At 36.8% G+C, this 521,789-nt stretch overlaps 3 protein-coding genes and 5 long non-coding RNA genes across 42 annotated transcripts in view; 4 read left to right on the top strand and 4 right to left on the bottom strand.

Annotated features, from left to right (window-relative positions):
- The window catches only part of LOC127964738 (neuromedin-S-like), a 4,149-nt gene extending 3,278 nt beyond the window's left edge, over positions 1-871 (bottom strand). The window contains exons 1-2 of the mRNA XM_052565045.1: positions 805-871; positions 337-389 (exon numbers count right to left, since the gene is read on the bottom strand). Coding sequence (XP_052421005.1) covers positions 337-389; positions 805-871 — 120 coding nt within the window. The remainder of the gene's footprint in view (positions 1-336; positions 390-804) is intronic.
- Positions 872-42,650: 41,779 nt separating this feature from the next.
- On the bottom strand, positions 42,651-462,945 carry LOC127964937 (uncharacterized). 30 transcript variants are annotated; one of them, XR_008155156.1, is made up of 2 exons: positions 462,833-462,908; positions 42,651-43,245 (listed from the first exon to the last, which is right to left on the bottom strand). XR_008155156.1 is itself a non-coding variant. In XM_052565500.1 (2 exons), exons 1-2 carry the CDS (start codon positions 462,887-462,889, stop codon positions 97,630-97,632), a joined length of 921 nt encoding a protein of 306 aa, XP_052421460.1. In that variant the 5' UTR covers positions 462,890-462,902; the 3' UTR covers positions 97,550-97,629. The 30 variants fall into 30 exon arrangements, 17 of the variants coding, with proteins under 17 accessions (XP_052421460.1, XP_052421459.1, XP_052421462.1 ...); XR_008155164.1 differs by lacking the exon at positions 42,651-43,245 and adding an exon at positions 48,839-48,980; XR_008155163.1 differs by lacking the exon at positions 42,651-43,245 and adding an exon at positions 54,580-54,721.
- Positions 183,786-187,857, top strand: LOC127964967 (uncharacterized). The gene is made up of 6 exons (XR_008155198.1): positions 183,786-183,964; positions 184,067-184,110; positions 184,429-184,558; positions 184,710-184,803; positions 185,707-185,810; positions 187,754-187,857. It is a non-coding gene; the product is annotated as an uncharacterized LOC127964967 (long non-coding RNA).
- Positions 282,769-292,725, bottom strand: LOC127964929 (uncharacterized). Its single transcript, XM_052565477.1, has 13 exons — positions 292,518-292,725; positions 292,272-292,365; positions 290,982-291,124; positions 290,562-290,636; positions 290,115-290,183; positions 289,963-290,016; positions 288,686-288,754; positions 288,149-288,202; positions 286,897-286,965; positions 286,740-286,793; positions 285,120-285,179; positions 284,811-285,025; positions 282,769-282,878 (listed from the first exon to the last, which is right to left on the bottom strand). The coding sequence occupies exons 1-13, from the start codon at positions 292,708-292,710 to the stop codon at positions 282,867-282,869; spliced, it is 1,161 nt and encodes a 386-aa protein (XP_052421437.1). The 5' UTR covers positions 292,711-292,725; the 3' UTR covers positions 282,769-282,866.
- LOC127964978 (uncharacterized) lies at positions 283,201-286,950 on the top strand. Its single transcript, XR_008155214.1, has 6 exons — positions 283,201-283,745; positions 284,853-285,052; positions 285,141-285,181; positions 285,331-285,378; positions 285,603-285,662; positions 286,909-286,950. It is a non-coding gene; the product is annotated as an uncharacterized LOC127964978 (long non-coding RNA).
- LOC127964953 (uncharacterized) lies at positions 288,685-295,064 on the top strand. Of its 5 annotated transcripts, XR_008155179.1 has the most exons (8): positions 291,141-291,694; positions 292,300-292,383; positions 292,531-292,704; positions 292,922-293,014; positions 293,119-293,231; positions 293,313-293,473; positions 293,751-293,861; positions 294,223-295,064. It is a non-coding gene; the product is annotated as an uncharacterized LOC127964953 (long non-coding RNA). The 5 variants fall into 5 exon arrangements; XR_008155177.1 differs by lacking the exon at positions 291,141-291,694 and adding exons at positions 288,685-288,772; positions 290,127-290,201 and having other exon boundaries at positions 292,922-293,473; XR_008155178.1 differs by having other exon boundaries at positions 291,140-291,694; positions 292,922-293,231.
- On the top strand, positions 295,471-300,718 carry LOC127964958 (uncharacterized). The gene is made up of 4 exons (XR_008155185.1): positions 295,471-295,914; positions 298,028-298,133; positions 299,824-299,925; positions 300,059-300,718. It is a non-coding gene; the product is annotated as an uncharacterized LOC127964958 (long non-coding RNA).
- Positions 403,020-406,544, bottom strand: LOC127964960 (uncharacterized). 2 transcript variants are annotated; one of them, XR_008155188.1, is made up of 6 exons: positions 406,281-406,544; positions 406,114-406,179; positions 405,583-405,676; positions 405,318-405,415; positions 404,130-404,257; positions 403,020-403,964 (listed from the first exon to the last, which is right to left on the bottom strand). It is a non-coding gene; the product is annotated as an uncharacterized LOC127964960 (long non-coding RNA). The 2 variants fall into 2 exon arrangements; XR_008155187.1 differs by having other exon boundaries at positions 405,583-405,651.
- Positions 462,946-521,789: the final 58,844 nt, after the last annotated feature.

Raw genomic sequence — 521,789 nt, 5'->3', positions numbered from 1 at the left:
AATAATCCGGATATTTTAATGAAAGAAGTATTTTCTGCTCACCCTTTCTGCATTTATTTGACTTAGAAAATACTGCAAAATTGTGAAATATTATTTCTAATTTAAATCATCTGTTTTCTGTGTGAATCTGTGTTAAAGTGTAATGTATTTCTGTATTTTCAGCATCATTCCTCCAGTCTTCAGTGTCACATGATCTTCAGAAATCAGAATAATATGATGATTTACTGCTCGAGAAACATTTCTGATTATCATCAGTGTTGAACACAGGTAATTATTCCAAACTGTGAGACAGATCAATAAACAAGTCAAAAATGTATCAGTCATATCTTCTCATACCTGAACATAACCTCCATAATCATCACAATCTGTCAGTGGACTTGGATAGCTTTCTGCAATCATAAAATACAAAGTCAATTATTTAATTTGTTCATTTATTTTCACTGTAAAATATTGAAACTGTAAACCACTCTCGGGGATATCCCTCTCCAAATCATAAAGCACGCACACTCACACACACACACACGAATAATTATTTGGGAAATCTTAATCAAAATGCAAAAAAACATTTGGATACTAGTTTTAGATGAAAGTCTGTTATGGTTATAAAAACAATAGAGCCGTCAGGTAGTGCTTCTGAATATATTCAATAGAAAGTCAAATGAGGATATAACTTTATCTGTTTGATTCCTTTATAATCATTCCTTTAAATGATTCTTCTGCACAAGTTAGTCTACATGATAGTTTCAGAATGAGAAAAGTGCTGAAGTGACTGCTCTGTGAAGTGTTTCTGCTGGAGTTACTCACCCACAGAAGAGCAGAAGATGATGATGAAGAGCACAGAAGAGCAGAAGAGACACGCGCCGCTCCTCATCTCTGGACGGTCACTGCAGGTCAGTCAGCACCGCTGGAACTACTGAACAACTGAAGAGAAGTGAAGAGAAGTGCTGCTGATGCTGGAGGGATGAAGTCTCTCAGAGCAGCCGGCCAATCAGCAGCCAGATACGAGGAGCCAATCATGAGAGGTCCTGCTCTCTTAATGAGGCCTCGAACCCCCCGCGATGACATCACTGCCTACAGATCACACACAGCCTGGAGAACCAAAGGATGCTCTGAGAACCCTGTTATTAAATGTTATTTCTCACTGTATTTTCCCTTGACTTTTGGCTTTTATACTTTTTTACTTTTTTATTTTTTTATTTATCATCTGTTATGATCACTTTGAAATATTTTTTTTGTTAAGCTCTTTAAATGATCATTGTGCATGAATTGTGTTTTATAAACAAGCTTGCCTCGGTAACAGAAAACATTCTCACAACTTTTTATTAACTTTGATTTTTTTGTCTGTGTTTTTAAGTTATTTAAATGTGAATGCAAAACATTCTTAAAGTAATGTTTATGGAATAGTCTTAGAACTTTATTGCTATTGATAGTGTTGAAATTATTCAGCCAAGTGATGATATCTCAGATCATTATTTAGTTCTGTGCAAACTTCATATAACCAAAATTGTAAATTCTACTTCTTGTTACAAGTATCGAAGAACCATCACTTCTACCGCAAAAGACTGCTTTTTTATGTTATCTTCCTGATGTATCCAAATTCCTTAGCATATCCAAAACCTCAGAACAACTTGATGATGTAACAGAAACTATGGACTCTCTCTTTTCTAGCACTTTAAATACAGTTGCTCCTTTACGCTTAAGGAAGGTTAAGGAAAACAGTTTGACACCATGGTATAATGAGCATACTCGCACCCTAAAGAGAGCAGCCCGAAAAATGGAGCGCAGCTGGAGGAAAACAAAACTAGAGGTATTTCGTATTGCTTGGCGGGAAAGTAACATATCCTACAGAAAAGCATTAAAAACTGCTAGATCTGATTACTTTTCTTCTCTTTTAGAAGAAAACAAACATAACCCCAGGTATTTATTCAATACAGCGGCTAATTTAACAAAAAATAAAGCCTCAACAAGTGTTGACATTTCCCAACACCACAGCAGTAAAGACTTTATGAACTACTTTACTTCTAAAATCGATACTATTAGAGATAAAATTGCAACCATTCAGCCGTCAGCTACAGTTTCACATCAGACAGTGCACTATAGACCCCCTGAGGAACAGTTCCACTCATTCTCTACTATAGGAGTGGAAGAATTGTATAAACTTGTTAAATCATCTAAACCTACAACATGTATGTTAGAGCCTACACCATCTAAGCTCCTAAAAGATTCTAAAAAATTCCTCATTGTCATTAGGATAAGATACTAGAAAAGGTGGTATCCTCACAATTATGTTCCTTCTTAGAGAAAAATGGTATATGTGAGGATTTCCAGTCAGGATTTAGCCGTATCATAGTACTGAGACTGCTCTCCTTAGAGTTACAAATGATCTGCTCTTATCATCTGATCGTGGGTGTATCTCTCTATTAGTTTTATTGGATCTTAGTGCTGCGTTTGACACAATTGACCACAGCATTCTTTTGCATAGACTTGAACACTTTGTTGGCATCAGTGGAAGTGCACTAGCATGGTTTAAATCGTACTTATATGACCGCCATCAGTTCGTAGCAGTGAATGAAGATGTATCATATCGATCACAAGTGCAGTATGGAGTACCTCAAGGCTCAGTACTAGGGCCGCTACTCTTCACACTTTATATGTTACCCTTGGGAGATATCATCAGGAAACATGGTGTTAGCTTTCACTGTTATGCTGATGATACTCAGCTCTATAATTCTTCGCAGCCCAGTGAAACACACCAATTTGAAAAACGAATGGAATGCATAGTCGATATAAAAAACTGGATGATGAGTAATTTCTTGATTAATTCAGAAAAAACATAAGTGTTAATTATACGACCTAAAAACTCTGCTTGTAATAACCTAGAACACTGTCCACACTGCACTGGCTCCCTATCAAACATCCTATAGATTTTAAAATATTGCTTATTACTTATAAAGCCCTGAATGGTTTAGCACCTCAGTATTTGAATGAGCTTCTTTTGCATTATAATCTTCTATGTCCGCTACGTTCTCAAAACTCAATTTGATAATACCTAGAATATCAAAATCAACTGCGGGCATATCCAGATCAGAGTGTCACTGCAGCCACCCGGATCCAGTACGTATCCAGACATGATGGTGGATCAGCACCTAGAAAGGACCTCTACTGCCCTGAAAGACAGCGGAGACCAGGACAACTAGAGCCCCATATACAGATCCCCTGTAAAGACCTTGTCTCAGAGGACCACCAGGACAAGACCACAGGAAACAGATGATTCTTCTGCACAATCTGACTTTGCTGCAGTCTGGAATTGAACTACTGGTTTCGTCTGGTCAGAGGAGAACTGACCCCCCAACTGAGCCTGGTTTCTCCCAAGGTTTTTTCTCCTTATTTGTACTTAATGAAAATTCTTATAAATGTTTTTGTAATTAATATTTTGTAAATAAAATTATAATCATGAAAAGAAACATGTTTATGTTCTTTATATCTATATAGAAAGTTTTTTTTTTCAACTTTCAAATAATATTATAATCACAATAAGAACACTTGTGAATTGTTTTTATTGTTCTTAGAATATTAAAAATAAATGTTCAAACAAGGTTATATTTTACTTGATAATAAAGTTTGTAGAATGTTGTAAGAAATGTTTTTGTAACCTTTAAATTACATTATAATAATGAAATATTAATATATATGGATATTGCAACATTTTAGAAAAGCTTTGAAACAATGTTCCTGCAAAGTTTTCATAACTTTCAACATAATAGTTTTTTCCTTGGCTAAAAAATTTTTTTCTGGGTTATATGAACGTTACGTGAACATTCCATATCATCATTCTGGAAACATTCTGGAAATGTTACTTTTGAGTCTTCTGTAACAGAACAGATCTAGTAACATTTAAAAAACACTGATGAGCACCTAAATTAAATCTTTCAGAAACAAAATGTTCTATAAACAAATAAATAATGTTTTTGTGCTAACTCTGAACAAAGGTTCTATTAACATTGCTGGAAGAACGTTTGTTAACACTGAAATATTTCCTGTGAGTTGGGAATCTACAGGTTTATACAGCGATTCTACAGACTGTAGATAAGATGTAAATGGACTCTAACAAGTAATGAAGTGTAATTATTAACAACTTCAGATGCAATGCCAGTCAAACCTCTTTAAACCTCTAAAAATGCAGTCCATTTACCATTTACCATTTAAACAGTAAGATCTTTAATGTTTTTTTTTTTTATCAAAAATCAAAATCATGATATTATTCTGATTTCTGAAGATCATGTGACACTGAAGACTGGAGGAATGATGCTGAAAATACAGCGGAGCATCACAGAAATAAATTACACTTTAACACAGATTCACACAGAAAACAGCTGTTTTAAATAAAATAAAAAATGTTACTGTTTTTGATGTACTTTGGGAAACTGTCCACTTTACTCAGAAACTGAGGGAACATGACGCTTCTTTGTTTTTTATTCTGTTTACTCGTCTGCTAAATTGTAGGGAGTTCAGTGTTTAAATTTAAACGTCGATCATTCATCATGTCCTACATTTGACTTGATAAAGTGAATGGGAAGAGAAAGATATTAAGAAGGCATAGAGGAAATGACTGAGACTATATATAACCAGAACAGCCTCGCTGGACATCAGAGAGGAGAAACAACACATGCACCTGTTCCACACTCAATCAACCACTGCACTGATGGCCATCACTAAATCACTCCAATAACAATCAGGAATAATGTGTGGATTCGTCACGCTGCTGGAACCGGTTCATCTGTGACCGGTGACACACAGGTTCCTCTGCTGACCGTGTCTGTCTCTGAGCCATCGATAAAAGACTTACACAGTGGATTATCACCAGACCCATGTGACATTCACCTTTTCCATCGACTCAGAGCTTTAACACTAGCCTCCTGTGCACCGGAGAGCTTCAGCTTACCGTCACAGAGCAGAGGATTGTGGGTAGATTCATAATTGGGTTATTGTATTTTATCATCGTTCAGAAGAAAGCATTCATTCGTGTGTCTGCTTTCAGAGATTTATAGAGTTAATAACTTGCACATTAAAGACATGCTGAAATGAGTTAAAGGGATCGATGGTGTGGACAATAACTAGAATGTGTTCTTTTAGGTTTTTTTCTTTATTTGCAGATAAAAACATATTGTTGTGATATATTAACGCATATGAACACAGTTACATCTCAGTCAATACAGGCAATACAGACTAGAGCTGAGAAAACATCCCAAACACACTGTGATGTTTTTATTACATTGCAATTTATCTAATTGCATCTGTAGATTTAAATTCCTATCCATATCTTTAAAGAGCATTTTCTTTTACAAATACTGAACTTTATGGTTTTACTCCAAAGGTTTCCTCATATATAAAAATAAATAAATAAATAAAAATAAATGAAATAAAAGGATGAAAATGTGTTGTTAACAGCATTTCTGATTAGAAAACCTTAACACTAATATGGCAACAATATTAAACCAGAATTATGAACCTGCCTTTAATGAATGTTCAGATTTATGTGCTGGAAATGTATGCAAATTAGACAATGCATATTTAAATAATGATAAAATAATACATATTTAATATATGTACATAATATGTGCCTCATTTGCATATTTAAACAAAACTTGTAATACCAAAAATGCTGGCAATGTAATCAGTCAAGTGGGAAAGTATGGTGATATTAGTTTAAAAAAAAACATTATGGTGTGTACACTGTAAAAAAAAAAAAGTATATATATTTAAATATATACAAATTCTACAGTAGAAATCTGCTAATTGGTTAACTCTAAGCAGTGCTGGGAATTGTAAATTACAAATTGTAATCTTTTACTGATTACAAATCACATTAATTTAGTAACATAATCTGTTGAATTAAATATATTAGGAAATGAATCCAGACGTAATCAGTTACTTCCCAGCACAGCAATTTAAGATAATAAACTACAAATGATTTAACATTACATGCAAGTAATTTTACTCTAAACTATGTCAGATTCAGGGTTACTGAAAATTAGTGAAAACTATGAATTACACTCTTCCAAATGGTCCAAAAGTGTGTTTTCGCAGTGATGCCATAGAAAAACATTTTTTGCTTCTCCAAAGAACCTTTCAATGATCAGTTCTTCAAATAACCTTAAAGAACCTATTTACACTGTAAGACCCTTGTGCAATGGATGTTAAAAGTTCACCCATCAAAGCCAATAAAGAAGCTTTTTTGAAAATAAATTTTAAGAGTGCACAATATAAATTATATCAAAAAGCAGTAAAAGGACATTCCCCATATTTTCCATGAATCTAAAATTTATATTAAGTCCATTGAGACATCTAGAGAGCTCCAACAGAACAAAACAAGAGAAAATAAGCACACGTTTACATAGAGTATCTTCATCTCGTGCGTGACTCTGCTGTGAGCATCTGAAGGGCTTTTAAGAGACGACCTCTTCTCATTCTCCTGAAATGAATAAACACATCGTGCAGCCATAACCACAAAACAACTTCATGGCAAGATGTCACGTTCTCCCCGCTGGCCAATTAAAGTGCAGGCGGATTGACTCGCTCAATGGAACAACGGTGGAATCCTGCAGGGCTCTGTCCTGGGACCAGTTAGATTCTCCTTATGCCATCTTATTGATTGACAATAAAAGTTGTAGTGGAGTCGTATTATCATCAGAGGAGCTGACGTGCTCCGTGCCACAGATGGCTAGAGAAAGACGAGGGACCAGAGAAGTTCATAAGTGCTTTTACAGAAAGAGTAATTGTTATTCTCCACAGCTATGATGCAGTTTGTAATGACGGACCAGCAATCAGATGCCGGACCACCAAGAGCTCGCCAGACTTCTCATTTAAAACGTAAATCCAAAACAGAGGAATTAATTTACTGGAAGCCAATTTGTGCAAGGAAAAGTTTCCAGCATTGTTACTCTGAGGCTTGTTGTTAGTTTCTAAGCTGAGGAGGAGAAATGAGTAAGAGCGATCAAACAAGAGGTGTGAGCGTGTAAACGTGTGAAAGTATCCGGTCTGGACGGGTTTAACGATGTCAGACTGTTCGGCTGGATGACAGGTGATGACAAACCAACATAACGAGCCGATCAGACGTCAGACAGACGCATCTATGAGAAGAGACATATTTAGCATCCCCTAAAGAGATGACTGGAGAGTGATGGACAGTTTCAGAGTTTGATAACACCTGATGCATCAGATCAATTCCTGAGACATCTACTGCATCGTCAGTCATGCCATTTATTCTGCATTTCACCGAAATACACTTAAAACGTGCAAGTAACAGTCAGATTATACTAAAACTAGTCAGACACATTGAATATAATACTATATTTTATATTAAATATTTAAATATATTACTCAACCAAGAATTTAAATGAAAACAGACAATATTATATAATAATATAAAAAAGTACAAAAACTATATATTTTACAGTTATATTTAAATATATGGTTAAATATAAATATTTTTTCACGCTTTGTTGTTTTGCAATGTTGAGTCAGTTATTTTATTTATTTATTTATTGGCGTTGATCAACAGTTATTGTTTTATTAAAAATAACTCTTGTAAATCAGGTAACTCATTGTTTTTAACTTTCAGAAAAACATTAAAAGTTGGTTGTGAAAAACTGAATTGACTCGTTAGGTTCTGTTAATGCATTTACTCAAATGATTCGCGATCCCGCTACGAACTCCCGAACGGACTCAAATGATTCGCGATCCCGCTACGACCTCCCGAACTGACTCAAATGATTTGCGATCCCGCTACGACCTCCCGAACTGACTCAAATGATTCGCGATCCCGCTACGACCTCCCGAACTGACTCAAATGATTCGCGATCCGTTACGCACTCCCGAACTGACTCAAATGATTCGCGATCCCGCTACGAACTCCCGAACTGACTCTAATCATTCGCGATCCCGCTACGAACTCCCGAACTGACTCAAATGATTCGCGATCCCGCTACGAACTCCCGAACGGACTCAAATGATTCGCGATCCCGCTAAGAACTCCCGAACTGACTCAAATGATTCGCGATCCGTTACGCACTCCCGAACTGACTCAAATGATTCGCGATCCCGCTACGAACTCCCGAACTGACTCTAATCATTCGCGATCCCGCTACGAACTCCCGAACGGACTCAAATGATTCGCGATCCCGCTACGAACTCCCGAACGGACTCAAATGATTCGCGATCCCGCTACGAACTCCCGAACTGACTCAAATGATTCGCAATCCCGCTACGAACTCCCGAACTGACTCTAATCATTCGCGATCCCACTACGAACTCCCAAACTGAGTCAAATGATTCATGCTCCATACTCCGAACTCCCCAAATGACTCAAATGAATCACGATCTGAACTCCCGAACTGACTCAAATGATTCACAATCCAAAGTTCCCATCCAAATCAAATGACACCGCCAGCGCTACTATTGGCTTAGTTGTCTAATTTCATAACATTTACTGATTTTAAGGTACGAAAAGTATGTTGTTAACAAATAAAATATCAATATTTCCATTCCGAACTGCTTTCCACGTTGAAACATCCACGAACATAACCAGTTGAGATCACTCTCTCACTATTTGATTGCTCTAGTCTTTATCCACTCATCATCATCATCCACCAATCAGAACACACGAGAACTTTTTGACCACAGCTGCTTTTGGAGAAAAACTGAAATGGCACTCTTTGTGTGATATTGATTAACTACATAAAATGATATAAATATTTTTTGAATGAATTTTGTGATCATTCAAATGCATTCATAAATGCATTTGAATACACCGAATAATGCAGTGAAAGAACGAACTCAAAATGCACACACGCACTAGTATGACTTCATCATGTAACTTTACATTAGCTAGATGTGTGCACTTTTTAGGCACGATTTGTTTAGTTTTTTAATATACTTGATGCTGTTAAAAGGCACATCATTAAAACAAAAGAGTTCACATATCACACCTAAACACGGTTGGGAAAGATAATTAGAACTAGCTACTAATTAGTTAAAAATGCCTATCCATATACAGCTATGATGACTCAAATGATTTGCGAACCCCGAACTGATTCAAATGATTTGTGATCCCGCTACCCAGCCAACATGTCCATGTTGGCCCCACATGGGATTTATCTATGTGGGTGTCAACTGGGCATGGGCTCAGAGTGGGCACTTTGAACAGAGCCGGATTATCCACTAGGGGGTCACCACATGACACAAGCTTTAAAAATAACTTTCGTAAATTGTTTTATTATTAACTTGAAATTCTTGAAAGACCATACATAACTCGTTTATGAACACTAACTAAACAACATTAATAATAAATTATAAATAAAGATTACAAGACCACTATCAGACCCCCCCCCCCCCCCCTCAGTCCAACAATCTGTCAGAGTTGAGTTGGTCCACAACAAGTATGTGCAAATGTGTTTTTTTTTAAATATATATATATATATATATATATATATATATATATATATATATATATATATATATATATATATATATATATATATACATATATTACCATACAGACAAACACACACACACACAAATATATATATATATATATTGGCGACAATGACACTGAAGCGATTGACTGCACTCTCCCTGTTTACCATTGCAGCCGCGAGAGGGCGCTCTATGCTTCTCTTTTGAGGTATAGTGCCCACCACACTGACTTAATACGGCCCTGACTTTGATGGGCTGAGTGTGGGCCCCAGCTTGGATACAATTATGGGCCCCAGTTAGGCTGCCCATTATTGTTTATTTGTGGGTCCCAGATGGGCCACATTTGGGCTATATTAGGATATATTTATAGTTATATATATATATATATATATATATATATATATTTTTTTTTTTTTTTTTTTTTTTGCAGATTATTTATTTTTATGCAGTTATGGGTAGCTACATAATCCTAACAATTAAATTGATTTAATCGTATGTATTTCATGTTTTATATAATTTAGGGTTATATCATAATGTAACAATACGAGATTATTTATTTTATGAATAATCCTATTTTATTTATAAGTATCTCAAAGTTTTTTATTTTTTTTTGTATTTATTTTTTTTTTATAATCTAGAAGCACTTGTGTTATGCGGTCATTGAGTCATGCAATGATTGGCGAGGCTGTCTTCCCGCCTCTTCTCATTCCAAAAAAAAAAAAAAAAACGGTTGCTCTCGTCTCCACTTCAACACGGTCAGCGTCAACTAGGGGGGCACCACATGACACAAGCTTTAAAAATAATTTTCGTAAATTGTTTTATTATTAACTTGAAATTCTTGAAATACCATACATAACTCGTTTATGAACACTAACTTAACAACAATAATAATAGATTATAGATAAATAAAGATTACATGACCACTATCAGTCCCCGCCCCCCCTTCCGTCCCCAATCTGTCAGAGTTGAGTTGGTACACAACAAGTATGTGCACGTGTGTAATTTTTTTAACGTCTACAGAAAATGAATCATAATGGACAGACGTCATTTGAGAGGTTTTGCAAAAAGACAGTTAAAGAAAGACAATGACGCTAGACGTTTAGCTACAATTCAAAATGTTCCAGGGATCGAAAGTTTTTTTTTAAACGAGTGAAGAATGAGCTCAGGACGACAATGACACTGAAGCGATTGACTGCACTCCCTGTTTACCATTGCAGCAGAGAGGGCGCTCTATGCTTCTCTTTTGAGGTATAGTGCCCACCACACTGTCTTAATACGGCCCTGACTTTGATGGGCTGAGTGTGAGGCCGGTGACACACTGGCTGCGTGGCGTGAGCGCCGCGTGTCTGAAGCGTCCCAGAAGCGTGGCGGATTCTGTGTCTTTACACACCAGAAGCGTGCCTGACGCGGCGCTGGCGCGCTGCTGCTGTAGAGGGAGACAGTTGACAGACCAGGCTCATGTCTTCATTACAACAATATATACTTTTTTCTACACACCTACACCTACGCCTACTGATAAAGGACGAAATAGATTATGTTTGATAGGTGCAATATTTGAATATCGATAATTATTTTTTTTTTTTATTATTACATTTATATCTGAATTTATGTCAACCTATGGACTTTCAAATATCAAAATATCAGGAAATCATATGTATTTGTGTACAAAATGACATTTAAACACATTTTCCTATTATATTTAGCCTGGAAAAGCTTCCAACACGCGCGCGTGTCGCGGTAAAAATAGGCGTCGGTTCTATTTCTAGCAAGCAAGCGTTTGCCGCGCGGCTCGAGCCGCGCCTGAGACGCGCGTCTCACGCAGGCGGTCTGTAAGCTCTAACCTGTTAACATGGGAGCCGAATTAAAAACCGACACGCCACGCGGCTGAGACGCTTGCGCCACGCATCCAGTGTGTCACCGGCCTGAGCCCCAGCTTGGATACAGGCTGCCCACACTGTTAGAAATCGCTGTAAAAAAACGGACAAATCTCAACAGTAACATACTGTTTTTCATTAAAACGGTGCATTCTGGGTAATATTCATCATTTTCGAGAACGTAGCCTGCTGTTATATATCGTTCAAAGTCGACACTCAGCGGCTGTGTTTCAAATCACACCCTACACCCTCATTCGCTATTCCCTACATGAGTTTACTGATATAGTCCACCTGACAGAGAGAATGAAAACTAATGAGTAAATTCAGACAGTGATGAACAGCTGCTGTTATCGAGCAGAATTACTGAAAAAAATAGAAACAAGACAAACACAGGAACTACAACTGACTTCAGCCACAGCTTTAGATGAAATCAATTGAAGATTTAAGCAATCAACAAACAGCTTTACCAATGTCACTCATAACTAACTACATAACCAGACTGACAGAGATCAGAGATCAAAAGATCTTATTGAGGATTACAGAGATTTAGATGATGATGTTTTACTGTTTCGTTTGACATCGAAAAAGTTGTAAATTAACAGTACTTTACTGGCACCCCTGCTGCCAGTAAATTACTGTTATTTCACAGAACAATTTTTTACAGTATATTGTTTATTTGTGTGTCCCAGATGGGCCACATTTGGGCTATATTAGGATATATTTATAGTTATATACTTTTTTTTTTTTTGCAGATTATTTATTTTTATGCAGTTATGGGTAGCTACATAATCCTAACATAATTTCACGTTTTATATCATTTAGGGTTATATCATAATGTAACAATACAAGATTATTTATTTTATGAATAATCTTATTTTATTTTATTTATAAGTATCTCGAAGGGTTTTTCTTATACCCGAGCCTGTTGGGGGCCCTAAGCAGAATTTGAATTGGGGACCCCCCTCCCACCACCAGAAATCATGCAAAAGGAAATTAAGCAGTTTTACTATGATAAAACCATGGTTTATTTTTTGTAAGGGTTGTGATTTGCAAATTTTTTGTTGAAGAAATTATAAAGGCTATAGCAAAAATGTAACAGCAGCAATCACAAGGCATTTGGCTCCCTGTGCAGGCATCTGTAATAACATGTACATAAATAGTTTATTTTGTATGTGCCTACAATATGTATTTTAACAGTGTTATTATTAACCAATCATTATTGCATCATTATTTTTTTTTATATAATGCATTAATTTATATGAAGTCAATTTAAAGGCTATTGATGGCTTAGGTCTGTTTTTATAGCAACAACAACAACAACAACAACAACAAAAATAATAATACACTATATTAATACTTCTCTGTAAATTATTATTTGAAGTAACAAAACCATGGTTAATTTGCAGTTGCCATGGCTACAAGAACGTGTTTTCGTAAGGGAACCTGAAAAAAGACAAAAAAAACTTTAACAGGAATGTGCCTGAAAGTGATAAACGGGCCTCGTTTTTACCTAAATTATTTATCATTTAATTTAATATATATTAAAAATGTATAAAGTGTATAAAGACATTCAATAAGAAATAGAGGAATTTGAATGGACTGAAGCATGTTTAAAGGCGCAAAAACAAATCATAAACATGCGGCTTAAATTATTACAGTATAAATGGTTGACAAGGGTTTATATAACATCTGAAAAGCTCTGCATCTTCCACCGCGTCTCCGGGCCGTGTCTCCGGGCCGTGTCTCCGGGCCGTGTCTCCGGGCCGTGTCTCCGGACCGTGTCTCTGGGCCGTGTCTCCGGGCCGTGTCTCCGGACCGTGTCTCCGGGCCGTGTCTCCGGGCCGTGTCTCCGGACCGTGTCTCTGGGCCGTGTCTCCGGGCCGTGTCTCCGGACCGTGGGCCGTGTCTCCGGGCCGTGTCTCCGGGCCGTGTCTCCGGACCGTGTCTCTGGGCCGTGTCTCCGGGCCGTGTCTCCGGACCGTGGGCCGTGTCTCCGGGCCGTGTCTCCGGGCCGTGTCTCCGGGCCGTGTCTCCGGACCGTGTCTCTGGGCCGTGTCTCCGGGCCGTGTCTCCGGGCCGTGTCTCCGGACCGTGTCTCCGGGCTGTGTCTCCGGGCCGTGTCTCCGGGCTGTGTCTCCGGGCCGTGTCTCCGGGCCGTGTCTGCGGGCCGTGTCTCCGGGCTGTGTCTCCGGGCCGTGTCTCCGGACCGTGTCTCCGGGCCTGGCTCGGCCTCTGCTGACTCGAGCAGGTTCACAGCTGTCGGACGGCTGCACGACAGAAACTTCTGTAAAGCCCCCCGCTGTCTCTTCTTTTGTTCCTCTTCATTTTTTTTCTTTTTACGTTTTGCCGCACCCGCATCTTGAATGTTAGTCTACTCAAAACACACCTGCCTGCTAGCTTTGTTGTCCCGCTCTGACCTCTGACCCTCGCCTCTATATAAATACAGTCATGGGCTGGCGTTAATGTGACGTAATGTAACAGTCTATGGTTAAGATAAACATCGTCACTATTTTTAGTTAATTAATAAAATAATTAATAAATATTGAAATAAATTGCAGATAGGACATTTGTACATTTTATTATTATTATTATTATTTTTATTTTGTCCCTCTGTCTGGGCCCCATCCCGCCAATCGGGCCCTAGGCACGTGCCTAGTTTGCCTTTGCGTTAATCTGGCTCTGGGTGTGAACCCTTAGAGAATAGTGGCCATGTTGTCAGTCATTTCGTCTAATTCATGTGTATTTTTGGGTACAATTAGCAGTTGAGATAGATCAGGCAGGTTATTCGCGAATCTTTCTTTGGTGGCTGGAACAATAGTTCTGCCCGGACGGTATCGCTGCGACATATAGTTAATATCAGTTATACGCAGCATGCACGATACAAGGAAATGGTCTGTAATATCATCACTTTGAGGTACAATATCTATAGCAGTAAGATCGATTCCATGCGATATAATTAAATCTAGTGTATGATTAAAACGATGAGTGGGCCCGGTGACATTTTGCTTGACTCCAAAGGAGTTTATTAGGTCAGTAAACGCAAGTCCTAATGCATCATTTGCATTATCAACGTGAATATTAAAATCTCCCATGATTAGCGCCTTATCAACTGTAACTAGAAGGTCTGAGAGGAAATCTGCAAATTCTTTTAGGAATTCTGCATATGGCCCTGGTGGTCTATACACAGCAGCCAGAGCAAGAGATACATTAGATTTCTTTAGACTAGATTAGATTAGCCAGGTTTATACATTTAGCATTAGTATTTCAAAAGAGTTAAACCTGTATCCTGTTTTCTGGGTAACATTGAGAATATCACTATATATTGTTGACCAGTCTGACGGGGCTCATGCTTATAACAGTAGTTTGGTGGAGTAGACTCATATAGACCAAAATAATCATTTGGTTTTAGCCAGGTTTCAGTCAAGCAGAGTACATCAAAACTATTATCTGTGATCATTTCATTTACAATAACTGCTTTTGGTGCGAGTGATCTAATATTTATGAGCCCAAACTTAAAAAAATGTTTTTGTTCATTTACTTTACTTGTTTCTGGTTTAATTACGATAAGATTTTTTCTAGATCCTACATTATATTTATATTTTGACCTCACTATTCGGGGAACAGACACAGTCTTAATAGGTTTTACAGCGCAAGTACTTTTATCATTTAAGCGGGTGGAACAAAACTCATCATAATGGTTATTTGAGAATTGTCTTACTAGTCACATGGAGCGAAGTGTCCTGGAGATGTTGTCAGAGAGAAGCTCCGCTCCAATTCTGCTGGGGTGTAATCCATCAGCGCGAAACAGTCTAGGACGCTCCCAGAAAAGATTCCAGTTATTAACAAATAGCAGTTTCTGTTCTTTACACCATGACAACAACCATTCATTTAAAGCAAAAAGTCTACTGAACCTTTCGTGTCCTCGTCGATACGTGGGCAGTGGTCCTGACACGACGATCGTCGCCGCGGGCGTCGTGCTGCGAACCGTCTCGATCAGACTCCTGAAGTCCCTCTTCAGCGTCTCCGTCTGCCGCAGCGTGGTGTCGTTAACCCCGGCGTGAAGCACGACCGTTCTGGGGCTCTCGTCGTCCTTCAGGATCGCGGGTATCTGCGCAGAAACATCGAGAACACGAGCACCAGGCAAACAATGAGTGTGCACTTTACCTTCGGCTAACGTAGCACTTACGTGTCGGACGATGGAGTCTCCGATGATCACAGCGTCGCGTCCTGTCTCGCGGAGGGGAGCGAAGCGGTTCTGGATGGAGATCTCGAAGGCAGGAGGGGGAGATGTCGTCGCCCGGGACCCGACTCGCGTCCTCCGCTGTGGATGCACCCAGGGTCCGTGGTGTCCCGGCGTCGCAGTGAAGGACATCTGGGAAGATCGCGTCCTGGGTGCACCGGGCCTGCGCAGAGAAACACACGGAGTAGACGTGGTGGGACTGTTAACAGCACGCTGTATACTTACCCCGGACTTGTGAGCGTCAGCCCGGGATGATTCCAGCGCGGCTCTCCGCTCTCTCAGCTGGGCCTGCCTCGGTTCCAGGTCGCGAATCTGCTTCCCCACGGCCTCGAGCTCGAGCTGCACAGAGTGGAGACATTCATCTACCATTAAAGCAAGTAACAGTGAGTACAGCAGTGGTAATGTGTGTGAATAGAGTATTAGCAATGTAAGCTCAGTTAGCAGCAACCACGCTTGCTGATGCTAACTGGCTAAAAGCTAATAGCGGACCCAGAAGATCAAAATGAAACTAGTGATAGCGAGGCGCTCTGATTGTTTTTGTTGTAGAATACAATAGAGGATATATTCATGCGTTATATAAACGGAAACTATGGTGAGATTGATTTTTAAGTTAAATAGTCGATAAAAAGAATATAGTGACGGAGCTCAAGCGCAGTACGGACGCCAACAACAAACAGGAAGTATTTGTCAGTCAGTCGTAGATGAAGGGTTAACGTTAACGTTGTATAAAAATGTTTTATGTTGTAAGTTTACTTAGCAAACGTAGGATGTTTTATTTATTCATTGGGCAGAGGCTTAAAACAAGTTTCAATGCTTTTGAATGTTTCTATCATTTCCCTCCCGCAGTCGAGCTGACCATCATGAGGCAGACGGGAAGAGTCCTGCCATAAAGAAGACCATTTTATATGTTTTGAGATGATATGTGTTTTCTCAATATTGTTCTATAGTCTTACTAATTAAGTACATGAATTCTTCAAACTGTTATTTTTATATTTACACTATTTATTTTCCACTGGCACAATGTGTTATCTATGATTTTACTTCTAGGCTATATGAAGTGAAGTGAAGTGACGTGACATTCAGCCAAGTATGGTGTACTCAGAATTTGTGCTCTGCATTTAACCCATCCGAAGTGCACACACACAGAGCAGTGAACACACACACACACACACACACACACACACACACACACACACACACACACACACCCAGAGCAGTGTTCATCATTTATGCTGCGGCGCCCGGGGAGCAGTTGGGGGTTCGATGCATTGCTCAAGGACACCTAAGTCGTGGTATTGAAGGTGGAGAGAGAACTGTTTATGCACTACCCCCACCCACAATTCCTGCCGGCCCGAGACTAGAATCCACAACCCTTCGATTGGGAGTCCAACCCTCTAACCATTAGGCCACGACTCCCCATATGTATGTTTATTGATGAATAATTAATTCTGTGTTGTTAAAGTTCAGCTCTGAAAAATAAAAGCTGTTGGTGTGAAGCAATAAGTTGTGTTACTGAATATAGAACAAAATAATAAAATAATAGTACTTTTAAAATTACATTTCTAAACTGAATAGTGTCACTTTTAACTTGTTCATATTACCTTTAGTAGTATAACTTGGGCAAAAATATGAAGTACTGGCACAACTTAATTATAACCACGCATGCTTTTTAATGCTTTTGTAAATGTTTTAGTAGTATTTTAAAATAATTGCCTTTTCTGTTTTTCTTTCTTTACTGTTTTTTTAGGTATGAAGCTGAGAAGTCTGCACAGGCCCAGGAATAACACCATTTCATCCTGTTCTGTTCAGCTGTTGGGTAACTCTGCAACTATATCAACTAGCGGTCATTGGAGTATGTCTGCTACTGTAAATATATGCTAACACTTTATTTTGATGGTCAACCAACAGATAACTGACATACTGTAGGTGTCTTTGCAAGTACGTCAGCGTATTCTACCAAACTAGATTCTACCATTCTTGAGCTACTGATACTCTAATGAGAGTTAGTTGGGATGTAGTGGCAAAGTTGCTTATAATCGATTGTTTAAGAGGACCATCAAAATAAAATGTAACCATATAAAAGATTGATTTTTTTTTCAGTTAAGAGTATTAAGCTCACATCAATTAACATTAGCTTCAAAGGAAACACTTAAGTAACACTCAACATCTAACCACTCACAAGCTGTAATAAGATACTGTGCAGATCTTAAACAATGTCAAGATTTGATACAGTCCATTATACTGTAAATTAAGTAGATTTAATATGGTGTTCATAGTGTGTTATAAATAATCATACTCTTAAACTTATAACCATGATGAATTATATTATGCATTGTATTATGATGTATTATAAGTGTTATAATTATTCATGAGTTTATATTTTTTGTAATGCATTATGCATTTATTACAATGCCTTAAGAGTACCCTTATAATGTATTATAAAAATGGGCTTCATAGAAAGTGTTACAGTATTTTTATCCAGTTTTTATCCTGTTTTGTTTTATTTTGTTTTACCCAATAAAAATGTGATTTAGAGATTCTGAGTTGAAGTCCTTTTCTTCAAATTTGAAATATTTTAACATGTAATTTAAAATGTATTAAGCACCAATTTGTTAGGTAAATATTTTAATTTAGAGTTTTATTGCATATTAGCACATTAACTTTATCCAGAGGAATTAATAAATATAAATGGGGCCCAGTTCTGACCCACTGTCGTCCCACTAAAACCCCATATAAGGGCCATTTGTGGGTCTAGTGTAATCACCCAGCTGGGCCCCATAAGGGTTTTGTATGTGGCCCACATTCAGTGTTAATTTTGACACAACATTTTAATTTAGTTTTAGTCTTAGTCTTTTGACTATAATTCTTTTTAGTTTTAGTCAAGTTTTAGTCATCTGATTTGTTTTAATTTTAGTCTTATTTTAGTCGACTAAAATCGCTTGGTATTTTAGTCGACTAAAATAAGACTAAAATCAATAACAGATTTACTAGACAATTTTTTACAGCTGGTATAGGAAACAAACTTAACCAAAATATATAAAACACAAATTCAACTTTATTTCAACACAACTGTGTCTTTATTTCGATTCAAAAGCTTTTATGCAGCAACAAACACTGTCATGATAATGTAAACAATAACTAGCTGCCAATTGACCATCAATAAAAGAAAAATAACGTTAGGTCCAGGACCTTAAAGCTTACAGCTGAGCTGAACAATAAGTGCATACATTTAAAGTAAATATTTAATAAGTTGGCAGCTAGGTGAATAAAAAAAAGTAACAAGATTTTATAAGGTATTCATTTGTCTAGCAATATTGTATGTTTTAAATACTACAATATTGCTAGATTAGTATGTATAATGATAGGATGTGAACATTCACGTTTCACATGACTAATATAGAAATATTTGTGATATTGTCAACAAGTAGAACATTATAAAATATACTAAACATTAGTATTAATCAAATGTATTTATCATGATATTACGTATTAGTATTGTGCTCTCATCTAACTTGAAGAAGGGGCTATTTTAAAGTACTTTTCAGTTCGTAATATTTAATGCTACAACATCTACGCACTGCAGTCTTCCAATTTTGCTTAGCTCAATAAACAAAAGAACATCGTTGTGAAATTAGATTTGAGAAAATGTCTGGGTGGCTCGTCTGTAAATGTCTCTTCAAATTGGTTGTGTTCTTGCCACGAATGAGCGCTCCGCGTGCTTTACGCTTTGATTTGTTTTTTTCCGTCGTCAAACGTGAAGTGAGCTGTGGACATTTTGTCGCTCTTTTAGACATCACCTCTTCGAATGCCGTCTTCCCGGGAGCTCATTTAAAAACTGAAAACCTTCGCTTCACGACTCAATAAGTCAGGCTCGGATTGGTTCTCTTCTCTCATGCAGTCTCGCCTGTTCCGTTTTGCCGGTTCTTTTGTTCATTCCTCGCATCTCTCCCATCTGCTGATTTGATTTTCGTCACAGTCTATTTTCGTCTCGTCCTTTGTTCGTTGATGATAATGTCAATCAATTTAGTCTTAGTTTTAGTCTCCATCAGTGCCTTCTATTTTAGTTTTCGTTTCGTTTTCGTCCGCAAAAATATATTTGTGACGAAAATAATGACGAAAATATTTAGTCAATGAAATTAACACTGCCCACATTGGCCCCAATTATTAGAGCCCACTTGGGGCCCACATGGAAATGTTGGCTGGTATGATGAGCGAACCCGCTCCGAACTCCCGAAATGACTCAAATGATTCGCAAACCCGCTACGAACTCCCGAACGGATTCAAATGATTCGCGATCCCACAACTGACTCAAATGATTCGCGAACCCGCTACGAACTCCCGAACGGATTCAAATGATTTGCGATCCCCAAACTCACTCAAATGATTCGCGAACCCGCTTTGAACTCCCGAACTGACTCAAATGATTCGCGAACCCGCTACGAACTCCCGAACTGATTCAAATGATTCGCGATACCCAAACTCACTCAAATGATTCGCGAACCCGCTTTGAACTCCTGAACTGACTCAAATGATTCGCGAACCCGCTACGAACTCCCGAACTGATTCAAATGATTCGCGATACCCAAACTCACTCAAATGATTCGCGAACCCGCTACGAACTCCCGAACTGATTCAAATGATTTGCGTTCCAAAAAAATGAGTCAAATGATTCTTCCTCTTCTCTATCAGCTGTCCTGCACCTAACTCTGCCTCCTCAGCACTGTCTGAAAGAGTCTTCTCCACAGTCAGTAATCACAGATCCCTCCATGTACTAAAACGTGCACGATTACTTTTACATTTCATTGATTTGCTAAATCGTATGCACAATTTACTAATTCGTTCTCTTGATGTATAAATAGTGTACACGATTTAGCAAATCGAGGCAATGAAATAGAAAATCGTGCGCAGGAATTAGCTACTTATTTTACTGCATGCCGTGTAATTAAAGCACATAACCACCAGAAATTTATACCAGGAGCCTCATATATGACGCTCACAGTTTTACTTTGTGCAGTATCTCTGTGCAGTATCTGCTGAATTGTTTCATATCTATTTATCATGTATTTTTTTGTTGCAACAAATTATGTAGAGTTGTATAAATAAGTGTACTGATAATTATATATAATTTTCACTGATGAAGTCATTAACTACACATCCTTAATAAGACAAACATTTTCTATTGTTTATATTGTGTAATCTATGAATTGATGTGTTTAGTTTTCTGTGCTCATGACTTAGAAACACTTTGCATGGTTAAAGAACAGGTGCGATGTTCAAAATGTTTTGGCTTAGTATTTGTAGAAAGTAGTGCTGAATAAATGTTGATTTGTGAATGAATGCAGTGTATTTTTGTCTATTTTAAATTAGAATGTTTTTGTATTGGTTTGCATTTCATGTATGTAATTAATGTATTTACTATCAATCCCCTATAATTAGATTACAATTCGATTTCATAAGGTTTATTTTTTGCACCAGAGATGGATTGAGTTTATTAGTTCTTTATGTATTTCAAGGTAATGGTGAGGTGAACATATGTTGCTGCGAACAATATGATCCGGTAATGTCACGTCTTCATAACGTGCCAGTTTGGTCATTAGGACGTACTCATCATGTTCCAGCGACGTTCCACTATAACGTCGCCACGACTGATATGGGAATCACAAAGTTACGTCGCTGGAACGTTATTTGGGACGTCGCTGCGATGAATATGGTCTGGTCCAGTTACATCGTCAACCCTGTCTTAGCTGGGTCCCGAACTGATTCAAATGATTCGCGAACCCCGAACTGACTCAAATGATTCGCGAACCCGCTACGAACTCCCGAACTGTTCAAATGCCTTAGAAAGATCAACAAATAATGCAGCAGAATGTTGCTTCTTCTCTAAGGCCCCAATAATATCATTTGTCACTAATGTAGCAGCAGTGATAGTGCTATGGCCACCTCTGATCCTGACTGAAAATTATTTAAAATATTTTTGTCAGTCAAATACTGTTTTAACTGTACATTCACAAATGATTCCAAGATCTTTGACAAAACAAAGAGTTTTGATATTGGACGGTAATTATCCAATTCTGATTGGTCTCCACCTTTATGTAAAAGGAGAACATAGGCTGCTTTCCAACTTTTAGGAATGGAGTTAGAAAGAAGACTCAAATTAAAAATATGCGCTATGGGCTCAGCAATAATATCAGCTGCCACTTTTAACAGAAAGGGATCCAGATTATCTGTACCTGCTGACTGAGGGCTTTATGAACTTCTGAAACTGAAATCGGTTTTTCAGATGCTGACATGGCTGGACATGGGACAGATTTATTTATGGTTTGATTAAATATGAATCCAGCCTGAATAAAGTGTTTATTAAACTGAATGACTATGACTGCTTTATCTTTTATTTCATCTGAACCAATAAGAATCTGATCTGGGAGGTTTGAGGTCACACGTGCACCCGACAAAGATTTTATTGATTCCAAAACTTTTGTTTAAGTTTTCTGTGGTTGACTAAAAAAAAATCAGATTTGGACTTTCTAATCATCGAAGTGCACTTGTTTCTTACAGTTCTAAATGCAGTCCAATCAGCAGAAGAGTCTGAAAATCTGGCTTGTGCCCACATTTTATTTCTCAAACAGATTAGCTCTGATAGACTGTCTGAAAACCAATGATTGTCCTTACCACTGATCCTAAACTTTTTGATTGGTACATATTTATTTACAATGGAAATAAATTTTGAATGAAAACAAAATCCCATGCTATTTCAGCATCCGAAAACAAAGACCATGACTACTTTTCCTCTCCCTGCAGTTTGGTAATATAAAGATTCCTCCTTTGAACTCCCACCTCTTCTGTGGGTTTTATTGTTCTGGGTCTGAATTTGGGCTCCTGGGGTCTCAAAAAAGAAACATTTTCAATCTCCAAGGTGAACGTTATGACAACACACTCTTAGAAAAAAGGGTTCATTGGGGTTCTATATAGAACCATAGGGTTCTTTACTCAACTCCAAAGAACCTTTTATGCTAAAAAGGTTCTATAATGACAAGAACAAACCCTTTTGGCACAAAGGTTCTTTAGGCTATTATTCATTCATATATTACATTATTCTGCAATGTATTTGTAATTAAATTATTGTTTGTAGTAACTTAATATCACATTTTAATCATGCTGATTTTTTGGAGAAAAACTGAAATGGCACTCTTCGTGTGATATTGATTAACTACATAAAATGATATAAATATAATGGTATACATTTTCTAACCCCCATATCTTGAATTTTGTGATCATTCACATGCATTCATAAATGCATTTGAATACACCGAATAATGCAGTGAAAGAACGCACTCAAAATGCACACGCGCACTAGTATGACTTCATCATGTAACTTTACATTAGATGCGCGCACTTTTTAGGCACGATTTGTTTAGTTTTTGAATATGCTTGATACTGTTAAAACCCAGCCGGCACATGACCGACCTTCAACGTTGAAATATGGTTGAAATAAGGTCAGTTGTTTTAATGAAACAACGTTAAAAATATTTAATGCTAAATGGTAGAAAAGTTAACAAGCTTTTAAATTATCTATATTAAATTATTTAAATTCATTTATTTATTATTTTAATAGCATTTTAAAATATTTTAGTCATGATACCTATTGTGACCGAGCGTTATAATCAAATAAAGTCTTTTACACTATTCTAAAATATAAAGGTATGTTAACCCTTACGAAAAATAACCATGGTTTTATTATAGTAACCCATGGTTTTTTGGCGTGTTGACTACCATTTGTATAACCACAGATTTACTACAAAAACCATGGTTAAACTATGGTTAATTTAGCAAAACCATGGTTAATTTGTGATTACCAAGGTTTAACTATAGTAACCATGGTTTTTTGGTTTTATTTGTACTAAAACCATGGTTAATTTTCCTAAGGGAAATATTATCATCATCATTAACAACAATAAAACTATATACATTTGGCTGCTTTATCACACTGAAACAACTCCCATTGGTAGTTTTATTTTATTACTTCTATCATGATTGGTTAATCTCGCTGTCATTCCGGAAACTGGACAATGAATCTGTTCGCGCCTTCTACATTTAAAAATATGACCGTTATTGTCGTCTTTCTGTGAGTGAGGCGGCTAACTGTGAGCTGCTGCTCGTTATAACTGACTGCTCGGTCGGTTCCGAATTATTTCATATTTGCCTGTACATTTTTTATTTATTTTGAGCGAATGTGGCATGTCAATGGAGAACAAAAACTGTGAACACAAGAAGGGTCAGGTGTTCTGCGAGGTCCTGAAAACATAGTGGCAAAATGAAGTAAGAAAATTGCTAACGTTATCTTTATTATCTTTTGAAAATAGTCAAGTATTACCAGAGTTTACTAAAGGGTAGCTTAAAGGACATGTAACCTGCAGATAAATAAATAGCCGTGTGTCTATTTTTGCATTGCTTTATCACAGATGATCAAGTTAGATGCTCAGCTAATGTGTTGCTGGTAAGTTATGTGGTAATGTGTGTCTTTTAGAGATTTTCCTGATATGAATCCCATGCATTAGGTGTGTTATATATGTTTGTATTCTTATAATAGTTTCAATGTGTTTTCTGAAACATGTAAGTGTGTAACGAGGTTAAAATGGTTTTATTTCACAAGATTTTTCTGTTATTATACATTTAAGGCTGTTTTACTATTATTGAAACAAGTGTTTATATTCATTAAATTCATTAAAAGAGGGTCTGTAAAGAGGTGATGGTTCGACCGTCCCGTCCCCCCCCCCCCCCCCCCCCCCTCCTCTTTACAACAAAGTGGTTCGGTCCAGGCAGCTATATCCGCTGTATTAATCTTTGAGCGGTCTTTTCTGCCTTTCTCCCGAACTGAGGTATGCTGTATTCTATGCTACCGATTAGTTGTTAGCATTGGTTGAAAACAAGTCACACACACGATGTTTAAGTTGTTTTTATTTATTTTATTCACAATATATTGGGAATGTTATGTTTTTTGGCAGTGTCACTGTGTAATTGAGCTGAAGCTGGCGTGACGGCCTGTAAAACAAAATATATTCTCTTATGCAGGTATGCATTGACAAAACCCTATTTTTGTCTTCCTTCGTTTTCTCCCTTTTTCTTTTCTGCCTTTCTCCCGAACTGAGTGTCACTGTGTAATTGAGCTGAAGCTGGCGTGACGGCCTGTAAAACAAAATATATTATCTTATGCAGACCCAATCTGGTGCTCTCCTGTCTTTTTTTGCACTGAATTAACAACACAACGCAGACAGAAGAAGACGGTTACAAGTGCAAATGTCGGTATTTAAATAATATAATTTGAATGAATAAATTTAAAAAAAAGGATTGTTTAAAGCCATGGTTCTCAAAGTGTCAGCCCCCCTCTAGTTGATATGCAGGTGAAACACTAAATTAAACTAATTAATGTTAAAACATTTTAACTTAATCTTTGAGTAAGTTTTTTTTTTTTTTGCACATTTAAGTATGTTATAGTTAAAGTACAGTACAGTTTTGTAACTTTTGTTACATAATTACATTTAAAATTACATTTTAATTTAAAGTTTTTTTTTTCATTTACCTGTGTATGTAAGCACAGTGGTAGTGTTCAAACTGTATTTACCATGGTACAGTGTCTGACAACAATAAAATATTCTTATTAGAATAAAACTGACTCATTTTTTTAACTGTAGACCTGTAGCTGAATAGTTTGGCCTACTACGCTGCTGAAATGTAATGTTGGTCATTATGGTGCAACTTAATATTTAATAACAAATATTTTCTGAAGTGGTACTTACCTTGGTATAAAAAGTTTGAGAACCAATGGTTTAAAGAAATGGTATAATATGAAATCCTGCTTTTTAAGAACTTTTCAGTAAACCATTTCTTCTTTCCCCTTGTAGAGTCATCAAGGATCCAGCTTGTTCTTGAAACATTGTTAAGAAATTGTTCATCTGCTACATTGCACTGTCACTTCTGCTAGAGATGCTTTGACCTTTTGTGATAGGTTTTGATTGTGCTTCGTTTAATAAAAATTTACTGAATTAGATTTGACTTATTTTACTACACTGTATTGCTTGTGTTCTGATTAAAACAGTGTAACTGGGGGCTCTGAAAACACTGCTTGTGAATAATTAGTTAATATTGTACATTTTCATCTGAATACATTAAATAAGTGTTTAATGAATAGTGTTGTCCACTTTGTTTCCAACTTCACTGTTACTGAACTGTAAAGTGAAAATATTGTGCGATTTATTTTGTTTTCAGTTAAATATATTTCACAATATCAAAGTTATTGTGAAAGATTGTGGACATACCTAAACTCACTGGTTAAATCTTATGTGTCCTCCAGAAGTTTGCACTCTGCAAGTGAACGACGCCTTGTGGTGCCATCCCAAAGAGGTTCAAAATCACTCTCACGGACCTTTTCCTGGACTGTGTCCAGCTGGAGGAATGACCTCCCAATCTCAATCCGAACTGCTGAGTCTTTACTCATTTTCAAGAAACATCTAAAGACTCATCTTTTTCACCAGAACTTAACTAACTAATGCTAGCACTTTTCCTTCTTTTCTTGTCTTTCATATAAAAAAAAACCTGGCTATGCGTTCTGTGCTAGACTAACTGAGACTTGTCATGGCACTTGTATCCTGTTGTTGTTCGCTTGTACACCTGACTGCTTCTGTTCTTCTCATTTGTAAGTCACTTTGGATAAAAGCGTCTGTTAAATGATTAAATGTAAATGTTTATACAGGACGGTACAGAAAGTGCACAAGTGGGAGAGAGTGGAGGGGACGGCGTCAGAAAGGACCTAGCGCTGGGACACTTTCAAGGATCACCCGAAGCACAACCACACTGTATACACTAAGGCTGCTGGTTCTAACATTTTAGAGTGCCCTGCGGTAGAAATCTCATTCTGCATTCCCCACGGTAAAGAAGACACAGTCCGGGGGGGTTCCCATTAGAAATCAACTGGTTGAAGGTTCCCTGCTCGTACTGTGCAACACATTTTCACTGCACAAATGTGCACAACTTGAAATGAGACACATTACTAAAACATGTTTTTGACAGAAACTGTAGTTTTCCACCAAAATAAAAGATCCACTGGTTTCAGTCATAAAGGTACAAGGGTTTGTCTTGTAAGTGCTGCAAAAAATATGCATTTATGTGCCAAATTATTTCACAAAAACCTTTAAATATTATTGTATTTGGATTGTTCTACTACATGTTTTTAGCATTACCTCCATGCATACTCTGCATAATAAAGTGTGGGATTATTTTCATCTGTTTTATACAGTACGTTTCCAAAATTAAACTGCTGTTTGACAATTTTGAGCATGTGGTAGTTTATTGAAGTTGATTGTAAAGCCATTGCTGCCAGTCATTAGATTTTTAGCCTTGCATGTACCGTGTTGATCTAAATGCAAACTAGGATCTAGGTGTATTTATACACGGTGCAAGGTACGACGGGGAAACAACGTCGTTGATCCAATTTGCAAAATCGAAAAGGTCATTCAACGTTGATTCAACCATGGTACCTGGCGTTGTTTGCTGGCTGGGAAGGCACATTATTAAAACAAAAAAATACAAGTTCACATATCACAACTAAACACGCTTGGAAAACATAATTAGAACTAGCTACTAAATTAGTTAAAAATGCCTATCCATATACAGCTATGATGACTCAAATGATTGGCGAACCCACTACCCAGCCTTTATAAGTATAAGTTTTCATGACAAACGCTGTTAATCCAAATAAGGAGATACAACATTAACTGCATGAAAATAAAACAAAAGGACATCACAACATATTAAATTAATTATTTGTTATTTCCTGCTTCTTCCAGACACTGGCTCTATCTAGTGGAAACACATGACACTGCAGCATCCCTCGGAGGACAAAAACATAAACATGAACAGATGAAAATACATTATATGATATTTGTCATACTGAACATACAGGACATCAGTCTCCCCACGTTTACATATCCCATATAACTTGGGATATTTCCTCGCACTAATAATAAAGAAATACTCTTTGCCTTCGCCAAGGAATAAATAACAAGATATCCGCTTGTTATTCACGTAGTGTAGCGGACTTCGTCTCTCACCACAAAGAACCACACGACACCACTGGCTTCGGTGGAACACTTCTGCAGTTTATTAAGACAGGACAGGGATTAACAGCACAAAAAAAAACACTCTCTAGCCCCTTTCACTTTTTTGCACTTTCACACTGCCAGTGATTACCCGGTATATGTGCGTGCTTTCACACACAACCCGTGAAGATCCCGTAACGACACGTGACATCAGCGCGTGACGTGTAATGTACGAGTCGAAAACGCTAGGCACGTTATACTTTAACTGAAGCAAACGAACGATCTCGGCGTCAGCGCGGAAAGTGAGGAACTAACTGATCTCTGCTTCATTACAGTTTGCACATATGTTTTCGTCACGAACATTGATCTTCCTTTAAAACAGCGGGTAAAAGAGTCGCACGATAACACGCGTCATCACTTCGACACGGAATTAGATCTGGCTTTTGTTCACACAGCGCTCGTCCCGGGTCGAACCCCGCAATGTTACTAGGTCCCCGACCCGGGTTCAATGCGGTAATCAATCCCGGGACGTGGTTGCTTTCACACAGAAGGCGACCTGGCAATGTTCCGGAAATACTGCGGGTCCGACGTGCAGTGTGAAAGGGGCTTCTGTAACAATCCATTATTGTGTGAACACATACAGTATGCTAGTGCTTTAGTATAATACTATATGGATGCTCAAGTTTGTACATGTGATGTTTTTTTTTTTTTTTTTTGTAAGCTGAATGTTTTTTTCACTTAATATGATACGCAATATGTTCTTTATATTGTTTATTTCAAAAGAAGGGGGATGTAGTATTCTTAGATTCTGCTAAGAACCAATCACATGTCAGAGACATTGTATCCTATGTTCTTATTGGCTATAGCATTTGCCAGTAAAGTTTATGCCGATTGGCACAAAAAGTTCAGTGTGTATTATGCTGCTGAAGAGTTAACAATCAGGGTATCTTCAGTCCATTCCTAATCCGTTTCAAATTAAAAAACAGAAAACGAAAGACTCAAGAGGATTCAAGTGAGAGAACATGAATTAAATAACGAGAAATGGAAAATGGCTCGTTTATTCGTTATTCCATCTAGGTTAACAAACGGAAAATGAGTTTTTGACTTGATTTCTCATTTTGTCGTTTTGGGTTTAAAAAACGGCTTATGGCTTCAATATTTCATTCGCACTTGTGGGCGGAGCTGAAACGCTCCTTTCATCTGATTGGTCGGATCGCTCCGCCTTCAACTCGGTCTCCTCAGTCTTTCAGAATAAGAGTCTTACAAGAGCAATGTCTGAAACCAGATGTAGCTTGACACATAATTCGTGTTGCTGCGACTTGCAAGTCACCTCTTTAAATTATTTCTAGGTTATAGTATTGTATGAATATTGTCCCACTGTAAATACAGTGCAAATAGTTCTGTCTCCTTGGATAAAAGTGAAGTGGAAATAAAAATCAATAATAGACTGAACAGTTCCATGTTAATATGTCTGTAACATTTACCTCTCTCGTCTTTTAAGTCTAAAGGCACTAGGTAGGTGTGTGTGTGACATTAAAAATTAATTGGGAAAATTTATATAGTTCATTTTATGAAATAAATTTGTAATATTAGTTTTATTACATACTAAATTGAATGATATTATTCTTTTAGTCTTCTTTGTTGGCCTTGAGAAAGCCGACATATATTTGAACATTATTATCATTTATTATGAGAGTAATTGACAACGACTAAAATTTTAATGTTTCACCAAATTCAGCTCAGATCTTCAGACTCGTCTGACTCATGCTGTAACTGGTCAGACTTTGTCCTTCTCAAAAAATCCTAGTGACTTTCATTATCTGAGCAGTGAAAGTCTTACACTTAAGGTCCACTAGAGGGGGAGACAGGATTTCTGTTAATGTAAGTTTAAATGACAGATAAATACATGAATTTCACGTGTAACACAGGTTCTTCAATGATAGATGAGGTGGTAGGGGGGTATACCTTAGCTCAATGATAGCTGTATAATATAAAACAACATTAACTACTGCAGCTGGTACCAAATAAAAATGATTAAGTTTTGGAAAAACTGCAAGTCAAATGTACTTGCACAAATGACTTGCTGTTACATAATACCCCATATGCGTTGTTGGGGACGTTTTCGTCCACTAGGGGGTAAAGTTGAGTCTTATTTTGGCCACAACTTTCTCTGTGTTGCAGCTAATGGAATGATTGGTGACAAATCTTATTTTGACACTTATTTTGGGAAAATGCTTGAAATTTTTCAAAAACTCAACAGTATACTGTGGGTAAATTCACTACCCTTTTGTTATGTTCGGGATGAAAACACCCACTAAATTAAAATGCTGTAAAAATGTCTCAGATAAAGATTTTTTTATTTTGTTTTGCATAAATCTATTAATCACCCTCAGTCCTGATCAAAACTACCAAATGTTTAAAAAGAAAATCCAAGATTTTAACTCTTTAATTACCAAGTTCATAAATGATGTCACTGATTTGAGAAGAAAAAACACACACAAAATGACATTTTCAATATAAAAAGTAATTGTGGACTGGATATTTTTTTTTACCTTTTATGACAGTCTTGGGCATGTCAAAGATTAATAACTGTAGATTAGCTTTGGTGTATTGTTAGTTTTGTTTTGTGTGTGTGTGTTTGAGAGAGAGAGAGAAAGAGAGAGAGAGAGAGAGGGTGAGAGAGACCTTTGTGCACTTACCTTGATGTATCTGAAAAAACCAACAAGGAAAACCACAAACAATCAAGAATGCATGATTATGTGTCATGGCTTTGCAATCAAAAATGTAATTATAATGGAAGTCAGTGAAAAAAACATCCACCAACAATAAATTAGGGGGAAAAAATTTTTTATCTAATGCTTACAGCAGTTTAATTGAGTGAATGTTTTCATCCCAAACATAACGAAAGGGTAGTGAATTTGAACAATGCACAAGGGATACATAATAATTTTTATTTGGCACCAGCCGCAATTAATGTTGACAGCTAGCAGGAGTGTGGTGGGGTGCGAGGTCTGTTTTGACCAATGGATGGAGACCTCAAGGCAGTGGCCTTAATGCTTATCTGAAGATTTGTCTTTATAGATTACAGTTTACATTGTACTTACTGAAGTACACCTCTGCATGCAGACACCCAACTGTACAAATTCATTTATAGATTTAAAACCCAGTCCTGAACCGGGAGAACCATGTTCTGCAGAGTTCAGTTCCAACACACTTGCTTGGACATTGCTACTGATCCTGAAGACCTTGCTTAGCTTAGGTGTGTTTATTTGGGGTAGCTAAACTTTGCAGGACACTGGCCAACCAAGAGGAGGACTGAGAGTCCTGACATTAGCTCTTTATATTCAGTGCATGTGATTTATCAACACTGAGTACATCTTAAAATGTACAGCTCATGAAAAATAAAAGATCTAGATGGACAAACATTAAATGCATAAACCAGTGTGAATAAAAAATATATTAAAATACATTCGGAGGTAGGTTGAAAAAGCCAGAATGGGAAGTTTTAAAGTACAGCTTGAAGTGTGAAGTTTATTCTTGTACACAGATATGGCATATTCATGGTAGTACACATGAAATTAATGTATTTATTTGCCATTTTACGTAAATAGAAATCCTGTCTCCCCCTCTAGTGGACATTAAGTGTAAGACCTTCATTGCTCAGATAATGAAAGTCACTAGGATTTTTTGAGAAGGAAATTTGGTGAAACATTAAAATTTTAGTCGTTGTCAATTACTCTCATAATAAATGATAATAATGTTCAAATATATGTTGGCTTTCTCAAGGCCAACAAAGAAGACTAAAAGAAAAACCATTCAATTTAGTATGTAATAAAACGAATATTACTAATTTATTTCATAAATTTAACTATAGTAATTTTCCCAATTAATTATTAATGTCACACACACCTACCTAGTGCCTTTTGACTTAAAAGATGAGAGTGGTAAATGTTACAGTCATATTATCATGGAACTGTTCAGTCTATTATTGATTTTTATTTCCTCTTCACTTTTATCCAAGGAGACAAAACTATTTGCACTGTATTTACAGTGGGACAATATTCATACAATACTATAACCTAGAAATAATTTAAAGGCGTGACTTGCAAGTCACAGCAGCACGAATTATGTGCGCAGCAACATCTGACTCAAATATTATGTTAATTAACAGTGAGCGGTGGTTTCAGACACTACTCTTATAAGACTCTTATTCTGAAAGAATGTAAGATCGAGTTGAAGGCGGAGCGATCCGACCAATCAGATGAAAGAAGCGTTTCAGCTCCGCCCACAAGTGCGAATGAAATATTGAAGCCATAAGCCGTTTTTTAAACCCAAAACGACAAAATGAGAAATCAAGTCAAAAACTCATTTTCCGTTTGTTAACCTAGATGGAATAACGAATAAACGAGCCATTTTTCCATTTCTCGTTATTTAATTCATGTTCTCTGTACCGGGTATCTTCCGTCCATTCCAAATCCGTTTCAAATTAAAAAACAGAAAACGAAAGACTCAAGAGGATTCAAGTGAGAGAACATGAATTAAATAACGAGAAATGGAAAAATGGCTCGTTTATTCGTTATTCCATCTAGGTTAACAAACGGAAAATGAGTTTTTAACTTGATTTCTCATTTTGTCGTTTTGGGTTTAAAAAACGGCTTATGGCTTCAATATTTCATTCGCACTTGTGGGCGGAGCTGAAACGCTTCTTTCATCTGATTGGTCGGATCGCTCCGCCTTCTACTCGGGCTCCTCAGTCTTTCAGAATAAGAGTCTTACAAGAGCAATATCTGAAACCAGATGTAGACACATAATTCGCGTTGTTGCGACTTGCAAGTCACCCCTTTAAATTATTTCTAGGTTATAGTATTGTATGAATATTGTCCCACTGTAAATACAGTGCAAATAGTTCTGTCTCCTGGGATAAAAGTGAAGTGGAAATAAAAATCAATAATAGACTGAACATTTCCATGATAATATGTCTGTAACATTTACCACTCTCATCTTTTAAGTCTAATGGCACTAGGTAGGTGTGTGTGACATTAATAATTAATTGTGGAAATTAATATAGTTAAATTTATTAAATAAATTAGAATTATTAGTTTTATTACAGACAAAATTGAATGATGTTTCTCTTTTAGTCTTCGTTGTTGGCCTTGACAACGACTAAAATTTTATTGTTTCACCAAATTCAGCTCAGATCTTCAGACTCGTTTGACTCGTTGCTGTAACTGGTCAGACTTTTTCCTTCTCAAAAAATCCTAGTGACTTTCATTATCTGAACGATGAAGGTCTTACACTTAAGGTCCACTAGAGGGGGAGACAGGATTTCTGTTTATGTAAGTTTAAATGACAGATAAATACATTAATTTCATGTGTACTACCATGAATATGCCATATCTGTGTAACACAGGTTCTTCAATGATAGATGGGGTGGTAGGGGGGTATACCTTAGCTCAATGATAGCTGTATAATATAAAACAACATTAACTACTGCAGCTGGTACCAAATAAAAATGATTAAGTTTTGGAAAAACTGCAAGTCAAATGTACTTGCACAAATGACTTGCTGTTACATAATACCCCATATGCGTTGTTGGGGACGTTTTCGTCCACTAGGGGGTAAAGTTGAGTCTTATTTTGGCCACAACTTTCTCTGTGTTGCAGCTAATGGAATGATTGGTGACAAATCTTATTTTGACACTTATTTTGGGAAAATGCTTGAAATTTTTCAAAAACTCAACAGTATACTGTGGGTAAATTCACTACCCTTTTGTTATGTTCGGGATGAAAACACCCACTAAATTAAAATGCTGTAAAAATGTCTCAGATAAAGATTTTTTTTTTTTTTTTTGCATAAATCTATTAATCACCCTCAGTCCTGATCAAACTACCAAATGTAAAAAAAAAAATCAAAGATTTTAACTCTTTAATTACCAAGTTCATAAATTATGTCACTGATTTGGGAAGAAAAAACACACACAAAATGACATATTTTCAATATAAAAAGTAATTGTGGACTGGATATTTTTTTTTACCTTTTATGACAGTCTTGGGCATGTCAAAGATTAATAACTGTAGATTAGCTTTGGTGTATTGTTAGTTTTGTGCAGCATTAGATTTTAATTTTTTCTCCCTCATTTATTGTTGGTGGCTGTTTTTGTCCCATTGACTTCCATTATAACGACATTTTTTGATGCAAAGCCATGACACCATATAATCATGCACTCTTGATTGTTGGTGGTTTTCCCTGTTGGGAAGAGGTAACATTTGTTATTTTTACAGTTGATCACTAGTTGGGACCATTAACCCTTTAGGCCTGTACAAAAAAAGGCTTAGTTTCTGGCCTGTATATAGAGTTATATGGAGTTTAACAGCAAATTATAGTGTGTGTGTGTGTGTGTGTGTGTGTTTGAGAGAGAGAGAGAGAGAGAGTGTGGGAGAGACCTTTGTTTACTTACCTTGATGTATCTGAAAAAATCCAAATATGCACCTCATGCTCTCAGAACTACATGGACTAAACAATAAAATAAAAAGAAGTGTGTTTATGCACCTGCTGACTTTTGATGGTGAAAAGAACGGAGGGCCTATGTGTGAAATACTTGTCTTTTCTTGATGGTGAAGCCAGTTTAAAACCTTTAAATCTTATAAAAAAACTACTTTGAACATAATTGATTATGGACCAAAATGCAATACCAACTTCAAATAAGCAGCAACTCGCTGGAGGGGTCAAGCTGCATAATCATTTCTAAAACTCTGGTTCAAGTCAAGCCCTTTCTCGTATTGCTTGCTGCTCTTCTCACCATCAAATGACCAGAAGGATGGCATGCAAGTGTTTAAATCCATGTACTGTTTTTGTTTAGTCTATACTTATCACCACCATTAAAAGGCAGAAGGTGCATAAATACACTTTTGTTTACTCCATGTAGTTCTGAGAGCTGAGGTGTACATTTAGATTTTCTCAAATACATCAAGGTAAGTGCGCAAAAGTCTCTCTCTCTCTCTCTCTCTCTCTCTCTCTCTCCTACACACATACACACAATATAATTTGCTGTTATACTCCACATAACTCTATATACAAGTCAGAAACTAAGCTTTTTTTTGCACAGGCCTATCTAAAGGGTTGATGGTCCCACCTATTGATCCACCAGCCGCAATTAATGTTGACAGCTAACAGGAGTGTGGTGGGGTGCGAGGTCTGTTTTGACCAATGGACGGAGACCTCAAGGCAGTGGCCTTAATGCTTATCTGGAGATTTGTCTTTATAGATTACAGTTTACATTGTACTTACTGAAGTACACCTCTGCATGCAGACACCCAACTGTACAAATTCATTTATAGATTTAAAACCCAGTCCTGAACCGGGAGAACCATGTTCTGCAGAGTTCAGTTCCAACACACTTGCTTGGACATTGCTACTGATCCTGAAGACCTTGCTTAGCTTAGGTGTGTTTATTTGGGGTAGCTAAACTTTGCAGGACACTGGCCATCCAAGAGGAGGACTGAGAGTCCTGACATTAGCATTTAAATTCAGTGCATGTGATTTATCAACACTGAGTACATCTTAAAATGTACAGCTCATGAAAAATAAAAGATCTAGATGGACAAACATTAAATGCATAAACCAGTGTGAATAAAAAATATATTAAAATACATTTGGAGGTAGGTTGAAAAAGCCAGAATGGGAAGTTTTAAGTACAGCTTGAAGTGTGAAGTTTATTCTTGTACACAGATATGGCATATTCATGGTAGTACACATGAAATTAATGTGTTTATGTGCCATTTTACGTAAATAGAAATCCTGTCTCCCCCTCTAGTGGACATTAAGTGTAAGACCTTCATTGCTCAGATAATGAAAGTCACTAGGATTTTTTGAGAAGGAAATTTGGTGAAACATTAAAATTTTAGTCGTTGTCAATTACTCTCATAATAAATGATAATAATGTTCAAATATATGTCGGCTTTCTCAAGGCCAACAAAGAAGACTAAAAGAAAAACCATTCAATTTAGTATGTAATAAAACGAATATTACTAATTTATTTCATAAATTTAACTATAGTAATTTTCCCAATTAATTATTAATGTCACACACACCTACCTAGTGCCTTTTGACTTAAAAGATGAGAGTGGTAAATGTTACAGTCATATTATCATGGAACTGTTCAGTCTATTATTGATTTTTATTTCCACTTCACTTTTATCCCAGGAGACAGAACTATTTGCACTGTATTTACAGTGGGACAATATTCATACAACACTATAACCTAGAAATAATTTAAAGGCGTGACTTGCAAGTCACAGCAGCGCGAATTATTGCGCAGCAACATCTGATTCAAATATTATGTTAATTAACAGTGAGCGGTGGTTTCAGACACTACTCTTATAAGACTCTTATTCTGAAAGAATGTAAGCTCGAGTTGAAGGCGGAGCGATCCGACCAATCAGATGAAAGGAGCGTTTCAGCTCCGCCCACAAGTGCGAATGAAATATTGAAGCCATAAACCGTTTTTTAATCCCCAAGCGACAAAATGAGAATTCAAGTCAAAAACTCATTTTCAGTTTGTTAACCTAGATGGAATAACGAATAAACGAGCCATTTTTCCATTTCTCGTTATTTAATTCATGTTCTCTCACTTGAATCCTCTTGAGTTTTTCGTTTTCTGTTTTTTAATTTGAAACGGATTTGGAATGGACGGAAGATACCCTGATTTACCCTGATTGTTAACACTCATGTTGCGAGTCTGAGTCGAGTTTATAAATCCTCATGATGAGACTAGTTCTGCGTGCACCCAGAGTCTCTTTAAATACGAATCATCATAACAAAAAACACAACAACCAAATTCATTCAACTCGTAATTAAATAATTAGTTTTTAAACACTGACAGGAACTTTCAGAGCTGATTCCAAAGTTACTGCGTTTATAAAACAACTATGAAAGACTCAGATCACGTATCTAAAAATAAATCGCTTTAGTAAAAGAGAAATAATAAGAGGAGTGAAGTTTCCTACCGTTCTGCTGTGTTTGGTCCTCACCGAAGCTCCGCGGCTCGTCTCCGCCCCTCACACGCGCGTTTACAGCACTAAATTAATAATCTTTGCTAATTATTATACATCTACTTCATTGTCAGCTTCAGGTACTTCATGTATTATTGTTCAATGAACTGTTTGATACAAAAAAAGTTGTATTTAGTAATAATTCAAAATTATGAAAATAAAATATATAAAAAATAATGGTTTATATTTTAATATCCTTTAAAATATAATTTATTTCTGTGATGTGCAGCTGTATTTTCAGCATCATTCCTCCAGTCTTCAGTGTCACATGATCTTCAGAAATCAGTCTAATATGATGATTTATTATAAGAATTATTAATATTTGTGATGCCAAATATTATTTGGGAATCTGTGATACTTTTTTCCGGATTCTTCGATGTATACTTTTTTTTTTAAAGAACAGCGTTTATTCAAAATATAAATCTCTTCTAACAATACTAATCTTTGATTTCACTTCTTATCAATTTAATACATCCTAAAAGAGTTATAAACTTTTGAACTCTATTGTTTATTGTTAGAAAAGTCTTCTATTTTAAATAAATGCTCTTCTTTTTGACATTTCATTCATCAAAGAATCCTGAAAGAAGTATCACAGTTTCAGCAGCACAACTCTGATAATAAATCATCATATTATTCTGATTTGTGAGGATCATGTGACACTGAAGACTGGAGGAATGATGCTGAAAATCACAGAAATAAAATAGATTTTAATGTATATGATAATTAAAAAGTTGTTTTACTTCATAATAATATTTCACTTTTTTTCCTGTATTTGTGATCAAATAAATGCAGTTTTGATGAGTAAACTCCTGTAAAAACAACAACAACAACAACAACACATAAAAAATCATTCTGATCCCAAACTCTGACCGGTGTGTGTGTGTGTTTGTGTATAGCACTTATACACTAATCCCCACAAGAATAAAGATGTTAAATATTCATCTGAGAAAACTATGTTGCATCATAATGAAAGGAAGTGTGACGTACACTTTCTGTAAACTGAGCCAAACATTTTCACTGATTTAGGGTAGAGTAAGATTATTTACAGTATTGCGCAAGTTAGTTCATACTTGGAAATAATTTTATATGCAATATTACCTTTTCTTTTCATTATCATCTTTAAGAGTTCATGATCATTTCTGTTCAACTTTATTTCTCAGTTGATAAATCCATCCACAATTCATAAAACAAAACACATGCAACTTCCTGTCATTGAAATCATTTAAAAATCAAAGCGACAGGTTAGAAAAAAAAGCCACAGGCCCAAATATTCAGTTATCACTAATAAACTGTTTGACAAACACTTCTTGCTTCGAAGTACATATCTGAATTTAAAAAAATAAATAAATCACAAACATTCCCCAGAGTCTCAATATGAATCAACGGAGCCGCGAAAATGCTCCAAAGTGCCGATCTGAATCAACCGAGTCGCGAACAGGCTCTGAAGTGGCGATCTGAATCAAGCGAGTCGCGAGTCGCGAACAGGCTCCGAAGTGCCGATCTGAATCAACCGAGTCGCGAACAGGCTCCGAAGTGCCGATCTGAATCAACCGAGTCGCGAGTCGCGAACAGGCTCCGAAGTGCCGATCTGAATCAACCGAGTCGCGAACAGGCTCCGAAGTGCCGATCTGAATCAACGGAGTCGCGACCATGCTCCGAAGTGCCGATCTGAATCAACCGAGTCGCGAACAGGCTCCGAAGTGCCGATCTGAAAACTTCGATCAAAGAATGTAAAAAATAACTCTATTTCTCTAATAACTCTACAACTCTATGAAAGACTCAGACCACGTATCTAAAAATAAATCGCTTTAGTAAAAGAGAAATAATAAGAGGAGTGAAGTTTCCTACCGTTCTGCTGTGTTTGGTCCTCACCGAAGCTCCGCGGCTCGTCTCCGCCCCTCACACGCGCGTTTACAGCACTAAATTAATAATCTTTGCTAATTATTATACATCTACTTCATTGTCAGCTTCAGGTAATTCATGTATTATTGTTCAATGAACTGTTTGATACAAAAAAAGTTGTATTTAGTAATAATTCAAAATTATGAAAATAAAATATATAAAAAATAATGGTTTATATTTTAATATCCTTTAAAATATAATTTATTTCTGTGATGTGCAGCTGTATTTTCAGCATCATTCCTCCAGTCTTCAGTGTCACATGATCTTCAGAAATCAGTCTAATATGATGATTTATTATAAGAATTATTAATATTTGTGATGCCAAATATTATTTTGGAATCTGTGATACTTTTTTCCGGATTCTTCGATGTATACTTTTTTTTTTAAAGAACAGCGTTTATTCAAAATATAAATCTCTTCTAACAATACTAATCTTTGATTTCACTTCTTATCAATTTAATACATCCTAAAAGAGTTATAAACTTTTGAACTCTATTGTTTATTGTTAGAAAAGTCTTCTATTTTAAATAAATGCTCTTCTTTTTGACATTTCATTCATCAAAGAATCCTGAAAGAAGTATCACAGTTTCAGCAGCATAACTCTGATAATAAATCATCATATTATTCTGATTTGTGAGGATCATGTGACACTGAAGACTGGAGGAATGATGCTGAAAATCACAGAAATAAAATAGATTTTAATGTATATTAAAATAAAAAAGTTGTTTTACTTCATAATAATATTTCACTTTTTTTCCTGTATTTGTGATCAAATAAATGCAGTTTTGATGAGTAAACTCCTGTAAAAACAACAACAACAACAACAACACATAAAAAATCATTCTGATCCCAAACTCTGACCGGTGTGTGTGTGTGTTTGTGTATAGCACTTATCCACTAATCCCCACAAGAATAAAGATGTTAAATATTCATCTGAGAAAACTATGTTGCATCATAATGAAAGGAAGTGTGACGTACACTTTCTGTAAACTGAGCCAAACATTTTCACTGATTTAGGGTAGAGTAAGATTATTTACAGTATTGCGCAAGTTAGTTCATACTTGGAAATAATTTTATATGCAATATTACCTTTTCTTTTCATTATCATCTTTAAGAGTTCATGATCATTTCTGTTCAACTTTATTTCTCAGTTGATAAATCCATCCACAATTCATAAAACAAAACACATGCAACTTCCTGTCATTGAAATCATTTAAAAATCAAAGCGACAGGTTAGAAAAAAAAGCCTCAGGCCCAAATATTCAGTTATCACTAATAAACTGTTTGACAAACACTTCTTGCTTCGAAGTACATATCTGAATTTAAAAAAATAAATAAATCACAAACATTCCCCAGAGTCTCAATATGAATCAACGGAGCCGCGAAAATGCTCCAAAGTGCCGATCTGAATCAACGGAGTCGCGAACATGCTCCGAAGTGGCGATCTGAATCAACCGAGTCGCGAACAGGCTCCGAAGTGCCGATCTGAATCAAGCGAGTCGCGAACAGGCTCCGAAGTGCCGATCTGAATCAACGGAGTCGCGAACATGCTCCGAAGTGCCGATCTGAATCAACCGAGTCGCGAGTCGCGAACAGGCTCCGAAGTGCCGATCTGAATCAACAGATTGTTTGTGTATAGCACTTACACACTAATCCCCACAAGAATAAAGATGTTAAATACTCATCTGAGAAAACTATGTTGCATCATAATGAAAGGATGTGTGACGTACACTTTCTGTAAACTGAGCCAAACATTTTCGCTGATTTACGGTAGAGTAAGAATATTTACAGTATTGTGCAAGTTAGTTCATACTTGAATATAATTTTATATGCAATATTACCTTTTCTTTTCATTATCATCTTATCAATCAATCAATCAACTTTATTTATATAGTGCTTTAAACCAAATACATTGCGTCAAAGCACTGAGCAACATTCATTTGGAAAACAGTGTCTCAATAATGCAAAATGATAGTTAAAGGCAGTTCACCATTGAATTCAGTTATGTCATCTCTGTTCAGTTTAAATAGTGTCTGTGCATTTATTTGCAATCAAGTCAATGATATCGCTGTAGATAAAGTGACCCCAACTAAGCAAGCCAGAGGCGACAGCGGCAAGGAACCAAAACCCGATCGGTGACAGAATGGAGAAAAAAACCTTGGGAGAAACCAGGCTCAGTTGGGGGGCCAGTTCTCCTCTGACCAGACGAAACCAGGCTGCAGCAAAGTCAGATTGTGAAGAAGAATCATCTGTTTCCTGTGGTCTTGTCCTGGTGGTCCTCTGAGACAAGGTATTTACAGGGGATCTGTATATGGGGCTCTAGTTGTCCTGGTCTCCGCTGTCTTTCAGGGCAGTAGAGGTCCTTTCTAGGTGCTGATCCACCATCATGTCTGGATTCGTACTGGATCCGGGTGGCTGCAGTGACACTCTGGTCTGGATACAGACTGGATCTGGTGGCCACGGTGACCTCGGAACAAGAGAGAAACAGACAAATATTAGCGTAGATGCCATTCTTCTAATGATGTAGAAGGTACACGTTATGTGAAGTGTTTCCGGTTCCGGTTTACCTTATTAATGCAGCCTAAAAAACCTTTAACGGATTTGGATATTAAAAGCATATTAGTATGTTATGTGTATGCCAGGTTAAAGAGATGGGTCTTCAATCTAGATTTAAACTGCAAGAGTGTGTCTGCCTCCCGAACAATGTTAGGTAGGTTATTCCAGAGTTTAGGCGCCAAATAGGAAAAGGACCTGCCACCCGCAGTTGATTTTGATATTCTAGGTATTATCAAATTGCCTGAGTTTTGAGAACGTAGCGGACGTAGAGGAGTATAATGTAAAAAGGAGGTCATTCAAATACTGAGGTGCTAAACCGTTCAGGGCTTTATAAGTAATAAGCAATATTTAAAAATCTATAGGATGTTTGATAGGGAGCCAGTGCAGCGATGACAGGACCGGGCTAATATGGTCATACTTCCTGGTTCCTGTAAGAACTCTTGCTGCTGCATTGTGGACTAGCTGTAGTTTGTTTACTAAGCGTGCAGAACAACCACCCAATAAAGCATTACAACAATCTAACCTTGAAGTCATAAATGCATGGATTAACATTTCTGCATTTGACATTGAGAGGATAGGCCGTAATTTAGATATATTTTTGAGATGGAAAAATGCAGTTTTACAAACGCTAGAAACGTGGCTTTCTAAGGAAAGATTGCGATCAAATAGCACACCTAGGTTCCTAACTGATGACAAAGAATTGACAGAGCAACCATCAAGTCTTAGACCGTGTTCTAGGTTATTGCAAGCAGAGTTTTTAGGTCGTATAATTAACACTTCTGTTTTTTCTGAATTTAGCAGTAAGAAATTACTCGTCATCCAATTTTTTATATCGACTATGCATTCCATTAGTTTTTCAAATTGGTGTGTTTCACTGGGCCGCGAAGAATTATAGAGCTGAGTATCATCAGCATAACAGTGAAAGCTAACACCATGTTTCCTGATGATATCTCCCAAGGGTAACATATAAAGTGTGAAGAGTAGCGGCCCTAGTACTGAGCCTTGAGGTACTCCATACTGCACTTGTGATCGATATGATACATCTTCATTCACTGCTACGAACTGATGGCGGTCATATAAGTACGATTTAAACCATGCTAGTGCACTTCCACTGATGCCAACAAAGTGTTCAAGTCTATGCAAAAGAATGCTATGGTCAATTGTGTCAAACGCAGCACTAAGATCCAATAAAACTAATAGAGAGATACACCCACGATCAGATGATAAGAGCAGATCATTTGTAACTCTAAGGAGAGCAGTCTCAGTACTATGATACGGCTAAATCCTGACTGGAAATCCTCACATATACCATTTTTCTCTAAGAAGGAACATAATTGTGAGGATACCACCTTTTCTAGTATCTCGGGCAGAAAAGGGAGATTCGAGATTGGTCTATAATTAACTAGTTCTTTGGGGTCAAGTTGTGGTTTTTTTATGAGAGGCTTAATAACAGCCAGTTTGAAAGTTTTGGGGACATATCCTAATGACAATGAGGAATTAATAATAGTCAAAAGAGGACCATTAACTTCTGGAAGCACCTCTTTTAGGAGCTTAGATGGTATAGGGTCTAACATACATGTTGTAGGTTTAGATGATTTAACAAGTTTATACAATTCTTCCTCTCCTATAGTAGAGAATGAGTGGAACTGTTCCTCAGGGGGTCTATAGTGCACTGTCTGATGTGATACTGTAGCTGACGGCTGAATGGTTGCAATTTTATCTCTAATAGTATCGATTTTAGAAGTAAAGTAGTTCATAAAGTCATTACTGCTGTGGTGTTGGGAAATGTCAACACTTGTTGAGGCTTTATTTTTAATTAATTTAGCCACTGTATTGAATAAATACCTGGGGTTATGTTTGTTTTCTTCTAAAAGAGAAGAAAAGTAATCAGATCTAGCAGTTTTTAATGCTTTTCTGTAGGATATGTTACTTTCCCGCCAAGCAATACGAAATACCTCTAGTTTTGTTTTCCTCCAGCTGCGCTCCATTTTTCGGGCTGCTCTCTTTAGGGTGCGAGTATGCTCATTATACCATGGTGTCAAACTGTTTTCCTTAACCTTCCTTAAGCGTAAAGGAGCAACTGTATTTAAAGTGCTAGAAAAGAGAGAGTCCATAGTTTCTGTTACATCATCAAGTTGTTCTGAGGTTTTGGATATGCTAAGGAATTTGGATACATCAGGAAGATAACTTAAAAAAGCAGTCTTTTGCGGTAGAAGTGATGGTTCTTCGATACTTGTAACAAGAAGTAGAATTTACAATTTTGGCTATATGAAGTTTGCACAGAACTAAATAATGATCTGAGATATCATCACTTGGCTGAATAATTTCAACACTATCAACATCAATTCCATGTGACAGTATTAAATCTAGAGTATGATTTCGACAATGAGTAGGTCCTGAAACATGTTGTCTAACACCAATAGAGTTCAGAATGTCTATAAATGCTGATCCCAATGCATCTTTTTCATTATCGACATGGATATTAAAATCACCAACTATTAAAACTTTATCTGCAGCCAGAACTAATTCGGATGTAAAATCAGCAAACTCTTTAATAAAGTCTGTATGGTGGCCTGGTGGCCTGTGTACAGTAGCCAGTACAAACATAACAGGGGATTTATCATTAACATTTGTTTCTCTGGATAATGTTATATGTAGCACCATTACTTCAAACCAGTTATACTTGAAGCCTGCCCTCTGAGAAATCCTGAAAACGTTGTTATAAATTGAAGCAACACCTCCACCTTTGCCTTTTAGACGTGGCTCGTGTTTATAACAGTAATCTTGGGGGGTGGACTCATTTCAAATAATGTAATCATCAGGTTTTAGCCAGGTTTCTGTCAAACAGAGCACATCTATATTATGATCAGTTATCATATTATTTACAAAAAGTGTTTTCGTAGAAAGGGATCTGATATTCAATAAGCCAAGCTTTATCATTTGTTTATCCATATTGCATTTGTTTTTTATTTGTTGAACCTCAATTAAATTATTAACCTTAACTTGGTTTGGACGTTTTTTGTATTTTCTAGTTCGGGGAACAGACACAGTCTCTACAGTGTGATATCTAGGTGAAAGAGTCTCTATGTGCTGAGAATTAGCTGACCTCTTAAAGAGTTCATGATCATTTCTGTTCAACTTTATTTCTCAGTTGATAAATCCATCCACAATTCATAAAACACAATACATGCAACTTCCTGTCATTGAAATCATTTAAAAATCAAAGCGACAGGTTAGAAAAAAAAAAGCGTCTGGCCCAAATATTCAGTTATCACTAATGAACTGTTTGACAAACACTTCTTGCTTCGAAGTACATATCCGAATTTAAAAAAATAAATAAATCACAAACAGTCCCCAGAGTCTCAATCTGAATCAACGGAGCCGCGAACATGCTCCGAAGTGCCGATCTGAATCAACCGAGTCGCGAACATGCTCCGGAAGTGCCGATCTGAATCAACCGAGTCGCGAACAGGCTCCGAAGTGGCGATCTGAATCAAGCGAGTCGCGAGTCGCGAACAGGCTCCGAAGTGCCGATCTGAATCAACCGAGTCGCGAACAGGCTCCGAAGTGCCGATCTGAATCAACCGAGTCGCGAGTCGCGAACAGGCTCCGAAGTGCCGATCTGAATCAACCGAGTCGCGAACAGGCTCCGAAGTGCCGATCTGAATCAACGGAGTCGCGACCATGCTCCGAAGTGCCGATCTGAATCAACCGAGTCGCGAACAGGCTCCGAAGTGCCGATCTGAAAACTTCGATCAAAGAATGTAAAAAATAACTCTATTTCTCTAATAACTCTACAACTCTATGAAAGACTCAGACCACGTATCTAAAAATAAATCGCTTTAGTAAAAGAGAAATAATAAGAGGAGTGAAGTTTCCTACCGTTCTGCTGTGTTTGGTCCTCACCGAAGCTCCGCGGCTCGTCTCCGCCCCTCACACGCGCGTTTACAGCACTAAATTAATAATCTTTGCTAATTATTATACATCTACTTCATTGTCAGCTTCAGGTACTTCATGTATTATTGTTCAATGAACTGTTTGATACAAAAAAAGTTGTATTTAGTAATAATTCAAAATTATGAAAATAAAATATATAAAAAATAATGGTTTATATTTTAATATCCTTTAAAATATAATTTATTTCTGTGATGTGCAGCTGTATTTTCAGCATCATTCCTCCAGTCTTCAGTGTCACATGATCTTCAGAAATCAGTCTAATATGATGATTTATTATAAGAATTATTAATATTTGTGATGCCAAATATTATTTTGGAATCTGTGATACTTTTTTCCGGATTCTTCGATGTATACTTTTTTTTTTAAAGAACAGCGTTTATTCAAAATATAAATCTCTTCTAACAATACTAATCTTTGATTTCACTTCTTATCAATTTAATACATCCTAAAAGAGTTATAAACTTTTGAACTCTATTGTTTATTGTTAGAAAAGTCTTCTATTTTAAATAAATGCTCTTCTTTTTGACATTTCATTCATCAAAGAATCCTGAAAGAAGTATCACAGTTTCAGCAGCACAACTCTGATAATAAATCATCATATTATTCTGATTTGTGAGGATCATGTGACACTGAAGACTGGAGGAATGATGCTGAAAATCACAGAAATAAAATAGATTTTAATGTATATTAAAATAAAAAAGTTGTTTTACTTCATAATAATATTTCACTTTTTTTCCTGTATTTGTGATCAAATAAATGCAGTTTTGATGAGTAAACTCCTGTAAAAACAACAACAACAACACATAAAAAATCATTCTGATCCCAAACTCTGACCGGTGTGTGTGTGTGTGTTTGTGTATAGCACTTATACACTAATCCCCACAAGAATAAAGATGTTAAATACTCATCTGAGAAAACTATGTTGCATCATAATGAAAGGATGTGTGACGTACACTTTCTGTAAACTGAGCCAAACATTTTCACTGATTTAGGGTAGAGTAAGAATATTTACAGTATTGTGCAAGTTAGTTCATACTTGAATATAATTTTATATGCAATATTACCTTTTCTTTTCATTATCATCTTATCAATCAATCAATCAACTTTATTTATATAGTGCTTTAAACCAAATACATTGCGTCAAAGCACTGAGCAACATTCATTTGGAAAACAGTGTCTCAATAATGCAAAATGATAGTTAAAGGCAGTTCACCATTGAATTCAGTTATGTCATCTCTGTTCAGTTTAAATAGTGTCTGTGCATTTATTTGCAATCAAGTCAATGATATCGCTGTAGATAAAGTGACCCCAACTAAGCAAGCCAGAGGCGACAGCGGCAAGGAACCAAAACCCGATCGGTGACAGAATGGAGATAAAAACCTTGGGAGAAACCAGGCTCAGTTGGGGGGCCAGTTCTCCTCTGACCAGACGAAACCAGGCTGCAGCAAAGTCAGATTGTGAAGAAGAATCATCTGTTTCCTGTGGTCTTGTCCTGGTGGTCCTCTGAGACAAGGTATTTACAGGGGATCTGTATATGGGGCTCTAGTTGTCCTGGTCTCCGCTGTCTTTCAGGGCAGTAGAGGTCCTTTCTAGGTGCTGATCCACCATCATGTCTGGATTCGTACTGGATCCGGGTGGCTGCAGTGACACTCTGGTCTGGATACAGACTGGATCTGGTGGCCACGGTGACCTCGGAACAAGAGAGAAACAGACAAATATTAGCGTAGATGCCATTCTTCTAATGATGTAGAAGGTACACGTTATGTGAAGTGTTTCCGGTTCCGGTTTACCTTATTAATGCAGCCTAAAAAACCTTTAACGGATTTGGATATTAAAAGCATATTAGTATGTTATGTGTATGCCAGGTTAAAGAGATGGGTCTTCAATCTAGATTTAAACTGCAAGAGTGTGTCTGCCTCCCGAACAATGTTAGGTAGGTTATTCCAGAGTTTAGGCGCCAAATAGGAAAAGGACCTGCCACCCGCAGTTGATTTTGATATTCTAGGTATTATCAAATTGCCTGAGTTTTGAGAACGTAGCGGACGTAGAGGAGTATAATGTAAAAGGAGGTCATTCAAATACTGAGGTGCTAAACCGTTCAGGGCTTTATAAGTAATAAGCAATATTTAAAAATCTATAGGATGTTTGATAGGGAGCCAGTGCAGCGATAACAGGACCGGGCTAATATGGTCATACTTCCTGGTTCCTGTAAGAACTCTTGCTGCTGCATTGTGGACTAGCTGTAGTTTGTTTACTAAGCGTGCAGAACAACCACCCAATAAAGCATTACAACAATCTAACCTTGAAGTCATAAATGCATGGATTAACATTTCTGCATTTGACATTGAGAGGATAGGCCGTAATTTAGATATATTTTTGAGATGGAAAAATGCAGTTTTACAAACGCTAGAAACGTGGCTTTCTAAGGAAAGATTGCGATCAAATAGCACACCTAGGTTCCTAACTGATGACAAAGAATTGACAGAGCAACCATCAAGTCTTAGACCGTGTTCTAGGTTATTGCAAGCAGAGTTTTTAGGTCGTATAATTAACACTTCTGTTTTTTCTGAATTTAGCAGTAAGAAATTACTCGTCATCCAATTTTTTATATCGACTATGCATTCCATTAGTTTTTCAAATTGGTGTGTTTCACTGGGCCGCGAAGAATTATAGAGCTGAGTATCATCAGCATAACAGTGAAAGCTAACACCATGTTTCCTGATGATATCTCCCAAGGGTAACATATAAAGTGTGAAGAGTAGCGGCCCTAGTACTGAGCCTTGAGGTACTCCATACTGCACTTGTGATCGATATGATACATCTTCATTCACTGCTACGAACTGATGGCGGTCATATAAGTACGATTTAAACCATGCTAGTGCACTTCCACTGATGCCAACAAAGTGTTCAAGTCTATGCAAAAGAATGCTGTGGTCAATTGTGTCAAACGCAGCACTAAGATCCAATAAAACTAATAGAGAGATACACCCACGATCAGATGATAAGAGCAGATCATTTGTAACTCTAAGGAGAGCAGTCTCAGTACTATGATACGGCTAAATCCTGACTGGAAATCCTCACATATACCATTTTTCTCTAAGAAGGAACATAATTGTGAGGATACCACCTTTTCTAGTATCTTGGGCAGAAAAGGGAGATTCGAGATTGGTCTATAATTAACTAGTTCTTTGGGGTCAAGTTGTGGTTTTTTTATGAGAGGCTTAATAACAGCCAGTTTGAAAGTTTTGGGGACATATCCTAATGACAATGAGGAATTAATAATAGTCAAAAGAGGACCATTAACTTCTGGAAGCACCTCTTTTAGGAGCTTAGATGGTATAGGGTCTAACATACATGTTGTAGGTTTAGATGATTTAACAAGTTTATACAATTCTTCCTCTCCTATAGTAGAGAATGAGTGGAACTGTTCCTCAGGGGGTCTATAGTGCACTGTCTGATGTGATACTGTAGCTGACGGCTGAATGGTTGCAATTTTATCTCTAATAGTATCGATTTTAGAAGTAAAGTAGTTCATAAAGTCATTACTGCTGTGGTGTTGGGAAATGTCAACACTTGTTGAGGCTTTATTTTTAATTAATTTAGCCACTGTATTGAATAAATACCTGGGGTTATGTTTGTTTTCTTCTAAAAGAGAAGAAAAGTAATCAGATCTAGCAGTTTTAAATGCTTTTCTGTAGGATATGTTACTTTCCCGCCAAGCAATACGAAATACCTCTAGTTTTGTTTTCCTCCAGCTGCGCTCCATTTTTCGGGCTGCTCTCTTTAGGGTGCGAGTATGCTCATTATACCATGGTGTCAAACTGTTTTCCTTAACCTTCCTTAAGCGTAAAGGAGCAACTGTATTTAAAGTGCTAGAAAAGAGAGAGTCCATAGTTTCTGTTACATCATCAAGTTGTTCTGAGGTTTTGGATATGCTAAGGAATTTGGATACATCAGGAAGATAACTTAAAAAAGCAGTCTTTTGCGGTAGAAGTGATGGTTCTTCGATACTTGTAACAAGAAGTAGAATTTACAATTTTGGCTATATGAAGTTTGCACAGAACTAAATAATGATCTGAGATATCATCACTTGGCTGAATAATTTCAACACTATCAACATCAATTCCATGTGACAGTATTAAATCTAGAGTATGATTTCGACAATGAGTAGGTCCTGAAACATGTTGTCTAACACCAATAGAGTTCAGAATGTCTATAAATGCTGATCCCAATGCATCTTTTTCATTATCGACATGGATATTAAAATCACCAACTATTAAAACTTTATCTGCAGCCAGAACTAATTCGGATGTAAAATCAGCAAACTCTTTAATAAAGTCTGTATGGTGGCCTGGTGGCCTGTGTACAGTAGCCAGTACAAACATAACAGGGGATTTATCATTAACATTTGTTTCTCTGGATAATGTTATATGTAGCACCATTACTTCAAACCAGTTATACTTGAAGCCTGCCCTCTGAGAAATCCTGAAAACGTTGTTATAAATTGAAGCAACACCTCCACCTTTGCCTTTTAGACGTGGCTCGTGTTTATAACAGTAATCTTGGGGGGTGGACTCATTTCAAATAATGTAATCATCAGGTTTTAGCCAGGTTTCTGTCAAACAGAGCACATCTATATTATGATCAGTTATCATATTATTTACAAAAAGTGTTTTCGTAGAAAGGGATCTGATATTCAATAAGCCAAGCTTTATCATTTGTTTATCCATATTGCATTTGTTGTTTATTTGTTGAACCTCAATTAAATTATTAACCTTAACTTGGTTTGGACGTTTTTTGTATTTTCTAGTTCGGGGAACAGACACAGTCTCTACAGTGTGATATCTAGGTGAAAGAGTCTCTATGTGCTGAGAATTAGCTGACCTCTTAAAGAGTTCATGATCATTTCTGTTCAACTTTATTTCTCAGTTGATAAATCCATCCACAATTCATAAAACACAATACATGCAACTTCCTGTCATTGAAATCATTTAAAAATCAAAGCGACAGGTTAGAAAAAAAAAAGCGTCTGGCCCAAATATTCAGTTATCACTAATGAACTGTTTGACAAACACTTCTTGCTTCGAAGTACATATCCGAATTTAAAAAAATAAATAAATCACAAACAGTCCCCAGAGTCTCAATCTGAATCAACGGAGCCGCGAACATGCTCCGAAGTGCCGATCTGAATCAACCGAGTCGCGAACATGCTCCGGAAGTGCCGATCTGAATCAACCGAGTCGCGAACAGGCTCCGAAGTGGCGATCTGAATCAAGCGAGTCGCGAGTCGCGAACAGGCTCCGAAGTGCCGATCTGAATCAACCGAGTCGCGAACAGGCTCCGAAGTGCCGATCTGAATCAACCGAGTCGCGAGTCGCGAACAGGCTCCGAAGTGCCGATCTGAATCAACCGAGTCGCGAACAGGCTCCGAAGTGCCGATCTGAATCAACGGAGTCGCGACCATGCTCCGAAGTGCCGATCTGAATCAACCGAGTCGCGAACAGGCTCCGAAGTGCCGATCTGAAAACTTCGATCAAAGAATGTAAAAAATAACTCTATTTCTCTAATAACTCTACAACTCTATGAAAGACTCAGACCACGTATCTAAAAATAAATCGCTTTAGTAAAAGAGAAATAATAAGAGGAGTGAAGTTTCCTACCGTTCTGCTGTGTTTGGTCCTCACCGAAGCTCCGCGGCTCGTCTCCGCCCCTCACACGCGCGTTTACAGCACTAAATTAATAATCTTTGCTAATTATTATACATCTACTTCATTGTCAGCTTCAGGTACTTCATGTATTATTGTTCAATGAACTGTTTGATACAAAAAAAGTTGTATTTAGTAATAATTCAAAATTATGAAAATAAAATATATAAAAAATAATGGTTTATATTTTAATATCCTTTAAAATATAATTTATTTCTGTGATGTGCAGCTGTATTTTCAGCATCATTCCTCCAGTCTTCAGTGTCACATGATCTTCAGAAATCAGTCTAATATGATGATTTATTATAAGAATTATTAATATTTGTGATGCCAAATATTATTTTGGAATCTGTGATACTTTTTTCCGGATTCTTCGATGTATACTTTTTTTTTTAAAGAACAGCGTTTATTCAAAATATAAATCTCTTCTAACAATACTAATCTTTGATTTCACTTCTTATCAATTTAATACATCCTAAAAGAGTTATAAACTTTTGAACTCTATTGTTTATTGTTAGAAAAGTCTTCTATTTTAAATAAATGCTCTTCTTTTTGACATTTCATTCATCAAAGAATCCTGAAAGAAGTATCACAGTTTCAGCAGCACAACTCTGATAATAAATCATCATATTATTCTGATTTGTGAGGATCATGTGACACTGAAGACTGGAGGAATGATGCTGAAAATCACAGAAATAAAATAGATTTTAATGTATATTAAAATAAAAAAGTTGTTTTACTTCATAATAATATTTCACTTTTTTTCCTGTATTTGTGATCAAATAAATGCAGTTTTGATGAGTAAACTCCTGTAAAAACAACAACAACAACAACAACACATAAAAAATCATTCTGATCCCAAACTCTGACCGGTGTGTGTGTGTGTGTTTGTGTATAGCACTTATACACTAATCCCCACAAGAATAAAGATGTTAAATACTCATCTGAGAAAACTATGTTGCATCATAATGAAAGGATGTGTGACGTACACTTTCTGTAAACTGAGCCAAACATTTTCACTGATTTAGGGTAGAGTAAGAATATTTACAGTATTGTGCAAGTTAGTTCATACTTGAATATAATTTTATATGCAATATTACCTTTTCTTTTCATTATCATCTTATCAATCAATCAATCAACTTTATTTATATAGTGCTTTAAACCAAATACATTGCGTCAAAGCACTGAGCAACATTCATTTGGAAAACAGTGTCTCAATAATGCAAAATGATAGTTAAAGGCAGTTCACCATTGAATTCAGTTATGTCATCTCTGTTCAGTTTAAATAGTGTCTGTGCATTTATTTGCAATCAAGTCAATGATATCGCTGTAGATAAAGTGACCCCAACTAAGCAAGCCAGAGGCGACAGCGGCAAGGAACCAAAACCCGATCGGTGACAGAATGGAGATAAAAACCTTGGGAGAAACCAGGCTCAGTTGGGGGGCCAGTTCTCCTCTGACCAGACGAAACCAGGCTGCAGCAAAGTCAGATTGTGAAGAAGAATCATCTGTTTCCTGTGGTCTTGTCCTGGTGGTCCTCTGAGACAAGGTATTTACAGGGGATCTGTATATGGGGCTCTAGTTGTCCTGGTCTCCGCTGTCTTTCAGGGCAGTAGAGGTCCTTTCTAGGTGCTGATCCACCATCATGTCTGGATTCGTACTGGATCCGGGTGGCTGCAGTGACACTCTGGTCTGGATACAGACTGGATCTGGTGGCCACGGTGACCTCGGAACAAGAGAGAAACAGACAAATATTAGCGTAGATGCCATTCTTCTAATGATGTAGAAGGTACACGTTATGTGAAGTGTTTCCGGTTCCGGTTTACCTTATTAATGCAGCCTAAAAAACCTTTAACGGATTTGGATATTAAAAGCATATTAGTATGTTATGTGTATGCCAGGTTAAAGAGATGGGTCTTCAATCTAGATTTAAACTGCAAGAGTGTGTCTGCCTCCCGAACAATGTTAGGTAGGTTATTCCAGAGTTTAGGCGCCAAATAGGAAAAGGACCTGCCACCCGCAGTTGATTTTGATATTCTAGGTATTATCAAATTGCCTGAGTTTTGAGAACGTAGCGGACGTAGAGGAGTATAATGTAAAAGGAGGTCATTCAAATACTGAGGTGCTAAACCGTTCAGGGCTTTATAAGTAATAAGCAATATTTAAAAATCTATAGGATGTTTGATAGGGAGCAAGTGCAGCGATAACAGGACCGGGCTAATATGGTCATACTTCCTGGTTCCTGTAAGAACTCTTGCTGCTGCATTGTGGACTAGCTGTAGTTTGTTTACTAAGCGTGCAGAACAACCACCCAATAAAGCATTACAACAATCTAACCTTGAAGTCATAAATGCATGGATTAACATTTCTGCATTTGACATTGAGAGGATAGGCCGTAATTTAGATATATTTTTGAGATGGAAAAATGCAGTTTTACAAACGCTAGAAACGTGGCTTTCTAAGGAAAGATTGCGATCAAAAAGCACACCTAGGTTCCTAACTGATGACAAAGAATTGACAGAGCAACCATCAAGTCTTAGACCGTGTTCTAGGTTATTGCAAGCAGAGTTTTTAGGTCGTATAATTAACACTTCTGTTTTTTCTGAATTTAGCAGTAAGAAATTACTCGTCATCCAATTTTTTATATCGACTATGCATTCCATTAGTTTTTCAAATTGGTGTGTTTCACTGGGCCGCGAAGAATTATAGAGCTGAGTATCATCAGCATAACAGTGAAAGCTAACACCATGTTTCCTGATGATATCTCCCAAGGGTAACATATAAAGTGTGAAGAGTAGCGGCCCTAGTACTGAGCCTTGAGGTACTCCATACTGCACTTGTGATCGATATGATACATCTTCATTCACTGCTACGAACTGATGGCGGTCATATAAGTACGATTTAAACCATGCTAGTGCACTTCCACTGATGCCAACAAAGTGTTCAAGTCTATGCAAAAGAATGCTGTGGTCAATTGTGTCAAACGCAGCACTAAGATCCAATAAAACTAATAGAGAGATACACCCACGATCAGATGATAAGAGCAGATCATTTGTAACTCTAAGGAGAGCAGTCTCAGTACTATGATACGGCTAAATCCTGACTGGAAATCCTCACATATACCATTTTTCTCTAAGAAGGAACATAATTGTGAGGATACCACCTTTTCTAGTATCTTGGGCAGAAAAGGGAGATTCGAGATTGGTCTATAATTAACTAGTTCTTTGGGGTCAAGTTGTGTTTTTTTTATGAGAGGCTTAATAACAGCCAGTTTGAAAGTTTTGGGGACATATCCTAATGACAATGAGGAATTAATAATAGTCAAAAGAGGACCATTAACTTCTGGAAGCACCTCTTTTAGGAGCTTAGATGGTATAGGGTCTAACATACATGTTGTAGGTTTAGATGATTTAACAAGTTTATACAATTCTTCCTCTCCTATAGTAGAGAATGAGTGGAACTGTTCCTCAGGGGGTCTATAGTGCACTGTCTGATGTGATACTGTAGCTGACGGCTGAATGGTTGCAATTTTATCTCTAATAGTATCGATTTTAGAAGTAAAGTAGTTCATAAAGTCATTACTGCTGTGGTGTTGGGAAATGTCAACACTTGTTGAGGCTTTATTTTTAATTAATTTAGCCACTGTATTGAATAAATACCTGGGGTTATGTTTGTTTTCTTCTAAAAGAGAAGAAAAGTAATCAGATCTAGCAGTTTTAAATGCTTTTCTGTAGGATATGTTACTTTCCCGCCAAGCAATACGAAATACCTCTAGTTTTGTTTTCCTCCAGCTGCGCTCCATTTTTCGGGCTGCTCTCTTTAGGGTGCGAGTATGCTCATTATACCATGGTGTCAAACTGTTTTCCTTAACCTTCCTTAAGCGTAAAGGAGCAACTGTATTTAAAGTGCTAGAAAAGAGAGAGTCCATAGTTTCTGTTACATCATCAAGTTGTTCTGAGGTTTTGGATATGCTAAGGAATTTGGATACATCAGGAAGATAACTTAAAAAAGCAGTCTTTTGCGGTAGAAGTGATGGTTCTTCGATACTTGTAACAAGAAGTAGAATTTACAATTTTGGCTATATGAAGTTTGCACAGAACTAAATAATGATCTGAGATATCATCACTTGGCTGAATAATTTCAACACTATCAACATCAATTCCATGTGACAGTATTAAATCTAGAGTATGATTTCGACAATGAGTAGGTCCTGAAACATGTTGTCTAACACCAATAGAGTTCAGAATGTCTATAAATGCTGATCCCAATGCATCTTTTTCATTATCGACATGGATATTAAAATCACCAACTATTAAAACTTTATCTGCAGCCAGAACTAATTCGGATGTAAAATCAGCAAACTCTTTAATAAAGTCTGTATGGTGGCCTGGTGGCCTGTGTACAGTAGCCAGTACAAACATAACAGGGGATTTATCATTAACATTTGTTTCTCTGGATAATGTTATATGTAGCACCATTACTTCAAACCAGTTATACTTGAAGCCTGCCCTCTGAGAAATCCTGAAAACGTTGTTATAAATTGAAGCAACACCTCCACCTTTGCCTTTTAGACGTGGCTCGTGTTTATAACAGTAATCTTGGGGGGTGGACTCATTTCAAATAATGTAATCATCAGGTTTTAGCCAGGTTTCTGTCAAACAGAGCACATCTATATTATGATCAGTTATCATATTATTTACAAAAAGTGTTTTCGTAGAAAGGGATCTGATATTCAATAAGCCAAGCTTTATCATTTGTTTATCCATATTGCATTTGTTGTTTATTTGTTGAACCTCAATTAAATTATTAACCTTAACTTGGTTTGGACGTTTTTTGTATTTTCTAGTTCGGGGAACAGACACAGTCTCTACAGTGTGATATCTAGGTGAAAGAGTCTCTATGTGCTGAGAATTAGCTGACCTCTTAAAGAGTTCATGATCATTTCTGTTCAACTTTATTTCTCAGTTGATAAATCCATCCACAATTCATAAAACACAATACATGCAACTTCCTGTCATTGAAATCATTTAAAAATCAAAGCGACAGGTTAGAAAAAAAAAAGCGTCTGGCCCAAATATTCAGTTATCACTAATGAACTGTTTGACAAACACTTCTTGCTTCGAAGTACATATCCGAATTTAAAAAAATAAATAAATCACAAACAGTCCCCAGAGTCTCAATCTGAATCAACGGAGCCGCGAACATGCTCCGAAGTGCCGATCTGAATCAACCGAGTCGCGAACATGCTCCGGAAGTGCCGATCTGAATCAACCGAGTCGCGAACAGGCTCCGAAGTGGCGATCTGAATCAAGCGAGTCGCGAGTCGCGAACAGGCTCCGAAGTGCCGATCTGAATCAACCGAGTCGCGAACAGGCTCCGAAGTGCCGATCTGAATCAACCGAGTCGCGAGTCGCGAACAGGCTCCGAAGTGCCGATCTGAATCAACCGAGTCGCGAACAGGCTCCGAAGTGCCGATCTGAATCAACGGAGTCGCGACCATGCTCCGAAGTGCCGATCTGAATCAACCGAGTCGCGAACAGGCTCCGAAGTGCCGATCTGAAAACTTCGATCAAAGAATGTAAAAAATAACTCTATTTCTCTAATAACTCTACAACTCTATGAAAGACTCAGACCACGTATCTAAAAATAAATCGCTTTAGTAAAAGAGAAATAATAAGAGGAGTGAAGTTTCCTACCGTTCTGCTGTGTTTGGTCCTCACCGAAGCTCCGCGGCTCGTCTCCGCCCCTCACACGCGCGTTTACAGCACTAAATTAATAATCTTTGCTAATTATTATACATCTACTTCATTGTCAGCTTCAGGTACTTCATGTATTATTGTTCAATGAACTGTTTGATACAAAAAAAGTTGTATTTAGTAATAATTCAAAATTATGAAAATAAAATATATAAAAAATAATGGTTTATATTTTAATATCCTTTAAAATATAATTTATTTCTGTGATGTGCAGCTGTATTTTCAGCATCATTCCTCCAGTCTTCAGTGTCACATGATCTTCAGAAATCAGTCTAATATGATGATTTATTATAAGAATTATTAATATTTGTGATGCCAAATATTATTTTGGAATCTGTGATACTTTTTTCCGGATTCTTCGATGTATACTTTTTTTTTTAAAGAACAGCGTTTATTCAAAATATAAATCTCTTCTAACAATACTAATCTTTGATTTCACTTCTTATCAATTTAATACATCCTAAAAGAGTTATAAACTTTTGAACTCTATTGTTTATTGTTAGAAAAGTCTTCTATTTTAAATAAATGCTCTTCTTTTTGACATTTCATTCATCAAAGAATCCTGAAAGAAGTATCACAGTTTCAGCAGCACAACTCTGATAATAAATCATCATATTATTCTGATTTGTGAGGATCATGTGACACTGAAGACTGGAGGAATGATGCTGAAAATCACAGAAATAAAATAGATTTTAATGTATATTAAAATAAAAAAGTTGTTTTACTTCATAATAATATTTCACTTTTTTTCCTGTATTTGTGATCAAATAAATGCAGTTTTGATGAGTAAACTCCTGTAAAAACAACAACAACAACAACAACACATAAAAAATCATTCTGATCCCAAACTCTGACCGGTGTGTGTGTGTGTGTTTGTGTATAGCACTTATACACTAATCCCCACAAGAATAAAGATGTTAAATACTCATCTGAGAAAACTATGTTGCATCATAATGAAAGGATGTGTGACGTACACTTTCTGTAAACTGAGCCAAACATTTTCACTGATTTAGGGTAGAGTAAGAATATTTACAGTATTGTGCAAGTTAGTTCATACTTGAATATAATTTTATATGCAATATTACCTTTTCTTTTCATTATCATCTTATCAATCAATCAATCAACTTTATTTATATAGTGCTTTAAACCAAATACATTGCGTCAAAGCACTGAGCAACATTCATTTGGAAAACAGTGTCTCAATAATGCAAAATGATAGTTAAAGGCAGTTCACCATTGAATTCAGTTATGTCATCTCTGTTCAGTTTAAATAGTGTCTGTGCATTTATTTGCAATCAAGTCAATGATATCGCTGTAGATAAAGTGACCCCAACTAAGCAAGCCAGAGGCGACAGCGGCAAGGAACCAAAACCCGATCGGTGACAGAATGGAGATAAAAACCTTGGGAGAAACCAGGCTCAGTTGGGGGGCCAGTTCTCCTCTGACCAGACGAAACCAGGCTGCAGCAAAGTCAGATTGTGAAGAAGAATCATCTGTTTCCTGTGGTCTTGTCCTGGTGGTCCTCTGAGACAAGGTATTTACAGGGGATCTGTATATGGGGCTCTAGTTGTCCTGGTCTCCGCTGTCTTTCAGGGCAGTAGAGGTCCTTTCTAGGTGCTGATCCACCATCATGTCTGGATTCGTACTGGATCCGGGTGGCTGCAGTGACACTCTGGTCTGGATACAGACTGGATCTGGTGGCCACGGTGACCTCGGAACAAGAGAGAAACAGACAAATATTAGCGTAGATGCCATTCTTCTAATGATGTAGAAGGTACACGTTATGTGAAGTGTTTCCGGTTCCGGTTTACCTTATTAATGCAGCCTAAAAAACCTTTAACGGATTTGGATATTAAAAGCATATTAGTATGTTATGTGTATGCCAGGTTAAAGAGATGGGTCTTCAATCTAGATTTAAACTGCAAGAGTGTGTCTGCCTCCCGAACAATGTTAGGTAGGTTATTCCAGAGTTTAGGCGCCAAATAGGAAAAGGACCTGCCACCCGCAGTTGATTTTGATATTCTAGGTATTATCAAATTGCCTGAGTTTTGAGAACGTAGCGGACGTAGAGGAGTATAATGTAAAAGGAGGTCATTCAAATACTGAGGTGCTAAACCGTTCAGGGCTTTATAAGTAATAAGCAATATTTAAAAATCTATAGGATGTTTGATAGGGAGCCAGTGCAGCGATAACAGGACCGGGCTAATATGGTCATACTTCCTGGTTCCTGTAAGAACTCTTGCTGCTGCATTGTGGACTAGCTGTAGTTTGTTTACTAAGCGTGCAGAACAACCACCCAATAAAGCATTACAACAATCTAACCTTGAAGTCATAAATGCATGGATTAACATTTCTGCATTTGACATTGAGAGGATAGGCCGTAATTTAGATATATTTTTGAGATGGAAAAATGCAGTTTTACAAACGCTAGAAACGTGGCTTTCTAAGGAAAGATTGCGATCAAAAAGCACACCTAGGTTCCTAACTGATGACAAAGAATTGACAGAGCAACCATCAAGTCTTAGACCGTGTTCTAGGTTATTGCAAGCAGAGTTTTTAGGTCGTATAATTAACACTTCTGTTTTTTCTGAATTTAGCAGTAAGAAATTACTCGTCATCCAATTTTTTATATCGACTATGCATTCCATTAGTTTTTCAAATTGGTGTGTTTCACTGGGCCGCGAAGAATTATAGAGCTGAGTATCATCAGCATAACAGTGAAAGCTAACACCATGTTTCCTGATGATATCTCCCAAGGGTAACATATAAAGTGTGAAGAGTAGCGGCCCTAGTACTGAGCCTTGAGGTACTCCATACTGCACTTGTGATCGATATGATACATCTTCATTCACTGCTACGAACTGATGGCGGTCATATAAGTACGATTTAAACCATGCTAGTGCACTTCCACTGATGCCAACAAAGTGTTCAAGTCTATGCAAAAGAATGCTGTGGTCAATTGTGTCAAACGCAGCACTAAGATCCAATAAAACTAATAGAGAGATACACCCACGATCAGATGATAAGAGCAGATCATTTGTAACTCTAAGGAGAGCAGTCTCAGTACTATGATACGGCTAAATCCTGACTGGAAATCCTCACATATACCATTTTTCTCTAAGAAGGAACATAATTGTGAGGATACCACCTTTTCTAGTATCTTGGGCAGAAAAGGGAGATTCGAGATTGGTCTATAATTAACTAGTTCTTTGGGGTCAAGTTGTGTTTTTTTTATGAGAGGCTTAATAACAGCCAGTTTGAAAGTTTTGGGGACATATCCTAATGACAATGAGGAATTAATAATAGTCAAAAGAGGACCATTAAATTCTGGAAGCATCTTTTTTAGGAGCTTAGATGGTATAGGGTCTAACATACATGTTGTAGGTTTAGATGATTTAACAAGTTTATACAATTCTTCCTCTCCTATAGTAGAGAATGAGTGGAACTGTTCCTCAGGGGGTCTATAGTGCACTGTCTGATGTGATACTGTAGCTGACGGCTGAATGGTTGCAATTTTATCTCTAATAGTATCGATTTTAGAAGTAAAGTAGTTCATAAAGTCATTACTGCTGTGGTGTTGGGAAATGTCAACACTTGTTGAGGCTTTATTTTTAATTAATTTAGCCACTGTATTGAATAAATACCTGGGGTTATGTTTGTTTTCTTCTAAAAGAGAAGAAAAGTAATCAGATCTAGCAGTTTTAAATGCTTTTCTGTAGGATATGTTACTTTCCCGCCAAGCAATACGAAATACCTCTAGTTTTGTTTTCCTCCAGCTGCGCTCCATTTTTCGGGCTGCTCTCTTTAGGGTGCGAGTATGCTCATTATACCATGGTGTCAAACTGTTTTCCTTAACCTTCCTTAAGCGTAAAGGAGCAACTGTATTTAAAGTGCTAGAAAAGAGAGAGTCCATAGTTTCTGTTACATCATCAAGTTGTTCTGAGGTTTTGGATATGCTAAGGAATTTGGATACATCAGGAAGATAACTTAAAAAAGCAGTCTTTTGCGGTAGAAGTGATGGTTCTTCGATACTTGTAACAAGAAGTAGAATTTACAATTTTGGCTATATGAAGTTTGCACAGAACTAAATAATGATCTGAGATATCATCACTTGGCTGAATAATTTCAACACTATCAACATCAATTCCATGTGACAGTATTAAATCTAGAGTATGATTTCGACAATGAGTAGGTCCTGAAACATGTTGTCTAACACCAATAGAGTTCAGAATGTCTATAAATGCTGATCCCAATGCATCTTTTTCATTATCGACATGGATATTAAAATCACCAACTATTAAAACTTTATCTGCAGCCAGAACTAATTCGGATGTAAAATCAGCAAACTCTTTAATAAAGTCTGTATGGTGGCCTGGTGGCCTGTGTACAGTAGCCAGTACAAACATAACAGGGGATTTATCATTAACATTTGTTTCTCTGGATAATGTTATATGTAGCACCATTACTTCAAACCAGTTATACTTGAAGCCTGCCCTCTGAGAAATCCTGAAAACGTTGTTATAAATTGAAGCAACACCTCCACCTTTGCCTTTTAGACGTGGCTCGTGTTTATAACAGTAATCTTGGGGGGTGGACTCATTTCAAATAATGTAATCATCAGGTTTTAGCCAGGTTTCTGTCAAACAGAGCACATCTATATTATGATCAGTTATCATATTATTTACAAAAAGTGTTTTCGTAGAAAGGGATCTGATATTCAATAAGCCAAGCTTTATCATTTGTTTATCCATATTGCATTTGTTGTTTATTTGTTGAACCTCAATTAAATTATTAACCTTAACTTGGTTTGGACGTTTTTTGTATTTTCTAGTTCGGGGAACAGACACAGTCTCTACAGTGTGATATCTAGGTGAAAGAGTCTCTATGTGCTGAGAATTAGCTGACCTCTTAAAGAGTTCATGATCATTTCTGTTCAACTTTATTTCTCAGTTGATAAATCCATCCACAATTCATAAAACACAATACATGCAACTTCCTGTCATTGAAATCATTTAAAAATCAAAGCGACAGGTTAGAAAAAAAAAAGCGTCTGGCCCAAATATTCAGTTATCACTAATGAACTGTTTGACAAACACTTCTTGCTTCGAAGTACATATCCGAATTTAAAAAAATAAATAAATCACAAACAGTCCCCAGAGTCTCAATCTGAATCAACGGAGCCGCGAACATGCTCCGAAGTGCCGATCTGAATCAACCGAGTCGCGAACATGCTCCGGAAGTGCCGATCTGAATCAACCGAGTCGCGAACAGGCTCCGAAGTGGCGATCTGAATCAAGCGAGTCGCGAGTCGCGAACAGGCTCCGAAGTGCCGATCTGAATCAACCGAGTCGCGAACAGGCTCCGAAGTGCCGATCTGAATCAACCGAGTCGCGAGTCGCGAACAGGCTCCGAAGTGCCGATCTGAATCAACCGAGTCGCGAACAGGCTCCGAAGTGCCGATCTGAATCAACGGAGTCGCGACCATGCTCCGAAGTGCCGATCTGAATCAACCGAGTCGCGAACAGGCTCCGAAGTGCCGATCTGAAAACTTCGATCAAAGAATGTAAAAAATAACTCTATTTCTCTAATAACTCTACAACTCTATGAAAGACTCAGACCACGTATCTAAAAATAAATCGCTTTAGTAAAAGAGAAATAATAAGAGGAGTGAAGTTTCCTACCGTTCTGCTGTGTTTGGTCCTCACCGAAGCTCCGCGGCTCGTCTCCGCCCCTCACACGCGCGTTTACAGCACTAAATTAATAATCTTTGCTAATTATTATACATCTACTTCATTGTCAGCTTCAGGTACTTCATGTATTATTGTTCAATGAACTGTTTGATACAAAAAAAGTTGTATTTAGTAATAATTCAAAATTATGAAAATAAAATATATAAAAAATAATGGTTTATATTTTAATATCCTTTAAAATATAATTTATTTCTGTGATGTGCAGCTGTATTTTCAGCATCATTCCTCCAGTCTTCAGTGTCACATGATCTTCAGAAATCAGTCTAATATGATGATTTATTATAAGAATTATTAATATTTGTGATGCCAAATATTATTTTGGAATCTGTGATACTTTTTTCCGGATTCTTCGATGTATACTTTTTTTTTTAAAGAACAGCGTTTATTCAAAATATAAATCTCTTCTAACAATACTAATCTTTGATTTCACTTCTTATCAATTTAATACATCCTAAAAGAGTTATAAACTTTTGAACTCTATTGTTTATTGTTAGAAAAGTCTTCTATTTTAAATAAATGCTCTTCTTTTTGACATTTCATTCATCAAAGAATCCTGAAAGAAGTATCACAGTTTCAGCAGCACAACTCTGATAATAAATCATCATATTATTCTGATTTGTGAGGATCATGTGACACTGAAGACTGGAGGAATGATGCTGAAAATCACAGAAATAAAATAGATTTTAATGTATATTAAAATAAAAAAGTTGTTTTCCTTCATAATAATATTTCACTTTTTTTCCTGTATTTGTGATCAAATAAATGCAGTTTTGATGAGTAAACTCCTGTAAAAACAACAACAACAACAACAACACATAAAAAATCATTCTGATCCCAAACTCTGACCGGTGTGTGTGTGTGTTTGTGTATAGCACTTATACACTAATCCCCACAAGAATAAAGATGTTAAATACTCATCTGAGAAAACTATGTTGCATCATAATGAAAGGATGTGTGACGTACACTTTCTGTAAACTGAGCCAAACATTTTCACTGATTTAGGGTAGAGTAAGAATATTTACAGTATTGTGCAAGTTAGTTCATACTTGAATATAATTTTATATGCAATATTACCTTTTCTTTTCATTATCATCTTATCAATCAATCAATCAACTTTATTTATATAGTGCTTTAAACCAAATACATTGCGTCAAAGCACTGAGCAACATTCATTTGGAAAACAGTGTCTCAATAATGCAAAATGATAGTTAAAGGCAGTTCACCATTGAATTCAGTTATGTCATCTCTGTTCAGTTTAAATAGTGTCTGTGCATTTATTTGCAATCAAGTCAATGATATCGCTGTAGATAAAGTGACCCCAACTAAGCAAGCCAGAGGCGACAGCGGCAAGGAACCAAAACCCGATCGGTGACAGAATGGAGAAAAAAACCTTGGGAGAAACCAGGCTCAGTTGGGGGGCCAGTTCTCCTCTGACCAGACGAAACCAGGCTGCAGCAAAGTCAGATTGTGAAGAAGAATCATCTGTTTCCTGTGGTCTTGTCCTGGTGGTCCTCTGAGACAAGGTATTTACAGGGGATCTGTATATGGGGCTCTAGTTGTCCTGGTCTCCGCTGTCTTTCAGGGCAGTAGAGGTCCTTTCTAGGTGCTGATCCACCATCATGTCTGGATTCGTACTGGATCCGGGTGGCTGCAGTGACACTCTGGTCTGGATACAGACTGGATCTGGTGGCCACGGTGACCTCGGAACAAGAGAGAAACAGACAAATATTAGCGTAGATGCCATTCTTCTAATGATGTAGAAGGTACACGTTATGTGAAGTGTTTCCGGTTCCGGTTTACCTTATTAATGCAGCCTAAAAAACCTTTAACGGATTTGGATATTAAAAGCATATTAGTATGTTATGTGTATGCCAGGTTAAAGAGATGGGTCTTCAATCTAGATTTAAACTGCAAGAGTGTGTCTGCCTCCCGAACAATGTTAGGTAGGTTATTCCAGAGTTTAGGCGCCAAATAGGAAAAGGACCTGCCACCCGCAGTTGATTTTGATATTCTAGGTATTATCAAATTGCCTGAGTTTTGAGAACGTAGCGGACGTAGAGGAGTATAATGTAAAAGGAGGTCATTCAAATACTGAGGTGCTAAACCGTTCAGGGCTTTATAAGTAATAAGCAATATTTAAAAATCTATAGGATGTTTGATAGGGAGCCAGTGCAGCGATGACAGGACCGGGCTAATATGGTCATACTTCCTGGTTCCTGTAAGAACTCTTGCTGCTGCATTGTGGACTAGCTGTAGTTTGTTTACTAAGCGTGCAGAACAACCACCCAATAAAGCATTACAACAATCTAACCTTGAAGTCATAAATGCATGGATTAACATTTCTGCATTTGACATTGAGAGGATAGGCCGTAATTTAGATATATTTTTGAGATGGAAAAATGCAGTTTTACAAACGCTAGAAACGTGGCTTTCTAAGGAAAGATTGCGATCAAATAGCACACCTAGGTTCCTAACTGATGACAAAGAATTGACAGAGCAACCATCAAGTCTTAGACCGTGTTCTAGGTTATTGCAAGCAGAGTTTTTAGGTCGTATAATTAACACTTCTGTTTTTTCTGAATTTAGCAGTAAGAAATTACTCGTCATCCAATTTTTTATATCGACTATGCATTCCATTAGTTTTTCAAATTGGTGTGTTTCACTGGGCCGCGAAGAATTATAGAGCTGAGTATCATCAGCATAACAGTGAAAGCTAACACCATGTTTCCTGATGATATCTCCCAAGGGTAACATATAAAGTGTGAAGAGTAGCGGCCCTAGTACTGAGCCTTGAGGTACTCCATACTGCACTTGTGATCGATATGATACATCTTCATTCACTGCTACGAACTGATGGCGGTCATATAAGTACGATTTAAACCATGCTAGTGCACTTCCACTGATGCCAACAAAGTGTTCAAGTCTATGCAAAAGAATGCTGTGGTCAATTGTGTCAAACGCAGCACTAAGATCCAATAAAACTAATAGAGAGATACACCCACGATCAGATGATAAGAGCAGATCATTTGTAACTCTAAGGAGAGCAGTCTCAGTACTATGATACGGCTAAATCCTGACTGGAAATCCTCACATATACCATTTTTCTCTAAGAAGGAACATAATTGTGAGGATACCACCTTTTCTAGTATCTTGGGCAGAAAAGGGAGATTCGAGATTGGTCTATAATTAACTAGTTCTTTGGGGTCAAGTTGTGGTTTTTTTTATGAGAGGCTTAATAACAGCCAGTTTGAAAGTTTTGGGGACATATCCTAATGACAATGAGGAATTAATAATAGTCAAAAGAGGACCATTAACTTCTGGAAGCACCTCTTTTAGGAGCTTAGATGGTATAGGGTCTAACATACATGTTGTAGGTTTAGATGATTTAACAAGTTTATACAATTCTTCCTCTCCTATAGTAGAGAATGAGTGGAACTGTTCCTCAGGGGGTCTATAGTGCACTGTCTGATGTGATACTGTAGCTGACGGCTGAATGGTTGCAATTTTATCTCTAATAGTATCGATTTTAGAAGTAAAGTAGTTCATAAAGTCATTACTGCTGTGGTGTTGGGAAATGTCAACACTTGTTGAGGCTTTATTTTTAATTAATTTAGCCACTGTATTGAATAAATACCTGGGGTTATGTTTGTTTTCTTCTAAAAGAGAAGAAAAGTAATCAGATCTAGCAGTTTTTAATGCTTTTCTGTAGGATATGTTACTTTCCCGCCAAGCAATACGAAATACCTCTAGTTTTGTTTTCCTCCAGCTGCGCTCCATTTTTCGGGCTGCTCTCTTTAGGGTGCGAGTATGCTCATTATACCATGGTGTCAAACTGTTTTCCTTAACCTTCCTTAAGCGTAAAGGAGCAACTGTATTTAAAGTGCTAGAAAAGAGAGAGTCCATAGTTTCTGTTACATCATCAAGTTGTTCTGAGGTTTTGGATATGCTAAGGAATTTGGATACATCAGGAAGATAACTTAAAAAAGCAGTCTTTTGCGGTAGAAGTGATGGTTCTTCGATACTTGTAACAAGAAGTAGAATTTACAATTTTGGCTATATGAAGTTTGCACAGAACTAAATAATGATCTGAGATATCATCACTTGGCTGAATAATTTCAACACTATCAACATCAATTCCATGTGACAGTATTAAATCTAGAGTATGATTTCGACAATGAGTAGGTCCTGAAACATGTTGTCTAACACCAATAGAGTTCAGAATGTCTATAAATGCTGATCCCAATGCATCTTTTTCATTATCGACATGGATATTAAAATCACCAACTATTAAAACTTTATCTGCAGCCAGAACTAATTCGGATGTAAAATCAGCAAACTCTTTAATAAAGTCTGTATGGTGGCCTGGTGGCCTGTGTACAGTAGCCAGTACAAACATAACAGGGGATTTATCATTAACATTTGTTTCTCTGGATAATGTTATATGTAGCACCATTACTTCAAACCAGTTATACTTGAAGCCTGCCCTCTGAGAAATCCTGAAAACGTTGTTATAAATTGAAGCAACACCTCCACCTTTGCCTTTTAGACGTGGCTCGTGTTTATAACAGTAATCTTGGGGGGTGGACTCATTTCAAATAATGTAATCATCAGGTTTTAGCCAGGTTTCTGTCAAACAGAGCACATCTATATTATGATCAGTTATCATATTATTTACAAAAAGTGTTTTCGTAGAAAGGGATCTGATATTCAATAAGCCAAGCTTTATCATTTGTTTATCCATATTGCATTTGTTTTTTATTTGTTGAACCTCAATTAAATTATTAACCTTAACTTGGTTTGGACGTTTTTTGTATTTTCTAGTTCGGGGAACAGACACAGTCTCTACAGTGTGATATCTAGGTGAAAGAGTCTCTATGTGCTGAGAATTAGCTGACCTCTTAAAGAGTTCATGATCATTTCTTTTCAACTTTATTTCTCAGTTGATAAATCCATCCACAATTCATAAAACACAATACATGCAACTTCCTGTCATTGAAATCATTTAAAAATCAAAGCGACAGGTTAGAAAAAAAAAGCGTCTGGCCCAAATATTCAGTTATCACTAATGAACTGTTTGACAGACACTTCTTGCTTCGAAGTACATATCCGAATTTAAAAAAATAAATAAATCACAAACAGTCCCCAGAGTCTCAATCTGAATCAACGGAGCCGCGAACATGCTCCGAAGTGCCGATCTGAATCAACCGAGTCGCGAACATGCTCCGGAAGTGCCGATCTGAATCAACCGAGTCGCGAACAGGCTCCGAAGTGGCGATCTGAATCAAGCGAGTCGCGAACAGGCTCCGAAGTGCCGATCTGAATCAACCGAGTCGCGAACAGGCTCCGAAGTGCCGATCTGAATCAACCGAGTCGCGAGTCGCGAACAGGCTCCGAAGTGCCGATCTGAATCAACCGAGTCGCGAACAGGCTCCGAAGTCCCGATCTGAATCAACGGAGTCGCGACCATGCTCCGAAGTGCCGATCTGAATCAACCGAGTCGCGAACAGGCTCCGAAGTGCCGATCTGAAAACTTCGATCAAAGAATGTAAAAAATAACTCTATTTCTCTAATAACTCTACAACTCTATGAAAGACTCAGACCACGTATCTAAAAATAAATCGCTTTAGTAAAAGAGAAATAATAAGAGGAGTGAAGTTTCCTACCGTTCTGCTGTGTTTGGTCCTCACTGAAGCTCCGCGGCTCGTCTCCGCCCCTCACACGCGCGTTTACAGCACTAAATTAATAATCTTTGCTAATTATTATACATCTACTTCATTGTCAGCTTCAGGTACTTCATGTATTATTGTTCAATGAACTGTTTGATACAAAAAAAGTTGTATTTAGTAATAATTCAAAATTATGAAAATAAAATATATAAAAAATAATGGTTTATATTTTAATATCCTTTAAAATATAATTTATTTCTGTGATGTGCAGCTGTATTTTCAGCATCATTCCTCCAGTCTTCAGTGTCACATGATCTTCAGAAATCAGTCTAATATGATGATTTATTATAAGAATTATTAATATTTGTGATGCCAAATATTATTTTGGAATCTGTGATACTTTTTTCCGGATTCTTCGATGTATACTTTTTTTTTTAAAGAACAGCGTTTATTCAAAATATAAATCTCTTCTAACAATACTAATCTTTGATTTCACTTCTTATCAATTTAATACATCCTAAAAGAGTTATAAACTTTTGAACTCTATTGTTTATTGTTAGAAAAGTCTTCTATTTTAAATAAATGCTCTTCTTTTTGACATTTCATTCATCAAAGAATCCTGAAAGAAGTATCACAGTTTCAGCAGCACAACTCTGATAATAAATCATCATATTATTCTGATTTGTGAGGATCATGTGACACTGAAGACTGGAGGAATGATGCTGAAAATCACAGAAATAAAATAGATTTTAATGTATATTAAAATAAAAAAGTTGTTTTACTTCATAATAATATTTCACTTTTTTTCCTGTATTTGTGATCAAATAAATGCAGTTTTGATGAGTAAACTCCTGTAAAAACAACAACAACAACAACAACACATAAAAAATCATTCTGATCCCAAACTCTGACCGGTGTGTGTGTGTGTTTGTGTATAGCACTTATCCACTAATCCCCACAAGAATAAAGATGTTAAATATTCATCTGAGAAAACTATGTTGCATCATAATGAAAGGAAGTGTGACGTACACTTTCTGTAAACTGAGCCAAACATTTTCACTGATTTAGGGTAGAGTAAGATTATTTACAGTATTGCGCAAGTTAGTTCATACTTGGAAATAATTTTATATGCAATATTACCTTTTCTTTTCATTATCATCTTTAAGAGTTCATGATCATTTCTGTTCAACTTTATTTCTCAGTTGATAAATCCATCCACAATTCATAAAACAAAACACATGCAACTTCCTGTCATTGAAATCATTTAAAAATCAAAGCGACAGGTTAGAAAAAAAAGCCTCAGGCCCAAATATTCAGTTATCACTAATAAACTGTTTGACAAACACTTCTTGCTTCGAAGTACATATCTGAATTTAAAAAAATAAATAAATCACAAACATTCCCCAGAGTCTCAATATGAATCAACGGAGCCGCGAAAATGCTCCAAAGTGCCGATCTGAATCAACGGAGTCGCGAACATGCTCCGAAGTGGCGATCTGAATCAACCGAGTCGCGAACAGGCTCCGAAGTGCCGATCTGAATCAAGCGAGTCGCGAACAGGCTCCGAAGTGCCGATCTGAATCAACGGAGTCGAGAACATGCTCCGAAGTGCCGATCTGAATCAACCGAGTCGCGAGTCGCGAACAGGCTCCGAAGTGCCGATCTGAATCAACAGATTGTTTGTGTATAGCACTTACACACTAATCCCCACAAGAATAAAGATGTTAAATACTCATCTGAGAAAACTATGTTGCATCATAATGAAAGGATGTGTGACGTACACTTTCTGTAAACTGAGCCAAACATTTTCGCTGATTTACGGTAGAGTAAGAATATTTACAGTATTGTGCAAGTTAGTTCATACTTGAATATAATTTTATATGCAATATTACCTTTTCTTTTCATTATCATCTTATCAATCAATCAATCAACTTTATTTATATAGTGCTTTAAACCAAATACATTGCGTCAAAGCACTGAGCAACATTCATTTGGAAAACAGTGTCTCAATAATGCAAAATGATAGTTAAAGGCAGTTCACCATTGAATTCAGTTATGTCATCTCTGTTCAGTTTAAATAGTGTCTGTGCATTTATTTGCAATCAAGTCAATGATATCGCTGTAGATAAAGTGACCCCAACTAAGCAAGCCAGAGGCGACAGCGGCAAGGAACCAAAACCCGATCGGTGACAGAATGGAGAAAAAAACCTTGGGAGAAACCAGGCTCAGTTGGGGGGCCAGTTCTCCTCTGACCAGACGAAACCAGGCTGCAGCAAAGTCAGATTGTGAAGAAGAATCATCTGTTTCCTGTGGTCTTGTCCTGGTGGTCCTCTGAGACAAGGTATTTACAGGGGATCTGTATATGGGGCTCTAGTTGTCCTGGTCTCCGCTGTCTTTCAGGGCAGTAGAGGTCCTTTCTAGGTGCTGATCCACCATCATGTCTGGATTCGTACTGGATCCGGGTGGCTGCAGTGACACTCTGGTCTGGATACAGACTGGATCTGGTGGCCACGGTGACCTCGGAACAAGAGAGAAACAGACAAATATTAGCGTAGATGCCATTCTTCTAATGATGTAGAAGGTACACGTTATGTGAAGTGTTTCCGGTTCCGGTTTACCTTATTAATGCAGCCTAAAAAACCTTTAACGGATTTGGATATTAAAAGCATATTAGTATGTTATGTGTATGCCAGGTTAAAGAGAGAGGTCTTCAATCTAGATTTAAACTGCAAGAGTGTGTCTGCCTCCCGAACAATGTTAGGTAGGTTATTCCAGAGTTTAGGCGCCAAATAGGAAAAGGACCTGCCACCCGCAGTTGATTTTGATATTCTAGGTATTATCAAATTGCCTGAGTTTTGAGAACGTAGCGGACGTAGAGGAGTATAATGTAAAAAGGAGGTCATTCAAATACTGAGGTGCTAAACCGTTCAGGGCTTTATAAGTAATAAGCAATATTTAAAAATCTATAGGATGTTTGATAGGGAGCCAGTGCAGCGATGACAGGACCGGGCTAATATGGTCATACTTCCTGGTTCCTGTAAGAACTCTTGCTGCTGCATTGTGGACTAGCTGTAGTTTGTTTACTAAGCGTGCAGAACAACCACCCAATAAAGCATTACAACAATCTAACCTTGAAGTCATAAATGCATGGATTAACATTTCTGCATTTGACATTGAGAGGATAGGCCGTAATTTAGATATATTTTTGAGATGGAAAAATGCAGTTTTACAAACGCTAGAAACGTGGCTTTCTAAGGAAAGATTGCGATCAAATAGCACACCTAGCTTCCTAACTGATGACAAAGAATTGACAGAGCAACCATCAAGTCTTAGACCGTGTTCTAGGTTATTGCAAGCAGAGTTTTTAGGTCGTATAATTAACACTTCTGTTTTTTCTGAATTTAGCAGTAAGAAATTACTCGTCATCCAATTTTTTATATCGACTATGCATTCCATTAGTTTTTCAAATTGGTGTGTTTCACTGGGCCGCGAAGAATTATAGAGCTGAGTATCATCAGCATAACAGTGAAAGCTAACACCATGTTTCCTGATGATATCTCCCAAGGGTAACATATAAAGTGTGAAGAGTAGCGGCCCTAGTACTGAGCCTTGAGGTACTCCATACTGCACTTGTGATCGATATGATACATCTTCATTCACTGCTACGAACTGATGGCGGTCATATAAGTACGATTTAAACCATGCTAGTGCACTTCCACTGATGCCAACAAAGTGTTCAAGTCTATGCAAAAGAATGCTGTGGTCAATTGTGTCAAACGCAGCACTAAGATCCAATAAAACTAATAGAGAGATACACCCACGATCAGATGATAAGAGCAGATCATTTGTAACTCTAAGGAGAGCAGTCTCAGTACTATGATACGGCTAAATCCTGACTGGAAATCCTCACATATACCATTTTTCTCTAAGAAGGAACATAATTGTGAGGATACCACCTTTTCTAGTATCTTGGGCAGAAAAGGGAGATTCGAGATTGGTCTATAATTAACTAGTTCTTTGGGGTCAAGTTGTGGTTTTTTTATGAGAGGCTTAATAACAGCCAGTTTGAAAGTTTTGGGGACATATCCTAATGACAATGAGGAATTAATAATAGTCAAAAGAGGACCATTAACTTCTGGAAGCACCTCTTTTAGGAGCTTAGATGGTATACGGTCTAACATACATGTTGTAGGTTTAGATGATTTAACAAGTTTACACAATTCTTCCTCTCCTATAGTAGAGAATGAGTGGAACTGTTCCTCAGGGGGTCTATAGTGCACTGTCTGATGTGATACTGTAGCTGACGGCTGAATGGTTGCAATTTTATCTCTAATAGTATCGATTTTAGAAGTAAAGTAGTTCATAAAGTCATTACTGCTGTGGTGTTGGGAAATGTCAACACTTGTTGAGGCTTTATTTTTAATTAATTTAGCCACTGTATTGAATAAATACCTGGGGTTATGTTTGTTTTCTTCTAAAAGAGAAGAAAAGTAATCAGATCTAGCAGTTTTTAATGCTTTTCTGTAGGATATGTTACTTTCCCGCCAAGCAATACGAAATACCTCTAGTTTTGTTTTCCTCCAGCTGCGCTCCATTTTTCGGGCTGCTCTCTTTAGGGTGCGAGTATGCTCATTATACCATGGTGTCAAACTGTTTTCCTTAACCTTCCTTAAGCGTAAAGGAGCAACTGTATTTAAAGTGCTAGAAAAGAGAGAGTCCATAGTTTCTGTTACATCATCAAGTTGTTCTGAGGTTTTGGATATGCTAAGGAATTTGGATACATCAGGAAGATAACTTAAAAAAGCAGTCTTTTGCGGTAGAAGTGATGGTTCTTCGATACTTGTAACAAGAAGTAGAATTTACAATTTTGGCTATATGAAGTTTGCACAGAACTAAATAATGATCTGAGATATCATCACTTGGCTGAATAATTTCAACACTATCAACATCAATTCCATGTGACAGTATTAAATCTAGAGTATGATTTCGACAATGAGTAGGTCCTGAAACATGTTGTCTAACACCAATAGAGTTCAGAATGTCTATAAATGCTGATCCCAATGCATCTTTTTCATTATCGACATGGATATTAAAATCACCAACTATTAAAACTTTATCTGCAGCCAGAACTAATTCGGATGTAAAATCAGCAAACTCTTTAATAAAGTCTGTATGGTGGCCTGGTGGCCTGTGTACAGTAGCCAGTACAAACATAACAGGGGATTTATCATTAACATTTGTTTCTCTGGATAATGTTATATGTAGCACCATTACTTCAAACCAGTTATACTTGAAGCCTGCCCTCTGAGAAATCCTGAAAACGTTGTTATAAATTGAAGCAACACCTCCACCTTTGCCTTTTAGACGTGGCTCGTGTTTATAACAGTAATCTTGGGGGGTGGACTCATTTCAAATAATGTAATCATCAGGTTTTAGCCAGGTTTCTGTCAAACAGAGCACATCTATATTATGATCAGTTATCATATTATTTACAAAAAGTGTTTTCGTAGAAAGGGATCTGATATTCAATAAGCCAAGCTTTATCATTTGTTTATCCATATTGCATTTGTTTTTTATTTGTTGAACCTCAATTAAATTATTAACCTTAACTTGGTTTGGACGTTTTTTGTATTTTCTAGTTCGGGGAACAGACACAGTCTCTACAGTGTGATATCTAGGTGAAAGAGTCTCTATGTGCTGAGAATTAGCTGACCTCTTAAAGAGTTCATGATCATTTCTTTTCAACTTTATTTCTCAGTTGATAAATCCATCCACAATTCATAAAACACAATACATGCAACTTCCTGTCATTGAAATCATTTAAAAATCAAAGCGACAGGTTAGAAAAAAAAAGCGTCTGGCCCAAATATTCAGTTATCACTAATGAACTGTTTGACAGACACTTCTTGCTTCGAAGTACATATCCGAATTTAAAAAAATAAATAAATCACAAACAGTCCCCAGAGTCTCAATCTGAATCAACGGAGCCGCGAACATGCTCCGAAGTGCCGATCTGAATCAACCGAGTCGCGAACATGCTCCGGAAGTGCCGATCTGAATCAACCGAGTCGCGAACAGGCTCCGAAGTGGCGATCTGAATCAAGCGAGTCGCGAACAGGCTCCGAAGTGCCGATCTGAATCAACCGAGTCGCGAACAGGCTCCGAAGTGCCGATCTGAATCAACCGAGTCGCGAGTCGCGAACAGGCTCCGAAGTGCCGATCTGAATCAACCGAGTCGCGAACAGGCTCCGAAGTCCCGATCTGAATCAACGGAGTCGCGACCATGCTCCGAAGTGCCGATCTGAATCAACCGAGTCGCGAACAGGCTCCGAAGTGCCGATCTGAAAACTTCGATCAAAGAATGTAAAAAATAACTCTATTTCTCTAATAACTCTACAACTCTATGAAAGACTCAGACCACGTATCTAAAAATAAATCGCTTTAGTAAAAGAGAAATAATAAGAGGAGTGAAGTTTCCTACCGTTCTGCTGTGTTTGGTCCTCACCGAAGCTCCGCGGCTCGTCTCCGCCCCTCACACGCGCGTTTACAGCACTAAATTAATAATCTTTGCTAATTATTATACATCTACTTCATTGTCAGCTTCAGGTACTTCATGTATTATTGTTCAATGAACTGTTTGATACAAAAAAAGTTGTATTTAGTAATAATTCAAAATTATGAAAATAAAATATATAAAAAATAATGGTTTATATTTTAATATCCTTTAAAATATAATTTATTTCTGTGATGTGCAGCTGTATTTTCAGCATCATTCCTCCAGTCTTCAGTGTCACATGATCTTCAGAAATCAGTCTAATATGATGATTTATTATAAGAATTATTAATATTTGTGATGCCAAATATTATTTTGGAATCTGTGATACTTTTTTCCGGATTCTTCGATGTATACTTTTTTTTTTAAAGAACAGCGTTTATTCAAAATATAAATCTCTTCTAACAATACTAATCTTTGATTTCACTTCTTATCAATTTAATACATCCTAAAAGAGTTATAAACTTTTGAACTCTATTGTTTATTGTTAGAAAAGTCTTCTATTTTAAATAAATGCTCTTCTTTTTGACATTTCATTCATCAAAGAATCCTGAAAGAAGTATCACAGTTTCAGCAGCACAACTCTGATAATAAATCATCATATTATTCTGATTTGTGAGGATCATGTGACACTGAAGACTGGAGGAATGATGCTGAAAATCACAGAAATAAAATAGATTTTAATGTATATTAAAATAAAAAAGTTGTTTTACTTCATAATAATATTTCACTTTTTTTCCTGTATTTGTGATCAAATAAATGCAGTTTTGATGAGTAAACTCCTGTAAAAACAACAACAACAACAACAACACATAAAAAATCATTCTGATCCCAAACTCTGACCGGTGTGTGTGTGTGTTTGTGTATAGCACTTATCCACTAATCCCCACAAGAATAAAGATGTTAAATATTCATCTGAGAAAACTATGTTGCATCATAATGAAAGGAAGTGTGACGTACACTTTCTGTAAACTGAGCCAAACATTTTCACTGATTTAGGGTAGAGTAAGATTATTTACAGTATTGCGCAAGTTAGTTCATACTTGGAAATAATTTTATATGCAATATTACCTTTTCTTTTCATTATCATCTTTAAGAGTTCATGATCATTTCTGTTCAACTTTATTTCTCAGTTGATAAATCCATCCACAATTCATAAAACAAAACACATGCAACTTCCTGTCATTGAAATCATTTAAAAATCAAAGCGACAGGTTAGAAAAAAAAGCCTCAGGCCCAAATATTCAGTTATCACTAATAAACTGTTTGACAAACACTTCTTGCTTCGAAGTACATATCTGAATTTAAAAAAATAAATAAATCACAAACATTCCCCAGAGTCTCAATATGAATCAACGGAGCCGCGAAAATGCTCCAAAGTGCCGATCTGAATCAACGGAGTCGCGAACATGCTCCGAAGTGGCGATCTGAATCAACCGAGTCGCGAACAGGCTCCGAAGTGCCGATCTGAATCAAGCGAGTCGCGAACAGGCTCCGAAGTGCCGATCTGAATCAACGGAGTCGCGAACATGCTCCGAAGTGCCGATCTGAATCAACCGAGTCGCGAGTCGCGAACAGGCTCCGAAGTGCCGATCTGAATCAACAGATTGTTTGTGTATAGCACTTACACACTAATCCCCACAAGAATAAAGATGTTAAATACTCATCTGAGAAAACTATGTTGCATCATAATGAAAGGATGTGTGACGTACACTTTCTGTAAACTGAGCCAAACATTTTCACTGATTTACGGTAGGGTAAGAATATTTACAGTATTGTGCAAGTTAGTTCATACTTGAATATAATTTTATATGCAATATTACCTTTTCTTTTCATTATCATCTTATCAATCAATCAATCAACTTTATTTATATAGTGCTTTAAACCAAATACATTGCGTCAAAGCACTGAGCAACATTCATTTGGAAAACAGTGTCTCAATAATGCAAAATGATAGTTAAAGGCAGTTCACCATTGAATTCAGTTATGTCATCTCTGTTCAGTTTAAATAGTGTCTGTGCATTTATTTGCAATCAAGTCAATGATATCGCTGTAGATAAAGTGACCCCAACTAAGCAAGCCAGAGGCGACAGCGGCAAGGAACCAAAACCCGATCGGTGACAGAATGGAGAAAAAAACCTTGGGAGAAACCAGGCTCAGTTGGGGGGCCAGTTCTCCTCTGACCAGACGAAACCAGGCTGCAGCAAAGTCAGATTGTGAAGAAGAATCATCTGTTTCCTGTGGTCTTGTCCTGGTGGTCCTCTGAGACAAGGTATTTACAGGGGATCTGTATATGGGGCTCTAGTTGTCCTGGTCTCCGCTGTCTTTCAGGGCAGTAGAGGTCCTTTCTAGGTGCTGATCCACCATCATGTCTGGATTCGTACTGGATCCGGGTGGCTGCAGTGACACTCTGGTCTGGATACAGACTGGATCTGGTGGCCACGGTGACCTCGGAACAAGAGAGAAACAGACAAATATTAGCGTAGATGCCATTCTTCTAATGATGTAGAAGGTACACGTTATGTGAAGTGTTTCCGGTTCCGGTTTACCTTATTAATGCAGCCTAAAAAACCTTTAACGGATTTGGATATTAAAAGCATATTAGTATGTTATGTGTATGCCAGGTTAAAGAGAGAGGTCTTCAATCTAGATTTAAACTGCAAGAGTGTGTCTGCCTCCCGAACAATGTTAGGTAGGTTATTCCAGAGTTTAGGCGCCAAATAGGAAAAGGACCTGCCACCCGCAGTTGATTTTGATATTCTAGGTATTATCAAATTACCTGAGTTTTGAGAACGTAGCGGACGTAGAGGAGTATAATGTAAAAAGGAGGTCATTCAAATACTGAGGTGCTAAACCGTTCAGGGCTTTATAAGTAATAAGCAATATTTAAAAATCTATAGGATGTTTGATAGGGAGCCAGTGCAGCGATGACAGGACCGGGCTAATATGGTCATACTTCCTGGTTCCTGTAAGAACTCTTGCTGCTGCATTGTGGACTAGCTGTAGTTTGTTTACTAAGCGTGCAGAACAACCACCCAATAAAGCATTACAACAATCTAACCTTGAAGTCATAAATGCATGGATTAACATTTCTGCATTTGACATTGAGAGGATAGGCCGTAATTTAGATATATTTTTGAGATGGAAAAATGCAGTTTTACAAACGCTAGAAACGTGGCTTTCTAAGGAAAGATTGCGATCAAATAGCACACCTAGCTTCCTAACTGATGACAAAGAATTGACAGAGCAACCATCAAGTCTTAGACCGTGTTCTAGGTTATTGCAAGCAGAGTTTTTAGGTCGTATAATTAACACTTCTGTTTTTTCTGAATTTAGCAGTAAGAAATTACTCGTCATCCAATTTTTTATATCGACTATGCATTCCATTAGTTTTTCAAATTGGTGTGTTTCACTGGGCCGCGAAGAATTATAGAGCTGAGTATCATCAGCATAACAGTGAAAGCTAACACCATGTTTCCTGATGATATCTCCCAAGGGTAACATATAAAGTGTGAAGAGTAGCGGCCCTAGTACTGAGCCTTGAGGTACTCCATACTGCACTTGTGATCGATATGATACATCTTCATTCACTGCTACGAACTGATGGCGGTCATATAAGTACGATTTAAACCATGCTAGTGCACTTCCACTGATGCCAACAAAGTGTTCAAGTCTATGCAAAAGAATGCTGTGGTCAATTGTGTCAAACGCAGCACTAAGATCCAATAAAACTAATAGAGAGATACACCCACGATCAGATGATAAGAGCAGATCATTTGTAACTCTAAGGAGAGCAGTCTCAGTACTATGATACGGCTAAATCCTGACTGGAAATCCTCACATATACCATTTTTCTCTAAGAAGGAACATAATTGTGAGGATACCACCTTTTCTAGTATCTTGGGCAGAAAAGGGAGATTCGAGATTGGTCTATAATTAACTAGTTCTTTGGGGTCAAGTTGTGTTTTTTTTATGAGAGGCTTAATAACAGCCAGTTTGAAAGTTTTGGGGACATATCCTAATGACAATGAGGAATTAATAATAGTCAAAAGAGGACCATTAACTTCTGGAAGCACCTCTTTTAGGAGCTTAGATGGTATAGGGTCTAACATACATGTTGTAGGTTTAGATGATTTAACAAGTTTATACAATTCTTCCTCTCCTATAGTAGAGAATGAGTGGAACTGTTCCTCAGGGGGTCTATAGTGCACTGTCTGATGTGATACTGTAGCTGACGGCTGAATGGTTGCAATTTTATCTCTAATAGTATCGATTTTAGAAGTAAAGTAGTTCATAAAGTCATTACTGCTGTGGTGTTGGGAAATGTCAACACTTGTTGAGGCTTTATTTTTAATTAATTTAGCCACTGTATTGAATAAATACCTGGGGTTATGTTTGTTTTCTTCTAAAAGAGAAGAAAAGTAATCAGATCTAGCAGTTTTTAATGCTTTTCTGTAGGATATGTTACTTTCCCGCCAAGCAATACGAAATACCTCTAGTTTTGTTTTCCTCCAGCTGCGCTCCATTTTTCGGGCTGCTCTCTTTAGGGTGCGAGTATGCTCATTATACCATGGTGTCAAACTGTTTTCCTTAAGCGTAAAGGAGCAACTGTATTTAAAGTGCTAGAAAAGAGAGAGTCCATAGTTTCTGTTACATCATCAAGTTGTTCTGAGGTTTTGGATATGCTAAGGAATTTGGATACATCAGGAAGATAACTTAAAAAAGCAGTCTTTTGCGGTAGAAGTGATGGTTCTTCGATACTTGTAACAAGAAGTAGAATTTACAATTTTGGCTATATGAAGTTTGCACAGAACTAAATAATGATCTGAGATATCATCACTTGGCTGAATAATTTCAACACTATCAACATCAATTCCATGTGACAGTATTAAATCTAGAGTATGATTTCGACAATGAGTAGGTCCTGAAACATGTTGTCTAACACCAATAGAGTTCAGAATGTCTATAAATGCTGATCCCAATGCATCTTTTTCATTATCGACATGGATATTAAAATCACCAACTATTAAAACTTTATCTGCAGCCAGAACTAATTCGGATGTAAAATCAGCAAACTCTTTAATAAAGTCTGTATGGTGGCCTGGTGGCCTGTGTACAGTAGCCAGTACAAACATAACAGGGGATTTATCATTAACATTTGTTTCTCTGGATAATGTTATATGTAGCACCATTACTTCAAACCAGTTATACTTGAAGCCTGCCCTCTGAGAAATCCTGAAAACGTTGTTATAAATTGAAGCAACACCTCCACCTTTGCCTTTTAGACGTGGCTCGTGTTTATAACAGTAATCTTGGGGGGTGGACTCATTTCAAATAATGTAATCATCAGGTTTTAGCCAGGTTTCTGTCAAACAGAGCACATCTATATTATGATCAGTTATCATATTATTTACAAAAAGTGTTTTCGTAGAAAGGGATCTGATATTCAATAAGCCAAGCTTTATCATTTGTTTATCCATATTGCATTTGTTTTTTATTTGTTGAACCTCAATTAAATTATTAACCTTAACTTGGTTTGGACGTTTTTTGTATTTTCTAGTTCGGGGAACAGACACAGTCTCTACAGTGTGATATCTAGGTGAAAGAGTCTCTATGTGCTGAGAATTAGCTGACCTCTTAAAGAGTTCATGATCATTTCTGTTCAACTTTATTTGTCAGTTGATAAATCCATCCACAATTCATAAAACACAATACATGCAACTTCCTGTCATTGAAATCATTTAAAAATCAAAGCGACAGGTTAGAAAAAAAAAGCGTCTGGCCCAAATATTCAGTTATCACTAATGAACTGTTTGACAAACACTTCTTGCTTCGAAGTACATATCCGAATTTAAAAAAATAAATAAATCACAAACAGTCCCCAGAGTCTCAATCTGAATCAACGGAGCCGCGAACATGCTCCGAAGTGCCGATCTGAATCAACCGAGTCGCGAACATGCTCCGGAAGTGCCGATCTGAATCAACCGAGTCGCGAACAGGCTCCGAAGTGGCGATCTGAATCAAGCGAGTCGCGAGTCGCGAACAGGCTCCGAAGTGCCGATCTGAATCAACCGAGTCGCGAGTCGCGAACAGGCTCCGAAGTGCCGATCTGAATCAACCGAGTCGCGAACAGGCTCCGAAGTCCCGATCTGAATCAACGGAGTCGCGACCATGCTCCGAAGTGCCGATCTGAATCAACCGAGTCGCGAACAGGCTCCGAAGTGCCGATCTGAAAACTTCGATCAAAGAATGTAAAAAATAACTCTATTTCTCTAATAACTCTACAACTCTATGAAAGACTCAGACCACGTATCTAAAAATAAATCGCTTTAGTAAAAGAGAAATAATAAGAGGAGTGAAGTTTCCTACCGTTCTGCTGTGTTTGGTCCTCACCGAAGCTCCGCGGCTCGTCTCCGCCCCTCACACGCGCGTTTACAGCACTAAATTAATAATCTTTGCTAATTATTATACATCTACTTCATTGTCAGCTTCAGGTACTTCATGTATTATTGTTCAATGAACTGTTTGATACAAAAAAAGTTGTATTTAGTAATAATTCAAAATTATGAAAATAAAATATATAAAAAATAATGGTTTATATTTTAATATCCTTTAAAATATAATTTATTTCTGTGATGTGCAGCTGTATTTTCAGCATCATTCCTCCAGTCTTCAGTGTCACATGATCTTCAGAAATCAGTCTAATATGATGATTTATTATAAGAATTATTAATATTTCTGATGCCAAATATTATTTTGGAATCTGTGATACTTTTTTCCGGATTCTTCGATGTATACTTTTTTTTTTAAAGAACAGCGTTTATTCAAAATATAAATCTCTTCTAACAATACTAATCTTTTATTTCACTTCTTATCAATTTAATACATCCTAAAAGAGTTATAAACTTTTGAACTCTATTGTTTATTGTTAGAAAAGTCTTCTATTTTAAATAAATGCTCTTCTTTTTGACATTTCATTCATCAAAGAATCCTGAAAGAAGTATCACAGTTTCAGCAGCACAACTCTGATAATAAATCATCATATTATTCTGATTTGTGAGGATCATGTGACACTGAAGACTGGAGGAATGATGCTGAAAATCACAGAAATAAAATAGATTTTAATGTATATTAAAATAAAAAAGTTGTTTTACTTCATAATAATATTTCACTTTTTTCCTGTATTTGTGATCAAATAAATGCAGTTTTGATGAGTAAACTCCTGTAAAAACAACAACAACAACAACAACACATAAAAAATCATTCTGATCCCAAACTCTGACCGGTGTGTGTGTGTGTTTGTGTATAGCACTTATCCACTAATCCCCACAAGAATAAAGATGTTAAATATTCATCTGAGAAAACTATGTTGCATCATAATGAAAGGAAGTGTGACGTACACTTTCTGTAAACTGAGCCAAACATTTTCACTGATTTAGGGTAGAGTAAGATTATTTACAGTATTGCGCAAGTTAGTTCATACTTGGAAATAATTTTATATGCAATATTACCTTTTCTTTTCATTATCATCTTTAAGAGTTCATGATCATTTCTGTTCAACTTTATTTCTCAGTTGATAAATCCATCCACAATTCATAAAACAAAACACATGCAACTTCCTGTCATTGAAATCATTTAAAAATCAAAGCGACAGGTTAGAAAAAAAAGCCTCAGGCCCAAATATTCAGTTATCACTAATAAACTGTTTGACAAACACTTCTTGCTTCGAAGTACATATCTGAATTTAAAAAAATAAATAAATCACAAACATTCCCCAGAGTCTCAATATGAATCAACGGAGCCGCGAAAATGCTCCAAAGTGCCGATCCGAATCAACGGAGTCGCGAACATGCTCCAAAGTGGCGATCTGAATCAACCGAGTCGCGAACAGGCTCCGAAGTGCCGATCTGAATCAAGCGAGTCGCGAACAGGCTCCGAAGTGCCGATCTGAATCAACGGAGTCGCGAACATGCTCCGAAGTGCCGATCTGAATCAACCGAGTCGCGAGTCGCGAACAGGCTCCGAAGTGCCGATCTGAATCAACAGATTGTTTGTGTATAGCACTTACACACTAATCCCCACAAGAATAAAGATGTTAAATACTCATCTGAGAAAACTATGTTGCATCATAATGAAAGGATGTGTGACGTACACTTTCTGTAAACTGAGCCAAACATTTTCACTGATTTAGGGTAGAGTAAGAATATTTACAGTATTGTGCAAGTTAGTTCATACTTGAATATAATTTTATATGCAATATTACCTTTTCTTTTCATTATCATCTTATCAATCAATCAATCAACTTTATTTATATAGTGCTTTAAACCAAATACATTGCGTCAAAGCACTGAGCAACATTCATTTGGAAAACAGTGTCTCAATAATGCAAAATGATAGTTAAAGGCAGTTCACCATTGAATTCAGTTATGTCATCTCTGTTCAGTTTAAATAGTGTCTGTGCATTTATTTGCAATCAAGTCAATGATATCGCTGTAGATAAAGTGACCCCAACTAAGCAAGCCAGAGGCGACAGCGGCAAGGAACCAAAACCTGATCGGTGACAGAATGGAGAAAAAAACCTTGGGAGAAACCAGGCTCAGTTGGGGGGCCAGTTCTCCTCTGACCAGACGAAACCAGGCTGCAGCAAAGTCAGATTGTGAAGAAGAATCATCTGTTTCCTGTGGTCTTGTCCTGGTGGTCCTCTGAGACAAGGTATTTACAGGGGATCTGTATATGGGGCTCTAGTTGTCCTGGTCTCCGCTGTCTTTCAGGGCAGTAGAGGTCCTTTCTAGGTGCTGATCCACCATCATGTCTGGATTCGTACTGGATCCGGGTGGCTGCAGTGACACTCTGGTCTGGATACAGACTGGATCTGGTGGCCACGGTGACCTCGGAACAAGAGAGAAACAGACAAATATTAGCGTAGATGCCATTCTTCTAATGATGTAGAAGGTACACGTTATGTGAAGTGTTTCCGGTTCCGGTTTACCTTATTAATGCAGCCTAAAAAACCTTTAACGGATTTGGATATTAAAAGCATATTAGTATGTTATGTGTATGCCAGGTTAAAGAGATGGGTCTTCAATCTAGATTTAAACTGCAAGAGTGTGTCTGCCTCCCGAACAATGTTAGGTAGGTTATTCCAGAGTTTAGGCGCCAAAGAGGAAAAGGACCTGCCACCCGCAGTTGATTTTGATATTCTAGGTATTATCAAATTGCCTGAGTTTTGAAAACGTAGCGGACGTAGAGGAGTATAATGTAAAAGGAGGTCATTCAAATACTGAGGTGCTAAACCGTTCAGGGCTTTATAAGTAATAAGCAATATTTAAAAATCTATAGGATGTTTGATAGGGAGCCAGTGCAGCGATGACAGGACCGGGCTAATATGGTCATACTTCCTGGTTCCTGTAAGAACTCTTGCTGCTGCATTGTGGACTAGCTGTAGTTTGTTTACTAAGCGTGCAGAACAACCACCCAATAAAGCATTACAACAATCTAACCTTGAAGTCATAAATGCATGGATTAACATTTCTGCATTTGACATTGAGAGGATAGGCCGTAATTTAGATATATTTTTGAGATGGAAAAATGCAGTTTTACAAACGCTAGAAACGTGGCTTTCTAAGGAAAGATTGCGATCAAATAGCACACCTAGCTTCCTAACTGATGACAAAGAATTGACAGAGCAACCATCAAGTCTTAGACCGTGTTCTAGGTTATTGCAAGCAGAGTTTTTAGGTCGTATAATTAACACTTCTGTTTTTTCTGAATTTAGCAGTAAGAAATTACTCGTCATCCAATTTTTTATATCGACTATGCATTCCATTAGTTTTTCAAATTGGTGTGTTTCACTGGGCCGCGAAGAATTATAGAGCTGAGTATCATCAGCATAACAGTGAAAGCTAACACCATGTTTCCTGATGAAATCTCCCAAGGGTAACATATAAAGTGTGAAGAGTAGCGGCCCTAGTACTGAGCCTTGAGGTACTCCATACTGCACTTGTGATCGATATGATACATCTTCATTCACTGCTACGAACTGATGGCGGTCATATAAGTACGATTTAAACCATGCTAGTGCACTTCCACTGATGCCAACAAAGTGTTCAAGTCTATGCAAAAGAATGCTGTGGTCAATTGTGTCAAACGCAGCACTAAGATCCAATAAAACTAATAGAGAGATACACCCACGATCAGATGATAAGAGCAGATCATTTGTAACTCTAAGGAGAGCAGTCTCAGTACTATGATACGGCTAAATCCTGACTGGAAATCCTCACATATACCATTTTTCTCTAAGAAGGAACATAATTGTGAGGATACCACCTTTTCTAGTATCTTGGGCAGAAAAGGGAGATTCGAGATTGGTCTATAATTAACTAGTTCTTTGGGGTCAAGTTGTGGTTTTTTTATGAGAGGCTTAATAACAGCCAGTTTGAAAGTTTTGGGGACATATCCTAATGACAATGAGGAATTAATAATAGTCAAAAGAGGACCATTAACTTCTGGAAGCACCTCTTTTAGGAGCTTAGATGGTATAGGGTCTAACATACATGTTGTAGGTTTAGATGATTTAACAAGTTTATACAATTCTTCCTCTCCTATAGTAGAGAATGAGTGGAACTGTTCCTCAGGGGGTCTATAGTGCACTGTCTGATGTGATACTGTAGCTGACGGCTGAATGGTTGCAATTTTATCTCTAATAGTATCGATTTTTGAAGTAAAGTAGTTCATAAAGTCATTACTGCTGTGGTGTTGGGAAATGTCAACACTTGTTGAGGCTTTATTTTTAATTAATTTAGCCACTGTATTGAATAAATACCTGGGGTTATGTTTGTTTTCTTCTAAAAGAGAAGAAAAGTAATCAGATCTAGCAGTTTTTAATGCTTTTCTGTAGGATATGTTACTTTCCCGCCAAGCAATACGAAATACCTCTAGTTTTGTTTTCCTCCAGCTGCGCTCCATTTTTCGGGCTGCTCTCTTTAGGGTGCGAGTATGCTCATTATACCATGGTGTCAAACTGTTTTCCTTAACCTTCCTTAAGCGTAAAGGAGCAACTGTATTTAAAGTGCTAGAAAAGAGAGAGTCCATAGTTTCTGTTACATCATCAAGTTGTTCTGAGGTTTTGGATATGCTAAGGAATTTGGATACATCAGGAAGATAACTTAAAAAAGCAGTCTTTTGCGGTAGAAGTGATGGTTCTTCGATACTTGTAACAAGAAGTAGAATTTACAATTTTGGCTATATGAAGTTTGCACAGAACTAAATAATGATCTGAGATATCATCACTTGGCTGAATAATTTCAACACTATCAACATCAATTCCATGTGACAGTATTAAATCTAGAGTATGATTTCGACAATGAGTAGGTCCTGAAACATGTTGTCTAACACCAATAGAGTTCAGAATGTCTATAAATGCTGATCCCAATGCATCTTTTTCATTATCGACATGGATATTAAAATCACCAACTATTAAAACTTTATCTGCAGCCAGAACTAATTCGGATGTAAAATCAGCAAACTCTTTAATAAAGTCTGTATGGTGGCCTGGTGGCCTGTGTACAGTAGCCAGTACAAACATAACAGGGGATTTATCATTAACATTTGTTTCTCTGGATAATGTTATATGTAGCACCATTACTTCAAACCAGTTATACTTGAAGCCTGCCCTCTGAGAAATCCTGAAAACGTTGTTATAAATTGAAGCAACACCTCCACCTTTGCCTTTTAGACGTGGCTCGTGTTTATAACAGTAATCTTGGGGGGTGGACTCATTTCAAATAATGTAATCATCAGGTTTTAGCCAGGTTTCTGTCAAACAGAGCACATCTATATTATGATCAGTTATCATATTATTTACAAAAAGTGTTTTCGTAGAAAGGGATCTGATATTCAATAAGCCAAGCTTTATCATTTGTTTATCCATATTGCATTTGTTTTTTATTTGTTGAACCTCAATTAAATTATTAACCTTAACTTGGTTTGGACGTTTTTTGTATTTTCTAGTTCGGGGAACAGACACAGTCTCTACAGTGTGATATCTAGGTGAAAGAGTCTCTATGTGCTGAGAATTAGCTGACCTCTTAAAGAGTTCATGATCATTTCTGTTCAACTTTATTTGTCAGTTGATAAATCCATCCACAATTCATAAAACAAAACACATGCAACTTCCTGTCATTGAAATCATTTAAAAATCAAAGAGACAGGTTAGAAAAAAAAAGCGTCTGGCCCAAATATTCAGTTATCACTAATGAACTGTTTGACAAACACTTCTTGCTTCGAAGTACATATCCGAATTTAAAAAAATAAATAAATCACAAACAGTCCCCAGAGTCTCAATCTGAATCAACGGAGCCGCGAACATGCTCCGAAGTGCCGATCTGAATCAACCGAGTCGCGAACATGCTCCGGAAGTGCCGATCTGAATCAACCGAGTCGCGAACAGGCTCCGAAGTGGCGATCTGAATCAAGCGAGTCGCGAGTCGCGAACAGGCTCCGAAGTGCCGATCTGAATCAACCGAGTCGCGAACAGGCTCCGAAGTGCCGATCTGAATCAACCGAGTCGCGAGTCGCGAACAGGCTCCGAAGTGCCGATCTGAATCAACCGAGTCGCGAACAGGCTCCGAAGTGCCGATCTGAATCAACGGAGTCGCGACCATGCTCCGAAGTGCCGATCTGAATCAACCGAGTCGCGAACAGGCTCCGAAGTGCCGATCTGAAAACTTCGATCAAAGAATGTAAAAAATAACTCTATTTCTCTAATAACTCTACAACTCTATGAAAGACTCAGACCACGTATCTAAAAATAAATCGCTTTAGTAAAAGAGAAATAATAAGAGGAGTGAAGTTTCCTACCGTTCTGCTGTGTTTGGTCCTCACCGAAGCTCCGCGGCTCGTCTCCGCCCCTCACACGCGCGTTTACAGCACTAAATTAATAATCTTTGCTAATTATTATACATCTACTTCATTGTCAGCTTCAGGTACTTCATGTATTATTGTTCAATGAACTGTTTGATACAAAAAAAGTTGTATTTAGTAATAATTCAAAATTATGAAAATAAAATATATAAAAAATAATGGTTTATATTTTAATATCCTTTAAAATATAATTTATTTCTGTGATGTGCAGCTGTATTTTCAGCATCATTCCTCCAGTCTTCAGTGTCACATGATCTTCAGAAATCAGTCTAATATGATGATTTATTATAAGAATTATTAATATTTGTGATGCCAAATATTATTTTGGAATCTGTGATACTTTTTTCCGGATTCTTCGATGTATACTTTTTTTTTTAAAGAACAGCGTTTATTCAAAATATAAATCTCTTCTAACAATACTAATCTTTGATTTCACTTCTTATCAATTTAATACATCCTAAAAGAGTTATAAACTTTTGAACTCTATTGTTTATTGTTAGAAAAGTCTTCTATTTTAAATAAATGCTCTTCTTTTTGACATTTCATTCATCAAAGAATCCTGAAAGTAGTATCACAGTTTCAGCAGCACAACTCTGATAATAAATCATCATATTATTCTGATTTGTGAGGATCATGTGACACTGAAGACTGGAGGAATGATGCTGAAAATCACAGAAATAAAATAGATTTTAATGTATATTAAAATAAAAAAGTTGTTTTACTTCATAATAATATTTCACTGTTTTCCTGTATTTGTGATCAAATAAATGCAGTTTTGATGAGTAAACTCCTGTAAAAACAACAACAACAACAACAACACATAAAAAATCATTCTGATCCCAAACTCTGACTGGTGTGTGTGTGTGTTTGTGTATAGCACTTATCCACTAATCCCCACAAGAATAAAGATGTTAAATATTCATCTGAGAAAACTATGTTGCATCATAATGAAAGGAAGTGTGACGTACACTTTCTGTAAACTGAGCCAAACATTTTCACTGATTTAGGGTAGAGTAAGATTATTTACAGTATTGCGCAAGTTAGTTCATACTTGGAAATAATTTTATATGCAATATTACCTTTTCTTTTCATTATCATCTTTAAGAGTTCATGATCATTTCTGTTCAACTTTATTTCTCAGTTGATAAATCCATCCACAATTCATAAAACAAAACACATGCAACTTCCTGTCATTGAAATCATTTAAAAATCAAAGCGACAGGTTAGAAAAAAAAGCCTCAGGCCCAAATATTCAGTTATCACTAATAAACTGTTTGACAAACACTTCTTGCTTCGAAGTACATATCTGAATTTAAAAAAATAAATAAATCACAAACATTCCCCAGAGTCTCAATATGAATCAACGGAGCCGCGAAAATGCTCCAAAGTGCCGATCTGAATCAACGGAGTCGCGAACATGCTCCGAAGTGGCGATCTGAATCAACCGAGTCGCGAACAGGCTCCGAAGTGCCGATCTGAATCAAGCGAGTCGCGAACAGGCTCCGAAGTGCCGATCTGAATCAACGGAGTCGCGAACAGGCTCCGAAGTGCCGATCTGAATCAACAGATTGTTTGTGTATAGCACTTACACACTAATCCCCACAAGAATAAAGATGTTAAATACTCATCTGAGAAAACTATGTTGCATCATAATGAAAGGATGTGTGACGTACACTTTCTGTAAACTGAGCCAAACATTTTCACTGATTTAGGGTAGAGTAAGAATATTTACAGTATTGTGCAAGTTAGTTCATACTTGAATATAATTTTATATGCAATATTACCTTTTCTTTTCATTATCATCTTATCAATCAATCAATCAACTTTATTTATATAGTGCTTTAAACCAAATACATTGCGTCAAAGCACTGAGCAACATTCATTTGGAAAACAGTGTCTCAATAATGCAAAATGATAGTTAAAGGCAGTTCACCATTGAATTCAGTTATGTCATCTCTGTTCAGTTTAAATAGTGTCTGTGCATTTATTTGCAATCAAGTCAATGATATCGCTGTAGATAAAGTGACCCCAACTAAGCAAGCCAGAGGCGACAGCGGCAAGGAACCAAAACCCGATCGGTGACAGAATGGAGAAAAAAACCTTGGGAGAAACCAGGCTCAGTTGGGGGGCCAGTTCTCCTCTGACCAGACGAAACCAGGCTGCAGCAAAGTCAGATTGTGAAGAAGAATCATCTGTTTCCTGTGGTCTTGTCCTGGTGGTCCTCTGAGACAAGGTATTTACAGGGGATCTGTATATGGGGCTCTAGTTGTCCTGGTCTCCGCTGTCTTTCAGGGCAGTAGAGGTCCTTTCTAGGTGCTGATCCACCATCATGTCTGGATTCGTACTGGATCCGGGTGGCTGCAGTGACACTCTGGTCTGGATACAGACTGGATCTGGTGGCCACGGTGACCTCGGAACAAGAGAGAAACAGACAAATATTAGCGTAGATGCCATTCTTCTAATGATGTAGAAGGTACACGTTATGTGAAGTGTTTCCGGTTCCGGTTTACCTTATTAATGCAGCCTAAAAAACCTTTAACGGATTTGGATATTAAAAGCATATTAGTATGTTATGTGTATGCCAGGTTAAAGAGATGGGTCTTCAATCTAGATTTAAACTGCAAGAGTGTGTCTGCCTCCCGAACAATGTTAGGTAGGTTATTCCAGAGTTTAGGCGCCAAATAGGAAAAGGACCTGCCACCCGCAGTTGATTTTGATATTCTAGGTATTATCAAATTGCCTGAGTTTTGAGAACGTAGCGGACGTAGAGGAGTATAATGTAAAAGGAGGTCATTCAAATACTGAGGTGCTAAACCGTTCAGGGCTTTATAAGTAATAAGCAATATTTAAAAATCTATAGGATGTTTGATAGGGAGCCAGTGCAGCGATGACAGGACCGGGCTAATATGGTCATACTTCCTGGTTCCTGTAAGAACTCTTGCTGCTGCATTGTGGACTAGCTGTAGTTTGTTTACTAAGCGTGCAGAACAACCACCCAATAAAGCATTACAACAATCTAACCTTGAAGTCATAAATGCATGGATTAACATTTCTGCATTTGACATTGAGAGGATAGGCCGTAATTTAGATATATTTTTGAGATGGAAAAATGCAGTTTTACAAACGCTAGAAACGTGGCTTTCTAAGGAAAGATTGCGATCAAATAGCACACCTAGGTTCCTAACTGATGACAAAGAATTGACAGAGCAACCATCAAGTCTTAGACCGTGTTCTAGGTTATTGCAAGCAGAGTTTTTAGGTCGTATAATTAACACTTCTGTTTTTTCTGAATTTAGCAGTAAGAAATTACTCGTCATCCAATTTTTTATATCGACTATGCATTCCATTAGTTTTTCAAATTGGTGTGTTTCACTGGGCCGCGAAGAATTATAGAGCTGAGTATCATCAGCATAACAGTGAAAGCTAACACCATGTTTCCTGATGATATCTCCCAAGGGTAACATATAAAGTGTGAAGAGTAGCGGCCCTAGTACTGAGCCTTGAGGTACTCCATACTGCACTTGTGATCGATATGATACATCTTCATTCACTGCTACGAACTGATGGCGGTCATATAAGTACGATTTAAACCATGCTAGTGCACTTCCACTGATGCCAACAAAGTGTTCAAGTCTATGCAAAAGAATGCTGTGGTCAATTGTGTCAAACGCAGCACTAAGATCCAATAAAACTAATAGAGAGATACACCCACGATCAGATGATAAGAGCAGATCATTTGTAACTCTAAGGAGAGCAGTCTCAGTACTATGATACGGCTAAATCCTGACTGGAAATCCTCACATATACCATTTTTCTCTAAGAAGGAACATAATTGTGAGGATACCACCTTTTCTAGTATCTTGGGCAGAAAAGGGAGATTCGAGATTGGTCTATAATTAACTAGTTCTTTGGGGTCAAGTTGTGGTTTTTTTATGAGAGGCTTAATAACAGCCAGTTTGAAAGTTTTGGGGACATATCCTAATGACAATGAGGAATTAATAATAGTCAAAAGAGGACCATTAACTTCTGGAAGCACCTCTTTTAGGAGCTTAGATGGTATAGGGTCTAACATACATGTTGTAGGTTTAGATGATTTAACAAGTTTATACAATTCTTCCTCTCCTATAGTAGAGAATGAGTGGAACTGTTCCTCAGGGGGTCTATAGTGCACTGTCTGATGTGATACTGTAGCTGACGGCTGAATGGTTGCAATTTTATCTCTAATAGTATCGATTTTAGAAGTAAAGTAGTTCATAAAGTCATTACTGCTGTGGTGTTGGGAAATGTCAACACTTGTTGAGGCTTTATTTTTAATTAATTTAGCCACTGTATTGAATAAATACCTGGGGTTATGTTTGTTTTCTTCTAAAAGAGAAGAAAAGTAATCAGATCTAGCAGTTTTTAATGCTTTTCTGTAGGATATGTTACTTTCCCGCCAAGCAATACGAAATACCTCTAGTTTTGTTTTCCTCCAGCTGCGCTCCATTTTTCGGGCTGCTCTCTTTAAGGTGCGAGTATGCTCATTATACCATGGTGTCAAACTGTTTTCCTTAACCTTCCTTAAGCGTAAAGGAGCAACTGTATTTAAAGTGCTAGAAAAGAGAGAGTCCATAGTTTCTGTTACATCATCAAGTTGTTCTGAGGTTTTGGATATGCTAAGGAATTTGGATACATCAGGAAGATAACTTAAAAAAGCAGTCTTTTGCGGTAGAAGTGATGGTTCTTCGATACTTGTAACAAGAAGTAGAATTTACAATTTTGGCTATATGAAGTTTGCACAGAACTAAATAATGATCTGAGATATCATCACTTGGCTGAATAATTTCAACACTATCAACATCAATTCCATGTGACAGTATTAAATCTAGAGTATGATTTCGCCAATGAGTAGGTCCTGAAACATGTTGTCTAACACCAATAGAGTTCAGAATGTCTATAAATGCTGATCCCAATGCATCTTTTTCATTATCGACATGGATATTAAAATCACCAACTATTAAAACTTTATCTGCAGCCAGAACTAATTCGGATGTAAAATCAGCAAACTCTTTAATAAAGTCTGTATGGTGGCCTGGTGGCCTGTGTACAGTAGCCAGTACAAACATAACAGGGGATTTATCATTAACATTTGTTTCTCTGGATAATGTTATATGTAGCACCATTACTTCAAACCAGTTATACTTGAAGCCTGCCCTCTGAGAAATCCTGAAAACGTTGTTATAAATTGAAGCAACACCTCCACCTTTGCCTTTTAGACGTGGCTCGTGTTTATAACAGTAATCTTGGGGGGTGGACTCATTTCAAATAATGTAATCATCAGGTTTTAGCCAGGTTTCTGTCAAACAGAGCACATCTATATTATGATCAGTTATCATATTATTTACAAAAAGTGTTTTCGTAGAAAGGGATCTGATATTCAATAAGCCAAGCTTTATCATTTGTTTATCCATATTGCATTTGTTTTTTATTTGTTGAACCTCAATTAAATTATTAACCTTAACTTGGTTTGGACGTTTTTTGTATTTTCTAGTTCGGGGAACAGACACAGTCTCTACAGTGTGATATCTAGGTGAAAGAGTCTCTATGTGCTGAGAATTAGCTGACCTCTTAAAGAGTTCATGATCATTTCTGTTCAACTTTATTTGTCAGTTGATAAATCCATCCACAATTCATAAAACACAATACATGCAACTTCCTGTCATTGAAATCATTTAAAAATCAAAGAGACAGGTTAGAAAAAAAAAGCGTCTGGCCCAAATATTCAGTTATCACTAATGAACTGTTTGACAAACACTTCTTGCTTCGAAGTACATATCCGAATTTAAAAAAATAAATAAATCACAAACAGTCCCCAGAGTCTCAATCTGAATCAACGGAGCCGCGAACATGCTCCGAAGTGCCGATCTGAATCAACCGAGTCGCGAACATGCTCCGGAAGTGCCGATCTGAATCAACCGAGTCGCGAACAGGCTCCGAAGTGGCGATCTGAATCAAGCGAGTCGCGAGTCGCGAACAGGCTCCGAAGTGCCGATCTGAATCAACCGAGTCGCGAACAGGCTCCGAAGTGCCGATCTGAATCAACCGAGTCGCGAGTCGCGAACAGGCTCCGAAGTGCCGATCTGAATCAACCGAGTCGCGAACAGGCTCCGAAGTCCCGATCTGAATCAACGGAGTCGCGACCATGCTCCGAAGTGCCGATCTGAATCAACCGAGTCGCGAACAGGCTCCGAAGTGCCGATCTGAAAACTTCGATCAAAGAATGTAAAAAATAACTCTATTTCTCTAATAACTCTACAACTCTATGAAAGACTCAGACCACGTATCTAAAAATAAATCGCTTTAGTAAAAGAGAAATAATAAGAGGAGTGAAGTTTCCTACCGTTCTGCTGTGTTTGGTCCTCACCGAAGCTCCGCGGCTCGTCTCCGCCCCTCACACGCGCGTTTACAGCACTAAATTAATAATCTTTGCTAATTATTATACATCTACTTCATTGTCAGCTTCAGGTACTTCATGTATTATTGTTCAATGAACTGTTTGATACAAAAAAAGTTGTATTTAGTAATAATTCAAAATTATGAAAATAAAATATATAAAAAATAATGGTTTATATTTTAATATCCTTTAAAATATAATTTATTTCTGTGATGTGCAGCTGTATTTTCAGCATCATTCCTCCAGTCTTCAGTGTCACATGATCTTCAGAAATCAGTCTAATATGATGATTTATTATAAGAATTATTAATATTTGTGATGCCAAATATTATTTTGGAATCTGTGATACTTTTTTCCGGATTCTTCGATGTATACTTTTTTTTTTAAAGAACAGCGTTTATTCAAAATATAAATCTCTTCTAACAATACTAATCTTTGATTTCACTTCTTATCAATTTAATACATCCTAAAAGAGTTATAAACTTTTGAACTCTATTGTTTATTGTTAGAAAAGTCTTCTATTTTAAATAAATGCTCTTCTTTTTGACATTTCATTCATCAAAGAATCCTGAAAGAAGTATCACAGTTTCAGCAGCACAACTCTGATAATAAATCATCATATTATTCTGATTTGTGAGGATCATGTGACACTGAAGACTGGAGGAATGATGCTGAAAATCACAGAAATAAAATAGATTTTAATGTATATTAAAATAAAAAAGTTGTTTTACTTCATAATAATATTTCACTGTTTTCCTGTATTTGTGATCAAATAAATGCAGTTTTGATGAGTAAACTCCTGTAAAAACAACAACAACAACAACAACACATAAAAAATCATTCTGATCCCAAACTCTGACTGGTGTGTGTGTGTGTTTGTGTATAGCACTTATCCACTAATCCCCACAAGAATAAAGATGTTAAATATTCATCTGAGAAAACTATGTTGCATCATAATGAAAGGAAGTGTGACGTACACTTTCTGTAAACTGAGCCAAACATTTTCACTGATTTAGGGTAGAGTAAGATTATTTACAGTATTGCGCAAGTTAGTTCATACTTGGAAATAATTTTATATGCAATATTACCTTTTCTTTTCATTATCATCTTTAAGAGTTCATGATCATTTCTGTTCAACTTTATTTCTCAGTTGATAAATCCATCCACAATTCATAAAACAAAACACATGCAACTTCCTGTCATTGAAATCATTTAAAAATCAAAGCGACAGGTTAGAAAAAAAAGCCTCAGGCCCAAATATTCAGTTATCACTAATAAACTGTTTGACAAACACTTCTTGCTTCGAAGTACATATCTGAATTTAAAAAAATAAATAAATCACAAACATTCCCCAGAGTCTCAATATGAATCAACGGAGCCGCGAAAATGCTCCAAAGTGCCGATCTGAATCAACGGAGTCGCGAACATGCTCCGAAGTGGCGATCTGAATCAACCGAGTCGCGAACAGGCTCCGAAGTGCCGATCTGAATCAAGCGAGTCGCGAACAGGCTCCGAAGTGCCGATCTGAATCAACGGAGTCGCGAACAGGCTCCGAAGTGCCGATCTGAATCAACAGATTGTTTGTGTATAGCACTTACACACTAATCCCCACAAGAATAAAGATGTTAAATACTCATCTGAGAAAACTATGTTGCATCATAATGAAAGGATGTGTGACGTACACTTTCTGTAAACTGAGCCAAACATTTTCACTGATTTAGGGTAGAGTAAGAATATTTACAGTATTGTGCAAGTTAGTTCATACTTGAATATAATTTTATATGCAATATTACCTTTTCTTTTCATTATCATCTTATCAATCAATCAATCAACTTTATTTATATAGTGCTTTAAACCAAATACATTGCATCAAAGCACTGAGCAACATTCATTTGGAAAACAGTGTCTCAATAATGCAAAATGATAGTTAAAGGCAGTTCACCATTGAATTCAGTTATGTCATCTCTGTTCAGTTTAAATAGTGTCTGTGCATTTATTTGCAATCAAGTCAATGATATCGCTGTAGATAAAGTGACCCCAACTAAGCAAGCCAGAGGCGACAGCGGCAAGGAACCAAAACCCGATCGGTGACAGAATGGAGAAAAAAACCTTGGGAGAAACCAGGCTCAGTTGGGGGGCCAGTTCTCCTCTGACCAGACGAAACCAGGCTGCAGCAAAGTCAGATTGTGAAGAAGAATCATCTGTTTCCTGTGGTCTTGTCCTGGTGGTCCTCTGAGACAAGGTATTTACAGGGGATCTGTATATGGGGCTCTAGTTGTCCTGGTCTCCGCTGTCTTTCAGGGCAGTAGAGGTCCTTTCTAGGTGCTGATCCACCATCATGTCTGGATTCGTACTGGATCCGGGTGGCTGCAGTGACACTCTGGTCTGGATACAGACTGGATCTGGTGGCCACGGTGACCTCGGAACAAGAGAGAAACAGACAAATATTAGCGTAGATGCCATTCTTCTAATGATGTAGAAGGTACACGTTATGTGAAGTGTTTCCGGTTCCGGTTTACCTTATTAATGCAGCCTAAAAAACCTTTAACGGATTTGGATATTAAAAGCATATTAGTATGTTATGTGTATGCCAGGTTAAAGAGATGGGTCTTCAATCTAGATTTAAACTGCAAGAGTGTGTCTGCCTCCCGAACAATGTTAGGTAGGTTATTCCAGAGTTTAGGCGCCAAATAGGAAAAGGACCTGCCACCCGCAGTTGATTTTGATATTCTAGGTATTATCAAATTGCCTGAGTTTTGAGAACGTAGCGGACGTAGAGGAGTATAATGTAAAAGGAGGTCATTCAAATACTGAGGTGCTAAACCGTTCAGGGCTTTATAAGTAATAAGCAATATTTAAAAATCTATAGGATGTTTGATAGGGAGCCAGTGCAGCGATGACAGGACCGGGCTAATATGGTCATACTTCCTGGTTCCTGTAAGAACTCTTGCTGCTGCATTGTGGACTAGCTGTAGTTTGTTTACTAAGCGTGCAGAACAACCACCCAATAAAACATTACAACAATCTAACCTTGAAGTCATAAATGCATGGATTAACATTTCTGCATTTGACATTGAGAGGATAGGCCGTAATTTAGATATATTTTTGAGATGGAAAAATGCAGTTTTACAAACGCTAGAAACGTGGCTTTCTAAGGAAAGATTGCGATCAAATAGCACACCTAGGTTCCTAACTGATGACAAAGAATTGACAGAGCAACCATCAAGTCTTAGACCGTGTTCTAGGTTATTGCAAGCAGAGTTTTTAGGTCGTATAATTAACACTTCTGTTTTTTCTGAATTTAGCAGTAAGAAATTACTCGTCATCCAATTTTTTATATCGACTATGCATTCCATTAGTTTTTCAAATTGGTGTGTTTCACTGGGCCGCGAAGAATTATAGAGCTGAGTATCATCAGCATAACAGTGAAAGCTAACACCATGTTTCCTGATGATATCTCCCAAGGGTAACATATAAAGTGTGAAGAGTAGCGGCCCTAGTACTGAGCCTTGAGGTACTCCATACTGCACTTGTGATCGATATGATACATCTTCATTCACTGCTACGAACTGATGGCGGTCATATAAGTACGATTTAAACCATGCTAGTGCACTTCCACTGATGCCAACAAAGTGTTCAAGTCTATGCAAAAGAATGCTGTGGTCAATTGTGTCAAACGCAGCACTAAGATCCAATAAAACTAATAGAGAGATACACCCACGATCAGATGATAAGAGCAGATCATTTGTAACTCTAAGGAGAGCAGTCTCAGTACTATGATACGGCTAAATCCTGACTGGAAATCCTCACATATACCATTTTTCTCTAAGAAGGAACATAATTGTGAGGATACCACCTTTTCTAGTATCTTGGGCAGAAAAGGGAGATTCGAGATTGGTCTATAATTAACTAGTTCTTTGGGGTCAAGTTGTGGTTTTTTTATGAGAGGCTTAATAACAGCCAGTTTGAAAGTTTTGGGGACATATCCTAATGACAATGAGGAATTAATAATAGTCAAAAGAGGACCATTAACTTCTGGAAGCACCTCTTTTAGGAGCTTAGATGGTATAGGGTCTAACATACATGTTGTAGGTTTAGATGATTTAACAAGTTTATACAATTCTTCCTCTCCTATAGTAGAGAATGAGTGGAACTGTTCCTCAGGGGGTCTATAGTGCACTGTCTGATGTGATACTGTAGCTGACGGCTGAATGGTTGCAATTTTATCTCTAATAGTATCGATTTTAGAAGTAAAGTAGTTCATAAAGTCATTACTGCTGTGGTGTTGGGAAATGTCAACACTTGTTGAGGCTTTATTTTTAATTAATTTAGCCACTGTATTGAATAAATACCTGGGGTTATGTTTGTTTTCTTCTAAAAGAGAAGAAAAGTAATCAGATCTAGCAGTTTTTAATGCTTTTCTGTAGGATATGTTACTTTCCCGCCAAGCAATACGAAATACCTCTAGTTTTGTTTTCCTCCAGCTGCGCTCCATTTTTCGGGCTGCTCTCTTTAGGGTGCGAGTATGCTCATTATACCATGGTGTCAAACTGTTTTCCTTAACCTTCCTTAAGCGTAAAGGAGCAACTGTATTTAAAGTGCTAGAAAAGAGAGAGTCCATAGTTTCTGTTACATCATCAAGTTGTTCTGAGGTTTTGGATATGCTAAGGAATTTGGATACATCAGGAAGATAACTTAAAAAAGCAGTCTTTTGCGGTAGAAGTGATGGTTCTTCGATACTTGTAACAAGAAGTAGAATTTACAATTTTGGCTATATGAAGTTTGCACAGAACTAAATAATGATCTGAGATATCATCACTTGGCTGAATAATTTCAACACTATCAACATCAATTCCATGTGACAGTATTAAATCTAGAGTATGATTTCGACAATGAGTAGGTCCTGAAACATGTTGTCTAACACCAATAGAGTTCAGAATGTCTATAAATGCTGATCCCAATGCATCTTTTTCATTATCGACATGGATATTAAAATCACCAACTATTAAAACTTTATCTGCAGCCAGAACTAATTCGGATGTAAAATCAGCAAACTCTTTAATAAAGTCTGTATGGTGGCCTGGTGGCCTGTGTACAGTAGCCAGTACAAACATAACAGGGGATTTATCATTAACATTTGTTTCTCTGGATAATGTTATATGTAGCACCATTACTTCAAACCAGTTATACTTGAAGCCTGCCCTCTGAGAAATCCTGAAAACGTTGTTATAAATTGAAGCAACACCTCCACCTTTGCCTTTTAGACGTGGCTCGTGTTTATAACAGTAATCTTGGGGGGTGGACTCATTTCAAATAATGTAATCATCAGGTTTTAGCCAGGTTTCTGTCAAACAGAGCACATCTATATTATGATCAGTTATCATATTATTTACAAAAAGTGTTTTCGTAGAAAGGGATCTGATATTCAATAAGCCAAGCTTTATCATTTGTTTATCCATATTGCATTTGTTTTTTATTTGTTGAACCTCAATTAAATTATTAACCTTAACTTGGTTTGGACGTTTTTTGTATTTTCTAGTTCGGGGAACAGACACAGTCTCTACAGTGTGATATCTAGGTGAAAGAGTCTCTATGTGCTGAGAATTAGCTGACCTCTTAAAGAGTTCATGATCATTTCTGTTCAACTTTATTTGTCAGTTGATAAATCCATCCACAATTCATAAAACACAATACATGCAACTTCCTGTCATTGAAATCATTTAAAAATCAAAGCGACAGGTTAGAAAAAAAAAGCGTCTGGCCCAAATATTCAGTTATCACTAATGAACTGTTTGACAAACACTTCTTGCTTCGAAGTACATATCCGAATTTAAAAAAATAAATAAATCAAAAACAGTCCCCAGAGTCTCAATCTGAATCAACGGAGCCGCGAACATGCTCCGAAGTGCCGATCTGAATCAACCGAGTCGCGAACATGCTCCGGAAGTGCCGATCTGAATCAACCGAGTCGCGAACAGGCTCCGAAGTGGCGATCTGAATCAAGCGAGTCGCGAGTCGCGAACAGGCTCCGAAGTGCCGATCTGAATCAACCGAGTCGCGAACAGGCTCCGAAGTGCCGATCTGAATCAACCGAGTCGCGAGTCGCGAACAGGCTCCGAAGTGCCGATCTGAATCAACCGAGTCGCGAACAGGCTCCGAAGTGCCGATCTGAATCAACGGAGTCGCGAACATGCTCCGAAGTGCCGATCTGAATCAACCGAGTCGCGAACAGGCTCCGAAGTGCCGATCTGAAAACTTCGATCAAAGAATGTAAAAAATAACTCTATTTCTCTAATAACTCTACAACTCTATGAAAGACTCAGACCACGTATCTAAAAATAAATCGCTTTAGTAAAAGAGAAATAATAAGAGGAGTGAAGTTTCCTACCGTTCTGCTGTGTTTGGTCCTCACCGAAGCTCCGCGGCTCGTCTCCGCCCCTCACACGCGCGTTTACAGCACTAAATTAATAATCTTTGCTAATTATTATACATCTACTTCATTGTCAGCTTCAGGTACTTCATGTATTATTGTTCAATGAACTGTTTGATACAAAAAAAGTTGTATTTAGTAATAATTCAAAATTATGAAAATAAAATACATAAAAAATAATGGTTTATATTTTAATATCCTTTAAAATATAATTTATTTCTGTGATGTGCAGCTGTATTTTCAGCATCATTCCTCCAGTCTTCAGTGTCACATGATCTTCAGAAATCAGTCTAATATGATGATTTATTATAAGAATTATTAATATTTGTGATGCCAAATATTATTTGGGAATCTGTGATACTTTTTTCCGGATTCTTCGATGTAAACTTTTTTTTTAAAGAACAGCGTTTATTCAAAATATAAATCTCTTCTAACAATACTAATCTTTGATTTCACTTCTTATCAATTTAATACATCCTAAAAGAGTTATAAACTTTTGAACTCTATTGTTTATTGTTAGAAAAGTCTTCTATTTTAAATAAATGCTCTTCTTTTTGACATTTCATTCATCAAAGAATCCTGAAAGAAGTATCACAGTTTCAGCAGCACAACTCTGATAATAAATCATCATATTATTCTGATTTGTGAGGATCATGTGACACTGAAGACTGGAGGAATGATGCTGAAAATCACAGAAATAAAATAGATTTTAATGTATATTAAAATAAAAAAGTTGTTTTACTTCATAATAATATTTCACTTTTTTTCCTGTATTTGTGATCAAATAAATGCAGTTTTGATGAGTAAACTCCTGTAAAAACAACAACAACAACAACAACAACACATAAAAAATCATTCTGATCCCAAACTCTGACCGGTGTGTGTGTGTGTTTGTGTATAGCACTTATACACTAATCCCCACAAGAATAAAGATGTTAAATATTCATCTGAGAAAACTATGTTGCATCATAATGAAAGGAAGTGTGACGTACACTTTCTGTAAACTGAGCCAAACATTTTCACTGATTTAGGGTAGAGTAAGATTATTTACAGTATTGCGCAAGTTAGTTCATACTTGGAAATAATTTTATATGCAATATTACCTTTTCTTTTCATTATCATCTTTAAGAGTTCATGATCATTTCTGTTCAACTTTATTTCTCAGTTGATAAATCCATCCACAATTCATAAAACAAAACACATGCAACTTCCTGTCATTGAAATCATTTAAAAATCAAAGCGACAGGTTAGAAAAAAAAGCCTCAGGCCCAAATATTCAGTTATCACTAATAAACTGTTTGACAAACACTTCTTGCTTCGAAGTACATATCTGAATTTAAAAAAATAAATAAATCACAAACATTCCCCAGAGTCTCAATATGAATCAACGGAGCCGCGAAAATGCTCCAAAGTGCCGATCTGAATCAACGGAGTCGCGAACATGCTCCGAAGTGGCGATCTGAATCAACGGAGTCGCGAACATGCTCCGGAAGTGCCGATCTGAATCAACCGAGTCGCGAACAGGCTCCGAAGTGGCGATCTGAATCAAGCGAGTCGCGAGTCGCGAACAGGCTCCGAAGTGCCGATCTGAATCAACCGAGTCGCGAACAGGCTCTGAAGTGCCGATCTGAATCAACCGAGTCGCGAGTCGCGAACAGGCTCCGAAGTGCCGATCTGAATCAACCGAGTCGCGAACAGGCTCCGAAGTGCCGATCTGAATCAACGGAGTCGCGACCATGCTCCGAAGTGCCGATCTGAATCAACCGAGTCGCGAACAGGCTCCGAAGTGCCGATCTGAAAACTTCGATCAAAGAATGTAAAAAATAACTCTATTTCTCTAATAACTCTACAACTCTATGAAAGACTCAGACCACGTATCTAAAAATAAATCGCTTTAGTAAAAGAGAAATAATAAGAGGAGTGAAGTTTCCTACCGTTCTGCTGTGTTTGGTCCTCACCGAAGCTCCGCGGCTCGTCTCCGCCCCTCACACGCGCGTTTACAGCACTAAATTAATAATCTTTGCTAATTATTATACATCTACTTCATTGTCAGCTTCAGGTACTTCATGTATTATTGTTCAATGAACTGTTTGATACAAAAAAAGTTGTATTTAGTAATAATTCAAAATTATGAAAATAAAATATATAAAAAATAATGGTTTATATTTTAATATCCTTTAAAATATAATTTATTTCTGTGATGTGCAGCTGTATTTTCAGCATCATTCCTCCAGTCTTCAGTGTCACATGATCTTCAGAAATCAGTCTAATATGATGATTTATTATAAGAATTATTAATATTTGTGATGCCAAATATTATTTTGGAATCTGTGATACTTTTTTCCGGATTCTTCGATGTATACTTTTTTTTTTAAAGAACAGCGTTTATTCAAAATATAAATCTCTTCTAACAATACTAATCTTTGATTTCACTTCTTATCAATTTAATACATCCTAAAAGAGTTATAAACTTTTGAACTCTATTGTTTATTGTTAGAAAAGTCTTCTATTTTAAATAAATGCTCATCTTTTTGACATTTCATTCATCAAAGAATCCTGAAAGAAGTATCACAGTTTCAGCAGCACAACTCTGATAATAAATCATCATATTATTCTGATTTGTGAGGATCATGTGACACTGAAGACTGGAGGAATGATGCTGAAAATCACAGAAATAAAATAGATTTTAATGTATATTAAAATAAAAAAGTTGTTTTACTTCATAATAATATTTCACTTTTTTCCTGTATTTGTGATCAAATAAATGCAGTTTTGATGAGTAAACTCCTGTAAAAACAACAACAACAACAACAACACATAAAAAATCATTCTGATCCCAAACTCTGACCGGTGTGTGTGTGTGTTTGTGTATAGCACTTATCCACTAATCCCCACAAGAATAAAGATGTTAAATATTCATCTGAGAAAACTATGTTGCATCATAATGAAAGGAAGTGTGACGTACACTTTCTGTAAACTGAGCCAAACATTTTCACTGATTTAGGGTAGAGTAAGATTATTTACAGTATTGCGCAAGTTAGTTCATACTTGGAAATAATTTTATATGCAATATTACCTTTTCTTTTCATTATCATCTTTAAGAGTTCATGATCATTTCTGTTCAACTTTATTTCTCAGTTGATAAATCCATCCACAATTCATAAAACAAAACACATGCAACTTCCTGTCATTGAAATCATTTAAAAATCAAAGCGACAGGTTAGAAAAAAAAGCCTCAGGCCCAAATATTCAGTTATCACTAATAAACTGTTTGACAAACACTTCTTGCTTCGAAGTACATATCTGAATTTAAAAAAATAAATAAATCACAAACATTCCCCAGAGTCTCAATATGAATCAACGGAGCCGCGAAAATGCTCCAAAGTGCCGATCTGAATCAACGGAGTCGCGAACATGCTCCGAAGTGGCGATCTGAATCAACCGAGTCGCGAACAGGCTCCGAAGTGCCGATCTGAATCAAGCGAGTCGCGAACAGGCTCCGAAGTGCCGATCTGAATCAACGGAGTCGCGAACATGCTCCGAAGTGCCGATCTGAATCAACCGAGTCGCGAGTCGCGAACAGGCTCCGAAGTGCCGATCTGAATCAACAGATTGTTTGTGTATAGCACTTACACACTAATCCCCACAAGAATAAAGATGTTAAATACTCATCTGAGAAAACTATGTTGCATCATAATGAAAGGATGTGTGACGTACACTTTCTGTAAACTGAGCCAAACATTTTCACTGATTTACGGTAGAGTAAGAATATTTACAGTATTGTGCAAGTTAGTTCATACTTGAATATAATTTTATATGCAATATTACCTTTTCTTTTCATTATCATCTTATCAATCAATCAATCAACTTTATTTATATAGTGCTTTAAACCAAATACATTGCGTCAAAGCACTGAGCAACATTCATTTGGAAAACAGTGTCTCAATAATGCAAAATGATAGTTAAAGGCAGTTCACCATTGAATTCAGTTATGTCATCTCTGTTCAGTTTAAATAGTGTCTGTGCATTTATTTGCAATCAAGTCAATGATATCGCTGTAGATAAAGTGACCCCAACTAAGCAAGCCAGAGGCGACAGCGGCAAGGAACCAAAACCCGATCGGTGACAGAATGGAGAAAAAAACCTTGGGAGAAACCAGGCTCAGTTGGGGGGCCAGTTCTCCTCTGACCAGACGAAACCAGGCTGCAGCAAAGTCAGATTGTGAAGAAGAATCATCTGTTTCCTGTGGTCTTGTCCTGGTGGTCCTCTGAGACAAGGTATTTACAGGGGATCTGTATATGGGGCTATAGTTGTCCTGGTCTCCGCTGTCTTTCAGGGCAGTAGAGGTCCTTTCTAGGTGCTGATCCACCATCATGTCTGGATTCGTACTGGATCCGGGTGGCTGCAGTGACACTCTGGTCTGGATACAGACTGGATCTGGTGGCCACGGTGACCTTGGAACAAGAGAGAAACAGACAAATATTAGCGTAGATGCCATTCTTCTAATGATGTAGAAGGTACACGTTATGTGAAGTGTTTCCGGTTCCGGTTTACCTTATTAATGCAGCCTAAAAAACCTTTAACGGATTTGGATATTAAAAGCATATTAGTATGTTATGTGTATGCCAGGTTAAAGAGAGAGGTCTTCAATCTAGATTTAAACTGCAAGAGTGTGTCTGCCTCCCGAACAATGTTAGGTAGGTTATTCCAGAGTTTAGGCGCCAAATAGGAAAAGGACCTGCCACCCGCAGTTGATTTTGATATTCTAGGTATTATCAAATTGCCTGAGTTTTGAGAACGTAGCGGACGTAGAGGAGTATAATGTAAAAAGGAGGTCATTCAAATACTGAGGTGCTAAACCGTTCAGGGCTTTATAAGTAATAAGCAATATTTAAAAATCTATAGGATGTTTGATAGGGAGCCAGTGCAGCGATGACAGGACCGGGCTAATATGGTCATACTTCCTGGTTCCTGTAAGAACTCTTGCTGCTGCATTGTGGACTAGCTGTAGTTTGTTTACTAAGCGTGCAGAACAACCACCCAATAAAGCATTACAACAATCTAACCTTGAAGTCATAAATGCATGGATTAACATTTCTGCATTTGACATTGAGAGGATAGGCCGTAATTTAGATATATTTTTGAGATGGAAAAATGCAGTTTTACAAACGCTAGAAACGTGGCTTTCTAAGGAAAGATTGCGATCAAATAGCACACCTAGCTTCCTAACTGATGACAAAGAATTGACAGAGCACCCATCAAGTCTTAGACCGTGTTCTAGGTTATTGCAAGCAGAGTTTTTAGGTCGTATAATTAACACTTCTGTTTTTTCTGAATTTAGCAGTAAGAAATTACTCGTCATCCAATTTTTTATATCGACTATGCATTCCATTAGTTTTTCAAATTGGTGTGTTTCACTGGGCCGCGAAGAATTATAGAGCTGAGTATCATCAGCATAACAGTGAAAGCTAACACCATGTTTCCTGATGATATCTCCCAAGGGTAACATATAAAGTGTGAAGAGTAGCGGCCCTAGTACTGAGCCTTGAGGTACTCCATACTGCACTTGTGATCGATATGATACATCTTCATTCACTGCTACGAACTGATGGCGGTCATATAAGTACGATTTAAACCATGCTAGTGCACTTCCACTGATGCCAACAAAGTGTTCAAGTCTATGCAAAAGAATGCTGTGGTCAATTGTGTCAAACGCAGCACTAAGATCCAATAAAACTAATAGAGAGATACACCCACGATCAGATGATAAGAGCAGATCATTTGTAACTCTAAGGAGAGCAGTCTCAGTACTATGATACGGCTAAATCCTGACTGGAAATCCTCACATATACCATTTTTCTCTAAGAAGGAACATAATTGTGAGGATACCACCTTTTCTAGTATCTTGGGCAGAAAAGGGAGATTCGAGATTGGTCTATAATTAACTAGTTCTTTGGGGTCAAGTTGTGGTTTTTTTATGAGAGGCTTAATAACAGCCAGTTTGAAAGTTTTGGGGACATATCCTAATGACAATGAGGAATTAATAATAGTCAAAAGAGGACCATTAACTTCTGGAAGCACCTCTCTTAGGAGCTTAGATGGTATAGGGTCTAACATACATGTTGTAGGTTTAGATGATTTAACATGTTTATACAATTCTTCCTCTCCTATAGTAGAGAATGAGTGGAACTGTTCCTCAGGGGGTCTATAGTGCACTGTCTGATGTGATACTGTAGCTGACGGCTGAATGGTTGCAATTTTATCTCTAATAGTATCGATTTTAGAAGTAAAGTAGTTCATAAAGTCATTACTGCTGTGGTGTTGGGAAATGTCAACACTTGTTGAGGCTTTATTTTTAATTAATTTAGCCACTGTATTGAATAAATACCTGGGGTTATGTTTGTTTTCTTCTAAAAGAGAAGAAAAGTAATCAGATCTAGCAGTTTTTAATGCTTTTCTGTAGGATATGTTACTTTCCCGCCAAGCAATACGAAATACCTCTAGTTTTGTTTTCCTCCAGCTGCGCTCCATTTTTCGGGCTGCTCTCTTTAGGGTGCGAGTATGCTCATTATACCATGGTGTCAAACTGTTTTCCTTAACCTTCCTTAAGCGTAAAGGAGCAACTGTATTTAAAGTGCTAGAAAAGAGAGAGTCCATAGTTTCTGTTACATCATCAAGTTGTTCTGAGGTTTTGGATATGCTAAGGAATTTGGATACATCAGGAAGATAACTTAAAAAAGCAGTCTTTTGCGGTAGAAGTGATGGTTCTTCGATACTTGTAACAAGAAGTAGAATTTACAATTTTGGCTATATGAAGTTTGCACAGAACTAAATAATGATCTGAGATATCATCACTTGGCTGAATAATTTCAACACTATCAACATCAATTCCATGTGACAGTATTAAATCTAGAGTATGATTTCGACAATGAGTAGGTCCTGAAACATGTTGTCTAACACCAATAGAGTTCAGAATGTCTATAAATGCTGATCCCAATGCATCTTTTTCATTATCGACATGGATATTAAAATCACCAACTATTAAAACTTTATCTGCAGCCAGAACTAATTCGGATGTAAAATCAGCAAACTCTTTAATAAAGTCTGTATGGTGGCCTGGTGGCCTGTGTACAGTAGCCAGTACAAACATAACAGGGGATTTATCATTAACATTTGTTTCTCTGGATAATGTTATATGTAGCACCATTACTTCAAACCAGTTATACTTGAAGCCTGCCCTCTGAGAAATCCTGAAAACGTTGTTATAAATTGAAGCAACACCTCCACCTTTGCCTTTTAGACGTGGCTCGTGTTTATAACAGTAATCTTGGGGGGTGGACTCATTTCAAATAATGTAATCATCAGGTTTTAGCCAGGTTTCTGTCAAACAGAGCACATCTATATTATGATCAGTTATCATATTATTTACAAAAAGTGTTTTCGTAGAAAGGGATCTGATATTCAATAAGCCAAGCTTTATCATTTGTTTATCCATATTGCATTTGTTTTTTATTTGTTGAACCTCAATTAAATTATTAACCTTAACTTGGTTTGGACGTTTTTTGTATTTTCTAGTTCGGGGAACAGACACAGTCTCTACAGTGTGATATCTAGGTGAAAGAGTCTCTATGTGCTGAGAATTAGCTGACCTCTTAAAGAGTTCATGATCATTTCTGTTCAACTTTATTTGTCAGTTGATAAATCCATCCACAATTCATAAAACACAATACATGCAACTTCCTGTCATTGAAATCATTTAAAAATCAAAGCGACAGGTTAGAAAAAAAAAGCGTCTGGCCCAAATATTCAGTTATCACTAATGAACTGTTTGACAAACACTTCTTGCTTCGAAGTACATATCCGAATTTAAAAAAATAAATAAATCACAAACAGTCCCCAGAGTCTCAATCTGAATCAACGGAGCCGCGAACATGCTCCGAAGTGCCGATCTGAATCAACCGAGTCGCGAACATGCTCCGGAAGTGCCGATCTGAATCAACCGAGTCGCGAACAGGCTCCGAAGTGGCGATCTGAATCAAGCGAGTCGCGAGTCGCGAACAGGCTCCGAAGTGCCGATCTGAATCAACCGAGTCGCGAACAGGCTCCGAAGTGCCGATCTGAATCAACCGAGTCGCGAGTCGCGAACAGGCTCCGAAGTGCCGATCTGAATCAACCGAGTCGCGAACAGGCTCCGAAGTGCCGATCTGAATCAACGGAGTCGCGAACATGCTCCGAAGTGCCGATCTGAATCAACCGAGTCGCGAACAGGCTCCGAAGTGCCGATCTGAAAACTTCGATCAAAGAATGTAAAAAATAACTCTATTTCTCTAATAACTCTACAACTCTATGAAAGACTCAGACCACGTATCTAAAAATAAATCGCTTTAGTAAAAGAGAAATAATAAGAGGAGTGAAGTTTCCTACCGTTCTGCTGTGTTTGGTCCTCACCGAAGCTCCGCGGCTCGTCTCCGCCCCTCACACGCGCGTTTACAGCACTAAATTAATAATCTTTGCTAATTATTATACATCTACTTCATTGTCAGCTTCAGGTACTTCATGTATTATTGTTCAATGAACTGTTTGATACAAAAAAAGTTGTATTTAGTAATAATTCAAAATTATGAAAATAAAATATATAAAAAATAATGGTTTATATTTTAATATCCTTTAAAATATAATTTATTTCTGTGATGTGCAGCTGTATTTTCAGCATCATTCCTCCAGTCTTCAGTGTCACATGATCTTCAGAAATCAGTCTAATATGATGATTTATTATAAGAATTATTAATATTTGTGATGCCAAATATTATTTTGGAATCTGTGATACTTTTTTCCGGATTCTTCGATGTATACTTTTTTTTTTAAAGAACAGCGTTTATTCAAAATATAAATCTCTTCTAACAATACTAATCTTTGATTTCACTTCTTATCAATTTAATACATCCTAAAAGAGTTATAAACTTTTGAACTCTATTGTTTATTGTTAGAAAAGTCTTCTATTTTAAATAAATGCTCTTCTTTTTGACATTTCATTCATCAAAGAATCCTGAAAGAAGTATCACAGTTTCAGCAGCACAACTCTGATAATAAATCATCATATTATTCTGATTTGTGAGGATCATGTGACACTGAAGACTGGAGGAATGATGCTGAAAATCACAGAAATAAAATAGATTTTAATGTATATTAAAATAAAAAAGTTGTTTTACTTCATAATAATATTTCACTTTTTTCCTGTATTTGTGATCAAATAAATGCAGTTTTGATGAGTAAACTCCTGTAAAAACAACAACAACAACAACAACAACACATAAAAAATCATTCTGATCCCAAACTCTGACCGGTGTGTGTGTGTGTTTGTGTATAGCACTTATACACTAATCCCCACAAGAATAAAGATGTTAAATATTCATCTGAGAAAACTATGTTGCATCATAATGAAAGGAAGTGTGACGTACACTTTCTGTAAACTGAGCCAAACATTTTCACTGATTTAGGGTAGAGTAAGATTATTTACAGTATTGCGCAAGTTAGTTCATACTTGGAAATAATTTTATATGCAATATTACCTTTTCTTTTCATTATCATCTTTAAGAGTTCATGATCATTTCTGTTCAACTTTATTTCTCAGTTGATAAATCCATCCACAATTCATAAAACAAAACACATGCAACTTCCTGTCATTGAAATCATTTAAAAATCAAAGCGACAGGTTAGAAAAAAAAGCCTCAGGCCCAAATATTCAGTTATCACTAATAAACTGTTTGACAAACACTTCTTGCTTCGAAGTACATATCTGAATTTAAAAAAATAAATAAATCACAAACATTCCCCAGAGTCTCAATATGAATCAACGGAGCCGCGAAAATGCTCCAAAGTGCCGATCTGAATCAACGGAGTCGCGAACATGCTCCGAAGTGGCGATCTGAATCAACGGAGTCGCGAACATGCTCCGGAAGTGCCGATCTGAATCAACCGAGTCGCGAACAGGCTCCGAAGTGGCGATCTGAATCAAGCGAGTCGCGAGTCGCGAACAGGCTCCGAAGTGCCGATCTGAATCAACCGAGTCGCGAACAGGCTCTGAAGTGCCGATCTGAATCAACCGAGTCGCGAGTCGCGAACAGGCTCCGAAGTGCCGATCTGAATCAACCGAGTCGCGAACAGGCTCCGAAGTGCCGATCTGAATCAACGGAGTCGCGACCATGCTCCGAAGTGCCGATCTGAATCAACCGAGTCGCGAACAGGCTCCGAAGTGCCGATCTGAAAACTTCGATCAAAGAATGTAAAAAATAACTCTATTTCTCTAATAACTCTACAACTCTATGAAAGACTCAGACCACGTATCTAAAAATAAATCGCTTTAGTAAAAGAGAAATAATAAGAGGAGTGAAGTTTCCTACCGTTCTGCTGTGTTTGGTCCTCACCGAAGCTCCGCGGCTCGTCTCCGCCCCTCACACGCGCGTTTACAGCACTAAATTAATAATCTTTGCTAATTATTATACATCTACTTCATTGTCAGCTTCAGGTACTTCATGTATTATTGTTCAATGAACTGTTTGATACAAAAAAAGTTGTATTTAGTAATAATTCAAAATTATGAAAATAAAATATATAAAAAATAATGGTTTATATTTTAATATCCTTTAAAATATAATTTATTTCTGTGATGTGCAGCTGTATTTTCAGCATCATTCCTCCAGTCTTCAGTGTCACATGATCTTCAGAAATCAGTCTAATATGATGATTTATTATAAGAATTATTAATATTTGTGATGCCAAATATTATTTTGGAATCTGTGATACTTTTTTCCGGATTCTTCGATGTATACTTTTTTTTTTAAAGAACAGCGTTTATTCAAAATATAAATCTCTTCTAACAATACTAATCTTTGATTTCACTTCTTATCAATTTAATACATCCTAAAAGAGTTATAAACTTTTGAACTCTATTGTTTATTGTTAGAAAAGTCTTTTATTTTAAATAAATGCTCTTCTTTTTGACATTTCATTCATCAAAGAATCCTGAAAGAAGTATCACAGTTTCAGCAGCACAACTCTGATAATAAATCATCATATTATTCTGATTTGTGAGGATCATGTGACACTGAAGACTGGAGGAATGATGCTGAAAATCACAGAAATAAAATAGATTTTAATGTATATTAAAATAAAAAAGTTGTTTTACTTCATAATAATATTTCACTTTTTTCCTGTATTTGTGATCAAATAAATGCAGTTTTGATGAGTAAACTCCTGTAAAAACAACAACAACAACAACACATAAAAAATCATTCTGATCCCAAACTCTGACCGGTGTGTGTGTGTGTTTGTGTATAGCACTTATCCACTAATCCCCACAAGAATAAAGATGTTAAATATTCATCTGAGAAAACTATGTTGCATCATAATGAAAGGAAGTGTGACGTACACTTTCTGTAAACTGAGCCAAACATTTTCACTGATTTAGGGTAGAGTAAGATTATTTACAGTATTGCGCAAGTTAGTTCATACTTGGAAATAATTTTATATGCAATATTACCTTTTCTTTTCATTATCATCTTTAAGAGTTCATGATCATTTCTGTTCAACTTTATTTCTCAGTTGATAAATCCATCCACAATTCATAAAACAAAACACATGCAACTTCCTGTCATTGAAATCATTTAAAAATCAAAGCGACAGGTTAGAAAAAAAAGCCTCAGGCCCAAATATTCAGTTATCACTAATAAACTGTTTGACAAACACTTCTTGCTTCGAAGTACATATCTGAATTAAAAAAAATAAATAAATCACAAACATTCCCCAGAGTCTCAATATGAATCAACGGAGCCGCGAAAATGCTCCAAAGTGCCGATCTGAATCAACGGAGTCGCGAACATGCTCCGAAGTGGCGATCTGAATCAACCGAGTCGCGAACAGGCTCCGAAGTGCCGATCTGAATCAAGCGAGTCGCGAACAGGCTCCGAAGTGCCGATCTGAATCAACGGAGTCGCGAACATGCTCCGAAGTGCCGATCTGAATCAACCGAGTCGCGAGTCGCGAACAGGCTCCGAAGTGCCGATCTGAATCAACAGATTGTTTGTGTATAGCACTTACACACTAATCCCCACAAGAATAAAGATGTTAAATACTCATCTGAGAAAACTATGTTGCATCATAATGAAAGGATGTGTGACGTACACTTTCTGTAAACTGAGCCAAACATTTTCACTGATTTACGGTAGAGTAAGAATATTTACAGTATTGTGCAAGTTAGTTCATACTTGAATATAATTTTATATGCAATATTACCTTTTCTTTTCATTATCATCTTATCAATCAATCAATCAACTTTATTTATATAGTGCTTTAAACCAAATACATTGCGTCAAAGCACTGAGCAACATTCATTTGGAAAACAGTGTCTCAATAATGCAAAATGATAGTTAAAGGCAGTTCACCATTGAATTCAGTTATGTCATCTCTGTTCAGTTTAAATAGTGTCTGTGCATTTATTTGCAATCAAGTCAATGATATCGCTGTAGATAAAGTGACCCCAACTAAGCAAGCCAGAGGCGACAGCGGCAAGGAACCAAAACCCGATCGGTGACAGAATGGAGAAAAAAACCTTGGGAGAAACCAGGCTCAGTTGGGGGGCCAGTTCTCCTCTGACCAGACGAAACCAGGCTGCAGCAAAGTCAGATTGTGAAGAAGAATCATCTGTTTCCTGTGGTCTTGTCCTGGTGGTCCTCTGAGACAAGGTATTTACAGGGGATCTGTATATGGGGCTCTAGTTGTCCTGGTCTCCGCTGTCTTTCAGGGCAGTAGAGGTCCTTTCTAGGTGCTGATCCACCATCATGTCTGGATTCGTACTGGATCCGGGTGGCTGCAGTGACACTCTGGTCTGGATACAGACTGGATCTGGTGGCCACGGTGACCTCGGAACAAGAGAGAAACAGACAAATATTAGCGTAGATGCCATTCTTCTAATGATGTAGAAGGTACACGTTATGTGAAGTGTTTCCGGTTCCGGTTTACCTTATTAATGCAGCCTAAAAAACCTTTAACGGATTTGGATATTAAAAGCATATTAGTATGTTATGTGTATGCCAGGTTAAAGAGAGAGGTCTTCAATCTAGATTTAAACTGCAAGAGTGTGTCTGCCTCCCGAACAATGTTAGGTAGGTTATTCCAGAGTTTAGGCGCCAAATAGGAAAAGGACCTGCCACCCGCAGTTGATTTTGATATTCTAGGTATTATCAAATTGCCTGAGTTTTGAGAACGTAGCGGACGTAGAGGAGTATAATGTAAAAAGGAGGTCATTCAAATACTGAGGTGCTAAACCGTTCAGGGCTTTATAAGTAATAAGCAATATTTAAAAATCTATAGGATGTTTGATAGGGAGCCAGTGCAGCGATGACAGGACCGGGCTAATATGGTCATACTTCCTGGTTCCTGTAAGAACTCTTGCTGCTGCATTGTGGACTAGCTGTAGTTTGTTTACTAAGCGTGCAGAACAACCACCCAATAAAGCATTACAACAATCTAACCTTGAAGTCATAAATGCATGGATTAACATTTCTGCATTTGACATTGAGAGGATAGGCCGTAATTTAGATATATTTTTGAGATGGAAAAATGCAGTTTTACAAACGCTAGAAACGTGGCTTTCTAAGGAAAGATTGCGATCAAATAGCACACCTAGCTTCCTAACTGATGACAAAGAATTGACAGAGCAACCATCAAGTCTTAGACCGTGTTCTAGGTTATTGCAAGCAGAGTTTTTAGGTCGTATAATTAACACTTCTGTTTTTTCTGAATTTAGCAGTAAGAAATTACTCGTCATCCAATTTTTTATATCGACTATGCATTCCATTAGTTTTTCAAATTGGTGTGTTTCACTGGGCCGCGAAGAATTATAGAGCTGAGTATCATCAGCATAACAGTGAAAGCTAACACCATGTTTCCTGATGATATCTCCCAAGGGTAACATATAAAGTGTGAAGAGTAGCGGCCCTAGTACTGAGCCTTGAGGTACTCCATACTGCACTTGTGATCGATATGATACATCTTCATTCACTGCTACGAACTGATGGCGGTCATATAAGTACGATTTAAACCATGCTAGTGCACTTCCACTGATGCCAACAAAGTGTTCAAGTCTATGCAAAAGAATGCTGTGGTCAATTGTGTCAAACGCAGCACTAAGATCCAATAAAACTAATAGAGAGATACACCCACGATCAGATGATAAGAGCAGATCATTTGTAACTCTAAGGAGAGCAGTCTCAGTACTATGATACGGCTAAATCCTGACTGGAAATCCTCACATATACCATTTTTCTCTAAGAAGGAACATAATTGTGAGGATACCACCTTTTCTAGTATCTTGGGCAGAAAAGGGAGATTCGAGATTGGTCTATAATTAACTAGTTCTTTGGGGTCAAGTTGTGGTTTTTTTATGAGAGGCTTAATAACAGCCAGTTTGAAAGTTTTGGGGACATATCCTAATGACAATGAGGAATTAATAATAGTCAAAAGAGGACCATTAACTTCTGGAAGCACCTCTTTTAGGAGCTTAGATGGTATAGGGTCTAACATACATGTTGTAGGTTTAGATGATTTAACAAGTTTATACAATTCTTCCTCTCCTATAGTAGAGAATGAGTGGAACTGTTCCTCAGGGGGTCTATAGTGCACTGTCTGATGTGATACTGTAGCTGACGGCTGAATGGTTGCAATTTTATCTCTAATAGTATCGATTTTAGAAGTAAAGTAGTTCATAAAGTCATTACTGCTGTGGTGTTGGGAAATGTCAACACTTGTTGAGGCTTTATTTTTAATTAATTTAGCCACTGTATTGAATAAATACCTGGGGTTATGTTTGTTTTCTTCTAAAAGAGAAGAAAAGTAATCAGATCTAGCAGTTTTTAATGCTTTTCTGTAGGATATGTTACTTTCCCGCCAAGCAATACGAAATACCTCTAGTTTTGTTTTCCTCCAGCTGCGCTCCATTTTTCGGGCTGCTCTCTTTAGGGTGCGAGTATGCTCATTATACCATGGTGTCAAACTGTTTTCCTTAACCTTCCTTAAGCGTAAAGGAGCAACTGTATTTAAAGTGCTAGAAAAGAGAGAGTCCATAGTTTCTGTTACATCATCAAGTTGTTCTGAGGTTTTGGATATGCTAAGGAATTTGGATACATCAGGAAGATAACTTAAAAAAGCAGTCTTTTGCGGTAGAAGTGATGGTTCTTCGATACTTGTAACAAGAAGTAGAATTTACAATTTTGGCTATATGAAGTTTGCACAGAACTAAATAATGATCTGAGATATCATCACTTGGCTGAATAATTTCAACACTATCAACATCAATTCCATGTGACAGTATTAAATCTAGAGTATGATTTCGACAATGAGTAGGTCCTGAAACATGTTGTCTAACACCAATAGAGTTCAGAATGTCTATAAATGCTGATCCCAATGCATCTTTTTCATTATCGACATGGATATTAAAATCACCAACTATTAAAACTTTATCTGCAGCCAGAACTAATTCGGATGTAAAATCAGCAAACTCTTTAATAAAGTCTGTATGGTGGCCTGGTGGCCTGTGTACAGTAGCCAGTACAAACATAACAGGGGATTTATAATTAACATTTGTTTCTCTGGATAATGTTATATGTAGCACCATTACTTCAAACCAGTTATACTTGAAGCCTGCCCTCTGAGAAATCCTGAAAACGTTGTTATAAATTGAAGCAACACCTCCACCTTTGCCTTTTAGACGTGGCTCGTGTTTATAACAGTAATCTTGGGGGGGTGGACTCATTTCAAATAATGTAATCATCAGGTTTTAGCCAGGTTTCTGTCAAACAGAGCACATCTATATTATGATCAGTTATCATATTATTTACAAAAAGTGTTTTCGTAGAAAGGGATCTGATATTCAATAAGCCAAGCTTTATCATTTGTTTATCCATATTGCATTTGTTTTTTATTTGTTGAACCTCAATTAAATTATTAACCTTAACTTGGTTTGGACGTTTTTTGTATTTTCTAGTTCGGGGAACAGACACAGTCTCTACAGTGTGATATCTAGGTGAAAGAGTCTCTATGTGCTGAGAATTAGCTGACCTCTTAAAGAGTTCATGATCATTTCTGTTCAACTTTATTTGTCAGTTGATAAATCCATCCACAATTCATAAAACACAATACATGCAACTTCCTGTCATTGAAATCATTTAAAAATCAAAGCGACAGGTTAGAAAAAAAAAGCGTCTGGCCCAAATATTCAGTTATCACTAATGAACTGTTTGACAAACACTTCTTGCTTCGAAGTACATATCCGAATTTAAAAAAATAAATAAATCACAAACAGTCCCCAGAGTCTCAATCTGAATCAACGGAGCCGCGAACATGCTCCGAAGTGCCGATCTGAATCAACCGAGTCGCGAACATGCTCCGGAAGTGCCGATCTGAATCAACCGAGTCGCGAACAGGCTCCGAAGTGGCGATCTGAATCAAGCGAGTCGCGAGTCGCGAACAGGCTCCGAAGTGCCGATCTGAATCAACCGAGTCGCGAACAGGCTCCGAAGTGCCGATCTGAATCAACCGAGTCGCGAGTCGCGAACAGGCTCCGAAGTGCCGATCTGAATCAACCGAGTCGCGAACAGGCTCCGAAGTGCCGATCTGAATCAACGGAGTCGCGAACATGCTCCGAAGTGCCGATCTGAATCAACCGAGTCGCGAACAGGCTCCGAAGTGCCGATCTGAAAACTTCGATCAAAGAATGTAAAAAATAACTCTATTTCTCTAATAACTCTACAACTCTATGAAAGACTCAGACCACGTATCTAAAAATAAATCGCTTTAGTAAAAGAGAAATAATAAGAGGAGTGAAGTTTCCTACCGTTCTGCTGTGTTTGGTCCTCACCGAAGCTCCGCGGCTCGTCTCCGCCCCTCACACGCGCGTTTACAGCACTAAATTAATAATCTTTGCTAATTATTATACATCTACTTCATTGTCAGCTTCAGGTACTTCATGTATTATTGTTCAATGAACTGTTTGATACAAAAAAAGTTGTATTTAGTAATAATTCAAAATTATGAAAATAAAATACATAAAAAATAATGGTTTATATTTTAATATCCTTTAAAATATAATTTATTTCTGTGATGTGCAGCTGTATTTTCAGCATCATTCCTCCAGTCTTCAGTGTCACATGATCTTCAGAAATCAGTCTAATATGATGATTTATTATAAGAATTATTAATATTTGTGATGCCAAATATTATTTGGGAATCTGTGATACTTTTTTCCGGATTCTTCGATGTATACTTTTTTTTTTAAAGAACAGCGTTTATTCAAAATATAAATCTCTTCTAACAATACTAATCTTTGATTTCACTTCTTATCAATTTAATACATCCTAAAAGAGTTATAAACTTTTGAACTCTATTGTTTATTGTTAGAAAAGTCTTCTATTTTAAATAAATGCTCTTCTTTTTGACATTTCATTCATCAAAGAATCCTGAAAGAAGTATCACAGTTTCAGCAGCACAACTCTGATAATAAATCATCATATTATTCTGATTTGTGAGGATCATGTGACACTGAAGACTGGAGGAATGATGCTGAAAATCACAGAAATAAAATAGATTTTAATGTATATTAAAATAAAAAAGTTGTTTTACTTCATAATAATATTTCACTTTTTTTCCTGTATTTGTGATCAAATAAATGCAGTTTTGATGAGTAAACTCCTGTAAAAACAACAACAACAACAACAACAACACATAAAAAATCATTCTGATCCCAAACTCTGACCGGTGTGTGTGTGTGTTTGTGTATAGCACTTATACACTAATCCCCACAAGAATAAAGATGTTAAATATTCATCTGAGAAAACTATGTTGCATCATAATGAAAGGAAGTGTGACGTACACTTTCTGTAAACTGAGCCAAACATTTTCACTGATTTAGGGTAGAGTAAGATTATTTACAGTATTGCGCAAGTTAGTTCATACTTGGAAATAATTTTATATGCAATATTACCTTTTCTTTTCATTATCATCTTTAAGAGTTCATGATCATTTCTGTTCAACTTTATTTCTCAGTTGATAAATCCATCCACAATTCATAAAACAAAACACATGCAACTTCCTGTCATTGAAATCATTTAAAAATCAAAGCGACAGGTTAGAAAAAAAAGCCTCAGGCCCAAATATTCAGTTATCACTAATAAACTGTTTGACAAACACTTCTTGCTTCGAAGTACATATCTGAATTTAAAAAAATAAATAAATCACAAACATTCCCCAGAGTCTCAATATGAATCAACGGAGCCGCGAAAATGCTCCAAAGTGCCGATCTGAATCAACGGAGTCGCGAACATGCTCCGAAGTGGCGATCTGAATCAACGGAGTCGCGAACATGCTCCGGAAGTGCCGATCTGAATCAACCGAGTCGCGAACAGGCTCCGAAGTGGCGATCTGAATCAAGCGAGTCGCGAGTCGCGAACAGGCTCCGAAGTGCCGATCTGAATCAACCGAGTCGCGAACAGGCTCTGAAGTGCCGATCTGAATCAACCGAGTCGCGAGTCGCGAACAGGCTCCGAAGTGCCGATCTGAATCAACCGAGTCGCGAACAGGCTCCGAAGTGCCGATCTGAATCAACGGAGTCGCGACCATGCTCCGAAGTGCCGATCTGAATCAACCGAGTCGCGAACAGGCTCCGAAGTGCCGATCTGAAAACTTCGATCAAAGAATGTAAAAAATAACTCTATTTCTCTAATAACTCTACAACTCTATGAAAGACTCAGACCACGTATCTAAAAATAAATCGCTTTAGTAAAAGAGAAATAATAAGAGGAGTGAAGTTTCCTACCGTTCTGCTGTGTTTGGTCCTCACCGAAGCTCCGCGGCTCGTCTCCGCCCCTCACACGCGCGTTTACAGCACTAAATTAATAATCTTTGCTAATTATTATACATCTACTTCATTGTCAGCTTCAGGTACTTCATGTATTATTGTTCAATGAACTGTTTGATACAAAAAAAGTTGTATTTAGTAATAATTCAAAATTATGAAAATAAAATATATAAAAAATAATGGTTTATATTTTAATATCCTTTAAAATATAATTTATTTCTGTGATGTGCAGCTGTATTTTCAGCATCATTCCTCCAGTCTTCAGTGTCACATGATCTTCAGAAATCAGTCTAATATGATGATTTATTATAAGAATTATTAATATTTGTGATGCCAAATATTATTTTGGAATCTGTGATACTTTTTTCCGGATTCTTCGATGTATACTTTTTTTTTTAAAGAACAGCGTTTATTCAAAATATAAATCTCTTCTAACAATACTAATCTTTGATTTCACTTCTTATCAATTTAATACATCCTAAAAGAGTTATAAACTTTTGAACTCTATTGTTTATTGTTAGAAAAGTCTTCTATTTTAAATAAATGCTCTTCTTTTTGACATTTCATTCATCAAAGAATCCTGAAAGAAGTATCACAGTTTCAGCAGCACAACTCTGATAATAAATCATCATATTATTCTGATTTGTGAGGATCATGTGACACTGAAGACTGGAGGAATGATGCTGAAAATCACAGAAATAAAATAGATTTTAATGTATATTAAAATAAAAAAGTTGTTTTACTTCATAATAATATTTCACTTTTTTCCTGTATTTGTGATCAAATAAATGCAGTTTTGATGAGTAAACTCCTGTAAAAACAACAACAACAACAACAACACATAAAAAATCATTCTGATCCCAAACTCTGACCGGTGTGTGTGTGTGTTTGTGTATAGCACTTATCCACTAATCCCCACAAGAATAAAGATGTTAAATATTCATCTGAGAAAACTATGTTGCATCATAATGAAAGGAAGTGTGACGTACACTTTCTGTAAACTGAGCCAAACATTTTCACTGATTTAGGGTAGAGTAAGATTATTTACAGTATTGCGCAAGTTAGTTCATACTTGGAAATAATTTTATATGCAATATTACCTTTTCTTTTCATTATCATCTTTAAGAGTTCATGATCATTTCTGTTCAACTTTATTTCTCAGTTGATAAATCCATCCACAATTCATAAAACAAAACACATGCAACTTCCTGTCATTGAAATCATTTAAAAATCAAAGCGACAGGTTAGAAAAAAAAGCCTCAGGCCCAAATATTCAGTTATCACTAATAAACTGTTTGACAAACACTTCTTGCTTCGAAGTACATATCTGAATTAAAAAAAATAAATAAATCACAAACATTCCCCAGAGTCTCAATATGAATCAACGGAGCCGCGAAAATGCTCCAAAGTGCCGATCTGAATCAACGGAGTCGCGAACATGCTCCGAAGTGGCGATCTGAATCAACCGAGTCGCGAACAGGCTCCGAAGTGCCGATCTGAATCAAGCGAGTCGCGAACAGGCTCCGAAGTGCCGATCTGAATCAACGGAGTCGCGAACATGCTCCGAAGTGCCGATCTGAATCAACCGAGTCGCGAGTCGCGAACAGGCTCCGAAGTGCCGATCTGAATCAACAGATTGTTTGTGTATAGCACTTACACACTAATCCCCACAAGAATAAAGATGTTAAATACTCATCTGAGAAAACTATGTTGCATCATAATGAAAGGATGTGTGACGTACACTTTCTGTAAACTGAGCCAAACATTTTCACTGATTTACGGTAGAGTAAGAATATTTACAGTATTGTGCAAGTTAGTTCATACTTGAATATAATTTTATATGCAATATTACCTTTTCTTTTCATTATCATCTTATCAATCAATCAATCAACTTTATTTATATAGTGCTTTAAACCAAATACATTGCGTCAAAGCACTGAGCAACATTCATTTGGAAAACAGTGTCTCAATAATGCAAAATGATAGTTAAAGGCAGTTCACCATTGAATTCAGTTATGTCATCTCTGTTCAGTTTAAATAGTGTCTGTGCATTTATTTGCAATCAAGTCAATGATATCGCTGTAGATAAAGTGACCCCAACTAAGCAAGCCAGAGGCGACAGCGGCAAGGAACCAAAACCCGATCGGTGACAGAATGGAGAAAAAAACCTTGGGAGAAACCAGGCTCAGTTGGGGGGCCAGTTCTCCTCTGACCAGACGAAACCAGGCTGCAGCAAAGTCAGATTGTGAAGAAGAATCATCTGTTTCCTGTGGTCTTGTCCTGGTGGTCCTCTGAGACAAGGTATTTACAGGGGATCTGTATATGGGGCTCTAGTTGTCCTGGTCTCCGCTGTCTTTCAGGGCAGTAGAGGTCCTTTCTAGGTGCTGATCCACCATCATGTCTGGATTCGTACTGGATCCGGGTGGCTGCAGTGACACTCTGGTCTGGATACAGACTGGATCTGGTGGCCACGGTGACCTCGGAACAAGAGAGAAACAGACAAATATTAGCGTAGATGCCATTCTTCTAATGATGTAGAAGGTACACGTTATGTGAAGTGTTTCCGGTTCCGGTTTACCTTATTAATGCAGCCTAAAAAACCTTTAACGGATTTGGATATTAAAAGCATATTAGTATGTTATGTGTATGCCAGGTTAAAGAGAGAGGTCTTCAATCTAGATTTAAACTGCAAGAGTGTGTCTGCCTCCCGAACAATGTTAGGTAGGTTATTCCAGAGTTTAGGCGCCAAATAGGAAAAGGACCTGCCACCCGCAGTTGATTTTGATATTCTAGGTATTATCAAATTGCCTGAGTTTTGAGAACGTAGCGGACGTAGAGGAGTATAATGTAAAAAGGAGGTCATTCAAATACTGAGGTGCTAAACCGTTCAGGGCTTTATAAGTAATAAGCAATATTTAAAAATCTATAGGATGTTTGATAGGGAGCCAGTGCAGCGATGACAGGACCGGGCTAATATGGTCATACTTCCTGGTTCCTGTAAGAACTCTTGCTGCTGCATTGTGGACTAGCTGTAGTTTGTTTACTAAGCGTGCAGAACAACCACCCAATAAAGCATTACAACAATCTAACCTTGAAGTCATAAATGCATGGATTAACATTTCTGCATTTGACATTGAGAGGATAGGCCGTAATTTAGATATATTTTTGAGATGGAAAAATGCAGTTTTACAAACGCTAGAAACGTGGCTTTCTAAGGAAAGATTGCGATCAAATAGCACACCTAGCTTCCTAACTGATGACAAAGAATTGACAGAGCAACCATCAAGTCTTAGACCGTGTTCTAGGTTATTGCAAGCAGAGTTTTTAGGTCGTATAATTAACACTTCTGTTTTTTCTGAATTTAGCAGTAAGAAATTACTCGTCATCCAATTTTTTATATCGACTATGCATTCCATTAGTTTTTCAAATTGGTGTGTTTCACTGGGCCGCGAAGAATTATAGAGCTGAGTATCATCAGCATAACAGTGAAAGCTAACACCATGTTTCCTGATGATATCTCCCAAGGGTAACATATAAAGTGTGAAGAGTAGCGGCCCTAGTACTGAGCCTTGAGGTACTCCATACTGCACTTGTGATCGATATGATACATCTTCATTCACTGCTACGAACTGATGGCGGTCATATAAGTACGATTTAAACCATGCTAGTGCACTTCCACTGATGCCAACAAAGTGTTCAAGTCTATGCAAAAGAATGCTGTGGTCAATTGTGTCAAACGCAGCACTAAGATCCAATAAAACTAATAGAGAGATACACCCACGATCAGATGATAAGAGCAGATCATTTGTAACTCTAAGGAGAGCAGTCTCAGTACTATGATACGGCTAAATCCTGACTGGAAATCCTCACATATACCATTTTTCTCTAAGAAGGAACATAATTGTGAGGATACCACCTTTTCTAGTATCTTGGGCAGAAAAGGGAGATTCGAGATTGGTCTATAATTAACTAGTTCTTTGGGGTCAAGTTGTGGTTTTTTTATGAGAGGCTTAATAACAGCCAGTTTGAAAGTTTTGGGGACATATCCTAATGACAATGAGGAATTAATAATAGTCAAAAGAGGACCATTAACTTCTGGAAGCACCTCTCTTAGGAGCTTAGATGGTATAGGGTCTAACATACATGTTGTAGGTTTAGATGATTTAACATGTTTATACAATTCTTCCTCTCCTATAGTAGAGAATGAGTGGAACTGTTCCTCAGGGGGTCTATAGTGCACTGTCTGATGTGATACTGTAGCTGACGGCTGAATGGTTGCAATTTTATCTCTAATAGTATCGATTTTAGAAGTAAAGTAGTTCATAAAGTCATTACTGCTGTGGTGTTGGGAAATGTCAACACTTGTTGAGGCTTTATTTTTAATTAATTTAGCCACTGTATTGAATAAATACCTGGGGTTATGTTTGTTTTCTTCTAAAAGAGAAGAAAAGTAATCAGATCTAGCAGTTTTTAATGCTTTTCTGTAGGATATGTTACTTTCCCGCCAAGCAATACGAAATACCTCTAGTTTTGTTTTCCTCCAGCTGCGCTCCATTTTTCGGGCTGCTCTCTTTAGGGTGCGAGTATGCTCATTATACCATGGTGTCAAACTGTTTTCCTTAACCTTCCTTAAGCGTAAAGGAGCAACTGTATTTAAAGTGCTAGAAAAGAGAGAGTCCATAGTTTCTGTTACATCATCAAGTTGTTCTGAGGTTTTGGATATGCTAAGGAATTTGGATACATCAGGAAGATAACTTAAAAAAGCAGTCTTTTGCGGTAGAAGTGATGGTTCTTCGATACTTGTAACAAGAAGTAGAATTTACAATTTTGGCTATATGAAGTTTGCACAGAACTAAATAATGATCTGAGATATCATCACTTGGCTGAATAATTTCAACACTATCAACATCAATTCCATGTGACAGTATTAAATCTAGAGTATGATTTCGACAATGAGTAGGTCCTGAAACATGTTGTCTAACACCAATAGAGTTCAGAATGTCTATAAATGCTGATCCCAATGCATCTTTTTCATTATCGACATGGATATTAAAATCACCAACTATTAAAACTTTATCTGCAGCCAGAACTAATTCGGATGTAAAATCAGCAAACTCTTTAATAAAGTCTGTATGGTGGCCTGGTGGCCTGTGTACAGTAGCCAGTACAAACATAACAGGGGATTTATCATTAACATTTGTTTCTCTGGATAATGTTATATGTAGCACCATTACTTCAAACCAGTTATACTTGAAGCCTGCCCTCTGAGAAATCCTGAAAACGTTGTTATAAATTGAAGCAACACCTCCACCTTTGCCTTTTAGACGTGGCTCGTGTTTATAACAGTAATCTTGGGGGGTGGACTCATTTCAAATAATGTAATCATCAGGTTTTAGCCAGGTTTCTGTCAAACAGAGCACATCTATATTATGATCAGTTATCATATTATTTACAAAAAGTGTTTTCGTAGAAAGGGATCTGATATTCAATAAGCCAAGCTTTATCATTTGTTTATCCATATTGCATTTGTTTTTTATTTGTTGAACCTCAATTAAATTATTAACCTTAACTTGGTTTGGACGTTTTTTGTATTTTCTAGTTCGGGGAACAGACACAGTCTCTACAGTGTGATATCTAGGTGAAAGAGTCTCTATGTGCTGAGAATTAGCTGACCTCTTAAAGAGTTCATGATCATTTCTGTTCAACTTTATTTGTCAGTTGATAAATCCATCCACAATTCATAAAACACAATACATGCAACTTCCTGTCATTGAAATCATTTAAAAATCAAAGCGACAGGTTAGAAAAAAAAAGCGTCTGGCCCAAATATTCAGTTATCACTAATGAACTGTTTGACAAACACTTCTTGCTTCGAAGTACATATCCGAATTTAAAAAAATAAATAAATCACAAACAGTCCCCAGAGTCTCAATCTGAATCAACGGAGCCGCGAACATGCTCCGAAGTGCCGATCTGAATCAACCGAGTCGCGAACAGGCTCCGAAGTGGCGATCTGAATCAACCGAGTCGCGAACAGGCTCCGAAGTGGCGATCTGAATCAAGCGAGTCGCGAGTCGCGAACAGGCTCCGAAGTGCCGATCTGAATCAACCGAGTCGCGAACATGCTCCGGAAGTGCTGATCTGAATCAACCGAGTCGCGAACAGGCTCCGAAGTGGCGATCTGAATCAACCGAGTCGCGAACAGGCTCCGAAGTGGCGATCTGAATCAAGCGAGTCGCGAGTCGCGAACAGGCTCCGAAGTGCCGATCTGAATCAACCGAGTCGCGAACAGGCTCCGAAGTGCCGATCTGAATCAACCGAGTCGCGAGTCGCGAACAGGCTCCGAAGTGCCGATCTGAATCAACCGAGTCGCGAACAGGCTCCGAAGTGCCGATCTGAATCAACGGAGTCGCGAACATGCTCCGAAGTGCCGATCTGAATCAACCGAGTCGCGAACAGGCTCCGAAGTGCCGATCTGAAAACTTCGATCAAAGAATGTAAAAAATAACTCTATTTCTCTAATAACTCTACAACTCTATGAAAGACTCAGACCACGTATCTAAAAATAAATCGCTTTAGTAAAAGAGAAATAATAAGAGGAGTGAAGTTTCCTACCGTTCTGCTGTGTTTGGTCCTCACCGAAGCTCCGCGGCTCGTCTCCGCCCCTCACACGCACGTTTACAGCACTAAATTAATAATCTTTGCTAATTATTATACATCTACTTCATTGTCAGCTTCAGGTACTTCATGTATTATTGTTCAATGAACTGTTTGATACAAAAAAAGTTGTATTTAGTAATAATTCAAAATTATGAAAATAAAATATATAAAAAATAATGGTTTATATTTTAATATCCTTTAAAATATAATTTATTTCTGTGATGTGCAGCTGTATTTTCCGCATCATTCCTCCAGTCTTCAGTGTCACATGATCTTCAGAAATCAGTCTAATATGATGATTTATTATAAGAATTATTAATATTTGTGATGCCAAATATTATTTGGGAATCTGTGATACTTTTTTCCGGATTCTTCGATGTATACTTTTTTTTTTAAAGAACAGCGTTTATTCAAAATATAAATCTCTTCTAACAATACTAATCTTTGATTTCACTTCTTATCAATTTAATACATCCTAAAAGAGTTATAAACTTTTGAACTCTATTGTTTATTGTTAGAAAAGTCTTCTATTTTAAATAAATGCTCTTCTTTTTGACATTTCATTCATCAAAGAATCCTGAAAGAAGTATCACAGTTTCAGCAGCACAACTCTGATAATAAATCATCATATTATTCTGATTTGTGAGGATCATGTGACACTGAAGACTGGAGGAATGATGCTGAAAATCACAGAAATAAAATAGATTTTAATGTATATTAAAATAAAAAAGTTGTTTTACTTTTTCCTGTATTTGTGATCAAATAAATGCAGTTTTGATGAGTAAACTCCTGTAAAAACAACAACAACAACAACAACACATAAAAAATCATTCTGATCCCAAACTCTGACCGGTGTGTGTGTGTGTTTGTGTATAGCACTTATCCACTAATCCCCACAAGAATAAAGATGTTAAATATTCATCTGAGAAAACTATGTTGCATCATAATGAAAGGAAGTGTGACGTACACTTTCTGTAAACTGAGCCAAACATTTTCACTGATTTAGGGTAGAGTAAGATTATTTACAGTATTGCGCAAGTTAGTTCATACTTGGAAATAATTTTATATGCAATATTACCTTTTCTTTTCATTATCATCTTTAAGAGTTCATGATCATTTCTGTTCAACTTTATTTCTCAGTTGATAAATCCATCCACAATTCATAAAACAAAACACATGCAACTTCCTGTCATTGAAATCATTTAAAAATCAAAGCGACAGGTTAGAAAAAAAAGCCTCAGGCCCAAATATTCAGTTATCACTAATAAACTGTTTGACAAACACTTCTTGCTTCGAAGTACATATCTGAATTTAAAAAAATAAATAAATCACAAACATTCCCCAGAGTCTCAATATGAATCAACGGAGCCGCGAAAATGCTCCAAAGTGCCGATCTGAATCAACCGAGTCGCGAACATGCTCCGGAAGTGCCGATCTGAATCAACCGAGTCGCGAACAGGCTCCGAAGTGGCGATCTGAATCAAGCGAGTCGCGAGTCGCGAACAGGCTCCGAAGGTCCGATCTGAATCAACCGAGTCGCGAACAGGCTCCGAAGTGCCGATCTGAATCAACCGAGTCGCGAGTCGCGAACAGGCTCCGAAGTGCCGATCTGAATCAACCGAGTCGCGAACAGGCTCCGAAGTGCCGATCTGAATCAACGGAGTCGCGACCATGCTCCGAAGTGCCGATCTGAATCAACCGAGTCGCGAACAGGCTCCGAAGTGCCGATCTGAAAACTTCGATCAAAGAATGTAAAAAATAACTCTATTTCTCTAATAACTCTACAACTCTATGAAAGACTCAGACCACGTATCTAAAAATAAATCGCTTTAGTAAAATAGAAATAATAAGAGGAGTGAAGTTTCCTACCGTTCTGCTGTGTTTGGTCCTCACCGAAGCTCCGCGGCTCGTCTCCGCCCCTCACACGCGCGTTTACAGCACTAAATTAATAATCTTTGCTAATTATTATACATCTACTTCATTGTCAGCTTCAGGTACTTCATGTATTATTGTTCAATGAACTGTTTGATACAAAAAAAGTTGTATTTAGTAATAATTCAAAATTATGAAAATAAAATATATAAAAAATAATGGTTTATATTTTAATATCCTTTAAAATATAATTTATTTCTGTGATGTGCAGCTGTATTTTCAGCATCATTCCTCCAGTCTTCAGTGTCACATGATCTTCAGAAATCAGTCTAATATGATGATTTATTATAAGAATTATTAATATTTGTGATGCCAAATATTATTTTGGAATCTGTGATACTTTTTTCCGGATTCTTCGATGTATACTTTTTTTTTTTAAAGAACAGCGTTTATTCAAAATATAAATCTCTTCTAACAATACTAATCTTTGATTTCACTTCTTATCAATTTAATACATCCTAAAAGAGTTATAAACTTTTGAACTCTATTGTTTATTGTTAGAAAAGTCTTCTATTTTAAATAAATGCTCTTCTTTTTGACATTTCATTCATCAAAGAATCCTGAAAGAAGTATCACAGTTTCAGCAGCACAACTCTGATAATAAATCATCATATTATTCTGATTTGTGAGGATCATGTGACACTGAAGACTGGAGGAATGATGCTGAAAATCACAGAAATAAAATAGATTTTAATGTATATTAAAATAAAAAAGTTGTTTTACTTCATAATAATATTTCACTTTTTTCCTGTATTTGTGATCAAATAAATGCAGTTTTGATGAGTAAACTCCTGTAAAAACAACAACAACAACAACAACACATAAAAAATCATTCTGATCCCAAACTCTGACCGGTGTGTGTGTGTGTTTGTGTATAGCACTTATCCACTAATCCCCACAAGAATAAAGATGTTAAATATTCATCTGAGAAAACTATGTTGCATCATAATGAAAGGAAGTGTGACGTACACTTTCTGTAAACTGAGCCAAACATTTTCACTGATTTAGGGTAGAGTAAGATTATTTACAGTATTGCGCAAGTTAGTTCATACTTGGAAATAATTTTATATGCAATATTACCTTTTCTTTTCATTATCATCTTTAAGAGTTCATGATCATTTCTGTTCAACTTTATTTCTCAGTTGATAAATCCATCCACAATTCATAAAACAAAACACATGCAACTTCCTGTCATTGAAATCATTTAAAAATCAAAGCGACAGGTTAGAAAAAAAAGCCTCAGGCCCAAATATTCAGTTATCACTAATAAACTGTTTGACAAACACTTCTTGCTTCGAAGTACATATCTGAATTTAAAAAAATAAATAAATCACAAACATTCCCCAGAGTCTCAATATGAATCAACGGAGCCGCGAAAATGCTCCAAAGTGCCGATCTGAATCAACGGAGTCGCGAACATGCTCCGAAGTGGCGATCTGAATCAACCGAGTCGCGAACAGGCTCCGAAGTGCCGATCTGAATCAAGCGAGTCGCGAACAGGCTCCGAAGTGCCGATCTGAATCAACGGAGTCGCGAACATGCTCCGAAGTGCCGATCTGAATCAACCGAGTCGAGAGTCGCGAACAGGCTCCGAAGTGCCGATCTGAATCAACAGATTGTTTGTGTATAGCACTTACACACTAATCCCCACAAGAATAAAGATGTTAAATACTCATCTGAGAAAACTATGTTGCATCATAATGAAAGGATGAAGTTAGTTCATACTTGAATATAATTTTATATGCAATATTACCTTTTCTTTTCATTATCATCTTATCAATCAATCAATCAACTTTATTTATATAGTGCTTTAAACCAAATACATTGCGTCAAAGCACTGAGCAACATTCATTTGGAAAACAGTGTCTCAATAATGCAAAATGATAGTTAAAGGCAGTTCACCATTGAATTCAGTTATGTCATCTCTGTTCAGTTTAAATAGTGTCTGTGCATTTATTTGCAATCAAGTCAATGATATCGCTGTAGATAAAGTGACCCCAACTAAGCAAGCCAGAGGCGACAGCGGCAAGGAACCAAAACCCGATCGGTGACAGAATGGAGAAAAAAACCTTGGGAGAAACCAGGCTCAGTTGGGGGGCCAGTTCTCCTCTGACCAGACGAAACCAGGCTGCAGCAAAGTCAGATTGTGAAGAAGAATCATCTGTTTCCTGTGGTCTTGTCCTGGTGGTCCTCTGAGACAAGGTATTTACAGGGGATCTGTATATGGGGCTCTAGTTGTCCTGGTCTCCGCTGTCTTTCAGGGCAGTAGAGGTCCTTTCTAGGTGCTGATCCACCATCATGTCTGGATTCGTACTGGATCCGGGTGGCTGCAGTGACACTCTGGTCTGGATACAGACTGGATCTGGTGGCCACGGTGACCTCGGAACAAGAGAGAAACAGACAAATATTAGCGTAGATGCCATTCTTCTAATGATGTAGAAGGTACACGTTATGTGAAGTGTTTCCGGTTCCGGTTTACCTTATTAATGCAGCCTAAAAAACCTTTAACGGATTTGGATATTAAAAGCATATTAGTATGTTATGTGTATGCCAGGTTAAAGAGAGAGGTCTTCAATCTAGATTTAAACTGCAAGAGTGTGTCTGCCTCCCGAACAATGTTAGGTAGGTTATTCCAGAGTTTAGGCGCCAAATAGGAAAAGGACCTGCCACCCGCAGTTGATTTTGATATTCTAGGTATTATCAAATTGCCTGAGTTTTGAGAACGTAGCGGACGTAGAGGAGTATAATGTAAAAAGGAGGTCATTCAAATACTGAGGTGCTAAACCGTTCAGGGCTTTATAAGTAATAAGCAATATTTAAAAATCTATAGGATGTTTGATAGGGAGCCAGTGCAGCGATGACAGGACCGGGCTAATATGGTCATACTTCCTGGTTCCTGTAAGAACTCTTGCTGCTGCATTGTGGACTAGCTGTAGTTTGTTTACTAAGCGTGCAGAACAACCACCCAATAAAGCATTACAACAATCTAACCTTGAAGTCATAAATGCATGGATTAACATTTCTGCATTTGACATTGAGAGGATAGGCCGTAATTTAGATATATTTTTGAGATGGAAAAATGCAGTTTTACAAACGCTAGAAACGTGGCTTTCTAAGGAAAGATTGCGATCAAATAGCACACCTAGCTTCCTAACTGATGACAAAGAATTGACAGAGCAACCATCAAGTCTTAGACCGTGTTCTAGGTTATTGCAAGCAGAGTTTTTAGGTCGTATAATTAACACTTCTGTTTTTTCTGAATTTAGCAGTAAGAAATTACTCGTCATCCAATTTTTTATATCGACTATGCATTCCATTAGTTTTTCAAATTGGTGTGTTTCACTGGGCCGCGAAGAATTATAGAGCTGAGTATCATCAGCATAACAGTGAAAGCTAACACCATGTTTCCTGATGATATCTCCCAAGGGTAACATATAAAGTGTGAAGAGTAGCGGCCCTAGTACTGAGCCTTGAGGTACTCCATACTGCACTTGTGATCGATATGATACATCTTCATTCACTGCTACGAACTGATGGCGGTCATATAAGTACGATTTAAACCATGCTAGTGCACTTCCACTGATGCCAACAAAGTGTTCAAGTCTATGCAAAAGAATGCTGTGGTCAATTGTGTCAAACGCAGCACTAAGATCCAATAAAACTAATAGAGAGATACACCCACGATCAGATGATAAGAGCAGATCATTTGTAACTCTAAGGAGAGCAGTCTCAGTACTATGATACGGCTAAATCCTGACTGGAAATCCTCACATATACCATTTTTCTCTAAGAAGGAACATAATTGTGAGGATACCACCTTTTCTAGTATCTTGGGCAGAAAAGGGAGATTCGAGATTGGTCTATAATTAACTAGTTCTTTGGGGTCAAGTTGTGGTTTTTTTATGAGAGGCTTAATAACAGCCAGTTTGAAAGTTTTGGGGACATATCCTAATGACAATGAGGAATTAATAATAGTCAAAAGAGGACCATTAACTTCTGGAAGCACCTCTCTTAGGAGCTTAGATGGTATAGGGTCTAACATACATGTTGTAGGTTTAGATGATTTAACATGTTTATACAATTCTTCCTCTCCTATAGTAGAGAATGAGTGGAACTGTTCCTCAGGGGGTCTATAGTGCACTGTCTGATGTGATACTGTAGCTGACGGCTGAATGGTTGCAATTTTATCTCTAATAGTATCGATTTTAGAAGTAAAGTAGTTCATAAAGTCATTACTGCTGTGGTGTTGGGAAATGTCAACACTTGTTGAGGCTTTATTTTTAATTAATTTAGCCACTGTATTGAATAAATACCTGGGGTTATGTTTGTTTTCTTCTAAAAGAGAAGAAAAGTAATCAGATCTAGCAGTTTTTAATGCTTTTCTGTAGGATATGTTACTTTCCCGCCAAGCAATACGAAATACCTCTAGTTTTGTTTTCCTCCAGCTGCGCTCCATTTTTCGGGCTGCTCTCTTTAGGGTGCGAGTATGCTCATTATACCATGGTGTCAAACTGTTTTCCTTAACCTTCCTTAAGCGTAAAGGAGCAACTGTATTTAAAGTGCTAGAAAAGAGAGAGTCCATAGTTTCTGTTACATCATCAAGTTGTTCTGAGGTTTTGGATATGCTAAGGAATTTGGATACATCAGGAAGATAACTTAAAAAAGCAGTCTTTTGCGGTAGAAGTGATGGTTCTTCGATACTTGTAACAAGAAGTAGAATTTACAATTTTGGCTATATGAAGTTTGCACAGAACTAAATAATGATCTGAGATATCATCACTTGGCTGAATAATTTCAACACTATCAACATCAATTCCATGTGACAGTATTAAATCTAGAGTATGATTTCGACAATGAGTAGGTCCTGAAACATGTTGTCTAACACCAATAGAGTTCAGAATGTCTATAAATGCTGATCCCAATGCATCTTTTTCATTATCGACATGGATATTAAAATCACCAACTATTAAAACTTTATCTGCAGCCAGAACTAATTCGGATGTAAAATCAGCAAACTCTTTAATAAAGTCTGTATGGTGGCCTGGTGGCCTGTGTACAGTAGCCAGTACAAACATAACAGGGGATTTATCATTAACATTTGTTTCTCTGGATAATGTTATATGTAGCACCATTACTTCAAACCAGTTATACTTGAAGCCTGCCCTCTGAGAAATCCTGAAAACGTTGTTATAAATTGAAGCAACACCTCCACCTTTGCCTTTTAGACGTGGCTCGTGTTTATAACAGTAATCTTGGGGGGTGGACTCATTTCAAATAATGTAATCATCAGGTTTTAGCCAGGTTTCTGTCAAACAGAGCACATCTATATTATGATCAGTTATCATATTATTTACAAAAAGTGTTTTCGTAGAAAGGGATCTGATATTCAATAAGCCAAGCTTTATCATTTGTTTATCCATATTGCATTTGTTTTTTATTTGTTGAACCTCAATTAAATTATTAACCTTAACTTGGTTTGGACGTTTTTTGTATTTTCTAGTTCGGGGAACAGACACAGTCTCTACAGTGTGATATCTAGGTGAAAGAGTCTCTATGTGCTGAGAATTAGCTGACCTCTTAAAGAGTTCATGATCATTTCTGTTCAACTTTATTTGTCAGTTGATAAATCCATCCACAATTCATAAAACACAATACATGCAACTTCCTGTCATTGAAATCATTTAAAAATCAAAGCGACAGGTTAGAAAAAAAAAGCGTCTGGCCCAAATATTCAGTTATCACTAATGAACTGTTTGACAAACACTTCTTGCTTCGAAGTACATATCCGAATTTAAAAAAATAAATAAATCACAAACAGTCCCCAGAGTCTCAATCTGAATCAACGGAGCCGCGAACATGCTCCGAAGTGCCGATCTGAATCAACCGAGTCGCGAACAGGCTCCGAAGTGGCGATCTGAATCAACCGAGTCGCGAACAGGCTCCGAAGTGGCGATCTGAATCAAGCGAGTCGCGAGTCGCGAACAGGCTCCGAAGTGCCGATCTGAATCAACCGAGTCGCGAACATGCTCCGGAAGTGCTGATCTGAATCAACCGAGTCGCGAACAGGCTCCGAAGTGGCGATCTGAATCAACCGAGTCGCGAACAGGCTCCGAAGTGGCGATCTGAATCAAGCGAGTCGCGAGTCGCGAACAGGCTCCGAAGTGCCGATCTGAATCAACCGAGTCGCGAACAGGCTCCGAAGTGCCGATCTGAATCAACCGAGTCGCGAGTCGCGAACAGGCTCCGAAGTGCCGATCTGAATCAACCGAGTCGCGAACAGGCTCCGAAGTGCCGATCTGAATCAACGGAGTCGCGAACATGCTCCGAAGTGCCGATCTGAATCAACCGAGTCGCGAACAGGCTCCGAAGTGCCGATCTGAAAACTTCGATCAAAGAATGTAAAAAATAACTCTATTTCTCTAATAACTCTACAACTCTATGAAAGACTCAGACCACGTATCTAAAAATAAATCGCTTTAGTAAAAGAGAAATAATAAGAGGAGTGAAGTTTCCTACCGTTCTGCTGTGTTTGGTCCTCACCGAAGCTCCGCGGCTCGTCTCCGCCCCTCACACGCACGTTTACAGCACTAAATTAATAATCTTTGCTAATTATTATACATCTACTTCATTGTCAGCTTCAGGTACTTCATGTATTATTGTTCAATGAACTGTTTGATACAAAAAAAGTTGTATTTAGTAATAATTCAAAATTATGAAAATAAAATATATAAAAAATAATGGTTTATATTTTAATATCCTTTAAAATATAATTTATTTCTGTGATGTGCAGCTGTATTTTCCGCATCATTCCTCCAGTCTTCAGTGTCACATGATCTTCAGAAATCAGTCTAATATGATGATTTATTATAAGAATTATTAATATTTGTGATGCCAAATATTATTTGGGAATCTGTGATACTTTTTTCCGGATTCTTCGATGTATACTTTTTTTTTTAAAGAACAGCGTTTATTCAAAATATAAATCTCTTCTAACAATACTAATCTTTGATTTCACTTCTTATCAATTTAATACATCCTAAAAGAGTTATAAACTTTTGAACTCTATTGTTTATTGTTAGAAAAGTCTTCTATTTTAAATAAATGCTCTTCTTTTTGACATTTCATTCATCAAAGAATCCTGAAAGAAGTATCACAGTTTCAGCAGCACAACTCTGATAATAAATCATCATATTATTCTGATTTGTGAGGATCATGTGACACTGAAGACTGGAGGAATGATGCTGAAAATCACAGAAATAAAATAGATTTTAATGTATATTAAAATAAAAAAGTTGTTTTACTTTTTCCTGTATTTGTGATCAAATAAATGCAGTTTTGATGAGTAAACTCCTGTAAAAACAACAACAACAACAACAACACATAAAAAATCATTCTGATCCCAAACTCTGACCGGTGTGTGTGTGTGTTTGTGTATAGCACTTATCCACTAATCCCCACAAGAATAAAGATGTTAAATATTCATCTGAGAAAACTATGTTGCATCATAATGAAAGGAAGTGTGACGTACACTTTCTGTAAACTGAGCCAAACATTTTCACTGATTTAGGGTAGAGTAAGATTATTTACAGTATTGCGCAAGTTAGTTCATACTTGGAAATAATTTTATATGCAATATTACCTTTTCTTTTCATTATCATCTTTAAGAGTTCATGATCATTTCTGTTCAACTTTATTTCTCAGTTGATAAATCCATCCACAATTCATAAAACAAAACACATGCAACTTCCTGTCATTGAAATCATTTAAAAATCAAAGCGACAGGTTAGAAAAAAAAGCCTCAGGCCCAAATATTCAGTTATCACTAATAAACTGTTTGACAAACACTTCTTGCTTCGAAGTACATATCTGAATTTAAAAAAATAAATAAATCACAAACATTCCCCAGAGTCTCAATATGAATCAACGGAGCCGCGAAAATGCTCCAAAGTGCCGATCTGAATCAACCGAGTCGCGAACATGCTCCGGAAGTGCCGATCTGAATCAACCGAGTCGCGAACAGGCTCCGAAGTGGCGATCTGAATCAAGCGAGTCGCGAGTCGCGAACAGGCTCCGAAGGTCCGATCTGAATCAACCGAGTCGCGAACAGGCTCCGAAGTGCCGATCTGAATCAACCGAGTCGCGAGTCGCGAACAGGCTCCGAAGTGCCGATCTGAATCAACCGAGTCGCGAACAGGCTCCGAAGTGCCGATCTGAATCAACGGAGTCGCGACCATGCTCCGAAGTGCCGATCTGAATCAACCGAGTCGCGAACAGGCTCCGAAGTGCCGATCTGAAAACTTCGATCAAAGAATGTAAAAAATAACTCTATTTCTCTAATAACTCTACAACTCTATGAAAGACTCAGACCACGTATCTAAAAATAAATCGCTTTAGTAAAATAGAAATAATAAGAGGAGTGAAGTTTCCTACCGTTCTGCTGTGTTTGGTCCTCACCGAAGCTCCGCGGCTCGTCTCCGCCCCTCACACGCGCGTTTACAGCACTAAATTAATAATCTTTGCTAATTATTATACATCTACTTCATTGTCAGCTTCAGGTACTTCATGTATTATTGTTCAATGAACTGTTTGATACAAAAAAAGTTGTATTTAGTAATAATTCAAAATTATGAAAATAAAATATATAAAAAATAATGGTTTATATTTTAATATCCTTTAAAATATAATTTATTTCTGTGATGTGCAGCTGTATTTTCAGCATCATTCCTCCAGTCTTCAGTGTCACATGATCTTCAGAAATCAGTCTAATATGATGATTTATTATAAGAATTATTAATATTTGTGATGCCAAATATTATTTTGGAATCTGTGATACTTTTTTCCGGATTCTTCGATGTATACTTTTTTTTTTTAAAGAACAGCGTTTATTCAAAATATAAATCTCTTCTAACAATACTAATCTTTGATTTCACTTCTTATCAATTTAATACATCCTAAAAGAGTTATAAACTTTTGAACTCTATTGTTTATTGTTAGAAAAGTCTTCTATTTTAAATAAATGCTCTTCTTTTTGACATTTCATTCATCAAAGAATCCTGAAAGAAGTATCACAGTTTCAGCAGCACAACTCTGATAATAAATCATCATATTATTCTGATTTGTGAGGATCATGTGACACTGAAGACTGGAGGAATGATGCTGAAAATCACAGAAATAAAATAGATTTTAATGTATATTAAAATAAAAAAGTTGTTTTACTTCATAATAATATTTCACTTTTTTCCTGTATTTGTGATCAAATAAATGCAGTTTTGATGAGTAAACTCCTGTAAAAACAACAACAACAACAACAACACATAAAAAATCATTCTGATCCCAAACTCTGACCGGTGTGTGTGTGTGTTTGTGTATAGCACTTATCCACTAATCCCCACAAGAATAAAGATGTTAAATATTCATCTGAGAAAACTATGTTGCATCATAATGAAAGGAAGTGTGACGTACACTTTCTGTAAACTGAGCCAAACATTTTCACTGATTTAGGGTAGAGTAAGATTATTTACAGTATTGCGCAAGTTAGTTCATACTTGGAAATAATTTTATATGCAATATTACCTTTTCTTTTCATTATCATCTTTAAGAGTTCATGATCATTTCTGTTCAACTTTATTTCTCAGTTGATAAATCCATCCACAATTCATAAAACAAAACACATGCAACTTCCTGTCATTGAAATCATTTAAAAATCAAAGCGACAGGTTAGAAAAAAAAGCCTCAGGCCCAAATATTCAGTTATCACTAATAAACTGTTTGACAAACACTTCTTGCTTCGAAGTACATATCTGAATTTAAAAAAATAAATAAATCACAAACATTCCCCAGAGTCTCAATATGAATCAACGGAGCCGCGAAAATGCTCCAAAGTGCCGATCTGAATCAACGGAGTCGCGAACATGCTCCGAAGTGGCGATCTGAATCAACCGAGTCGCGAACAGGCTCCGAAGTGCCGATCTGAATCAAGCGAGTCGCGAACAGGCTCCGAAGTGCCGATCTGAATCAACGGAGTCGCGAACATGCTCCGAAGTGCCGATCTGAATCAACCGAGTCGAGAGTCGCGAACAGGCTCCGAAGTGCCGATCTGAATCAACAGATTGTTTGTGTATAGCACTTACACACTAATCCCCACAAGAATAAAGATGTTAAATACTCATCTGAGAAAACTATGTTGCATCATAATGAAAGGATGAAGTTAGTTCATACTTGAATATAATTTTATATGCAATATTACCTTTTCTTTTCATTATCATCTTATCAATCAATCAATCAACTTTATTTATATAGTGCTTTAAACCAAATACATTGCGTCAAAGCACTGAGCAACATTCATTTGGAAAACAGTGTCTCAATAATGCAAAATGATAGTTAAAGGCAGTTCACCATTGAATTCAGTTATGTCATCTCTGTTCAGTTTAAATAGTGTCTGTGCATTTATTTGCAATCAAGTCAATGATATCGCTGTAGATAAAGTGACCCCAACTAAGCAAGCCAGAGGCGACAGCGGCAAGGAACCAAAACCCGATCGGTGACAGAATGGAGAAAAAAACCTTGGGAGAAACCAGGCTCAGTTGGGGGGCCAGTTCTCCTCTGACCAGACGAAACCAGGCTGCAGCAAAGTCAGATTGTGAAGAAGAATCATCTGTTTCCTGTGGTCTTGTCCTGGTGGTCCTCTGAGACAAGGTATTTACAGGGGATCTGTATATGGGGCTCTAGTTGTCCTGGTCTCCGCTGTCTTTCAGGGCAGTAGAGGTCCTTTCTAGGTGCTGATCCACCATCATGTCTGGATTCGTACTGGATCCGGGTGGCTGCAGTGACACTCTGGTCTGGATACAGACTGGATCTGGTGGCCACGGTGACCTCGGAACAAGAGAGAAACAGACAAATATTAGCGTAGATGCCATTCTTCTAATGATGTAGAAGGTACACGTTATGTGAAGTGTTTCCGGTTCCGGTTTACCTTATTAATGCAGCCTAAAAAACCTTTAACGGATTTGGATATTAAAAGCATATTAGTATGTTATGTGTATGCCAGGTTAAAGAGATGGGTCTTCAATCTAGATTTAAACTGCAAGAGTGTGTCTGCCTCCCGAACAATGTTAGGTAGGTTATTCCAGAGTTTAGGCGCCAAATAGGAAAAGGACCTGCCACCCGCAGTTGATTTTGATATTCTAGGTATTATCAAATTGCCTGAGTTTTGAGAACGTAGCGGACGTAGAGGAGTATAATGTAAAAAGGAGGTCATTCAAATACTGAGGTGCTAAACCGTTCAGGGCTTTATAAGTAATAAGCAATATTTAAAAATCTATAGGATGTTTGATAGGGAGCCAGTGCAGCGATGACAGGACCGGGCTAATATGGTCATACTTCCTGGTTCCTGTAAGAACTCTTGCTGCTACATTGTGGACTAGCTGTAGTTTGTTTACTAAGCGTGCAGAACAACCACCCAATAAAGCATTACAACAATCTAACCTTGAAGTCATAAATGCATGGATTAACATTTCTGCATTTGACATTGAGAGGATAGGCCGTAATTTAGATATATTTTTGAGATGGAAAAATGCAGTTTTACAAACGCTAGAAACGTGGCTTTCTAAGGAAAGATTGCGATCAAATAGCACACCTAGGTTCCTAACTGATGACAAAGAATTGACAGAGCAACCATCAAGTCTTAGACCGTGTTCTAGGTTATTGCAAGCAGAGTTTTTAGGTCGTATAATTAACACTTCTGTTTTTTCTGAATTTAGCAGTAAGAAATTACTCGTCATCCAATTTTTTATATCGACTATGCATTCCATTAGTTTTTCAAATTGGTGTGTTTCACTGGGCCGCGAAGAATTATAGAGCTGAGTATCATCAGCATAACAGTGAAAGCTAACACCATGTTTCCTGATGATATCTCCCAAGGGTAACATATAAAGTGTGAAGAGTAGCGGCCCTAGTACTGAGCCTTGAGGTACTCCATACTGCACTTGTGATCGATATGATACATCTTCATTCACTGCTACGAACTGATGGCGGTCATATAAGTACGATTTAAACCATGCTAGTGCACTTCCACTGATGCCAACAAAGTGTTCAAGTCTATGCAAAAGAATGCTGTGGTCAATTGTGTCAAACGCAGCACTAAGATCCAATAAAACTAATAGAGAGATACACCCACGATCAGATGATAAGAGCAGATCATTTGTAACTCTAAGGAGAGCAGTCTCAGTACTATGATACGGCTAAATCCTGACTGGAAATCCTCACATATACCATTTTTCTCTAAGAAGGAACATAATTGTGAGGATACCACCTTTTCTAGTATCTTGGGCAGAAAAGGGAGATTCGAGATTGGTCTATAATTAACTAGTTCTTTGGGGTCAAGTTGTGTTTTTTTTATGAGAGGCTTAATAACAGCCAGTTTGAAAGTTTTGGGGACATATCCTAATGACAATGAGGAATTAATAATAGTCAAAAGAGGACCATTAACTTCTGGAAGCACCTCTTTTAGGAGCTTAGATGGTATAGGGTCTAACATACATGTTGTAGGTTTAGATGATTTAACAAGTTTATACAATTCTTCCTCTCCTATAGTAGAGAATGAGTGGAACTGTTCCTCAGGGGGTCTATAGTGCACTGTCTGATGTGATACTGTAGCTGACGGCTGAATGGTTGCAATTTTATCTCTAATAGTATCGATTTTAGAAGTAAAGTAGTTCATAAAGTCATTACTGCTGTGGTGTTGGGAAATGTCAACACTTGTTGAGGCTTTATTTTTAATTAATTTAGCCACTGTATTGAATAAATACCTGGGGTTATGTTTGTTTTCTTCTAAAAGAGAAGAAAAGTAATCAGATCTAGCAGTTTTTAATGCTTTTCTGTAGGATATGTTACTTTCCCGCCAAGCAATACGAAATACCTCTAGTTTTGTTTTCCTCCAGCTGCGCTCCATTTTTCGGGCTGCTCTCTTTAGGGTGCGAGTATGCTCATTATACCATGGTGTCAAACTGTTTTCCTTAACCTTCCTTAAGTGTAAAGGAGCAACTGTATTTAAAGTGCTAGAAAAGAGAGAGTCCATAGTTTCTGTTACATCATCAAGTTGTTCTGAGGTTTTGGATATGCTAAGGAATTTGGATACATCAGGAAGATAACTTAAAAAAGCAGTCTTTTGCGGTAGAAGTGATGGTTCTTCGATACTTGTAACAAGAAGTAGAATTTACAATTTTGGCTATATGAAGTTTGCACAGAACTAAATAATGATCTGAGATATCATCACTTGGCTGAATAATTTCAACACTATCAACATCAATTCCATGTGACAGTATTAAATCTAGAGTATGATTTCGACAATGAGTAGGTCCTGAAACATGTTGTCTAACACCAATAGAGTTCAGAATGTCTATAAATGCTGATCCCAATGCATCTTTTTCATTATCGACATGGATATTAAAATCACCAACTATTAAAACTTTATCTGCAGCCAGAACTAATTCGGATGTAAAATCAGCAAACTCTTTAATAAAGTCTGTATGGTGGCCTGGTGGCCTGTGTACAGTAGCCAGTACAAACATAACAGGGGATTTATCATTAACATTTGTTTCTCTGGATAATGTTATATGTAGCACCATTACTTCAAACCAGTTATACTTGAAGCCTGCCCTCTGAGAAATCCTGAAAACGTTGTTATAAATTGAAGCAACACCTCCACCTTTGCCTTTTAGACGTGGCTCGTGTTTATAACAGTAATCTTGGGGGGTGGACTCATTTCAAATAATGTAATCATCAGGTTTTAGCCAGGTTTCTGTCAAACAGAGCACATCTATATTATGATCAGTTATCATATTATTTACAAAAAGTGTTTTCGTAGAAAGGGATCTGATATTCAATAAGCCAAGCTTTATCATTTGTTTATCCATATTGCATTTGTTTTTTATTTGTTGAACCTCAATTAAATTATTAACCTTAACTTGGTTTGGACGTTTTTTGTATTTTCTAGTTCGGGGAACAGACACAGTCTCTACAGTGTGATATCTAGGTGAAAGAGTCTCTATGTGCTGAGAATTAGCTGACCTCTTAAAGAGTTCATGATCATTTCTGTTCAACTTTATTTCTCAGTTGATAAATCCATCCACAATTCATAAAACACAATACATGCAACTTCCTTTCATTGAAATCATTTAAAAAACAAAGCGACAGGTTAGAAAAAAAAAGCGTCTGGCCCAAATATTCAGTTATCACTAATGAACTGTTTGACAAACACTTCTTGCTTCGAAGTACATATCCGAATTTAAAAAAATAAATAAATCACAAACATTCCCCAGAGTCTCAATCTGAATCAACGGAGCCGCGAACATGCTCCAAAGTGCCGATCTGAATCAACCGAGTCGCGAACATGCTCCGGAAGTTCCGATCTGAATCAACCGAGTCGCGAACAGGCTCCGAAGTGGCGATCTGAATCAAGCGAGTCGCGAGTCGCGAACAGGCTCCGAAGTGCCGATCTGAATCAACCGAGTCGCGAACAGGCTCCGAAGTGCCGATCTGAATCAACCGAGTCGCGAGTCGCGAACAGGCTCCGAAGTGCCGATCTGAATCAACGGAGTCGCGACCATGCTCCGAAGTGCCGATCTGAATCAACCGAGTCGCGAACAGGCTCCGAAGTGCCGATCTGAAAACTTCGATCAAAGAATGTAAAAAATAACTCTATTTCTCTAATAACTCTACAACTCTATGAAAGACTCAGACCACGTATCTAAAAATAAATCGCTTTAGTAAAAGAGAAATAATAAGAGGAGTGAAGTTTCCTACCGTTCTGCTGTGTTTGGTCCCCACCGAAGCTCCGCGGCTCGTCTCCGCCCCTCACACGCGCGTTTACAGCACTAAATCAATAATCTTTGCTAATTATTATACATCTACTTCATTGTCAGCTTCAGGTACTTCATGTATTATTGTTCAATGAACTGTTTGATACAAAAAAAGTTGTATTTAGTAATAATTCAAAATTATGAAAATAAAATATATAAAAAATAATGGTTTATATTTTAATATCCTTTAAAATATAATTTATTTCTGTGATGTGCAGCTGTATTTTCAGCATCATTCCTCCAGTCTTCAGTGTCACATGATCTTCAGAAATCAGTCTAATATGATGATTTATTATAAGAATTATTAATATTTGTGATGCCAAATATTATTTGGGAATATGTGATACTTTTTTCCGGATTCTTCGATGTATACTTTTTTTTTTAAAGAACAGCGTTTATTCAAAATATAAATCTCTTCTAACAATACTAATCTTTGATTTCACTTCTTATCAATTTAATACATCCTAAAAGAGTTATAAACTTTTGAACTCTATTGTTTATTGTTAGAAAAGTCTTCTATTTTAAATAAATGCTCTTCTTTTTGACATTTCATTCATCAAAGAATCCTGAAAGAAGTATCACAGTTTCAGCAGCACAACTCAGATAATAAATCATCATATTATTCTGATTTGTGAGGATCATGTGACACTGAAGACTGGAGGAATGATGCTGAAAATCACAGAAATAAAATAGATTTTAATGTATATTAAAATAAAAAAGTTGTTTTACTTCATAATAATATTTCACTTTTTTTCCTGTATTTGTGATCAAATAAATGCAGTTTTGATGAGTAAACTCCTGTAAAAACAACAACAACAACAACAACACATAAAAAATCATTCTGATCCCAAACTCTGACCGGTATGTGTGTGTGTTTGTGTATAGCACTTATACACTAATCCCCACAAGAATAAAGATGTTAAATATTCATCTGAGAAAACTATGTTGCATCATAATGAAAGGAAGTGTGACGTACACTTTCTGTAAACTGAGCCAAACATTTTCACTGATTTAGGGTAGAGTAAGATTATTTACAGTATTGCGCAAGTTAGTTCATACTTGGAAATAATTTTATATGCAATATTACCTTTTCTTTTCATTATCATTTTTAAGAGTTCATGATCATTTCTGTTCAACTTTATTTCTCAGTTGATAAATCCATCCACAATTCATAAAACAAAACACATGCAACTTCCTGTCATTGAAATCATTTAAAAATCAAAGCGACAGGTTAGAAAAAAAAGCCTCAGGCCCAAATATTCAGTTATCACTAATAAACTGTTTGACAAACACTTCTTGCTTCGAAGTACATATCTGAATTTAAAAAAATAAATAAATCACAAACATTCCCCAGAGTCTCAATATGAATCAACGGAGCCGCGAAAATGCTCCAAAGTGCCGATCTGAATCAACCGAGTCGCGAACATGCTCCGGAAGTGCCGATCTGAATCAACCGAGTCGCGAACAGGCTCCGAAGTGGCGATCTGAATCAAGCGAGTCGCGAACAGGCTCCGAAGTGGCGATCTGAATCAAGCGAGTCGCGAACAGGCTCCGAAGTGGCGATCTGAATCAAGCGAGTCGCGAACAGGCTCCGAAGTGCGGGGGTTCGGCCAAGATGGCGACTGTGTAACATCCATGTGCTGAAGCTCTGCACTTATTTTATAGTTGACACATGTAGAAGGGAACATAATAATAATTTATTTGCTGATAAGTACATGTTTTTTTGTTCTTTCGTCTTTCTAACTTTTTACTAACCTTTAACGAATAGGATGGAAGAAGATAAGCCTGTTCGAAGTGCCATGCATTCTTACGCGAGAAAATCTCTTGATGCCGCCTTCAAAGGGAATGACGCTGTGAATGCCTCTGGATCGAAAATCCCATTACCTGAAACTCCTAAACCGCCTTCCAAAAAATCAAAAATGGTTGACAGAGTGGCGTCGGACAATCAGACGGTCTCCAATTTACACCTGATGGAAGTTTTGGAGCGAGTAGAAAAAATGCAATTGGAATTTCTGAATCGCATGCAGTCCCTTGAGGTAACAGTGAAAGACAATACGAATTCATTAAACAGTGTGACTGAGGCGCTTGAGTTTATGAGTAATCAAGTAGAAGAGGTAACAAGCAAGGTGAGCTCATTACAGAGCAGGGTGGAATCACTCGAAAAGGAGAACTGTGTGCTACGGGAGAAATACGACGAACTGGATGCTTACAAAAGGAGGTGGAATCTACGAGTGTCCGGTATTCAGGAGCAGCGAGGAGAAGATGTTCGAAAGATTCTAATCGACTTATTCGGTAAAGTTTCTCCTGGGATAGCAGACCAGCTCATCTACACGCTTGATGTGGCCCACAGACTGGGTCCTCGATCTGAGGGAGCGCGCTCGAGCCGCCGCATCATTGTACAGTTTCTTTCACGGAACGTCCGAGATCAGATTTGGAGGGATGCCCGAACCGCTGCCATCCTTAAAGATCGGAAAATCAGGATTTTTGAAGACTTGACACAAAGCACCAAAGACGCCAGGAACAAGCTTTGGCCTCTTGTCGAACGAGCGAGAAAGGAAGGGAAGAGGGCAGGCTTCAGAGGGCCGTTTGCATATGTGGACGGTAAAAGGATTTCTGCCAAAGATCAGTTCGGCTGAATGATGCTGTGGCGTCCTCATCGAAGAATCAAGGCAGCAGATGACTCTCTTGATACCCATGATTAAGCACGAACTGCTCCAGGTTTTTTTTTTTCATTTATTTAATTATTTATTATTTTTTTTCTCTCCATTCTCTTTAAACGGGATAGACAGACTGTAGTTTTCGGCTAATTGGAGTCTGGAGCTAGAAAATGTAAAGGTACCATTATTTTTAAAATCTTCACGTGCTGGATCTTCAGTTCATATTTTTATTTTGGGTTTTAATCGTTTAGAACATTTTTCATAAACACGGAATATTTACTTTTGGAACCATCCTTAGCTGTCAATAAGAATGAGCGCTCGTTTTGAACAAAATTTAAAGTCATTATGACTGAAAGAACGAAAGTGAGAAAGAACTGCAATTAAGGAAAAAAGAAAACAAAACAGACTTTTACTCATGCCCTTATACTTAGCCTATGTTGCAGAGTCAGGCGAATTATCGCATTTTTTGTCTTATTCTAGTGAAGTTCCTTCTGTTCTAATTGATATCTTGTTCTATACCTAGTTCTTTAGGTTTTATATTTTTGTTTATTTTTTATGTCTTTGTCTTTGTTTTCTTTAAATGCCAGAGGTTTAAAAAATAATGTTAAAAGAAAGGCCTTATTTTTGTTTTCTAAGAGGCACAAAGTAGATTTCTGTTTTTTCCAGGAAAGTCACTCTACAGCTAAAGACTCCAAATTCTGGAGGGCACAGTGGGGCAATGAAATATGGTTGTCACACGGGTCAGAATATTCTGCTGGAGTAGGGATTATGAAGTATAATTTTAATGGTCGTATTCTGGAAAACAGTATTGATCCTTCAGGTCACTTCCTGCTAATAGTAGTAGTTATTAATCAGTTTATAGTAATTATTATCAACATCTATGGATACAACTCTGTTGGGGAAAACTGCACTTTCTTAAACACGCTAGATCATAAACTTTCATCTGCATTAGGAAAATATCCTTCTGCCTTTCTGATTTTAGGTGGTGACTTTAACATAGTAATGAATAACATTCTAGATCGACACCCTCCAAGGAAAGCAGCTTCTCCAAACTCAAATCTTACAGCGTTTATGGATAAATATGATTTAGTTGACATATGGAGAGAAATGTACCCGGATGTAATACAGTACACCTGGTGTAACAAAGACCGTTCGAGGCAGTCTAGAATCGATTATTGGTTGATCTCTAAAACACTAGTGAATAATAATATCTCTGTTAATATTAGTAACAGTCCACTGACTGACCATAATGCCATTTATATTTCAATTAATTTATCACAAAATACTACAATTAATACTTCTAAAGCGTCACTTTGGAAACTTAACAATTCTCTTCTTAAATTTGAAAAGGTTAAAGAGCAGATTGTTGAGTTAATCCAAACTTACTGGGAAAGAGCTGAATTAGAAAAATCTTATGGACGGAATTGGGAGCTTCTTAAATATGAATTAGGGAAATTCTTAAGAAAATTTGGAAGTAATATAGCAAAACAAAACAGATTAATTGAAGATGAAGTTCTTTCACAGCTTTCTTCTTTATCAGTTGGGGAACCATTGACAGAGACTCAAAACACTGAATACTCTAATCTACAGAATAAATTAGATGACCTGTACAGATCCAAAGCTAAGGGAGCATATGTTAGATCCAGGAAAAAATGGCTGGAAGAAGGAGAACAGAACTCAGCCTATTTCTTTAGGTTGGAAAGATCCAATGCTATGAATGTCTCTATAGATCGTCTCCAAACAAATGATAGAGTTCTTGATAATCCTAAAGAAATAGCTACTTATTGTTCCAAATTCTATAATAACTTATATACATCAAGATATTGTGATAATTCAGCCAAATTGTTTTTTGATTCTGTCAATCAAATTAAAGTTATTTCATTAGACGAAAAAGAAGCTTGTGATGGTGATATAGCTCAATCAGAAATTGAACAGGCAATTAAGAATTTAAAAAATAATAAAAGTCCAGGCAGTGATGGTCTAACCGCTGAACTATATAAGATGTTTGTTAAAAATGTATCCCCTTTCTTATTAAAAGTGTTCGAAGAAAGTCTTGAATTGGAAGCACTTCCACCAACCATGACACAAGGAGTCATCACCCTGATACCCAAACCCAACAAAGATAAAGAGTGTCTAGAAAACTGGCGGCCAATCACCCTCTTAAATAATGATTACAAAATTTTAGCTTCAGTTTTAGCAATAAGAATTAGAGACGTCCTTAACTCTATTATCGATGAATCACAATCAGGTTTTATGGAGAAACGTCATATTACAAATAACATAAGATTAATCTTAGATCTTCTAGATTACGAGAATCTCATTCCTAATAACAGTTTCATGCTTTTCTTAGACTTCTACAAAGCCTTTGATTCGCTTGAGCACAAGTTCATATTTCAAGCTCTTGACAAATTTGGGTTTGGAGATCATTTCTGCAAAGCCATCAGGACATTATACAGAAATAATAATAGTGTTATTAAGTTAAAATTTGGAACCTCACCAAGATTCAATTTGTCACGTGGAGTAAGACAAGGCTGTCCTATATCTCCATATTTATTCTTACTTGCCTCTCAGTTTTTAGCTCTGCATATCTCTACTAATAATTTGCGAGGTATCACAATTGACGATAGGCAAATTATTATTAGCCAGCTGGCTGATGACACTACTTTATTTCTGAATGACGCCTCTCAGATACCTTTAGCTCTAAAATTGATTGAGTCCTTTTCCAGAGCTTCAGGTCTCTGCTTAAATATCAACAAGTGTGAGTTAATGTCAATCAAACGCTGTGATCTTCCATTTATTTGTAACATTCCTGTGAAAGATCAAGTTACATACTTAGGAATTTTAATTAATAAAGACCAAAAAACAAGATGTAAAATAAATTTCGACCCTTTAATAGTGAAAACCCAAAGAAAACTCAACTCGTGGCTGCAGAGAGATTTGTCAATAAGAGGAAGAATTTTACTCTCTAAAGCCGAAGGATTGTCTCGACTGACTTATGCTGCTCTTTCCTTGGAGGTTGATAAAGGAACATTGAAAAAAATTGATAGCATGTTAAACAATTTTGTTTGGAAAAATAAAACTCACTATATTAAGAAATCTGTAATAATGAACCAAACTAAATGGGGGGGACTGGATTTTGTAGATTTTACTACCCTAAATAATACTTTTAAAATTAATTGGCTCAAGAATTTTCTTAAAAATCCCCGCTCACTTTGGAATATTATCCCTTTTTATATTTTCTCTAAAGTTGGTGGCCTGAATTTCCTTTTACTTTGTAATTATAATGTTTTAAAAATCCCTATCAAACTTTCTAATTTCCATAAGCAGATGCTCTTGGCCTGGTCCTTAATATACAAACATAACTTTTCTCCGCACAGATATTATTTATGGAACAATAAGGATATTCTTTACAAGAATAAATCACTTTTCTTTGACAACTGGTTTGAAAACAGTCTTCTTTTAGTTGGACAGCTTTTTAATTCACAAGGCAGACTTTACAATTACTCAGATTTCTCACAGAAATATAATATTCCTGTATCTGCGTATGAATATGCTGTTGTTTTCAATGCCGTTCCCTCTGGTGTGTCTTTTCTGTTCCAAGGTACTACTTTTCCATGGCCATGTACTTACACTCTGAATTTAACTGACACAATGATCGGAAATGTTTGCTTTTCTGCAGATCAACAAAAGAATAACTATAAAATTAGAGCTCTTTTTCAGAGAGAGATAATAACAATTCCTTACATAATACCTTATTGGAATGGCATTGTGGAGAATATACCTTGGGAGAAAGTATGGACCTTGCCTCATAGATATCTGCTTACCAATAAAGTAAAAGAAATAACATTTAAGTTAATTCACAAATGTTACCCAACTAAAGCCTTTCTTAGGAAATATAAGTCAGACATTGACGTGAGTTGCTGTTTTTGTCATTCTCCTGAAGAAGACTTTATTCATTTATTTTGGCAATGCTCCTACACTGAAAAATTTTGGTCAGACTTTTTGGCATTTATTCAGTGTAATTTTGTAAGTGACTTCTCTTTTTGCTTTCATGATGCTTTCTTTGGATTGTTTGACTACTCAAAAGAGAATACTGGAAAATATTACATAATTAATTTGTGTTTCCTGTTAGCTAAATTTCACATTCATAAACAAAAGTTTACTGGCTCTAAACCTCTTTTTTCTTTATTCAAATTGGACTTAGACAAGTATGTGGAAACTATCCGAAGTTCTGTTAATTTGAAAGCTATGAAAACAGTCTCTTTATATTCGTCCTTTGTGTCCTCTTAAGATGTAGTTTTATTACCTCGTTTCTCTTGTTGTTACCCTGGCATAACAAACAAATCTGTGTGTATTTTTGTCTTTATTATTTTAAGTGTACTGTATGTTTGTATTGTTTAATAAAAAAAAAAAAAAAAAAAAAAAAAAAAAAAAAAGGCTCCGAAGTGGCGATCTGAATCAAGCGAGTCGCGAGTCGCGAACAAGCTCCGAAGTGCCGATCTGAATCAACCGAGTCGCGAACAGGCTCCGAAGTGCCGATCTGAATCAACCGAGTCGCGAGTCGCGAACAGGCTCCGAAGTGCCGATCTGAATCAACCGAGTCGCGAACAGGCTCCGAAGTGCCGATCTGAATCAACGGAGTCGCGACCATGCTCCGAAGTGCCGATCTGAATCAACCGAGTCGCGAACAGGCTCCGAAGTGCCGATCTGAAAACTTCGATCAAAGAATGTAAAAAATAACTCTATTTCTCTAATAACTCTACAACTCTATGAAAGACTCAGACCACGTATCTAAAAATAAATCGCTTTAGTAAAAGAGAAATAATAAGAGGAGTGAAGTTTCCTACCGTTCTGCTGTGTTTGGTCCTCACCGAAGCTCCGCGGCTCGTCTCCGCCCCTCACACGCGCGTTTACAGCACTAAATTAATAATCTTTGCTAATTATTATACATCTACTTCATTGTCAGCTTCAGGTACTTCATGTATTATTGTTCAATGAACTGTTTGATACAAAAAAAGTTGTATTTAGTAATAATTCAAAATTATGAAAATAAAATATATAAAAAATAATGGTTTATATTTTAATATCCTTTAAAATATAATTTATTTCTGTGATGTGCAGCTGTATTTTCAGCATCATTCCTCCAGTCTTCAGTGTCACATGATCTTCAGAAATCAGTCTAATATGATGATTTATTATAAGAATTATTAATATTTGTGATGCCAAATATTATTTTGGAATCTGTGATACTTTTTTCCGGATTCTTCGATGTATACTTTTTTTTTAAAGAACAGCATTTATTCAAAATATAAATCTCTTCTAACAATACTAATCTTTGATTTCACTTCTTATCAATTTAATACATCCTAAAAGAGTTATAAACTTTTGAACTCTATTGTTTATTGTTAGAAAAGTCTTCTATTTTAAATAAATGCTCTTCTTTTTGACATTTCATTCATCAAAGAATCCTGAAAGAAGTATCACAGTTTCAGCAGCACAACTCTGATAATAAATCATCATATTATTCTGATTTGTGAGGATCATGTGACACTGAAGACTGGAGGAATGATGCTGAAAATCACAGAAATAAAATAGATTTTAATGTATATTAAAATAAAAAAGTTGTTTTACTTCATAATAATATTTCACTTTTTTTCCTGTATTTGTGATCAAATAAATGCAGTTTTGATGAGTAAACTCCTGTAAAAACAACAACAACAACAACAACACATAAAAAATCATTCTGATCCCAAACTCTGACCGGTGTGTGTGTGTGTTTGTGTATAGCACTTATCCACTAATCCCCACAAGAATAAAGATGTTAAATATTCATCTGAGAAAACTATGTTGCATCATAATGAAAGGAAGTGTGACGTACACTTTCTGTAAACTGAGCCAAACATTTTCACTGATTTAGGGTAGAGTAAGATTATTTACAGTATTGCGCAAGTTAGTTCATACTTGGAAATAATTTTATATGCAATATTACCTTTTCTTTTCATTATCATCTTTAAGAGTTCATGATCATTTCTGTTCAACTTTATTTCTCAGTTGATAAATCCATCCACAATTCATAAAACAAAACACATGCAACTTCCTGTCATTGAAATCATTTAAAAATCAAAGCGACAGGTTAGAAAAAAAAGCCTCAGGCCCAAATATTCAGTTATCACTAATAAACTGTTTGACAAACACTTCTTGCTTCGAAGTACATATCTGAATTTAAAAAAATAAATAAATCACAAACATTCCCCAGAGTCTCAATATGAATCAACGGAGCCGCGAAAATGCTCCAAAGTGCCGATCTGAATCAACCGAGTCGCGAACATGCTCCGGAAGTGCCGATCTGAATCAACCGAGTCGCGAACAGGCTCCGAAGTGGCGATCTGAATCAAGCGAGTCGCGAGTCGCGAACAAGCTCCGAAGTGCCGATCTGAATCAACCGAGTCGCGAACAGGCTCCGAAGTGCCGATCTGAATCAACCGAGTCGCGAGTCGCGAACAGGCTCCGAAGTGCCGATCTGAATCAACCGAGTCGCGAACAGGCTCCGAAGTGCCGATCTGAAAACTTCGATCAAAGAATGTAAAAAATAACTCTATTTCTCTAATAACTCTACAACTCTATGAAAGACTCAGACCACGTATCTAAAAATAAATCGCTTTAGTAAAAGAGAAATAATAAGAGGAGTGAAGTTTCCTACCGTTCTGCTGTGTTTGGTCCTCACCGAAGCTCCGCGGCTCGTCTCCGCCCCTCACACGCGCGTTTACAGCACTAAATTAATAATCTTTGCTAATTATTATACATCTACTTCATTGTCAGCTTCAGGTACTTCATGTATTATTGTTCAATGAACTGTTTGATACAAAAAAAGTTGTATTTAGTAATAATTCAAAATTATGAAAATAAAATATATAAAAAATAATGGTTTATATTTTAATATCCTTTAAAATATAATTTATTTCTGTGATGTGCAGCTGTATTTTCAGCATCATTCCTCCAGTCTTCAGTGTCACATGATCTTCAGAAATCAGTCTAATATGATGATTTATTATAAGAATTATTAATATTTGTGATGCCAAATATTATTTGGGAATCTGTGATACTTTTTTCCGGATTCTTCGATGTATACTTTTTTTTTTAAAGAACAGCATTTATTCAAAATATAAATCTCTTCTAACAATACTAATCTTTGATTTCACTTCTTATCAATTTAATACATCCTAAAAGAGTTATAAACTTTTGAACTCTATTGTTTATTGTTAGAAAAGTCTTCTATTTTAAATAAATGCTCTTCTTTTTGACATTTCATTCATCAAAGAATCCTGAAAGAAGTATCACAGTTTCAGCAGCACAACTCTGATAATAAATCATCATATTATTCTGATTTGTGAGGATCATGTGACACTGAAGACTGGAGGAATGATGCTGAAAATCACAGAAATAAAATAGATTTTAATGTATATTAAAATAAAAAAGTTGTTTTACTTCATAATAATATTTCACTTTTTTCCTGTATTTGTGATCAAATAAATGCAGTTTTGATGAGTAAACTCCTGTAAAAACAACAACAACAACAACAACACATAAAAAATCATTCTGATCCCAAACTCTGACCGGTGTGTGTGTGTGTTTGTGTATAGCACTTATCCACTAATCCCCACAAGAATAAAGATGTTAAATATTCATCTGAGAAAACTATGTTGCATCATAATGAAAGGAAGTGTGACGTACACTTTCTGTAAACTGAGCCAAACATTTTCACTGATTTAGGGTAGAGTAAGATTATTTACAGTATTGCGCAAGTTAGTTCATACTTGGAAATAATTTTATATGCAATATTACCTTTTCTTTTCATTATCATCTTTAAGAGTTCATGATCATTTCTGTTCAACTTTATTTCTCAGTTGATAAATCCATCCACAATTCATAAAACAAAACACATGCAACTTCCTGTCATTGAAATCATTTAAAAATCAAAGCGACAGGTTAGAAAAAAAAGCCTCAGGCCCAAATATTCAGTTATCACTAATAAACTGTTTGACAAACACTTCTTGCTTCGAAGTACATATCTGAATTTAAAAAAATAAATAAATCACAAACATTCCCCAGAGTCTCAATATGAATCAACGGAGCCGCGAAAATGCTCCAAAGTGCCGATCTGAATCAACGGAGTCGCGAACATGCTCCGAAGTGCCGATCTGAATCAAGCGAGTCGCGAACAGGCTCCGAAGTGCCGATCTGAATCAACAGAGTCGCGAACATGCTCCGAAGTGCCGATCTGAATCAACCGAGTCGCGAGTCGCGAACAGGCTCCGAAGTGCCGATCTGAATCAACAGATTGTTTGTGTATAGCACTTATACACTAATCCCCACAAGAATAAAGATGTTAAATACTCATCTGAGAAAACTATGTTGCATCATAATGAAAGGATGTGTGACGTACACTTTCTGTAAACTGAGCCAAACATTTTCACTGATTTAGGGTAGAGTAAGAATATTTACAGTATTGTGCAAGTTAGTTCATACTTGAATATAATTTTATATGCAATATTACCTTTTCTTTTCATTATCATCTTATCAATCAATCAATCAACTTTATTTATATAGTGCTTTAAACCAAATACATTGCGTCAAAGCACTGAGCAACATTCATTTGGAAAACAGTGTCTCAATAATGCAAAATGATAGTTAAAGGCAGTTCACCATTGAATTCAGTGATGTCATCTCTGTTCAGTTTAAATAGTGTCTGTGCATTTATTTGCAATCAAGTCAATGATATCGCTGTAGATAAAGTGACCCCAACTAAGCAAGCCAGAGGCGACAGCGGCAAGGAACCAAAACCCGATCGGTGACAGAATGGAGAAAAAAACCTTGGGAGAAACCAGGCTCAGTTGGGGGGCCAGTTCTCCTCTGACCAGACGAAACCAGGCTGCAGCAAAGTCAGATTGTGAAGAAGAATCATCTGTTTCCTGTGGTCTTGTCCTGGTGGTCCTCTGAGACAAGGTATTTACAGGGGATCTGTATATGGGGCTCTAGTTGTCCTGGTCTCCGCTGTCTTTCAGGGCAGTAGAGGTCCTTTCTAGGTGCTGATCCACCATCATGTCTGGATTCGTACTGGATCCGGGTGGCTGCAGTGACACTCTGGTCTGGATACAGACTGGATCTGGTGGCCACGGTGACCTCGGAACAAGAGAGAAACAGACAAATATTAGCGTAGATGCCATTCTTCTAATGATGTAGAAGGTACACGTTATGTGAAGTGTTTCCGGTTCCGGTTTACCTTATTAATGCAGCCTAAAAAACCTTTAACGGATTTGGATATTAAAAGCATATTAGTATGTTATGTGTATGCCAGGTTAAAGAGATGGGTCTTCAATCTAGATTTAAACTGCAAGAGTGTGTCTGCCTCCCGAACAATGTTAGGTAGGTTATTCCAGAGTTTAGGCGCCAAATAGGAAAAGGACCTGCCACCCGCAGTTGATTTTGATATTCTAGGTATTATCAAATTGCCTGAGTTTTGAGAACGTAGCGGACGTAGAGGAGTATAATGTAAAAAGGAGGTCATTCAAATACTGAGGTGCTAAACCGTTCAGGGCTTTATAAGTAATAAGCAATATTTAAAAATCTATAGGATGTTTGATAGGGAGCCAGTGCAGCGATGACAGGACCGGGCTAATATGGTCATACTTCCTGGTTCCTGTAAGAACTCTTGCTGCTGCATTGTGGACTAGCTGTAGTTTGTTTACTAAGCGTGCAGAACAACCACCCAATAAAGCATTACAACAATCTAACCTTGAAGTCATAAATGCATGGATTAACATTTCTGCATTTGACATTGAGAGGATAGGCCGTAATTTAGATATATTTTTGAGATGGAAAAATGCAGTTTTACAAACGCTAGAAACGTGGCTTTCTAAGGAAAGATTGCGATTAAATAGCACACCTAGGTTCCTAACTGATGACAAAGAATTGACAGAGCAACCATCAAGTCTTAGACCGTGTTCTAGGTTATTGCAAGCAGAGTTTTTAGGTCGTATAATTAACACTTCTGTTTTTTCTGAATTTAGCAGTAAGAAATTACTCGTCATCCAATTTTTTATATCGACTATGCATTCCATTAGTTTTTCAAATTGGTGTGTTTCACTGGGCCGCGAAGAATTATAGAGCTGAGTATCATCAGCATAACAGTGAAAGCTAACACCATGTTTCCTGATGATATCTCCCAAGGGTAACATATAAAGTGTGAAGAGTAGCGGCCCTAGTACTGAGCCTTGAGGTACTCCATACTGCACTTGTGATCGATATGATACATCTTCATTCACTGCTACGAACTGATGGCGGTCATATAAGTACGATTTAAACCATGCTAGTGCACTTCCACTGATGCCAACAAAGTGTTCAAGTCTATGCAAAAGAATGCTGTGGTCAATTGTGTCAAACGCAGCACTAAGATCCAATAAAACTAATAGAGAGATACACCCACGATCAGATGATAAGAGCAGATCATTTGTAACTCTAAGGAGAGCAGTCTCAGTACTATGATACGGCTAAATCCTGACTGGAAATCCTCACATATACCATTTTTCTCTAAGAAGGAACATAATTGTGAGGATACCACCTTTTCTAGTATCTTGGGCAGAAAAGGGAGATTCGAGATTGGTCTATAATTAACTAGTTCTTTGGGGTCAAGTTGTGGTTTTTTTATGAGAGGCTTAATAACAGCCAGTTTGAAAGTTTTGGGGACATATCCTAATGACAATGAGGAATTAATAATAGTCAAAAGAGGACCATTAACTTCTGGAAGCACCTCTTTTAGGAGCTTAGATGGTATAGGGTCTAACATACATGTTGTAGGTTTAGATGATTTAACAAGTTTATACAATTCTTCCTCTCCTATAGTAGAGAATGAGTGGAACTGTTCCTCAGGGGGTCTATAGTGCACTGTCTGATGTGATACTGTAGCTGACGGCTGAATGGTTGCAATTTTATCTCTAATAGTATCGATTTTAGAAGTAAAGTAGTTCATAAAGTCATTACTGCTGTGGTGTTGGGAAATGTCAACACTTGTTGAGGCTTTATTTTTAATTAATTTAGCCACTGTATTGAATAAATACCTGGGGTTATGTTTGTTTTCTTCTAAAAGAGAAGAAAAGTAATCAGATCTAGCAGTTTTTAATGCTTTTCTGTAGGATATGTTACTTTCCCGCCAAGCAATACGAAATACCTCTAGTTTTGTTTTCCTCCAGCTGCGCTCCATTTTTCGGGCTGCTCTCTTTAGGGTGCGAGTATGCTCATTATACCATGGTGTCAAACTGTTTTCCTTAACCTTCCTTAAGCGTAAAGGAGCAACTGTATTTAAAGTGGTAGAAAAGAGAGAGTCCATAGTTTCTGTTACATCATCAAGTTGTTCTGAGGTTTTGGATATGCTAAGGAATTTGGATACATCAGGAAGATAACTTAAAAAAGCAGTCTTTTGCGGTAGAAGTGATGGTTCTTCGATACTTGTAACAAGAAGTAGAATTTACAATTTTGGCTATATGAAGTTTGCACAGAACTAAATAATGATCTGAGATATCATCACTTGGCTGAATAATTTCAACACTATCAACATCAATTCCATGTGACAGTATTAAATCTAGAGTATGATTTCGACAATGAGTAGGTCCTGAAACATGTTGTCTAACACCAATAGAGTTCAGAATGTCTATAAATGCTGATCCCAATGCATCTTTTTCATTATCGACATGGATATTAAAATCACCAACTATTAAAACTTTATCTGCAGCCAGAACTAATTCGGATGTAAAATCAGCAAACTCTTTAATAAAGTCTGTATGGTGGCCTGGTGGCCTGTGTACAGTAGCCAGTACAAACATAACAGGGGATTTATCATTAACATTTGTTTCTCTGGATAATGTTATATGTAGCACCATTACTTCAAACCAGTTATACTTGAAGCCTGCCCTCTGAGAAATCCTGAAAACGTTGTTATAAATTGAAGCAACACCTCCACCTTTGCCTTTTAGACGTGGCTCGTGTTTATAACAGTAATCTTGGGGGGTGGACTCATTTCAAATAATGTAATCATCAGGTTTTAGCCAGGTTTCTGTCAAACAGAGCACATCTATATTATGATCAGTTATCATATTATTTACAAAAAGTGTTTTCGTAGAAAGGGATCTGATATTCAATAAGCCAAGCTTTATCATTTGTTTATCCATATTGCATTTGTTTTTTATTTGTTGAACCTCAATTAAATTATTAACCTTAACTTGGTTTGGACGTTTTTTGTATTTTCTAGTTCGGGGAACAGACACAGTCTCTACAGTGTGATATCTAGGTGAAAGAGTCTCTATGTGCTGAGAATTAGCTGACCTCTTAAAGAGTTCATGATCATTTCTGTTCAACTTTATTTCTCAGTTGATAAATCCATCCACAATTCATAAAACACAATACATGCAACTTCCTGTCATTGAAATCATTTAAAAATCAAAGCGACAGGTTAGAAAAAAAAAGCGTCTGGCCCAAATATTCAGTTATCACTAATGAACTGTTTGACAAACACTTCTTGCTTCGAAGTACATATCCGAATTTAAAAAAATAAATGAATCACAAACAGTCCCCAGAGTCTCAATCTGAATCAACGGAGCCGCGAACATGCTCCGAAGTGCCGATCTGAATCAACCGAGTCGCGAACATGCTCCGGAAGTGCCGATCTGAATCAACCGAGTCGCGAACAGGCTCCGAAGTGGCGATCTGAATCAAGCGAGTCGCGAGTCGCGAACAGGCTCCGAAGTGCCGATCTGAATCAACCGAGTCGCGAACAGGCTCCGAAGTGCCAATCTGAATCAACCGAGTCGCGAGTCGCGAACAGGCTCCGAAGTGCCGATCTGAATCAACCGAGTCGCGAACAGGCTCCGAAGTGCCGATCTGAATCAACGGAGTCGCGACCATGCTCCGAAGTGCCGATCTGAATCAACCGAGTCGCGAACAGGCTCTGAAGTGCCGATCTGAAAACTTCGATCAAAGAATGTAAAAAATAACTCTATTTCTCTAATAACTCTACAACTCTATGAAAGACTCAGACCACGTATCTAAAAATAAATCGCTTTAGTAAAAGAGAAATAATAAGAGGAGTGAAGTTTCCTACCGTTCTGCTGTGTTTGGTCCTCACCGAAGCTCCGCGGCTCGTCTCCGCCCCTCACACGCGCGTTTACAGCACTAAATTAATAATCTTTGCTAATTATTATACATCTACTTCATTGTCAGCTTCAGGTACTTCATGTATTATTGTTCAATGAACTGTTTGATACAAAAAAAGTTGTATTTAGTAATAATTCAAAATTATGAAAATAAAATATATAAAAAATAATGGTTTATATTTTAATATCCTTTAAAATATAATTTATTTCTGTGATGTGCAGCTGTATTTTCAGCATCATTCCTCCAGTCTTCAGTGTCACATGATCTTCAGAAATCAGTCTAATATGATGATTTATTATAAGAATTATTAATATTTGTGATGCCAAATATTATTTGGGAATCTGTGATACTTTTTTCCGGATTCTTCGATGTATACTTTTTTTTTTAAAGAACAGCGTTTATTCAAAATATAAATCTCTTCTAACAATACTAATCTTTGATTTCACTTCTTATCAATTTAATACATCCTAAAAGAGTTATAAACTTTTGAACTCTATTGTTTATTGTTAGAAAAGTCTTCTATTTTAAATAAATGCTCTTCTTTTTGACATTTCATTCATCAAAGAATCCTGAAAGAAGTATCACAGTTTCAGCAGCACAACTCTGATAATAAATCATCATATTATTCTGATTTGTGAGGATCATGTGACACTGAAGACTGGAGGAATGATGCTGAAAATCACAGAAATAAAATAGATTTTAATGTATATTAAAATAAAAAAGTTGTTTTACTTCATAATAATATTTCACTTTTTTTCCTGTATTTGTGATCAAATAAATGCAGTTTTGATGAGTAAACTCCTGTAAAAACAACAACAACAACAACAACACATAAAAAATCATTCTGATCCCAAACTCTGACCGGTGTGTGTGTGTGTTTGTGTATAGCACTTATACACTAATCCCCACAAGAATAAAGATGTTAAATATTCATCTGAGAAAACTATGTTGCATCATAATGAAAGGAAGTGTGACGTACACTTTCTGTAAACTGAGCCAAACATTTTCACTGATTTAGGGTAGAGTAAGATTATTTACAGTATTGCGCAAGTTAGTTCATACTTGGAAATAATTTTATATGCAATATTACCTTTTCTTTTCATTATCATCTTTAAGAGTTCATGATCATTTCTGTTCAACTTTATTTCTCAGTTGATAAATCCATCCACAATTCATAAAACAAAACACATGCAACTTCCTGTCATTGAAATCATTTAAAAATCAAAGCGACAGGTTAGAAAAAAAAGCCTCAGGCCCAAATATTCAGTTATCACTAATAAACTGTTTGACAAACACTTCTTGCTTCGAAGTACATATCTGAATTTAAAAAAATAAATAAATCACAAACATTCCCCAGAGTCTCAATATGAATCAACGGAGCCGCGAAAATGCTCCAAAGTGCCGATCTGAATCAACCGAGTCGCGAACATGCTCCGGAAGTGCCGATCTGAATCAACCGAGTCGCGAACAGGCTCCGAAGTGGCGATCTGAATCAAGCGAGTCGCGAGTCGCGAACAGGCTCCGAAGTGCCGATCTGAATCAACCGAGTCGCGAACAGGCTCCGAAGTGCCGATCTGAATCAACCGAGTCGCGAGTCGCGAACAGGCTCCGAAGTGCCGATCTGAATCAACCGAGTCGCGAACAGGCTCCGAAGTGCCGATCTGAATCAACGGAGTCGCGACCATGCTCCGAAGTGCCGATCTGAATCAACCGAGTCGCGAACAGGCTCCGAAGTGCCGATCTGAAAACTTCGATCAAAGAATGTAAAAAATAACTCTATTTCTCTAATAACTCTACAACTCTATGAAAGACTCAGACCACGTATCTAAAAATAAATCGCTTTAGTAAAAGAGAAATAATAAGAGGAGTGAAGTTTCCTACCGTTCTGCTGTGTTTGGTCCTCACCGAAGCTCCGCGGCTCGTCTCCGCCCCTCACACGCGCGTTTACAGCACTAAATTAATAATCTTTGCTAATTATTATACATCTACTTCATTGTCAGCTTCAGGTACTTCATGTATTATTGTTCAATGAACTGTTTGATACAAAAAAAGTTGTATTTAGTAATAATTCAAAATTATGAAAATAAAATATATAAAAAATAATGGTTTATATTTTAATATCCTTTAAAATATAATTTATTTCTGTGATGTGCAGCTGTATTTTCAGCATCATTCCTCCAGTCTTCAGTGTCACATGATCTTCAGAAATCAGTCTAATATGATGATTTATTATAAGAATTATTAATATTTGTGATGCCAAATATTATTTGGGAATCTGTGATACTTTTTTCCGGATTCTTCGATGTATACTTTTTTTTTTAAAGAACAGCGTTTATTCAAAATATAAATCTCTTCTAACAATACTAATCTTTGATTTCACTTCTTATCAATTTAATACATCCTAAAAGAGTTATAAACTTTTGAACTCTATTGTTTATTGTTAGAAAAGTCTTCTATTTTAAATAAATGCTCTTCTTTTTGACATTTCATTCATCAAAGAATCCTGAAAGAAGTATCACAGTTTCAGCAGCACAACTCTGATAATAAATCATCATATTATTCTGATTTGTGAGGATCATGTGACACTGAAGACTGGAGGAATGATGCTGAAAATCACAGAAATAAAATAGATTTTAATGTATATTAAAATAAAAAAGTTGTTTTACTTCATAATAATATTTCACTTTTTTCCTGTATTTGTGATCAAATAAATGCAGTTTTGATGAGTAAACTCCTGTAAAAACAACAACAACAACACATAAAAAATCATTCTGATCCCAAACTCTGACCGGTGTGTGTGTGTGTTTGTGTATAGCACTTATCCACTAATCCCCACAAGAATAAAGATGTTAAATATTCATCTGAGAAAACTATGTTGCATCATAATGAAAGGAAGTGTGACGTACACTTTCTGTAAACTGAGCCAAACATTTTCACTGATTTAGGGTAAGAGTAAGATTATTTACAGTATTGCGCAAGTTAGTTCATACTTGGAAATAATTTTATATGCAATATTACCTTTTCTTTTCATTATCATCTTTAAGAGTTCATGATCATTTCTGTTCAACTTTATTTCTCAGTTGATAAATCCATCCACAATTCATAAAACAAAACACATGCAACTTCCTGTCATTGAAATCATTTAAAAATCAAAGCGACAGGTTAGAAAAAAAAGCCTCAGGCCCAAATATTCAGTTATCACTAATAAACTGTTTGACAAACACTTCTTGCTTCGAAGTACATATCTGAATTTAAAAAAATAAATAAATCACAAACATTCCCCAGAGTCTCAATATGAATCAACGGAGCCGCGAAAATGCTCCAAAGTGCCGATCTGAATCAACGGAGTCGCGAACATGCTCCGAAGTGGCGATCTGAATCAACCGAGTCGCGAACAGGCTCCGAAGTGCCGATCTGAATCAAGCGAGTCGCGAACAGGCTCCGAAGTGCCGATCTGAATCAACGGAGTCGCGAGTCGCGAACAGGCTCCGAAGTGCCGATCTGAATCAACAGATTGTTTGTGTATAGCACTTACACACTAATCCCCACAAGAATAAAGATGTTAAATACTCATCTGAGAAAACTATGTTGCATCATAATGAAAGGATGTGTGACGTACACTTTCTGTAAACTGAGCCAAACATTTTCACTGATTTAGGGTAGAGTAAGAATATTTACAGTATTGTGCAAGTTAGTTCATACTTGAATATAATTTTATATGCAATATTACCTTTTCTTTTCATTATCATCTTATCAATCAATCAATCAACTTTATTTATATAGTGCTTTAAACCAAATACATTGCGTCAAAGCACTGAGCAACATTCATTTGGAAAACAGTGTCTCAATAATGCAAAATGATAGTTAAAGGCAGTTCACCATTGAATTCAGTGATGTCATCTCTGTTCAGTTTAAATAGTGTCTGTGCATTTATTTGCAATCAAGTCAATGATATCGCTGTAGATAAAGTGACCCCAACTAAGCAAGCCAGAGGCGACAGCGGCAAGGAACCAAAACCCGATCGGTGACAGAATGGAGAAAAAAACCTTGGGAGAAACCAGGCTCAGTTGGGGGGCCAGTTCTCCTCTGACCAGACGAAACCAGGCTGCAGCAAAGTCAGATTGTGAAGAAGAATCATCTGTTTCCTGTGGTCTTGTCCTGGTGGTCCTCTGAGACAAGGTATTTACAGGGGATCTGTATATGGGGCTCTAGTTGTCCTGGTCTCCGCTGTCTTTCAGGGCAGTAGAGGTCCTTTCTAGGTGCTGATCCACCATCATGTCTGGATTCGTACTGGATCCGGGTGACTGCAGTGACACTCTGGTCTGGATACAGACTGGATCTGGTGGCCACGGTGACCTCGGAACAAGAGAGAAACAGACAAATATTAGCGTAGATGCCATTCTTCTAATGATGTAGAAGGTACACGTTATGTGAAGTGTTTCCGGTTCCGGTTTACCTTATTAATGCAGCCTAAAAAACCTTTAACGGATTTGGATATTAAAAGCATATTAGTATGTTATGTGTATGCCAGGTTAAAGAGATGGGTCTTCAATCTAGATTTAAACTGCAAGAGTGTGTCTGCCTCCCGAACAATGTTAGGTAGGTTATTCCAGAGTTTAGGCGCCAAATAGGAAAAGGACCTGCCACCCGCAGTTGATTTTGATATTCTAGGTATTATCAAATTGCCTGAGTTTTGAGAACGTAGCGGACGTAGAGGAGTATAATGTAAAAAGGAGGTCATTCAAATACTGAGGTGCTAAACCGTTCAGGGCTTTATAAGTAATAAGCAATATTTAAAAATCTATAGGATGTTTGATAGGGAGCCAGTGCAGCGATGACAGGACCGGGCTAATATGGTCATACTTCCTGGTTCCTGTAAGAACTCTTGCTGCTGCATTGTGGACTAGCTGTAGTTTGTTTACTAAGCGTGCAGAACAACCACCCAATAAAGCATTACAACAATCTAACCTTGAAGTCATAAATGCATGGATTAACATTTCTGCATTTGACATTGAGAGGATAGGCCGTAATTTAGATATATTTTTGAGATGGAAAAATGCAGTTTTACAAACGCTAGAAACGTGGCTTTCTAAGGAAAGATTGCGATCAAATAGCACACCTAGGTTCCTAACTGATGACAAAGAATTGACAGAGCAACCATCAAGTCTTAGACCGTGTTCTAGGTTATTGCAAGCAGAGTTTTTAGGTCGTATAATTAACACTTCTGTTTTTTCTGAATTTAGCAGTAAGAAATTACTCGTCATCCAATTTTTTATATCGACTATGCATTCCATTAGTTTTTCAAATTGGTGTGTTTCACTGGGCCGCGAAGAATTATAGAGCTGAGTATCATCAGCATAACAGTGAAAGCTAACACCATGTTTCCTGATGATATCTCCCAAGGGTAACATATAAAGTGTGAAGAGTAGCGGCCCTAGTACTGAGCCTTGAGGTACTCCATACTGCACTTGTGATCGATATGATACATCTTCATTCACTGCTACGAACTGATGGCGGTCATATAAGTACGATTTAAACCATGCTAGTGCACTTCCACTGATGCCAACAAAGTGTTCAAGTCTATGCAAAAGAATGCTGTGGTCAATTGTGTCAAACGCAGCACTAAGATCCAATAAAACTAATAGAGAGATACACCCACGATCAGATGATAAGAGCAGATCATTTGTAACTCTAAGGAGAGCAGTCTCAGTACTATGATACGGCTAAATCCTGATTGGAAATCCTCACATATACCATTTTTCTCTAAGAAGGAACATAATTGTGAGGATACCACCTTTTCTAGTATCTTGGGCAGAAAAGGGAGATTCGAGATTGGTCTATAATTAACTAGTTCTTTGGGGTCAAGTTGTGGTTTTTTTATGAGAGGCTTAATAACAGCCAGTTTGAAAGTTTTGGGGACATATCCTAATGACAATGAGGAATTAATAATAGTCAAAAGAGGACCATTAACTTCTGGAAGCACCTCTTTTAGGAGCTTAGATGGTATAGGGTCTAACATACATGTTGTAGGTTTAGATGATTTAACAAGTTTATACAATTCTTCCTCTCCTATAGTAGAGAATGAGTGGAACTGTTCCTCAGGGGGTCTATAGTGCACTGTCTGATGTGATACTGTAGCTGACGGCTGAATGGTTGCAATTTTATCTCTAATAGTATCGATTTTAGAAGTAAAGTAGTTCATAAAGTCATTACTGCTGTGGTGTTGGGAAATGTCAACACTTGTTGAGGCTTTATTTTTAATTAATTTAGCCACTGTATTGAATAAATACCTGGGGTTATGTTTGTTTTCTTCTAAAAGAGAAGAAAAGTAATCAGATCTAGCAGTTTTTAATGCTTTTCTGTAGGATATGTTACTTTCCCGCCAAGCAATACGAAATACCTCTAGTTTTGTTTTCCTCCAGCTGCGCTCCATTTTTCGGGCTGCTCTCTTTAGGGTGCGAGTATGCTCATTATACCATGGTGTCAAACTGTTTTCCTTAACCTTCCTTAAGCGTAAAGGAGCAACTGTATTTAAAGTGGTAGAAAAGAGAGAGTCCATAGTTTCTGTTACATCATCAAGTTGTTCTGAGGTTTTGGATATGCTAAGGAATTTGGATACATCAGGAAGATAACTTAAAAAAGCAGTCTTTTGCGGTAGAAGTGATGGTTCTTCGATACTTGTAACAAGAAGTAGAATTTACAATTTTGGCTATATGAAGTTTGCACAGAACTAAATAATGATCTGAGATATCATCACTTGGCTGAATAATTTCAACACTATCAACATCAATTCCATGTGACAGTATTAAATCTAGAGTATGATTTCGACAATGAGTAGGTCCTGAAACATGTTGTCTAACACCAATAGAATTCAGAATGTCTATAAATGCTGATCCCAATGCATCTTTTTCATTATCGACATGGATATTAAAATCACCAACTATTAAAACTTTATCTGCAGCCAGAACTAATTCGGATGTAAAATCAGCAAACTCTTTAATAAAGTCTGTATGGTGGCCTGGTGGCCTGTGTACAGTAGCCAGTACAAACATAACAGGGGATTTATCATTAACATTTGTTTCTCTGGATAATGTTATATGTAGCACCATTACTTCAAACCAGTTATACTTGAAGCCTGCCCTCTGAGAAATCCTGAAAACGTTGTTATAAATTGAAGCAACACCTCCACCTTTGCCTTTTAGACGTGGCTCGTGTTTATAACAGTAATCTTGGGGGGTGGACTCATTTCAAATAATGTAATCATCAGGTTTTAGCCAGGTTTCTGTCAAACAGAGCACATCTATATTATGATCAGTTATCATATTATTTACAAAAAGTGTTTTCGTAGAAAGGGATCTGATATTCAATAAGCCAAGCTTTATCATTTGTTTATCCATATTGCATTTGTTTTTTATTTGTTGAACCTCAATTAAATTATTAACCTTAACTTGGTTTGGACGTTTTTTGTATTTTCTAGTTCGGGGAACAGACACAGTCTCTACAGTGTGATATCTAGGTGAAAGAGTCTCTATGTGCTGAGAATTAGCTGACCTCTTAAAGAGTTCATGATCATTTCTGTTCAACTTTATTTCTCAGTTGATAAATCCATCCACAATTCATAAAACACAATACATGCAACTTCCTGTCATTGAAATCATTTAAAAATCAAAGCGACAGGTTAGAAAAAAAAAGCGTCTGGCCCAAATATTCAGTTATCACTAATGAACTGTTTGACAAACACTTCTTGCTTCGAAGTACATATCCGAATTTAAAAAAATAAATAAATCACAAACAGTCCCCAGAGTCTCAATCTGAATCAACGGAGCCGCGAACATGCTCCGAAGTGCCGATCTGAATCAACCGAGTCGCGAACATGCTCCGGAAGTGCCGATCTGAATCAACCGAGTCGCGAACAGGCTCCGAAGTGGCGATCTGAATCAAGCGAGTCGCGAGTCGCGAACAGGCTCCGAAGTGCCGATCTGAATCAACCGAGTCGCGAACAGGCTCCGAAGTGCCAATCTGAATCAACCGAGTCGCGAGTCGCGAACAGGCTCCGAAGTGCCGATCTGAATCAACCGAGTCGCGAACAGGCTCCGAAGTGCCGATCTGAATCAACGGAGTCGCGACCATGCTCCGAAGTGCCGATCTGAATCAACCGAGTCGCGAACAGGCTCTGAAGTGCCGATCTGAAAACTTCGATCAAAGAATGTAAAAAATAACTCTATTTCTCTAATAACTCTACAACTCTATGAAAGACTCAGACCACGTATCTAAAAATAAATCGCTTTAGTAAAAGAGAAATAATAAGAGGAGTGAAGTTTCCTACCGTTCTGCTGTGTTTGGTCCTCACCAAAGCTCCGCGGCTCGTCTCCGCCCCTCACACGCGCGTTTACAGCACTAAATTAATAATCTTTGCTAATTATTATACATCTACTTCATTGTCAGCTTCAGGTACTTCATGTATTATTGTTCAATGAACTGTTTGATACAAAAAAAGTTGTATTTAGTAATAATTCAAAATTATGAAAATAAAATATATAAAAAATAATGGTTTATATTTTAATATCCTTTAAAATATAATTTATTTCTGTGATGTGCAGCTGTATTTTCAGCATCATTCCTCCAGTCTTCAGTGTCACATGATCTTCAGAAATCAGTCTAATATGATGATTTATTATAAGAATTATTAATATTTGTGATGCCAAATATTATTTGGGAATCTGTGATACTTTTTTCCGGATTCTTCGATGTATACTTTTTTTTTTAAAGAACAGCGTTTATTCAAAATATAAATCTCTTCTAACAATACTAATCTTTGATTTCACTTCTTATCAATTTAATACATCCTAAAAGAGTTATAAACTTTTGAACTCTATTGTTTATTGTTAGAAAAGTCTTCTATTTTAAATAAATGCTCTTCTTTTTGACATTTCATTCATCAAAGAATCCTGAAAGAAGTATCACAGTTTCAGCAGCACAACTCTGATAATAAATCATCATATTATTCTGATTTGTGAGGATCATGTGACACTGAAGACTGGAGGAATGATGCTGAAAATCACAGAAATAAAATAGATTTTAATGTATATTAAAGTAAAAAAGTTGTTTTACTTCATAATAATATTTCACTTTTTTTCCTGTATTTGTGATCAAATAAATGCAGTTTTGATGAGTAAACTCCTGTAAAAACAACAACAACAACAACAACACATAAAAAATCATTCTGATCCCAAACTCTGACCGGTGTGTGTGTGTGTTTGTGTATAGCACTTATACACTAATCCCCACAAGAATAAAGATGTTAAATATTCATCTGAGAAAACTATGTTGCATCATAATGAAAGGAAGTGTGACGTACACTTTCTGTAAACTGAGCCAAACATTTTCACTGATTTAGGGTAGAGTAAGATTATTTACAGTATTGCGCAAGTTAGTTCATACTTGGAAATAATTTTATATGCAATATTACCTTTTCTTTTCATTATCATCTTTAAGAGTTCATGATCATTTCTGTTCAACTTTATTTCTCACTTGATAAATCCATCCACAATTCATAAAACAAAACACATGCAACTTCCTGTCATTGAAATCATTTAAAAATCAAAGCGACAGGTTAGAAAAAAAAGCCTCAGGCCCAAATATTCAGTTATCACTAATAAACTGTTTGACAAACACTTCTTGCTTCGAAGTACATATCTGAATTTAAAAAAATAAATAAATCACAAACATTCCCCAGAGTCTCAATATGAATCAACGGAGCCGCGAAAATGCTCCAAAGTGCCGATCTGAATCAACCGAGTCGCGAACATGCTCCGGAAGTGCCGATCTGAATCAACCGAGTCGCGAACAGGCTCCGAAGTGGCGATCTGAATCAAGCGAGTCGCGAGTCGCGAACAGGCTCCGAAGTGCCGATCTGAATCAACGGAGTCGCGACCATGCTCCGAAGTGCCGATCTGAATCAACCGAGTCGCGAACAGGCTCCGAAGTGCCGATCTGAAAACTTCGATCAAAGAATGTAAAAAATAACTCTATTTCTCTAATAACTCTACAACTCTATGAAAGACTCAGACCACGTATCTAAAAATAAATCGCTTTAGTAAAAGAGAAATAATAAGAGGAGTGAAGTTTCCTACCGTTCTGCTGTGTTTGGTCCTCACCGAAGCTCCGCGGCTCGTCTCCGCCCCTCACACGCGCGTTTACAGCACTAAATTAATAATCTTTGCTAATTATTATACATCTACTTCATTGTCAGCTTCAGGTACTTCATGTATTATTGTTCAATGAACTGTTTGATACAAAAAAAGTTGTATTTAGTAATAATTCAAAATTATGAAAATAAAATATATAAAAAATAATGGTTTATATTTTAATATCCTTTAAAATATAATTTATTTCTGTGATGTGCAGCTGTATTTTCAGCATCATTCCTCCAGTCTTCAGTGTCACATGATCTTCAGAAATCAGTCTAATATGATGATTTATTATAAGAATTATTAATATTTGTGATGCCAAATATTATTTGGGAATCTGTGATACTTTTTTCCGGATTCTTCGATGTATACTTTTTTTTTTAAAGAACAGCGTTTATTCAAAATATAAATCTCTTCTAACAATACTAATCTTTGATTTCACTTCTTATCAATTTAATACATCCTAAAAGAGTTATAAACTTTTGAACTCTATTGTTTATTGTTAGAAAAGTCTTCTATTTTAAATAAATGCTCTTCTTTTTGACATTTCATTCATCAAAGAATCCTGAAAGAAGTATCACAGTTTCAGCAGCACAACTCTGATAATAAATCATCATATTATTCTGATTTGTGAGGATCATGTGACACTGAAGACTGGAGGAATGATGCTGAAAATCACAGAAATAAAATAGATTTTAATGTATATTAAAATAAAAAAGTTGTTTTACTTCATAATAATATTTCACTTTTTTCCTGTATTTGTGATCAAATAAATGCAGTTTTGATGAGTAAACTCCTGTAAAAACAACAACAACAACACATAAAAAATCATTCTGATCCCAAACTCTGACCGTTGTGTGTGTGTGTTTGTGTATAGCACTTATCCACTAATCCCCACAAGAATAAAGATGTTAAATATTCATCTGAGAAAACTATGTTGCATCATAATGAAAGGAAGTGTGACGTACACTTTCTGTAAACTGAGCCAAACATTTTCACTGATTTAGGGTAGAGTAAGATTATTTACAGTATTGCGCAAGTTAGTTCATACTTGGAAATAATTTTATATGCAATATTACCTTTTCTTTTCATTATCATCTTTAAGAGTTCATGATCATTTCTGTTCAACTTTATTTCTCAGTTGATAAATCCATCCACAATTCATAAAACAAAACACATGCAACTTCCTGTCATTGAAATCATTTAAAAATCAAAGCGACAGGTTAGAAAAAAAAGCCTCAGGCCCAAATATTCAGTTATCACTAATAAACTGTTTGACAAACACTTCTTGCTTCGAAGTACATATCTGAATTTAAAAAAATAAATAAATCACAAACATTCCCCAGAGTCTCAATATGAATCAACGGAGCCGCGAAAATGCTCCAAAGTGCCGATCTGAATCAACGGAGTCGCGAACATGCTCCGAAGTGGCGATCTGAATCAACCGAGTCGCGAACAGGCTCCGAAGTGCCGATCTGAATCAAGCGAGTCGCGAACAGGCTACGAAGTGCCGATCTGAATCAACAGATTGTTTGTGTATAGCACTTACACACTAATCCCCACAAGAATAAAGATGTTAAATACTCATCTGAGAAAACTATGTTGCATCATAATGAAAGGATGTGTGACGTACACTTTCTGTAAACTGAGCCAAACATTTTCACTGATTTAGGGTAGAGTAAGAATATTTACAGTATTGTGCAAGTTAGTTCATACTTGAATATAATTTTATATGCAATATTACCTTTTCTTTTCATTATCATCTTATCAATCAATCAATCAACTTTATTTATATAGTGCTTTAAACCAAATACATTGCGTCAAAGCACTGAGCAACATTCATTTGGAAAACAGTGTCTCAATAATGCAAAATGATAGTTAAAGGCAGTTCACCATTGAATTCAGTTATGTCATCTCTGTTCAGTTTAAATAGTGTCTGTGCATTTATTTGCAATCAAGTCAATGATATCGCTGTAGATAAAGTGACCCCAACTAAGCAAGCCAGAGGCGACAGCGGCAAGGAACCAAAACCCGATCGGTGACAGAATGGAGAAAAAAACCTTGGGAGAAACCAGGCTCAGTTGGGGGGCCAGTTCTCCTCTGACCAGACGAAACCAGGCTGCAGCAAAGTCAGATTGTGAAGAAGAATCATCTGTTTCCTGTGGTCTTGTCCTGGTGGTCCTCTGAGACAAGGTATTTACAGGGGATCTGTATATGGGGCTCTAGTTGTCCTGGTCTCCGCTGTCTTTCAGGGCAGTAGAGGTCCTTTCTAGGTGCTGATCCACCATCATGTCTGGATTCGTACTGGATCCGGGTGACTGCAGTGACACTCTGGTCTGGATACAGACTGGATCTGGTGGCCACGGTGACCTCGGAACAAGAGAGAAACAGACAAATATTAGCGTAGATGCCATTCTTCTAATGATGTAGAAGGTACACGTTATGTGAAGTGTTTCCGGTTCCGGTTTACCTTATTAATGCAGCCTAAAAAACCTTTAACGGATTTGGATATTAAAAGCATATTAGTATGTTATGTGTATGCCAGGTTAAAGAGATGGGTCTTCAATCTAGATTTAAACTGCAAGAGTGTGTCTGCCTCCCGAACAATGTTAGGTAGGTTATTCCAGAGTTTAGGCGCCAAATAGGAAAAGGACCTGCCACCCGCAGTTGATTTTGATATTCTAGGTATTATCAAATTGCCTGAGTTTTGAGAACGTAGCGGACGTAGAGGAGTATAATGTAAAAAGGAGGTCATTCAAATACTGAGGTGCTAAACCGTTCAGGGCTTTATAAGTAATAAGCAATATTTAAAAATCTATAGGATGTTTGATAGGGAGCCAGTGCAGCGATGACAGGACCGGGCTAATATGGTCATACTTCCTGGTTCCTGTAAGAACTCTTGCTGCTGCATTGTGGACTAGCTGTAGTTTGTTTACTAAGCGTGCAGAACAACCACCCAATAAAGCATTACAACAATCTAACCTTGAAGTCATAAATGCATGGATTAACATTTCTGCATTTGACATTGAGAGGATAGGCCGTAATTTAGATATATTTTTGAGATGGAAAAATGCAGTTTTACAAACGCTAGAAACGTGGCTTTCTAAGGAAAGATTGCGATCAAATAGCACACCTAGGTTCCTAACTGATGACAAAGAATTGACAGAGCAACCATCAATTCTTAGACCGTGTTCTAGGTTATTGCAAGCAGAGTTTTTAGGTCGTATAATTAACACTTCTGTTTTTTCTGAATTTAGCAGTAAGAAATTACTCGTCATCCAATTTTTTATATCGACTATGCATTCCATTAGTTTTTCAAATTGGTGTGTTTCACTGGGCCGCGAAGAATTATAGAGCTGAGTATCATCAGCATAACAGTGAAAGCTAACACCATGTTTCCTGATGATATCTCCCAAGGGTAACATATAAAGTGTGAAGAGTAGCGGCCCTAGTACTGAGCCTTGAGGTACTCCATACTGCACTTGTGATCGATATGATACATCTTCATTCACTGCTACGAACTGATGGCGGTCATATAAGTACGATTTAAACCATGCTAGTGCACTTCCACTGATGCCAACAAAGTGTTCAAGTCTATGCAAAAGAATGCTGTGGTCAATTGTGTCAAACGCAGCACTAAGATCCAATAAAACTAATAGAGAGATACACCCACGATCAGATGATAAGAGCAGATCATTTGTAACTCTAAGGAGAGCAGTCTCAGTACTATGATACGGCTAAATCCTGACTGGAAATCCTCACATATACCATTTTTCTCTAAGAAGGAACATAATTGTGAGGATACCACCTTTTCTAGTATCTTGGGCAGAAAAGGGAGATTCGAGATTGGTCTATAATTAACTAGTTCTTTGGGGTCAAGTTGTGGTTTTTTTATGAGAGGCTTAATAACAGCCAGTTTGAAAGTTTTGGGGACATATCCTAATGACAATGAGGAATTAATAATAGTCAAAAGAGGACCATTAACTTCTGGAAGCACCTCTTTTAGGAGCTTAGATGGTATAGGGTCTAACATACATGTTGTCGGTTTAGATGATTTAACAAGTTTATACAATTCTTCCTCTCCTATAGTAGAGAATGAGTGGAACTGTTCCTCAGGGGGTCTATAGTGCACTGTCTGATGTGATACTGTAGCTGACGGCTGAATGGTTGCAATTTTATCTCTAATAGTATCGATTTTAGAAGTAAAGTAGTTCATAAAGTCATTACTGCTGTGGTGTTGGGAAATGTCAACACTTGTTGAGGCTTTATCTTTAATTAATTTAGCCACTGTATTGAATAAATACCTGGGGTTATGTTTGTTTTCTTCTAAAAGAGAAGAAAAGTAATCAGATCTAGCAGTTTTTAATGCTTTTCTGTAGGATATGTTACTTTCCCGCCAAGCAATACGAAATACCTCTAGTTTTGTTTTCCTCCAGCTGCGCTCCATTTTTCGGGCTGCTCTCTTTAGGGTGCGAGTATGCTCATTATACCATGGTGTCAAACTGTTTTCCTTAAGCGTAAAGGAGCAACTGTATTTAAAGTGCTAGAAAAGAGAGAGTCCATAGTTTCTGTTACATCATCAAGTTGTTCTGAGGTTTTGGATATGCTAAGGAATTTGGATACATCAGGAAGATAACTTAAAAAAGCAGTCTTTTGCGGTAGAAGTGATGGTTCTTCGATACTTGTAACAAGAAGTAGAATTTACAATTTTGGCTATATGAAGTTTGCACAGAACTAAATAATGATCTGAGATATCATCACTTGGCTGAATAATTTCAACACTATCAACATCAATTCCATGTGACAGTATTAAATCTAGAGTATGATTTCGACAATGAGTAGGTCCTGAAACATGTTGTCTAACACCAATAGAGTTCAGAATGTCTATAAATGCTGATCCCAATGCATCTTTTTCATTATCGACATGGATATTAAAATCACCAACTATTAAAACTTTATCTGCAGCCAGAACTAATTCGGATGTAAAATCAGCAAACTCTTTAATAAAGTCTGTATGGTGGCCTGGTGGCCTGTGTACAGTAGCCAGTACAAACATAACAGGGGATTTATCATTAACATTTGTTTCTCTGGATAATGTTATATGTAGCACCATTACTTCAAACCAGTTATACTTGAAGCCTGCCCTCTGAGAAATCCTGAAAACGTTGTTATAAATTGAAGCAACACCTCCACCTTTGCCTTTTAGACGTGGCTCGTGTTTATAACAGTAATCTTGGGGGGTGGACTCATTTCAAATAATGTAATCATCAGGTTTTAGCCAGGTTTCTGTCAAACAGAGCACATCTATATTATGATCAGTTATCATATTATTTACAAAAAGTGTTTTCGTAGAAAGGGATCTGATATTCAATAAGCCAAGCTTTATCATTTGTTTATCCATATTGCATTTGTTTTTTATTTGTTGAACCTCAATTAAATTATTAACCTTAACTTGGTTTGGACGTTTTTTGTATTTTCTAGTTCGGGGAACAGACACAGTCTCTACAGTGTGATATCTAGGTGAAAGAGTCTCTATGTGCTGAGAATTAGCTGACCTCTTAAAGAGTTCATGATCATTTCTGTTCAACTTTATTTCTCAGTTGATAAATCCATCCACAATTCATAAAACACAATACATGCAACTTCCTGTCATTGAAATCATTTAAAAATCAAAGCGACAGGTTAGAAAAAAAAAGCATCTGGCCCAAATATTCAGTTATCACTAATGAACTGTTTGACAAACACTTCTTGCTTCGAAGTACATATCCGAATTTAAAAAAATAAATAAATCACAAACAGTCCCCAGAGTCTCAATCTGAATCAACGGAGCCGCGAACATGCTCCGAAGTGCCGATCTGAATCAACCGAGTCGCGAACATGCTCCGGAAGTGCCGATCTGAATCAACCGAGTCGCGAACAGGCTCCGAAGTGGCGATCTGAATCAAGCGAGTCGCGAGTCGCGAACAGGCTCCGAAGTGCCGATCTGAATCAACCGAGTCGCGAACAGGCTCCGAAGTGCCGATCTGAATCAACCGAGTCGCGAACAGGCTCCGAAGTGCCGATCTGAATCAACGGAGTCGCGAACATGCTCCGAAGTGCCGATCTGAATCAACCGAGTCGCGAACAGGCTCCGAAGTGCCGATCTGAAAACTTCGATCAAAGAATGTAACAAATAACTCTATTTCTCTAATAACTCTACAACTCTATGAAAGACTCAGACCACGTATCTAAAAATAAATCGCTTTAGTAAAAGAGAAATAATAAGAGGAGTGAAGTTTCCTACCGTTCTGCTGTGTTTGGTCCTCACCGAAGCTCCGCGGCTCGTCTCCGCCCCTCACACGCGCGTTTACAGCACTAAATTAATAATCTTTGCTAATTATTATACATCTACTTCATTGTCAGCTTCAGGTACTTCATGTATTATTGTTCAATGAACTGTTTGATACAAAAAAAGTTGTATTTAGTAATAATTCAAAATTATGAAAATAAAATATATAAAAAATAATGGTTTATATTTTAATATCCTTTAAAATATAATTTATTTCTGTGATGTGCAGCTGTATTTTCAGCATCATTCCTCCAGTCTTCAGTGTCACATGATCTTCAGAAATCAGTCTAATATGATGATTTATTATAAGAATTATTAATATTTGTGATGCCAAATATTATTTGGGAATCTGTGATACTTTTTTCCGGATTCTTCGATGTATACTTTTTTTTTTAAAGAACAGCGTTTATTCAAAATATAAATCTCTTCTAACAATACTAATCTTTGATTTCACTTCTTATCAATTTAATACATCCTAAAAGAGTTATAAACTTTTGAACTCTATTGTTTATTGTTAGAAAAGTCTTCTATTTTAAATAAATGCTCTTCTTTTTGACATTTCATTCATCAAAGAATCCTGAAAGAAGTATCACAGTTTCAGCAGCACAACTCTGATAATAAATCATCATATTATTCTGATTTTTGAGGATCATGTGACACTGAAGACTGGAGGAATGATGCTGAAAATCACAGAAATAAAATAGATTTTAATGTATATTAAAATAAAAAAGTTGTTTTACTTCATAATAATATTTCACTTTTTTCCTGTATTTGTGATCAAATAAATGCAGTTTTGATGAGTAAACTCCTGTAAAAACAACAACAACAACAACAACACATAAAAAATCATTCTGATCCCAAACTCTGACCGGTGTGTGTGTGTGTTTGTGTATAGCACTTATCCACTAATCCCCACAAGAATAAAGATGTTAAATATTCATCTGAGAAAACTATGTTGCATCATAATGAAAGGAAGTGTGACGTACACTTTCTGTAAACTGAGCCAAACATTTTCACTGATTTAGGGTAGAGTAAGATTATTTACAGTATTGCGCAAGTTAGTTCATACTTGGAAATAATTTTATATGCAATATTACCTTTTCTTTTCATTATCATCTTTAAGAGTTCATGATCATTTCTGTTCAACTTTATTTCTCAGTTGATGAATCCATCCACAATTCATAAAACAAAACACATGCAACTTCCTGTCATTGAAATCATTTAAAAATCAAAGCGACAGGTTAGAAAAAAAAGCCTCAGGCCCAAATATTCAGTTATCACTAATAAACTGTTTGACAAACACTTCTTGCTTCGAAGTACATATCTGAATTTAAAAAAATAAATAAATCACAAACATTCCCCAGAGTCTCAATATGAATCAACGGAGCCGCGAAAATGCTCCAAAGTGCCGATCTGAATCAACGGAGTCGCGAACATGCTCCGAAGTGGCGATCTGAATCAACCGAGTCGCGAACAGGCTCCGAAGTGCCGATCTGAATCAAGCGAGTCGCGAACAGGCTCCGAAGTGCCGATCTGAATCAACGGAGTCGCGAACATGCTCCGAAGTGCCGATCTGAATCAACCGAGTCGCGAGTCGCGAACAGGCTCCGAAGTGCCGATCTGAATCAACAGATTGTTTGTGTATAGCACTTACACACTAATCCCCACAAGAATAAAGATGTTAAATACTCATCTGAGAAAACTATGTTGCATCATAATGAAAGGATGTGTGACGTACACTTTCTGTAAACTGAGCCAAACATTTTCACTGATTTAGGGTAGAGTAAGAATATTTACAGTATTGTGCAAGTTAGTTCATACTTGAATATAATTTTATATGCAATATTACCTTTTCTTTTCATTATCATCTTATCAATCAATCAATCAACTTTATTTATATAGTGCTTTAAACCAAATACATTGCGTCAAAGCACTGAGCAACATTCATTTGGAAAACAGTGTCTCAATAATGCAAAATGATAGTTAAAGGCAGTTCACCATTGAATTCAGTTATGTCATCTCTGTTCAGTTTAAATAGTGTCTGTGCATTTATTTGCAATCAAGTCAATGATATCGCTGTAGATAAAGTGACCCCAACTAAGCAAGCCAGAGGCGACAGCGGCAAGGAACCAAAACCCGATCGGTGACAGAATGGAGAAAAAAACCTTGGGAGAAACCAGGCTCAGTTGGGGGGCCAGTTCTCCTCTGACCAGACGAAACCAGGCTGCAGCAAAGTCAGATTGTGAAGAAGAATCATCTGTTTCCTGTGGTCTTGTCCTGGTGGTCCTCTGAGACAAGGTATTTACAGGGGATCTGTATATGGGGCTCTAGTTGTCCTGGTCTCCGCTGTCTTTCAGGGCAGTAGAGGTCCTTTCTAGGTGCTGATCCACCATCATGTCTGGATTCGTACTGGATCCGGGTGGCTGCAGTGACACTCTGGTCTGGATACAGACTGGATCTGGTGGCCACGGTGACCTCGGAACAAGAGAGAAACAGACAAATATTAGCGTAGATGCCATTCTTCTAATGATGTAGAAGGTACACGTTATGTGAAGTGTTTCCGGTTCCGGTTTACCTTATTAATGCAGCCTAAAAAACCTTTAACGGATTTGGATATTAAAAGCATATTAGTATGTTATGTGTATGCCAGGTTAAAGAGATGGGTCTTCAATCTAGATTTAAACTGCAAGAGTGTGTCTGCCTCCCGAACAATGTTAGGTAGGTTATTCCAGAGTTTAGGCGCCAAATAGGAAAAGGACCTGCCACCCGCAGTTGATTTTGATATTCTAGGTATTATCAAATTGCCTGAGTTTTGAGAACGTAGCGGACGTAGAGGAGTATAATGTAAAAAGGAGGTCATTCAAATACTGAGGTGCTAAACCGTTCAGGGCTTTATAAGTAATAAGCAATATTTAAAAATCTATAGGATGTTTGATAGGGAGCCAGTGCAGCGATGACAGGACCGGGCTAATATGGTCATACTTCCTGGTTCCTGTAAGAACTCTTGCTGCTGCATTGTGGACTAGCTGTAGTTTGTTTACTAAGCGTGCAGAACAACCACCCAATAAAGCATTACAACAATCTAACCTTGAAGTCATAAATGCATGGATTAACATTTCTGCATTTGACATTGAGAGGATAGGCCGTAATTTAGATATATTTTTGAGATGGAAAAATGCAGTTTTACAAACGCTAGAAACGTGGCTTTCTAAGGAAAGATTGCGATCAAATAGCACACCTAGGTTCCTAACTGATGACAAAGAATTGACAGAGCAACCATCAAGTCTTAGACCGTGTTCTAGGTTATTGCAAGCAGAGTTTTTAGGTCGTATAATTAACACTTCTGTTTTTTCTGAATTTAGCAGTAAGAAATTACTCGTCATCCAATTTTTTATATCGACTATGCATTCCATTAGTTTTTCAAATTGGTGTGTTTCACTGGGCCGCGAAGAATTATAGAGCTGAGTATCATCAGCATAACAGTGAAAGCTAACACCATGTTTCCTGATGATATCTCCCAAGGGTAACATATAAAGTGTGAAGAGTAGCGGCCCTAGTACTGAGCCTTGAGGTACTCCATACTGCACTTGTGATCGATATGATACATCTTCATTCACTGCTACGAACTGATGGCGGTCATATAAGTACGATTTAAACCATGCTAGTGCACTTCCACTGATGCCAACAAAGTGTTCAAGTCTATGCAAAAGAATGCTGTGGTCAATTGTGTCAAACGCAGCACTAAGATCCAATAAAACTAATAGAGAGATACACCCACGATCAGATGATAAGAGCAGATCATTTGTAACTCTAAGGAGAGCAGTCTCAGTACTATGATACGGCTAAATCCTGACTGGAAATCCTCACATATACCATTTTTCTCTAAGAAGGAACATAATTGTGAGGATACCACCTTTTCTAGTATCTTGGGCAGAAAAGGGAGATTCGAGATTGGTCTATAATTAACTAGTTCTTTGGGGTCAAGTTGTGGTTTTTTTATGAGAGGCTTAATAACAGCCAGTTTGAAAGTTTTGGGGACATATCCTAATGACAATGAGGAATTAATAATAGTCAAAAGAGGACCATTAACTTCTGGAAGCACCTCTTTTAGGAGCTTAGATGGTATAGGGTCTAACATACATGTTGTAGGTTTAGATGATTTAACAAGTTTATACAATTCTTCCTCTCCTATAGTAGAGAATGAGTGGAACTGTTCCTCAGGGGGTCTATAGTGCACTGTCTGATGTGATACTGTAGCTGACGGCTGAATGGTTGCAATTTTATCTCTAATAGTATCGATTTTAGAAGTAAAGTAGTTCATAAAGTCATTACTGCTGTGGTGTTGGGAAATGTCAACACTTGTTGAGGCTTTATTTTTAATTAATTTAGCCACTGTATTGAATAAATACCTGGGGTTATGTTTGTTTTCTTCTAAAAGAGAAGAAAAGTAATCAGATCTAGCAGTTTTTAATGCTTTTCTGTAGGATATGTTACTTTCCCGCCAAGCAATACGAAATACCTCTAGTTTTGTTTTCCTCCAGCTGCGCTCCATTTTTCGGGCTGCTCTCTTTAGGGTGCGAGTATGCTCATTATACCATGGTGTCAAACTGTTTTCCTTAACCTTCCTTAAGCGTAAAGGAGCAACTGTATTTAAAGTGCTAGAAAAGAGAGAGTCCATAGTTTCTGTTACATCATCAAGTTGTTCTGAGGTTTTGGATATGCTAAGGAATTTGGATACATCAGGAAGATAACTTAAAAAAGCAGTCTTTTGCGGTAGAAGTGATGGTTCTTCGATACTTGTAACAAGAAGTAGAATTTACAATTTTGGCTATATGAAGTTTGCACAGAACTAAATAATGATCTGAGATATCATCACTTGGCTGAATAATTTCAACACTATCAACATCAATTCCATGTGACAGTATTAAATCTAGAGTATGATTTCGACAATGAGTAGGTCCTGAAACATGTTGTCTAACACCAATAGAGTTCAGAATGTCTATAAATGCTGATCCCAATGCATCTTTTTCATTATCGACATGGATATTAAAATCACCAACTATTAAAACTTTATCTGCAGCCAGAACTAATTCGGATGTAAAATCAGCAAACTCTTTAATAAAGTCTGTATGGTGGCCTGGTGGCCTGTGTACAGTAGCCAGTACAAACATAACAGGGGATTTATCATTAACATTTGTTTCTCTGGATAATGTTATATGTAGCACCATTACTTCAAACCAGTTATACTTGAAGCCTGCCCTCTGAGAAATCCTGAAAACGTTGTTATAAATTGAAGCAACACCTCCACCTTTGCCTTTTAGACGTGGCTCGTGTTTATAACAGTAATCTTGGGGGGTGGACTCATTTCAAATAATGTAATCATCAGGTTTTAGCCAGGTTTCTGTCAAACAGAGCACATCTATATTATGATCAGTTATCATATTATTTACAAAAAGTGTTTTCGTAGAAAGGGATCTGATATTCAATAAGCCAAGCTTTATCATTTGTTTATCCATATTGCATTTGTTTTTTATTTGTTGAACCTCAATTAAATTATTAACCTTAACTTGGTTTGGACGTTTTTTGTATTTTCTAGTTCGGGGAACAGACACAGTCTCTACAGTGTGATATCTAGGTGAAAGAGTCTCTATGTGCTGAGAATTAGCTGACCTCTTAAAGAGTTCATGATCATTTCTGTTCAACTTTATTTCTCAGTTGATAAATCCATCCACAATTCATAAAACACAATACATGCAACTTCCTGTCATTGAAATCATTTAAAAATCAAAGCGACAGGTTAGAAAAAAAAAGCGTCTGGCCCAAATATTCAGTTATCACTAATGAACTGTTTGACAAACACTTCTTGCTTCGAAGTACATATCCGAATTTAAAAAAATAAATAAATCACAAACAGTCCCCAGAGTCTCAATCTGAATCAACGGAGCCGCGAACATGCTCCGAAGTGCCGATCTGAATCAACCGAGTCGCGAACATGCTCCGGAAGTGCCGATCTGAATCAACCGAGTCGCGAACAGGCTCCGAAGTGGCGATCTGAATCAAGCGAGTCGCGAGTCGCGAACAGGCTCCGAAGTGCCGATCTGAATCAACCGAGTCGCGAACAGGCTCCGAAGTGCCAATCTGAATCAACCGAGTCGCGAGTCGCGAACAGGCTCCGAAGTGCCGATCTGAATCAACGGAGTCGCGACCATGCTCCGAAGTGCCGATCTGAATCAACCGAGTCGCGAACAGGCTCTGAAGTGCCGATCTGAAAACTTCGATCAAAGAATGTAAAAAATAACTCTATTTCTCTAATAACTCTACAACTCTATGAAAGACTCAGACCACGTATCTAAAAATAAATCGCTTTAGTAAAAGAGAAATAATAAGAGGAGTGAAGTTTCCTACCGTTCTGCTGTGTTTGGTCCTCACCAAAGCTCCGCGGCTCGTCTCCGCCCCTCACACGCGCGTTTACAGCACTAAATTAATAATCTTTGCTAATTATTATACATCTACTTCATTGTCAGCTTCAGGTACTTCATGTATTATTGTTCAATGAACTGTTTGATACAAAAAAAGTTGTATTTAGTAATAATTCAAAATTATGAAAATAAAATATATAAAAAATAATGGTTTATATTTTAATATCCTTTAAAATATAATTTATTTCTGTGATGTGCAGCTGTATTTTCAGCATCATTCCTCCAGTCTTCAGTGTCACATGATCTTCAGAAATCAGTCTAATATGATGATTTATTATAAGAATTATTAATATTTGTGATGCCAAATATTATTTGGGAATCTGTGATACTTTTTTCCGGATTCTTCGATGTATACTTTTTTTTTTAAAGAACAGCGTTTATTCAAAATATAAATCTCTTCTAACAATACTAATCTTTGATTTCACTTCTTAGCAATTTAATACATCCTAAAAGAGTTATAAACTTTTGAACTCTATTGTTTATTGTTAGAAAAGTCTTCTATTTTAAATAAATGCTCTTCTTTTTGACATTTCATTCATCAAAGAATCCTGAAAGAAGTATCACAGTTTCAGCAGCACAACTCTGATAATAAATCATCATATTATTCTGATTTGTGAGGATCATGTGACACTGAAGACTGGAGGAATGATGCTGAAAATCACAGAAATAAAATAGATTTTAATGTATATTAAAATAAAAAAGTTGTTTTACTTCATAATAATATTTCACTTTTTTTCCTGTATTTGTGATCAAATAAATGCAGTTTTGATGAGTAAACTCCTGTAAAAACAACAACAACAACAACAACACATAAAAAATCATTCTGATCCCAAACTCTGACCGGTGTGTGTGTGTGTTTGTGTATAGCACTTATACACTAATCCCCACAAGAATAAAGATGTTAAATATTCATCTGAGAAAACTATGTTGCATCATAATGAAAGGAAGTGTGACGTACACTTTCTGTAAACTGAGCCAAACATTTTCACTGATTTAGGGTAGAGTAAGATTATTTACAGTATTGCGCAAGTTAGTTCATACTTGGAAATAATTTTATATGCAATATTACCTTTTCTTTTCATTATCATCTTTAAGAGTTCATGATCATTTCTGTTCAACTTTATTTCTCAGTTGATAAATCCATCCACAATTCATAAAACAAAACACATGCAACTTCCTGTCATTGAAATCATTTAAAAATCAAAGCGACAGGTTAGAAAAAAAAGCCTCAGGCCCAAATATTCAGTTATCACTAATAAACTGTTTGACAAACACTTCTTGCTTCGAAGTACATATCTGAATTTAAAAAAATAAATAAATCACAAACATTCCCCAGAGTCTCAATATGAATCAACGGAGCCGCGAAAATGCTCCAAAGTGCCGATCTGAATCAACCGAGTCGCGAACATGCTCCGGAAGTGCCGATCTGAATCAACCGAGTCGCGAACAGGCTCCGAAGTGGCGATCTGAATCAAGCGAGTCGCGAGTCGCGAACAGGCTCCGAAGTGCCGATCTGAATCAACCGAGTCGCGAACAGGCTCCGAAGTGCCGATCTGAATCAACCGAGTCGCGAGTCGCGAACAGGCTCCGAAGTGCCGATCTGAATCAACCGACCCTGCTGAAAAAAACAATAGAAACCATTACAGAATTTGTAATGGTTTTAATGGTTCTTATTGGAATTCTAATGGTTTTAATGGACACTGTAATGGTCTCTGTGGGTCTCTATTGGTAATTTGCTTTCTTCTATTGGTGGCGTGTATTGTCTATTGGATACCATTAAGGACCAATAGAACACCTTTAGAAACTTCTAGTGGTATCTACTGGACACCAGTAGAAACCATTATGACTCCAATAAATTTAGTGGTTTCTTTGGAAAACTGTAATGGTCTTAGTGGGTAGGCTACTGCTGAAAAAAAATGAACACACAAACAATAGAAACTATTACAAAATTTGTAATGGTTTTAATGGTTATAATGGGAATTATGTTGGTTGTAATGGTCACAGTAATGGTCCCTGTGGGTCTCTATTGGTAAACTGCTTTCTTCTATTGGTGGTATGTAGTGTCTTGGATTGCCACCATACGTCATTTGGAAAGGTTATTTTTAATTCATTTAATGTTTTTTTTTATTTTTTTTTTATAAATCACCTCGACTCGTCATGGCCTTCAAAATTGACTTGAAAAGTTGGCCTTTGTTTTGTCTGTCGGATTTGGTCCAAATTTAGCCCAAAAATAGATGTGAAATAACAGTGAAATTCTGCGTGACTTCCACGTGCTGTAATGTGCGCGCGCGCAGAACTGGAGCGGAGGACGTCACCATGGAAACGAGGCGGCAGCCCAACCGTCAAGCAGCTGATCGCTGACACTCAATGTGGTTTCACTTTTTTTTTTAGGTAAGTTTAGTCTATTAAATTACACAAATAGTACATTAAAGTGTTCCTGACACTTTATTTCATGTAAATTATACATTATATCGTTTAATATTTACTTTATAGAAATGGTTTAGCGTCGTCAGAAAAAGTCCGTTAGCATCTCAAAGGTAAGGCTACATACAAGAGGTAACGATAGACATGAGCTCTTATTTATTAAGTTTGGGCTTTTAATGTCATCTTGTGTGTAGATGCTCTCTCTCTCTCTGTCTCTCTCTCTCTCTCTCCATCTATATCAATGGATGAATGGAAGTAACTTAACCGAATTAATTTAACCTTAAAAGTATCCACTGTTTAATCCTAAAATGTGCACTAACGTAACCGGATAACGTTACATCACTTACATAGTGCGTGAAAATGGACTGAAACCTTCAGGTTTTGATCTTTCATGGTAAACACATAAATACAAACTTGTTCTGTGATTTCAGAAGTGCCAGAAAAAAACCTGTATGACGCAGGAGAAGTTCCTGATTTTAACATTTCTGAAGGGAGCTGCTGACAGAGAGGATGAAAACATACACATTTTGATGTCCACGCTGTAGGAGCATTACTAAATAAGTAAAACTAAAATATATATATATTTATTGTAAATGATTATATAAATTATATATTCTGTGAATTATTTTTTTTTTCTTCTGCATTTCACCTCTGCTATAGTATATGCCTTATACCTGGCATTGTATAATAAATATTGTTGTCTCTGTGACAGTGCTTATGTTCCTAGGTTCTTCCATGCTGATGGCTGTGCTCTAGAGTCATATCTCCTGTCGAAGAACATTTTTAGACATTATGAACCATGAATAGTAAGCAATTCGTCAAACATACACCATTCAAAAATGTAAGGGTCAGATTTGTCATGTATTTCAAAGACATCTTTTATGCTCACCACTGCTGCATTTATTTGATTAAAATACAGTTAAATTGTGAAATTACCATTTTTTTAATAACTATTTTCTATTTAAGTTTGTTTTAATAAGTGATCAAAGCTGAATTTTCAGCATCAGTCTCCAGTGTCACACAATCCTTCAGAAATCATGCTTTGTGAAAACAAGAATAAAATTGTACAAAATATTCACATATAAAGCAGTTATTTGAAATTGTACTAATATTTCACAACATTACCATTTTTATTTATGATCAAATAAATGCAGTTTTCTTAGTGTACATGAGACTTATTTCAGAAACATAAAAACATCTCTATCTCCAAGCTACACACTCTCACACCAAAGTGACTGTTAAAAATCATTTAAACTTTGTGTCAGTACATCATAAATAGGAAAAGGCATCAGATCACCGTCTGTGATTTGTTGTTTCGTGCCGCATCCAGTGTAGAGAGCATCACTGATTATAAAAGGCTCTGTTGTATTTTGTTGTGCTGTCCAGTGACGACACAGTGTTAGAACTCTTGTTAAATATCATTACATATGATGTATGTATGATGCCATTCAGCACTGATAGATCTTTTCTATTTCAGAGACTGAAAATCATTGATAAAGCACAAGGTTACTGTAACATATTTAAACAATATTAATAAGAATTAATAAAAATGCATCTGTGACTTAATATTGCTTCTTATTCTTCAGTGGAAAGTTCTCATTAAACACATAACTTTCTTCTCATCTTTGTGCATTTTCAAACGTTGTGCATATTTCTGAATCATTTTTTTTTTTTAACTTCATAATATTGGTTGTCTTCTCTTGTTTCAGAGTTTAGCTCCAACCCCAGTTAAGCGGACCTGAGCAGCTGATCAAGGATCAGCAGAAACTCTGCAGAACGGTGGTCCTCCAGCCCAGGACTGGACAGCAGTGTTGTAAGTCATTCTGTCTCTTTATAGTGCATGCTCAGAACATATTGCAGGAGATCTCAACATTGTCTCTCAAGGTCCACTTACATGCAGAGTTTTGCTCCAACCTGCAGTGCACCTGAACACATTAATCGAGGTCTAACTATTAGTGTTGTCAGAGTACCAATTTCAGTACCAAAGCAAAACACAAAAACATGCTAATTATTATTATTTTTTTATTATTATTATTAGCCGCACTTATGCTAACAATTAACTACTCTAATAACAGTGTTCATTTCAATCCGACATTCAAATTACAGTTATATATATATATCCTGATAAATACAGGTGCTGGTCATATAATTAAAATATCATCAAAAAGTTGATTTCACTAATTCCATTCAAAAAGTGAAACTTGTATATTATATTCATTCATTACACACAGACTGATATATTCCAAATCTTTATTTCTTTTAATTTTGATGTTTATAACTGACAACTAAGGAAAATCCCAAATTCAGTATCTCCGAAAATTTGAATATTGTGAAAAGGTTCAATATTGAAGAGACCTGGTGCCACACTCTAATCAGCTAATTAACTCAAAACAACTGCAATTCCTTTAAATGGTCTCTCAGTCTCGTTCTGTAGGCTACACAATCATGGGGAAGACTGCTGACTTAACCGTTGTCCAAAAGACGACCATTGACACTTTGCACAAGGAGGGCAAGACACAAAAGGTCATTGCTAAAGAGGCTGGCTGTTCACAGAGCTCTGCGTCCAAACACATTAATAGAGAGTAGTAAAGATGTAGTAGAAAATAAGTGTAGAAGCAATAGGGATAACTGCACCCTGGAGAGGATTGTGAAACAAAACCCATTCAAAAATGTGAGGGAGATTCACAAAGAGTGGACTGCAGCTGGAGTCAGTGCTTCAAGAACCACTACACACAGACGTATGCAAGACATGGGTTTCAGCTTCGCATTCCTTGTGTCAAGACACTCTTGAACAACAGACAGAACCAGAAGTGTCTCGCTTCAGAAAGGACTGTACTGCTGCTGAGTAGTGATATATCAGACCCAAGAATGCAGAAGAGCTGAAGGTCACTATCAGAGCAACCTGGTCTCTCATAACACCTGAGCAGTGCCACAGACTGATCGACTCCATGCCACACCGCACTGCTGCTTCAGGGGAAAGGAGCCTCAACTAAGTATTGAGTGCTGTACATACTCATACTTTTCATGTTCATACTTTTCAGTTGGCCAAGATTTCCAAAAATCCTTTCTTTGTATTGGTCTTAAGTTATACTCTAATATTCTAAGATAATGAATTTGGGATTTTCCTTAGTTGTCAGATATAAATAAATATATCAGTCTGTGTGTAATGAATGAATATAATATACAGGTTTCACTTTTTGAATTGAAATTATGATATTCTAATTATATGACGAGCACCTGTATACACAGAATGACTAATTGAACTGCTTTTATAGTTTTAATAATTAATTTATTTGTAATGAATAAAGGGATTTTACATTTGATTATTAGTTTTTCTTACTTGAATGCTTTTGTTCGGATGTAAAATAAAAAAGTGAATTATTATTAAGAAAAGAACTGCAGGAAAAGATGCAATGTTGCTCAGTGATTTTGGTTTGGAACCTTTAGAAAATAGAAAAGAGTTGACTTTGCCAACTCTTTCAACTTCAAACGGGTGTAGCTCAGTCATTTTTTTTATATATATATACAGTTATACATCATTCTGAAGGACTTTTTAATGAGAAAAAAAACCTCAACTGATTTTTGCTCATTGTGACTAACTTTGCCAGCACAGGTCACATATGCTACTTAATTTCCACTTGAGAGTGGTCAGATTTAAAGTCTGAGATTAGTCCATCATTTCTTGAATTTCAATTTTTGTTTATGTGTGTGCGTGTGTGTGTGTGCGTGCGTGTGTATGTGTGTGTTCAAAACAAGAGTGTCTGTCTCAGAAGCTGAAGAAAAAAGGTCACACCTTATAGGAAATAAACGCCTCCTAAGTGTACGGAAATACCTGGATGAGGAGATCAGTGACATAAACCAGATAAACTGTCAGTGGTAAGTGTTTGCATATCCATATCCGAATGGAATTGCTACAACCTATTATCTAATATGACTCGAAGTGAATAGAGACTATGTACCATAAAAAGTAGATAATGTAATTATTCAAGCCTATTTGTGAAGCTGGATCACAAAACCAGTTACAAGGATAATTGTTTTTATTTTATTTTTTAGATTTTTATTTCAATAATAATAATAAATAAGTTTTCCATTGATGTATGGTTTGTTAGGAGGACAATATTTGTCTGAGATACAACTATTTGAAAATCTGGAATCTGATGGTGCTAAAAAATCTAAATATTGTGAAAAATATTTCAAATCCAGAGCAAAGCATTTTATTAATAAAAAATTAAGTTGATACATTTATGGTAGGGAATTTACAAAATATATTCATGGAACATTTTCTTTTTTTAAATCCTAATGATTTTAGACATGAAAGAAAAATCAATAACTTTTTTGAGACTGCCATATAAATATATGTATGGATAATCTCACATAAAGGTAATGTGGTACATTGTCCTAATGAATTGTCCCTTTTTTTTCCTTTTTTTTTTGCAGGTCTGAGACAGCTACAAGCCACAAAAACAGTTAATAGTTCCTGAATTTCTATAATGCATTAATGAATAACAATAATTAAAATAAAATGTAATGTCAAGGTTTTGTGTTAATTCCAGCTATGTTGAGTATTCTGTGAATAATTTTGATTTTAGGTGCATATTCTTAATTCTTTGCAAAACAACCTGAACTGTTTGCTATTGAAAGGTTGGTATGAAGTTTAAATAAATAAAAACATTATATTCTTGACAATACCTGTGTACAGTTTGTATTAATAATTTAAATTATTTACTTATATTAATTAATGGCCTAATTACCAGCTATCAGTTAAACATTCAAATCAGAACCAATATAAAAGTGCAACGAAAACTATTAAATATATGCAAATAAAGACCAGTACAAACTTGCAATGGAACCATCAGAACCATTACAAAACTGACGGAAACCATTAAATTTGTTTTAATAAAGACCAATACAAACTTGTAATGGAACCATCCGAACCATTACAAAACCAACAGAAACCATTAAATTTGTTTTAATAAAGACCCATACAAACTTGTAATGGAACCATCAGAACCATTACAAAACCAACAGAAACCATTACAAAACCAACAGAAACCATTAAATTTGTTTTAATAAAGACCAATACAAACTTGTAATGGAACCATCAGAACCATTACAAAACCAACAGAAACCATTACAAAACCAACAGAAACCATTAAATTTGTTTTAATAAAGACCAATACAAACTTGTAATGGAACCATCAGAACCATTACAAAACCAACAGAAACCATTACAAAACCAACAGAAACCATTAAATTTGTTTTAATAAAGACCAATACAAACTTGTAATGGAACCATCAGAACCATTACAAAACCAACAGAAACCATTACAAAACCAACAGAAACCATTAAATTTGTTTTAATAAAGACCAGTACAAACTTGTAATGGAACCATCAGAACCAATACAAAACTGTGATGGAAACCATTATGTGCAAATCGTGACCAATACAAACTTGTAATGGAAACCAATACAAACCAATAAATCCTAATGGAATATGCCCAAAACACACTACGTAATGGAAACCATTTGGTAATGGTTTTAATGGTTAATTGCTGATGGTTTGTAATGGTTTTGTAATGGAAACCATTAGAATTTCTGTAATGGTTTCTATTGTTTTTTTCAGCAGGGGAGTCGCGAACAGGCTCCGAAGTGCCGATCTGAATCAACGGAGTCGCGACCATGCTCCGAAGTGCCGATCTGAATCAACCGAGTCGCGAACAGGCTCCGAAGTGCCGATCTGAAAACTTCGATCAAAGAATGTAAAAAATAACTCTATTTCTCTAATAACTCTACAACTCTATGAAAGACTCAGACCACGTATCTAAAAATAAATCGCTTTAGTAAAAGAGAAATAATAAGAGGAGTGAAGTTTCCTACCGTTCTGCTGTGTTTGGTCCTCACCGAAGCTCCGCGGCTCGTCTCCGCCCCTCACACGCGCGTTTACAGCACTAAATTAATAATCTTTGCTAATTATTATACATCTACTTCATTGTCAGCTTCAGGTACTTCATGTATTATTGTTCAATGAACTGTTTGATACAAAAAAAGTTGTATTTAGTAATAATTCAAAATTATGAAAATAAAATATATAAAAAAGAATGGTTTATATTTTAATATCCTTTAAAATATAATTTATTTCTGTGATGTGCAGCTGTATTTTCAGCATCATTCCTCCAGTCTTCAGTGTCACATGATCTTCAGAAATCAGTCTAATATGATGATTTATTATAAGAATTATTAATATTTGTGATGCCAAATATTATTTGGGAATCTGTGATACTTTTTTCCGGATTCTTCGATGTATACTTTTTTTTTTAAAGAACAGCGTTTATTCAAAATATAAATCTCTTCTAACAATACTAATCTTTGATTTCACTTCTTATCAATTTAATACATCCTAAAAGAGTTATAAAATTTTGAACTCTATTGTTTATTGTTAGAAAAGTCTTCTATTTTAAATAAATGCTCTTCTTTTTGACATTTCATTCATCAAAGAATCCTGAAAGAAGTATCACAGTTTCAGCAGCACAACTCTGATAATAAATCATCATATTATTCTGATTTGTGAGGATCATGTGACACTGAAGACTGGAGGAATGATGCTGAAAATCACAGAAATAAAATAGATTTTAATGTATATTAAAATAAAAAAGTTGTTTTACTTCATAATAATATTTCACTTTTTTCCTGTATTTGTGATCAAATAAATGCAGTTTTGATGAGTAAACTCCTGTAAAAACAACAACAACAACACATAAAAAATCATTCTGATCCCAAACTCTGACCGGTGTGTGTGTGTGTTTGTGTATAGCACTTATCCACTAATCCCCACAAGAATAAAGATGTTAAATATTCATCTGAGAAAACTATGTTGCATCATAATGAAAGGAAGTGTGACGTACACTTTCTGTAAACTGAGCCAAACATTTTCACTGATTTAGGGTAGAGTAAGATTATTTACAGTATTGCGCAAGTTAGTTCATACTTGGAAATAATTTTATATGCAATATTACCTTTTCTTTTCATTATCATCTTTAAGAGTTCATGATCATTTCTGTTCAACTTTATTTCTCAGTTGATAAATCCATCCACAATTCATAAAACAAAACACATGCAACTTCCTGTCATTGAAATCATTTAAAAATCAAAGCGACAGGTTAGAAAAAAAAGCCTCAGGCCCAAATATTCAGTTATCACTAATAAACTGTTTGACAAACACTTCTTGCTTCGAAGTACATATCTGAATTTAAAAAAATAAATAAATCACAAACATTCCCCAGAGTCTCAATATGAATCAACGGAGCCGCGAAAATGCTCCAAAGTGCCGATCTGAATCAACGGAGTCGCGAACATGCTCCGAAGTGGCGATCTGAATCAACCGAGTCGCGAACAGGCTCCGAAGTGCCGATCTGAATCAAGCGAGTCGCGAACAGGCTCCGAAGTGCCGATCTGAATCAACGGAGTCGCGAGTCGCGAACAGGCTCCGAAGTGCCGATCTGAATCAACCGAGTCGCGAGTCGCGAACAGGCTCCGAAGTGCCGATCTGAATCAACAGATTGTTTGTGTATAGCACTTACACACTAATCCCCACAAGAATAAAGATGTTAAATACTCATCTGAGAAAACTATGTTGCATCATAATGAAAGGATGTGTGACGTACACTTTCTGTAAACTGAGCCAAACATTTTCACTGATTTAGGGTAGAGTAAGAATATTTACAGTATTGTGCAAGTTAGTTCATACTTGAATATAATTTTATATGCAATATTACCTTTTCTTTTCATTATCATCTTATCAATCAATCAATCAACTTTATTTATATAGTGCTTTAAACCAAATACATTGCGTCAAAGCACTGAGCAACATTCATTTGGAAAACAGTGTCTCAATAATGCAAAATGATAGTTAAAGGCAGTTCACCATTGAATTCAGTTATGTCATCTCTGTTCAGTTTAAATAGTGTCTGTGCATTTATTTGCAATCAAGTCAATGATATCGCTGTAGATAAAGTGACCCCAACTAAGCAAGCCAGAGGCGACAGCGGCAAGGAACCAAAACCCGATCGGTGACAGAATGGAGAAAAAAACCTTGGGAGAAACCAGGCTCAGTTGGGGGGCCAGTTCTCCTCTGACCAGACGAAACCAGGCTGCAGCAAAGTCAGATTGTGAAGAAGAATCATCTGTTTCCTGTGGTCTTGTCCTGGTGGTCCTCTGAGACAAGGTATTTACAGGGGATCTGTATATGGGGCTCTAGTTGTCCTGGTCTCCGCTGTCTTTCAGGGCAGTAGAGGTCCTTTCTAGGTGCTGATCCACCATCATGTCTGGATTCGTACTGGATCCGGGTGACTGCAGTGACACTCTGGTCTGGATACAGACTGGATCTGGTGGCCACGGTGACCTCGGAACAAGAGAGAAACAGACAAATATTAGCGTAGATGCCATTCTTCTAATGATGTAGAAGGTACACGTTATGTGAAGTGTTTCCGGTTCCGGTTTACCTTATTAATGCAGCCTAAAAAACCTTTAACGGATTTGGATATTAAAAGCATATTAGTATGTTATGTGTATGCCAGGTTAAAGAGATGGGTCTTCAATCTAGATTTAAACTGCAAGAGTGTGTCTGCCTCCCGAACAATGTTAGGTAGGTTATTCCAGAGTTTAGGCGCCAAATAGGAAAAGGACCTGCCACCCGCAGTTGATTTTGATATTCTAGGTATTATCAAATTGCCTGAGTTTTGAGAACGTAGCGGACGTAGAGGAGTATAATGTAAAAAGGAGGTCATTCAAATACTGAGGTGCTAAACCGTTCAGGGCTTTATAAGTAATAAGCAATATTTAAAAATCTATAGGATGTTTGATAGGGAGCCAGTGCAGCGATGACAGGACCGGGCTAATATGGTCATACTTCCTGGTTCCTGTAAGAACTCTTGCTGCTGCATTGTGGACTAGCTGTAGTTTGTTTACTAAGCGTGCAGAACAACCACCCAATAAAGCATTACAACAATCTAACCTTGAAGTCATAAATGCATGGATTAACATTTCTGCATTTGACATTGAGAGGATAGGCCGTAATTTAGATATATTTTTGAGATGGAAAAATGCAGTTTTACAAACGCTAGAAACGTGGCTTTCTAAGGAAAGATTGCGATCAAATAGCACACCTAGGTTCCTAACTGATGACAAAGAATTGACAGAGCAACCATCAATTCTTAGACCGTGTTCTAGGTTATTGCAAGCAGAGTTTTTAGGTCGTATAATTAACACTTCTGTTTTTTCTGAATTTAGCAGTAAGAAATTACTCGTCATCCAATTTTTTATATCGACTATGCATTCCATTAGTTTTTCAAATTGGTGTGTTTCACTGGGCCGCGAAGAATTATAGAGCTGAGTATCATCAGCATAACAGTGAAAGCTAACACCATGTTTCCTGATGATATCTCCCAAGGGTAACATATAAAGTGTGAAGAGTAGCGGCCCTAGTACTGAGCCTTGAGGTACTCCATACTGCACTTGTGATCGATATGATACATCTTCATTCACTGCTACGAACTGATGGCGGTCATATAAGTACGATTTAAACCATGCTAGTGCACTTCCACTGATGCCAACAAAGTGTTCAAGTCTATGCAAAAGAATGCTGTGGTCAATTGTGTCAAACGCAGCACTAAGATCCAATAAAACTAATAGAGAGATACACCCACGATCAGATGATAAGAGCAGATCATTTGTAACTCTAAGGAGAGCAGTCTCAGTACTATGATACGGCTAAATCCTGACTGGAAATCCTCACATATACCATTTTTCTCTAAGAAGGAACATAATTGTGAGGATACCACCTTTTCTAGTATCTTGGGCAGAAAAGGGAGATTCGAGATTGGTCTATAATTAACTAGTTCTTTGGGGTCAAGTTGTGGTTTTTTTATGAGAGGCTTAATAACAGCCAGTTTGAAAGTTTTGGGGACATATCCTAATGACAATGAGGAATTAATAATAGTCAAAAGAGGACCATTAACTTCTGGAAGCACCTCTTTTAGGAGCTTAGATGGTATAGGGTCTAACATACATGTTGTAGGTTTAGATGATTTAACAAGTTTATACAATTCTTCCTCTCCTATAGTAGAGAATGAGTGGAACTGTTCCTCAGGGGGTCTATAGTGCACTGTCTGATGTGATACTGTAGCTGACGGCTGAATGGTTGCAATTTTATCTCTAATAGTATCGATTTTAGAAGTAAAGTAGTTCATAAAGTCATTACTGCTGTGGTGTTGGGAAATGTCAACACTTGTTGAGGCTTTATCTTTAATTAATTTAGCCACTGTATTGAATAAATACCTGGGGTTATGTTTGTTTTCTTCTAAAAGAGAAGAAAAGTAATCAGATCTAGCAGTTTTTAATGCTTTTCTGTAGGATATGTTACTTTCCCGCCAAGCAATACGAAATACCTCTAGTTTTGTTTTCCTCCAGCTGCGCTCCATTTTTCGGGCTGCTCTCTTTAGGGTGCGAGTATGCTCATTATACCATGGTGTCAAACTGTTTTCCTTAAGCGTAAAGGAGCAACTGTATTTAAAGTGCTAGAAAAGAGAGAGTCCATAGTTTCTGTTACATCATCAAGTTGTTCTGAGGTTTTGGATATGCTAAGGAATTTGGATACATCAGGAAGATAACTTAAAAAAGCAGTCTTTTGCGGTAGAAGTGATGGTTCTTCGATACTTGTAACAAGAAGTAGAATTTACAATTTTGGCTATATGAAGTTTGCACAGAACTAAATAATGATCTGAGATATCATCACTTGGCTGAATAATTTCAACACTATCAACATCAATTCCATGTGACAGTATTAAATCTAGAGTATGATTTCGACAATGAGTAGGTCCTGAAACATGTTGTCTAACACCAATAGAGTTCAGAATGTCTATAAATGCTGATCCCAATGCATCTTTTTCATTATCGACATGGATATTAAAATCACCAACTATTAAAACTTTATCTGCAGCCAGAACTAATTCGGATGTAAAATCAGCAAACTCTTTAATAAAGTCTGTATGGTGGCCTGGTGGCCTGTGTACAGTAGCCAGTACAAACATAACAGGGGATTTATCATTAACATTTGTTTCTCTGGATAATGTTATATGTAGCACCATTACTTCAAACCAGTTATACTTGAAGCCTGCCCTCTGAGAAATCCTGAAAACGTTGTTATAAATTGAAGCAACACCTCCACCTTTGCCTTTTAGACGTGGCTCGTGTTTATAACAGTAATCTTGGGGGGTGGACTCATTTCAAATAATGTAATCATCAGGTTTTAGCCAGGTTTCTGTCAAACAGAGCACATCTATATTATGATCAGTTATCATATTATTTACAAAAAGTGTTTTCGTAGAAAGGGATCTGATATTCAATAAGCCAAGCTTTATCATTTGTTTATCCATATTGCATTTGTTTTTTATTTGTTGAACCTCAATTAAATTATTAACCTTAACTTGGTTTGGACGTTTTTTGTATTTTCTAGTTCGGGGAACAGACACAGTCTCTACAGTGTGATATCTAGGTGAAAGAGTCTCTATGTGCTGAGAATTAGCTGACCTCTTAAAGAGTTCATGATCATTTCTGTTCAAGTTTATTTGTCAGTTGATAAATCCATCCACAATTCATAAAACACAATACATGCAACTTCCTGTCATTGAAATCATTTAAAAATCAAAGCGACAGGTTAGAAAAAAAAAGCATCTGGCCCAAATATTCAGTTATCACTAATGAACTGTTTGACAAACACTTCTTGCTTCGAAGTACATATCCGAATTTAAAAAAATAAATAAATCACAAACAGTCCCCAGAGTCTCAATCTGAATCAACGGAGCCGCGAACATGCTCCGAAGTGCCGATCTGAATCAACCGAGTCGCGAACATGCTCCGGAAGTGCCGATCTGAATCAACCGAGTCGCGAACAGGCTCCGAAGTGGCGATCTGAATCAAGCGAGTCGCGAGTCGCGAACAGGCTCCGAAGTGCCGATCTGAATCAACCGAGTCGCGAACAGGCTCCGAAGTGCCGATCTGAATCAACCGAGTCGCGAACAGGCTCCGAAGTGCCGATCTGAATCAACGGAGTCGCGAACATGCTCCGAAGTGCCGATCTGAATCAACCGAGTCGCGAACAGGCTCCGAAGTGCCGATCTGAAAACTTCGATCAAAGAATGTAACAAATAACTCTATTTCTCTAATAACTCTACAACTCTATGAAAGACTCAGACCACGTATCTAAAAATAAATCGCTTTAGTAAAAGAGAAATAATAAGAGGAGTGAAGTTTCCTACCGTTCTGCTGTGTTTGGTCCTCACCGAAGCTCCGCGGCTCGTCTCCGCCCCTCACACGCGCGTTTACAGCACTAAATTAATAATCTTTGCTAATTATTATACATCTACTTCATTGTCAGCTTCAGGTACTTCATGTATTATTGTTCAATGAACTGTTTGATACAAAAAAAGTTGTATTTAGTAATAATTCAAAATTATGAAAATAAAATATATAAAAAATAATGGTTTATATTTTAATATCCTTTAAAATATAATTTATTTCTGTGATGTGCAGCTGTATTTTCAGCATCATTCCTCCAGTCTTCAGTGTCACATGATCTTCAGAAATCAGTCTAATATGATGATTTATTATAAGAATTATTAATATTTGTGATGCCAAATATTATTTGGGAATCTGTGATACTTTTTTCCGGATTCTTCGATGTATACTTTTTTTTTTAAAGAACAGCGTTTATTCAAAATATAAATCTCTTCTAACAATACTAATCTTTGATTTCACTTCTTATCAATTTAATACATCCTAAAAGAGTTATAAACTTTTGAACTCTATTGTTTATTGTTAGAAAAGTCTTCTATTTTAAATAAATGCTCTTCTTTTTGACATTTCATTCATCAAAGAATCCTGAAAGAAGTATCACAGTTTCAGCAGCACAACTCTGATAATAAATCATCATATTATTCTGATTTGTGAGGATCATGTGACACTGAAGACTGGAGGAATGATGCTGAAAATCACAGAAATAAAATAGATTTTAATGTATATTAAAATAAAAAAGTTGTTTTACTTCATAATAATATTTCACTTTTTTCCTGTATTTGTGATCAAATAAATGCAGTTTTGATGAGTAAACTCCTGTAAAAACAACAACAACAACAACAACACATAAAAAATCATTCTGATCCCAAACTCTGACCGGTGTGTGTGTGTGTTTGTGTATAGCACTTATCCACTAATCCCCACAAGAATAAAGATGTTAAATATTCATCTGAGAAAACTATGTTGCATCATAATGAAAGGAAGTGTGACGTACACTTTCTGTAAACTGAGCCAAACATTTTCACTGATTTAGGGTAGAGTAAGATTATTTACAGTATTGCGCAAGTTAGTTCATACTTGGAAATAATTTTATATGCAATATTACCTTTTCTTTTCATTATCATCTTTAAGAGTTCATGATCATTTCTGTTCAACTTTATTTCTCAGTTGATGAATCCATCCACAATTCATAAAACAAAACACATGCAACTTCCTGTCATTGAAATCATTTAAAAATCAAAGCGACAGGTTAGAAAAAAAAGCCTCAGGCCCAAATATTCAGTTATCACTAATAAACTGTTTGACAAACACTTCTTGCTTCGAAGTACATATCTGAATTTAAAAAAATAAATAAATCACAAACATTCCCCAGAGTCTCAATATGAATCAACGGAGCCGCGAAAATGCTCCAAAGTGCCGATCTGAATCAACGGAGTCGCGAACATGCTCCGAAGTGGCGATCTGAATCAACCGAGTCGCGAACAGGCTCCGAAGTGCCGATCTGAATCAAGCGAGTCGCGAACAGGCTCCGAAGTGCCGATCTGAATCAACGGAGTCGCGAACATGCTCCGAAGTGCCGATCTGAATCAACCGAGTCGCGAGTCGCGAACAGGCTCCGAAGTGCCGATCTGAATCAACAGATTGTTTGTGTATAGCACTTACACACTAATCCCCACAAGAATAAAGATGTTAAATACTCATCTGAGAAAACTATGTTGCATCATAATGAAAGGATGTGTGACGTACACTTTCTGTAAACTGAGCCAAACATTTTCACTGATTTAGGGTAGAGTAAGAATATTTACAGTATTGTGCAAGTTAGTTCATACTTGAATATAATTTTATATGCAATATTACCTTTTCTTTTCATTATCATCTTATCAATCAATCAATCAACTTTATTTATATAGTGCTTTAAACCAAATACATTGCGTCAAAGCACTGAGCAACATTCATTTGGAAAACAGTGTCTCAATAATGCAAAATGATAGTTAAAGGCAGTTCACCATTGAATTCAGTTATGTCATCTCTGTTCAGTTTAAATAGTGTCTGTGCATTTATTTGCAATCAAGTCAATGATATCGCTGTAGATAAAGTGACCCCAACTAAGCAAGCCAGAGGCGACAGCGGCAAGGAACCAAAACCCGATCGGTGACAGAATGGAGAAAAAAACCTTGGGAGAAACCAGGCTCAGTTGGGGGGCCAGTTCTCCTCTGACCAGACGAAACCAGGCTGCAGCAAAGTCAGATTGTGAAGAAGAATCATCTGTTTCCTGTGGTCTTGTCCTGGTGGTCCTCTGAGACAAGGTATTTACAGGGGATCTGTATATGGGGCTCTAGTTGTCCTGGTCTCCGCTGTCTTTCAGGGCAGTAGAGGTCCTTTCTAGGTGCTGATCCACCATCATGTCTGGATTCGTACTGGATCCGGGTGGCTGCAGTGACACTCTGGTCTGGATACAGACTGGATCTGGTGGCCACGGTGACCTCGGAACAAGAGAGAAACAGACAAATATTAGCGTAGATGCCATTCTTCTAATGATGTAGAAGGTACACGTTATGTGAAGTGTTTCCGGTTCCGGTTTACCTTATTAATGCAGCCTAAAAAACCTTTAACGGATTTGGATATTAAAAGCATATTAGTATGTTATGTGTATGCCAGGTTAAAGAGATGGGTCTTCAATCTAGATTTAAACTGCAAGAGTGTGTCTGCCTCCCGAACAATGTTAGGTAGGTTATTCCAGAGTTTAGGCGCCAAATAGGAAAAGGACCTGCCACCCGCAGTTGATTTTGATATTCTAGGTATTATCAAATTGCCTGAGTTTTGAGAACGTAGCGGACGTAGAGGAGTATAATGTAAAAAGGAGGTCATTCAAATACTGAGGTGCTAAACCGTTCAGTGCTTTATAAGTAATAAGCAATATTTAAAAATCTATAGGATGTTTGATAGGGAGCCAGTGCAGCGATGACAGGACCGGGCTAATATGGTCATACTTCCTGGTTCCTGTAAGAACTCTTGCTGCTGCATTGTGGACTAGCTGTAGTTTGTTTACTAAGCGTGCAGAACAACCACCCAATAAAGCATTACAACAATCTAACCTTGAAGTCATAAATGCATGGATTAACATTTCTGCATTTGACATTGAGAGGATAGGCCGTAATTTAGATATATTTTTGAGATGGAAAAATGCAGTTTTACAAACGCTAGAAACGTGGCTTTCTAAGGAAAGATTGCGATCAAATAGCACACCTAGGTTCCTAACTGATGACAAAGAATTGACAGAGCAACCATCAAGTCTTAGACCGTGTTCTAGGTTATTGCAAGCAGAGTTTTTAGGTCGTATAATTAACACTTCTGTTTTTTCTGAATTTAGCAGTAAGAAATTACTCGTCATCCAATTTTTTATATCGACTATGCATTCCATTAGTTTTTCAAATTGGTGTGTTTCACTGGGCCGCGAAGAATTATAGAGCTGAGTATCATCAGCATAACAGTGAAAGCTAACACCATGTTTCCTGATGATATCTCCCAAGGGTAACATATAAAGTGTGAAGAGTAGCGGCCCTAGTACTGAGCCTTGAGGTACTCCATACTGCACTTGTGATCGATATGATACATCTTCATTCACTGCTACGAACTGATGGCGGTCATATAAGTACGATTTAAACCATGCTAGTGCACTTCCACTGATGCCAACAAAGTGTTCAAGTCTATGCAAAAGAATGCTGTGGTCAATTGTGTCAAACGCAGCACTAAGATCCAATAAAACTAATAGAGAGATACACCCACGATCAGATGATAAGAGCAGATCATTTGTAACTCTAAGGAGAGCAGTCTCAGTACTATGATACGGCTAAATCCTGACTGGAAATCCTCACATATACCATTTTTCTCTAAGAAGGAACATAATTGTGAGGATACCACCTTTTCTAGTATCTTGGGCAGAAAAGGGAGATTCGAGATTGGTCTATAATTAACTAGTTCTTTGGGGTCAAGTTGTGGTTTTTTTATGAGAGGCTTAATAACAGCCAGTTTGAAAGTTTTGGGGACATATCCTAATGACAATGAGGAATTAATAATAGTCAAAAGAGGACCATTAACTTCTGGAAGCACCTCTTTTAGGAGCTTAGATGGTATAGGGTCTAACATACATGTTGTAGGTTTAGATGATTTAACAAGTTTATACAATTCTTCCTCTCCTATAGTAGAGAATGAGTGGAACTGTTCCTCAGGGGGTCTATAGTGCACTGTCTGATGTGATACTGTAGCTGACGGCTGAATGGTTGCAATTTTATCTCTAATAGTATCGATTTTAGAAGTAAAGTAGTTCATAAAGTCATTACTGCTGTGGTGTTGGGAAATGTCAACACTTGTTGAGGCTTTATTTTTAATTAATTTAGCCACTGTATTGAATAAATACCTGGGGTTATGTTTGTTTTCTTCTAAAAGAGAAGAAAAGTAATCAGATCTAGCAGTTTTTAATGCTTTTCTGTAGGATATGTTACTTTCCCGCCAAGCAATACGAAATACCTCTAGTTTTGTTTTCCTCCAGCTGCGCTCCATTTTTCGGGCTGCTCTCTTTAGGGTGCGAGTATGCTCATTATACCATGGTGTCAAACTGTTTTCCTTAACCTTCCTTAAGCGTAAAGGAGCAACTGTATTTAAAGTGCTAGAAAAGAGAGAGTCCATAGTTTCTGTTACATCATCAAGTTGTTCTGAGGTTTTGGATATGCTAAGGAATTTGGATACATCAGGAAGATAACTTAAAAAAGCAGTCTTTTGCGGTAGAAGTGATGGTTCTTCGATACTTGTAACAAGAAGTAGAATTTACAATTTTGGCTATATGAAGTTTGCACAGAACTAAATAATGATCTGAGATATCATCACTTGGCTGAATAATTTCAACACTATCAACATCAATTCCATGTGACAGTATTAAATCTAGAGTATGATTTCGACAATGAGTAGGTCCTGAAACATGTTGTCTAACACCAATAGAGTTCAGAATGTCTATAAATGCTGATCCCAATGCATCTTTTTCATTATCGACATGGATATTAAAATCACCAACTATTAAAACTTTATCTGCAGCCAGAACTAATTCGGATGTAAAATCAGCAAACTCTTTAATAAAGTCTGTATGGTGGCCTGGTGGCCTGTGTACAGTAGCCAGTACAAACATAACAGGGGATTTATCATTAACATTTGTTTCTCTGGATAATGTTATATGTAGCACCATTACTTCAAACCAGTTATACTTGAAGCCTGCCCTCTGAGAAATCCTGAAAACGTTGTTATAAATTGAAGCAACACCTCCACCTTTGCCTTTTAGACGTGGCTCGTGTTTATAACAGTAATCTTGGGGGGTGGACTCATTTCAAATAATGTAATCATCAGGTTTTAGCCAGGTTTCTGTCAAACAGAGCACATCTATATTATGATCAGTTATCATATTATTTACAAAAAGTGTTTTCGTAGAAAGGGATCTGATATTCAATAAGCCAAGCTTTATCATTTGTTTATCCATATTGCATTTGTTTTTTATTTGTTGAACCTCAATTAAATTATTAACCTTAACTTGGTTTGGACGTTTTTTGTATTTTCTAGTTCGGGGAACAGACACAGTCTCTACAGTGTGATATCTAGGTGAAAGAGTCTCTATGTGCTGAGAATTAGCTGACCTCTTAAAGAGTTCATGATCATTTCTGTTCAACTTTATTTCTCAGTTGATAAATCCATCCACAATTCATAAAACACAATACATGCAACTTCCTGTCATTGAAATCATTTAAAAATCAAAGCGACAGGTTAGAAAAAAAAAGCGTCTGGCCCAAATATTCAGTTATCACTAATGAACTGTTTGACAAACACTTCTTGCTTCGAAGTACATATCCGAATTTAAAAAAATAAATAAATCACAAACAGTCCCCAGAGTCTCAATCTGAATCAACGGAGCCGCGAACATGCTCCGAAGTGCCGATCTGAATCAACCGAGTCGCGAACATGCTCCGGAAGTGCCGATCTGAATCAACCGAGTCGCGAACAGGCTCCGAAGTGGCGATCTGAATCAAGCGAGTCGCGAGTCGCGAACAGGCTCCGAAGTGCCGATCTGAATCAACCGAGTCGCGAACAGGCTCCGAAGTGCCGATCTGAATCAACCGAGTCGCGAACAGGCTCCGAAGTGCCGATCTGAATCAACGGAGTCGCGAACATGCTCCGAAGTGCCGATCTGAATCAACCGAGTCGCGAACAGGCTCCGAAGTGCCGATCTGAAAACTTCGATCAAAGAATGTAACAAATAACTCTATTTCTCTAATAACTCTACAACTCTATGAAAGACTCAGACCACGTATCTAAAAATAAATCGCTTTAGTAAAAGAGAAATAATAAGAGGAGTGAAGTTTCCTACCGTTCTGCTGTGTTTGGTCCTCACCGAAGCTCCGCGGCTCGTCTCCGCCCCTCACACGCGCGTTTACAGCACTAAATTAATAATCTTTGCTAATTATTATACATCTACTTCATTGTCAGCTTCAGGTACTTCATGTATTATTGTTCAATGAACTGTTTGATACAAAAAAAGTTGTATTTAGTAATAATTCAAAATTATGAAAATAAAATATATAAAAAATAATGGTTTATATTTTAATATCCTTTAAAATATAATTTATTTCTGTGATGTGCAGCTGTATTTTCAGCATCATTCCTCCAGTCTTCAGTGTCACATGATCTTCAGAAATCAGTCTAATATGATGATTTATTATAAGAATTATTAATATTTGTGATGCCAAATATTATTTGGGAATCTGTGATACTTTTTTCCGGATTCTTCGATGTATACTTTTTTTTTTAAAGAACAGCGTTTATTCAAAATATAAATCTCTTCTAACAATACTAATCTTTGATTTCACTTCTTATCAATTTAATACATCCTAAAAGAGTTATAAACTTTTGAACTCTATTGTTTATTGTTAGAAAAGTCTTCTATTTTAAATAAATGCTCTTCTTTTTGACATTTCATTCATCAAAGAATCCTGAAAGAAGTATCACAGTTTCAGCAGCACAACTCTGATAATAAATCATCATATTATTCTGATTTGTGAGGATCATGTGACACTGAAGACTGGAGGAATGATGCTGAAAATCACAGAAATAAAATAGATTTTAATGTATATTAAAATAAAAAAGTTGTTTTACTTCATAATAATATTTCACTTTTTTCCTGTATTTGTGATCAAATAAATGCAGTTTTGATGAGTAAACTCCTGTAAAAACAACAACAACAACAACAACACATAAAAAATCATTCTGATCCCAAACTCTGACCGGTGTGTGTGTGTGTTTGTGTATAGCACTTATCCACTAATCCCCACAAGAATAAAGATGTTAAATATTCATCTGAGAAAACTATGTTGCATCATAATGAAAGGAAGTGTGACGTACACTTTCTGTAAACTGAGCCAAACATTTTCACTGATTTAGGGTAGAGTAAGATTATTTACAGTATTGCGCAAGTTAGTTCATACTTGGAAATAATTTTATATGCAATATTACCTTTTCTTTTCATTATCATCTTTAAGAGTTCATGATCATTTCTGTTCAACTTTATTTCTCAGTTGATGAATCCATCCACAATTCATAAAACAAAACACATGCAACTTCCTGTCATTGAAATCATTTAAAAATCAAAGCGACAGGTTAGAAAAAAAAGCCTCAGGCCCAAATATTCAGTTATCACTAATAAACTGTTTGACAAACACTTCTTGCTTCGAAGTACATATCTGAATTTAAAAAAATAAATAAATCACAAACATTCCCCAGAGTCTCAATATGAATCAACGGAGCCGCGAAAATGCTCCAAAGTGCCGATCTGAATCAACGGAGTCGCGAACATGCTCCGAAGTGGCGATCTGAATCAACCGAGTCGCGAACAGGCTCCGAAGTGCCGATCTGAATCAAGCGAGTCGCGAACAGGCTCCGAAGTGCCGATCTGAATCAACGGAGTCGCGAACATGCTCCGAAGTGCCGATCTGAATCAACCGAGTCGCGAGTCGCGAACAGGCTCCGAAGTGCCGATCTGAATCAACAGATTGTTTGTGTATAGCACTTACACACTAATCCCCACAAGAATAAAGATGTTAAATACTCATCTGAGAAAACTATGTTGCATCATAATGAAAGGATGTGTGACGTACACTTTCTGTAAACTGAGCCAAACATTTTCACTGATTTAGGGTAGAGTAAGAATATTTACAGTATTGTGCAAGTTAGTTCATACTTGAATATAATTTTATATGCAATATTACCTTTTCTTTTCATTATCATCTTATCAATCAATCAATCAACTTTATTTATATAGTGCTTTAAACCAAATACATTGCGTCAAAGCACTGAGCAACATTCATTTGGAAAACAGTGTCTCAATAATGCAAAATGATAGTTAAAGGCAGTTCACCATTGAATTCAGTTATGTCATCTCTGTTCAGTTTAAATAGTGTCTGTGCATTTATTTGCAATCAAGTCAATGATATCGCTGTAGATAAAGTGACCCCAACTAAGCAAGCCAGAGGCGACAGCGGCAAGGAACCAAAACCCGATCGGTGACAGAATGGAGAAAAAAACCTTGGGAGAAACCAGGCTCAGTTGGGGGGCCAGTTCTCCTCTGACCAGACGAAACCAGGCTGCAGCAAAGTCAGATTGTGAAGAAGAATCATCTGTTTCCTGTGGTCTTGTCCTGGTGGTCCTCTGAGACAAGGTATTTACAGGGGATCTGTATATGGGGCTCTAGTTGTCCTGGTCTCCGCTGTCTTTCAGGGCAGTAGAGGTCCTTTCTAGGTGCTGATCCACCATCATGTCTGGATTCGTACTGGATCCGGGTGGCTGCAGTGACACTCTGGTCTGGATACAGACTGGATCTGGTGGCCACGGTGACCTCGGAACAAGAGAGAAACAGACAAATATTAGCGTAGATGCCATTCTTCTAATGATGTAGAAGGTACACGTTATGTGAAGTGTTTCCGGTTCCGGTTTACCTTATTAATGCAGCCTAAAAAACCTTTAACGGATTTGGATATTAAAAGCATATTAGTATGTTATGTGTATGCCAGGTTAAAGAGATGGGTCTTCAATCTAGATTTAAACTGCAAGAGTGTGTCTGCCTCCCGAACAATGTTAGGTAGGTTATTCCAGAGTTTAGGCGCCAAATAGGAAAAGGACCTGCCACCCGCAGTTGATTTTGATATTCTAGGTATTATCAAATTGCCTGAGTTTTGAGAACGTAGCGGACGTAGAGGAGTATAATGTAAAAAGGAGGTCATTCAAATACTGAGGTGCTAAACCGTTCAGTGCTTTATAAGTAATAAGCAATATTTAAAAATCTATAGGATGTTTGATAGGGAGCCAGTGCAGCGATGACAGGACCGGGCTAATATGGTCATACTTCCTGGTTCCTGTAAGAACTCTTGCTGCTGCATTGTGGACTAGCTGTAGTTTGTTTACTAAGCGTGCAGAACAACCACCCAATAAAGCATTACAACAATCTAACCTTGAAGTCATAAATGCATGGATTAACATTTCTGCATTTGACATTGAGAGGATAGGCCGTAATTTAGATATATTTTTGAGATGGAAAAATGCAGTTTTACAAACGCTAGAAACGTGGCTTTCTAAGGAAAGATTGCGATCAAATAGCACACCTAGGTTCCTAACTGATGACAAAGAATTGACAGAGCAACCATCAAGTCTTAGACCGTGTTCTAGGTTATTGCAAGCAGAGTTTTTAGGTCGTATAATTAACACTTCTGTTTTTTCTGAATTTAGCAGTAAGAAATTACTCGTCATCCAATTTTTTATATCGACTATGCATTCCATTAGTTTTTCAAATTGGTGTGTTTCACTGGGCCGCGAAGAATTATAGAGCTGAGTATCATCAGCATAACAGTGAAAGCTAACACCATGTTTCCTGATGATATCTCCCAAGGGTAACATATAAAGTGTGAAGAGTAGCGGCCCTAGTACTGAGCCTTGAGGTACTCCATACTGCACTTGTGATCGATATGATACATCTTCATTCACTGCTACGAACTGATGGCGGTCATATAAGTACGATTTAAACCATGCTAGTGCACTTCCACTGATGCCAACAAAGTGTTCAAGTCTATGCAAAAGAATGCTGTGGTCAATTGTGTCAAACGCAGCACTAAGATCCAATAAAACTAATAGAGAGATACACCCACGATCAGATGATAAGAGCAGATCATTTGTAACTCTAAGGAGAGCAGTCTCAGTACTATGATACGGCTAAATCCTGACTGGAAATCCTCACATATACCATTTTTCTCTAAGAAGGAACATAATTGTGAGGATACCACCTTTTCTAGTATCTTGGGCAGAAAAGGGAGATTCGAGATTGGTCTATAATTAACTAGTTCTTTGGGGTCAAGTTGTGGTTTTTTTATGAGAGGCTTAATAACAGCCAGTTTGAAAGTTTTGGGGACATATCCTAATGACAATGAGGAATTAATAATAGTCAAAAGAGGACCATTAACTTCTGGAAGCACCTCTTTTAGGAGCTTAGATGGTATAGGGTCTAACATACATGTTGTAGGTTTAGATGATTTAACAAGTTTATACAATTCTTCCTCTCCTATAGTAGAGAATGAGTGGAACTGTTCCTCAGGGGGTCTATAGTGCACTGTCTGATGTGATACTGTAGCTGACGGCTGAATGGTTGCAATTTTATCTCTAATAGTATCGATTTTAGAAGTAAAGTAGTTCATAAAGTCATTACTGCTGTGGTGTTGGGAAATGTCAACACTTGTTGAGGCTTTATTTTTAATTAATTTAGCCACTGTATTGAATAAATACCTGGGGTTATGTTTGTTTTCTTCTAAAAGAGAAGAAAAGTAATCAGATCTAGCAGTTTTTAATGCTTTTCTGTAGGATATGTTACTTTCCCGCCAAGCAATACGAAATACCTCTAGTTTTGTTTTCCTCCAGCTGCGCTCCATTTTTCGGGCTGCTCTCTTTAGGGTGCGAGTATGCTCATTATACCATGGTGTCAAACTGTTTTCCTTAACCTTCCTTAAGCGTAAAGGAGCAACTGTATTTAAAGTGCTAGAAAAGAGAGAGTCCATAGTTTCTGTTACATCATCAAGTTGTTCTGAGGTTTTGGATATGCTAAGGAATTTGGATACATCAGGAAGATAACTTAAAAAAGCAGTCTTTTGCGGTAGAAGTGATGGTTCTTCGATACTTGTAACAAGAAGTAGAATTTACAATTTTGGCTATATGAAGTTTGCACAGAACTAAATAATGATCTGAGATATCATCACTTGGCTGAATAATTTCAACACTATCAACATCAATTCCATGTGACAGTATTAAATCTAGAGTATGATTTCGACAATGAGTAGGTCCTGAAACATGTTGTCTAACACCAATAGAGTTCAGAATGTCTATAAATGCTGATCCCAATGCATCTTTTTCATTATCGACATGGATATTAAAATCACCAACTATTAAAACTTTATCTGCAGCCAGAACTAATTCGGATGTAAAATCAGCAAACTCTTTAATAAAGTCTGTATGGTGGCCTGGTGGCCTGTGTACAGTAGCCAGTACAAACATAACAGGGGATTTATCATTAACATTTGTTTCTCTGGATAATGTTATATGTAGCACCATTACTTCAAACCAGTTATACTTGAAGCCTGCCCTCTGAGAAATCCTGAAAACGTTGTTATAAATTGAAGCAACACCTCCACCTTTGCCTTTTAGACGTGGCTCGTGTTTATAACAGTAATCTTGGGGGGTGGACTCATTTCAAATAATGTAATCATCAGGTTTTAGCCAGGTTTCTGTCAAACAGAGCACATCTATATTATGATCAGTTATCATATTATTTACAAAAAGTGTTTTCGTAGAAAGGGATCTGATATTCAATAAGCCAAGCTTTATCATTTGTTTATCCATATTGCATTTGTTTTTTATTTGTTGAACCTCAATTAAATTATTAACCTTAACTTGGTTTGGACGTTTTTTGTATTTTCTAGTTCGGGGAACAGACACAGTCTCTACAGTGTGATATCTAGGTGAAAGAGTCTCTATGTGCTGAGAATTAGCTGACCTCTTAAAGAGTTCATGATCATTTCTGTTCAACTTTATTTCTCAGTTGATAAATCCATCCACAATTCATAAAACACAATACATGCAACTTCCTGTCATTGAAATCATTTAAAAATCAAAGCGACAGGTTAGAAAAAAAAAGCGTCTGGCCCAAATATTCAGTTATCACTAATGAACTGTTTGACAAACACTTCTTGCTTCGAAGTACATATCCGAATTTAAAAAAATAAATAAATCACAAACAGTCCCCAGAGTCTCAATCTGAATCAACGGAGCCGCGAACATGCTCCGAAGTGCCGATCTGAATCAACCGAGTCGCGAACATGCTCCGGAAGTGCCGATCTGAATCAACCGAGTCGCGAACAGGCTCCGAAGTGGCGATCTGAATCAAGCGAGTCGCGAGTCGCGAACAGGCTCCGAAGTGCCGATCTGAATCAACCGAGTCGCGAACAGGCTCCGAAGTGCCGATCTGAATCAACCGAGTCGCGAACAGGCTCCGAAGTGCCGATCTGAATCAACGGAGTCGCGAACATGCTCCGAAGTGCCGATCTGAATCAACCGAGTCGCGAACAGGCTCCGAAGTGCCGATCTGAAAACTTCGATCAAAGAATGTAACAAATAACTCTATTTCTCTAATAACTCTACAACTCTATGAAAGACTCAGACCACGTATCTAAAAATAAATCGCTTTAGTAAAAGAGAAATAATAAGAGGAGTGAAGTTTCCTACCGTTCTGCTGTGTTTGGTCCTCACCGAAGCTCCGCGGCTCGTCTCCGCCCCTCACACGCGCGTTTACAGCACTAAATTAATAATCTTTGCTAATTATTATACATCTACTTCATTGTCAGCTTCAGGTACTTCATGTATTATTGTTCAATGAACTGTTTGATACAAAAAAAGTTGTATTTAGTAATAATTCAAAATTATGAAAATAAAATATATAAAAAATAATGGTTTATATTTTAATATCCTTTAAAATATAATTTATTTCTGTGATGTGCAGCTGTATTTTCAGCATCATTCCTCCAGTCTTCAGTGTCACATGATCTTCAGAAATCAGTCTAATATGATGATTTATTATAAGAATTATTAATATTTGTGATGCCAAATATTATTTGGGAATCTGTGATACTTTTTTCCGGATTCTTCGATGTATACTTTTTTTTTTAAAGAACAGCGTTTATTCAAAATATAAATCTCTTCTAACAATACTAATCTTTGATTTCACTTCTTATCAATTTAATACATCCTAAAAGAGTTATAAACTTTTGAACTCTATTGTTTATTGTTAGAAAAGTCTTCTATTTTAAATAAATGCTCTTCTTTTTGACATTTCATTCATCAAAGAATCCTGAAAGAAGTATCACAGTTTCAGCAGCACAACTCTGATAATAAATCATCATATTATTCTGATTTGTGAGGATCATGTGACACTGAAGACTGGAGGAATGATGCTGAAAATCACAGAAATAAAATAGATTTTAATGTATATTAAAATAAAAAAGTTGTTTTACTTCATAATAATATTTCACTTTTTTCCTGTATTTGTGATCAAATAAATGCAGTTTTGATGAGTAAACTCCTGTAAAAACAACAACAACAACAACAACACATAAAAAATCATTCTGATCCCAAACTCTGACCGGTGTGTGTGTGTGTTTGTGTATAGCACTTATCCACTAATCCCCACAAGAATAAAGATGTTAAATATTCATCTGAGAAAACTATGTTGCATCATAATGAAAGGAAGTGTGACGTACACTTTCTGTAAACTGAGCCAAACATTTTCACTGATTTAGGGTAGAGTAAGATTATTTACAGTATTGCGCAAGTTAGTTCATACTTGGAAATAATTTTATATGCAATATTACCTTTTCTTTTCATTATCATCTTTAAGAGTTCATGATCATTTCTGTTCAACTTTATTTCTCAGTTGATGAATCCATCCACAATTCATAAAACAAAACACATGCAACTTCCTGTCATTGAAATCATTTAAAAATCAAAGCGACAGGTTAGAAAAAAAAGCCTCAGGCCCAAATATTCAGTTATCACTAATAAACTGTTTGACAAACACTTCTTGCTTCGAAGTACATATCTGAATTTAAAAAAATAAATAAATCACAAACATTCCCCAGAGTCTCAATATGAATCAACGGAGCCGCGAAAATGCTCCAAAGTGCCGATCTGAATCAACGGAGTCGCGAACATGCTCCGAAGTGGCGATCTGAATCAACCGAGTCGCGAACAGGCTCCGAAGTGCCGATCTGAATCAAGCGAGTCGCGAACAGGCTCCGAAGTGCCGATCTGAATCAACGGAGTCGCGAACATGCTCCGAAGTGCCGATCTGAATCAACCGAGTCGCGAGTCGCGAACAGGCTCCGAAGTGCCGATCTGAATCAACAGATTGTTTGTGTATAGCACTTACACACTAATCCCCACAAGAATAAAGATGTTAAATACTCATCTGAGAAAACTATGTTGCATCATAATGAAAGGATGTGTGACGTACACTTTCTGTAAACTGAGCCAAACATTTTCACTGATTTAGGGTAGAGTAAGAATATTTACAGTATTGTGCAAGTTAGTTCATACTTGAATATAATTTTATATGCAATATTACCTTTTCTTTTCATTATCATCTTATCAATCAATCAATCAACTTTATTTATATAGTGCTTTAAACCAAATACATTGCGTCAAAGCACTGAGCAACATTCATTTGGAAAACAGTGTCTCAATAATGCAAAATGATAGTTAAAGGCAGTTCACCATTGAATTCAGTTATGTCATCTCTGTTCAGTTTAAATAGTGTCTGTGCATTTATTTGCAATCAAGTCAATGATATCGCTGTAGATAAAGTGACCCCAACTAAGCAAGCCAGAGGCGACAGCGGCAAGGAACCAAAACCCGATCGGTGACAGAATGGAGAAAAAAACCTTGGGAGAAACCAGGCTCAGTTGGGGGGCCAGTTCTCCTCTGACCAGACGAAACCAGGCTGCAGCAAAGTCAGATTGTGAAGAAGAATCATCTGTTTCCTGTGGTCTTGTCCTGGTGGTCCTCTGAGACAAGGTATTTACAGGGGATCTGTATATGGGGCTCTAGTTGTCCTGGTCTCCGCTGTCTTTCAGGGCAGTAGAGGTCCTTTCTAGGTGCTGATCCACCATCATGTCTGGATTCGTACTGGATCCGGGTGGCTGCAGTGACACTCTGGTCTGGATACAGACTGGATCTGGTGGCCACGGTGACCTCGGAACAAGAGAGAAACAGACAAATATTAGCGTAGATGCCATTCTTCTAATGATGTAGAAGGTACACGTTATGTGAAGTGTTTCCGGTTCCGGTTTACCTTATTAATGCAGCCTAAAAAACCTTTAACGGATTTGGATATTAAAAGCATATTAGTATGTTATGTGTATGCCAGGTTAAAGAGATGGGTCTTCAATCTAGATTTAAACTGCAAGAGTGTGTCTGCCTCCCGAACAATGTTAGGTAGGTTATTCCAGAGTTTAGGCGCCAAATAGGAAAAGGACCTGCCACCCGCAGTTGATTTTGATATTCTAGGTATTATCAAATTGCCTGAGTTTTGAGAACGTAGCGGACGTAGAGGAGTATAATGTAAAAAGGAGGTCATTCAAATACTGAGGTGCTAAACCGTTCAGTGCTTTATAAGTAATAAGCAATATTTAAAAATCTATAGGATGTTTGATAGGGAGCCAGTGCAGCGATGACAGGACCGGGCTAATATGGTCATACTTCCTGGTTCCTGTAAGAACTCTTGCTGCTGCATTGTGGACTAGCTGTAGTTTGTTTACTAAGCGTGCAGAACAACCACCCAATAAAGCATTACAACAATCTAACCTTGAAGTCATAAATGCATGGATTAACATTTCTGCATTTGACATTGAGAGGATAGGCCGTAATTTAGATATATTTTTGAGATGGAAAAATGCAGTTTTACAAACGCTAGAAACGTGGCTTTCTAAGGAAAGATTGCGATCAAATAGCACACCTAGGTTCCTAACTGATGACAAAGAATTGACAGAGCAACCATCAAGTCTTAGACCGTGTTCTAGGTTATTGCAAGCAGAGTTTTTAGGTCGTATAATTAACACTTCTGTTTTTTCTGAATTTAGCAGTAAGAAATTACTCGTCATCCAATTTTTTATATCGACTATGCATTCCATTAGTTTTTCAAATTGGTGTGTTTCACTGGGCCGCGAAGAATTATAGAGCTGAGTATCATCAGCATAACAGTGAAAGCTAACACCATGTTTCCTGATGATATCTCCCAAGGGTAACATATAAAGTGTGAAGAGTAGCGGCCCTAGTACTGAGCCTTGAGGTACTCCATACTGCACTTGTGATCGATATGATACATCTTCATTCACTGCTACGAACTGATGGCGGTCATATAAGTACGATTTAAACCATGCTAGTGCACTTCCACTGATGCCAACAAAGTGTTCAAGTCTATGCAAAAGAATGCTGTGGTCAATTGTGTCAAACGCAGCACTAAGATCCAATAAAACTAATAGAGAGATACACCCACGATCAGATGATAAGAGCAGATCATTTGTAACTCTAAGGAGAGCAGTCTCAGTACTATGATACGGCTAAATCCTGACTGGAAATCCTCACATATACCATTTTTCTCTAAGAAGGAACATAATTGTGAGGATACCACCTTTTCTAGTATCTTGGGCAGAAAAGGGAGATTCGAGATTGGTCTATAATTAACTAGTTCTTTGGGGTCAAGTTGTGGTTTTTTTATGAGAGGCTTAATAACAGCCAGTTTGAAAGTTTTGGGGACATATCCTAATGACAATGAGGAATTAATAATAGTCAAAAGAGGACCATTAACTTCTGGAAGCACCTCTTTTAGGAGCTTAGATGGTATAGGGTCTAACATACATGTTGTAGGTTTAGATGATTTAACAAGTTTATACAATTCTTCCTCTCCTATAGTAGAGAATGAGTGGAACTGTTCCTCAGGGGGTCTATAGTGCACTGTCTGATGTGATACTGTAGCTGACGGCTGAATGGTTGCAATTTTATCTCTAATAGTATCGATTTTAGAAGTAAAGTAGTTCATAAAGTCATTACTGCTGTGGTGTTGGGAAATGTCAACACTTGTTGAGGCTTTATTTTTAATTAATTTAGCCACTGTATTGAATAAATACCTGGGGTTATGTTTGTTTTCTTCTAAAAGAGAAGAAAAGTAATCAGATCTAGCAGTTTTTAATGCTTTTCTGTAGGATATGTTACTTTCCCGCCAAGCAATACGAAATACCTCTAGTTTTGTTTTCCTCCAGCTGCGCTCCATTTTTCGGGCTGCTCTCTTTAGGGTGCGAGTATGCTCATTATACCATGGTGTCAAACTGTTTTCCTTAACCTTCCTTAAGCGTAAAGGAGCAACTGTATTTAAAGTGCTAGAAAAGAGAGAGTCCATAGTTTCTGTTACATCATCAAGTTGTTCTGAGGTTTTGGATATGCTAAGGAATTTGGATACATCAGGAAGATAACTTAAAAAAGCAGTCTTTTGCGGTAGAAGTGATGGTTCTTCGATACTTGTAACAAGAAGTAGAATTTACAATTTTGGCTATATGAAGTTTGCACAGAACTAAATAATGATCTGAGATATCATCACTTGGCTGAATAATTTCAACACTATCAACATCAATTCCATGTGACAGTATTAAATCTAGAGTATGATTTCGACAATGAGTAGGTCCTGAAACATGTTGTCTAACACCAATAGAGTTCAGAATGTCTATAAATGCTGATCCCAATGCATCTTTTTCATTATCGACATGGATATTAAAATCACCAACTATTAAAACTTTATCTGCAGCCAGAACTAATTCGGATGTAAAATCAGCAAACTCTTTAATAAAGTCTGTATGGTGGCCTGGTGGCCTGTGTACAGTAGCCAGTACAAACATAACAGGGGATTTATCATTAACATTTGTTTCTCTGGATAATGTTATATGTAGCACCATTACTTCAAACCAGTTATACTTGAAGCCTGCCCTCTGAGAAATCCTGAAAACGTTGTTATAAATTGAAGCAACACCTCCACCTTTGCCTTTTAGACGTGGCTCGTGTTTATAACAGTAATCTTGGGGGGTGGACTCATTTCAAATAATGTAATCATCAGGTTTTAGCCAGGTTTCTGTCAAACAGAGCACATCTATATTATGATCAGTTATCATATTATTTACAAAAAGTGTTTTCGTAGAAAGGGATCTGATATTCAATAAGCCAAGCTTTATCATTTGTTTATCCATATTGCATTTGTTTTTTATTTGTTGAACCTCAATTAAATTATTAACCTTAACTTGGTTTGGACGTTTTTTGTATTTTCTAGTTCGGGGAACAGACACAGTCTCTACAGTGTGATATCTAGGTGAAAGAGTCTCTATGTGCTGAGAATTAGCTGACCTCTTAAAGAGTTCATGATCATTTCTGTTCAACTTTATTTCTCAGTTGATAAATCCATCCACAATTCATAAAACACAATACATGCAACTTCCTGTCATTGAAATCATTTAAAAATCAAAGCGACAGGTTAGAAAAAAAAAGCGTCTGGCCCAAATATTCAGTTATCACTAATGAACTGTTTGACAAACACTTCTTGCTTCGAAGTACATATCCGAATTTAAAAAAATAAATAAATCACAAACAGTCCCCAGAGTCTCAATCTGAATCAACGGAGCCGCGAACATGCTCCGAAGTGCCGATCTGAATCAACCGAGTCGCGAACATGCTCCGGAAGTGCCGATCTGAATCAACCGAGTCGCGAACAGGCTCCGAAGTGGCGATCTGAATCAAGCGAGTCGCGAGTCGCGAACAGGCTCCGAAGTGCCGATCTGAATCAACCGAGTCGCGAACAGGCTCCGAAGTGCCGATCTGAATCAACCGAGTCGCGAACAGGCTCCGAAGTGCCGATCTGAATCAACGGAGTCGCGAACATGCTCCGAAGTGCCGATCTGAATCAACCGAGTCGCGAACAGGCTCCGAAGTGCCGATCTGAAAACTTCGATCAAAGAATGTAACAAATAACTCTATTTCTCTAATAACTCTACAACTCTATGAAAGACTCAGACCACGTATCTAAAAATAAATCGCTTTAGTAAAAGAGAAATAATAAGAGGAGTGAAGTTTCCTACCGTTCTGCTGTGTTTGGTCCTCACCGAAGCTCCGCGGCTCGTCTCCGCCCCTCACACGCGCGTTTACAGCACTAAATTAATAATCTTTGCTAATTATTATACATCTACTTCATTGTCAGCTTCAGGTACTTCATGTATTATTGTTCAATGAACTGTTTGATACAAAAAAAGTTGTATTTAGTAATAATTCAAAATTATGAAAATAAAATATATAAAAAATAATGGTTTATATTTTAATATCCTTTAAAATATAATTTATTTCTGTGATGTGCAGCTGTATTTTCAGCATCATTCCTCCAGTCTTCAGTGTCACATGATCTTCAGAAATCAGTCTAATATGATGATTTATTATAAGAATTATTAATATTTGTGATGCCAAATATTATTTGGGAATCTGTGATACTTTTTTCCGGATTCTTCGATGTATACTTTTTTTTTTAAAGAACAGCGTTTATTCAAAATATAAATCTCTTCTAACAATACTAATCTTTGATTTCACTTCTTATCAATTTAATACATCCTAAAAGAGTTATAAACTTTTGAACTCTATTGTTTATTGTTAGAAAAGTCTTCTATTTTAAATAAATGCTCTTCTTTTTGACATTTCATTCATCAAAGAATCCTGAAAGAAGTATCACAGTTTCAGCAGCACAACTCTGATAATAAATCATCATATTATTCTGATTTGTGAGGATCATGTGACACTGAAGACTGGAGGAATGATGCTGAAAATCACAGAAATAAAATAGATTTTAATGTATATTAAAATAAAAAAGTTGTTTTACTTCATAATAATATTTCACTTTTTTCCTGTATTTGTGATCAAATAAATGCAGTTTTGATGAGTAAACTCCTGTAAAAACAACAACAACAACAACAACACATAAAAAATCATTCTGATCCCAAACTCTGACCGGTGTGTGTGTGTGTTTGTGTATAGCACTTATCCACTAATCCCCACAAGAATAAAGATGTTAAATATTCATCTGAGAAAACTATGTTGCATCATAATGAAAGGAAGTGTGACGTACACTTTCTGTAAACTGAGCCAAACATTTTCACTGATTTAGGGTAGAGTAAGATTATTTACAGTATTGCGCAAGTTAGTTCATACTTGGAAATAATTTTATATGCAATATTACCTTTTCTTTTCATTATCATCTTTAAGAGTTCATGATCATTTCTGTTCAACTTTATTTCTCAGTTGATGAATCCATCCACAATTCATAAAACAAAACACATGCAACTTCCTGTCATTGAAATCATTTAAAAATCAAAGCGACAGGTTAGAAAAAAAAGCCTCAGGCCCAAATATTCAGTTATCACTAATAAACTGTTTGACAAACACTTCTTGCTTCGAAGTACATATCTGAATTTAAAAAAATAAATAAATCACAAACATTCCCCAGAGTCTCAATATGAATCAACGGAGCCGCGAAAATGCTCCAAAGTGCCGATCTGAATCAACGGAGTCGCGAACATGCTCCGAAGTGGCGATCTGAATCAACCGAGTCGCGAACAGGCTCCGAAGTGCCGATCTGAATCAAGCGAGTCGCGAACAGGCTCCGAAGTGCCGATCTGAATCAACGGAGTCGCGAACATGCTCCGAAGTGCCGATCTGAATCAACCGAGTCGCGAGTCGCGAACAGGCTCCGAAGTGCCGATCTGAATCAACAGATTGTTTGTGTATAGCACTTACACACTAATCCCCACAAGAATAAAGATGTTAAATACTCATCTGAGAAAACTATGTTGCATCATAATGAAAGGATGTGTGACGTACACTTTCTGTAAACTGAGCCAAACATTTTCACTGATTTAGGGTAGAGTAAGAATATTTACAGTATTGTGCAAGTTAGTTCATACTTGAATATAATTTTATATGCAATATTACCTTTTCTTTTCATTATCATCTTATCAATCAATCAATCAACTTTATTTATATAGTGCTTTAAACCAAATACATTGCGTCAAAGCACTGAGCAACATTCATTTGGAAAACAGTGTCTCAATAATGCAAAATGATAGTTAAAGGCAGTTCACCATTGAATTCAGTTATGTCATCTCTGTTCAGTTTAAATAGTGTCTGTGCATTTATTTGCAATCAAGTCAATGATATCGCTGTAGATAAAGTGACCCCAACTAAGCAAGCCAGAGGCGACAGCGGCAAGGAACCAAAACCCGATCGGTGACAGAATGGAGAAAAAAACCTTGGGAGAAACCAGGCTCAGTTGGGGGGCCAGTTCTCCTCTGACCAGACGAAACCAGGCTGCAGCAAAGTCAGATTGTGAAGAAGAATCATCTGTTTCCTGTGGTCTTGTCCTGGTGGTCCTCTGAGACAAGGTATTTACAGGGGATCTGTATATGGGGCTCTAGTTGTCCTGGTCTCCGCTGTCTTTCAGGGCAGTAGAGGTCCTTTCTAGGTGCTGATCCACCATCATGTCTGGATTCGTACTGGATCCGGGTGGCTGCAGTGACACTCTGGTCTGGATACAGACTGGATCTGGTGGCCACGGTGACCTCGGAACAAGAGAGAAACAGACAAATATTAGCGTAGATGCCATTCTTCTAATGATGTAGAAGGTACACGTTATGTGAAGTGTTTCCGGTTCCGGTTTACCTTATTAATGCAGCCTAAAAAACCTTTAACGGATTTGGATATTAAAAGCATATTAGTATGTTATGTGTATGCCAGGTTAAAGAGATGGGTCTTCAATCTAGATTTAAACTGCAAGAGTGTGTCTGCCTCCCGAACAATGTTAGGTAGGTTATTCCAGAGTTTAGGCGCCAAATAGGAAAAGGACCTGCCACCCGCAGTTGATTTTGATATTCTAGGTATTATCAAATTGCCTGAGTTTTGAGAACGTAGCGGACGTAGAGGAGTATAATGTAAAAAGGAGGTCATTCAAATACTGAGGTGCTAAACCGTTCAGTGCTTTATAAGTAATAAGCAATATTTAAAAATCTATAGGATGTTTGATAGGGAGCCAGTGCAGCGATGACAGGACCGGGCTAATATGGTCATACTTCCTGGTTCCTGTAAGAACTCTTGCTGCTGCATTGTGGACTAGCTGTAGTTTGTTTACTAAGCGTGCAGAACAACCACCCAATAAAGCATTACAACAATCTAACCTTGAAGTCATAAATGCATGGATTAACATTTCTGCATTTGACATTGAGAGGATAGGCCGTAATTTAGATATATTTTTGAGATGGAAAAATGCAGTTTTACAAACGCTAGAAACGTGGCTTTCTAAGGAAAGATTGCGATCAAATAGCACACCTAGGTTCCTAACTGATGACAAAGAATTGACAGAGCAACCATCAAGTCTTAGACCGTGTTCTAGGTTATTGCAAGCAGAGTTTTTAGGTCGTATAATTAACACTTCTGTTTTTTCTGAATTTAGCAGTAAGAAATTACTCGTCATCCAATTTTTTATATCGACTATGCATTCCATTAGTTTTTCAAATTGGTGTGTTTCACTGGGCCGCGAAGAATTATAGAGCTGAGTATCATCAGCATAACAGTGAAAGCTAACACCATGTTTCCTGATGATATCTCCCAAGGGTAACATATAAAGTGTGAAGAGTAGCGGCCCTAGTACTGAGCCTTGAGGTACTCCATACTGCACTTGTGATCGATATGATACATCTTCATTCACTGCTACGAACTGATGGCGGTCATATAAGTACGATTTAAACCATGCTAGTGCACTTCCACTGATGCCAACAAAGTGTTCAAGTCTATGCAAAAGAATGCTGTGGTCAATTGTGTCAAACGCAGCACTAAGATCCAATAAAACTAATAGAGAGATACACCCACGATCAGATGATAAGAGCAGATCATTTGTAACTCTAAGGAGAGCAGTCTCAGTACTATGATACGGCTAAATCCTGACTGGAAATCCTCACATATACCATTTTTCTCTAAGAAGGAACATAATTGTGAGGATACCACCTTTTCTAGTATCTTGGGCAGAAAAGGGAGATTCGAGATTGGTCTATAATTAACTAGTTCTTTGGGGTCAAGTTGTGGTTTTTTTATGAGAGGCTTAATAACAGCCAGTTTGAAAGTTTTGGGGACATATCCTAATGACAATGAGGAATTAATAATAGTCAAAAGAGGACCATTAACTTCTGGAAGCACCTCTTTTAGGAGCTTAGATGGTATAGGGTCTAACATACATGTTGTAGGTTTAGATGATTTAACAAGTTTATACAATTCTTCCTCTCCTATAGTAGAGAATGAGTGGAACTGTTCCTCAGGGGGTCTATAGTGCACTGTCTGATGTGATACTGTAGCTGACGGCTGAATGGTTGCAATTTTATCTCTAATAGTATCGATTTTAGAAGTAAAGTAGTTCATAAAGTCATTACTGCTGTGGTGTTGGGAAATGTCAACACTTGTTGAGGCTTTATTTTTAATTAATTTAGCCACTGTATTGAATAAATACCTGGGGTTATGTTTGTTTTCTTCTAAAAGAGAAGAAAAGTAATCAGATCTAGCAGTTTTTAATGCTTTTCTGTAGGATATGTTACTTTCCCGCCAAGCAATACGAAATACCTCTAGTTTTGTTTTCCTCCAGCTGCGCTCCATTTTTCGGGCTGCTCTCTTTAGGGTGCGAGTATGCTCATTATACCATGGTGTCAAACTGTTTTCCTTAACCTTCCTTAAGCGTAAAGGAGCAACTGTATTTAAAGTGCTAGAAAAGAGAGAGTCCATAGTTTCTGTTACATCATCAAGTTGTTCTGAGGTTTTGGATATGCTAAGGAATTTGGATACATCAGGAAGATAACTTAAAAAAGCAGTCTTTTGCGGTAGAAGTGATGGTTCTTCGATACTTGTAACAAGAAGTAGAATTTACAATTTTGGCTATATGAAGTTTGCACAGAACTAAATAATGATCTGAGATATCATCACTTGGCTGAATAATTTCAACACTATCAACATCAATTCCATGTGACAGTATTAAATCTAGAGTATGATTTCGACAATGAGTAGGTCCTGAAACATGTTGTCTAACACCAATAGAGTTCAGAATGTCTATAAATGCTGATCCCAATGCATCTTTTTCATTATCGACATGGATATTAAAATCACCAACTATTAAAACTTTATCTGCAGCCAGAACTAATTCGGATGTAAAATCAGCAAACTCTTTAATAAAGTCTGTATGGTGGCCTGGTGGCCTGTGTACAGTAGCCAGTACAAACATAACAGGGGATTTATCATTAACATTTGTTTCTCTGGATAATGTTATATGTAGCACCATTACTTCAAACCAGTTATACTTGAAGCCTGCCCTCTGAGAAATCCTGAAAACGTTGTTATAAATTGAAGCAACACCTCCACCTTTGCCTTTTAGACGTGGCTCGTGTTTATAACAGTAATCTTGGGGGGTGGACTCATTTCAAATAATGTAATCATCAGGTTTTAGCCAGGTTTCTGTCAAACAGAGCACATCTATATTATGATCAGTTATCATATTATTTACAAAAAGTGTTTTCGTAGAAAGGGATCTGATATTCAATAAGCCAAGCTTTATCATTTGTTTATCCATATTGCATTTGTTTTTTATTTGTTGAACCTCAATTAAATTATTAACCTTAACTTGGTTTGGACGTTTTTTGTATTTTCTAGTTCGGGGAACAGACACAGTCTCTACAGTGTGATATCTAGGTGAAAGAGTCTCTATGTGCTGAGAATTAGCTGACCTCTTAAAGAGTTCATGATCATTTCTGTTCAACTTTATTTCTCAGTTGATAAATCCATCCACAATTCATAAAACACAATACATGCAACTTCCTGTCATTGAAATCATTTAAAAATCAAAGCGACAGGTTAGAAAAAAAAAGCGTCTGGCCCAAATATTCAGTTATCACTAATGAACTGTTTGACAAACACTTCTTGCTTCGAAGTACATATCCGAATTTAAAAAAATAAATAAATCACAAACAGTCCCCAGAGTCTCAATCTGAATCAACGGAGCCGCGAACATGCTCCGAAGTGCCGATCTGAATCAACCGAGTCGCGAACATGCTCCGGAAGTGCCGATCTGAATCAACCGAGTCGCGAACAGGCTCCGAAGTGGCGATCTGAATCAAGCGAGTCGCGAGTCGCGAACAGGCTCCGAAGTGCCGATCTGAATCAACCGAGTCGCGAACAGGCTCCGAAGTGCCGATCTGAATCAACCGAGTCGCGAGTCGCGAACAGGCTCCGAAGTGCCGATCTGAATCAACCGAGTCGCGAACAGGCTCCGAAGTGCCGATCTGAATCAACGGAGTCGCGACCATGCTCCGAAGTGCCGATCTGAATCAACCGAGTCGCGAACAGGCTCCGAAGTGCCGATCTGAAAACTTCGATCAAAGAATGTAAAAAATAACTCTATTTCTCTAATAACTCTACAACTTTATGAAAGACTCAGACCACGTATCTAAAAATAAATCGCTTTAGTAAAAGAGAAATAATAAGAGGAGTGAAGTTTCCTACCGTTCTGCTGTGTTTGGTCCTCACCGAAGCTCCGCGGCTCGTCTCCGCCCCTCACACGCGCGTTTACAGCACTAAATTAATAATCTTTGCTAATTATTATACATCTACTTCATTTTCAGCTTCAGGTACTTCATGTATTATTGTTCAATGAACTGTTTGATACAAAAAAAAGTTGTATTTGGTAATAATTCAAAATTATGAAAATAAAATATATAAAAAATAATGGTTTATATTTTAATATCCTTTAAAATATAATTTATTTCTGTGATGTGCAGCTGTATTTTCAGCATCATTCCTCCAGTCTTCAGTGTCACATGATCTTCAGAAATCAGTCTAATATGATGATTTATTATAAGAATTATTAATATTTGTGATGCCAAATATTATTTTGGAATCTGTGATACTTTTTTCCGGATTCTTCGATGTATACTTTTTTTTTTAAAGAACAGCGTTTATTCAAAATATAAATCTCTTCTAACAATACTAATCTTTGATTTCACTTCTTATCAATTTAATACATCCTAAAAGAGTTATAAACTTTTGAACTCTATTGTTTATTGTTAGAAAAGTCTTCTATTTTAAATAAATGCTCTTCTTTTTGACATATCATTCATCAAAGAATCCTGAAAGAAGTATCACAGTTTCAGCAGCACAACTCTGATAATAAATCATCATATTATTCTGATTTGTGAGGATCATGTGACACTGAAGACTGGAGGAATGATGCTGAAAATCACAGAAATAAAATAGATTTTAATGTATATTAAAATAAAAAAGTTGTTTTACTTCATAATAATATTTCACTTTTTTTCCTGTATTTGTGATCAAATAAATGCAGTTTTGATGAGTAAACTCCTGTAAAAACAACAACAACAACAACAACACATAAAAAATCATTCTGATCCCAAACTCTGACCGGTGTGTGTGTGTGTTTGTGTATAGCACTTATACACTAATCCCCACAAGAATAAAGATGTTAAATATTCATCTGAGAAAACTATGTTGCATCATAATGAAAGGAAGTGTGACGTACACTTTCTGTAAACTGAGCCAAACATTTTCACTGATTTAGGGTAGAGTAAGATTATTTACAGTATTGCGCAAGTTAGTTCATAATTGGAAATAATTTTATATGCAATATTACCTTTTCTTTTCATTATCATCTTTAAGAGTTCATGATCATTTCTGTTCAACTTTATTTCTCAGTTGATAAATCCATCCACAATTCATAAAACAAAACACATGCAACTTCCTGTCATTGAAATCATTTAAAAATCAAAGCGACAGGTTAGAAAAAAAAGCCTCAGGCCCAAATATTCAGTTATCACTAATAAACTGTTTGACAAACACTTCTTGCTTCGAAGTACATATCTGAATTTAAAAAAATAAATAAATCACAAACATTCCCCAGAGTCTCAATATGAATCAACGGAGCCGCGAAAATGCTCCAAAGTGCCGATCTGAATCAACGGAGTCGCGAACATGCTCCGAAGTGGCGATCTGAATCAACCGAGTCGCGAACAGGCTCCGAAGTGCCGATCTGAATCAAGCGAGTCGCGAACAGGCTCCGAAGTGCCGATCTGAATCAACGGAGTCGCGAACATGCTCCAAAGTGCTGATCTGAATCAACCGAGTCGCGAGTCGCGAACAGGCTCCGAAGTGCCGATCTGAATCAACAGATTGTTTGTGTATAGCACTTACACACTAATCCCCACAAGAATAAAGATGTTAAATACTCATCTGAGAAAACTATGTTGCATCATAATGAAAGGATGTGTGACGTACACTTTCTGTAAACTGAGCCAAACATTTTCACTGATTTAGGGTAGAGTAAGAATATTTACAGTATTGTGCAAGTTAGTTCATACTTGAATATAATTTTATATGCAATATTACCTTTTCTTTTCATTATCATCTTATCAATCAATCAATCAACTTTATTTATATAGTGCTTTAAACCAAATACATTGCGTCAAAGCACTGAGCAACATTCATTTGGAAAACAGTGTCTCAATAATGCAAAATGATAGTTAAAGGCAGTTCACCATTGAATTCAGTTATGTCATCTCTGTTCAGTTTAAATAGTGTCTGTGCATTTATTTGCAATCAAGTCAATGATATCGCTGTAGATAAAGTGACCCCAACTAAGCAAGCCAGAGGCGACAGCGGCAAGGAACCAAAACCCGATCGGTGACAGAATGGAGAAAAAAACCTTGGGAGAAACCAGGCTCAGTTGGGGGGCCAGTTCTCCTCTGACCAGACGAAACCAGGCTGCAGCAAAGTCAGATTGTGAAGAAGAATCATCTGTTTCCTGTGGTCTTGTCCTGGTGGTCCTCTGAGACAAGGTATTTACAGGGGATCTGTATATGGGGCTCTAGTTGTCCTGGTCTCCGCTGTCTTTCAGGGCAGTAGAGGTCCTTTCTAGGTGCTGATCCACCATCATGTCTGGATTCGTACTGGATCCGGGTGGCTGCAGTGACACTCTGGTCTGGATACAGACTGGATCTGGTGGCCACGGTGACCTCGGAACAAGAGAGAAACAGACAAATATTAGCGTAGATGCCATTCTTCTAATGATGTAGAAGGTACACGTTATGTGAAGTGTTTCCGGTTCCGGTTTACCTTATTAATGCAGCCTAAAAAACCTTTAACGGATTTGGATATTAAAAGCATATTAGTATGTTATGTGTATGCCAGGTTAAAGAGATGGGTCTTCAATCTAGATTTAAACTGCAAGAGTGTGTCTGCCTCCCGAACAATGTTAGGTAGGTTATTCCAGAGTTTAGGCGCCAAATAGGAAAAGGACCTGCCACCCGCAGTTGATTTTGATATTCTAGGTATTATCAAATTGCCTGAGTTTTGAGAACGTAGCGGACGTAGAGGAGTATAATGTAAAAAGGAGGTCATTCAAATACTGAGGTGCTAAACCGTTCAGGGCTTTATAAGTAATAAGCAATATTTAAAAATCTATAGGATGTTTGATAGGGAGCCAGTGCAGCGATGACAGGACCGGGCTAATATGGTCATACTTCCTGGTTCCTGTAAGAACTCTTGCTGCTGCATTGTGGACTAGCTGTAGTTTGTTTACTAAGCGTGCAGAACAACCACCCAATAAAGCATTACAACAATCTAACCTTGAAGTCATAAATGCATTGATTAACATTTCTGCATTTGACATTGAGAGGATAGGCCGTAATTTAGATATATTTTTGAGATGGAAAAATGCAGTTTTACAAACGCTAGAAACGTGGCTTTCTAAGGAAAGATTGCGATCAAATAGCACACCTAGGTTCCTAACTGATGACAAAGAATTGACAGAGCAACCATCAAGTCTTAGACCGTGTTCTAGGTTATTGCAAGCAGAGTTTTTAGGTTGTATAATTAACACTTCTGTTTTTTCTGAATTTAGCAGTAAGAAATTACTCGTCATCCAATTTTTTATATCGACTATGCATTCCATTAGTTTTTCAAATTGGTGTGTTTCACTGGGCCGCGAAGAATTATAGAGCTGAGTATCATCAGCATAACAGTGAAAGCTAACACCATGTTTCCTGATGATATCTCCCAAGGGTAACATATAAAGTGTGAAGAGTAGCGGCCCTAGTACTGAGCCTTGAGGTACTCCATACTGCACTTGTGATCGATATGATACATCTTCATTCACTGCTACGAACTGATGGCGGTCATATAAGTACGATTTAAACCATGCTAGTGCACTTCCACTGATGCCAACAAAGTGTTCAAGTCTATGCAAAAGAATGCTGTGGTCAATTGTGTCAAACGCAGCACTAAGATCCAATAAAACTAATAGAGAGATACACCCACGATCAGATGATAAGAGCAGATCATTTGTAACTCTAAGGAGAGCAGTCTCAGTACTATGATACGGCTAAATCCTGACTGGAAATCCTCACATATACCATTTTTCTCTAAGAAGGAACATAATTGTGAGGATACCACCTTTTCTAGTATCTTGGGCAGAAAAGGGAGATTCGAGATTGGTCTATAATTAACTAGTTCTTTGTGGTCAAGTTGTGGTTTTTTTATGAGAGGCTTAATAACAGCCAGTTTGAAAGTTTTGGGGACATATCCTAATGACAATGAGGAATTAATAATAGTCAAAAGAGGACCATTAACTTCTGGAAGCACCTCTTTTAGGAGCTTAGATGGTATAGGGTCTAACATACATGTTGTAGGTTTAGATGATTTAACAAGTTTATACAATTCTTCCTCTCCTATAGTAGAGAATGAGTGGAACTGTTCCTCAGGGGGTCTATAGTGCACTGTCTGATGTGATACTGTAGCTGACGGCTGAATGGTTGCAATTTTATCTCTAATAGTATCGATTTTAGAAGTAAAGTAGTTCATAAAGTCATTACTGCTGTGGTGTTGGGAAATGTCAACACTTGTTGAGGCTTTATTTTTAATTAATTTAGCCACTGTATTGAATAAATACCTGGGGTTATGTTTGTTTTCTTCTAAAAGAGAAGAAAAGTAATCAGATCTAGCAGTTTTTAATGCTTTTCTGTAGGATATGTTACTTTCCCGCCAAGCAATACGAAATACCTCTAGTTTTGTTTTCCTCCTTCCTTCCTGCGCTCCATTTTTCGGGCTGCTCTCTTTAGGGTGTGAGTATGCTCATTATACCATGGTGTCAAACTGTTTTCCTTAACCTTCCTTAAGCGTAAAGGAGCAACTGTATTTAAAGTGGTAGAAAAGAGAGAGTCCATAGTTTCTGTTACATCATCAAGTTGTTCTGAGGTTTTGGATATGCTAAGGAATTTGGATACATCAGGAAGATAACTTAAAAAAGCAGTCTTTTGCGGTAGAAGTGATGGTTCTTCGATACTTGTAACAAGAAGTAGAATTTACAATTTTGGCTATATGAAGTTTGCACAGAACTAAATAATGATCTGAGATATCATCACTTGGCTGAATAATTTCAACACTATCAACATCAATTCCATGTGACAGTATTAAATCTAGAGTATGATTTCGACAATGAGTAGGTCCTGAAACATGTTGTCTAACACCAATAGAGTTCAGAATGTCTATAAATGCTGATCCCAATGCATCTTTTTCATTATCGACATGGATATTAAAATCACCAACTATTAAAACTTTATCTGCAGCCAGAACTAATTCGGATGTAAAATCAGCAAACTCTTTAATAAAGTCTGTATGGTGGCCTGGTGGCCTGTGTACAGTAGCCAGTACAAACATAACAGGGGATTTATCATTAACATTTGTTTCTCTGGATAATGTTATATGTAGCACCATTACTTCAAACCAGTTATACTTGAAGCCTGCCCTCTGAGAAATCCTGAAAACGTTGTTATAAATTGAAGCAACACCTCCACCTTTGCCTTTTAGACGTGGCTCGTGTTTATAACAGTAATCTTGGGGGGTGGACTCATTTCAAATAATGTAATCATCAGGTTTTAGCCAGGTTTCTGTCAAACAGAGCACATCTATATTATGATCAGTTATCATATTATTTACAAAAAGTGTTTTCGTAGAAAGGGATCTGATATTCAATAAGCCAAGCTTTATCATTTGTTTATCCATATTGCATTTGTTTTTTATTTGTTGAACCTCAATTAAATTATTAACCTTAACTTGGTTTGGACGTTTTTTGTATTTTCTAGTTCGGGGAACAGACACAGTCTCTACAGTGTGATATCTAGGTGAAAGAGTCTCTATGTGCTGAGAATTAGCTGACCTCTTAAAGAGTTCATGATCATTTCTGTTCAACTTTATTTGTCAGTTGATAAATCCATCCACAATTCATAAAACACAATACATGCAACTTCCTGTCATTGAAATCATTTAAAAATCAAAGCGACAGGTTAGAAAAAAAAAGCGTCTGGCCCAAATATTCAGTTATCACTAATGAACTGTTTGACAAACACTTCTTGCTTCGAAGTACATATCCGAATTTAAAAAAATAAATAAATCACAAACAGTCCCCAGAGTCTCAATCTGAATGAACGGAGCCGCGAACATGCTCCGAAGTGCCGATCTGAATCAACCGAGTCGCGAACATGCTCCGGAAGTGCCGATCTGAATCAACCGAGTCGCGAACAGGCTCCGAAGTGGCGATCTGAATCAAGCGAGTCGCGAGTCGCGAACAGGCTCCGAAGTGCCGATCTGAATCAACCGAGTCGCGAACAGGCTCCGAAGTGCCGATCTGAATCAACCGAGTCGCGAGTCGCGAACAGGCTCCGAAGTGCCGATCTGAATCAACCGAGTCGCGAACAGGCTCCGAAGTGCCGATCTGAATCAACGGAGTCGCGACCATGCTCCGAAGTGCCGATCTGAATCAACCGAGTCGCGAACAGGCTCCGAAGTGCCGATCTGAAAACTTCGATCAAAGAATGTAAAAAATAACTCTATTTCTCTAATAACTCTACAACTCTATGAAAGACTCAGACCACGTATCTAAAAATAAATCGCTTTAGTAAAAGAGAAATAATAAGAGGAGTGAAGTTTCCTACCGTTCTGCTGTGTTTGGTCCTCACCGAAGCTCCGCGGCTCGTCTCCGCCCCTCACACGCGCGTTTACAGCACTAAATTAATAATCTTTGCTAATTATTATACATCTACTTCATTGTCAGCTTCAGGTACTTCATGTATTATTGTTCAATGAACTGTTTGATACAAAAAAAGTTGTATTTAGTAATAATTCAAAATTATGAAAATAAAATATATAAAAAATAATGGTTTATATTTTAATATCCTTTAAAATATAATTTATTTCTGTGATGTGCAGCTGTATTTTCAGCATCATTCCTCCAGTCTTCAGTGTCACATGATCTTCAGAAATCAGTCTAATATGATGATTTATTATAAGAATTATTAATATTTGTGATGCCAAATATTATTTTGGAATCTGTGATACTTTTTTCCGGATTCTTCGATGTATACTTTTTTTTTTAAAGAACAGCGTTTATTCAAAATATAAATCTCTTCTAACAATACTAATCTTTGATTTCACTTCTTATCAATTTAATACATCCTAAAAGAGTTATAAACTTTTGAACTCTATTGTTTATTGTTAAAAAAGTCTTCTATTTTAAATAAATGCTCTTCTTTTTGACATTTCATTCATCAAAGAATCCTGAAAGAAGTATCACAGTTTCAGCAGCACAACTCTGATAATAAATCATCATATTATTCTGATTTGTGAGGATCATGTGACACTGAAGACTGGAGGAATGATGCTGAAAATCACAGAAATAAAATAGATTTTAATGTATATTAAAATAAAAAAGTTGTTTTACTTCATAATAATATTTCACTTTTTTTCCTGTATTTGTGATCAAATAAATGCAGTTTTGATGAGTAAACTCCTGTAAAAACAACAACAACAACAACAACAACACATAAAAAATCATTCTGATCCCAAACTCTGACCGGTGTGTGTATGTGTTTGTGTATAGCACTTATACACTAATCCCCACAAGAATAAAGATGTTAAATACTCATCTGAGAAAACTATGTTGCATCATAATGAAAGGATGTGTGACGTACACTTTCTGTAAACTGAGCCAAACATTTTCACTGATTTAGGGTAGAGTAAGAATATTTACAGTATTGTGCAAGTTAGTTCATACTTGAATATAATTTTATATGCAATATTACCTTTTCTTTTCATTATCATCTTATCAATCAATCAATCAACTTTATTTATATAGTGCTTTAAACCAAATACATTGCGTCAAAGCACTGAGCAACATTCATTTGGAAAACAGTGTCTCAATAATGCAAAATGATAGTTAAAGGCAGTTCACCATTGAATTCAGTTATGTCATCTCTGTTCAGTTTAAATAGTGTCTGTGCATTTATTTGCAATCAAGTCAATGATATCGCTGTAGATAAAGTGACCCCAACTAAGCAAGCCAGAGGCGACAGCGGCAAGGAACCAAAACCCGATCGGTGACAGAATGGAGAAAAAAACCTTGGGAGAAACCAGGCTCAGTTGGGGGGCCAGTTCTCCTCTGACCAGACGAAACCAGGCTGCAGCAAAGTCAGATTGTGAAGAAGAATCATCTGTTTCCTGTGGTCTTGTCCTGGTGGTCCTCTGAGACAAGGTATTTACAGGGGATCTGTATATGGGGCTCTAGTTGTCCTGGTCTCCGCTGTCTTTCAGGGCAGTAGAGGTCCTTTCTAGGTGCTGATCCACCATCATGTCTGGATTCGTACTGGATCCGGGTGGCTGCAGTGACACTCTGGTCTGGATACAGACTGGATCTGGTGGCCACGGTGACCTCGGAACAAGAGAGAAACAGACAAATATTAGCGTAGATGCCATTCTTCTAATGATGTAGAAGGTACACGTTATGTGAAGTGTTTCCGGTTCCGGTTTACCTTATTAATGCAGCCTAAAAAACCTTTAACGGATTTGGATATTAAAAGCATATTAGTATGTTATGTGCATGCCAGGTTAAAGAGATGGGTCTTCAATCTAGATTTAAACTGCAAGAGTGTGTCTGCCTCCCGAACAATGTTAGGTAGGTTATTCCAGAGTTTAGGCGCCAAATAGGAAAAGGACCTGCCACCCGCAGTTGATTTTGATATTCTAGGTATTATCAAATTGCCTGAGTTTTGAGAACGTAGCGGACGTAGAGGAGTATAATGTAAAAAGGAGGTCATTCAAATACTGAGGTGCTAAACCGTTCAGGGCTTTATAAGTAATAAGCAATATTTAAAAATCTATAGGATGTTTGATAGGGAGCCAGTGCAGCGATGACAGGACCGGGCTAATATGGTCATACTTCCTGGTTCCTGTAAGAACTCTTGCTGCTGCATTGTGGACTAGCTGTAGTTTGTTTACTAAGCGTGCAGAACAACCACCCAATAAAGCATTACAACAATCTAACCTTGAAGTCATAAATGCATGGATTAACATTTCTGCATTTGACATTGAGAGGATAGGCCGTAATTTAGATATATTTTTGAGATGGAAAAATGCAGTTTTACAAACGCTAGAAACGTGGCTTTCTAAGGAAAGATTGCGATCAAATAGCACACCTAGGTTCCTAACTGATGACAAAGAATTGACAGAGCAACCATCAAGTCTTAGACCGTGTTCTAGGTTATTGCAAGCAGAGTTTTTAGGTCGTATAATTAACACTTCTGTTTTTTCTGAATTTAGCAGTAAGAAATTACTCGTCATCCAATTTTTTATATCGACTATGCATTCCCAGAGGTGGGTAGAGTACCCAAAAACTTTACTCAAGTAAAAGTAAAAGTAATTCTAGAAATATTTACTCAAGTAAAAGTAAAAGTACTAGTCTTGAATAGTTACTTGAGTAAGAGTAAAAGAGTATCGGATAAAAAATCTACTCAAGTAGTTAGTTACTAGTTACTTTGGGTCATATATACGGAGCCTATTTTTATATAGATATATAGACAAAAAATGTATGTAATGTATGTGTGTGTGTATAAATGTATATATTTCATCAGCCTTTAATCCAATTTATGTAATTTATTATAAAACCCTGTCTGTTTATTTAAGTAACAAATATAGGTATCATGCCATAACATATTTTTAATACGACTGACTTTATTTTAAATGTGAATTTAACATTGAAAATTAATGTGATATAAATATTGCTACTAATCTTTCATTGTTCAGAAAGAGAGCAAATAACATTTACATTATTAAACATAATTTTCACTGACAGTCTAGATTTCATTCACTCTCAGAAACTACCATTAAAATCACTGAAACTGTTAACACTGTGAAATCAATATCTTAATTATAGATTCGTACACACATCTGCACTTTGTTGTTTCTGACGAGAGAATTCGGCAGAAAGAGGTATTCAGTAAGTGAGCGAGTGAAGAAAGCACCGGCATTTCAGCGATGACTCATCGGAACACCTCTGATTGGCCATTGCACTCAAAAGCTCAACAGAACCGTGTGTGATTGGTTAATGCGCAGCGCTGTAAAAACGCGTCTTTCTCTGGCTCAGCGCCAGCAAGCGATCACAGATCTGAATTTAGCAGCTGATGATATGACTTGCTGAACGTACTCGCACTGGTGTGATTGTATTAAAATTAATAAAATCTCAATCGGCTATTCTTTGTCTTTTGGAAGCTGCATTCAACCTGTTATAAGCCACACACGTACAACAAACTAATGTCACAGTGGTATCGTGTACTGTAATCGAATGTAGCCCAAGTTATTACCTGTTAAACAGTAGACAGCACACGCGTTCATCTAATAAGGATCTCCATCGCAAGCAAAGAATAGCCTTTGCAGATTAGCTTTCAATTCAGTGCAGTTCCATAGCCGCGATTTCAACGCTGCTGATATTCTTAAACGTTACAACTCTGAGTGAACCGCTTCAGAGCTCAGCGCGTGCAGCATGGAACTGAACGACTCATTCAAACTGATTCATGAACCAATTCACTCATTTGCCCATTGGTTTGATCAAGCCTTTGAACAGAGTTGACTCAAAAGAATGAATCATTCGCGAATGGGCATCGCTCATTGTCCAGAGAAAAGTAGACGGCGCGTTTGGAATAAACTGAAGCATTTATTGCATTAAGATAAAGTAACGAGAGGGGCGTCGCCCACAGTAACGAAGTAAAAGTACAGATTTTTCCCAAAAAATGTACTCAAGTAAGAGTATAAAGTACCCATCTTTAAATATACTCCGAAAAGTATTCGTTACCCCGAAAAATTACTCAAGTAAATGTAACGAAGTAAATGTAACTCGTTACTACCCACCTCTGTGCATTCCATTAGTTTTTCAAATTGGTGTGTTTCACTGGGCCGTGAAGAATTATAGAGCTGAGTATCATCAGCATAACAGTGAAAGCTAACACCATGTTTCCTGATGATATCTCCCAAGGGTAACATATAAAGTGTGAAGAGTAGCGGCCCTAGTACTGAGCCTTGAGGTACTCCATACTGCACTTGTGATCGATATGATACATCTTCATTCACTGCTACGAACTGATGGCGGTCATATAAGTACGATTTAAACCATGCTAGTGCACTTCCACTGATGCCAACAAAGTGTTCAAGTCTATGCAAAAGAATGCTGTGGTCAATTGTGTCAAACGCAGCACTAAGATCCAATAAAACTAATAGAGAGATACACCCACGATCAGATGATAAGAGCAGATCATTTGTAACTCTAAGGAGAGCAGTCTCAGTACTATGATACGGCTAAATCCTGACTGGAAATCCTCACATATACCATTTTTCTCTAAGAAGGAACATAATTGTGAGGATACCACCTTTTCTAGTATCTTGGGCAGAAAAGGGAGATTCGAGATTGGTCTATAATTAACTAGTTCTTTGGGGTCAAGTTGTGGTTTTTTTATGAGAGGCTTAATAACAGCCAGTTTGAAAGTTTTGGGGACATATCCTAATGACAATGAGGAATTAATAATAGTCAAAAGAGGACCATTAACTTCTGGAAGCACCTCTTTTAGGAGCTTAGATGGTATAGGGTCTAACATACATGTTGTAGGTTTAGATGATTTAACAAGTTTATACAATTCTTCCTCTCCTATAGTAGAGAATGAGTGGAACTGTTCCTCAGGGGGTCTATAGTGCACTGTCTGATGTGATACTGTAGCTGACGGCTGAATGGTTGCAATTTTATCTCTAATAGTATCGATTTTAGAAGTAAAGTAGTTCATAAAGTCATTACTGCTGTGGTGTTGGGAAATGTCAACACTTGTTGAGGCTTTATTTTTAATTAATTTAGCCACTGTATTGAATAAATACCTGGGGTTATGTTTGTTTTCTTCTAAAAGAGAAGAAAAGTAATCAGATCTAGCAGTTTTTAATGCTTTTCTGTAGGATATGTTACTTTCCCGCCAAGCAATACGAAATACCTCTAGTTTTGTTTTCCTCCAGCTGCGCTCCATTTTTCGGGCTGCTCTCTTTAGGGTGCGAGTATGCTCATTATACCATGGTGTCAAACTGTTTTCCTTAACCTTCCTTAAGCGTAAAGGAGCAACTGTATTTAAAGTGCTAGAAAAGAGAGAGTCCATAGTTTCTGTTACATCATCAAGTTGTTCTGAGGTTTTGGATATGCTAAGGAATTTGGATACATCAGGAAGATAACTTAAAAAAGCAGTCTTTTGCGGTAGAAGTGATGGTTCTTCGATACTTGTAACAAGAAGTAGAATTTACAATTTTGGCTATATGAAGTTTGCACAGAACTAAATAATGATCTGAGATATCATCACTTGGCTGAATAATTTCAACACTATCAACATCAATTCCATGTGACAGTATTAAATCTAGAGTATGATTTCGACAATGAGTAGGTCCTGAAACATGTTGTCTAACACCAATAGAGTTCAGAATGTCTATAAATGCTGATCCCAATGCATCTTTTTCATTATCGACATGGATATTAAAATCACCAACTATTAAAACTTTATCTGCAGCCAGAACTAATTCGGATGTAAAATCAGCAAACTCTTTAATAAAGTCTGTATGGTGGCCTGGTGGCCTGTGTACAGTAGCCAGTACAAACATAACAGGGGATTTATCATTAACATTTGTTTCTCTGGATAATGTTATATGTAGCACCATTACTTCAAACCAGTTATACTTGAAGCCTGCCCTCTGAGAAATCCTGAAAACGTTGTTATAAATTGAAGCAACACCTCCACCTTTGCCTTTTAGACGTGGCTCGTGTTTATAACAGTAATCTTGGGGGGTGGACTCATTTCAAATAATGTAATCATCAGGTTTTAGCCAGGTTTCTGTCAAACAGAGCACATCTATATTATGATCAGTTATCATATTATTTACAAAAAGTGTTTTCGTAGAAAGGGATCTGATATTCAATAAGCCAAGCTTTATCATTTGTTTATCCATATTGCATTTGTTTTTTATTTGTTGAACCTCAATTAAATTATTAACCTTAACTTGGTTTGGACGTTTTTTGTATTTTCTAGTTCGGGGAACAGACACAGTCTCTACAGTGTGATATCTAGGTGAAAGAGTCTCTATGTGCTGAGAATTAGCTGACCTCTTAAAGAGTTCATGATCATTTCTGTTCAACTTTATTTCTCAGTTGATAAATCCATCCACAATTCATAAAACACAATACATGCAACTTCCTGTCATTGAAATCATTTAAAAATCAAAGCGACAGGTTAGAAAAAAAAAAGCGTCTGGCCCAAATATTCAGTTATCACTAATGAACTGTTTGACAAACACTTCTTGCTTCGAAGTACATATCCGAATTTAAAAAAATAAATAAATCACAAACAGTCCCCAGAGTCTCAATCTGAATCAACGGAGCCGCGAACATGCTCCGAAGTGCCGATCTGAATCAACCGAGTCGCGAACATGCTCCGGAAGTGCCGATCTGAATCAACCGAGTCGCGAACAGGCTCCGAAGTGGCGATCTGAATCAAGCGAGTCGCGAGTCGCGAACAGGCTCCGAAGTGCCGATCTGAATCAACCGAGTCGCGAACAGGCTCCGAAGTCCCGATCTGAATCAACCGAGTCGCGACCATGCTCCGAAGTGCCGATCTGAATCAACCGAGTCGCGAACAGGCTCCGAAGTGCCGATCTGAAAACTTCGATCAAAGAATGTAAAAAATAACTCTATTTCTCTAATAACTCTACAACTCTATGAAAGACTCAGACCACGTATCTAAAAATAAATCGCTTTAGTAAAAGAGAAATAATAAGAGGAGTGAAGTTTCCTACCGTTCTGCTGTGTTTGGTCCTCACCGAAGCTCCGCGGCTCGTCTCCGCCCCTCACACGCGCGTTTACAGCACTAAATTAATAATCTTTGCTAATTATTATACATCTACTTCATTGTCAGCTTCAGGTACTTCATGTATTATTGTTCAATGAACTGTTTGATACAAAAAAAGTTGTATTTAGTAATAATTCAAAATTATGAAAATAAAATATATAAAAAATAATGGTTTATATTTTAATATCCTTTAAAATATAATTTATTTCTGTGATGTGCAGCTGTATTTTCAGCATCATTCCTCCAGTCTTCAGTGTCACATGATCTTCAGAAATCAGTCTAATATGATGATTTATTATAAGAATTATTAATATTTGTGATGCCAAATATTATTTTGGAATCTGTGATACTTTTTTCCGGATTCTTCGATGTATACTTTTTTTTTTAAAGAACAGCGTTTATTCAAAATATAAATCTCTTCTAACAATACTAATCTTTGATTTCACTTCTTATCAATTTAATACATCCTAAAAGAGTTATAAACTTTTGAACTCTATTGTTTATTGTTAGAAAAGTCTTCTATTTTAAATAAATGCTCTTCTTTTTGACATTTCATTCATCAAAGAATCCTGAAAGAAGTATCACAGTTTCAGCAGCACAACTCTGATAATAAATCATCATATTATTCTGATTTGTGAGGATCATGTGACACTGAAGACTGGAGGAATGATGCTGAAAATCACAGAAATAAAATAGATTTTAATGTATATTAAAAAAAAAAAGTTGTTTTACTTCATAATAATATTTCACTTTTTTCCTGTATTTGTGATCAAATAAATGCAGTTTTGATGAGTAAACTCCTGTAAAAACAACAACAACAACACATAAAAAATCATTCTGATCCCAAACTCTGACCGGTGTGTGTGTGTGTTTGTGTATAGCACTTATACACTAATCCCCACAAGAATAAAGATGTTAAATATTCATCTGAGAAAACTATGTTGCATCATAATGAAAGGAAGTGTGACGTACACTTTCTGTAAACTGAGCCAAACATTTTCACTGATTTAGGGTAGAGTAAGATTATTTACAGTATTGCGCAAGTTAGTTCATACTTGGAAATAATTTTATATGCAATATTACCTTTTCTTTTCATTATCATCTTTAAGAGTTCATGATCATTTCTGTTCAACTTTATTTCTCAGTTGATAAATCCATCCACAATTCATAAAACAAAACACATGCAACTTCCTGTCATTGAAATCATTTAAAAATCAAAGCGACAGGTTAGAAAAAAAAGCCTCAGGCCCAAATATTCAGTTATCACTAATAAACTGTTTGACAAACACTTCTTGCTTCGAAGTACATATCTGAATTTAAAAAAATAAATAAATCACAAACATTCCCCAGAGTCTCAATATGAATCAACGGAGCCGCGAAAATGCTCCAAAGTGCCGATCTGAATCAACGAAGTCGCGAACATGCTCCGAAGTGGCGATCTGAATCAACCGAGTCGCGAACAGGCTCCGAAGTGCCGATCTGAATCAACGGAGTCGCGAACAGGCTCCGAAGTGCCGATCTGAATCAACAGATTGTTTGTGTATAGCACTTATACACTAATCCCCACAAGAATAAAGATGTTAAATACTCATCTGAGAAAACTATGTTGCATCATAATGAAAGGATGTGTGACGTACACTTTCTGTAAACTGAGCCAAACATTTTCACTGATTTAGGGTAGAGTAAGAATATTTACAGTATTGTGCAAGTTAGTTCATACTTGAATATAATTTTATATGCAATATTACCTTTTCTTTTCATTATCATCTTATCAATCAATCAATCAACTTTATTTATATAGTGCTTTAAACCAAATACATTGCGTCAAAGCACTGAGCAACATTCATTTGGAAAACAGTGTCTCAATAATGCAAAATGATAGTTAAAGGCAGTTCACCATTGAATTCAGTTATGTCATCTCTGTTCAGTTTAAATAGTGTCTGTGCATTTATTTGCAATCAAGTCAATGATATCGCTGTAGATAAAGTGACCCCAACTAAGCAAGCCAGAGGCGACAGCGGCAAGGAACCAAAACCCGATCGGTGACAGAATGGAGAAAAAAACCTTGGGAGAAACCAGGCTCAGTTGGGGGGCCAGTTCTCCTCTGACCAGACGAAACCAGGCTGCAGCAAAGTCAGATTGTGAAGAAGAATCATCTGTTTCCTGTGGTCTTGTCCTGGTGGTCCTCTGAGACAAGGTATTTACAGGGGATCTGTATATGGGGCTCTAGTTGTCCTGGTCTCCGCTGTCTTTCAGGGCAGTAGAGGTCCTTTCTAGGTGCTGATCCACCATCATGTCTGGATTCGTACTGGATCCGGGTGGCTGCAGTGACACTCTGGTCTGGATACAGACTGGATCTGGTGGCCACGGTGACCTCGGAACAAGAGAGAAACAGACAAATATTAGCGTAGATGCCATTCTTCTAATGATGTAGAAGGTACACGTTATGTGAAGTGTTTCCGGTTCCGGTTTACCTTATTAATGCAGCCTAAAAAACCTTTAACGGATTTGGATATTAAAAGCATATTAGTATGTTATGTGTATGCCAGGTTAAAGAGATGGGTCTTCAATCTAGATTTAAACTGCAAGAGTGTGTCTGCCTCCCGAACAATGTTAGGTAGGTTATTCCAGAGTTTAGGCGCCAAATAGGAAAAGGACCTGCCACCCGCAGTTGATTTTGATATTCTAGGTATTATCAAATTGCCTGAGTTTTGAGAACGTAGCGGACGTAGAGGAGTATAATGTAAAAGGAGGTCATTCAAATACTGAGGTGCTAAACCGTTCAGGGCTTTATAAGTAATAAGCAATATTTAAAAATCTATAGGATGTTTGATAGGGAGCCAGTGCAGCGATGACAGGACCGGGCTAATATGGTCATAATTCCTGGTTCCTGTAAGAACTCTTGCTGCTGCATTGTGGACTAGCTGTAGTTTGTTTACTAAGCGTGCAGAACAACCACCCAATAAAGCATTACAACAATCTAACCTTGAAGTCATAAATGCATGGATTAACATTTCTGCATTTGACATTGAGAGGATAGGCCGTAATTTAGATATATTTTTGAGATGGAAAAATGCAGTTTTACAAACGCTAGAAACGTGGCTTTCTAAGGAAAGATTGCGATCAAATAGCACACCTAGGTTCCTAACTGATGACAAAGAATTGACAGAGCAACCATCAAGTCTTAGACCGTGTTCTAGGTTATTGCAAGCAGAGTTTTTAGGTCGTATAATTAACACTTCTGTTTTTTCTGAATTTAGCAGTAAGAAATTACTCGTCATCCAATTTTTTATATCGACTATGCATTCCATTAGTTTTTCAAATTGGTGTGTTTCACTGGGCCGCGAAGAATTATAGAGCTGAGTATCATCAGCATAACAGTGAAAGCTAACACCATGTTTCCTGATGATATCTCCCAAGGGTAACATATAAAGTGTGAAGAGTAGCAGCCCTAGTACTGAGCCTTGAGGTACTCCATACTGCACTTGTGATCGATATGATACATCTTCATTCACTGCTACGAACTGATGGCGGTCATATAAGTACGATTTAAACCATGCTAGTGCACTTCCACTGATGCCAACAAAGTGTTCAAGTCTATGCAAAAGAATGCTGTGGTCAATTGTGTCAAACGCAGCACTAAGATCCAATAAAACTAATAGAGAGATACACCCACGATCAGATGATAAGAGCAGATCATTTGTAACTCTAAGGAGAGCAGTCTCAGTACTATGATACGGCTAAATCCTGACTGGAAATCCTCACATATACCATTTTTCTCTAAGAAGGAACATAATTGTGAGGATACCACCTTTTCTAGTATCTTGGGCAGAAAAGGGAGATTCGAGATTGGTCTATAATTAACTAGTTCTTTGGGGTCAAGTTGTGGTTTTTTTATGAGAGGCTTAATAACAGCCAGTTTGAAAGTTTTGGGGACATATCCTAATGACAATGAGGAATTAATAATAGTCAAAAGAGGACCATTAACTTCTGGAAGCACCTCTTTTAGGAGCTTAGATGGTATAGGGTCTAACATACATGTTGTAGGTTTAGATGATTTAACAAGTTTATACAATTCTTCCTCTCCTATAGTAGAGAATGAGTGGAACTGTTCCTCAGGGGGTCTATAGTGCACTGTCTGATGTGATACTGTAGCTGACGGCTGAATGGTTGCAATTTTATCTCTAATAGTATCGATTTTAGAAGTAAAGTAGTTCATAAAGTCATTACTGCTGTGGTGTTGGGAAATGTCAACACTTGTTGAGGCTTTATTTTTAATTAATTTAGCCACTGTATTGAATAAATACCTGGGGTTATGTTTGTTTTCTTCTAAAAGAGAAGAAAAGTAATCAGATCTAGCAGTTTTTAATGCTTTTCTGTAGGATATGTTACTTTCCCGCCAAGCAATACGAAATACCTCTAGTTTTGTTTTCCTCCAGCTGCGCTCCATTTTTCGGGCTGCTCTCTTTAGGGTGCGAGTATGCTCATTATACCATGGTGTCAAACTGTTTTCCTTAACCTTCCTTAAGCGTAAAGGAGCAACTGTATTTAAAGTGCTAGAAAAGAGAGAGTCCATAGTTTCTGTTACATCATCAAGTTGTTCTGAGGTTTTGGATATGCTAAGGAATTTGGATACATCAGGAAGATAACTTAAAAAAGCAGTCTTTTGCGGTAGAAGTGATGGTTCTTCGATACTTGTAACAAGAAGTAGAATTTACAATTTTGGCTATATGAAGTTTGCACAGAACTAAATAATGATCTGAGATATCATCACTTGGCTGAATAATTTCAACACTATCAACATCAATTCCATGTGACAGTATTAAATCTAGAGTATGATTTCGACAATGAGTAGGTCCTGAAACATGTTGTCTAACACCAATAGAGTTCAGAATGTCTATAAATGCTGATCCCAATGCATCTTTTTCATTATCGACATGGATATTAAAATCACCAACTATTAAAACTTTATCTGCAGCCAGAACTAATTCGGATGTAAAATCAGCAAACTCTTTAATAAAGTCTGTATGGTGGCCTGGTGGCCTGTGTACAGTAGCCAGTACAAACATAACAGGGGATTTATCATTAACATTTGTTTCTCTGGATAATGTTATATGTAGCACCATTACTTCAAACCAGTTATACTTGAAGCCTGCCCTCTGAGAAATCCTGAAAACGTTGTTATAAATTGAAGCAACACCTCCACCTTTGCCTTTTAGACGTGGCTCGTGTTTATAACAGTAATCTTGGGGGGTGGACTCATTTCAAATAATGTAATCATCAGGTTTTAGCCAGGTTTCTGTCAAACAGAGCACATCTATATTATGATCAGTTATCATATTATTTACAAAAAGTGTTTTCGTAGAAAGGGATCTGATATTCAATAAGCCAAGCTTTATCATTTGTTTATCCATATTGCATTTGTTTTTTATTTGTTGAACCTCAATTAAATTATTAACCTTAACTTGGTTTGGACGTTTTTTGTATTTTCTAGTTCGGGGAACAGACACAGTCTCTACAGTGTGATATCTAGGTGAAAGAGTCTCTATGTGCTGAGAATTAGCTGACCTCTTAAAGAGTTCATGATCATTTCTGTTCAACTTTATTTCTCAGTTGATAAATCCATCCACAATTCATAAAACACAATACATGCAACTTCCTGTCATTGAAATCATTTAAAAATCAAAGCGACAGGTTAGAAAAAAAAAGCGTCTGGCCCAAATATTCAGTTATCACTAATGAACTGTTTGACAAACACTTCTTGCTTCGAAGTACATATCCGAATTTAAAAAAAATAAATAAATCACAAACAGTCCCCAGAGTCTCAATCTGAATCAACGGAGCCGCGAACATGCTCCGAGGTGCCGATCTGAATCAACCGAGTCGCGAACATGCTCCGGAAGTGCCGATCCGAGTCGCGAACAGGCTCCGAAGTGGCGATCTGAATCAAGCGAGTCGCGAGTCGCGAGTCGCGAACAGGCTCCGAAGTGCCGATCTGAATCAACCGAGTCGCGAACAGGCTCCGAAGTGCCGATCTGAATCAACCGAGTCGCGAGTCGCGAACAGGCTCCGAAGTGCCGATCTGAATCAACCGAGTCGCGAACAGGCTCCGAAGTCCCGATCTGAATCAACGGAGTCGCGACCATGCTCCGAAGTGCCGATCTGAATCAACCGAGTCGCGACCATGCTCCGAAGTGCCGATCTGAATCAACCGAGTCGCGAACAGGCTCCGAAGTGCCGATCTGAAAACTTCGATCAAAGAATGTAAAAAATAACTCTATTTCTCTAATAACTCTACAACTCTATGAAAGACTCAGACCACGTATCTAAAAATAAATCGCTTTAGTAAAAGAGAAATAATAAGAGGAGTGAAGTTTCCTACCGTTCTGCTGTGTTTGGTCCTCACCGAAGCTCCGCGGCTCGTCTCCGCCCCTCACACGCGCGTTTACAGCACTAAATTAATAATCTTTGCTAATTATTATACATCTACTTCATTGTCAGCTTCAGGTACTTCATGTATTATTGTTCAATGAACTGTTTGATACAAAAAAAGTTGTATTTAGTAATAATTCAGAATTATAAAAATAAAATATATAAAAAATAATGGTTTATATTTTAATATCCTTTAAAATATAATTTATTTCTGTGATGTGCAGCTGTATTTTCAGCATCATTCCTCCAGTCTTCAGTGTCACATGATCTTCAGAAATCAGTCTAATATGATGATTTATTATAAGAATTATTAATATTTGTGATGCCAAATATTATTTTGGAATCTGTGATACTTTTTTCCGGATTCTTCGATGTATACTTTTTTTTTTAAAGAACAGCGTTTATTCAAAATATAAATCTCTTCTAACAATACTAATCTTTGATTTCACTTCTTATCAATTTAATACATCCTAAAAGAGTTATAAACTTTTGAACTCTATTGTTTATTGTTAGAAAAGTCTTCTATTTTAAATAAATGCTCTTCTTTTTGACATTTCATTCATCAAAGAATCCTGAAAGAAGTATCACAGTTTCAGCAGCACAACTCTGATAATAAATCATCATATTATTCTGATTTGTGAGGATCATGTGACACTGAAGACTGGAGGAATGATGCTGAAAATCACAGAAATAAAATAGATTTTAATGTATATTAAAATAAAAAAGTTGTTTTACTTCATAATAATATTTCACTTTTTTTCCTGTATTTGTGATCAAATAAATGCAGTTTTGATGAGTAAACTCCTGTAAAAACAACAACAACAACAACAACACATAAAAAATCATTCTGATCCCAAACTCTGACCGGTGTGTGTGTGTGTTTGTGTATAGCACTAATACACTAATCCCCACAAGAATAAAGATGTTAAATATTCATCTGAGAAAACTATGTTGCATCATAATGAAAGGAAGTGTGACGTACACTTTCTGTAAACTGAGCCAAACATTTTCACTGATTTAGGGTAGAGTAAGATTATTTACAGTATTGCGCAAGTTAGTTCATACTTGGAAATAATTTTATATGCAATATTACCTTTTCTTTTCATTATCATCTTTAAGAGTTCATGATCATTTCTGTTCAACTTTATTTCTCAGTTGATAAATCCATCCACAATTCATAAAACAAAACACATGCAACTTCCTGTCATTGAAATCATTTAAAAATCAAAGCGACAGGTTAGAAAAAAAAGCCTCAGGCCCAAATATTCAGTTATCACTAATAAACTGTTTGACAAACACTTCTTGCTTCGAAGTACATATCTGAATTTAAAAAAATAAATAAATCACAAACATTCCCCAGAGTCTCAATATGAATCAACGGAGCCGCGAAAATGCTCCAAAGTGCCGATCTGAATCAACGGAGTCGCGAACATGCTCCGAAGTTGCGATCTGAATCAACCGAGTCGCGAACAGGCTCCGAAGTGCCGATCTGAATCAAGCGAGTCGCGAACAGGCTCCGAAGTGCCGATCTGAATCAACGGAGTCGCGAACATGCTCCGAAGTGCCGATCTGAATCAACCGAGTCGCGAGTCGCGAACAGGCTCCGAAGTGCCGATCTGAATCAACAGATTGTTTGTGTATAGCACTTACACACTAATCCCCACAAGAATAAAGATGTTAAATACTCATCTGAGAAAACTATGTTGCATCATAATGAAAGGATGTGTGACGTACACTTTCTGTAAACTGAGCCAAACATTTTCACTGATTTAGGGTAGAGTAAGAATATTTACAGTATTGTGCAAGTTAGTTCATACTTGAATATAATTTTATATCCAATATTACCTTTTCTTTTCATTATCATCTTATCAATCAATCAATCAACTTTATTTATATAGTGCTTTAAACCAAATACATTGCGTCAAAGCACTGAGCAACATTCATTTGGAAAACAGTGTCTCAATAATGCAAAATGATAGTTAAAGGCAGTTCACCATTGAATTCAGTTATGTCATCTCTGTTCAGTTTAAATAGTGTCTGTGCATTTATTTGCAATCAAGTCAATGATATCGCTGTAGATAAAGTGACCCCAACTAAGCAAGCCAGAGGCGACAGCGGCAAGGAACCAAAACCCGATCGGTGACAGAATGGAGAAAAAAACCTTGGGAGAAACCAGGCTCAGTTGGGGGGCCAGTTCTCCTCTGACCAGACGAAACCAGGCTGCAGCAAAGTCAGATTGTGAAGAAGAATCATCTGTTTCCTGTGGTCTTGTCCTGGTGGTCCTCTGAGACAAGGTATTTACAGGGGATCTGTATATGGGGCTCTAGTTGTCCTGGTCTCCGCTGTCTTTCAGGGCAGTAGAGGTCCTTTCTAGGTGCTGATCCACCATCATGTCTGGATTCGTACTGGATCCGGGTGGCTGCAGTGACACTCTGGTCTGGATACAGACTGGATCTGGTGGCCACGGTGACCTCGGAACAAGAGAGAAACAGACAAATATTAGCGTAGATGCCATTCTTCTAATGATGTAGAAGGTACACGTTATGTGAAGTGTTTCCGGTTCCGGTTTACCTTATTAATGCAGCCTAAAAAACCTTTAACGGATTTGGATATTAAAAGCATATTAGTATGTTATGTGTATGCCAGGTTAAAGAGATGGGTCTTCAATCTAGATTTAAACTGCAAGAGTGTGTCTGCCTCCCGAACAATGTTAGGTAGGTTATTCCAGAGTTTAGGCGCCAAATAGGAAAAGGACCTGCCACCCGCAGTTGATTTTGATATTCTAGGTATTATCAAATTGCCTGAGTTTTGAGAACGTAGCGGACGTAGAGGAGTATAATGTAAAAAGGAGGTCATTCAAATACTGAGGTGCTAAACCGTTCAGGGCTTTATAAGTAATAAGCAATATTTAAAAATCTATAGGATGTTTGATAGGGAGCCAGTGCAGCGATGACAGGACCGGGCTAATATGGTCATACTTCCTGGTTCCTGTAAGAACTCTTGCTGCTGCATTGTGGACTAGCTGTAGTTTGTTTACTAAGCGTGCAGAACAACCACCCAATAAAGCATTACAACAATCTAACCTTGAAGTCATAAATGCATGGATTAACATTTCTGCATTTGACATTGAGAGGATAGGCCGTAATTTAGATATATTTTTGAGATGGAAAAATGCAGTTTTACAAACGCTAGAAACGTGGCTTTCTAAGGAAAGATTGCGATCAAATAGCACACCTAGGTTCCTAACTGATGACAAAGAATTGACAGAGCAACCATCAAGTCTTAGACCGTGTTCTAGGTTATTGCAAGCAGAGTTTTTAGGTCGTATAATTAACACTTCTGTTTTTTCTGAATTTAGCAGTAAGAAATTACTCGTCATCCAATTTTTTATATCGACTATGCATTCCATTAGTTTTTCAAATTGGTGTGTTTCACTGGGCCGCGAAGAATTATAGAGCTGAGTATCATCAGCATAACAGTGAAAGCTAACACCATGTTTCCTGATGATATCTCCCAAGGGTAACATATAAAGTGTGAAGAGTAGCGGCCCTAGTACTGAGCCTTGAGGTACTCCATACTGCACTTGTGATCGATATGATACATCTTCATTCACTGCTACGAACTGATGGCGGTCATATAAGTACGATTTAAACCATCCTAGTGCACTTCCACTGATGCCAACAAAGTGTTCAAGTCTATGCAAAAGAATGCTGTGGTCAATTGTGTCAAACGCAGCACTAAGATCCAATAAAACTAATAGAGAGATACACCCACGATCAGATGATAAGAGCAGATCATTTGTAACTCTAAGGAGAGCAGTCTAAGTACTATGATACGGCTAAATCCTGACTGGAAATCCTCACATATACCATTTTTCTCTAAGAAGGAACATAATTGTGAGGATACCACCTTTTCTAGTATCTTGGGCAGAAAAGGGAGATTCGAGATTGGTCTATAATTAACTAGTTCTTTGGGGTCAAGTTGTGGGTTTTTTATGAGAGGCTTAATAACAGCCAGTTTGAAAGTTTTGGGGACATATCCTAATGACAATGAGGAATTAATAATAGTCAAAAGAGGACCATTAACTTCTGGAAGCACCTCTTTTAGGAGCTTAGATGGTATAGGGTCTAACATACATGTTGTAGGTTTAGATGATTTAACAAGTTTATACAATTCTTCCTCTCCTATAGTAGAGAATGAGTGGAACTGTTCCTCAGGGGGTCTATAGTGCACTGTCTGATGTGATACTGTAGCTGACGGCTGAATGGTTGCAATTTTATCTCTAATAGTATCGATTTTAGAAGTAAAGTAGTTCATAAAGTCATTACTGCTGTGGTGTTGGGAAATGTCAACACTTGTTGAGGCTTTATTTTTAATTAATTTAGCCACTGTATTGAATAAATACCTGGGGTTATGTTTGTTTTCTTCTAAAAGAGAAGAAAAGTAATCAGATCTAGCAGTTTTTAATGCTTTTCTGTAGGATATGTTACTTTCCCGCCAAGCAATACGAAATACCTCTAGTTTTGTTTTCCTCCAGCTGCGCTCCATTTTTCGGGCTGCTCTCTTTAGGGTGCGAGTATGCTCATTATACCATGGTGTCAAACTGTTTTCCTTAACCTTCCTTAAGCGTAAAGGAGCAACTGTATTTAAAGTGCTAGAAAAGAGAGAGTCCATAGTTTCTGTTACATCATCAAGTTGTTCTGAGGTTTTGGATATGCTAAGGAATTTGGATACATCAGGAAGATAACTTAAAAAAGCAGTCTTTTGCGGTAGAAGTGATGGTTCTTCGATACTTGTAACAAGAAGTAGAATTTACAATTTTGGCTATATGAAGTTTGCACAGAACTAAATAATGATCTGAGATATCATCACTTGGCTGAATAATTTCAACACTATCAACATCAATTCCATGTGACAGTATTAAATCTAGAGTATGATTTCGACAATGAGTAGGTCCTGAAACATGTTGTCTAACACCAATAGAGTTCAGAATGTCTATAAATGCTGATCCCAATGCATCTTTTTCATTATCGACATGGATATTAAAATCACCAACTATTAAAACTTTATCTGCAGCCAGAACTAATTCGGATGTAAAATCAGCAAACTCTTTAATAAAGTCTGTATGGTGGCCTGGTGGCCTGTGTACAGTAGCCAGTACAAACATAACAGGGGATTTATCATTAACATTTGTTTCTCTGGATAATGTTATATGTAGCACCATTACTTCAAACCAGTTATACTTGACGCCTGCCCTCTGAGAAATCCTGAAAACGTTGTTATAAATTGAAGCAACACCTCCACCTTTGCCTTTTAGACGTGGCTCGTGTTTATAACAGTAATCTTGGGGGGTGGACTCATTTCAAATAATGTAATCATCAGGTTTTAGCCAGGTTTCTGTCAAACAGAGCACATCTATATTATGATCAGTTATCATATTATTTACAAAAAGTGTTTTCGTAGAAAGGGATCTGATATTCAATAAGCCAAGCTTTATCATTTGTTTATCCATATTGCATTTGTTTTTTATTTGTTGAACCTCAATTAAATTATTAACCTTAACTTGGTTTGGACGTTTTTTGTATTTTCTAGTTCGGGGAACAGACACAGTCTCTACAGTGTGATATCTAGGTGAAAGAGTCTCTATGTGCTGAGAATTAGCTGACCTCTTAAAGAGTTCATGATCATTTCTGTTCAACTTTATTTCTCAGTTGATAAATCCATCCACAATTCATAAAACACAATACATGCAACTTCCTGTCATTGAAATCATTTAAAAATCAAAGCGACAGGTTAGAAAAAAAAAGCGTCTGGCCCAAATATTCAGTTATCACTAATGAACTGTTTGACAAACACTTCTTGCTTCGAAGTACATATCCGAATTTAAAAAAATAAATAAATCACAAACAGTCCCCAGAGTCTCAATCTGAATCAACGGAGCCGCGAACATGCTCCGAAGTGCCGATCTGAATCAACCGAGTCGCGAACATGCTCCGGAAGTGCCGATCTGAATCAACCGAGTCGCGAACAGGCTCCGAAGTGGCGATCTGAATCAAGCGAGTCGCGAGTCCCGAACAGGCTCCGAAGTGCCGATCTGAATCAACCGAGTCGCGAACAGGCTCCGAAGTGCCGATCTGAATCAACCGAGTCGCGAGTCGCGAACAGGCTCCGAAGTGCCGATCTGAATCAACCGAGTCGCGAACAGGCTCCGAAGTGCCGATCTGAATCAACGGAGTCGCGACCATGCTCCGAAGTGCCGATCTGAATCAACCGAGTCGCGAACAGTCTCCGAAGTGCCGATCTGAAAACTTCGATCAAAGAATGTAAAAAATAACTCTATTTCTCTACTCTACAACTCTATGAAAGACTCAGACCACGTATCTAAAAATAAATCGCTTTAGTAAAAGAGAAATAATAAGAGGAGTGAAGTTTCCTACCGTTCTGCTGTGTTTGGTCCTCACCGAAGCTCCGCGGCTCGTCTCCGCCCCTCACACGCGCGTTTACAGCACTAAATTAATAATCTTTGCTAATTATTATACATCTACTTCATTGTCAGCTTCAGGTACTTCATGTATTATTGTTCAATGAACTGTTTGATACAAAAAAAGTTGTATTTAGTAATAATTCAAAATTATGAAAATAAAATATATAAAAAATAATGGTTTATATTTTAATATCCTTTAAAATATAATTTATTTCTGTGATGTGCAGCTGTATTTTCAGCATCATTCCTCCAGTCTTCAGTGTCACATGATCTTCAGAAATCAGTCTAATATGATGATTTATTATAAGAATTATTAATATTTGTGATGCCAAATATTATTTTGGAATCTGTGATACTTTTTTCCGGATTCTTCGATGTATACTTTTTTTTTTTAAAGAACAGCGTTTATTCAAAATATAAATCTCTTCTAACAATACTAATCTTTGATTTCACTTCTTATCAATTTAATACATCCTAAAAGAGTTATAAACTTTTGAACTCTATTGTTTATTGTTAGAAAAGTCTTCTATTTTAAATAAATGCTCTTCTTTTTGACATTTCATTCATCAAAGAATCCTGAAAGAAGTATCACAGTTTCAGCAGCACAACTCTGATAATAAATCATCATATTATTCTGATTTGTGAGGATCATGTGACACTGAAGACTGGAGGAATGATGCTGAAAATCACAGAAATAAAATAGATTTTAATGTATATTAAAATAAAAAAGTTGTTTTACTTCATAATAATATTTCACTTTTTTCCTGTATTTGTGATCAAATAAATGCAGTTTTGATGAGTAAACTCCTGTAAAAACAACAACAACAACAACAACACATAAAAAATCATTCTGATCCCAAACTCTGACCGGTGTGTGTGTGTGTTTGTGTATAGCACTTATCCACTAATCCCCACAAGAATAAAGATGTTAAATATTCATCTGAGAAAACTATGTTGCATCATAATGAAAGGAAGTGTGACGTACACTTTCTGTAAACTGAGCCAAACATTTTCACTGATTTAGGGTAGAGTAAGATTATTTACAGTATTGCGCAAGTTAGTTCATACTTGGAAATAATTTTATATGCAATATTACCTTTTCTTTTCATTATCATCTTTAAGAGTTCATGATCATTTCTGTTCAACTTTATTTCTCAGTTGATAAATCCATCCACAATTCATAAAACAAAACACATGCAACTTCCTGTCATTGAAATCATTTAAAAATCAAAGCGACAGGTTAGAAAAAAAAGCCTCAGGCCCAAATATTCAGTTATCACTAATAAACTGTTTGACAAACACTTCTTGCTTCGAAGTACATATCTGAATTTAAAAAAATAAATAAATCACAAACATTCCCCAGAGTCTCAATATGAATCAACGGAGCCGCGAAAATGCTCCAAAGTGCCGATCTGAATCAACGGAGTCGCGAACATGCTCCGAAGTGGCGATCTGAATCAACCGAGTCGCGAACAGGCTCCGAAGTGCCGATCTGAATCAAGCGAGTCGCGAACAGGCTCCGAAGTGCCGATCTGAATCAACGGAGTCGCGAACATGCTCCGAAGTGCCGATCTGAATCAACCGAGTCGCGAGTCGCGAACAGGCTCCGAAGTGCCGATCTGAATCAACAGATTGTTTGTGTATAGCACTTACACACTAATCCCCACAAGAATAAAGATGTTAAATACTCATCTGAGAAAACTATGTTGCATCATAATGAAAGGATGTGTGACGTACACTTTCTGTAAACTGAGCCAAACATTTTCACTGATTTAGGGTAGAGTAAGAATATTTACAGTATTGTGCAAGTTAGTTCATACTTGAATATAATTTTATATGCAATATTACCTTTTCTTTTCATTATCATCTTATCAATCAATCAATCAACTTTATTTATATAGTGCTTTAAACCAAATACATTGCGTCAAAGCACTGAGCAACATTCATTTGGAAAACAGTGTCTCAATAATGCAAAATGATAGTTAAAGGCAGTTCACCATTGAATTCAGTTATGTCATCTCTGTTCAGTTTAAATAGTGTCTGTGCATTTATTTGCAATCAAGTCAATGATATCGCTGTAGATAAAGTGACCCCAACTAAGCAAGCCAGAGGCGACAGCGGCAAGGAACCAAAACCCGATCGGTGACAGAATGGAGAAAAAAACCTTGGGAGAAACCAGGCTCAGTTGGGGGGCCAGTTCTCCTCTGACCAGACGAAACCAGGCTGCAGCAAAGTCAGATTGTGAAGAAGAATCATCTGTTTCCTGTGGTCTTGTCCTGGTGGTCCTCTGAGACAAGGTCTTTACAGGGGATCTGTATATGGGGCTCTAGTTGTCCTGGTCTCCGCTGTCTTTCAGGGCAGTAGAGGTCCTTTCTAGGTGCTGATCCACCATCATGTCTGGATTCGTACTGGATCCGGGTGGCTGCAGTGACACTCTGGTCTGGATACAGACTGGATCTGGTGGCCACGGTGACCTCGGAACAAGAGAGAAACAGACAAATATTAGCGTAGATGCCATTCTTCTAATGATGTAGAAGGTACACGTTATGTGAAGTGTTTCCGGTTCCGGTTTACCTTATTAATGCAGCCTAAAAAACCTTTAACGGATTTGGATATTAAAAGCATATTAGTATGTTATGTGTATGCCAGGTTAAAGAGATGGGTCTTCAATCTAGATTTAAACTGCAAGAGTGTGTCTGCCTCCCGAACAATGTTAGGTAGGTTATTCCAGAGTTTAGGCGCCAAATAGGAAAAGGACCTGCCACCCGCAGTTGATTTTGATATTCTAGGTATTATCAAATTGCCTGAGTTTTGAGAACGTAGCGGACGTAGAGGAGTATAATGTAAAAAGGAGGTCATTCAAATACTGAGGTGCTAAACCGTTCAGGGCTTTATAAGTAATAAGCAATATTTAAAAATCTATAGGATGTTTGATAGGGAGCCAGTGCAGCGATGACAGGACCGGGCTAATATGGTCATACTTCCTGGTTCCTGTAAGAACTCTTGCTGCTGCATTGTGGACTAGCTGTAGTTTGTTTACTAAGCGTGCAGAACAACCACCCAATAAAGCATTACAACAATCTAACCTTGAAGTCATAAATGCATGGATTAACATTTCTGCATTTGACATTGAGAGGATAGGCCGTAATTTAGATATATTTTTGAGATGGAAAAATGCAGTTTTACAAACGCTAGAAACGTGGCTTTCTAAGGAAAGATTGCGATCAAATAGCACACCTAGGTTCCTAACTGATGACAAAGAATTGACAGAGCAACCATCAAGTCTTAGACCGTGTTCTAGGTTATTGCAAGCAGAGTTTTTAGGTCGTATAATTAACACTTCTGTTTTTTCTGAATTTAGCAGTAAGAAATTACTCGTCATCCAATTTTTTATATCGACTATGCATTCCCAGAGGTGGGTAGAGTACCCAAAAACTTTACTCAAGTAAAAGTAAAAGTAATTCTAGAAATATTTACTCAAGTAAAAGTAAAAGTACTAGTCTTGAATAGTTACTTGAGTAAGAGTAAAAGAGTATCGGATAAAAAATCTACTCAAGTAGTTAGTTACTAGTTACTTTGGGTCATATATACGGAGCCTATTTTTATATAGATATATAGACAAAAAATGTATGTAATGTATGTGTGTGTGTATAAATGTATATATTTCATCAGCCTTTAATCCAATTTATGTAATTTATTATAAAACCCTGTCTGTTTATTTAAGTAACAAATATAGGTATCATGCCATAACATATTTTTAATACGACTGACTTTATTTTAAATGTGAATTTAACATTGAAAATTAATGTGATATAAATATTGCTACTAATCTTTCATTGTTCAGAAAGAGAGCAAATAACATTTACATTATTAAACATAATTTTCACTGACAGTCTAGATTTCATTCACTCTCAGAAACTACCATTAAAATCACTGAAACTGTTAACACTGTGAAATCAATATCTTAATTATAGATTCGTACACACATCTGCACTTTGTTGTTTCTGACGAGAGAATTCGGCAGAAAGAGGTATTCAGTAAGTGAGCGAGTGAAGAAAGCACCGGCATTTCAGCGATGACTCATCGGAACACCTCTGATTGGCCATTGCACTCAAAAGCTCAACAGAACCGTGTGTGATTGGTTAATGCGCAGCGCTGTAAAAACGCGTCTTTCTCTGGCTCAGCGCCAGCAAGCGATCACAGATCTGAATTTAGCAGCTGATGATATGACTTGCTGAACGTACTCGCACTGGTGTGATTGTATTAAAATTAATAAAATCTCAATCGGCTATTCTTTGTCTTTTGGAAGCTGCATTCAACCTGTTATAAGCCACACACGTACAACAAACTAATGTCACAGTGGTATCGTGTACTGTAATCGAATGTAGCCCAAGTTATTACCTGTTAAACAGTAGACAGCACACGCGTTCATCTAATAAGGATCTCCATCGCAAGCAAAGAATAGCCTTTGCAGATTAGCTTTCAATTCAGTGCAGTTCCATAGCCGCGATTTCAACGCTGCTGATATTCTTAAACGTTACAACTCTGAGTGAACCGCTTCAGAGCTCAGCGCGTGCAGCATGGAACTGAACGACTCATTCAAACTGATTCATGAACCAATTCACTCATTTGCCCATTGGTTTGATCAAGCCTTTGAACAGAGTTGACTCAAAAGAATGAATCATTCGCGAATGGGCATCGCTCATTGTCCAGAGAAAAGTAGACGGCGCGTTTGGAATAAACTGAAGCATTTATTGCATTAAGATAAAGTAACGAGAGGGGCGTCGCCCACAGTAACGAAGTAAAAGTACAGATTTTTCCCAAAAAATGTACTCAAGTAAGAGTATAAAGTACCCATCTTTAAATATACTCCGAAAAGTATTCGTTACCCCGAAAAATTACTCAAGTAAATGTAACGAAGTAAATGTAACTCGTTACTACCCACCTCTGTGCATTCCATTAGTTTTTCAAATTGGTGTGTTTCACTGGGCCGTGAAGAATTATAGAGCTGAGTATCATCAGCATAACAGTGAAAGCTAACACCATGTTTCCTGATGATATCTCCCAAGGGTAACATATAAAGTGTGAAGAGTAGCGGCCCTAGTACTGAGCCTTGAGGTACTCCATACTGCACTTGTGATCGATATGATACATCTTCATTCACTGCTACGAACTGATGGCGGTCATATAAGTACGATTTAAACCATGCTAGTGCACTTCCACTGATGCCAACAAAGTGTTCAAGTCTATGCAAAAGAATGCTGTGGTCAATTGTGTCAAACGCAGCACTAAGATCCAATAAAACTAATAGAGAGATACACCCACGATCAGATGATAAGAGCAGATCATTTGTAACTCTAAGGAGAGCAGTCTCAGTACTATGATACGGCTAAATCCTGACTGGAAATCCTCACATATACCATTTTTCTCTAAGAAGGAACATAATTGTGAGGATACCACCTTTTCTAGTATCTTGGGCAGAAAAGGGAGATTCGAGATTGGTCTATAATTAACTAGTTCTTTGGGGTCAAGTTGTGGTTTTTTTATGAGAGGCTTAATAACAGCCAGTTTGAAAGTTTTGGGGACATATCCTAATGACAATGAGGAATTAATAATAGTCAAAAGAGGACCAATAACTTCTGGAAGCACCTCTTTTAGGAGCTTAGATGGTATAGGGTCTAACATACATGTTGTAGGTTTAGATGATTTAACAAGTTTATACAATTCTTCCTCTCCTATAGTAGAGAATGAGTGGAACTGTTCCTCAGGGGGTCTATAGTGCACTGTCTGATGTGATACTGTAGCTGACGGCTGAATGGTTGCAATTTTATCTCTAATAGTATCGATTTTAGAAGTAAAGTAGTTCATAAAGTCATTACTGCTGTGGTGTTGGGAAATGTCAACACTTGTTGAGGCTTTATTTTTAATTAATTTAGCCACTGTATTGAATAAATACCTGGGGTTATGTTTGTTTTCTTCTAAAAGAGAAGAAAAGTAATCAGATCTAGCAGTTTTTAATGCTTTTCTGTAGGATATGTTACTTTCCCGCCAAGCAATACGAAATACCTCTAGTTTTGTTTTCCTCCAGCTGCGCTCCATTTTTCGGGCTGCTCTCTTTAGGGTGCGAGTATGCTCATTATACCATGGTGTCAAACTGTTTTCCTTAACCTTCCTTAAGCGTAAAGGAGCAACTGTATTTAAAGTGCTAGAAAAGAGAGAGTCCATAGTTTCTGTTACATCATCAAGTTGTTCTGAGGTTTTGGATATGCTAAGGAATTTGGATACATCAGGAAGATAACTTAAAAAAGCAGTCTTTTGCGGTAGAAGTGATGGTTCTTCGATACTTGTAACAAGAAGTAAAATTTACAATTTTGGCTATATGAAGTTTGCACAGAACTAAATAATGATCTGAGATATCATCACTTGGCTGAATAATTTCAACACTATCAACATCAATTCCATGTGACAGTATTAAATCTAGAGTATGATTTCGACAATGAGTAGGTCCTGAAACATGTTGTCTAACACCAATAGAGTTCAGAATGTCTATAAATGCTGATCCCAATGCATCTTTTTCATTATCGACATGGATATTAAAATCACCAACTATTAAAACTTTATCTGCAGCCAGAACTAATTCGGATGTAAAATCAGCAAACTCTTTAATAAAGTCTGTATGGTGGCCTGGTGGCCTGTGTACAGTAGCCAGTACAAACATAACAGGGGATTTATCATTAACATTTGTTTCTCTGGATAATGTTATATGTAGCACCATTACTTCAAACCAGTTATACTTGAAGCCTGCCCTCTGAGAAATCCTGAAAACGTTGTTATAAATTGAAGCAACACCTCCACCTTTGCCTTTTAGACGTGGCTCGTGTTTATAACAGTAATCTTGGGGGGTGGACTCATTTCAAATAATGTAATCATCAGGTTTTAGCCAGGTTTCTGTCAAACAGAGCACATCTATATTATGATCAGTTATCATATTATTTACAAAAAGTGTTTTCGTAGAAAGGGATCTGATATTCAATAAGCCAAGCTTTATCATTTGTTTATCCATATTGCATTTGTTTTTTATTTGTTGAACCTCAATTAAATTATTAACCTTAACTTGGTTTGGACGTTTTTTGTATTTTCTAGTTCGGGGAACAGACACAGTCTCTACAGTGTGATATCTAGGTGAAAGAGTCTCTATGTGCTGAGAATTAGCTGACCTCTTAAAGAGTTCATGATCATTTCTGTTCAACTTTATTTCTCAGTTGATAAATCCATCCACAATTCATAAAACACAATACATGCAACTTCCTGTCATTGAAATCATTTAAAAATCAAAGCGACAGGTTAGAAAAAAAAAAGCGTCTGGCCCAAATATTCAGTTATCACTAATGAACTGTTTGACAAACACTTCTTGCTTCGAAGTACATATCCGAATTTAAAAAAATAAATAAATCACAAACAGTCCCCAGAGTCTCAATCTGAATCAACGGAGCCGCGAACATGCTCCGAAGTGCCGATCTGAATCAACCGAGTCGCGAACATGCTCCGGAAGTGCCGATCTGAATCAACCGAGTCGCGAACAGGCTCCGAAGTGGCGATCTGAATCAAGCGAGTCGCGAGTCGCGAACAGGCTCCGAAGTGCCGATCTGAATCAACCGAGTCGCGAACAGGCTCCGAAGTCCCGATCTGAATCAACCGAGTCGCGAACAGGCTCCGAAGTGCCGATCTGAAAACTTCGATCAAAGAATGTAAAAAATAACTCTATTTCTCTAATAACTCTACAACTCTATGAAAGACTCAGACCACGTATCTAAAAATAAATCGCTTTAGTAAAAGAGAAATAATAAGAGGAGTGAAGTTTCCTACCGTTCTGCTGTGTTTGGTCCTCACCGAAGCTCCGCGGCTCGTCTCCGCCCCTCACACGCGCGTTTACAGCACTAAATTAATAATCTTTGCTAATTATTATACATCTACTTCATTGTCAGCTTCAGGTACTTCATGTATTATTGTTCAATGAACTGTTTGATACAAAAAAAGTTGTATTTAGTAATAATTCAAAATTATGAAAATAAAATATATAAAAAATAATGGTTTATATTTTAATATCCTTTAAAATATAATTTATTTCTGTGATGTGCAGCTGTATTTTCAGCATCATTCCTCCAGTCTTCAGTGTCACATGATCTTCAGAAATCAGTCTAATATGATGATTTATTATAAGAATTATTAATATTTGTGATGCCAAATATTATTTTGGAATCTGTGATACTTTTTTCCGGATTCTTCGATGTATACTTTTTTTTTTAAAGAACAGCGTTTATTCAAAATATAAATCTCTTCTAACAATACTAATCTTTGATTTCACTTCTTATCAATTTAATACATCCTAAAAGAGTTATAAACTTTTGAACTCTATTGTTTATTGTTAGAAAAGTCTTCTATTTTAAATAAATGCTCTTCTTTTTGACATTTCATTCATCAAAGAATCCTGAAAGAAGTATCACAGTTTCAGCAGCACAACTCTGATAATAAATCATCATATTATTCTGATTTGTGAGGATCATGTGACACTGAAGACTGGAGGAATGATGCTGAAAATCACAGAAATAAAATAGATTTTAATGTATATTAAAAAAAAAAAGTTGTTTTACTTCATAATAATATTTCACTTTTTTCCTGTATTTGTGATCAAATAAATGCAGTTTTGATGAGTAAACTCCTGTAAAAACAACAACAACAACACATAAAAAATCATTCTGATCCCAAACTCTGACCGGTGTGTGTGTGTGTTTGTGTATAGCACTTATACACTAATCCCCACAAGAATAAAGATGTTAAATATTCATCTGAGAAAACTATGTTGCATCATAATGAAAGGAAGTGTGACGTACACTTTCTGTAAACTGAGCCAAACATTTTCACTGATTTAGGGTAGAGTAAGATTATTTACAGTATTGCGCAAGTTAGTTCATACTTGGAAATAATTTTATATGCAATATTACCTTTTCTTTTCATTATCATCTTTAAGAGTTCATGATCATTTCTGTTCAACTTTATTTCTCAGTTGATAAATCCATCCACAATTCATAAAACAAAACACATGCAACTTCCTGTCATTGAAATCATTTAAAAATCAAAGCGACAGGTTAGAAAAAAAAGCCTCAGGCCCAAATATTCAGTTATCACTAATAAACTGTTTGACAAACACTTCTTGCTTCGAAGTACATATCTGAATTTAAAAAAATAAATAAATCACAAACATTCCCCAGAGTCTCAATATGAATCAACGGAGCCGCGAAAATGCTCCAAAGTGCCGATCTGAATCAACGAAGTCGCGAACATGCTCCGAAGTGGCGATCTGAATCAACGGAGTCGCGAACAGGCTCCGAAGTGCCGATCTGAATCAACAGATTGTTTGTGTATAGCACTTACACACTAATCCCCACAAGAATAAAGATGTTAAATACTCATCTGAGAAAACTATGTTGCATCATAATGAAAGGATGTGTGACGTACACTTTCTGTAAACTGAGCCAAACATTTTCACTGATTTAGGGTAGAGTAAGAATATTTACAGTATTGTGCAAGTTAGTTCATACTTGAATATAATTTTATATGCAATATTACCTTTTCTTTTCATTATCATCTTATCAATCAATCAATCAACTTTATTTATATAGTGCTTTAAACCAAATACATTGCGTCAAAGCACTGAGCAACATTCATTTGGAAAACAGTGTCTCAATAATGCAAAATGATAGTTAAAGGCAGTTCACCATTGAATTCAGTTATGTCATCTCTGTTCAGTTTAAATAGTGTCTGTGCATTTATTTGCAATCAAGTCAATGATATCGCTGTAGATAAAGTGACCCCAACTAAGCAAGCCAGAGGCGACAGCGGCAAGGAACCAAAACCCGATCGGTGACAGAATGGAGAAAAAAACCTTGGGAGAAACCAGGCTCAGTTGGGGGGCCAGTTCTCCTCTGACCAGACGAAACCAGGCTGCAGCAAAGTCAGATTGTGAAGAAGAATCATCTGTTTCCTGTGGTCTTGTCCTGGTGGTCCTCTGAGACAAGGTATTTACAGGGGATCTGTATATGGGGCTCTAGTTGTCCTGGTCTCCGCTGTCTTTCAGGGCAGTAGAGGTCCTTTCTAGGTGCTGATCCACCATCATGTCTGGATTCGTACTGGATCCGGGTGGCTGCAGTGACACTCTGGTCTGGATACAGACTGGATCTGGTGGCCACGGTGACCTCGGAACAAGAGAGAAACAGACAAATATTAGCGTAGATGCCATTCTTCTAATGATGTAGAAGGTACACGTTATGTGAAGTGTTTCCGGTTCCGGTTTACCTTATTAATGCAGCCTAAAAAACCTTTAACGGATTTGGATATTAAAAGCATATTAGTATGTTATGTGTATGCCAGGTTAAAGAGATGGGTCTTCAATCTAGATTTAAACTGCAAGAGTGTGTCTGCCTCCCGAACAATGTTAGGTAGGTTATTCCAGAGTTTAGGCGCCAAATAGGAAAAGGACCTGCCACCCGCAGTTGATTTTGATATTCTAGGTATTATCAAATTGCCTGAGTTTTGAGAACGTAGCGGACGTAGAGGAGTATAATGTAAAAGGAGGTCATTCAAATACTGAGGTGCTAAACCGTTCAGGGCTTTATAAGTAATAAGCAATATTTAAAAATCTATAGGATGTTTGATAGGGAGCCAGTGCAGCGATGACAGGACCGGGCTAATATGGTCATAATTCCTGGTTCCTGTAAGAACTCTTGCTGCTGCATTGTGGACTAGCTGTAGTTTGTTTACTAAGCGTGCAGAACAACCACCCAATAAAGCATTACAACAATCTAACCTTGAAGTCATAAATGCATGGATTAACATTTCTGCATTTGACATTGAGAGGATAGGCCGTAATTTAGATATATTTTTGAGATGGAAAAATGCAGTTTTACAAACGCTAGAAACGTGGCTTTCTAAGGAAAGATTGCGATCAAATAGCACACCTAGGTTCCTAACTGATGACAAAGAATTGACAGAGCAACCATCAAGTCTTAGACCGTGTTCTAGGTTATTGCAAGCAGAGTTTTTAGGTCGTATAATTAACACTTCTGTTTTTTCTGAATTTAGCAGTAAGAAATTACTCGTCATCCAATTTTTTATATCGACTATGCATTCCATTAGTTTTTCAAATTGGTGTGTTTCACTGGGCCGCGAAGAATTATAGAGCTGAGTATCATCAGCATAACAGTGAAAGCTAACACCATGTTTCCTGATGATATCTCCCAAGGGTAACATATAAAGTGTGAAGAGTAGCAGCCCTAGTACTGAGCCTTGAGGTACTCCATACTGCACTTGTGATCGATATGATACATCTTCATTCACTGCTACGAACTGATGGCGGTCATATAAGTACGATTTAAACCATGCTAGTGCACTTCCACTGATGCCAACAAAGTGTTCAAGTCTATGCAAAAGAATGCTGTGGTCAATTGTGTCAAACGCAGCACTAAGATCCAATAAAACTAATAGAGAGATACACCCACGATCAGATGATAAGAGCAGATCATTTGTAACTCTAAGGAGAGCAGTCTCAGTACTATGATACGGCTAAATCCTGACTGGAAATCCTCACATATACCATTTTTCTCTAAGAAGGAACATAATTGTGAGGATACCACCTTTTCTAGTATCTTGGGCAGAAAAGGGAGATTCGAGATTGGTCTATAATTAACTAGTTCTTTGGGGTCAAGTTGTGGTTTTTTTATGAGAGGCTTAATAACAGCCAGTTTGAAAGTTTTGGGGACATATCCTAATGACAATGAGGAATTAATAATAGTCAAAAGAGGACCATTAACTTCTGGAAGCACCTCTTTTAGGAGCTTAGATGGTATAGGGTCTAACATACATGTTGTAGGTTTAGATGATTTAACAAGTTTATACAATTCTTCCTCTCCTATAGTAGAGAATGAGTGGAACTGTTCCTCAGGGGGTCTATAGTGCACTGTCTGATGTGATACTGTAGCTGACGGCTGAATGGTTGCAATTTTATCTCTAATAGTATCGATTTTAGAAGTAAAGTAGTTCATAAAGTCATTACTGCTGTGGTGTTGGGAAATGTCAACACTTGTTGAGGCTTTATTTTTAATTAATTTAGCCACTGTATTGAATAAATACCTGGGGTTATGTTTGTTTTCTTCTAAAAGAGAAGAAAAGTAATCAGATCTAGCAGTTTTTAATGCTTTTCTGTAGGATATGTTACTTTCCCGCCAAGCAATACGAAATACCTCTAGTTTTGTTTTCCTCCAGCTGCGCTCCATTTTTCGGGCTGCTCTCTTTAGGGTGCGAGTATGCTCATTATACCATGGTGTCAAACTGTTTTCCTTAACCTTCCTTAAGCGTAAAGGAGCAACTGTATTTAAAGTGCTAGAAAAGAGAGAGTCCATAGTTTCTGTTACATCATCAAGTTGTTCTGAGGTTTTGGATATGCTAAGGAATTTGGATACATCAGGAAGATAACTTAAAAAAGCAGTCTTTTGCGGTAGAAGTGATGGTTCTTCGATACTTGTAACAAGAAGTAGAATTTACAATTTTGGCTATATGAAGTTTGCACAGAACTAAATAATGATCTGAGATATCATCACTTGGCTGAATAATTTCAACACTATCAACATCAATTCCATGTGACAGTATTAAATCTAGAGTATGATTTCGACAATGAGTAGGTCCTGAAACATGTTGTCTAACACCAATAGAGTTCAGAATGTCTATAAATGCTGATCCCAATGCATCTTTTTCATTATCGACATGGATATTAAAATCACCAACTATTAAAACTTTATCTGCAGCCAGAACTAATTCGGATGTAAAATCAGCAAACTCTTTAATAAAGTCTGTATGGTGGCCTGGTGGCCTGTGTACAGTAGCCAGTACAAACATAACAGGGGATTTATCATTAACATTTGTTTCTCTGGATAATGTTATATGTAGCACCATTACTTCAAACCAGTTATACTTGAAGCCTGCCCTCTGAGAAATCCTGAAAACGTTGTTATAAATTGAAGCAACACCTCCACCTTTGCCTTTTAGACGTGGCTCGTGTTTATAACAGTAATCTTGGGGGGTGGACTCATTTCAAATAATGTAATCATCAGGTTTTAGCCAGGTTTCTGTCAAACAGAGCACATCTATATTATGATCAGTTATCATATTATTTACAAAAAGTGTTTTCGTAGAAAGGGATCTGATATTCAATAAGCCAAGCTTTATCATTTGTTTATCCATATTGCATTTGTTTTTTATTTGTTGAACCTCAATTAAATTATTAACCTTAACTTGGTTTGGACGTTTTTTGTATTTTCTAGTTCGGGGAACAGACACAGTCTCTACAGTGTGATATCTAGGTGAAAGAGTCTCTATGTGCTGAGAATTAGCTGACCTCTTAAAGAGTTCATGATCATTTCTGTTCAACTTTATTTCTCAGTTGATAAATCCATCCACAATTCATAAAACACAATACATGCAACTTCCTGTCATTGAAATCATTTAAAAATCAAAGCGACAGGTTAGAAAAAAAAAGCGTCTGGCCCAAATATTCAGTTATCACTAATGAACTGTTTGACAAACACTTCTTGCTTCGAAGTACATATCCGAATTTAAAAAAAATAAATAAATCACAAACAGTCCCCAGAGTCTCAATCTGAATCAACGGAGCCGCGAACATGCTCCGAGGTGCCGATCTGAATCAACCGAGTCGCGAACATGCTCCGGAAGTGCCGATCCGAGTCGCGAACAGGCTCCGAAGTGGCGATCTGAATCAAGCGAGTCGCGAGTCGCGAACAGGCTCCGAAGTGCCGATCTGAATCAACCGAGTCGCGAACAGGCTCCGAAGTGCCGATCTGAATCAACCGAGTCGCGAGTCGCGAACAGGCTCCGAAGTGCCGATCTGAATCAACCGAGTCGCGAACAGGCTCCGAAGTCCCGATCTGAATCAACGGAGTCGCGACCATGCTCCGAAGTGCCGATCTGAATCAACCGAGTCGCGACCATGCTCCGAAGTGCCGATCTGAATCAACCGAGTCGCGAACAGGCTCCGAAGTGCCGATCTGAAAACTTCGATCAAAGAATGTAAAAAATAACTCTATTTCTCTAATAACTCTACAACTCTATGAAAGACTCAGACCACGTATCTAAAAATAAATCGCTTTAGTAAAAGAGAAATAATAAGAGGAGTTAAGTTTCCTACCGTTCTGCTGTGTTTGGTCCTCACCGAAGCTCCGCGGCTCGTCTCCGCCCCTCACACGCGCGTTTACAGCACTAAATTAATAATCTTTGCTAATTATTATACATCTACTTCATTGTCAGCTTCAGGTACTTCATGTATTATTGTTCAATGAACTGTTTGATACAAAAAAAGTTGTATTTAGTAATAATTCAGAATTATAAAAATAAAATATATAAAAAATAATGGTTTATATTTTAATATCCTTTAAAATATAATTTATTTCTGTGATGTGCAGCTGTATTTTCAGCATCATTCCTCCAGTCTTCAGTGTCACATGATCTTCAGAAATCAGTCTAATATGATGATTTATTATAAGAATTATTAATATTTGTGATGCCAAATATTATTTTGGAATCTGTGATACTTTTTTCCGGATTCTTCGATGTATACTTTTTTTTTTAAAGAACAGCGTTTATTCAAAATATAAATCTCTTCTAACAATACTAATCTTTGATTTCACTTCTTATCAATTTAATACATCCTAAAAGAGTTATAAACTTTTGAACTCTATTGTTTATTGTTAGAAAAGTCTTCTATTTTAAATAAATGCTCTTCTTTTTGACATTTCATTCATCAAAGAATCCTGAAAGAAGTATCACAGTTTCAGCAGCACAACTCTGATAATAAATCATCATATTATTCTGATTTGTGAGGATCATGTGACACTGAAGACTGGAGGAATGATGCTGAAAATCACAGAAATAAAATAGATTTTAATGTATATTAAAATAAAAAAGTTGTTTTACTTCATAATAATATTTCACTTTTTTTCCTGTATTTGTGATCAAATAAATGCAGTTTTGATGAGTAAACTCCTGTAAAAACAACAACAACAACAACAACACATAAAAAATCATTCTGATCCCAAACTCTGACCGGTGTGTGTGTGTGTTTGTGTATAGCACTTATACACTAATCCCCACAAGAATAAAGATGTTAAATATTCATCTGAGAAAACTATGTTGCATCATAATGAAAGGAAGTGTGACGTACACTTTCTGTAAACTGAGCCAAACATTTTCACTGATTTAGGGTAGAGTAAGATTATTTACAGTATTGCGCAAGTTAGTTCATACTTGGAAATAATTTTATATGCAATATTACCTTTTCTTTTCATTATCATCTTTAAGAGTTCATGATCATTTCTGTTCAACTTTATTTCTCAGTTGATAAATCCATCCACAATTCATAAAACAAAACACATGCAACTTCCTGTCATTGAAATCATTTAAAAATCAAAGCGACAGGTTAGAAAAAAAAGCCTCAGGCCCAAATATTCAGTTATCACTAATAAACTGTTTGACAAACACTTCTTGCTTCGAAGTACATATCTGAATTTAAAAAAATAAATAAATCACAAACATTCCCCAGAGTCTCAATATGAATCAACGGAGCCGCGAAAATGCTCCAAAGTGCCGATCTGAATCAACGGAGTCGCGAACATGCTCCGAAGTTGCGATCTGAATCAACCGAGTCGCGAACAGGCTCCGAAGTGCCGATCTGAATCAAGCGAGTCGCGAACAGGCTCCGAAGTGCCGATCTGAATCAACGGAGTCGCGAACATGCTCCGAAGTGCCGATCTGAATCAACCGAGTCGCGAGTCGCGAACAGGCTCCGAAGTGCCGATCTGAATCAACAGATTGTTTGTGTATAGCACTTACACACTAATCCCCACAAGAATAAAGATGTTAAATACTCATCTGAGAAAACTATGTTGCATCATAATGAAAGGATGTGTGACGTACACTTTCTGTAAACTGAGCCAAACATTTTCACTGATTTAGGGTAGAGTAAGAATATTTACAGTATTGTGCAAGTTAGTTCATACTTGAATATAATTTTATATGCAATATTACCTTTTCTTTTCATTATCATCTTATCAATCAATCAATCAACTTTATTTATATAGTGCTTTAAACCAAATACATTGCGTCAAAGCACTGAGCAACATTCATTTGGAAAACAGTGTCTCAATAATGCAAAATGATAGTTAAAGGCAGTTCACCATTGAATTCAGTTATGTCATCTCTGTTCAGTTTAAATAGTGTCTGTGCATTTATTTGCAATCAAGTCAATGATATCGCTGTAGATAAAGTGACCCCAACTAAGCAAGCCAGAGGCGACAGCGGCAAGGAACCAAAACCCGATCGGTGACAGAATGGAGAAAAAAACCTTGGGAGAAACCAGGCTCAGTTGGGGGGCCAGTTCTCCTCTGACCAGACGAAACCAGGCTGCAGCAAAGTCAGATTGTGAAGAAGAATCATCTGTTTCCTGTGGTCTTGTCCTGGTGGTCCTCTGAGACAAGGTATTTACAGGGGATCTGTATATGGGGCTCTAGTTGTCCTGGTCTCCGCTGTCTTTCAGGGCAGTAGAGGTCCTTTCTAGGTGCTGATCCACCATCATGTCTGGATTCGTACTGGATCCGGGTGGCTGCAGTGACACTCTGGTCTGGATACAGACTGGATCTGGTGGCCACGGTGACCTCGGAACAAGAGAGAAACAGACAAATATTAGCGTAGATGCCATTCTTCTAATGATGTAGAAGGTACACGTTATGTGAAGTGTTTCCGGTTCCGGTTTACCTTATTAATGCAGCCTAAAAAACCTTTAACGGATTTGGATATTAAAAGCATATTAGTATGTTATGTGTATGCCAGGTTAAAGAGATGGGTCTTCAATCTAGATTTAAACTGCAAGAGTGTGTCTGCCTCCCGAACAATGTTAGGTAGGTTATTCCAGAGTTTAGGCGCCAAATAGGAAAAGGACCTGCCACCCGCAGTTGATTTTGATATTCTAGGTATTATCAAATTGCCTGAGTTTTGAGAACGTAGCGGACGTAGAGGAGTATAATGTAAAAGGAGGTCATTCAAATACTGAGGTGCTAAACCGTTCAGGGCTTTATAAGTAATAAGCAATATTTAAAAATCTATAGGATGTTTGATAGGGAGCCAGTGCAGCGATGACAGGACCGGGCTAATATGGTCATAATTCCTGGTTCCTGTAAGAACTCTTGCTGCTGCATTGTGGACTAGCTGTAGTTTGTTTACTAAGCGTGCAGAACAACCACCCAATAAAGCATTACAACAATCTAACCTTGAAGTCATAAATGCATGGATTAACATTTCTGCATTTGACATTGAGAGGATAGGCCGTAATTTAGATATATTTTTGAGATGGAAAAATGCAGTTTTACAAACGCTAGAAACGTGGCTTTCTAAGGAAAGATTGCGATCAAATAGCACACCTAGGTTCCTAACTGATGACAAAGAATTGACAGAGCAACCATCAAGTCTTAGACCGTGTTCTAGGTTATTGCAAGCAGAGTTTTTAGGTCGTATAATTAACACTTCTGTTTTTTCTGAATTTAGCAGTAAGAAATTACTCGTCATCCAATTTTTTATATCGACTATGCATTCCATTAGTTTTTCAAATTGGTGTGTTTCACTGGGCCGCGAAGAATTATAGAGCTGAGTATCATCAGCATAACAGTGAAAGCTAACACCATGTTTCCTGATGATATCTCCCAAGGGTAACATATAAAGTGTGAAGAGTAGCAGCCCTAGTACTGAGCCTTGAGGTACTCCATACTGCACTTGTGATCGATATGATACATCTTCATTCACTGCTACGAACTGATGGCGGTCATATAAGTACGATTTAAACCATGCTAGTGCACTTCCACTGATGCCAACAAAGTGTTCAAGTCTATGCAAAAGAATGCTGTGGTCAATTGTGTCAAACGCAGCACTAAGATCCAATAAAACTAATAGAGAGATACACCCACGATCAGATGATAAGAGCAGATCATTTGTAACTCTAAGGAGAGCAGTCTCAGTACTATGATACGGCTAAATCCTGACTGGAAATCCTCACATATACCATTTTTCTCTAAGAAGGAACATAATTGTGAGGATACCACCTTTTCTAGTATCTTGGGCAGAAAAGGGAGATTCGAGATTGGTCTATAATTAACTAGTTCTTTGGGGTCAAGTTGTGGTTTTTTTATGAGAGGCTTAATAACAGCCAGTTTGAAAGTTTTGGGGACATATCCTAATGACAATGAGGAATTAATAATAGTCAAAAGAGGACCATTAACTTCTGGAAGCACCTCTTTTAGGAGCTTAGATGGTATAGGGTCTAACATACATGTTGTAGGTTTAGATGATTTAACAAGTTTATACAATTCTTCCTCTCCTATAGTAGAGAATGAGTGGAACTGTTCCTCAGGGGGTCTATAGTGCACTGTCTGATGTGATACTGTAGCTGACGGCTGAATGGTTGCAATTTTATCTCTAATAGTATCGATTTTAGAAGTAAAGTAGTTCATAAAGTCATTACTGCTGTGGTGTTGGGAAATGTCAACACTTGTTGAGGCTTTATTTTTAATTAATTTAGCCACTGTATTGAATAAATACCTGGGGTTATGTTTGTTTTCTTCTAAAAGAGAAGAAAAGTAATCAGATCTAGCAGTTTTTAATGCTTTTCTGTAGGATATGTTACTTTCCCGCCAAGCAATACGAAATACCTCTAGTTTTGTTTTCCTCCAGCTGCGCTCCATTTTTCGGGCTGCTCTCTTTAGGGTGCGAGTATGCTCATTATACCATGGTGTCAAACTGTTTTCCTTAACCTTCCTTAAGCGTAAAGGAGCAACTGTATTTAAAGTGCTAGAAAAGAGAGAGTCCATAGTTTCTGTTACATCATCAAGTTGTTCTGAGGTTTTGGATATGCTAAGGAATTTGGATACATCAGGAAGATAACTTAAAAAAGCAGTCTTTTGCGGTAGAAGTGATGGTTCTTCGATACTTGTAACAAGAAGTAGAATTTACAATTTTGGCTATATGAAGTTTGCACAGAACTAAATAATGATCTGAGATATCATCACTTGGCTGAATAATTTCAACACTATCAACATCAATTCCATGTGACAGTATTAAATCTAGAGTATGATTTCGACAATGAGTAGGTCCTGAAACATGTTGTCTAACACCAATAGAGTTCAGAATGTCTATAAATGCTGATCCCAATGCATCTTTTTCATTATCGACATGGATATTAAAATCACCAACTATTAAAACTTTATCTGCAGCCAGAACTAATTCGGATGTAAAATCAGCAAACTCTTTAATAAAGTCTGTATGGTGGCCTGGTGGCCTGTGTACAGTAGCCAGTACAAACATAACAGGGGATTTATCATTAACATTTGTTTCTCTGGATAATGTTATATGTAGCACCATTACTTCAAACCAGTTATACTTGAAGCCTGCCCTCTGAGAAATCCTGAAAACGTTGTTATAAATTGAAGCAACACCTCCACCTTTGCCTTTTAGACGTGGCTCGTGTTTATAACAGTAATCTTGGGGGGTGGACTCATTTCAAATAATGTAATCATCAGGTTTTAGCCAGGTTTCTGTCAAACAGAGCACATCTATATTATGATCAGTTATCATATTATTTACAAAAAGTGTTTTCGTAGAAAGGGATCTGATATTCAATAAGCCAAGCTTTATCATTTGTTTATCCATATTGCATTTGTTTTTTATTTGTTGAACCTCAATTAAATTATTAACCTTAACTTGGTTTGGACGTTTTTTGTATTTTCTAGTTCGGGGAACAGACACAGTCTCTACAGTGTGATATCTAGGTGAAAGAGTCTCTATGTGCTGAGAATTAGCTGACCTCTTAAAGAGTTCATGATCATTTCTGTTCAACTTTATTTCTCAGTTGATAAATCCATCCACAATTCATAAAACACAATACATGCAACTTCCTGTCATTGAAATCATTTAAAAATCAAAGCGACAGGTTAGAAAAAAAAAGCGTCTGGCCCAAATATTCAGTTATCACTAATGAACTGTTTGACAAACACTTCTTGCTTCGAAGTACATATCCGAATTTAAAAAAAATAAATAAATCACAAACAGTCCCCAGAGTCTCAATCTGAATCAACGGAGCCGCGAACATGCTCCGAGGTGCCGATCTGAATCAACCGAGTCGCGAACATGCTCCGGAAGTGCCGATCCGAGTCGCGAACAGGCTCCGAAGTGGCGATCTGAATCAAGCGAGTCGCGAGTCGCGAACAGGCTCCGAAGTGCCGATCTGAATCAACCGAGTCGCGAACAGGCTCCGAAGTGCCGATCTGAATCAACCGAGTCGCGAGTCGCGAACAGGCTCCGAAGTGCCGATCTGAATCAACCGAGTCGCGAACAGGCTCCGAAGTCCCGATCTGAATCAACGGAGTCGCGACCATGCTCCGAAGTGCCGATCTGAATCAACCGAGTCGCGACCATGCTCCGAAGTGCCGATCTGAATCAACCGAGTCGCGAACAGGCTCCGAAGTGCCGATCTGAAAACTTCGATCAAAGAATGTAAAAAATAACTCTATTTCTCTAATAACTCTACAACTCTATGAAAGACTCAGACCACGTATCTAAAAATAAATCGCTTTAGTAAAAGAGAAATAATAAGAGGAGTTAAGTTTCCTACCGTTCTGCTGTGTTTGGTCCTCACCGAAGCTCCGCGGCTCGTCTCCGCCCCTCACACGCGCGTTTACAGCACTAAATTAATAATCTTTGCTAATTATTATACATCTACTTCATTGTCAGCTTCAGGTACTTCATGTATTATTGTTCAATGAACTGTTTGATACAAAAAAAGTTGTATTTAGTAATAATTCAGAATTATAAAAATAAAATATATAAAAAATAATGGTTTATATTTTAATATCCTTTAAAATATAATTTATTTCTGTGATGTGCAGCTGTATTTTCAGCATCATTCCTCCAGTCTTCAGTGTCACATGATCTTCAGAAATCAGTCTAATATGATGATTTATTATAAGAATTATTAATATTTGTGATGCCAAATATTATTTTGGAATCTGTGATACTTTTTTCCGGATTCTTCGATGTATACTTTTTTTTTTAAAGAACAGCGTTTATTCAAAATATAAATCTCTTCTAACAATACTAATCTTTGATTTCACTTCTTATCAATTTAATACATCCTAAAAGAGTTATAAACTTTTGAACTCTATTGTTTATTGTTAGAAAAGTCTTCTATTTTAAATAAATGCTCTTCTTTTTGACATTTCATTCATCAAAGAATCCTGAAAGAAGTATCACAGTTTCAGCAGCACAACTCTGATAATAAATCATCATATTATTCTGATTTGTGAGGATCATGTGACACTGAAGACTGGAGGAATGATGCTGAAAATCACAGAAATAAAATAGATTTTAATGTATATTAAAATAAAAAAGTTGTTTTACTTCATAATAATATTTCACTTTTTTTCCTGTATTTGTGATCAAATAAATGCAGTTTTGATGAGTAAACTCCTGTAAAAACAACAACAACAACAACAACACATAAAAAATCATTCTGATCCCAAACTCTGACCGGTGTGTGTGTGTGTTTGTGTATAGCACTTATACACTAATCCCCACAAGAATAAAGATGTTAAATATTCATCTGAGAAAACTATGTTGCATCATAATGAAAGGAAGTGTGACGTACACTTTCTGTAAACTGAGCCAAACATTTTCACTGATTTAGGGTAGAGTAAGATTATTTACAGTATTGCGCAAGTTAGTTCATACTTGGAAATAATTTTATATGCAATATTACCTTTTCTTTTCATTATCATCTTTAAGAGTTCATGATCATTTCTGTTCAACTTTATTTCTCAGTTGATAAATCCATCCACAATTCATAAAACAAAACACATGCAACTTCCTGTCATTGAAATCATTTAAAAATCAAAGCGACAGGTTAGAAAAAAAAGCCTCAGGCCCAAATATTCAGTTATCACTAATAAACTGTTTGACAAACACTTCTTGCTTCGAAGTACATATCTGAATTTAAAAAAATAAATAAATCACAAACATTCCCCAGAGTCTCAATATGAATCAACGGAGCCGCGAAAATGCTCCAAAGTGCCGATCTGAATCAACGGAGTCGCGAACATGCTCCGAAGTTGCGATCTGAATCAACCGAGTCGCGAACAGGCTCCGAAGTGCCGATCTGAATCAAGCGAGTCGCGAACAGGCTCCGAAGTGCCGATCTGAATCAACCGAGTCGCGAGTCGCGAACAGGCTCCGAAGTGCCGATCTGAATCAACAGATTGTTTGTGTATAGCACTTACACACTAATCCCCACAAGAATAAAGATGTTAAATACTCATCTGAGAAAACTATGTTGCATCATAATGAAAGGATGTGTGACGTACACTTTCTGTAAACTGAGCCAAACATTTTCACTGATTTAGGGTAGAGTAAGAATATTTACAGTATTGTGCAAGTTAGTTCATACTTGAATATAATTTTATATCCAATATTACCTTTTCTTTTCATTATCATCTTATCAATCAATCAATCAACTTTATTTATATAGTGCTTTAAACCAAATACATTGCGTCAAAGCACTGAGCAACATTCATTTGGAAAACAGTGTCTCAATAATGCAAAATGATAGTTAAAGGCAGTTCACCATTGAATTCAGTTATGTCATCTCTGTTCAGTTTAAATAGTGTCTGTGCATTTATTTGCAATCAAGTCAATGATATCGCTGTAGATAAAGTGACCCCAACTAAGCAAGCCAGAGGCGACAGCGGCAAGGAACCAAAACCCGATCGGTGACAGAATGGAGAAAAAAACCTTGGGAGAAACCAGGCTCAGTTGGGGGGCCAGTTCTCCTCTGACCAGACGAAACCAGGCTGCAGCAAAGTCAGATTGTGAAGAAGAATCATCTGTTTCCTGTGGTCTTGTCCTGGTGGTCCTCTGAGACAAGGTATTTACAGGGGATCTGTATATGGGGCTCTAGTTGTCCTGGTCTCCGCTGTCTTTCAGGGCAGTAGAGGTCCTTTCTAGGTGCTGATCCACCATCATGTCTGGATTCGTACTGGATCCGGGTGGCTGCAGTGACACTCTGGTCTGGATACAGACTGGATCTGGTGGCCACGGTGACCTCGGAACAAGAGAGAAACAGACAAATATTAGCGTAGATGCCATTCTTCTAATGATGTAGAAGGTACACGTTATGTGAAGTGTTTCCGGTTCCGGTTTACCTTATTAATGCAGCCTAAAAAACCTTTAACGGATTTGGATATTAAAAGCATATTAGTATGTTATGTGTATGCCAGGTTAAAGAGATGGGTCTTCAATCTAGATTTAAACTGCAAGAGTGTGTCTGCCTCCCGAACAATGTTAGGTAGGTTATTCCAGAGTTTAGGCGCCAAATAGGAAAAGGACCTGCCACCCGCAGTTGATTTTGATATTCTAGGTATTATCAAATTGCCTGAGTTTTGAGAACGTAGCGGACGTAGAGGAGTATAATGTAAAAAGGAGGTCATTCAAATACTGAGGTGCTAAACCGTTCAGGGCTTTATAAGTAATAAGCAATATTTAAAAATCTATAGGATGTTTGATAGGGAGCCAGTGCAGCGATGACAGGACCGGGCTAATATGGTCATACTTCCTGGTTCCTGTAAGAACTCTTGCTGCTGCATTGTGGACTAGCTGTAGTTTGTTTACTAAGCGTGCAGAACAACCACCCAATAAAGCATTACAACAATCTAACCTTGAAGTCATAAATGCATGGATTAACATTTCTGCATTTGACATTGAGAGGATAGGCCGTAATTTAGATATATTTTTGAGATGGAAAAATGCAGTTTTACAAACGCTAGAAACGTGGCTTTCTAAGGAAAGATTGCGATCAAATAGCACACCTAGGTTCCTAACTGATGACAAAGAATTGACAGAGCAACCATCAAGTCTTAGACCGTGTTCTAGGTTATTGCAAGCAGAGTTTTTAGGTCGTATAATTAACACTTCTGTTTTTTCTGAATTTAGCAGTAAGAAATTACTCGTCATCCAATTTTTTATATCGACTATGCATTCCATTAGTTTTTCAAATTGGTGTGTTTCACTGGGCCGCGAAGAATTATAGAGCTGAGTATCATCAGCATAACAGTGAAAGCTAACACCATGTTTCCTGATGATATCTCCCAAGGGTAACATATAAAGTGTGAAGAGTAGCGGCCCTAGTACTGAGCCTTGAGGTACTCCATACTGCACTTGTGATCGATATGATACATCTTCATTCACTGCTACGAACTGATGGCGGTCATATAAGTACGATTTAAACCATGCTAGTGCACTTCCACTGATGCCAACAAAGTGTTCAAGTCTATGCAAAAGAATGCTGTGGTCAATTGTGTCAAACGCAGCACTAAGATCCAATAAAACTAATAGAGAGATACACCCACGATCAGATGATAAGAGCAGATCATTTGTAACTCTAAGGAGAGCAGTCTAAGTACTATGATACGGCTAAATCCTGACTGGAAATCCTCACATATACCATTTTTCTCTAAGAAGGAACATAATTGTGAGGATACCACCTTTTCTAGTATCTTGGGCAGAAAAGGGAGATTCGAGATTGGTCTATAATTAACTAGTTCTTTGGGGTCAAGTTGTGGGTTTTTTATGAGAGGCTTAATAACAGCCAGTTTGAAAGTTTTGGGGACATATCCTAATGACAATGAGGAATTAATAATAGTCAAAAGAGGACCATTAACTTCTGGAAGCACCTCTTTTAGGAGCTTAGATGGTATAGGGTCTAACATACATGTTGTAGGTTTAGATGATTTAACAAGTTTATACAATTCTTCCTCTCCTATAGTAGAGAATGAGTGGAACTGTTCCTCAGGGGGTCTATAGTGCACTGTCTGATGTGATACTGTAGCTGACGGCTGAATGGTTGCAATTTTATCTCTAATAGTATCGATTTTAGAAGTAAAGTAGTTCATAAAGTCATTACTGCTGTGGTGTTGGGAAATGTCAACACTTGTTGAGGCTTTATTTTTAATTAATTTAGCCACTGTATTGAATAAATACCTGGGGTTATGTTTGTTTTCTTCTAAAAGAGAAGAAAAGTAATCAGATCTAGCAGTTTTTAATGCTTTTCTGTAGGATATGTTACTTTCCCGCCAAGCAATACGAAATACCTCTAGTTTTGTTTTCCTCCAGCTGCGCTCCATTTTTCGGGCTGCTCTCTTTAGGGTGCGAGTATGCTCATTATACCATGGTGTCAAACTGTTTTCCTTAACCTTCCTTAAGCGTAAAGGAGCAACTGTATTTAAAGTGCTAGAAAAGAGAGAGTCCATAGTTTCTGTTACATCATCAAGTTGTTCTGAGGTTTTGGATATGCTAAGGAATTTGGATACATCAGGAAGATAACTTAAAAAAGCAGTCTTTTGCGGTAGAAGTGATGGTTCTTCGATACTTGTAACAAGAAGTAGAATTTACAATTTTGGCTATATGAAGTTTGCACAGAACTAAACAATGATCTGAGATATCATCACTTGGCTGAATAATTTCAACACTATCAACATCAATTCCATGTGACAGTATTAAATCTAGAGTATGATTTCGACAATGAGTAGGTCCTGAAACATGTTGTCTAACACCAATAGAGTTCAGAATGTCTATAAATGCTGATCCCAATGCATCTTTTTCATTATCGACATGGATATTAAAATCACCAACTATTAAAACTTTATCTGCAGCCAGAACTAATTCGGATGTAAAATCAGCAAACTCTTTAATAAAGTCTGTATGGTGGCCTGGTGGCCTGTGTACAGTAGCCAGTACAAACATAACAGGGGATTTATCATTAACATTTGTTTCTCTGGATAATGTTATATGTAGCACCATTACTTCAAACCAGTTATACTTGACGCCTGCCCTCTGAGAAATCCTGAAAACGTTGTTATAAATTGAAGCAACACCTCCACCTTTGCCTTTTAGACGTGGCTCGTGTTTATAACAGTAATCTTGGGGGGTGGACTCATTTCAAATAATGTAATCATCAGGTTTTAGCCAGGTTTCTGTCAAACAGAGCACATCTATATTATGATCAGTTATCATATTATTTACAAAAAGTGTTTTCGTAGAAAGGGATCTGATATTCAATAAGCCAAGCTTTATCATTTGTTTATCCATATTGCATTTGTTTTTTATTTGTTGAACCTCAATTAAATTATTAACCTTAACTTGGTTTGGACGTTTTTTGTATTTTCTAGTTCGGGGAACAGACACAGTCTCTACAGTGTGATATCTAGGTGAAAGAGTCTCTATGTGCTGAGAATTAGCTGACCTCTTAAAGAGTTCATGATCATTTCTGTTCAACTTTATTTCTCAGTTGATAAATCCATCCACAATTCATAAAACACAATACATGCAACTTCCTGTCATTGAAATCATTTAAAAATCAAAGCGACAGGTTAGAAAAAAAAAGCGTCTGGCCCAAATATTCAGTTATCACTAATGAACTGTTTGACAAACACTTCTTGCTTCGAAGTACATATCCGAATTTAAAAAAATAAATAAATCACAAACAGTCCCCAGAGTCTCAATCTGAATCAACGGAGCCGCGAACATGCTCCGAAGTGCCGATCTGAATCAACCGAGTCGCGAACATGCTCCGGAAGTGCCGATCTGAATCAACCGAGTCGCGAACAGGCTCCGAAGTGGCGATCTGAATCAAGCGAGTCGCGAGTCCCGAACAGGCTCCGAAGTGCCGATCTGAATCAACCGAGTCGCGAACAGGCTCCGAAGTGCCGATCTGAATCAACCGAGTCGCGAGTCGCGAACAGGCTCCGAAGTGCCGATCTGAATCAACCGAGTCGCGAACAGGCTCCGAAGTGCCGATCTGAATCAACGGAGTCGCGACCATGCTCCGAAGTGCCGATCTGAATCAACCGAGTCGCGAACAGTCTCCGAAGTGCCGATCTGAAAACTTCGATCAAAGAATGTAAAAAATAACTCTATTTCTCTACTCTACAACTCTATGAAAGACTCAGACCACGTATCTAAAAATAAATCGCTTTAGTAAAAGAGAAATAATAAGAGGAGTGAAGTTTCCTACCGTTCTGCTGTGTTTGGTCCTCACCGAAGCTCCGCGGCTCGTCTCCGCCCCTCACACGCGCGTTTACAGCACTAAATTAATAATCTTTGCTAATTATTATACATCTACTTCATTGTCAGCTTCAGGTACTTCATGTATTATTGTTCAATGAACTGTTTGATACAAAAAAAGTTGTATTTAGTAATAATTCAAAATTATGAAAATAAAATATATAAAAAATAATGGTTTATATTTTAATATCCTTTAAAATATAATTTATTTCTGTGATGTGCAGCTGTATTTTCAGCATCATTCCTCCAGTCTTCAGTGTCACATGATCTTCAGAAATCAGTCTAATATGATGATTTATTATAAGAATTATTAATATTTGTGATGCCAAATATTATTTTGGAATCTGTGATACTTTTTTCCGGATTCTTCGATGTATACTTTTTTTTTTTAAAGAACAGCGTTTATTCAAAATATAAATCTCTTCTAACAATACTAATCTTTGATTTCACTTCTTATCAATTTAATACATCCTAAAAGAGTTATAAACTTTTGAACTCTATTGTTTATTGTTAGAAAAGTCTTCTATTTTAAATAAATGCTCTTCTTTTTGACATTTCATTCATCAAAGAATCCTGAAAGAAGTATCACAGTTTCAGCAGCACAACTCTGATAATAAATCATCATATTATTCTGATTTGTGAGGATCATGTGACACTGAAGACTGGAGGAATGATGCTGAAAATCACAGAAATAAAATAGATTTTAATGTATATTAAAATAAAAAAGTTGTTTTACTTCATAATAATATTTCACTTTTTTCCTGTATTTGTGATCAAATAAATGCAGTTTTGATGAGTAAACTCCTGTAAAAACAACAACAACAACAACAACACATAAAAAATCATTCTGATCCCAAACTCTGACCGGTGTGTGTGTGTGTTTGTGTATAGCACTTATCCACTAATCCCCACAAGAATAAAGATGTTAAATATTCATCTGAGAAAACTATGTTGCATCATAATGAAAGGAAGTGTGACGTACACTTTCTGTAAACTGAGCCAAACATTTTCACTGATTTAGGGTAGAGTAAGATTATTTACAGTATTGCGCAAGTTAGTTCATACTTGGAAATAATTTTATATGCAATATTACCTTTTCTTTTCATTATCATCTTTAAGAGTTCATGATCATTTCTGTTCAACTTTATTTCTCAGTTGATAAATCCATCCACAATTCATAAAACAAAACACATGCAACTTCCTGTCATTGAAATCATTTAAAAATCAAAGCGACAGGTTAGAAAAAAAAGCCTCAGGCCCAAATATTCAGTTATCACTAATAAACTGTTTGACAAACACTTCTTGCTTCGAAGTACATATCTGAATTTAAAAAAATAAATAAATCACAAACATTCCCCAGAGTCTCAATATGAATCAACGGAGCCGCGAAAATGCTCCAAAGTGCCGATCTGAATCAACGGAGTCGCGAACATGCTCCGAAGTGGCGATCTGAATCAACCGAGTCGCGAACAGGCTCCGAAGTGCCGATCTGAATCAAGCGAGTCGCGAACAGGCTCCGAAGTGCCGATCTGAATCAACGGAGTCGCGAACATGCTCCGAAGTGCCGATCTGAATCAACCGAGTCGCGAGTCGCGAACAGGCTCCGAAGTGCCGATCTGAATCAACAGATTGTTTGTGTATAGCACTTACACACTAATCCCCACAAGAATAAAGATGTTAAATACTCATCTGAGAAAACTATGTTGCATCATAATGAAAGGATGTGTGACGTACACTTTCTGTAAACTGAGCCAAACATTTTCACTGATTTAGGGTAGAGTAAGAATATTTACAGTATTGTGCAAGTTAGTTCATACTTGAATATAATTTTATATGCAATATTACCTTTTCTTTTCATTATCATCTTATCAATCAATCAATCAACTTTATTTATATAGTGCTTTAAACCAAATACATTGCGTCAAAGCACTGAGCAACATTCATTTGGAAAACAGTGTCTCAATAATGCAAAATGATAGTTAAAGGCAGTTCACCATTGAATTCAGTTATGTCATCTCTGTTCAGTTTAAATAGTGTCTGTGCATTTATTTGCAATCAAGTCAATGATATCGCTGTAGATAAAGTGACCCCAACTAAGCAAGCCAGAGGCGACAGCGGCAAGGAACCAAAACCCGATCGGTGACAGAATGGAGAAAAAAACCTTGGGAGAAACCAGGCTCAGTTGGGGGGCCAGTTCTCCTCTGACCAGACGAAACCAGGCTGCAGCAAAGTCAGATTGTGAAGAAGAATCATCTGTTTCCTGTGGTCTTGTCCTGGTGGTCCTCTGAGACAAGGTCTTTACAGGGGATCTGTATATGGGGCTCTAGTTGTCCTGGTCTCCGCTGTCTTTCAGGGCAGTAGAGGTCCTTTCTAGGTGCTGATCCACCATCATGTCTGGATTCGTACTGGATCCGGGTGGCTGCAGTGACACTCTGGTCTGGATACAGACTGGATCTGGTGGCCACGGTGACCTCGGAACAAGAGAGAAACAGACAAATATTAGCGTAGATGCCATTCTTCTAATGATGTAGAAGGTACACGTTATGTGAAGTGTTTCCGGTTCCGGTTTACCTTATTAATGCAGCCTAAAAAACCTTTAACGGATTTGGATATTAAAAGCATATTAGTATGTTATGTGTATGCCAGGTTAAAGAGATGGGTCTTCAATCTAGATTTAAACTGCAAGAGTGTGTCTGCCTCCCGAACAATGTTAGGTAGGTTATTCCAGAGTTTAGGCGCCAAATAGGAAAAGGACCTGCCACCCGCAGTTGATTTTGATATTCTAGGTATTATCAAATTGCCTGAGTTTTGAGAACGTAGCGGACGTAGAGGAGTATAATGTAAAAAGGAGGTCATTCAAATACTGAGGTGCTAAACCGTTCAGGGCTTTATAAGTAATAAGCAATATTTAAAAATCTATAGGATGTTTGATAGGGAGCCAGTGCAGCGATGACAGGACCGGGCTAATATGGTCATACTTCCTGGTTCCTGTAAGAACTCTTGCTGCTGCATTGTGGACTAGCTGTAGTTTGTTTACTAAGCGTGCAGAACAACCACCCAATAAAGCATTACAACAATCTAACCTTGAAGTCATAAATGCATGGATTAACATTTCTGCATTTGACATTGAGAGGATAGGCCGTAATTTAGATATATTTTTGAGATGGAAAAATGCAGTTTTACAAACGCTAGAAACGTGGCTTTCTAAGGAAAGATTGCGATCAAATAGCACACCTAGGTTCCTAACTGATGACAAAGAATTGACAGAGCAACCATCAAGTCTTAGACCGTGTTCTAGGTTATTGCAAGCAGAGTTTTTAGGTCGTATAATTAACACTTCTGTTTTTTCTGAATTTAGCAGTAAGAAATTACTCGTCATCCAATTTTTTATATCGACTATGCATTCCATTAGTTTTTCAAATTGGTGTGTTTCACTGGGCCGCGAAGAATTATAGAGCTGAGTATCATCAGCATAACAGTGAAAGCTAACACCATGTTTCCTGATGATATCTCCCAAGGGTAACATATAAAGTTTGAAGAGTAGCAGCCCTAGTACTGAGCCTTGAGGTACTCCATACTGCACTTGTGATCGATATGATACATCTTCATTCACTGCTACGAACTGATGGCGGTCATATAAGTACGATTTAAACCATGCTAGTGCACTTCCACTGATGCCAACAAAGTGTTCAAGTCTATGCAAAAGAATGCTGTGGTCAATTGTGTCAAACGCAGCACTAAGATCCAATAAAACTAATAGAGAGATACACCCACGATCAGATGATAAGAGCAGATCATTTGTAACTCTAAGGAGAGCAGTCTCAGTACTATGATACGGCTATATCCTGACTGGAAATCCTCACATATACCATTTTTCTCTAAGAAGGAACATAATTGTGAGGATACCACCTTTTCTAGTATCTTGGGCAGAAAAGGGAGATTCGAGATTGGTCTATAATTAACTAGTTCTTTGGGGTCAAGTTGTGGTTTTTTTATGAGAGGCTTAATAACAGCCAGTTTGAAAGTTTTGGGGACATATCCTAATGACAATGAGGAATTAATAATAGTCAAAAGAGGACCATTAACTTCTGGAAGCACCTCTTTTAGGAGCTTAGATGGTATAGGGTCTAACATACATGTTGTAGGTTTAGATGATTTAACAAGTTTATACAATTCTTCCTCTCCTATAGTAGAGAATGAGTGGAACTGTTCCTCAGGGGGTCTATAGTGCACTGTCTGATGTGATACTGTAGCTGACGGCTAAATGGTTGCAATTTTATCTCTAATAGTATCGATTTTAGAAGTAAAGTAGTTAATAAAGTCATTACTGCTGTGGTGTTGGGAAATGTCAACACTTGTTGAGGCTTTATTTTTAATTAATTTAGCCACTGTATTGAATAAATACCTGGGGTTATGTTTGTTTTCTTCTAAAAGAGAAGAAAAGTAATCAGATCTAGCAGTTTTTAATGCTTTTCTGTAGGATATGTTACTTTCCCGCCAAGCAATACGAAATACCTCTAGTTTTGTTTTCCTCCAGCTGCGCTCCATTTTTCGGGCTGCTCTCTTTAGGGTGCGAGTATGCTCATTATACCATGGTGTCAAACTGTTTTCCTTAACCTTCCTTAAGCGTAAAGGAGCAACTGTATTTAAAGTGCTAGAAAAGAGAGAGTCCATAGTTTCTGTTACATCATCAAGTTGTTCTGAGGTTTTGGATATGCTAAGGAATTTGGATACATCAGGAAGATAACTTAAAAAAGCAGTCTTTTGCGGTAGAAGTGATGGTTCTTCGATACTTGTAACAAGAAGTAGAATTTACAATTTTGGCTATATGAAGTTTGCACAGAACTAAATAATGATCTGAGATATCATCACTTGGCTGAATAATTTCAACACTATCAACATCAATTCCATGTGACAGTATTAAATCTAGAGTATGATTTCGACAATGAGTAGGTCCTGAAACATGTTGTCTAACACCAATAGAGTTCAGAATGTCTATAAATGCTGATCCCAATGCATCTTTTTCATTATCGACATGGATATTAAAATCACCAACTATTAAAACTTTATCTGCAGCCAGAACTAATTCGGATGTAAAATCAGCAAACTCTTTAATAAAGTCTGTATGGTGGCCTGGTGGCCTGTGTACAGTAGCCAGTACAAACATAACAGGGGATTTATCATTAACATTTGTTTCTCTGGATAATGTTATATGTAGCACCATTACTTCAAACCAGTTATACTTGAAGCCTGCCCTCTGAGAAATCCTGAAAACGTTGTTATAAATTGAAGCAACACCTCCACCTTTGCCTTTTAGACGTGGCTCGTGTTTATAACAGTAATCTTGGGGGGTGGACTCATTTCAAATAATGTAATCATCAGGTTTTAGCCAGGTTTCTGTCAAACAGAGCACATCTATATTATGATCAGTTATCATATTATTTACAAAAAGTGTTTTCGTAGAAAGGGATCTGATATTCAATAAGCCAAGCTTTATCATTTGTTTATCCATATTGCATTTGTTTTTTATTTGTTGAACCTCAATTAAATTATTAACCTTAACTTGGTTTGGACGTTTTTTGTATTTTCTAGTTCGGGGAACAGACACAGTCTCTACAGTGTGATATCTAGGTGAAAGAGTCTCTATGTGCTGAGAATTAGCTGACCTCTTAAAGAGTTCATGATCATTTCTGTTCAACTTTATTTGTCAGTTGATAAATCCATCCACAATTCATAAAACACAATACATGCAACTTCCTGTCATTGAAATCATTTAAAAATCAAAGCGACAGGTTAGAAAAAAAAAGCGTCTGGCCCAAATATTCAGTTATCACTAATGAACTGTTTGACAAACACTTCTTGCTTCGAAGTACATATCCGAATTTAAAAAAATAAATAAATCACAAACAGTCCCCAGAGTCTCAATCTGAATCAACGGAGCCGCGAACATGCTCCGAAGTGCCGATCTGAATCAACCGAGTCGCGAACATGCTCCGGAAGTGCCGATCTGAATCAACCGAGTCGCGAACAGGCTCCGAAGTGGCGATCTGAATCAAGCGAGTCGCGAGTCGCGAACAGGCTCCGAAGTGCCGATCTGAATCAACCGAGTCGCGAACAGGCTCCGAAGTGCCGATCTGAATCAACCGAGTCGCGAGTCGCGAACAGGCTCCGACCCAGATAGCACACGTACGTCGCGGAGACGTCTGTGCGATGTCGTCTTTTGCATCTGGCAGATGTATATTTTAGGGCGTTTGCTCATCTGGCATACGTCGCCGAGACGTCCCTGCCAGCTGTTAAGACGACGCCTAGTCTATGTATTCCAGACGTAAATAAATTAGAACGTCTAGGATCCGCTCTTTAAACGATGTTAATCAGATGTTCATACGTCTGCAAGATGTCTGATTGATGTAGGATAGACATCATTTTATCAAAACTTCCCCCTCCCATTATTTTAATAAAATACCTTTGCGATGTTTTAAATAATCCTCCCTCATGCACGTTACAATTACCAAACATAATAATTAATAAATAAACCACACGATCAACTAAAGAACATACATTTGTTGATTTTATTTATATATATAAAAAAAAAACAGGCAAAAAAAAAAAACATTTGATTTATACAAAACAAGATAACAGTTTATGCCAACAACAATACACTATTTGTAACATATATACAGGCATTCCAAAAAAAAAAAAAAAAACATAAATTAAATCCTCCCTGGGGCCAAGCGTAGGAAATCTTTAATAAATTTTTCCGCGTCTGCTTCGGTTGGAGACAGAAGGACGGGGTTCCTCATAGCTGAAGCTGTATGTTAAAAGAAACAATTACAAAAATGTAAAAAGATCGAGCAACCTGCTTTCACTTATATTGCAATGAACGTCAGATATTTTTTTTCTTTATCTGGTTCTTCTGAATAAATTGGACAAAGTTATCTAAATAGCATAAAGAACAAATAATATTAGCTGCTGGTTCGACGCCAACAGCCAAACAAGAAGAAGAAGCACGTGAACTATGCACGTGAGTTAGGGTGCATGCGTCAAAGCTCTTCCCGCGTTATTCAACTTAACCATGTGCCGTGCTGTGCAGAATACACGTCTAGATTAGTTGCAAGGGAGGATTTGCTTAAGGTACGTGTATATTTTAAAACTAATTGTTGTGTCAGCGATCGGTTTTATAATAGCTTCCAAATTAAGCTGTGTATGATGACTATCACCTGTTTGTTAATTAGCGAGTAACGTTAACGTTATACCATAAGTTGTTTCGCGTGCGTTTTGGTTGGGCAAATGGATTTCTAAAGGGGTTAACTGATGTTTTAAGTCTAATTTAAGTTTTTCACAAGTAATTTTTTCTAAATATTTTTGATAATGGCTGATGCCACGTCAGGTTATGTTTAACCAATTTGAAACCTGTTATACATTATTTTAGTTGTACTGACTAATGTTGTAATGACAGCTCCGCCATTAATTCTATTGCTTGTATTTGTACAACATTATTGAACTTGCCTACTAGGAGCGCTCCGATGTGTGATTTTCGGATGCCTCTCTTGTCTCCCCTCCCGCACCAGTTCAACTGTCGGGCGACGTCAGTGGAGAACACCTTGGAGCAAATCCTCCATACAGTTTTCTTCATGCTCGGCCCGCCACTGATGGATAATCTGTTCACCTTCAACAGGTACATTTTAAAGTAATATTTTAGCATTAAATTGACCTGTATTCTATACACATCCAATTAAAAGATTGGAACAATTAAGATTTTGTAATTTTTTTTGTTTTGTTTTGTTGAAAGAAGCCTCTCATGTTCACCAAAGATGCATTTATTTTATTGAAAATGCAGTATAATTTAATATTATGAAACTATTTATAGGAACTATATTTAAATATTTTAAAATATAACTTACTTTTGCGATGCAAAGCTGAATTTTCTCAGCAGGATATGATCAAATCTATATGCTGATTTGCTGCTCAAGGAACATTTATTATTATTATCAAAGGTGAAAATGGTTGTACTGCTTCAAGTTTTTGTGTAAACCATGGTGCACTGCTAGAACAGTGTTATATATTTTGCTGACTTGTGTACTTACATTATCCGATTCCCAAATGTTTCGAAGAATGTTTAAATCCAGAGAAATAAGCAATTTTAACTAGTGACACAAACCGTGTCCATATGTTTTAATAGACCGGTGATGACCACACAGAGTAGGATTATAATAGAACTTTCAAATACATCTAGTATGATACGCCAACATAACATCTGATTTTAACCACTGCAAATCAGCGTTATTTCTAATTTTCAAAGATTCCTCTAAAAAATAATTAATTATGGTTTCCATAAAATATGAGTAGCAAAAACTGGTTTTGATGATAATTGACACTGATAAGATGAACCATTATTAATAACTGCCATTAATAATTGCTATTAGCTGATCAGCATATTCTAATGATTTTCGAAGGGTCATGTGACACTGGAGGCTGGATTAATGAGTATATAAAAATATTTTAAAATAGCTTATTATTGGAATGTTTCAGAGTATTACTGTTTCTGTTATATTTTTCATAAATTTTATACATTAGCAAGTAAATGCAGTGCGCATTAGAGATTTCTTTCAGCAACATTTCAACTTAATCATTCCATGCTTTTGACTGGTAGTGTGTAAACATGCACACACATGTTAGCACACAAACAGTTTGTTTACATTTTGTTAGTAGTTGTAGGTTTGACGGTTTCAGTGACTCTTACCATTCTCTGCATAAACCCTCTGTCTACCAATCTTTGTTCCAGCCTATCTAGGTCTGCAGTAGATGCTAGAGGAAAGACACCACCCTCTTCCTCTTCAGCCATCTGCATTTGGGGTACAACACGCCTGTTCCCCACTAGAGACTGGACCAGTAAAGTCAGATGGTTGATCTTCATGTCCATTTTCTCTAGTGTTTCCAGAATTGTCCTTTCTACAGCTGCAATACATAAGATAATTTAACTTGGTATGTAGCTTTGATGAATGAAATGATGCATTTTGCAACTTATTTAACAACTTAATAAATAACGTACGTGTACATTGATTTGTTACAGTACTCAAGACTGGATTTTCCTGTCTCCCACCAGAAGTACCTGTAAGTATAAATTTACAGTAAGGTTTTAAATGTTAGATGTAGTGTTACATGCATCTGCCTTGATGTTATCAAAAGAATGTCACATTATTTAGGGTAAAATGTTTACCATTTTCAAAAGAAATTTATCCTGACCCTTATATGCATTTCAGTGTTTTCTGGTTTGCTAAAGAGCCTCACTGGAGCTCAAAATGGAGTTGGTAAGTAAAAACTTAAAGTAAGCTAATGTTGATGGTTTTAACATCAATAATAATAAAAAAAAATGGGTAACTGGGTAATGGGTAAAACACAATAGCCCTAGGACGGCGGGCTAGCGATTTTGCGAGCTCTGGGAATGTTTTATGTTGTCCATATCTTAGTTTGATTTGTTCTTGTGCACAGTTACATTAAACCTTAAAGTTAAGATAATCTTTGTCTTGTGTAGCCAGGCCTTCAGGCTGACAACAGAAGGTCTGAACCCCTTTGATTGGCCAAGGACTACCAGGTAAAGCAACCAATGACGATTCATTGTGTGTAGCATCATCTTTAGGGGCATGCAGATGAAAAGTTGATGCCACTCCAGTAACTGACTTAGTTTAGTTTATCATGGTACGCACTTATTGTCAAAGTTATAAATAGGGCTGGGTATAGAGTTTGATACTTTTTAGGCACCAACCGAAATGCCACGATACCATCGAGTATCGATAAAACGTCTTGTCATTCGATACCAAACTTCGATACTTAAGGGGTTAATCTTGTCAACATCAGTGAGCCAATAAGCCTGCAGCACTAGGTGTGTTCGACAAGAAGCGGCAACGCGCAGATCGATTGGTGTTGACATCCGCGAGAGCAATTCAAAAACCTAAAAAGCAGTCTGCTCTAACTCTCTTGGTCCTGCAAGGAGCTGCGTCAAATCGAACACACCTACTTGTTTACACCGTTTACACTCCGAGAGATGTGGCTCACATGTAAGGCTGTAGCGTGAAAGTGTCCCAACCCCCTTATATAACCTAAAAATTAATTGGAATTTAATACTTTGGGTTTCGTTAAATTAAACCTACAATATAGTAATGTACAACTAACTGGACTCCCTGTGTAATTTATGGCACTAGCTGAAATGTTTTATCCATTAAATAATTTTGGTTATAGTTCATTTAAGAGAGACCAAATTTGTTCAGTCAACCACTGTTTACTAAAGAAAGCAATTTTGATTATTTTTTTCTCCTGCTATACTAAAATCATACCTACCATGACTTCAAAACCAATGGTATGTACCAAATAATTATTTATTTATTTTTTTGGTGTAACTTCATTTAAATTATTTTTGGAATGTAATTAAAATAAACAATAATGCTGTCATGTCCTATTATACCCTAAATTTTTATATAACATTAAATCCATAACAATATTTAATATGATTTGAAATGGTGTGCAGTTTGATTTAGTTCAATTCTACTAAAACGTGCAGATTATTGTACTTTCAGAACAAACTGCTTCCTGTGAATGTTGCAGTCCATCATGTCTGTATTCCTGAACATTGTTCAAGTTATCAGACATTGTGTTTTTCCCCTTCTTAACTTACTCAGTGTTCTTCCTTGGTGGGCCCCTGAGGGTCTCAGGACAGAAAAGGTGTGCTCTATGGATTAAACAGATCATGCATCTTATATTATCTGGTTTTAAATGCTGTAAATTAAGTTTTTCTCATTTTCATCTCCTTATGCTAATTAATGCTCTTGTACCTTGTGTGTCAGGTGGATGAGCACTCCAGCCGTCACCATGATGGTCTGCCTGAGAGACGCCCACTGGAGCTGAGAAAGATGGACTTGGTGAGATTTGCTTGTTACTCAGACAAGTAAATGCACATTAAAATTCTAGCTAATTGAATTTCAGAAAATAATAAAAACAAAGAAAAATATGAATTCAAATCTATTTTTAAAGTAAAATCATGGCATCAATGCCATCCAGAAGAAAATAAGTCAGTAAATGGTAACATGTACACAATCAGTCAAAGCTTTTTGAACAGTAAGATTTTTAATGTTTTAAAGAATTCTTATTTTCACCAAGCTTGCATTTATTTGATCCAAAATACAGTAAAAGCACTATTACTGTGAAACACATTTTTGCTATTTAAAAAAAAAACTGCTTTATACAATAGTAGGGGTAGAGATCTTTAGTCACCTTACTATCCGTTCCGATTCTGGGAGTCACGATCCGATTCCAGAACGACTCTTGATCTACTTTTCCCACCTTATTAATTAGTTTACCAACTTGAGAATCTTAAAATCCTTTAAATATATAAAATATTTAAATATTCTTACATAAGTAATTTTACAAATTGAAAAAAATAACTAAAACAGTTGTATGTAAAGAATTGTAACCTAATATAACATAACTAACTAGCATTCATTATAGTATATTTATCTGTCTAAATCATCTTGTCTCACTTACAGATTTGACTGGTAAATGATGAAGAATGATAGCCTTTTGTATTGAATTGCATTGCATATCAGGGATGACAGATTGATAAAAAGACATGCTATTTGTGACTAGATGTAACTTTTGATACTTTCCAGTTAAAGTGTCTCTCTGATTGATTTAGCCCTATCAGTACAGCTCCCATGAAAAATATCACCATATCACCCAGCCCTACTAGGTTATTAAAAAGCTCACTTTTCACAGTGTATGCTCCTAAACCAGGGGTGGCGAATGTTGGTCCTGGAGAGCCGCAGCCCTGCAGAGTTTTGGTTCAACCCTAATTAAGCACACCTGAACAAGCTAATGAAGGTCTGAAGGGTTACTAGAAATTTACAGGAAGGTTAGTTTTAATTAGGATTGGAGCAGAACTCTGCTGCGGCTCTCCAGGACCATAGTTAGCCACACCTGTCCTAAACCCTTCTTACCCAGCTATTCATGGTAGATATCCATTTTATCATGTGTTCATTTGTGTCATTTCAGATTACAACACCTTTATAGTGATTAAATGTAACTTACTCGGTGTTCTTCCTTGGTAGTCACCTGAGGGTCTCAGGACAGTAAAGGTGTGCTCTACGGATTAAACACAAAATATTATTCCGTTTTAGATTGTGTGAAGGGCTGTGAATGCTGCGGTCACAAGACTTTGAGCTTGCAAAGTTTCCTTGGACGCTGCAACAATTGTGATATGATGTCATGCTCTGCAGTGTTGTTTTAAAAACTAAAAAAAAACTTAAATTCAACACACAACGCATAATAATACATTTAAAATGTAAAAACACACAATCTACTCCACTTTCCTGCAGCGCTGCAGTTTTACATACATGTTCTTTTAATTCAGCTATTATGCTGTGATGTATCAAACTGCTATTGGTCATACAGTTTCACGTGATGTGAATTCGCAGGTCAAGAGTTCAGCAAGCTTGAACTTTAAAATGCAGCGAAATGCGAACCTTTTCACAAAAGCTTGCGCTTCCGGTTTGATGCATTCGCATCCATATTAATGGAAGTCAATGGAAAGAATATTAATCTTTATTCTATTTAATGTTCTTTTACCTTGTGTGTCAGGTGGATGAGCACTCCAGCTGTCACCATGATGGTCTGCCTGAGAGATGCCCACTGGAGCTGAGAAAGATGGAGTGGGTGAGATTTGCTTGTTACATTTTGCAAATTAACAAACTAAGGCCTGCAACACACTCAGCAGCCAGAATTCCGTTTTATAAATTTTTGGGGTCTAAAATCATGAGCCATGTGAAATCATGCAGATCAGTATAAGAAAATTTGAGGGGAGTGGGGTTGGTGGTCATGATGTTCGAAATCCAGGGTTTTTCCTGGGTCAAAAATGGTCTTCGGTTGTGGCTGACGGTCATCCACACAGTAAAAAGAACTCTATCCACGTGATTTGCAAAATACTACAATACATTTTAAATAAATGCAGTGAATTTTGCTTATTCTATTAATTAATGAAATATAAAAATAATCACTGTCAAGTAGGGCTGGAACAGAATATTCGATTATTTGAATATTCGTTTGGTGGGTTGGCATTCGATTTTCAATTTTGAGACTCGAATATTCTTTTTCATTCAACCTTGAATATGAATTGAGTGAATGTCATGATCAACGTGAGGCGTGCCGCTTCTAGCTCCAGGGTTCGTACAAGGTGCTTAAAGTGCTTGAAGTACTTGAATTTCACTTTTTGAAATTTAAGTCCTGGAAAACCCTTGAAAACAACCATATTTTTGAGAGGGTACTTGAAAAATACTTGGATTTTTAAAGGGCAGTATATAAGAAATAAGTGTTGAATTAACGGGGAAGTCATGGCCTAGTGGTTAAAGAGGCTGACTCCTAACCCTAAGGTTGTGGGTTCGAGACTCGGGCCGGCAACACCACGACTGAGGTGCCCTTGAGCAAGGCACCGAACCCCCAGCTGCTCCCCGGGCGCCGCAGCATAAATGATGAACACTGCTCCGGGTGTGTGTTCACAGTGTGTGTGTGTACTCTGGATGGGTTAAATGCAGAGCACGAATTCTGAGTATGGGTCACCATACTTGGCTGTATGTCATGTCACTTCACTTCATTCTTTTTTTCAGTTGGTGCAATTCAACATGCTTTTTTGTTTCAAAGACATTTGTCATTCATTTTTTTCCATATGTGTGTGTGTGTGTGTGTGTGTGTATTTATTTATTTTTATGTGCAGCCTCAGTACATTGTATCGTTAGACACTTGATCGATGTATCTATCCATATCGATGGGTCCTTAATAACTTTGCAGTTATTTTGCAACTATTATTCACAAAAAAAGATCAAGCACAGATTTATGTGCAATTAACTTACTCTGGGCTCTTCCTAGGTGGTCCTCTGAGGGTCTCAGGACAGCAAAGTTGTGCTCTAAGGATTGAACACAAAATGTTGTTCAGTTTTTAAGATTTATTTAAATGCTGTGAATATGTTTCAGATTTCCTTTATCCATGATTATGGTCTTTTACCTTGTGTGTTAGGTTGATCAACACACCAGCCTTCTCCGTCATGGTCTGCCTGAGACATACGCAGTGGAGCTGAGAAAGGTGGAGTAGGTAAGTTGAATCAAGCAGTTTAAGTCGGTTTACAATGGTTCATAATCTTAAAGGGACAGTTGCTTACAAATAAAAAATGTTTATTGTATAAAGTGATTATGACTCTTCAGAAGATTGGAATTAAACCACTCATATTGTATCCGTTATTTCTACAATCTCTGTATGGACTATGGAAATGTAGGAACAGAAATCCCTGTGTTCATTGAAGACATTTTTATTTGTGTTTTGAAAATAAAGTTTGTGGGTTTAGAATGACATGAGTATTCACAGAGGTTTCTATGAATGAACTAACCCGTTAATTGCATCAAATGCTGATCTTCCTTTATCTTTCCAGCTAGCCAAATACAACTAATTATTTACCTTGAAAGCTGGGGAGACTCTCACACCAGTTCTGCTGTTGGTCTTCCATGTCCCTTTGTTGCTGATTGACAAATGCTGTTGACAATTGGGGGGGGGGGGGGGGGTTTCACTTTTGGTGTTCTGGCTGTTATGCACCTTTAATCTTACTTATTTCATACTGGGTCATTCTGTGTCAGATCAGCCAAATTTCAGAAACTTCCCTGAATCAAATTTGATATTTTTGATAAATCTTAATTTTGACCCCCCTCTAAAAAATCATGGATTACACAGTAGATATAAATCCATGATATTCATTTTTTATTTTTCAACAGGGAACCAAAAAATATATATATATATTTTACTTTCAACCTCTGGTTGAGTCAACATGGAATGTGTACTTTTATTTATAGTATTCATTTTTTTATTATTATTTTTCATTACCTTTTTTGTTGCGTTTTGGAATTGCTGGAGGTTTTGGTGCAGGTGGAACACTTGCTTTGTTTGCAGCTTTTCTTTTTTTAATGGGTGGTTGATCTGCTGCCTCTTCATCTGACGAGTAGATATGATCGGTACTTGTTTTCTTTCTAGGAAAACAAAGATAAAATAACAACTGCACACATTCATTGCCTCTTTGTGTTATGTAGCTCATAGAAATGTGCTCAATAAATGTTGTGCTTTATTTCTCCTTAAAGGGTTAGTTCGCCCAGAAAATAGAATTCTATCATTAATTACTCACCCTCATGTCGTTCCAAACCCCTAAGAACTTCGTTTCATCTTCAGAACACAAGTTAAGATATTTTAGATGAAATCCAAGAGCACTATAGTGGTTCAGCTTTAATTATGAAGTGACGATAATACTTTCAACAATTAATTTTTTTCTGTGTCAGTCTCTGACATGCATTCACGAGAAGTGCTGATGCAGGAGACAGCATTTTGACAGAGACCCGAATGCGCTATTTTAACAATGACTTTAATACCTTTCTGTGGTGGTAGTGGCATTGATGTCTATGGGGTATTTCATCAGTAATATCTTCATTTGTGTTCCAAAGATGAACGAAGGTCTTGTTGGTTTGGAATGACTGTACCAGTCACACTGAAGCTCCTATTCAATAACTTATACCATGGTCTGTCTGGATATTCTGATTGGCTGGCAGGTATGTATTAAAACAGTTTATACTATGGGGCCGTTGAATGCTTGAATCTGATTGGCTGACAAATGTTCTGAGGTGTGCAATTATTTTCTGGGAAATGCACGGCGAACGTAGTTCCAGGCAGCTGAAAAATAGTGAAAAATAAAAATAATAGAAAAATACTGCATATCTGAGGTGTAACGCATCACAACCTCGGGTGTGCATTATTTTTCTAATAATTCAACTGCCTGTCGTCAATTATTCCTTAATGCACAGGTAGTTCCAAGTCAGTTTATATCACCGTTCTGTATTAATGCGCTGATTTCATTGACTTTCAGGAGCATAGAAACTTGTTTTTAATGCTGTCCTGTGATTTTTATTAATAAAATAGCTTAGATACTGGATTAGGGTAAGGGATAAGCTAGCTGTGCATTAAACGATTCTAATGCACAACGTGGAGGCAAAAAAACACTCGACGTTAAGTGCATTAAAATCGTTTGCCTATCCCTTACTTAAATTTTAAAGATAGATGACATATGAAGGCAAATGATGCTATTTTCATTTGACAAACCATTTCTTTTGTCTTTTTGTGAGGACTTACTTGGCAATCCTTTTTCCTGTAATTTCAGGTTCTGAGTTTATGTCAGAAGTGTAGCTGGCCTTCTTCCAGTTGTTGGCTACATTCTGAAAAGATGCTGGAAAAAGAAATGCAGGTATGGCCTTTATTAAAGCTATGTGAGATCATGTTTTACAGTGTGGATAAATGATGTGCAAACATTCTGAAAAATGAAATACAGGTCTACTCTGGGCAAGATCATGTTTAATTTACAGCATCATTTACTCTTACCTGACTCATGCAGGATTCTTGCTCTGTGTCGGGTCCACCCTTTCTCTGGCTGTGGTGCCTCCATTGTCCTAACACTCTTCAGCAACCTGTCAAGGTCTTTATATGGTGGCCACCAGGAGTAGCCATCTGCATACCAGGACTTGGCAGCTGGTCCAGTCGTCCCTTCTCCCTCAAACTCCACGATTAGGTACATTTTTTTTTTCTTTCTTTTTTTTTTTTTTTGCAAGTCTGAAACCCATATTGTTTATTAACTGATTAATTTTCAACAATGTAACTGAAATGCATGAACTATGAAACAAAAAGTGCTGATAAAGAATTACTCCGTATGTAAAAGAGGAATTGAAACGAATTGATTGTGATAGGGGACAAGAAAAATTTTGCTCTCTATTTCCTCAAACTTGCAGAAATCAACTGTTGTTGAGAGGTCATCCACTAAATGAATGCCAAGTGTAGAGGATGGCAGTGGATAGTCAAACAAGGATTCCTGGTGGTTGAAGGTATTGTAAGCAACATAAATTTCATCCCTGAATGAAATGATGTTTTGCAGCTTAGCAACTTTGCCGGCAATGCAAACGTGACTGTTTGCCTGATCCAATTTCAGAGTGTGTTGGCTTGTTCTCAACTCTTTATATTGTGTCACCTCATGGAAGGATGCAGGATGCAGGAAGAGGACCAGTCGCATGTGGTTTTTTTGAGCAGATGTGGCCTGGTTTTGTGAGTTTTTTTGCAGCATCTTTGCATTTCTGAGAGTCTTTTTACTATTTGACTGAGTGGGCATGTTGGTTTCCTCCGAAGTCTTTTGAGTTTGTTTAGGTGATTCTCATACTTGAAAGCACTGAAGTTGTCAAGGACACCATGCTTTTTCGCATCATCTGCAAGATGTACAAGACAGTGTGCATTGTAGGACAAGAATTGTGGACCATACAGTTGACCAAAGTGAGAGACAACGAGCACCAGTAAGTCATTGGCATAATCACAGTATTCTTCAATCAAACTGTTGTTGCACAGGATGAAGATTCCCTCAAAAAGTAGCAAGAAATTTCTGTATACCTGTGTGTTAAGGAGATCTTTCATCATGACAGGTCCGATATACAGTAAAAACTGCCTAAACTCTGTTGTCTTCCACCTATCAATTTCTCTCAGTGCCCTTGGTTTCATTGCAAACTCCATGGGCACATTTCTCCGAGCATTTAACAGTCTTTCTGACAATGTGTTTATTTGAAATCCTGACAGCCTACAAGTCAGAGGACCCATCTTCAGCCACAAGAGAAGAAGCCATCTCATGATGGTGCATGTAGTCGAGGGGGAAACCAGAGACCATGTTTAGGGATGTTTCTTCAAGAGGTGATGGACCGTGATGATGATCAGCATCTGTCTTGTTTCTGAAACTCTCATTAGTTCTTAAAGGCATGTCAATTCTTGGAAATGTCATTCTATTTTCTAGGTACAAACCATCCTGTGTGCATTTTTCACATCCATGATAGCCTGTGTGACCTTTAACATTTTTCAGGAATGCACGGGCAGGTGCATCACAGACCATCGAAGAGAGTAGTAAAGTTAACATCACTCCTTCAAATTCAAATACTTTAGCTAATTCATTTACTTCAGAGATGAATTCTTGAAGGTACTCTGCTAGGGATGTAGGTTTACTTGTGCCACAAAATAAACCTATTGTCACTGGTTCCTCTTGTTTGATGTTTTGCAGTGTCCCTAGGATGGGCCAGAACTGTGATGCTGAGCTCTTATAAAGTGGCAAACCATCAACGCTGACCTGAAGCTCCGGCGTGTGAATGTTGTGCAGAATGTCAACATTCTGATGTAGCACCTCTGCAATTGAATTAGGCACTCCGAAATGGTAATACTGGCCACCAGCCTTGTCTTGTATTTCAGGGTTCAAACGCACAGTTCTTAGCAATATCCTCGAGTCTTTTGGCAGATTTAAACTGTGTAGCCGTAGAATGTTGAGCAATGAATTCAATGCCACGTGTGATTTTGTGTTCAGTAGCCCAGGATGCCAAATCATCATTTAATGAATTTGGATCTGATTCTGTGTCTGATTCACTGTCATCAGGAACACTTCTGACATCTCATCAACATGAGAGAGACAGTCCATTAATGTATCTTCATCATCATTTTGACCTTGAACGGTTTTACTGTGCATCCAACCCAATTCTTTCCCCCAAGTTGTTGCCTGTATTGTCTGCAGTTGCTGATCCACCTTGTCCTTTGCTTTCCGTCTCAGTGTCCAATAGGATGGTTCATTTGAAGCCATAGTATTAAGACCTTAATACAAACAAACCTATTTTTTTGTTGTTTGTTTACTGGCCTACCAAGTCATATGCATTAACATAATGTACATACCTTTAGTTGGTTGACGGATGGTAATGGATAACTTTCTGTAGTCAAATTAAACAAAGGACATAGTTAAATGCTGAAATTTAAAATGACTACATAAATATACTATTACATATCTAAATTTTAATCAGAGATTGACAGTCTTCTGTAATTGAGGTTTAAACATAGATTAAATTCTCTTTTCATCACAGTGTTCTTTTAAAAACATCAGTTGCACCTAAGAGATCTGTTCACATATAATTATACATTTACACAGACAAAAGTTCTGTACTGGTTAGATTTTCATGTGTTTGAAAGAAATGGTATTACGTAAGACTGTTTATTTTATGAAAATACATTTTCACTGTAAATATATTCAATGTAAATCTTTTCACAATTGTGTGCATCAAATCAGCGTATTAAAATGATTTCCAAAGTATCATGTGATCACAGAAAAAAGGTAATATTGTGAAATATTTTTGGAAATTAAAAATATAGGTGTCTTATTTTAATATACTTTGATATATTATATATATATATATATATATATATATATATATATATATATATATATATATATATATATATAATATAATTGTTCTGAGATGCAAAGCTGGTTTTTCAGCATCATTACTTCAGTCTTCAGTGTCACATGATCCTTCAGAAATCCTTCTAATATGATGATTTATTATAAGTGTTGGAAATAGTTGTGCAGCTTAGTATATGTGTTTTATGTATTTATTTATTTTCTTTTGAAACCAGTGAACATTTTTCAGGATTCTTTGATAAAAGTTAAAAACAACAGCACTTATTTAAAATAGAAATCTTATGCAACAATAACAATAATGCCGTGCTTGGTGTCTATCTAATCTTCAGGTGAGAGTTGAATGGCGCTTAGTGTCTCGCGAGATTTAAATTGGGTTTCCTCTGTTTCAAGCAAGGCATTCGATTGGCTGGTAGGTGCTGATGTCGCGCTGCAAGAACAACATGGCACGGGTTCAAAGCCTTATTCAACTGAGAAAATTGATCAGCGTCATGGTACAAGCGAAGTCTGAATGGTTTGGTAAGGTGAACTTGAAACGAAATCCCGCAACCGTGAGTTTGTTAAACTGTTGTCACTGAACAGGACTTTTTGTGATCTCGTGTATGTTAACTGGACATCATATACGTTTAGTGCTTGTGTAACTTGATCCGGGCCGCTGTTATTACGTTAGCTCGGAGCCTCTGTTCATGGTTGACTTGCCTTACATTTGTCAGAGCTGGTGGGTCTAAATCAATCCGAGATAGCCCATTACGACGTCCAATACTAAAGCAAACTTGTAGGAATGAATGAAAACTAGTGAGCAATTTCGAAAAGTCGCTGAGTGTAAATCTTACTTGTTATTGCGGTGTAAAATACAAGTGCATTTGATTGTCCACTTAGTTTTTGGACCATCACAAATGGGTGTCCCTGAAAAGTATACTATTTGAGGGTACAGAGCGATGGATTTTAGATTCAGTGCAAGTGCAATGTATAGCAACATTTTACATTTCTACGTTATATTCCTCAGTACCAATAGGCCATAGCCAATCAGTATTGAGCAGGGCAGCGCTTCAGATTATCCCGCCCGACCGATGATTGGATTCGCTCAGAATGGCGTTGAAGTGAATTTGATGACGTAACGTACATCAGCTGTTTTCGCGAGGGGAAAAAAGCGCCCTTAACATTTCAGTATTTAGTTTAAGTTAGGTTGTTTGTATTTAAGTGTATGTGTTTACATGTATAATGATTCTTATCTCGAATATAATCAAACGTAAAGATATCAAAAGGCTGATTAATCCAAATAAATGTTACTTACCAACCACTTGACGAACTGACGACAAACTACAAACAAACTTAAAGACGACTAATTAACTTTTAAAACAACAGTAGTAGAAAGACATGTAATGAATGAACAGGAACTTAATATATACAACTGGTTCTATTTACAGATTATTAATGTGGGGAAAATAATCAAAAAATGTTGAGGGTACAGTAGGCTGAGGAAATCACAACGGTCATCTGATACAAATTACAACGGCCATCGCATATATGTAGCCTACGGTCACGTGACATTCATTCATATATATTTTTTTAAATTTATTTTATTATTTTTCTGAGCTTAATACAAGAAACACAATGTGTTCATGTTTAGAGTTGTTATAAATATTGCTACAGTTTAATGGTTTAATATTGCTTAAATCAGATGTTTGTTTGTTTTTTTAGGGTGAGGGTTACCTCAAGGACATAATGTCAAAGGTTACTTGTTTGCTACCTCTGTTTATTTGTAAATTTAATGGGTGTTTTTTTTCACCATATGTTGAAGATATTTTAAAATTTGTTTATTTTATTAGTTATTATATTTATTAGGCAATTTAAATTTAATTTGACAGTCAGTACTAAAAGAGTATGAAAATATTGAAATGTGTACATTTATTGTTTTCTCTCTGTGTGTCACATTACACTTGCCCTGAATATTTCAGTGCCACACAATTTGCCACAGTGGCAATGGTAATTTTTATTAATTATTTTTTCTCTATATGAAATTGGATATTTGGCAGTAAAGCGCTCAAGTTAAGTTGGGTGAAAATAAATTTGTTTAAACAACATCTGTGTTAAGTCTTAAAAAAAAAATATATATATATATATATATATATATATATATGAAAATATTTAGTATTCTGACAGCTTCTCCGAGTTGGGTCTTTATAGCTTTTGCTTTTCTTTATATTTGCTCATTAAAACTCACCATATTCCATAGTACTAAACATTTTTTAGGTCATGGTAGCCACATGTAAAACCATGAATGCCTCTTCACTACACAGTAAGAAAAAAACAACTTTTCTCTACAAGTCTGGTAATCATGAAAAACGGTAACCTGAACACATTTAGTATAGAGATAAATGCAAAAATTACCATAGCTTCATAACAAACAATTGTTATTATATTCTATTATTTCTGTAACCATTAATACAGGCTTGAGTCCTGTCTTACTGTGGATGTTGGATGTAGTGATTTTTACAATGGCAACCCACAGACTCAATGTGGACACCTTGTTGTAAAACACTTTTTATTATTATTATTATTAACTGTGTACTATATTTATTCCTTTTGATATATGAGTGATGTGTCTGGCACACATTTTCTTTTTCTCTAGTTTCCCTGTTTCTTCTGCCTTGGCTGCACCAGCTGTGGAAACCAGGCCTGGTGAGGACCCTCTCCTCCATCCTCAACTATTGAACCTCTTATATCACTCGGATGAGGTAATTAATTAAAGATTGTGTTGTTGATCAGTGAATAGTTTGTTTTAAGCTGCAAATAATTTTAATTTTTCTGATCAATTTGATAACCACTATATTTAACCGCTATATTCAGGGTGTCTGCAGGTCCTCAAAAAGTCTTAAAATGTCTTAAATAGTGTTTTCCTAATATAAGGCCTTAAAAAGTATTTAAATGTCTTAAATTCAGATAAGATGGGTCTTAAATATATTTGGTCACTTCAGTCTGATGGACCTAATGACTGTTTATAATCATTGGACAGACCGAAGATTTTTTTTTTCTTCCCCTGCGTCATCAGAGTGAATTGAAGAATACAAGTTTGCGCTGAGGCTCACTCTTTGTGAGAGACTTCAGATAGAACAAACAAAATGGCACACATAAACATGATATAGTAAAGTAATACCTTGACAAGTGAGCTATCTTGAACAATATTCTAACAACGAAAAAAAAAAAACATTGACTACCTTTACAAGCTGTTAAAATTCGGGTTAAGGTCACTACTTGGGTTTCTGAAACATTCGGGATAACCCGTTTACATGCGTGAGCAGAGAGAGTTACTCCTGTATACATGGAATGTGTAATCAGTCACCAATATCCCGATGTAAACGGCGACGCACGGTTAGCGTCTGGACGTAAGACGCAATATGCGTCATTTCCGATTCTTCTTCCTGTATCCAAAGACTCAAAAGACCAAGATTCCTTGCGAATAGAACATGCGCAGAACACACATTTTGATGGGGATATGCCGAAACGCGTTTACAAGACCAAATATTCGGGTTAGAAAAGGCTACCCCAGGTATAATATCCCGGTTTTTAAAAACCGGGATATGAGCATATCCGGGTTTTTGCCGGTGTTTACATGGCCGTGCGCGACCGGGTTATTGCTAATATCCCGGTTTTGAACGGGTTATTGGCTGCATGTAAACGTAGTCATTGAAAACACCTACAGAGTGTATGCATTACGTGTGTTCATTTAGAATGTGCACTGCATGATTCAGTCTATTAAAAGACATCGGGGGAAGAACATGTGTATATTAATACCTCTTAAATATAGTTAATCAATTTTGGTAAATTTCACATGGCAGAGTGCCTTTTTTTTCCTCAAAAAATTACCATATATAAATGTAATAATTTTTTTTTTACAACAGTTTCATAAACTATACGTTCTATTAAGAGACTTACGTTTTTGCACTATTTCACCAAAAAAATAATTCCAAACAAAGCCACAGTGCTGTTTTGCGTGTCTAAGCAACATGAAGGCTTTTTGTTCCTGAATGAATCAACTGTTTTAATTACTCACTTATTAACAGTTACCTGCTGTCACCTACTGGTGGTTTTTAATGTCAGATTTAAAGTATCTTTTTAATTCAATTAAATTCAAGTTTATTTGTGTAGCGCTTTTTACGATACAAATAATTACAAAGCAACTTTACAGAAAATTAAGTTTCTAAAATATTTATTAGTAGCTTATAAGTGGTGACTGTCAGTTTATGTGCATATGACAGGATTTTTCCGAAAAATTTATCAAAGACGTAGTCAACCAGACAATGAACATTATTAACAGCAATTATTATATAATGCAGTCACACTTGTAGCAATATTTGTTAGTTCTGTTGTTGATTCAGGGTTAGCATCATCTGAGGTCCTCTGAAGGTCAGCATTGTCTCTTCTCAGGTGTTCTGGATCCAGACTGGAGCTTGTGTAAATCCTAGTTACCACGGGATGAAGATCCCAGCCGAAACAGAGAAACAAATAGAGACATCATAAGCATAGCTGGTAATGTTCCAGCACAGTAAAATTAATTAGTTTAACCCAAACTAAAGAATAATAATATATTTTATATGATGTGATGCTCTTTTTGTGAACATTGTTACATAAAATGCTCTTACTGTTTCTTTTCTTCACCCAGTACTTTAGGACAGACCAGCCTGTGATCTCCTAAGACACCCAGATTCACCCCTGGTCACGATCTGTCCCACACCTGTGTCTCCTCACAGTCCATCGCCAGTGTCTGCACCCTGCACACTGCCAATATTATGGATTTCTGTTCTGGAGAGAGATGCCATTCACAACATAATCTCTACACAATATCAAACTCAAATAATTTAGTCTTGCCTAACAGTTTCCCTGATTTGTTACTGTTCACAATGTAGCATGGTCTTGCCTACCTTTGTCCATTCAGTTATTAAAATGTTTTTAATATTTGTATTGAATATATCTCAAGGTTATTATTTAAAAGCAACTTCACTTGATCTTTCCCTAGAAGAGATAATAGGTGTGTTTGACTTGAAGCAGTGCTGTGCAAACCGATCGAAGTATGACATCACGGTACCATGAGAGCAATAAGACGGCTTAATATATAGGTCCTTCTCAAAAAATTAGCATATTGTGATAAAAGTTCATTATTTCCATAATGTAATGATAAAAATTAAACTTTCATATATTTTAGATTCATTGCACACCAACTGAAATATTTCAGGTCTTTTATTGTTTTAATACTGATGATTTTAGCATACAGCTCATGAAAACCCCAAATTCCTATCTCAAAAAATTAGCATATTTCATCCGGAATTTGGGGTTTTCATGAGCTGTATGCCAAAATCATCAGTATTAAAACAATAAAAGACCTGAAATATTTCAGTTGGTGTGCAATGAATCTAAAATATATGAAAGTTTAATTTTTATCATTACATTATGGAAAATAATGAACTTTATCACAATGTGCTAATTTTTTTTAAAAAGGACCTGTACTTTTTAATTGCTCTCACCATACTTTGTCATAATTTAAGTGGTGCTGCGCAGAATGAGTGTCTTTGTAACCATTCTCAATAGATACTGAAACCATATTAATGGTGCTTTTAAATAAAATATTAAATGTAATATGTGAGGTAAGCCATGGCTGGGTGTACATTCCACATTTTTAATGCTGTGGAGGTAAAGAACTACATGAACTAAAGCCATGAATCACCCCTTAATTATAATAATCAGGGTGATCAATTCTGTCAAATTCAACATTGCTCCAACAGCCCTGTCTGTAATTAAGCAGTGCTCCTGAAGACCACAAATAGCAGGTTCAGTAGTGTTTGAGAAGGCTTAAAGCTGAACTTTCCAGGAAGTTATATAGTTATGTAGACAGGTAAGTGTTGATGGGACTAATTATTGAGTAGTCTATTGCTCAGAATTATTCTGGAGTTCACTTATAGGCAGGATGTACAGTAATTGCATTAAATACTGTATAGACTATTGAACATTTGTCTAAAACAATAGTGAATTTAACAAACATCTCAAGTTTAACATTTACAAGTGTGTAAATAGTACAGTAATGTTATTACACTTGAAGTACAAAATAATCATACTGTAGTTTATTTGGAGTAACTTGCTCAACATATATATATATATATATATATATATATATATATATATATATATATATATATATATGTGTGTGTGTTAAGTACAATCACTAATCTTGAAATGTTGAACACTTAAATCCTACAAATAGTCAATGATCTTAACACGCTGTACAAAATAACTTCCACACGCGTTTATCTTCATTAACAGGGACAGTTGGACAAACCGATTTAAAAGTGCATGATGGATTACGTTGTTAAAACATTTTTTTGTGCTTTTGTTCTTGTTTGTTTCCAGTAAAGTATGTCACCTTTTGTCTGATCATTTAGACATTAATGTTAACGTAAAGCGCACAGTGTAATTCTGTGCACATAAGTAAAGAAAAAGTGTTTGTGTCTCCTTGAAAACATCAACGGAATATAATACATTTAATAAATAAATGTATGTCTACAAAATAATGTGATGTTTGCTTTTAAACATGCTATATACGTTCCTGTACAAATAACAAATCACAGAATATGGATTTTAAATGATCGTTATTTCTTCAAGTATTTCCCTTTAAATTAATCAAGTAGCAGCTTCCCGTTCTCGACGGACATGCCGGCATATTTCGGGTGATAAATATACGTCGTATAGATGTCATTTAGAGGTAGGGTAGACGTTTAATTTAACAGCTCAAACAGACGATCTACAGACGATCAAAATACGACTATAAAAAAGGAATCCGATGTTTATCAGATGATGCGCTCTTCAGCAGACGTCTCCGCGACGTACGTGTGCTATCTGGGGAAGTGCCGATCTGAATCAACCGAGTCGTGAACAGGCTCCGAAGTGCCGATCTGAATCAACGGAGTCGCGAACATGCTCCGAAGTGCCGATCTGAAAACTTCGATCAAAGAATGTAAAAAATAACTCTATTTCTCTAATAACTCTACAACTCTATGAAAGACTCAGACCACGTATCTAAAAATAAATCGCTTTAGTAAAAGAGAAATAATAAGAGGAGTGAAGTTTCCTACCGTTCTGCTGTGTTTGGTCCTCACCGAAGCTCCGCGGCTCGTCTCCGCCCCTCACACGCGCGTTTACAGCACTAAATTAATAATCTTTGCTAATTATTATACATCTACTTCATTGTCAGCTTCAGGTACTTCATGTATTATTGTTCAATGAACTGTTTGATACAAAAAAAGTTGTATTTAGTAATAATTCAAAATTATGAAAATAAAATATATAAAAAATAATGGTTTATATTTTAATATCCTTTAAAATATAATTTATTTCTGTGATGTGCAGCTGTATTTTCAGCATCATTCCTCCAGTCTTCAGTGTCACATGATCTTCAGAAATCAGTCTAATATGATGATTTATTATAAGAATTATTAATATTTGTGATGCCAAATATTATTTTGGAATCTGTGATACTTTTTTCCGGATTCTTCGATGTATACTTTTTTTTTTAAAGAACAGCGTTTATTCAAAATATAAATCTCTTCTAACAATACTAATCTTTGATTTCACTTCTTATCAATTTAATACATCCTAAAAGAGTTATAAACTTTTGAACTCTATTGTTTATTGTTAGAAAAGTCTTCTATTTTAAATAAATGCTCTTCTTTTTGACATTTCATTCATCAAAGAATCCTGAAAGAAGTATCACAGTTTCAGCAGCACAACTCTGATAATAAATCATCATATTATTCTGATTTGTGAGGATCATGTGACACTGAAGACTGGAGGAATGATGCTGAAAATCACAGAAATAAAATAGATTTTAATGTATATTAAAATAAAAAAGTTGTTTTACTTCATAATAATATTTCACTTTTTTTCCTGTATTTGTGATCAAATAAATGCAGTTTTGATGAGTAAACTCCTGTAAAAACAACAACAACAACAACAACACATAAAAAATCATTCTGATCCCAAACTCTGACCGGTGTGTGTGTGTGTGTTTGTGTATAGCACTTATACACTAATCCCCACAAGAATAAAGATGTTAAATATTCATCTGAGAAAACTATGTTGCATCATAATGAAAGGAAGTGTGACGTACACTTTCTGTAAACTGAGCCAAACATTTTCACTGATTTAGGGTAGAGTAAGATTATTTACAGTATTGCGCAAGTTAGTTCATACTTGGAAATAATTTTAAATGCAATATTACCTTTTCTTTTCATTATCATCTTTAAGAGTTCATGATCATTTCTGTTCAACTTTATTTCTCAGTTGATAAATCCATCCACAATTCATAAAACAAAACACATGCAACTTCCTGTCATTGAAATCATTTAAAAATCAAAGCGACAGGTTAGAAAAAAAAGCCTCAGGCCCAAATATTCAGTTATCACTAATAAACTGTTTGACAAACACTTCTTGCTTCGAAGTACATATCTGAATTTAAAAAAATAAATAAATCACAAACATTCCCCAGAGTCTCAATATGAATCAACGGAGCCGCGAAAATGCTCCAAAGTGCCGATCTGAATCAACCGAGTCGCGAACATGCTCCGGAAGTGGCGATCTGAATCAACCGAGTCGCGAACAGGCTCCGAAGTGGCGATCTGAATCAAGCGAGTCGCGAGTCGCGAACAGGCTCCGAAGTGCCGATCTGAATCAACCGAGTCGCGAACAGGCTCCGAAGTGCCGATCTGAATCAACCGAGTCGCGAGTCGCGAACAGGCTCCGAAGTGCCGATCTGAATCAACCGAGTCGCGAACAGGCTCCGAAGTGCCGATCTGAATCAACGGAGTCGCGACCATGCTCCGAAGTGCCGATCTGAATCAACCGAGTCGCGAACAGGCTCCGAAGTGCCGATCTGAAAACTTCGATCAAAGAATGTAAAAAATAACTCTATTTCTCTAATAACTCTACAACTCTATGAAAGACTAAGACCACGTATCTAAAAATAAATCGCTTTAGTAAAAGAGAAATAATAAGAGGAGTGAAGTTTCCTACCGTTCTGCTGTGTTTGGTCCTCACCGAAGCTCCGCGGCTCGTCTCCGCCCCTCACACGCGCGTTTACAGCACTAAATTAATAATCTTTGCTAATTATTATACATCTACTTCATTGTCAGCTTCAGGTACTTCATGTATTATTGTTCAATGAACTGTTTGATACAAAAAAAGTTGTATTTAGTAATAATTCAAAATTATGAAAATAAAATATATAAAAAATAATGGTTTCTATTTTAATATCCTTTAAAATATAATTTATTTCTGTGATGTGCAGCTGTATTTTCAGCATCATTCCTCCAGTCTTCAGTGTCACATGATCTTCAGAAATCAGTCTAATATGATGATTTATTATAAGAATTATTAATATTTGTGATGCCAAATATTATTTTGGAATCTGTGATACTTTTTTCCGGATTCTTCGATGTATACTTTTTTTTTTAAAGAACAGCGTTTATTCAAAATATAAATCTCTTCTAACAATACTAATCTTTGATTTCACTTCTTATCAATTTAATACATCCTAAAAGAGTTATAAACTTTTGAACTCTATTGTTTATTGTTAGAAAAGTCTTCTATTTTAAATAAATGCTCTTCTTTTTGACATTTCATTCTTCAAAGAATCCTGAAAGAAGTATCACAGTTTCAGCAGCACAACTCTGATAATAAATCATCATATTATTCTGATTTGTGAGGATCATGTGACACTGAAGACTGGAGGAATGATGCTGAAAATCACAGAAATAAAATAGATTTTAATGTATATTAAAATAAAAAAGTTGTTTTACTTCATAATAATATTTCACTTTTTTCCTGTATTTGTGATCAAATAAATGCAGTTTTGATGAGTAAACTCCTGTAAAAACAACAACAACAACAACAACACATAAAAAATCATTCTGATCCCAAACTCTGACCGGTGTGTGTGTGTGTTTGTGTATAGCACTTATCCACTAATCCCCACAAGAATAAAGATGTTAAATATTCATCTGAGAAAACTATGTTGCATCATAATGAAAGGAAGTGTGACGTACACTTTCTGTAAACTGAGCCAAACATTTTCACTGATTTAGGGTAGAGTAAGATTATTTACAGTATTGCGCAAGTTAGTTCATACTTGGAAATAATTTTATATGCAATATTACCTTTTCTTTTCATTATCATCTTTAAGAGTTCATGATCATTTCTGTTCAACTTTATTTCTCAGTTGATAAATCCATCCACAATTCATAAAACAAAACACATGCAACTTCCTGTCATTGAAATCATTTAAAAATCAAAGCGACAGGTTAGAAAAAAAAGCCTCAGGCCCAAATATTCAGTTATCACTAATAAACTGTTTGACAAACACTTCTTGCTTCGAAGTACATATCTGAATTTAAAAAAATAAATAAATCACAAACATTCCCCAGAGTCTCAATATGAATCAACGGAGCCGCGAAAATGCTCCAAAGGGCCGATCTGAATCAACGGAGTCGCGAACATGCTCCGAAGTGGCGATCTGAATCAACCGAGTCGCGAACAGGCTCCGAAGTGCCGATCTGAATCAAGCGAGTCGCGAACAGGCTCCGAAGTGCCGATCTGAATCAACGGAGTCGCGAACATGCTCCGAAGTGCCGATCTGAATCAACCGAGTCGCGAGTCGCGAACAGGCTCCGAAGTGCCGATCTGAATCAACAGATTGTTTGTGTATAGCACTTACACACTAATCCCCACAAGAATAAAGATGTTAAATACTCATCTGAGAAAACTATGTTGCATCATAATGAAAGGATGTGTGACGTACACTTTCTGTAAACTGAGCCAAACATTTTCACTGATTTAGGGTAGAGTAAGAATATTTACAGTATTGTGCAAGTTAGTTCATACTTGAATATAATTTTATATGCAATATTACCTTTTCTTTTCATTATCATCTTATCAATCAATCAATCAACTTTATTTATATAGTGCTTTAAACCAAATACATTGCGTCAAAGCACTGAGCAACATTCATTTGGAAAACAGTGTCTCAATAATGCAAAATGATAGTTAAAGGCAGTTCACCATTGAATTCAGTTATGTCATCTCTGTTCAGTTTAAATAGTGTCTGTGCATTTATTTGCAATCAAGTCAATGATATCGCTGTAGATAAAGTGACCCCAACTAAGCAAGCCAGAGGCGACAGCGGCAAGGAACCAAAACCCGATCGGTGACAGAATGGAGAAAAAAACCTTGGGAGAAACCAGGCTCAGTTGGGGGGCCAGTTCTCCTCTGACCAGACGAAACCAGGCTGCAGCAAAGTCAGATTGTGAAGAAGAATCATCTGTTTCCTGTGGTCTTGTCCTGGTGGTCCTCTGAGACAAGGTATTTACAGGGGATCTGTATATGGGGCTCTAGTTGTCCTGGTCTCCGCTGTCTTTCAGGGCAGTAGAGGTCCTTTCTAGGTGCTGATCCACCATCATGTCTGGATTCGTACTGGATCCGGGTGGCTGCAGTGACACTCTGGTCTGGATACAGACTGGATCTGGTGGCCACGGTGACCTCGGAACAAGAGAGAAACAGACAAATATTAGCGTAGATGCCATTCTTCTAATGATGTAGAAGGTACACGTTATGTGAAGTGTTTCCGGTTCCGGTTTACCTTATTAATGCAGCCTAAAAAACCTTTAACGGATTTGGATATTAAAAGCATATTAGTATGTTATGTGTATGCCAGGTTAAAGAGATGGGTCTTCAATCTAGATTTAAACTGCAAGAGTGTGTCTGCCTCCCGAACAATGTTAGGTAGGTTATTCCAGAGTTTAGGCGCCAAATAGGAAAAGGACCTGCCACCCGCAGTTGATTTTGATATTCTAGGTATTATCAAATTGCCTGAGTTTTGAGAACGTAGCGGACGTAGAGGAGTATAATGTAAAAAGGAGGTCATTCAAATACTGAGGTGCTAAACCGTTCAGGGCTTTATAAGTAATAAGCAATATTTAAAAATCTATAGGATGTTTGATAGGGAGCCAGTGCAGCGATGACAGGACCGGGCTAATATGGTCATACTTCCTGGTTCCTGTAAGAACTCTTGCTGCTGCATTGTGGACTAGCTGTAGTTTGTTTACTAAGCGTGCAGAACAACCACCCAATAAAGCATTACAACAATCTAACCTTGAAGTCATAAATGCATGGATTAACATTTCTGCATTTGACATTGAGAGGATAGGCCGTAATTTAGATATATTTTTGAGATGGAAAAATGCAGTTTTACAAACGCTAGAAACGTGGCTTTCTAAGGAAAGATTGCGATCAAATAGCACACCTAGGTTCCTAACTGATGACAAAGAATTGACAGAGCAACCATCAAGTCTTAGACCGTGTTCTAGGTTATTGCAAGCAGAGTTTTTAGGTCGTATAATTAACACTTCTGTTTTTTCTGAATTTAGCAGTAAGAAATTACTCGTCATCCAATTTTTTATATCGACTATGCATTCCATTAGTTTTTCAAATTGGTGTGTTTCACTGGGCCGCGAAGAATTATAGAGCTGAGTATCATCAGCATAACAGTGAAAGCTAACACCATGTTTCCTGATGATATCTCCCAAGGGTAACATATAAAGTGTGAAGAGTAGCGGCCCTAGTACTGAGCCTTGAGGTACTCCATACTGCACTTGTGATCGATATGATACATCTTCATTCACTGCTACGAACTGATGGCGGTCATATAAGTACGATTTAAACCATGCTAGTGCACTTCCACTGATGCCAACAAAGTGTTCAAGTCTATGCAAAAGAATGCTGTGGTCAATTGTGTCAAACGCAGCACTAAGATCCAATAAAACTAATAGAGAGATACACCCACGATCAGATGATAAGAGCAGATCATTTGTAACTCTAAGGAGAGCAGTCTCAGTACTATGATACGGCTAAATCCTGACTGGAAATCCTCACATATACCATTTTTCTCTAAGAAGGAACATAATTGTGAGGATACCACCTTTTCTAGTATCTTGGGCAGAAAAGGGAGATTCGAGATTGGTCTATAATTAACTAGTTCTTTGGGGTCAAGTTGTGGTTTTTTTATGAGAGGCTTAATAACAGCCAGTTTGAAAGTTTTGGGGACATATCCTAATGACAATGAGGAATTAATAATAGTCAAAAGAGGACCATTAACTTCTGGAAGCACCTCTTTTAGGAGCTTAGATGGTATAGGGTCTAACATACATGTTGTAGGTTTAGATGATTTAACAAGTTTATACAATTCTTCCTCTCCTATAGTAGAGAATGAGTGGAACGGTTCCTCAGGGGGTCTATAGTGCACTGTCTGATGTGATACTGTAGCTGACGGCTGAATGGTTGCAATTTTATCTCTAATAGTATCGATTTTAGAAGTAAAGTAGTTCATAAAGTCATTACTGCTGTGGTGTTGGGAAATGTCAACACTTGTTGAGGCTTTATTTTTAATTAATTTAGCCACTGTATTGAATAAATACCTGGGGTTATGTTTGTTTTCTTCTAAAAGAGAAGAAAAGTAATCAGATCTAGCAGTTTTTAATGCTTTTCTGTAGGATATGTTACTTTCCCGCCAAGCAATACGAAATACCTCTAGTTTTGTTTTCCTCCAGCTGCGCTCCATTTTTCGGGCTGCTCTACCATGGTGTCAAACTGTTTTCCTTAACCTTCCTTAAGCGTAAAGGAGCAACTGTATTTAAAGTGCTAGAAAAGAGAGAGTCCATAGTTTCTGTTACATCATCAAGTTGTTCTGAGGTTTTGGATATGCTAAGGAATTTGGATACATCAGGAAGATAACTTAAAAAAGCAGTCTTTTGCGGTAGAAGTGATGGTTCTTCGATACTTGTAACAAGAAGTAGAATTTACAATTTTGGCTATATGAAGTTTGCACAGAACTAAATAATGATCTGAGATATCATCACTTGGCTGAATAATTTCAACACTATCAACATCAATTCCATGTGACAGTATTAAATCTAGAGTATGATTCCGACAATGAGTAGGTCCTGAAACATGTTGTCTAACACCAATAGAGTTCAGAATGTCTATAAATGCTGATCCCAATGCATCTTTTTCATTATCGACATGGATATTAAAATCACCAACTATTAAAACTTTATCTGCAGCCAGAACTAATTCGGATGTAAAATCAGCAAACTCTTTAATAAAGTCTGTATGGTGGCCTGGTGGCCTGTGTACAGTAGCCAGTACAAACATAACAGGGGATTTATCATTAACATTTGTTTCTCTGGATAATGTTATATGTAGCACCATTACTTCAAACCAGTTATACTTGAAGCCTGCCCTCTGAGAAATCCTGAAAACGTTGTTATAAATTGAAGCAACACCTCCACCTTTGCCTTTTAGACGTGGCTCGTGTTTATAACAGTAATCTTGGGGGGTGGACTCATTTCAAATAATGTAATCATCAGGTTTTAGCCAGGTTTCTGTCAAACAGAGCACATCTATATTATGATCAGTTATCATATTATTTACAAAAAGTGTTTTCGTAGAAAGGGATCTGATATTCAATAAGCCAAGCTTTATCATTTGTTTATCCATATTGCATTTGTTTTTTATTTGTTGAACCTCAATTAAATTATTAACCTTAACTTGGTTTGGACGTTTTTTGTATTTTCTAGTTCGGGGAACAGACACAGTCTCTACAGTGTGATATCTAGGTGAAAGAGTCTCTATGTGCTGAGAATTAGCTGACCTCTTAAAGAGTTCATGATCATTTCTGTTCAACTTTATTTGTCAGTTGATAAATCCATCCACAATTCATAAAACACAATACATGCAACTTCCTGTCATTGAAATCATTTAAAAATCAAAGCGACAGGTTAGAAAAAAAAAGCGTCTGGCCCAAATATTCAGTTATCACTAATGAACTGTTTGACAAACACTTCTTGCTTCGAAGTACATATCCGAATTTAAAAAAATAAATAAATCACAAACAGTCCCCAGAGTCTCAATCTGAATCAACGGAGCCGCGAACATGCTCCGAAGTGCCGATCTGAATCAACCGAGTCGCGAACATGCTCCGGAAGTGCCGATCTGAATCAACCGAGTCGCGAACAGGCTCCGAAGTGGCGATCTGAATCAAGCGAGTCGCGAGTCGCGAACAGGCTCCGAAGTGCCGATCTGAATCAACCGAGTCGCGAACAGGCTCCGAAGTGCCGATCTGAATCAACCGAGTCGCGAGTCGCGAACAGGCTCCGAAGTGCCGATCTGAATCAACCGAGTCGCGAACAGGCTCCGAAGTGCCGATCTGAATCAACGGAGTCGCGAACATGCTCCGAAGTGCCGATCTGAATCAACCGAGTCGCGAACAGGCTCCGAAGTGCCGATCTGAAAACTTCGATCAAAGAATGTAAAAAATAACTCTATTTCTCTAATAACTCTACAACTCTATGAAAGACTCAGACCACGTATCTAAAAATAAATCGCTTTAGTAAAAGAGAAATAATAAGAGGAGTGAAGTTTCCTACCGTTCTGCTGTGTTTGGTCCTCACCGAAGCTCCGCGGCTCGTCTCCGCCCCTCACACGCGCGTTTACAGCACTAAATTAATAATCTTTGCTAATTATTATACATCTACTTCATTGTCAGCTTCAGGTACTTCATGTATTATTGTTCAATGAACTGTTTGATACAAAAAAAGTTGTATTTAGTAATAATTCAAAATTATGAAAATAAAATATATAAAAAATAATGGTTTATATTTTAATATCCTTTAAAATATAATTTATTTCTGTGATGTGCAGCTGTATTTTCAGCATCATTCCTCCAGTCTTCAGTGTCACATGATCTTCAGAAATCAGTCTAATATGATGATTTATTATAAGAATTATTAATATTTGTGATGCCAAATATTATTTGGGAATCTGTGATACTTTTTTCCAGATTCTTCGATGTATACTTTTTTTTTTAAAGAACAGCGTTTATTCAAAATATAAATCTCTTCTAACAATACTAATCTTTGATTTCACTTCTTATCAATTTAATACATCCTAAAAGAGTTATAAACTTTTGAACTCTATTGTTTATTGTTAGAAAAGTCTTCTATTTTAAATAAATGCTCTTCTTTTTGACATTTCATTCATCAAAGAATCCTGAAAGAAGTATCACAGTTTCAGCAGCACAACTCTGATAATAAATCATCATATTATTCTGATTTGTGAGGATCATGTGACACTGAAGACTGGAGGAATGATGCTGAAAATCACAGAAATAAAATAGATTTTAATGTATATTAAAATAAAAAAGTTGTTTTACTTCATAATAATATTTCACTTTTTTTCCTGTATTTGTGATCAAATAAATGCAGTTTTGATGAGTAAACTCCTGTAAAAACAACAACAACAACAACAACACATAAAAAATCATTCTGATCCCAAACTCTGACCGGTGTGTGTGTGTGTTTGTGTATAGCACTTATACACTAATCCCCACAAGAATAAAGATGTTAAATATTCATCTGAGAAAACTATGTTGCATCATAATGAAAGGAAGTGTGACGTACACTTTCTGTAAACTGAGCCAAACATTTTCACTGATTTAGGGTAGAGTAAGATTATTTACAGTATTGCGCAAGTTAGTTCATACTTGGAAATAATTTTATATGCAATATTACCTTTTCTTTTCATTATCATCTTTAAGAGTTCATGATCATTTCTGTTCAACTTTATTTCTCAGTTGATAAATCCATCCACAATTCATAAAACAAAACACATGCAACTTCCTGTCATTGAAATCATTTAAAAATCAAAGCGACAGGTTAGAAAAAAAAGCCTCAGGCCCAAATATTCAGTTATCACTAATAAACTGTTTGACAAACACTTCTTGCTTCGAAGTACATATCTGAATTTAAAAAAATAAATAAATCACAAACATTCCCCAGAGTCTCAATATGAATCAACGGAGCCGCGAAAATGCTCCAAAGTGCCGATCTGAATCAACGGAGTCGCGAACATGCTCCGGAAGTGCCGATCTGAATCAACCGAGTCGCGAACAGGCTCCGAAGTGGCGATCTGAATCAAGCGAGTCGCGAGTCGCGAACAGGCTCCGAAGTGCCGATCTGAATCAACCGAGTCGCGAACAGGCTCCGAAGTGCCGATCTGAATCAACCGAGTCGCGAGTCGCGAACAGGCTCCGAAGTGCCGATCTGAATCAGCCGAGTCGCGAACAGGCTCCGAAGTGCCGATCTGAATCAACGGAGTCGCGACCATGCTCCGAAGTGCCGATCTGAATCAACCGAGTCGCGAACAGGCTCCGAAGTGCCGATCTGAAAACTTCGATCAAAGAATGTAAAAAATAACTCTATTTCTCTAATAACTCTACAACTCTATGAAAGACTCAGACCACGTATCTAAAAATAAATCGCTTTAGTAAAAGAGAAATAATAAGAGGAGTGAAGTTTCCTACCGTTCTGCTGTGTTTGGTCCTCACCGAAGCTCCGCAGCTCGTCTCCGCCCCTCACACGCGCGTTTACAGCACTAAATTAATAATCTTTGCTAATTATTATACATCTACTTCATTGTCAGCTTCAGGTACTTCATGTATTATTGTTCAATGAACTGTTTGATACAAAAAAAGTTGTATTTAGTAATAATTCAAAATTATGAAAATAAAATATATAAAAAATAATGGTTTATATTTTAATATCCTTTAAAATATAATTTATTTCTGTGATGTGCAGCTGTATTTTCAGCATCATTCCTCCAGTCTTCAGTGTCACATGATCTTCAGAAATCAGTCTAATATGATGATTTATTATAAGAATTATTAATATTTGTGATGCCAAATATTATTTTGGAATCTGTGATACTTTTTTCCGGATTCTTCGATGTATACTTTTTTTTTTAAAGAACAGCGTTTATTCAAAATATAAATCTCTTCTAACAATACTAATCTTTGATTTCACTTCTTATCAATTTAATACATCCTAAAAGAGTTATAAACTTTTGAACTCTATTGTTTATTGTTAGAAAAGTCTTCTATTTTAAATAAATGCTCTTCTTTTTGACATTTCATTCATCAAAGAATCCTGAAAGAAGTATCACAGTTTCAGCAGCACAACTCTGATAATAAATCATCATATTATTCTGATTTGTGAGGATCATGTGACACTGAAGACTGGAGGAATGATGCTGAAAATCACAGAAATAAAATAGATTTTAATGTATATTAAAATAAAAAAGTTGTTTTACTTCATAATAATATTTCACATTTTTCCTGTATTTGTGATCAAATAAATGCAGTTTTGATGAGTAAACTCCTGTAAAAACAACAACAACAACAACAACACATAAAAAATCATTCTGATCCCAAACTCTGACCGGTGTGTGTGTGTGTTTGTGTATAGCACTTATCCACTAATCCCCACAAGAATAAAGATGTTAAATATTCATCTGAGAAAACTATGTTGCATCATAATGAAAGGAAGTGTGACGTACACTTTCTGTAAACTGAGCCAAACATTTTCACTGATTTAGGGTAGAGTAAGATTATTTACAGTATTGCGCAAGTTAGTTCATACTTGGAAATAATTTTATATGCAATATTACCTTTTCTTTTCATTATCATCTTTAAGAGTTCATGATCATTTCTGTTCAACTTTATTTCTCAGTTGATAAATCCATCCACAATTCATAAAACAAAACACATGCAACTTCCTGTCATTGAAATCATTTAAAAATCAAAGCGACAGGTTAGAAAAAAAAGCCTCAGGCCCAAATATTCAGTTATCACTAATAAACTGTTTGACAAACACTTCTTGCTTCGAAGTACATATCTGAATTTAAAAAAATAAATAAATCACAAACATTCCCCAGAGTCTCAATATGAATCAACGGAGCCGCGAAAATGCTCCAAAGTGCCGATCTGAATCAACGGAGTCGCGAACATGCTCCGAAGTGGCGATCTGAATCAAGCGAGTCGCGAGTCGCGAACAGGCTCCGAAGTGCCGATCTGAATCAACCGAGTCGCGAACATGCTACGAAGTGCCGATCTGAATCAACCGAGTCGCGAGTCGCGAACAGGCTCCGAAGTGCCGATCTGAATCAACCGAGTCGCGAACAGGCTCCGAAGTGCCGATCTGAATCAACCGAGTCGCGAGTCGCGAACAGGCTCCGAAGTGCCGATCTGAATCAACCGAGTCGCGAACAGGCTCCGAAGTGCCGATCTGAATCAACGGAGTCGCGACCATGCTCCGAAGTGCCGATCTGAATCAACCGAGTCGCGAACAGGCTCCGAAGTGCCGATCTGAAAACTTCGATCAAAGAATGTAAAAAATAACTCTATTTCTCTAATAACTCTACAACTCTATGAAAGACTCAGACCACGTATCTAAAAATAAATCGCTTTAGTAAAAGAGAAATAATAAGAGGAGTGAAGTTTCCTACCGTTCTGCTGTGTTTGGTCCTCACCGAAGCTCCGCGGCTCGTCTCCGCCCCTCACACGCGCGTTTACAGCACTAAATTAATAATCTTTGCTAATTATTATACATCTACTTCATTGTCAGCTTCAGGTACTTCATGTATTATTGTTCAATGAACTGTTTGATACAAAAAAAGTTGTATTTAGTAATAATTCAAAATTATGAAAATAAAATATATAAAAAAATAATGGTTTCTATTTTAATATCCTTTAAAATATAATTTATTTCTGTGATGTGCAGCTGTATTTTCAGCATCATTCCTCCAGTCTTCAGTGTCACATGATCTTCAGAAATCAGTCTAATATGATGATTTATTATAAGAATTATTAATATTTGTGATGCCAAATATTATTTTGGAATCTGTGATACTTTTTTCCGGATTCTTCGATGTATACTTTTTTTTTTAAAGAACAGCGTTTATTCAAAATATAAATCTCTTCTAACAATACTAATCTTTGATTTCACTTCTTATCAATTTAATACAATCCTAAAAGAGTTATAAACTTTTGAACTCTATTGTTTATTGTTAGAAAAGTCTTCTATTTTAAATAAATGCTCTTCTTTTTGACATTTCATTCATCAAAGAATCCTGAAAGAAGTATCACAGTTTCAGCAGCACAACTCTGATAATAAATCATCATATTATTCTGATTTGTGAGGATCATGTGACACTGAAGACTGGAGGAATGATGCTGAAAATCACAGAAATAAAATAGATTTTAATGTATATTAAAATAAAAAAGTTGTTTTACTTCATAATAATATTTCACTTTTTTCCTGTATTTGTGATCAAATAAATGCAGTTTTGATGAGTAAACTCCTGTAAAAACAACAACAACAACAACAACACATAAAAAATCATTCTGATCCCAAACTCTGACCGGTGTGTGTGTGTGTTTGTGTATAGCACTTATACACTAATCCCCACAAGAATAAAGATGTTAAATATTCATCTGAGAAAACTATGTTGCATCATAATGAAAGGAAGTGTGACGTACACTTTCTGTAAACTGAGCCAAACATTTTCACTGATTTAGGGTAGAGTAAGATTATTTACAGTATTGCGCAAGTTAGTTCATACTTGGAAATAATTTTATATGCAATATTACCTTTTCTTTTCATTATCATCTTTAAGAGTTCATGATCATTTCTGTTCAACTTTATTTCTCAGTTGATAAATCCATCCACAATTCATAAAACAAAACACATGCAACTTCCTGTCATTGAAATCATTTAAAAATCAAAGCGACAGGTTAGAAAAAAAAGCCTCAGGCCCAAATATTCAGTTATCACTAATAAACTGTTTGACAAACACTTCTTGCTTCGAAGTACATATCTGAATTTAAAAAAATAAATAAATCACAAACATTCCCCAGAGTCTCAATATGAATCAACGGAGCCGCGAAAATGCTCCAAAGTGCCGATCTGAATCAACGGAGTCGCGAACATGCTCCGAAGTGGCGATCTGAATCAACCGAGTCGCGAACAGGCTCCGAAGTGCCGATCTGAATCAAGCGAGTCGCGAACAGGCTCCGAAGTGCCGATCTGAATCAACGGAGTCGCGAACATGCTCCGAAGTGCCGATCTGAATCAACCGAGTCGCGAGTCGCGAACAGGCTCCGAAGTGCCGATCTGAATCAACAGATTGTTTGTGTATAGCACTTACACACTAATCCCCACAAGAATAAAGATGTTAAATACTCATCTGAGAAAACTATGTTGCATCATAATGAAAGGATGTGTGACGTACACTTTCTGTAAACTGAGCCAAACATTTTCACTGATTTAGGGTAGAGTAAGAATATTTACAGTATTGTGCAAGTTAGTTCATACTTGAATATAATTTTATATGCAATATTACCTTTTCTTTTCATTATCATCTTATCAATCAATCAATCAACTTTATTTATATAGTGCTTTAAACCAAATACATTGTGTCAAAGCACTGAGCAACATTCATTTGGAAAACAGTGTCTCAATAATGCAAAATGATAGTTAAAGGCAGTTCACCATTGAATTCAGTTATGTCATCTCTGTTCAGTTTAAATAGTGTCTGTGCATTTATTTGCAATCAAGTCAATGATATCGCTGTAGATAAAGTGACCCCAACTAAGCAAGCCAGAGGCGACAGCGGCAAGGAACCAAAACCCGATCGGTGACAGAATGGAGAAAAAAACCTTGGGAGAAACCAGGCTCAGTTGGGGGGCCAGTTCTCCTCTGACCAGACGAAACCAGGCTGCAGCAAAGTCAGATTGTGAAGAAGAATCATCTGTTTCCTGTGGTCTTGTCCTGGTGGTCCTCTGAGACAAGGTATTTACAGGGGATCTGTATATGGGGCTCTAGTTGTCCTGGTCTCCGCTGTCTTTCAGGGCAGTAGAGGTCCTTTCTAGGTGCTGATCCACCATCATGTCTGGATTCGTACTGGATCCGGGTGGCTGCAGTGACACTCTGGTCTGGATACAGACTGGATCTGGTGGCCACGGTGACCTCGGAACAAGAGAGAAACAGACAAATATTAGCGTAGATGCCATTCTTCTAATGATGTAGAAGGTACACGTTATGTGAAGTGTTTCCGGTTCCGGTTTACCTTATTAATGCAGCCTAAAAAACCTTTAACGGATTTGGATATTAAAAGCATATTAGTATGTTATGTGTATGCCAGGTTAAAGAGATGGGTCTTCAATCTAGATTTAAACTGCAAGAGTGTGTCTGCCTCCCGAACAATGTTAGGTAGGTTATTCCAGAGTTTAGGCGCCAAATAGGAAAAGGACCTGCCACCCGCAGTTGATTTTGATATTCTAGGTATTATCAAATTGCCTGAGTTTTGAGAACGTAGCGGACGTAGAGGAGTATAATGTAAAAAGGAGGTCATTCAAATACTGAGGTGCTAAACCGTTCAGGGCTTTATAAGTAATAAGCAATATTTAAAAATCTATAGGATGTTTGATAGGGAGCCAGTGCAGCGATGACAGGACCGGGCTAATATGGTCATACTTCCTGGTTCCTGTAAGAACTCTTGCTGCTGCATTGTGGACTAGCTGTAGTTTGTTTACTAAGCGTGCAGAACAACCACCCAATAAAGCATTACAACAATCTAACCTTGAAGTCACAAATGCATGGATTAACATTTCTGCATTTGACATTGAGAGGATAGGCCGTAATTTAGATATATTTTTGAGATGGAAAAATGCAGTTTTACAAACGCTAGAAACGTGGCTTTCTAAGGAAAGATTGCGATCAAATAGCACACCTAGGTTCCTAACTGATGACAAAGAATTGACAGAGCAACCATCAAGTCTTAGACCGTGTTCTAGGTTATTGCAAGCAGAGTTTTTAGGTCGTATAATTAACACTTCTGTTTTTTCTGAATTTAGCAGTAAGAAATTACTCGTCATCCAATTTTTTATATCGACTATGAATTCCATTAGTTTTTCAAATTGGTGTGTTTCACTGGGCCGCGAAGAATTATAGAGCTGAGTATCATCAGCATAACAGTGAAAGCTAACACCATGTTTCCTGATGATATCTCCCAAGGGTAACATATAAAGTGTGAAGAGTAGCGGCCCTAGTACTGAGCCTTGAGGTACTCCATACTGCACTTGTGATCGATATGATACATCTTCATTCACTGCTACGAACTGATGGCGGTCATATAAGTACGATTTAAACCATGCTAGTGCACTTCCACTGATGCCAACAAAGTGTTCAAGTCTATGCAAAAGAATGCTGTGGTCAATTGTGTCAAACGCAGCACTAAGATCCAATAAAACTAATAGAGAGATACACCCACGATCAGATGATAAGAGCAGATCATTTGTAACTCTAAGGAGAGCAGTCTCAGTACTATGATACGGCTAAATCCTGACTGGAAATCCTCACATATACCATTTTTCTCTAAGAAGGAACATAATTGTGAGGATACCACCTTTTCTAGTATCTTGGGCAGAAAAGGGAGATTCGAGATTGGTCTATAATTAACTAGTTCTTTGGGGTCAAGTTGTGGTTTTTTTATGAGAGGCTTAATAACAGCCAGTTTGAAAGTTTTGGGGACATATCCTAATGACAATGAGGAATTAATAATAGTCAAAAGAGGACCATTAACTTCTGGAAGCACCTCTTTTAGGAGCTTAGATGGTATAGGGTCTAACATACATGTTGTAGGTTTAGATGATTTAACAAGTTTATACAATTCTTCCTCTCCTATAGTAGAGAATGAGTGGAACTGTTCCTCAGGGGGTCTATAGTGCACTGTCTGATGTGATACTGTAGCTGACGGCTGAATGGTTGCAATTTTATCTCTAATAGTATCGATTTTAGAAGTAAAGTAGTTCATAAAGTCATTACTGCTGTGGTGTTGGGAAATGTCAACACTTGTTGAGGCTTTATTTTTAATTAATTTAGCCACTGTATTGAATAAATACCTGGGGTTATGTTTGTTTTCTTCTAAAAGAGAAGAAAAGTAATCAGATCTAGCAGTTTTTAATGCTTTTCTGTAGGATATGTTACTTTCCCGCCAAGCAATACGAAATACCTCTAGTTTTGTTTTCCTCCAGCTGCGCTCCATTTTTCGGGCTGCTCTCTTTAGGGTGCGAGTATGCTCATTATACCATGGTGTCAAACTGTTTTCCTTAACCTTCCTTAAGCGTAAAGGAGCAACTGTATTTAAAGTGCTAGAAAAGAGAGAGTCCATAGTTTCTGTTACATCATCAAGTTGTTCTGAGGTTTTGGATATGCTAAGGAATTTGGATACATCAGGAAGATAACTTAAAAAAGCAGTCTTTTGCGGTAGAAGTGATGGTTCTTCGATACTTGTAACAAGAAGTAGAATTTACAATTTTGGCTATATGAAGTTTGCACAGAACTAAATAATGATCTGAGATATCATCACTTGGCTGAATAATTTCAACACTATCAACATCAATTCCATGTGACAGTATTAAATCTAGAGTATGATTTCGACAATGAGTAGGTCCTGAAACATGTTGTCTAACACCAATAGAGTTCAGAATGTCTATAAATGCTGATCCCAATGCATCTTTTTCATTATCGACATGGATATTAAAATCACCAACTATTAAAACTTTATCTGCAGCCAGAACTAATTCGGATGTAAAATCAGCAAACTCTTTAATAAAGTCTGTATGGTGGCCTGGTGGCCTGTGTACAGTAGCCAGTACAAACATAACAGGGGATTTATCATTAACATTTGTTTCTCTGGATAATGTTATATGTAGCACCATTACTTCAAACCAGTTATACTTGAAGCCTGCCCTCTGAGAAATCCTGAAAACGTTGTTATAAATTGAAGCAACACCTCCACCTTTGCCTTTTAGACGTGGCTCGTGTTTATAACAGTAATCTTGGGGGGTGGACTCATTTCAAATAATGTAATCATCAGGTTTTAGCCAGGTTTCTGTCAAACAGAGCACATCTATATTATGATCAGTTATCATATTATTTACAAAAAGTGTTTTCGTAGAAAGGGATCTGATATTCAATAAGCCAAGCTTTATCATTTGTTTATCCATATTGCATTTGTTTTTTATTTGTTGAACCTCAATTAAATTATTAACCTTAACTTGGTTTGGACGTTTTTTGTATTTTCTAGTTCGGGGAACAGACACAGTCTCTACAGTGTGATATCTAGGTGAAAGAGTCTCTATGTGCTGAGAATTAGCTGACCTCTTAAAGAGTTCATGATCATTTCTGTTCAACTTTATTTGTCAGTTGATAAATCCATCCACAATTCATAAAACACAATACATGCAACTTCCTGTCATTGAAATCATTTAAAAATCAAAGCGACAGGTTAGAAAAAAAAAGCGTCTGGCCCAAATATTCAGTTATCACTAATGAACTGTTTGACAAACACTTCTTGCTTCGAAGTACATATCCGAATTTAAAAAAATAAATAAATCACAAACAGTCCCCAGAGTCTCAATCTGAATCAACGGAGCCGCGAACATGCTCCGAAGTGCCGATCTGAATCAACCGAGTCGCGAACATGCTCCGGAAGTGCCGATCTGAATCAACCGAGTCGCGAACAGGCTCCGAAGTGGCGATCTGAATCAAGCGAGTCGCGAGTCGCGAACAGGCTCCGAAGTGCCGATCTGAATCAACCGAGTCGCGAACAGGCTCCGAAGTGCCGATCTGAATCAACCGAGTCGCGAGTCGCGAACAGGCTCCGAAGTGCCGATCTGAATCAACCGAGTCGCGAACAGGCTCCGAAGTGCCGATCTGAATCAACGGAGTCGCGAACATGCTCCGAAGTGCCGATCTGAATCAACCGAGTCGCGAACAGGCTCCGAAGTGCCGATCTGAAAACTTCGATCAAAGAATGTAAAAAATAACTCTATTTCTCTAATAACTCTACAACTCTATGAAAGACTCAGACCACGTATCTAAAAATAAATAGCTTTAGTAAAAGATAAATAATAAGAGGAGTGAAGTTTCCTACCGTTCTGCTGTGTTTGGTCCTCACCGAAGCTCCGCGGCTCGTCTCCGCCCCTCACACGCGCGTTTACAGCACTAAATTAATAATCTTTGCTAATTATTATACATCTACTTCATTGTCAGCTTCAGGTACTTCATGTATTATTGTTCAATGAACTGTTTGATACAAAAAAAGTTGTATTTAGTAATAATTCAAAATTATGAAAATAAAATATATAAAAAATAATGGTTTATATTTTAATATCCTTTAAAATATAATTTATTTCTGTGATGTGCAGCTGTATTTTCAGCATCATTCCTCCAGTCTTCAGTGTCACATGATCTTCAGAAATCAGTCTAATATGATGATTTATTATAAGAATTATTAATATTTGTGATGCCAAATATTATTTGGGAATCTGTGATACTTTTTTCCGGATTCTTCGATGTATACTTTTTTTTTTAAAGAACAGCGTTTATTCAAAATATAAATCTCTTCTAACAATACTAATCTTTGATTTCACTTCTTATCAATTTAATACATCCTAAAAGAGTTATAAACTTTTGAACTCTATTGTTTATTGTTAGAAAAGTCTTCTATTTTAAATAAATGCTCTTCTTTTTGACATTTCATTCATCAAAGAATCCTGAAAGAAGTATCACAGTTTCAGCAGCACAACTCTGATAATAAATCATCATATTATTCTGATTTGTGAGGATCATGTGACACTGAAGACTGGAGGAATGATGCTGAAAATCACAGAAATAAAATAGATTTTAATGTATATTAAAATAAAAAAGTTGTTTTACTTCATAATAATATTTCACTTTTTTTCCTGTATTTGTGATCAAATAAATGCAGTTTTGATGAGTAAACTCCTGTAAAAACAACAACAACAACAACAACACATAAAAAATCATTCTGATCCCAAACTCTGACCGGTGTGTGTGTGTGTTTGTGTATAGCACTTATACACTAATCCCCACAAGAATAAAGATGTTAAATATTCATCTGAGAAAACTATGTTGCATCATAATGAAAGGAAGTGTGACGTACACTTTCTGTAAACTGAGCCAAACATTTTCACTGATTTAGGGTAGAGTAAGATTATTTACAGTATTGCGCAAGTTAGTTCATACTTGGAAATAATTTTATATGCAATATTACCTTTTCTTTTCATTATCATCTTTAAGAGTTCATGATCATTTCTGTTCAACTTTATTTCTCAGTTGATAAATCCATCCACAATTCATAAAACAAAACACATGCAACTTCCTGTCATTGAAATCATTTAAAAATCAAAGCGACAGGTTAGAAAAAAAAGCCTCAGGCCCAAATATTCAGTTATCACTAATAAACTGTTTGACAAACACTTCTTGCTTCGAAGTACATATCTGAATTTAAAAAAATAAATAAATCACAAACATTCCCCAGAGTCTCAATATGAATCAACGGAGCCGCGAAAATGCTCCAAAGTGCCGATCTGAATCAACGGAGTCGCGAACATGCTCCGAAGTGCCGATCTGAATCAAGCGAGTCGCGAGTCGCGAACAGGCTCCGAAGTGCCGATCTGAATCAACCGAGTCGCGAACATGCTACGAAGTGCCGATCTGAATCAACCGAGTCGCGAGTCGCGAACAGGCTCCGAAGTGCCGATCTGAATCAACCGAGTCGCGAACAGGCTCCGAAGTGCCGATCTGAATCAACCGAGTCGCGAACAGGCTCCGAAGTGCCGATCTGAATCAACCGAGTCGCGAACAGGCTCCGAAGTGCCGATCTGAATCAACGGAGTCGCGACCATGCTCCGAAGTGCCGATCTGAATCAACCGAGTCGCGAACAGGCTCCGAAGTGCCGATCTGAAAACTTCGATCAAAGAATGTAAAAAATAACTCTATTTCTCTAATAACTCTACAACTCTATGAAAGACTCAGACCACGTATCTAAAAATAAATCGCTTTAGTAAAAGAGAAATAATAAGAGGAGTGAAGTTTCCTACCGTTCTGCTGTGTTTGGTCCTCACCGAAGCTCCGCGGCTCGTCTCCGCCCCTCACACGCGCGTTTACAGCACTAAATTAATAATCTTTGCTAATTATTATACATCTACTTCATTGTCAGCTTCAGGTACTTCATGTATTATTGTTCAATGAACTGTCTGATACAAAAAAAGTTGTATTTAGTAATAATTCAAAATTATGAAAATAAAATATATAAAAAATAATGGTTTCTATTTTAATATCCTTTAAAATATAATTTATTTCTGTGATGTGCAGCTGTATTTTCAGCATCATTCCTCCAGTCTTCAGTGTCACATGATCTTCAGAAATCAGTCTAATATGATGATTTATTATAAGAATTATTAATATTTGAGATGCCAAATATTATTTTGGAATCTGTGATACTTTTTTCCGGATTCTTCGATGTATACTTTTTTTTTTAAAGAACAGCGTTTATTCAAAATATAAATCTCTTCTAACAATACTAATCTTTGATTTCACTTCTTATCAATTTAATACATCCTAAAAGAGTTATAAACTTTTGAACTCTATTGTTTATTGTTAGAAAAGTCTTCTATTTTAAATAAATGCTCTTCTTTTTGACATTTCATTCATCAAAGAATCCTGAAAGAAGTATCACAGTTTCAGCAGCACAACTCTGATAATAAATCATCATATTATTCTGATTTGTGAGGATCATGTGACACTGAAGACTGGAGGAATGATGCTGAAAATCACAGAAATAAAATAGATTTTAATGTATATTAAAATAAAAAAGTTGTTTTACTTCATAATAATATTTCACTTTTTTCCTGTATTTGTGATCAAATAAATGCAGTTTTGATGAGTAAACTCCTGTAAAAACAACAACAACAACAACAACACATAAAAAATCATTCTGATCCCAAACTCTGACCGGTGTGTGTGTGTGTTTGTGTATAGCACTTATCCACTAATCCCCACAAGAATAAAGATGTTAAATATTCATCTGAGAAAACTATGTTGCATCATAATGAAAGGAAGTGTGACGTACACTTTCTGTAAACTGAGCCAAACATTTTCACTGATTTAGGGTAGAGTAAGATTATTTACAGTATTGCGCAAGTTAGTTCATACTTGGAAATAATTTTATATGCAATATTACCTTTTCTTTTCATTATCATCTTTAAGAGTTCATGATCATTTCTGTTCAACTTTATTTCTCAGTTGATAAATCCATCCACAATTCATAAAACAAAACACATGCAACTTCCTGTCATTGAAATCATTTAAAAATCAAAGCGACAGGTTAGAAAAAAAAGCCTCAGGCCCAAATATTCAGTTATCACTAATAAACTGTTTGACAAACACTTCTTGCTTCGAAGTACATATCTGAATTTAAAAAAATAAATAAATCACAAACATTCCCCAGAGTCTCAATATGAATCAACGGAGCCGCGAAAATGCTCCAAAGTGCCGATCTGAATCAACGGAGTCGCGAACATGCTCCGAAGTGGCGATCTGAATCAACCGAGTCGCGAACAGGCTCCGAAGTGCCGATCTGAATCAAGCGAGTCGCGAACAGGCTCCGAAGTGCCGATCTGAATCAACGGAGTCGCGAACATGCTCCGAAGTGCCGATCTGAATCAACCGAGTCGCGAGTCGCGAACAGGCTCCGAAGTGCCGATCTGAATCAACAGATTGTTTGTGTATAGCACTTACACACTAATCCCCACAAGAATAAAGATGTTAAATACTCATCTGAGAAAACTATGTTGCATCATAATGAAAGGATGTGTGACGTACACTTTCTGTAAACTGAGCCAAACATTTTCACTGATTTAGGGTAGAGTAAGAATATTTACAGTATTGTGCAAGTTAGTTCATACTTGAATATAATTTTATATGCAATATTACCTTTTCTTTTCATTATCATCTTATCAATCAATCAATCAACTTTATTTATATAGTGCTTTAAACCAAATACATTGCGTCAAAGCACTGAGCAACATTCATTTGGAAAACAGTGTCTCAATAATGCAAAATGATAGTTAAAGGCAGTTCACCATTGAATTCAGTTATGTCATCTCCGTTCAGTTTAAATAGTGTCTGTGCATTTATTTGCAATCAAGTCAATGATATCGCTGTAGATAAAGTGACCCCAACTAAGTAAGCCAGAGGCGACAGCGGCAAGGAACCAAAACCCGATCGGTGACAGAATGGAGAAAAAAACCTTGGGAGAAACCAGGCTCAGTTGGGGGGCCAGTTCTCCTCTGACCAGACGAAACCAGGCTGCAGCAAAGTCAGATTGTGAAGAAGAATCATCTGTTTCCTGTGGTCTTGTCCTGGTGGTCCTCTGAGACAAGGTATTTACAGGGGATCTGTATATGGGGCTCTAGTTGTCCTGGTCTCCGCTGTCTTTCAGGGCAGTAGAGGTCCTTTCTAGGTGCTGATCCACCATCATGTCTGGATTCGTACTGGATCCGGGTGGCTGCAGTGACACTCTGGTCTGGATACAGACTGGATCTGGTGGCCACGGTGACCTCGGAACAAGAGAGAAACAGACAAATATTAGCGTAGATGCCATTCTTCTAATGATGTAGAAGGTACACGTTATGTGAAGTGTTTCCGGTTCCGGTTTACCCTATTAATGCAGCCTAAAAAACCTTTAACGGATTTGGATATTAAAAGCATATTAGTATGTTATGTGTATGCCAGGTTAAAGAGATGGGTCTTCAATCTAGATTTAAACTGCAAGAGTGTGTCTGCCTCCCGAACAATGTTAGGTAGGTTATTCCAGAGTTTAGGCGCCAAATAGGAAAAGGACCTGCCACCCGCAGTTGATTTTGATATTCTAGGTATTATCAAATTGCCTGAGTTTTGAGAACGTAGCGGACGTAGAGGAGTATAATGTAAAAAGGAGGTCATTCAAATACTGAGGTGCTAAACCGTTCAGGGCTTTATAAGTAATAAGCAATATTTAAAAATCTATAGGATGTTTGATAGGGAGCCAGTGCAGCGATGACAGGACCGGGCTAATATGGTCATACTTCCTGGTTCCTGTAAGAACTCTTGCTGCTGCATTGTGGACTAGCTGTAGTTTGTTTACTAAGCGTGCAGAACAACCACCCAATAAAGCATTACAACAATCTAACCTTGAAGTCATAAATGCATGGATTAACATTTCTGCATTTGACATTGAGAGGATAGGCCGTAATTTAGATATATTTTTGAGATGGAAAAATGCAGTTTTACAAACGCTAGAAACGTGGCTTTCTAAGGAAAGATTGCGATCAAATAGCACACCTAGGTTCCTAACTGATGACAAAGAATTGACAGAGCAACCATCAAGTCTTAGACCGTGTTCTAGGTTATTGCAAGCAGAGTTTTTAGGTCGTATAATTAACACTTCTGTTTTTTCTGAATTTAGCAGTAAGAAATTACTCGTCATCCAATTTTTTATATCGACTATGAATTCCATTAGTTTTTCAAATTGGTGTGTTTCACTGGGCCGCGAAGAATTATAGAGCTGAGTATCATCAGCATAACAGTGAAAGCTAACACCATGTTTCCTGATGATATCTCCCAAGGGTAACATATAAAGTGTGAAGAGTAGCGGCCCTAGTACTGAGCCTTGAGGTACTCCATACTGCACTTGTGATCGATATGATACATCTTCATTCACTGCTACGAACTGATGGCGGTCATATAAGTACGATTTAAACCATGCTAGTGCACTTCCACTGATGCCAACAAAGTGTTCAAGTCTATGCAAAAGAATGCTGTGGTCAATTGTGTCAAACGCAGCACTAAGATCCAATAAAACTAATAGAGAGATACACCCACGATCAGATGATAAGAGCAGATCATTTGTAACTCTAAGGAGAGCAGTCTCAGTACTATGATACGGCTAAATCCTGACTGGAAATCCTCACATATACCATTTTTCTCTAAGAAGGAACATAATTGTGAGGATACCACCTTTTCTAGTATCTTGGGCAGAAAAGGGAGATTCGAGATTGGTCTATAATTAACTAGTTCTTTGGGGTCAAGTTGTGGTTTTTTTATGAGAGGCTTAATAACAGCCAGTTTGAAAGTTTTGGGGACATATCCTAATGACAATGAGGAATTAATAATAGTCAAAAGAGGACCATTAACTTCTGGAAGCACCTCTTTTAGGAGCTTAGATGGTATAGGGTCTAACATACATGTTGTAGGTTTAGATGATTTAACAAGTTTATACAATTCTTCCTCTCCTATAGTAGAGAATGAGTGGAACTGTTCCTCAGGGGGTCTATAGTGCACTGTCTGATGTGATACTGTAGCTGACGGCTGAATGGTTGCAATTTTATCTCTAATAGTATCGATTTTAGAAGTAAAGTAGTTCATAAAGTCATTACTGCTGTGGTGTTGGGAAATGTCAACACTTGTTGAGGCTTTATTTTTAATTAATTTAGCCACTGTATTGAATAAATACCTGGGGTTATGTTTGTTTTCTTCTAAAAGAGAAGAAAAGTAATCAGATCTAGCAGTTTTTAATGCTTTTCTGTAGGATATGTTACTTTCCCGCCAAGCAATACGAAATACCTCTAGTTTTGTTTTCCTCCAGCTGCGCTCCATTTTTCGGGCTGCTCTACCATGGTGTCAAACTGTTTTCCTTAACCTTCCTTAAGCGTAAAGGAGCAACTGTATTTAAAGTGCTAGAAAAGAGAGAGTCCATAGTTTCTGTTACATCATCAAGTTGTTCTGAGGTTTTGGATATGCTAAGGAATTTGGATACATCAGGAAGATAACTTAAAAAAGCAGTCTTTTGCGGTAGAAGTGATGGTTCTTCGATACTTGTAACAAGAAGTAGAATTTACAATTTTGGCTATATGAAGTTTGCACAGAACTAAATAATGATCTGAGATATCATCACTTGGCTGAATAATTTCAACACTATCAACATCAATTCCATGTGACAGTATTAAATCTAGAGTATGATTTCGACAATGAGTAGGTCCTGAAACATGTTGTCTAACACCAATAGAGTTCAGAATGTCTATAAATGCTGATCCCAATGCATCTTTTTCATTATCGACATGGATATTAAAATCACCAACTATTAAAACTTTATCTGCAGCCAGAACTAATTCGGATGTAAAATCAGCAAACTCTTTAATAAAGTCTGTATGTTGGCCTGGTGGCCTGTGTACAGTAGCCAGTACAAACATAACAGGGGATTTATCATTAACATTTGTTTCTCTGGATAATGTTATATGTAGCACCATTACTTCAAACCAGTTATACTTGAAGCCTGCCCTCTGAGAAATCCTGAAAACGTTGTTATAAATTGAAGCAACACCTCCACCTTTGCCTTTTAGACGTGGCTCGTGTTTATAACAGTAATCTTGGGGGGTGGACTCATTTCAAATAATGTAATCATCAGGTTTTAGCCAGGTTTCTGTCAAACAGAGCACATCTATATTATGATCAGTTATCATATTATTTACAAAAAGTGTTTTCGTAGAAAGGGATCTGATATTCAATAAGCCAAGCTTTATCATTTGTTTATCCATATTGCATTTGTTTTTTATTTGTTGAACCTCAATTAAATTATTAACCTTAACTTGGTTTGGACGTTTTTTGTATTTTCTAGTTCGGGGAACAGACACAGTCTCTACAGTGTGATATCTAGGTGAAAGAGTCTCTATGTGCTGAGAATTAGCTGACCTCTTAAAGAGTTCATGATCATTTCTGTTCAACTTTATTTGTCAGTTGATAAATCCATCCACAATTCATAAAACACAATACATGCAACTTCCTGTCATTGAAATCATTTAAAAATCAAAGCGACAGGTTAGAAAAAAAAAGCGTCTGGCCCAAATATTCAGTTATCACTAATGAACTGTTTGACAAACACTTCTTGCTTCGAAGTACATATCCGAATTTAAAAAAATAAATAAATCACAAACAGTCCCCAGAGTCTCAATCTGAATCAACGGAGCCGCGAACATGCTCCGAAGTGCCGATCTGAATCAACCGAGTCGCGAACATGCTCCGGAAGTGCCGATCTGAATCAACCGAGTCGCGAACAGGCTCCGAAGTGGCGATCTGAATCAAGCGAGTCGCGAGTCGCGAACAGGCTCCGAAGTGCCGATCTGAATCAACCGAGTCGCGAACAGGCTCCGAAGTGCCGATCTGAATCAACCGAGTCGCGAGTCGCGAACAGGCTCCGAAGTGCCGATCTGAATCAACCGAGTCGCGAACAGGCTCCGAAGTGCCGATCTGAATCAACGGAGTCGCGAACATGCTCCGAAGTGCCGATCTGAATCAACCGAGTCGCGAACAGGCTCCGAAGTGCCGATCTGAAAACTTCGATCAAAGAATGTAAAAAATAACTCTATTTCTCTAATAACTCTACAACTCTATGAAAGACTCAGACCACGTATCTAAAAATAAATAGCTTTAGTAAAAGATAAATAATAAGAGGAGTGAAGTTTCCTACCGTTCTGCTGTGTTTGGTCCTCACCGAAGCTCCGCGGCTCGTCTCCGCCCCTCACACGCGCGTTTACAGCACTAAATTAATAATCTTTGCTAATTATTATACATCTACTTCATTGTCAGCTTCAGGTACTTCATGTATTATTGTTCAATGAACTGTTTGATACAAAAAAAGTTGTATTTAGTAATAATTCAAAATTATGAAAATAAAATATATAAAAAATAATGGTTTATATTTTAATATCCTTTAAAATATAATTTATTTCTGTGATGTGCAGCTGTATTTTCAGCATCATTCCTCCAGTCTTCAGTGTCACATGATCTTCAGAAATCAGTCTAATATGATGATTTATTATAAGAATTATTAATATTTGTGATGCCAAATATTATTTGGGAATCTGTGATACTTTTTTCCGGATTCTTCGATGTATACTTTTTTTTTTAAAGAACAGCGTTTATTCAAAATATAAATCTCTTCTAACAATACTAATCTTTGATTTCACTTCTTATCAATTTAATACATCCTAAAAGAGTTATAAACTTTTGAACTCTATTGTTTATTGTTAGAAAAGTCTTCTATTTTAAATAAATGCTCTTCTTTTTGACATTTCATTCATCAAAGAATCCTGAAAGAAGTATCACAGTTTCAGCAGCACAACTCTGATAATAAATCATCATATTATTCTGATTTGTGAGGATCATGTGACACTGAAGACTGGAGGAATGATGCTGAAAATCACAGAAATAAAATAGATTTTAATGTATATTAAAATAAAAAAGTTGTTTTACTTCATAATAATATTTCACTTTTTTCCTGTATTTGTGATCAAATAAATGCAGTTTTGATGAGTAAACTCCTGTAAAAACAACAACAACAACAACAACACATAAAAAATCATTCTGATCCCAAACTCTGACCGGTGTGTGTGTGTGTTTGTGTATAGCACTTATCCACTAATCCCCACAAGAATAAAGATGTTAAATATTCATCTGAGAAAACTATGTTGCATCATAATGAAAGGAAGTGTGACGTACACTTTCTGTAAACTGAGCCAAACATTTTCACTGATTTAGGGTAGAGTAAGATTATTTACAGTATTGCGCAAGTTAGTTCATACTTGGAAATAATTTTATATGCAATATTACCTTTTCTTTTCATTATCATCTTTAAGAGTTCATGATCATTTCTGTTCAACTTTATTTCTCAGTTGATAAATCCATCCACAATTCATAAAACAAAACACATGCAACTTCCTGTCATTGAAATCATTTAAAAATCAAAGCGACAGGTTAGAAAAAAAAGCCTCAGGCCCAAATATTCAGTTATCACTAATAAACTGTTTGACAAACACTTCTTGCTTCGAAGTACATATCTGAATTTAAAAAAATAAATAAATCACAAACATTCCCCAGAGTCTCAATATGAATCAACGGAGCCGCGAAAATGCTCCAAAGTGCCGATCTGAATCAACGGAGTCGCGAACATGCTCCGAAGTGCCGATCTGAATCAAGCGAGTCGCGAGTCGCGAACAGGCTCCGAAGTGCCGATCTGAATCAACCGAGTCGCGAACATGCTACGAAGTGCCGATCTGAATCAACCGAGTCGCGAGTCGCGAACAGGCTCCGAAGTGCCGATCTGAATCAACCGAGTCGCGAACAGGCTCCGAAGTGCCGATCTGAATCAACCGAGTCGCGAACAGGCTCCGAAGTGCCGATCTGAATCAACCGAGTCGCGAACAGGCTCCGAAGTGCCGATCTGAATCAACGGAGTCGCGACCATGCTCCGAAGTGCCGATCTGAATCAACCGAGTCGCGAACAGGCTCCGAAGTGCCGATCTGAAAACTTCGATCAAAGAATGTAAAAAATAACTCTATTTCTCTAATAACTCTACAACTCTATGAAAGACTCAGACCACGTATCTAAAAATAAATCGCTTTAGTAAAAGAGAAATAATAAGAGGAGTGAAGTTTCCTACCGTTCTGCTGTGTTTGGTCCTCACCGAAGCTCCGCGGCTCGTCTCCGCCCCTCACACGCGCGTTTACAGCACTAAATTAATAATCTTTGCTAATTATTATACATCTACTTCATTGTCAGCTTCAGGTACTTCATGTATTATTGTTCAATGAACTGTCTGATACAAAAAAAGTTGTATTTAGTAATAATTCAAAATTATGAAAATAAAATATATAAAAAATAATGGTTTCTATTTTAATATCCTTTAAAATATAATTTATTTCTGTGATGTGCAGCTGTATTTTCAGCATCATTCCTCCAGTCTTCAGTGTCACATGATCTTCAGAAATCAGTCTAATATGATGATTTATTATAAGAATTATTAATATTTGAGATGCCAAATATTATTTTGGAATCTGTGATACTTTTTTCCGGATTCTTCGATGTATACTTTTTTTTTTAAAGAACAGCGTTTATTCAAAATATAAATCTCTTCTAACAATACTAATCTTTGATTTCACTTCTTATCAATTTAATACATCCTAAAAGAGTTATAAACTTTTGAACTCTATTGTTTATTGTTAGAAAAGTCTTCTATTTTAAATAAATGCTCTTCTTTTTGACATTTCATTCATCAAAGAATCCTGAAAGAAGTATCACAGTTTCAGCAGCACAACTCTGATAATAAATCATCATATTATTCTGATTTGTGAGGATCATGTGACACTGAAGACTGGAGGAATGATGCTGAAAATCACAGAAATAAAATAGATTTTAATGTATATTAAAATAAAAAAGTTGTTTTACTTCATAATAATATTTCACTTTTTTCCTGTATTTGTGATCAAATAAATGCAGTTTTGATGAGTAAACTCCTGTAAAAACAACAACAACAACAACAACACATAAAAAATCATTCTGATCCCAAACTCTGACCGGTGTGTGTGTGTGTTTGTGTATAGCACTTATCCACTAATCCCCACAAGAATAAAGATGTTAAATATTCATCTGAGAAAACTATGTTGCATCATAATGAAAGGAAGTGTGACGTACACTTTCTGTAAACTGAGCCAAACATTTTCACTGATTTAGGGTAGAGTAAGATTATTTACAGTATTGCGCAAGTTAGTTCATACTTGGAAATAATTTTATATGCAATATTACCTTTTCTTTTCATTATCATCTTTAAGAGTTCATGATCATTTCTGTTCAACTTTATTTCTCAGTTGATAAATCCATCCACAATTCATAAAACAAAACACATGCAACTTCCTGTCATTGAAATCATTTAAAAATCAAAGCGACAGGTTAGAAAAAAAAGCCTCAGGCCCAAATATTCAGTTATCACTAATAAACTGTTTGACAAACACTTCTTGCTTCGAAGTACATATCTGAATTTAAAAAAATAAATAAATCACAAACATTCCCCAGAGTCTCAATATGAATCAACGGAGCCGCGAAAATGCTCCAAAGTGCCGATCTGAATCAACGGAGTCGCGAACATGCTCCGAAGTGGCGATCTGAATCAACCGAGTCGCGAACAGGCTCCGAAGTGCCGATCTGAATCAAGCGAGTCGCGAACAGGCTCCGAAGTGCCGATCTGAATCAACGGAGTCGCGAACATGCTCCGAAGTGCCGATCTGAATCAACCGAGTCGCGAGTCGCGAACAGGCTCCGAAGTGCCGATCTGAATCAACAGATTGTTTGTGTATAGCACTTACACACTAATCCCCACAAGAATAAAGATGTTAAATACTCATCTGAGAAAACTATGTTGCATCATAATGAAAGGATGTGTGACGTACACTTTCTGTAAACTGAGCCAAACATTTTCACTGATTTAGGGTAGAGTAAGAATATTTACAGTATTGTGCAAGTTAGTTCATACTTGAATATAATTTTATATGCAATATTACCTTTTCTTTTCATTATCATCTTATCAATCAATCAATCAACTTTATTTATATAGTGCTTTAAACCAAATACATTGCGTCAAAGCACTGAGCAACATTCATTTGGAAAACAGTGTCTCAATAATGCAAAATGATAGTTAAAGGCAGTTCACCATTGAATTCAGTTATGTCATCTCTGTTCAGTTAAAATAGTGTCTGTGCATTTATTTGCAATCAAGTCAATGATATCGCTGTAGATAAAGTGACCCCAACTAAGCAAGCCAGAGGCGACAGCGGCAAGGAACCAAAACCCGATCGGTGACAGAATGGAGAAAAAAACCTTGGGAGAAACCAGGCTCAGTTGGGGGGCCAGTTCTCCTCTGACCAGACGAAACCAGGCTGCAGCAAAGTCAGATTGTGAAGAAGAATCATCTGTTTCCTGTGGTCTTGTCCTGGTGGTCCTCTGAGACAAGGTATTTACAGGGGATCTGTATATGGGGCTCTAGTTGTCCTGGTCTCCGCTGTCTTTCAGGGCAGTAGAGGTCCTTTCTAGGTGCTGATCCACCATCATGTCTGGATTCGTACTGGATCCGGGTGGCTGCAGTGACACTCTGGTCTGGATACAGACTGGATCTGGTGGCCACGGTGACCTCGGAACAAGAGAGAAACAGACAAATATTAGCGTAGATGCCATTCTTCTAATGATGTAGAAGGTACACGTTATGTGAAGTGTTTCCGGTTCCGGTTTACCCTATTAATGCAGCCTAAAAAACCTTTAACGGATTTGGATATTAAAAGCATATTAGTATGTTATGTGTATGCCAGGTTAAAGAGATGGGTCTTCAATCTAGATTTAAACTGCAAGAGTGTGTCTGCCTCCCGAACAATGTTAGGTAGGTTATTCCAGAGTTTAGGCGCCAAATAGGAAAAGGACCTGCCACCCGCAGTTGATTTTGATATTCTAGGTATTATCAAATTGCCTGAGTTTTGAGAACGTAGCGGACGTAGAGGAGTATAATGTAAAAAGGAGGTCATTCAAATACTGAGGTGCTAAACCGTTCAGGGCTTTATAAGTAATAAGCAATATTTAAAAATCTATAGGATGTTTGATAGGGAGCCAGTGCAGCGATGACAGGACCGGGCTAATATGGTCATACTTCCTGGTTCCTGTAAGAACTCTTGCTGCTGCATTGTGGACTAGCTGTAGTTTGTTTACTAAGCGTGCAGAACAACCACCCAATAAAGCATTACAACAATCTAACCTTGAAGTCATAAATGCATGGATTAACATTTCTGCATTTGACATTGAGAGGATAGGCCGTAATTTAGATATATTTTTGAGATGGAAAAATGCAGTTTTACAAACGCTAGAAACGTGGCTTTCTAAGGAAAGATTGCGATCAAATAGCACACCTAGGTTCCTAACTGATGACAAAGAATTGACAGAGCAACCATCAAGTCTTAGACCGTGTTCTAGGTTATTGCAAGCAGAGTTTTTAGGTCGTATAATTAACACTTCTGTTTTTTCTGAATTTAGCAGTAAGAAATTACTCGTCATCCAATTTTTTATATCGACTATGAATTCCATTAGTTTTTCAAATTGGTGTGTTTCACTGGGCCGCGAAGAATTATAGAGCTGAGTATCATCAGCATAACAGTGAAAGCTAACACCATGTTTCCTGATGATATCTCCCAAGGGTAACATATAAAGTGTGAAGAGTAGCGGCCCTAGTACTGAGCCTTGAGGTACTCCATACTGCACTTGTGATCGATATGATACATCTTCATTCACTGCTACGAACTGATGGCGGTCATATAAGTACGATTTAAACCATGCTAGTGCACTTCCACTGATGCCAACAAAGTGTTCAAGTCTATGCAAAAGAATGCTGTGGTCAATTGTGTCAAACGCAGCACTAAGATCCAATAAAACTAATAGAGAGATACACCCACGATCAGATGATAAGAGCAGATCATTTGTAACTCTAAGGAGAGCAGTCTCAGTACTATGATACGGCTAAATCCTGACTGGAAATCCTCACATATACCATTTTTCTCTAAGAAGGAACATAATTGTGAGGATACCACCTTTTCTAGTATCTTGGGCAGAAAAGGGAGATTCGAGATTGGTCTATAATTAACTAGTTCTTTGGGGTCAAGTTGTGGTTTTTTTATGAGAGGCTTAATAACAGCCAGTTTGAAAGTTTTGGGGACATATCCTAATGACAATGAGGAATTAATAATAGTCAAAAGAGGACCATTAACTTCTGGAAGCACCTCTTTTAGGAGCTTAGATGGTATAGGGTCTAACATACATGTTGTAGGTTTAGATGATTTAACAAGTTTATACAATTCTTCCTCTCCTATAGTAGAGAATGAGTGGAACTGTTCCTCAGGGGGTCTATAGTGCACTGTCTGATGTGATACTGTAGCTGACGGCTGAATGGTTGCAATTTTATCTCTAATAGTATCGATTTTAGAAGTAAAGTAGTTCATAAAGTCATTACTGCTGTGGTGTTGGGAAATGTCAACACTTGTTGAGGCTTTATTTTTAATTAATTTAGCCACTGTATTGAATAAATACCTGGGGTTATGTTTGTTTTCTTCTAAAAGAGAAGAAAAGTAATCAGATCTAGCAGTTTTTAATGCTTTTCTGTAGGATATGTTACTTTCCCGCCAAGCAATACGAAATACCTCTAGTTTTGTTTTCCTCCAGCTGCGCTCCATTTTTCGGGCTGCTCTACCATGGTGTCAAACTGTTTTCCTTAACCTTCCTTAAGCGTAAAGGAGCAACTGTATTTAAAGTGCTAGAAAAGAGAGAGTCCATAGTTTCTGTTACATCATCAAGTTGTTCTGAGGTTTTGGATATGCTAAGGAATTTGGATACATCAGGAAGATAACTTAAAAAAGCAGTCTTTTGCGGTAGAAGTGATGGTTCTTCGATACTTGTAACAAGAAGTAGAATTTACAATTTTGGCTATATGAAGTTTGCACAGAACTAAATAATGATCTGAGATATCATCACTTGGCTGAATAATTTCAACACTATCAACATCAATTCCATGTGACAGTATTAAATCTAGAGTATGATTTCGACAATGAGTAGGTCCTGAAACATGTTGTCTAACACCAATAGAGTTCAGAATGTCTATAAATGCTGATCCCAATGCATCTTTTTCATTATCGACATGGATATTAAAATCACCAACTATTAAAACTTTATCTGCAGCCAGAACTAATTCGGATGTAAAATCAGCAAACTCTTTAATAAAGTCTGTATGTTGGCCTGGTGGCCTGTGTACAGTAGCCAGTACAAACATAACAGGGGATTTATCATTAACATTTGTTTCTCTGGATAATGTTATATGTAGCACCATTACTTCAAACCAGTTATACTTGAAGCCTGCCCTCTGAGAAATCCTGAAAACGTTGTTATAAATTGAAGCAACACCTCCACCTTTGCCTTTTAGACGTGGCTCGTGTTTATAACAGTAATCTTGGGGGGTGGACTCATTTCAAATAATGTAATCATCAGGTTTTAGCCAGGTTTCTGTCAAACAGAGCACATCTATATTATGATCAGTTATCATATTATTTACAAAAAGTGTTTTCGTAGAAAGGGATCTGATATTCAATAAGCCAAGCTTTATCATTTGTTTATCCATATTGCATTTGTTTTTTATTTGTTGAACCTCAATTAAATTATTAACCTTAACTTGGTTTGGACGTTTTTTGTATTTTCTAGTTCGGGGAACAGACACAGTCTCTACAGTGTGATATCTAGGTGAAAGAGTCTCTATGTGCTGAGAATTAGCTGACCTCTTAAAGAGTTCATGATCATTTCTGTTCAACTTTATTTGTCAGTTGATAAATCCATCCACAATTCATAAAACACAATACATGCAACTTCCTGTCATTGAAATCATTTAAAAATCAAAGCGACAGGTTAGAAAAAAAAAGCGTCTGGCCCAAATATTCAGTTATCACTAATGAACTGTTTGACAAACACTTCTTGCTTCGAAGTACATATCCGAATTTAAAAAAATAAATAAATCACAAACAGTCCCCAGAGTCTCAATCTGAATCAACGGAGCCGCGAACATGCTCCGAAGTGCCGATCTGAATCAACCGAGTCGCGAACATGCTCCGGAAGTGCCGATCTGAATCAACCGAGTCGCGAACAGGCTCCGAAGTGGCGATCTGAATCAAGCGAGTCGCGAGTCGCGAACAGGCTCCGAAGTGCCGATCTGAATCAACCGAGTCGCGAACAGGCTCCGAAGTGCCGATCTGAATCAACCGAGTCGCGAGTCGCGAACAGGCTCCGAAGTGCCGATCTGAATCAACCGAGTCGCGAACAGGCTCCGAAGTGCCGATCTGAATCAACGGAGTCGCGAACATGCTCCGAAGTGCCGATCTGAATCAACCGAGTCGCGAACAGGCTCCGAAGTGCCGATCTGAAAACTTCGATCAAAGAATGTAAAAAATAACTCTATTTCTCTAATAACTCTACAACTCTATGAAAGACTCAGACCACGTATCTAAAAATAAATCGCTTTAGTAAAAGAGAAATAATAAGAGGAGTGAAGTTTCCTACCGTTCTGCTGTGTTTGGTCCTCACCGAAGCTCCGCGGCTCGTCTCCGCCCCTCACACGCGCGTTTACAGCACTAAATTAATAATCTTTGCTAATTATTATACATCTACTTCATTGTCAGCTTCAGGTACTTCATGTATTATTGTTCAATGAACTGTTTGATACAAAAAAAGTTGTATTTAGTAATAATTCAAAATTATGAAAATAAAATATATAAAAAATAATGGTTTATATTTTAATATCCTTTAAAATATAATTTATTTCTGTGATGTGCAGCTGTATTTTCAGCATCATTCCTCCAGTCTTCAGTGTCACATGATCTTCAGAAATCAGTCTAATATGATGATTTATTATAAGAATTATTAATATTTGTGATGCCAAATATTATTTGGGAATCTGTGATACTTTTTTCCGGATTCTTCGATGTATACTTTTTTTTTTAAAGAACAGCGTTTATTCAAAATATAAATCTCTTCTAACAATACTAATCTTTGATTTCACTTCTTATCAATTTAATACATCCTAAAAGAGTTATAAACTTTTGAACTCTATTGTTTATTGTTAGAAAAGTCTTCTATTTTAAATAAATGCTCTTCTTTTTGACATTTCATTCATCAAAGAATCCTGAAAGAAGTATCACAGTTTCAGCAGCACAACTCTGATAATAAATCATCATATTATTCTGATTTGTGAGGATCATGTGACACTGAAGACTGGAGGAATGATGCTGAAAATCACAGAAATAAAATAGATTTTAATGTATATTAAAATAAAAAAGTTGTTTTACTTCATAATAATATTTCACTTTTTTTCCTGTATTTGTGATCAAATAAATGCAGTTTTGATGAGTAAACTCCTGTAAAAACAACAACAACAACAACAACACATAAAAAATCATTCTGATCCCAAACTCTGACCAGTGTGTGTGTGTGTTTGTGTATAGCACTTATACACTAATCCCCACAAGAATAAAGATGTTAAATATTCATCTGAGAAAACTATGTTGCATCATAATGAAAGGAAGTGTGACGTACACTTTCTGTAAACTGAGCCAAACATTTTCACTGATTTAGGGTAGAGTAAGATTATTTACAGTATTGCGCAAGTTAGTTCATACTTGGAAATAATTTTATATGCAATATTACCTTTTCTTTTCATTATCATCTTTAAGAGTTCATGATCATTTCTGTTCAACTTTATTTCTCAGTTGATAAATCCATCCACAATTCATAAAACAAAACACATGCAACTTCCTGTCATTGAAATCGTTTAAAAATCAAAGCGACAGGTTAGAAAAAAAAGCCTCAGGCCCAAATATTCAGTTATCACTAATAAACTGTTTGACAAACACTTCTTGCTTCGAAGTACATATCTGAATTTAAAAAAATAAATAAATCACAAACATTCCCCAGAGTCTCAATATGAATCAACGGAGCCGCGAAAATGCTCCAAAGTGCCGATCTGAATCAACCGAGTCGCGAACATGCTCCGGAAGTGCCGATCTGAATCAACCGAGTCGCGAACAGGCTCCGAAGTGGCGATCTGAATCAAGCGAGTCGCGAGTCGCGAACAGGCTCCGAAGTGCCGATCTGAATCAACCGAGTCGCGAACAGGCTCCGAAGTGCCGATCTGAATCAACCGAGTCGCGAGTCGCGAACAGGCTCCGAAGTGCCGATCTGAATCAACCGAGTCGCGAACAGGCTCCGAAGTGCCGATCTGAATCAACGGAGTCGCGACCATGCTCCGAAGTGCCGATCTGAATCAACCGAGTCGCGAACAGGCTCCGAAGTGCCGATCTGAAAACTTCGATCAAAGAATGTAAAAAATAACTCTATTTCTCTAATAACTCTACAACTCTATGAAAGACTCAGACCACGTATCTAAAAATAAATCGCTTTAGTAAAAGAGAAATAATAAGAGGAATGAAGTTTCCTACCGTTCTGCTGTGTTTGGTCCTCACCGAAGCTCCGCGGCTCGTCTCCGCCCCTCACACGCGCGTTTACAGCACTAAATTAATAATCTTTGCTAATTATTATACATCTACTTCATTGTCAGCTTCAGGTACTTCATGTATTATTGTTCAATGAACTGTTTGATACAAAAAAAGTTGTATTTAGTAATAATTCAAAATTATGAAACTAAAATATATAAAAAATAATGGTTTATATTTTAATATCCTTTAAAATATAATTTATTTCTGTGATGTGCAGCTGTATTTTCAGCATCATTCCTCCAGTCTTCAGTGTCACATGATCTTCAGAAATCAGTCTAATATGATGATTTATTATAAGAATTATTAATATTTGTGATGCCAAATATTATTTTGGAATCTGTGATACTTTTTTCCGGATTCTTCGATGTATACTTTTTTTTTTAAAGAACAGCGTTTATTCAAAATATAAATCTCTTCTAACAATACTAATCTTTGATTTCACTTCTTATCAATTTAATACATCCTAAAAGAGTTATAAACTTTTGAACTCTATTGTTTATTGTTAGAAAAGTCTTCTATTTTAAATAAATGCTCTTCTTTTTGACATTTCATTCATCAAAGAATCCTGAAAGAAGTATCACAGTTTCAGCAGCACAACTCTGATAATAAATCATCATATTATTCTGATTTGTGAGGATCATGTGACACTGAAGACTGGAGGAATGATGCTGAAAATCACAGAAATAAAATAGATTTTAATGTATATTAAAATAAAAAAGTTGTTTTACTTCATAATAATATTTCACTTTTTTCCTGTATTTGTGATCAAATAAATGCAGTTTTGATGAGTAAACTCCTGTAAAAACAACAACAACAACAACAACACATAAAAAATCATTCTGATCCCAAACTCTGACCGGTGTGTGTGTGTGTTTGTGTATAGCACTTATCCACTAATCCCCACAAGAATAAAGATGTTAAATATTCATCTGAGAAAACTATGTTGCATCATAATGAAAGGAAGTGTGACGTACACTTTCTGTAAACTGAGCCAAACATTTTCACTGATTTAGGGTAGAGTAAGATTATTTACAGTATTGCGCAAGTTAGTTCATACTTGGAAATAATTTTATATGCAATATTACCTTTTCTTTTCATTATCATCTTTAAGAGTTCATGATCATTTCTGTTCAACTTTATTTCTCAGTTGATAAATCCATCCACAATTCATAAAACAAAACACATGCAACTTCCTGTCATTGAAATCATTTAAAAATCAAAGCGACAGGTTAGAAAAAAAAGCCTCAGGCCCAAATATTCAGTTATCACTAATAAACTGTTTGACAAACAATTCTTGCTTCGAAGTACATATCTGAATTTAAAAAAATAAATAAATCACAAACATTCCCCAGAGTCTCAATATGAATCAACGGAGCCGCGAAAATGCTCCAAAGTGCCGATCTGAATCAACGGAGTCGCGAACATGCTCCGAAGTGGCGATCTGAATCAAGCGAGTCGCGAGTCGCGAACAGGCTCCGAAGTGCCGATCTGAATCAACCGAGTCGCGAACATGCTACGAAGTGCCGATCTGAATCAACCGAGTCGCGAGTCGCGAACAGGCTCCGAAGTGCCGATCTGAATCAACCGAGTCGCGAACAGGCTCCGAAGTGCCGATCTGAATCAACCGAGTCGCGAGTCGCGAACAGGCTCCGAAGTGCCGATCTGAATCAACCGAGTCGCGAACAGGCTCCGAAGTGCCGATCTGAATCAACGGAGTCGCGACCATGCTCCGAAGTGCCGATCTGAATCAACCGAGTCGCGAACAGGCTCCGAAGTGCCGATCTGAAAACTTCGATCAAAGAATGTAAAAAATAACTCTATTTCTCTAATAACTCTACAACTCTATGAAAGACTCAGACCACGTATCTAAAAATAAATCGCTTTAGTAAAAGAGAAATAATAAGAGGAGTGAAGTTTCCTACCGTTCTGCTGTGTTTGGTCCTCACCGAAGCTCCGCAGCTCGTCTCCGCCCCTCACACGCGCGTTTACAGCACTAAATTAATAATCTTTGCTAATTATTATACATCTACTTCATTGTCAGCTTCAGGTACTTCATGTATTATTGTTCAATGAACTGTTTGATACAAAAAAAGTTGTATTTAGTAATAATTCAAAATTATGAAAATAAAATATATAAAAAATAATGGTTTATATTTTAATATCCTTTAAAATATAATTTATTTCTGTGATGTGCAGCTGTATTTTCAGCATCATTCCTCCAGTCTTCAGTGTCACATGATCTTCAGAAATCAGTCTAATATGATGATTTATTATAAGAATTATTAATATTTGTGATGCCAAATATTATTTTGGAATCTGTGATACTTTTTTCCGGATTCTTCGATGTATACTTTTTTTTTTAAAGAACAGCGTTTATTCAAAATATAAATCTCTTCTAACAATACTAATCTTTGATTTCACTTCTTATCAATTTAATACATCCTAAAAGAGTTATAAACTTTTGAACTCTATTGTTTATTGTTAGAAAAGTCTTCTATTTTAAATAAATGCTCTTCTTTTTGACATTTCATTCATCAAAGAATCCTGAAAGAAGTATCACAGTTTCAGCAGCACAACTCTGATAATAAATCATCATATTATTCTGATTTGTGAGGATCATGTGACACTGAAGACTGGAGGAATGATGCTGAAAATCACAGAAATAAAATAGATTTTAATGTATATTAAAATAAAAAAGTTGTTTTACTTCATAATAATATTTCACTTTTTTCCTGTATTTGTGATCAAATAAATGCAGTTTTGATGAGTAAACTCCTGTAAAAACAACAACAACAACAACAACACATAAAAAATCATTCTGATCCCAAACTCTGACCGGTGTGTGTGTGTGTTTGTGTATAGCACTTATCCACTAATCCCCACAAGAATAAAGATGTTAAATATTAATCTGAGAAAACTATGTTGCATCATAATGAAAGGAAGTGTGACGTACACTTTCTGTAAACTGAGCCAAACATTTTCACTGATTTAGGGTAGAGTAAGATTATTTACAGTATTGCGCAAGTTAGTTCATACTTGGAAATAATTTTATATGCAATATTACCTTTTCTTTTCATTATCATCTTTAAGAGTTCATGATCATTTCTGTTCAACTTTATTTCTCAGTTGATAAATCCATCCACAATTCATAAAACAAAACACATGCAACTGCCTGTCATTGAAATCATTTAAAAATCAAAGCGACAGGTTAGAAAAAAAAGCCTCAGGCCCAAATATTCAGTTATCACTAATAAACTGTTTGACAAACACTTCTTGCTTCGAAGTACATATCTGAATTTAAAAAAATAAATAAATCACAAACATTCCCCAGAGTCTCAATATGAATCAACGGAGCCGCGAAAATGCTCCAAAGTGCCGATCTGAATCAACGGAGTCGCGAACATGCTCCGAAGTGGCGATCTGAATCAAGCGAGTCGCGAGTCGCGAACAGGCTCCGAAGTGCCGATCTGAATCAACCGAGTCGCGAACATGCTACGAAGTGCCGATCTGAATCAAGCGAGTCGCGAGTCGCGAACAGGCTCCGAAGTGCCGATCTGAATCAACCGAGTCGCGAACAGGCTCCGAAGTGCCGATCTGAATCAACCGAGTCGCGAGTCGCGAACAGGCTCCGAAGTGCCGATCTGAATCAACCGAGTCGCGAACAGGCTCCGAAGTGCCGATCTGAATCAACGGAGTCGCGACCATGCTCCGAAGTGCCGATCTGAATCAACCGAGTCGCGAACAGGCTCCGAAGTGCCGATCTGAAAACTTCGATCAAAGAATGTAAAAAATAACTCTATTTCTCTAATAACTCTACAACTCTATGAAAGACTCAGACCACGTATCTAAAAATAAATCGCTTTAGTAAAAGAGAAATAATAAGAGGAGTGAAGTTTCCTACCGTTCTGCTGTGTTTGGTCCTCACCGAAGCTCCGCGGCTCGTCTCCGCCCCTCACACGCGCGTTTACAGCACTAAATGAATAATCTTTGCTAATTATTATACATCTACTTCATTGTCAGCTTCAGGTACTTCATGTATTATTGTTCAATGAACTGTTTGATACAAAAAAAGTTGTATTTAGTAATAATTCAAAATTATGAAAATAAAATATATAAAAAATAATGGTTTATATTTTAATATCCTTTAAAATATAATTTATTTCTGTGATGTGCAGCTGTATTTTCAGCATCATTCCTCCAGTCTTCAGTGTCACATGATCTTCAGAAATCAGTCTAATATGATGATTTATTATAAGAATTATTAATATTTGTGATGCCAAATATTATTTTGGAATCTGTGATACTTTTTTCCGGATTCTTCGATGTATACTTTTTTTTTTAAAGAACAGCGTTTATTCAAAATATAAATCTCTTCTAACAATACTAATCTTTGATTTCACTTCTTATCAATTTAATACATCCTAAAAGAGTTATAAACTTTTGAACTCTATTGTTTATTGTTAGAAAAGTCTTCTATTTTAAATAAATGCTCTTCTTTTTGACATTTCATTCATCAAAGAATCCTGAAAGAAGTATCACAGTTTCAGCAGCACAACTCTGATAATAAATCATCATATTATTCTGATTTGTGAGGATCATGTGACACTGAAGACTGGAGGAATGATGCTGAAAATCACAGAAATAAAATAGATTTTAATGTATATTAAAATAAAAAAGTTGTTTTACTTCATAATAATATTTCACTTTTTTCCTGTATTTGTGATCAAATAAATGCAGTTTTGATGAGTAAACTCCTGTAAAAACAACAACAACAACAACAACACATAAAAAATCATTCTGATCCCAAACTCTGACCGGTGTGTGTGTGTGTTTGTGTATAGCACTTATCCACTAATCCCCACAAGAATAAAGATGTTAAATATTCATCTGAGAAAACTATGTTGCATCATAATGAAAGGAAGTGTGACGTACACTTTCTGTAAACTGAGCCAAACATTTTCACTGATTTAGGGTAGAGTAAGATTATTTACAGTATTGCGCAAGTTAGTTCATACTTGGAAATAATTTTATATGCAATATTACCTTTTCTTTTCATTATCATCTTTAAGAGTTCATGATCATTTCTGTTCAACTTTATTTCTCAGTTGATAAATCCATCCACAATTCATAAAACAAAACACATGCAACTGCCTGTCATTGAAATCATTTAAAAATCAAAGCGACAGGTTAGAAAAAAAAGCCTCAGGCCCAAATATTCAGTTATCACTAATAAACTGTTTGACAAACACTTCTTGCTTCGAAGTACATATCTGAATTTAAAAAAATAAATAAATCACAAACATTCCCCAGAGTCTCAATATGAATCAACGGAGCCGCGAAAATGCTCCAAAGTGCCGATCTGAATCAACGGAGTCGCGAACATGCTCCGAAGTGGCGATCTGAATCAAGCGAGTCGCGAGTCGCGAACAGGCTCCGAAGTGCCGATCTGAATCAACCGAGTCGCGAACATGCTACGAAGTGCCGATCTGAATCAAGCGAGTCGCGAGTCGCGAACAGGCTCCGAAGTGCCGATCTGAATCAACCGAGTCGCGAACAGGCTCCGAAGTGCCGATCTGAATCAACCGAGTCGCGAGTCGCGAACAGGCTCCGAAGTGCCGATCTGAATCAACCGAGTCGCGAACAGGCTCCGAAGTGCCGATCTGAATCAACGGAGTCGCGACCATGCTCCGAAGTGCCGATCTGAATCAACCGAGTCGCGAACAGGCTCCGAAGTGCCGATCTGAAAACTTCGATCAAAGAATGTAAAAAATAACTCTATTTCTCTAATAACTCTACAACTCTATGAAAGACTCAGACCACGTATCTAAAAATAAATCGCTTTAGTAAAAGAGAAATAATAAGAGGAGTGAAGTTTCCTACCGTTCTGCTGTGTTTGGTCCTCACCGAAGCTCCGCGGCTCGTCTCCGCCCCTCACACGCGCGTTTACAGCACTAAATGAATAATCTTTGCTAATTATTATACATCTACTTCATTGTCAGCTTCAGGTACTTCATGTATTATTGTTCAATGAACTGTTTGATACAAAAAAAGTTGTATTTAGTAATAATTCAAAATTATGAAAATAAAATATATAAAAAATAATGGTTTCTATTTTAATATCCTTTAAAATATAATTTATTTCTGTGATGTGCAGCTGTATTTTCAGCATCATTCCTCCAGTCTTCAGTGTCACATGATCTTCAGAAATCAGTCTAATATGATGATTTATTATAAGAATTATTAATATTTGAGATGCCAAATATTATTTTGGAATCTGTGATACTTTTTTCCGGATTCTTCGATGTATACTTTTTTTTTTAAAGAACAGCGTTTATTCAAAATATAAATCTCTTCTAACAATACTAATCTTTGATTTCACTTCTTATCAATTTAATACATCCTAAAAGAGTTATAAACTTTTGAACTCTATTGTTTATTGTTAGAAAAGTCTTCTATTTTAAATAAATGCTCTTCTTTTTGACATTTCATTCATCAAAGAATCCTGAAAGAAGTATCACAGTTTCAGCAGCACAACTCTGATAATAAATCATCATATTATTCTGATTTGTGAGGATCATGTGACACTGAAGACTGGAGGAATGATGCTGAAAATCACAGAAATAAAATAGATTTTAATGTATATTAAAATAAAAAAGTTGTTTTACTTCATAATAATATTTCACTTTTTTCCTGTATTTGTGATCAAATAAATGCAGTTTTGATGAGTAAACTCCTGTAAAAACAACAACAACAACAACAACAACACATAAAAAATCATTCTGATCCCAAACTCTGACCGGTGTGTGTGTGTGTTTGTGTATAGCACTTATCCACTAATCCCCACAAGAATAAAGATGTTAAATATTCATCTGAGAAAACTATGTTGCATCATAATGAAAGGAAGTGTGACGTACACTTTCTGTAAACTGAGCCAAACATTTTCACTGATTTAGGGTAGAGTAAGATTATTTACAGTATTGCGCAAGTTAGTTCATACTTGGAAATAATTTTATATGCAATATTACCTTTTCTTTTCATTATCATCTTTAAGAGTTCATGATCATTTCTGTTCAACTTTATTTCTCAGTTGATAAATCCATCCACAATTCATAAAACAAAACACATGCAACTTCCTGTCATTGAAATCATTTAAAAATCAAAGCGACAGGTTAGAAAAAAAAGCCTCAGGCCCAAATATTCAGTTATCACTAATAAACTGTTTGACAAACACTTCTTGCTTCGAAGTACATATCTGAATTTAAAAAAATAAATAAATCACAAACATTCCCCAGAGTCTCAATATGAATCAACGGAGCCGCGAAAATGCTCCAAAGTGCCGATCTGAATCAACGGAGTCGCGAACATGCTCCGAAGTGGCGATCTGAATCAACCGAGTCGCGAACAGGCTCCGAAGTGACGATCTGAATCAAGCGAGTCGCGAACAGGCTCCGAAGTGCCGATCTGAATCAACGGAGTCGCGAACATGCTCCGAAGTGCCGATCTGAATCAACCGAGTCGCGAGTCGCGAACAGGCTCCGAAGTGCCGATCTGAATCAACAGATTGTTTGTGTATAGCACTTACACACTAATCCCCACAAGAATAAAGATGTTAAATACTCATCTGAGAAAACTATGTTGCATCATAATGAAAGGATGTGTGACGTACACTTTCTGTAAACTGAGCCAAACATTTTCACTGATTTAGGGTAGAGTAAGAATATTTACAGTATTGTGCAAGTTAGTTCATACTTGAATATAATTTTATATGCAATATTACCTTTTCTTTTCATTATCATCTTATCAATCAATCAATCAACTTTATTTATATAGTGCTTTAAACCAAATACATTGCGTCAAAGCACTGAGCAACATTCATTTGGAAAACAGTGTCTCAATAATGCAAAATGATAGTTAAAGGCAGTTCACCATTGAATTCAGTTATGTCATCTCTGTTCAGTTTAAATAGTGTCTGTGCATTTATTTGCAATCAAGTCAATGATATCGCTGTAGATAAAGTGACCCCAACTAAGCAAGCCAGAGGCGACAGCGGCAAGGAACCAAAACCCGATCGGTGACAGAATGGAGAAAAAAACCTTGGGAGAAACCAGGCTCAGTTGGGGGGCCAGTTCTCCTCTGACCAGACGAAACCAGGCTGCAGCAAAGTCAGATTGTGAAGAAGAATCATCTGTTTCCTGTGGTCTTGTCCTGGTGGTCCTCTGAGACAAGGTATTTACAGGGGATCTGTATATGGGGCTCTAGTTGTCCTGGTCTCCGCTGTCTTTCAGGGCAGTAGAGGTCCTTTCTAGGTGCTGATCCACCATCATGTCTGGATTCGTACTGGATCCGGGTGGCTGCAGTGACACTCTGGTCTGGATACAGACTGGATCTGGTGGCCACGGTGACCTCGGAACAAGAGAGAAACAGACAAATATTAGCGTAGATGCCATTCTTCTAATGATGTAGAAGGTACACGTTATGTGAAGTGTTTCCGGTTCCGGTTTACCTTATTAATGCAGCCTAAAAAACCTTTAACGGATTTGGATATTAAAAGCATATTAGTATGTTATGTGTATGCCAGGTTAAAGAGATGGGTCTTCAATCTAGATTTAAACTGCAAGAGTGTGTCTGCCTCCCGAACAATGTTAGGTAGGTTATTCCAGAGTTTAGGCGCCAAATAGGAAAAGGACCTGCCACCCGCAGTTGATTTTGATATTCTAGGTATTATCAAATTGCCTGAGTTTTGAGAACGTAGCGGACGTAGAGGAGTATAATGTAAAAAGGAGGTCATTCAAATACTGAGGTGCTAAACCGTTCAGGGCTTTATAAGTAATAAGCAATATTTAAAAATCTATAGGATGTTTGATAGGGAGCCAGTGCAGCGATGACAGGACCGGGCTAATATGGTCATACTTCCTGGTTCCTGTAAGAACTCTTGCTGCTGCATTGTGGACTAGCTGTAGTTTGTTTACTAAGCGTGCAGAACAACCACCCAATAAAGCATTACAACAATCTAACCTTGAAGTCATAAATGCATGGATTAACATTTCTGCATTTGACATTGAGAGGATAGGCCGTAATTTAGATATATTTTTGAGATGGAAAAATGCAGTTTTACAAACGCTAGAAACGTGGCTTTCTAAGGAAAGATTGCGATCAAATAGCACACCTAGGTTCCTAACTGATGACAAAGAATTGACAGAGCAACCATCAAGTCTTAGACCGTGTTCTAGGTTATTGCAAGCAGAGTTTTTAGGTCGTATAATTAACACTTCTGTTTTTTCTGAATTTAGCAGTAAGAAATTACTCGTCATCCAATTTTTTATATCGACTATGAATTCCATTAGTTTTTCAAATTGGTGTGTTTCACTGGGCCGCGAAGAATTATAGAGCTGAGTATCATCAGCATAACAGTGAAAGCTAACACCATGTTTCCTGATGATATCTCCCAAGGGTAACATATAAAGTGTGAAGAGTAGCGGCCCTAGTACTGAGCCTTGAGGTACTCCATACTGCACTTGTGATCGATATGATACATCTTCATTCACTGCTACGAACTGATGGCGGTCATATAAGTACGATTTAAACCATGCTAGTGCACTTCCACTGATGCCAACAAAGTGTTCAAGTCTATGCAAAAGAATGCTGTGGTCAATTGTGTCAAACGCAGCACTAAGATCCAATAAAACTAATAGAGAGATACACCCACGATCAGATGATAAGAGCAGATCATTTGTAACTCTAAGGAGAGCAGTCTCAGTACTATGATACGGCTAAATCCTGACTGGAAATCCTCACATATACCATTTTTCTCTAAGAAGGAACATAATTGTGAGGATACCACCTTTTCTAGTATCTTGGGCAGAAAAGGGAGATTCGAGATTGGTCTATAATTAACTAGTTCTTTGGGGTCAAGTTGTGGTTTTTTTATGAGAGGCTTAATAACAGCCAGTTTGAAAGTTTTGGGGACATATCCTAATGACAATGAGGAATTAATAATAGTCAAAAGAGGACCATTAACTTCTGGAAGCACCTCTTTTAGGAGCTTAGATGGTATAGGGTCTAACATACATGTTGTAGGTTTAGATGATTTAACAAGTTTATACAATTCTTCCTCTCCTATAGTAGAGAATGAGTGGAACTGTTCCTCAGGGGGTCTATAGTGCACTGTCTGATGTGATACTGTAGCTGACGGCTGAATGGTTGCAATTTTATCTCTAATAGTATCGATTTTAGAAGTAAAGTAGTTCATAAAGTCATTACTGCTGTGGTGTTGGGAAATGTCAACACTTGTTGAGGCTTTATTTTTAATTAATTTAGCCACTGTATTGAATAAATACCTGGGGTTATGTTTGTTTTCTTCTAAAAGAGAAGAAAAGTAATCAGATCTAGCAGTTTTTAATGCTTTTCTGTAGGATATGTTACTTTCCCGCCAAGCAATACGAAATACCTCTAGTTTTGTTTTCCTCCAGCTGCGCTCCATTTTTCGGGCTGCTCTACCATGGTGTCAAACTGTTTTCCTTAACCTTCCTTAAGCGTAAAGGAGCAACTGTATTTAAAGTGCTAGAAAAGAGAGAGTCCATAGTTTCTGTTACATCATCAAGTTGTTCTGAGGTTTTGGATATGCTAAGGAATTTGGATACATCAGGAAGATAACTTAAAAAAGCAGTCTTTTGCGGTAGAAGTGATGGTTCTTCGATACTTGTAACAAGAAGTAGAATTTACAATTTTGGCTATATGAAGTTTGCACAGAACTAAATAATGATCTGAGATATCATCACTTGGCTGAATAATTTCAACACTATCAACATCAATTCCATGTGACAGTATTAAATCTAGAGTATGATTTCGACAATGAGTAGGTCCTGAAACATGTTGTCTAACACCAATAGAGTTCAGAATGTCTATAAATGCTGATCCCAATGCATCTTTTTCATTATCGACATGGATATTAAAATCACCAACTATTAAAACTTTATCTGCAGCCAGAACTAATTCGGATGTAAAATCAGCAAACTCTTTAATAAAGTCTGTATGGTGGCCTGGTGGCCTGTGTACAGTAGCCAGTACAAACATAACAGGGGATTTATCATTAACATTTGTTTCTCTGGATAATGTTATATGTAGCACCATTACTTCAAACCAGTTATACTTGAAGCCTGCCCTCTGAGAAATCCTGAAAACGTTGTTATAAATTGAAGCAACACCTCCACCTTTGCCTTTTAGACGTGGCTCGTGTTTATAACAGTAATCTTGGGGGGTGGACTCATTTCAAATAATGTAATCATCAGGTTTTAGCCAGGTTTCTGTCAAACAGAGCACATCTATATTATGATCAGTTATCATATTATTTACAAAAAGTGTTTTCGTAGAAAGGGATCTGATATTCAATAAGCCAAGCTTTATCATTTGTTTATCCATATTGCATTTGTTTTTTATTTGTTGAACCTCAATTAAATTATTAACCTTAACTTGGTTTGGACGTTTTTTGTATTTTCTAGTTCGGGGAATAGACACAGTCTCTACAGTGTGATATCTAGGTGAAAGAGTCTCTATGTGCTGAGAATTAGCTGACCTCTTAAAGAGTTCATGATCATTTCTGTTCAACTTTATTTCTCAGTTGATAAATCCATCCACAATTCATAAAACACAATACATGCAACTTCCTGTCATTGAAATCATTTAAAAATCAAAGCGACAGGTTAGAAAAAAAAAGCGTCTGGCCCAAATATTCAGTTATCACTAATGAACTGTTTGACAAACACTTCTTGCTTCGAAGTACATATCCGAATTTAAAAAAATAAATAAATCACAAACAGTCCCCAGAGTCTCAATCTGAATCAACGGAGCCGCGAACATGCTCCGAAGTGCCGATCTGAATCAACCGAGTCGCGAACATGCTCCGGAAGTGCCGATCTGAATCAACCGAGTCGCGAACAGGCTCCGAAGTGGCGATCTGAATCAAGCGAGTCGCGAGTCGCGAACAGGCTCCGAAGTGCCGATCTGAATCAACCGAGTCGCGAACAGGCTCCGAAGTGCCGATCTGAATCAACCGAGTCGCGAGTCGCGAACAGGCTCCGAAGTGCCGATCTGAATCAACCGAGTCGCGAACAGGCTCCGAAGTGCCGATCTGAATCAACGGAGTCGCGAACATGCTCCGAAGTGCCGATCTGAATCAACCGAGTCGCGAACAGGCTCCGAAGTGCCGATCTGAAAACTTCGATCAAAGAATGTAAAAAATAACTCTATTTCTCTAATAACTCTACAACTCTATGAAAGACTCAGACCACGTATCTAAAAATAAATCGCTTTAGTAAAAGAGAAATAATAAGAGGAGTGAAGTTTCCTACCGTTCTGCTGTGTTTGGTCCTCACCGAAGCTCCGCGGCTCGTCTCCGCCCCTCACACGCGCGTTTACAGCACTAAATTAATAATCTTTGCTAATTATTATACATCTACTTCATTGTCAGCTTCAGGTACTTCATGTATTATTGTTCAATGAACTGTTTGATACAAAAAAAGTTGTATTTAGTAATAATTCAAAATTATGAAACTAAAATATATAAAAAATAATGGTTTATATTTTAATATCCTTTAAAATATAATTTATTTCTGTGATGTGCAGCTGTATTTTCAGCATCATTCCTCCAGTCTTCAGTGTCACATGATCTTCAGAAATCAGTCTAATATGATGATTTATTATAAGAATTATTAATATTTGTGATGCCAAATATTATTTTGGAATCTGTGATACTTTTTTCCGGATTCTTCGATGTATACTTTTTTTTTTAAAGAACAGCGTTTATTCAAAATATAAATCTCTTCTAACAATACTAATCTTTGATTTCACTTCTTATCAATTTAATACATCCTAAAAGAGTTATAAACTTTTGAACTCTATTGTTTATTGTTAGAAAAGTCTTCTATTTTAAATAAATGCTCTTCTTTTTGACATTTCATTCATCAAAGAATCCTGAAAGAAGTATCACAGTTTCAGCAGCACAACTCTGATAATAAATCATCATATTATTCTGATTTGTGAGGATCATGTGACACTGAAGACTGGAGGAATGATGCTGAAAATCACAGAAATAAAATAGATTTTAATGTATATTAAAATAAAAAAGTTGTTTTACTTCATAATAATATTTCACTTTTTTTCCTGTATTTGTGATCAAATAAATGCAGTTTTGATGAGTAAACTCCTGTAAAAACAACAACAACAACAACAACACATAAAAAATCATTCTGATCCCAAACTCTGACCGGTGTGTGTGTGTGTTTGTGTATAGCACTTATCCACTAATCCCCACAAGAATAAAGATGTTAAATATTCATCTGAGAAAACTATGTTGCATCATAATGAAAGGAAGTGTGACGTACACTTTCTGTAAACTGAGCCAAACATTTTCACTGATTTAGGGTAGAGTAAGATTATTTACAGTATTGCGCAAGTTAGTTCATACTTGGAAATAATTTTATATGCAATATTACCTTTTCTTTTCATTATCATCTTTAAGAGTTCATGATCATTTCTGTTCAACTTTATTTCTCAGTTGATAAATCCATCCACAATTCATAAAACAAAACACATGCAACTTCCTGTCATTGAAATCATTTAAAAATCAAAGCGACAGGTTAGAAAAAAAAGCCTCAGGCCCAAATATTCAGTTATCACTAATAAACTGTTTGACAAACACTTCTTGCTTCGAAGTACATATCTGAATTTAAAAAAATAAATAAATCACAAACATTCCCCAGAGTCTCAATATGAATCAACGGAGCCGCGAAAATGCTCCAAAGTGCCGATCTGAATCAACGGAGTCGCGAACATGCTCCGAAGTGGCGATCTGAATCAAGCGAGTCGCGAGTCGCGAACAGGCTCCGAAGTGCCGATCTGAATCAACCGAGTCGCGAACATGCTACGAAGTGCCGATCTGAATCAACCGAGTCGCGAGTCGCGAACAGGCTCCGAAGTGCCGATCTGAATCAACCGAGTCGCGAACAGGCTCCGAAGTGCCGATCTGAATCAACCGAGTCGCGAGTCGCGAACAGGCTCCGAAGTGCCGATCTGAATCAACCGAGTCGCGAACAGGCTCCGAAGTGCCGATCTGAATCAACGGAGTCGCGACCATGCTCCGAAGTGCCGATCTGAATCAACCGAGTCGCGAACAGGCTCCGAAGTGCCGATCTGAAAACTTCGATCAAAGAATGTAAAAAATAACTCTATTTCTCTAATAACTCTACAACTCTATGAAAGACTCAGACCACGTATCTAAAAATAAATCGCTTTAGTAAAAGAGAAATAATAAGAGGAGTGAAGTTTCCTACCGTTCTGCTGTGTTTGGTCCTCACCGAAGCTCCGCGGCTCGTCTCCGCCCCTCACACGCGCGTTTACAGCACTAAATTAATAATCTTTGCTAATTATTATACATCTACTTCATTGTCAGCTTCAGGTACTTCATGTATTATTGTTCAATGAACTGTTTGATACAAAAAAAGTTGTATTTAGTAATAATTCAAAATTATGAAAATAAAATATATAAAAAATAATGGTTTATATTTTAATATCCTTTAAAATATAATTTATTTCTGTGATGTGCAGCTGTATTTTCAGCATCATTCCTCCAGTCTTCAGTGTCACATGATCTTCAGAAATCAGTCTAATATGATGATTTATTATAAGAATTATTAATATTTGTGATGCCAAATATTATTTTGGAATCTGTGATACTTTTTTCCGGATTCTTCGATGTATACTTTTTTTTTTAAAGAACAGCGTTTATTCAAAATATAAATCTCTTCTAACAATACTAATCTTTGATTTCACTTCTTATCAATTTAATACATCCTAAAAGAGTTATAAACTTTTGAACTCTATTGTTTATTGTTAGAAAAGTCTTCTATTTTAAATAAATGCTCTTCTTTTTGACATTTCATTCATCAAAGAATCCTGAAAGAAGTATCACAGTTTCAGCAGCACAACTCTGATAATAAATCATCATATTATTCTGATTTGTGAGGATCATGTGACACTGAAGACTGGAGGAATGATGCTGAAAATCACAGAAATAAAATAGATTTTAATGTATATTAAAATAAAAAAGTTGTTTTACTTCATAATAATATTTCACTTTTTTCCTGTATTTGTGATCAAATAAATGCAGTTTTGATGAGTAAACTCCTGTAAAAACAACAACAACAACAACAACACATAAAAAATCATTCTGATCCCAAACTCTGACCGGTGTGTGTGTGTGTTTGTGTATAGCACTTATCCACTAATCCCCACAAGAATAAAGATGTTAAATATTCATCTGAGAAAACTATGTTGCATCATAATGAAAGGAAGTGTGACGTACACTTTCTGTAAACTGAGCCAAACATTTTCACTGATTTAGGGTAGAGTAAGATTATTTACAGTATTGCGCAAGTTAGTTCATACTTGGAAATAATTTTATATGCAATATTACCTTTTCTTTTCATTATCATCTTTAAGAGTTCATGATCATTTCTGTTCAACTTTATTTCTCAGTTGATAAATCCATCCACAATTCATAAAACAAAACACATGCAACTTCCTGTCATTGAAATCATTTAAAAATCAAAGCGACAGGTTAGAAAAAAAAGCCTCAGGCCCAAATATTCAGTTATCACTAATAAACTGTTTGACAAACACTTCTTGCTTCGAAGTACATATCTGAATTTAAAAAAATAAATAAATCACAAACATTCCCCAGAGTCTCAATATGAATCAACGGAGCCGCGAAAATGCTCCAAAGTGCCGATCTGAATCAACGGAGTCGCGAACATGCTCCGAAGTGGCGATCTGAATCAAGCGAGTCGCGAGTCGCGAACAGGCTCCGAAGTGCCGATCTGAATCAACCGAGTCGCGAACATGCTACGAAGTGCCGATCTGAATCAACCGAGTCGCGAGTCGCGAACAGGCTCCGAAGTGCCGATCTGAATCAACCGAGTCGCGAACAGGCTCCGAAGTGCCGATCTGAATCAACCGAGTCGCGAGTCGCGAACAGGCTCCGAAGTGCCGATCTGAATCAACCGAGTCGCGAACAGGCTCCGAAGTGCCGATCTGAATCAACGGAGTCGCGACCATGCTCCGAAGTGCCGATCTGAATCAACCGAGTCGCGAACAGGCTCCGAAGTGCCGATCTGAAAACTTCGATCAAAGAATGTAAAAAATAACTCTATTTCTCTAATAACTCTACAACTCTATGAAATACTCAGACCACGTATCTAAAAATAAATCGCTTTAGTAAAAGAGAAATAATAAGAGGAGTGAAGTTTCCTACCGTTCTGCTGTGTTTGGTCCTCACCGAAGCTCCGCGGCTCGTCTCCGCCCCTCACACGCGCGTTTACAGCACTAAATGAATAATCTTTGCTAATTATTATACATCTACTTCATTGTCAGCTTCAGGTACTTCATGTATTATTGTTCAATGAACTGTTTGATACAAAAAAAGTTGTATTTAGTAATAATTCAAAATTATGAAAATAAAATATATAAAAAATAATGGTTTCTATTTTAATATCCTTTAAAATATAATTTATTTCTGTGATGTGCAGCTGTATTTTCAGCATCATTCCTCCAGTCTTCAGTGTCACATGATCTTCAGAAATCAGTCTAATATGATGATTTATTATAAGAATTATTAATATTTGAGATGCCAAATATTATTTTGGAATCTGTGATACTTTTTTCCGGATTCTTCGATGTATACTTTTTTTTTTAAAGAACAGCGTTTATTCAAAATATAAATCTCTTCTAACAATACTAATCTTTGATTTCACTTCTTATCAATTTAATACATCCTAAAAGAGTTATAAACTTTTGAACTCTATTGTTTATTGTTAGAAAAGTCTTCTATTTTAAATAAATGCTCTTCTTTTTGACATTTCATTCATCAAAGAATCCTGAAAGAAGTATCACAGTTTCAGCAGCACAACTCTGATAATAAATCATCATATTATTCTGATTTGTGAGGATCATGTGACACTGAAGACTGGAGGAATGATGCTGAAAATCACAGAAATAAAATAGATTTTAATGTATATTAAAATAAAAAAGTTGTTTTACTTCATAATAATATTTCACTTTTTTCCTGTATTTGTGATCAAATAAATGCAGTTTTGATGAGTAAACTCCTGTAAAAACAACAACAACAACAACAACACATAAAAAATCATTCTGATCCCAAACTCTGACCGGTGTGTGTGTGTGTTTGTGTATAGCACTTATCCACTAATCCCCACAAGAATAAAGATGTTAAATATTCATCTGAGAAAACTATGTTGCATCATAATGAAAGGAAGTGTGACGTACACTTTCTGTAAACTGAGCCAAACATTTTCACTGATTTAGGGTAGAGTAAGATTATTTACAGTATTGCGCAAGTTAGTTCATACTTGGAAATAATTTTATATGCAATATTACCTTTTCTTTTCATTATCATCTTTAAGAGTTCATGATCATTTCTGTTCAACTTTATTTCTCAGTTGATAAATCCATCCACAATTCATAAAACAAAACACATGCAACTTCCTGTCATTGAAATCATTTAAAAATCAAAGCGACAGGTTAGAAAAAAAAGCCTCAGGCCCAAATATTCAGTTATCACTAATAAACTGTTTGACAAACACTTCTTGCTTCGAAGTACATATCTGAATTTAAAAAAATAAATAAATCACAAACATTCCCCAGAGTCTCAATATGAATCAACGGAGCCGCGAAAATGCTCCAAAGTGCCGATCTGAATCAACGGAGTCGCGAACATGCTCCGAAGTGGCGATCTGAATCAACCGAGTCGCGAACAGGCTCCGAAGTGCCGATCTGAATCAAGCGAGTCGCGAACAGGCTCCGAAGTGCCGATCTGAATCAACGGAGTCGCGAACATGCTCCGAAGTGCCGATCTGAATCAACCGAGTCGCGAGTCGCGAACAGGCTCCGAAGTGCCGATCTGAATCAACAGATTGTTTGTGTATAGCACTTACACACTAATCCCCACAAGAATAAAGATGTTAAATACTCATCTGAGAAAACTATGTTGCATCATAATGAAAGGATGTGTGACGTACACTTTCTGTAAACTGAGCCAAACATTTTCACTGATTTAGGGTAGAGTAAGAATATTTACAGTATTGTGCAAGTTAGTTCATACTTGAATATAATTTTATATGCAATATTACCTTTTCTTTTCATTATCATCTTATCAATCAATCAATCAACTTTATTTATATAGTGCTTTAAACCAAATACATTGCGTCAAAGCACTGAGCAACATTCATTTGGAAAACAGTGTCTCAATAATGCAAAATGATAGTTAAAGGCAGTTCACCATTGAATTCAGTTATGTCATCTCTGTTCAGTTTAAATAGTGTCTGTGCATTTATTTGCAATCAAGTCAATGATATCGCTGTAGATAAAGTGACCCCAACTAAGCAAGCCAGAGGCGACAGCGGCAAGGAACCAAAACCCGATCGGTGACAGAATGGAGAAAAAAACCTTGGGAGAAACCAGGCTCAGTTGGGGGGCCAGTTCTCCTCTGACCAGACGAAACCAGGCTGCAGCAAAGTCAGATTGTGAAGAAGAATCATCTGTTTCCTGTGGTCTTGTCCTGGTGGTCCTCTGAGACAAGGTATTTACAGGGGATCTGTATATGGGGCTCTAGTTGTCCTGGTCTCCGCTGTCTTTCAGGGCAGTAGAGGTCCTTTCTAGGTGCTGATCCACCATCATGTCTGGATTCGTACTGGATCCGGGTGGCTGCAGTGACACTCTGGTCTGGATACAGACTGGATCTGGTGGCCACGGTGACCTCGGAACAAGAGAGAAACAGACAAATATTAGCGTAGATGCCATTCTTCTAATGATGTAGAAGGTACACGTTATGTGAAGTGTTTCCGGTTCCGGTTTACCTTATTAATGCAGCCTAAAAAACCTTTAACGGATTTGGATATTAAAAGCATATTAGTATGTTATGTGTATGCCAGGTTAAAGAGATGGGTCTTCAATCTAGATTTAAACTGCAAGAGTGTGTCTGCCTCCCGAACAATGTTAGGTAGGTTATTCCAGAGTTTAGGCGCCAAATAGGAAAAGGACCTGCCACCCGCAGTTGATTTTGATATTCTAGGTATTATCAAATTGCCTGAGTTTTGAGAACGTAGCGGACGTAGAGGAGTATAATGTAAAAAGGAGGTCATTCAAATACTGAGGTGCTAAACCGTTCAGGGCTTTATAAGTAATAAGCAATATTTAAAAATCTATAGGATGTTTGATAGGGAGCCAGTGCAGCGATGACAGGACCGGGCTAATATGGTCATACTTCCTGGTTCCTGTAAGAACTCTTGCTGCTGCATTGTGGACTAGCTGTAGTTTGTTTACTAAGCGTGCAGAACAACCACCCAATAAAGCATTACAACAATCTAACCTTGAAGTCATAAATGCATGGATTAACATTTCTGCATTTGACATTGAGAGGATAGGCCGTAATTTAGATATATTTTTGAGATGGAAAAATGCAGTTTTACAAACGCTAGAAACGTGGCTTTCTAAGGAAAGATTGCGATCAAATAGCACACCTAGGTTCCTAACTGATGACAAAGAATTGACAGAGCAACCATCAAGTCTTAGACCGTGTTCTAGGTTATTGCAAGCAGAGTTTTTAGGTCGTATAATTAACACTTCTGTTTTTTCTGAATTTAGCAGTAAGAAATTACTCGTCATCCAATTTTTTATATCGACTATGAATTCCATTAGTTTTTCAAATTGGTGTGTTTCACTGGGCCGCGAAGAATTATAGAGCTGAGTATCATCAGCATAACAGTGAAAGCTAACACCATGTTTCCTGATGATATCTCCCAAGGGTAACATATAAAGTGTGAAGAGTAGCGGCCCTAGTACTGAGCCTTGAGGTACTCCATACTGCACTTGTGATCGATATGATACATCTTCATTCACTGCTACGAACTGATGGCGGTCATATAAGTACGATTTAAACCATGCTAGTGCACTTCCACTGATGCCAACAAAGTGTTCAAGTCTATGCAAAAGAATGCTGTGGTCAATTGTGTCAAACGCAGCACTAAGATCCAATAAAACTAATAGAGAGATACACCCACGATCAGATGATAAGAGCAGATCATTTGTAACTCTAAGGAGAGCAGTCTCAGTACTATGATACGGCTAAATCCTGACTGGAAATCCTCACATATACCATTTTTCTCTAAGAAGGAACATAATTGTGAGGATACCACCTAGTATCTTGGGCAGAAAAGGGAGATTCGAGATTGGTCTATAATTAACTAGTTCTTTGGGGTCAAGTTGTGGTTTTTTTATGAGAGGCTTAATAACAGCCAGTTTGAAAGTTTTGGGGACATATCCTAATGACAATGAGGAATTAATAATAGTCAAAAGAGGACCATTAACTTCTGGAAGCACCTCTTTTAGGAGCTTAGATGGTATAGGGTCTAACATACATGTTGTAGGTTTAGATGATTTAACAAGTTTATACAATTCTTCCTCTCCTATAGTAGAGAATGAGTGGAACTGTTCCTCAGGGGGTCTATAGTGCACTGTCTGATGTGATACTGTAGCTGACGGCTGAATGGTTGCAATTTTATCTCTAATAGTATCGATTTTAGAAGTAAAGTAGTTCATAAAGTCATTACTGCTGTGGTGTTGGGAAATGTCAACACTTGTTGAGGCTTTATTTTTAATTAATTTAGCCACTGTATTGAATAAATACCTGGGGTTATGTTTGTTTTCTTCTAAAAGAGAAGAAAAGTAATCAGATCTAGCAGTTTTTAATGCTTTTCTGTAGGATATGTTACTTTCCCGCCAAGCAATACGAAATACCTCTAGTTTTGTTTTCCTCCAGCTGCGCTCCATTTTTCGGGCTGCTCTACCATGGTGTCAAACTGTTTTCCTTAACCTTCCTTAAGCGTAAAGGAGCAACTGTATTTAAAGTGCTAGAAAAGAGAGAGTCCATAGTTTCTGTTACATCATCAAGTTGTTCTGAGGTTTTGGATATGCTAAGGAATTTGGATACATCAGGAAGATAACTTAAAAAAGCAGTCTTTTGCGGTAGAAGTGATGGTTCTTCGATACTTGTAACAAGAAGTAGAATTTACAATTTTGGCTATATGAAGTTTGCACAGAACTAAATAATGATCTGAGATATCATCACTTGGCGATCTGAATCAACCGAGTCGCGAACAGGCTCCGAAGTGCCGATCTGAATCAACCGAGTCGCGAGTCGCGAACAGGCTCCGAAGTGCCGATCTGAATCAACCGAGTCGCGAACAGGCTCCGAAGTGCCGATCTGAATCAACGGAGTCGCGAACATGCTCCGAAGTGCCGATCTGAATCAACCGAGTCGCGAACAGGCTCCGAAGTGCCGATCTGAAAACTTCGATCAAAGAATGTAAAAAATAACTCTATTTCTCTAATAACTCTACAACTCTATGAAAGACTCAGACCACGTATCTAAAAATAAATCGCTTTAGTAAAAGAGAAATAATAAGAGGAGTGAAGTTTCCTACCGTTCTGCTGTGTTTGGTCCTCACCGAAGCTCCGCGGCTCGTCTCCGCCCCTCACACGCGCGTTTACAGCACTAAATTAATAATCTTTGCTAATTATTATACATCTACTTCATTGTCAGCTTCAGGTACTTCATGTATTATTGTTCAATGAACTGTCTGATACAAAAAAAGTTGTATTTAGTAATAATTCAAAATTATGAAAATAAAATATATAAAAAATAATGGTTTCTATTTTAATATCCTTTAAAATATAATTTATTTCTGTGATGTGCAGCTGTATTTTCAGCATCATTCCTCCAGTCTTCAGTGTCACATGATCTTCAGAAATCAGTCTAATATGATGATTTATTATAAGAATTATTAATATTTGAGATGCCAAATATTATTTTGGAATCTGTGATACTTTTTTCCGGATTCTTCGATGTATACTTTTTTTTTTAAAGAACAGCGTTTATTCAAAATATAAATCTCTTCTAACAATACTAATCTTTGATTTCACTTCTTATCAATTTAATACATCCTAAAAGAGTTATAAACTTTTGAACTCTATTGTTTATTGTTAGAAAAGTCTTCTATTTTAAATAAATGCTCTTCTTTTTGACATTTCATTCATCAAAGAATCCTGAAAGAAGTATCACAGTTTCAGCAGCACAACTCTGATAATAAATCATCATATTATTCTGATTTGTGAGGATCATGTGACACTGAAGACTGGAGGAATGATGCTGAAAATCACAGAAATAAAATAGATTTTAATGTATATTAAAATAAAAAAGTTGTTTTACTTCATAATAATATTTCACTTTTTTCCTGTATTTGTGATCAAATAAATGCAGTTTTGATGAGTAAACTCCTGTAAAAACAACAACAACAACAACAACACATAAAAAATCATTCTGATCCCAAACTCTGACCGGTGTGTGTGTGTGTTTGTGTATAGCACTTATCCACTAATCCCCACAAGAATAAAGATGTTAAATATTCATCTGAGAAAACTATGTTGCATCATAATGAAAGGAAGTGTGACGTACACTTTCTGTAAACTGAGCCAAACATTTTCACTGATTTAGGGTAGAGTAAGATTATTTACAGTATTGCGCAAGTTAGTTCATACTTGGAAATAATTTTATATGCAATATTACCTTTTCTTTTCATTATCATCTTTAAGAGTTCATGATCATTTCTGTTCAACTTTATTTCTCAGTTGATAAATCCATCCACAATTCATAAAACAAAACACATGCAACTTCCTGTCATTGAAATTATTTAAAAATCAAAGCGACAGGTTAGAAAAAAAAGCCTCAGGCCCAAATATTCAGTTATCACTAATAAACTGTTTGACAAACACTTCTTGCTTCGAAGTACATATCTGAATTTAAAAAAATAAATAAATCACAAACATTCCCCAGAGTCTCAATATGAATCAACGGAGCCGCGAAAATGCTCCAAAGTGCCGATCTGAATCAACGGAGTCGCGAACATGCTCCGAAGTGGCGATCTGAATCAAGCGAGTCGCGAGTCGCGAACAGGCTCCGAAGTGCCGATCTGAATCAACCGAGTCGCGAGCTTCTTAAATATGAATTAGGGAAATTCTTAAGAAAATTTGGAAGTAATATAGCAAAACAAAACAGATTAATTGAAGATGAAGTTCTTTCACAGCTTTCTTCTTTATCAGTTGGGGAACCATTGACAGAGACTCAAAACACTGAATACTCTAATCTACAGAATAAATTAGATGACCTGTACAGATCCAAAGCTAAGGGAGCATATGTTAGATCCAGGAAAAAATGGCTGGAAGAAGGAGAACAGAACTCAGCCTATTTCTTTAGGTTGGAAAGATCCAATGCTATGAATGTCTCTATAGATCGTCTCCAAACAAATGATAGAGTTCTTGATAATCCTAAAGAAATAGCTACTTATTGTTCCAAATTCTATAATAACTTATATACATCAAGATATTGTGATAATTCAGCCAAATTGTTTTTTGATTCTGTCAATCAAATTAAAGTTATTTCATTAGACGAAAAAGAAGCTTGTGATGGTGATATAGCTCAATCAGAAATTGAACAGGCAATTAAGAATTTAAAAAATAATAAAAGTCCAGGCAGTGATGGTCTAACCGCTGAACTATATAAGATGTTTGTTAAAAATGTATCCCCTTTCTTATTAAAAGTGTTCGAAGAAAGTCTTGAATTGGAAGCACTTCCACCAACCATGACACAAGGAGTCATCACCCTGATACCCAAACCCAACAAAGATAAAGAGTGTCTAGAAAACTGGCGGCCAATCACCCTCTTAAATAATGATTACAAAATTTTAGCTTCAGTTTTAGCAATAAGAATTAGAGACGTCCTTAACTCTATTATCGATGAATCGCAATCAGGTTTTATGGAGAAACGTCATATTACAAATAACATAAGATTAATCTTAGATCTTCTAGATTACGAGAATCTCATTCCTAATAACAGTTTCATGCTTTTCTTAGACTTCTACAAAGCCTTTGATTCGCTTGAGCACAAGTTCATATTTCAAGCTCTTGACAAATTTGGGTTTGGAGATCATTTCTGCAAAGCCATCAGGACATTATACAGAAATAATAATAGTGTTATTAAGTTAAAATTTGGAACCTCACCAAGATTCAATTTGTCACGTGGAGTAAGACAAGGCTGTCCTATATCTCCATATTTATTCTTACTTGCCTCTCAGTTTTTAGCTCTGCATATCTCTACTAATAATTTGCGAGGTATCACAATTGACGATAGGCAAATTATTATTAGCCAGCTGGCTGATGACACTACTTTATTTCTGAATGACGCCTCTCAGATACCTTTAGCTCTAAAATTGATTGAGTCCTTTTCCAGAGCTTCAGGTCTCTGCTTAAATATCAACAAGTGTGAGTTAATGTCAATCAAACGCTGTGATCTTCCATTTATTTGTAACATTCCTGTGAAAGATCAAGTTACATACTTAGGAATTTTAATTAATAAAGACCAAAAAACAAGATGTAAAATAAATTTCGACCCTTTAATAGTGAAAACCCAAAGAAAACTCAACTCGTGGCTGCAGAGAGATTTGTCAATAAGAGGAAGAATTTTACTCTCTAAAGCCGAAGGATTGTCTCGACTGACTTATGCTGCTCTTTCCTTGGAGGTTGATAAAGGAACATTGAAAAAAATTGATAGCATGTTAAACAATTTTGTTTGGAAAAATAAAACTCACTATATTAAGAAATCTGTAATAATGAACCAAACTAAATGGGGGGGACTGGATTTTGTAGATTTTACTACCCTAAATAATACTTTTAAAATTAATTGGCTCAAGAATTTTCTTAAAAATCCCCGCTCACTTTGGAATATTATCCCTTTTTATATTTTCTCTAAAGTTGGTGGCCTGAATTTCCTTTTACTTTGTAATTATAATGTTTTAAAAATCCCTATCAAACTTTCTAATTTCCATAAGCAGATGCTCTTGGCCTGGTCCTTAATATACAAACATAACTTTTCTCCGCACAGATATTATTTATGGAACAATAAGGATATTCTTTACAAGAATAAATCACTTTTCTTTGACAACTGGTTTGAAAACAATCTTCTTTTAGTTGGACAGCTTTTTAATTCACAAGGCAGACTTTACAATTACTCAGATTTCTCACAGAAATATAATATTCCTGTATCTGCTGATGAATATGCTGTTGTTTTCAATGCCATTCCATCTGGTGTGTCTTTTCTGTTCCAAGGTACTACTTTTCCATGGCCATGTACTTACACTCTGAATTTAACTGACACAATGATCGGAAATGTTTGCTTTTCTGCAGATCAACAAAAGAATAACTATAAAATTAGAGCTCTTTTTCAGAGAGAGATAATAACAATTCCTTACATAATACCTTATTGGAATGGCATTGTGGAGAATATACCTTGGGAGAAAGTATGGACCTTGCCTCATAGATATCTGCTTACCAATAAAGTAAAAGAAATAACATTTAAGTTAATTCACAAATGTTACCCAACTAAAGCCTTTCTTAGGAAATATAAGTCAGACATTGACGTGAGTTGCTGTTTTTGTCATTCTCCTGAAGAAGACTTTATTCATTTATTTTGGCAATGCTCCTACACTGAAAAATTTTGGTCAGACTTTTTGGCATTTATTCAGTGTAATTTTGTAAGTGACTTCTCTTTTTGCTTTCATGATGCTTTCTTTGGATTGTTTGACTACTCAAAAGAGAATACTGGAAAATATTACATAATTAATTTGTGTTTCCTGTTAGCTAAATTTCACATTCATAAACAAAAGTTTACTGGCTCTAAACCTCTTTTTTCTTTATTCAAATTGGACTTAGACAAGTATGTGGAAACTATCCGAAGTTCTGTTAATTTGAAAGCTATGAAAACAGTCTCTTTATATTCGTCCTTTGTGTCCTCTTAAGATGTAGTTTTATTACCTCGTTTCTCTTGTTGTTACCCTGGCATAACAAACAAATCTGTGTGTATTTTTGTCTTTATTATTTTAAGTGTACTGTATGTTTGTATTGTTTAATAAAAAAAAAAAAAAAAAAAAAAAAAAAAAAAAAAAAAAAATCAACCGAGTCGCGAACATGCTACGAAGTGCCGATCTGAATCAACCGAGTCGCGAGTCGCGAACAGGCTCCGAAGTGCCGATCTGAATCAACCGAGTCGCGAACAGGCTCCGAAGTGCCGATCTGAATCAACCGAGTCGCGAGTCGCGAACAGGCTCCGAAGTGCCGATCTGAATCAACCGAGTCGCGAACAGGCTCCGAAGTGCCGATCTGAATCAACGGAGTCGCGACCATGCTCCGAAGTGCCGATCTGAATCAACCGAGTCGCGAACAGGCTCCGAAGTGCCGATCTGAAAACTTCGATCAAAGAATGTAAAAAATAACTCTATTTCTCTAATAACTCTACAACTCTATGAAATACTCAGACCACGTATCTAAAAATAAATCGCTTTAGTAAAAGAGAAATAATAAGAGGAGTGAAGTTTCCTACCGTTCTGCTGTGTTTGGTCCTCACCGAAGCTCCGCGGCTCGTCTCCGCCCCTCACACGCGCGTTTACAGCACTAAATGAATAATCTTTGCTAATTATTATACATCTACTTCATTGTCAGCTTCAGGTACTTCATGTATTATTGTTCAATGAACTGTTTGATACAAAAAAAGTTGTATTTAGTAATAATTCAAAATTATGAAAATAAAATATATAAAAAATAATGGTTTCTATTTTAATATCCTTTAAAATATAATTTATTTCTGTGATGTGCAGCTGTATTTTCAGCATCATTCCTCCAGTCTTCAGTGTCACATGATCTTCAGAAATCAGTCTAATATGATGATTTATTATAAGAATTATTAATATTTGAGATGCCAAATATTATTTTGGAATCTGTGATACTTTTTTCCGGATTCTTCGATGTATACTTTTTTTTTTAAAGAACAGCGTTTATTCAAAATATAAATCTCTTCTAACAATACTAATCTTTGATTTCACTTCTTATCAATTTAATACATCCTAAAAGAGTTATAAACTTTTGAACTCTATTGTTTATTGTTAGAAAAGTCTTCTATTTTAAATAAATGCTCTTCTTTTTGACATTTCATTCATCAAAGAATCCTGAAAGAAGTATCACAGTTTCAGCAGCACAACTCTGATAATAAATCATCATATTATTCTGATTTGTGAGGATCATGTGACACTGAAGACTGGAGGAATGATGCTGAAAATCACAGAAATAAAATAGATTTTAATGTATATTAAAATAAAAAAGTTGTTTTACTTCATAATAATATTTCACTTTTTTCCTGTATTTGTGATCAAATAAATGCAGTTTTGATGAGTAAACTCCTGTAAAAACAACAACAACAACAACAACACATAAAAAATCATTCTGATCCCAAACTCTGACCGGTGTGTGTGTGTGTTTGTGTATAGCACTTATCCACTAATCCCCACAAGAATAAAGATGTTAAATATTCATCTGAGAAAACTATGTTGCATCATAATGAAAGGAAGTGTGACGTACACTTTCTGTAAACTGAGCCAAACATTTTCACTGATTTAGGGTAGAGTAAGATTATTTACAGTATTGCGCAAGTTAGTTCATACTTGGAAATAATTTTATATGCAATATTACCTTTTCTTTTCATTATCATCTTTAAGAGTTCATGATCATTTCTGTTCAACTTTATTTCTCAGTTGATAAATCCATCCACAATTCATAAAACAAAACACATGCAACTTCCTGTCATTGAAATCATTTAAAAATCAAAGCGACAGGTTAGAAAAAAAAGCCTCAGGCCCAAATATTCAGTTATCACTAATAAACTGTTTGACAAACACTTCTTGCTTCGAAGTACATATCTGAATTTAAAAAAATAAATAAATCACAAACATTCCCCAGAGTCTCAATATGAATCAACGGAGCCGCGAAAATGCTCCAAAGTGCCGATCTGAATCAACGGAGTCGCGAACATGCTCCGAAGTGGCGATCTGAATCAACCGAGTCGCGAACAGGCTCCGAAGTGCCGATCTGAATCAAGCGAGTCGCGAACAGGCTCCGAAGTGCCGATCTGAATCAACGGAGTCGCGAACATGCTCCGAAGTGCCGATCTGAATCAACCGAGTCGCGAGTCGCGAACAGGCTCCGAAGTGCCGATCTGAATCAACAGATTGTTTGTGTATAGCACTTACACACTAATCCCCACAAGAATAAAGATGTTAAATACTCATCTGAGAAAACTATGTTGCATCATAATGAAAGGATGTGTGACGTACACTTTCTGTAAACTGAGCCAAACATTTTCACTGATTTAGGGTAGAGTAAGAATATTTACAGTATTGTGCAAGTTAGTTCATACTTGAATATAATTTTATATGCAATATTACCTTTTCTTTTCATTATCATCTTATCAATCAATCAATCAACTTTATTTATATAGTGCTTTAAACCAAATACATTGCGTCAAAGCACTGAGCAACATTCATTTGGAAAACAGTGTCTCAATAATGCAAAATGATAGTTAAAGGCAGTTCACCATTGAATTCAGTTATGTCATCTCTGTTCAGTTTAAATAGTGTCTGTGCATTTATTTGCAATCAAGTCAATGATATCGCTGTAGATAAAGTGACCCCAACTAAGCAAGCCAGAGGCGACAGCGGCAAGGAACCAAAACCCGATCGGTGACAGAATGGAGAAAAAAACCTTGGGAGAAACCAGGCTCAGTTGGGGGGCCAGTTCTCCTCTGACCAGACGAAACCAGGCTGCAGCAAAGTCAGATTGTGAAGAAGAATCATCTGTTTCCTGTGGTCTTGTCCTGGTGGTCCTCTGAGACAAGGTATTTACAGGGGATCTGTATATGGGGCTCTAGTTGTCCTGGTCTCCGCTGTCTTTCAGGGCAGTAGAGGTCCTTTCTAGGTGCTGATCCACCATCATGTCTGGATTCGTACTGGATCCGGGTGGCTGCAGTGACACTCTGGTCTGGATACAGACTGGATCTGGTGGCCACGGTGACCTCGGAACAAGAGAGAAACAGACAAATATTAGCGTAGATGCCATTCTTCTAATGATGTAGAAGGTACACGTTATGTGAAGTGTTTCCGGTTCCGGTTTACCTTATTAATGCAGCCTAAAAAACCTTTAACGGATTTGGATATTAAAAGCATATTAGTATGTTATGTGTATGCCAGGTTAAAGAGATGGGTCTTCAATCTAGATTTAAACTGCAAGAGTGTGTCTGCCTCCCGAACAATGTTAGGTAGGTTATTCCAGAGTTTAGGCGCCAAATAGGAAAAGGACCTGCCACCCGCAGTTGATTTTGATATTCTAGGTATTATCAAATTGCCTGAGTTTTGAGAACGTAGCGGACGTAGAGGAGTATAATGTAAAAAGGAGGTCATTCAAATACTGAGGTGCTAAACCGTTCAGGGCTTTATAAGTAATAAGCAATATTTAAAAATCTATAGGATGTTTGATAGGGAGCCAGTGCAGCGATGACAGGACCGGGCTAATATGGTCATACTTCCTGGTTCCTGTAAGAACTCTTGCTGCTGCATTGTGGACTAGCTGTAGTTTGTTTACTAAGCGTGCAGAACAACCACCCAATAAAGCATTACAACAATCTAACCTTGAAGTCATAAATGCATGGATTAACATTTCTGCATTTGACATTGAGAGGATAGGCCGTAATTTAGATATATTTTTGAGATGGAAAAATGCAGTTTTACAAACGCTAGAAACGTGGCTTTCTAAGGAAAGATTGCGATCAAATAGCACACCTAGGTTCCTAACTGATGACAAAGAATTGACAGAGCAACCATCAAGTCTTAGACCGTGTTCTAGGTTATTGCAAGCAGAGTTTTTAGGTCGTATAATTAACACTTCTGTTTTTTCTGAATTTAGCAGTAAGAAATTACTCGTCATCCAATTTTTTATATCGACTATGAATTCCATTAGTTTTTCAAATTGGTGTGTTTCACTGGGCCGCGAAGAATTATAGAGCTGAGTATCATCAGCATAACAGTGAAAGCTAACACCATGTTTCCTGATGATATCTCCCAAGGGTAACATATAAAGTGTGAAGAGTAGCGGCCCTAGTACTGAGCCTTGAGGTACTCCATACTGCACTTGTGATCGATATGATACATCTTCATTCACTGCTACGAACTGATGGCGGTCATATAAGTACGATTTAAACCATGCTAGTGCACTTCCACTGATGCCAACAAAGTGTTCAAGTCTATGCAAAAGAATGCTGTGGTCAATTGTGTCAAACGCAGCACTAAGATCCAATAAAACTAATAGAGAGATACACCCACGATCAGATGATAAGAGCAGATCATTTGTAACTCTAAGGAGAGCAGTCTCAGTACTATGATACGGCTAAATCCTGACTGGAAATCCTCACATATACCATTTTTCTCTAAGAAGGAACATAATTGTGAGGATACCACCTTTTCTAGTATCTTGGGCAGAAAAGGGAGATTCGAGATTGGTCTATAATTAACTAGTTCTTTGGGGTCAAGTTGTGGTTTTTTTATGAGAGGCTTAATAACAGCCAGTTTGAAAGTTTTGGGGACATATCCTAATGACAATGAGGAATTAATAATAGTCAAAAGAGGACCATTAACTTCTGGAAGCACCTCTTTTAGGAGCTTAGATGGTATAGGGTCTAACATACATGTTGTAGGTTTAGATGATTTAACAAGTTTATACAATTCTTCCTCTCCTATAGTAGAGAATGAGTGGAACTGTTCCTCAGGGGGTCTATAGTGCACTGTCTGATGTGATACTGTAGCTGACGGCTGAATGGTTGCAATTTTATCTCTAATAGTATCGATTTTAGAAGTAAAGTAGTTCATAAAGTCATTACTGCTGTGGTGTTGGGAAATGTCAACACTTGTTGAGGCTTTATTTTTAATTAATTTAGCCACTGTATTGAATAAATACCTGGGGTTATGTTTGTTTTCTTCTAAAAGAGAAGAAAAGTAATCAGATCTAGCAGTTTTTAATGCTTTTCTGTAGGATATGTTACTTTCCCGCCAAGCAATACGAAATACCTCTAGTTTTGTTTTCCTCCAGCTGCGCTCCATTTTTCGGGCTGCTCTACCATGGTGTCAAACTGTTTTCCTTAACCTTCCTTAAGCGTAAAGGAGCAACTGTATTTAAAGTGCTAGAAAAGAGAGAGTCCATAGTTTCTGTTACATCATCAAGTTGTTCTGAGGTTTTGGATATGCTAAGGAATTTGGATACATCAGGAAGATAACTTAAAAAAGCAGTCTTTTGCGGTAGAAGTGATGGTTCTTCGATACTTGTAACAAGAAGTAGAATTTACAATTTTGGCTATATGAAGTTTGCACAGAACTAAATAATGATCTGAGATATCATCACTTGGCTGAATAATTTCAACACTATCAACATCAATTCCATGTGACAGTATTAAATCTAGAGTATGATTTCGACAATGAGTAGGTCCTGAAACATGTTGTCTAACACCAATAGAGTTCAGAATGTCTATAAATGCTGATCCCAATGCATCTTTTTCATTATCGACATGGATATTAAAATCACCAACTATTAAAACTTTATCTGCAGCCAGAACTAATTCGGATGTAAAATCAGCAAACTCTTTAATAAAGTCTGTATGGTGGCCTGGTGGCCTGTGTACAGTAGCCAGTACAAACATAACAGGGGATTTATCATTAACATTTGTTTCTCTGGATAATGTTATATGTAGCACCATTACTTCAAACCAGTTATACTTGAAGCCTGCCCTCTGAGAAATCCTGAAAACGTTGTTATAAATTGAAGCAACACCTCCACCTTTGCCTTTTAGACGTGGCTCGTGTTTATAACAGTAATCTTGGGGGGTGGACTCATTTCAAATAATGTAATCATCAGGTTTTAGCCAGGTTTCTGTCAAACAGAGCACATCTATATTATGATCAGTTATCATATTATTTACAAAAAGTGTTTTCGTAGAAAGGGATCTGATATTCAATAAGCCAAGCTTTATCATTTGTTTATCCATATTGCATTTGTTTTTTATTTGTTGAACCTCAATTAAATTATTAACCTTAACTTGGTTTGGACGTTTTTTGTATTTTCTAGTTCGGGGAACAGACACAGTCTCTACAGTGTGATATCTAGGTGAAAGAGTCTCTATGTGCTGAGAATTAGCTGACCTCTTAAAGAGTTCATGATCATTTCTGTTCAACTTTATTTGTCAGTTGATAAATCCATCCACAATTCATAAAACACAATACATGCAACTTCCTGTCATTGAAATCATTTAAAAATCAAAGCGACAGGTTAGAAAAAAAAAGCGTCTGGCCCAAATATTCAGTTATCACTAATGAACTGTTTGACAAACACTTCTTGCTTCGAAGTACATATCCGAATTTAAAAAAATAAATAAATCACAAACAGTCCCCAGAGTCTCAATCTGAATCAACGGAGCCGCGAACATGCTCCGAAGTGCCGATCTGAATCAACCGAGTCGCGAACATGCTCCGGAAGTGCCGATCTGAATCAACCGAGTCGCGAACAGGCTCCGAAGTGGCGATCTGAATCAAGCGAGTCGCGAGTCGCGAACAGGCTCCGAAGTGCCGATCTGAATCAACCGAGTCGCGAACAGGCTCCGAAGTGCCGATCTGAATCAACCGAGTCGCGAGTCGCGAACAGGCTCCGAAGTGCCGATCTGAATCAACCGAGTCGCGAACAGGCTCCGAAGTGCCGATCTGAATCAACGGAGTCGCGAACATGCTCCGAAGTGCCGATCTGAATCAACCGAGTCGCGAACAGGCTCCGAAGTGCCGATCTGAAAACTTCGATCAAAGAATGTAAAAAATAACTCTATTTCTCTAATAACTCTACAACTCTATGAAAGACTCAGACCACGTATCTAAAAATAAATCGCTTTAGTAAAAGAGAAATAATAAGAGGAGTGAAGTTTCCTACCGTTCTGCTGTGTTTGGTCCTCACCGAAGCTCCGCGGCTCGTCTCCGCCCCTCACACGCGCGTTTACAGCACTAAATTAATAATCTTTGCTAATTATTATACATCTACTTCATTGTCAGCTTCAGGTACTTCATGTATTATTGTTCAATGAACTGTTTGATACAAAAAAAGTTGTATTTAGTAATAATTCAAAATTATGAAACTAAAATATATAAAAAATAATGGTTTATATTTTAATATCCTTTAAAATATAATTTATTTCTGTGATGTGCAGCTGTATTTTCAGCATCATTCCTCCAGTCTTCAGTGTCACATGATCTTCAGAAATCAGTCTAATATGATGATTTATTATAAGAATTATTAATATTTGTGATGCCAAATATTATTTTGGAATCTGTGATACTTTTTTCCGGATTCTTCGATGTATACTTTTTTTTTTAAAGAACAGCGTTTATTCAAAATATAAATCTCTTCTAACAATACTAATCTTTGATTTCACTTCTTATCAATTTAATACATCCTAAAAGAGTTATAAACTTTTGAACTCTATTGTTTATTGTTAGAAAAGTCTTCTATTTTAAATAAATGCTCTTCTTTTTGACATTTCATTCATCAAAGAATCCTGAAAGAAGTATCACAGTTTCAGCAGCACAACTCTGATAATAAATCATCATATTATTCTGATTTGTGAGGATCATGTGACACTGAAGACTGGAGGAATGATGCTGAAAATCACAGAAATAAAATAGATTTTAATGTATATTAAAATAAAAAAGTTGTTTTACTTCATAATAATATTTCACTTTTTTTCCTGTATTTGTGATCAAATAAATGCAGTTTTGATGAGTAAACTCCTGTAAAAACAACAACAACAACAACAACACATAAAAAATCATTCTGATCCCAAACTCTGACCGGTGTGTGTGTGTGTTTGTGTATAGCACTTATCCACTAATCCCCACAAGAATAAAGATGTTAAATATTCATCTGAGAAAACTATGTTGCATCATAATGAAAGGAAGTGTGACGTACACTTTCTGTAAACTGAGCCAAACATTTTCACTGATTTAGGGTAGAGTAAGATTATTTACAGTATTGCGCAAGTTAGTTCATACTTGGAAATAATTTTATATGCAATATTACCTTTTCTTTTCATTATCATCTTTAAGAGTTCATGATCATTTCTGTTCAACTTTATTTCTCAGTTGATAAATCCATCCACAATTCATAAAACAAAACACATGCAACTTCCTGTCATTGAAATCATTTAAAAATCAAAGCGACAGGTTAGAAAAAAAAGCCTCAGGCCCAAATATTCAGTTATCACTAATAAACTGTTTGACAAACACTTCTTGCTTCGAAGTACATATCTGAATTTAAAAAAATAAATAAATCACAAACATTCCCCAGAGTCTCAATATGAATCAACGGAGCCGCGAAAATGCTCCAAAGTGCCGATCTGAATCAACGGAGTCGCGAACATGCTCCGAAGTGGCGATCTGAATCAAGCGAGTCGCGAGTCGCGAACAGGCTCCGAAGTGCCGATCTGAATCAACCGAGTCGCGAACATGCTACGAAGTGCCGATCTGAATCAACCGAGTCGCGAGTCGCGAACAGGCTCCGAAGTGCCGATCTGAATCAACCGAGTCGCGAACAGGCTCCGAAGTGCCGATCTGAATCAACCGAGTCGCGAGTCGCGAACAGGCTCCGAAGTGCCGATCTGAATCAACCGAGTCGCGAACAGGCTCCGAAGTGCCGATCTGAATCAACGGAGTCGCGACCATGCTCCGAAGTGCCGATCTGAATCAACCGAGTCGCGAACAGGCTCCGAAGTGCCGATCTGAAAACTTCGATCAAAGAATGTAAAAAATAACTCTATTTCTCTAATAACTCTACAACTCTATGAAAGACTCAGACCACGTATCTAAAAATAAATCGCTTTAGTAAAAGAGAAATAATAAGAGGAGTGAAGTTTCCTACCGTTCTGCTGTGTTTGGTCCTCACCGAAGCTCCGCGGCTCGTCTCCGCCCCTCACACGCGCGTTTACAGCACTAAATTAATAATCTTTGCTAATTATTATACATCTACTTCATTGTCAGCTTCAGGTACTTCATGTATTATTGTTCAATGAACTGTTTGATACAAAAAAAGTTGTATTTAGTAATAATTCAAAATTATGAAAATAAAATATATAAAAAATAATGGTTTATATTTTAATATCCTTTAAAATATAATTTATTTCTGTGATGTGCAGCTGTATTTTCAGCATCATTCCTCCAGTCTTCAGTGTCACATGATCTTCAGAAATCAGTCTAATATGATGATTTATTATAAGAATTATTAATATTTGTGATGCCAAATATTATTTTGGAATCTGTGATACTTTTTTCCGGATTCTTCGATGTATACTTTTTTTTTTAAAGAACAGCGTTTATTCAAAATATAAATCTCTTCTAACAATACTAATCTTTGATTTCACTTCTTATCAATTTAATACATCCTAAAAGAGTTATAAACTTTTGAACTCTATTGTTTATTGTTAGAAAAGTCTTCTATTTTAAATAAATGCTCTTCTTTTTGACATTTCATTCATCAAAGAATCCTGAAAGAAGTATCACAGTTTCAGCAGCACAACTCTGATAATAAATCATCATATTATTCTGATTTGTGAGGATCATGTGACACTGAAGACTGGAGGAATGATGCTGAAAATCACAGAAATAAAATAGATTTTAATGTATATTAAAATAAAAAAGTTGTTTTACTTCATAATAATATTTCACTTTTTTCCTGTATTTGTGATCAAATAAATGCAGTTTTGATGAGTAAACTCCTGTAAAAACAACAACAACAACAACAACACATAAAAAATCATTCTGATCCCAAACTCTGACCGGTGTGTGTGTGTGTTTGTGTATAGCACTTATCCACTAATCCCCACAAGAATAAAGATGTTAAATATTCATCTGAGAAAACTATGTTGCATCATAATGAAAGGAAGTGTGACGTACACTTTCTGTAAACTGAGCCAAACATTTTCACTGATTTAGGGTAGAGTAAGATTATTTACAGTATTGCGCAAGTTAGTTCATACTTGGAAATAATTTTATATGCAATATTACCTTTTCTTTTCATTATCATCTTTAAGAGTTCATGATCATTTCTGTTCAACTTTATTTCTCAGTTGATAAATCCATCCACAATTCATAAAACAAAACACATGCAACTTCCTGTCATTGAAATCATTTAAAAATCAAAGCGACAGGTTAGAAAAAAAAGCCTCAGGCCCAAATATTCAGTTATCACTAATAAACTGTTTGACAAACACTTCTTGCTTCGAAGTACATATCTGAATTTAAAAAAATAAATAAATCACAAACATTCCCCAGAGTCTCAATATGAATCAACGGAGCCGCGAAAATGCTCCAAAGTGCCGATCTGAATCAACGGAGTCGCGAACATGCTCCGAAGTGGCGATCTGAATCAAGCGAGTCGCGAGTCGCGAACAGGCTCCGAAGTGCCGATCTGAATCAACCGAGTCGCGAACATGCTACGAAGTGCCGATCTGAATCAACCGAGTCGCGAGTCGCGAACAGGCTCCGAAGTGCCGATCTGAATCAACCGAGTCGCGAACAGGCTCCGAAGTGCCGATCTGAATCAACCGAGTCGCGAGTCGCGAACAGGCTCCGAAGTGCCGATCTGAATCAACCGAGTCGCGAACAGGCTCCGAAGTGCCGATCTGAATCAACGGAGTCGCGACCATGCTCCGAAGTGCCGATCTGAATCAACCGAGTCGCGAACAGGCTCCGAAGTGCCGATCTGAAAACTTCGATCAAAGAATGTAAAAAATAACTCTATTTCTCTAATAACTCTACAACTCTATGAAATACTCAGACCACGTATCTAAAAATAAATCGCTTTAGTAAAAGAGAAATAATAAGAGGAGTGAAGTTTCCTACCGTTCTGCTGTGTTTGGTCCTCACCGAAGCTCCGCGGCTCGTCTCCGCCCCTCACACGCGCGTTTACAGCACTAAATTAATAATCTTTGCTAATTATTATACATCTACTTCATTGTCAGCTTCAGGTACTTCATGTATTATTGTTCAATGAACTGTTTGATACAAAAAAAGTTGTATTTAGTAATAATTCAAAATTATGAAAATAAAATATATAAAAAATAATGGTTTCTATTTTAATATCCTTTAAAATATAATTTATTTCTGTGATGTGCAGCTGTATTTTCAGCATCATTCCTCCAGTCTTCAGTGTCACATGATCTTCAGAAATCAGTCTAATATGATGATTTATTATAAGAATTATTAATATTTGAGATGCCAAATATTATTTTGGAATCTGTGATACTTTTTTCCGGATTCTTCGATGTATACTTTTTTTTTTAAAGAACAGCGTTTATTCAAAATATAAATCTCTTCTAACAATACTAATCTTTGATTTCACTTCTTATCAATTTAATACATCCTAAAAGAGTTATAAACTTTTGAACTCTATTGTTTATTGTTAGAAAAGTCTTCTATTTTAAATAAATGCTCTTCTTTTTGACATTTCATTCATCAAAGAATCCTGAAAGAAGTATCACAGTTTCAGCAGCACAACTCTGATAATAAATCATCATATTATTCTGATTTGTGAGGATCATGTGACACTGAAGACTGGAGGAATGATGCTGAAAATCACAGAAATAAAATAGATTTTAATGTATATTAAAATAAAAAAGTTGTTTTACTTCATAATAATATTTCACTTTTTTCCTGTATTTGTGATCAAATAAATGCAGTTTTGATGAGTAAACTCCTGTAAAAACAACAACAACAACAACAACACATAAAAAATCATTCTGATCCCAAACTCTGACCGGTGTGTGTGTGTGTTTGTGTATAGCACTTATCCACTAATCCCCACAAGAATAAAGATGTTAAATATTCATCTGAGAAAACTATGTTGCATCATAATGAAAGGAAGTGTGACGTACACTTTCTGTAAACTGAGCCAAACATTTTCACTGATTTAGGGTAGAGTAAGATTATTTACAGTATTGCGCAAGTTAGTTCATACTTGGAAATAATTTTATATGCAATATTACCTTTTCTTTTCATTATCATCTTTAAGAGTTCATGATCATTTCTGTTCAACTTTATTTCTCAGTTGATAAATCCATCCACAATTCATAAAACAAAACACATGCAACTTCCTGTCATTGAAATCATTTAAAAATCAAAGCGACAGGTTAGAAAAAAAAGCCTCAGGCCCAAATATTCAGTTATCACTAATAAACTGTTTGACAAACACTTCTTGCTTCGAAGTACATATCTGAATTTAAAAAAATAAATAAATCACAAACATTCCCCAGAGTCTCAATATGAATCAACGGAGCCGCGAAAATGCTCCAAAGTGCCGATCTGAATCAACGGAGTCGCGAACATGCTCCGAAGTGGCGATCTGAATCAACCGAGTCGCGAACAGGCTCCGAAGTGCCGATCTGAATCAAGCGAGTCGCGAACAGGCTCCGAAGTGCCGATCTGAATCAACGGAGTCGCGAACATGCTCCGAAGTGCCGATCTGAATCAACCGAGTCGCGAGTCGCGAACAGGCTCCGAAGTGCCGATCTGAATCAACAGATTGTTTGTGTATAGCACTTACACACTAATCCCCACAAGAATAAAGATGTTAAATACTCATCTGAGAAAACTATGTTGCATCATAATGAAAGGATGTGTGACGTACACTTTCTGTAAACTGAGCCAAACATTTTCACTGATTTAGGGTAGAGTAAGAATATTTACAGTATTGTGCAAGTTAGTTCATACTTGAATATAATTTTATATGCAATATTACCTTTTCTTTTCATTATCATCTTATCAATCAATCAATCAACTTTATTTATATAGTGCTTTAAACCAAATACATTGCGTCAAAGCACTGAGCAACATTCATTTGGAAAACAGTGTCTCAATAATGCAAAATGATAGTTAAAGGCAGTTCACCATTGAATTCAGTTATGTCATCTCTGTTCAGTTTAAATAGTGTCTGTGCATTTATTTGCAATCAAGTCAATGATATCGCTGTAGATAAAGTGACCCCAACTAAGCAAGCCAGAGGCGACAGCGGCAAGGAACCAAAACCCGATCGGTGACAGAATGGAGAAAAAAACCTTGGGAGAAACCAGGCTCAGTTGGGGGGCCAGTTCTCCTCTGACCAGACGAAACCAGGCTGCAGCAAAGTCAGATTGTGAAGAAGAATCATCTGTTTCCTGTGGTCTTGTCCTGGTGGTCCTCTGAGACAAGGTATTTACAGGGGATCTGTATATGGGGCTCTAGTTGTCCTGGTCTCCGCTGTCTTTCAGGGCAGTAGAGGTCCTTTCTAGGTGCTGATCCACCATCATGTCTGGATTCGTACTGGATCCGGGTGGCTGCAGTGACACTCTGGTCTGGATACAGACTGGATCTGGTGGCCACGGTGACCTCGGAACAAGAGAGAAACAGACAAATATTAGCGTAGATGCCATTCTTCTAATGATGTAGAAGGTACACGTTATGTGAAGTGTTTCCGGTTCCGGTTTACCTTATTAATGCAGCCTAAAAAACCTTTAACGGATTTGGATATTAAAAGCATATTAGTATGTTATGTGTATGCCAGGTTAAAGAGATGGGTCTTCAATCTAGATTTAAACTGCAAGAGTGTGTCTGCCTCCCGAACAATGTTAGGTAGGTTATTCCAGAGTTTAGGCGCCAAATAGGAAAAGGACCTGCCACCCGCAGTTGATTTTGATATTCTAGGTATTATCAAATTGCCTGAGTTTTGAGAACGTAGCGGACGTAGAGGAGTATAATGTAAAAAGGAGGTCATTCAAATACTGAGGTGCTAAACCGTTCAGGGCTTTATAAGTAATAAGCAATATTTAAAAATCTATAGGATGTTTGATAGGGAGCCAGTGCAGCGATGACAGGACCGGGCTAATATGGTCATACTTCCTGGTTCCTGTAAGAACTCTTGCTGCTGCATTGTGGACTAGCTGTAGTTTGTTTACTAAGCGTGCAGAACAACCACCCAATAAAGCATTACAACAATCTAACCTTGAAGTCATAAATGCATGGATTAACATTTCTGCATTTGACATTGAGAGGATAGGCCGTAATTTAGATATATTTTTGAGATGGAAAAATGCAGTTTTACAAACGCTAGAAACGTGGCTTTCTAAGGAAAGATTGCGATCAAATAGCACACCTAGGTTCCTAACTGATGACAAAGAATTGACAGAGCAACCATCAAGTCTTAGACCGTGTTCTAGGTTATTGCAAGCAGAGTTTTTAGGTCGTATAATTAACACTTCTGTTTTTTCTGAATTTAGCAGTAAGAAATTACTCGTCATCCAATTTTTTATATCGACTATGAATTCCATTAGTTTTTCAAATTGGTGTGTTTCACTGGGCCGCGAAGAATTATAGAGCTGAGTATCATCAGCATAACAGTGAAAGCTAACACCATGTTTCCTGATGATATCTCCCAAGGGTAACATATAAAGTGTGAAGAGTAGCGGCCCTAGTACTGAGCCTTGAGGTACTCCATACTGCACTTGTGATCGATATGATACATCTTCATTCACTGCTACGAACTGATGGCGGTCATATAAGTACGATTTAAACCATGCTAGTGCACTTCCACTGATGCCAACAAAGTGTTCAAGTCTATGCAAAAGAATGCTGTGGTCAATTGTGTCAAACGCAGCACTAAGATCCAATAAAACTAATAGAGAGATACACCCACGATCAGATGATAAGAGCAGATCATTTGTAACTCTAAGGAGAGCAGTCTCAGTACTATGATACGGCTAAATCCTGACTGGAAATCCTCACATATACCATTTTTCTCTAAGAAGGAACATAATTGTGAGGATACCACCTTTTCTAGTATCTTGGGCAGAAAAGGGAGATTCGAGATTGGTCTATAATTAACTAGTTCTTTGGGGTCAAGTTGTGGTTTTTTTATGAGAGGCTTAATAACAGCCAGTTTGAAAGTTTTGGGGACATATCCTAATGACAATTAGGAATTAATAATAGTCAAAAGAGGACCATTAACTTCTGGAAGCACCTCTTTTAGGAGCTTAGATGGTATAGGGTCTAACATACATGTTGTAGGTTTAGATGATTTAACAAGTTTATACAATTCTTCCTCTCCTATAGTAGAGAATGAGTGGAACTGTTCCTCAGGGGGTCTATAGTGCACTGTCTGATGTGATACTGTAGCTGACGGCTGAATGGTTGCAATTTTATCTCTAATAGTATCGATTTTAGAAGTAAAGTAGTTCATAAAGTCATTACTGCTGTGGTGTTGGGAAATGTCAACACTTGTTGAGGCTTTATTTTTAATTAATTTAGCCACTGTATTGAATAAATACCTGGGGTTATGTTTGTTTTCTTCTAAAAGAGAAGAAAAGTAATCAGATCTAGCAGTTTTTAATGCTTTTCTGTAGGATATGTTACTTTCCCGCCAAGCAATACGAAATACCTCTAGTTTTGTTTTCCTCCAGCTGCGCTCCATTTTTCGGGCTGCTCTACCATGGTGTCAAACTGTTTTCCTTAACCTTCCTTAAGCGTAAAGGAGCAACTGTATTTAAAGTGCTAGAAAAGAGAGAGTCCATAGTTTCTGTTACATCATCAAGTTGTTCTGAGGTTTTGGATATGCTAAGGAATTTGGATACATCAGGAAGATAACTTAAAAAAGCAGTCTTTTGCGGTAGAAGTGATGGTTCTTCGATACTTGTAACAAGAAGTAGAATTTACAATTTTGGCTATATGAAGTTTGCACAGAACTAAATAATGATCTGAGATATCATCACTTGGCTGAATAATTTCAACACTATCAACATCAATTCCATGTGACAGTATTAAATCTAGAGTATGATTTCGACAATGAGTAGGTCCTGAAACATGTTGTCTAACACCAATAGAGTTCAGAATGTCTATAAATGCTGATCCCAATGCATCTTTTTCATTATCGACATGGATATTAAAATCACCAACTATTAAAACTTTATCTGCAGCCAGAACTAATTCGGATGTAAAATCAGCAAACTCTTTAATAAAGTCTGTATGGTGGCCTGGTGGCCTGTGTACAGTAGCCAGTACAAACATAACAGGGGATTTATCATTAACATTTGTTTCTCTGGATAATGTTATATGTAGCACCATTACTTCAAACCAGTTATACTTGAAGCCTGCCCTCTGAGAAATCCTGAAAACGTTGTTATAAATTGAAGCAACACCTCCACCTTTGCCTTTTAGACGTGGCTCGTGTTTATAACAGTAATCTTGGGGGGTGGACTCATTTCAAATAATGTAATCATCAGGTTTTAGCCAGGTTTCTGTCAAACAGAGCACATCTATATTATGATCAGTTATCATATTATTTACAAAAAGTGTTTTCGTAGAAAGGGATCTGATATTCAATAAGCCAAGCTTTATCATTTGTTTATCCATATTGCATTTGTTTTTTATTTGTTGAACCTCAATTAAATTATTAACCTTAACTTGGTTTGGACGTTTTTTGTATTTTCTAGTTCGGGGAACAGACACAGTCTCTACAGTGTGATATCTAGGTGAAAGAGTCTCTATGTGCTGAGAATTAGCTGACCTCTTAAAGAGTTCATGATCATTTCTGTTCAACTTTATTTGTCAGTTGATAAATCCATCCACAATTCATAAAATACAATACATGCAACTTCCTGTCATTGAAATCATTTAAAAATCAAAGCGACAGGTTAGAAAAAAAAAGCGTCTGGCCCAAATATTCAGTTATCACTAATGAACTGTTTGACAAACACTTCTTGCTTCGAAGTACATATCCGAATTTAAAAAAATAAATAAATCACAAACAGTCCCCAGAGTCTCAATCTGAATCAACGGAGCCGCGAACATGCTCCGAAGTGCCGATCTGAATCAACCGAGTCGCGAACATGCTCCGGAAGTGCCGATCTGAATCAACCGAGTCGCGAACAGGCTCCGAAGTGGCGATCTGAATCAAGCGAGTCGCGAGTCGCGAACAGGCTCCGAAGTGCCGATCTGAATCAACCGAGTCGCGAACAGGCTCCGAAGTGCCGATCTGAATCAACCGAGTCGCGAGTCGCGAACAGGCTCCGAAGTGCCGATCTGAATCAACCGAGTCGCGAACAGGCTCCGAAGTGCCGATCTGAATCAACGGAGTCGCGAACATGCTCCGAAGTGCCGATCTGAAAACTTCGATCAAAGAATGTAAAAAATAACTCTATTTCTCTAATAACTCTACAACTCTATGAAAGACTCAGACCACGTATCTAAAAATAAATCGCTTTAGTAAAAGAGAAATAATAAGAGGAGTGAAGTTTCCTACCGTTCTGCTGTGTTTGGTCCTCACCGAAGCTCCGCGGCTCGTCTCCGCCCCTCACACGCGCGTTTACAGCACTAAATTAATAATCTTTGCTAATTATTATACATCTACTTCATTGTCAGCTTCAGGTACTTCATGTATTATTGTTCAATGAACTGTTTGATACAAAAAAAGTTGTATTTAGTAATAATTCAAAATTATGAAAATAAAATATATAAAAAATAATGGTTTATATTTTAATATCCTTTAAAATATAATTTATTTCTGTGATGTGCAGCTGTATTTTCAGCATCATTCCTCCAGTCTTCAGTGTCACATGATCTTCAGAAATCAGTCTAATATGATGATTTATTATAAGAATTATTAATATTTGTGATGCCAAATATTATTTGGGAATCTGTGATACTTTTTTCCGGATTCTTCGATGTATACTTTTTTTTTTAAAGAACAGCGTTTATTCAAAATATAAATCTCTTCTAACAATACTAATCTTTGATTTCACTTCTTATCAATTTAATACATCCTAAAAGAGTTATAAACTTTTGAACTCTATTGTTTATTGTTAGAAAAGTCTTCTATTTTATATAAATGCTCTTCTTTTTGACATTTCATTCATCAAAGAATCCTGAAAGAAGTATCACAGTTTCAGCAGCACAACTCTGATAATAAATCATCATATTATTCTGATTTGTGAGGATCATGTGACACTGAAGACTGGAGGAATGATGCTGAAAATCACAGAAATAAAATAGATTTTAATGTATATTAAAATAAAAAAGTTGTTTTACTTCATAATAATATTTCACTTTTTTTCCTGTATTTGTGATCAAATAAATGCAGTTTTGATGAGTAAACTCCTGTAAAAACAACAACAACAACAACAACACATAAAAAATCATTCTGATCCCAAACTCTGACCGGTGTGTGTGTGTGTTTGTGTATAGCACTTATACACTAATCCCCACAAGAATAAAGATGTTAAATATTCATCTGAGAAAACTATGTTGCATCATAATGAAAGGAAGTGTGACGTACACTTTCTGTAAACTGAGCCAAACATTTTCACTGATTTAGGGTAGAGTAAGATTATTTACAGTATTGCGCAAGTTAGTTCATACTTGGAAATAATTTTATATGCAATATTACCTTTTCTTTTCATTATCATCTTTAAGAGTTCATGATCATTTCTGTTCAACTTTATTTCTCAGTTGATAAATCCATCCACAATTCATAAAACAAAACACATGCAACTTCCTGTCATTGAAATCATTTAAAAATCAAAGCGACAGGTTAGAAAAAAAAGCCTCAGGCCCAAATATTCAGTTATCACTAATAAACTGTTTGACAAACACTTCTTGCTTCGAAGTACATATCTGAATTTAAAAAAATAAATAAATCACAAACATTCCCCAGAGTCTCAATATGAATCAACGGAGCCGCGAAAATGCTCCAAAGTGCCGATCTGAATCAACCGAGTCGCGAACATGCTCCGGAAGTGCCGATCTGAATCAACCGAGTCGCGAACAGGCTCCGAAGTGGCGATCTGAATCAAGCGAGTCGCGAGTCGCGAACAGGCTCCGAAGTGCCGATCTGAATCAACCGAGTCGCGAACATGCTCCGAAGTGCCGATCTGAATCAACCGAGTCGCGAGTCGCGAACAGGCTCCGAAGTGCCGATCTGAATCAACCGAGTCGCGAACAGGCTCCGAAGTGCCGATCTGAATCAACGGAGTCGCGACCATGCTCCGAAGTGCCGATCTGAATCAACCGAGTCGCGAACAGGCTCCGAAGTGCCGATCTGAAAACTTCGATCAAAGAATGTAAAAAATAACTCTATTTCTCTAATAACTCTACAACTCTATGAAAGACTCAGACCACGTATCTAAAAATAAATCGCTTTAGTAAAAGAGAAATAATAAGAGGAGTGAAGTTTCCTACCGTTCTGCTGTGTTTGGTCCTCACCGAAGCTCCGCGGCTCGTCTCCGCCCCTCACACGCGCGTTTACAGCACTAAATTAATAATCTTTGCTAATTATTATACATCTACTTCATTGTCAGCTTCAGGTACTTCATGTATTATTGTTCAATGAACTGTTTGATACAAAAAAAGTTGTATTTAGTAATAATTCAAAATTATGAAACTAAAATATATAAAAAATGATGGTTTATATTTTAATATCCTTTAAAATATAATTTATTTCTGTGATGTGCAGCTGTATTTTCAGCATCATTCCTCCAGTCTTCAGTGTCACATGATCTTCAGAAATCAGTCTAATATGATGATTTATTATAAGAATTATTAATATTTGTGATGCCAAATATTATTTTGGAATCTGTGATACTTTTTTCCGGATTCTTCGATGTATACTTTTTTTTTTAAAGAACAGCGTTTATTCAAAATATAAATCTCTTCTAACAATACTAATCTTTGATTTCACTTCTTATCAATTTAATACATCCTAAAAGAGTTATAAACTTTTGAACTCTATTGTTTATTGTTAGAAAAGTCTTCTATTTTAAATAAATGCTCTTCTTTTTGACATTTCATTCATCAAAGAATCCTGAAAGAAGTATCACAGTTTCAGCAGCACAACTCTGATAATAAATCATCATATTATTCTGATTTGTGAGGATCATGTGACACTGAAGACTGGAGGAATGATGCTGAAAATCACAGAAATAAAATAGATTTTAATGTATATTAAAATAAAAAAGTTGTTTTACTTCATAATAATATTTCACTTTTTTCCTGTATTTGTGATCAAATAAATGCAGTTTTGATGAGTAAACTCCTGTAAAAACAACAACAACAACAACAACACATAAAAAATCATTCTGATCCCAAACTCTGACCGGTGTGTGTGTGTGTTTGTGTATAGCACTTATCCACTAATCCCCACAAGAATAAAGATGTTAAATATTCATCTGAGAAAACTATGTTGCATCATAATGAAAGGAAGTGTGACGTACACTTTCTGTAAACTGAGCCAAACATTTTCACTGATTTAGGGTAGAGTAAGATTATTTACAGTATTGCGCAAGTTAGTTCATACTTGGAAATAATTTTATATGCAATATTACCTTTTCTTTTCATTATCATCTTTAAGAGTTCATGATCATTTCTGTTCAACTTTATTTCTCAGTTGATAAATCCATCCACAATTCATAAAACAAAACACATGCAACTTCCTGTCATTGAAATCATTTAAAAATCAAAGCGACAGGTTAGAAAAAAAAGCCTCAGGCCCAAATATTCAGTTATCACTAATAAACTGTTTGACAAACACTTCTTGCTTCGAAGTACATATCTGAATTTAAAAAAATAAATAAATCACAAACATTCCCCAGAGTCTCAATATGAATCAACGGAGCCGCGAAAATGCTCCAAAGTGCCGATCTGAATCAACGGAGTCGCGAACATGCTCCGAAGTGGCGATCTGAATCAACCGAGTCGCGAACAGGCTCCGAAGTGCCAATCTGAATCAAGCGAGTCGCGAACAGGCTCCGAAGTGCCGATCTGAATCAACGGAGTCGCGAACATGCTCCGAAGTGCCGATCTGAATCAACCGAGTCGCGAGTCGCGAACAGGCTCCGAAGTGCCGATCTGAATCAACAGATTGTTTGTGTATAGCACTTACACACTAATCCCCACAAGAATAAAGATGTTAAATACTCATCTGAGAAAACTATGTTGCATCATAATGAAAGGATGTGTGACGTACACTTTCTGTAAACTGAGCCAAACATTTTCACTGATTTAGGGTAGAGTAAGAATATTTACAGTATTGTGCAAGTTAGTTCATACTTGAATATAATTTTATATGCAATATTACCTTTTCTTTTCATTATCATCTTATCAATCAATCAATCAACTTTATTTATATAGTGCTTTAAACCAAATACATTGCGTCAAAGCACTGAGCAACATTCATTTGGAAAACAGTGTCTCAATAATGCAAAATGATAGTTAAAGGCAGTTCACCATTGAATTCAGTTATGTCATCTCTGTTCAGTTTAAATAGTGTCTGTGCATTTATTTGCAATCAAGTCAATGATATCGCTGTAGATAAAGTGACCCCAACTAAGCAAGCCAGAGGCGACAGCGGCAAGGAACCAAAACCCGATCGGTGACAGAATGGAGAAAAAAACCTTGGGAGAAACCAGGCTCAGTTGGGGGGCCAGTTCTCCTCTGACCAGACGAAACCAGGCTGCAGCAAAGTCAGATTGTGAAGAAGAATCATCTGTTTCCTGTGGTCTTGTCCTGGTGGTCCTCTGAGACAAGGTATTTACAGGGGATCTGTATATGGGGCTCTAGTTGTCCTGGTCTCCGCTGTCTTTCAGGGCAGTAGAGGTCCTTTCTAGGTGCTGATCCACCATCATGTCTGGATTCGTACTGGATCCGGGTGGCTGCAGTGACACTCTGGTCTGGATACAGACTGGATCTGGTGGCCACGGTGACCTCGGAACAAGAGAGAAACAGACAAATATTAGCGTAGATGCCATTCTTCTAATGATGTAGAAGGTACACGTTATGTGAAGTGTTTCCGGTTCCGGTTTACCTTATTAATGCAGCCTAAAAAACCTTTAACGGATTTGGATATTAAAAGCATATTAGTATGTTATGTGTATGCCAGGTTAAAGAGATGGGTCTTCAATCTAGATTTAAACTGCAAGAGTGTGTCTGCCTCCCGAACAATGTTAGGTAGGTTATTCCAGAGTTTAGGCGCCAAATAGGAAAAGGACCTGCCACCCGCAGTTGATTTTGATATTCTAGGTATTATCAAATTGCCTGAGTTTTGAGAACGTAGCGGACGTAGAGGAGTATAATGTAAAAAGGAGGTCATTCAAATACTGAGGTGCTAAACCGTTCAGGGCTTTATAAGTAATAAGCAATATTTAAAAATCTATAGGATGTTTGATAGGGAGCCAGTGCAGCGATGACAGGACCGGGCTAATATGGTCATACTTCCTGGTTCCTGTAAGAACTCTTGCTGCTGCATTGTGGACTAGCTGTAGTTTGTTTACTAAGCGTGCAGAACAACCACCCAATAAAGCATTACAACAATCTAACCTTGAAGTCATAAATGCATGGATTAACATTTCTGCATTTGACATTGAGAGGATAGGCCATAATTTAGATATATTTTTGAGATGGAAAAATGCAGTTTTACAAACGCTAGAAACGTGGCTTTCTAAGGAAAGATTGCGATCAAATAGCACACCTAGGTTCCTAACTGATGACAAAGAATTGACAGAGCAACCATCAAGTCTTAGACCGTGTTCTAGGTTATTGCAAGCAGAGTTTTTAGGTCGTATAATTAACACTTCTGTTTTTTCTGAATTTAGCAGTAAGAAATTACTCGTCATCCAATTTTTTATATCGACTATGAATTCCATTAGTTTTTCAAATTGGTGTGTTTCACTGGGCCGCGAAGAATTATAGAGCTGAGTATCATCAGCATAACAGTGAAAGCTAACACCATGTTTCCTGATGATATCTCCCAAGGGTAACATATAAAGTGTGAAGAGTAGCGGCCCTAGTACTGAGCCTTGAGGTACTCCATACTGCACTTGTGATCGATATGATACATCTTCATTCACTGCTACGAACTGATGGCGGTCATATAAGTACGATTTAAACCATGCTAGTGCACTTCCACTGATGCCAACAAAGTGTTCAAGTCTATGCAAAAGAATGCTGTGGTCAATTGTGTCAAACGCAGCACTAAGATCCAATAAAACTAATAGAGAGATACACCCACGATCAGATGATAAGAGCAGATCATTTGTAACTCTAAGGAGAGCAGTCTCAGTACTATGATACGGCTAAATCCTGACTGGAAATCCTCACATATACCATTTTTCTCTAAGAAGGAACATAATTGTGAGGATACCACCTTTTCTAGTATCTTGGGCAGAAAAGGGAGATTCGAGATTGGTCTATAATTAACTAGTTCTTTGGGGTCAAGTTGTGGTTTTTTTATGAGAGGCTTAATAACAGCCAGTTTGAAAGTTTTGGGGACATATCCTAATGACAATTAGGAATTAATAATAGTCAAAAGAGGACCATTAACTTCTGGAAGCACCTCTTTTAGGAGCTTAGATGGTATAGGGTCTAACATACATGTTGTAGGTTTAGATGATTTAACAAGTTTATACAATTCTTCCTCTCCTATAGTAGAGAATGAGTGGAACTGTTCCTCAGGGGGTCTATAGTGCACTGTCTGATGTGATACTGTAGCTGACGGCTGAATGGTTGCAATTTTATCTCTAATAGTATCGATTTTAGAAGTAAAGTAGTTCATAAAGTCATTACTGCTGTGGTGTTGGGAAATGTCAACACTTGTTGAGGCTTTATTTTTAATTAATTTAGCCACTGTATTGAATAAATACCTGGGGTTATGTTTGTTTTCTTCTAAAAGAGAAGAAAAGTAATCAGATCTAGCAGTTTTTAATGCTTTTCTGTAGGATATGTTACTTTCCCGCCAAGCAATACGAAATACCTCTAGTTTTGTTTTCCTCCAGCTGCGCTCCATTTTTCGGGCTGCTCTACCATGGTGTCAAACTGTTTTCCTTAACCTTCCTTAAGCGTAAAGGAGCAACTGTATTTAAAGTGCTAGAAAAGAGAGAGTCCATAGTTTCTGTTACATCATCAAGTTGTTCTGAGGTTTTGGATATGCTAAGGAATTTGGATACATCAGGAAGATAACTTAAAAAAGCAGTCTTTTGCGGTAGAAGTGATGGTTCTTCGATACTTGTAACAAGAAGTAGAATTTACAATTTTGGCTATATGAAGTTTGCACAGAACTAAATAATGATCTGAGATATCATCACTTGGCTGAATAATTTCAACACTATCAACATCAATTCCATGTGACAGTATTAAATCTAGAGTATGATTTCGACAATGAGTAGGTCCTGAAACATGTTGTCTAACACCAATAGAGTTCAGAATGTCTATAAATGCTGATCCCAATGCATCTTTTTCATTATCGACATGGATATTAAAATCACCAACTATTAAAACTTTATCTGCAGCCAGAACTAATTCGGATGTAAAATCAGCAAACTCTTTAATAAAGTCTGTATGGTGGCCTGGTGGCCTGTGTACAGTAGCCAGTACAAACATAACAGGGGATTTATCATTAACATTTGTTTCTCTGGATAATGTTATATGTAGCACCATTACTTCAAACCAGTTATACTTGAAGCCTGCCCTCTGAGAAATCCTGAAAACGTTGTTATAAATTGAAGCAACACCTCCACCTTTGCCTTTTAGACGTGGCTCGTGTTTATAACAGTAATCTTGGGGGGTGGACTCATTTCAAATAATGTAATCATCAGGTTTTAGCCAGGTTTCTGTCAAACAGAGCACATCTATATTATGATCAGTTATCATATTATTTACAAAAAGTGTTTTCGTAGAAAGGGATCTGATATTCAATAAGCCAAGCTTTATCATTTGTTTATCCATATTGCATTTGTTTTTTTATTTGTTGAACCTCAATTAAATTATTAACCTTAACTTGGTTTGGACGTTTTTTGTATTTTCTAGTTCGGGGAACAGACACAGTCTCTACAGTGTGATATCTAGGTGAAAGAGTCTCTATGTGCTGAGAATTAGCTGACCTCTTAAAGAGTTCATGATCATTTCTGTTCAACTTTATTTGTCAGTTGATAAATCCATCCACAATTCATAAAACACAATACATGCAACTTCCTGTCATTGAAATCATTTAAAAATCAAAGCGACAGGTTAGAAAAAAAAAGCGTCTGGCCCAAATATTCAGTTATCACTAATGAACTGTTTGACAAACACTTCTTGCTTCGAAGTACATATCCGAATTTAAAAAAATAAATAAATCACAAACAGTCCCCAGAGTCTCAATCTGAATCAACGGAGCCGCGAACATGCTCCGAAGTGCCGATCTGAATCAACCGAGTCGCGAACATGCTCCGGAAGTGCCGATCTGAATCAACCGAGTCGCGAACAGGCTCCGAAGTGGCGATCTGAATCAAGCGAGTCGCGAGTCGCGAACAGGCTCCGAAGTGCCGATCTGAATCAACCGAGTCGCGAACAGGCTCCGAAGTGCCGATCTGAATCAACCGAGTCGCGAACAGGCTCCGAAGTGCCGATCTGAATCAACCGAGTCGCGAACAGGCTCCGAAGTGCCGATCTGAATCAACGGAGTCGCGACCATGCTCCGAAGTGCCGATCTGAATCAACCGAGTCGCGAACAGGCTCCGAAGTGCCGATCTGAAAACTTCGATCAAAGAATGTAAAAAATAACTCTATTTCTCTAATAACTCTACAACTCTATGAAAGACTCAGACCACGTATCTAAAAATAAATCGCTTTAGTAAAAGAGAAATAATAAGAGGAGTGAAGTTTCCTACCGTTCTGCTGTGTTTGGTCCTCACCGAAGCTCCGCGGCTCGTCTCCGCCCCTCACACGCGCGTTTACAGCACTAAATTAATAATCTTTGCTAATTATTATACATCTACTTCATTGTCAGCTTCAGGTACTTCATGTATTATTGTTCAATGAACTGTTTGATACAAAAAAAGTTGTATTTAGTAATAATTCAAAATTATGAAACTAAAATATATAAAAAATAATGGTTTATATTTTAATATCCTTTAAAATATAATTTATTTCTGTGATGTGCAGCTGTATTTTCAGCATCATTCCTCCAGTCTTCAGTGTCACATGATCTTCAGAAATCAGTCTAATATGATGATTTATTATAAGAATTATTAATATTTGTGATGCCAAATATTATTTTGGAATCTGTGATACTTTTTTCCGGATTCTTCGATGTATACTTTTTTTTTTAAAGAACAGCGTTTATTCAAAATATAAATCTCTTCTAACAATACTAATCTTTGATTTCACTTCTTATCAATTTAATACATCCTAAAAGAGTTATAAACTTTTGAACTCTATTGTTTATTGTTAGAAAAGTCTTCTATTTTAAATAAATGCTCTTCTTTTTGACATTTCATTCATCAAAGAATCCTGAAAGAAGTATCACAGTTTCAGCAGCACAACTCTGATAATAAATCATCATATTATTCTGATTTGTGAGGATCATGTGACACTGAAGACTGGAGGAATGATGCTGAAAATCACAGAAATAAAATAGATTTTAATGTATATTAAAATAAAAAAGTTGTTTTACTTCATAATAATATTTCACTTTTTTCCTGTATTTCTGATCAAATAAATGCAGTTTTGATGAGTAAACTCCTGTAAAAACAACAACAACAACAACAACACATAAAAAATCATTCTGATCCCAAACTCTGACCGGTGTGTGTGTGTGTTTGTGTATAGCACTTATCCACTAATCCCCACAAGAATAAAGATGTTAAATATTCATCTGAGAAAACTATGTTGCATCATAATGAAAGGAAGTGTGACGTACACTTTCTGTAAACTGAGCCAAACATTTTCACTGATTTAGGGTAGAGTAAGATTATTTACAGTATTGCGCAAGTTAGTTCATACTTGGAAATAATTTTATATGCAATATTACCTTTTCTTTTCATTATCATCTTTAAGAGTTCATGATCATTTCTGTTCAACTTTATTTCTCAGTTGATAAATCCATCCACAATTCATAAAACAAAACACATGCAACTTCCTGTCATTGAAATCATTTAAAAATCAAAGCGACAGGTTAGAAAAAAAAGCCTCAGGCCCAAATATTCAGTTATCACTAATAAACTGTTTGACAAACACTTCTTGCTTCGAAGTACATATCTGAATTTAAAAAAATAAATAAATCACAAACATTCCCCAGAGTCTCAATATGAATCAACGGAGCCGCGAAAATGCTCCAAAGTGCCGATCTGAATCAACGGAGTCGCGAACATGCTCCGAAGTGGCGATCTGAATCAACCGAGTCGCGAACAGGCTCCGAAGTGCCAATCTGAATCAAGCGAGTCGCGAACAGGCTCCGAAGTGCCGATCTGAATCAACGGAGTCGCGAACATGCTCCGAAGTGCCGATCTGAATCAACCGAGTCGCGAGTCGCGAACAGGCTCCGAAGTGCCGATCTGAATCAACAGATTGTTTGTGTATAGCACTTACACACTAATCCCCACAAGAATAAAGATGTTAAATACTCATCTGAGAAAACTATGTTGCATCATAATGAAAGGATGTGTGACGTACACTTTCTGTAAACTGAGCCAAACATTTTCACTGATTTAGGGTAGAGTAAGAATATTTACAGTATTGTGCAAGTTAGTTCATACTTGAATATAATTTTATATGCAATATTACCTTTTCTTTTCATTATCATCTTATCAATCAATCAATCAACTTTATTTATATAGTGCTTTAAACCAAATACATTGCGTCAAAGCACTGAGCAACATTCATTTGGAAAACAGTGTCTCAATAATGCAAAATGATAGTTAAAGGCAGTTCACCATTGAATTCAGTTATGTCATCTCTGTTCAGTTTAAATAGTGTCTGTGCATTTATTTGCAATCAAGTCAATGATATCGCTGTAGATAAAGTGACCCCAACTAAGCAAGCCAGAGGCGACAGCGGCAAGGAACCAAAACCCGATCGGTGACAGAATGGAGAAAAAAACCTTGGGAGAAACCAGGCTCAGTTGGGGGGCCAGTTCTCCTCTGACCAGACGAAACCAGGCTGCAGCAAAGTCAGATTGTGAAGAAGAATCATCTGTTTCCTGTGGTCTTGTCCTGGTGGTCCTCTGAGACAAGGTATTTACAGGGGATCTGTATATGGGGCTCTAGTTGTCCTGGTCTCCGCTGTCTTTCAGGGCAGTAGAGGTCCTTTCTAGGTGCTGATCCACCATCATGTCTGGATTCGTACTGGATCCGGGTGGCTGCAGTGACACTCTGGTCTGGATACAGACTGGATCTGGTGGCCACGGTGACCTCGGAACAAGAGAGAAACAGACAAATATTAGCGTAGATGCCATTCTTCTAATGATGTAGAAGGTACACGTTATGTGAAGTGTTTCCGGTTCCGGTTTACCTTATTAATGCAGCCTAAAAAACCTTTAACGGATTTGGATATTAAAAGCATATTAGTATGTTATGTGTATGCCAGGTTAAAGAGATGGGTCTTCAATCTAGATTTAAACTGCAAGAGTGTGTCTGCCTCCCGAACAATGTTAGGTAGGTTATTCCAGAGTTTAGGCGCCAAATAGGAAAAGGACCTGCCACCCGCAGTTGATTTTGATATTCTAGGTATTATCAAATTGCCTGAGTTTTGAGAACGTAGCGGACGTAGAGGAGTATAATGTAAAAAGGAGGTCATTCAAATACTGAGGTGCTAAACCGTTCAGGGCTTTATAAGTAATAAGCAATATTTAAAAATCTATAGGATGTTTGATAGGGAGCCAGTGCAGCGATGACAGGACCGGGCTAATATGGTCATACTTCCTGGTTCCTGTAAGAACTCTTGCTGCTGCATTGTGGACTAGCTGTAGTTTGTTTACTAAGCGTGCAGAACAACCACCCAATAAAGCATTACAACAATCTAACCTTGAAGTCATAAATGCATGGATTAACATTTCTGCATTTGACATTGAGAGGATAGGCCATAATTTAGATATATTTTTGAGATGGAAAAATGCAGTTTTACAAACGCTAGAAACGTGGCTTTCTAAGGAAAGATTGCGATCAAATAGCACACCTAGGTTCCTAACTGATGACAAAGAATTGACAGAGCAACCATCAAGTCTTAGACCGTGTTCTAGGTTATTGCAAGCAGAGTTTTTAGGTCGTATAATTAACACTTCTGTTTTTTCTGAATTTAGCAGTAAGAAATTACTCGTCATCCAATTTTTTATATCGACTATGAATTCCATTAGTTTTTCAAATTGGTGTGTTTCACTGGGCCGCGAAGAATTATAGAGCTGAGTATCATCAGCATAACAGTGAAAGCTAACACCATGTTTCCTGATGATATCTCCCAAGGGTAACATATAAAGTGTGAAGAGTAGCGGCCCTAGTACTGAGCCTTGAGGTACTCCATACTGCACTTGTGATCGATATGATACATCTTCATTCACTGCTACGAACTGATGGCGGTCATATAAGTACGATTTAAACCATGCTAGTGCACTTCCACTGATGCCAACAAAGTGTTCAAGTCTATGCAAAAGAATGCTGTGGTCAATTGTGTCAAACGCAGCACTAAGATCCAATAAAACTAATAGAGAGATACACCCACGATCAGATGATAAGAGCAGATCATTTGTAACTCTAAGGAGAGCAGTCTCAGTACTATGATACGGCTAAATCCTGACTGGAAATCCTCACATATACCATTTTTCTCTAAGAAGGAACATAATTGTGAGGATACCACCTTTTCTAGTATCTTGGGCAGAAAAGGGAGATTCGAGATTGGTCTATAATTAACTAGTTCTTTGGGGTCAAGTTGTGGTTTTTTTATGAGAGGCTTAATAACAGCCAGTTTGAAAGTTTTGGGGACATATCCTAATGACAATTAGGAATTAATAATAGTCAAAAGAGGACCATTAACTTCTGGAAGCACCTCTTTTAGGAGCTTAGATGGTATAGGGTCTAACATACATGTTGTAGGTTTAGATGATTTAACAAGTTTATACAATTCTTCCTCTCCTATAGTAGAGAATGAGTGGAACTGTTCCTCAGGGGGTCTATAGTGCACTGTCTGATGTGATACTGTAGCTGACGGCTGAATGGTTGCAATTTTATCTCTAATAGTATCGATTTTAGAAGTAAAGTAGTTCATAAAGTCATTACTGCTGTGGTGTTGGGAAATGTCAACACTTGTTGAGGCTTTATTTTTAATTAATTTAGCCACTGTATTGAATAAATACCTGGGGTTATGTTTGTTTTCTTCTAAAAGAGAAGAAAAGTAATCAGATCTAGCAGTTTTTAATGCTTTTCTGTAGGATATGTTACTTTCCCGCCAAGCAATACGAAATACCTCTAGTTTTGTTTTCCTCCAGCTGCGCTCCATTTTTCGGGCTGCTCTACCATGGTGTCAAACTGTTTTCCTTAACCTTCCTTAAGCGTAAAGGAGCAACTGTATTTAAAGTGCTAGAAAAGAGAGAGTCCATAGTTTCTGTTACATCATCAAGTTGTTCTGAGGTTTTGGATATGCTAAGGAATTTGGATACATCAGGAAGATAACTTAAAAAAGCAGTCTTTTGCGGTAGAAGTGATGGTTCTTCGATACTTGTAACAAGAAGTAGAATTTACAATTTTGGCTATATGAAGTTTGCACAGAACTAAATAATGATCTGAGATATCATCACTTGGCTGAATAATTTCAACACTATCAACATCAATTCCATGTGACAGTATTAAATCTAGAGTATGATTTCGACAATGAGTAGGTCCTGAAACATGTTGTCTAACACCAATAGAGTTCAGAATGTCTATAAATGCTGATCCCAATGCATCTTTTTCATTATCGACATGGATATTAAAATCACCAACTATTAAAACTTTATCTGCAGCCAGAACTAATTCGGATGTAAAATCAGCAAACTCTTTAATAAAGTCTGTATGGTGGCCTGGTGGCCTGTGTACAGTAGCCAGTACAAACATAACAGGGGATTTATCATTAACATTTGTTTCTCTGGATAATGTTATATGTAGCACCATTACTTCAAACCAGTTATACTTGAAGCCTGCCCTCTGAGAAATCCTGAAAACGTTGTTATAAATTGAAGCAACACCTCCACCTTTGCCTTTTAGACGTGGCTCGTGTTTATAACAGTAATCTTGGGGGGTGGACTCATTTCAAATAATGTAATCATCAGGTTTTAGCCAGGTTTCTGTCAAACAGAGCACATCTATATTATGATCAGTTATCATATTATTTACAAAAAGTGTTTTCGTAGAAAGGGATCTGATATTCAATAAGCCAAGCTTTATCATTTGTTTATCCATATTGCATTTGTTTTTTTATTTGTTGAACCTCAATTAAATTATTAACCTTAACTTGGTTTGGACGTTTTTTGTATTTTCTAGTTCGGGGAACAGACACAGTCTCTACAGTGTGATATCTAGGTGAAAGAGTCTCTATGTGCTGAGAATTAGCTGACCTCTTAAAGAGTTCATGATCATTTCTGTTCAACTTTATTTGTCAGTTGATAAATCCATCCACAATTCATAAAACACAATACATGCAACTTCCTGTCATTGAAATCATTTAAAAATCAAAGCGACAGGTTAGAAAAAAAAAGCGTCTGGCCCAAATATTCAGTTATCACTAATGAACTGTTTGACAAACACTTCTTGCTTCGAAGTACATATCCGAATTTAAAAAAATAAATAAATCACAAACAGTCCCCAGAGTCTCAATCTGAATCAACGGAGCCGCGAACATGCTCCGAAGTGCCGATCTGAATCAACCGAGTCGCGAACATGCTCCGGAAGTGCCGATCTGAATCAACCGAGTCGCGAACAGGCTCCGAAGTGGCGATCTGAATCAAGCGAGTCGCGAGTCGCGAACAGGCTCCGAAGTGCCGATCTGAATCAACCGAGTCGCGAACAGGCTCCGAAGTGCCGATCTGAATCAACCGAGTCGCGAACAGGCTACGAAGTGCCGATCTGAATCAACCGAGTCGCGAACAGGCTCCGAAGTGCCGATCTGAATCAACGGAGTCGCGACCATGCTCCGAAGTGCCGATCTGAATCAACCGAGTCGCGAACAGGCTCCGAAGTGCCGATCTGAAAACTTCGATCAAAGAATGTAAAAAATAACTCTATTTCTCTAATAACTCTACAACTCTATGAAAGACTCAGACCACGTATCTAAAAATAAATCGCTTTAGTAAAAGAGAAATAATAAGAGGAGTGAAGTTTCCTACCGTTCTGCTGTGTTTGGTCCTCACCGAAGCTCCGCGGCTCGTCTCCGCCCCTCACACGCGCGTTTACAGCACTAAATTAATAATCTTTGCTAATTATTATACATCTACTTCATTGTCAGCTTCAGGTACTTCATGTATTATTGTTCAATGAACTGTTTGATACAAAAAAAGTTGTATTTAGTAATAATTCAAAATTATGAAAATAAAATATATAAAAAATAATGGTTTATATTTTAATATCCTTTAAAATATAATTTATTTCTGTGATGTGCAGCTGTATTTTCAGCATCATTCCTCCAGTCTTCAGTGTCACATGATCTTCAGAAATCAGTCTAATATGATGATTTATTATAAGAATTATTAATATTTGTGATGCCAAATATTATTTTGGAATCTGTGATACTTTTTTCCGGATTCTTCGATGTATACTTTTTTTTTTAAAGAACAGCGTTTATTCAAAATATAAATCTCTTCTAACAATACTAATCTTTGATTTCACTTCTTATCAATTTAATACATCCTAAAAGAGTTATAAACTTTTGAACTCTATTGTTTATTGTTAGAAAAGTCTTCTATTTTAAATAAATGCTCTTCTTTTTGACATTTCATTCATCAAAGAATCCTGAAAGAAGTATCACAGTTTCAGCAGCACAACTCTGATAATAAATCATCATATTATTCTGATTTGTGAGGATCATGTGACACTGAAGACTGGAGGAATGATGCTGAAAATCACAGAAATAAAATAGATTTTAATGTATATTAAAATAAAAAAGTTGTTTTACTTCATAATAATATTTCACTTTTTTCCTGTATTTCTGATCAAATAAATGCAGTTTTGATGAGTAAACTCCTGTAAAAACAACAACAACAACAACAACACATAAAAAATCATTCTGATCCCAAACTCTGACCGGTGTGTGTGTGTGTTTGTGTATAGCACTTATCCACTAATCCCCACAAGAATAAAGATGTTAAATATTCATCTGAGAAAACTATGTTGCATCATAATGAAAGGAAGTGTGACGTACACTTTCTGTAAACTGAGCCAAACATTTTCACTGATTTAGGGTAGAGTAAGATTATTTACAGTATTGCGCAAGTTAGTTCATACTTGGAAATAATTTTATATGCAATATTACCTTTTCTTTTCATTATCATCTTTAAGAGTTCATGATCATTTCTGTTCAACTTTATTTCTCAGTTGATAAATCCATCCACAATTCATAAAACAAAACACATGCAACTTCCTGTCATTGAAATCATTTAAAAATCAAAGCGACAGGTTAGAAAAAAAAGCCTCAGGCCCAAATATTCAGTTATCACTAATAAACTGTTTGACAAACACTTCTTGCTTCGAAGTACATATCTGAATTTAAAAAAATAAATAAATCACAAACATTCCCCAGAGTCTCAATATGAATCAACGGAGCCGCGAAAATGCTCCAAAGTGCCGATCTGAATCAACGGAGTCGCGAACATGCTCCGAAGTGGCGATCTGAATCAACCGAGTCGCGAACAGGCTCCGAAGTGCCGATCTGAATCAAGCGAGTCGCGAACAGGCTCCGAAGTGCCGATCTGAATCAACGGAGTCGCGAACATGCTCCGAAGTGCCGATCTGAATCAACCGAGTCGCGAGTCGCGAACAGGCTCCGAAGTGCCGATCTGAATCAACAGATTGTTTGTGTATAGCACTTACACACTAATCCCCACAAGAATAAAGATGTTAAATACTCATCTGAGAAAACTATGTTGCATCATAATGAAAGGATGTGTGACGTACACTTTCTGTAAACTGAGCCAAACATTTTCACTGATTTAGGGTAGAGTAAGAATATTTACAGTATTGTGCAAGTTAGTTCATACTTGAATATAATTTTATATGCAATATTACCTTTTCTTTTCATTATCATCTTATCAATCAATCAATCAACTTTATTTATATAGTGCTTTAAACCAAATACATTGCGTCAAAGCACTGAGCAACATTCATTTGGAAAACAGTGTCTCAATAATGCAAAATGATAGTTAAAGGCAGTTCACCATTGAATTCAGTTATGTCATCTCTGTTCAGTTTAAATAGTGTCTGTGCATTTATTTGCAATCAAGTCAATGATATCGCTGTAGATAAAGTGACCCCAACTAAGCAAGCCAGAGGCGACAGCGGCAAGGAACCAAAACCCGATCGGTGACAGAATGGAGAAAAAAACCTTGGGAGAAACCAGGCTCAGTTGGGGGGCCAGTTCTCCTCTGACCAGACGAAACCAGGCTGCAGCAAAGTCAGACTGTGAAGAAGAATCATCTGTTTCCTGTGGTCTTGTCCTGGTGGTCCTCTGAGACAAGGTATTTACAGGGGATCTGTATATGGGGCTCTAGTTGTCCTGGTCTCCGCTGTCTTTCAGGGCAGTAGAGGTCCTTTCTAGGTGCTGATCCACCATCATGTCTGGATTCGTACTGGATCCGGGTGGCTGCAGTGACACTCTGGTCTGGATACAGACTGGATCTGGTGGCCACGGTGACCTCGGAACAAGAGAGAAACAGACAAATATTAGCGTAGATGCCATTCTTCTAATGATGTAGAAGGTACACGTTATGTGAAGTGTTTCCGGTTCCGGTTTACCTTATTAATGCAGCCTAAAAAACCTTTAACGGATTTGGATATTAAAAGCATATTAGTATGTTATGTGTATGCCAGGTTAAAGAGATGGGTCTTCAATCTAGATTTAAACTGCAAGAGTGTGTCTGCCTCCCGAACAATGTTAGGTAGGTTATTCCAGAGTTTAGGCGCCAAATAGGAAAAGGACCTGCCACCCGCAGTTGATTTTGATATTCTAGGTATTATCAAATTGCCTGAGTTTTGAGAACGTAGCGGACGTAGAGGAGTATAATGTAAAAAGGAGGTCATTCAAATACTGAGGTGCTAAACCGTTCAGGGCTTTATAAGTAATAAGCAATATTTAAAAATCTATAGGATGTTTGATAGGGAGCCAGTGCAGCGATGACAGGACCGGGCTAATATGGTCATACTTCCTGGTTCCTGTAAGAACTCTTGCTGCTGCATTGTGGACTAGCTGTAGTTTGTTTACTAAGCGTGCAGAACAACCACCCAATAAAGCATTACAACAATCTAACCTTGAAGTCATAAATGCATGGATTAACATTTCTGCATTTGACATTGAGAGGATAGGCCGTAATTTAGATATATTTTTGAGATGGAAAAATGCAGTTTTACAAACGCTAGAAACGTGGCTTTCTAAGGAAAGATTGCGATCAAATAGCACACCTAGGTTCCTAACTGATGACAAAGAATTGACAGAGCAACCATCAAGTCTTAGACCGTGTTCTAGGTTATTGCAAGCAGAGTTTTTAGGTCGTATAATTAACACTTCTGTTTTTTCTGAATTTAGCAGTAAGAAATTACTCGTCATCCAATTTTTTATATCGACTATGAATTCCATTAGTTTTTCAAATTGGTGTGTTTCACTGGGCCGCGAAGAATTATAGAGCTGAGTATCATCAGCATAACAGTGAAAGCTAACACCATGTTTCCTGATGATATCTCCCAAGGGTAACATATAAAGTGTGAAGAGTAGCGGCCCTAGTACTGAGCCTTGAGGTACTCCATACTGCACTTGTGATCGATATGATACATCTTCATTCACTGCTACGAACTGATGGCGGTCATATAAGTACGATTTAAACCATGCTAGTGCACTTCCACTGATGCCAACAAAGTGTTCAAGTCTATGCAAAAGAATGCTGTGGTCAATTGTGTCAAACGCAGCACTAAGATCCAATAAAACTAATAGAGAGATACACCCACGATCAGATGATAAGAGCAGATCATTTGTAACTCTAAGGAGAGCTCTCAGTACTATGATACGGCTAAATCCTGACTGGAAATCCTCACATATACCATTTTTCTCTAAGAAGGAACATAATTGTGAGGATACCACCTTTTCTAGTATCTTGGGCAGAAAAGGGAGATTCGAGATTGGTCTATAATTAACTAGTTCTTTGGGGTCAAGTTGTGGTTTTTTTATGAGAGGCTTAATAACAGCCAGTTTGAAAGTTTTGGGGACATATCCTAATGACAATGAGGAATTAATAATAGTCAAAAGAGGACCATTAACTTCTGGAAGCACCTCTTTTAGGAGCTTAGATGGTATAGGGTCTAACATACATGTTGTAGGTTTAGATGATTTAACAAGTTTATACAATTCTTCCTCTCCTATAGTAGAGAATGAGTGGAACTGTTCCTCAGGGGGTCTATAGTGCACTGTCTGATGTGATACTGTAGCTGACGGCTGAATGGTTGCAATTTTATCTCTAATAGTATCGATTTTAGAAGTACAGGCTCCAAAGTGCCGATCTGAATCAACCGAGTCGCGAACAGGCTCCGAAGTGCCGATCTGAATCAACCGAGTCGCGAGTCGCGAACAGGCTCCGAAGTGCCGATCTGAATCAACCGAGTCGCGAACAGGCTCCGAAGTCCCGATCTGAATCAACGGAGTCGCGACCATGCTCCGAAGTGCCGATCTGAATCAACCGAGTCGCGAACAGGCTCCGAAGTGCCGACCCAGATAGCAAATGACATGTGGCCCAGTTCTGGCCCACATCTCCCATATTCTTCTGGCCCACATACCGCGCGGAATGACGGCGATGACTCAACCTGAGTCTGGCTGACATATGTCAGCCACAACTGAACCAGATCTGGGCCACATCTCAGAAATGGTGTGGGTGACATCTGGGCCAGATCTGGCCCAGTTTTGTCTGACAGAAGTCAGCCACAACTGTACCAGATCCATGCCGCATCTCACAAATGGCATGGGCAACACCTGGCCCAGATGTCAACCACGCCATTTCTGAGATGTGGCCCAGATCCGTCCCAGTTGTGGCTGACTTCTGGATTAGATATGGCCCATATTTACCCTTTCTAGACACAAAAGAATATGTAATTCATCCAGAATAAAGAAAACACTCATGTAGTCTAAACTGCTTTATTAAAATATAAAAATTAGACAAATAAATATACATACATGAATACAACTGCATGTATAGATATAAAACAAATACATTTACATTGTTACAAAATAAAAAAATACAGATAAATATTTATAAATATAGTTAAATACACATTAACATTACATTTACATTTAGCAGACACTTTTATCCAAAGCAACTTACAAATGAGGACAATGGAAGCAATCAAAATCAACAAAAGAGCAATGATACAGGTGCTGGTCATATAATTAGAGTATCATCAAAAAGTTGATTTATTTCACTAATTCCATTCAAAAAGTGAAACTTGTATATTATATTTATTCATTACACACAGACTGATATATTTCAAATGTTTATTTCTTTTAATTTTTACGTTTTTAACTGACAGCTAAGGAAAATCCCAAATTCAGACACGGCAGAGAGGAGTGAGTATGAGAAACATTCAGATACACAGGCTGATTCAGTCTTCTGAATTGGGAGTAGCGAACATGCATTATAAACTTCTTTCAAATTATAATCTGTTGGGGAGATAAAATGTGCAAGATAACGTATATGTACTAATAAAAACATCAAACAAAAAGCATCAAACAAAAAATAATGTATCTTTTACTCTCCAGTACTGAAAGCAGAACTGATAAGGGAGCCCTTGATACTGTGACACAGCTCTTTCAAATTAACCTTACCTTTTTTGCAGTGGCGGTAGTTTGTATGTCCATCTATAGTTGCCATCATCTAAGGTCTTTTGAGTACTGGTATCATCTGAAGTCCTCACAAGTCCTGCAAGTCCTGTGCTGTGCAGTTTCTAATAACCCTGGGATGGACATTTGCAGAAACAGGAAGATTAGCATAGCTGCTGTTCATATCATTTCAGGCAATGTGCCCTTTTTACTATTTCATCAATGGAGTACATTGAGTACTATTTTTAATCTAGTAGGTTTAAACTGAAATAATTTTTCTAGATCCCTTAATAAACATTATTTGTTGTCTGTTTTTGGGGAACAGACAAATTCTCTATAGAATGGACTGCATATGCCAGAGTAACATTTAATACTTTTTAATAAAATTTAACTGGGAGGAACATCATAACTGTAATTTACACAACCATTCAAGAGTTTGGGTACTGTAAGATATTTTATGCCTTTATAAAAAATCTCTTATGCTCACCACGGCTCCATTTATTGAATCGAATTACAGTAAAATAGTAACACTGTGACTATTACAATTCAAAACAACTCTTTTCTATGTGAATATTATGTTAAAATGTCAATTATTAATTTGATCAAAGCTGAATTTTCAGCATCATTACTCCAGTCTTCAGTGACACATCTTCAGAAATCATTCTAATATGATGATTTACTGCTCAAGAAACATTTCTGATTATGATCAATGTTAAAATACAGACGTGCTGAAATTCGTTGTTACATAGACTCCAAACATTTGAATGTTAGTGTTACATGCATCAAATTGTTCAAAATCATCTGTTTCAAATAAATGCAGGTCTTTTGAACTTTGTATTCATCTGTGAATCCTGAAAATTAACGGTTTCCACAAAAAAAAATGAAGCAGCACAACTGTTTCAACGCTGATAATAAGTTTCTTGAGCAGCAAATCAGCATTTCTGAGGGATCCACGTGACACTGAAGACTGTAGGAATGATGCTGAAAATACAGCTGCACATCATAGGAATAAATTAGTTTATAATGTATTCACATAGAAAACAGCTATTTTAAATTGTAATAATATTTCACAATATTACTCTTTTTACATATTTTAATCAAATAATTACTACAGAGGTGAGCAGAAGATAATTATTACAAATTGTTAGCTAGCTTTTGAATACTAGTGTACTGTATATTTGAGGTTTGACTTACTGTACTAGTCTTATGGTCAATAGCATCTTGGAGATGTTGTCTTACAGTAGGTTCACTCCGACTCTGCTGGATGCAGCAGGCCATCAGCACTGGAGAATCTAGGAACAAAACAAGCAATTTGACACACAGCCAACAATATTTAGTCTGCAGTTCCAGGTTTATTAGATGGAAACAAGCTGGAGCAGGTGAAATGCAAAAAATAAATAAATAAAATAACAGATTCATTGCAATATATGTTGTGAAAAAAATGTATAGGTTACTTAACCTTTTCAGCGCTTCCTAGATCTCTGTCAGCAGCTCCCTTCAGAAATATTAAAATCTTGGACACTCCCTTCTGTTGTAGAAGGATTATTTTGTCACTGTTGAAATCGCAGAACAGTTTTATGTTTACCATAAAAGATTAAAACAACTTTAGTTTTCTGCCAATTTTCGCGCTCCTTGATAACGTGACGTCATCGATAAACAGTAAAGTGTAAATGTTAAGGTTAAATAAGTTAAGCAATTTCCAATCATCCATTGAAAGATTACCAACAAAACAGTCAAAAGCTATCATCTACAGATGAAGATTTGATTAAAAGCCCAAACTTTCATAAATAAGACCACAATAGAGTGGTGCATATGCCAGAGTAACATTTAATACTTTTTAATAAAATTTAACTGGGAGGAACATCATAACTGTAATTTACACAACCATTCAAGAGTTTGGGTACTGTAAGATATTTTATGCCTTTATAAAAAATCTCTTATGCTCACCACGGCTCCATTTATTGAATCGAATTACAGTAAAATATGTTACCTGACCATACGTCGTCTGAAAACGGTAGAAATGCTAACGGACTTTTTCGAAGACATTAAACCATTCCTATAAAGTAAATAAACAACAGAAGCGAGTCAAATACAAGTAAGAGAAGTGCCAACAACAGTTATAAGTAATATTTGTGTGATTTTATGGACTTAACTCACCTGAAAACAGTGTAATCGGCGAGAAACGGGGTGTTTCCTTGTGATATTTGCAGTGTTGGGCTCCGTTTCCATGGCAACTCCATTCGGTCCACGCGCACGCCCATGAAAGCACGTCACGAATTAAAAGTCACACGCTTACGTCACATAAATAAACATATGAATAAACATATGCCCCTTAATTTTTTTCTGTAAGTGGGGGCGCGGCCATTTGTAGATTTAATGTGTCTGGCTTTCGTTGTCATTCCAGCTATATTAGCTGTACAAACAGCTGTACTGTTGCAAACTTCTGTGTACTGGTTTGTAGTGCAAACAGTTTTACCGTTTACTGCACTTTGCTCTTCTTGTTATTTCCCTATAACCATGACCATAAGTCTCACACATTCACATACAATTGCTTGGTGGATAAAATTAGATCACTACATAATTCAAAATGTCATTCAATTATGATATTGCTAATTTAAAATTCATTTTGTAGTTCTATAGCCCAGTGCAAAATGCCAGGCCTGCACATAATAGTGGGACAAAGTGGCACTTTTATAGTTGAAGATTTTGTATTGTTGTTTTTACGAACACTCATATATGTATGTAAGTGTGTGAGTATATATATATATATATATATATATATATATATATATATATATATATATATATATATGTATATATATGTGTGTGTGTGTGTGTGTGTGTGTGTGTGTGTGTGTGTGTGTGCGTGTGCGTGTGTGTATAAGGTGCATCTTGAAGAAATGTGAATATCATGAAAAAAGTTCATTTTTTGTAACTTTTTTATTAAAAATTGAAATTTTTATATATTCTAAAGATTCATTTTTTTTTTTTTTGATGATGATGATTAGAGCTTAATTTAATGAATGTAATTATTGCATTTAAAAGTATATAAAAAAGGAGTTAAACAAATATTATTTAATTCTTTAAAATTATTTTTAAAGAAACTTTGTCCTGTGGTGTGACAGTACAGGTGTCACAATGGAGGACTTTTTTTTTTTTTTTTTATCACACCAAAGGACGTTTCAGCCTTTTCTGTCAATTAATGACCTTGCTATTCCAAGCTAACCTGTCATTAGTGGGAAGCAAGACACATTTGCAAAATATTCTAGGATTATGTAGCTTAACATGCACTTTTTAATAAAAAAAATATATATAATTTAGGGGTGTCATATTAATGCACAACAAAGCATAAAACATTTGTAGTGGTTCCAAAAAAGTTCAAAGGACATGGTGTCACACCAGAGGACATGGTACAAAAATGTAAAAAAATCAAATAACATTGCAGCTTCATAACAGGTCCGTGTAGGTCAAATAAATGTGTGTATGTATTTATATTACGTGTCCTGAAATATTATGGGCGTCCAGTTCTCAAAATAGTTTTAGAACCACTGACTGGTAAAGTAAGGTGATCTGCCAGGACGTGTCTTCAGAAAATGGCACATCTGGTCACCTGGTATAGGCCATATCTGGCCCACATACAACAAGCCAGAACTCAACCTAAAACCGGTTTGTCACACACGGGCCAGATCTGGCCCACACACAGCAAGCCACAACTCAAAATAAAGCCGGTTTGTCGCACACGGGCCAGATCTGGCCCACACACAGCAAGCCACGACTCAAACTAAAGCCGGTTTGTTGCACACGGGCCAGATCTGGCCCATAAACAGCATGCCACAACTCAAACTATAACCGGCTTGATGTGTGTGGGCCAGAGATGGCCCATATAACCTCTGCCGCTGCCAGAACTGAGCCAGATGTGCCATAGTTGGCCCAGATGAGGCCCGGATATGTTTGCTATCTGGGGATCTGAAAACTTCGATCAAAGAATGTAAAAAATAACTCTATTTCTCTAATAACTCTACAACTCTATGAAAGACTCAGACCACGTATCTAAAAATAAATCGCTTTAGTAAAAGAGAAATAATAAGAGGAGTGAAGTTTCCTACCGTTCTGCTGTGTTTGGTCCTCACCGAAGCTCCGCAGCTCGTCTCCGCCCCTCACACGCGCGTTTACAGCACTAAATTAATAATCTTTGCTAATTATTATACATCTACTTCATTGTCAGCTTCAGGTACTTCATGTATTATTGTTCAATGAACTGTTTGATACAAAAAAAGTTGTATTTAGTAATAATTCAAAATTATGAAAATAAAATATATAAAAAATAATGGCTTATATTTTAATATCCTTTAAAATATAATTTATTTCTGTGATGTGCAGCTGTATTTTCAGCATCATTCCTCCAGTCTTCAGTGTCACATGATCTTCAGAAATCAGTCTAATATGATGATTTATTATAAGAATTATTAATATTTGTGATGCCAAATATTATTTTGGAATCTGTGATACTTTTTTCCGGATTCTTCGATGTATACTTTTTTTTTTAAAGAACAGCGTTTATTCAAAATATAAATCTCTTCTAACAATACTAATCTTTGATTTCACTTCTTATCAATTTAATACATCCTAAAAGAGTTATAAACTTTTGAACTCTATTGTTTATTGTTAGAAAAGTCTTCTATTTTAAATAAATGCTCTTCTTTTTGACATTTCATTCATCAAAGAATCCTGAAAGAAGTATCACAGTTTCAGCAGCACAACTCTGATAATAAATCATCATATTATTCTGATTTGTGAGGATCATGTGACACTGAAGACTGGAGGAATGATGCTGAAAATCACAGAAATAAAATAGATTTTAATGTATATTAAAATAAAAAAGTTGTTTTACTTCATAATAATATTTCACTTTTTTCCTGTATTTGTGATCAAATAAATGCAGTTTTGATGAGTAAACTCCTGTAAAAACAACAACAACAACAACAACACATAAAAAATCATTCTGATCCCAAACTCTGACCGGTGTGTGTGTGTGTTTGTGTATAGCACTTATCCACTAATCCCCACAAGAATAAAGATGTTAAATATTCATCTGAGAAAACTATGTTGCATCATAATGAAAGGAAGTGTGACGTACACTTTCTGTAAACTGAGCCAAACATTTTCACTGATTTAGGGTAGAGTAAGATTATTTACAGTATTGCGGAAGTTAGTTCATACTTGGAAATAATTTTATATGCAATATTACCTTTTCTTTTCATTATCATCTTTAAGAGTTCATGATCATTTCTGTTCAACTTTATTTCTCAGTTGATAAATCCATCCACAATTCATAAAACAAAACACATGCAACTTCCTGTCATTGAAATCATTTAAAAATCAAAGCGACAGGTTAGAAAAAAAAGCCTCAGGCCCAAATATTCAGTTATCACTAATAAACTGTTTGACAAACACTTCTTGCTTCGAAGTACATATCTGAATTTAAAAAAATAAATAAATCACAAACATTCCCCAGAGTCTCAATATGAATCAACGGAGCCGCGAAAATGCTCCAAAGTGCCGATCTGAATTAACCGAGTCGCGAACATGCTCCGGAAGTGCCGATCTGAATCAACCGAGTCGCGAACAGGCTCCGAAGTGGCGATCTGAATCAAGCGAGTCGCGAGTCGCGAACAGGCTCCGAAGTGCCGATCTGAATCAACCGAGTCGCGAACAGGCTCCGAAGTGCCGATCTGAATCAACCGAGTCGCGAGTCGCGAACAGGCTCCGAAGTGCCGATCTGAATCAACCGAGTCGCGAACAGGCTCCGAAGTGCCGATCTGAATCAACGGAGTCGCGACCATGCTCCGAAGTGCCGATCTGAATCAACCGAGTCGCGAACAGGCTCCGAAGTGCCGATCTGAAAACTTCGATCAAAGAATGTAAAAAATAACTCTATTTCTCTAATAACTCTACAACTCTATGAAAGACTTAGACCACGTATCTAAAAATAAATCGCTTTAGTAAAAGAGAAATAATAAGAGGAGTGAAGTTTCCTACCGTTCTGCTGTGTTTGGTCCTCACCGAAGCTCCGCGGCTCGTCTCCGCCCCTCACACGCGCGTTTACAGCACTAAATTAATAATCTTTGCTAATTATTATACATCTACTTCATTGTCAGCTTCAGGTACTTCATGTATTATTGTTCAATGAACTGTTTGATACAAAAAAAGTTGTATTTAGTAATAATTCAAAATTATGAAAATAAAATATATAAAAAATAATGGTTTATATTTTAATATCCTTTAAAATATAATTTATTTCTGTGATGTGCAGCTGTATTTTCAGCATCATTCCTCCAGTCTTCAGTGTCACATGATCTTCAGAAATCAGTCTAATATGATGATTTATTATAAGAATTATTAATATTTGTGATGCCAAATATTATTTTGGAATCTGTGATACTTTTTTCCGGATTCTTCGATGTATACTTTTTTTTTTAAAGAACAGCGTTTATTCAAAATATAAATCTCTTCTAACAATACTAATCTTTGATTTCACTTCTTATCAATTTAATACATCCTAAAAGAGTTATAAACTTTTGAACTCTATTGTTTATTGTTAGAAAAGTCTTCTATTTTAAATAAATGCTCTTCTTTTTGACATTTCATTCATCAAAGAATCCTGAAAGAAGTATCACAGTTTCAGCAGCACAACTCTGATAATAAATCATCATATTATTCTGATTTGTGAGGATCATGTGACACTGAAGACTGGAGGAATGATGCTGAAAATCACAGAAATAAAGTAGATTTTAATGTATATTAAAATAAAAAAGTTGTTTTACTTCATAATAATATTTCACTTTTTTTCCTGTATTTGTGATCAAATAAATGCAGTTTTGATGAGTAAACTCCTGTAAAAACAACAACAACAACAACAACACATAAAAAATCATTCTGATCCCAAACTCTGACCGGTGTGTGTGTGTGTTTGTGTATAGCACTTATACACTAATCCCCACAAGAATAAAGATGTTAAATATTCATCTGAGAAAACTATGTTGCATCATAATGAAAGGAAGTGTGACGTACACTTTCTGTAAACTGAGCCAAACATTTTCACTGATTTAGGGTAGAGTAAGATTATTTACAGTATTGCGCAAGTTAGTTCATACTTGGAAATAATTTTATATGCAATATTACCTTTTCTTTTCATTATCATCTTTAAGAGTTCATGATCATTTCTGTTCAACTTTATTTCTCAGTTGATAAATCCATCCACAATTCATAAAACAAAACACATGCAACTTCCTGTCATTGAAATCATTTAAAAATCAAAGCGACAGGTTAGAAAAAAAAGCCTCAGGCCCAAATATTCAGTTATCACTAATAAACTGTTTGACAAACACTTCTTGCTTCGAAGTACATATCTGAATTTAAAAAAATAAATAAATCACAAACATTCCCCAGAGTCTCAATATGAATCAACGGAGCCGCGAAAATGCTCCAAAGTGCCGATCTGAATCAACGGAGTCGCGAACATGCTCCGAAGTGGCGATCTGAATCAACCGAGTCGCGAACAGGCTCCGAAGTGCCGATCTGAATCAAGCGAGTCGCGAACAGGCTCCGAAGTGCCGATCTGAATCAACGGAGTCGCGAACATGCTCCGAAGTGCCGATCTGAATCAACCGAGTCGCGAGTCGCGAACAGGCTCCGAAGTGCCGATCTGAATCAACAGATTGTTTGTGTATAGCACTTACACACTAATCCCCACAAGAATAAAGATGTTAAATACTCATCTGAGAAAACTATGTTGCATCATAATGAAAGGATGTGTGACGTACACTTTCTGTAAACTGAGCCAAACATTTTCACTGATTTAGGGTAGAGTAAGAATATTTACAGTATTGTGCAAGTTAGTTCATACTTGAATATAATTTTATATGCAATATTACCTTTTCTTTTCATTATCATCTTATCAATCAATCAATCAACTTTATTTATATAGTGCTTTAAACCAAATACATTGCGTCAAAGCACTGAGCAACATTCATTTGGAAAACAGTGTCTCAATAATGCAAAATGATAGTTAAAGGCAGTTCACCATTGAATTCAGTTATGTCATCTCTGTTCAGTTTAAATAGTGTCTGTGCATTTATTTGCAATCAAGTCAATGATATCGCTGTAGATAAAGTGACCCCAACTAAACAAGCCAGAGGCGACAGCGGCAAGGAACCAAAACCCGATCGGTGACAGAATGGAGAAAAAAACCTTGGGAGAAACCAGGCTCAGTTGGGGGGCCAGTTCTCCTCTGACCAGACGAAACCAGGCTGCAGCAAAGTCAGATTGTGAAGAAGAATCATCTGTTTCCTGTGGTCTTGTCCTGGTGGTCCTCTGAGACAAGGTATTTACAGGGGATCTGTATATGGGGCTCTAGTTGTCCTGGTCTCCGCTGTCTTTCAGGGCAGTAGAGGTCCTTTCTAGGTGCTGATCCACCATCATGTCTGGATTCGTACTGGATCCGGGTGGCTGCAGTGACACTCTGGTCTGGATACAGACTGGATCTGGTGGCCACGGTGACCTCGGAACAAGAGAGAAACAGACAAATATTAGCGTAGATGCCATTCTTCTAATGATGTAGAAGGTACACGTTATGTGAAGTGTTTCCGGTTCCGGTTTACCTTATTAATGCAGCCTAAAAAACCTTTAACGGATTTGGATATTAAAAGCATATTAGTATGTTATGTGTATGCCAGGTTAAAGAGATGGGTCTTCAATCTAGATTTAAACTGCAAGAGTGTGTCTGCCTCCCGAACAATGTTAGGTAGGTTATTCCAGAGTTTAGGCGCCAAATAGGAAAAGGACCTGCCACCCGCAGTTGATTTTGATATTCTAGGTATTATCAAATTGCCTGAGTTTTGAGAACGTAGCGGACGTAGAGGAGTATAATGTAAAAGGAGGTCATTCAAATACTGAGGTGCTAAACCGTTCAGGGCTTTATAAGTAATAAGCAATATTTAAAAATCTATAGGATGTTTGATAGGGAGCCAGTGCAGCGATGACAGGACCGGGCTAATATGGTCATACTTCCTGGTTCCTGTAAGAACTCTTGCTGCTGCATTGTGGACTAGCTGTAGTTTGTTTACTAAGCGTGCAGAACAACCACCCAATAAAGCATTACAACAATCTAACCTTGAAGTCATAAATGCATGGATTAACATTTCTGCATTTGACATTGAGAGGATAGGCCGTAATTTAGATATATTTTTGAGATGGAAAAATGCAGTTTTACAAACGCTAGAAACGTGGCTTTCTAAGGAAAGATTGCGATCAAATAGCACACCTAGGTTCCTAACTGATGACAAAGAATTGACAGAGCAACCATCAAGTCTTAGACCGTGTTCTAGGTTATTGCAAGCAGAGTTTTTAGGTCGTATAATTAACACTTCTGTTTTTTCTGAATTTAGCAGTAAGAAATTACTCGTCATCCAATTTTTTATATCGACTATGCATTCCATTAGTTTTTCAAATTGGTGTGTTTCACTGGGCCGCGAAGAATTATAGAGCTGAGTATCATCAGCATAACAGTGAAAGCTAACACCATGTTTCCTGATGATATCTCCCAAGGGTAACATATAAAGTGTGAAGAGTAGCGGCCCTAGTACTGAGCCTTGAGGTACTCCATACTGCACTTGTGATCGATATGATACATCTTCATTCACTGCTACGAACTGATGGCGGTCATATAAGTACGATTTAAACCATGCTAGTGCACTTCCACTGATGCCAACAAAGTGTTCAAGTCTATGCAAAAGAATGCTGTGGTCAATTGTGTCAAACGCAGCACTAAGATCCAATAAAACTAATAGAGAGATACACCCACGATCAGATGATAAGAGCAGATCATTTGTAACTCTAAGGAGAGCAGTCTCAGTACTATGATACGGCTAAATCCTGACTGGAAATCCTCACATATACCATTTTTCTCTAAGAAGGAACATAATTGTGAGGATACCACCTTTTCTAGTATCTTGGGCAGAAAAGGGAGATTCGAGATTGGTCTATAATTAACTAGTTCTTTGGGGTCAAGTTGTGGTTTTTTTATGAGAGGCTTAATAACAGCCAGTTTGAAAGTTTTGGGGACATATCCTAATGACAATGAGGAATTAATAATAGTCAAAAGAGGACCATTAACTTCTGGAAGCACCTCTTTTAGGAGCTTAGATGGTATAGGGTCTAACATACATGTTGTAGGTTTAGATGATTTAACAAGTTTATACAATTCTTCCTCTCCTATAGTAGAGAATGAGTGGAACTGTTCCTCGGGGGGTCTATAGTGCACTGTCTGATGTGATACTGTAGCTGACGGCTGAATGGTTGCAATTTTATCTCTAATAGTATCGATTTTAGAAGTAAAGTAGTTCATAAAGTCATTACTGCTGTGGTGTTGGGAAATGTCAACACTTGTTGAGGCTTTATTTTTAATTAATTTAGCCACTGTATTGAATAAATACCTGGGGTTATGTTTGTTTTCTTCTAAAAGAGAAGAAAAGTAATCAGATCTAGCAGTTTTTAATGCTTTTCTGTAGGATATGTTACTTTCCCGCCAAGCAATACGAAATACCTCTAGTTTTGTTTTCCTCCAGCTGCACTCCATTTTTCGGGCTGCTCTCTTTAGGGTGCGAGTATGCTCATTATACCATGGTGTCAAACTGTTTTCCTTAACCTTCCTTAAGCGTAAAGGAGCAACTGTATTTAAAGTGCTAGAAAAGAGAGAGTCCATAGTTTCTGTTACATCATCAAGTTGTTCTGAGGTTTTGGATATGCTAAGGAATTTGGATACATCAGGAAGATAACTTAAAAAAGCAGTCTTTTGCGGTAGAAGTGATGGTTCTTCGATACTTGTAACAAGAAGTAGAATTTACAATTTTGGCTATATGAAGTTTGCACAGAACTAAATAATGATCTGAGATATCATCACTTGGCTGAATAATTTCAACACTATCAACATCAATTCCATGTGACAGTATTAAATCTAGAGTATGATTTCGACAATGAGTAGGTCCTGAAACATTTAGTCTAACACCAATAGAGTTCAGAATGTCTATAAATGCTGATCCCAATGCATCTTTTTCATTATCGACATGGATATTAAAATCACCAACTATTAAAACTTTATCTGCAGCCAGAACTAATTCGGATGTAAAATCAGCAAACTCTTTAATAAAGTCTGTATGGTGGCCTGGTGGCCTGTGTACAGTAGCCAGTACAAACATAACAGGGGATTTATCATTAACATTTGTTTCTCTGGATAATGTTATATGTAGCACCATTACTTCAAACCAGTTATACTTGAAGCCTGCCCTCTGAGAAATCCTGAAAACGTTGTTATAAATTGAAGCAACACCTCCACCTTTGCCTTTTAGACGTGGCTCGTGTTTATAACAGTAATCTTGGGGGGTGGACTCATTTCAAATAATGTAATCATCAGGTTTTAGCCAGGTTTCTGTCAAACAGAGCACATCTATATTATGATCAGTTATCATATTATTTACAAAAAGTGTTTTCGTAGAAAGGGATCTGATATTCAATAAGCCAAGTTTTATCATTTGTTTATCCATATTGCATTTGTTTTTTATTTGTTGAACCTCAATTAAATTATTAACCTTAACTTGGTTTGGACGTTTTTTGTATTTTCTAGTTCGGGGAACAGACACAGTCTCTACAGTGTGATATCTAGGTGAAAGAGTCTCTATGTGCTGAGAATTAGCTGACCTCTTAAAGAGTTCATGATCATTTCTGTTCAACTTTATTTCTCAGTTGATAAATCCATCCACAATTCATAAAACACAATACATGCAACTTCCTGTCATTGAAATCATTTAAAAATCAAAGCGACAGGTTAGAAAGAAAAAGCGTCTGGCCCAAATATTCAGTTATCACTAATGAACTGTTTGACAAACACTTCTTGCTTCGAAGTACATATCCGAATTTAAAAAAATAAATAAATCACAAACAGTCCCCAGAGTCTCAATCTGAATCAACGGAGTCGCGAACATGCTCCGAAGTGCCGATCTGAATCAACCGAGTCGCGAACAGGCTCCGAAGTGCCGATCTGAAAACTTAGATCAAAGAATGTAAAAAATAACTCTATTTCTCTAATAACTCTACAACTCTATGAAAGACTTAGACCACGTATCTAAAAATAAATCGCTTTAGTAAAAGAGAAATAATAAGAGGAGTGAAGTTTCCTACCGTTCTGCTGTGTTTGGTCCTCACCGAAGCTCCGCGGCTCGTCTCCGCCCCTCACACGCGCGTTTACAGCACTAAATTAATAATCTTTGCTAATTATTATACATCTACTTCATTGTCAGCTTCAGGTACTTCATGTATTATTGTTCAATGAACTGTTTGATACAAAAAAAGTTGTATTTAGTAATAATTCAAAATTATGAAAATAAAATATATAAAAAATAATGGTTTATATTTTAATATCCTTTAAAATATAATTTATTTCTGTGATGTGCAGCTGTATTTTCAGCATCATTCCTCCAGTCTTCAGTGTCACATGATCTTCAGAAATCAGTCTAATATGATGATTTATTATAAGAATTATTAATATTTGTGATGCCAAATATTATTTTGGAATCTGTGATACTTTTTTCCGGATTCTTCGATGTATACTTTTTTTTTTAAAGAACAGCGTTTATTCAAAATATAAATCTCTTCTAACAATACTAATCTTTGATTTCACTTCTTATCAATTTAATACATCCTAAAAGAGTTATAAACTTTTGAACTCTATTGTTTATTGTTAGAAAAGTCTTCTATTTTAAATAAATGCTCTTCTTTTTGACATTTCATTCATCAAAGAATCCTGAAAGAAGTATCACAGTTTCAGCAGCACAACTCTGATAATAAATCATCATATTATTCTGATTTGTGAGGATCATGTGACACTGAAGACTGGAGGAATGATGCTGAAAATCACAGAAATAAAGTAGATTTTAATGTATATTAAAATAAAAAAGTTGTTTTACTTCATAATAATATTTCACTTTTTTTCCTGTATTTGTGATCAAATAAATGCAGTTTTGATGAGTAAACTCCTGTAAAAACAACAACAACAACAACAACACATAAAAAATCATTCTGATCCCAAACTCTGACCGGTGTGTGTGTGTGTTTGTGTATAGCACTTATACACTAATCCCCACAAGAATAAAGATGTTAAATATTCATCTGAGAAAACTATGTTGCATCATAATGAAAGGAAGTGTGACGTACACTTTCTGTAAACTGAGCCAAACATTTTCACTGATTTAGGGTAGAGTAAGATTATTTACAGTATTGCGCAAGTTAGTTCATACTTGGAAATAATTTTATATGCAATATTACCTTTTCTTTTCATTATCATCTTTAAGAGTTCATGATCATTTCTGTTCAACTTTATTTCTCAGTTGATAAATCCATCCACAATTCATAAAACAAAACACATGCAACTTCCTGTCATTGAAATCATTTAAAAATCAAAGCGACAGGTTAGAAAAAAAAGCCTCAGGCCCAAATATTCAGTTATCACTAATAAACTGTTTGACAAACACTTCTTGCTTCGAAGTACATATCTGAATTTAAAAAAATAAATAAATCACAAACATTCCCCAGAGTCTCAATATGAATCAACGGAGCCGCGAAAATGCTCCAAAGTGCCGATCTGAATCAACCGAGTCGCGAACATGCTCCGGAAGTGCCGATCTGAATCAACCGAGTCGCGAACAGGCTCCGAAGTGCCGATCTGAATCAAGCGAGTCGCGAACAGGCTCCGAAGTGCCGATCTGAATCAACGGAGTCGCGAACATGCTCCGAAGTGCCGATCTGAATCAACCGAGTCGCGAGTCGCGAACAGGCTCCGAAGTGCCGATCTGAATCAACAGATTGTTTGTGTATAGCACTTACACACTAATCCCCACAAGAATAAAGATGTTAAATACTCATCTGAGAAAACTATGTTGCATCATAATGAAAGGATGTGTGACGTACACTTTCTGTAAACTGAGCCAAACATTTTCACTGATTTAGGGTAGAGTAAGAATATTTACAGTATTGTGCAAGTTAGTTCATACTTGAATATAATTTTATATGCAATATTACCTTTTCTTTTCATTATCATCTTATCAATCAATCAATCAACTTTATTTATATAGTGCTTTAAACCAAATACATTGCGTCAAAGCACTGAGCAACATTCATTTGGAAAACAGTGTCTCAATAATGCAAAATGATAGTTAAAGGCAGTTCACCATTGAATTCAGTTATGTCATCTCTGTTCAGTTTAAATAGTGTCTGTGCATTTATTTGCAATCAAGTCAATGATATCGCTGTAGATAAAGTGACCCCAACTAAGCAAGCCAGAGGCGACAGCGGCAAGGAACCAAAACCCGATCGGTGACAGAATGGAGAAAAAAACCTTGGGAGAAACCAGGCTCAGTTGGGGGGCCAGTTCTCCTCTGACCAGACGAAACCAGGCTGCAGCAAAGTCAGATTGTGAAGAAGAATCATCTGTTTCCTGTGGTCTTGTCCTGGTGGTCCTCTGAGACAAGGTATTTACAGGGGATCTGTATATGGGGCTCTAGTTGTCCTGGTCTCCGCTGTCTTTCAGGGCAGTAGAGGTCCTTTCTAGGTGCTGATCCACCATCATGTCTGGATTCGTACTGGATCCGGGTGGCTGCAGTGACACTCTGGTCTGGATACAGACTGGATCTGGTGGCCACGGTGACCTCGGAACAAGAGAGAAACAGACAAATATTAGCGTAGATGCCATTCTTCTAATGATGTAGAAGGTACACGTTATGTGAAGTGTTTCCGGTTCCGGTTTACCTTATTAATGCAGCCTAAAAAACCTTTAACGGATTTGGATATTAAAAGCATATTAGTATGTTATGTGTATGCCAGGTTAAAGAGATGGGTCTTCAATCTAGATTTAAACTGCAAGAGTGTGTCTGCCTCCCGAACAATGTTAGGTAGGTTATTCCAGAGTTTAGGCGCCAAATAGGAAAAGGACCTGCCACCCGCAGTTGATTTTGATATTCTAGGTATTATCAAATTGCCTGAGTTTTGAGAACGTAGCGGACGTAGAGGAGTATAATGTAAAAAGGAGGTCATTCAAATACTGAGGTGCTAAACCGTTCAGGGCTTTATAAGTAATAAGCAATATTTAAAAATCTATAGGATGTTTGATAGGGAGCCAGTGCAGCGATGACAGGACCGGGCTAATATGGTCATACTTCCTGGTTCCTGTAAGAACTCTTGCTGCTGCATTGTGGACTAGCTGTAGTTTGTTTACTAAGCGTGCAGAACAACCACCCAATAAAGCATTACAACAATCTAACCTTGAAGTCATAAATGCATGGATTAACATTTCTGCATTTGACATTGAGAGGATAGGCCGTAATTTAGATATATTTTTGAGATGGAAAAATGCAGTTTTACAAACGCTAGAAACGTGGCTTTCTAAGGAAAGATTGCGATCAAATAGCACACCTAGGTTCCTAACTGATGACAAAGAATTGACAGAGCAACCATCAAGTCTTAGACCGTGTTCTAGGTTATTGCAAGCAGAGTTTTTAGGTCGTATAATTAACACTTCTGTTTTTTCTGAATTTAGCAGTAAGAAATTACTCGTCATCCAATTTTTTATATCGACTATGCATTCCATTAGTTTTTCAAATTGGTGTGTTTCACTGGGCCGCGAAGAATTATAGAGCTGAGTATCATCAGCATAACAGTGAAAGCTAACACCATGTTTCCTGATGATATCTCCCAAGGGTAACATATAAAGTGTGAAGAGTAGCGGCCCTAGTACTGAGCCTTGAGGTACTCCATACTGCACTTGTGATCGATATGATACATCTTCATTCACTGCTACGAACTGATGGCGGTCATATAAGTACGATTTAAACCATGCTAGTGCACTTCCACTGATGCCAACAAAGTGTTCAAGTCTATGCAAAAGAATGCTGTGGTCAATTGTGTCAAACGCAGCACTAAGATCCAATAAAACTAATAGAGAGATACACCCACGATCAGATGATAAGAGCAGATCATTTGTAACTCTAAGGAGAGCAGTCTCAGTACTATGATACGGCTAAATCCTGACTGGAAATCCTCACATATACCATTTTTCTCTAAGAAGGAACATAATTGTGAGGATACCACCTTTTCTAGTATCTTGGGCAGAAAAGGGAGATTCGAGATTGGTCTATAATTAACTAGTTCTTTGGGGTCAAGTTGTGGTTTTTTTATGAGAGGCTTAATAACAGCCAGTTTGAAAGTTTTGGGGACATATCCTAATGACAATGAGGAATTAATAATAGTCAAAAGAGGACCATTAACTTCTGGAAGCACCTCTTTTAGGAGCTTAGATGGTATAGGGTCTAACATACATGTTGTAGGTTTAGATGATTTAACAAGTTTATACAATTCTTCCTCTCCTATAGTAGAGAATGAGTGGAACTGTTCCTCAGGGGGTCTATAGTGCACTGTCTGATGTGATACTGTAGCTGACGGCTGAATGGTTGCAATTTTATCTCTAATAGTATCGATTTTAGAAGTAAAGTAGTTCATAAAGTCATTACTGCTGTGGTGTTGGGAAATGTCAACACTTGTTGAGGCTTTATTTTTAATTAATTTAGCCACTGTATTGAATAAATACCTGGGGTTATGTTTGTTTTCTTCTAAAAGAGAAGAAAAGTAATCAGATCTAGCAGTTTTTAATGCTTTTCTGTAGGATATGTTACTTTCCCGCCAAGCAATACGAAATACCTCTAGTTTTGTTTTCCTCCAGCTGCACTCCATTTTTCGGGCTGCTCTCTTTAGGGTGCGAGTATGCTCATTATACCATGGTGTCAAACTGTTTTCCTTAACCTTCCTTAAGCGTAAAGGAGCAACTGTATTTAAAGTGCTAGAAAAGAGAGAGTCCATAGTTTCTGTTACATCATCAAGTTGTTCTGAGGTTTTGGATATGCTAAGGAATTTGGATACATCAGGAAGATAACTTAAAAAAGCAGTCTTTTGCGGTAGAAGTGATGGTTCTTCGATACTTGTAACAAGAAGTAGAATTTACAATTTTGGCTATATGAAGTTTGCACAGAACTAAATAATGATCTGAGATATCATCACTTGGCTGAATAATTTCAACACTATCAACATCAATTCCATGTGACAGTATTAAATCTAGAGTATGATTTCGACAATGAGTAGGTCCTGAAACATGTTGTCTAACACCAATAGAGTTCAGAATGTCTATAAATGCTGATCCCAATGCATCTTTTTCATTATCGACATGGATATTAAAATCACCAACTATTAAAACTTTATCTGCAGCCAGAACTAATTCGGATGTAAAATCAGCAAACTCTTTAATAAAGTCTGTATGGTGGCCTGGTGGCCTGTGTACAGTAGCCAGTACAAACATAACAGGGGATTTATCATTAACATTTGTTTCTCTGGATAATGTTATATGTAGCACCATTACTTCAAACCAGTTATACTTGAAGCCTGCCCTCTGAGAAATCCTGAAAACGTTGTTATAAATTGAAGCAACACCTCCACCTTTGCCTTTTAGACGTGGCTCGTGTTTATAACAGTAATCTTGGGGGGTGGACTCATTTCAAATAATGTAATCATCAGGTTTTAGCCAGGTTTCTGTCAAACAGAGCACATCTATATTATGAACAGTTATCATATTATTTACAAAAAGTGTTTTCGTAGAAAGGGATCTGATATTCAATAAGCCAAGCTTTATCATTTGTTTATCCATATTGCATTTGTTTTTTATTTGTTGAACCTCAATTAAATTATTAACCTTAACTTGGTTTGGACGTTTTTTGTATTTTCTAGTTCGGGGAACAGACACAGTCTCTACAGTGTGATATCTAGGTGAAAGAGTCTCTATGTGCTGAGAATTAGCTGACCTCTTAAAGAGTTCATGATCATTTCTGTTCAACTTTATTTCTCAGTTGATAAATCCATCCACAATTCATAAAACACAATACATGCAACTTCCTGTCATTGAAATCATTTAAAAATCAAAGCGACATGTTAGAAAGAAAAAGCGTCTGGCCCAAATATTCAGTTATCACTAATGAACTGTTTGACAAACACTTCTTGCTTCGAAGTACATATCCGAATTTAAAAAAATAAATAAATCACAAACAGTCCCCAGAGTCTCAATCTGAATCAACGGAGTCGCGAACATGCTCCGAAGTGCCGATCTGAATCAACCGAGTCGCGAACATGCTCCGGAAGTGCCGATCTGAATCAACCGAGTCGCGAACAGGCTCCGAAGTGGCGATCTGAATCAAGCGAGTCGCGAGTCGCAAACAGGCTCCGAAGTGCCGATCTGAATCAACCGAGTCGCGAACAGGCTCCGAAGTGCCGATCTGAATCAACCGAGTCGCGAGTCGCGAACAGGCTCCGAAGTGCCGATCTGAATCAACCGAGTCGCGACCATGCTCCGAAGTGCCGATCTGAATCAACCGAGTCGCGAACAGGCTCCGAAGTGCCGATCTGAAAACTTCGATCAAAGAATGTAAAAAATAACTCTATTTCTCTAATAACTCTACAACTCTATGAAAGACTCAGACCACGTATCTAAAAATAAATCGCTTTAGTAAAAGAGAAATAATAAGAGGAGTGAAGTTTCCTACCGTTCTGCTGTGTTTGGTCCTCACCGAAGCTCCGCGGCTCGTCTCCGCCCCTCACACGCGCGTTTACAGCACTAAATTAATAATCTTTGCTAATTATTATACATCTACTTCATTGTCAGCTTCAGGTACTTCATGTATTATTGTTCAATGAACTGTTTGATACAAAAAAAAAGTTGTATTTAGTAATAATTCAAAATTATGAAAATAAAATATATAAAAAATAATGTTTTATATTTTAATATCCTTTAAAATATAATTTATTTCTGTGATGTGCAGCTGTATTTTCAGCATCATTCCTCCAGTCTTCAGTGTCACATGATCTTCAGAAATCAGTCTAATATGATGATTTATTATAAGAATTATTAATATTTGTGATGCCAAATATTATTTTGGAATCTGTGATACTTTTTTCCGGATTCTTCGATGTATACTTTTTTTTTTAAAGAACAGCGTTTATTCAAAATATAAATCTCTTCTAACAATACTAATCTTTGATTTCACTTCTTATCAATTTAATACATCCTAAAAGAGTTATAAACTTTTGAACTCTATTGTTTATTGTTAGAAAAGTCTTCTATTTTAAATAAATGCTCTTCTTTTTGACATTTCATTCATCAAAGAATCCTGAAAGAAGTATCACAGTTTCAGCAGCACAACTCTGATAATAAATCATCATATTATTCTGATTTGTGAGGATCATGTGACACTGAAGACTGGAGGAATGATGCTGAAAATCACAGAAATAAAATAGATTTTAATGTATATTAAAATAAAAAAGTTGTTTTACTTCATAATAATATTTCACTTTTTTTCCTGTATTTGTGATCAAATAAATGCAGTTTTGATGAGTAAACTCCTGTAAAAACAACAACAACAACAACAACACATAAAAAATCATTCTGATCCCAAACTCTGACCGGTGTGTGTGTGTGTTTGTGTATAGCACTTATCCACTAATCCCCACAAGAATAAAGATGTTAAATATTCATCTGAGAAAACTATGTTGCATCATAATGAAAGGTAGTGTGACGTACACTTTCTGTAAACTGAGCCAAACATTTTCACTGATTTAGGGTAGAGTAAGATTATTTACAGTATTGCGCAAGTTAGTTCATACTTGGAAATAATTTTATATGCAATATTACCTTTTCTTTTCATTATCATCTTTAAGAGTTCATGATCATTTCTGTTCAACTTTATTTCTCAGTTGATAAATCCATCCACAATTCATAAAACAAAACACATGCAACTTCCTGTCATTGAAATCATTTAAAAATCAAAGCGACAGGTTAGAAAAAAAAGCCTCAGGCCCAACTATTCAGTTATCACTAATAAACTGTTTGACAAACACTTCTTGCTTCGAAGTACATATCTGAATTTAAAAAAATAAATAAATCACAAACATTCCCCAGAGTCTCAATATGAATCAACGGAGCCGCGAAAATGCTCCAAAGTGCCGATCTGAATCAACGGAGTCGCGAACATGCTCCGAAGTGGCGATCTGAATCAAGCGAGTCGCGAGTCGCGAACAGGCTCCGAAGTGCCGATCTGAATCAACCGAGTCGCGAACATGCTCCGAAGTGCCGATCTGAATCAACCGAGTCGCGAGTCGCGAACAGGCTCCGAAGTGCCGATCTGAATCAACCGAGTCGCGAACAGGCTCCGAAGTGCCGATCTGAATCAACGGAGTCGCGACCATGCTCCGAAGTGCCGATCTGAATCAACCGAGTCCCGAACAGGCTCCGAAGTGCAGATCTGAAAACTTCGATCAAAGAATGTAAAAGATAACTCTATTTCTCTAATAACTCTACAACTTTATGAAAGACTCAGACCACGTATCTAAAAATAAATCGCTTTAGTAAAAGAGAAATAATAAGAGGAGTGAAGTTTCCTACCGTTCTGCTGTGTTTGGTCCTCACCGAAGCTCCGCGGCTCGTCTCCGCCCCTCACACGCGCGTTTACAGCACTAAATTAATAATCTTTGCTAATTATTATACATCTACTTCATTGTCAGCTTCAGGTACTTCATGTATTATTGTTCAATGAACTGTTTGATACAAAAAAAAAGTTGTATTTAGTAATAATTCAAAATTATGAAAATAAAATATATAAAAAATAATGTTTTATATTTTAATATCCTTTAAAATATAATTTATTTCTGTGATGTGCAGCTGTATTTTCAGCATCATTCCTCCAGTCTTCAGTGTCACATGATCTTCAGAAATCAGTCTAATATGATGATTTATTATAAGAATTATTAATATTTGTGATGCCAAATATTATTTTGGAATCTGTGATACTTTTTTCCGGATTCTTCGATGTATACTTTTTTTTTTAAAGAACAGCGTTTATTCAAAATATAAATCTCTTCTAACAATACTAATCTTTGATTTCACTTCTTATCAATTTAATACATCCTAAAAGAGTTATAAACTTTTGAACTCTATTGTTTATTGTTAGAAAAGTCTTCTATTTTAAATAAATGCTCTTCTTTTTGACATTTCATTCATCAAAGAATCCTGAAAGAAGTATCACAGTTTCAGCAGCACAACTCTGATAATAAATCATCATATTATTCTGATTTGTGAGGATCATGTGACACTGAAGACTGGAGGAATGATGCTGAAAATCACAGAAATAAAATAGATTTTAATGTATATTAAAATAAAAAAGTTGTTTTACTTCATAATAATATTTCACTTTTTTTCCTGTATTTGTGATCAAATAAATGCAGTTTTGATGAGTAAACTCCTGTAAAAACAACAACAACAACAACAACACATAAAAAATCATTCTGATCCCAAACTCTGACCGGTGTGTGTGTGTGTTTGTGTATAGCACTTATCCACTAATCCCCACAAGAATAAAGATGTTAAATATTCATCTGAGAAAACTATGTTGCATCATAATGAAAGGAAGTGTGACGTACACTTTCTGTAAACTGAGCCAAACATTTTCACTGATTTAGGGTAGAGTAAGATTATTTACAGTATTGCGCAAGTTAGTTCATACTTGGAAATAATTTTATATGCAATATTACCTTTTCTTTTCATTATCATCTTTAAGAGTTCATGATCATTTCTGTTCAACTTTATTTCTCAGTTGATAAATCCATCCACAATTCATAAAACAAAACACATGCAACTTCCTGTCATTGAAATCATTTAAAAATCAAAGCGACAGGTTAGAAAAAAAAGCCTCAGGCCCAAATATTCAGTTATCACTAATAAACTGTTTGACAAACACTTCTTGCTTCGAAGTACATATCTGAATTTAAAAAAATAAATAAATCACAAACATTCCCCAGAGTCTCAATATGAATCAACGGAGCCGCGAAAATGCTCCAAAGTGCCGATCTGAATCAACGGAGTCGCGAACATGCTCCGAAGTTGCGATCTGAATCAACCGAGTCGCGAACAGGCTCCGAAGTGCCGATCTGAATCAAGCGAGTCGCGAACAGGCTCCGAAGTGCCGATCTGAATCAACGGAGTCGCGAACATGCTCCGAAGTGCCGATCTGAATCAACCGAGTCGCGAGTCGCGAACAGGCTCCGAAGTGCCGATCTGAATCAACAGATTGTTTGTGTATAGCACTTACACACTAATCCCCACAAGAATAAAGATGTTAAATACTCATCTGAGAAAACTATGTTGCATCATAATGAAAGGATGTGTGACGTACACTTTCTGTAAACTGAGCCAAACATTTTCACTGATTTAGGGTAGAGTAAGAATATTTACAGTATTGTGCAAGTTAGTTCATACTTGAATATAATTTTATATGCAATATTACCTTTTCTTTTCATTATCATCTTATCAATCAATCAATCAACTTTATTTATATAGTGCTTTAAACCAAATACATTGCGTCAAAGCACTGAGCAACATTCATTTGGAAAACAGTGTCTCAATAATGCAAAATGATAGTTAAAGGCAGTTCACCATTGAATTCAGTTATGTCATCTCTGTTCAGTTTAAATAGTGTCTGTGCATTTATTTGCAATCAAGTCAATGATATCGCTGTAGATAAAGTGACCCCAACTAAGCAAGCCAGAGGCGACAGCGGCAAGGAACCAAAACCCGATCGGTGACAGAATGGAGAAAAAAACCTTGGGAGAAACCAGGCTCAGTTGGGGGGCCAGTTCTCCTCTGACCAGACGAAACCAGGCTGCAGCAAAGTCAGATTGTGAAGAAGAATCATCTGTTTCCTGTGGTCTTGTCCTGGTGGTCCTCTGAGACAAGGTATTTACAGGGGATCTGTATATGGGGCTCTAGTTGTCCTGGTCTCCGCTGTCTTTCAGGGCAGTAGAGGTCCTTTCTAGGTGCTGATCCACCATCATGTCTGGATTCGTACTGGATCCGGGTGGCTGCAGTGACACTCTGGTCTGGATACAGACTGGATCTGGTGGCCACGGTGACCTCGGAACAAGAGAGAAACAGACAAATATTAGCGTAGATGCCATTCTTCTAATGATGTAGAAGGTACACGTTATGTGAAGTGTTTCCGGTTCCGGTTTACCTTATTAATGCAGCCTAAAAAACCTTTAACGGATTTGGATATTAAAAGCATATTAGTATGTTATGTGTATGCCAGGTTAAAGAGATGGGTCTTCAATCTAGATTTAAACTGCAAGAGTGTGTCTGCCTCCCGAACAATGTTAGGTAGGTTATTCCAGAGTTTAGGCGCCAAATAGGAAAAGGACCTGCCACCCGCAGTTGATTTTGATATTCTAGGTATTATCAAATTGCCTGAGTTTTGAGAACGTAGCGGACGTAGAGGAGTATAATGTAAAAAGGAGGTCATTCAAATACTGAGGTGCTAAACCGTTCAGGGCTTTATAAGTAATAAGCAATATTTAAAAATCTATAGGATGTTTGATAGGGAGCCAGTGCAGCGATGACAGGACCGGGCTAATATGGTCATACTTCCTGGTTCCTGTAAGAACTCTTGCTGCTGCATTGTGGACTAGCTGTAGTTTGTTTACTAAGCGTGCAGAACAACCACCCAATAAAGCATTACAACAATCTAACCTTGAAGTCATAAATGCATGGATTAACATTTCTGCATTTGACATTGAGAGGATAGGCCGTAATTTAGATATATTTTTGAGATGGAAAAATGCAGTTTTACAAACGCTAGAAACGTGGCTTTCTAAGGAAAGATTGCGATCAAATAGCACACCTAGGTTCCTAACTGATGACAAAGAATTGACAGAGCAACCATCAAGTCTTAGACCGTGTTCTAGGTTATTGCAAGCAGAGTTTTTAGGTCGTATAATTAACACTTCTGTTTTTTCTGAATTTAGCAGTAAGAAATTACTCGTCATCCAATTTTTTATATCGACTATGAATTCCATTAGTTTTTCAAATTGGTGTGTTTCACTGGGCCGCGAAGAATTATAGAGCTGAGTATCATCAGCATAACAGTGAAAGCTAACACCATGTTTCCTGATGATATCTCCCAAGGGTAACATATAAAGTGTGAAGAGTAGCGGCCCTAGTACTGAGCCTTGAGGTACTCCATACTGCACTTGTGATCGATATGATACATCTTCATTCACTGCTACGAACTGATGGCGGTCATATAAGTACGATTTAAACCATGCTAGTGCACTTCCACTGATGCCAACAAAGTGTTCAAGTCTATGCAAAAGAATGCTGTGGTCAATTGTGTCAAACGCAGCACTAAGATCCAATAAAACTAATAGAGAGATACACCCACGATCAGATGATAAGAGCAGATCATTTGTAACTCTAAGGAGAGCAGTCTCAGTACTATGATACGGCTAAATCCTGACTGGAAATCCTCACATATACCATTTTTCTCTAAGAAGGAACATAATTGTGAGGATACCACCTTTTCTAGTATCTTGGGCAGAAAAGGGAGATTCGAGATTGGTCTATAATTAACTAGTTCTTTGGGGTCAAGTTGTGGTTTTTTTATGAGAGGCTTAATAACAGCCAGTTTGAAAGTTTTGGGGACATATCCTAATGACAATGAGGAATTAATAATAGTCAAAAGAGGACCATTAACTTCTGGAAGCACCTCTTTTAGGAGCTTAGATGGTATAGGGTCTAACATACATGTTGTAGGTTTAGATGATTTAACAAGTTTATACAATTCTTCCTCTCCTATAGTAGAGAATGAGTGGAACTGTTCCTCAGGGGGTCTATAGTGCACTGTCTGATGTGATACTGTAGCTGACGGCTGAATGGTTGCAATTTTATCTCTAATAGTATCGATTTTAGAAGTAAAGTAGTTCATAAAGTCATTACTGCTGTGGTGTTGGGAAATGTCAACACTTGTTGAGGCTTTATTTTTAATTAATTTAGCCACTGTATTGAATAAATACCTGGGGTTATGTTTGTTTTCTTCTAAAAGAGAAGAAAAGTAATCAGATCTAGCAGTTTTTAATGCTTTTCTGTAGGATATGTTACTTTCCCGCCAAGCAATACGAAATACCTCTAGTTTTGTTTTCCTCCAGCTGCGCTCCATTTTTCGGGCTGCTCTACCATGGTGTCAAACTGTTTTCCTTAACCTTCCTTAAGCGTAAAGGAGCAACTGTATTTAAAGTGCTAGAAAAGAGAGAGTCCATAGTTTCTGTTACATCATCAAGTTGTTCTGAGGTTTTGGATATGCTAAGGAATTTGGATACATCAGGAAGATAACTTAAAAAAGCAGTCTTTTGCGGTAGAAGTGATGGTTCTTCGATACTTGTAACAAGAAGTAGAATTTACAATTTTGGCTATATGAAGTTTGCACAGAACTAAATAATGATCTGAGATATCATCACTTGGCTGAATAATTTCAACACTATCAACATCAATTCCATGTGACAGTATTAAATCTAGAGTATGATTTCGACAATGAGTAGGTCCTGAAACATGTTGTCTAACACCAATAGAGTTCAGAATGTCTATAAATGCTGATCCCAATGCATCTTTTTCATTATCGACATGGATATTAAAATCACCAACTATTAAAACTTTATCTGCAGCCAGAACTAATTCGGATGTAAAATCAGCAAACTCTTTAATAAAGTCTGTATGGTGGCCTGGTGGCCTGTGTACAGTAGCCAGTACAAACATAACAGGGGATTTATCATTAACATTTGTTTCTCTGGATAATGTTATATGTAGCACCATTACTTCAAACCAGTTATACTTGAAGCCTGCCCTCTGAGAAATCCTGAAAACGTTGTTATAAATTGAAGCAACACCTCCACCTTTGCCTTTTAGACGTGGCTCGTGTTTATAACAGTAATCTTGGGGGGTGGACTCATTTCAAATAATGTAATCATCAGGTTTTAGCCAGGTTTCTGTCAAACAGAGCACATCTATATTATGATCAGTTATCATATTATTTACAAAAAGTGTTTTCGTAGAAAGGGATCTGATATTCAATAAGCCAAGCTTTATCATTTGTTTATCCATATTGCATTTGTTTTTTATTTGTTGAACCTCAATTAAATTATTAACCTTAACTTGGTTTGGACGTTTTTTGTATTTTCTAGTTCGGGGAACAGACACAGTCTCTACAGTGTGATATCTAGGTGAAAGAGTCTCTATGTGCTGAGAATTAGCTGACCTCTTAAAGAGTTCATGATCATTTCTGTTCAACTTTATTTCTCAGTTGATAAATCCATCCACAATTCATAAAACACAATACATGCAACTTCCTGTCATTGAAATCATTTAAAAATCAAAGCGACAGGTTAGAAAAAAAAAGCGTCTGGCCCAAATATTCAGTTATCACTAATGAACTGTTTGACAAACACTTCTTGCTTCGAAGTACATATCCGAATTTAAAAAAATAAATAAATCACAAACAGTCCCCAGAGTCTCAATCTGAATCAACGGAGCCGCGAACATGCTCCGAAGTGCCGATCTGAATCAACCGAGTCGCGAACATGCTCCGGAAGTGCCGATCTGAATCAACCGAGTCGCGAACAGGCTCCGAAGTGGCGATCTGAATCAAGCGAGTCGCGAGTCGCGAACAGGCTCCGAAGTGCCGATCTGAATCAACCGAGTCGCGAACAGGCTCCGAAGTGCCGATCTGAATCAACCGAGTCGCGAGTCGCGAACAGGCTCCGAAGTGCCGATCTGAATCAACCGAGTCGCGAACAGGCTCCGAAGTGCCGATCTGAATCAACGGAGTCGCGAACATGCTCCGAAGTGCCGATCTGAATCAACCGAGTCGCGAACAGGCTCCGAAGTGCCGATCTGAAAACTTCGATCAAAGAATGTAAAAAATAACTCTATTTCTCTAATAACTCTACAACTCTATGAAAGACTCAGACCACGTATCTAAAAATAAATCGCTTTAGTAAAAGAGAAATAATAAGAGGAGTGAAGTTTCCTACCGTTCTGCTGTGTTTGGTCCTCACCGAAGCTCCGCGGCTCGTCTCCGCCCCTCACACGCGCGTTTACAGCACTAAATTAATAATCTTTGCTAATTATTATACATCTACTTCATTGTCAGCTTCAGGTACTTCATGTATTATTGTTCAATGAACTGTTTGATACAAAAAAAGTTGTATTTAGTAATAATTCAAAATTATGAAAATAAAATATATGAAAAAAATAATGGTTTATATTTTAATATCCTTTAAAATATAATTTATTTCTGTGATGTGCAGCTGTATTTTCAGCATCATTCCTCCAGTCTTCAGTGTCACATGATCTTCAGAAATCAGTCTAATATGATGATTTATTATAAGAATTATTAATATTTGTGATGCCAAATATTATTTGGGAATCTGTGATACTTTTTTCCGGATTCTTCGATGTATACTTTTTTTTTTTAAAGAACAGCGTTTATTCAAAATATAAATCTCTTCTAACAATACTAATCTTTGATTTCAATTCTTATCAATTTAATACATCCTAAAAGAGTTATAAACTTTTGAACTCTATTGTTTATTGTTAGAAAAGTCTTCTATTTTAAATAAATGCTCTTCTTTTTGACATTTCATTCATCAAAGAATCCTGAAAGAAGTATCACAGTTTCAGCAGCACAACTCTGATAATAAATCATCATATTATTCTGATTTGTGAGGATCATGTGACACTGAAGACTGGAGGAATGATGCTGAAAATCACAGAAATAAAATAGATTTTAATGTATATTAAAATAAAAAAGTTGTTTTACTTCATAATAATATTTCACTTTTTTTCCTGTATTTGTGATCAAATAAATGCAGTTTTGATGAGTAAACTCCTGTAAAAACAACAACAACAACAACAACACATAAAAAATCATTCTGATCCCAAACTCTGACCGGTGTGTGTGTGTGTTTGTGTATAGCACTTATACACTAATCCCCACAAGAATAAAGATGTTAAATATTCATCTGAGAAAACTATGTTGCATCATAATGAAAGGAAGTGTGACGTACACTTTCTGTAAACTGAGCCAAACATTTTCACTGATTTAGGGTAGAGTAAGATTATTTACAGTATTGCGCAAGTTAGTTCATACTTGGAAATAATTTTATATGCAATATTACCTTTTCTTTTCATTATCATCTTTAAGAGTTCATGATCATTTCTGTTCAACTTTATTTCTCAGTTGATAAATCCATCCACAATTCATAAAACAAAACACATGCAACTTCCTGTCATTGAAATCATTTAAAAATCAAAGCGACAGGTTAGAAAAAAAAGCCTCAGGCCCAAATATTCAGTTATCACTAATAAACTGTTTGACAAACACTTCTTGCTTCGAAGTACATATCTGAATTTAAAAAAATAAATAAATCACAAACATTCCCCAGAGTCTCAATATGAATCAACGGAGCCGCGAAAATGCTCCAAAGTGCCGATCTGAATCAACGGAGTCGCGAACATGCTCCGAAGTGGCGATCTGAATCAAGCGAGTCGCGAGTCGCGAACAGGCTCCGAAGTGCCGATCTGAATCAACCGAGTCGCGAACATGCTCCGAAGTGCCGATCTGAATCAACCGAGTCGCGAGTCGCGAACAGGCTCCGAAGTGCCGATCTGAATCAACCGAGTCGCGAACAGGCTCCGAAGTGCCGATCTGAATCAACGGAGTCGCGACCATGCTCCAAAGTGCCGATCTGAATCAACCGAGTCGCGAACAGGCTCCGAAGTGCAGATCTGAAAACTTCGATCAAAGAATGTAAAAAATAACTCTATTTCTCTAATAACTCTACAACTTTATGAAAGACTCAGACCACGTATCTAAAAATAAATCGCTTTAGTAAAAGAGAAATAATAAGAGGAGTGAAGTTTCCTACCGTTCTGCTGTGTTTGGTCCTCACCGAAGCTCCGCGGCTCGTCTCCGCCCCTCACACGCGCGTTTACAGCACTAAATTAATAATCTTTGCTAATTATTATACATCTACTTCATTGTCAGCTTCAGGTACTTCATGTATTATTGTTCAATGAACTGTTTGATACAAAAAAAAGTTGTATTTAGTAATAATTCAAAATTATGAAAATAAAATATATAAAAAATAATGTTTTATATTTTAATATCCTTTAAAATATAATTTATTTCTGTGATGTGCAGCTGTATTTTCAGCATCATTCCTCCAGTCTTCAGTGTCACATGATCTTCAGAAATCAGTCTAATATGATGATTTATTATAAGAATTATTAATATTTGTGATGCCAAATATTATTTTGGAATCTGTGATACTTTTTTCCGGATTCTTCTATGTATACTTTTTTTTTTAAAGAACAGCGTTTATTCAAAATATAAATCTCTTCTAACAATACTAATCTTTGATTTCACTTCTTATCAATTTAATACATCCTAAAAGAGTTATAAACTTTTGAACTCTATTGTTTATTGTTAGAAAAGTCTTCTATTTTAAATAAATGCTCTTCTTTTTGACATTTCATTCATCAAAGAATCCTGAAAGAAGTATCACAGTTTCTCACAGTTTCAGCAGCACAACTCTGATAATAAATCATCATATTATTCTGATTTGTGAGGATCATGTGACACTGAAGACTGGAGGAATGATGCTGAAAATCACAGAAATAAAATAGATTTTAATGTATATTAAAATAAAAAAGTTGTTTTACTTCATAATAATATTTCACTTTTTTTCCTGTATTTGTGATCAAATAAATGCAGTTTTGATGAGTAAACTCCTGTAAAAACAACAACAACAACACATAAAAAATCATTCTGATCCCAAACTCTGACCGGTGTGTGTGTGTGTTTGTGTATAGCACTTATACACTAATCCCCACAAGAATAAAGATGTTAAATATTCATCTGAGAAAACTATGTTGCATCATAATGAAAGGAAGTGTGACGTACACTTTCTGTAAACTGAGCCAAACATTTTCACTGATTTAGGGTAGAGTAAGATTATTTACAGTATTGCGCAAGTTAGTTCATACTTGGAAATAATTTTATATGCAATATTACCTTTTCTTTTCATTATCATCTTTAAGAGTTCATGATCATTTCTGTTCAACTTTATTTCTCAGTTGATAAATCCATCCACAATTCATAAAACAAAACACATGCAACTTCCTGTCATTGAAATCATTTAAAAATCAAAGCGACAGGTTAGAAAAAAAAGCCTCAGGCCCAAATATTCAGTTATCACTAATAAACTGTTTGACAAACACTTCTTGCTTCGAAGTACATATCTGAATTTAAAAAAATAAATAAATCACAAACATTCCCCAGAGTCTCAATATGAATCAACGGAGCCGCGAAAATGCTCCAAAGTGCCGATCTGAATCAACGGAGTCGCGAACATGCTCCGAAGTTGCGATCTGAATCAACCGAGTCGCGAACAGGCTCCGAAGTGCCGATCTGAATCAAGCGAGTCGCGAACAGGCTCCGAAGTGCCGATCTGAATCAACGGAGTCGCGAACATGCTCCGAAGTGCCGATCTGAATCAACCGAGTCGCGAGTCGCGAACAGGCTCCGAAGTGCCGATCTGAATCAACAGATTGTTTGTGTATAGCACTTACACACTAATCCCCACAAGAATAAAGATGTTAAATACTCATCTGAGAAAACTATGTTGCATCATAATGAAAGGATGTGTGACGTACACTTTCTGTAAACTGAGCCAAACATTTTCACTGATTTAGGGTAGAGTAAGAATATTTACAGTATTGTGCAAGTTAGTTCATACTTGAATATAATTTTATATGCAATATTACCTTTTCTTTTCATTATCATCTTATCAATCAATCAATCAACTTTATTTATATAGTGCTTTAAACCAAATACATTGCGTCAAAGCACTGAGCAACATTCATTTGGAAAACAGTGTCTCAATAATGCAAAATGATAGTTAAAGGCAGTTCACCATTGAATTCAGTTATGTCATCTCTGTTCAGTTTAAATAGTGTCTGTGCATTTATTTGCAATCAAGTCAATGATATCGCTGTAGATAAAGTGACCCCAACTAAGCAAGCCAGAGGCGACAGCGGCAAGGAACCAAAACCCGATCGGTGACAGAATGGAGAAAAAAACCTTGGGAGAAACCAGGCTCAGTTGGGGGGGCAGTTCTCCTCTGACCAGACGAAACCAGGCTGCAGCAAAGTCAGATTGTGAAGAAGAATCATCTGTTTCCTGTGGTCTTGTCCTGGTGGTCCTCTGAGACAAGGTATTTACAGGGGATCTGTATATGGGGCTCTAGTTGTCCTGGTCTCCGCTGTCTTTCAGGGCAGTAGAGGTCCTTTCTAGGTGCTGATCCACCATCATGTCTGGATTCGTACTGGATCCGGGTGGCTGCAGTGACACTCTGGTCTGGATACAGACTGGATCTGGTGGCCACGGTGACCTCGGAACAAGAGAGAAACAGACAAATATTAGCGTAGATGCCATTCTTCTAATGATGTAGAAGGTACACGTTATGTGAAGTGTTTCCGGTTCCGGTTTACCTTATTAATGCAGCCTAAAAAACCTTTAACGGATTTGGATATTAAAAGCATATTAGTATGTTATGTGTATGCCAGGTTAAAGAGATGGGTCTTCAATCTAGATTTAAACTGCAAGAGTGTGTCTGCCTCCCGAACAATGTTAGGTAGGTTATTCCAGAGTTTAGGCGCCAAATAGGAAAAGGACCTGCCACCCGCAGTTGATTTTGATATTCTAGGTATTATCAAATTGCCTGAGTTTTGAGAACGTAGCGGACGTAGAGGAGTATAATGTAAAAAGGAGGTCATTCAAATACTGAGGTGCTAAACCGTTCAGGGCTTTATAAGTAATAAGCAATATTTAAAAATCTATAGGATGTTTGATAGGGAGCCAGTGCAGCGATGACAGGACCGGGCTAATATGGTCATACTTCCTGGTTCCTGTAAGAACTCTTGCTGCTGCATTGTGGACTAGCTGTAGTTTGTTTACTAAGCGTGCAGAACAACCACCCAATAAAGCATTACAACAATCTAACCTTGAAGTCATAAATGCATGGATTAACATTTCTGCATTTGACATTGAGAGGATAGGCCGTAATTTAGATATATTTTTGAGATGGAAAAATGCAGTTTTACAAACGCTAGAAACGTGGCTTTCTAAGGAAAGATTGCGATCAAATAGCACACCTAGGTTCCTAACTGATGACAAAGAATTGACAGAGCAACCATCAAGTCTTAGACCGTGTTCTAGGTTATTGCAAGCAGAGTTTTTAGGTCGTATAATTAACACTTCTGTTTTTTCTGAATTTAGCAGTAAGAAATTACTCGTCATCCAATTTTTTATATCGACTATGCATTCCATTAGTTTTTCAAATTGGTGTGTTTCACTGGGCCGCGAAGAATTATAGAGCTGAGTATCATCAGCATAACAGTGAAAGCTAACACCATGTTTCCTGATGATATCTCCCAAGGGTAACATATAAAGTGTGAAGAGTAGCGGCCCTAGTACTGAGCCTTGAGGTACTCCATACTGCACTTGTGATCGATATGATACATCTTCATTCACTGCTACGAACTGATGGCGGTCATATAAGTACGATTTAAACCATGCTAGTGCACTTCCACTGATGCCAACAAAGTGTTCAAGTCTATGCAAAAGAATGCTGTGGTCAATTGTGTCAAACGCAGCACTAAGATCCAATAAAACTAATAGAGAGATACACCCACGATCAGATGATAAGAGCAGATCATTTGTAACTCTAAGGAGAGCAGTCTCAGTACTATGATACGGCTAAATCCTGACTGGAAATCCTCACATATACCATTTTTCTCTAAGAAGGAACATAATTGTGAGGATACCACCTTTTCTAGTATCTTGGGCAGAAAAGGGAGATTCGAGATTGGTCTATAATTAACTAGTTCTTTGGGGTCAAGTTGTGGTTTTTTTATGAGAGGCTTAATAACAGCCAGTTTGAAAGTTTTGGGGACATATCCTAATGACAATGAGGAATTAATAATAGTCAAAAGAGGACCATTAACTTCTGGAAGCACCTCTTTTAGGAGCTTAGATGGTATAGGGTCTAACATACATGTTGTAGGTTTAGATGATTTAACAAGTTTATACAATTCTTCCTCTCCTATAGTAGAGAATGAGTGGAACTGTTCCTCAGGGGGTCTATAGTGCACTGTCTGATGTGATACTGTAGCTGACGGCTGAATGGTTGCAATTTTATCTCTAATAGTATCGATTTTAGAAGTAAAGTAGTTCATAAAGTCATTACTGCTGTGGTGTTGGGAAATGTCAACACTTGTTGAGGCTTTATTTTTAATTAATTTAGCCACTGTATTGAATAAATACCTGGGGTTATGTTTGTTTTCTTCTAAAAGAGAAGAAAAGTAATCAGATCTAGCAGTTTTTAATGCTTTTCTGTAGGATATGTTACTTTCCCGCCAAGCAATACGAAATACCTCTAGTTTTGTTTTCCTCCAGCTGCACTCCATTTTTCGGGCTGCTCTCTTTAGGGTGCGAGTATGCTCATTATACCATGGTGTCAAACTGTTTTCCTTAACCTTCCTTAAGCGTAAAGGAGCAACTGTATTTAAAGTGCTAGAAAAGAGAGAGTCCATAGTTTCTGTTACATCATCAAGTTGTTCTGAGGTTTTGGATATGCTAAGGAATTTGGATACATCAGGAAGATAACTTAAAAAAGCAGTCTTTTGCGGTAGAAGTGATGGTTCTTCGATACTTGTAACAAGAAGTAGAATTTACAATTTTGGCTATATGAAGTTTGCACAGAACTAAATAATGATCTGAGATATCATCACTTGGCTGAATAATTTCAACACTATCAACATCAATTCCATGTGACAGTATTAAATCTAGAGTATGATTTCGACAATGAGTAGGTCCTGAAACATGTTGTCTAACACCAATAGAGTTCAGAATGTCTATAAATGCTGATCCCAATGCATCTTTTTCATTATCGACATGGATATTAAAATCACCAACTATTAAAACTTTATCTGCAGCCAGAACTAATTCGGATGTAAAATCAGCAAACTCTTTAATAAAGTCTGTATGGTGGCCTGGTGGCCTGTGTACAGTAGCCAGTACAAACATAACAGGGGATTTATCATTAACATTTGTTTCTCTGGATAATGTTATATGTAGCACCATTACTTCAAACCAGTTATACTTGAAGCCTGCCCTCTGAGAAATCCTGAAAACGTTGTTATAAATTGAAGCAACACCTCCACCTTTGCCTTTTAGACGTGGCTCGTGTTTATAACAGTAATCTTGGGGGGTGGACTCATTTCAAATAATGTAATCATCAGGTTTTAGCCAGGTTTCTGTCAAACAGAGCACATCTATATTATGAACAGTTATCATATTATTTACAAAAAGTGTTTTCGTAGAAAGGGATCTGATATTCAATAAGCCAAGCTTTATCATTTGTTTATCCATATTGCATTTGTTTTTTATTTGTTGAACCTCAATTAAATTATTAACCTTAACTTGGTTTGGACGTTTTTTGTATTTTCTAGTTCGGGGAACAGACACAGTCTCTACAGTGTGATATCTAGGTGAAAGAGTCTCTATGTGCTGAGAATTAGCTGACCTCTTAAAGAGTTCATGATCATTTCTGTTCAACTTTATTTCTCAGTTGATAAATCCATCCACAATTCATAAAACACAATACATGCAACTTCCTGTCATTGAAATCATTTAAAAATCAAAGCGACATGTTAGAAAGAAAAAGCGTCTGGCCCAAATATTCAGTTATCACTAATGAACTGTTTGACAAACACTTCTTGCTTCGAAGTACATATCCGAATTTAAAAAAATAAATAAATCACAAACAGTCCCCAGAGTCTCAATCTGAATCAACGGAGTCGCGAACATGCTCCGAAGTGCCGATCTGAATCAACCGAGTCGCGAACATGCTCCGGAAGTGCCGATCTGAATCAACCGAGTCGCGAACAGGCTCCGAAGTGGCGATCTGAATCAAGCGAGTCGCGAGTCGCGAACAGGCTCCGAAGTGCCGATCTGAATCAACCGAGTCGCGAACAGGCTCCGAAGTGGCGATCTGAATCAAGCGAGTCGCGAACAGGCTCCGAAGTGGCGATCTGAATCAAGCGAGTCGCGAGTCGCGAACAGGCTCCGAAGTGCCGATCTGAATCAACCGAGTCGCGAACAGGCTCCAAAGTGCCGATCTGAATCAACCGAGTCGCGAACAGGCTCCGAAGTGGCGATCTGAATCAAGCGAGTCGCGAGTCGCGAACAGGCTCCGAAGTGCCGATCTGAATCAACCGAGTCGCGAACAGGCTCCGAAGTGCCGATCTGAATCAACCGAGTCGCGAGTCGCGAACAGGCTCCGAAGTGCCGATCTGAATCAACCGAGTCGCGACCATGCTCCGAAGTGCCGATCTGAATCAACCGAGTCGCGAACAGGCTCCGAAGTGCCGATCTGAAAACTTCGATCAAAGAATGTAAAAAATAACTCTATTTCTCTAATAACTCTACAACTCTATGAAAGACTCAGACCACGTATCTAAAAATAAATCGCTTTAGTAAAAGAGAAATAATAAGAGGAGTGAAGTTTCCTACCGTTCTGCTGTGTTTGGTCCTCACCGAAGCTCCGCGGCTCGTCTCCGCCCCTCACACGCGCGTTTACAGCACTAAATTAATAATCTTTGCTAATTATTATACATCTACTTCATTGTCAGCTTCAGGTACTTCATGTATTATTGTTCAATGAACTGTTTGATACAAAAAAAGTTGTATTTAGTAATAATTCAAAATTATGAAAATAAAATATATAAAAAATAATGGTTTATATTTTAATATCCTTTAAAATATAATTTATTTCTGTGATGTGCAGCTGTATTTTCAGCATCATTCCTCCAGTCTTCAGTGTCACATGATCTTCAGAAATCAGTCTAATATGATGATTTATTATAAGAATTATTAATATTTGTGATGCCAAATATTATTTGGGAATCTGTGATACTTTTTTCCGGATTCTTCGATGTATACTTTTTTTTTTAAAGAACAGCGTTTATTCAAAATATAAATCTCTTCTAACAATACTAATCTTTGATTTCACTTCTTATCAATTTAATACATCCTAAAAGAGTTATAAACTTTTGAACTCTATTGTTTATTGTTAGAAAAGTCTTCTATTTTAAATAAATGCTCTTCTTTTTGACATTTCATTCATCAAAGAATCCTGAAAGAAGTATCACAGTTTCAGCAGCACAACTCTGATAATAAATCATCATATTATTCTGATTTGTGAGGATCATGTGACACTGAAGACTGGAGGAATGATGCTGAAAATCACAGAAATAAAATAGATTTTAATGTATATTAAAATAAAAAAGTTGTTTTACTTCATATTAATATTTCACTTTTTTTCCTGTATTTGTGATCAAATAAATGCAGTTTTGATGAGTAAACTCCTGTAAAAACAACAACAACAACAACAACACATAAAAAATCATTCTGATCCCAAACTCTGACCGGTGTGTGTGTGTGTTTGTGTATAGCACTTATACACTAATCCCCACAAGAATAAAGATGTTAAATATTCATCTGAGAAAACTATGTTGCATCATAATGAAAGGAAGTGTGACGTACACTTTCTGTAAACTGAGCCAAACATTTTCACTGATTTAGGGTAGAGTAAGATTATTTACAGTATTGCGCAAGTTAGTTCATACTTGGAAATAATTTTATATGCAATATTACCTTTTCTTTTCATTATCATCTTTAAGAGTTCATGATCATTTCTGTTCAACTTTATTTCTCAGTTGATAAATCCATCCACAATTCATAAAACAAAACACATGCAACTTCCTGTCATTGAAATCATTTAAAAATCAAAGCGACAGGTTAGAAAAAAAAGCCTCAGGCCCAAATATTCAGTTATCACTAATAAACTGTTTGACAAACACTTCTTGCTTCGAAGTACATATCTGAATTTAAAAAAATAAATAAATCACAAACATTCCCCAGAGTCTCAATATGAATCAACGGAGCCGCGAAAATGCTCCAAAGTGCCGATCTGAATCAACCGAGTCGCGAACATGCTCCGGAAGTGCCGATCTGAATCAACCGAGTCGCGAACAGGCTCCGAAGTGGCGATCTGAATCAAGCGAGTCGCGAGTCGCGAACAGGCTCCGAAGTGCCGATCTGAATCAACCGAGTCGCGAACAGGCTCCGAAGTGCCGATCTGAATCAACCGAGTCGCGAGTCGCGAACAGGCTCCGAAGTGCCGATCTGAATCAACCGAGTCGCGAACAGGCTCCGAAGTGCCGATCTGAATCAACGGAGTCGCGACCATGCTCCGAAGTGCCGATCTGAATCAACCGAGTCGCGAACAGGCTCCGAAGTGCCGATCTGAAAACTTCGATCAAAGAATGTAAAAAATAACTCTATTTCTCTAATAACTCTACAACTCTATGAAAGACTCAGACCACGTATCTAAAAATAAATCGCTTTAGTAAAAGAGAAATAATAAGAGGAGTGAAGTTTCCTACCGTTCTGCTGTGTTTGGTCCCCACCGAAGCTCCGCGGCTCGTCTCCGCCCCTCACACGCGCGTTTACAGCACTAAATTAATAATCTTTGCTAATTATTATACATCTACTTCATTGTCAGCTTCAGGTACTTCATGTATTATTGTTCAATGAACTGTTTGATACAAAAAAAGTTGTATTTAGTAATAATTCAAAATTATGAAAATAAAATATATAAAAAATAATGGTTTATATTTTAATATCCTTTAAAATATAATTTATTTCTGTGATGTGCAGCTGTATTTTCAGCATCATTCCTCCAGTCTTCAGTGTCACATGATCTTCAGAAATCAGTCTAATATGATGATTTATTATAAGAATTATTAATATTTGTGATGCCAAATATTATTTTGGAATCTGTGATACTTTTTTCCGGATTCTTCGATGTATACTTTTTTTTTTAAAGAACAGCGTTTATTCAAAATATAAATCTCTTCTAACAATACTAATCTTTGATTTCACTTCTTATCAATTTAATACATCCTAAAAGAGTTATAAACTTTTGAACTCTATTGTTTATTGTTAGAAAAGTCTTCTATTTTAAATAAATGCTCTTCTTTTTGACATTTCATTCATCAAAGAATCCTGAAAGAAGTATCACAGTTTCAGCAGCACAACTCTGATAATAAATCATCATATTATTCTGATTTGTGAGGATCATGTGACACTGAAGACTGGAGGAATGATGCTGAAAATCACAGAAATAAAATAGATTTTAATGTATATTAAAATAAAAAAGTTGTTTTACTTCATAATAATATTTCACTTTTTTCCTGTATTTGTGATCAAATAAATGCAGTTTTGATGAGTAAACTCCTGTAAAAACAACAACAACAACAACAACACATAAAAAATCATTCTGATCCCAAACTCTGACCGGTGTGTGTGTGTGTTTGTGTATAGCACTTATCCACTAATCCCCACAAGAATAAAGATGTTAAATATTCATCTGAGAAAACTATGTTGCATCATAATGAAAGGAAGTGTGACGTACACTTTCTGTAAACTGAGCCAAACATTTTCACTGATTTAGGGTAGAGTAAGATTATTTACAGTATTGCGCAAGTTAGTTCATACTTGGAAATAATTTTATATGCAATATTACCTTTTCTTTTCATTATCATCTTTAAGAGTTCATGATCATTTCTGTTCAACTTTATTTCTCAGTTGATAAATCCATCCACAATTCATAAAACAAAACACATGCAACTTCCTGTCATTGAAATCATTTAAAAATCAAAGCGACAGGTTAGAAAAAAAAGCCTCAGGCCCAAATATTCAGTTATCACTAATAAACTGTTTGACAAACACTTCTTGCTTCGAAGTACATATCTGAATTTAAAAAAATAAATAAATCACAAACATTCCCCAGAGTCTCAATATGAATCAACGGAGCCGCGAAAATGCTCCAAAGTGCCGATCTGAATCAACGGAGTCGCGAACATGCTCCGAAGTGGCGATCTGAATCAAGCGAGTCGCGAGTCGCGAAAAGGCTCCGAAGTGCCGATCTGAATCAACCGAGTCGCGAACATGCTCCGAAGTGCCGATCTGAATCAACCGAGTCGCGAGTCGCGAACAGGCTCCGAAGTGCCGATCTGAATCAACCGAGTCGCGAACAGGCTCCGAAGTGCCGATCTGAATCAACGGAGTCGCGACCATGCTCCGAAGTGCCGATCTGAATCAACCGAGTCGCGAACAGGCTCCGAAGTGCAGATCTGAAAACTTCGATCAAAGAATGTAAAAGATAACTCTATTTCTCTAATAACTCTACAACTTTATGAAAGACTCAGACCACGTATCTAAAAATAAATCGCTTTAGTAAAAGAGAAATAATAAGAGGAGTGAAGTTTCCTACCGTTCTGCTGTGTTTGGTCCTCACCGAAGCTCCGCGGCTCGTCTCCGCCCCTCACACGCGCGTTTACAGCACTAAATTAATAATCTTTGCAAATTATTATACATCTACTTCATTGTCAGCTTCAGGTACTTCATGTATTATTGTTCAATGAACTGTTTGATACAAAAAAAAAGTTGTATTTAGTAATAATTCAAAATTATGAAAATAAAATATATAAAAAATAATGTTTTATATTTTAATATCCTTTAAAATATAATTTATTTCTGTGATGTGCAGCTGTATTTTCAGCATCATTCCTCCAGTCTTCAGTGTCACATGATCTTCAGAAATCAGTCTAATATGATGATTTATTATAAGAATTATTAATATTTGTGATGCCAAATATTATTTTGGAATCTGTGATACTTTTTTCCGGATTCTTCGATGTATACTTTTTTTTTTAAAGAACAGCGTTTATTCAAAATATAAATCTCTTCTAACAATACTAATCTTTGATTTCACTTCTTATCAATTTAATACATCCTAAAAGAGTTATAAACTTTTGAACTCTATTGTTTATTGTTAGAAAAGTCTTCTATTTTAAATAAATGCTCTTCTTTTTGACATTTCATTCATCAAAGAATCCTGAAAGAAGTATCACAGTTTCAGCAGCACAACTCTGATAATAAATCATCATATTATTCTGATTTGTGAGGATCATGTGACACTGAAGACTGGAGGAATGATGCTGAAAATCACAGAAATAAAATAGATTTTAATGTATATTAAAATAAAAAAGTTGTTTTACTTCATAATAATATTTCACTTTTTTTCCTGTATTTGTGATCAAATAAATGCAGTTTTGATGAGTAAACTCCTGTAAAAACAACAACAACAACAACAACACATAAAAAATCATTCTGATCCCAAACTCTGACCGGTGTGTGTGTGTGTTTGTGTATAGCACTTATACACTAATCCCCACAAGAATAAAGATGTTAAATATTCATCTGAGAAAACTATGTTGCATCATAATGAAAGGAAGTGTGACGTACACTTTCTGTAAACTGAGCCAAACATTTTCACTGATTTAGGGTAGAGTAAGATTATTTACAGTATTGCGCAAGTTAGTTCATACTTGGAAATAATTTTATATGCAATATTACCTTTTCTTTTCATTATCATCTTTAAGAGTTCATGATCATTTCTGTTCAACTTTATTTCTCAGTTGATAAATCCATCCACAATTCATAAAACAAAACACATGCAACTTCCTGTCATTGAAATCATTTAAAAATCAAAGCGACAGGTTAGAAAAAAAAGCCTCAGGCCCAAATATTCAGTTATCACTAATAAACTGTTTGACAAACACTTCTTGCTTCGAAGTACATATCTGAATTTAAAAAAATAAATAAATCACAAACATTCCCCAGAGTCTCAATATGAATCAACGGAGCCGCGAAAATGCTCCAAAGTGCCGATCTGAATCAACGGAGTCGCGAACATGCTCCGAAGTGCCGATCTGAATCAACGGAGTCGCGAACATGCTCCGAAGTGGCGATCTGAATCAACCGAGTCGCGAGTCGCGAACAGGCTCCGAAGTGCCGATCTGAATCAACAGATTGTTTGTGTATAGCACTTACACACTAATCCCCACAAGAATAAAGATGTTAAATACTCATCTGAGAAAACTATGTTGCATCATAATGAAAGGATGTGTGACGTACACTTTCTGTAAACTGAGCCAAACATTTTCACTGATTTAGGGTAGAGTAAGAATATTTACAGTATTGTGCAAGTTAGTTCATACTTGAATATAATTTTATATGCAATATTACCTTTTCTTTTCATTATCATCTTATCAATCAATCAATCAACTTTATTTATATAGTGCTTTAAACCAAATACATTGCGTCAAAGCACTGAGCAACATTCATTTGGAAAACAGTGTCTCAATAATGCAAAATGATAGTTAAAGGCAGTTCACCATTGAATTCAGTGATGTCATCTCTGTTCAGTTTAAATAGTGTCTGTGCATTTATTTGCAATCAAGTCAATGATATCGCTGTAGATAAAGTGACCCCAACTAAGCAAGCCAGAGGCGACAGCGGCAAGGAACCAAAACCCGATCGGTGACAGAATGGAGAAAAAAACCTTGGGAGAAACCAGGCTCAGTTGGGGGGCCAGTTCTCCTCTGACCAGACGAAACCAGGCTGCAGCAAAGTCAGATTGTGAAGAAGAATCATCTGTTTCCTGTGGTCTTGTCCTGGTGGTCCTCTGAGACAAGGTATTTACAGGGGATCTGTATATGGGGCTCTAGTTGTCCTGGTCTCCGCTGTCTTTCAGGGCAGTAGAGGTCCTTTCTAGGTGCTGATCCACCATCATGTCTGGATTCGTACTGGATCCGGGTGGCTGCAGTGACACTCTGGTCTGGATACAGACTGGATCTGGTGGCCACGGTGACCTCGGAACAAGAGAGAAACAGACAAATATTAGCGTAGATGCCATTCTTCTAATGATGTAGAAGGTACACGTTATGTGAAGTGTTTCCGGTTCCGGTTTACCTTATTAATGCAGCCTAAAAAACCTTTAACGGATTTGGATATTAAAAGCATATTAGTATGTTATGTGTATGCCAGGTTAAAGAGATGGGTCTTCAATCTAGATTTAAACTGCAAGAGTGTGTCTGCCTCCCGAACAATGTTAGGTAGGTTATTCCAGAGTTTAGGCGCCAAATAGGAAAAGGACCTGCCACCCGCAGTTGATTTTGATATTCTAGGTATTATCAAATTGCCTGAGTTTTGAGAACGTAGCGGACGTAGAGGAGTATAATGTAAAAAGGAGGTCATTCAAATACTGAGGTGCTAAACCGTTCAGGGCTTTATAAGTAATAAGCAATATTTAAAAATCTATAGGATGTTTGATAGGGAGCCAGTGCAGCGATGACAGGACCGGGCTAATATGGTCATACTTCCTGGTTCCTGTAAGAACTCTTGCTGCTGCATTGTGGACTAGCTGTAGTTTGTTTACTAAGCGTGCAGAACAACCACCCAATAAAGCATTACAACAATCTAACCTTGAAGTCATAAATGCATGGATTAACATTTCTGCATTTGACATTGAGAGGATAGGCCGTAATTTAGATATATTTTTGAGATGGAAAAATGCAGTTTTACAAACGCTAGAAACGTGGCTTTCTAAGGAAAGATTGCGATCAAATAGCACACCTAGGTTCCTAACTGATGACAAAGAATTGACAGAGCAACCATCAAGTCTTAGACCGTGTTCTAGGTTATTGCAAGCAGAGTTTTTAGGTCGTATAATTAACACTTCTGTTTTTTCTGAATTTAGCAGTAAGAAATTACTCGTCATCCAATTTTTTATATCGACTATGCATTCCATTAGTTTTTCAAATTGGTGTGTTTTGTGGTGTATTTTGCCGGTTCTCCCAAGGATCAAACTCAGTCAGGGATTTTTCTCTCAGAAGAAAAGACTTTATTTTAAGCAAAACAAAGTCGAGAGCTCGTTGCAAGGAGTTCTCCTGAAATGCTAGGTTGCATATCATTATATACCCTATACAGGGCGTTTCCAAATAGTAAAACTTTTCCTTTAGATTACACTTTACCTAAGTCCCTAGGGAGGGGAGGTCCTTAATGTATGTCTAACCATATGTTATTCATTAGCCCTGTACATTCCTGCACGTAAGCATATTCCTTTCTATCCATTTCCTATAGGATTATAATGGAAAAACAACTAGCGACAAAAATGGCTAGATTCACATTGATTATTCTGGATTGATTAAAATCTTACTAATAAAAATCTTCCACATATTCTCCCCTTTGAGACTTAATAAGTCTCACATTTGATTATTCTTATCCAGAGTGCTACTCCATAATCCAGTCATATTATTTACACTACCTAGTGACTAAATAAGTCACATTGTATTATCCCCAGTGACTAGATTATGAAATTCCACTCTGAGGGATTACTGGACCAAACATCTCTCTCCTAATTTGACATGGAGTGAGTAAAAGATCCAGTCTCCCTAACCCTTCTTTAATAGTAAACATTGTTAAAAGCATGAATGTGCAAATGGTTCAGCATTTACCTGGTTATCACAGTTTTGTATAAAAGGCATAAAAATACATACAGATACAAATACAAATCCCATCACACATTGAATATCACAAGATTATAAGAGTTGATCTTCAGCTTAGATACCTTATGTATCAATTTCCCATTATCTTGACATCTTTGAATTTAATTTGCTTAACTGTGGCTTTGACTAGTGACCTCAATATAGGAAGTATACAGTAAAATAGTAAATCTCCTGTCATTAATGCAATTCCTAAAAACTTTCCCTATTTAGTTATAAACTATGCTCCACATGCTCCTAACTGTAAATCAAACCAGTCTTACATTTTATTATCTTTTCCAACATTTTCTTTATCTACCATTCTTAGCCTTTTCAATTTGATCAGTTCTTCATTAAATGCTCCCTTCTATAAATACAGCATTTTCCCCAAACATAACACATACTTTTCCTTCTTCAATTCACAAATCTTGAGCTTTTCTATTTTGCTCCTTTCATTCTATTTGTTGCTCTATTTTCCCTTCAAATCTTCCTACATCCATATTTCCCTTCTCATAACCTTCAAATTCTTCATCTACCATTACTTAAGATTCTCTTTCCACCTTTTCTTTTCTATTTGTTGGCTCATATCTGCACCCAAGTATTTTGATCTCAGTAGCAGTCCCATCACGTCTCATTCCACCTTCACCAGGGAGACTCTTTGCGAGTCGTTGCAATGGTCTTTCCCTCGTTGGCAAGGGTGGGTCGTTACTAGCACGCCCTTCATCCTTCACTTCATGCTGTGTGGAGTTGTTGAAGCTGGTTGGGGTATTTTAAGGTTAGAGATGTGAACTCCGGTGTCACTCTGTAACCGTTTTGCTGATTAATGCTAGGCTCTCTCTTGAGATCATAACTGCACCCTCACTGGTTCTCTTTGATGGGGCGAAGCATTCCTTGGTCTTACTAGAACTGCTGCCACCTGTAAATGGAAAACTTAAGAATTTTCTGTTAGTGTTATCAAGCATGCTAATTTGTTCATCTTGCCAGTCGTCCTTCTTGGTGTGACCTGTGGAAATGTAATGTGGGTTGAGGGCTGTCTTGGCCCCTTTTTGAGTTTTCACAAATCCAGTGCTGTCTTTACAATAAGAAAAGGGTGAGTACCCATTTTTTATATTATAACAAAGAATTTGGTTTTACTTCGTTTTCGTCATTCTTACTATTTTTAAATTCATTTCAATTTTATTCTCAACAATTTGCTTATTTAGTTATCTCTTTGTTTTGAAAACTGAGTTCCACTATATCACTGGATAATTTATCTAAGCCTATCTTGCTCGGTAGCATAGGCCTTTTGACCTGGAAAACACTCAACCCACTGCATTTATTTTAACAGTCAGAAAGATAATATTTCATCCTTTTGACACAATCAGCTCCATCATGATATGCTGAAAAGAATGTTAAATGTGGGGTGGACAGAGCAAGCGTGCTTTGCTCTGCCTTCCCATGTTATACGCTGCGCATGTGTGGCACTGTTTTTATTTCTGCCACAACAAAGACCTTGGTACTGACCAGGAAACTTAACCAAATACATCCATGGTCATTATTTTACTGGGCATAAGTTTGCCCTGTGGGCCCACATTCATATTTGTATACAGCTGTTTGGGCAAATTGATTGAATTGCCTCAGTGTCTCGTCAGACACTCTCTTTCATGCCATACAACACCATCATTCATACTTTTTCACACATCACTCCCCCTTTTTTTTTTTTTGCCAAAAACTTTTATTTTCTTTCTTTCCTTCCTTTTTTCAAAATCTCATAGATGAATTTGTTTAGAATATTAGGCCTAGGCATTGGGCATTTGAGAGAGCCAATTATCATTTCTCAAATGTCATGTGTTTGTCTAATTTAAAGTTTAGTCAAATACTTTTTTGTTTTTGCTCATGAGCAACTCTGAGAAGAGGATTGGAGATCTCTGCATATCTAGGATCCATGGCCATCAACATTTCCATCTGGTTATCCCCAGTGATGACAGTATATGTGATTACATGATTTTGGATCTTTGGAATAATCTTTTATTCATTATTATTTTATTCGGTTTTACCTTAGAAAATTACCTTTAAACAAAATGGAGTGACCAATATTTCTATTTTCTCAACAATATATATTTTTTCTATTGTTCATCAAGATACCCTTTTTTATTTATTTATTTATTCTCTTCTTTCCCAAAGCGCTCAGCATTTGGGAAGTCGTGGCCTAATGGTTAGAGGGTTGGACTCCCAATCGAAGGGTTGTGAGTTCTAGTCTCGGGCCGGACGGAATTGTGGGTGGGGGGAGTGCATGTACAGTTCTCTCTCCACCTTCAATACCATGACTTAGGTGCCCTTGAGCAAGGCATCGAACCCCCAACTGCTCCCCGGGCGCCGCAGCATAAATGGCTGCCCACTGCTCCGGGTGTGTGCTCACAGTGTGTGTGTGTGTGTGTGTTCACTGCTCTGTGTGTGTGCATTTCGGATGGGTTAAATGCAGAGCACAAATTCTGAGTATGGGTCACCATACTTGGCTGAATGTCACTTCACTTCACTTGTTGTCAAGTATTCAGTTATGCACTTTCCCCTAGTTGTTTAATGAAACTGTCTTACTATGCCAAATCCAGCTCCATGTTTATCTGATTGGTGAGTCAAGTACTCACTTCTGTCTGTCAAAATTATTTTTTCTTTAAGACATGAGGCTGGACTGGTACCTATTGAAAAGCAGATTGAGAGAGTTAGTTAAAAAACAGAATTTAAGGAAGTGCTGTGAGACCAGTGAATAATCAAGATTAAAACATAGTAAATAAAATAATCAAATAAAATAATTAACATTTGAAGCAGTCTCTATAGTGTTCGTTTGTATATTCAGCACCTGTGCATTGAAGGCATGGAAGTCCTTCTGGTGACATTATCAGCCTGGGCTGTTGTACTGGGTCGTCAGTCTGTGATGGCACTCAAAGACCTGATGTTGTGGTGTACGGTCTCCATTGTTTTTCTGCTTCTTCTCAGTCTGGCTTCTGGTTGCTTTCTGCCAGAGTTTTGCATTTCATAATGTTCTTTTCACCCTCAGGAAAAGTCTCAAGTGAAAGATTCACCTTTTCCTGCTTTAATTTCAGTCTTCTCCTTGCTGAAGTGTGTTCTTCTCTTTCAAGAGGGGAGGGGAACATCCATCAGCCCCTCCCTCTTCTTCTCTCTGCAGCTGTGTTTGCTGCTTTGCCATTCCTCGACAGACTCCATTTCATTGCTTTCCTTTGTCAAGGCACTGTTCCAGAAATCATCTGAAAGTTTAACACTCAGAGACTGCATTAATCAAATGTACCTATGTAACTTCTGACCAAATTGTTTCTGAGCAATCAGCTCTTTTTCTAATTTTCACTTTTCAACCTCTTCTTTCAGTGGTCCCTTAATAAAAACAAAATCATCCGGTTGAAAACAGCAGTTCTCTTATTCTTTGTTAGTAAAGCAAGTTCTTCATTGCAGGAAAATGGCAAGCATTTTTTCTTCTTTGCAAAATGCAGAAATCAGCTACCTTTATTATCTAAATATACTGCAATAAAACAAAATAAACCTTCCTTTTATAACAGTCAGACATGCATATGGTAAAATAAGGACTTCAATCATAATTTTTCTTCTAAATTTGCATACATGATTCAGAATAATCTAGTATTTGTGAATTAATGTTTCCTAACCAACATATTTTTGTAAATAAAATAATTAAATCTAATTCTTTAAGCAACTAATTCCCTTCCTATTATAAAATACCTATAGCTTTTGAATCCAAATGTCTATTAACTTGGTCACCCAATCTTGCTTTCATTCCACATTGCACAAGTTATTTCTTTTATTTTTGACATTTACACAAGCCCGATCTCTGAAACTCCGTAATGGATTAACTTTCATACTGTGTCCCAGGGATAACAAGATACAAATTTTAGATGTATTCACATATTAGATTTAAAGTTTTAAGCACGTGCATCTTTTAAATTAATCTATTAATATAAGTTATTAAATAATAAATGCATATCTTATTTTAATTAATTTATTATTATATCTATATTCCACCATATCTGCCATCTCTATATTAGTCCATTTCTTGGAACATTTGTATTTATTTTTCTCTAAAACAACCTTCCTTCAGTTAACTTTATTGTTTTAGGGCTCCTGCACTTATCCTTTCTCAACACCAGTCTCTGTAACCTGATCACTCCCAAGTGATGGTCCAGGAGGGGAGAGCACCTCTTGCTCCACCCATGTAATACAACTTTACTGTGGAAACGTCCTCCTTTGTTCTCACTCCCACTACACTGGGCTCAGAAAATTTTCTCCCCTTTGCCCCAGACATCCTAAATGCAAAAATCTATTATAGATCTTGGTTCAAACTTTATTGATGCGAATTTCCTAACCTCATTCACACTTTCTGCACTCTTTATTGAGCCAGAGTGCTTATTCTTGCATACTTTTTCCCTTTATCTAAGGGATAATCAGTCATTAATTGTCCTTTTATTATCAAGGCTCATCATACATTCATCCCTCTCAAGTGGATACTAGTTGCGTCCAACTCCACCCAGCCACCCTGAAGTGACGGTCCAAGAATGGTGCGCAACTTTTACACACCCAACACAGAATTTATTTGTTCACCCATTCATTCGTCCGGACACAAATACATCCACACAACAAAACACAGCACACCTAGAGCTCCTTAAGGGCCCACCTATTTCTGTCCTTCGAGAATTTCACTTATACATTCTCAAAGCGGTATCCGTGGGACTTTTCCTCGCGATTCCTTAATCTGCTTATCCGTTTATCACTGTCCTACCTAGGCCCAGCTATCCGATAAACACAGACACACAGCATGCCATGTCTTTCTGCCTACACCATATTTGTCTTAAATCGAGGTTGCCTTCCAAGGCCTTCCCATTAATAACCCAAATATGTGCATGCAGTTATTTCTTCTGGAGTAAAACCCCTTTTTCAATTTAGATTTCATATTATTTTTCTAAATTTGGAAGAGCAGATTTTAAGTGTCCTTACCACTCAGAACTGACCAGTCAACAACACACACTAATTATATAAGCAAAAATGCTTACCTTATTCTATGGTGGCCACCACTGTGTGTGTTGCTCATCAGTCAGCTCAAAAGCAGTCGTCCACTCTGCTCCTTTCCAGTCCCATCTGGGGTGCCAAATCTGTGGTGTATTTTGCCGGTTCTCCCAAGGATCAAACTCAGTCAGGGATTTTTCTCTCAGAAGAAAAGACTTTATTTTAAGCAAAACAAAGTCGAGAGCTCGTTGCAAGGAGTTCTCCTGAAATGCTAGGTTGCATATCATTATATACCCTATACAGGGCGTTTCCAAATAGTAAAACTTTTCCTTTAGATTACACTTTACCTAAGTCCCTAGGGAGGGGAGGTCCTTAATGTATGTCTAACCATATGTTATTCATTAGCCCTGTACATTCCTGCACGTAAGCATATTCCTTTCTATCCATTTCCTATAGGATTATAATGGAAAAACAACTAGCGACAAAAATGGCTAGATTCACATTGATTATTCTGGATTGATTAAAATCTTACTAATAAAAATCTTCCACAGTTTCACTGGGCCGCGAAGAATTATAGAGCTGAGTATCATCAGCATAACAGTGAAAGCTAACACCATGTTTCCTGATGATATCTCCCAAGGGTAACATATAAAGTGTGAAGAGTAGCGGCCCTAGTACTGAGCCTTGAGGTACTCCATACTGCACTTGTGATCGATATGATACATCTTCATTCACTGCTACGAACTGATGGCGGTCATATAAGTACGATTTAAACCATGCTAGTGCACTTCCACTGATGCCAACAAAGTGTTCAAGTCTATGCAAAAGAATGCTGTGGTCAATTGTGTCAAACGCAGCACTAAGATCCAATAAAACTAATAGAGAGATACACCCACGATCAGATGATAAGAGCAGATCATTTGTAACTCTAAGGAGAGCAGTCTCAGTACTATGATACGGCTAAATCCTGACTGGAAATCCTCACATATACCATTTTTCTCTAAGAAGGAACATAATTGTGAGGATACCACCTTTTCTAGTATCTTGGGCAGAAAAGGGAGATTCGAGATTGGTCTATAATTAACTAGTTCTTTGGGGTCAAGTTGTGGTTTTTTTATGAGAGGCTTAATAACAGCCAGTTTGAAAGTTTTGGGGACATATCCTAATGACAATGAGGAATTAATAATAGTCAAAAGAGGACCATTAACTTCTGGAAGCACCTCTTTTAGGAGCTTAGATGGTATAGGGTCTAACATACATGTTGTAGGTTTAGATGATTTAACAAGTTTATACAATTCTTCCTCTCCTATAGTAGAGAATGAGTGGAACTGTTCCTCAGGGGGTCTATAGTGCACTGTCTGATGTGATACTGTAGCTGACGGCTGAATGGTTGCAATTTTATCTCTAATAGTATCGATTTTAGAAGTAAAGTAGTTCATAAAGTCATTACTGCTGTGGTGTTGGGAAATGTCAACACTTGTTGAGGCTTTATTTTTAATTAATTTAGCCACTGTATTGAATAAATACCTGGGGTTATGTTTGTTTTCTTCTAAAAGAGAAGAAAAGTAATCAGATCTAGCAGTTTTTAATGCTTTTCTGTAGGATATGTTACTTTCCCGCCAAGCAATACGAAATACCTCTAGTTTTGTTTTCCTCCAGCTGCGCTCCATTTTTCGGGCTGCTCTCTTTAGGGTGCGAGTATGCTCATTATACCATGGTGTCAAACTGTTTTCCTTAACCTTCCTTAAGCGTAAAGGAGCAACTGTATTTAAAGTGCTAGAAAAGAGAGAGTCCATAGTTTCTGTTACATCATCAAGTTGTTCTGAGGTTTTGGATATGCTAAGGAATTTGGATACATCAGGAAGATAACTTAAAAAAGCAGTCTTTTGCGGTAGAAGTGATGGTTCTTCGATACTTGTAACAAGAAGTAGAATTTACAATTTTGGCTATATGAAGTTTGCACAGAACTAAATAATGATCTGAGATATCATCACTTGGCTGAATAATTTCAACACTATCAACATCAATTCCATGTGACAGTATTAAATCTAGAGTATGATTTCGACAATGAGTAGGTCCTGAAACATGTTGTCTAACACCAATAGAGTTCAGAATGTCTATAAATGCTGATCCCAATGCATCTTTTTCATTATCGACATGGATATTAAAATCACCAACTATTAAAACTTTATCTGCAGCCAGAACTAATTCGGATGTAAAATCAGCAAACTCTTTAATAAAGTCTGTATGGTGGCCTGGTGGCCTGTGTACAGTAGCCAGTACAAACATAACAGGGGATTTATCATTAACATTTGTTTCTCTGGATAATGTTATATGTAGCACCATTACTTCAAACCAGTTATACTTGAAGCCTGCCCTCTGAGAAATCCTGAAAACGTTGTTATAAATTGAAGCAACACCTCCACCTTTGCCTTTTAGACGTGGCTCGTGTTTATAACAGTAATCTTGGGGGGTGGACTCATTTCAAATAATGTAATCATCAGGTTTTAGCCAGGTTTCTGTCAAACAGAGCACATCTATATTATGATCAGTTATCATATTATTTACAAAAAGTGTTTTCGTAGAAAGGGATCTGATATTCAATAAGCCAAGCTTTATCATTTGTTTATCCATATTGCATTTGTTTTTTATTTGTTGAACCTCAATTAAATTATTAACCTTAACTTGGTTTGGACGTTTTTTGTATTTTCTAGTTCGGGGAACAGACACAGTCTCTACAGTGTGATATCTAGGTGAAAGAGTCTCTATGTGCTGAGAATTAGCTGACCTCTTAAAGAGTTCATGATCATTTCTGTTCAACTTTATTTCTCAGTTGATAAATCCATCCACAATTCATAAAACACAATACATGCAACTTCCTGTCATTGAAATCATTTAAAAATCAAAGCGACATGTTAGAAAGAAAAAGTGTCTGGCCCAAATATTCAGTTATCACTAATGAACTGTTTGACAAACACTTCTTGCTTCGAAGTACATATCCGAATTTAAAAAAATAAATAAATCACAAACAGTCCCCAGAGTCTCAATCTGAATCAACGGAGTCGCGAACATGCTCCGAAGTGCCGATCTGAATCAACCGAGTCGCGAACATGCTCCGGAAGTGCCGATCTGAATCAACCGAGTCGCGAACAGGCTCCGAAGTGGCGATCTGAATCAAGCGAGTCGCGAGTCGCGAACAGGCTCCGAAGTGCCGATCTGAATCAACCGAGTCGCGAACAGGCTCCGAAGTGCCGATCTGAATCAACCGAGTCGCGAGTCGCGAACAGGCTCCGAAGTGCCGATCTGAATCAACCGAGTCGCGACCATGCTCCGAAGTGCCGATCTGAATCAACCGAGTCGCGAACAGGCTCCGAAGTGCCGATCTGAATCAACCGAGTCGCGAACAGGCTCCGAAGTGCCGATCTGAAAACTTCGATCAAAGAATGTAAAAAATAACTCTATTTCTCTAATAACTCTACAACTCTATGAAAGACTCAGACCACGTATCTAAAAATAAATCGCTTTAGTAAAAGAGAAATAATAAGAGGAGTGAAGTTTCCTACCGTTCTGCTGTGTTTGGTCCTCACCGAAGCTCGTTTACAGCACTAAATTAATAATCTTTGCTAATTATTATACATCTACTTCATTGTCAGCTTCAGGTACTTCATGTATTATTGTTCAATGAACTGTTTGATACAAAAAAAGTTGTATTTAGTAATAATTCAAAATTATGAAAATAAAATATATAAAAAATAATGGTTTATATTTTAATATCCTTTAAAATATAATTTATTTCTGTGATGTGCAGCTGTATTTTCAGCATCATTCCTCCAGTCTTCAGTGTCACATGATCTTCAGAAATCAGTCTAATATGATGATTTATTATAAGAATTATTAATATTTGTGATGCCAAATATTATTTGGGAATCTGTGATACTTTTTTCCGGATTCTTCGATGTATACTTTTTTTTTTTTAAAGAACAGCGTTTATTCAAAATATAAATCTCTTCTAACAATACTAATCTTTGATTTCACTTCTTATCAATTTAATACATCCTAAAAGAGTTATAAACTTTTGAACTCTATTGTTTATTGTTAGAAAAGTCTTCTATTTTAAATAAATGCTCTTCTTTTTGACATTTCATTCATCAAAGAATCCTGAAAGAAGTATCACAGTTTCAGCAGCACAACTCTGATAATAAATCATCATATTATTCTGATTTGTGAGGATCATGTGACACTGAAGACTGGAGGAATGATGCTGAAAATCACAGAAATAAAATAGATTTTAATGTATATTAAAATAAAAAAGTTGTTTTACTTCATAATAATATTTCACTTTTTTTCCTGTATTTGTGATCAAATAAATGCAGTTTTGATGAGTAAACTCCTGTAAAAACAACAACAACAACAACAACACATAAAAAATCATTCTGATCCCAAACTCTGACCGGTGTGTGTGTGTGTTTGTGTATAGCACTTATCCACTAATCCCCACAAGAATAAAGATGTTAAATATTCATCTGAGAAAACTATGTTGCATCATAATGAAAGGAAGTGTGACGTACACTTTCTGTAAACTGAGCCAAACATTTTCACTGATTTAGGGTAGAGTAAGATTATTTACAGTATTGCGCAAGTTAGTTCATACTTGGAAATAATTTTATATGCAATATTACCTTTTCTTTTCATTATCATCTTTAAGAGTTCATGATCATTTCTGTTCAACTTTATTTCTCAGTTGATAAATCCATCCACAATTCATAAAACAAAACACATGCAACTTCCTGTCATTGAAATCATTTAAAAATCAAAGCGACAGGTTAGAAAAAAAAGCCTCAGGCCCAAATATTCAGTTATCACTAATAAACTGTTTGACAAACACTTCTTGCTTCGAAGTACATATCTGAATTTAAAAAAATAAATAAATCACAAACATTCCCCAGAGTCTCAATATGAATCAACGGAGCCGCGAAAATGCTCCAAAGTGCCGATCTGAATCAACCGAGTCGCGAACATGCTCCGGAAGTGCCGATCTGAATCAACCGAGTCGCGAACAGGCTCCGAAGTGGCGATCTGAATCAAGCGAGTCGCGAGTCGCGAACAAGCTCCGAAGTGCCGATCTGAATCAACCGAGTCGCGAACAGGCTCCGAAGTGCCGATCTGAATCAACCGAGTCGCGAGTCGCGAACAGGCTCCGAAGTGCCGATCTGAATCAACCGAGTCGCGAACAGGCTCCGAAGTGCCGATCTGAATCAACGGAGTCGCGACCATGCTCCGAAGTGCCGATCTGAATCAACCGAGTCGCGAACAGGCTCCGAAGTGCCGATCTGAAAACTTCGATCAAAGAATGTAAAAAATAACTCTATTTCTCTAATAACTCTACAACTCTATGAAAGACTCAGACCACGTATCTAAAAATAAATCGCTTTAGTAAAAGAGAAATAATAAGAGGAGTGAAGTTTCCTACCGTTCTGCTGTGTTTGGTCCTCACCGAAGCTCCGCGGCTCGTCTCCGCCCCTCACACGCGCGTTTACAGCACTAAATTAATAATCTTTGCTAATTATTATACATCTACTTCATTGTCAGCTTCAGGTACTTCATGTATTATTGTTCAATGAACTGTTTGATACAAAAAAAGTTGTATTTAGTAATAATTCAAAATTATGAAAATAAAATATATAAAAAATAATGGTTTATATTTTAATATCCTTTAAAATATAATTTATTTCTGTGATGTGCAGCTGTATTTTCAGCATCATTCCTCCAGTCTTCAGTGTCACATGATCTTCAGAAATCAGTCTAATATGATGATTTATTATAAGAATTATTAATATTTGTGATGCCAAATATTATTTTGGAATCTGTGATACTTTTTTCCGGATTCTTCGATGTATACTTTTTTTTTTAAAGAACAGCGTTTATTCAAAATATAAATCTCTTCTAACAATACTAATCTTTGATTTCACTTCTTATCAATTTAATACATCCTAAAAGAGTTATAAACTTTTGAACTCTATTGTTTATTGTTAGAAAAGTCTTCTATTTTAAATAAATGCTCTTCTTTTTGACATTTCATTCATCAAAGAATCCTGAAAGAAGTATCACAGTTTCAGCAGCACAACTCTGATAATAAATCATCATATTATTCTGATTTGTGAGGATCATGTGACACTGAAGACTGGAGGAATGATGCTGAAAATCACAGAAATAAAATAGATTTTAATGTATATTAAAATAAAAAAGTTGTTTTACTTCATAATAATATCTCACTTTTTTCCTGTATTTGTGATCAAATAAATGCAGTTTTGATGAGTAAACTCCTGTAAAAACAACAACAACAACAACAACACATAAAAAATCATTCTGATCCCAAACTCTGACCGGTGTGTGTGTGTGTTTGTGTATAGCACTTATCCACTAATCCCCACAAGAATAAAGATGTTAAATATTCATCTGAGAAAACTATGTTGCATCATAATGAAAGGAAGTGTGACGTACACTTTCTGTAAACTGAGCCAAACATTTTCACTGATTTAGGGTAGAGTAAGATTATTTACAGTATTGCGCAAGTTAGTTCATACTTGGAAATAATTTTATATGCAATATTACCTTTTCTTTTCATTATCATCTTTAAGAGTTCATGATCATTTCTGTTCAACTTTATTTCTCAGTTGATAAATCCATCCACAATTCATAAAACAAAACACATGCAACTTCCTGTCATTGAAATCATTTAAAAATCAAAGCGACAGGTTAGAAAAAAAAAGCCTCAGGCCCAAATATTCAGTTATCACTAATAAACTGTTTGACAAACACTTCTTGCTTCGAAGTACATATCTGAATTTAAAAAAATAAATAAATCACAAACATTCCCCAGAGTCTCAATATGAATCAACGGAGCCGCGAAAATGCTCCAAAGTGCCGATCTGAATCAACGGAGTCGCGAACATGCTCCGAAGTGGCGATCTGAATCAACCGAGTCGCGAACAGGCTCCGAAGTGCCAATCTGAATCAAGCGAGTCGCGAACAGGCTCCGAAGTGCCGATCTGAATCAACGGAGTCGCGAACATGCTCCGAAGTGCCGATCTGAATCAACCGAGTCGCGAGTCGCGAACAGGCTCCGAAGTGCCGATCTGAATCAACAGATTGTTTGTGTATAGCACTTACACACTAATCCCCACAAGAATAAAGATGTTAAATACTCATCTGAGAAAACTATGTTGCATCATAATGAAAGGATGTGTGACGTACACTTTCTGTAAACTGAGCCAAACATTTTCACTGATTTAGGGTAGAGTAAGAATATTTACAGTATTGTGCAAGTTAGTTCATACTTGAATATAATTTTATATGCAATATTACCTTTTCTTTTCATTATCATCTTATCAATCAATCAATCAACTTTATTTATATAGTGCTTTAAACCAAATACATTGCGTCAAAGCACTGAGCAACATTCATTTGGAAAACAGTGTCTCAATAATGCAAAATGATAGTTAAAGGCAGTTCACCATTGAATTCAGTTATGTCATCTCTGTTCAGTTTAAATAGTGTCTGTGCATTTATTTGCAATCAAGTCAATGATATCGCTGTAGATAAAGTGACCCCAACTAAGCAAGCCAGAGGCGACAGCGGCAAGGAACCAAAACCCGATCGGTGACAGAATGGAGAAAAAAACCTTGGGAGAAACCAGGCTCAGTTGGGGGGCCAGTTCTCCTCTGACCAGACGAAACCAGGCTGCAGCAAAGTCAGATTGTGAAGAAGAATCATCTGTTTCCTGTGGTCTTGTCCTGGTGGTCCTCTGAGACAAGGTATTTACAGGGGATCTGTATATGGGGCTCTAGTTGTCCTGGTCTCCGCTGTCTTTCAGGGCAGTAGAGGTCCTTTCTAGGTGCTGATCCACCATCATGTCTGGATTCGTACTGGATCCGGGTGGCTGCAGTGACACTCTGGTCTGGATACAGACTGGATCTGGTGGCCACGGTGACCTCGGAACAAGAGAGAAACAGACAAATATTAGCGTAGATGCCATTCTTCTAATGATGTAGAAGGTACACGTTATGTGAAGTGTTTCCGGTTCCGGTTTACCTTATTAATGCAGCCTAAAAAACCTTTAACGGATTTGGATATTAAAAGCATATTAGTATGTTATGTGTATGCCAGGTTAAAGAGATGGGTCTTCAATCTAGATTTAAACTGCAAGAGTGTGTCTGCCTCCCGAACAATGTTAGGTAGGTTATTCCAGAGTTTAGGCGCCAAATAGGAAAAGGACCTGCCACCCGCAGTTGATTTTGATATTCTAGGTATTATCAAATTGCCTGAGTTTTGAGAACGTAGCGGACGTAGAGGAGTATAATGTAAAAAGGAGGTCATTCAAATACTGAGGTGCTAAACCGTTCAGGGCTTTATAAGTAATAAGCAATATTTAAAAATCTATAGGATGTTTGATAGGGAGCCAGTGCAGCGATGACAGGACCGGGCTAATATGGTCATACTTCCTGGTTCCTGTAAGAACTCTTGCTGCTGCATTGTGGACTAGCTGTAGTTTGTTTACTAAGCGTGCAGAACAACCACCCAATAAAGCATTACAACAATCTAACCTTGAAGTCATAAATGCATGGATTAACATTTCTGCATTTGACATTGAGAGGATAGGCCATAATTTAGATATATTTTTGAGATGGAAAAATGCAGTTTTACAAACGCTAGAAACGTGGCTTTCTAAGGAAAGATTGCGATCAAATAGCACACCTAGGTTCCTAACTGATGACAAAGAATTGACAGAGCAACCATCAAGTCTTAGACCGTGTTCTAGGTTATTGCAAGCAGAGTTTTTAGGTCGTATAATTAACACTTCTGTTTTTTCTGAATTTAGCAGTAAGAAATTACTCGTCATCCAATTTTTTATATCGACTATGAATTCCATTAGTTTTTCAAATTGGTGTGTTTCACTGGGCCGCGAAGAATTATAGAGCTGAGTATCATCAGCATAACAGTGAAAGCTAACACCATGTTTCCTGATGATATCTCCCAAGGGTAACATATAAAGTGTGAAGAGTAGCGGCCCTAGTACTGAGCCTTGAGGTACTCCATACTGCACTTGTGATCGATATGATACATCTTCATTCACTGCTACGAACTGATGGCGGTCATATAAGTACGATTTAAACCATGCTAGTGCACTTCCACTGATGCCAACAAAGTGTTCAAGTCTATGCAAAAGAATGCTGTGGTCAATTGTGTCAAACGCAGCACTAAGATCCAATAAAACTAATAGAGAGATACACCCACGATCAGATGATAAGAGCAGATCATTTGTAACTCTAAGGAGAGCAGTCTCAGTACTATGATACGGCTAAATCCTGACTGGAAATCCTCACATATACCATTTTTCTCTAAGAAGGAACATAATTGTGAGGATACCACCTTTTCTAGTATCTTGGGCAGAAAAGGGAGATTCGAGATTGGTCTATAATTAACTAGTTCTTTGGGGTCAAGTTGTGGTTTTTTTATGAGAGGCTTAATAACAGCCAGTTTGAAAGTTTTGGGGACATATCCTAATGACAATGAGGAATTAATAATAGTCAAAAGAGGACCATTAACTTCTGGAAGCACCTCTTTTAGGAGCTTAGATGGTATAGGGTCTAACATACATGTTGTCGGTTTAGATGATTTAACAAGTTTATATAATTCTTCCTCTCCTATAGTAGAGAATGAGTGGAACTGTTCCTCAGGGGGTCTATAGTGCACTGTCTGATGTGATACTGTAGCTGACGGCTGAATGGTTGCAATTTTATCTCTAATAGTATCGATTTTAGAAGTAAAGTAGTTCATAAAGTCATTACTGCTGTGGTGTTGGGAAATGTCAACACTTGTTGAGGCTTTATTTTTAATTAATTTAGCCACTGTATTGAATAAATACCTGGGGTTATGTTTGTTTTCTTCTAAAAGAGAAGAAAAGTAATCAGATCTAGCAGTTTTTAATGCTTTTCTGTAGGATATGTTACTTTCCCGCCAAGCAATACGAAATACCTCTAGTTTTGTTTTCCTCCAGCTGCGCTCCATTTTTCGGGCTGCTCTACCATGGTGTCAAACTGTTTTCCTTAACCTTCCTTAAGCGTAAAGAAGCAACTGTATTTAAAGTGCTAGAAAAGAGAGAGTCCATAGTTTCTGTTACATCATCAAGTTGTTCTGAGGTTTTGGATATGCTAAGGAATTTGGATACATCAGGAAGATAACTTAAAAAAGCAGTCTTTTGCGGTAGAAGTGATGGTTCTTCGATACTTGTAACAAGAAGTAGAATTTACAATTTTGGCTATATGAAGTTTGCACAGAACTAAATAATGATCTGAGATATCATCACTTGGCTGAATAATTTCAACACTATCAACATCAATTCCATGTGACAGTATTAAATCTAGAGTATGATTTCGACAATGAGTAGGTCCTGAAACATGTTGTCTAACACCAATAGAGTTCAGAATGTCTATAAATGCTGATCCCAATGCATCTTTTTCATTATCGACATGGATATTAAAATCACCAACTATTAAAACTTTATCTGCAGCCAGAACTAATTCGGATGTAAAATCAGCAAACTCTTTAATAAAGTCTGTATGGTGGCCTGGTGGCCTGTGTACAGTAGCCAGTACAAACATAACAGGGGATTTATCATTAACATTTGTTTCTCTGGATAATGTTATATGTAGCACCATTACTTCAAACCAGTTATACTTGAAGCCTGCCCTCTGAGAAATCCTGAAAACGTTGTTATAAATTGAAGCAACACCTCCACCTTTGCCTTTTAGACGTGGCTCGTGTTTATAACAGTAATCTTGGGGGGTGGACTCATTTCAAATAATGTAATCATCAGGTTTTAGCCAGGTTTCTGTCAAACAGAGCACATCTATATTATGATCAGTTATCATATTATTTACAAAAAGTGTTTTCGTAGAAAGGGATCTGATATTCAATAAGCCAAGCTTTATCATTTGTTTATCCATATTGCATTTGTTTTTTTATTTGTTGAACCTCAATTAAATTATTAACCTTAACTTGGTTTGGACGTTTTTTGTATTTTCTAGTTCGGGGAACAGACACAGTCTCTACAGTGTGATATCTAGGTGAAAGAGTCTCTATGTGCTGAGAATTAGCTGACCTCTTAAAGAGTTCATGATCATTTCTGTTCAACTTTATTTGTCAGTTGATAAATCCATCCACAATTCATAAAACACAATACATGCAACTTCCTGTCATTGAAATCATTTAAAAATCAAAGCGACAGGTTAGAAAAAAAAAGCGTCTGGCCCAAATATTCAGTTATCACTAATGAACTGTTTGACAAACACTTCTTGCTTCGAAGTACATATCCGAATTTAAAAAAATAAATAAATCACAAACAGTCCCCAGAGTCTCAATCTGAATCAACGGAGCCGCGAACATGCTCCGAAGTGCCGATCTGAATCAACCGAGTCGCGAACATGCTCCGGAAGTGCCGATCTGAATCAACCGAGTCGCGAACAGGCTCCGAAGTGACGATCTGAATCAAGCGAGTCGCGAGTCGCGAACAGGCTCCGAAGTGCCGATCTGAATCAACCGAGTCGCGAACAGGCTCCGAAGTGCCGATCTGAATCAACCGAGTCGCGAGTCGCGAACAGGCTCCGAAGTGCCGATCTGAATCAACCGAGTCGCGAACAGGCTCCGAAGTCCCGATCTGAATCAACGGAGTCGCGACCATGCTCCGAAGTGCCGATCTGAATCAACCGAGTCGCGAACAGGCTCCGAAGTGCCGATCTGAAAACTTCGATCAAAGAATGTAAAAAATAACTCTATTTCTCTAATAACTCTACAACTCTATGAAAGACTCAGACCACGTATCTAAAAATAAATCGCTTTAGTAAAAGAGAAATAATAAGAGGAGTGAAGTTTCCTACCGTTCTGCTGTGTTTGGTCCTCACCGAAGCTCCGCAGCTCGTCTCCGCCCCTCACACGCGCGTTTACAGCACTAAATTAATAATCTTTGCTAATTATTATACATCTACTTCATTGTCAGCTTCAGGTACTTCATGTATTATTGTTCAATGAACTGTTTGATACAAAAAAAGTTGTATTTAGTAATAATTCAAAATTATGAAAATAAAATATATAAAAAATAATGGTTTATATTTTAATATCCTTTAAAATATAATTTATTTCTGTGATGTGCAGCTGTATTTTCAGCATCATTCCTCCAGTCTTCAGTGTCACATGATCTTCAGAAATCAGTCTAATATGATGATTTATTATAAGAATTATTAATATTTGTGATGCCAAATATTATTTTGGAATCTGTGATACTTTTTTCCGGATTCTTCGATGTATACTTTTTTTTTTAAAGAACAGCGTTTATTCAAAATATAAATCTCTTCTAACAATACTAATCTTTGATTTCACTTCTTATCAATTTAATACATCCTAAAAGAGTTATAAACTTTTGAACTCTATTGTTTATTGTTAGAAAAGTCTTCTATTTTAAATAAATGCTCTTCTTTTTGACATTTCATTCATCAAAGAATCCTGAAAGAAGTATCACAGTTTCAGCAGCACAACTCTGATAATAAATCATCATATTATTCTGATTTGTGAGGATCATGTGACACTGAAGACTGGAGGAATGATGCTGAAAATCACAGAAATAAAATAGATTTTAATGTATATTAAAATAAAAAAGTTGTTTTACTTCATAATAATATTTCACTTTTTTCCTGTATTTGTGATCAAATAAATGCAGTTTTGATGAGTAAACTCCTGTAAAAACAACAACAACAACAACAACACATAAAAAATCATTCTGATCCCAAACTCTGACCGGTGTGTGTGTGTGTTTGTGTATAGCACTTATCCACTAATCCCCACAAGAATAAAGATGTTAAATATTCATCTGAGAAAACTATGTTGCATCATAATGAAAGGAAGTGTGACGTACACTTTCTGTAAACTGAGCCAAACATTTTCACTGATTTAGGGTAGAGTAAGATTATTTACAGTATTGCGCAAGTTAGTTCATACTTGGAAATAATTTTATATGCAATATTACCTTTTCTTTTCATTATCATCTTTAAGAGTTCATGATCATTTCTGTTCAACTTTATTTCTCAGTTGATAAATCCATCCACAATTCATAAAACAAAACACATGCAACTTCCTGTCATTGAAATCATTTAAAAATCAAAGCGACAGGTTAGAAAAAAAAGCCTCAGGCCCAAATATTCAGTTATCACTAATAAACTGTTTGACAAACACTTCTTGCTTCGAAGTACATATCTGAATTTAAAAAAATAAATAAATCACAAACATTCCCCAGAGTCTCAATATGAATCAACGGAGCCGCGAAAATGCTTCAAAGTGCCGATCTGAATCAACGGAGTCGCGAACATGCTCCGAAGTGGCGATCTGAATCAACCGAGTCGCGAACAGGCTCCGAAGTGGCGATCTGAATCAAGCGAGTCGCGAGTCGCGAACAGGCTCCGAAGTGCCGATCTGAATCAACCGAGTCGCGAACAGGCTCCGAAGTGCCGATCTGAATCAACCGAGTCGCGAGTCGCGAACAGGCTCCGAAGTGCCGATCTGAATCAACCGAGTCGCGAACAGGCTCCGAAGTGCCGATCTGAATCAACGGAGTCGCGACCATGCTCCGAAGTGCCGATCTGAATCAACCGAGTCGCGAACAGGCTCCGAAGTGCCGATCTGAAAACTTCGATCAAAGAATGTAAAAAATAACTCTATTTCTCTAATAACTCTACAACTCTATGAAAGACTTAGACCACGTATCTAAAAATAAATCGCTTTAGTAAAAGAGAAATAATAAGAGGAGTGAAGTTTCCTACCGTTCTGCTGTGTTTGGTCCTCACCGAAGCTCCGCGGCTCGTCTCCGCCCCTCACACGCGCGTTTACAGCACTAAATTAATAATCTTTGCTAATTATTATACATCTACTTCATTGTCAGCTTCAGGTACTTCATGTATTATTGTTCAATGAACTGTTTGATACAAAAAAAGTTGTATTTAGTAATAATTCAAAATTATGAAAATAAAATATATAAAAAATAATGGTTTATATTTTAATATCCTTTAAAATATAATTTATTTCTGTGATGTGCAGCTGTATTTTCAGCATCATTCCTCCAGTCTTCAGTGTCACATGATCTTCAGAAATCAGTCTAATATGATGATTTATTATAAGAATTATTAATATTTGTGATGCCAAATATTATTTTGGAATCTGTGATACTTTTTTCCGGATTCTTCGATGTATACTTTTTTTTTTAAAGAACAGCGTTTATTCAAAATATAAATCTCTTCTAACAATACTAATCTTTGATTTCACTTCTTATCAATTTAATACATCCTAAAAGAGTTATAAACTTTTGAACTCTATTGTTTATTGTTAGAAAAGTCTTCTATTTTAAATAAATGCTCTTCTTTTTGACATTTCATTCATCAAAGAATCCTGAAAGAAGTATCACAGTTTCAGCAGCACAACTCTGATAATAAATCATCATATTATTCTGATTTGTGAGGATCATGTGACACTGAAGACTGGAGGAATGATGCTGAAAATCACAGAAATAAAGTAGATTTTAATGTATATTAAAATAAAAAAGTTGTTTTACTTCATAATAATATTTCACTTTTTTTCCTGTATTTGTGATCAAATAAATGCAGTTTTGATGAGTAAACTCCTGTAAAAACAACAACAACAACAACAACACATAAAAAATCATTCTGATCCCAAACTCTGACCGGTGTGTGTGTGTGTTTGTGTATAGCACTTATACACTAATCCCCACAAGAATAAAGATGTTAAATATTCATCTGAGAAAACTATGTTGCATCATAATGAAAGGAAGTGTGACGTACACTTTCTGTAAACTGAGCCAAACATTTTCACTGATTTAGGGTAGAGTAAGATTATTTACAGTATTGCGCAAGTTAGTTCATACTTGGAAATAATTTTATATGCAATATTACCTTTTCTTTTCATTATCATCTTTAAGAGTTCATGATCATTTCTGTTCAACTTTATTTCTCAGTTGATAAATCCATCCACAATTCATAAAACAAAACACATGCAACTTCCTGTCATTGAAATCATTTAAAAATCAAAGCGACAGGTTAGAAAAAAAAGCCTCAGGCCCAAATATTCAGTTATCACTAATAAACTGTTTGACAAACACTTCTTGCTTCGAAGTACATATCTGAATTTAAAAAAATAAATAAATCACAAACATTCCCCAGAGTCTCAATATGAATCAACGGAGCCGCGAAAATGCTCCAAAGTGCCGATCTGAATCAACGGAGTCGCGAACATGCTCCGAAGTGGCGATCTGAATCAACCGAGTCGCGAACAGGCTCCGAAGTGCCGATCTGAATCAAGCGAGTCGCGAACAGGCTCCGAAGTGCCGATCTGAATCAACGGAGTCGCGAACATGCTCCGAAGTGCCGATCTGAATCAACCGAGTCGCGAACATGCTCCGAAGTGCCGATCTGAATCAACCGAGTCGCGAGTCGCGAACAGGCTCCGAAGTGCCGATCTGAATCAACAGATTGTTTGTGTATAGCACTTACACACTAATCCCCACAAGAATAAAGATTTTAAATACTCATCTGAGAAAACTATGTTGCATCATAATGAAAGGATGTGTGACGTACACTTTCTGTAAACTGAGCCAAACATTTTCACTGATTTAGGGTAGAGTAAGAATATTTACAGTATTGTGCAAGTTAGTTCATACTTGAATATAATTTTATATGCAATATTACCTTTTCTTTTCATTATCATCTTATCAATCAATCAATCAACTTTATTTATATAGTGCTTTAAACCAAATACATTGCGTCAAAGCACTGAGCAACATTCATTTGGAAAACAGTGTCTCAATAATGCAAAATGATAGTTAAAGGCAGTTCACCATTGAATTCAGTTATGTCATCTCTGTTCAGTTTAAATAGTGTCTGTGCATTTATTTGCAATCAAGTCAATGATATCGCTGTAGATAAAGTGACCCCAACTAAGCAAGCCAGAGGCGACAGCGGCAAGGAACCAAAACCCGATCGGTGACAGAATGGAGAAAAAAACCTTGGGAGAAACCAGGCTCAGTTGGGGGGCCAGTTCTCCTCTGACCAGACGAAACCAGGCTGCAGCAAAGTCAGATTGTGAAGAAGAATCATCTGTTTCCTGTGGTCTTGTCCTGGTGGTCCTCTGAGACAAGGTATTTACAGGGGATCTGTATATGGGGCTCTAGTTGTCCTGGTCTCCGCTGTCTTTCAGGGCAGTAGAGGTCCTTTCTAGGTGCTGATCCACCATCATGTCTGGATTCGTACTGGATCCGGGTGGCTGCAGTGACACTCTGGTCTGGATACAGACTGGATCTGGTGGCCACGGTGACCTCGGAACAAGAGAGAAACAGACAAATATTAGCGTAGATGCCATTCTTCTAATGATGTAGAAGGTACACGTTATGTGAAGTGTTTCCGGTTCCGGTTTACCTTATTAATGCAGCCTAAAAAACCTTTAACGGATTTGGATATTAAAAGCATATTAGTATGTTATGTGTATGCCAGGTTAAAGAGATGGGTCTTCAATCTAGATTTAAACTGCAAGAGTGTGTCTGCCTCCCGAACAATGTTAGGTAGGTTATTCCAGAGTTTAGGCGCCAAATAGGAAAAGGACCTGCCACCCGCAGTTGATTTTGATATTCTAGGTATTATCAAATTGCCTGAGTTTTGAGAACGTAGCGGACGTAGAGTAGTATAATGTAAAAGGAGGTCATTCAAATACTGAGGTGCTAAACCGTTCAGGGCTTTATAAGTAATAAGCAATATTTAAAAATCTATAGGATGTTTGATAGGGAGCCAGTGCAGCGATGACAGGACCGGGCTAATATGGTCATACTTCCTGGTTCCTGTAAGAACTCTTGCTGCTGCATTGTGGACTAGCTGTAGTTTGTTTACTAAGCGTGCAGAACAACCACCCAATAAAGCATTACAACAATCTAACCTTGAAGTCATAAATGCATGGATTAACATTTCTGCATTTGACATTGAGAGGATAGGCCGTAATTTAGATATATTTTTGAGATGGAAAAATGCAGTTTTACAAACGCTAGAAACGTGGCTTTCTAAGGAAAGATTGCGATCAAATAGCACACCTAGGTTCCTAACTGATGACAAAGAATTGACAGAGCAACCATCAAGTCTTAGACCGTGTTCTAGGTTATTGCAAGCAGAGTTTTTAGGTCGTATAATTAACACTTCTGTTTTTTCTGAATTTAGCAGTAAGAAATTACTCGTCATCCAATTTTTTATATCGACTATGCATTCCATTAGTTTTTCAAATTGGTGTGTTTCACTGGGCCGCGAAGAATTATAGAGCTGAGTATCATCAGCATAACAGTGAAAGCTAACACCATGTTTCCTGATGATATCTCCCAAGGGTAACATATAAAGTGTGAAGAGTAGCGGCCCTAGTACTGAGCCTTGAGGTACTCCATACTGCACTTGTGATCGATATGATACATCTTCATTCACTGCTACGAACTGATGGCGGTCATATAAGTACGATTTAAACCATGCTAGTGCACTTCCACTGATGCCAACAAAGTGTTCAAGTCTATGCAAAAGAATGCTGTGGTCAATTGTGTCAAACGCAGCACTAAGATCCAATAAAACTAATAGAGAGATACACCCACGATCAGATGATAAGAGCAGATCATTTGTAACTCTAAGGAGAGCAGTCTCAGTACTATGATACGGCTAAATCCTGACTGGAAATCCTCACATATACCATTTTTCTCTAAGAAGGAACATAATTGTGAGGATACCACCTTTTCTAGTATCTTGGGCAGAAAAGGGAGATTCGAGATTGGTCTATAATTAACTAGTTCTTTGGGGTCAAGTTGTGGTTTTTTTATGAGAGGCTTAATAACAGCCAGTTTGAAAGTTTTGGGGACATATCCTAATGACAATGAGGAATTAATAATAGTCAAAAGAGGACCATTAACTTCTGGAAGCACCTCTTTTAGGAGCTTAGATGGTATAGGGTCTAACATACATGTTGTAGGTTTAGATGATTTAACAAGTTTATACAATTCTTCCTCTCCTATAGTAGAGAATGAGTGGAACTGTTCCTCGGGGGGTCTATAGTGCACTGTCTGATGTGATACTGTAGCTGACGGCTGAATGGTTGCAATTTTATCTCTAATAGTATCGATTTTAGAAGTAAAGTAGTTCATAAAGTCATTACTGCTGTGGTGTTGGGAAATGTCAACACTTGTTGAGGCTTTATTTTTAATTAATTTAGCCACTGTATTGAATAAATACCTGGGGTTATGTTTGTTTTCTTCTAAAAGAGAAGAAAAGTAATCAGATCTAGCAGTTTTTAATGCTTTTCTGTAGGATATGTTACTTTCCCGCCAAGCAATACGAAATACCTCTAGTTTTGTTTTCCTCCAGCTGCACTCCATTTTTCGGGCTGCTCTCTTTAGGGTGCGAGTATGCTCATTATACCATGGTGTCAAACTGTTTTCCTTAACCTTCCTTAAGCGTAAAGGAGCAACTGTATTTAAAGTGCTAGAAAAGAGAGAGTCCATAGTTTCTGTTACATCATCAAGTTGTTCTGAGGTTTTGGATATGCTAAGGAATTTGGATACATCAGGAAGATAACTTAAAAAAGCAGTCTTTTGCGGTAGAAGTGATGGTTCTTCGATACTTGTAACAAGAAGTAGAATTTACAATTTTGGCTATATGAAGTTTGCACAGAACTAAATAATGATCTGAGATATCATCACTTGGCTGAATAATTTAAACACTATCAACATCAATTCCATGTGACAGTATTAAATCTAGAGTATGATTTCGACAATGAGTAGGTCCTGAAACATTTAGTCTAACACCAATAGAGTTCAGAATGTCTATAAATGCTGATCCCAATGCATCTTTTTCATTATCGACATGGATATTAAAATCACCAACTATTAAAACTTTATCTGCAGCCAGAACTAATTCGGATGTAAAATCAGCAAACTCTTTAATAAAGTCTGTATGGTGGCCTGGTGGCCTGTGTACAGTAGCCAGTACAAACATAACAGGGGATTTATCATTAACATTTGTTTCTCTGGATAATGTTATATGTAGCACCATTACTTCAAACCAGTTATACTTGAAGCCTGCCCTCTGAGAAATCCTGAAAACGTTGTTATAAATTGAAGCAACACCTCCACCTTTGCCTTTTAGACGTGGCTCGTGTTTATAACAGTAATCTTGGGGGGTGGACTCATTTCAAATAATGTAATCATCAGGTTTTAGCCAGGTTTCTGTCAAACAGAGCACATCTATATTATGATCAGTTATCATATTATTTACAAAAAGTGTTTTCGTAGAAAGGGATCTGATATTCAATAAGCCAAGCTTTATCATTTGTTTATCCATATTGCATTTGTTTTTTATTTGTTGAACCTCAATTAAATTATTAACCTTAACTTGGTTTGGACGTTTTTTGTATTTTCTAGTTCGGGGAACAGACACAGTCTCTACAGTGTGATATCTAGGTGAAAGAGTCTCTATGTGCTGAGAATTAGCTGACCTCTTAAAGAGTTCATGATCATTTCTGTTCAACTTTATTTCTCAGTTGATAAATCCATCCACAATTCATAAAACACAATACATGCAACTTCCTGTCATTGAAATCATTTAAAAATCAAAGCGACAGGTTAGAAAGAAAAAGCGTCTGGCCCAAATATTCAGTTATCACTAATGAACTGTTTGACAAACACTTCTTGCTTCGAAGTACATATCCGAATTTAAAAAAATAAATAAATCACAAACAGTCCCCAGAGTCTCAATCTGAATCAACGGAGTCGCGAACATGCTCCGAAGTGCCGATCTGAATCAACCGAGTCGCGAACAGGCTCCGAAGTGCCGATCTGAAAACTTCGATCAAAGAATGTAAAAAATAACTCTATTTCTCTAATAACTCTACAACTCTATGAAAGACTCAGACCACGTATCTAAAAATAAATCGCTTTAGTAAAAGAGAAATAATAAGAGGAGTGAAGTTTCCTACCGTTCTGCTGTGTTTGGTCCTCACCGAAGCTCCGCGGCTCGTCTCCGCCCCTCACACGCGCGTTTACAGCACTAAATTAATAATCTTTGCTAATTATTATACATCTACTTCATTGTCAGCTTCAGGTACTTCATGTATTATTGTTCAATGAACTGTTTGATACAAAAAAAGTTGTATTTAGTAATAATTCAAAATTATGAAAATAAAATATATAAAAAATAATGGTTTATATTTTAATATCCTTTAAAATATAATTTATTTCTGTGATGTGCAGCTGTATTTTCAGCATCATTCCTCCAGTCTTCAGTGTCACATGATCTTCAGAAATCAGTCTAATATGATGATTTATTATAAGAATTATTAATATTTGTGATGCCAAATATTATTTGGGAATCTGTGATACTTTTTTCCGGATTCTTCGATGTATACTTTTTTTTTTAAAGAACAGCGTTTATTCAAAATATAAATCTCTTCTAACAATACTAATCTTTGATTTCACTTCTTATCAATTTAATACATCCTAAAAGAGTTATAAACTTTTGAACTCTATTGTTTATTGTTAGAAAAGTCTTCTATTTTAAATAAATGCTCTTCTTTTTGACATTTCATTCATCAAAGAATCCTGAAAGAAGTATCACAGTTTCAGCAGCACAACTCTGATAATAAATCATCATATTATTCTGATTTGTGAGGATCATGTGACACTGAAGACTGGAGGAATGATGCTGAAAATCACAGAAATAAAGTAGATTTTAATGTATATTAAAATAAAAAAGTTGTTTTACTTCATAATAATATTTCACTTTTTTTCCTGTATTTGTGATCAAATAAATGCAGTTTTGATGAGTAAACTCCTGTAAAAACAACAACAACAACAACAACACATAAAAAATCATTCTGATCCCAAACTCTGACCGGTGTGTGTGTGTGTTTGTGTATAGCACTTATACACTAATCCCCACAAGAATAAAGATGTTAAATATTCATCTGAGAAAACTATGTTGCATCATAATGAAAGGAAGTGTGACGTACACTTTCTGTAAACTGAGCCAAACATTTTCACTGATTTAGGGTAGAGTAAGATTATTTACAGTATTGCGCAAGTTAGTTCATACTTGGAAATAATTTTATATGCAATATTACCTTTTCTTTTCATTATCATCTTTAAGAGTTCATGATCATTTCTGTTCAACTTTATTTCTCAGTTGATAAATCCATCCACAATTCATAAAACAAAACACATGCAACTTCCTGTCATTGAAATCATTTAAAAATCAAAGCGACAGGTTAGAAAAAAAAGCCTCAGGCCCAAATATTCAGTTATCACTAATAAACTGTTTGACAAACACTTCTTGCTTCGAAGTACATATCTGAATTTAAAAAAATAAATAAATCACAAACATTCCCCAGAGTCTCAATATGAATCAACGGAGCCGCGAAAATGCTCCAAAGTGCCGATCTGAATCAACCGAGTCGCGAACAGGCTCCGAAGTGGCGATCTGAATCAAGCGAGTCGCGAGTCGCGAACAGGCTCCGAAGTGCCGATCTGAATCAACCGAGTCGCGAACAGGCTCCGAAGTGCCGATCTGAATCAACCGAGTCGCGAGTCGCGAACAGGCTCCGAAGTGCCGATCTGAATCAACCGAGTCGCGAACAGGCTCCGAAGTGCCGATCTGAATCAACGGAGTCGCGACCATGCTCCGAAGTGCCGATCTGAATCAACCGAGTCGCGAACAGGCTCCGAAGTGCCGATCTGAAAACTTCGATCAAAGAATGTAAAAAATAACTCTATTTCTCTAATAACTCTACAACTCTATGAAAGACTCAGACCACGTATCTAAAAATAAATCGCTTTAGTAAAAGAGAAATAATAAGAGGAGTGAAGTTTCCTACCGTTCTGCTGTGTTTGGTCCTCACCGAAGCTCCGCGGCTCGTCTCCGCCCCTCACACGCGCGTTTACAGCACTAAATTAATAATCTTTGCTAATTATTATACATCTACTTCATTGTCAGCTTCAGGTACTTCATGTATTATTGTTCAATGAACTGTTTGATACAAAAAAAGTTGTATTTAGTAATAATTCAAAATTATGAAACTAAAATATATAAAAAATAATGGTTTATATTTTAATATCCTTTAAAATATAATTTATTTCTGTGATGTGCAGCTGTATTTTCAGCATCATTCCTCCAGTCTTCAGTGTCACATGATCTTCAGAAATCAGTCTAATATGATGATTTATTATAAGAATTATTAATATTTGTGATGCCAAATATTATTTTGGAATCTGTGATACTTTTTTCCGGATTCTTCGATGTATACTTTTTTTTTTAAAGAACAGCGTTTATTCAAAATATAAATCTCTTCTAACAATACTAATCTTTGATTTCACTTCTTATCAATTTAATACATCCTAAAAGAGTTATAAACTTTTGAACTCTATTGTTTATTGTTAGAAAAGTCTTCTATTTTAAATAAATGCTCTTCTTTTTGACATTTCATTCATCAAAGAATCCTGAAAGAAGTATCACAGTTTCAGCAGCACAACTCTGATAATAAATCATCATATTATTCTGATTTGTGAGGATCATGTGACACTGAAGACTGGAGGAATGATGCTGAAAATCACAGAAATAAAATAGATTTTAATGTATATTAAAATAAAAAAGTTGTTTTACTTCATAATAATATTTCACTTTTTTCCTGTATTTGTGATCAAATAAATGCAGTTTTGATGAGTAAACTCCTGTAAAAACAACAACAACAACAACAACACATAAAAAATCATTCTGATCCCAAACTCTGACCGGTGTGTGTGTGTGTTTGTGTATAGCACTTATCCACTAATCCCCACAAGAATAAAGATGTTAAATATTCATCTGAGAAAACTATGTTGCATCATAATGAAAGGAAGTGTGACGTACACTTTCTGTAAACTGAGCCAAACATTTTCACTGATTTAGGGTAGAGTAAGATTATTTACAGTATTGCGCAAGTTAGTTCATACTTGGAAATAATTTTATATGCAATATTACCTTTTCTTTTCATTATCATCTTTAAGAGTTCATGATCATTTCTGTTCAACTTTATTTCTCAGTTGATAAATCCATCCACAATTCATAAAACAAAACACATGCAACTTCCTGTCATTGAAATCATTTAAAAATCAAAGCGACAGGTTAGAAAAAAAAGCCTCAGGCCCAAATATTCAGTTATCACTAATAAACTGTTTGACAAACACTTCTTGCTTCGAAGTACATATCTGAATTTAAAAAAATAAATAAATCACAAACATTCCCCAGAGTCTCAATATGAATCAACGGAGCCGCGAAAATGCTCCAAAGTGCCGATCTGAATCAACGGAGTCGCGAACATGCTCCGAAGTGGCGATCTGAATCAAGCGAGTCGCGAGTCGCGAACAGGCTCCGAAGTGCCGATCTGAATCAACCGAGTCGCGAACATGCTACGAAGTGCCGATCTGAATCAACCGAGTCGCGAGTCGCGAACAGGCTCCGAAGTGCCGATCTGAATCAACCGAGTCGCGAACAGGCTCCGAAGTGCCGATCTGAATCAACCGAGTCGCGAGTCGCGAACAGGCTCTGAAGTGCCGATCTGAATCAACCGAGTCGCGAACAGGCTCCGAAGTGCCGATCTGAATCAACGGAGTCGCGACCATGCTCCGAAGTGCCGATCTGAATCAACCGAGTCGCGAACAGGCTCCGAAGTGCCGATCTGAAAACTTCGATCAAAGAATGTAAAAAATAACTCTATTTCTCTAATAACTCTACAACTCTATGAAAGACTCAGACCACGTATCTAAAAATAAATCGCTTTAGTAAAAGAGAAATAATAAGAGGAGTGAAGTTTCCTACCGTTCTGCTGTGTTTGGTCCTCACCGAAGCTCCGCGGCTCGTCTCCGCCCCTCACACGCGCGTTTACAGCACTAAATTAATAATCTTTGCTAATTATTATACATCTACTTCATTGTCAGCTTCAGGTACTTCATGTATTATTGTTCAATGAACTGTTTGATACAAAAAAAGTTGTATTTAGTAATAATTCAAAATTATGAAAATAAAATATATAAAAAATAATGGTTTATATTTTAATATCCTTTAAAATATAATTTATTTCTGTGATGTGCAGCTGTATTTTCAGCATCATTCCTCCAGTCTTCAGTGTCACATGATCTTCAGAAATCAGTCTAATATGATGATTTATTATAAGAATTATTAATATTTGTGATGCCAAATATTATTTGGGAATCTGTGATACTTTTTTCCGGATTCTTCGATGTATACTTTTTTTTTTAAAGAACAGCGTTTATTCAAAATATAAATCTCTTCTAACAATACTAATCTTTGATTTCACTTCTTATCAATTTAATACATCCTAAAAGAGTTATAAACTTTTGAACTCTATTGTTTATTGTTAGAAAAGTCTTCTATTTTAAATAAATGCTCTTCTTTTTGACATTTCATTCATCAAAGAATCCTGAAAGAAGTATCACAGTTTCAGCAGCACAACTCTGATAATAAATCATCATATTATTCTGATTTGTGAGGATCATGTGACACTGAAGACTGGAGGAATGATGCTGAAAATCACAGAAATAAAATAGATTTTAATGTATATTAAAATAAAAAAGTTGTTTTACTTCATAATAATATTTCACTTTTTTCCTGTATTTGTGATCAAATAAATGCAGTTTTGATGAGTAAACTCCTGTAAAAACAACAACAACAACAACAACACATAAAAAATCATTCTGATCCCAAACTCTGACCGGTGTGTGTGTGTGTTTGTGTATAGCACTTATCCACTAATCCCCACAAGAATAAAGATGTTAAATATTCATCTGAGAAAACTATGTTGCATCATAATGAAAGGAAGTGTGACGTACACTTTCTGTAAACTGAGCCAAACATTTTCACTGATTTAGGGTAGAGTAAGATTATTTACAGTATTGCGCAAGTTAGTTCATACTTGGAAATAATTTTATATGCAATATTACCTTTTCTTTTCATTATCATCTTTAAGAGTTCATGATCATTTCTGTTCAACTTTATTTCTCAGTTGATAAATCCATCCACAATTCATAAAACAAAACACATGCAACTTCCTGTCATTGAAATCATTTAAAAATCAAAGCGACAGGTTAGAAAAAAAAAGCCTCAGGCCCAAATATTCAGTTATCACTAATAAACTGTTTGACAAACACTTCTTGCTTCGAAGTACATATCTGAATTTAAAAAAATAAATAAATCACAAACATTCCCCAGAGTCTCAATATGAATCAACGGAGCCGCGAAAATGCTCCAAAGTGCCGATCTGAATCAACGGAGTCGCGAACATGCTCCGAAGTGGCGATCTGAATCAACCGAGTCGCGAACAGGCTCCGAAGTGCCAATCTGAATCAAGCGAGTCGCGAACAGGCTCCGAAGTGCCGATCTGAATCAACGGAGTCGCGAACATGCTCCGAAGTGCCGATCTGAATCAACCGAGTCGCGAGTCGCGAACAGGCTCCGAAGTGCCGATCTGAATCAACAGATTGTTTGTGTATACCACTTACACACTAATCCCCACAAGAATAAAGATGTTAAATACTCATCTGAGAAAACTATGTTGCATCATAATGAAAGGATGTGTGACGTACACTTTCTGTAAACTGAGCCAAACATTTTCACTGATTTAGGGTAGAGTAAGAATATTTACAGTATTGTGCAAGTTAGTTCATACTTGAATATAATTTTATATGCAATATTACCTTTTCTTTTCATTATCATCTTATCAATCAATCAATCAACTTTATTTATATAGTGCTTTAAACCAAATACATTGCGTCAAAGCACTGAGCAACATTCATTTGGAAAACAGTGTCTCAATAATGCAAAATGATAGTTAAAGGCAGTTCACCATTGAATTCAGTTATGTCATCTCTGTTCAGTTTAAATAGTGTCTGTGCATTTATTTGCAATCAAGTCAATGATATCGCTGTAGATAAAGTGACCCCAACTAAGCAAGCCAGAGGCGACAGCGGCAAGGAACCAAAACCCGATCGGTGACAGAATGGAGAAAAAAACCTTGGGAGAAACCAGGCTCAGTTGGGGGGCCAGTTCTCCTCTGACCAGACGAAACCAGGCTGCAGCAAAGTCAGATTGTGAAGAAGAATCATCTGTTTCCTGTGGTCTTGTCCTGGTGGTCCTCTGAGACAAGGTATTTACAGGGGATCTGTATATGGGGCTCTAGTTGTCCTGGTCTCCGCTGTCTTTCAGGGCAGTAGAGGTCCTTTCTAGGTGCTGATCCACCATCATGTCTGGATTCGTACTGGATCCGGGTGGCTGCAGTGACACTCTGGTCTGGATACAGACTGGATCTGGTGGCCACGGTGACCTCGGAACAAGAGAGAAACAGACAAATATTAGCGTAGATGCCATTCTTCTAATGATGTAGAAGGTACACGTTATGTGAAGTGTTTCCGGTTCCGGTTTACCTTATTAATGCAGCCTAAAAAACCTTTAACGGATTTGGATATTAAAAGCATATTAGTATGTTATGTGTATGCCAGGTTAAAGAGATGGGTCTTCAATCTAGATTTAAACTGCAAGAGTGTGTCTGCCTCCCGAACAATGTTAGGTAGGTTATTCCAGAGTTTAGGCGCCAAATAGGAAAAGGACCTGCCACCCGCAGTTGATTTTGATATTCTAGGTATTATCAAATTGCCTGAGTTTTGAGAACGTAGCGGACGTAGAGGAGTATAATGTAAAAAGGAGGTCATTCAAATACTGAGGTGCTAAACCGTTCAGGGCTTTATAAGTAATAAGCAATATTTAAAAATCTATAGGATGTTTGATAGGGAGCCAGTGCAGCGATGACAGGACCGGGCTAATATGGTCATACTTCCTGGTTCCTGTAAGAACTCTTGCTGCTGCATTGTGGACTAGCTGTAGTTTGTTTACTAAGCGTGCAGAACAACCACCCAATAAAGCATTACAACAATCTAACCTTGAAGTCATAAATGCATGGATTAACATTTCTGCATTTGACATTGAGAGGATAGGCCGTAATTTAGATATATTTTTGAGATGGAAAAATGCAGTTTTACAAACGCTAGAAACGTGGCTTTCTAAGGAAAGATTGCGATCAAATAGCACACCTAGGTTCCTAACTGATGACAAAGAATTGACAGAGCAACCATCAAGTCTTAGACCGTGTTCTAGGTTATTGCAAGCAGAGTTTTTAGGTCGTATAATTAACACTTCTGTTTTTTCTGAATTTAGCAGTAAGAAATTACTCGTCATCCAATTTTTTATATCGACTATGAATTCCATTAGTTTTTCAAATTGGTGTGTTTCACTGGGCCGCGAAGAATTATAGAGCTGAGTATCATCAGCATAACAGTGAAAGCTAACACCATGTTTCCTGATGATATCTCCCAAGGGTAACATATAAAGTGTGAAGAGTAGCGGCCCTAGTACTGAGCCTTGAGGTACTCCATACTGCACTTGTGATCGATATGATACATCTTCATTCACTGCTACGAACTGATGGCGGTCATATAAGTACGATTTAAACCATGCTAGTGCACTTCCACTGATGCCAACAAAGTGTTCAAGTCTATGCAAAAGAATGCTGTGGTCAATTGTGTCAAACGCAGCACTAAGATCCAATAAAACTAATAGAGAGATACACCCACGATCAGATGATAAGAGCAGATCATTTGTAACTCTAAGGAGAGCAGTCTCAGTACTATGATACGGCTAAATCCTGACTGGAAATCCTCACATATACCATTTTTCTCTAAGAAGGAACATAATTGTGAGGATACCACCTTTTCTAGTATCTTGGGCAGAAAAGGGAGATTCGAGATTGGTCTATAATTAACTAGTTCTTTGGGGTCAAGTTGTGGTTTTTTTATGAGAGGCTTAATAACAGCCAGTTTGAAAGTTTTGGGGACATATCCTAATGACAATGAGGAATTAATAATAGTCAAAAGAGGACCATTAACTTCTGGAAGCACCTCTTTTAGGAGCTTAGATGGTATAGGGTCTAACATACATGTTGTAGGTTTAGATGATTTAACAAGTTTATACAATTCTTCCTCTCCTATAGTAGAGAATGAGTGGAACTGTTCCTCAGGGGGTCTATAGTGCACTGTCTGATGTGATACTGTAGCTGACGGCTGAATGGTTGCAATTTTATCTCTAATAGTATCGATTTTAGAAGTAAAGTAGTTCATAAAGTCATTACTGCTGTGGTGTTGGGAAATGTCAACACTTGTTGAGGCTTTATTTTTAATTAATTTAGCCACTGTATTGAATAAATACCTGGGGTTATGTTTGTTTTCTTCTAAAAGAGAAGAAAAGTAATCAGATCTAGCAGTTTTTAATGCTTTTCTGTAGGATATGTTACTTTCCCGCCAAGCAATACGAAATACCTCTAGTTTTGTTTTCCTCCAGCTGCGCTCCATTTTTCGGGCTGCTCTACCATGGTGTCAAACTGTTTTCCTTAACCTTCCTTAAGCGTAAAGGAGCAACTGTATTTAAAGTGCTAGAAAAGAGAGAGTCCATAGTTTCTGTTACATCATCAAGTTGTTCTGAGGTTTTGGATATGCTAAGGAATTTGGATACATCAGGAAGATAACTTAAAAAAGCAGTCTTTTGCGGTAGAAGTGATGGTTCTTCGATACTTGTAACAAGAAGTAGAATTTACAATTTTGGCTATATGAAGTTTGCACAGAACTAAATAATGATCTGAGATATCATCACTTGGCTGAATAATTTCAACACTATCAACATCAATTCCATGTGACAGTATTAAATCTAGAGTATGATTTCGACAATGAGTAGGTCCTGAAACATGTTGTCTAACACCAATAGAGTTCAGAATGTCTATAAATGCTGATCCCAATGCATCTTTTTCATTATCGACATGGATATTAAAATCACCAACTATTAAAACTTTATCTGCAGCCAGAACTAATTCGGATGTAAAATCAGCAAACTCTTTAATAAAGTCTGTATGGTGGCCTGGTGGCCTGTGTACAGTAGCCAGTACAAACATAACAGGGGATTTATCATTAACATTTGTTTCTCTGGATAATGTTATATGTAGCACCATTACTTCAAACCAGTTATACTTGAAGCCTGCCCTCTGAGAAATCCTGAAAACGTTGTTATAAATTGAAGCAACACCTCCACCTTTGCCTTTTAGACGTGGCTCGTGTTTATAACAGTAATCTTGGGGGGTGGACTCATTTCAAATAATGTAATCATCAGGTTTTAGCCAGGTTTCTGTCAAACAGAGCACATCTATATTATGATCAGTTATCATATTATTTACAAAAAGTGTTTTCGTAGAAAGGGATCTGATATTCAATAAGCCAAGCTTTATCATTTGTTTATCCATATTGCATTTGTTTTTTTATTTGTTGAACCTCAATTAAATTATTAACCTTAACTTGGTTTGGACGTTTTTTGTATTTTCTAGTTCGGGGAACAGACACAGTCTCTACAGTGTGATATCTAGGTGAAAGAGTCTCTATGTGCTGAGAATTAGCTGACCTCTTAAAGAGTTCATGATCATTTCTGTTCAACTTTATTTGTCAGTTGATAAATCCATCCACAATTCATAAAACACAATACATGCAACTTCCTGTCATTGAAATCATTTAAAAATCAAAGCGACAGGTTAGAAAAAAAAAGCGTCTGGCCCAAATATTCAGTTATCACTAATGAACTGTTTGACAAACACTTCTTGCTTCGAAGTACATATCCGAATTTAAAAAAATAAATAAATCACAAACAGTCCCCAGAGTCTCAATCTGAATCAACGGAGCCGCGAACATGCTCCGAAGTGCCGATCTGAATCAACCGAGTCGCGAACATGCTCCGGAAGTGCCGATCTGAATCAACCGAGTCGCGAACAGGCTCCGAAGTGGCGATCTGAATCAAGCGAGTCGCGAGTCGCGAACAGGCTCCGAAGTGCCGATCTGAATCAACCGAGTCGCGAACAGGCTCCGAAGTGCCGATCTGAATCAACCGAGTCGCGAGTCGCGAACAGGCTCCGAAGTGCCGATCTGAATCAACCGAGTCGCGAACAGGCTCCGAAGTCCCGATCTGAATCAACGGAGTCGCGACCATGCTCCGAAGTGCCGATCTGAATCAACCGAGTCGCGAACAGGCTCCGAAGTGCCGATCTGAAAACTTCGATCAAAGAATGTAAAAAATAACTCTATTTCTCTAATAACTCTACAACTCTATGAAAGACTCAGACCACGTATCTAAAAATAAATCGCTTTAGTAAAAGAGAAATAATAAGAGGAGTGAAGTTTCCTACCGTTCTGCTGTGTTTGGTCCTCACCGAAGCTCCGCAGCTCGTCTCCGCCCCTCACACGCGCGTTTACAGCACTAAATTAATAATCTTTGCTAATTATTATACATCTACTTCATTGTCAGCTTCAGGTACTTCATGTATTATTGTTCAATGAACTGTTTGATACAAAAAAAGTTGTATTTAGTAATAATTCAAAATTATGAAAATAAAATATATAAAAAATAATGGTTTATATTTTAATATCCTTTAAAATATAATTTATTTCTGTGATGTGCAGCTGTATTTTCAGCATCATTCCTCCAGTCTTCAGTGTCACATGATCTTCAGAAATCAGTCTAATATGATGATTTATTATAAGAATTATTAATATTTGTGATGCCAAATATTATTTTGGAATCTGTGATACTTTTTTCCGGATTCTTCGATGTATACTTTTTTTTTTAAAGAACAGCGTTTATTCAAAATATAAATCTCTTCTAACAATACTAATCTTTGATTTCACTTCTTATCAATTTAATACATCCTAAAAGAGTTATAAACTTTTGAACTCTATTGTTTATTGTTAGAAAAGTCTTCTATTTTAAATAAATGCTCTTCTTTTTGACATTTCATTCATCAAAGAATCCTGAAAGAAGTATCACAGTTTCAGCAGCACAACTCTGATAATAAATCATCATATTATTCTGATTTGTGAGGATCATGTGACACTGAAGACTGGAGGAATGATGCTGAAAATCACAGAAATAAAATAGATTTTAATGTATATTAAAATAAAAAAGTTGTTTTACTTCATAATAATATTTCACTTTTTTCCTGTATTTGTGATCAAATAAATGCAGTTTTGATGAGTAAACTCCTGTAAAAACAACAACAACAACAACAACACATAAAAAATCATTCTGATCCCAAACTCTGACCGGTGTGTGTGTGTGTTTGTGTATAGCACTTATCCACTAATCCCCACAAGAATAAAGATGTTAAATATTCATCTGAGAAAACTATGTTGCATCATAATGAAAGGAAGTGTGACGTACACTTTCTGTAAACTGAGCCAAACATTTTCACTGATTTAGGGTAGAGTAAGATTATTTACAGTATTGCGCAAGTTAGTTCATACTTGGAAATAATTTTATATGCAATATTACCTTTTCTTTTCATTATCATCTTTAAGAGTTCATGATCATTTCTGTTCAACTTTATTTCTCAGTTGATAAATCCATCCACAATTCATAAAACAAAACACATGCAACTTCCTGTCATTGAAATCATTTAAAAATCAAAGCGACAGGTTAGAAAAAAAAGCCTCAGGCCCAAATATTCAGTTATCACTAATAAACTGTTTGACAAACACTTCTTGCTTCGAAGTACATATCTGAATTTAAAAAAATAAATAAATCACAAACATTCCCCAGAGTCTCAATATGAATCAACGGAGCCGCGAAAATGCTCCAAAGTGCCGATCTGAATTAACCGAGTCGCGAACATGCTCCGGAAGTGCCGATCTGAATCAACCGAGTCGCGAACAGGCTCCGAAGTGGCGATCTGAATCAAGCGAGTCGCGAGTCGCGAACAGGCTCCGAAGTGCCGATCTGAATCAACCGAGTCGCGAACAGGCTCCGAAGTGCCGATCTGAATCAACCGAGTCGCGAGTCGCGAACAGGCTCCGAAGTGCCGATCTGAATCAACCGAGTCGCGAACAGGCTCCGAAGTGCCGATCTGAATCAACGGAGTCGCGACCATGCTCCGAAGTGCCGATCTGAATCAACCGAGTCGCGAACAGGCTCCGAAGTGCCGATCTGAAAACTTCGATCAAAGAATGTAAAAAATAACTCTATTTCTCTAATAACTCTACAACTCTATGAAAGACTTAGACCACGTATCTAAAAATAAATCGCTTTAGTAAAAGAGAAATAATAAGAGGAGTGAAGTTTCCTACCGTTCTGCTGTGTTTGGTCCTCACCGAAGCTCCGCGGCTCGTCTCCGCCCCTCACACGCGCGTTTACAGCACTAAATTAATAATCTTTGCTAATTATTATACATCTACTTCATTGTCAGCTTCAGGTACTTCATGTATTATTGTTCAATGAACTGTTTGATACAAAAAAAGTTGTATTTAGTAATAATTCAAAATTATGAAAATAAAATATATAAAAAATAATGGTTTATATTTTAATATCCTTTAAAATATAATTTATTTCTGTGATGTGCAGCTGTATTTTCAGCATCATTCCTCCAGTCTTCAGTGTCACATGATCTTCAGAAATCAGTCTAATATGATGATTTATTATAAGAATTATTAATATTTGTGATGCCAAATATTATTTTGGAATCTGTGATACTTTTTTCCGGATTCTTCGATGTATACTTTTTTTTTTAAAGAACAGCGTTTATTCAAAATATAAATCTCTTCTAACAATACTAATCTTTGATTTCACTTCTTATCAATTTAATACATCCTAAAAGAGTTATAAACTTTTGAACTCTATTGTTTATTGTTAGAAAAGTCTTCTATTTTAAATAAATGCTCTTCTTTTTGACATTTCATTCATCAAAGAATCCTGAAAGAAGTATCACAGTTTCAGCAGCACAACTCTGATAATAAATCATCATATTATTCTGATTTGTGAGGATCATGTGACACTGAAGACTGGAGGAATGATGCTGAAAATCACAGAAATAAAGTAGATTTTAATGTATATTAAAATAAAAAAGTTGTTTTACTTCATAATAATATTTCACTTTTTTTCCTGTATTTGTGATCAAATAAATGCAGTTTTGATGAGTAAACTCCTGTAAAAACAACAACAACAACAACAACACATAAAAAATCATTCTGATCCCAAACTCTGACCGGTGTGTGTGTGTGTTTGTGTATAGCACTTATACACTAATCCCCACAAGAATAAAGATGTTAAATATTCATCTGAGAAAACTATGTTGCATCATAATGAAAGGAAGTGTGACGTACACTTTCTGTAAACTGAGCCAAACATTTTCACTGATTTAGGGTAGAGTAAGATTATTTACAGTATTGCGCAAGTTAGTTCATACTTGGAAATAATTTTATATGCAATATTACCTTTTCTTTTCATTATCATCTTTAAGAGTTCATGATCATTTCTGTTCAACTTTATTTCTCAGTTGATAAATCCATCCACAATTCATAAAACAAAACACATGCAACTTCCTGTCATTGAAATCATTTAAAAATCAAAGCGACAGGTTAGAAAAAAAAGCCTCAGGCCCAAATATTCAGTTATCACTAATAAACTGTTTGACAAACACTTCTTGCTTCGAAGTACATATCTGAATTTAAAAAAATAAATAAATCACAAACATTCCCCAGAGTCTCAATATGAATCAACGGAGCCGCGAAAATGCTCCAAAGTGCCGATCTGAATCAACGGAGTCGCGAACAGGCTCCGAAGTGCCGATCTGAATCAAGCGAGTCGCGAACAGGCTCCGAAGTGCCGATCTGAATCAACGGAGTCACGAACATGCTCCGAAGTGCCGATCTGAATCAACCGAGTCGCGAACAGGCTCCGAAGTGCCGATCTGAATCAAGCGAGTCGCGAACAGGCTCCGAAGTGCCGATCTGAATCAACGGAGTCACGAACATGCTCCGAAGTGCCGATCTGAATCAACCGAGTCGCGAGTCGCGAACAGGCTCCGAAGTGCCGATCTGAATCAACAGATTGTTTGTGTATAGCACTTACACACTAATCCCCACAAGAATAAAGATTTTAAATACTCATCTGAGAAAACTATGTTGCATCATAATGAAAGGATGTGTGACGTACACTTTCTGTAAACTGAGCCAAACATTTTCACTGATTTAGGGTAGAGTAAGAATATTTACAGTATTGTGCAAGTTAGTTCATACTTGAATATAATTTTATATGCAATATTACCTTTTCTTTTCATTATCATCTTATCAATCAATCAATCAACTTTATTTATATAGTGCTTTAAACCAAATACATTGCGTCAAAGCACTGAGCAACATTCATTTGGAAAACAGTGTCTCAATAATGCAAAATGATAGTTAAAGGCAGTTCACCATTGAATTCAGTTATGTCATCTCTGTTCAGTTTAAATAGTGTCTGTGCATTTATTTGCAATCAAGTCAATGATATCGCTGTAGATAAAGTGACCCCAACTAAGCAAGCCAGAGGCGACAGCGGCAAGGAACCAAAACCCGATCGGTGACAGAATGGAGAAAAAAACCTTGGGAGAAACCAGGCTCAGTTGGGGGGCCAGTTCTCCTCTGACCAGACGAAACCAGGCTGCAGCAAAGTCAGATTGTGAAGAAGAATCATCTGTTTCCTGTGGTCTTGTCCTGGTGGTCCTCTGAGACAAGGTATTTACAGGGGATCTGTATATGGGGCTCTAGTTGTCCTGGTCTCCGCTGTCTTTCAGGGCAGTAGAGGTCCTTTCTAGGTGCTGATCCACCATCATGTCTGGATTCGTACTGGATCCGGGTGGCTGCAGTGACACTCTGGTCTGGATACAGACTGGATCTGGTGGCCACGGTGACCTCGGAACAAGAGAGAAACAGACAAATATTAGCGTAGATGCCATTCTTCTAATGATGTAGAAGGTACACGTTATGTGAAGTGTTTCCGGTTCCGGTTTACCTTATTAATGCAGCCTAAAAAACCTTTAACGGATTTGGATATTAAAAGCATATTAGTATGTTATGTGTATGCCAGGTTAAAGAGATGGGTCTTCAATCTAGATTTAAACTGCAAGAGTGTGTCTGCCTCCCGAACAATGTTAGGTAGGTTATTCCAGAGTTTAGGCGCCAAATAGGAAAAGGACCTGCCACCCGCAGTTGATTTTGATATTCTAGGTATTATCAAATTGCCTGAGTTTTGAGAACGTAGCGGACGTAGAGGAGTATAATGTAAAAAGGAGGTCATTCAAATACTGAGGTGCTAAACCGTTCAGGGCTTTATAAGTAATAAGCAATATTTAAAAATCTATAGGATGTTTGATAGGGAGCCAGTGCAGCGATGACAGGACCGGGCTAATATGGTCATACTTCCTGGTTCCTGTAAGAACTCTTGCTGCTGCATTGTGGACTAGCTGTAGTTTGTTTACTAAGCGTGCAGAACAACCACCCAATAAAGCATTACAACAATCTAACCTTGAAGTCATAAATGCATGGATTAACATTTCTGCATTTGACATTGAGAGGATAGGCCGTAATTTAGATATATTTTTGAGATGGAAAAATGCAGTTTTACAAACGCTAGAAACGTGGCTTTCTAAGGAAAGATTGCGATCAAATAGCACACCTAGGTTCCTAACTGATGACAAAGAATTGACAGAGCAACCATCAAGTCTTAGACCGTGTTCTAGGTTATTGCAAGCAGAGTTTTTAGGTCGTATAATTAACACTTCTGTTTTTTCTGAATTTAGCAGTAAGAAATTACTCGTCATCCAATTTTTTATATCGACTATGCATTCCATTAGTTTTTCAAATTGGTGTGTTTCACTGGGCCGCGAAGAATTATAGAGCTGAGTATCATCAGCATAACAGTGAAAGCTAACACCATGTTTCCTGATGATATCTCCCAAGGGTAACATATAAAGTGTGAAGAGTAGCGGCCCTAGTACTGAGCCTTGAGGTACTCCATACTGCACTTGTGATCGATATGATACATCTTCATTCACTGCTACGAACTGATGGCGGTCATATAAGTACGATTTAAACCATGCTAGTGCACTTCCACTGATGCCAACAAAGTGTTCAAGTCTATGCAAAAGAATGCTGTGGTCAATTGTGTCAAACGCAGCACTAAGATCCAATAAAACTAATAGAGAGATACACCCACGATCAGATGATAAGAGCAGATCATTTGTAACTCTAAGGAGAGCAGTCTCAGTACTATGATACGGCTAAATCCTGACTGGAAATCCTCACATATACCATTTTTCTCTAAGAAGGAACATAATTGTGAGGATACCACCTTTTCTAGTATCTTGGGCAGAAAAGGGAGATTCGAGATTGGTCTATAATTAACTAGTTCTTTGGGGTCAAGTTGTGGTTTTTTTATGAGAGGCTTAATAACAGCCAGTTTGAAAGTTTTGGGGACATATCCTAATGACAATGAGGAATTAATAATAGTCAAAAGAGGACCATTAACTTCTGGAAGCACCTCTTTTAGGAGCTTAGATGGTATAGGGTCTAACATACATGTTGTAGGTTTAGATGATTTAACAAGTTTATACAATTCTTCCTCTCCTATAGTAGAGAATGAGTGGAACTGTTCCTCAGGGGGTCTATAGTGCACTGTCTGATGTGATACTGTAGCTGACGGCTGAATGGTTGCAATTTTATCTCTAATAGTATCGATTTTAGAAGTAAAGTAGTTCATAAAGTCATTACTGCTGTGGTGTTGGGAAATGTCAACACTTGTTGAGGCTTTATTTTTAATTAATTTAGCCACTGTATTGAATAAATACCTGGGGTTATGTTTGTTTTCTTCTAAAAGAGAAGAAAAGTAATCAGATCTAGCAGTTTTTAATGCTTTTCTGTAGGATATGTTACTTTCCCGCCAAGCAATACGAAATACCTCTAGTTTTGTTTTCCTCCAGCTGCGCTCCATTTTTCGGGCTGCTCTACCATGGTGTCAAACTGTTTTCCTTAACCTTCCTTAAGCGTAAAGGAGCAACTGTATTTAAAGTGCTAGAAAAGAGAGAGTCCATAGTTTCTGTTACATCATCAAGTTGTTCTGAGGTTTTGGATATGCTAAGGAATTTGGATACATCAGGAAGATAACTTAAAAAAGCAGTCTTTTGCGGTAGAAGTGATGGTTCTTCGATACTTGTAACAAGAAGTAGAATTTACAATTTTGGCTATATGAAGTTTGCACAGAACTAAATAATGATCTGAGATATCATCACTTGGCTGAATAATTTCAACACTATCAACATCAATTCCATGTGACAGTATTAAATCTAGAGTATGATTTCGACAATGAGTAGGTCCTGAAACATGTTGTCTAACACCAATAGAGTTCAGAATGTCTATAAATGCTGATCCCAATGCATCTTTTTCATTATCGACATGGATATTAAAATCACCAACTATTAAAACTTTATCTGCAGCCAGAACTAATTCGGATGTAAAATCAGCAAACTCTTTAATAAAGTCTGTATGGTGGCCTGGTGGCCTGTGTACAGTAGCCAGTACAAACATAACAGGGGATTTATCATTAACATTTGTTTCTCTGGATAATGTTATATGTAGCACCATTACTTCAAACCAGTTATACTTGAAGCCTGCCCTCTGAGAAATCCTGAAAACGTTGTTATAAATTGAAGCAACACCTCCACCTTTGCCTTTTAGACGTGGCTCGTGTTTATAACAGTAATCTTGGGGGGTGGACTCATTTCAAATAATGTAATCATCAGGTTTTAGCCAGGTTTCTGTCAAACAGAGCACATCTATATTATGATCAGTTATCATATTATTTACAAAAAGTGTTTTCGTAGAAAGGGATCTGATATTCAATAAGCCAAGCTTTATCATTTGTTTATCCATATTGCATTTGTTTTTTATTTGTTGAACCTCAATTAAATTATTAACCTTAACTTGGTTTGGACGTTTTTTGTATTTTCTAGTTCGGGGAACAGACACAGTCTCTACAGTGTGATATCTAGGTGAAAGAGTCTCTATGTGCTGAGAATTAGCTGACCTCTTAAAGAGTTCATGATCATTTCTGTTCAACTTTATTTCTCAGTTGATAAATCCATCCACAATTCATAAAACACAATACATGCAACTTCCTGTCATTGAAATCATTTAAAAATCAAAGCGACAGGTTAGAAAGAAAAAGCGTCTGGCCCAAATATTCAGTTATCACTAATGAACTGTTTGACAAACACTTCTTGCTTCGAAGTACATATCCGAATTTAAAAAAATAAATAAATCACAAACAGTCCCCAGAGTCTCAATCTGAATCAACGGAGCCGCGAACATGCTCCGAAGTGCCGATCTGAATCAACCGAGTCGCGAACATGCTCCGGAAGTGCCGATCTGAATCAACCGAGTCGCGAACAGGCTCCGAAGTGGCGATCTGAATCAAGCGAGTCGCGAGTCGCGAACAGGCTCCGAAGTGCCGATCTGAATCAACCGAGTCGCGAACAGGCTCCGAAGTGCCGATCTGAATCAACCGAGTCGCGAGTCGCGAACAGGCTCCGAAGTGCCGATCTGAATCAACCGAGTCGCGAACAGGCTCCGAAGTCCCGATCTGAATCAACGGAGTCGCGACCATGCTCCGAAGTGCCGATCTGAATCAACCGAGTCGCGAACAGGCTCCGAAGTGCCGATCTGAAAACTTCGATCAAAGAATGTAAAAAATAACTCTATTTCTCTAATAACTCTACAACTCTATGAAAGACTCAGACCACGTATCTAAAAATAAATCGCTTTAGTAAAAGAGAAATAATAAGAGGAGTGAAGTTTCCTACCGTTCTGCTGTGTTTGGTCCTCACCGAAGCTCCGCAGCTCGTCTCCGCCCCTCACACGCGCGTTTACAGCACTAAATTAATAATCTTTGCTAATTATTATACATCTACTTCATTGTCAGCTTCAGGTACTTCATGTATTATTGTTCAATGAACTGTTTGATACAAAAAAAGTTGTATTTAGTAATAATTCAAAATTATGAAAATAAAATATATAAAAAATAATGGTTTATATTTTAATATCCTTTAAAATATAATTTATTTCTGTGATGTGCAGCTGTATTTTCAGCATCATTCCTCCAGTCTTCAGTGTCACATGATCTTCAGAAATCAGTCTAATATGATGATTTATTATAAGAATTATTAATATTTGTGATGCCAAATATTATTTTGGAATCTGTGATACTTTTTTCCGGATTCTTCGATGTATACTTTTTTTTTTAAAGAACAGCGTTTATTCAAAATATAAATCTCTTCTAACAATACTAATCTTTGATTTCACTTCTTATCAATTTAATACATCCTAAAAGAGTTATAAACTTTTGAACTCTATTGTTTATTGTTAGAAAAGTCTTCTATTTTAAATAAATGCTCTTCTTTTTGACATTTCATTCATCAAAGAATCCTGAAAGAAGTATCACAGTTTCAGCAGCACAACTCTGATAATAAATCATCATATTATTCTGATTTGTGAGGATCATGTGACACTGAAGACTGGAGGAATGATGCTGAAAATCACAGAAATAAAATAGATTTTAATGTATATTAAAATAAAAAAGTTGTTTTACTTCATAATAATATTTCACTTTTTTCCTGTATTTGTGATCAAATAAATGCAGTTTTGATGAGTAAACTCCTGTAAAAACAACAACAACAACAACAACACATAAAAAATCATTCTGATCCCAAACTCTGACCGGTGTGTGTGTGTGTTTGTGTATAGCACTTATCCACTAATCCCCACAAGAATAAAGATGTTAAATATTCATCTGAGAAAACTATGTTGCATCATAATGAAAGGAAGTGTGACGTACACTTTCTGTAAACTGAGCCAAACATTTTCACTGATTTAGGGTAGAGTAAGATTATTTACAGTATTGCGCAAGTTAGTTCATACTTGGAAATAATTTTATATGCAATATTACCTTTTCTTTTCATTATCATCTTTAAGAGTTCATGATCATTTCTGTTCAACTTTATTTCTCAGTTGATAAATCCATCCACAATTCATAAAACAAAACACATGCAACTTCCTGTCATTGAAATCATTTAAAAATCAAAGCGACAGGTTAGAAAAAAAAGCCTCAGGCCCAAATATTCAGTTATCACTAATAAACTGTTTGACAAACACTTCTTGCTTCGAAGTACATATCTGAATTTAAAAAAATAAATAAATCACAAACATTCCCCAGAGTCTCAATATGAATCAACGGAGCCGCGAAAATGCTCCAAAGTGCCGATCTGAATTAACCGAGTCGCGAACATGCTCCGGAAGTGCCGATCTGAATCAACCGAGTCGCGAACAGGCTCCGAAGTGGCGATCTGAATCAAGCGAGTCGCGAGTCGCGAACAGGCTCCGAAGTGCCGATCTGAATCAACCGAGTCGCGAACAGGCTCCGAAGTGCCGATCTGAATCAACCGAGTCGCGAGTCGCGAACAGGCTCCGAAGTGCCGATCTGAATCAACCGAGTCGCGAACAGGCTCCGAAGTGCCGATCTGAATCAACGGAGTCGCGACCATGCTCCGAAGTGCCGATCTGAATCAACCGAGTCGCGAACAGGCTCCGAAGTGCCGATCTGAAAACTTCGATCAAAGAATGTAAAAAATAACTCTATTTCTCTAATAACTCTACAACTCTATGAAAGACTTAGACCACGTATCTAAAAATAAATCGCTTTAGTAAAAGAGAAATAATAAGAGGAGTGAAGTTTCCTACCGTTCTGCTGTGTTTGGTCCTCACCGAAGCTCCGCGGCTCGTCTCCGCCCCTCACACGCGCGTTTACAGCACTAAATTAATAATCTTTGCTAATTATTATACATCTACTTCATTGTCAGCTTCAGGTACTTCATGTATTATTGTTCAATGAACTGTTTGATACAAAAAAAGTTGTATTTAGTAATAATTCAAAATTATGAAAATAAAATATATAAAAAATAATGGTTTATATTTTAATATCCTTTAAAATATAATTTATTTCTGTGATGTGCAGCTGTATTTTCAGCATCATTCCTCCAGTCTTCAGTGTCACATGATCTTCAGAAATCAGTCTAATATGATGATTTATTATAAGAATTATTAATATTTGTGATGCCAAATATTATTTTGGAATCTGTGATACTTTTTTCCGGATTCTTCGATGTATACTTTTTTTTTTAAAGAACAGCGTTTATTCAAAATATAAATCTCTTCTAACAATACTAATCTTTGATTTCACTTCTTATCAATTTAATACATCCTAAAAGAGTTATAAACTTTTGAACTCTATTGTTTATTGTTAGAAAAGTCTTCTATTTTAAATAAATGCTCTTCTTTTTGACATTTCATTCATCAAAGAATCCTGAAAGAAGTATCACAGTTTCAGCAGCACAACTCTGATAATAAATCATCATATTATTCTGATTTGTGAGGATCATGTGACACTGAAGACTGGAGGAATGATGCTGAAAATCACAGAAATAAAGTAGATTTTAATGTATATTAAAATAAAAAAGTTGTTTTACTTCATAATAATATTTCACTTTTTTTCCTGTATTTGTGATCAAATAAATGCAGTTTTGATGAGTAAACTCCTGTAAAAACAACAACAACAACAACAACACATAAAAAATCATTCTGATCCCAAACTCTGACCGGTGTGTGTGTGTGTTTGTGTATAGCACTTATACACTAATCCCCACAAGAATAAAGATGTTAAATATTCATCTGAGAAAACTATGTTGCATCATAATGAAAGGAAGTGTGACGTACACTTTCTGTAAACTGAGCCAAACATTTTCACTGATTTAGGGTAGAGTAAGATTATTTACAGTATTGCGCAAGTTAGTTCATACTTGGAAATAATTTTATATGCAATATTACCTTTTCTTTTCATTATCATCTTTAAGAGTTCATGATCATTTCTGTTCAACTTTATTTCTCAGTTGATAAATCCATCCACAATTCATAAAACAAAACACATGCAACTTCCTGTCATTGAAATCATTTAAAAATCAAAGCGACAGGTTAGAAAAAAAAGCCTCAGGCCCAAATATTCAGTTATCACTAATAAACTGTTTGACAAACACTTCTTGCTTCGAAGTACATATCTGAATTTAAAAAAATAAATAAATCACAAACATTCCCCAGAGTCTCAATATGAATCAACGGAGCCGCGAAAATGCTCCAAAGTGCCGATCTGAATCAACGGAGTCGCGAACAGGCTCCGAAGTGCCGATCTGAATCAAGCGAGTCGCGAACAGGCTCCGAAGTGCCGATCTGAATCAACGGAGTCACGAACATGCTCCGAAGTGCCGATCTGAATCAACCGAGTCGCGAACAGGCTCCGAAGTGCCGATCTGAATCAAGCGAGTCGCGAACAGGCTCCGAAGTGCCGATCTGAATCAACGGAGTCACGAACATGCTCCGAAGTGCCGATCTGAATCAACCGAGTCGCGAGTCGCGAACAGGCTCCGAAGTGCCGATCTGAATCAACAGATTGTTTGTGTATAGCACTTACACACTAATCCCCACAAGAATAAAGATTTTAAATACTCATCTGAGAAAACTATGTTGCATCATAATGAAAGGATGTGTGACGTACACTTTCTGTAAACTGAGCCAAACATTTTCACTGATTTAGGGTAGAGTAAGAATATTTACAGTATTGTGCAAGTTAGTTCATACTTGAATATAATTTTATATGCAATATTACCTTTTCTTTTCATTATCATCTTATCAATCAATCAATCAACTTTATTTATATAGTGCTTTAAACCAAATACATTGCGTCAAAGCACTGAGCAACATTCATTTGGAAAACAGTGTCTCAATAATGCAAAATGATAGTTAAAGGCAGTTCACCATTGAATTCAGTTATGTCATCTCTGTTCAGTTTAAATAGTGTCTGTGCATTTATTTGCAATCAAGTCAATGATATCGCTGTAGATAAAGTGACCCCAACTAAGCAAGCCAGAGGCGACAGCGGCAAGGAACCAAAACCCGATCGGTGACAGAATGGAGAAAAAAACCTTGGGAGAAACCAGGCTCAGTTGGGGGGCCAGTTCTCCTCTGACCAGACGAAACCAGGCTGCAGCAAAGTCAGATTGTGAAGAAGAATCATCTGTTTCCTGTGGTCTTGTCCTGGTGGTCCTCTGAGACAAGGTATTTACAGGGGATCTGTATATGGGGCTCTAGTTGTCCTGGTCTCCGCTGTCTTTCAGGGCAGTAGAGGTCCTTTCTAGGTGCTGATCCACCATCATGTCTGGATTCGTACTGGATCCGGGTGGCTGCAGTGACACTCTGGTCTGGATACAGACTGGATCTGGTGGCCACGGTGACCTCGGAACAAGAGAGAAACAGACAAATATTAGCGTAGATGCCATTCTTCTAATGATGTAGAAGGTACACGTTATGTGAAGTGTTTCCGGTTCCGGTTTACCTTATTAATGCAGCCTAAAAAACCTTTAACGGATTTGGATATTAAAAGCATATTAGTATGTTATGTGTATGCCAGGTTAAAGAGATGGGTCTTCAATCTAGATTTAAACTGCAAGAGTGTGTCTGCCTCCCGAACAATGTTAGGTAGGTTATTCCAGAGTTTAGGCGCCAAATAGGAAAAGGACCTGCCACCCGCAGTTGATTTTGATATTCTAGGTATTATCAAATTGCCTGAGTTTTGAGAACGTAGCGGACGTAGAGGAGTATAATGTAAAAAGGAGGTCATTCAAATACTGAGGTGCTAAACCGTTCAGGGCTTTATAAGTAATAAGCAATATTTAAAAATCTATAGGATGTTTGATAGGGAGCCAGTGCAGCGATGACAGGACCGGGCTAATATGGTCATACTTCCTGGTTCCTGTAAGAACTCTTGCTGCTGCATTGTGGACTAGCTGTAGTTTGTTTACTAAGCGTGCAGAACAACCACCCAATAAAGCATTACAACAATCTAACCTTGAAGTCATAAATGCATGGATTAACATTTCTGCATTTGACATTGAGAGGATAGGCCGTAATTTAGATATATTTTTGAGATGGAAAAATGCAGTTTTACAAACGCTAGAAACGTGGCTTTCTAAGGAAAGATTGCGATCAAATAGCACACCTAGGTTCCTAACTGATGACAAAGAATTGACAGAGCAACCATCAAGTCTTAGACCGTGTTCTAGGTTATTGCAAGCAGAGTTTTTAGGTCGTATAATTAACACTTCTGTTTTTTCTGAATTTAGCAGTAAGAAATTACTCGTCATCCAATTTTTTATATCGACTATGCATTCCATTAGTTTTTCAAATTGGTGTGTTTCACTGGGCCGCGAAGAATTATAGAGCTGAGTATCATCAGCATAACAGTGAAAGCTAACACCATGTTTCCTGATGATATCTCCCAAGGGTAACATATAAAGTGTGAAGAGTAGCGGCCCTAGTACTGAGCCTTGAGGTACTCCATACTGCACTTGTGATCGATATGATACATCTTCATTCACTGCTACGAACTGATGGCGGTCATATAAGTACGATTTAAACCATGCTAGTGCACTTCCACTGATGCCAACAAAGTGTTCAAGTCTATGCAAAAGAATGCTGTGGTCAATTGTGTCAAACGCAGCACTAAGATCCAATAAAACTAATAGAGAGATACACCCACGATCAGATGATAAGAGCAGATCATTTGTAACTCTAAGGAGAGCAGTCTCAGTACTATGATACGGCTAAATCCTGACTGGAAATCCTCACATATACCATTTTTCTCTAAGAAGGAACATAATTGTGAGGATACCACCTTTTCTAGTATCTTGGGCAGAAAAGGGAGATTCGAGATTGGTCTATAATTAACTAGTTCTTTGGGGTCAAGTTGTGGTTTTTTTATGAGAGGCTTAATAACAGCCAGTTTGAAAGTTTTGGGGACATATCCTAATGACAATGAGGAATTAATAATAGTCAAAAGAGGACCATTAACTTCTGGAAGCACCTCTTTTAGGAGCTTAGATGGTATAGGGTCTAACATACATGTTGTAGGTTTAGATGATTTAACAAGTTTATACAATTCTTCCTCTCCTATAGTAGAGAATGAGTGGAACTGTTCCTCAGGGGGTCTATAGTGCACTGTCTGATGTGATACTGTAGCTGACGGCTGAATGGTTGCAATTTTATCTCTAATAGTATCGATTTTAGAAGTAAAGTAGTTCATAAAGTCATTACTGCTGTGGTGTTGGGAAATGTCAACACTTGTTGAGGCTTTATTTTTAATTAATTTAGCCACTGTATTGAATAAATACCTGGGGTTATGTTTGTTTTCTTCTAAAAGAGAAGAAAAGTAATCAGATCTAGCAGTTTTTAATGCTTTTCTGTAGGATATGTTACTTTCCCGCCAAGCAATACGAAATACCTCTAGTTTTGTTTTCCTCCAGCTGCGCTCCATTTTTCGGGCTGCTCTACCATGGTGTCAAACTGTTTTCCTTAACCTTCCTTAAGCGTAAAGGAGCAACTGTATTTAAAGTGCTAGAAAAGAGAGAGTCCATAGTTTCTGTTACATCATCAAGTTGTTCTGAGGTTTTGGATATGCTAAGGAATTTGGATACATCAGGAAGATAACTTAAAAAAGCAGTCTTTTGCGGTAGAAGTGATGGTTCTTCGATACTTGTAACAAGAAGTAGAATTTACAATTTTGGCTATATGAAGTTTGCACAGAACTAAATAATGATCTGAGATATCATCACTTGGCTGAATAATTTCAACACTATCAACATCAATTCCATGTGACAGTATTAAATCTAGAGTATGATTTCGACAATGAGTAGGTCCTGAAACATGTTGTCTAACACCAATAGAGTTCAGAATGTCTATAAATGCTGATCCCAATGCATCTTTTTCATTATCGACATGGATATTAAAATCACCAACTATTAAAACTTTATCTGCAGCCAGAACTAATTCGGATGTAAAATCAGCAAACTCTTTAATAAAGTCTGTATGGTGGCCTGGTGGCCTGTGTACAGTAGCCAGTACAAACATAACAGGGGATTTATCATTAACATTTGTTTCTCTGGATAATGTTATATGTAGCACCATTACTTCAAACCAGTTATACTTGAAGCCTGCCCTCTGAGAAATCCTGAAAACGTTGTTATAAATTGAAGCAACACCTCCACCTTTGCCTTTTAGACGTGGCTCGTGTTTATAACAGTAATCTTGGGGGGTGGACTCATTTCAAATAATGTAATCATCAGGTTTTAGCCAGGTTTCTGTCAAACAGAGCACATCTATATTATGATCAGTTATCATATTATTTACAAAAAGTGTTTTCGTAGAAAGGGATCTGATATTCAATAAGCCAAGCTTTATCATTTGTTTATCCATATTGCATTTGTTTTTTATTTGTTGAACCTCAATTAAATTATTAACCTTAACTTGGTTTGGACGTTTTTTGTATTTTCTAGTTCGGGGAACAGACACAGTCTCTACAGTGTGATATCTAGGTGAAAGAGTCTCTATGTGCTGAGAATTAGCTGACCTCTTAAAGAGTTCATGATCATTTCTGTTCAACTTTATTTCTCAGTTGATAAATCCATCCACAATTCATAAAACACAATACATGCAACTTCCTGTCATTGAAATCATTTAAAAATCAAAGCGACAGGTTAGAAAGAAAAAGCGTCTGGCCCAAATATTCAGTTATCACTAATGAACTGTTTGACAAACACTTCTTGCTTCGAAGTACATATCCGAATTTAAAAAAATAAATAAATCACAAACAGTCCCCAGAGTCTCAATCTGAATCAACGGAGTCGCGAACATGCTCCGAAGTGCCGATCTGAATCAACCGAGTCGCGAACAGGCTCCGAAGTGCCGATCTGAAAACTTCGATCAAAGAATGTAAAAAATAACTCTATTTCTCTAATAACTCTACAACTCTATGAAAGACTCAGACCACGTATCTAAAAATAAATCGCTTTAGTAAAAGAGAAATAATAAGAGGAGTGAAGTTTCCTACCGTTCTGCTGTGTTTGGTCCTCACCGAAGCTCCGCGGCTCGTCTCCGCCCCTCACACGCGCGTTTACAGCACTAAATTAATAATCTTTGCTAATTATTATACATCTACTTCATTGTCAGCTTCAGGTACTTCATGTATTATTGTTCAATGAACTGTTTGATACAAAAAAAGTTGTATTTAGTAATAATTCAAAATTATGAAAATAAAATATATAAAAAATAATGGTTTATATTTTAATATCCTTTAAAATATAATTTATTTCTGTGATGTGCAGCTGTATTTTCAGCATCATTCCTCCAGTCTTCAGTGTCACATGATCTTCAGAAATCAGTCTAATATGATGATTTATTATAAGAATTATTAATATTTGTGATGCCAAATATTATTTGGGAATCTGTGATACTTTTTTCCGGATTCTTCGATGTATACTTTTTTTTTTAAAGAACAGCGTTTATTCAAAATATAAATCTCTTCTAACAATACTAATCTTTGATTTCACTTCTTATCAATTTAATACATCCTAAAAGAGTTATAAACTTTTGAACTCTATTGTTTATTGTTAGAAAAGTCTTCTATTTTAAATAAATGCTCTTCTTTTTGACATTTCATTCATCAAAGAATCCTGAAAGAAGTATCACAGTTTCAGCAGCACAACTCTGATAATAAATCATCATATTATTCTGATTTGTGAGGATCATGTGACACTGAAGACTGGAGGAATGATGCTGAAAATCACAGAAATAAAGTAGATTTTAATGTATATTAAAATAAAAAAGTTGTTTTACTTCATAATAATATTTCACTTTTTTTCCTGTATTTGTGATCAAATAAATGCAGTTTTGATGAGTAAACTCCTGTAAAAACAACAACAACAACAACAACACATAAAAAATCATTCTGATCCCAAACTCTGACCGGTGTGTGTGTGTGTTTGTGTATAGCACTTATACACTAATCCCCACAAGAATAAAGATGTTAAATATTCATCTGAGAAAACTATGTTGCATCATAATGAAAGGAAGTGTGACGTACACTTTCTGTAAACTGAGCCAAACATTTTCACTGATTTAGGGTAGAGTAAGATTATTTACAGTATTGCGCAAGTTAGTTCATACTTGGAAATAATTTTATATGCAATATTACCTTTTCTTTTCATTATCATCTTTAAGAGTTCATGATCATTTCTGTTCAACTTTATTTCTCAGTTGATAAATCCATCCACAATTCATAAAACAAAACACATGCAACTTCCTGTCATTGAAATCATTTAAAAATCAAAGCGACAGGTTAGAAAAAAAAGCCTCAGGCCCAAATATTCAGTTATCACTAATAAACTGTTTGACAAACACTTCTTGCTTCGAAGTACATATCTGAATTTAAAAAAATAAATAAATCACAAACATTCCCCAGAGTCTCAATATGAATCAACGGAGCCGCGAAAATGCTCCAAAGTGCCGATCTGAATCAACCGAGTCGCGAACATGCTCCGGAAGTGCCGATCTGAATCAACCGAGTCGCGAACAGGCTCCGAAGTGGCGATCTGAATCAAGCGAGTCGCGAGTCGCGAACAGGCTCCGAAGTGCCGATCTGAATCAACCGAGTCGCGAACAGGCTCCGAAGTGCCGATCTGAATCAACCGAGTCGCGAGTCGCGAACAGGCTCCGAAGTGCCGATCTGAATCAACCGAGTCGCGAACAGGCTCCGAAGTGCCGATCTGAATCAACGGAGTCGCGACCATGCTCCGAAGTGCCGATCTGAATCAACCGAGTCGCGAACAGGCTCCGAAGTGCCGATCTGAAAACTTCGATCAAAGAATGTAAAAAATAACTCTATTTCTCTAATAACTCTACAACTCTATGAAAGACTCAGACCACGTATCTAAAAATAAATCGCTTTAGTAAAAGAGAAATAATAAGAGGAGTGAAGTTTCCTACCGTTCTGCTGTGTTTGGTCCTCACCGAAGCTCCGCGGCTCGTCTCCGCCCCTCACACGCGCGTTTACAGCACTAAATTAATAATCTTTGCTAATTATTATACATCTACTTCATTGTCAGCTTCAGGTACTTCATGTATTATTGTTCAATGAACTGTTTGATACAAAAAAAGTTGTATTTAGTAATAATTCAAAATTATGAAACTAAAATATATAAAAAATAATGGTTTATATTTTAATATCCTTTAAAATATAATTTATTTCTGTGATGTGCAGCTGTATTTTCAGCATCATTCCTCCAGTCTTCAGTGTCACATGATCTTCAGAAATCAGTCTAATATGATGATTTATTATAAGAATTATTAATATTTGTGATGCCAAATATTATTTTGGAATCTGTGATACTTTTTTCCGGATTCTTCGATGTATACTTTTTTTTTTAAAGAACAGCGTTTATTCAAAATATAAATCTCTTCTAACAATACTAATCTTTGATTTCACTTCTTATCAATTTAATACATCCTAAAAGAGTTATAAACTTTTGAACTCTATTGTTTATTGTTAGAAAAGTCTTCTATTTTAAATAAATGCTCTTCTTTTTGACATTTCATTCATCAAAGAATCCTGAAAGAAGTATCACAGTTTCAGCAGCACAACTCTGATAATAAATCATCATATTATTCTGATTTGTGAGGATCATGTGACACTGAAGACTGGAGGAATGATGCTGAAAATCACAGAAATAAAATAGATTTTAATGTATATTAAAATAAAAAAGTTGTTTTACTTCATAATAATATTTCACTTTTTTCCTGTATTTGTGATCAAATAAATGCAGTTTTGATGAGTAAACTCCTGTAAAAACAACAACAACAACAACAACACATAAAAAATCATTCTGATCCCAAACTCTGACCGGTGTGTGTGTGTGTTTGTGTATAGCACTTATCCACTAATCCCCACAAGAATAAAGATGTTAAATATTCATCTGAGAAAACTATGTTGCATCATAATGAAAGGAAGTGTGACGTACACTTTCTGTAAACTGAGCCAAACATTTTCACTGATTTAGGGTAGAGTAAGATTATTTACAGTATTGCGCAAGTTAGTTCATACTTGGAAATAATTTTATATGCAATATTACCTTTTCTTTTCATTATCATCTTTAAGAGTTCATGATCATTTCTGTTCAACTTTATTTCTCAGTTGATAAATCCATCCACAATTCATAAAACAAAACACATGCAACTTCCTGTCATTGAAATCATTTAAAAATCAAAGCGACAGGTTAGAAAAAAAAGCCTCAGGCCCAAATATTCAGTTATCACTAATAAACTGTTTGACAAACACTTCTTGCTTCGAAGTACATATCTGAATTTAAAAAAATAAATAAATCACAAACATTCCCCAGAGTCTCAATATGAATCAACGGAGCCGCGAAAATGCTCCAAAGTGCCGATCTGAATCAACGGAGTCGCGAACATGCTCCGAAGTGGCGATCTGAATCAAGCGAGTCGCGAGTCGCGAACAGGCTCCGAAGTGCCGATCTGAATCAAACGAGTCGCGAACATGCTACGAAGTGCCGATCTGAATCAACCGAGTCGCGAGTCGCGAACAGGCTCCGAAGTGCCGATCTGAATCAACCGAGTCGCGAACAGGCTCCGAAGTGCCGATCTGAATCAACCGAGTCGCGAGTCGCGAACAGGCTCCGAAGTGCCGATCTGAATCAACCGAGTCGCGAACAGGCTCCGAAGTGCCGATCTGAATCAACGGAGTCGCGACCATGCTCCGAAGTGCCGATCTGAATCAACCGAGTCGCGAACAGGCTCCGAAGTGCCGATCTGAAAACTTCGATCAAAGAATGTAAAAAATAACTCTATTTCTCTAATAACTCTACAACTCTATGAAAGACTCAGACCACGTATCTAAAAATAAATCGCTTTAGTAAAAGAGAAATAATAAGAGGAGTGAAGTTTCCTACCGTTCTGCTGTGTTTGGTCCTCACCGAAGCTCCGCGGCTCGTCTCCGCCCCTCACACGCGCGTTTACAGCACTAAATTAATAATCTTTGCTAATTATTATACATCTACTTCATTGTCAGCTTCAGGTACTTCATGTATTATTGTTCAATGAACTGTTTGATACAAAAAAAGTTGTATTTAGTAATAATTCAAAATTATGAAAATAAAATATATAAAAAATAATGGTTTATATTTTAATATCCTTTAAAATATAATTTATTTCTGTGATGTGCAGCTGTATTTTCAGCATCATTCCTCCAGTCTTCAGTGTCACATGATCTTCAGAAATCAGTCTAATATGATGATTTATTATAAGAATTATTAATATTTGTGATGCCAAATATTATTTTGGAATCTGTGATACTTTTTTCCGGATTCTTCGATGTATACTTTTTTTTTTAAAGAACAGCGTTTATTCAAAATATAAATCTCTTCTAACAATACTAATCTTTGATTTCACTTCTTATCAATTTAATACATCCTAAAAGAGTTATAAACTTTTGAACTCTATTGTTTATTGTTAGAAAAGTCTTCTATTTTAAATAAATGCTCTTCTTTTTGACATTTCATTCATCAAAGAATCCTGAAAGAAGTATCACAGTTTCAGCAGCACAACTCTGATAATAAATCATCATATTATTCTGATTTGTGAGGATCATGTGACACTGAAGACTGGAGGAATGATGCTGAAAATCACAGAAATAAAATAGATTTTAATGTATATTAAAATAAAAAAGTTGTTTTACTTCATAATAATATTTCACTTTTTTCCTGTATTTGTGATCAAATAAATGCAGTTTTGATGAGTAAACTCCTGTAAAAACAACAACAACAACAACAACACATAAAAAATCATTCTGATCCCAAACTCTGACCGGTGTGTGTGTGTGTTTGTGTATAGCACTTATCCACTAATCCCCACAAGAATAAAGATGTTAAATATTCATCTGAGAAAACTATGTTGCATCATAATGAAAGGAAGTGTGACGTACACTTTCTGTAAACTGAGCCAAACATTTTGCAACTTCCTGTCATTGAAATCATTTAAAAATCAAAGCGACAGGTTAGAAAAAAAAAGCCTCAGGCCCAAATATTCAGTTATCACTAATAAACTGTTTGACAAACACTTCTTGCTTCGAAGTACATATCTGAATTTAAAAAAATAAATAAATCACAAACATTCCCCAGAGTCTCAATATGAATCAACGGAGCCGCGAAAATGCTCCAAAGTGCCGATCTGAATCAACGGAGTCGCGAACATGCTCCGAAGTGGCGATCTGAATCAACCGAGTCGCGAACAGGCTCCGAAGTGCCAATCTGAATCAAGCGAGTCGCGAACAGGCTCCGAAGTGCCGATCTGAATCAACGGAGTCGCGAACATGCTCCGAAGTGCCGATCTGAATCAACCGAGTCGCGAGTCGCGAACAGGCTCCGAAGTGCCGATCTGAATCAACAGATTGTTTGTGTATACCACTTACACACTAATCCCCACAAGAATAAAGATGTTAAATACTCATCTGAGAAAACTATGTTGCATCATAATGAAAGGATGTGTGACGTACACTTTCTGTAAACTGAGCCAAACATTTTCACTGATTTAGGGTAGAGTAAGAATATTTACAGTATTGTGCAAGTTAGTTCATACTTGAATATAATTTTATATGCAATATTACCTTTTCTTTTCATTATCATCTTATCAATCAATCAATCAACTTTATTTATATAGTGCTTTAAACCAAATACATTGCGTCAAAGCACTGAGCAACATTCATTTGGAAAACAGTGTCTCAATAATGCAAAATGATAGTTAAAGGCAGTTCACCATTGAATTCAGTTATGTCATCTCTGTTCAGTTTAAATAGTGTCTGTGCATTTATTTGCAATCAAGTCAATGATATCGCTGTAGATAAAGTGACCCCAACTAAGCAAGCCAGAGGCGACAGCGGCAAGGAACCAAAACCCGATCGGTGACAGAATGGAGAAAAAAACCTTGGGAGAAACCAGGCTCAGTTGGGGGGCCAGTTCTCCTCTGACCAGACGAAACCAGGCTGCAGCAAAGTCAGATTGTGAAGAAGAATAATCTGTTTCCTGTGGTCTTGTCCTGGTGGTCCTCTGAGACAAGGTATTTACAGGGGATCTGTATATGGGGCTCTAGTTGTCCTGGTCTCCGCTGTCTTTCAGGGCAGTAGAGGTCCTTTCTAGGTGCTGATCCACCATCATGTCTGGATTCGTACTGGATCCGGGTGGCTGCAGTGACACTCTGGTCTGGATACAGACTGGATCTGGTGGCCACGGTGACCTCGGAACAAGAGAGAAACAGACAAATATTAGCGTAGATGCCATTCTTCTAATGATGTAGAAGGTACACGTTATGTGAAGTGTTTCCGGTTCCGGTTTACCTTATTAATGCAGCCTAAAAAACCTTTAACGGATTTGGATATTAAAAGCATATTAGTATGTTATGTGTATGCCAGGTTAAAGAGATGGGTCTTCAATCTAGATTTAAACTGCAAGAGTGTGTCTGCCTCCCGAACAATGTTAGGTAGGTTATTCCAGAGTTTAGGCGCCAAATAGGAAAAGGACCTGCCACCCGCAGTTGATTTTGATATTCTAGGTATTATCAAATTGCCTGAGTTTTGAGAACGTAGCGGACGTAGAGGAGTATAATGTAAAAAGGAGGTCATTCAAATACTGAGGTGCTAAACCGTTCAGGGCTTTATAAGTAATAAGCAATATTTAAAAATCTATAGGATGTTTGATAGGGAGCCAGTGCAGCGATGACAGGACCGGGCTAATATGGTCATACTTCCTGGTTCCTGTAAGAACTCTTGCTGCTGCATTGTGGACTAGCTGTAGTTTGTTTACTAAGCGTGCAGAACAACCACCCAATAAAGCATTACAACAATCTAACCTTGAAGTCATAAATGCATGGATTAACATTTCTGCATTTGACATTGAGAGGATAGGCCGTAATTTAGATATATTTTTGAGATGGAAAAATGCAGTTTTACAAACGCTAGAAACGTGGCTTTCTAAGGAAAGATTGCGATCAAATAGCACACCTAGGTTCCTAACTGATGACAAAGAATTGACAGAGCAACCATCAAGTCTTAGACCGTGTTCTAGGTTATTGCAAGCAGAGTTTTTAGGTCGTATAATTAACACTTCTGTTTTTTCTGAATTTAGCAGTAAGAAATTACTCGTCATCCAATTTTTTATATCGACTATGAATTCCATTAGTTTTTCAAATTGGTGTGTTTCACTGGGCCGCGAAGAATTATAGAGCTGAGTATCATCAGCATAACAGTGAAAGCTAACACCATGTTTCCTGATGATATCTCCCAAGGGTAACATATAAAGTGTGAAGAGTAGCGGCCCTAGTACTGAGCCTTGAGGTACTCCATACTGCACTTGTGATCGATATGATACATCTTCATTCACTGCTACGAACTGATGGCGGTCATATAAGTACGATTTAAACCATGCTAGTGCACTTCCACTGATGCCAACAAAGTGTTCAAGTCTATGCAAAAGAATGCTGTGGTCAATTGTGTCACTAAGATCCAATAAAACTAATAGAGAGATACACCCACGATCAGATGATAAGAGCAGATCATTTGTAACTCTAAGGAGAGCAGTCTCAGTACTATGATACGGCTAAATCCTGACTGGAAATCCTCACATATACCATTTTTCTCTAAGAAGGAACATAATTGTGAGGATACCACCTTTTCTAGTATCTTGGGCAGAAAAGGGAGATTCGAGATTGGTCTATAATTAACTAGTTCTTTGGGGTCAAGTTGTGGTTTTTTTATGAGAGGCTTAATAACAGCCAGTTTGAAAGTTTTGGGGACATATCCTAATGACAATGAGGAATTAATAATAGTCAAAAGAGGACCATTAACTTCTGGAAGCACCTCTTTTAGGAGCTTAGATGGTATAGGGTCTAACATACATGTTGTAGGTTTAGATGATTTAACAAGTTTATACAATTCTTCCTCTCCTATAGTAGAGAATGAGTGGAACTGTTCCTCAGGGGGTCTATAGTGCACTGTCTGATGTGATACTGTAGCTGACGGCTGAATGGTTGCAATTTTATCTCTAATAGTATCGATTTTAGAAGTAAAGTAGTTCATAAAGTCATTACTGCTGTGGTGTTGGGAAATGTCAACACTTGTTGAGGCTTTATTTTTAATTAATTTAGCCACTGTATTGAATAAATACCTGGGGTTATGTTTGTTTTCTTCTAAAAGAGAAGAAAAGTAATCAGATCTAGCAGTTTTTAATGCTTTTCTGTAGGATATGTTACTTTCCCGCCAAGCAATACGAAATACCTCTAGTTTTGTTTTCCTCCAGCTGCACTCCATTTTTCGGGCTGCTCTCTTTAGGGTGCGAGTATGCTCATTATACCATGGTGTCAAACTGTTTTCCTTAACCTTCCTTAAGCGTAAAGGAGCAACTGTATTTAAAGTGCTAGAAAAGAGAGAGTCCATAGTTTCTGTTACATCATCAAGTTGTTCTGAGGTTTTGGATATGCTAAGGAATTTGGATACATCAGGAAGATAACTTAAAAAAGCAGTCTTTTGCGGTAGAAGTGATGGTTCTTCGATACTTGTAACAAGAAGTAGAATTTACAATTTTGGCTATATGAAGTTTGCACAGAACTAAATAATGATCTGAGATATCATCACTTGGCTGAATAATTTCAACACTATCAACATCAATTCCATGTGACAGTATTAAATCTAGAGTATGATTTCGACAATGAGTAGGTCCTGAAACATGTTGTCTAACACCAATAGAGTTCAGAATGTCTATAAATGCTGATCCCAATGCATCTTTTTCATTATCGACATGGATATTAAAATCACCAACTATTAAAACTTTATCTGCAGCCAGAACTAATTCGGATGTAAAATCAGCAAACTCTTTAATAAAGTCTGTATGGTGGCCTGGTGGCCTGTGTACAGTAGCCAGTACAAACATAACAGGGGATTTATCATTAACATTTGTTTCTCTGGATAATGTTATATGTAGCACCATTACTTCAAACCAGTTATACTTGAAGCCTGCCCTCTGAGAAATCCTGAAAACGTTGTTATAAATTGAAGCAACACCTCCACCTTTGCCTTTTAGTCGTGGCTCGTGTTTATAACAGTAATCTTGGGGGGTGGACTCATTTCAAATAATGTAATCATCAGGTTTTAGCCAGGTTTCTGTCAAACAGAGCACATCTATATTATGATCAGTTATCATATTATTTACAAAAAGTGTTTTCGTAGAAAGGGATCTGATATTCAATAAGCCAAGCTTTATCATTTGTTTATCCATATTGCATTAGTTTTTTTATTTGTTGAACCTCAATTAAATTATTAACCTTAACTTGGTTTGGACGTTTTTTGTATTTTCTAGTTCGGGGAACAGACACAGTCTCTACAGTGTGATATCTAGGTGAAAGAGTCTCTATGTGCTGAGAATTAGCTGACCTCTTAAAGAGTTCATGATCATTTCTGTTCAACTTTATTTGTCAGTTGATAAATCCATCCACAATTCATAAAACACAATACATGCAACTTCCTGTCATTGAAATCATTTAAAAATCAAAGCGACAGGTTAGAAAAAAAAAGCGTCTGGCCCAAATATTCAGTTATCACTAATGAACTGTTTGACAAACACTTCTTGCTTCGAAGTACATATCCGAATTTAAAAAAATAAATAAATCACAAACAGTCCCCAGAGTCTCAATCTGAATCAACGGAGCCGCGAACATGCTCCGAAGTGCCGATCTGAATCAACCGAGTCGCGAACATGCTCCGGAAGTGCCGATCTGAATCAACCGAGTCGCGAACAGGCTCCGAAGTGGCGATCTGAATCAAGCGAGTCGCGAGTCGCGAACAGGCTCCGAAGTGCCGATCTGAATCAACCGAGTCGCGAACAGGCTCCGAAGTGCCGATCTGAATCAACCGAGTCGCGAGTCGCGAACAGGCTCCGAAGTGCCGATCTGAATCAACCGAGTCGCGAACAGGCTCCGAAGTCCCGATCTGAATCAACGGAGTCGCGACCATGCTCCGAAGTGCCGATCTGAATCAACCGAGTCGCGAACAGGCTCCGAAGTGCCGATCTGAAAACTTCGATCAAAGAATGTAAAAAATAACTCTATTTCTCTAATAACTCTACAACTCTATGAAAGACTCAGACCACGTATCTAAAAATAAATCGCTTTAGTAAAAGAGAAATAATAAGAGGAGTGAAGTTTCCTACCGTTCTGCTGTGTTTGGTCCTCACCGAAGCTCCGCAGCTCGTCTCCGCCCCTCACACGCGCGTTTACAGCACTAAATTAATAATCTTTGCTAATTATTATACATCTACTTCATTGTCAGCTTCAGGTACTTCATGTATTATTGTTCAATGAACTGTTTGATACAAAAAAAGTTGTATTTAGTAATAATTCAAAATTATGAAAATAAAATATATAAAAAATAATGGTTTATATTTTAATATCCTTTAAAATATAATTTATTTCTGTGATGTGCAGCTGTATTTTCAGCATCATTCCTCCAGTCTTCAGTGTCACATGATCTTCAGAAATCAGTCTAATATGATGATTTATTATAAGAATTATTAATATTTGTGATGCCAAATATTATTTTGGAATCTGTGATACTTTTTTCCGGATTCTTCGATGTATACTTTTTTTTTTAAAGAACAGCGTTTATTCAAAATATAAATCTCTTCTAACAATACTAATCTTTGATTTCACTTCTTATCAATTTAATACATCCTAAAAGAGTTATAAACTTTTGAACTCTATTGTTTATTGTTAGAAAAGTCTTCTATTTTAAATAAATGCTCTTCTTTTTGACATTTCATTCATCAAAGAATCCTGAAAGAAGTATCACAGTTTCAGCAGCACAACTCTGATAATAAATCATCATATTATTCTGATTTGTGAGGATCATGTGACACTGAAGACTGGAGGAATGATGCTGAAAATCACAGAAATAAAATAGATTTTAATGTATATTAAAATAAAAAAGTTGTTTTACTTCATAATAATATTTCACTTTTTTCCTGTATTTGTGATCAAATAAATGCAGTTTTGATGAGTAAACTCCTGTAAAAACAACAACAACAACAACAACACATAAAAAATCATTCTGATCCCAAACTCTGACCGGTGTGTGTGTGTGTTTGTGTATAGCACTTATCCACTAATCCCCACAAGAATAAAGATGTTAAATATTCATCTGAGAAAACTATGTTGCATCATAATGAAAGGAAGTGTGACGTACACTTTCTGTAAACTGAGCCAAACATTTTCACTGATTTAGGGTAGAGTAAGATTATTTACAGTATTGCGCAAGTTAGTTCATACTTGGAAATAATTTTATATGCAATATTACCTTTTCTTTTCATTATCATCTTTAAGAGTTCATGATCATTTCTGTTCAACTTTATTTCTCAGTTGATAAATCCATCCACAATTCATAAAACAAAACACATGCAACTTCCTGTCATTGAAATCATTTAAAAATCAAAGCGACAGGTTAGAAAAAAAAGCCTCAGGCCCAAATATTCAGTTATCACTAATAAACTGTTTGACAAACACTTCTTGCTTCGAAGTACATATCTGAATTTAAAAAAATAAATAAATCACAAACATTCCCCAGAGTCTCAATATGAATCAACGGAGCCGCGAAAATGCTCCAAAGTGCCGATCTGAATTAACCGAGTCGCGAACATGCTCCGGAAGTGCCGATCTGAATCAACCGAGTCGCGAACAGGCTCCGAAGTGGCGATCTGAATCAAGCGAGTCGCGAGTCGCGAACAGGCTCCGAAGTGCCGATCTGAATCAACCGAGTCGCGAACAGGCTCCGAAGTGCCGATCTGAATCAACCGAGTCGCGAGTCGCGAACAGGCTCCGAAGTGCCGATCTGAATCAACCGAGTCGCGAACAGGCTCCGAAGTGCCGATCTGAATCAACGGAGTCGCGACCATGCTCCGAAGTGCCGATCTGAATCAACCGAGTCGCGAACAGGCTCCGAAGTGCCGATCTGAAAACTTCGATCAAAGAATGTAAAAAATAACTCTATTTCTCTAATAACTCTACAACTCTATGAAAGACTTAGACCACGTATCTAAAAATAAATCGCTTTAGTAAAAGAGAAATAATAAGAGGAGTGAAGTTTCCTACCGTTCTGCTGTGTTTGGTCCTCACCGAAGCTCCGCGGCTCGTCTCCGCCCCTCACACGCGCGTTTACAGCACTAAATTAATAATCTTTGCTAATTATTATACATCTACTTCATTGTCAGCTTCAGGTACTTCATGTATTATTGTTCAATGAACTGTTTGATACAAAAAAAGTTGTATTTAGTAATAATTCAAAATTATGAAAATAAAATATATAAAAAATAATGGTTTATATTTTAATATCCTTTAAAATATAATTTATTTCTGTGATGTGCAGCTGTATTTTCAGCATCATTCCTCCAGTCTTCAGTGTCACATGATCTTCAGAAATCAGTCTAATATGATGATTTATTATAAGAATTATTAATATTTGTGATGCCAAATATTATTTTGGAATCTGTGATACTTTTTTCCGGATTCTTCGATGTATACTTTTTTTTTTAAAGAACAGCGTTTATTCAAAATATAAATCTCTTCTAACAATACTAATCTTTGATTTCACTTCTTATCAATTTAATACATCCTAAAAGAGTTATAAACTTTTGAACTCTATTGTTTATTGTTAGAAAAGTCTTCTATTTTAAATAAATGCTCTTCTTTTTGACATTTCATTCATCAAAGAATCCTGAAAGAAGTATCACAGTTTCAGCAGCACAACTCTGATAATAAATCATCATATTATTCTGATTTGTGAGGATCATGTGACACTGAAGACTGGAGGAATGATGCTGAAAATCACAGAAATAAAGTAGATTTTAATGTATATTAAAATAAAAAAGTTGTTTTACTTCATAATAATATTTCACTTTTTTTCCTGTATTTGTGATCAAATAAATGCAGTTTTGATGAGTAAACTCCTGTAAAAACAACAACAACAACAACAACACATAAAAAATCATTCTGATCCCAAACTCTGACCGGTGTGTGTGTGTGTTTGTGTATAGCACTTATACACTAATCCCCACAAGAATAAAGATGTTAAATATTCATCTGAGAAAACTATGTTGCATCATAATGAAAGGAAGTGTGACGTACACTTTCTGTAAACTGAGCCAAACATTTTCACTGATTTAGGGTAGAGTAAGATTATTTACAGTATTGCGCAAGTTAGTTCATACTTGGAAATAATTTTATATGCAATATTACCTTTTCTTTTCATTATCATCTTTAAGAGTTCATGATCATTTCTGTTCAACTTTATTTCTCAGTTGATAAATCCATCCACAATTCATAAAACAAAACACATGCAACTTCCTGTCATTGAAATCATTTAAAAATCAAAGCGACAGGTTAGAAAAAAAAGCCTCAGGCCCAAATATTCAGTTATCACTAATAAACTGTTTGACAAACACTTCTTGCTTCGAAGTACATATCTGAATTTAAAAAAATAAATAAATCACAAACATTCCCCAGAGTCTCAATATGAATCAACGGAGCCGCGAAAATGCTCCAAAGTGCCGATCTGAATCAACGGAGTCGCGAACAGGCTCCGAAGTGCCGATCTGAATCAAGCGAGTCGCGAACAGGCTCCGAAGTGCCGATCTGAATCAACGGAGTCACGAACATGCTCCGAAGTGCCGATCTGAATCAACCGAGTCGCGAACAGGCTCCGAAGTGCCGATCTGAATCAAGCGAGTCGCGAACAGGCTCCGAAGTGCCGATCTGAATCAACGGAGTCACGAACATGCTCCGAAGTGCCGATCTGAATCAACCGAGTCGCGAGTCGCGAACAGGCTCCGAAGTGCCGATCTGAATCAACAGATTGTTTGTGTATAGCACTTACACACTAATCCCCACAAGAATAAAGATGTTAAATACTCATCTGAGAAAACTATGTTGCATCATAATGAAAGGATGTGTGACGTACACTTTCTGTAAACTGAGCCAAACATTTTCACTGATTTAGGGTAGAGTAAGAATATTTACAGTATTGTGCAAGTTAGTTCATACTTGAATATAATTTTATATGCAATATTACCTTTTCTTTTCATTATCATCTTATCAATCAATCAATCAACTTTATTTATATAGTGCTTTAAACCAAATACATTGCGTCAAAGCACTGAGCAACATTCATTTGGAAAACAGTGTCTCAATAATGCAAAATGATAGTTAAAGGCAGTTCACCATTGAATTCAGTTATGTCATCTCTGTTCAGTTTAAATAGTGTCTGTGCATTTATTTGCAATCAAGTCAATGATATCGCTGTAGATAAAGTGACCCCAACTAAGCAAGCCAGAGGCGACAGCGGCAAGGAACCAAAACCCGATCGGTGACAGAATGGAGAAAAAAACCTTGGGAGAAACCAGGCTCAGTTGGGGGGCCAGTTCTCCTCTGACCAGACGAAACCAGGCTGCAGCAAAGTCAGATTGTGAAGAAGAATCATCTGTTTCCTGTGGTCTTGTCCTGGTGGTCCTCTGAGACAAGGTATTTACAGGGGATCTGTATATGGGGCTCTAGTTGTCCTGGTCTCCGCTGTCTTTCAGGGCAGTAGAGGTCCTTTCTAGGTGCTGATCCACCATCATGTCTGGATTCGTACTGGATCCGGGTGGCTGCAGTGACACTCTGGTCTGGATACAGACTGGATCTGGTGGCCACGGTGACCTCGGAACAAGAGAGAAACAGACAAATATTAGCGTAGATGCCATTCTTCTAATGATGTAGAAGGTACACGTTATGTGAAGTGTTTCCGGTTCCGGTTTACCTTATTAATGCAGCCTAAAAAACCTTTAACGGATTTGGATATTAAAAGCATATTAGTATGTTATGTGTATGCCAGGTTAAAGAGATGGGTCTTCAATCTAGATTTAAACTGCAAGAGTGTGTCTGCCTCCCGAACAATGTTAGGTAGGTTATTCCAGAGTTTAGGCGCCAAATAGGAAAAGGACCTGCCACCCGCAGTTGATTTTGATATTCTAGGTATTATCAAATTGCCTGAGTTTTGAGAACGTAGCGGACGTAGAGGAGTATAATGTAAAAAGGAGGTCATTCAAATACTGAGGTGCTAAACCGTTCAGGGCTTTATAAGTAATAAGCAATATTTAAAAATCTATAGGATGTTTGATAGGGAGCCAGTGCAGCGATGACAGGACCGGGCTAATATGGTCATACTTCCTGGTTCCTGTAAGAACTCTTGCTGCTGCATTGTGGACTAGCTGTAGTTTGTTTACTAAGCGTGCAGAACAACCACCCAATAAAGCATTACAACAATCTAACCTTGAAGTCATAAATGCATGGATTAACATTTCTGCATTTGACATTGAGAGGATAGGCCGTAATTTAGATATATTTTTGAGATGGAAAAATGCAGTTTTACAAACGCTAGAAACGTGGCTTTCTAAGGAAAGATTGCGATCAAATAGCACACCTAGGTTCCTAACTGATGACAAAGAATTGACAGAGCAACCATCAAGTCTTAGACCGTGTTCTAGGTTATTGCAAGCAGAGTTTTTAGGTCGTATAATTAACACTTCTGTTTTTTCTGAATTTAGCAGTAAGAAATTACTCGTCATCCAATTTTTTATATCGACTATGCATTCCATTAGTTTTTCAAATTGGTGTGTTTCACTGGGCCGCGAAGAATTATAGAGCTGAGTATCATCAGCATAACAGTGAAAGCTAACACCATGTTTCCTGATGATATCTCCCAAGGGTAACATATAAAGTGTGAAGAGTAGCGGCCCTAGTACTGAGCCTTGAGGTACTCCATACTGCACTTGTGATCGATATGATACATCTTCATTCACTGCTACGAACTGATGGCGGTCATATAAGTACGATTTAAACCATGCTAGTGCACTTCCACTGATGCCAACAAAGTGTTCAAGTCTATGCAAAAGAATGCTGTGGTCAATTGTGTCAAACGCAGCACTAAGATCCAATAAAACTAATAGAGAGATACACCCACGATCAGATGATAAGAGCAGATCATTTGTAACTCTAAGGAGAGCAGTCTCAGTACTATGATACGGCTAAATCCTGACTGGAAATCCTCACATATACCATTTTTCTCTAAGAAGGAACATAATTGTGAGGATACCACCTTTTCTAGTATCTTGGGCAGAAAAGGGAGATTCGAGATTGGTCTATAATTAACTAGTTCTTTGGGGTCAAGTTGTGGTTTTTTTATGAGAGGCTTAATAACAGCCAGTTTGAAAGTTTTGGGGACATATCCTAATGACAATGAGGAATTAATAATAGTCAAAAGAGGACCATTAACTTCTGGAAGCACCTCTTTTAGGAGCTTAGATGGTATAGGGTCTAACATACATGTTGTAGGTTTAGATGATTTAACAAGTTTATACAATTCTTCCTCTCCTATAGTAGAGAATGAGTGGAACTGTTCCTCAGGGGGTCTATAGTGCACTGTCTGATGTGATACTGTAGCTGACGGCTGAATGGTTGCAATTTTATCTCTAATAGTATCGATTTTAGAAGTAAAGTAGTTCATAAAGTCATTACTGCTGTGGTGTTGGGAAATGTCAACACTTGTTGAGGCTTTATTTTTAATTAATTTAGCCACTGTATTGAATAAATACCTGGGGTTATGTTTGTTTTCTTCTAAAAGAGAAGAAAAGTAATCAGATCTAGCAGTTTTTAATGCTTTTCTGTAGGATATGTTACTTTCCCGCCAAGCAATACGAAATACCTCTAGTTTTGTTTTCCTCCAGCTGCACTCCATTTTTCGGGCTGCTCTCTTTAGGGTGCGAGTATGCTCATTATACCATGGTGTCAAACTGTTTTCCTTAACCTTCCTTAAGCGTAAAGGAGCAACTGTATTTAAAGTGCTAGAAAAGAGAGAGTCCATAGTTTCTGTTACATCATCAAGTTGTTCTGAGGTTTTGGATATGCTAAGGAATTTGGATACATCAGGAAGATAACTTAAAAAAGCAGTCTTTTGCGGTAGAAGTGATGGTTCTTCGATACTTGTAACAAGAAGTAGAATTTACAATTTTGGCTATATGAAGTTTGCACAGAACTAAATAATGATCTGAGATATCATCACTTGGCTGAATAATTTCAACACTATCAACATCAATTCCATGTGACAGTATTAAATCTAGAGTATGATTTCGACAATGAGTAGGTCCTGAAACATGTTGTCTAACACCAATAGAGTTCAGAATGTCTATAAATGCTGATCCCAATGCATCTTTTTCATTATCGACATGGATATTAAAATCACCAACTATTAAAACTTTATCTGCAGCCAGAACTAATTCGGATGTAAAATCAGCAAACTCTTTAATAAAGTCTGTATGGTGGCCTGGTGGCCTGTGTACAGTAGCCAGTACAAACATAACAGGGGATTTATCATTAACATTTGTTTCTCTGGATAATGTTATATGTAGCACCATTACTTCAAACCAGTTATACTTGAAGCCTGCCCTCTGAGAAATCCTGAAAACGTTGTTATAAATTGAAGCAACACCTCCACCTTTGCCTTTTAGACGTGGCTCGTGTTTATAACAGTAATCTTGGGGGGTGGACTCATTTCAAATAATGTAATCATCAGGTTTTAGCCAGGTTTCTGTCAAACAGAGCACATCTATATTATGAACAGTTATCATATTATTTACAAAAAGTGTTTTCGTAGAAAGGGATCTGATATTCAATAAGCCAAGCTTTATCATTTGTTTATCCATATTGCATTTGTTTTTTATTTGTTGAACCTCAATTAAATTATTAACCTTAACTTGGTTTGGACGTTTTTTGTATTTTCTAGTTCGGGGAACAGACACAGTCTCTACAGTGTGATATCTAGGTGAAAGAGTCTCTATGTGCTGAGAATTAGCTGACCTCTTAAAGAGTTCATGATCATTTCTGTTCAACTTTATTTCTCAGTTGATAAATCCATCCACAATTCATAAAACACAATACATGCAACTTCCTGTCATTGAAATCATTTAAAAATCAAAGCGACATGTTAGAAAGAAAAAGCGTCTGGCCCAAATATTCAGTTATCACTAATGAACTGTTTGACAAACACTTCTTGCTTCGAAGTACATATCCGAATTTAAAAAAATAAATAAATCACAAACAGTCCCCAGAGTCTCAATCTGAATCAACGGAGTCGCGAACATGCTCCGAAGTGCCGATCTGAATCAACCGAGTCGCGAACATGCTCCGGAAGTGCCGATCTGAATCAACCGAGTCGCGAACAGGCTCCGAAGTGGCGATCTGAATCAAGCGAGTCGCGAGTCGCGAACAGGCTCCGAAGTGCCGATCTGAATCAACCGAGTCGCGAACAGGCTCCGAAGTGCCGATCTGAATCAACCGAGTCGCGAGTCGCGAACAGGCTCCGAAGTGCCGATCTGAATCAACCGAGTCGCGACCATGCTCCGAAGTGCCGATCTGAATCAACCGAGTGGCGAACAGGCTCCGAAGTGCCGATCTGAAAACTTCGATCAAAGAATGTAAAAAATAACTCTATTTCTCTAATAACTCTACAACTCTATGAAAGACTCAGACCACGTATCTAAAAATAAATCGCTTTAGTAAAAGAGAAATAATAAGAGGAGTGAAGTTTCCTACCGTTCTGCTGTGTTTGGTCCTCACCGAAGCTCCGCGGCTCGTCTCCGCCCCTCACACGCGCGTTTACAGCACTAAATTAATAATATTTGCTAATTATTATACATCTACTTCATTGTCAGCTTCAGGTACTTCATGTATTATTGTTCAATGAACTGTTTGATACAAAAAAAGTTGTATTTAGTAATAATTCAAAATTATGAAAATAAAATATATAAAAAATAATGTTTTATATTTTAATATCCTTTAAAATATAATTTATTTCTGTGATGTGCAGCTGTATTTTCAGCATCATTCCTCCAGTCTTCAGTGTCACATGATCTTCAGAAATCAGTCTAATATGATGATTTATTATAAGAATTATTAATATTTGTGATGCCAAATATTATTTGGGAATCTGTGATACTTTTTTCCGGATTCTTCGATGTATACTTTTTTTTTTAAAGAACAGCGTTTATTCAAAATATAAATCTCTTCTAACAATACTAATCTTTGATTTCACTTCTTATCAATTTAATACATCCTAAAAGAGTTATAAACTTTTGAACTCTATTGTTTATTGTTAGAAAAGTCTTCTATTTTAAATAAATGCTCTTCTTTTTGACATTTCATTCATCAAAGAATCCTGAAAGAAGTATCACAGTTTCAGCAGCACAACTCTGATAATAAATCATCATATTATTCTGATTTGTGAGGATCATGTGACACTGAAGACTGGAGGAATGATGCTGAAAATCACAGAAATAAAATAGATTTTAATGTATATTAAAATAAAAAAGTTGTTTTACTTCATATTAATATTTCACTTTTTTTCCTGTATTTGTGATCAAATAAATGCAGTTTTGATGAGTAAACTCCTGTAAAAACAACAACAACACATAAAAAATCATTCTGATCCCAAACTCTGACCGGTGTGTGTGTGTGTTTGTGTATAGCACTTATACACTAATCCCCACAAGAATAAAGATGTTAAATATTCATCTGAGAAAACTATGTTGCATCATAATGAAAGGAAGTGTGACGTACACTTTCTGTAAACTGAGCCAAACATTTTCACTGATTTAGGGTAGAGTAAGATTATTTACAGTATTGCGCAAGTTAGTTCATACTTGGAAATAATTTTATATGCAATATTACCTTTTCTTTTCATTATCATCTTTAAGAGTTCATGATCATTTCTGTTCAACTTTATTTCTCAGTTGATAAATCCATCCACAATTCATAAAACAAAACACATGCAACTTCCTGTCATTGAAATCATTTAAAAATCAAAGCGACAGGTTAGAAAAAAAAGCCTCAGGCCCAAATATTCAGTTATCACTAATAAACTGTTTGACAAACACTTCTTGCTTCGAAGTACATATCTGAATTTAAAAAAATAAATAAATCACAAACATTCCCCAGAGTCTCAATATGAATCAACGGAGCCGCGAAAATGCTCCAAAGTGCCGATCTGAATCAACCGAGTCGCGAACATGCTCCGGAAGTGCCGATCTGAATCAACCGAGTCGCGAACAGGCTCCGAAGTGGCGATCTGAATCAAGCGAGTCGCGAGTCGCGAACAGGCTCCGAAGTGCCGATCTGAATCAACCGAGTCGCGAACAGGCTCCGAAGTGCCGATCTGAATCAACCGAGTCGCGAGTCGCGAACAGGCTCCGAAGTGCCGATCTGAATCAACCGAGTCGCGAACAGGCTCCGAAGTGCCGATCTGAATCAACGGAGTCGCGACCATGCTCCGAAGTGCCGATCTGAATCAACCGAGTCGCGAACAGGCTCCGAAGTGCAGATCTGAAAACTTCGATCAAAGAATGTAAAAAATAACTCTATTTCTCTAATAACTCTACAACTCTATGAAAGACTCAGACCACGTATCTAAAAATAAATCGCTTTAGTAAAAGAGAAATAATAAGAGGAGTGAAGTTTCCTACCGTTCTGCTGTGTTTGGTCCCCACCGAAGCTCCGCGGCTCGTCTCCGCCCCTCACACGCGCGTTTACAGCACTAAATTAATAATCTTTGCTAATTATTATACATCTACTTCATTGTCAGCTTCAGGTACTTCATGTATTATTGTTCAATGAACTGTTTGATACAAAAAAAGTTGTATTTAGTAATAATTCAAAATTATGAAAATAAAATATATAAAAAATAATGGTTTATATTTTAATATCCTTTAAAATATAATTTATTTCTGTGATGTGCAGCTGTATTTTCTGCATCATTCCTCCAGTCTTCAGTGTCACATGATCTTCAGAAATCAGTCTAATATGATGATTTATTATAAGAATTATTAATATTTGTGATGCCAAATATTATTTGGGAATCTGTGATACTTTTTTCCGGATTCTTCGATGTATACTTTTTTTTTTAAAGAACAGCGTTTATTCAAAATATAAATCTCTTCTAACAATACTAATCTTTGATTTCACTTCTTATCAATTTAATACATCCTAAAAGAGTTATAAACTTTTGAACTCTATTGTTTATTGTTAGAAAAGTCTTCTATTTTAAATAAATGCTCTTCTTTTTGACATTTCATTCATCAAAGAATCCTGAAAGAAGTATCACAGTTTCAGCAGCACAACTCTGATAATAAATCATCATATTATTCTGATTTGTGAGGATCATGTGACACTGAAGACTGGAGGAATGATGCTGAAAATCACAGAAATAAAATAGATTTTAATGTATATTAAAATAAAAAAGTTGTTTTACTTCATAATAATATTTCACTTTTTTCCTGTATTTGTGATCAAATAAATGCAGTTTTGATGAGTAAACTCCTGTAAAAACAACAACAACAACAACAACACATAAAAAATCATTCTGATCCCAAACTCTGACCGGTGTGTGTGTGTGTTTGTGTATAGCACTTATCCACTAATCCCCACAAGAATAAAGATGTTAAATATTCATCTGAGAAAACTATGTTGCATCATAATGAAAGGAAGTGTGACGTACACTTTCTGTAAACTGAGCCAAACATTTTCACTGATTTAGGTTAGAGTAAAATTATTTACAGTATTGCGCAAGTTAGTTCATACTTGGAAATAATTTTATATGCAATATTACCTTTTCTTTTCATTATCATCTTTAAGAGTTCATGATCATTTCTGTTCAACTTTATTTCTCAGTTGATAAATCCATCCACAATTCATAAAACAAAACACATGCAACTTCCTGTCATTGAAATCATTTAAAAATCAAAGCGACAGGTTAGAAAAAAAAGCCTCAGGCCCAAATATTCAGTTATCACTAATAAACTGTTTGACAAACACTTCTTGCTTCGAAGTA

The sequence above is a fragment of the Carassius gibelio genome, chromosome B9, assembly GCF_023724105.1.
Source record: "Carassius gibelio isolate Cgi1373 ecotype wild population from Czech Republic chromosome B9, carGib1.2-hapl.c, whole genome shotgun sequence".
Classification (NCBI taxonomy): Eukaryota; Metazoa; Chordata; class Actinopteri; order Cypriniformes; family Cyprinidae; genus Carassius; species Carassius gibelio.
Note: the sequence above shows the minus strand (reverse complement) of the source record. Positions and strands in the feature narration are given on the sequence as shown.

Coding starts and splice junctions, on each gene's coding strand:
- LOC127964929 (XM_052565477.1), bottom strand. CDS start 292,710: ATGTACCTAATCGTGGAGTTTGAGGGAGAAGGGACGACTGGACCAGCT. Junction 290,017..290,114: donor TGATCAACCTAACACACAAG/GTAAAAGACCAT, acceptor TTCAATCCTTAG/AGCACAACTTTGCTGTCCTG. Junction 286,966..288,148: donor CTACCAAGGAAGAACACCGA/GTAAGTTACATT, acceptor CATCTTTCTCAG/CTCCAGTGGGCGTCTCTCAG.
- LOC127964937 (XM_052565495.1), bottom strand. CDS start 462,889: ATGGACTCTCTCTTTTCTAGCACTTTAAATACAGTTGCTTCTTTACGC. Junction 200,975..462,832: donor CTTCTTTACGCTTAAGGAAG/GTTAAGGAAAAC, acceptor CGCTTAAGGAAG/GTTAAGGAAAACAGTTTGAC.